The 487587-nt window shown below is 40.7% G+C and overlaps 1 protein-coding gene and 1 pseudogene across 1 annotated transcript; both read right to left on the reverse strand.

The window, feature by feature from the left end:
* Window positions 1-196114: 196114 nt before the first annotated feature.
* Window positions 196115-487373, reverse strand: SHISA9 (shisa family member 9). Its single transcript, XM_037151237.2, has 4 exons — window positions 486389-487373; window positions 473682-473809; window positions 223178-223333; window positions 196115-200025 (listed from the first exon to the last, which is right to left on the reverse strand). Exons 1-4 carry the CDS (start codon window positions 487072-487074, stop codon window positions 199646-199648), a joined length of 1350 nt encoding a protein of 449 aa, XP_037007132.1. The 5' UTR covers window positions 487075-487373; the 3' UTR covers window positions 196115-199645.
* LOC119053592 (EF-hand calcium-binding domain-containing protein 14-like) lies at window positions 234340-235805 on the reverse strand (annotated as a pseudogene).
* Window positions 487374-487587: the final 214 nt, after the last annotated feature.

The raw sequence follows: 487587 nt of genomic DNA on the forward strand, positions 1-487587 counted from the left end.
AGTAATAATAAATATTGTTATGTTATAATCATTGCTTTATTTTACTGGATTCTTTTTATAGACTAGTAGCTCTTTGAGGGCGCGCATTGAATATTATTTGACTTTATTATTCTATTGCCAAGAAAATATCAATGGTAATTTATTGCTTATTGAATAAATAAAGATCTAGGTTTTAGTTCCAGTTCAGACATATCCAAGGTCAGGCAAAGTAGGTTTACAACTGTGAGTATATGAAACACAGTTTCTTCTTGCATTATTATTTATTAATTATTGTATTATTTTTCATATAAATAACAGTACTTGGTTGTGTGATCTTGGAGAAGCCACCCAGGTTCTCTGAACCTCTTTTATTTTGATCTGTAAAAAGAGAATGTGTTAAAATGCCTTTCTATCTTCTTACATTTCTGTAGCTTTTTGAGTGGCATTCATTAATTCTACCAATATTTTTTAGTGCCCACTATGTATGTACCTGGGAGATTACATACTGCAACATTTTAGAGGTAAAGATGCTTTATTAGCTATAAAACTAATCTTATGTAAGGGGTTATTTACAGAAAGAATCAGTCATTGAACATGAGAAAAAAGATCTCTTAATATGAAAACTTCCCAGAAGAAACAAAAATGAAGAATTTATACAGAATAAGAGAACTGAGGTCTGACAATAGGTCAATAACAGTCTATAATTAGACTTTTAAAAATTGTTCACAAATACACACTTTACACTGTTTGACATAAAATTAGAGATAATTTCTTTTCTACAGTTCGAGGAAGTTTGATGTCCTTAGGTCACATATATTAAATACAGAGGGAAGAGGGGTATGGTAATAAAGCTGCTAGGTGTTTAGAAGGGAAGAGAGGGAAGGAATGGCTACTGAGGTCAAGTTCATTGGTTACCAAGCCTCCCTTGTAGCCCATCATTTTCTGAAACATCCGATAGAATGGTTGAAATGAATACTATGATTTGTTACTTTGAATGTGAGCCTAGTTCAAGTACTAGCCTTTTTAGAAGTTCTCTTTACCTTATTGAGATGTTGCTTTAAAAGAGATTATTCTCCCCCCTTATAGACTATTCCAACTATCCCACACTCCCAAAGGTATCTCCATTGTCCCAACATAAACTACCCCAGCCTAAGTGCATATATAAGTGCTTATACAAGCAATGGGGAAGGAGGTAGGATCCATGTATCCAGGAAAGAGATCAGGGAGATGGGCAAGCAAACTCTTCACTTGGCACAGAACCAAGAGGCAAACATCTTCATGAAAAATATTGTATGGAGAGAATTATTGTGAGTCCCCACTGAGTGTCTACTCTACCTGGCACTGGAGTCGATGATTTATATACATCCTGCTACAAAAGGATTGTTCTGGAAAATCATTCTCATTTTATAAATGGGTAAATTTAAAGAAGAAATGATGTAGAGTGAAAATGAGTTGTGAATCAGTCTAAATTATTTCAAAATAATACTTTAGAAAAATAAGTTGATAGCTATTAACCTGCTACTTTGGTGTGGATTCTTGGTTGCAAGTGATGGAAATCCAGTGGGTTTCAGGAATGTATAATACCAGGGTGACCCATGGAAACCAAGAGAGCAATTTGGTTGGGCCTCAGGTCTAATTGTAACCAAGGACTTGAATACTGTCAAGACCATATCTTCTCCCAATATATCTGCTCTCTAATTGTTCATTTCACTTTCCTTTTCTCTCCCCAGCCTGGCTTTCTCTGGTTCTTACCAACATAGATCAAGCTTTATATTTTGATAGTCATCAAGACAGGGACTATAGAGCCAGTTCTCAGGGAAGGAATCTAACTGGATTAGATACCCAGCCATGGACCATCTGGAATCAACTGTGTCCAGGAGTGGGGTAACATTGTTCAAACATGGCAGCTTCTAAGATAGCCTTCTGGATGAAGTGTAGAGGGATTACAAAGGACATCTAAACAGATACTCAGCATAGAGGTGAAGAGGCTAAATGGTTTAAGAACAAGGAGTTATATGTTGTTATTGCAGCATAACTTGACTGATACACCTGCTATTCAGGAGCTTACTCTAATCAAAGAGGCAACAGTTGCAAATCTCTGAGGCCTGGTATAAGTGCAATGGGTCCTTAGATTTGACTGTGGACTGGAACAATATAAAAGGGAGGAGAGAGAGTTCAACAGTTATGCATGTGTAATCTGTTTCTTGTTCTGATACATCATATAAATGCATTTTATTCAGCTCTTGCCCCCATTTTGCTGATGTGGAAACCGAGGCTCAGAGAGATGAGGTAACTTGCTCAAAGTCACAATTATAATAATTGGTAAAAATAAATCTTAAGAGCTGCACAATTTCTCAAACCTTTGTCGCTTTGAAATCAAGCTCATCTGTGACCAGTTTTCTAACCTCTCTGGTATCATTTTAAGCTTAGAAAAAGTTCTCAGAATAAAGTTAGGCAGCAAATATCTGGTTTCCTTCCAATTTCTGCAAAGCCTTTGGTTTTATTCTGGCCTCAGGGGTGCTTGCCAACATCTCTGAGTTAGTCAAACTATCCCTTAAAAAAAGAATGCAACCAACCCAGCCCTAAATGATTCATGGGACACAACATACATATTTATAGGTTATATCCAAGAGTGAAGTCCACTTGATGCCCTCTTGTTCAACCTCCACTCATCTGCATGCCTGTATTAGGCACTTAGAAGAACCAAACACCCTGCCACTTATTCACCCACATGTGTTTGTGATGGGGCTTGAACTCTCAGTGAACCACCACTAACCCATGGAGCCAAACTCTTAAGTGCCCATCTGTGGAAGCGGAGTTCCAAAATGAGAATTCAGCCCTTGCCCCCACCCCCAAACATTCTTATAGTCAGTTTTTCTGTGAGTTACATCTCAAGCTTGAGGTACCAGCCACATTTTTTCCTTGGAACTATGGGTGAGGAGGCATTGGCATTAGAATTAGATCTAGGTTTGAGGATCTGCTCCTACTTGTTCTGACCTTGGACATGTCTCCTAATGTCTTTGGGACTTACTGTCCTCTCCTTAAAATAGAGCTATTAATAACCTTCACCAAGGGGCTACTGTCATGAGGAAAGTGTGAATGTGGTTTAAGGAAATGCACAAGGCATAGTGAATTCCCCTGGGGCAGTAACAAGAAAGAAACTGATGCCATCCTGAAGCCTGAAACAACAAGAGGAACAGGTGGTTGGTGGCGCCTGGAGAAGATAGTAACATGGAGAAGGATGCAAGATAACAACTGTGGTCTTCAACAGAATGATACAGCCAGCTCACTTACGGTGTCCTGGCAGGGAGGAAGCCAGGAGACTAAATATCTTGAACATACTCTACTTCTTCACCCTCACTTATTCTGGTGCCTTCTGTTGGTTGAATTCATCTAGAAGCTGGAGAATGACAGGATCCAGACAATCTATACAGGTTACATGCCAGCACACAGAGCAGGACAGAGAGGAGTAGAGGGTACAACTAGAGGGGCCAATGGAAGACATCCAGTTCAAATACCAAACCCAGAGGGCAGTGTACATAGAGTGCTTCATCACTGTGCTTAGCGTGTGATATGTGTTTAATAGTAGTCCTAATTATTTAATCGAAGTGTGCAGAATCAGTGATCTACCTTTTTGTGATACTTTCTGTTTCAGTGTCCCTCAAATTTTATAGAAAATTTGAGGAAGCTGGTTGCCATTCTCAGTATTATTTTCCTTGCAGATTTAAAGATCCTGTTCACTCCAGTAATGACCTCTGGCACTTTCCACCTTTCCTCTTGGGGAAAGCATTCATTTGTTCATTAGATTTTTCAACAATGATTTGCTCAGCACCTTTTGTGTGTCATGCACCATACAGTACACTGAATCCATGGTGGTGGACACCCCCGGTCTCAGTGTTTAAAGGTTGGCAGAGGGCAGTGGAACACAAGACATCAATTACAAAAGAATGTGTGAGCCTGTCAGAATGGTTGTCATCAATACATCAACAAACAACAAGTGTTGGCAGGGTCATAGAGAAAGGGAACCCTTGTGCACTGTTGGTAAAAATGTAGATTGGTACAGCCACTGTGGAAAGCAGTATGGAGATACCTCAAAAATGAAAAAGGGAACTGACTTATGACTCAGAGATTCCACTTCTGGGAATAGATCAAAGAAACCCAAAACACTAATTCAAAAGAATATAAACACCCCTATGTTCATTGCAGCATTATTTGCAATAGCCAAGATTTGGAAGCAGTTCCAGTGTCCACTAGTAGATGAGTGGATTAAAAAGTTGTGGTATAATTATGCAATGGAATACTATGCTGCTGTAAAAAGGAAATATTACCCTTGTGACAGCACAAATGGACCTGGAGAACATTATACTAAATGAAATAAGCTAGTCAGAGAAAGACAAATACCATATAATTTCACTCATGTGTAAAATCTAGTGAGCCAAATAAACTAACAAACAGACTCATGGATACAGAGAACAGACTAACAACTATCAGAAAGGAGGGAAGTTTCAGGACATGGTGAAAAAGCTGAAGGGATTAAGCACAACAACAAAAAAAGTAAACAACTCATAGACACAGACAATAGTATGCTGATTACCAGAGATAAATGGGGATGGGGGAGGAAGAAGAGGGTATAAAGGGAATAAATGGTGTTTGAAGGAGACTTGACTTAGGGTGAACACACAATGCAATATACAGATGATGTATTATAGAATTGTACACCTGAAACCTATATAATTTTATTAACAAATGTCACCCCAATAAATTCAATTAAAAATAAAAATTAAGTCAAATAATTAAATTTTTAAAATAAACTGTGTGAGGTGGGGGAAGGGCAGGTGGTTGTGGCAAAGGTATGTGGTCTGATGCTGTTACTGCTAAACCCTTGAAAGTGAACACTCAAGGAGTAGCAAAGAAGAGATGCTTTTTGGAAAGGAAGAGCAATTTTAATGCAAAGGTTTGCGGATTAGCCAAAGCAGTCGTCAGCCCCAACATTGGTGTCTTTCCAGCTCTTTGGTGTATTTCCAACTTTGTGATGGGGCATATGTTTAAATGAATAAGATTAGGGTCATTTCTAATTGCTTATAGAAAAAAGACTCTTGTTTATGTGCTGAGCACATTCTTTTCCGACTAATTAACTTGACAAAGCTGAACAAAGAGTCATTTCTGATCCTCCCTCGGCAATTAAGCGTTAAGTGTTTTATACTGTCTACAACCCTTCCACCGCCTCTGAATTTCTGCAGCCGAGAAGTGATGTACAAGGAATGGACACACATTTAGCTCCTTTTTTAGCAAAGGAATCATGGTGGCCTCCGGACCTCTACTTGTGATAGCTGCCCTGCCCCATTCTCAGCCTCTTATCTTTGCCTGTCTGCAGTAGAAAGCAACTGGAATGAAAGTCTGACTTGGTTTTCTCCAGAAGATACTCAGCAGATTGTAGAAGAAAAAGTACACCTCAAAAATGGCAAGACCCTAGAATTCCCTCAGAGGATAAATGGAAGCGTACAAATGGAGGCACTTAAGTCTCCAAGAGTCTGAGTGATGGGCAAAGTGTAGAGAGCAGGGGATGCTGACAGAATGGCCCTGGGTGTCTCCCTGTTCCCCAAGCCCTGAGAAAGAGTGGTCAAATGTTTCTTATGCTCAGGGGAGCCTAAGAGTGCTTTGACCAGAAGGCACAGGACAATTCTTAGGGAGTGCTGGCACAGACTGGTAATGATGGAAAAATAAAACACTTTCTCCTTTAGCACAGTGTCATTCTAGAACTCCCAGAATTTAACTACAACCCCTTGAGAAAAAGAGAAGAATCCTTAATAATCTAAGACTTAGTTTTCTCTGCTTGATGGAATTGAGGCTCAAAACAAAAATGAGGATGCATTATAGAAAAAGAAAGTTTCCTTTCTTGATATTGTTCCTCTGCTGCACACATACCAAGCAAAGCACAGGTCCAGGAGTCAGAATCTCTGGGCATAGGGCTCTCATGCTAACTGCCAAATAGTAGCTTGAAAACTCATTTTGCAGATGAGAAAACTGAGGGATAGAAAGGTTAAGTAACATGTGGCTAGTAAGTAACAGAGGCAGTATACTGACTCAGGTCAGTCTGGCCCCTTAACTGGCTTGCTTGAAATAGGACACAACTCTGTCCTCTGAGAAGAATATATTTGCACTCACGAAATGGGGGTCGGGCATGGTTTGAAGTGACATGATGCAGGCAGTTGCCGATTTCCTGGGGCGGGGTAAAGATTATTATTGTCATTATTGTCAAGTGTTTCAGTGGCATCTTCTATAGTCAGTTCATTGGTTTTTATAAGGGAAAAAATGCAGCAACAAATTCTGAGTGCATTATATAAGCCCTTGCAAAACCAAGGAGGCACATGTTTGATGAATAATGGTCCCACGGCCATCTACATCCTAATGCCCAAAACCTGTGACTGCTGCCTCCTGTGGCCAAAGGGACTTTGCAGATGTTATTCAGTTAAAGACCTCAAAGTGGGATGATTAGTCTGAATTATCTAAATGGGCTCAATGGAATCACAAGCATCTTTAAAAGAGGAAGGCCAGAGGGTCAGCATTTGAGTCTGAGAAGGAGAGGTGGCAAAAGAAACGATAGGAGTGATGCAAGACCATGAGTCAAGGAATTGGAGCAGCTGTGAGAAGCAGGGACAAGCAAGGAACTGAATTCTTCCAGAAGGAGGCCCTGCCAACACCTTGACTTTTAGTTCAAAGTAATTTAGGACTTGTAAACCTCCAGAACTATAAGATATTAAAATTGTGTTGTTTCAAGTCACTAGGTTTATGGTAATTTCTCAAAGCAGCAATAGAAAACTAATACAGGGTGTTACCTATGGAAACATCAGTTGCCCAGATGGTACATCACCATCACCTAAGCAGCTTGTTAAAAGCTTATGCCCAAGAACGGCCACAGACTTTCTGAGTCATCAGACCTGAGTCCAGCCAGTGGGTTTGCCCTTTTAACAGCCTGACCCCTGGGCTTCTCTAGGGGCTTCTGATACAAGAAATACTTAGGGAAGTAGAGACTCAGAAGATCTAGAAGGTTGTTTTTCAGGAAATGATGATGGTTTTTGAACTATGTTTGGCAGAATCACTAAATCATAAGTAAGTTATTTATAAAACCCCAAACTATTAAAACTGGAACAGACCTTTGAGGGATGATCTAGTTCAGTGCCTATTTTTACAGACATAGGATCAAGTGCAACAGGAGGTCTAGGGTTTCTGGGGGCAAAGTCTGGAGTCTGAGTCTGGCCCAGAATCCAGAGCTGCAGGATGACTCCTTTTGATCAAAGCAGGAGAGAAACACTGTTTCCTCCTCAGATGTGACCTTTTGTTTGGGGAAGACAGCATTGATTTGAAAGTGTATTTTTTTTAGGTCTAAGTGATTTTTCTTCAGTCTCAAGACCAATCAAAAGCAAATTAAAAACCCAGTTTTCATGTTCATAATTAATTTTTATGGACTATATGTTTGTATATTATCTTTTCTCTTTGTCTTACTTTCTTATTGTCTATTCACCTATCTACCTAGTTCCCTGGCTTTTAAAAAAGTTTTCAATCACTTGAATTTTATGAATTCTTACAGGCCATCTTGGGTTCCTAGTGGAATGAAAAGAGAGATATATTTTTTAAGTTCTCTGAGCAGCTTCCTCAAAAGTGGGACAAAAGACATTAAAATCAACCATGAACATAAAATAACCATGGGGGTCCTCCCTGAAGTAGTATCATGAGCAGACAGAATTCTCCTGTAAGTTATAGCTCAGACTTCTGGTTGACCAGAACCCTGAAGTGGGCCACTGTTCTCAGAGATTTCATGCACATTTGAAAATGTGCATGTGTGTTTAACTATGTATGTATGTCTATGTGTGTATGTGTATATGTATGCTCATGTATGTTGTGTGTGTGCTTTTGTGTAAATGTGTGTCTTGAAGAGCTAGAAGAATAATGAGAGCATGCAGGAGAAGAATTAAATATGTTTGTCCCTTTAAGGGAATCCCCTAAGTATTACTTTCTAACCACATGAAGAAACCCTAAGACTCTCAGCAGTGAGGGGGGTACTTTGGCACCTGAAACAGAAATACAAGGAACAAGTGAGGCCCCTAAGTGACTCAGGATCCCTTTTATGGTTTTAAAACATACGCTGACAACAGATTCTGTCAAGATCCTGACATGTTGCACCTAACAGACCCCTTTTTAGTTAAATAAATGACCTGATAGCTCTGGCTGGTGTGGCTCAGTGGATTGAGTGCTGACCTGCAAACCAAAAGTTCGTCAGTTCAATTCCCAGTCAAGGCACATGCCTGGGTTGTGGGCCAGGTTCCCAGTAGGAGACGTGGGAGATGCAACCACACATTGATGTTTCTCATCCTCTCTCCCTCCCTTTCCCTCTCTCCAAAAATAAATAAATAAATTCTTTAAAAAATAAAGTAAAATAAAGAAGTGACCTGATAGAGAGGAACATAGAATTTCAGATAAAATGCTGAGCAGTCTCCCACACAGAAGAGGTTCCATAATCAGAAAACAGCAAGTCCCCAGAAAATAAGATGGGGATAACCCAACAATATTTATTATTTTAAAATGAAGATTCCAGTTTGCATTGGAAAGTCCTTCTCCTCCTCTTTTTCTTTTTTAGGAGAAGGAAAGGAGGAAGGAAGAAAGGTTGGGGGGAAGGGGAGCATGGGAGAGAGAGGCTTTGTAATGAATTTCATGTCTTTTTCTTCTCCCAATTCTTCTTTCACTTTATGACACATAATAGTTGATTTATTGTTTACCCCAAATTTATTGCAGGTCAATCAGCTTCCATTGGTAGTCCCTTCCAGGGTCACTCATGGTGCTGTCTTCTTTCTTCTTGTGGCTATCTCAGCAGGTATATTCAGAGTTACCACTGTGAGGAGGGAGAAAGATGGAGAGTTAGACAGAGACTGTTACTGCCTCTGCTTGAAAGTGACATATGCAACTTCACTTCTTAATCTATTGAACAGTATTAGTCACTGCAGGAGGCTGGGAATGTTGTGTTTAATGTTGGAGGAGATGGAGAACTAAATATAGATAAACACAAATAGTTTCAAACATAGCAGTGTTTTGTAAACTATATACATATAATACAGGTATTTTAGATGCCAATAACTTAGAATTCTAATTTTATAAATATTATATAAATAGCAGGTACTTGTCATCACCATGCTGAACCTCTTTACCCACATGATTTCAGCACTGCTGTGACAGACAGCGCCATGTCTCATTGCCAGTATCCCATATTGAGTCTCTCCAATCTGCTTTTCTAAAACTGGGGAAGGCTTATCAACTGATGAACTTAGTGGTACACACAGGTTAAAGTTCTTTACAGCACCTCCCAAACAAAAGGATGTGAGTCAGTGGATAAATGCCCAAGCTTTTCTATATTCCAGTAGGACCATCCTGTGATACATTTTACATGAATCTTTTTTTTTATTGAATTGACCATATATTTATACATATTAATTAAATATTATAATTACACAAACATTAAATACATATTATTCACATGTGAGTAAATCAATACGAATACTGGACACAGCCTGAATGGAAGACTCAAATGCCACATCTTCTCTAATTTTTTTTTTAGTTCCCAGGTAGAATTACTTCTTCCCATTGTTTGCTCTCACAGGACATGTACATTCACTTACAGCACTGCACTGTTACTACATAGTAAATATTTTTCTGTTAAGTAGATTCTGAGCCTTGTAAAAGGAGGAAAGTTGTCTCACTAATATTTATTGACAAGGTGTGATGTGCTAGGCATTTTACAAACCACTTTATATGTATTTAGTCTTCTAAACATTTCTAAAAGGTAAATATCCTTATTCCTATTTATTTTTTGTCTCTTATTGTATATATTTTCATTACCATTTAGTTCCCTTATAGTCTGCTCCACCTGCAATCACCACACTGTTGTCCCTGTTCATGAGTCCTTTTTCCTTTTACCTCAATCCCTCCACTCCTGAACCTCCCCCCACCTTAGCGGTCATCCTGATCTGCACCTATGAGTCAGTCTCTATTTTGTTCTTTGGTTCAGTTTGTTCATTAGATTCCACATATGACTGAAATCCTTGGCAATTGTAAATAGTGCTGCAATGAACATAGGGGTGCTTATGTCTTTTTAAATTAGTGTCTTGAGTTGCTTCAGCTATATTTCCAGAAATGGGATTCCTAGGTCAAAAGGCAGATCCATTTTTTTATTTTTGAGTTATCTCAATACTGTTTTTCACAGTGGTTGCACCAGTCTGTATTCCAACCAATAGTACAAAAGGGTTCCCCTTTCTCCACATCCTCACCAGCACTAGTTGTTTATTGATTTATTGATGATAGCCATTCTGACAGGTGTGAGGTGGTATCTCATTGTGGTTTTAATTTGCATTTCTCTGATGCTTAGTGACATTGAGCATGTTTTTCTATGTCTATTGGAAATCTGCATGTCCTATTGAAGAAGTGTCTGTTCAAGTCCTTTGCCTATTTTTAATTTGGATTTTTTTTTTGCTATTGATTTTTTTTTGGCATTAGAAACACTTTTATTGTTTTTTTGTTTTTTTATTTAGTTATTTTTCAAGTACAGTTTTTTGTCTATTTCTCCCATCCCAGCCCTGCCCCCGTCCGGTGCTACCCACTTCCCTCCCATCTCCACCCCCCCCAGCTCTTGTCCCTGCGTCCTTCACATTTGTTCCTCCAAATCCCTCCCCTCTTCCCCCTTAAATTCCCTTCCCTCTCCCCTCTGGTCACTGTCCCCTTGTTCTCTATTTCAGTGTCTTTGTTTTTATTCTGCTTGCTTGTTTGTTTTGTTGTTTAGCTTCCTGTTGAAGGTGAGATCATATGGTATTTGTCTTTCAACACCTGGCCTATTTCACTCAGCATAATGCTTTCCAGTTCCATCCAAGTTGTTGCAAAGGGTAGTAGCTCCTTCTTTCTCTCTGCTGCATAGAATTTCATTGTGTATATGTACCACAATTTTTTGATCCATTCATATACTGTCAGGCACCTAGGTTGCTTCCAACTCTTGGCTATTGTAAATTGTGCTGCTATGAACATTGTGGTGCATAGGTTCTTTGAAATTGATGTTTTAGGATTCTTAGGATATAATCCTAGCAGTGGAATTGCTGGGTCAAAAGGCAGGTTGATTTTTATTTTTCTGAGAAAATTCCATACTGTTTTCCATAATGGTTGTACCAGTCTGCAATCCCACCAACAGTGAACTAAGGACCCCTTTTCTCCACAACCTCTCCAACATTTGTTGTTTGTTGCTTTATTTATGATAGCCATCCTGACGGGTGCATTTTACATGAATCTTTAAGTGGTTTTCAGCAAAGCTACACACCGATTGTTTATAGCTGCAATAGGTTCATTCATGTACTCTTGATCGTCTCTTTTCCTTATCTTGCCTCACTTTTTCCCATCCCCGTACTTCTGTTTCTGAAATGTTCTCTCAATAAAATAACTGTACTCAAGTTCTTACTTTAGGGTTATCTTTTGGGGGAAAAACCATAAAATATATAATAAAATTAATTTGGAAAATATTGGGTTAACTGTAGTTAAACATGTTTTCTTTGTTGTAGGAGTTTAAGAGCTTTAATATGCTAATGTTTATCATGATTGTTCAAAAGGGGAATAAAAAATTCAAGCTTCACAAACTTGAATTGTAAACTTTTATCCCAAGGGAACTTGCAGAATTAGCACTCCCTGCAACACGTGTTTTTGCAACTTCTCTTATATTTGAATAAGACAAATATTCAAAATTTTAAAGGTGCTTGAGGGTACATAGGGGAAGTAAAATAATTTTAAAATGTATCAAAATACAAGTACCTAATTTTGTACCACCACCAAGAAAAAAATTGGCTACATTGCTGACACCTAGCCCCAAGCAGGTCTGAAGAGGGGAAATTAGTGGCTAGATAAGCCATGGAAAACTTCTGCAACTGCCATTGGAAAATGGAACAATGTGCTCTTTAGTTGAAGAGAGCAAACTTCTCTTGCCGTACCACCCTCATCACCCCTCTAATTACTGTGCTGGATGGTGAAATTAAACCCAGCAGGTAGGCAGCTCCTATACAGATTTCTGGAGCTATCTTGTGCTCTGGTTAATTGTGTCAGCTTGCAGAGGCTGATTAGCATAATTAATCTTATCTTGTGATTACCCTGAGGAGGAAGTTCTGAATGCACAGGTGGGATGTGGTGAATGAGTGACTGTGCCTATCTCCAAGTGACAAAGAAACATGGGCTGGAGAAGGTTTGAGAAACAGAGCTGGAGTCATTGGGGTGAGCATGGAACTCGGCTTCCTGGAATAGAAGAAAAGAGAAGAGAGGCAGTTTGCACAGGTCAAGGCCCATGGGGCGGATGTGTCCGCATATCTTTACAGAGTTGTGGAGTTCAAGGTCTCCTGTCTTTGCTAGACACTTCCTGAAAATCAGGTCTTTGTCTTCCACAATTCCTGGAGTTTTCTCATTACTTGGTGCAGTGGTGGACCTCCTATTAATCTGGGGTAGAGTAAGATATTTAGGATAAGATTGGAAAACCAAATAAAAAAGATGAATAGGATGAAATTAGAGGGAGAAATGAAAGTACTATATTAGAAAAGATGGAGGAAGATAGATGGTTAGGCAGATGGAAGGTCAAGTAGATGGAAAGATGGCCTGGCATGTGGCACTGACCGTGTGTCATGCTCTGTGCTATAACGTACCTCCAAACTGCTTTCTATGGAGCATCTAATTTAATCATCACAACCCAGTAGACCCACTGGTTCTCAACTTAAAAGTGCATAAGAATAATCAATAATACTGATTAGAATACAAAGGGCTGAGTTTCACACAAAGAGATTATAGTTCTACAAGCTTCACACAGTAATTGATGTTCTGCGTCATTAATTAGTGGCTTAGATGGTTCCCATACAGTTGGTCCTGAGATCTCACTTGGAAAAATGCTCTTTACTGAATGAATGAGTGAATGAATGAATGAATGTGCACTTTGAAGAAGCTGTTCTAGTAATTATTTTGGAAAGGTAGAGACTGAGGGGCAGAGCAAGTGAATAGCTTGTTCAGCTCTCACTGTTAGGAATGGAAGGTGTTTATATTTGCCCTCCCTACTGTAGGAGACATTTAGGAAAGAGTCTCCCCATGCTCTTCCATCCACTTTCTTAGACTAGAAAAGGGGTCAGAGGCTCAAGGTGGATGTACTCAATTTAAAGAATTTCTTCCTTCATTCCTTCAACCACTATTTTAAGCACATACTCTGTGCCGAACATGGAGGTTATTATATGAACGAAAACAACAAAGAAAACATGATTCCAGTCTTTTTGGAATTTAAAGTCTAGAATAGATGGACATTGGTTAGAACAATCTCACAAATACAACTGTATAAACTGCTCCAAATGTTTTTTTGTTTAATTCTGTGGTTATGGTGTTAATAGAAGATATGACAGGGGCGCCTGATCTGACTTTAAAAGTCAAGGAAGGGTTTTTATCTTAGTTGGTGTCTTAAGTATGAGTCTGAGTTAACCAAGTGAACAGAGTAGAAAGGAGAGCACTCCGGGTGGTGGGAAACACATATGCAAAATCCTGGGGGTTGAGGGAGCCAAGGACTTGAGAAACAAAGAGGCTATGACTTAGGCTGCAATATCCACAGAGCTGCATTTGGGGGAACCAGAATATGCTCTGGGCAACTGGACCAGGTACATCTTCAGCTAAGAGGGAGCTCCAACCATGGTTTGGGGTGGAGAAAGGCAAAACTATCTGAAGGCAGATTTATATGTAGAAAACATGAAATCAGAGAAGGAGAATCTCATAGGTCAGAAGCTGGTCTGAAACATAAGAAGGGTCTAAGGAGTATGGTTTCAATGATAATCTTGCGAATGAAGTGAGGGTATTACATACCCGTTTTATTTGATGCCAACTGCAAAATCTAGGGAGTTAAAGAAGCCTGACGGGATTAAACAAGCCTTTTGAAAAGCCCACCATAAAGGAGCATGGAAAGACCAATTCCTGCCAGTCCCATTGTCTTTTATAATGAAAGCACCTACTTTTGCTTCTCCACCCCAGAGCCTGAGGGCCATGTTGGCTAGTTCATCAACACATGATTCTTATATGGTGGTGAACAGAATGACTAAATCAGTTCCCATCTTCATGAAATTTACAGAGAAATTGGAGAGACTCTCAAAAATGTATCAGTGTAATCAACAAATAGTTCAGGAATCTGTGTCTTAATCTGAGAAGCCAGTGGTTGCCATGGATGCCTTGGGGGTATTTAAAATAAAAGCTAACAAATGAGGGAGGGTTAGGTGAGTGTAAAGGGGATGGTAAGATGGGCTAGAATGATTGTATGTGGGAAATGTATACTTGCACAGATCTGTGATCATAGGTACTATAAACAGTACACAGAATGGACAGAGGGTATGTGTGGCTACAGGGAAGAGGTCTGTTGATAGAATAAACCAAACAGATCACCAAAGTTTGGACTATGTGGGGGCTTGTACACATGGTCCAGTGAGCCACTCTCTTCCAAGGAAAACAGATGAATCCTGAGAGATTTACAATGATAAGAGCTGAAATTTTTTAATTCTTTAGGTTACTACATCTTAGAAGAGCATAGGACAGTAATTCTTATTCCAACCAGAGTCTGTGCCTCATCTCGAGAGAATGGACAGTACCTAACAACTATGAGAAGGAAGAAAGTGCACAGGTGTCACACAAGCTTAGACGTGTGACTCTGAGCAAATCATGTCCCTTTCTGAACCTCACCTCCTTCTCTAGTCACTAAGAATTCAGGCCCATGACTTAGTAAGTACTTGTTAAATCATTGGAGATAAACATACTTGCTTCCAAGCTATAAACTTTCTCTAGAGTGGAGCTTTTATTTTCTTCTTTAAAAAGTCCCTTGAAATACAAGAATATCGTTTAAAAGTGAGATCTCACTGTACATCAACATATTCCAATATTAGATGTGAAGGTGAATGAAACCACATCTATTTAAAATCTGACAGAGGAACAAGGAGAATAAAGCCCTCCCTATCTAATGGTGGGGCTGAGATAGGTTCTGTTAAAATGAGTCACCACTGAGTCTCTCAGTTCTTTTGAAGGGAGATAAAACAATCTCAAAAAGAGCCATGTGCATTAATGGATTAATTTCAGAGACATTCATAGGTGCAATTCGTGTTGCAAGTCTTCCTTCCTGAATTGTTTTCATTTTTCAATTGAGGACTCTTCTAGTGGAAATAGATGAATCTGGTGTTAGATGAATAGAGAAGAAAGCAAGAAACATGGCCAACAAACCAAGCTTTCTCATGGGAATGAAGGAGTGAAATCAGACAAGCCCAGCGTCTTATCTGTCCCCACAAGTTAATAGTGCTGAGGTATAGAAACCCTGCTATAAAGTTAATGACTAGTAGTAAAATTCTCTGTGATAAATGGTTACATTTTAGAATGGGGCCTCCATTATTCTTTACACCAAAATCTTTGATTGCCCTAGATCCCTGAATCTCAACATTAGAAGGACATTATTCACCTGTTTGAGGGTTTATGAAAATCTTTATCTAGACATAGGACTTAATGAATTTCTCAAATCCTTATTTTTTCAGCTCTAAAATGGAAAAAGGGATAGAACCTACTTCAGAAATTTTATGAGGACCAAAGGACATTATAAACATAAATCCCATAATAGAATGCCTAATATATAATAAGCACTCAATCTCAACCACAATTATATTTTTATTTTAACTGTTATTGTCATCATCATCATTATTATTTACTGTGAAAATTTCCCAGCCACTCTATTCAGGGGAAATGGATCAGCAGTTTGGGGAATGAGTTTGAGCCAAAACAAAATATAAATGATGTCCCAACAAGTAATCTTTAGCTTAAGACAAGGAAGTCTGGGTCAGACTTCATTTTAAAGCTGAATCTAGTAGCTAAAGCATCAGAACACTTAGGCTGAGATAGAAAAACCAGAGTAGGGAAAATGCAGACTGCACTGGGCTTGCAAACCTGTGAATTTAGGACCAGTCTTAGACTAAGCTTAGCAGCTGTCCATGAGAAGGTCATGGTGAGATAGACCAATGCAGGGTGATGAAATCTACCTAGTGCAATTCTGGAACTTTGGATTCATGCAATAGATTGCGGGGAGGTGGAGTGGGGAGGGCTTTTCTAACATCTTCCTGAAAACGAGGTAAAATAACAAATAATAATACAGCTACTAATTATTAAACCCTCTCTAAGTGCTAGGCAGTACACTCAGCTAAAAAATTTCCCATATTCCTCACAGTTACTCGACAAAGGAAATAGTAGAGCTAACAGAATTATCCCATTTTACAGGTAAGATAACCAAGACACGTGAAATTAGAGTGATGAATGTGCTGTGTAATTCTCAGAACGCACATGAGTGAGGAGAAAGAAAATATGTACTTTGAATTGGGGAATCTTGGACTTCTCTATCAATTAGCATTATCTTAGGACATAAGGTAACTAGGAAAAAAAAAAAGAACAACCCTGACGACTAAATACTGAAGTAATTAGATGAAAATCAATATTAACAAGCTTCTGTGATTCCAGGGACCCAAAGGCAAGGATTCAGAAACCTCTGCCACTTAGCAATTTTGTAGACTTGTGGCCTAGAGGGAAGAATGTGACATCAGAATTAATTCTTGACCAGCTAACTAGTTGCTCAATATTTTCCCAGCAGCTAACAGTCCTGTCCAAGCCAGAACCATGAGGATGTTTCAGACAGTCATTGGCTAAATATAGAATCTGCTAAGGAAGCTCATTCTTTTACGAAACTAAGCCCCCTGCTCTACACATATATACAAACCGTAAAAGGTGTTTTTCCTACTTTGACCTTGGCTACTCAAAGCACCAAGCTAAGAACTAATCATCACACTCATAGCTGACATTAAATTCCCTCATTTTTGCAACTGGAGAGGATAATGGAGCTCAAGGGAAGTTCTTCAGAGAGTAGGTTAAGCCCTCCAGCCAGAACAGGCCTGGGAGTCCTAAACTTTTCTCCCTGTTCCACGACTGTTAAGTAGTGTTTCTCAAGTACTGGTGGCTCTGCCACTGCGCCCCTTCTCCTACCCAGCCTGTCCTCTCCCTCCCCATGTGAACAGTGTTTGTTTCCATGCTCAGCTTCCTAGGACTACTGCAGCAGCTTTTTAACTAGACACCCAACTTCATGCTCATTCTTTCCAATTTGTGGATTTGTTACACAAAGCCACAGTGAACTTTACACGCTGCAGTTTTGATTGCGTCATCATCCCATTTAGAGTGTCTCATACAATTGGGTAAAACCATACCATGTCAAGCTTCTTCTTCTTTTTTAAAATATATTTTATTGATTATGCTATTACAGTTGTCCCATTTTCCCCTTCGCTCCCCTCCGCCCTGCTTCTCAACATGATATAATATCCTCTGCAATCTAGACCGTACCTACTGCTCCAGCCTCATCTTTCTTCTTTACTTCCTCCAGTTCCCCATTATATTGAGTAATTTTTAGTTCTCCAAACTTCTTTACCTTTATACATGCTATTTATTACTTTTTCCTGCCTTCTCCAAGGTTAATAGGATTAAACAAATAGTTTAATTCTGTTCATTTTTTACAAACTCAAATCCAGGGTTAAAAATCTGAACTGACTCCAGCACACACCTATGTGCACAAATTCTTAAATACATTTCCTTTCAAAATGTAGACACTAAATTCCTGCCCCTTGAATGCAGACCAAAATTAGTGAGCTGTTTCTAACAAATACCATGCAGCAAAATTGGTGATGTATGACTTCTGAGGCCAGATCATAAAATACATTGCTGCTCTCCACCCCTTGCTCCTTTTTGGACTGTCCACTCTGGAGGACGCCAGCTGCCATGTTGTGAGGGCACTCAAGCAGCCTGCAGAGAGGCCATGGGAGGGAGTCATTGTGGACTCCAGCCAACAACAGCAACAAGTGTGTAGGCTGACTTAGAAGTGGGTCTTCCAGTGCCAGTCACACCTTCAGATGATCTCAGCCCCCAGCCAACATCTTGATTATGCACTCATCAGAGACTGTGAGCCAAGCTGCTCCAGAAATTCTGACTCATAGAAATTGTAAGGATAACACATTGTGGTTTTAAGTCACTAACTTTTGGGGTCATTTGTCATGCAGCAACAGATAAGGTATAACACCTCTAGAACAAGACTGTTGTTATAAATGTAAATGCAGTCAACCCAGAACAGATCATACCAAAGATAAGAAGTTAGTTTATGTCCTGTTATGGAGGGTTTATGGACCTTGACTTTACTTACCTCAGGCCTCATTAGTGTTAGAACCATTAGTTCTCATGAGCTTCCCTTGTTCTAAGACACTTCCCTGATAAGCTCTACCACAGTCTTTTATGTGTCCAATGAGTCTATTGGAACTTAAACTATGTGAAAAACACCATGCTTATCCCCCAAATACTAACTACTAAAAAGACTTGGGCTTCAGAGGAAGTAGACTTTCTTGAGTGCCAGCTCCGTTTCTGGGATTTACCAAGTGAGTGACATTGGACAATGCACATAACTTCTAAACTTGAGCTTTCTCAAATGTAAAATGGGACTAATGTAATTAAGACCGTGGGCGCTTGTTGTCAAGATGTGGAAAGAGCATAAACTTTATGGCATAGAGTAAAAAATCAATGAAAGCTAGGTCTTCGTACAGGGGTGGACAAGACTGGGTTAATAATAATAAAAATAATACAATAATTAATAAATAAATGACGATACATGAATAAATTCTGTGTTTTGCATATTTACACTGTAAATCTACTTTTCCTATTGTTATGTGTTATTATCATTGTGACACTAATGACACCATTCCTGTCCTCCAGGCACTCACAGAGCTGATTTCTTTTGAGGTTTCTTTTAATGTGTTCTGCTTATGTACCAATAGACTCCATCTCCAGGAGGGCAGGGTCTACATCTCTCCTCTGGTGTCTCCTGTGAATCTAGTGTTGCTTGATATGCAGTAGACACTCAATTACTGCCTGTTGAATATGCAAAAGTACATGTTTAGGGATCATATAAATAATCATAGGGCCCTGGCTGGTATGGCTCAGTGGTTGGTTAAGTGCTGGCCTGAACATCAGAGTCACTGGTTTGATTCCCAGTAAGGGCACATGCCTGGGTTGCAGGCCAGGTCCCCACTAGGGGGCGCATGAGAGGCAACCACACGTTAACATTTCTGTCTTTCTTTTTCTCCCTCCCTTCCCCTCTCTGAAAAATAAATAAAATCTTTTAAAAAATTATAGGAAGCTTGATGCTGACCTAAGGATACCTAAGGATTCATGCAAACACGTTACTTCTCAATATCCATTATCTTAAGGCAGAGTAGGTTTTAATGCCCTTTGTAGTCCCTTTGCTTCTAAGTTAGTTGTTTTAAGACACCTCCCTTAATGTCTCCAGACATGATATGTGTGGTCAAATGCAACCTAATGTTGGTAAACACCTGGCTAGAAAATGTAAAAATAATTTTTAAAAAAGGTACACTTTCCTCTCCTTTGAAATATAAACTTTCCCTATCTGATATATAAACTCCAGTGAGTTCAGATTTTGATGTATGGCCTGGGGTACCAAATAATCTGGTTATGCCTTATTTGGAAAAACAAAAATAAGACATGCTGGAAAAAAAATAAAAAAATCAATATGCTGGAACATCTCCAGACAAAAGGTGAAGGTTACACACTAATTTATCTTGCTTCTCATAATGTTCCCTTTGTATCCTACTTCTCTTGTCATATGCGTGGTGACACAAGGGAAGGAGGGTGAAATTGAGGGAGGGATAGTGGAGGTTTGCTTTATTAAGTGTTTATGAAGTTCTTTTTCCCTGAGGCATGCCTAGACCAAGACTGTGCTTGACTCATAAGGCATGGGTGCATGCTAAGAATACCTAAGATCTTTTCAGTCAAAGAATCTCTATAACTTTTATATCCCATGACCCCAAAAGAGCCACAGTTGTTGGAAGAAGAGAGTGAGCTATAACAGATTAAGTGTCTCCAAGAGGTTATTCTTAAAAGTCCTTGTTGTTCCCTTTAGAGACTTCCTGGTTCAGCATTAAAGTTGGGACATGTCTTTATTAACCATCACTCTATCTCCAGTGCCTAGAACAGTGTACACAATGTGATAGGTACCCGGTAAGTTAGTTCATCCATTCATTGAACAAATACTGAAAGTATTTGTTGAGCTTCTAGTGAGATATCAGATATTATCCTTGACATAAATGAAGTGGAAGGAAGGAAAGAAGGGAGGAAGGGAGGAAGGGAGGGAGGAAGGAAGGAAGGAAGGAAGGAAGGAAGGAAGGAAGGAAGGAAGGAGAGGACAGTAACAAGTGAGAAATTCTCCCTAAGAACTTGGCCTAGAGAGGTCCTAGTCATGTCATGTTTCTTATTTCTCATATGGAATTGCTACTTGATTCCATTTTCTTCTTGTTGCTCAGGTACGAGGATGTTAACTGGCCCCAAGTTCATATTTGGGGGCTGTCTTAAATACAGAGTGACAAAGAGAAATTCTGGAGACTCTGTTTATTGATGGATCAGTAGCCAATACAAAAAAAATCTCAGTTTAAGAGAAATTGTATAGATAGTAAAATGTTCAAGGTCAAAAAAAAAAAGGACAAAGGAGAACAAACAGAAGCTGGAAGGGGGAAAAGCCCTATAGCCCTGATATCTGTAGAGAGAAGCAGCCAAAGGAGGCAAGTAGAACTTGGGCTGTGAGCTGAAAGTACGTGCAGGATTTTTCTTTTTATGCGATGACATGGGGCAGACATATGGCTACAAGGGTTAGACAGCCGTATAGTTAGAGGGAAAAAAGTCCCCATAGGATGCCCTCATTTCTGACACCAATTGCAAGTTCAAAGGATCCCCCTGAAACATCCTTAGGTTTGATAATTTGCTAGAAGGATTCATGGAACTCACTGACAGCTGTTATACTCATGGTCACAATTTATTACAGGGAAAGGGTACAGATTAAAGTCAGTCAAGGAAAGAAGTGTAAAGGCAGAGTCCAGGAAAGGTTTCAAAAGCAAAGCTTCAATTGCCCTGTCTGCATGGAGTAACGGACAGTGTGACTTACCCAGGATGGATGCATGACCAAGGCACATACTATTGTCAACCAGAGAAGCTCACTTGAGCTTCTGCAGGTTTTCCTGGGGCTTGGTCACATAATGCTCATATGACAGCTCTTCTGGAGTTAGTTAATAACATAGGCTGATCACTAGTCTTTACTTCCTTCATAGGTGGAACTGATACTCTATGGTCCAAAACCTCCATAATAAATCACATATTTAGACTACCTGGTGACCAGGTCCCCAGGTAAACAAAAGCATTGCTATGAAGCATAATATTTCAAGGGTGTAGGGATTACATCCCAGGCACCAAGGTCAACAGCTATATTTCTCTTTAGGTAGGGTTAATTTTTACTGCACATTGGGCCCTAAAATATAGATACTGGTGTCCCAGAATTGCCCTGGTGAATCATTTATTCATTCGTTTCTCTGTGAAAAATGCTGTGTTAGACATCGTAGGGGAAATGGTGGTGAAAAAAGACACGATTCTTGAGCTGACTCAGACATGAGCAATAATGGGTGACATGGAGCAGGTGGAGGTTGGAAAGTGATCTATCTAGCTAAGAAAATAGCACTGGAAAAGGAAATAGTAAAGTTCAAGTGCACAGTCTAAGGGGTAACATCAGGCCCAGTTCTTATTCCAGAAAGGTGCAAATGAGGAAGTCCAATTAAGTGGCCAAGGAATGGGGCAAGTCATTCAAATCCATAAGCAACAGACAAAGAGGAGTCACCAACCAGATCTTCATCCTATTTTATTTTTTTTCCTAGAACTTACTACATCTGAAATAATCTTGTTATTTGTTTGTTTGTTTGTTTGTTATGTGTTTATCTCTACCAGTAGAATAAAGGGAGAATGTCTGTCTTTCTCACCACTATATTCCTAGGTCTTTACTTGGCACAAGGTAGACACTCATTCATGTGCTAATTGTATTTTGTTCCAACTCCATGTCACAGGGAGGATCTCTGAATGTTCCACCTACAGGGCTTTGGTGTCTCCAGCTAAATCAAAGAGAAATTCATAGCTAGCCACAGAGTGTCTAGCTCCATCTCAGCTCCTGCTCATTTTTTTCCAGCAGGAGAGTCATGCATTGTATCAAGGGGAATAGTAAGCTGCTGACAGTGTGGTTCATTTGTCCATTTAGTTCTGCCTGAAAGTTGAGGGGGAATTGTAGATGCAAACCTGCTGCCTTTAACTGTAAACACCCCAAACTGAGTTAATAAAGAACTGGGCCCTTAGCTTTACAAGTTTGTACCTTAACAGATGAAGGTTGAATGAACATAATTATAAATTTTCACATGCATATTATGATTGAGGTAGGGTCGGGCAAATGCTTCCTAAACACAGGTTGTTGACAATGGCAATGAGCACTTTTACTTATATCTGTCATCCACCACATTCAAATTTGTGTCACTTTCTTTTGACTCCATTTTATTAATTTTCACATAAAACCCTGATGAATACAAAACATGAAACTGCTCTGGAAATCAGTTCAAATCAGACTCCTCTTTGTCTGTTGCTTATGGATTTGAATGACTTGCCCCATTCCTTGGCCACTTAATTGGACTTCCTCATTTGCACCTTTCTGGAATAAGAACTGGGCCTGATGTTACCCCTTAGACTGTGCATTTGAACTTTACTATTTCTTTTTCCAGTGCTATTTTCTTAGCTAGATAGATCACTTTCCAACCTCCACCCGGGGACTTTATTTTCTGTGGAGGAAATTATAGGTACCTTATGATTGAATGGGTATATAATGGGCCGAGAAAGACTTGGGAGCAATGCAAAGGGAGAAAAGAAATTCAGACCAAGGTTGGGGCAGGGGATGATGCAAAATATTGAAAAGAAGGGGAATCTTTTGTTTTGGAGAGGGAAGATAGACATACTAAATTAAGAATATAAAATACATTTGGATTTAATAAATTTATAAAATTAAATTAATAAATTTAATTTATTTTTATTTCACATTGAAATTTATTTAAATTTGGCTTACAGAGATATAATGATGTGGTGATATATATATATTTGGCAACATTCTTGTGTAGAAATTGAATGGACTAAAATAGTAGAGTTAGAACATGACTCAGGCAGTAAGATTAAAAGAAAAAAGGCACCTGGTTACATTTCTGTGACAGCAATAGGAAGGTGAGACGAGAACACAGGTAGAATTCAACCAAGTAGAGTGGAGTGTCCTACTGAGGGTGAAAAATAAGCAAAACTCCAAGGCTGCCTTAGTAATGAAGAAAGCCACATACCTAGAAATACAAGGATATAGCAGTCAGGAACAGAACAGCATGAGTCTAGCAGCTCCAATTTTGAAGATGGACAAAGATGGGGTAATAAAAGAGGTCATTTCCCTTCCTTCTGTCCATTCCTATTGATGCACATCCAATGTCTCATGCCACACAGCAGGCTACAAAAGCAAACAATGACTCCTGTTGTCAATGCAGTATACACACAGGCATCAGAGCAAGTCTGTCTGAATTTGAATCCTAATTCCATCCCTTACTACACCTGTGTGACTTTGGGTAAGTTACTATCTGACGGTTTTCTTCTTGTCTACAAGAGGAGGATGACAACCCACATCTAGAGTTATTGTGAGCATTAAATGAGTGACACAACACCTGGCATCTAGCAAGCATTTATCAAACATTTTCTATTAGGATAGTTAATACTTTAAAGAGAAGACCCATGAATGTGAGTCTGGGTGTCATGAAAGTAAAATCCCTTCCTGAAATGCCTTTCATACTCTGTCTGTATCTCTTAGTCCTTTTTCCTTCTGCATGAATCTTTCTCCTCTATTCCCTCCTTAGTGGTCTACATTGACGGTTTCTTCTTCACTTCCAAAAACAAGCAAGCAAACTATAGGCACAGGAAAAGGAGACGTATGCTGATTCTGGAGACTGCAACTTTTGTAACTGTGCATGGTTGGTCAAATACGTCCTGTAGGGGGAGCCATTTCCTTTCCCTCTTTCTACAACGTGCAAAAGAATATTCTGTCCTTGCAAAAGGATCAAGTAGCTATCTCCTTACCTCTCATGGGTACCCTTTGAAGGGGGAATAGTTCTTTACTTAATTTATGAGATGAGGGGATTATATCATAAGTTGGACCAGTGCTCTCTACTGGAAAAAATTAATGTGTGATAGCAGTAGACCCCTCTTTTTCTCACATCTCTACTCTTGATGAGAGTGAAATGGGATCTTTCATGCAGCTAGGTGGACAATGACCACCCAAACATAAACCTTCTCCTATGTGGGCATCTATGCCATGTAGCAATTGGCATAAAACAAAGTACCTTAAAACCTAGTGGCTTAGACCTGGCTGGCTAGGTGGCTCTGTTGGTCTGAGCTTCATCCCACACACCAAAGGATTGCAGGTTTGATTCCCAGTCAGGGTACATACCTAGGTTTCAGGTTCAATCAATCCCTGGTCAGGGCATGCACAGGAGGCAGCTGATTGATGTATCTCTCTCTTTCCTTTCCTCTCTTTCTAAAATCAATAAACATATCCTTAGGTGAGGATTAAAAACAAATAAATAAATAAACTTAATGGCTTAAAACAGCAACCTTTTTTTTTTTACAACTCTACAGACTACCTGGGTAGTTTTACCAATTTGAGTGGGCTCACTTATGCATATTCGGTCAGCTGGGGGGTTGGCTAGAGGCTGGTTGTTCTACGATGGCCTTGTTCTGTCATGTGTCTCTCCTCTTCCAACAGGCTAGTCCAGACTTGTTCCTGTGGTGGTAGCAAGATTCAAGAGTAAACCTAGTAGTATGAGAGAACAAGAAGAGACACATACATGCTTTCAAGCCTCAGATTGCCGGACACTATAATTCACCTTATAAAACAAATCACACATCTGAGCAAGGGTTCTACAGAATGACAGACAAAGGGTGTGGATACAAGCAAGACATTAATTTAGACGCTTAATGCAATCATTCTACACTAGTCCCAAAGTCTGCAATATGGAGATTGGGTAAACATATCTTGCAGAGGTGAAAACAGTCTTACCTGGGTAGGCTAGGAGACTCTTGAGCCAACCTTTAGATGATGAGCATGCATTCTTTAAGAGGAGGGGTCACCATGAGGAAAGCACAGCTCACAGAAAGCTTAGACACCTGACATGGCTTGGTGCATTGGAGGGATTGGCAGTAGCTAAGCAGAGTGAGAATAAAGGTGCGTCCTAAAAGCTGAAGTTGACAAGATTGAGCTAAATAGCTTAGGTTTTCTCTTATAGCCTACTGAAAAACCAGCAAAGGTTTTTATACTGTTGAATGGTGTGATCTGCTTTCCTTTGGAAAGATCACCCTGTCCAAGGGGTATGGTGATGAGGAAGAGATTTACCCTCCCCTCCATCTGTAAACTTTTGTTGTCAAATGATGCTCCTTCCTCCACCCACCCCACTTCGTCTAGCTTGATTGTTCCCCACAGGAACACAGCTAAATGGTTCTAATTCACTAACCTGGAAGCCAGTTCTTTTCATAGCTGCCAGACAATAACATATCCAGACTCTGGCCACAAGCACAAAAAGAAGACCAGAAATAATGGTAGGAATAAGAAGCGAGACCCTAATTTGAGGCTCTTTCTTGCCTTTTCATCCTGAAGTATCTGTAATTAGACTGGGGAGAAATGATTTGTTTAATTCATGTTATTTCATGCACCATCACTAGCACCATTCAGTCGTGTCTTTATTACTCCTCTGTGCACACTACCTCTACAACAGTTGAGAGCAACAATGAGGCCTTACTTATCTTCAGGAAGTCAGCTCATTCTTTTGGTGAAGGGGAAATGGCCCCAGCCCCAGGTTGCCATAGACACTTGAGAAGGCTGTCATGGAGCTGCAGCACACCTACTTCCTGGTGACACACAGAATTAGAGGTACTGGGGAATCAAAGCAAAACTAGCCCAATTAAACAAAAGGCCCATTCAGCTTCTCCTGACATACTTCTTTGTAGAAGCAGCCTCCCCATGCTCCTTCTCCCTCTCCCTTTCTCCCTGAGGCCAGGAGAATAGATTTGAATCCCCGAAACGGAGGCAGTAAACTTGTGAATGGCTTAAATTCACATAAGGAGCAAAGACCTCCCTTAAACCACATCATTGGCTTCCTGCAGTTCCAAACTTCCTAATGTGCCCACAGCCCAGCCTGTATGTCATCTGCCTGTGTCTCTACATTCCTCAGTCACTCTGCTACTCCCATACCATCCTCTTTTGAGTTTGTAAATGTGCAGTGCATTTTCCCACCTCAGAGACCTTTGTCCTTGCTGTCCCTCCTTTCTACATTCTCTCCCTCTAGCCCTTTGTATGGCTGGCTGCTTCTTGTTCCCCAGGTCTCAGTGAGGGTTGCTTTCCCCATTACCATGCCTAGCCACTGTGCCTAAAATAGCTCTTCCACTCAGTTATTCTGTATCATACCATCTTGGTTCTTGCCTGGTAATTTTCATGATCTATAATTATCTTTTATTTACTGTTTGCTTATTTATGGCTGATCTCCCCCACTAGGGTGCAAGCTGCATAGAGGCAGGTGTCTGATTGATGTGTGTGCTTATCTCTGCTTGGTTTTCTCCCAAAGCAGACGCTGAGAATTCAAGTGCAGGTGGTTTATTTGGGACATGAAGGAAATGCAGTAAGGAGTTGGGAGTGAATGAGACAAGGAAGGAAAGGCAGCCAATAATTAGGGCTGTGAAAACCAGTTATCATAAACTGGGTGGTTTATAAACAACAGACATTTATTTCTTACAGTTCTAGAGGCTGGAAGTCTGAGTTCCAGGTCCCAGGTCAGGTCAGGTCCTGGTGAGAGCCCTTTTCCGGTTGTAGATGATCTACTTCTTAAGTTCTTTCATGATGGAAGGATAAAGGAACTCTATGGGATCTTTTATAAGGGCACTAATCCTAGTCATGAGAACTCCACCCACCCCCATGATGAATCACTCCTCCAAACCTCCAAATATCATCACACTGGAGATTATGTTTTAACATAAAAATTGTGCAGGACACAGACATTCAGTCTACAACAAATGTGTTATCAAGTGAGTTACCATTGGGCAACTGGAATATAATCCTCCCCGGGAACTCTCTAGGACCCAGTGTAAAACACACTCAGAATTGCCCCACCTGAAAAGTGATCAAGGTGGGATAATTGAACACCAGCTTCCAGCAGTCACTGGAGGCTATTCCCAAGGAGTGGAAAGTCCCCAGTCCAGTCAGCCTGCCATGTCCTGGGCTGAGTGGACACTGGGAGCCAGAGAAAATCTTCAAGTGGATGAGAGCACTGATCATTTAGGTATTTTTATAAGGAAATAGAGGGAAAGCTGATAACATTTATTACAGCGATCCATAGACATTAATTTATTAAATGAATAAATGATAACTATGCTTTATGTTGTGACTAATATCTGGCTCTTAGGATATGTTCAACCTCATAGGGCAGACAACTAGAATACATTAAAAGAAAAACTCCCCACAAATTTTGGGCTCAAGCAGAGCCCAAATCCAGCTGTGTGACCTAAAACAAATTATATAACCTCTCTGAGGCTCAATTTCCTCACCTGTAAAATGGGGGTAATAATTCCCGCTACACTAGCAGAATAGCTCAGTTGGTTAGAGCATCATCCTGATATACCATGTTTGCAGGTTTGATACCTAAGTCAGGGTATATACAAGAATCAACCAATAATGCATAAACAAATGGAACAGCAAAGTGAGTGATGTCTCTCTCTCCTTCTCTCCTTACCCTCTCTCTCTCCCTCTATTAAATCAATAAAAAAGTTCTCAATTCATGCAGGATTTTTGCAAAATTACTGTAGATAGTCTAAACCATGTACATAAATGTATCTGGCATATAGTAGCTGACCAATAAATCTTATTTCTCTTTGTCATGAAAAGGTATACATGGTGGTAAGTGGTTAAGGGATAAACTGGGCAACAAGAGTTAGGAGACCCATTAAAGCTGGAATAGCCATGAATGGCTTCTACGGGAGATAGATATGTTTTGAAGAATAGGTGTAGTTAACATGGATCCATGTGAAATGGAAAACTAGTGTGGCCAAGAATAATATTCACCTCTATTTATCAGATGCTTACTATGTCTTACCCCCTGTGAGAGGCACATGGTATATGTAATTTCTAAACTGCAAAATATAATCCTATATTATATTACCACCTGAGGTTAATACTACCTGAGATAGGTAGTATTAACTCCTTGCCCTCAACTCTGATGATGAAAAAAAAAAAAAAAGAAAGATAAGGTACTTACCTGAGGTTGCTCAGGAATTAAGTAGCACAACATGAATTGAAAGTAAGAATTGTCTTTGAAGAGCTTGGTAGCAAAACGAATATGTGGTTATTCCCAGAAAATGCCTACAATATCAAGGTAGGGGTAGGACATGTGGGTGAGAACAACTTAATGAAAGTGATGGGAGCCATGGGGAAATAAGGGGCTGGGTAAAAGTACCATGAAAGAAAGACAAATGGTGGCTTTACATAATTAAAGGGATAAAAAGGTCAACATGCTGTTTTTTTTCAATTGAGGTTAAATTTACATACAATGGAGTGCACACATATTACCAGTACAACCCAATGAGTTTATACTTTCACATATACCCATGTAATCACTACCCAGATTAAGATATAGAATGTCTCTACCACTCCAGAAAGTTCCCTCATGCCCTTTCCAGTCAATAGCTCCATCCTTCCCCCCAGGAAACAGTTCTTTTGAATTTTATCACCAAAGATTAAACTTTCAAAGTAACATTCCTTTAATGTATAAAAGGAAAACATTCTTGTTGTAGAAAATTCAGACAATGATCAAAAGATTGATGAGATTAGTTAAATCACCCATCATCCTACATCCTGGAAGTAACCACCTTGAACATTGTGGTCTAATTTTTGCTTTCTTTAGTGTACACTTTTTATTTTCATGTGAGGCCATACTGTATAGTCAATTTTACATTCTTACTTTTAAAGTGATCATTAGGACATAAGTATTTTCCCAGGTTAATTCCAAATTCTTTGTAAACTTCATTTTACATGGTTTTAAATATTCCATTGAGGAATTCACCGAAAAGTATTTACCAACCCCTAAGTGTAGGCTTTTTAATTTGTTTCCAGTGTTTCACAGTAATGAATGCCATTTTTTATCAAATACTGTCTGGATCCGATACTGTTATTAAAATGGGGATGGAAATGCTGGGTTAAAATAATATATATTTCTCAAGCCGTTAGTACATTTTTCCATACAGCTTCCCCAAATCGATAGATTTACATTCCTATTATCTGGGTACACAAACTGCCCCCACACGCTCCACACTCACCGGCACTGAGCGCCATTGGTTATTTTGAAACTTGAAGGATGATCTGGGAAATCTCAGAAAAGCTCTCAAATTAAATGCTTTGTTTAGTATCCACTCTGGAGAACAGACTTCATTTTTCCTTTCATGTTCTGTAATGTTGAGATATTCAGAATAGGTGACCTCAGAAATCACTTTGGTTCAACATCTGGACACATCAATGGACAATGAGTAGGGAGGTCAGACAGGGGACATTTGCCAGTTGCCTTGGAGCAGGGTCACAGATGCTCTCCCATTACGTAACCTCCTTCGGAAAAGCACATTCTGTTCACCTCTCATTTTATCATGGCATGGAGGAGGAAGAAGTTGACAGACCCTGTCTGAGAACTAGACAGCTTCAGAGGGTGCCTTTGTGAGGATAGGAGCAGCGTGAGAGCTGATAGTTACAGCGCAGGGCACAGCCGAGAGGCAGAATGACTGTGGCCAACCTAACATTTAGGCTGGGCTTGAAAATGGCCTTTGAAGGCCTGTTCTGCTATTTAAAAATTACCCTCCCATCTCCAGGAAATCTGGCCTTTTGCACTGGAATAAAAGCCAGGTTATGTGTGCCTGATCTCTGTAGGACTCTTCCAAACTTGCTTTCAGGAAAACCACTCCAAGAAAAATACTGCACCATGAGCAGGAAAACTCACTTCTCACAGACTTTTAAAAAGCCCAAAGGAATAAATCTAATGATGGTCATGTCTGGGATAAAGATGCTCATGTGAATGGGTAATCTCCATTGACTTAAAGGCACTGCTTCCTCCCCAGACGTTAGATACCCCTGAACCTGTGCTTATTGAACACAGCTTCCCTCTCTTGGTTCTTCTGTAAGTGACTTTGGATCACACAATGCTCACCATCATCCACTTACTTTGTACTTCTGTTCTTAAATACATCCTGCATTCAAACGATGGGCACAATGATTTTTGTTGTACATATGTGTGTTTCCCAACCCCCCAGGATACATTATAGATACTGTAACATTTGCCTACAATAGTAGTTACTGGCATTATTGTGACTAACTTTCACTACCTAGCAAAAAAAACAAAACAAAACATTTTTTTTGTATGAACAGTGTGCAGCTGGTGAGTTTATACTCTCTAGGTCTCCTGAACCCTGACATTCTTGGTTCCTTTGTGTTTCTTCTGCATGTTCACCTCCACAAAAAATGATTCTGATTTCTATGGATGCCTGGATGCTGGAACTCCAGGTAGCCCAGGCCTACCCATAGTGCAACATCTGTGGTGGGGCTGTCAGGTGTTCTTTTACCCCATTGCTGGGTTAGCTGCCTCATTGTGCAGCCATGCTGTGAGGGCAGAGACTGGGTAGCAAGTGACCAACCTTCCTACACATCTCTTTCATTCCCCCCTGAAGTCCTGCCGCTTCCTTGGGGCACAGTGAATGTGTAGAGTGCAAGTTGCCAATACATTTGTAACACCTGTTCACCACTTTTAGACTTAGGGACCCTCCTGTTGCTCCTGCAGCTTCTGAGTAGAGGTACTCAGAAATATCCTTTTCCCCTAATTCACTTACTCTCTAAATGGATTTTGGGGAATAAGACTCTGAAAGGGGTGTTGTGACTGAACACACTCAAAACAGGAGGTTCACAAAGCCAGGCTGCCTTTTTCAAATGAGAGTAGGGAGAGAATACAAAACACAAAACAAAACGCACAAGGATTCTGTCCTTTCTGATCCCTCCACAGCCACACACATGTAATCTCAACAAAATGTCCTGCCATACATATGTGTTCTCCTGCTTAACTCCTATTTATCCTTTAACCAGGTCAGAATCTCATTCTCTGGGACATCTTACTTGTCCCATTCCACCAATTCAAAACAAACACCTGTCCTTTCTGCTGACCTTATTTTATTTGCCTCACTGAACTCATAACACCAAATTACATTTTTGTTTTTTATAGACTATGACTGACCTGCAGGTAAGGACCAACTTGTTCCTCCATAAATGCCTCCATAAAGTTTAGCTCCATCTCAGGCATATAGGTGTTCAGTGATATTTTAATTATATTAAATATTATAGTAAATATGCCTCCAAATTTATAGAAATAATAATAATACTTACAGTGAATATTCATTATGTGCTAGACATTGTTTCAAGTCCCTCTTTTTCCTACTGAATACTTATTGGTCCAGCAGATAATATTTTATTCCCCATATTACAGATGAGGAAGTAGAGGCCCACGGAGGTTCAGCAACTTGCCCAAAGTCACACAGATGGTAGGTGGTAGAGGCAGTCTTTGAGTCTAAGTGACTGGCCTCAAGTAGAATCTATAAGTTTATTCTACCATTATTTTATATTGTTCCTGAATAACTCCATTGTACTGTAAATGAAGATTGAAGGATTCAATCACAGGAAAAGGGTAGAATAAAATTATCCTATTTGACCTAAAAATAACACATCCTTTCCATCATCACTATTATGTAAACCAATTTAATGTTCATTCATTCGTCCCTCCCTTTATTCCTTCTACAGATATTTACTGACTGACTACGATTCCAGGGACTGTTTTAGGAATTAGCTTTCACTAATACAGAAAAGGATGCAGGCTTCGTCTTCACCAAACTTAGAATCTAAATTCATTGTCACTTCACTATCTCTCAACAAACATCTGAGAACCTCCCTCGTGCCAAGATTAGGCTGGGTTCTGGAGATATGAAAATGAATCAAGAAGAGCCTGAGTTCCTTGAAGAATTTGTAAGTGACAGAGGAGACAAACACAACAGCAATAATTGAAATGGAAAGGGTACAAAAGAACAGAAATCTGTGTGAAGGAGCCTGAGCCCAACTGCAGCAGTCTCTAGAAGGCCTCCTGGAGGAGATATGGCCGCATCTGAATCTTGAGGGACCCACAAATGTCAACCAGATGAAGAAAGTTGGGGGAGCTCTGGCAAAAGCAAAGAAATAAGGAATAACTCTCCATGAATACTTATTGGTCCAGCAGGTAATATTTTAGGAATAAGAAATAAGGAATAACTCTCCATGTATTTCTCTATGAGTACTTTACTAGAGCAAAGTGAGAAGCAATCACAAGATAAAGTTGCAGAATATAGGAACATGAGCAATCAGAACATACTGGAGAAGTAACGAAAATATTTTCATAAGATCTATTTCTATTTTCTATATTATATTCAACAAAAATGAAAAGGAAACCGATTGGCTTTTATAAAAGGGGGAGGTGTGCTTCCTTCTAAGATGGTTGTATAAAACATGGATCTCAGGAGATAACTGTTACAGACAATTACTGCTTCAGCAGACCAAGAAAGTACTTCCGAGGTACATCACTAGACTTATAAGTCCAAGAAGGAAACTTCCCTCAAACAAGATTGATGTTCAGATTATTCTGTAAGTGACCAAAAATAATGTCAAGGGAGAGAGACATGAATAAAGAGAAACCTGAGAAGAATAATAGAGGGGCATTAGTGGGTAGTTTATGATGCATGACATTTTATTAATGCTAAGCTTCCCCAGGTGTGTCATATAAGTTGCAGAACAAGGCAATGGATAAAAGTTTTATTTTCTTGTTGAAAACAGTGAGCCCCAATGAACTAAATAAAAATATAGGGGCTTGGGAGCATGGGGAATTGATTACAAGAGCATAAAAGTGACCATAGGAATATGTTCCACCATGTAACAACAAAAACAACCACCACCATTTTATGTTTGTATGCTACTCTAAAGACTATCAAGTGCTTTCACGATGCATTATTTCATGGGATCTCATTTCAGCCCTGGGAAGTGGAAACTATATCACCCCTGTTTTACAGATAACAGAGAATGAAATGTACAAGTTTTGTTCAAGGTCTTTCAGCCAGTAAAGCCAAACTGGAATTCGAACTCAAGTTCTCTAACTCTTCAATAAATCCATTTTGTCTGTATAACACCCTCCCCAAAGCACCTCTTTCTGGCAAATGTCCTCAAAGAAGGTTAGTTAGAACTTCTCCAAAATTCTAGTGTCTAGTTCCCAAATCACATTTAATCAAGAACTTTGATAAAATCTCTTCAACGTGGATAAAGTTCATATATTTGGAATAGTTAGAATTTCAGTAACATTGTTCACTACCATCCACCAGTAAACTTTGCCACAATAAATGGCCACTGTCTCAGAAGAAAAGTGTAATGAAAAGTCCTCTTGTGGAAAGTCTCAGGTAGGACTGTCCTCTCTTGCCTTTAAGTGAGTTATGACTCTGGAGGCATAAAGCAAGGTCTCAAAACTGGATGAGGATAGAATAAATTGAACTGCCCAGCCTAGTCTTATTTGATTTGCAGTGTTTTGTTTGGGGTCATTTCTTTCTTTGATTTTTAACTTTTTATTTTGAAATAGTCTTAGATTCACTGGAAGTTGTAAGAATAGTAGAGAGCCCTGTGTACCCTTCACCCAATGGTAACATCTAACATATCTATAGTAAAAGACTGTTTCAAATTTGTTTAATTTTCTCCGAATTAACAAGACTAAAGCAAAACAAGCAAATAAGCATCAGCAACAAAACTAGATCTAACATAAAAGTTAGATTCTGGTCTTGGAAATGTGTAAGACCTGGCAATGTGCTCCTGCATGGGCACTGACAAGAGACTGTCCCTTGTCAACTGGCAAACACTCTTCACCTCCATGAAGTCTTCTTTACTTGTGTTACCCGCCTGGCCTCTGGAGGCAGGTGAATTTGAATTGTGTTTTTCAGAAGGGGAAGTTTTGAATGAACTTGGGGTACTCCTTCAGCATTTCCCTTATGTACCACAATTCTATAACTTTAGGCTCCAAGCCAGAAAACCTCTGAGACCAGAAGTTCTTGAGCTGGCGTGCACAGATCCTTATTGTAATTTGGTGATTCCAGGAACCTCTGTAACACATTTTCTGTCCCTATGACCCTAAAAGGCTGAAGCATTTTTAGTTTAACAGGATTTTTAATTTTTGCTTACATTTTCTCCTATGCTTCAGCTTACTCCTTTCTTATAGACAAACACGGGTTCCCAGCACACCTCACAGATAGTTTGCTTCAACTGCTTTTATCTTTCCTCAGATCACTGTGAGGTAAAATCTATTTCTTCTCTGCCATCTACTGTTCCTGTCTACTCTTTTGCCAATCCTTATCACTTGATATAATTATTGCTGTTGTGAGTTAGATTAATCTCCGGAGTAGGAACAAGCCCATACCCCTCCTTTAAACAAAACATATACAGATTTTACAGGCTAAGAAAAAAAACATTTGGAAAGGAAATTTGAAGCTGAAAAAAAGAGACTGTTAACAGAATAACTAGGAGACATGCTAAGAGATGGTCTTACATCTTCAAGTGTTGATGTCTTGTATTTGCTCTGTTTTAAAACCACGCAATGGAAGACTTCCTTTTTCCCTTCTTTCTCCAACAAAGGGGTTTAAACTCTTTTCCTAATTTCCAATCCAACATTGGAGATTAGGATGGGTGGAATTGCATAGGTGGAATTGAATGACTGATAACATTCACCAAAAGCCAAATAGATGAAGAGGGGCACGTTAGTGGGGAAATCCAATGCATTAAAGAGATAAGAATGCCTTGGATTAGGGATGGGAAGTAGAGGAGATTCAAAGGATATTTTCCTATGAAAAAAAGGGACCCCCAGATATTTAAAATGACCCCCCACACACATACAATAAAGGATCCATTTGTGAATTCATAAACTCTGTGGGGGTGTTTGATGGGATAATAGTAAAATTGCTTATTTACCAGGTCTCCCATTCTCCGTTAAGGAGATATACTTACCAATAAGTGTAAGAATACGATGACCTTAGCAGAACTCACATCCTCCTTTGTTCTGCCTATGTATTAACTCAGTCCTTTAATAGCATTTCATCTAATCATAGCCACAGCTGCCCACGCTAGTAAATCGCTGAGATCACTGCCCTTCTAATGGAAAGTTTGGAAGGTCAAAAGAAGCAGAGCTGGCTTCCAACTGGGCTTTTGAGGGCTGACCTTTTATTTCCTCCTTGGCTCTGTAGCAGAAGAAAGTCCTCATATCACAAGAAGGTCCCTGTAATTGGGTTTAACACAGTGGTAGCTGAAGAGATGCTTGGGGAGGTGGAGACTCAAACTCAAATTCAAGGAATTAAGGATTTGAGAGCTCAAGGGGTGACCAAAAGCCATTCGGTTCAGCTTCTTGCTTTTGATTTGGACCATTCTTTTATTAAGATGTTCCAAGTCCTCCCCCTTAGCCCTCAAATTCCAGCATGTCACACCTGAAAGACCGGATTTCCTGGATAGACAATTTTAGAATCACTTCAGGTAACCTTTTCAGCATTTATTTTAATAAATAAAAGTGTCCCAAGAACTGCGTCTCCTTTTCCTTTGCTTTCTTTTCAAGGTCAGCTCTCCAGTTTTCTTGTTAGCTGAGATAGAAGTGATAGAGGGCACCTCATTGTGCAAAGGGATGAAGACAGCAATTAAGTTGCTGTGTAGTCTTTTCCTTTCTGGGCTAACTAATCCCAATTATTTTTAACCTTTACACATGGACCCCTTTTTCTGACCTTTTAATAAATTTTGACTGTTTACCTTGGTCCTTCTCCAGGGGTTACATATTTTTCAGTTTGCCAAAGCTTTTCAATAGTAATAATGAAATGATTACTATTCCCCCATGCTGATTGTACTAACAGACTCTCATATTTGAGAAATATCTAAAAACAATTAGATGCCTAATTTTCAGCTACAGTTCTGCAATAACATTTCCACCAAATGTACCAGCTATGCTCCCTTCTTTTGCAGTTTAGTGTTTTATCTACAAGAATAAAACTATTGTTTAATTTTTTTCAAACAGTTATTGAAGCCCTACTAAGGATGCATGAGTTTGCTAGGTACTGTGAGAGTTAGAAAGTAGGTAGCTATCGTTAAGTCCTTTTAATATAAGCACCACAATGATGAGCACAGGAAACTGGTTAACTCTGAAGTACCAGGGTGTACACAATACATGCTCAATCTCTTAACCCTCCTTGGATTCCTGCAAAATGGATGATAGTATCATTGCTCATTGCTACTTTCCAGATGAGCAAACTAATGCTCAAAGAATTCAAATGACTTGCACAAGTTCTCCAGGATCATTACTTGGTAGAAAAGTGTTATAAACCCAGGCGTGCCCTGCCCTAAAGCCAATATGTGAAATTTTTCAGGTGTTTGTCATTTTTGCTATGTTCACATTGTGACTCTTAGATTCCTTTCCCTACAAGTCAAGGATCATCTTGAAAAGACAAAGCTAATATTGGTAACTGTTATATATGACAAATGCTGTTATTCCCAAGAAGTCAAGAAGGAGTTTATAGCAGAGAGAATTAACACCCATCAGGATCTTCTCAGTGGGACCACCATGACCCTGTTCTTTAGAGATAGTACAGAGTGGAGAACCAAAAATGCATGGACCCTGGAACCAGGCTGGTTTTCATCCCAGCTTCTCCACTGTGTAGGTTTGGGCAAAATGCTTCACGTCTTTCTGCTTCCAATTTCTTATCTGTAAAATGGAATTATTGTCAACAACTACTCATTGTGCTGTTGGGTGTACATTAATTGGTTACAGGTGAGTAGAACTAAGCCTGGATTAGTAAATGTTAAGTAATTACTAATCATCACTATCACAGAAATTTCTTCTCCCCAAGGGTGTAACAGCCTTTAATATCCTTTTTTTCTTTTTTAGTCATTTTATCTTTATGGTAACCATGGCAAACAGATGTTTCCATGACATTTTTTTTTCTTAAGCAAAAACTTAAGTCGCATTTAAGAACCAAAGATAGCTAATTTTTCCAGGCCAGAGGGAATCTGGGTTTCTATCAAAGCCATAAAAGGCTTTCAACAAGGATATGGGAGATTAGACAGGATGTCCCCAAGCAATTAACTACACAAATGAATGAGACAAGAAAAATTAAGTTTATCTGAAATACAAGGTCATTACATTTAAAGACAACTGTGGAAATTTCAGCAGGAATGGTAGAGAATTCTAAAGTTTATGTCTTTCTGTTTTCTTAAATATAAAATTTATACTGATATATAACATATATGTCGGGCAGGACAAAGATCTTAAATGAACTTTTACAAAGTGAGCACATAGGTGTAACCAGCACCCAGATCAGAAAACAGAATAATAATAATACAAAAAGAGAAAAAAGAAGACAGAATATTGCCAGACCTTTTCCACTTTATTTTACTAAGTTTCCTTCATGCATACAATCCCAATGAGGAATGACAGTATCCAAATGCTGAGAAGTAAACCACTTTGCTTGAATTGTCAAATCTCTGTGATAAACCTTTTTTTCCTCAGATTTTGGCCAAGGTTGAGTCCACTGGAAATAATTTTTCAAAGGTGTGTATAGCTGCTCATTGAAAACTACCTTTTCCCAGCTCTACTCCAATGAATATAAAATTGTTTAAAAAAAATCCCATCAGAATAGATGTCCTTTTCTACCTAGTTGGGCTTAGTCAAGCAGGGTTCTGTCCTTTCTTGTGATACAGTTTACAGTCATTTTCCTGAGGTTTCGTTATTTAACTCTGTAGTGGATATCTGTCATCTCTTTTCAACCACATTTCATATTCCTTTTTTAAACATTTATTTTAACTGTTGTTTTAGTACAGTTTTCTGTCTTTTTACTCCCATCCCAGCCCACCCCCCTCAGTGCTCCCCACCTCCCTCCCATTTCCACCCCCCCTTGGTTGTTGTCCATGTGTCTTTTATACTTGTTCCTGTAAACCCTTCCCCTTTTCCCCTGAAATTCCCTCCCCTCCCCCCTCTGGTCACTGTCAGCCTGTTCTCCATTTCAGTGTCTTTGGTTATGTTTTGCTTGCCTGTTTGTTTTGTTGTTTAGCTTCCTGTTAAAGGTGAGATCATATGGTATTTGTCTTTCACTGCCTGGCTTATTTCACTCAGCATAATGCTTTCCAGTTCATATTCCTTGAGGGGAGAATTGTTTTTGAACTTCTTCTAAGCCTTTGCAGTTCTGTGGACTTGTGACATACAGTTATCTCACTATATTTACTAAAGAAATGAGTCGGGGAATGGATGCGTCCATCCTCTCAGGTAATCCATTTTGTTAAATAATGGACATTTTACTAAACAAAAATAAAACCTTGGTACATTCCTAAAAACTGGTGTTTTCATTAATCAGCATAATGGATCAAGAAATTAGGTTTGAGAAAAGAACACATTACCTACCAGGCTGAAATCTTGTCATATAATACATTAGCTGTGTCAGAGTATTTTTCATTCTAAAGAGGGATTATTAATTAAACCTAAAGACCTTCTTTGTTCACAGCATACTCTAAAAAGCACCAATCCCTTTCCAAAATAAAAGAGAATCCAATTACTTTGTAATAAGAAGACTAGATAGTAAGATGATTGGATATAACTGAGGTACTTAAATAAAGTTAAGTTAAAACCCTGAAAAGCCAATCCCCCTTAACTAATTTATTCATCCATTCATTCCTCATTCCAGTTAGAATTATTGAATACCGATTGTGTACCAGGCACATCTTGTCTAACACAGAAATGTCACCAAGCTGAAAAAAAAAATCAGACATAGAGAGACTGTCTATCCTGGGGATATATGAATAAGGCAGGTTGGCAAATTCTTTCTCCATGCTCTGCTCAAATGCTACCTCCTCCATAAATCTATCCATCTATTTCCCCCTGCAATCTCAAAGATTTTACCTAGTACCTTCATTTTCACTTATTTCCTTTGTGTTATATTGTTACCTTGGACACAGTGAACTGTAGTGTTAAGAACATGACTTTTAGAGCCAGATTGAGATTTGCGTCCCAGCTTTAACCCTTACTTGCTTTGTGTCCTTCAACATAGGAATGAACTCTTCTGGACCTCAGTTTCTGCATCTGTGAAATAGGGATAATGACAGGTTGCCATGAGATAATAAATGCAATGTGTTTCACACACTTAAAGATGATAGCAATTATTGTTAACACACAGAGCACTAACAAAATTTTTCTAAGTACTTCAGGTATATTAACTCATTTAATTCTCACAATAAGCCTATGAAGCAAGCACCTTGGTTATTTCAGAGGAAAATCTAAGATACAGAAAGTTTAAGGAACTCTCTCAGTGTCACACAAAGACTTAAGTAGTGTGTCTGAGTTTTGAATTGAGGTATATATATAATCTCCAGCATTCATGATCTTGCCACTCTGTTATACAGATTTTTCTAGAACAAGGTAGAAATTAGTAAGTGGTAGCTATCATGATCCTTATAATAAACACAATTTTAATTGTGTTTTCCCACCACTTTGTTAATAATATCTAGAAACAAAAACCATGTCATATACATCTGTCTTCCTTCATATGTGCTTTGCACATAGTAGGTCCACAACACAGTGTGGGGCAAAAGCAAGTTTCAGCTGTGAGCATCCAAAACATGGAATTTACTCTTACATTACTATTCGTTTATTATTGCATTATTTTCCATATGAACAATTGTAAACCTATTTTGCCCCATCCTGTATTTGTTCAATTACATTGAAACAAAAAGCTGAGAGATGTACTCTGTTAAATTATAATTCTGTCACTTTTTTTGATAAATGGTTTTCCCAGGATCCTAATGGCATGTGGACATATAAAATACAAACTTTTGAACACTTTAGAATGTCACTCTGCATTTCAATCATTTCACAGCTAATTGGCTTCCAAAATTTCTTTCTTTCACTCAACTCCTCACCACAAGCCATTCTTAGAACATAACTCTCACCTTCCATTCCAGACTTGCAACTTCTATTTATTTGTAACCTTACAAATAGTCACCTGCCCACTGGTGCAGGAGAATAGGCATCTATGCCAAGAAGCAAAGAGACTACAGATACTATCTAGTTTCTGAACTTGGAAGTATAGAAAGAGGAATGAAGGCCAAGTGACTGTCTTTATCAATTGATTGTGTAGAGACTATGGGATAAAAGTTCATAACATGACACTTTATAGGCATGGTTAAAACCCGAAGGCAAGTTATTTTTATTTTGTTATTTAAATTGAGTACATATTTTCTTACAAGTCTTAATTACCCAATAAATCTTTGTCCACAAGCTAATTCTCTGTTAGAAGGCAGGAAGCTGAGTCAGTCTGGAATCAGCTCCTTAAGCCAATTGATTCCCAGATTGGCAAAAAATCATGCCTACTGCAAAATGGATCATTGGGCATAGTGTTGGAAAACACAACAACAACAAAACAGTGAACTGAATGTTTTTTGCCCCTTTCATGCTTCAATTTGTTGTTCTGTTGCTAGATATTCAACCTGATAAGGCATTGGTAAAAATAAGTTAGATGATTGAAAATATAACCAAGACGTCATCACATATTTGAGTTGGATGGAAGTTTATAGGTTATCAACTTCGACCCCTTCCCTAAATCAGAAATCTTTTCCGGCCATTCTGTTATTTCTTTTATTTGATAACCTCTGAGTATCTGCTAAGTTACAGGTATTATGATAGACACTGTGGCTAAAGAAGTGAACAACAGAGTTCTTATCCCAAATGACCTCACCATGTAGATGTGGGAAAGAGACAGGTAAACAACTAACTATTATAAAATTTTAGGGGTTAAGTTCAAGGTGCTGAATTCTGGCTGGATCATAAAGGTGATCTGGGCAGGCTTCTTAGATAGGGACATCTGAGGTTGGTCTTAAAGGATGTGTAGGAATTTTTGCTTATCCAGCTGTACAGGTTTTCCAAACAACCATTGCTCAATCATTTCTCATAAGGAGAGTATCTCTCCTTCTCTAATAGTTACACATGTTATAGTTGTTTGAAAACTTCTTGGTCTGACATATGCCTTCCTGTAACACCTCTCTTGTCTTTAGTTCTGTTTTAGAAAAATTATTCTCTTTACAGGGTCCCATCAGACACTTGGAAATAGCCCTTATAGCCCCCTTAATTCTCTTATCAAAGTAAATATCTTTTAATAACTCCTCATGCAGTTTAATATACAGTTTCTTCATCTTTCTAATCACCCTTTGCTGATAAAACTAAAAATTAAATATTTACTGAGTCCTTCTCAGGGACTGTACTAAGCACTTTTCATTTACCATCTCCATCCTCACAAGAAATCCTTTGAGATACTATTTTTACCTCATTTTACAAATGAGAAAATGAAGACTCAGAATAGTAAACTGCCCAAAGTAACATACCAGAGCTCTTGCTTTTAGCAATTAATAATACTGCTCCTGGATGCCCACTGATTTCATTAAGATGATCGGACAAAGACTGGAGATACCCTTTGCCACCCTTTAGCTGAGAAAAGCATTATATCAGAGAAGTGGGATGCATTGCAACCAATTAGGGAAAAGAAGTAAACCAGCTCCCTATAATTGTATTTGGCTTGGCAGACCATATTCTGAGTAGAAAGAACAATATTTTTGGTAGAAGAAATGTCATGCAACTCTAACAAGTACATGAATCCATTGTCTAAATTGTGCAGCACAAGTCACAGTTATATTTGTGCCTGATAAACACAGCACATCAGGTACAAAATCCTCCACCCAATCCATGCAACCTAAGACTCTGAAACCAAGGGACTCTGAAGGGACCATGCCAAATCCCTGTCCTCCTATCTTTATATGTTTATATATGTGTTTTTTCACCTTCTGCCCTTTGTTTTAGAAAACTAAAATGACCTCTCTCCCTGGCTGGTGTGGCTCAGTGGATTGAGCAGACCAAAGGGTCTCTGGTTTGATACCCAGTCAGGGCACATGCCTGAGTTGCAGGCCAGGTCCCCAGTAGGGGGCACATGAGAGGTAACCACACATTGATGTTTCTCTCCCTCTCTTTCGCTCTCCTTTCCCCTCTGTCTAAAAATAAATAAATATAATCTTTTTTAAAAGAAAACTAAAATGACTTCTTATATATTTTATGGGAAATCATACCATACACCTCAGGTGATTTTGCCCACCAGGGGACATTTGGCAGTATCTGCAAACATTTTTGGTTGTCACACATGGGGATGTTGGGGCAGGTGCTATTGGCAACCAGTGAGTGAAAGCTCTGGATGCTGTTAAACATCCTATAGTAAAGAGGCCAGCCCTAGGGAACATAGTATAACCTAGGTTCAAATGTCAGTAGTGCTGAGGCTGAGAAAACTTCTGGTGTCTACATTCACTCAATTATCTATCATTCTCCATTCCCTTTTCTTCTTCTCCTATTTATCTTTTTTCCTTCTTTTGTTTTATTTTTTGTTTCCATTTTATCTTCCCTCTCTCTTCTCTTTTTCATTCAACTTCTTTTTCCTTCCCAATGGCAGTTAAATAAAACACAGTTTTTCCTGATTGAGCAGACTTTACAGATAAAAACACAAATGGTAATAATAGACACCCAAGGTAAACAACTGGTAGCATTTAAGATGCCAGGACTTGTTAAAATGGGGAGCCCTATGAATATTTCTTCCTCTGAGCTTCAGGACTGCTGGAGTTTGCAAACCATTGGATTGCTAAAAGGCAGCCCTAAGCTTGTGCCTTGATGTATAAGAATCCAGTCACCTTGAAATACTCATTGTTTCCCATCTCCAAATGTTATTCCCTGCACTGGTGAGGCACAATATCTTAAATAATAATCATTATATTATAAATGACGTTATTAATCTTCTTGGGCATCCATCACAAAGTACCTCAAACTGGTTGGCTTAAACAATAGAAGTGTACTTTCTAAGTGCTTGAAATCTGAGATCAAAGCGTCTGCAGAGTAATTTGTTCTGAGACCTCTCTCCTGGCTTATAGTTGGCTGTTATCTCTTTGTGTTCTCACATCTTCTTTCTTCTATGCTTGTCTGTGCTCTAACCTCTTCTTTTTCTTTTTGTCTAAACATGTTTTTCCAGCTTTATTGAGGTATACTTGACAAATAAAAATTGCACATATTTAGCGCATACAACATGCCATTTTGATATATGTATACAATGTGAAATGATTACCACAATCAAGTTAATTTACATATCTATCATCTCTTATAAGGATGCTAGTCATATCAGATTGGGGCCCGCCTTAATGATTTCATTGGGGAGTTAAGAGTTCTAAAGATAGACATAACAGTTCCTGGTGGATAGCTCTTGGTCAGTGGCAATTTGACTTGACAATTCAGTGCTTGTCACCTCCCTGGTGGTTCGTTGGTCCAGGGGGGTCCTCACTGATGGAATACAGCTAGGAGAGGAGCTTAGTCGTGAAAGCATTTGACTGCATCTCTCTCTCTCTCCCTCTCCCTCCCTCCCTGCCCCCTGTATCCTGCTGGCGATTCTAAGCAGGAGTAATTGAATTCATTATGCTGGGTTAAGAGGATTTTCTTCCACAGAAAATTACTCACACCAAATAAAAACAATCCCATATGGCAGCCCCATTCACTGCAAAACTAGTTAAACCTTGACCACAAAGTTTGCACTAGCGTTTCATCTTTCTTATTGTCTTGGCTGTTTGCCAACATATTGGTGTTCTGTGTCATCAGTGACAAATTCAATCCAAAAAATTCCTTTTAGGGTTTCCTTTATCTCTAGGTTTCCAGAGTTCTTTCTGTTTTGTCCTCATGGCAGACTCTGAACTTCAAATACTTGTCTTCTCCCGGAAATCATTAAATGTCCAATAAATACTTATTAAATACCTACAATGTGATGTACCAAGCTCTCTATACAACTCCAGAAATGCTACATTTCTGTAAAGATGAGGCTTTAGACTCAGTATTCAGTGTGCTTTCAATGCTTTATCTAGTTGTGAGTTTGAGTTGCTTTAGAATAGTAGTACCATATTTTCGTCTCTTTACAGCTAGGAGAACCAAACCTACAGTCTATCCAGTCTGCTTTTTACCCCGTCTTTCCTGCATATCCACCTATCTTTTCTCAAGGTCCCTCTCCCACTCTAGCCACACTGCACTACATGCTCTGATTCACCCTGTGCTCTCCGTTCTCCATGCATTTACTTGCCCTCTCCCGTGTGCAATTTTCCATCTCTCAAGATTTTCCATCTCTCAAGATTCAGCTAAAGTCCCATGCAATTTTCCATCTCTCAAGATTCAGCTAAAGTCCCATATTCTCCACAAGGGCTTGTCTCTTCTATTTTAGTTCTTCTACCACCCCATTAGAATTATTCATTCCCTACAATTTCTTCCAAGTTTCATTTTTTTGTATAAACTGTGATTACACCTTAATCCATTTTGTATTACAGTAACCTGCTTATACTTCTATCTCTATCAGAGAGAGGGAAGAGTGAATCAGAAAGCCAAATCTGTGCTCAACTATTTATCAAGCTGTATAACCATGATAGGTTCTTTAGCTTCTCTTCCCTTTTTTTTGTAAAAGGTAGCATAAGAATAACACTTGCCTCCAAGCAAATATTTAATGTCTTTGTCTTTGTTATGTGACTGTAGTTGATGAGTTTATATGAAAGGGACATATGACAGTTGTAGGCTTAAACACTGAATTGTGAAGTGAGATGCTCCAGAGCTCTTTTCTCTCTATAATGCTAGCCAGTAAAGTTCCAGATACCAACCAGGATTGTCCCAGAAAGCTCCTGCTTTTCCACCTGATCTAAGAGTAGCAGAGTCTCCAGCTGACTATAATAGGTATGTAGCATGAGGAAGAAATACAACTTTATTCATAAGCCTCTGAGATTTGGGGGTTGCCTATTACTTCAGCATAACCTAGGCCACCCTGTTGGAGGAAGGGGGTTACTATGAGAATTGAATATGATAATGTAAGTAGAATGTTTGATGATGCTTGGCAGACATGAAGTGCTCAATCATTAACACCTGTGTTATCATTCAGTATACACAGTGTGACACCTTATCATTCATAAGGCACACAGTAAAGTAGAGATGTCAGTTCTACATTATCTATATACAGCTAGATATTCAATTTCAGTATTATATTTTGATGTGGGCTGTAAGATCCCACAAGTATATAAGTTTTATTAAATTAGCTCTGTGGTACTTGCTTCCTCCTAAAATATTGTTCTGTCTGAAATTAAGCCCTCTAGCCTGTCTTGAACTTATTTACTAGAACATCAATAGAAGTACTTTATTAAATGGCCTTGGTCATAAGAGAATGTCAAGACTCTTTGTGGTGCCCTTTATGAGAGCAGTCATTTCCTTCCATCACTTTGGGGATAGAGAAAAGTACACCAGTGTGTCACAAGGGGACAGCCACCTAGGTGCAGAGGCTCCTTGTGGGTAGTAGCTAGAGGAAGTAGTTTTGGAATCAGATAGACCTATGTTCAAAAGTTTACTCTAGCACTATCTGGCTCTGTGACCATAGGGGAGTTGATTAACCTCTTGATACTACCATTACCTTGCATAAAATGGAAGAAGGACTAGTGCCTCTATCACAGAATTGTTGTGAGAATTAAATGAGATAACACATATAAAACACTTGGCGAAGTGCCTGGCATGTATAAGCTCCCAATAAATAGTAGCTATTATTATTACAGCAAGTTGCAGCTCAAACTACATTTTCTGCCAAATACTCTACAGAACCCATTGAATTGTGAAGTTCCTATTATAACAGGAAGGCAAAAACAAAAGAAAGTAGGGACCTTTGATGTCATCAAGGGAAAGGGGAGATAACTCTTCTATTGTCTAATGTTCCCTGCCCATTAATGTCCCCTTACAGAGTGGCTGTAGTAAGAGAAACACAAGTCACTTGACCTTGAACAGTGCCTAAGAACTCTATCTACATCTACAGGATACACAAAACAACAACTCTAATTTCATAGTTTCCTCTTGGTCTTTGGATTGCTTAAGAATTCTACGCAGGGAGGAAATAAATGAATAAATAAACAATAACTCTCATATTGGATTGTCCAAAATAATGTTAATCCAGAATGAAAATCAGGACAATGAGAAACTAAAATTATGTTTCATGTTAATGTAAATAAGTGTATCTCTTTATCAGAAGAGTTTATATGGATGTAACAAAGTTTTTACCTTCTTCTGGTGGCCTGAGACAAGAATTTCCTTCACCTTGGAAGGGTGAAGAAGTTAATCTGCAGTCCCCATTCCAGAGGTCAGTGGGTGCAGTTGAAACTTCCAACTCGAATCATTTGGTCCTTCTGATGGCAAGCCCAATCCTGAGGTTCTCTAGGGTTCCACCCTAGTCATCTCACTAGCTTAAACTCAGTCATACTTAAGAGAAGCTCCAATGAATGACAAGATATTCCTACCACTCAGGAAATTCCAATGACTAACTTAGTCCTGTGTTTTAGGAGCTGGGAACAAGACCAAATATATTTCTTATTATACCACAGCCTAGGCCTAATACAAGAGATTACCAGTAAGGGACTTCTTCTGATGGAGTGTGACTTGAACTAAAGGAGCAGTAATGCCTGTTACCCAGTTTCACGTTATTTCATTATTTCCTGTTTTGGAATTACCACCACTGGGTTTTGCTACTGTTACCTTGGAGGGATGAGGTCTGTGGGGTTGATACAGAAGCAACAAGCAGAAAAACATAAAAATCAGTGATGATATGGCTAGTGGTAACCAAAGAGAGGGCAATGCCTGAGTAGCAAATGAGAATATGCTGGCTACAACAAGGTAATTAAATTCTGGGAAACTTTGAGTCACCTAAACATGTTCATTGAGTGGCAGTTATGTGCTGAACATTAATGTGACAGATTACTTTCTACCGCAATATTCAGGAGATGTCAATGGACTTCCTGTAGCTAGAAAAAAAATGAGGAATCCCTGCCCTCCCTATGCATGTTTTACATAATCCTCTAATTTTGAGAGTGGTGAGACCAATGAATGTGACTGGATATAACTCCTTTGATTTGGTTACTACTCAGTTGATTTCAAGTTAACCAAAAGGAAGATTATCTGGATGCACCTGATCAAATCAGAAAAGTCCTGAAAAGGGACATGGCTCTTCCTGTAAAGAAGGGGAGACAGACATGTGGTGAGAAATGCAGGTGACCTCCTGGAGCTGAGAGCAGCTGTTAAGTTAAGGACAACAAGGAAACAGGGACCTCAGTATTACATTTGCAAACAACTGAACGGAGCCACAGTCTGAGTGAGTTTGATACTGAGTGAATTCACTCTCAGAGGCTCTGGAATAGAACATGCCCAACCAACACTTTCATATTTTGACCCTGAGCAGAGGACTCAGCCATACAGTGCCTGGACTTTGTTATCTACCCTAAATTTGCGATAATTTGTTATGTAGAACCAACGCAAGAAAATGAGGTATTTTATTTGAATACTAAATGAAAGACTGGTCCCAGAAAACTGAAGAACTTAGAGATGATTTGGATAAATGATAACTCTCACTTGGACATTCAAAACAGATCAAGGGGATATAAAACAAAATTTAACTCTGGGCACATCTGGGGGATGGGGTAGATTACACGAGTTATTTCCTCTTGCTTTTCTCTTCCTTTGAACATGTCTCACTTTTGTAACAAGACAAAAATAGAGAAAACCAACAGAGGTAAACACAGGACAGAAATCAGATAGCCAGAGGCTTGTGGTCTCTGTGGAGCAAAGACCCATTTCTACACTGTCTGGCAGGTCAAAGCCTCCATTCATCTCAGGCAAACACTTGTATATCTGACCCCATGAGCTCATGTGTTTTGTTCAGAGAAGGCACTGAGAGCAAGCCCTTTGTGTCACTGACTCATAAAACTTGGAGCTGATCAAACCCATCTCTTTTTTTTATTTATTAAGGGAACTAAGTCCCAGAGGGACTTAATTAATTACCCAAGGCCATGCAACAAATTTGCAATAAAGTTGGGACAGAAATTGTAATTTCCTAACTTTAAGTCCATGCTTTTTCTTCTTTCCTCCAAAGTTGCCACAGAAATGCTTGATTTTAGAGCTGCAGGAACCTTCACTCTTGTCTAGAGCAAGCCCTTATTAGAAAGGTGAGGACACAGAGGTACAGAATTGATGAAATGCTAGCACTAAGGTCACTCATCGGATAGTGGAAATGACAGGATAAGAATTCAGATTTCACCACGCAACCTGTCTTCTATCAACCATTTGAAATGTAGTTTTCTCCAGTCTATTAGAATGTTAGTGGTACTAAAAAACAATTTTTTTAAAGGTAAAGCTTGTAGCAAGTAGAGGAACATATTTGCCACCTGCTTTGTGCTTTAGCCTGGGGGCATAAGTCAGATCCCTCCACCCCATATCTTTGGCACTTCCCTGCACTTCCGGACTGATTCTGGGGGTACGTTTGCATCTGATATCAAGAGCCACATTTCACTGTTGGGTGGATCCGGATTCTTGAGAGTGGTCTCTCCTATGATTTTCTTTTTCTTGTGGCCACAAGAGAAAGAGAAATTAAGCAACCCTACCTTGGATTTGGCTTTGCAAACCTAGTTCTATGGTGGTGAATGGGAAGTAAAAAACTCCATGTATGGTTTATAGACCCAAATAGGCATTCCCCATGCTGTCACCAGGTATTTAGCTTTTCCTCTGCATCCTGCCCATCAGATGTTTCTTTCAGTGAGCCTAGAAAGACTTTGCTTCTGTTAGTGGTGGAAAAACAGCACCAGGTGTTAACTTCAATTCAGCAACCTCAGTTCTTAAATTCTGACTAAGAAAGAATTCAGAGCCAAGACTCAAATTATGTGAGAAAGTTTATTTAGAAAGTCACAGAGGTAGGAAAAGTGAGCCATGGAAGAAATGGGTTGAGGAAACAAGTTACAGGAAAGAGAGAAAGACAGAAAGAGAGAAAGAGAGAGAGAGAAGACTTGGCTTGAGAGACAAGAGAGTGAGTAGGTGTTCTGGTGTGCTTTGAGGAGGGAGAGTAGGAGAGGGACCCATAGAGAGCTGTGCTGGGTCCTCTGGAGAGCTTTTATCAGGAAGTCACAGGGAGGATCACAATAGAATATTCATCACCTCACTAGGTGTGTCTCCTCAGGGTTGTGATCTCCACTGATTGGTCAGTGCTGGGGAGGGGGGTCATTAGTTATTGCAGCTGGTCCTGATATGAACCATAGCATCACTCCACCTGGTTTTGTTGCTTCTCTGGGCCTGGAGCTGAAACACAGCTGAGGCCTAGATGTCATCTCTACCTTGGTGACCCTCTGCACTTGGCCCATTGTTCCTGCTCTACTCATGGCTATCTAACTGCCTACTATACTCCAATTTGGTATTTGTTTATGAAGATGCCCCCATGGCATCATATGTAGTAGACAATGTGGTTTATAAGAGGTTTTATGAGATTTCAGGCAAGACTCATACAGTAGAATGTCCTGGAAGAAAGAGAGGAGAACTGATATTTACTGTTACCCGCTGTGTTTCAAGCATCGTGTTCAGTCATTTTGCACACAACACAATAATATCAATTAAAATTTACCAAGTGTTTTCTGTGTTCTATGGGATGGAGGTGATGTTTCTGTTTATTAGAGTCCAAGGACAGCATATTGGAATTACATGGAACACAGACTGTGCCTGTTGCTGGAAATGACACAGAAGGTATGGCACTGCCTGTAGGAAATCTGAGTGCTGTGGACTCTCTTATCTGGTATGGACAAGGGACGAGACGTTCCAGCCAATTACATATTGTTGAATGGAAAGCTCACTTCCATGCACTCTCTGGGGCTGCATTAATTGGTACCACTTAAATCAGTGTTGAAGATGATGTGAAAACCGACTCTCTCATTGCCTGTTGTGTGGAAAGAGTAGAAGTTAGATTATTGCTCTTCCCTGAAGCAAATTTTAGCTGATTGGCTTGGGATAGCCATAGCACCACCTTTCCAGGAGTGGAATTGGTGTCTGGGTGAGAGGGTTTCGAGGCGTTTGTCACCTGCAGAATCTCAGCTGTTTCCAAACAAGACTGATGAATAAACAGCTTGATGCTGGAAAGGAAGTGGGGATGTACTGGGGTCAGAGGCATTTCCCCACCATGTATTCCTTGGGTAATTCCAATTTCTTGAGTCCTCTGATTTCATCATTTCCCCTTTCCTTTTTCCGTTGTAGCCATACTGAACTTTTGTTAGTTTCTCTAATGAAACACACTTTCTCTCACCTCCATGGGATTGAAACAGCTGTTTCTTCTGTATGGAGCATTTCTCCTGCCCCCTTAACATATCTCCTTCTGAAGACCATCTGATATGTGCTAAGAACCACATTCTTCGAGTCCCAGGTTAAATGTCACTTCCTCAGAGAAGTCATATCTTCTCTATCCTCTAAAATCAAGCTGGATCCTGTTACATCTCCCCTCCCCACCAGGCTGGGAGCTGTGAGGGGAGGGTCACAACTACCTATTCAGCTTTATATGCCATTTGATGAGCATAGTGCTAGGCATATCATGGACCTAGAGTAAATACCCACAGAGTGAACAACATTTGTATCATGTTTATATCTACAATGGTAAGCTTAAGGTAGACTTCAGTAAACATTCACAGGTTGTAATGGAGTGTCTAGAGCCAGGGTTAGCAAGCCCCAGCTAATGGGCCAAATCTGGCCTGCCACTTACTTTTTATTGGAGCTGGCTTTATTGGAATATGGTCATGTCCTCTTGTTTATGGATAATCTACTGCTGATTTTGTGCTATTACAATGAAGGCCCACAGAGCAGAGTAATAACATAAAGGCCCATGAAATCAAAAATATTTACTATCTGGCCAACCCCTGGTCTAGATTCTTTCCTTTCAAGTCCAGAAAGAGATACACATAAATAACCACTTCAGAATACCTCCTTTGGCCCTGTCTGGGTAGCTATCGGGTAGCAGGAGGTTAGGGGATAGAAGGATCAAGCAAAAAGGCAAAAGGAGGAAGACTTCCACCAAGATGAAGGCGTAGGTGGAAACACCATGTGTCCACGCACAACCAAATCTAAAAACAAAATTTTAACAACAATAAACATAATCAAACCACACAGAAAATCAACAATACGGAGTCTAAAGACAATGAAATGCTCAGCTAAACCGGTAAGAGAAGCGAAGCCAGCAGCGGAGCGGGTTGGCAAAAAAGATCCCCGACCCGGTAGTGCGCAAGCAGCCGAAGGCACAGATCCCAGGTGCGGGCTAGCTAGGGACAGATACAGGAAAGAGGCGCGGCTGGCTGTCTGCAGTCAGTAGAGCATTTGCGTGCAGATAAACCAGTGAAGAGGTGAGCATTGAGACTGCACAGTGCATGGTGGCGGGCTCACACATTTCCACTTGGATAAACAGGCCGGGGCGGTGGGACAGACTGGCGAGCAGAGAGGACTGCCATTGTCCCTCTCTGACCCCGCCCCCACATACAGCATCACAAACCAGTGACCTGAGTGACCCAGCCCTGGTAAACAACTAAGGTTCCGCTCCTCATACTTAATGCGCACGAACAGACCAAAAATGGCTCAAGAACAACTCAGAGCCCCAGAGTCAATAAATCTAAGTGATGAAGAAATAGCCAAACACTCAGATGCACAGTTCAAAACACTGGTGATCAGGATGCTCACAGAACTGGTTGATTATAGTCACAAATTAGAGAAACATATGAAAGCTAAACTACTTGAAATGAATGGTAATGCACAGGAAATCAACAGTAATGGAAAGGAAACTGGGACTCAAATCAAGGGAGTAGACCAGAAGGAAGAAAAAAATGACCAAACAGAAAAGAATGAAGAAACAAGAATATCAAAAATATGAGGAGAGGCTTAGGAACCTCCAGGACATCTTTAAACGTTCCTACTTTCAAATTATAGGGGTACCAGAAGGGGAAGAGGAACAGTCATGAGTGGAAACCCTATTTGAACAAATAATAAGAGAGAACTTCCCCATTCTGGCAAAGAAAATACACTTCCAGGAAATCCAGGAAGTTCAGAGAGTCCCAAAGAAGTTGGACCCAAGAAGGAACACACCAAGGCACATCATCATTATATTAGCCAAGATTAAAATGAAGGAGAGAATCCTAGAAGCAGCAAGAGATAAGGGGACAGTCACCTACAAAAGAGTTCCCATCAGACTGTCAGCCAATTTCTGAAAAGAGACCTTACAGGCAAGAAGGGGCTAGAAAGAAGTATTCCAAGTCATGAAAACCAAAGACCTACAACCAAGATTGCTCTATCCAGCAGAGCTTTCATTTAAAATGGAAGGGCAGTTAAAGTGCTTCTGAGATAAGACCAAATTCAAGGAGTTCATCATCACCAAGCCCTTATTATATGAAATGTTAAAGGGACTTACCTAAGAAAAAGAAGATAAAAAAAGATGAACAGTGAAAGGACAGCAAACTCACAGTTATCAACAACCACACCTAAAACAAAAGCAAATTAAGAGGACAGCTAGATCAGGAGTGAACCATAGAAATGAAGATCACATGGAGGGCTAGCAACAGGGGAGTGGGAGGAGGAGAAGGGGGGAGAAGGTACAGAAAATAAGTAGCACAGACAGTAGATAGAAAATAGATAGGGGGAGGGCAAGAATAGTAGGGGAAATACAGAATCTAAAGAACTTGAGACACGTGTTCATGAACTAAAGGGGGAAATGGTGGGGGAGGGGTGTGCAGGGTGGAGGGGAAAGGAGGGGGGAATAGAACAAATGTAATGGCATAATCAATAAAAAATGTTTTTAAAAAAAGGCAAAAGGACTCACAGACATGGACAACATTATAGTGATTGCAAGGGGGAGAAGGTATAAAATGATTAAATTGTAATAGAAAAAATACAATTAAAAAAGAAAAATATTTAGGAGAAAATATTGTGTCTTGCTCCAAAAGTCATTCAAAGCCATTTCTAGTTTTGAGAGTTCTTCCATTCTCTGCTTCTTCTCTGCCTAATTAAATTTTATACACTTTCAAAGCACAGATCAAATTTCCCTCTTCCAGGAGGGCCTGCTGTTTATTCCAGCTCTTAGATCGTCTTTTTCCTCTGAGGTATTCCTATAAAACTTAATGTGTGTGCCATTTATTTGGGTCTCCCTGGTGACAGCTCTTATGTTGTCTTATGCCATTACTTAATATATATTAATTTTATTTTCTCAATTAGATGCTAACTCCCTGAAGGTAAGGTCATTAAGTACAAAGCTTGAACTAAGAATGTTATCCAGTGTAATTTGTATCTTTACAATCCAGTTTGTACAAATGGGCTTATGTAAGATTGAATATCTACATCTCACTAGCTTTGCTTCAACTACTTATGAAGAATCTTCAGGTCCCTATAAAATCTCCCTAGTTTATGTCTGGGACTTTCCCAAGAATTGTCTAATTTGTACTTATTACCCTGGCTGTTAACCTGGCCACTGTGTTGTATGCAACATATTCTTCCTCTACTGCTCTGCCCTTTGCTGTTTATTTTGCCTCTTCGGCTGGCTGAAGTTGTTTCAATGTGACTATGACAAGCATACTGTCTCCTGTGACCCCAAGGTTATATTGTGATTTGCAAGATTTAAGATGTTAGAGTCCCATTGTGCACTTGTGAAGTCATTCAGAAGATGAATAGAATCACCCCACATATGTGCTGCATTGCCTTCTGGACCACAGAGCACCAGTGCTAGGTCCCACATCATCAGAACTCCAGCAGGCAGGAGTCTCTGGGTCTGGTTATGGGATCCATACAGGCCCCTTGTTATGTAGTTTATGTCCTCTGTGATAATGAGTCTCCAAGTATGTCTTATCCCCAAGAACCTCACTTTCTGGTATCCGTGATCTTACATTGTCTCATTTCATAGTGAATCTGGACTGGCTCTGCATAACTAATAGAATGTACCAGAAAGGATGCATGACTTACAAAGCTAGGTTCTAAGAGGCCTTGAAACTTCTACCTTGGTCTCTTTGAGTTTTTGATCTGAGGAAAGTCAGCTATCACATAACTAGGTTGAGTAGCTGGAGGCCACCATATTGTAAGGAAGCCCAAGGTGATCAATCATATGAAGAGGAAACAGTGCAGTGTGCAGTCAACTCCAAATGTCCATTCAGGCATGCCAATGAAGTAGTCCTCTTGGACATTCCAGTTCCGTCAGATGCCAGTGGTAAAGAATAGAGATCCCACAGAGTTTCAGCTGAGTCATTCCAGCAATCTCCAGCCATTCACATTACCCCAGATAGTGCAGAACATAGACTTGCATGGAAACATCAGCTATCCTTCTATGTGCTTTCAAATTCCTGACCCATAGAATCCCAAGCATGTTAAAATGGTTGCTTTTTTATGCAACTAAGTATGGAGCTGTCCTGCTATGCAGCAATAAATGATCGGAAGGCCTCTGCTCTCTCCGTGAAAAATCATGCTAATAAATGTGTATAGGTCAACCACTCTAACAGAAAATCAGACATGCCTATTCTCAGTGATGAATACAACCTAGTCACAGGCTAGGTTCTCCACTCTAAAATATGCCAGGTACCTGTTGAATTAAGGAGTAAAAAAGAAAAGAAGAAAGGATTGAATGAAGGAAGTAAGGGACAAAGAAAATAAGAGACTAATGGATTCAGTAAGAAAAATACAAGATGGGATTCACTTAGTGTAATTTTGGTATAAACCTTCTAAAGTAATTTTCAAGGTTCTTCCAGCTTCACCACACCAGTGTTTCAAGAACCCTCTGACTCCAAGGGTTGGTAGATAAGTTATAATGACCACGTTAATAGGACAGTCTACTCCACTCTCTTTGCTCAGCTCATTGGAATTATTTTGCCCATTTTCTCCACTGATAGAATCTGCAAAGGGCTGTTTCTTAAGCAGGGGTAGCCACACATCTTCCCACCACCCATGCACAGGTGCCTGAGATAGCCAGTGATGGTGAGGTATGACCAATGTGTATGAGGCCCCTGATTATGCCATTTAGTCAAGCTACTCATGGTTTAGAAATGAGGGACCCAGTGGTAGTTAGTAGGTCAAAAAACTAAACTAAACTAAACTAAACTAAACTAAACTAAACTAAACTAAACTAACAGTGAAAGCTTGAAGAAAGCAGCAAAGACATTATGACAGAAACCCAATGACTAACAAAAGAAAAAATAAGTTGAGCAAGTAGCTGGTCACCCAACCTCCTGATGTTTCTGACCACTTTCTGGTTCCAATTTAGTGTTTAGGAATAATTCCCTTCTCCTCTAGTGGACCGTTAGTCTCTCATGTTTTCTTTTTCAACTTAAAACCTCCCAAATCACACAAGCGACAAGAAGAAAAAGTTGGCTTCCATTTTCACTTTATAAGTGCCTCCACCTCTGAATTCCCCACAAGTGACAAAACATATCATAAAAGATGGAACACACATCATTCTCTCCTTTGGGTGCCAACCATCCTTCAACACATCATCTCAAATCCTGTGCTGATGTTAACAATTCTCTAACTTCCTGAAAATGACTGCATCCATCCATGTCATTTCCAGAGGCCACAGAGGGATATAAACAGTGATTTATTTAAAAGGAGGCATTGGCAAGCAGAAAGTTATACCTTTCATGACTTTTTTCTGTGGCTGCCCTAAATTTCTAATAAACAGCCATTCTCCAACTCAGTTAACGCTGTATTTTGATTCAAACATTTTCTTTTCTTCCAGAGGTAACTTAAGGGCATTTCTCCCAATTTGTTAGGTTTCTGGGTGGTTTTCACAGGAATAAACTTGTGAATAAAAGTGCTGCTGGGTGTCCCAGGTCCTTCCAGTGTGTGAGAGGCGATGTCAACAGGATGGTTAAGATGTGGACGCTAGAGGCAGGCTGCTTTGGTTTGAATACCTGTTTTATTGCTTATTGGCTGTATGGTCTATGGTAAGCTAATTACACTTTTGAGTCTTGTTTTACCTTCTATGAATTGGGTAACAATTGTATTCACAGTGTGATGTTGAAAGAATTCAATAAACTAATATATGAAAATGCAAGACTTTAGGTGAGCCTATGATAGATTCTCAGTTACCTGTGACATTTATTAAGTATTGCTGATAACCTTTGTCTTGCTTCTTAACTTTGAGTCCATTTACCTTTTGAGATTTTATTCATGTATAATATATGCACAAAAGCATACACATGCCATGGGAATACAAATCATGAATTTTGGAAAATTGATCACAGTCACAGAATCAACCCCTGATCAAGAAAAAAACATCACCAGGACACAAGAAGCATCCTCCTCATGCCCTTCTAGTCACTCCTCCCAAGGAGAGCTGCTAGTCTAATTCCTAACACCATAGATACATTTTTGCTTATTTTTGAATTTTGTATAATCTTCCAGTGCATTACCTTTTGTGTTTGGCTTAGTTTGCCCAATATTATATTTATGTGGTCCACCCATGTTGTTGCATGTATATCCCGTTATATAATATACCACCATGTGAATGTACCCTGTTTATTTATCTATTCTCCTGGTGGTGGGAATTTGGGTAGCTCCCAGTTTGGGGATTTACAAATAATGCTACAAACATTCTTGAACATTTTTGAGCTTATTACTGTTGGCAAGAGTAGTTCATAGAAGTAGTCTATTTCATAAGTAGATGAAATGTTATCCAGTGTAATTTGTATCTTCACAATCCAGTTTGTACAAATGGGCTTATGTAAGATTGAACATCCACATTTCACTAGTTTTGCTTCAACTACGGTAGTCCATTACTGGTGGTTCATAGAAGCTGTGTATGTGTGGTTTCAGTAGACAATGTCAAACCAATTTTCAAAGCCCTTCTGCCACCTTGCACTCCCACCAGTTCTATATGAGAGCTGCAGCTGCCCCTCATCCTGGCACTGGTATTTTCTGTCTTTTCTTTCCATTTTAGCCACTTTGGTAGGTGTGTTGTTTTTGCTTTTGGAAATCAATCTGGCAAAGAACAGTGGAAGAACACTACAGCCCCCCAAAAAATCTTATTTGAGCCCCTAACTCTAATTTACATGTCCACTTCCTCTTACTTCTCTGAGACTATTTCCTGGCATTTAGAATGAGGCTAATGATGTCCCCAGGGAATCCAAAGTCCTTGAAGAAATACTGTGTGGGCCTTCGTGAACTTCTACTTCATCCTCTTTTCAAGCCCATTTTCTCCCTGTAAACTAGAACTCACCTTCTGGGGCTGTAAAGCAATAACAGACTCTAATCTTTAGATCGAGGTAGGTTGGAAAATCAGGGATTAATGGGTCTGCTGCTCTCTCAACAGGACTTTTGAATACAAGATTACAACACAGGTGGTACAGGGTTTATTTTTCTCCTATTTACTAAATCAAGAAGTAAAAAGAGAAGCTGGTGATAATTTAAAACTGTACACATATTTTAGGACACCTAACTCTATCTCATTTGTTGGCCAAGGGTGATATCTTAGCCATAAAAGAAGCAAAATTTAACTCATGGGGAAATAGCCACAAAAAGGACTTACCATATTTTTTCAGGTATAATGCACAATTTTTGGCCCAAATTTTTGAGGGAAAAATAAGGATGTGCATTATACATGGGTATATATACCTGAAATACCTTGTATCTGTTCTTGTGTTTTGTAATTATTTGTGACACAAAATTTCTTGTACCATATGTTTAAACATAAATGCTAGAGTGTATTACACAAAAACAAGAATCTACATATAATCAATACGAAATTGAAATCAAGGGTTTTTTCCAAAGATTAGGCCAAAAATGTGGGTGTGCATTATACATAGCAAAATACAGGTACAAAGATGAATCTTAAATGAAGGAAATAAGAGAGAACAGGTTAATCTGGTCACAGAAATCCCCTATTGTCTCTGCAATTGCCTTCAATTCCAGTAATTGCTACAATTCCAGGGTGACTTCAGACAATATGATGAAAGACCCCAGGTTCAGTTTAGAGAAGTCTTGTTGCCTCTTTTCTCAATATCCTACTAAGTCCTGGCTGGTGTAGCTCAGTGGATTGAGTGTGGGCCTGTGAATCAAACGATCACTGGTTCAATTCCCAGTTAGGGCACATGCCTGGGTTGTGGGCCAGGTCCCCAGTGGGGTACACATGAGAGTCAACCAGACATTGATGTTTCTCTCTCTCCTTTCCTTCTTCTCTCTCTACAAATACATAAATAAAATATTATGAAAGAAAGAAACCACACTTTTTCTTAAAAATATATCCCACTAAATATATACAAATAAACATTCAGAGTATTCAGAATATCAACTAACTGATTCCGATATCTGATAAACCAGTTTCCCTCACATGTATACTCACAGACTCCACAAAACAACAACACACGTTTAACTAGAATCTCAGCAGTAAAGCCTCTTCCATTCACTCTACAAGCCAAGAGTCCTCAATATTTTCAAGAAAAAAAATTCCTCATTTTTAGATCTGTAAGGAGCCTCAGAAATAGTTCCATCTGTTTGTTTTACTAATGATAAAAAGCTGTTGATAAGAGAAAATAAATGACTTCTATAAGGTTAAACTTAGTGACAAACTGTGTTTGTCCAAATTTTCTGATTTTTGATCATGGGGTTCTCTTCAAATTTTATGAGGAAATTTGGAGGTCGGTATGTAACTGATAGTTAAAAACCCTAATTATGACTGCATGAGGCCTCCTTCTGCTGCAAAATGTTACAACCTATTCCTCCTTCTCCAGAGTCAGAATAAATGTCTCCATCGAGACAATTTCCTTTAGCTTTTACTTGATCCAGATGACATTAATCCCTTCTTTTTCTATGTACCTAGAGTAATTTTGCATATTTCTCTTTTTCTTTCTTTCTTTCTTTCTTTCTTTCTTTCTTTCTTTCTTTCTTTCTTTCTTTCTTTCTTTCTTTCTTTCTTTCTTTCTTTCTTTCTTTCTTTCTTTCTTTCTTTCTGTGTGAATCCAATTCCTAAGCATATCCCATGTTTGAGTTTGTTATCCAACTATACTTCTTATTCTTAAATCCGAGAGATGTCTAAAGTCAGGGAGCACAAGAGGTTCATCTTTGCATCTTGCATAATGACTATTACACTGAGAGAAAGGGATACAGAAAGAGAGAGAGAGAGAGAGAGAGAGAGAGAGAGAGAGAGAAGAGAGGAGGGTGGAAGAGAATATAAGGAAGAGAGAAGAAAGAAAAGAGAAAGCAGGGAATTTAGATATTATGTCATTGACTGTTTTTACTTACTGACCATCCATATTCCTTTATTCTGTCTTTAGCATATACATCTTTAACCGGAAAACGAGTCCTCTCTACTCTTACCCAGCCTATGTATCATATGTGGAGCTAATCTCACAGTCGCCTACTCCAGGGATAACCATACAAGTCAGGCTGCCCATCAGTGGGTTCTACCCTTTGATCATAAAGATGGGCAGGTGTAGCCAAGCCAGACCAGTGTAGCTTAGTTCTGGGACTATTGTTACAACTATTGAAAAGAGAAACTCTCTTACCACTGTTCAAGGGAGTGGATTTGGGTCTGCCAGCAACAATTTGAAACCATGAGAAGAAAAATCTGGCAGTAAATCAAACTTTATTCTAGATAGAGATAAAGATGAAAGCCAATTCCTGATGCTGTGAATTCAGCTCCTGTAACCAGCTATGCCTGAAGCCTACATTCAACTAGCTACATGAGTCAATTTATAATTTCATTTTTCTTGCTGAAAGTAGTTTTAAAATTTAATTTAATTTTTAATTTATTTTTTTAAATATATTTTATTGATTATACCATTACAGTTGTTCCATTCCCCCCTTCATTCCCCTCCACCCTGCACAATTCCCCGCCTTTAGTTTATGATCACGTGTCTCAAGTTCTTTAGATTCTACATTTCCCCTACTATTCTTGCCCTCCCCCTGTCTATTTTCTACCTACTGTCTATGCTACTTATTTTCTGTACCTTCTCCCCCCTTCTCCTTCTCCCACTCCCCTGTTGCTAACCCTCCATGTGATCTTCATTTCTATGGTTCACTCCTGCTCTAGCTGTCCTCTTAGTTTGCTTTTATTTTAGGTGTGGTTCTTAATAACTGTGAGTTTGCTGTCCTTTCACTGTTCATATTTTTATCTTCTTTTTCTTTAATTTAATTTTTAAATTAAATTTATTGGGGTGACATTGGTTAATGAGATTATATAGGTTTCAAGTGTACATTTCTATGATATATGATCTGTATATTGCATTGTGTGCCCACCACCCAAAGTCAAATCATCTTCTGTCACCATATATTTGCCCCCCTTTACCTTGCATTACCCACCCAAACCCTTCCCTCCGAACACCACTATACTGTTGAAACCAGTTTGAGTTAAGTTTCTTTCATCCATAATGAACAGAACTCCAATTAATATAAGAATTATAAAAGAGAAGAAAGAAAAAACAAAAGGAGAGGCACTTTTGAGTTCTAATCCCCTTCACCAATTGGGTATTCCTTTTCTAACACAGCAGTGGAGCCAGTGGATGGGACTTTTCATTAAGCAGAAGAGAAGGCAATGCTAGGACAGACCCACGGTGAAGGTATGCTCGGAGAATGGCATCCTTCAAACCCTCTGCAAATTGCTATGTTACACTCAAGGAATGGCATAACCATGAGTAAATCTGCTTCCCTTCTTTATATATAACAACTTTAACCACAGATCGAGGGTTTCACCTATATTTTCAAGTCCACTTCTATTTCTAACATTCCAGGTGTCTCTGTTGATTCTCCTGAAGCTTCTACACAGCCTCATCCCTAAAGGACTCTCTGGAGCCCACTACCATCTCAGTGTCCCCAGGACTAAGGGGCATCCTGAGACATAGGGCTATTAATGATAAACCTTTTTCAGCATTTGTCACTGCAGACTAGCATCTTCCCCTTTGCTATCACAGCTCAAGTGTAAGGCTTCCTCTGACAGATCCTGTATTAAGAGCCTAAAATGACTGTGACCCATCTTGGAGCATTTCAGAACTTTACAGCAGTGAGTGCCTTATAATAACATTTTCTTAAGTCTTATAGTGATAAAAGTCAAACATGTTCTTTGTATAAAAGTAGATAGACATAGATAAATAAATGATAGAGAGATAGAGAAATACTAAGGTAAATACATGATGGATAGGTGGGTAGATAGCAAGGGTCAGATATTTCTGCTGGGAAGACAATCTACTAAGGTTTCCCAGAACTGATATCACTTCTAATTGGCTAGAGGGTGAGGGGATTTATAAATGATAACCCAGAAAATTATTTAATGCAGTCCATTTGTAGATCTTAATTAGAAAATTACCCCTTTCTGCACTTACAGCAGAGAAGTGGCCTATGTGTGTTAGGGTGAAACTATTCAGAAAGGTAAAACACTGTGTACCAGACCAGACTTAAGCAGAGATGATTAATTAAGATCTCCATCTCACATATTTTTTTCACACTTGATGACCCTAAATAAGAATAGATAATAACAGCTACAGTAGTGACCACTCATATGTGTTAAGTTTGGATACTGTGACAGAGACAGCTCGGTATCTCCCCATGTGAGTCTTTTTCTTCTTCCTGGCAAAGAACCCCCTGCATTTTAGGTAGGCTGTAGCCTCCAAGAATAAAGTCTACATGATCCAGTGTCTCTAGAAGTTACAGGAAGTTTCCGTATTTCATTGTCTGAAATATGTTTCAAGGAATGAAACATTTCTTATTTTCAGACAATGAAATATGAGTAGCAGTGTCATGTGCAATTCATGGGTTGTATCCTTAAAGAAAGGGGGTATGCCTTAATTCCCCTCACTTTGCCTTCATTTGTCTTGCTGCTTGAATCCAAGTGTTCTGACAAGCCATCTTTGTTGATGCATATAATAATAGCCAGAGCAACAAGGAAAGAGGATCTTGAATCCTAGGATGACCTCGTGGAACAGAGGAACCATACTAGCCTGGACTGCTTGTCCTGAGTCTCAACTTCTTTATGTTTAAGTCACTATCATTCTGGGCTGCTATGCACACTGGTGAACTAACTAATTACATGCATTATTTCACTTGACCATTGCTACAACTGTTTCTGAAGAAGAGCAGTTAACTTCTCTGCCCTTGATTATCACCTGGTTAGTGGCTGAGCTTCTAGCAATCTAGTGCTGATAGACATACAATCTGGGCTCCAAATCACAACACTCTACAGGCATTGCCACCTTCCCTTTTATGTAGGGCCTTCTACCTTTCAAAGTGTTCTAAAATTATGCTTGAGTTAAGGGGCAGAAATTATTATTGTCCTTATTAGCCAGGTCAGTTAGGTAACTTGACTAAAATCATCCAGTGAATTAGTGATGAGTCCGGGAAAAAAATACCAGTTTCCAGACTTTGAAACTTTGCCCTTTCTACAAAACTCCACCTTTTCACTGGACTCTCTCCTAGAAGAACACTAACACATGGGGTAAGCCCACCAGCTTCTCTTAGTATTTTTTTAACACTGTAAACAGCTAATTCAGGTTTTAATTCAAGAATACTAATTATTATTGCTTTCTTTGAATTAAGGTACATTTGACAGAAAGAAATAGTCAAACAAATGAATTTATGGTCAACTTCAGTCTCCTTCCTACAGATAGAATCTTTTTTCACTAGGTTTATTCATAATTTTTTATCAGTGAAAGGGAATTTAAACACCAGCTTGTTGAGAAGACAAATGATCTAATTCAGACGTAACCTGACAAGCTTTGTTTATTGAGATTTAACAGTATGTAATTCTCTTATCATCAATTTCGTATCCTTGCAACAGCAAGCTTAGCTTCTCATTACTAAAGTTTCTTACAAACACTCTATTTTTCTTGCATATTTTCTGAACTGTAGGCTCTAATTCTGTGTTCCAGTTAATTAGCACTGTCTGTAATTTTAGACAACTCCTATTTGTTAAGCACCCAAAATTCCATCTTTGTTTCCAAAGGTGGCTGTTTGTTGTGCCAGAAGGTGTTTAACTACTGAAATAAATAGATGACGTATCACTTATGAAAAGTGCTGTTGCCTCATTGCACAGATGTCTCTTGGTGATAGTGACTAAATATAGCTTGCTGATTTTAGGGCAAAGATGTCATTTTAAAAAGTACTTAAACTATTGATTAGAAACATGTCACTTTGATATCCTGGTCACTGTAATTATAGAGACAGTTATTCTTTTCGGGCATTGTTATCCCCTGAAAACTAAAACTCTATCATAAACAAATTTCACATTGGAAAACCACCTTTAAAATGTGTCCACTCAGAGGTAGAAAAATGTGAGTCAAAGGTTTGATTAAGTCCTCGATGAAAACATGTTCAGGAGGAACAACATGAAAGCACTGTGGGAGGCACCATCTAATACTACTAAAAATATAATAGTGGCTACTGTATTTCCAAGTTCATTGTGTACACAACATTGTGCATAGCACTTTATTTATATTATGGGTTCACATTCTCACAACATGCCTCTGATCAGAGGAGGAGGCATTCAATGTGAAGCAAACAAAGCTGAAGTTTCAGGGCCCCCTCACTTGCATGGACCTTCCCTAAGGCCCTAGCTATGTGTGGACATGATCACATATTTTTTGAAAATTTGAAAAAGTAAGACATGTTAAAATGCAATGGTATAAGTCTGCTAACTCTTTCTACTGGAAGTCGTTTGTTACACATCCCTTCATGTCGCTTGGTGTTAGAGGGGCTGAGAGTATTTGGGAATTTTGGATTTGCAATTTAGCTACAGTAATACATTAGGATGGGGATAGGTTTATGTGGTTCTCAGTCATTTCTATGTGAAGTTGAGTTTCTCCAAACTGCCCGGGATAGGGGTGGCTTCCAGGAATATTCCTGCCCCCACTGTGCATAATCACCTTGTGTCTTGGTAGAAAACAGCAGGGCCAGAGGTCATATTGCAATGGGAACAGAAGGAATGTAGGTACCAGAGGAGAAATTCAGTTTGAATTGTATGGAGCCAGAAGCTACTCTGTGGGAAATTCTTCTACACATACAACTCATATATATAGAACAAACTCATTAGAACATATCCTAAATTTGATAACAATCCTAAATTGCATGACATTACTAATACTAATAACTAGTACTAATGAGATGTGAAACTAATTTTTATCAACCATGCTAGAAAAAGTCAGAATTATTTATTCTCTCTGTTAGAAAAATTTTAATAAAATTATTGTCATGTGCATCTTGAACATATAAGGATAAAATATTATCAATGTTTATTATTTGGTTATTAATAAAAACTGATTTTAAAACATTTTTTGATGTTTGGGCATCTATTAGCTATTAAAATTTAGAATCTGCTCCGACTACCTTTTTAATTCTAAATAAATATTCATTTTTTAACCTAATTTTTGTACTTTATTTTATTTTGTTTTAAATTTTTTATTTAATTATTGTTCAAGTACAGTTTTCTCTCTTTTAATCCCATCCCAGCCCACCCCCACCATGCTCCCCACCTCCCTCCCATTTCCAAACACCTTAGTTGTTGTCCATGTGTCCTTTATACTAGTTCCTGTAAATCCTTCCCCTTTTTCCCCTGAAATTCCCTCCCCTCTCCCTTCTCTCCTCTGGTCACTGTCCCCTTGTTCTCTATTTCAGTGTCTTTGTTTTTACTTTGCTTGCTTGTTTGTTTTGTTGCTAGTTTCCTGTTAAAGGTGAGATCATATGGTATTTGTCTTTCAACACCTGGCTTATTTCACTCAGCATGCTTTCCAGTTCCATCCATGATGTTGCAAAGGGTAGTAGCTCCTTCTTTCTCTCTGCAGCATAGAATTCCACTGTGTATATGTACCACAATTTTTTGATCCATTCATTTGCTGATGGGCACCTAGGTTGTTTCCAGCTCTTTGCTATTGTAAATTGTGCTGCTGTGAACATTGGGGTGCATAGGTTCTTTTGGATTGGTGTTTTAGGGTTCTTAGGATATAATCCCAGCAGTGGAATTGCTGGATCAAAAGGCAGGTCCATTTTTAGTTTTTTTTTTAAACATTCCATACTTTTTTCCACAGTGGTTGTACCAGTCTGCAATCCCACCAACAATGAATTAGGGTCCCCTCTTCTCCACAACCTCTCCAACATTTGTTGTTTTGTTTATGATGGTCATTCTGAATGGTGTAAAGTGGTATCTCATTGTGGTTTTAATTTGCATCTCTCTGATAGCTAGTGATATTGAGCATCTTTTCATGTGTCCCTGGATCTTCTGTATGTCCTCCTTGGAGAAGTGTCTGTTCAAGTCCTTTGCCCACTTTTTAATTGGGTTGGTTGTCTTCTTACAGTGGAGTCGTGTAAGTTCTTTGTATATTTTGGAGATTAAACCTTTGTCTGAGGTATTATTGGCAAATATGTTTTCCCATACAGTTGGGTCTCTTTTTATTTTAATACTAATTTCTTTAGCCATGCAAAAGCTTTTAATTTTGATGAGATCCCATTTGTTTATTCTTCCCTTTATGTCCCTGGCTCTGGGGGACATATCAGTAAAAAAGTTGCTGTGTGAAATTTCTGAGATTTTCTTGCCAATGGTGTCATGGCTTATATTTAAGTCTTTTATCCACCTTAAATTTATTTTGGTGTATGGTATAAGTTGGTGTCCACGTTTCATTTTTTTGCACATAGCTGTCCAGTTCTCCCAACACCATTTGTTGAAGAGGCTATTATTTGTCCATTTTATGTTGTTGCCCCCTTTGTCAAATATTAATTGGCTGTAGAAATTTGGGTTTATTTCTGGGCTCTCTGTTCTGTTCCATTGGTCTATGTGCCTGTTTTTATGCCAGTACCAGGCTGTTTTGATTACAGTGGCCTTGTAATACAGTTTGGTATCAGGTATTGTGATCCCCCCTCATTTGTTTTTCTTTCTCAAAATTGCAACTGCTATTCGGGGTCATTTATGGTTCCATATAAATTTTTGAAGTGTTTGTTCTATGTCTGTGAAGTATGTCATTGGTACTTTAATAGGTATTGCATTAAATCTGTAAATTGCTTTGGGTAGTATGAGCATTTTGATGGTGTTAGTTCTTTCAATCCATGAACATGGTATATGTTTCCATTTGTTTGTGTCTTCCTTGATTTCTTTCTTCAGTGTTGTGTAGTTTTCTGCATACAGGTCTTTTATGTCCTTGGTTAGGTTTATTCCTAGGTATTTTATTTTTCTTTTTGCTATATTGAATGGGATTTTTTTCTTGATTTGTGCTTCTGCTCTTTCATTGTTGGTATACAAAAATACCTTTGATTTTGTATCCTGCTGTTTTGCCAAATTCATTGATTAGGTTGAGCAGTTTTTGGGTAGAGCCTATAGGATTTTCCATGTACACTATCATGTCATCTGCAAACAGTGACAGTTTTGTTTCCTCCTTTCTGATTTGGATGCCTTTTATCTCCTTTTCTTGTCTGATCACTGTGGCTAAAACTCCCAATACTATATTGAATAGAAGTGGTGAAAGTGGACAACCTTGTCATTCCTGATCTTACTGGAAAAGATTTTAGTTTTTTCCCATTGAGTATGATGTTGGCTCTGGGTCACTCATTTATGGCCTTTATTAGGTTGAGGAATGCTCCCTCTATTCCCACTTTCCTGAGTGTTTTTATCATAAAATGGGTGTTGTACCTTATCAACAGCTTTTTCTGCATCTATTGAAATGATCATGTGGTTTATGATCCACATGATCCTATCAATAGATGCTTTGCTTTTGTTTATATGATGTATTACACTTACTGATTTGCAAATATTGAACCATCCTTGCATCCCTGGGATGAATCCCACTTGGTCATGGTGAATGATCTTTTTAATGTATTGTTGGATGCAGTTTGCCAATATTTTGTTGAGGATTTTAGCATCTATGTTCATCAGTGCTATTGGCCTGAAGTTTTCTTTCTTTGTTGTATCTTTATCTGGTTTGGGGATTAGGCTGATGCTGGCTTCATAAAAAGAGTTTGGGATTCTTCCATCATTTTGGATTTTTTGGAATAGCCTGTGAAGAATAGGAGTTAGCTCTTCCTTAAATGCTTTGTAGAATTCCCCTGTGAAACCATCTGGTCCAGGGCTTTTGTGCTTCAGGAGATTTTTGATTACTGCTTCAATTTCATTTGCTGTTATTGGTCCATTCAGGCTTTTTGCTTCTTCTTCATCGACTTTTGGAAGATTATATTTTTCTAAGAATTTATCCATTTCACCTAAGTTTTCAAATTTCTTGGCATACAGTTCTTCATAATAATTTCTTACAATCCTTTGTATTTCTGTGGGGTCAGTTGTAATCTCTCCTCTTTCATTTCTGATTGTGTCTATTTGGGTTCTCTTCTTTTCTTGATGAGCCTGCTTAAAGGCTTGTCTATTTTGTTTATCTTTTGAAAAAACCAGCTCCTGGATTCATTGATTTTTAGAATTGTGCTTTTAGTTTCTATGTCATTTAATTCTGCTCTGATCTTGGTTATTTCCTTCCTTCTACTTGCTCTGGGCTGTCTTTGTTGTTGTTCCTCGAGTTCTTGTAGATGTAGGGTTAGATTGTTTGTTTGAAATGTTTCTATATTTCTTAGGTAGGCCTGTATTGCTATGAACTTCCCTTTCAGGACTGACTTCGCTGTGTCCCATAAGTTTTGGGTTGCCATGAGATCATTTTCATTTGTTTCCAGAAACTTTCTGATTTCTTCTCTAATTTCATTCTTGACCCATTTGTTGTTTAATAGCATGCTATTTGATCTCCATGATTTTGAATGTTTTGGGTCACTTCTCTTGGGGTTGGTTTCCAGTTTCAGTCCCTTGTGATTGGAGAAAATGCTTGGGATAATTTCAATTTTCTTAAATTTGTTGAAGCGTGTTTTGTGTCCTATCATGTTGTCTATCTTTGAAAATGTTCCATGGGCATTTGAAAAGAACGTGTATTTAGTTTCTTTGGGATGAAGGGCTCTATATATATCAGTTAAGTCCATTTCATCTAAGACATTGTTCAATTCCAGAATATCTTTGTTGATATTTTGTTTGGAAGATCTGTCCATTTTTGACAGTGGGATGTTGAAATCCCCAACTATAATTGTGTTGCTGTCAATATCTTTCTTGAAGTCCTCTAAGATTTTCTTTATATATTTGGGTGCTCCTATGTTGGGTGCATATATATTTACAATGTTTATGTCTTCTTGGTGAATTCTTCCCTTGAGTATTATGAAGTGACCTTCTGGGTCTCTATGGCCCTTTTTTTGAAGTCTATTTTGTCTGATATGAGTATTGCTACCCCAGCTTTATTTTCCTGGCCATTTGCATGTCAAGTTTGTTTTCAGCCCCTTACTTTTAGTCTGTGTAGGTCTTTTGTCGTGAGGTGGGTGTCCTGTAGGCAGCAAATGCGTGGGTCATGCTTTCTTATCCATTCAGCTATTCTATATCTTTTGATTGGAGTATTTAGTCCATTTACATTTAAGGATATTATCGATAGGTACTTATTCATTGTTATTTTTATACCTGTGCTTCTCATTGTCTCTCTTTTTTCTTTCATTTCCTTAAAGCAGAACTTTCAGTATTTCTTGCAGAGCTGGTTTGGTGAAGGTGTATATTTTTTAGACTTCTTTTGTCTTGGAAGCTCTTTATTTGGCCTTCTATCTTGATTGAGAGCATTGCTGGATAAAGTAAAATTGGTTGTAGGCCTCTGGTTCTCATTACTTGGAATATTTCTTGCCATTTTCTTCTTGCTTGGAGTGTTTCCATTGAGAAGTCAGTTACTACTGGGGCTCCCTTATAGGTTACTTCCTTTTTCTCCCTTGCTGCCTTTAAGATTCTCTCTTTGTCTTGAAATTTTGCCATTTTAATGATGATGTGTCTTGAAGTGGGTTTCTTTGGGTTCCTCTTGATTGGGACTCTCTGTGTTTCCTGGATTTGTGCAACTTTTTCTCTCATCAAATTAGGGAAATTTTCTATCATTACTTTTTCAAATAGATTTTCTATCCCTTGTTCTTCTTGTTCTCCTTCTGGTATCCCTATTATTTGGATATTATTATGTTTTATATTGTCTTGCATTTCTCTTAATCTCTCCTCCTTCTTTCTGAGACTCTTTTCCTTTTCTTGCTCTTTCTGGGTGGTTTTTTCCACCTTGTCCTCCCACTCACTGATCTGATCTTCTACTTCATCAGTCCTGATTTTGATACCTTCTACTGTGTTCTTCAGATCCGAAATTGTATTCTTCATTTCCTCTTGGCCCTTGCTGATAGTTTCTCTTTCCTTTTTCATATTGATATAGTTCGCAGTGAGTTCACTGTAGCTCCCCTGTAGTTTCTGGTAGCTCATCATGAGCTCTTTCAATTTCCTGATAACCAGTGCTTTGAATTTAATATCTGATAGCTGACTTGCCTCTATTTCATGTAGAATTTTATCTGAGGCTTCCTCTTTTCCTTTCATTGGGGGGTTGTTTCTTTGTCTTCCCATTGTTTGTGAGACTCTTCTTGTTAGTTTCAGCTTCTTAAATTGATTTGTTCTGGCTTCCTGGATTTATGGTATGAACTTCTGTGGTATATAATACCTGTGAAGGTGTAGTCTCCTTGATCTCCCCAGCTCACTGGTCTTGGGCTGTCCTTTACGTTGGCTCTGAGTTTGTCTTTGGGTTTTTGTTGTTTCTGGGTCTTATTCTTTTTTGTGGGTCCTTCCCACCAGCTGGTGAATTGATGGTCCCTCTGTCTACTACCCGTGCTGGTGAGGGCAGGTTGAGTTGAAGCTACTTCTTCTGCGTGTACAGGGTTTTGAGGATTCTCTTTTGCTCTTGTTCAGTTGTTTGCCCTGGGTAGTTTCTCCACTGTTTAGTTGTATTTCCAGATAGGTCTTGGATTGAGGTTTGTGTGGTTTCTACTCCCTCCTTCACCTTGCTTTGTTGTTATCTGTTGATGGTTTCTTTGTTGTTGGGTTTCCTCTTCCTTTGGGTCCTAGTGTTCACCGCTTCCACCTACTCTTTGTGTGTGTGTGTGTGTGGTCCGTTGGAGGGGAAGGCAAACTGGTTTATGACAGCAGGAGAGTATTCTGTGATATTTACAGTAGCAGCTGGTAGAGAAGAGATAGGTGATCTCTGACTATGTACAGAGATAACCATAATCTTCAACCCAACTAGCCACTTTTTAGAAAGGATGGAAGGAAGATAAGGCTTTTGTTGGGGAGGGGAGGTTTGTGATTTGGATCTAGAAAGGAGTGAGGTTGAGGGAGGTCAGATTCTGAGGTAAAATGAGAATAAAGGATGGTAAATAGGTGTAGTGTGAGAGGGAACAGGGTCGACCACTGCAATATTATAGTTCAGGCAACTATGAAGTGGCTAAGATCTGAAGGGGTGTTGTGTAGTATTTACAATAGTATATAACAGCTAGTATTTACAATAATATTAGAGCCACAATCATATGACAGAATCTATGCTATACCAAGATTAGGGAGTATTGGACCTTCAATAGTGTGCTAACTGGGCAAGGGGAAGGAAAGGACAGTTAATTAGCAATACACTATGATTGAGAGGACAGGGGAAACCTGTCAAGTGATACAATATATCCAGCCACGGTAAAGAAGACTATACAGAAAGAGGAGTAATACAAAGATGCTATTAAAATAAAAGATGTAAGAATAATGAAAAAATAAAAATATGCAGTAACTTGTAGTTTTTCTGTTATAGCAAAGTGAATTTTGTCTCTCTGTCTATACTGTTGGGATGCCCCCTCTTTGAGTCCAAGTCTGGTCTTTTCGCCATTCCAACATCATTTGTCTGCAGGAGTCCTTGACAGGGTCCTGCAGAGTCACTCATTCATCCAATCATCCATTCATTCATTGCACAAAGATATACCACATGCTTGTGCTGAACTCAAGCAATGATTGTAATCAGAAGGAAAAAACATTATTTTTAAAGATTAGGTCCTGAAAAGTAGTTGAAATTAATTTTAATTTCCTTCTGGTCACATAGCAGGGTTGGGAGAGAATGGACATACAGTCAATTTTGATAGGGGGAATCTAGAAAACCACATGGAGTGCTGTGGGTCAGAGTCGTATTAGTCTGCTGGCGTTGATATTACAAAATCCACAGACTGGGTGGCAGTCTGATAAGAGCTGATAAGAGCTTAATTTCTGATAAGAGCTCTTCCTGGTTTGCAGTTGGCCTCCTTCTCACTGTGTTCGGATGTGGTTGAGATAGATATCTCTGGTGTCTCTTCCTCTTCTTATAAGTGCACTGACCCTCTGGGGTTAAAATGACAACCCTTATGATGTCATTTTACCTTCATCATCTCTTCATAGGCCCTATCTCCAAATACAATTATGTTGGGGACTAGGGATTCAACATATAAATTTGGGGTAGAGGGTAGGATACAAATATTCAATCCCTAGAAGAGTCTTTATACAGAAAGGAGGTAACATGTGTGGGGCCTGCTCAGTCTTTCAGCTCCAGTGTGGTGGGAAGTGTATAAATTTGGAGCCAGATTGGCAGTTTGAATCCTGGTTCCTTTGTGTCTAGCTGTGTGACCTTGAGAAAGATTCTTAACCTATCCGTGCCTTAGTTTTCTCATCTGTAAAAAGAAGCTGATAACTTTTATCTAACTCATAAGATTATAAAGAAGTTAACACATGCAAAGAGCTCAAAAGAGTAACTGGCAGAGGCACTCAATAAATTCTCTTTAATTTTTAGAAGATTCAGTGAGATGCCACTTACTCTGGCAACTTATGAGGTCTGTCCAGAAAAAGTCCAACCATTGTTAACACAACGAGAACAGTTTGCATGACATTGATGTAACCTAGCATACAAAGAGACTGGACTGGAATGTGCGTATGTGCATATGATGACTCTACTCATCAGTGGGGGCAGTAGACATCATTGACTGAGCATGTGCACTGTGTGGCTATCACATCCAAAATGACTGAGCAAATAGAGCAATGAATCTGCATGAAATTTTGTATTAAGCTTGAATATTCCTCCATGGAAACTGGATGCACTTGCTTAAGCACCATACCTCCTGCAGAGTTTTTGCTGAAACATCAAATCACCCAGGTGACTCAGCCCTCTACAGCCCAGATTTAACACCCTGTGATTTCTGGCTTTTCGCAAAACTAAAATCAACTTGGAAAGGGAAGAGACTTCAGACTATTGATAAGACCCAGGAAAATACAACAGGCAGCTAGTGGCAACTGAAAAAAACTGTGTGAGCTCCCAAAGTACCTACTTTGAAGGGAACTAAGTCATCATTGTCCTATGTACAATATTTCTTGTGCCTTGTATCTTCTTCAATAAATATCTCTATTTTTCATAGTTCATGGCTGGATACTTTCTGGACAGACCTCACAGAGAGTGTTTCTCAAAATGTGGTCAAACTCTCTTTGTCTGGGCTGAAAACAATGCATTTTATAGCACACCCTCTAAGTGACTTGGTTGCAGACTTAACTTGGAGAATCACCAGCTTATCTGCCAGGAAAAGTTAGTAAAATTTGTCTGGTTTACCTGCACTCTCCATTTGGCTCTCAAATTATTTTTTCTTCAGTGGGTAGAAGGAATGACTCCCTCCCTGCTTTGTACCGGTGCTACCCAGTGCCTCCCAGCTGCATCCTTCAACACCTGGCTCACTGGGGATCAGTGGGGTCTGACAGTTAGTTGGCCACCTGCATGAAATGGAAACAAGCAAACTGATGCATTTAGACATGGAGTGAGGATTATTAGAATGAGGATTATTTTCATTTGTCATCTGATTGAGACAGAATTATGGGGACCTGACAGCTACTATCTCCTGTATTTGAGATGAAGCCATTTAGAAAGCAAGGAAAGGTATGGCTGAAACCCCACCTGAAAGACTGGTGGGTAGTCTGGATGTGGCCTCCATGATTGCACTTGATCTTTCTGAAAAAGAAGTTGTGATTTTATGCTGTGATGATTTGGCCCTGTCAAAAATCCAGAAAGAGCAAAATTAAAACAATCAAATCAATAAACAGTATTTAGTAAGAGTTTATTGTGCATATAAAAACAGTTCTGGGAGCTTTAAAATTTAAAACTCATAGGAAGCTCAGAGGTGTGACATGATAGGATGGCTTATAAAGTGAAAATGAGGAAGTGGTTTAACCTCTGCAATGATTGCTTATTGCACTGGGGCGGCAGGTGTTCCAAACTGCAAGAGATTGGTTAAAAGTGATTATCTTAGTCCCTCACCATAGGAGAGATGTTGCTGAAGAGACAAACTTGCAACTAGTAAATAAATAAGTCCTGGGAATCTAATGCACAGCATAGTAATTATAGATAACAATATTGTAACATAGAGTTTAAACTTGCTAAAAGACTAGAACCTAATTATTCCCACCACAAAAAGAAATGATAAGCCCTGGCCGGTGTGGCTCAGTGGATTGAGCATGGGCCTGCAAACCAAGGGGTTGCCAATTTGATTCCCAGTCAGGGCACATGCCTGGGTTATTGGCCAGGTCCCCAGTAGGGGGCGCTCAAGAGGGAACCACACATTGATGTTTCTCTTCCTCTCTTTCTCCCTTCCCCTTTGTCTAAAAATAAATAAATGCATTTAAAAAAATAAATGGTAATTATATGACATGAAAGAGGTGTTGAGTACTGCTATAGTGGCAATCATATTGCAAAATATAAATGTATCAAATCAACACATTGTACACCTTACAGAATGTTATATGTCAAATATACTTCAATAAAAAAGTAGACAGAAAGTGATTATTTTATAACATTTTTAGGAAGATGAATAAAGTTTTGTTTTACATTTATCAGAGGCTTTAATGAGAAATAACCTAAATTAAGTTTCACTATTTTTGTGAAATAAGCTAGATTTAGTTTTGCTTATGTGGCTACGTGGTTTTGTCTGCTCACAGAATTTTCAAGTCCAGTTTCCATTTTGTATTTAACAGTACCAAAGACAATGAACCTTTAGTCTCAGTTTGGATTCCTCCAGAAGCCAACCCAGAGGCAAGGGTTTTAGTGAAAAGAGTTTACTTGGGAGGTAGTTGCTGGTAACAGCCAGGTTGGGGAAAGACAGCAGAGAGAAGTGAGATGGGGAAGAGAAAAAAGCCAACTAATGGGGTGTCATCAAGCAAATCACTAATGTGTGTGGGTGACTGGTCCTCTTTTGTCCGGGGAACTCTGGGAGCCCATGTAAAATACATGTGGCAGACTGATTCTGCCAGGGGGCAAAGGAGATGGAATGTTGATTTCCCAGTTTCCCATTTATCACTGACTGATGCTTATTTTAGGGAACGTTTGCTATCCTGCATCTCTGGCCTGCCTCACACGAGGGCCAATCTTGCTCCCCTGGCTGAAAAAGTTATGAGTATTCGCAGCTGGAAGTGTGGGACATGTAGAGGTGAGTTCTGATACAGGTGGGTAGGTTACTGATAGTGTCTGCTACACTTCAAAGCATTTGCAAAATCACAGTCCCTGTGCCAGGTTCCTTGCAGGTATAAAAATCCTAACAGCCAAAATTGATTGAGAATGTACTGTGTCACTATATCACAAATATCCCCAACATGTCACTACTCAAAGTGTGGCCCATGGACTAGCAGAGTCACCATCACATGGAGGCTTGATAGAAATGCATAGTCACAGGTCCCACCCCAGATGCCCTGAGTCAGAACCTGAATTTTAACTAGATCTCCAGGGGATTCCAATGTACACAGGCACCCTCCTCCTTTCCATGCTGGAAAACCACCGTCAGCTGGTCTGTTGTGCAGCAGTGAAGTGGGGAGCTCTAAAATAAGGCCAGAAAGCCATGCACCCATAAAAGGAACCAGAAGCAGCAGTACCGAGACTGATGTGGCTACGTATCCAGGAGGCTGGGGTAGGAACATGAGTGGACTAGTCTTGGAGCACATGTATAGCATTGCTGAGGACTCATAGGATATAACTGAGGGAAATCTTAGGGGAGGGTAATGTCATGTAGTTCCTTGGTAGGGGCAAAGAGTCACTTCAGTTTAGGTGTTTGTGTTCATTTGGTTCCATTCATGGTTAAGTCAGGTGAAGCCTGATCCATTTAGGGCATATGTGTGCATGTTTCTTCACTGGATTGTGAGCACCTAGAAAGAAAGAACCAGGTCTTGTATAACTTAGTTTTCCTAGCATCTGGTGTTCAATTGATGCTTGCTGAATGGCCTAATGAACTCCATTCATTTGTTCATGTAACAAATCAGTGTCTGTTATAGTTCAGGCATTGTTTTAGAGCTAACACTGGTAAATAAATCACATTGGTAGTTACTCTTATGAAGCCTGTAATTTAGTGGGGGGATGAACAAACAAACAAATTAATATATAATTGAAACACAAAAAGTGTGTCTACAGTATGGAGTGGTAGGGATTAATGGGAGCTATGCCTTCAGACATGGTATCAAGAAAGACTCTTTTGGGGACTGATATTTAAGGAAGAACTGAAGAATGATAAAGATGGAACCATGGGAAGGTAGAAAAACATTCCAAGCCAATAACACAGCATGTGCAAAGGCCCTGAGGCAAGAATTAATAGAGTACTTATGTGATTTACAAAAAATATAACCCACACTTAAGATTTCTGCTCACTGAACAATCAGCTTATTGAGGCAACAGAAAACCTAAAAGAGGAGTTAAGTCTGTCTGAGGAAAACCAGATTGTGTGGCGAGCCCTTGGGATGGATTTAATTGCTACTCCTGATAAGAGGGTAATGATCATTTGGAAGATCTGGGAACTGCAGAGTTTGAGATTCTTCAAGACTTTAGCAACTGGGACCTCAATGTATCCTGTCTTATGAAGGCTTTTAATTCATTATACTTGCCCCCACTCTTAATCATAGAAGATGAAAAGCATGAGTCATGAGATTTAGGATGTGTCATAGTCTTACATTTCAGAGCCATGTTCCAAATAAAAGGGATAGTTTTTTTTTTACTATTATGAAAAAGTTCTAGTTCTGCTGCCCCTACTTATGTGACTCTGAACATGTTACCTAAACTTCCCACACCTTGTTTCTTCCTGTATAAAATGGTCATAGTGATATCTACCCCAAGTAGATCATATGGTATTTGTGAGAACTGGTTCAGTTTCATTGAATAATAATTTATTGAGCACCTAATGGGCAATCAGTCATTTATTGATTCTCTCTGTGTGTTTTCTAGACTCTGTACTAGGCTCTGGAGATTGTTGGACTGTTAACAATAAGCAAGACAGGAACATCCCGGCTTCTAAGAGCTTATTATCTACCAGGAAGGATAGAGGACTCAATGTAGTGGATGTGAATTCGAAACCTAAATATGAGAATGCAAGAAATAGCAAAGATATTTGTTTTCTGTAAAAAAAGTAAAATTCTATTTCCAGTCCCAATCATGTCTGGTTGGCAGATAATTCAGTTTTAGGTGTCATTAGGGCTAACTCCTTTAATGTGGAGCTTTGCAAAAACCTTGAGTTCAGCCTCGGCAACCTGAGCAGAGAACTGGGTTAGCCCCTGTCTGGATTCCTGGAATATATGAGATAATATATTTGTGTTGTTTTAAGCTACTAAATTTGTGGTAATTTGTTATGCAGCAATAGAAAATGACTATGCTGTTGATAACTATTAGGACCAACCCACTGCCCCTCTCACTCAGCCTATATCAAACCACCCAAGAAATGCTTCAGGCCCATGCCTGACCCCATACTATTTAGGGAGCAGGTCTATTAAGAAGCAGACCATAGTCAGAGATTGGTTTGCAAACCCTATTGCTATAGACTAATTCATCTAAGACTAGAAAGGGAGGTGCACAAGCCAATGTTCTATGCCCACTGAATGGGGATGCAGAAGGGTTCTGAATCACGTGGACACATTACAGAAGGATGATGTGGAATAACAATGTCATGGCCCAAATGGACAAGGGATCTTGCTTTCATAAAATACAGAAATCAGACTCACTCTGAGTCCAGGAGTTGAATGGCATTCTCCAGGTTGACATGCAGCTGAAAAAAATGAATACACATTTCCCTTAATTTTCCCTTGCTTTCTGTTGAGTGCTCTGTTGTGTGAGACTTCATTGTTCCTGCTCTTGTTTCCTTGACACCTAAGAAACAGGCATATTCCTGCTGGCTGGGAGCCCAGAGGCTGGGGTTCAACCCTTCTGAGGTGCAGCAGACCCCCCAGGTCTCGTGCTGAGCATAGGTCCCATTCATGGGACCTCTGTCCATCCTCACTCTTTCTTTCACAGCTGGATCCCAAAGGCACCTCTCTCTCACCATTCCCCTTCTGGATGACACCAGAATGGTTTGGGATTTTTACAAGAGGCAGAAAAAGAGATTCTGGTATTGTTTTATGACACAGAGACAAAGGGCCCTGTAGACTTTTTGGGATTGGCAGGGAGAAGGGAGAGGAGCGGGGGGTGACTATGGAAAGGAAAGGGTTACTATTTGTTGTTATTCATAATTTTTTCTGGTCCTTCCATGGCAGTGACAATGAAATACTAATAAACATCTCAATATATTTTCCTACAATACTAGTAATGACATTTTACTGTGACAAATGTTCTGATAGCGGAAGAACATGGTGCGACAGGGGCACGTAAGAGGCCATTAGCATTTCCTAGTGAGACTTAAGGAAGATTTACTGGTATAAGCGACATTTAGATAGAGAGCTAAAGAATGAGAAGGAGGTAGCCAGGTGAAAATGTAGTAGCAGGCAGGGGGTGGAGGTAGAGAATGTGTTGTTGGCTCAAAGCCAAACAAGAACAAGGCACATGTGGGATGTGAAGGTGATCTGGCTGTGACATCTGTCAACCCAATGATCATCAGAGTTGATTCAGCTACTGATCTGACTGGCTTGGTGGGTGTCCTCTTCCTCCCTCACTGACCAATTTATGTGTGTCCTCCAAAAGCTGGGCATTCAGTCAAAGAGAATAACCTTCCCTGCCAAAGGAGAGGACTGGTCAAGGGTGTATAAGTAGCTGCACTCCCCTGCTAGAACCTACAAACAAGCTCTCAAGATCATGGCCCACTTAAAGAATAAAAAAACTCAGCATGTAGTGGCAAAGGAAGGGGATAGAGGTCAGGGAAGATGTGCTAAATAAATGAGGAACAGCCAGGCTAAGAAAGGCCACGTCAGCCCAGTTAAATAAATTATATCATTTTGTATCTGTCAGCTTTTACTGTACTAATTCTGCATAACAAAGACCTCCCAAACTCACTGAGCTATGAACACAAGCATTGAAGTTTTGTTTCTGGTTCTCTGGAGAGGCTGTGACAATTCTGGGCTTGGTTGGGATCAGCTAGGTTGGAATCTAGGCTGGGCGTTGGGTCTGTTCCACCTGTTCCATTCTCTTTGGACCAGTGTGTTTTTCTCACAGCAGATGGCAGATAGGCAAGAAGATGAGAGGAAACACATAATGTTTCTTAACGCCTCAGCTGGGAACTGGCACTTTGACAGTTTCATTAGCCAAGGAAAGTCACCTGGCCTACCCAACATCAATGGGCTGGGGAAGGTCACTTTGCTCAAAACAGGATGCACTGCAGAGGCCCATGGTGAAGGGCATGGACATACAATTTCTAATTCAAGGAGCGGGGAGAGTAGTGGGAACAGTAGTGTAACTTGTCACAGCATCGTAAGGACAACAGAAATCCATGCCAGGGTTTCAAGGAGAGCTGTGAATAAAACGATCAGATAACAAAACATTATGCAAATAGGAACTAGACACCCACTGCCACCCTCCAGAGTCCCAAGGGGCTCAATATGCCCTCCATGCTTCTTGGCCATACTTGGTCACCTGAGCCCTAAAGCTGGACTGCCAGTTTCCAGAGAGTGAAATAGTCTTCCATAAACTGTTGCTCCTTCCTTTAGCCATTGTCCCTAATAGGACGGACAGCTTAAAGAGGAGTGTCCTATTTGAATTGGAATGTTTGATTTGGATGGCCAGAATAGTGCCCTTCTTCTACCCCCTCCTGACCCAAATCCCTACAAATATGCAAAGAATGTTATTAAAAGCAGTTCATCACATAATTAAGAAATCAAAAGGGGTGACATCAGTGAACCATAAGCTGTGAGAAATTTTTATGAGGAGGTAGATGATATTTGGCTGAAGGAGGGAAAGTTGGTGGGAGATTTGGAGGAAGGGTTGGCTACACAACTTTCAGGGACCAATGCAAAGTGAAAATGTTGGGCCCTTGTTAAAAAAATTATTAAGAATTTCAAGATGGTGACACCAGACACAAGCAGAGAAAGAAGTCTTCTAAGTGTGGGGTCCTGTGTCACATGTCCATGAAGCTGACCCCACTTGGAGCATTTCAATCCCTCTGACATGGATACAGTGAGCACTGGTGTGGCTGGTTTGGAACTGGGACAGCTTATCGGTTCAGGGCCCATCCTCTCCCAGCCCTAAAGCCACTTGGTCCAGTCTGAGCAGAATTGTTCTCCCAGGATGGGCTATGGTATCACACTAGGGCTGCTGTAATAGTAAGCCACACACTGGGTGAATTAACAGAATTTATTGTCTCACAGTTCTGGAGACCAGAAGTCTGAAAACGTGGTGTCAGCAGGGTTGGTGCCTTCTGAGGTCTGTCAGGGAAGGATCTGTTCCACGCTTCTCCTCCAGCTTCTGGCGGTTTGTTGGCAACCTCTGGTGTTCCTTGCCTCGTAGATTCATCATCCTGATGTTAGCCTTCAGCTTTGCATATTGTTCTCTCTGTGTGCAAATCTGTGCATCCAAATTTCTCCTTTTTATAAGACATCAGTCATACTGAATTAGGAGCCCATCCTACTCCAACATGACCTCATCTTAGCTAATTACTGCAATGGCTTTATTTCCAACTAAGGTCATATTCTAAATAACTAGGGGTTAGGATGCCAACACAAGAATTTGAGAGGGGCACATCTCAACCCACAAGTGTATCGTGGGTGGTTGAGCCAGAGGTGCAGAGTTATGTGCTAACATAGACCCTTTCACTCCTAGGAGACTGGCAGGTAGCAAAGCTGTCCTGTGCAAATTTCTCCTGCTAGTGCACTGCTCCTTTCCCCACAAGCACAGGCAGCAGATGGCCTTCAACAGACACCAGCCAACTAGGACCACCAAATACATGGGGCAAACCAAATGTCAGGGGATGAGGTCGTTGTTCTTGAAGAATATTATTTGATTAAACTGTATTACTTATTTAAAACAGAAGGATTTTAAATCATCCTCTGACAGTCCCTGAATTGTTACCTTAATTACCCAGCAGGTGCAGCTGTTTTTTGAACTATGTTACCTGTAGTCAGGTTACACTGCTCAAAAATACTGTGATTAGGCTCACTTAGTTATGGAAGGTCAGAGGTTGTCAACATTGGCTACAGGCTAGAATCACCCAGAGAGCTTTCCAAGTACTGATGCCCAGGTCCCTCCATTTAATCAGTCTGGGGTACCACCTGGGCACTGAGATTCTGCTTTTTAAAGCTCTCAGGTGATTACCATGTGCAGCTAAGCTTGAGAACCACTGGCTTGTAACTCTCCCAGAACACAGCCATCTGGGTGACTATAATGATGCATATTGATTGCAGATGGTATGGCATGGGTTTGTTGGGGTTGTTTTGTTTGTTGCTTCCAAATTAAATGTTTCAATATCTCTACACTTTAACTCTGTAACACCATGTGTTCTATTAGTTTTTCTTTAGCCTAACTTCTTTCAGTTACTAAGGAGCCAAATATTTGCTGTATGGAGTTTTACTTTTGCTTGCAAAGGCAGCACCTGAACTGGAAACTGAGGCTGTGGCGGCACAATGAATAGTACCAAACACAGATAGAAGGATGGCATTTGATATTTAGAAGGAGGAATAATGGGGCCACGTCATCTTTTTTTTGCCAAAAAATGCAGGTTGATCTTACTCTATTCAGCAGAAAACACTGGGACATATCTTCAGTGAATCTCAAACATTCTCTCTCTCTCTCTTTCCTTCTCTTCCATTTATCATCTCTCTTACTCTTTCTATCCTCTCTTTTATTCTCATCCACTGTCTCTTTCTCCATTGTGTTCTATCTTATGTTGTCTTCCGAGATATTTTATATTGTTTCTTGCAAAAAGTGTGAGGAGAACCCATACAGCCAGGAGAACTACACTGGGTCTTCAGCTCTGGTTTCCTCAGCCCACGAAGTCTCTCTCCCAAAGTCTTCTTTCTCCAATCTGCTGTCACTCTGTTTGCTGCTCCCAGAAACTGCCTGGGAAGCTGGCTACACAAATGTGGAAATAATAATAGTGAGTGCCTGTAACAAGCCTATTACATGACAGGCACCCTTCTAAGCATGTTTGACAGGTAAGGAGACTGACACAAAGGGACAGGAGGTGATCTCAAGCCAGGCTGTCTGCTCCAGAATCTGAGCTCATAAATGTAACTTGATATTGCAAGATTTCAGAAGGAGGCAGCAGGACAGGGAGAATGATCACAGACAGACACACATGGAGAGAAAGAAAGGAAAAAGCAGACAAAAGACAGAGACACTGAGGGATGCAGAGAGTCAGCCACTAAGATTCAGAAAAGCAAATACAAAGTGGAACCATAGAAACAACCACCACCACCACAACAACGGAGCCAAGCAAGGGAAAGACCCAGTGAAGACACCTCGTATTGCCTTTCTGAATTGGTCAGAGAGCACTTCCATGGCCAGGGCCTACTTTAAACAAGAAACTCTAATTGTATGAAATGTAGCTTTGGTTCAGGTATGGTTTGGAAAACATTCAGATGGCATGGTTCACTGGCTTTGGAAAATGCATGTTTGCTTCTGGCTTACCTGGTGTCTTCTGAGAAGGCAGAGAAAAGAAAAATCCCCTTTTGTTTTAGGCTCACTCCAGAAAAAATTAAATAAAAACAAAAATAGTATTGAATTTCTGTTGAGTTCAGCCTTCAACTAAGCAAGGCAAAGCATTCTGATTTTCTTTCCAAGTCTTACAATTTGCACTTGCCAACTTCATTAAATCAAATGCCTAATCCACTACTGTCCTTAGACGTAGATGAGAATAAGGAAGCCTAATGGAAGTGCATTTTCCAGATTTGATCTTCCAAGAGCACCCTTACTAGGGAAGTGGGTCAGCCCTTTGAAGGTGAATGGAATTCATTAGCAATTATAGTAAGGAGAGATCTTGCATTGAGATTTTCAGGCCATTCCCAGCATCCCTAGCACATTGGTTTCATTTCTTTAATGTCTTACTTAACACAGTGGGCGTTGTGATGTTAAAGACCTAAGACCTGCCCTTTCTGGTACATAAGGGGGACTCTGGATCATCGGGAGGACCTACTTCATTTCCAAGAGATTTTTAAAAAAGATTTTATTTATTTATTTATTTTAGAGAGATGGGGAAGGAAGGGAGAAAGAGAGAGAGTGAAACATCAATGTACAGTTGCCTCTAACACATCTCATACTGGGGATATGGCCTGCAACTCGGGCATGTGCCAGGAATCAAACTGGTGATGCTTTTTTTTTGCAGGCCTGTGCTGAATCCACTGAACTACACCAGCCAGGGCCTCGAGAGGTTTTTAAAAAATTTATTGTTGTTCAGTTATAGTTGTCCTGCATTTTCCCCATTGCCCATCCTCTCCACTCCCACAGTCAATCCCCCCTCCACCAACGTCTGTGCCCAAGAGTTCTCTATTCATGTTCCTTTGCTTGCCCCTTCCACTTCTTTCCCCTATTATTCCCCTTCTCCTCCCCTCTTGTCATTGTTAATTTGTTCTTTACTTCCAAGTTTCTGGTTCTATTTTGCTCATTTTTTTGCTTTGTTGATTATGTTACACTTATAGGTGAGATTATATGGTATTTGTCTTTCACCACGTGGCTTATTTCACTTAGCATAATGCTCTCCAGTCCCCATCCATGCTGTCGCAAAGGGTAGGAGCTCATTCTTTCTTTCTGCTTAGTAGTATTCCATTGTGTAAATGGACCACAGTTTTTGATCTGTTCATTTATTGATGGGCACTTAGGTTGCTTCCAGCACTTGGCTATTGTAAATAGTGCTGCTATGAAAATTGGGGTACATAGGTTCTTTTGCACTGGGGTTTCAGGATTTTTAGGATAGAATCCCCAGCAGTGGAATTGCCGAATCAAAAGGCAGTTCCATCTTTAGTTTTTTAAAGAAATTCCATACTGTTTTCCACAGTGGCTGCACCAATCTGCATTCTCACTTATGGTGTACTAGGGTTCACAGCCTCACCAGCACTTGTTTGTTGATTTACTAAGGATGGTCATTCTGACTGATGTGAAGTGGTATCTCATTGTGGTTTTAATTTGCATCTGTCTAATGGCTACTGATGTTGAGTATTTTTTGTCTCTGGGCCCTCTGTATGTCCTCACTGGAGAATTGTCTGCTCAGGTCCTTTGCCCATTTTTTAAAATTGGATTGTTTGTCTTTCTGGTGTGGAGTCATGTGAGTTCTTTATATATTTTGGAGATCAAACCTGTGTCCAAGGTATCATTGGCAAATACATTCTCCCATATAGTTGGTTCTCTTTTCATTTTAATGCTGTTTTCTTTAGCCATGCAGAAGCTTTTTAATTTGATGAGGTCCCATTTGTTTATTTTTTTTATGTCCCTTGCTTTAGGGGACATATCAGTGAAGATGTTACTACATGGAATGTCTGAGATTTTCCTGCCAATGTTTTCCTCTAGGACTTTTATGGTGTCACACTTATATTTAAGTCTTCTAAACATCTTGAGTTTATTTTAGTATATGGTATAAGTTGGTGGTCTAGTTTCATTTTTTTGCATGTACTTGTCCAGATTTCTCAACACCATTAATTGAAGAGGCTCTTTTTCCTCCATTTTTTGTTCCTGCTCCCTTTGTCAAATATTAACTGATCATATTGACATGGGTTTATTTCTGGGCTCTCTATTCTGTTCCATCGGTCTATGTGTCTGTTCTTATGCTAGTACCAGACTATTTTGATTACAGTGGCCTTGTAATATAGTTTGATATCAGGTATCATGATCCTTCTTACTTTGTTCTTTTTTCTCAAAACTACTGAGGCTGTTCAGGGTCATTATTGTTTCATATAAATTTTTGACATATTTGTTTTATATCTGTGAAATATGTCTTTAGTATTTTGATAGGGATTGCATCGAATCTATAATTGTTTTGGGTAGTGTGGACATTTTAATTATGTTAATTATTCCAATTCATGAATATGGTACATGCTTCCATTTATTTCTGTCTTCCTTAATTTCTTTCTTCGGTGTTGTATAGTTTTCTGAGTACAGTCTTTTACCTCCTTGGTTAGGTTTATTCCTAGGTACTTTATTTTTTTTGTGGCTATATCAAATGGGATTTTTTAATATGTGCCACCAGAACTCAGATTTAAACTAATAGAAATTGCTTTGCAGGACACAGAGCTCCCCAGAGTAAAATGGGCTGCCATGTGCAGTATTAACCTTCTCATCACCACGGGTATGCAAATAGTGGACAAACAGAAAGAATTATTTTTATTGAATTTATTGGGGTGATATTATTTAATAGAATCATATAGATGCCAAGTGTAGAGTTCTGTGATACATGCTCTGCATATTGCGTTGTGTACCCACTACCCAATATCAGATCATCTTCCATCACCATATATTTGGCTCCTTTACCCATTACATCCTTCCAGCCCCTTTCCCTCTGGTAACCACCATACAGTTCTTTGTCTATGAGTTTGCTTTATGTTCCACATAAGAGTGAAGTTATATGGTTCTCAGCTTTTTCTGTCTGACTTATTTTTTACTTAGCCTGATATTCTTGAGGTCCATTCATATTGTCACTAGTGTCAGTATTTCATCTTTTCTTATGGCTAAATTGTATTCCAAAATATATATGTACCACTTCTTCTTTACTTAATCATCTATTGAAAGACACATGTTTTCATGTCTTGGTCATAGTGAATAGTGCTACAATGAACATAGGGGTGCATATATCTTTGTGAACAAATGTTTTAAAGATTTTTGGATATATACCTAAAAGAGGGACTGCTGGGTCATACGATAACTCTATTCTTAATTTTTTGAGGAGCCACCATACTGTTTTCTATAGTGAGTCTACCAGTTTACATAGATCAAAGATTCTTAAAGGAGTCCACAGCTGGGCTCTGGGGAGTCTAAAGTTGCCCAATTTTGGGTGCAGAGATAATGTGTACTTTTTTCTTGAGGGAGATTTCCACCAGGTTTCTAAAATTGGCTTTGATCCAATGGCTGAGAACTCTTGAGACCAGGTGCAGAGGAGAAGGTGAATAAAGTTATATGCCAAACTTGAGCAGCTGAGAGTTGCTTATTGGAAAATTTTCATGAGTGAAAAATGGGTCAGCAAGGACAATTGCCAATCCAGACACTGGCTGAAAGATGTGGGTTTCCCCCTATACTCCAGCATAGAACATAGGTCTTTCCTAGGGTCAGGAAGAAAAATATTGTCTGTCAACAAACATAAAACATCTTTTTGAGGTGATGCAAATGTTCTGGATGTGTGCATTAGTTTCCTAAGTTTACTGTAACAAAGCTACATAAATTTAGTGGCTTAAAACAACAAAAACAATAGCCCTGGCCAGATGGTTCAGTTGATGAGCATCATCCCATACGCCAAAATGTTGTGGGTTTGACCACTGGTCAGGGCACATACCCGTACCTAGGTTGTGGGTTCAATCCCCAGAGAAGGCATGTATGAGAGACAACAGATTTCTTTGACATTTCTCTGACATGTCTGTTTCTCTCCGACATTGATCTTTTCTCTCCCCCCCTCTCTTCCTCTCCCTCTAAGATCAATTTAAAAAATATCCTTGGGTGAGGATTTAAAAAACAACATGAACAATAGCAATTCACTCTCTAATGGTTCGAGAAGCTAGAAGTCCAAAATCAAGGTGCTAGCAGACTTGTGCTCTCTCCAAAGCCTTCTATGGGAGGATCCTTCCTTGTCTCTCCCGCTGGTGGTCCCAGTCATTCCTTGGTTTGTGGCGGCATCACTGTTGTCTGTCACACAGCATTCTCTCCCTGTCCTCAAATTTCCCTCTTCTTAAAAAGACATCATTCATATTGATTAGGGCCCACCATATTCCACTACGATCTTATCTTAAACTTAACTAATTATATCTACAACAACCCTATTTCCAAATAAGGTCTCATTCTGAGGTACCAGGGTTAAAGTCTTCAACATATCTTGTTCAGGTGATACATTTCAATCCACAAAAAGTGAATTGTGGTGCTACTTGCAACTCTGTGTAAATTGACAGAAATAGATGAATTTTATAATATGTAAGTGATATCTCAATCAAGTAATTTTTTAAGTGGCAAGGAGAACTTCAGACCATTACTGGCAGGTCTTAAAATTTATATAGACAGCACTGAACCTAAACACATTATATAAAATTTCAAAGACAAATTCAGTGAAACAAGTATTCCATTTCTTGTATATAGCTCAGAGACACACTCACATGGAGTTAGATAGCACAAAAAATTAGAATGGAAAGGGTCATCAAGGAACATGTATAAGGGACCCGTGGACAAAGCCAAAGGGGGGAAGAATTGAGGGTGGGAGATGGGGGTAAGTGGGGAAGGGTAAAGTGGTGGCAGGAAAATAAAAAAAATGAGAAACAACCTAATTTCCATCAATTTAGGGGAATGATAAATTTAAATATAGCCAACCATGAAATACTATGCAACCATCACAAAGAATAAGATAGTTTGATATTTAGTGACATGGAAAGGAATCTAAGACATTGTTGTGGGGGGAAAAAGCAAATAAAAGACTGATACAGAGAGCATGATTCCATGTATATTAAAACAAATAATAATCAATGTGGAAGAAAATTATGCTCCATGTTTTCTGAGGATACATGTATAATACAAGTAATATCTACCATTTACTACATGCCAGGCACTATTCTAACAGACTGACACATACTAACTTATTAAATTCTCAGAATATCCCTGGATGCTATAGCTAGATAGATTGAGCATGGGCTGCAAACCAAAGTGTCGCCAGTTCAATTCCCAGTCAGGGCACATGCCTGGGTTGCAGGTCAGGTCCCCAGTACAGGGAGTACAAGAGGCAACTACACACTGATATTTCTCTCCTTCTCTTTCTCCTCTTCCCTTCTGTCTAAAAATAAATAAATATAATGTTTAAAAAATTCTCAGAACAATTTAAGTACTGTTGCTATATCCCATTTCATGATGAGGAAGCTAAGGTCACAAAGAAGTTACTCCTCCAGGACTACTGAGAGGTGTAATCAGAAATTGAATCCAGGCTTGTCTGAATTCAAAGGGCTATTCCTTATGCTGTTATATATATTCTAGAAGAATACACATAAACTTAATGAATAGTTATTTACCTTTGGGTGAAACAGGATGGAGTCCATGACTCCAGATCATAACCAATGGGATTTTAGCCTTTAACTATTTGACAAATACAGAAAATAATCCAGAGATCTTACTCAGTTTTTTTCCAATGATAATGTCTCACAAAACTGTAGTAAAATATTGCAATCAGAACACTGACATAGATATAATCCAGTGTCTGGTTCATATTTACTCACTCTCACTTGTACTCATTTGTGTATATGTCGCTCTATGCCTTTTTTTAAGCAGGACTTACTACTGCTATCTTGTTCATTATTTTCTGATTATAGAATCTTTCCCAACCCTTCCAATAGAATCATATCTCAAATTTAATTAAGTGTTCAATGTTTACAATTTAACTACTTACTCACTGATAGGTCATGACCTAGTCAGTACAAGTAAGTTAATGGCTGAGTCTAGCAGTATATTTTATCTTTTCTCAGTTACATAAATGTATTGTTTCCTGGAGTTGATAATTACTTAATTTTTTTATTTGCTTAGTTTTCTATATATAAATTACTTCACACTCTCCATAGAACTGAAATTGTTTCACTACTTCTTTTCTCATAAATGAATCAGTTATTCCATTGGTTGCACTGGGTACCTGGAGTTTGTCTACTGGTATCTCTCAGATCCCTGCTTTCTTTCTCTAGTCTGTCTTTGTTGCTCTCTAGGCCTCCTTCACAGTGTCGTCTGGGCACTTTCCTTCAAAACCATTATTAAAATTATTTTTGCCTCTACTCTCTGCTTGACTGCTTCCTTAGGAAACCTGTTTTTTCTTTTGATTTATTATACTTCTTTTAGGTTGAACACATTGTCTAAGAGCTTTCTGAGAAATTACAAATTAAAAAAATAAGTTCTCACTTATATTTGGTCTATAGTTTGAATGGGTATAAAATTATTATCTGGAAATCATTATTAATCAAAATTTTGAACTCTCTGGTCTATCGTTTCCTAGTTTCCAAGGCTATTGTTATGAAATCTAATACTATATTGGTTTCCAACGCTTTGTACTTTAAGGCATTGAAATTTTTTTTCTTCACCGTCCTTGTTTTAAAACCTAATTATGATATGTCTTGGTCGGCCTTTTTTTTTCACTTTTTGTTCTGGGCATAGGGTTAGAAAGAGAGTGTTTTTCAAACCTGGGACAATTTTTTGTATTTTTAAAAAATTATTTACTCTATGTAATACTTGTTCTATTTTTTGAGAACTCTTTTTAAAAATTAAATATTGTACCTCTTGGATTGGCACTCAAATTAAAAGTATCTTTATATGTGACTGTGGGTATTTTTATTGTTTGGTCTTACTTCCTCTGAGATGTCCTTATTTTTATGTTCCAATGCTCATAATTATGATGTTCTTTTAAGAGATGTTTTCTTTTAAAAGAGTTATTTCATACACTTTGAGAGTTCCTTTATTTATGGTATCCTGTTTCAAGGGTGTTTCATGAGTTATACTATAATATCAGCCATGATACTAATTAAGCCAGGGAATATTTTAAGAATTAGCTCCTTTAATATCTGAGGTAAAGCTGTTGCTCTCCAAATGAAAAGGAAGGCATTGATAACAGAAGGAGAGAAAATGGGTTCAAAGAATTACATGTGTACCAGGCCCCAGGCACTATTGCAGGCTCAGAGGCTGGGAAGAGGGAGAGGGCAATGAGGCACCATGCCTGCTGCATTCACATCCTTTAACATAGTTGGAAGCTAATATCATTTGCCACTTCTCAGTCCCTGATGAATTCCTCCCCCAGTGCCTTGAAGCAGCCAGAAGCTTTGCAGGAAAGGCAGGCTGGAGCTGGAGGAGGAAAAGAAGGAGACCCAGGAGTTGCTCCTTCTTTGTGAAAAACTCTGATGGGAAAATTGTCAGCTGTACTCCCACTCTCCGTAAGCCAGTGTGATGCTGCATCCATCTTAATCACCATCAGAGAGAGCAGGCATTTTAATAAGCAGCATTATTCATGAAAACTTTGTTCTCCTTTCCCACTTCCTTCCAAAATAAGATAGACATGAACTTGGAATGAACTTATCATTTGTCTCATTGTGCTTATCTTCATTTTAAAACCCACTACCTTCTTCCCAGGGCCCCCATCCTCTGAACATCTTCTGGGTAGTAGGTGAGGAGCAGCTGTCCACCTGGACGGAGCTAGGTTGTGGCTGGAAGTCCCTGGGTCCCTAGAGGGTAGGGCTCACTTGACCTGCCACTGGGGAAATAAGAGATGGGGGAGATGGGATCCCTGCTGTGATGGAATTTAGAGCTTATTCTCTCAGCCAATTGCTTATTTAACAAGTATTAATTGGTCACTTAATGTGTACTTTGCTGAGAATATAAACACTGAATCGGATATGATTTCCCACCTCAGAGGAACTATTGATTTATTCAGCAAATGTTTTTGAGCTTTGGGACAGACCCCAGACTTTATCATTAAAATGCACATGGTCCCCGTAATTCATTGCTCTGTAGGAAACAGTAATTGATCACACATATGTTTTGGGCTTTGTACTAGACACTGCACTTACAGAACCTGCCTGAGAAGAAAACTGATGCAGAACAAAATGGAACAAGGAGATGGGAAGAGACCAAGCCCTTACGACATCACTTGAGTGTCTGAAACCAGCCATACCTGAAATAGCCACATCCAAATAATCCCTTACCTGTTCCCATATGTGGCTCGCTAAATGCTTCTCTTGAACTAAAGCAGTTTGGGTTTTGTTCCAAAATAATATAAGCCCTGAGATATCATCTATCTCAACTCTGCAGGCTTTTTAGAGTCAGGGAGGGACACATGTCAGGTATCTCCAATACGATGGTTTTCAAAAAGAAAGAATTTACAAAACCGAGGCTCAGAGAATTAATACTTAATTTTCTATAAGTCACACATCCACCATGTTACAGAGCTGAGATTTGGAATAGGTATGTTTGATTCCAAAGAAAAACTCTTAATCATTATGGTTGAGTCCCCTTATAACACCACTCAGAAAATATATTTTTACCTGCAAGTCACCAAACATTTTATGATGAAATTGTGTGTGAGTGTTTGTGTGCATATGTTATGCAATGCTCACAAAATGTATATGAATGAAATAATTTTATGCTCACTTTGCAAATGAGGAAACTGAGGCTCAGAGGGGTAATCTGGAGACATTACTTACCTTTAAAAGGCAAATCTTGGATTAAAACCTAAACCCTTTAGCTCCAAAGGCCCTTTAATGATCTTTCCAGCAAGTCAGTTTCCCAAACTCATTCAGTAGTAGCTACAGGGGACCTATTTATATTCCAAAGAATGTGTACTTTATGGTTCACAGCTGAAGCTTGTCTTGCCTCTGTCCCGCAACTCTTCACCCTGTGCACATACCAAACCCCAGAGGGAAGCAGGTGATGAGTCTTTGGTCAAAATGGCACTTTAAAAAATGTTCCTTCTACCTGCACCCTCAAAAGTCACGGGGATATAATTTACTTTTAATCTGTTTTAAAATAGCACACATGGTAAGTCAAACAATCCAGAGTATTTACAGTGAAACCTAGGTCTATCTCTCATCTAAGATCCCAGTCCCACCCTACAGAGGCAGCCACTGCTAATGAGTCACACAGTGATTTCAGGAATGATCTGTGCACGCAGACACTCATAGCTGGTAAGTATCATGCATCGAGAGCAGTAGTTCTCAACCAGGAATGTTTCTACACTCCTGCCTCCCCCACTCAGGTGACATGTGGCAATGTCTGCAGACCTTTTTTATCATCACATCTTGAGAGTTGTGGGCATTGCTGCTGGCATCCAGTGGGTAGAGGTGCCAAACGGCCTGTAATGCACAGGACAGTCTCCACAGTGTAGAATCACTTGGCCCCAAATGTCAATAATGTTGAAGTTGAGAAATCTTCATGTAAAAGAATAATTTTCTAATTTGCTTTTAACACTTGTTAGACATGTTTTTTATATCAGCTTACACTGGTATGTGTCATTGCTTTAAACAGTTTCCTGGTATTCTGTTATATGGATCTGCCTTAATTCATTTAATTAGTCTGCTATTGATAAACATTTACATTATTTACTGTTTAGGGCAGTTACAATGCAGCAAAGGGAAAGCTGATCTGAACACATCTTTGTGCACAAATTAATGTATCTGTAAGATCTACTCACCCAGGGTCTATCACTGGACCAGAAGGAAAACATTTTTTGCTTTGTATTCCCCCATTGCTCTTACAAGAATCTGCCCTGGTTTACACACCCACATCAGTGAATGAGAGTACCCATTTCCTCACACTCTCACCCAGACTGAGTTCTATCAAACATTTTATTTTTTGTCAACTTGATAGATAAATAACTCAATCTCATAGCTATTTAAAATAGCATTTCTTTAATCACAAGCATTGTTGAACATCTTGCACGTGCCTACATTATCTGAAGTTCCTAGAAATGATTCCTTATTGCTACAGGAGCAAGAGATGTGCCTTTTCAGAAGAAGGCTTTATTTTAACACCTCTTTCCTCCACTCCTGGAGCCCCACTGATTCTCTGGCAGAGACATCAGAAAGTGCAAAGATTGTGTCAACATACCCATGACTTCATGCTTTTCAGAAGTCTATGTATTAAAGCCAGCCAGGGAACCCTGGCTGGTGTAGCTCAGTCAATTGAGCGCAGGCCTGCGAACCAGAGGATCGCAGTTCAATTCCTAGTCAGGGCACACGCCTGGGTTACAGGCCAGTTCCCAGCAGGGGATGCACAAGAGGCAACAATATATTGATATTTCTCTCCCTCTCTCCTTCCCTTCCCCTCTAAAGATGAATAAATTTAAAATCTTAAAAAAAAATAAAGCCAGGCAGGGAATCCCCAGTCAGCCCACCTACTCCCGGATGAGTCCTTATCTCTATGACCAGAAGTGATTTTCCTGGACTACCCAAGAGGTGAAAATTGCAGAAAATCAAGAGATGGACTGTGGCTGTGAGTGAGCAGATTAATTTGTCTGAGGTTAATTTTAAAACTACATTTCTGTTTCTAAGAGTGGAGCTGAGAGAATATTCTTTATTCTGTGAATGCTGAGATCTTTACATCAAGAAGGCAGGTACCCAAAGGGTAAGTATTTATCAATCAAAAGAAAGCTGTAATTCCACCTTCACCCTCCCAGGAGACAGGGGAGAGCACAGGGGTACAGCATCTCATCCCCAGCGAGGGCACCTTGTGCACCAGTGATAAAGAATAGGGTGACTGCACCTGGAATAGTCAGGGAATGAAAAGCTGTTCTTCCAGAATGGACAATACTAGAAGTCTATCAAAAGTGTATCTGTGCTGTTACTCAGGCTGCCCAGGGACAGAAAGCTGTGGGCTGTATTTGGTACAGGGCAAGTTGAGTGTTGACAGTAACAAGGTGCTCAAGGGGATGGACTTCCCAGGTGCTGGTCACTCATCAATTAGTTTTCATTGTGTTGCCAAATATCAATCATTCACTTATACTCCATATTTGTTCTTAAGTATAATGCTTCATAAACTTGCCCAGAGGAAAGGGTAAAGAGGGTTGTCCCAATATAAAATAACTTTTGTTGACTAGACCCCAAATTATTATGCCATCAGTCTATCCAAAATATTGTATTCTATATTCTATATTATTTATTTATTTATATTTTTATTGTATTTTGATAAGCCAGTCAGAGAAAGACAAACACCATATGATTTCACTCGTACATGGAATCTAATGTGCAAACTGAACTAACAAGCAAAATAGAGACAGATTCGGAGACAGCAGGATGGCAGCTCTAAGGGGAGTGGGACAGTTAGGGTATGAAGAGATCAAGCAAAAAAGAAGAAGGACTCTATATTTTATATTCTATATTCACTTCCCCAACCTAAGAGAGGTTTATACATTTTTGCTCATTGGTAGCAGGCATGATCATCTGACTTGTTTTCTGCAAATGGAATGTGAACCAGTGATGTGAGCCAATTGTGAGAAGATGTTTGAATAGTTACCGTTGGGTTTTCCACTTCCTCTCTCCCACCCCCCACCCCGCAACGCTAGCAGCAATGCCCCAGGGAGACTTCTTCTATCAACCTGGATACTTGTTTTAGCTGTAGTAACTTTTGAAATCAGAATGTATGAGTCCTCCAGCTTTGCTGTTTTTCAAAATTGTTTTGGCTGCTTGAGATTCCCTTGTATTTCCATGTGAGTTTTAGGATCAGCTTGTCTAATGTTGCAAAAATGGCAGAAGGGTTTTAATAGACATTGTGTTAAGTTTGTAGGTTGGTTTGGGGAGTATTGTCATCTTAACCTGAAGCCTCCTGATCCATGAATACAGGCTATCTTTCCTTTTATTTAGGTTGTCTTTAGTTGCTTGCAATGATGTTTTGTAGTTTTCAGTGGACAAGTGTTACACTTTTTAAATTAAATTCCCTGAGTATTTTTATTATTTTTGATACTATTGTTAATGGAAATATTTAAAAATTTTTTAGAGTGTTCATTGCTAATGTATATAAATATAACTGATTTTTAGATATTAATGCTGTATCCAGTTACTTTGCTGAAATAGATTATTAGCTTTAGGAGGTCCCACCTCCCTTTGGATTTTTTGTACACAAGATTATGTTATTTGCAAATAGATGCCAGTATGCCAGTTTTTCATCTTTCCAATCTGGATGACTTTTTTCCCCTAATTTCCATGGCTGGAAACTCTACTACAATGTTGAATAAAAGTGGCAAAAATGGACATCATAGTCTTGGTCCTGATCTTAAGAGAAAAGTCCTTCACCATTAAACACATTATTAGCTGTGGATTTTTTATAGGTACTTTTTATCAAGTGAGATGAAGAGGTTTCTAGTTCTAGTTTATTGAGTATTTTTTTATCAGAAAAGACTGTTGAATTTTCCCAAATGCTTTTTCTATTTCTAGTAAAATGATCATGTGATTTTTTCCTTAATTCTATTAATGTGACATATTATATTAATTGATTTTCATACATTCAGCCAACCTTATATTCCTGGAATAAATCCTATTTGGTCATGGTATATAATCCTTTTTGTATTTTTCTGGATATGTTAGTTTGTTGAAGGTTTCATGACTATATTAATAAGAAATATTGGCTTGTAGTTTTCTTTTCTCGTGATATCTTTGTCTGGTTTTGGTATCAAGGTAATCTGGGCCAGAATGAGTTGGAAAGTATATCCTCCCCTTCTTTTTGGAAAGAAGATTTTGTGAAAATTGTTGTATCTTCTTAAACATGTGGTAGAATTTACCAGTGAAGCCACCTGGGTCTGTTATTTGTTTTGTGTAAAGTTTTTCCTTAACTTGATATTCAGATTTCTTTGAGGCAGTGTTGGTAATGTGTCTTTATAGAAACTTATCAATTTTATCTATATTTTATAATTTTTTGCTATACACTTATTCATAATATTGTTCGAGTTTTTTTGGTTTCTGTGAGATCGGAAGAATGACACCACTTTCATTTCTGATTTTACTAATTTGAGTCTTTCTCTTTTCTCGGTTAATCTATCAATTTTGTTTATTTTCAAAGAACCAAAGTTTGGTTTCATTGACTTTCTTTATTGTTTTTCTTTTCTCTATTTCATTAATTTTTTTCCTGATTTTTTATTATTTCCTTTCTTCCATTTGCTTTGGGTTTAGTTTGCACTTCTTTTTCTGGTTAGTTCATGTAAAGGGCTAAGTTATTGACGTGAGATCTTTCTGATTGTCCCACACCCACCAGTTTGTTGTTCTGTGTTGCTGCTACTACTGTTTGTTCAGTGGCTTTCCTTATCCAGTTTTTAAAAGCTGTATTTCTTTTTATGTGTAGACATAGGAGTAGAACCAGTAAGTCACCCATCCTTTGTGCATGGTCTCTTTTGTATGTTGGAGCAGCCCTCAATGCTCAGGCAGGCAATTACAACTCTTCTTTAGCCTTCACCTTCTACTTGTGTAAAGACTCAAAGTCAGTCAGAAGTGAGAACTAAGGGTCTTATCAATTCTCTCCTGAGGATGTGCACCGCCATGGGCATGCAGTTTTATGCATGTGTGTGACATTCTAGGTTCTCAGGAATATGTCAGACATTTTCAGAATCATCAATGGACATCTCATCTTTCACCATTTCCTTTTAAAATATTTGGTCAGCTTTTTATTTGCTCAAATGCATATAGTTAACTCAAGACAACTGTTATGTTTAACAATTGTCACTGATTGTTTTTGCCAAATGCCTCCAGGGAAAATGTTCACAGAAAGAATGCTCTAAGTCAGGTCAAGTAAATACAAGCTTTGTTAATGGGTGTCCCCAGGGATTGTCAGATGGGTCAGTAATGACAATTACCTGAGAATGGTGCTTCTGGCAAGCTCCAGTCCTTTTCTTTCCCTTCCAATTGCTGCTAATTTGCTGGTTTTCACTATGGTTGCAAGCCACTGGTTTTCAAGACTATCCTGGGGCTAAGGAGGGAGATTTGAATGGGGTGAGTTAAAATGCCACAAAGCTCTATGTTCACAACAACATTGAACTGTTTTTCTTAAATAAATGTTATTTAGATTGTTGCAAACCTTTGGTTAATTTCCAGAGTTCTGAAAAAATTAGTTTTGACCATTTTTACTAGTGTAGTTTATATAGAAAAACATATTTTTGGAAATTTCTACAATTCCATTTCCACTGATGCCCCTCTGATAAATATTTAATCTGAGTCTAAAAGCTTTATTTTTATTATCATGTATAAAGATGTCTCCCTTGTTAAACTGAAGTTTTCACAAAGGCATTAATCCAATTTTTCTTGTTTACCATTGTATCCCTCTGCTTACTACAATGCAATGTAGCAAGCACGCACTACGTATTTGTTGACTGAAAGAATGAATGAATGAGTGAATGAATGAATATTCCCTGTAACCAGCCAAGAGTTGAACCCAATGAAAATCTGAAACTTAGCAGTTATGTTAATAGGTTATGTATTCTGCCTCATTTTTTCTATTCTAAAATGCTGTAAATTGTAAGATACACCATCAGTTTAGAAACTAAGGAGAAGAAAATTAACATTTTAAGTGTCTAAATTAATTGTATGTCATGTCCCAATTTGAGAAAAGTTTTAAAAATATGGAAAAAAGTGTATCTTAAATTTGGAAATGTGGCAGCGTTCCTTGTCTTATAGAAATAGAAACAGGTTAATAAATCTGTGGCAATTTCCCCAAGATCACATAACCATTATGCAGCAGAGTCAGATGTTAACTAAGGTCTGACGGCAAAAAACAGTATCCTTAGCCATGAATCTATGGAGGAGGGAGTACAGAATAGTAGCAGACACCAAACCCTAGAGTCAGACAAACTTAATTATCTTAGGTTTGCTCCATGAATGCTAAGGACTGGGGTCAATGACTGACCAGGGCCTGCCTGCTTCAGGAGATCATAGTCCAAAGTTTCAGTTGTCCCAAATCTCAGCAGTGTGACCCTCATTCCTAACAATGAGATGATGCTACTGAAATGGTGTCAGAGTAGGAGTTATGTTGGAACATGCCACAGCCCTTTTGCCTTAGAATGGGCTGCAATCAGGTCTAAGATTATATGCCTGCACCATATTTACTAGAAGAAAGCTCTCATCCAATATAATCTAAGAAAAAGTGAACGTAAGCCCCATGGGGATGAGGCTCTTGTCTGTTTTTGTCACACTTATTTTCCCAGCACTCAGCAGATATTTGTTAAATGAATGAAAGACATTGGGTATTAAGAATTCTAAGGTTTCTAAAAAAGTTTTTGGTAACAATAAATAAATAAGTAAATAAATAAGAACTCTAAGGTTTCCATCAGCCATCTCTAGCTTAGCATGTCCTACCTATGGACCTGGAGACTCTCAGAAGCTAGCTGAGGGGCACAAAGTTTCAGAAGTCCACATAAGGAATGTAGGAACATGATAACCTCCTAATGCAGCTCTCCTCTCTAAGGACAAACTTTTCAGCAGTGGTGCTATATTAAGCCACAGTCAGGTGTTCACATAGTTTTTGACCCTGTATATTGCCTCACTAAGCTCACAGTGGTACTCAGTATATATATGAAATGGACTGATGCAAAAATGAATATACAGATGTCAAGTGAGGAGCATGTCTTTTATCATGAAGGTGTATCACTGATCTTACTCCCTTTTTTCTCTAACCTCACTTTGTAAAAGTGTTTCTACCATGGGTATTCACTTGCCATCATACCAAGTGAGAGCTGGGAGGACTATAGTAGCGGTTCTCAACCTTGGCTCCCACAATGGAATCATCCAGATGGTTCCACCCTACATCCAATGAATCATGACCTCCCCAGGTGGTTCTAATGTGCAACTAAGGTTGAGAATCATGAAGAATGGAGATGATTTCCATTGGAGGGTCTCAAACTTTAGATTCATCGGCTTCAAATGAAGAACTTGCTAAAAAAAATCTGGATTCAGAAAATCTACCCCTGAACCTACCATCTCAGAATCTGGATTTTAGCCACTTCCCCAGCTGACCAACCAAGTTGAGAACTGATCTGGCTTTACTCTTCCGTTGAACACAGAAACAACAGCCCAAAGAGGAATATGGCTTCCAAATCTGTATCTCTCAGGCTTTAGTTCCCATCAATCAATACAGGGTTTAACCATAGGAGATGCAGAATAAATGTTTGCTGGCTGAAGAGTTGTTGAACAACTTTTACTTTATTACGTAAGAGAGGCAGTGTCTCATTGTGATTAAATTAAAAGGCCCTGGATCCAGACTCCCTGGATTCAAATCTCAACTCTGCCCTATACTGGCTTTGTCACTTGGGCAAGTTACCTAACACTCTACCTCCGTTTTCTCATCTATATCATGGGAATTATAATAGAAGCCACCTCATATGGTTGTAAAGATTGAATGGAGTTAATTCACTTAGTTCAGTTGACAGAATCAATAAGGAAAAATAAAAGGACTTACTTCTACTAAAATTTTTGTTGTTTATCTGAAATCCAATTTCAACTTGGTGTCCTATATATTTATTTGCTAACTCTGGCAACCCTATCACTGAGAAAAGTGCTTTCCCAGCAAGTGCTAATAAGTGTTTGCTGTTACTTTTCAAAATTTTTATTATTGTGCCCATTCTACTCCAAGCCTTTCCCTCGGAGTAAAGAGCCCTTCAGTAACCTACTAATTTGCTTTCCAATAACATTAATGTAAGACTCTTCAGAGAGTAGATTAGAGCTTTTTATTACCAAGCAAACATTTACTGAAAAAGGAAATAAATTTGTTAAAAATGAGATTATAGTGGGAACATTTAAAATAGTTAACTAAACAAGGTATTTTTATGAACCTTCACATGAGTGAAAAACTCCCCTTTTCATACAATTAGTGTAATTATAAATTATTTTGTGGTTCAAAAGAGGTCCATTCAGTAACACCTTCTCAAGCCAGTTCAGGTCAACAATATTGCCACAGGAAAATAAACTTATTTTTTTAGAGTAGTATTTTCCCCCTTTTGATAATTCTTTTTTTATTTATTTATCTTTAGAGGGGAAGGGAAGGAGAGAGGGAGAGAAATATAAATGTATGGTTGCCTCTCATGAGTCCCCTGCTGGGAACTGGCCTGCGACCCAGGCATGTGCCCTGACTGGGAATGGAACTGCAATCATGTGGTTCACAGGCCCGCGCTCAATCCACTGAGTTATACCAGCCAGGGCAAATAAACTCTTATTAATATAACTTCCTTTTACTTTATTTCCAAGATGGTGTCAGAAAAATCCCAGATTTTTGAATCCTGGATCTTCTACTAGTTAACTGTTTGCCTTTGGATAAAGACATTTTGAATTTCATTTCCTCATTTTGAAAATGGGGCCAACATACTAGATGGTCTCAGAGATCCCCCTGAAGATCATTGACTCAACTCTACTTCCTCTGAGGTTGTGTCCAGAGCAGAAATGGCCACAAGCAGGGGAGGCAAGATGGTGTGTATTTGTAAATACAAGTAAGTTACTTTGGTTGTTACTAGCCCAAGAATAAAAGTAGACAGAACGATGGTCATGGAGCCCTAGGCTGCACTTCGGAATTAGCAAGGCAACTTTACGTGCTCATGCCGGGTCTCCACTCCCAGAGATGCTGACCCAGTTGCTATGGCAAGGGTTCAGACATACTTCAGCTGCCTAGGTGTTGCTGTAGCTGAGCGCCATTAGCCTAGTTGGCCCCCTTGAGCTCAGTTATTGTTCTACTTCCATATTCTTTCAAATTTACCCCAAATCCTCCAAGATGGGGCTCACAGGATCACATGTCACATTACTGCAGATCACTAATTTTCATTGGTGAGCTATGAGCTTTGCTTATGATGATTCAATTAGCATAAAGAGCGAATCCCAGCCAGGATCCACCCAGAGTGGTGGCAGCATAGTTTGGTCTCCTCTGCACACTCTGCTTCCCTTGGCTGAGCATCTGTTTTGGCTCATCTCACTCCTAAAGTCTCTGTAGCCTCCCGACATCATGACTCACAGATCTCACTGTCCAGGATACATTCTTCTCAACCCAGCAACTTATCACACGTCATTTCTTTGATTACTATGAAATATTCTGAACATACAATATTCTATGCAAAAAAAGTATAGATTCATTGAATAAACTAGCAAGCAGCCACTCCCATCTCCTAGAGTAAACAAATGCCAATGCTTTGTTCAGACTTTCCTCTCTGGTCTTCTCTAATCTTGTGCCTTAAATTTTTTCCCAGGTGTTACCATATGCTGAAATTAGTGAGCACTCCTCGTATTCTTGGTGTCACAGCCTTTTTATATGCACAAATGTTAATATACAACATACAACACTGTTTTGCATGTTTTTAAAACTATATGCAAATTGATCACACTCAACACATTATGCTGCAGCTTGGTTTTTTCATTCCACATTTTGTTTGAGATTTATCTAAATTCAGTTTATTGATTTTAACAGCTAATATTCTACTATGTAAATACCTAACCCTGTATTTATCTGTTCTGGTACATTTTATTTTTACCAACATAACATTTAGACTATTTCCAAACACACATATTCACATATAAATGATCTTACTTGCTAGAGAGTCTTTTCACTAGCAAGAAAATGTTTGATTATACACCCAAATTATTGCATATTCATTTATATACCCTGCACTTATTCCACTGTCAATCATGTGTTAGATATCCATACAGCTTAATTTATTTCTTATTTCAAGGAGAAGTAAACATTATTGAAAGTTCTAATATCTTCTTCCAACTGTTCTAACCAAAAGCATTGTATATATTTATAAGTTAACCTAATGTTTTTCCAATATTAGAGAGAATCCTCTGATCTCTAATAGCTACAGGTGGGAAACCTACTGCTTTCCCACCAGTTTCAAGTGTCTCTGAAAAATCCTCCCTCAATGTTACAAGCTTACACACATTCTTTTCTCTTTATCTACACTGCCTTTACCCCTCCCATCAGGCTTTAAAAACTGTATAATCCAGTTTGGTCTAATTCTCATTGGTTTTTCCCCCAGTAGTTATAAGTCATATTGTGGTAATTCTGATATAGTGTCATGGTGGCTGTCGCAACTCCTTGGCTAATAATAGTTCCATGTAAGAGCCTACCAGTGCAACCAAAATTTCTTAAAATTTGCCCTGTCCCATCTTACTGTGCCAGAAGCCACCTCTGGCTCCCCAGAGGCTAGAAAAGCAATTGCAAAATCATCCCCGTAATTCCATGTATTATGTGCACTGCTCAGAGATGGCTGATTAGAAATGCCTTTGCAGGTGATCTCAACTTAGTTTTAAGGACTTGTTGATTGAGTTGGTTAATTGATCATTTGAAGCACAGGAGGGAATTGACTGTCTGAGCTTTTTGGAGAAGGCTTTTCTGAATTATAGATGATTGCAGCCATTGACAACACAGATTTGGATTGTAATTGGTGCCTAATGGCCTGAAAGACTGTGGGACACCCAGGGATAAACAAGGGCTCATTAGCAGGTTCATGTTCTCAGTTCAAATTTTAGGGAAGAAGACCAAGACTGCCAACTCAGTTAGGTGTGTGTGTCTGTGTACACGCCTGACTTATTTTGGGAGGGAGCTTCATTTTCTCAGCCCATCCTCCTGGCTGTTCATGTGTGTTAGGATTGGGAGCCATGCTTTCATTCCACGTGATGCAAATTTGATAGAAGCTGGATAATGAGTCAGCAGACTCAGGGTTCAAGATCTCAGTTTCCTACTTGATACAAATTTGTTCTGAAAAATGGGGAGAAAATAATACTATTCCCCTCTTATCTCTGTGAGGACTAAATGGGGGAATGTCTAAAGTGCCTGTGTAATGCAGGAGCTCCAAACTGGGAGCTACACTGCACTTATGTTCATGATATTCCAGAAAAAAAACACCCGGAGGACCACCAGATGTGGACATGGGGTGGACATACTATTTATTTACTAACATTACTGGGGAGTGCAGTGATGATAGCAGATGGGAGCAAGAAAAACCACACCTTGTCTCCAGCCTTGGTTCTACTTACTGGGTTAGGGGGAGCAGTGGCAGAAGGGAGAGAGCCGCAGTAATATGCAAAAATGCTATAGGGTCGTGATAAATATAGTCCCAGCCTTGAGAAGGCTGGGACTCCAGATACAAGCTGTTTTCATCACTCCCTATTGCTGCTGGTCAGACAGCCACCTGTTCTCTGAGGTAGTGAAGGGGCCATATCTTGAGCTACCCCATAGCCTGGCCCATAAGAACTCATAAAAACCTATGGGTGGCATCTTCCCTTCCTCTGTTTTATGTATCCAGTTTGCCTGGATTCAGACCTCAGTGTAATTGGGCTCCACAGAGTAAACTCTGTATGGTGTCTGACATTCAATATGTACTCAACACATGGCAGCTGCAAAATGTATGATCTCTGAGTGGTTGTGGCAATTATTACCGGACATTTATTTAGATGTTCACCCTAGTAGTCAGTTTAATTCTTCAAGTTTAAGTTTTCTTGATTGAACTCCTTGTTGTTCTAGTGACAGATGATCTTTAAGGCTTTTAAAATCTTTTAGAGAGGAAAGGAATTGTTTATAACTATTAACTAAGATTTTTACAATGTAGATCTTTGCTATATTATCACATTGGAATGACATCAAAATCAGTGTAATGTGGGCTTGATAAGAGCACAATGCAAGCCAAAGTGAAATTTATGTTTGAATGTATTTAGTATTATCACTGCATAAAACAAAAGGAAAATGTCCTAAAGGTTGTAGGTAATTCAGAGAAGTATTATTGGAGATGGAACAAGAAAGAGTCAAATTATTCTACTATATTATGGGACAGAAATGTGTCATTGTTATTTGTCATTATAGTTGATAGCACTAGCATATTTATGGTCCCCTTTTAAAACATCTTACACTTACATGTATTAAATATAGCCCACTATATTTAAATATCTAAAAACATTTTAAAAAGAGTAAAAGTAACTGATTTATAAGAGAACAAAAAGAAAACTTATAAAATATTGTTATATTTTAATCACACATATTATTTGTTTAATTAGCACTACTATCAGTCATAACAATTTGACAGTTAAATAGCCCTTTTGTTTTATTTAAATAATAGCATTTTGTAATAGTGAATAAATAATACAACATGGTATATCATTTCAAATGTCTATTTTCATGTCAAAGTAATAACACACATATATAATTATTTTTACACATTATGTATATATATATTTTTAAGTGTGGTCTAGAAACTAGTGACATTGTCATTACCTGGAAGCTGGTTATGAATCAGAATCTCAGCACTCCCAGACCTACAGAATCAAAATCTGTATTTTAACAAGTTCCTCAGGTAATTTGTATGTGTAATAAAGTTTGAAATGTACTTACCTAAATATTTATACTACATGTAAAATAACAATTCTGGTCTCCTTAAATAGATGTGTCCTCTGTTTGTGCATAACATCTCTGTCTATAACAGATACTACATGAAGGTGGCTGGGCTGAAGATGTAATGTTCCGTTAAAGCACTGCCCATTGAGTAATCTGCAAGATCTCTTCAAATGACATGACACACTTAAACAAGAGCCTGGGTATTTTTGCCAGCAGGTGAGAAACTGATGGCATTTTTTGTACACACATTTTCACATTGCCCTGAAATGATCCGTTTGCTGATAGGGGCTCTATGCATTTCAATTCAAGGCAACGTAGAAGATTTTAGGGGAGCTTCTATGTTTTATGAGATAAAGTTTTCCTTGGCAGAAAATTTTTGAGCTATGGAGTCATTCCACTGTTGTCCTTGATTTTTCCAGAGGTTTAAATACATAGGTTGTTCATGAGGTCCAACAAACAGATAATAAGCTGAGTCATTCCTGACATTATCATCATCATAATCATCACCATCCTCATCCTTTTTGGAACATTGTTATGATATCCCAAGGTCCTTGTATGGTGCTATCCACTTCTGCCCCTTCATTGTTCCTTACCCCAAGTTGTTCACTTCCTCATTCTTACTACCACACAAGGACTGAACCCCTCAATGCTCCAACCAAAGAAATCAACCAGATACAGTTGCTTTTGATGTAATTGTTACTTGCCTTTGACTAATAGTTAATCAAAAAGTGATTAATTTCTTGGGAAAGAACCCCTTCAGAGAGAACAATTCTTTAGATATTGGGAATCAAGCCTCTTCCAGAAGTTGATTAAGGAATAATTGAAATAGGAAATAATCTTTCAGAAGCTTATTATCATTAAATTATCTATTTAATAAAAATATTCCCTGGTGTTCATTATAATTTGGTATTGTCTGTTTAATATTGTCTATATGATATATTATCTATTGAATAAAAATGCTGAATGGTGTTAACTATATTTGGACAAAAAGAATCACCTTGCATATTCACTGAAATAGATAAACCACTCATATTCTGCAAGTTGAATGAATGCCGACTGGAGAAACATCTATTGTTGCTTTTTCTAAACTTGCTTCCCATTGTTTTCTCAGGGCATCTCCTGTCTTTGTGTGGTTCCATGTCTTCGGCAAAAAGACAATTGCTTTTCCCTCCCCCTTGGAGCATATGACCATCAGGGACTCGCTTTTCCTCCCTCCCCAGATGCTGGTCTATTTCATATTTTTGTTAAGGATCTAGTGGACACAAGTGTTTTGGAGGAAGCTCAAGCTAGATCTAAAAGGCAGGGCACACTCGTCAGTGTGGTGCTTAGGCAATGGTAATAAATAAAAGAGACATGTCTAGAGTAGAGGCTCTCAGACTGGGCAGATCATAATATGTTTTTATTTTTATTTTTGTTTTTTTTTAGTATAGAATTTTACCCCCACACCTTAGAACAGGGGTCCCCTAACTTGAGAATGCATTAGAAATCACATGGAATGTTTGTGAAAATACCAATCACAGGGTCTTAGCCCCCAAGTTTCTCATCCAAATGGTCTGGGAGGGCCTGAGAATGGGCATTTCTAATAAGTTCCAAGGATGTGCTAATTTTATTGGTCTCTGGACAGTCCTTTGAGAGCTTCCGCGCCAGAAGTCCTGAATCAGAATATCCCGAGAACTGAGGATGCACATGTCTCTCAAACATGCCATGGCACTGTGCAGCCAGAAGTTTAAGAAGACCCATGCCATATGTACTAAATCTAAAGCCAGCACTGTGCTAGATTCAGCACAGAGGGTGCAATAAAGGCTGGACTCTGCTTGCCTCTGGAAGTCCTAGCCTCCAGGATCTCCCAGCCCTGCTTTCTGTCCGAGCTTCACCAAACCACTTACAGGGCCCCGATTCAAAACTGTTCTGCACCTTTATGACTTTGCACATGGTTTTTCATCTGTTCTGACTATTCTTCCCTACTTCTCTGTTTCATCCTTCAAACTCAATTCAAATGCCATAATCCTTAGTCCTTCTTCAGAAAAAAAGCTTTCTCTCTAGAAAATTACAATCTGTCAGGGAAGCCATAAAATGAGCAACTCTAAATTGTGATGCTGCCTCTGTATTTTGCTGTATTTTGCATATGTCATTGTTGGGCTGATTACCTAATGTTAAAATAGTTGTTTTCTGTGCCTGGTTCTTCTCTTAGACTGTGACCCTGTGGAGGGCCAAATCTACATCATATCACCTCTGAGTATCACCCAGGTCCCACAGAGAGGCAGTCACAGGGTTGAGTACTTTCTAAATGTTTTCTTTGTTCAATACACCATAGCTCTTTTTCCCGAAGGGATAACAATCTTATGCTAACACAAGTGTAGCAGACACGGAAACTTTAATTATGTTATTAGTTGACATCAAAATTCCTTTTATACATGGGGGTGTTTTTGCTGAGAGAAATCCCTTGAGAAGCCACTGGGGCTTGAAGAAAGACTTGCAGTGCCTGGATTTGGGAGGGGGGGAAACATAAGGCAATGAAAGAAAAGGCTACGTGGTTCTATGTGGGAAGATGAAAGGAAGGCAGCTTTGCTCCTGGGCTGGAGAGACAAGGAATATAGAAGAAAGGGAAGTGGAGTAGGAAAAATAAAGAGTAAAGGGGACTGAGAAGCAGAGTAAACAGCATTTCAGTGACAGTGGATTTTTTTATTACTTTGATTGGGGCCTTTTCTATGCCCGCCCTGGTACACCAACTCTCAATAAAATTCGCCAATTCACAAATGCCTTCTGAGCCCTTTTGTTAGCATTTGCTTTAGGGAAATAAAGGATAAAGCACAGTGCCTGGGTCAGATGTTGAGGACTGAAGCCAGGATTCATGGCACAAGATGATCTGTGAGGTAAAGCAATTTAGTTAAATTAGGACACTGCTCAGTCAGGAAATACTCACTGAGTGTGAGTAAATACTGGGCAGTCTTCTAGAACTGGGGGTACTCTAGTGAATAAAATGGAAAAGCCCTTGCTCCCACTGGGTTTATGTGCTATGGACATTTAATATAATGACATGCTGAGTATTAACCAAGAAAATATAGTAGGGCAAGATGATGGTTTGGTGATGGTACATGATGATCCAAGAAAGCTTCTTTGAGGAAAAGATATAGAAGTAGAGACCTGAATAAAATGAGAAGTGAGTGGTATGCTATCCGGGGTAAGAGACGACTAGGCACAGAGAACAAGTAAAAAAGGCCAAAGATGGAGAATGTGTGGACTGACTGAGGGTAGCAAGGATGCTGATATATCTGGAACAGCACGAGCACAGGGAGGAGTGGAAGGAGAGTGGGTCAGCCAGACAGCAGGGAGCAGATCACATGGGGCGTTGAAAGGCAAGGAACCTGGAGTCTACCTTGACAGGGGTGGGATGTGGGATAGGGAGCCAATGAAGGGTTGGGAGTAGAGAAGTGACAGGATCTTTTCTGGGTTTTCATAGGCCTTTTCTGACTGCTGTGTGGAGCATAGACTATGAGTGGCAAGGGTAGAGGTGAGGAAACCAAATGATCTTAAAAATTAATGGGTATCTTGAGGAAGCCTCTGAACTTCCTCTGGCCATGAAATTGAGGTTTATGTATATCTTTTGTAAATTAAATGTAGTTATATCTTGACCCCTGGATTTAGTTAGTGATACTTCTACTATTATTTACTATTACTACTATTACTAATAATATTATACTGCTACTATTACTACTGCCATTATTGCTGCTAGTACTACAGAGTAATGAACACTTATTATGTGGCAGGAACACTGAAGAGTGATTTGTATATATAAATGATCTCATCCACTCCTCTCAACAAACCTACGGGGAAGAGTTATTTTTAATCCATATTTTATGTATGAGGAAACTCATGCTGGGACATGTTAAAGGAGTCAAAGTCACATAACTATTAAGTGATGGCAATGGGCCCTGACCTTAGGCTTTTCTGATTCTAAAGTCCCAAATTCTTTACCACTATTTTGTAATGACAAACAATAGTAAACAATTAAGCGTTAATGCAAACAATACATATGGGAAGAGGAATCTGGCCAGTTAAATAAAGGCTCATTCATTCTATAAATCATTTGTGTGAGACTACTTTATATAACAGGAGACATCAGCATGGGTGAAGAAGCCCTGCAAGAGGGAGAGAGTGGAGATAATGGAGTGGGAAGGAACAGATGGGGGTGGGATGCCCTGGGAGATGGCCAGGTGGACCAGCAAACTGGCTAAGAACATGAACTCTGCAATTAGGAACTGGATCAATACCCCAGGTCTTCCACTTCCACACTGAACAACCTTGGGCAAGTTCCTTGGCTTCCTATGTCTTGGTTTTGCCATCTGGAAATGGGGATAAAAATAGTACCATACCCACAGGGATGTAAATGAGATAAGGCACGTAAAGTTCAGAAGATGCTTAGCAATAACAAATACTGAACAAAGGTTAGCCATTGTAAACTTAGAAAAACAGACAAAATTGGAGAGACATATAGGATTTAGTAATTGATTAGAGGGTGAGAAGAGGACGACCCACAGATTGCTGGGTCAGGAAGAGGAGATATTGGTACCATTAATTAAAAAGAATGACTTTGGTTGAGAACCAGACTGTTTCATGACTTTCAAGTATAAGTGTTAGCTATAGAGAGTAATTCTATTTCCCTAAGAATGAAAGAAAAAAATATATGGGCAGAAAGATGTAGAAGAAAAGAAGATGGCAAATTTTCTCAGTCTTTAAGGAATAAGCTGAATCATTCATGAGTGTGGGAAATGAAGGAGAAAGAGCTAGTTTTAGAAAAAATGTAGAATATTTAACATAGTTGGGCTTTTAATTTGAGTCTTCCCAAAACAGGACCTAAGATAAGGACTTGAGTGCTTGTATTTTTTTTTAGGTTATCTCTGAAATTAGGAATGAAGGACTAGGGCAAGTGAGATGTGCAAGGAAGGAAATCTGTTAAAGGAGGCGTCAACTGAGCTGATTACCAGTGTATAGAGAAAGCAGTCCTCTGGGCCTCTCTGAGTAACTGTGTAAAATGTACCTGAGTTCCCCCTCTGCTGGCTGGGAGGCCCTGGCACTTACTCCCCATTCCCATCTCCATGTCTGAGGGTTGGCATTCACTTCCCTGTGCTTCTTGCCTCTGCTTATGTGTGGCCTGAGTGAGCTGCCACCATTTCAAAAAAAACTCAGACACAAAAGTGGAGAGACACAGTGGGGACTTGAGGTGGGACAAAAGTGACCACTCAGCTGCCGCTAAAACCAGAGGTAGGCCAAGAGAAAGTGACACTGTGAGTAACAAATGTCAGATCTTGCAAAACCCCTGACATCTCAGTGCTTTCAGTGCCATTTAATACATGAAGACCCAAGGCTCAGAAGGTGAAAGTTAATTGGTAAACTGGAGTTTAAATTTGTGTCAGATGGAATCCAAAAGTTACACACTTTACCATTCACCACACTGCCCATTTTCAGCAAAGAATTCTATTAAAATGAAAATGACAATACTATCAATGGGTCAGTCTTCCCCAGTACGACTGTTGAAATTTTGCTGAACTATTGTTCTCCACACCAGGACCTAAAAATACCCATTTCTTTAGAGACTGGACACATAGAATCAAGAGAGGAAACTAAGAGCCACAGAGTATCTGATACTGGGTATTATTTTCTAGTTGAAATCCAATGGATGGAAATTGTGTTTCTCAGCCCAATTAAGCAATTCCTCCAGGAATACATAGCTAATAAGATTCTAGGCTTCTAGCCTTGGAGGAAGAAGTTCAAAAATTCCACCTGTAATCTATTTAGCTCAGCATTGTGCCCAGTGAATTGAGGTATTTTTTTCCGTTTTCCTCATTCTGACAGGTCTTTCTAATACTATTAGAAAGAAACACCTTGTCCTGTAGGACTGTCCATCAAACCATGTTCATCTTCATAGGCATGTTCAGAAATCAGCAAAGAGAACAAGTGTTACAGATCCTGTTGACATCTGAACTCATAGCCCTCCACTCTTTGATGTAGCCAAGCAGGTGAGGGAGAGAGTTCCAATCTTCTCTAACCTGGGACATTCCACTGGCTGGTTGAAGCACTTAGAATTGTGCTGAATTTGTGAAAGTTCTGAAAATAGAATAAATTTCTCTTATGACCTTTGTGTCCTGCAGGGTGAAAAGGAAAGGAAAGGGGAGAGGAGGTAATAGAGAAATTTATTGAGCATTTACTTATGCCACTTAAATCACTATAAATTACTTCATTTAATTCCCACATGTTGGTAACAAATCCAAGAAAACTAGGGTGGCTTTTTAAAGTTCAAAAACTCATGCTTAAAGCCATGACTTGAACTTAGGTAGCTGACTTCAAGCCCAGATGGCAAATATGGCACTGCCGCTTCCTTTCCTGCCCCTGAGTAGATATTACTGATCAATCAGGCCTTTTGTTCTACTGATTTCAGGATCCTTCTTACTTCAGTGTCTCATATGGTCACTACCAACTGAGTAGAGAGTAGTAAGAGCCCATTGATTTCCTCTCCATTTACCAAAGATTTGCTGGCAGGGGGAAAATTCTCCCTCTTGAAGGTTGGCCATGCCCATCACAGAGGCACACCATTCCTGCCCAGACCAGTCTGAAAGCTCATCCCAAAACAACACAGTGGCCCCTACATTCCCACCAGGATCCCCCATTTATAGTAACAAGGAGTACTGCAGGTAACTAACCTCCCATCACCCAACAGCAGCCACTGATGATAACATGTTCATACATTTATTTTCAGTCTTTTCTCACTCCAGACATTATGCTGTTGACTTGAACTTAATTGTGATTTTACTGCAGCTGCATTTCAAACTCTGCCTTTTTCATGTAATGTTACAACTAATGCATTAAACAAACTTTTTTATCATAATAAACTCCCCATTTGTTCATTTTGACTTCTGCCCCAAGTATATGATATTAAAGAAGTCAGACCATGCTTCTGCATGCACCCTGTGGCTTAGAATGCCTTTTAAATGACATATAAGAAATGGTCATTGTTACTCAGTTTATGCAAGGCTGCGGGTTTGGGGTGGTGGAAAATGCTTTGGTGTTAGAATCCGAAGAAAACTCCTTCAGCCTTCATTTTCCCCCTCCATGCTCACAATTGATCTTTATCTCTCCAGCCTCCATTGGTATCAGTAAAACCATTGTATTTAGGAAGTAACCAGGAAAACTGTGGCTAGTTCATCACTTATTGTCTCACCATCTCGCCTTCTTCCAGCACTGAATTTAGGAAAACTCTTCACAAGATAGCAGTGTGTGGTATGGTGCTGCAGTTCCCATGTTTGATCTCTTTTTTTTTTTTTTTGGCCTGGAGCTTGTACTTCAGACTAAAGTAAATTATTTACTGGTGTTAGCAACCAAGTCATATGTTATTCAAAATATATACCTGAAATATCAGAGCAATCAGGACTCACCAGCTGACACTATTTATACTTTGCAGATATAAAGACAGCTCAAAGGATGAATCATAATTATTTCATTTTTCCAAGTGAAGGAAGGGAAGATGGTTTTCTCTGGTGACTATAAACTTCAGAGAATATACAGTAACTTTGGTAAGTGTCAACTTTTCCCCAAACCCAGCACAGCCTGGAGAGAGGAGGGCAAGGGTAGGTGAGCAGTCAGGACCTGGGGCTGACTTTAAAACTCTCCTGGTTTCCTTCCTTTGCACCTTCAAGCTCTTTTGCACAGCAGCTCAGCTCCTGCTCCTGCTCATCACTCTGCATTGTACTCGTTTTCTGTCTCCTTTCTCTTCTCTGCCACCCACAAGTCCACCAGCTCCTGAAGGGAGGGAAATACAAAGAGTGTGTTTGTAACAAAGCAGCTACCATTTACTTTCCTGGTAGCTTTGACATTGTCTGACTAGAGGTTCTGTTTTTCCTCCTTTGGAATGGAGAAAAATAAGTGACTAGGGGCAGGCGGTATGGGTACGCGGCCAAGACTTCGGTTTGAGTCCTGGCTCTGTGTCTTTTTGGTGTGTGACCTTGAAAAAGTTACTTAATCTCTCCGATTCCCAAATATCTCAATCTGTATGATGGGGGCTATTATAAAAATTGATTGGGAAAATTTGTATAAAAATTTACTCCTCTAGAGAATTTAGCATAGTGCCTTCACATCAGGGCTCAATAAGTGCTAGTTATTATTACTACTGGGGACACCTACAAGCCTTCACAGGTCCATAAAGCACTATTGGTGAGAGATACTATGGATATCACGTTCCCTGGAACAGCTTGTTCTGTGTAAGGTTGTCTTCCTCAGTCTGACTTCACCAAATCCTCTTTCAGAGAATAAAGAGGGATTGATTCTACGTAATAAGGAACAACAGCTTAAAACCAGCCACTCGGGGATTTGCCTTTCCCCCCATTCATTCTCTCTCTCTCTCTGCAAAAACGAGCATGATAGCTTAGGTAGGTCTTGGAGTGACTTGTGCCTCTGGGCCCAAAGGCATAGCTGGAAAGAACTCACTTCTGCAAATGCATCTCTGCCTTAAGGATGCAGAGTCACAGACCTGAAGCTCCCAAGATGGCTCTCAGAGGACCAAACTCTGAGGTTACGTGAGTCCCAGGCTCAGCTCAGTGGACATACGTGTGCATTCATCAGTTTAGAAGTCTGTCCTCACTCTCTTGTTATGTCATGCCTGAGAGTTTGACCATCATGTGCTTTAAGAAACTGTAGGGGTCTTCATTACATGAAGATCTGATGGCATCACCGCCAGCTGGTTTAAGCTGTAACCTCATTCACTGTGGCTTTAAGTCTACACAAGCAATGAGCTCAGTGATCTACTGAATGACCCACAGCAGAGTCACTCAGAAGCTATGAAATTACTCTAAGCTGAACACCCTCCAGTTCTTTGTGCATTCTACATACATCAGGGTGTTACAGTCCTGTGGAGACTCTGCTTTCCATATCCGTAGAATGGACAGAATGCCTTAGCTCTTTTCTGCTTGGGGAAGCCAAGAGGGTACACATCTCTTTGAGATCCTTACTGTAGTATAATGACCAAGAGAGGAGGGATTGGGATCAGGTTTCAAATGTTTTGAACTCAGGCTCTGTCATTTATCAATTGTGTAATTTGGAACACATTACTTCACCTTTCTGTGCCTTCAGATTCTCCATCAATAAAATGATAACTATAATAGAATCTGTACTATACGTGCTTAGCACCATGCCTGGCAAATGGTAAAACTTAACAAAGTTACTTGCCATTGTGTTATTATGGTTGCAATTATGGTAATTTCTACTATTATTATTATTGTTAACATCATTACTGTACTGCCCTATTTGGAGGCAGATGGATATGATCTTTAGAAAATAATATTGAAATTTGCAACAAATCCAGAGTCCTCAGAAGAAAGGAAGGGCATGGAAAAAGAAAAAGGGGGGGGGAATGAAAAATAATGGGAAAAGACAAATTTGCAGCATTTGAAACCAGGTCTAGCTAGCACATAGTAACTTCTCTTTCTCTCTCTCTCTATATATATATGTATTTACATATATATATATATATACACATTTATTTTTCTATATTCACATATAAATTCTTAGGAGATGAATTATTGTAAAACCAACATTTAAATGGTGACTAAATGTGGTTCTGTTGGCTAGGTCTCCAATTCCATCACTTCCCTCCTTTGTTATCCATCCGTGAAGGCAGTGACTGCTCTGTAATTCACACTGAGCAAGTATCTTGGATGATATCATTAAGTATAATAATTTCAGGGTTTTCCTGTGAATGGAAAAATACATACTGGTAACGGAATTGTCATTTGTCTCTGCCAGCAGTAATATTTTTGAAAGCCGTGGCTGTGAGTGACACTATGGCTGTGGCAGAGAAGGGCATGGTCTTCAATGGCCTGGACTCATTTTACAAGCTTATTTTTGCTTTTGTACTATGACGACAATGATTAATTTCATCCAAATAATCTTTTCGCTCATGGCTAATTTACTGTGCTTTTCTGAACACTTTCCTATGGATTAGTATTGATGGCGGGAACCCATGGAGAGCCCAGCCAATACATCAAAAGCTTCCCGAGATGTGTACTGATGCTCTTCTCCTATTGATCTAATTAAATATCATAATGCCTATATAATTAGTTCAATTGGCCTTCCTGTCAGGGTAGTTCTTACACTTTTAGACATGTAAGTAGCACAGCTAAATTGCTCTGGGTAATATACTACAATTCTGAAGGTAATGGCCTTCAGGGTACAAGTTTATAAATAAACTAGGATTTTATAGGACCCCCCACTTTTTTAAGCAATTTATGCTTACTTTCTCTACCAAGCACCATTTTATGGAGCATGCTTTAAATTCTTGGCCTGGTTGTCCACAATGTGTAATAGAAGCTAGCAGCTTACCATATTTTGCCATGTATAATGGGCACTTTTTGCCCAAATTTTTGAGGAAAAATAAGCATGCACATTGTACACGGGTAGTACGAATTCCATATCTATATAAATGTTTTAAATTATTTTATTTATACTTATGTGTGTGTACCTCTAGAAAGCAATAATGATATCCATATGCAACATATATCCCGGAATGTGATAATTGGTTTTGTTTCTAAATACAAATAAATAAATAATTGAATTAAAAAATTAAAACAAAAGATATTTTCCTGAAAATTTGGGCTAAAAATGTGGGTGTGCATTATACACAGAAAAATATGGTAATATATATATAGTTAGGATGATGACAAGTACTTTGTTTTATGGTACAAGAGAGAAAAAGAAAAACTTGGAAAATGTAAAGGTGTTAAGAAAGCAAAAGTATTTAAGGTCTAGATTGGTGTTCGGGGGTTGACTTTGGGAAGAGAACAATGAGATCAGTAGAGCTATTGGGAGGTTTGAAGATTTGGTGATAGCAAGATTAGGGAGTTCTCATCTGAAGCTCTCTAGTTTCTCAATTAAGCATGAAGTCAGGTCATTATATGAGAGGAGGGTGGATTAATAATAATGATAACAATAACAACAATAATAATATTAACAACAAAAATAGCCAACATTCACTGAGTGCTTCCCACATAATAGTTAATATTTTAATCACTTTGTGTATATTCATATTAACTCTCAATCTTTACCACAACCTTAAAAGTTTAGATTGGATCTTGGAGAGCAAAAAAGCAAACTCAGTAGAAAAACATCATAGAATGTAAAACCAGTATCCTTTTTTAATTTTCTGTCTAATGTTTTCTAGCCTCTCAGAGAAGGCAGATGGCTTATGGCATGTATGGTTGGGTTTTGCTAGGCAAATATGGTGGAAAGAGAAAAGAAATTAAGGATATTGAGTAAGCTGGCATTTGGAAGCAGGTAATTGTCAGCAAGGAGCCAAGAAATCAGAATAAGAATACAAATGAAAAGAAGAGGAGCTAATGGGTGTGGAGAAAGTGGTGGTATCAATGGCTTCGGGTCATAGTGAGGTTGAAGCATTAATAGAGTTAGTTGCTTTCAAGCTGGAAAAATAGGAGTTTTCAGCCACAAAGTAGGAAGCTGGCATTTGTGATGTTTGTAGGTGGAGCAATGTTCAGCGATGATGAGTTCTACGTGTGACCATGAGGTGGTAACTGAGGTAGAGGAGGTGAAATTATAGATGTGATTGTATTTGTGTTTGGAAAGATGAGCAGTATGGAAGGGACAAGCTTGGAAGCAGAGAGATGACTGGAAAAGAACTTGAATCATCCTAGAGAAAGATCAAAATGGCTTAGCTAGTTTGGTGCCAGTGATGGTACAGGAGAGGAAGCAGGGAATTGGGGAGATACTTAGCAGATTGGATGGTGAATAAACTCAGTGGGTTTGACCAGGTGAGGGTCAGGGAAAGCAAGGAAGCAAAGAGATGGCCCCCTTCTAAGTCCCGATATAGACAATTGAGTGAATGTTCATTTTGTCCAATAGCCAAAAAAAAAAAAAAAAGACTAAGGATAGAAACAGTAAGTCCAGAGTAGGCAGGCAGAGTTGGAGAGACTTTAAAAGGTTTATGATAAACCAAGATTTCTCTGTGGTGTACAGACAGGATTCTTAGATGTAGCTTTCATTTTATAAAAAAATAATATTTTTCATTTTTCAGTTACAGTTGACATTCAATATTATATTAGTTTCAGGTGTACAACATAGTTATTAAACATTCATATAACATCTGACGTGATCCTCCTGATAAGTTTAATAACCATCTGACACTGTACATGCTTCTTAAAATATTATTGACTATATTCCCTGTTCTGTACTTAGATGTTGCTTTTAATGTTTGATCTTCTGAAAGGAGAGCTGTACATTTGACTAGGTTACTAATTAACTCTGATAGGGTTTGTGAGAGGAAAGAATGAAAATGGAGAAATGAATACAAAAGTTAGGGAAGATGTTACAAGAACTAAAGATAAGACCCCACCAGGACCAGAAATAACTGTACCAGAGAGTGGTACTCCTTGGCCAAGCTGGGTATGTGTTGATCTAGAGTAGAAATAAACAGCAGGTAACAACTACAAGCATCTTTTATATTTTTCAGAGCCGTGGTCATTGTCATTGCTTGTGTTGTTTATCCTATGTTGTGAATACAAAAAAAAATACTTCTTATCTAAAACAAAAACAACGAAAGCATGGAGAGAGATGACAATTGATGCGTGACTCTAGAGTTTGAGAGACAGTACAGTGGGGGAGGGATGGTCACAAACTGGAAAGCACACGCCCTGTTTCAAGAGAACACCTGGAAGGATCCAGCCCATGGTTACCATTTACCAGTGAAGGCCCTATATTGCCAGATCATCTGACTTTTCTAGAAATACTCTCAACTAGGTTATTCATGTGAGATATTCTGATTTTTACCTTCACACAAGCTTTTAGAAAACATTCAAAGCTTTTCTATTATTTTTTAAATAAGCATGATCTTTTTTCTGTATTGGTTAAAGTGATAGAGTGTGAGGCTAGCACTCCCAGGAAAGCTTCTTGTCACCTAAGGAAGATAGCTTACCTAAAATGACAACACAGGAATGGAGAGCTGAGAGATGATTGAAGCTTAGTCCTGGTAATGTTATTTGAAGCCCTAGATCCAGCCACACCTGAAGCTTCTTTCTAATATCTCTGAACTTCCCAACTGCATAGCCTAACAATTTCTTCTTCTTGCCTAAGTCAGTTTGAGTTATGGTTTATTTATTTGCAACTAAAAAAAATCCTAATCAATACAAAGACCTCAGGGTCATTCATAGTTGATAACAGGTTTGCTCAGTGAACATGCCACAGATCAGCTGTCATTTGAAATGGCTGGAAAAGAGAGTGTGCTGGGGCAAAAGTAATGTGTGCAGATCAAAAGAAGCTGGATCATGAAGAACCCAGGATGCTTCCCCCAAAATTTGTTTCTTCACCTATGGGAAATAGTAAGCCAGTGAAGGTTTGGGAAGTATCCCCCAGTTTTTCTGCCTTTGGATTTTTATATGGAAGCTTGGCTTCTTGACTACAGGTCCCATCTTTTTCCACCAGTCACTCCAGGGCAGTGGATAGGCTTCCTCCTGTGTGATGGGGTGAAATGATGGAGCTTGTGTTTCCTGGGTTCCTAATATCTCCAAGCCATGATACAGGCTTATTTGACTGGTTGGTAATCCCCAGGAGAACATCTAGTATGCAGAAACTCCTGACACTTTGAATACAAGATACAATAAAGCCAAAGGCACTATTGTAGAAGAACAAATGACACAATATCTTCCTAAGCATGTTTGGATTAGATTTATGTTAGATTTGGGAACCTGGAAATTTAATAGGTGGGAGAACTTTCATTACACTTTAGAAAGTACATGTATAATTCATGGCTGCTTAGTACATGGAACTGCAGGGAGGACATGCAACTAGAAAGAGAGAGATACAATATGGCAGAGAGCAAAAACAGTGTCACCTGTCACCCTGCTGAACCTCCTCTTGCAAGTTATGGGGACTGTTGGCTACTAACAATCTAAATAACTAATTTCCATGCCAGAGATGATACCTAATCAGAAAATACTGGAGATCAATTCCATGTTGTAACCTTTTTTTGTGAAAATGAGGACACAGCTTGTAGATGGGTGTCACAGAGTGGGAGCTGGCATGACTTAAGGGCTAATAGGTAATTTTGAACATATTGATTTTTGGTTTTATTTTTTCACAAGGGTCCCAAAGTTCACTGAAGAGAGGCTGAATGGAACTGGTGAAGAGAGGATGATGGGACATTTTCTTCATATCCTTGTATCAATAGGGCTTTAGGGCCATACAGGCCTGGATTTGAATCCTGATTCCTCCATTTGCAATCAGTTATCTTGAATGAGGAACTCATCTTTCTAAGCCTCAGTTTCTTATTTAATAAAATGGAGAAAATAGTAACAGCAAACACATCACACAGTTGTTGCACAAAGTATATGTTTTCATTTTGTTTCATTTAAAAATGTATTCAGATAAAAATTCAAAAATAATATAATAGTAGGTTCACCCCCTTTGGGGTGTGTGTGTGTGTGTGTGCCTGTATTTGTAGAGCGAGAGAGAGGATATGAGCAGCATGATATTTAACTGCCTGGACTCAAAGGCCAGCCTACTAGAGTTTAAGTTATGTCTCTGCTACTTATGTGACCTGGTCAAATTAATTTCTCAGTGTCTTCACTACCCATACATAAAGTTGTAGGGGACCGGTTTGTCTTGGCCTGCCAAATGTGACTCCTCTCTGTATGGAAAACCCACAGAAGCAAAGTGGTGGGCAGGAGCCAGACCTTCAAACCGAGTTTTCCTGTGAGAATCAGCCTAGAAAATGCATTCAGACTATTATGGCTTGCTCTTGCTAAACCTCCATCACCCTGGTCTAAAACAACAAATGTGTATTGTCTATCTTCAAGATAATTTCCAAAGCCTGTATGAATTTTCTCAAGTACAGAGCTAATGAGCTCATCACCATTCCCCTCTGCATGTTATTTTCATTTTCTTGATTATACCTAACATGCAGACAATAATATTCTATGTGATAGATAATAAATCTTTCTATGATATAAGACCCCAGGAAAACAATAAAGCCCATCTAGGCAAGAGTCTGGGTGCTCCCCTCTTGAGGGAGTAGTCGAGGCACCATAGGCACTCTCCCCTTGAGAGAGTAGTCATGCCTGTTCCCTTTTTCTCCACAGCATTGTTGTCACCTGTGCATTCATTCTCGCTGTAAGCCACAACAGGCAGACTCTGCTGGCCAGGGTCCACCACATAAAGTGTTGCTGATAATACTACTTTATTTCATAGGTTGTTAGGAGGGTTGAATGAATAAATGAATGGATAGTGATTACAACAGTACCTGGCACATAGTGTACAATATGTCTTAGCTTATTAATTGAGCACTCCTATTATTTCTGTTAGGAATAATTATGATAATAATTACTCATTTGATGTAAATTATGACATTTGGGGAAGAAAATGATGAAGAGTATATAGACATTGAAGTTATTCCTGGTTTAAAATATGCTCTACCTTTATTTTTACTTTTATAAAATGGAGATGATTTCTACTACTTGGGTTTAAATGACATTAATATGTTTGTGGTGGGCCAGCTTAGGATCCAATGGCTGTTGTGGTGACCTCTCATTATGTAGAGGAGGAAGCACAGAGGAAGCCATCTGCCCAGACACATGAATGGTTTGGTCAAGTGTCTTTCCTGAAATCCCTTGCCCCTTTCGCTCCGCACATGCCACTTTTTCTGAAGGATGTTGGAAGCATTTAGGGGCCAGTGGTAGTCTTTGGGCTTTCATGTCATGTAAAGTGATGGCACCATGAGAATTGATGTTAAAGTTATTTGGGGGATCTTCCCAGTTCATTTTTTTCTGAAAACTCCCCTTGGGTGGACCCTCAGCAGCTGGGTTCCTGACATGTGATTCCATCTCTTGTTACTGAATTGGACTAAAGTTGGCTCTTGCTTCAGACACATTTGTGCTTCTCTATTGCGCTTGAAATAAGGACATGGTTAATCTAGCCTTAGACATCATGGACCTATAGGGTGTAATCTCACCTGTTCTTTAGTGTTGCATTCATGCTGGCCTTCATTGAACCCTGAGCCCACCATGTACCCTCTCGTTATAGGGCTTTTGCACATGCTGTTCCCTCTACCTGGAACACCAGAGTCTCTACTCTCCTCCTCATCTTTCTAGTATCATTTCCATGGTTACTTTCTCAAACAAACTTTCCCTCATGTTCCTGACAGGGTCAGATTTGTCTACTGTGGGTTTTATTGCATGCTGTACCTTTCTGTCCTAACACTGGCCACTATATATCAGTATGTGTAAACTGTTTGACTTATGGGCATATCTCCCAACAGAGTCAAGACTCCACTGAGCCTGGAAGTGAAGCCATTTTTACTTTTGCTCACTTTTGTATCCCCAGTACCTAGCAAGTCCTGGCACACATAATAGATGCTCAATAAATACTTGCTAAGTGAATGAATAAGTACCAGAGCTGGGTAGACTACAGGATTAAAAAAAGCCCACATACCGTAACTGCTGAGATGGGAGAGTTGTCCTGGTATCCTCCCCATTCTTCTTAAAGCCTACTTTTTTAAATTTTATTTTTAATTGTTTCTTTAGATTCCATGGAAGCCCCTCACCACCAGCCTTTCATTGAATTCCTATGTTTTGTTTAATCTCTTGTTAGTAGGACTCTCTTACCTGCAACTTAATGAGATCCTTCATGCTGCTATAAGAAAAAATCCCAAGGGTTTTCTTCTTCCAAGGTGATTCACATCTTTAAAAAAAGATGTGATTTAATGAACAGTGAAAGAGCCTTGTGATTTTTCTTACACCTGTTCTACTTTAGTTATTTATATTGCTTACCTGACCTCTGAGGGCATGGAAGTGTGAGCTGCCTTGGGAAAGTAGTCCTACTTTGATGATGTGTGTGAAAGAACTAGTGGTGCTTGGAGAACCAGGGTCAAGTGTGGACAAAGCAATGTGGTCAGAATGAAAGCACATATTCATCCACAAGTTGAATATTCCACCTCTCCCTTCACCCAAAACTGAATCCGCCACTGAACATTTGGTCCAAAGCTAAATTGACAGCTCTACTGTAGAAAATGCATTCTCATCTCTCAAGTTGTTTGTCCTCTTGGGATGGAGAGAAAGTGATCTCCAACTAATTTAAGAAAGCAATAGCTAGGTTGCCACATTCTTTCAACAAGGGAGCTTCCTTTCTGAGATCAGAATGATTCATTGGATGTTTTTGTCCTGGGACTAGCAAAAAAAAAAATCTTTGCATCTTTTGTATAAATTCTGGTACACTTAAACAAGGACTTTGGGTTCATAATAGGAACAACCAAATGCATATTTCTGAAACTATTGATTGTTTCCTTGAATTCCCCCATGATTGAGAGTCTTGATTAACCCTTTACTTGATATAGAGGCCACTGTTGTTAACCCTTTTTAACATTTAGAAGGAAGAGTATTATTCTTCTACTTCCAAGGTGGAGAAAGTTAATTCTGGAAAGGTTGGATGAAATGCCTGAATGTGCCTGGGCAAGTGTGAGCAAAGTAAGTTCACAACCTTTCTGCTGAATTCCTGGAAAAGGGGAACTAAGGGATTTCTGATCTGACAAGGCTCCATCCTGGAACCCCTCCTTTTGGTACTTAACTATAATTAGTAGTGAGGACCATCCATATGGCAACTCTTCTCAGGCCAGATGGGTGGTTGTCAGGTGGCACATGATCTTTGCTTCACTTTGAAGGAGACATGAGTAATTCTGGGGATATTAATCCAACTAGGGCTATATTTACCTCCCTTTCCTGGATGGGTGATATATCTCTATTTCTTTTCTAGGCATCAGTGGTGCAGGGCCGAACCACCAAGATAGTCCTTCCCAGAGTCTAAGGAAATAGGACACCTCCACTTTGTGGTTCCTACTTGACTCCAAAGACTCATCCTCTAGCAGCCTCAGCCACAATTAGGGGAGCACCAGAATCTTGTTGGATGTCCAGGCCTTGGAGTTTGACAGATAAAGAGACTGAGACTCAGAGAGGGTGTGCGGCTGGTCCAAAGAAAATTAAAGATGGGCTGAAGTGACATTCACATGACTTGTTTTTGGTTTTATGTGGCGGTGACATCCCATTTTGCATCTGCTAAGGAAAAACATGAAAAATTAAATGATTACTCTAGAAGTGGAAGCGGAAAAGCTGACAGGATTTCTAGTAGTTCTAGGAAAAAAAAAACAAACTTGTGTCATCCATCTCTCTCCTGGTCCACAAGATTTCTCCCTAATGATGGCTCTGCATCTCTCTTCTCTCAACTCCATTACCCTCTCCCTGGCACATAACTTATCCTCTTCATTTTTTTATAGGTTATATCCCAGAGGAATCCAGTCTGACTGGCTGTGCTAATAGCAATCAGCTTAACTGGCCTTTGTGTCAGGTGACCTCATAGATCATTGGCCAGCCAGCGGATGAGCTACAGAGCTCATAGCCAATCAGAAGTGCCCCCATGGACAAAGCAGACTACCTGAGTAGGAACTGAGGGTGAGGCCAATTTAGCTAGAACAGAGTGTTGGCCATGGCAAAATCTTGGTTGTAAAAAGCCCAGTCCTTTGTAGGACTTTCTTAATGACTTTCTTAATAACATCTTTTTAAAAATTAAACACTTACATTGAGCTCTTTCTGGTACCAGCTAAGTGCTTTACATTTATTTTCATATTTAATCATCACACAACCCTATGAGGTATATACCGTGACCCCTATTTTGCAGATAAGAAAATGGAGGGCCCAGAGATTTTATCATTTTAGGGCTAGTCCACTATAGCTTTTAAAATGTTGTCTTGATCCATCTTGAGACCCTGACGAGAAGCTAGTTAGCTCTCTTTCTTGAGCAGACAATTAAGTCTGTATTCCAAATATCTTCAGGCCAATATATCTACCTTAGTTGCACCAGGTCCAGGTAATCTGGGACAGCACCTATATCCCAGAGCTAATCATAAAATTAGCCAATCCTACACTGCTTATTCTGTGTCTCCCTTCTTTTCCTAAAGAAGCCACAGTAAGGACACTTGCCCACAGCTTCTCCCTTCCTCTGCCTAATGGGACCCAGGGGCTTCCCCTGATGGGCAGTGCATGACATGCTATTTCTCCCCAGGGAACCCTTCCTTTTTCTATCTCTTGTTTTGCATCGGGCCACTTCATACCTCACCCAAGGTAATACGGTTAAAAAGTGACATAGCTGGGAAAAGATGGAGCTGAGGCTCAAATCAAAGCAGCTGGACATGAGGAAGCACACATGTGATTGTGCTGCACTGTCTGTCACTCACCAAGGAGTGCACCTTCCAGGGACAGGGGCACTGCCAGCTTGTTATTCTGGGTTGACTCTGACCTTGGCACAGACAGAGTTGCTATAACCTACTTCAGCCGCTTCTTTCAAGAGTTGTCTTTGGTGTCTTCTACTTTCTTTTCTGCTCTTTTCCCAGTTTGGGTATCTATTACATCCTACCATGAAGGTCCACAATATCAAGTGAAAATTTCAGCCAAAGTGACCTGGCAGAGTTCATGATATCTTTATTATTCCTATTGTTGTTATTTTGCATTTTGTTAGTAGTCTGGAAAGCTTTCAATATCTAAACATATGAACCTTAGCTGTGATATTAAAAAAAAAGAAAAGACTCAAAACACAGATAGCATACAAGTATGTCTTAGGAAAGTTACTTAGTTTTTCTGAATCTCAGTGTCTTCATTTGTGCAAAGGTGACAATACTTCCTCCCTTATAGAGTTATTATGAGGACTGAATGAGAAAATGTCCATGGAAGTGCCCAGGAGAGTCCCTGGCACCTAGCACTTGCTCATTAAGTATTTACATCCTAGCCTTAATTATCTCTTAGGCTCACCACTGTGCTATTTTGCATGGACCACCAATGTCATGCATCATTCTTTGCTCTTGAGTCTTTGTCATGAGTTCTTTCTTTCTCCAGAGTATCTGACTTAACTATCTAGGGTCTGATTCATTATGTGCTTTTTAAAAATATATATTTTATTGATTATGCTATTACAGTTGTCTGATATTCCCCCTTTATTCCCTCCACCCTGCATGCCCCCTCCCACACAAATTCCCCCCTTTTAGTTCATGTCCACGGGTCATACATATAAGTTCTATGGATTCTACTTTTCCTATACTACTCTTAACTTCCCCCTGTCTATTTTCTACCTGACATTTATACTTATTCTCTGTACATTTTCCCCCTCTCTCTCCCTCCCACTCCCCTTCTGATAACCCTCCATGAGTTCTCCATTTCTGTGATTCCGTTTCTGTTATAGTTGTTTGCTTAGTTCTTTTTTGTTTTTGTTTTTAGGTTCAGTTGTTAATAGCTGTGAGTTTTTTGTCATTTTACTGTTCATATTTTTATCTTCTTTTTCTTAGATAAGTCCCTCTAACATTTCATAGAAGGGCTGGGTGATGATGAACTCCTTTAACTTGACCTTATCTGGGAAGCACTTTATCTATCCTTCAATTATACACAATAGCTTTGCTGGATAAAGTAATCTTGGATGTAGGTCCTTGCCCTTCATGATTTCAAATACTTCTTTCCAGCCCCTTCTTGTTTGTAAGGTTTCTGTTGAGAAATTAGCTGATAGTCTTATGAGAACTCCTTTGTAGGTAACTCTCCTTTTCTTTTGCTGCTTTATCTCCTTATCTTTAATCTTGGCTAATATAATTATGATGTGCCTTGATGTGTTCCTCCTTGGGTTCGACTTCTTTGGTACTGTCTGAGCTTCCTGGACTTCCTGAAAGTCTATTTCCTTTGCCAGATTGGGGAAGTTCTCCTTCATTATTTGTTCCAACAAATTTTCAATCTCTTGGTCTTTCTCTTCTCATTCTGGCACAACTATGATTCGGGTGTTGGAATGTTTAAAGATGTCCTGGAAATTCCTAAGCCTCTCCTCATTTTTTTGAATTCTTATTTCTTCATTCTGTTCTGCTTGAATGTTTCTTTCTACCTTCTACTCCAAACCATTGATTTAAGTCCTGGTTTCCTTCTCATCACTGTTGGTTCCCTGTAGATTTTTCTTTATTTCACATAATTCAACCTTCATTGCTTCTTGGGTCTTTTTTTTTTTATGCTGTTGGGAGTACCCAGTGAGCTCCTGGAGCATCCTGACAACCAGTGTTTTGAACTGTGCATCTGATAGATTGGCTATCTGTTCATCGCTTAGTTGTATTTTTCTGGAGCTTTGATATGTTCTTTCATTTGGCCCATTTTTTTTTGCCTCAGCCCACCTGTTATGTAGTAAGGAGTGGAGCCTCAGGTGTTCACCAGGGGGGGAAACCCACATTACTTGTTGTGACACTGTATGTGGGGGAGGGGTCCGAGAGGCAACAGTGCCACATGCTCTGCTCTCTGCCTGTTTTCAGTCACTTTCCCCAGCTACTCACAATCAAATTGGGCCTTTCTGGTGCTGATTCCAGGTGGGTGGGTTTATGTACATTGTAGGACTCTGTTGGTCTCTCCAACAAACTCTCCTGTGAGGCTGGGAGTTTCTCCTGCTTCCACCTCAACCCCCATGGGTGTTTTCAGTCAGAGGTTTTGAGGATTTATTCCCCTGTGCTGGAACCATGGGTTGTGCAGTCTATCTTACTCCCCAGTTGTTCCTCCTGGTTTATCTGCACGTGAATGTGGAACTGCCCAGCCTGAAAGCCACTGCCTCTCTTGGTCCACCAACTGCTGTCTTGCTACGAGTCCTCTCCACCCAGTTCCCCACCTCTGCCCCTCCTACCAGTCTGGATGAATGTTTCTCCTTTAACCCCTTGGTTGTTGGACTTCCATACACTTTGATTTTCTGTCATTTCTGGTTGTTTTTAAACTTGTTGTTGTCTTTCTTTTGGTTGTGTGAGGAGTCACAGTGTGTCCACCTATGCCTCCATCTTGGCTGGAAGTCCATTATCTGCTTTTGTATTCTCCCATTCTGACCTCAACTAACTCTTCACATCCAAAGTCTTATTCTTCATCTCCACTATGGCTATCAGATTTTGTGGTTGGGTGATTTGCCTCATCCATCCTGCCAAAGGGACTTAAATCAGTTAGTGTCTTCTCTATTTTCCTGAGCTACAAATAGCTGCATCTTTCAAAATAAAGGCTGACTGTGATAGTGTAATCCAGGCTGAGTTATTAAGATTCTATGAGTAAGTCTGTGAGTAGATTCAGTGGGAAGGAATTCCATGATTGATTAGCAATGTCTGCCTGGACGCAGAGTGAAGAGCAATAACCTGTATTCCTTTTCTATGATTATTACACAGAACATCATGCGGATGGTCAGGGTGGAGGAGAGGTCAAAGGGGATATACATAAACCTAAATGCATAAACCTCCACTGTCCCTTGACAAACTACTCCAATGCTTTTCCTCCTGGTTCTTCAGAAGCTCCATCACCATATGCAGAAACACAGTTTGTGTGATTCACTCACTCATTACTGCATAAGGAAACAGACCCACTGAACCACCCTTCCTGGGTAGTTGAGGAAATTAGACAATTATGTCCTCTCAACTTTTTTCAAATGTTTTTAAAGAACCATGCAATTAGGATAAAAAAAACCCATAGAAAAATTTATGGCAGTTTTACTCTTTAGGAGACAAAAGCAGCTGTGTTACTAATAATTAGTTTTAAGGGGATACCCACTATTGTCCTAGGTAGCACTATGAAAGATACAATGTTAATGCTTTTCACTTAATTTTATAAGAACCTAATAAAGTATTACTATCAGTATTTTCATCTCACAAGTGAGAAAGTTATCCACAGTTATACTGCAGTTGAGTAACAGAGGTGGGTTTTTCCCTGGATGATGCCGCTACCCAAAATCTGAGTTCTTTCCAAAGTATCATGTTGTTTCTAAGCAAGGGTCTGGAAGATATCATCTACAGGTCAACCCTTCTGATCTACAAATGCCCTTTTCTTATTTTGTGTTTATTTGGCATTTGAGATGGAGACTTGGTGTGTGTGTGTGTGTGTGTGCGTGTGTATGTGTGTGTGTTTCTGCAAGCAACTTGGTTTCCTGCAAGAGACTGAATTCAGAAAATCTGGGCTCCAGAGGCCAGGATGGGTCATAGAACAGAAGCCAAGAAAGAAGTGTGAATTGGGCTTCACTCACAAGCCAGAAAGCTCTACATGAGCCCATCTTTAACTCCTGTGTATTTGTTTCCTAGGCCTGTTGTACGAAACATTCGGAATTTATTATCTCACAGTTTTGGAGGCCAGAAGTCCAAATTCAAGGTGTGAGGAGGTCCACACACTGAAAACACGGGGAAAGAACTGTCCCAGCCTCTCCTGTAGGCTCTGGAAGCCTCAGGCTTTCCTTTATTTATAGATGCATCACTCTAGTCACATGACTATCTTTTCCTTCTCTATCTACACATCAATTTCCCTCTCTGTGTGTTTGTTTCTGTGTCCAAATTTCCCCTTTTTATAAGGACATTAGTCAAGTCATATCAGATTAGGGACCACATAATGACCTCATCTTAATTTGATTACCTCTGTAACGACTGTCTCCAAATGTTACATTCTGAGGTACTTGTGGGTTTGGTGAGACACAATCTGACCCATAATTTTTGGATTCTCTGTATGGGAATCAGAATTCAAGAATGAGCTTTTCACGTGGAAAGAATCAAAAGATAAGAGTAAAGAAGCAAGAAAATATACCGGAACCAGCTTTGACCAGTGTGGCTCAGTTGGTTGGGCATTGTTCTGCAAAGTGAAAAGTCACCAGTTCCATTCCTGGTCAGGGCACATGCCTAGGCTGCAGATTTGGACCCCATCAGGGCACATACAAGAGGCAACTAATCAATGTTTCTCTCCCTCCCTCTTTTCCTCCCTTCCCTTCTCTCTAAAAATAAATAAAATCTTAAGAAGAAAAAGTTACCAGAACTGGAGGTGGAATTCATAAAGCCTTAAAATACTTAGGTCCCTAGCAGATGTGGAATATCCTGCTTTAGAAAAAGTGAACATGTAAAATTTGCTGAGCACCTACTATGTTCCTGGCTCCCTATTAATCACTTTACAATTGTTACCCTACTTTCATGAGCAAACAGATATTCGTATCATTTCATTGATTCTTCACAACAAATCCAGGAGGTAGGTACTCCTATTGTTTTCATTTTAAAGAGGATAAAATTGAAGCCAAGAGCAGTGAAGATGCCTCAGCCAGCAGGACTAGAATTCCAAAACAGGAGCAGTGAACTGCTTCTTCCCACCATCCACAGCATGTGTCTGTGAAGACTGTCTGGTGACCAGCACCAGCCCTGACTGCAAACGATTGGCCCAATGGCCACCAGAAGGCAGATTCTTCTTCTTAGGGTGGGTGGTAAAAACACAGAGCTTGTTCACTAGGACAGTTGCCTATCCCCAGTGACCAGAAAAAAGGGATTTCTATTCCTGATGTTAAACATAGACATTCAACTTTGAAACATGGCCTTGTTAAATAACAAAAATTCAATTAAGTTTTAAAGATCAAATTAGCTATATTCGAAGACTTGCAAATTGTGCAGCAACCCATCTAGAAACAGAAAGAAAAGCATGTTTTTAAAAGAGAGAAAGGGTAGAAAAAGGGAAATTATTAGCAAAGAATGCATTGTTTTGGTCAAGGTTGCCCTCTTCGCGTGATGGAAGGGGCCTGTTGGGTGGATTATCTCTCTAGTGCTGACCAGACAATTTCATGGTGAAGGTTACATTTCTGGGAAGCTGAAACTACTATTAGGTTAAATCTTAATTCTCAATTTGCTGACATTAGGTCTAGCACGAGTGACTCTTTTTGGAGCCTGTTGTCACTTTTTTAACAGCTGCAAAGTCCAAAGATCACCACACCTCAGTTTCCTCATCTGAAAACTGGGAATGTGAACACAGATGGGGAAATAAAATAGAATAAATATAAAAACAGGAAAACATGATGCAAATGTTGATCTTAAAAGTTTTTGTGGTTTTAGTTAGAGCAAAGATAGCTTGGAGCTAGGCAAGATAAGTTTTTCTGAGAGAGAAGGCCTTCTTATTCTTTGTAGCAAGGTGGTAGAAGTTTTAACAAACAAGCATATAGCAGAAATTATGTCAGCAAGCTGGGGCATGACAAAACTCCCTGACCCTCACATCACTTTCTGCTGAGGACTGGATAGTTACTTGAAGGCAAGCTAGTTTATGCACTGGCTAGTTTCACAGTGATTTTCCTTCTGTTTGTAACTGTTTGGGGATATCTCTGCTGACCTCCCTCATCCTTCTCTCCTAAACCTTTTAGTGTTGAATGGAGACCTGAGTTATTATGTTTCAAAGTTAAACGACTTGTTCCTCCAAATGCATGATGTGGCTCTTGGCTCCAGAAAGTCTGGGATTGTTGGGAGATGTCCAGAAGATCCATTCACCTTGAACGCTGTAAAATACACATGCCACCAAAAGAGGCAGACTTGAAAACCTCTGTCCCTCACAGATGTTGGGAGGGCAGTGTTTGTAATCTACATGCATTTCCGTCAAATGTACATCTTGGGAGGACCTTGAGGCTGATCCATGATTCCATCAGGGTGATCACATTTCCCATGTTACATGAACCAGCTTCCTCCTTCCTAGATGGCCATGTTGTTACCACAGTGTAAGTCATATCATTATTTCCATTTTCCAGATAGGAAGCCAAGGATTAGAGAAATTAAGTCACTCACTGGCAGGCACACTGTGACACACAGTGGACCTGGAAAAATAGTGGACTCAGGTCTTGTCTGGAGAAGAGGAGAGGTCATCCTGGAAAGGAAATTTGAGGTGAAGTTATAAAATTTCCTGAAATGTTGAAGCCAAAAGAAAAACAATTCATTTTAACGGAGGAAAGCAGATGAAGCAGCAATGTAGGAAAACTGAAATACATGCATTCCTCTTTAAAAAAAACTTTAACATTCTTCATGGAACTTAAGTCACTTTGTAAATGCATTATGTATGATGTGGTTTTGTCATAAAATTATAATGTTTGGTGTATTTAAAGATGTGTGAATATAGGAAGAAGAGGAGTTTTGCAAAATAGTTTTTGCTTGAGAAAAGTTAAGACATTTTGGGGAAAAAATCATATTAAAACGAAGGTTTCCATTTTTTCACCAGATATTTGCAATTTTATTTGCAGCTATTAACTTTTATCTTTCTCTGTTAACTTTCAGGAGCTTTCACACTGACCCTCTGGGGTTCCCCCTCTTGCCCAGGGACCAGTGCTCAGCACCACTACCCCCCTTCCACATTCCCTCCGTCTCTCTAGTTGTGGGGTACTTGATGGTTCTGGCACCCTTGATTTTTTTCTGAGTCCCAGCCCTTTAACTCTGGGTTCTTTATTGAGGCCCAGCCTTCCATCCAGCTCCCTATTCAGTAGCTCTAACTTGGCTCTTCATAATTAATTACTCCTTATGAGTGATTAGTGTCTGTGGTATTTCATGGGGGTTACTTATTATCTTATTTAGGTGACTTATGATTTCTGGGATATGCTGGATGCTAGATTCAGAGAATGCTCCTTTAAGGCCTGTGGTCAGGGAGCTGCTGTCTTACCACACCTGCACATCTGGTAAATACAAATGGGTTTGAATGTCATTCCTTCTTAGCCTCTAAGTGTGTAACCTGCTGGTTCCAGATGAGGCCAAGATTTTTCAAAAGACTTTGGCCCAAAGGTTGAAGTAACCTAGATGCCCACAATAGCAAATTCTTAAATTATGATGTATCCATAAAATGGGATACTGTGCAGCTCTTAAAATATCAAGATAGAGATCTGTCTACCAAATATAATAATATCTTTATGGAAATTTAAATGACAAAGATAAAATGCAAAATAATGTGAAAATATGTCCCATTCACATGAAAAAGAGACTATAAATGGAAATGGTAGGTACATATTTGCCTGTGTGGTCATATAATATCTTTACAACCTTTATAATATCCAAGAAACTATGACAGAGAGATAACCTGAGGGACTGAAGACAAAGGGCAAGAGAGACTTAATCTGGATTAGACAACCTTCTACAGTACTTACGTTTTTCATAATTTGTATGTATTACTTTTTTGATAGATGGTTAAACAGCTAGATATGCAAGTAGATAAATACAAATTTAAAGGTTGGTTGATTTATTGTGTACACTTAATAAGTATAATGTAGATAATTTAAATTTAAAAAAATCACATAAAGGATAGCATGCATATAGTCCAGTGAGTCGGAAAATACTTGGTTGTTATCTCTTAGGGAGGAAGGTAATTGAACTTTTCGCCTATCTGAATGTGCCTCTGGATGGTCCCTCACACATTCAGTCATTACTACAGCAAACATTAACTGGAAACTTACTGTGTCCCAGCACTAAGATGGACATGTGTGCTGCATAGATCTCACAGTGAATGGGAGAGGCAGACACTCCAGTAGATCACGTAATACAATGTCATGAATGCTCCACCCAAAGACACTTGGGGGATGATTCACTGATGGGATCATTGGGGGTCTGGAAGGATAGTGAGTAATTTCAGAGTTAAAAAGACCCTTAAGACTGGAAAGCATTATGCTGAGTGAAATAAGCCAGGGGTTGAAAGACAAATACCATATGATCTCACCTTTAACAGGAAGCTAAACAACAAAACAGACAAGCAAGCAAAATAAAAACAAAGACACTGAAATAGAGAACAAGGGGACAGCAACCAGAGGGGAAAGGGATGGGAATTTAAGGGGAAAAAATGGGAAGGATTTAGAGGAACAAGTATAAAGGACACAGGGACAATAACTAAGGGGGGTGGAAATGGGAGGGAGGTGGGGTACATGGGGGAGCGGTGGGCTGGGATGCAAGAAATAAACAGAAAACTGTACTTGAAAAATAACTAAAGAAAAATTTTTAAAAAAAGAATTTTCTAGGTCAATCCTTTGATGCGAAAGTTGAGCAAGCATACATGACCAAGGCTGCACAAGGATAAAGTGGCAGAACAAGGTGTATAAGCCAAACATAAAATTTCAATTGTTCTGTGTAACAAATATTCCCAGCATCTCAACAGCATGCAACACTCAGCATTTATTTAGCTTCAGATTTTATGGGTTGGCTGGGGATGAGCCAGGGGTTGGATGGGGTGGCCCTATTCCACTCTGCTCCATATGTCATTCATTCAGAGGGCTGTCCTGGGCAAGTTCTTCTCCTGGCATGGCATAGATGCAAGAAAGCAAAGAGAAGCACACAAGGCCTCAGATGGCACAGTCTCAGAAAGGGCACAATGTCACTTCTGCTTCATTTTTACTGGCTAAATAAAGTCACAAACCTGAACCTGAATTGAAGCAGTGGGGCATTATTTTCCATCCCTTTAGTAGAAGAAAATAAAAGTCATGAGACAAAAGACATGGATAGAGAGGGTGAAGAATTAGAGCCAACAATACAGTTTACCACAATGGATTTTAACTTGTGACATTCCATCACAAGCTCAGTGCACTAGGCTTGCCTTTGAGAAAAGAAAGTTACCAATGTGGGGGATTTCAAATACCCCTATGGGTAAGGAGTACTTGTAGTCACACTGATATGATCAAGGAAGAAAAGGCCCTATCTAGAAAGCTGGCATTTAGAAGTTGATCTTTTCTTCTCTTTCAAAGCTATTCAGACCTGCCCAAGAGTCTGCAGAGGTGTGCAAGGGCTAGAGGGGGTGATGGCATGAGGCACCTGTTCCTGGCAGAGCTTCAAATTAAGGGGAGGGATAATGGAACAGGAGTGTATTTAGGAATGCAGACAAGGCAGTTTCTCTCCCCTCTGCATAACTTTTCAAAAGTGGAAATTTTTCAGTTATTTGTTCAAAACTTCTATGTGAACATGATGTTATGCATATGATGAGAAGTTGTTAGATGTAATGAGTGTCAAAATGCAATGGTGAGGCCTAAAGAAAGACAAGAGTTAGTGCCTTTTTATGAGCTCACTGATCTACCTGCCAACCCAAAACTACAGGCTCAGACCCAACCCCTATCAGGCCCTGCCCCCAGGCTCCCTTTCTCCCTGGTTAGGACCTAGCTTTGCCTCCCATGGGGTGGGCAGGGAGAAGGGCTGGTAGGATGCTGGCTTGTGTATTAGGAAGAGTGATTTGGAGTGTTACTTTCAGAGAGTGATAATGCCTGGTATTTCCTGGAGGCAAAACTTCTAAAAATTGGTAAGCACTATGGCAAGAACTGAATAATTGTTATCACACTATTTAACACCTAACTTGTATATGTTATTGCTGGAAAGAAGCAAATTTGGCTGTGGGTGTTGAGGAGGTTGTTTTCAGAATAACCAGGTTGCAAAGATATTCTGAGATGATTCACTGAGTTACTGATTTTCAGGCACAGAGAGAGAGATGAAAATAGTAACAATAGTTACCCATATATGAATCACACATTATGTGCTGGATATTATGACCAGATCATTTTTCTCAATACATCAATATAGTAGGGGGAGGCATGTGACCTAATATCAACCAATCAGATTCTTCCCTGGGACTTTGACTCAAGTGAAGCAATGCAAGGTCTATGGGAACTACAGGTTTATTTCACCCATTGCTGGAACCTGGGTGAGACCTGTGATGGTTAATTTTGTGTGTCAATTTGATTGCATCACTGGGTACTTAGATACTTGGTCAAACATTAGTCTGGGTGTGTTTGTGAGGGTGTTTCTGGATAAGATTTACATTTGAATGGGTAGACTATGTAAAGCAGATGGCCTTCCCCAATGTGGACAGGTTTCATCCAATCTATTGGAAGTCCAAAGAGAAAAGAGGGAGAATTTTCTCTCTCTTCCTAGCTGCTTTCAAGATTAGATATTGGACTGGAATTTACATCATCAGCCCTCTTTGTTCTAAAAACAATTGACTCAGACTGAAACTATACCACAAGCTTTTCTGGCCTCCAGCTTGCCAATGACAGATCATGGAACTTCTCAGCCTCCATAAGTGTGTGAGTCAATTCCTTATAATAAATGATGATAGATAGATAGATGATAAATAGATATAGATAGATAGATAGATAGATAGAAGATAGACCAACCCTATTGCTTCTATTTCTCTGGAGAACCCTCATGAATATAACCATCAAGGCCTTTTGGAGATGTCCGGATATTTTGTATTGTCCCATTCATTCTATCCTGGAAGCTATTTCATATTTTTCTAATTGATTCCTTTTTGCTTAAGCAATTCAGAACCAAATTCTCTTGCTTTTAATTGAAGAATCATAGCTAATTATATAGCCCTAATAGATGGGTAAATATTCTTCTTCTTTATGGGTAAAAAGAAAAACAAACGAAAACCCCAGAAATCCTGACATTCATAGAGGTGAAATAATGTCACATCACCAGTGAGCGGCAGAGTTGGGCTTTGAACCCAGTCTACTTAGTCAAGAGCTTGTGCTCATTCACATGTTTCCTTTGGGGTTGATGACCAAAAGATGGCTGGAAACTGGGCTGAAACCTTGGAGGTAGCTTTTCAACAACTCTTGAGCTGCAGACACTCCCAGAGGCAGCTGACTAGGTTCAGTGGAGCAAGAAAGATGCTAAGAGGTCAAAGATTCATAGACCAAAGAACATCAATTCCAGTTGCCAATTGCCAAACTTGAGGTCTGCCACTAAATGACAGGATTCTGCCTCCCAAGGGACATGGAAAACAAAGTATATGTTTTGGCCTCATTCTGGGTGCAGACTTTGTGACAGGACATTGTCAGTTTGACTCCTGGCCATGAAACTAATCACATTTCATTTCCAAAAGGGTGTTTGCTACAAATGGTATGACAATGAGAGCCATAATTTACTGAACACTTATTTTGTGCTAGGCACTGTCCTAAATGTTTCCTTTAATTAATGTCTTAATGTTTCCATGGATTATCTCCTTTAATTATCACATTAATATTGGCATTATTATTATGCCCATTTACAAAGGAGAAAACAGACAGAAAGTTAAAAGACCTTACAAAGGTCTTAAGCTAGGATTTAACCCTAACCAATTTAACTGCATAATGCACATTTTTAAGCAAACATAGCAGGACAGTCCTGGGATTCTCAGATGCCTCATCTACCAGGGAACACCTTTCCCATACACCTTGTCTAACAGGAACACCTCCCCCATACACCTCATCTACCAAGGAACACCTCCCCCATACACCTTGTATAACAGGAACACCTCCTCCATACACCTCATCTACCAGGGTACACCTTTCCCATACATTTTGTCTACCAGGAACACCTTCCAGTGCACCTATGCCTGACAGTTGTGTCCTAGTTCCTGGGACGACATGAATCAAGGCAAAAACTGGCTGGCAACTTCTTAAATTGTATTGACCATATGGTATTACTCGTGACATTGGGAGTGAACAACTTTTCAGGCCAGATTTGAGTCAGAAAATTTGCAGCCCTGCACATCCCTAGGATGAGACGACAATGAGGAAATGGGTAGAGAAAAGCTCATCTGGAGGGGAAGCTACTGTTATTTACTTATTCTCCGACCTTATTCAGCCTTTGACATTCAGAGTAGGCCTTGACTAGCTTCCTTGGCACTTCTGCTAAACTTCATAAGTCAAACAGTCTAGGTTTTGTATGCAATAAAAAAAAAAGGTAACAGACCATTCCCCCCTTACCAATCCATCTACAGGCATTGGGGAAAGGCTTCAGAGCTGAAGTTCAGTCTATGCTTATCTCCAATTATCTTTTCATGTTAGGCCCCTATATGACCATTAGTATTATCCTTCAACACTGTCTAATTTGCTTTTCTAACTGATTGAACTGAGTAAAGACACTCAGCTTCTTTGAGACCATTACCATCAATAAAATAAGGGTAATATACTACTCAGCTGGCAACATGTTTATGAGAATTAAAGAAGAAAATATCTGTAATGCACTTAATATAATGACTAAGACCTATACAATATATGGACATATACAATATATAATCACAATTCTATTATGTGACTTATCAAGCATTTGTTGAGTACCTATTGTCTATCAGTTATTATATTAGGTACTTTAAAAATATTTCATTTAATTATTAAATACCAATACTATATCATTTTTATTATCCTTATTTCACAGCTAGAAAATTCCAAAAAGTTAAGGTCACATTGACTACTAATTGGTGGAAATTATTACTACTGTGGCTATAATAATAAGAATAATTGTTATTTTTGTCCTATGAAGCCCAACTTTCTAATAATTCATAAATCCCATCTACGAACTGCACATATCTATATACAAACAAAACCAGAGGTTCTCAGACAGACATATCTGAATATACAAGGAAATGTAGACATTATACCATACATAGTCCCCTTAAATTATAGACTTCCCCTCTACTATCAGAATGTCCTTCTCCTTTGTACTACTTCCCTTAGTGCTCCATTAATCCGATGGATTAATGTAGGCAGGATGCTAATAATGGCTTTATTGCAATACCTTCCCCAGGGTAGCTGCATTTTAACAGATGAATTGTGGGCACTACAGTGCAAAAGCTTCCAGAATTATTTGCTCTTAGGGGAATTTCAAGCCTATGTTAGGAAAAGAAAAGAGAATCTCAGGAAGAGATCATTTATTTATTCATTCACTGAGTGAAATATTATTCATCACCAGCTATGAGCCACACACTGTGCAAGGCTCTAGAGGGAAAGTCCTAATAAGAGGGACATGATCCTTGACCTCACAGGTATTAGAATCTGCTGGTGTTAGGACTCTTGCTAACTATGCCTTCCCAATGCCACCTCTGAATTAACAGAGATGGTTCCATCTGGGGATTATAGTTCCATGTAGTTCTCATTGTGGATTCTCAGAATCCTGGAGGTGTGCTATCCAGTATGGTAGCCACTAGCCACATGGGCTATTTATAATACACTTGCATTTCAATGTATTAAAATTAAATGAGGTTAAAAATTCAGTTCCTGGCTGTGAGAGCTACACTTCAAGTACTCATTATTGCCATCTGGAAAATGGTTGCCATATTGGGCAGCAGAGATATAGAACGTTTCCATCATAGCAGAGTTTCATTGAACAGAACCAGGCTAGGGTATCAAAAAATGAAGATAGTTTACAAACATTCAAATTCTACCCTCCTCATTGTGCAAGTGGTAAAACTGAGGCCTAGAAAGGGGTGGCCAGAGAATGAGCCATTAGTTAGTCCTGCTGTAACAGGAATCTTTCAGTGCCCTGGCTAAATAGCACCCCTGTCCCTGACCCTCCCAGCTGGTCAGCTTCCCATCCATAAATCAAGGCTAAGAAGTCACTGACTTCAGATTATACATCTCTGTACCAGTTCCGGAGGTGCAGCTTGGCCTTCAGAAGAAGGCCTTCTCCAGAGGTGACCCTGCTGTCTCCCCAGGGGTCGTGTGCATCGATAACTATAAAAAACCCCACAAGGACAAAGAAAGCTTCCCACAACAACAAAGAAGCTTTCTGTGTGGTGAACTTTCCATGAATTATCTCTTTTAAGCTTCCCCAGTAACCTAAAGAGTTTGGTGTCATTATTACAGAGAGTGAAACCAAGACTCAGAAAGGTGAGTACCTGACCTGAGGTCCCCCAGTTACAAAGAGAGGAACCTGAATTAGAACCTGGTCTTGACCTCGCAGCCCATTGCTGTTTGCCTCCACTCTAACTAATCATTTCATTTTAAAACTTCACCCTAACAGGATAAGAAGTGATTACAATTGCAGCATTTCCTATTTCCTGGCCTTATTTCAAATTCAAGGATCAAAACAAATGAAAAACTAAAGTTTAAATGAGAACCATCCCCAAAGGAAAACTAGAAAAGCCACCTGTGTTGTTTTTTGCTCCATTTTAAAAAATCACTTCTGTATACATCTCTGCAGTGCAGGCAGTGCAGGCAGTGCATGCTCAGGAAGCTTTCTGAAGGACCTGGAAGGGCCCAAAAGAAGCCACAGTCGAGACCACTGCTGAGAGCCCAGGCCTCCTGCAGTAAATGCAGGACTGAACCCAGTGGATGACTATGCAGGTTAAATTCAGATCTCAGATTGGAGAGCCAGCCTCCCCCAATACACAACACACATACTCTCATCCCTACCCTGCAAGTGAGGAAGGAAGAAACAAGTGTCAGGAAGGCTCACTTGAAGTTGGGCTCTTCATGACCCCAGCCTCAGTGGCGCCATTTCAAATCTGTGTCAGGCAAGGAGAGTCAGCTTTATTCTTGTGCAATAACACATTATCATCATTTATTCATGGAGGGTTTACCTCTTAGTATCACTTTGACAACTAAAATATTTGTTTGAGGGTTCTCCCAACAGGTCTTTTAGGGTGACAGAGATGCAGCTGGCTGGAGAGTTTTCTCACCAAACTGTTGAGTTTGTTTTGCAAGCATAAATATGATGAAATGAGTCCATGGGGACTTCCCAACTTCTCTTGGGAGCACAAGATTGAGAATATAGACTGCTCCCATCTCTTGTGGGGTTCTGGGTGTCAGCTAAGGAATTTGGATGTGATTTTTAAAGTTATAGAAGGTGCTGGATTTTTTTTTGTTTGTTGTTTCATTTCTAGCAGAAGATGACCATGATCTGGGTTTATTTGATTATTTTGCAAATATTAAGTACCTCCTATGTGACAGATACTCTTCTAGGCCTTGGAAATTCGTGAATGTACTGGACAGACAAAGGCAGGTTCTCATAGAATTTATATACAGGGTGGGCAAAAGTAGGTTTACAGTTGTGAGTATATAAAACACAGAGTTTATTCTTGTATTATTATTTATTCATTGTTGTATTATTTTTACATGAAAAACTGTAAGCTTTTTGCCTTATCCTGTATTTATCTAGAATAGTGGTTCTCAACCAGGAGCAATAATGCCCTCCAACGAGACGTCTGAAAAATCTAAAAATGCCTGAAGTGGGAGGAGTGTTCACTACTGGCCTCTAGGAGTGGAGGCTCAGGATGCTGTTAAACATCTTACAGGCAGAGGACAGCCCCCGCGACAGAACTGACAATATATCAATGGTGCAGAGGTTGGAAATCCTTGACTTAGTAAGTCAGGAACTCATGAATGATATAGCTCTTTTCTCCTTGCATATAAATCATAGACATCAGCACAGTGCTAGACACAGAGTTTGTAAGTAGTAGATCAAGTAGAATAAGGCATATGTGAGATGGCTTTGGAAACTATTCATTTATATACCAGTGTCAGATATTAAGTGCTTCAAATGGAAAATTTGATCACCTGGAGTTTTTGTTTCCAAGTGGGAGCTCCAGAAAATCAAACTTGAGGCATTTCCAATTTTAGGAATTCCAGGTACTTCTGGACGTATCCAGAAGATTCGCCAACAAACAGCCATAGCCCTCAGTGTTTGCCTTGTGAAGGAAGGAGCAGTAGCTACCATTTATTCAGCACTTAATGTGCACAGGATACATTATCTCATGCGCCCCCCCCCCAACAATCTTATGAAGTATGGCTGTTGTGATCTCCATTCTACAAATAAAGGAACAGAAGTGCAGAGAGGTTAAGTAACTTGTCCTAGGTCACCCAGCTAGTAGGCAGAGCCAGACTGGGAGAAAAGGCAGTTGGACCCCAGAGCCTGCCCTCTTCATTTGAATTTCCTTTTGGGAAACTCTTGCTGAGTGTGGTATTGGGGAACCATCAGTGAGCATCTCCTGGCATAACCCATACCAGGCCAACCAGAGTCTCTGTTTTAGAATGTTGACTCTTTGTGAAAAAAAAAGTATAAAAATTAAACAAATGGTTGAAACAGATCCCTTTAAGCAGATGTTTCAAGACTCCCTGGCATCCAGACTCCTGGTGCCCTGACTGGTGTGGCTCAGTTGGTAAGGCATCGTCCCACAAAGTGAAAGGTCACCAGGTCAATTCCCAGTCAGTGCACATGCCTTGTTTGTGGAGCTCATCCCTGGTCTGGGCATGTGCAAGAGGACACCCATTGATATTTCTCTCACACATCAATATTTCTCCCCCTCTCTGTCTTCCTCCCTTCCCCTCTCTAAAAATAAATAAATAAAATCTTTCAAAATTAAAAAAAATAGACTCCGGGTATTGTCCTGGGCCCACTTTCCCTACCATTCTGTAAGCTGCCCCTTTTCTAACCAACCAACTCCCCCCCCCTGCTTATGGTGGTCATTGTTAGTTTCTGATGTTTGCTAGCAGAGAGTTCTAGCACAGGAGAGATCCAAAAAGGGGATTATGGACCCCCTGGGCCCTGCTGGCCTCTGAAAGCAGATACGGAGTCAGTCTGCAGAGCAGGGGAGACTGGAAGGTATGAAGACAGGCCTGAGGCTCAGCTGAGGTATGGGGAAGAAGGACGGGAGCTGGCAGGCCTTCTGCCTTAAGTGCCTGGATAACAGATGACTTGTAGGTTCCCAGAAGCCCTACATCAAGCTACATCAAGCCACCTAGATTAAAGCTTGGCTCTCTCTTTAACTGCATGACTTTGACCAAGTTATTTAATGTCTCTGAACCAGCCTCTTCTTCTTGACTGGGGTGTATATTAATATCTGCTTTCTCTTGTTGATGAAAGGACAGAAGATTTAACAGTGTATTTCATCACTATCACTTCTGGGTACACATGTCCCACTTTTGATCATCTCTGAAAATTGGAATGTGGCTTACCGTTGATGGTATATCATAGATTACTGAATGGAGTGTTTTTTGCCTTGGTGGTGCATAAAATAAAAGTGTAAGTTATGGATTCATTGATACAGTAAATCTGGATTCTTGTATGGGCTTAAGATATTAGGACTTGTCCTTATTTATATCACCAGTTCCGAGCACATAAAAAGTACATAGTAATTGTGGGCTCAAAGAAAATTCCTCATGTGTGTAAGCCTGACCTGAAGGTGTGTTTGTACACTTGAACCCAGTAAAGATCAAGCAGAGGTCACACTCCCATGTTGCTTCTTAGAGACAACAACAAAAACCTACAAACACAATCCCCTAGACAGGAAGAAATGATGAGACGCATGTTGCAATAAATCGCTGTGGACAGGTTCTCTGTAACTTCAGAGACCTTTCCCAATCCTGTTTCTTCTTTGTTCCACAGTTTGTGAATCAAGACCACTGACCCCTCCACTTCTGCTTCCCGGCCCACCAACAAACCACCCAGACTATGGAGTGGCAACCAGGGACTCAACCAACAGTGACTAGTGATTGCTTCATGTGGAGTCTGCCTGACCAGTGCTAGCCCTTTCCAAATGCTATCACTTACCTTCACCTTGGCCACAAAACTTTCTGGCATTGTTATCATTGTGTTGTTTAGATCATAATGCTTTTTATCAGATTTTATTTACTCTGACCTACATAGACAATCATAAGTGGGTGTGCAGTCCATCTGGGAATTTTTACCAATATTCCCTCATGTGAAATAGTGGACCAGGGAGAGAGAAAATATAGGATGATGATTAAGAAAGCAAGTGCTGTCATACAGCTGCCTGGATTCACGTTTTCGCTCCTAACTATGTGACCTTCAACCATAGGAAAGCTATTCCACTGCTTTTAGTCTCAGTGACCTCATCTGTATTGAGAATAAGAAAAGCTACCAATATGACATACCAGGCATGACTCCACGCAGTTACTGTAAAGTAACTTATTTAATCCTCACAACCATCTAGGAGCTAAGTGTCTTATTAGCATCCCCATTTTACAGATGAGAAAAAGCCTTAAGAGGTTTCATAACTTGCCCAATTACACAACTAGATAGTAGCAACTGTCTCCAGAGTCCATACTCTTAACTACAGCTCTGTGTTGCATCCCAAATCTGATAGAAATGCCTCCCTGATGGCAAGAGTGTAGTGAGACTAAATGAGATAATGGACGAGAAGCATATAGCTCAGTGCTGGGCTTTGTAAACACAACCATAGGGGTTGGCTACTGTGCAACAACCTCGTTAATCAAGCACTTATCATGTGCCACACACTGTGCTATGTCCCTGAACAAGCAAACCCTCTCATCCTCACAATGACCCTAAGAAATAGAAATCATTAAATAGGAATTATTATTACGCCCCTCCCTTTTAGAGGCAAGGAGCTAGGTTCAGAACGTTTTTTTCTTTACAAATTACTATGTACCAGGCACTGTTGCAGGTGCTGTGCTGGAGATTACTTGGCCCAGGGCACACACCTATGGAGTAGATGGGGCTTCTTGATTCCAAGACCATTCTCTCTTCATTAAACCCATGGCTTCATCAACAGGTTCTATCTGAAAAGGGTGCATAGATCATTTCATGGGGACCAGGCAAAGCTAGGGGACCATGTGGACTATAATGAGCAAGGAATAAGTTGTTCCCAGATCATAGTGAATTGCCCTAGAACTGACCCTAAGATGCAAGAAGGAAGTTTGGTGATCACTTAATTCTAGCCTTCTCTTCACAGTAGAAGGGAAGCTTGGAGATCCGCCCAAGGGGTGCAGCTCATTAGCAGAACTGGAGAAGAATCCCCATGGTTCCTGACTTCCAGCCAAAAGATCTTTTTTTGCAAGCCAGTGAACACAAATAGAGGATAGCAAAACGCACCAAAGAGCTTCTGTTCAAGTCCTTTAATATATAGTTTATTATGGCAATATGAAAGCTGTGCATGTTTGCTAGACAAAAGTGGGAAGATATAGAAATAAAAAAGTAGTAACAAAAATAAACTGATCCTGTTTCCCACCACCCAGAGAGCTGTAGATAATTTGGCATGCTTCCTTCTAGGCCTTCCACTAGGCAGAGCTTTTTGTTTTGTCTTGTTTTAGTTTGTATATACTTATGAATGCACTATGTATACAACTTTTTACCAGCCTTCGCACTTATAAATACTATGTCATTACAGACTCTTCATAAGTGTTTTTTTCAGTAATGAAACAAAACAGTTCCCTCCCTTTTTCCTACCTGACCTTCCACACACACGTACACCTAATGAGATCCTCTTGGGAACCACTTTAACCATTTACATGTAGAGTTTTTCTGACTGTTACGCCCATGGCTAAATATTATGTGACTCCTAGATGTCTCCACTTCGGAAATTACCTGTTGATTTTCTGCACTGATGGATGAGAATTGAGTTTGTTTCCTCCACCACCTATAGACACATCCTTTCCTCTGCCTCTTCCAAATAGTTATGCCATTACTTTAAAAAATTCCTTTCTTGGTTACCACTATGCTTATACATAACATCTCTAAACTTCACTTTCTATAAATTACTTTGATTTTGTTTTTTTAAGGATTTTATTTATTTATCTTTAGAGGGGAAGGGAAGAAGAGAAGGAGAGAAATATCAATGTGTGGTTGCCTCTCGTGCATCCCCTGCTGGGAACTGGCCTGCAACCCAGGCATGTGCTCTGACTGGGAATCGAACCACCATCCCTTGGTTCACAGGCCCATGCTCAATCCACTGAGCTACACCAGCCAGGGCTACTTTAGTTTTCTTATTCAACATTTTGCAACATTAGGATCTTATTCTATTTCTTCACACTTTCAACTTATGTTACAGATAGTTTTATTTTTAATTTGTCAGTATTCTTAATGTTTATAATCTCTCCTGAATCCATAATGATTTCTCTATAGGTTGATTCTGAAACTTGAAAACTAGTAAACAACACTTTCATTATTCTGAAGAATGGGAATCTGTTAATGACTGCATAATAGTCATTAACAGATTCCTATAATATTATGGTTGTATCATATTTTCTTAATCATTATAAATATATAGGTTGGATTTAAAGAGTGTCTTCCTAATTATTTGCTACCATAACTTACACCATAATGAAATTATTTTTTTGTGTGTCTGCACTTGCTTCTCTGATGATTTCTTTAGGAGAAATACCCAATAGTGGCCAGTAGAGTGCCCTATATATTGTGGATTCTTAATCAATATTTGTCAGAGAAATGGATGAAATATGGCAGGTCTGAATAGTTTTAAGGCTTTTGACATATTGCAAAAACAGATTGCCAGGAAATTTCAAAATGTTCACCATTGAATGTCTAGGAAATTCAAGGTTGAGAACAAGGATAGAAGAAACAATTTATATTAATTAGTTTGAAAAAAAACATAGTGGGTGGTTGTGACACTGCAAGGGCTATAGCAGGGGTGAGGAAACCATAATCCACCAGCCGAATCCAGCCTACAGCCTGTTTTTGTAAATAAAGTTTTATTGGAACACAGCCATGTCCATTTCTTTATAAATTGTCAATGGCTGCTACAGCAGCTCATTTGAGTCATTGTAACAAAAACTGTATGACTGATGAAGCCTGAAATTTTTACAGTCTGGCCCTTTAGAGAAATATCAGTAGACTTCTGAGCTAAAAGTCCTTGAAGAATAAAGCTGAAGGTTTCAGAAATTGAGGGACTTAATTAATTCCTTAACCTTCTTCCTGGACATGTTCCCTGAAAAATAACAGTGGTATATTATTTCTGTATTTCAAGCAGGGTACTAAGGTCTTTACATATATTAACTCATTTGATTTTCATAGCAATCTATGAAGTAGTAACTGTTATTATTATAATCTCATTTTTATAGATGACTCAAACAACTTCCACATGATCGTAACTCTGGTTACAAACAGAGGGAGGAGTCCCTCCTGGCAGTCAGATTTCAGAGCCTGTGTCTCTGACTGCCCTGTTATACTACTGCCTCAGAAGAAATGAAAGGAGCAGAGACCAAAGAGAGCAATCTTCACTCACTAAAAACTGAAGCTAATATAGGTTTTCTGAAGTGGAAATTTTGTGTGCTCCTAGATCACAGTGTTTTTCCCCATTAGCTGCCCCCTTCCAGTGAGGTCACCTTATGGTGGAACTGCTTAATCAACCTGACTCCACCCAGAGCTGATTAAAAACCTGCCAAGGCATCTGACCTAAATGAGGCCTATGACAGTCCTTTCCCTCCCAGGAACTGAGAGGAAGAAAAAGCCAATCTCTTCATGGGGCTGGGCTTCAAACGTGGATTTGAAGAACACGTTTAAGGCTGCCAGATAAAATATAGGATTCAAAGTCAAATTTAAATTTCTGATAAATAATGAAGAATTTTTAAGCGCAAATGTGTCCAAATATTGTATAGGATACATCCTAAGAAATTCTTCAATTTTTTATCTGAAATTCAAATTTAACTGAGTGTCATACATACTCATATAGAGTATATACACATAATACATAAAATACTATCTATAATATAAAATACATAGTATATAAAATATGTATGAATATATGATATTTTGCTAAATCCAATGACCCCAGGAATACCCTTGTTTTGGAGAAAGTCTGCAAGCAGAACAGGAAAGATCAAGCAGCACACAGAGAGAAGCAGAGATGAGAGAGGAAGTACCTCCCAGACCCTGAGTCAGTCCTTTCCTGCATTCTCATCCTTGTATTCCACATAGGCTCCCTCCATTTACAACCAAAGCATGCACAGAAGATAACACTTCAGTGGAAAATGTGAATGTTAAAGTGTAAAATCAGTGGCATTAATTATAATGCAGTGGAGAATTTAGATCAAACACTCAAATCCATCTCTCATTTCTTTCTAGAATTCTTCAAGGTGGTCTGATTTAAATGGGCACACGGTTCCACAAAATGGTTTTTCTTTCATCCCCACCTTACTGAATTAGAATATTTCTATTCAGCAAACACGCCTCCGGGAATGCTAACATAAAATCAAGATAGCAGATCTGTTGGTTGAGAGGGCAGGATGAAACTGAGGAGGGACCCACAAAGGACTTCAATGGAATTTATGGTGTTTGATTTCTTAAACTATATGATAAATACCTGAATGTTTGCTACATTTTTCTTTATATACATTTTATGTCCTAAATATTTCATAGTAGAAAAATCATACTTTCTTTGTTAAGCCTGACTTCAGTTCTAGAACTTAGTTACAACTGTCAAAACATGGGCTGAATGGAAATGCTTTATAAACTCTTTGCTCTCTATTTGATATTTAAAATAGAATACTTGTGTTTTTTTGAGATTAGGCCTTGAGTTCCCAGGAATATGATATGATCATGGTCCCTTTGGGATCTTGGCTTTCCCAGCACAAAGGTTTCAGCACCTGGAACAGCACCTGACAAGTAGTACATGTTGATTCAATGTATATAAAATAAATGGATAGGGAAAACACTACATTCTCCATTCACCTCCCCTTTTAAGTAGGATTTCCGGCACCTCTTACCACACACCTCGTCTTCCAAAGTGTGCTTATGCTATGAGTTGTGCTGGGAGTGGAACAGGATTGGCAGCAGAGAATGTGAAGGAGTTACTGTCTTTGGGATAATTAGGATATCTTTGACCCCAGATGTATGCCTGAGACCTATGCTCAGGGGGGCAGAATGTGACTGGTATTGTCTCTACCAATTTTCCTGCCTAAGTCATCTACCTTGAATAACACTGCCTGTGGACTCCTTATGCTATGGCTACAGGTGATGGATAAGGACCAGCAGTCACTACAGTGGGTGCCAGTCCCTTTTCCTGCCATTCCACCTTAAAAGTTAATGACATCTGAACTTCATATGGTGTTTCTGCTTCACAACCTCACTTAAAAGCACCAGAACAAGATTCTCCCACAAGAAGATAGGCCTGAAATGAAGACTACTTTGATAAATAGAGCAGTTTATATAATGTGCTGTTTGGGGGGTTAAAAACATTCCCAAACATTTTATTCCCTTTCTTCACTATCCTATTATTCATGTGGTGGCTCAAAATAATTATCTTTTGAGATGATCCCAGATGCATTTTGAATGTCATGAAGGAGCAGAGGAAATGAGCATTAGATGTGGAATGAGGCAAGAACAGAAAACAAATTGCCCCTGGCCTGTGATATATGACACCCATAATAAACACAGTTAGGTTCAGGAAAGCAAGTTTATTTTGTGTACAGTGAAATTCAACGTTCATTGCTGGAAATACCATTAATCATCCTCACCTAATCATGGAAATAAGCCCATCTAAATTTTTCTGCAAATCCTAACCCACTGGTCAGATGAAAGAGATGATCTTTTTTAAAGGTAAAACATTTAACAGTCACTTTCATGAAGTGACAAAACCTGCTCTCTGTTCATTTCCTCTGTATCAAAGGTGTCTAAACAACTTATCGATTCTTATAAAAAGGGAGAGAAAGCAGAAACAAAGATCATGTACAAATTGAATAAAGACTTAGGGATTTATTATATTAGAGCTATAATTCAAATAAGCTTCGGGAAGAACTTTTGTCTAATTAGTCATTTTAATCAGGTATCTATGGGAATAAGTGTTAATGCTTGGAAGAGACAAACATTAATCATATCTACAGTCAGTATAATGGCTGGCATTAGGCTCCAAACTTTTTAGACTCCTAAACAGCAAGTACCAATCAGGCTGCTATCCTGTGCTTTTACTGGAACAGAAGGCATATCAGTTTCTGTATTGTGAGGTCCCCGTGTTATCTCATCCCTTGATGTTTACATCCTTAAAGCCTCACCCATGAGCAGCAGAAAATACAGAGAGAGCACATGAAAAGCACTCCATTCAGGAATGCATGATATTTACCATAAATGCCATTTAAAAAGTAATTATCACTTGCCAAGCAAGGAATTAAGTCCTGTGCAAATAATAGATTATTTAGTCCTTATAACAACTCTGATATATAGGTGCTATTATTCCCACTTTACAGACAATAAAACTGAGCTTCAGTGTAGTTAAATGACTTGTTCAAGTTTGCGGAGATGGAGCTGGAATCCAAGCCAGTCTGACTGCAAAGTCTATGAGATATTTATTTCTTAATACCATAGAACCATGTTTGTAATATGTTAAATCAAATAAAATAAAACTTCTTCATGAAGGACAATTTTCAAATATTTTTATTTCATTAAAAATATTTATTGAGTACCTACTATGAGCTAGACATTGGCAAATAGACATACATATGTATGTATACCTATATATGTATATGTGTATATTAATTTAAGACACATCCACAAATTCTTTGGCGTTCCTCATTTCAGAAGTGACAGCAGAAGCGACAGTGTATGACTTCGGGTTATTAAGAAAACGTCTTGCTTCTTGATCATTCTCTCACTCTTTGACTGCTTTGTTCTGGAGGAAGTGTGCTACTGTGTGGAGCATCCCTACAGAGGAGCTCAAATGCAGAAGAATTGAGGCCCCCAACCAGCGGCCACGTGGATGAGCCAACTGGCGGTGTGTCCTCCAGCCCCATTTAAGCCTTCGGATGACTACAAACATGGCCCACATCATGACAGCCATTTATTTCATCAGGGACCCTGAGCATCTAAGCCACTTCAGAACTCTGACCCTCAGGAATTTAACGCATTTGCTGTTTAAATCACCATGTTTCAGGATAATTTGTTGCACAGCAATAGATAGCTCAATCTGTGTGTTTGTGATATAAAATAGTAATCAAAGAAAACTAAACTACATCAATATGGAACATATCTGGGGCCTGTTCCAAAGTCTCACCGCTTTTTCAATCCTCCTCTGGTCTCCATTTTAGTTTGTGGCACAATCACCCATTTGTTCAATCAATCGAATGAACAAATAAAGAAAGAAAAAATAAAACAAGCCAGCCTTGGTTCCTCTCTGTGTTTATTTCTCACTTTCTCCAGATTAGTCAACCAATTATGATTCCATTTCTTGTATCCTAAATGGTCTTGCTTCCTATCTTTTACCTAACTCTAGCTTATTCATTTCTTCGAAAACCATAATTTTCACAGCATCTTCTTAGTGAACTCCTACTTATACATCAAAGCCCTGGAACTCTTCATTAATGCTGGATCCCCTCCACCAGCTCTGTTCCTTAAACATACATACAGCATTCTATTTTGAATTATCTTTTTATCCTACTAGCCCATGAGCTCCTGGTGGGTGAGACCGTGTCTCATTCCTCTGAATCTCCCTGACTGCAGTAAAAGCAGTACTTTGAAAATACTACTGTACTGATGGCATATTGCTGTATAACAATTTTTTCTAAAACTTAGCTTAAAACGACACACAATTATTATCTCAGTTTTGGAGGATCAGAAATCTTGTGTGATTTAGTTGGGTCATTTGGCTCAGGGACCCTTATGGGGCTGAAGTCTTTATCTGAGGGATCAGCTGGGGGACAATCCACATCCAGAATCACACTTGTGGCTGTTAGCAGCCCATAGGTTCTCACTGCCATGTGGACTGCTCCCCACCCCACCCAGCCCATGGCAACCACCAATGTACTATCTGTAGGGATTTACCACTCCTGGATATTCACATTAATGAAATCGTACAATAGGAGATTTTTTGTGTGTCTGGCTTCTTCCACTTATTGTTTTCATACAATGTGTTTGAGGTTCATCCACATTGTAGCATGTATTTTTATGGCTGAATAATATTCTGTTGCATGGATATAGCACAATTTGTTTATCCATTCATTCTTCAATGGCTATATGGACTGTATCCATCCACCTTTGGGATATTGTAAATAATATTGCTATGAGCATGTGTACAGGTATCCGAACACCTGTTTTTAGGTCTTTGGGGCATGGTAGGGTCATACAGCATTTCTTTATTTAACTTCTGAGTAACTGCTTCATATTCCTTTTTTTACAGGTGGGAAAATAACATAAATGCTTTAAAATGCTTTAAGTTAGAGTAATCAGGGCTTTCAGACAGAAAAGTCATTGCCACTTTCATTGGGTCATGGCCCCATGAGGGAAGGCTTTCTGGAGGAGGCAAGACTATTTAAAGGAGGAGAAAGTCACTCCTGGGGAATATACCAGAGCAGGCAGGGTTTAGATGCTGGGTAACATGAAAAGAGGCAGGGAGGATAGTCTGGTTGCAATCAAGTGTCTCTTGGAAAGAACACAGGCTAGAGGGGCTTCATTCATTCTTGCTAAGGTATCTGGATGCCAGTATCATTTATCATTCAGAGTTAGAGACGCTGATCCCTGTCAGGTTTAGTTTTAGTAAAAACTGCTTATTTCAGGACAGGCTTTGGGGCTCTGTTCAGCTGACTTACACATGTACACCAGCAATGGGCTTTTCTGCTTTCTAAAAAAAAAATAGGTTGATTTTCTGCTCACACACCTAAGTTCCATGGGGCAGAAAGGAAAGATTGTTCAGATAGATTGCTGGCTCTCATATTTCTCTGTTAATAATCATAACTCAGCTGGACTAAGATTAAAAAAAAGTGTAGGTCCTATTGTGTGAAGCAAAAAGAGATCATGTGAATCGGCTCTCTAAAACCTTCCAGGGCTTCTTAGTAGCCTTGAACATGAGTATGTGCTTCTCACTCCAGGCCCTCTAATCCTTCCACAATAGCAAAATCACCAGTTTCGTCAACATCAGCTCAGTTCACACCTTGCATCAAGGCATGGTCCACAAAGTATCTTTTTGGCCTTCACAATAATTTTGTGAGGTAGACAAGATTATCCTCATTTTACAATGAGAACAGTGTGAAGTTCAATGAGAATAAGTTTGGTAGGATCAGGGCTTGAGCCCAAGTCTTGGCCAAATTTCAAAACTTGTGCTCCTGTTGTGCTATGTCTCCCCAGCTCCATTCCCTGGGTAACTTATTTACCCTGCATGACTGAAACTTTGCAGCCTCTGACCAACATCCTCCCCTTTCCCTTCCTCCCAGCCTCTGGCAACCAGCTCTCTGCTCAGCTCTCTGAGTTTGGTGATTTCAATAGCATTTTTGAAGGCAGAAAAGGAGAGTTAGAGATTTAAAGAGAGAGAGAGAGAGAGAGAGAGAGAGAAAGAGAGAGAGAGAGAAAGAAAGAAAAAGAGAAGAAAGAAAGAAAGAAAGAAAGAAAGAAAGAAAGAAAGAAAGAAAGAAAGAAAGAAAGAAAGAAAGAAAGAAAGAAAGAAAGAAAGAAAGAAAGAAAGAAAGAAAGGAAGAAATAAAGAGGAAGGAAGGAAGGAAGGAAGGAAGGAAGGAAGGAAGGAAGGAAGGAAGGAAGGAAGGAAGGAAGGAAGGAAGGAAGGAAAAGAAAGGAGAAACCACAGAGTGAATCCAGACCAAGAAAGAAAGCTGACCCTAGGGGAGAGACAGACTTGGGGTGGGGGGCATACATAGGGAGCAGGGGACAGCATGCGGGACAGGCAGAGAAAACGAGAGAGAGCGAGATTGGGAGAGATCACAGGGCTGAGCAGTGCCCCATTTTACGCATTTGGCAGAACCCACCTTTCTTCTAAATGAAACCTGGTCCCTTTGAACAATTTCCCCCTGGCAGGGGGGCGGGGCAGAGGGGAGAATAGAAACAGAAGCCACAACACAGGCACATTTATTGATTCCAAATAGACTTCCCTGGGGGAACATCAGACTGATTTTCAGGATTCAATTGAATTGACTCATTCTTTAAATTAAATTCTTTCAGTGCAGTCAGCTCCTCAACAATTACCTGATTTTGTCCTAAAGGGGCTCTGATTCCCAATGAATAAATGATACCTTGAGTAATCTGATTCTGCGTTTTGTCAAAGGCACAGACCAGAGGACACACAGGTCTGGGAAATGCAGGAAGGCCCATCTCTCTTCAGGGTTTTCCCCTGGAAGGCCTACTTGGTTGAGCTATTTTCTGGGAGAGGGAGAAACATGGTTACATTTACAAGGAAGCTTGAAAAACAGGTCCTTGTTTCAGGGGTGCTGGCTTTGCTTTGCAGCTCATTACATCATGAGATCCCACTCAGGAAAGAGATATTGGGGTGGATTGGGTCTAGGAAGTCAGCACATCTTGAAGTGCAGGATTATCAAAGGGAAAGGTGGGCAAGAGCCCACCTTTCAGGGCTCTGTTTCCCTTCCCTCCATAAGTTTTAATTCTTACTTTTCTGTGGATCAAGGTGAAGTTTCACATCCTGGGGCAGGGCAATGGCTGGGCTGCTTTGGAACAGAGGCGTTGAGATACAAGAACATAAACCTTATGGAAAACCACATTCCTACCTGGAGCTTCATGCGAACTCTCTTATTTAATCTTCCCAATAATCCTACAGAGTAGTGAGAATGAGCATCTGCAAGTCACAGATGGAAAAACTGAGGCACAGAGGAATTAAAGGATTTTCCCGTGAAAAAGTAGTGGGGAGGTGAACACAGGCAGGATTTGAATATGAGTCTGTTTATCTCCAGGTCTACAGGACAGTTAAGGGCATGGATTCTAGAGCCAGCCAATCTTCATTCGAATCTGAGCTCTTCCCTCTACCAGCTGTGTGACCTTGAGTAAATTACATAAGGACTCTGTACCTCTTCAGGTCATCTGCAAAAGGGAGGTAAGTCTACCTACCCACTTTGTAGGGTGGTAAAGAATGAATGAATATTTATTTTTATTTTTTAAAGATTTTTATTTACTTATCTTTAGAGAGGGGAAGGGAGGGAGAAAGAGGGGGGGAAGGAGGAAGAAAGAGAGAGAGAGAAACATCAATGTGTGGTTGCCTCTCATGTGGCCCCCACTGGGGACCTGGCCTGCAACCCAGGCTTGTGCCCTGACTGGGAATCAAACCTGCGACCCTTTGGTTCGCAGTCCACACTCGGTCCACTGAGCTACACCAGCCAGGGTGTGAATGAGTATTTAAATGTAAAAATTTAAGTGGTCAATTGTGTAGAGCAGTGGCTTCTAGTACAAGGTAAGTGCAAGGAGTTTGACAAATAAGTTTTTACATTTTTAGCCATAAAGCAATATTCTGTGTGATAAAGGAGTGAGTGTTCATCTGTTGGACAGTGTGGTTTCAGTAAGGGGAGGATAACTCAACCCGATTTGACTTGATGAGCAAAAAGTCACGGGCTGCCATTATGACCATCCTTCTGTAGGTCCTCTCCAGGGCCATGTTTGCCTTGATCTTGCTGCTTCAAGGGGAGCCAAGGAGACTGCTCATTTCAGCCCAGTGGACCTGCGGACAGGCCTCCTGACATCCACACAGGGAGCTTCCCACTCTCTCTGTGACCAGAACTCAACAGTGAAGGAGGGAGCTGCACTTGCCCTTCTGACAAGCTGAGCCTTTTCTGTTGCTCTGAAAACCACAATTAGGCCGGGTCTCAGTGTGGTAGCCAGTGTGTTAGGGCAGAGTTTCCAGCCCTCCTTTCCCCAGGGCCTACATAACTGAATAAACTCTTTCCAAGGGCCATATCAGCATTTCACCAGATAAAGTGTGTCTCTGACAACTTCCTTTGTGAGGCAAACTGGAAGGCAGAGTTCATTAGATAGAAGTGGGTTCAAATCCCAGCTCCACCAGTTACCAGCTCTGTGATACTGGAAAATTTGCTTAACCACTCTAATTCCCAATTTCTTCCTCTTCTGTAAAATGAGAATAATAATATTACTGACTTCTTAAGGTTGTTTTCACGGTTAAAATGAGATTATCCACATAAAGCTTTAAGCCCAAAGCCTGGGAGATAATCTTTTAGTATTTGTGTTATTATTTTCATTTTTGATAGTATGCCAATGTTGATAATCAGGAAACTAATAATGTCAGTAGAAAAGCAGAATTTTCAGTAGGGCTTTTTCTAGTAGGAGCTTTATCACCAGTTCCTTCCAGCTTAGTGGGGTCCATTCAATGACCACATCCTCTCTGAACTTCAGAGGCACCTGAAGAACAGGCTCATGGCCTGGAAGAAAGCCCGTGGAGAGTTTCTATAAGGAAGGGACCATCTTACAAAGATGGTCCCTTGAGATGGCTCTCATAAATAAAGCTCTCATTTTTTTCAGCTGAGCAGCAAGTGTCAGTGATTTGGATCAGTCCCCTGAGTGTATTTCCCTGCATCCTAGCAGGTGCTTTGAAGGTGAGTGTTTCAGAAAGCACCAAGAGCTGTGTCAGTGGAGGGGGGAGCAACCGAGGTCAAGTTCTCCTTTTTGCTCTGACGGTCAAGAAGCTTGACGCCAACAGACCACCCTTGTTACTATTCTTTTCTAAGTCAACACCTAGGGGATTTTGTATCTGCTGTAATAACCTTGTGGGGAGTCTCTTCCCTTAGATATACGACAGATATATGTGGCTCTTTCTCATCCCATTCAGGCACTGCCCTAGTCCGTTCAGGCTGCTGTAGCAGAATACCATAGGCCAGGTGGCTGAGAATCAACAGAAATTTATTTCTCGTGTTTCTGAAGGCTGGAAGTCTGAGATCAGGGTGCCAGCATGGTCGGGTTCTGGTGAGAGCCCACTTCCGAGTTTCAGACTGTTGATTTCTTGCTGTATTCTCATGTGTCAGAGAACTGGGGGAGAAAGCCAACTTTCTTGTGACCCTTGTAAGGGCACTAATTCCATTCACAAGGGCTCATGACTTTAACTAGTCCTAATTACCTCTCAAAGACCCTACCTTCTAACACCATCACATTGGGAGGTAGGGTTTCAACATATGAATTTGCAGGGGACACAAAGATTCAGTCCATAGCAGTCACTGTACAGATACCCTCCCCGACATCTATTTCATATTGCAACTCCACCTAGACACTTTTCATTCCCTGATCTGCTTCTTAAAAATTTTTCCCAGGGACAAAGGGAAGCCCCAAGAAGAGGCCACCATTGGCCTGGTCCCAGACAACCCCACCATGTTAATCTGACCAGTTTCTATAAAATTATCAAGAGCTTTAAAAATATTCACTCCCTTTGACTCAGCAATTCGACTCACAGAAATAGCCTAATGCATTGATTTTTAACCAGTGAGCTGCAAGAATTTTTAAAACATGCAATACCTGGCTATTTATCAGGGACACTGACCTCTTTTCCCTTAGACTGTTGAATTCTAAAAAATGACAACAGCCAACACAATAATAGCCATCTAGTGTAAATGAATAAAAATTACACCTATTTTTTAAAATCCTCACCTGAAGGTATGTTTATTGATTTTTTAGAGGGGAGGAGAGAGAAACATCAATGTGAGAGAGTGGCATCGATCAGCTGCCTCTCATATGTACCTTGACTGGATATTGAACCTGGAACCCAGCTGTCTGCCCTATTCAAACCTGTAACCTTTTGGTGTATGGCATGATACTCCAACCAACTGAGCCACCTGGCCAGCACTACTTTTTGGGGGGTCAGACTGGCATAAAATACATTTCCTAGTGTGCCACAGAATTTCAGTAATTACTTTGTGTGTTGAAAATTGCTGGCCAAAAGTAATAATATAAAATATTTTTTAAATGGTGAGAAAGAACATTCATCCAGGTAGCATTTATAGGAGTAAAAAGTACAAAATCACCTATATATCTAAACATAAGATAACATTTTATTTTCATGGATTCAAATCTTATCAAACATCAGTGTGTTAAAAACTCATGCAGGCATTTCAAATCTTTAATACTGCAGGGATGCCATTATAGTACAAAAGGAATCTGGATATTAATATTTATTTATAGTGTAATTCTGAGTGGGTGCATGTAAGATTATGTTTCAAACTGTTAGGTTTATCATGGATGGAAAGAAATACCAGTGATTATTCTCCTTTTGTGTTTTCTAAGATATGTTGTCAACAAATATGCATGATATTTATAGTAAGGAAATAATATTATAATCTACATGAAGTTTTTTTACAAGTACAGTCATGTGCCTTGTTGCCATGAATGCATTTATCAGTCTCCCCCACAAAATAATGGCCCCTCCAGTAGAATGTTTTCAACCACATTCCAGCATTCCTGGATACAGAGGGGCAGAGATCTTTCTTTTCTCTTTTTTCTTTTTGTTTTTCCTTCCTTCCTTCCTTCCTTCCTTCCTTCCTTCCTTCCTTCCTTCCTTCCTTCCTTCCTTCCTTCCTTCTTCCTTCTTTCCTTCCTGTGTGCTGTTCAGAAAACAGCAGGCACAGAAAACAATAATCCTCTAGATGATACAAATGGGTAAATATCCCAAGGATTTGTTATATAAAGTGCTTAAAATATGTAACTTGAGGATGTAACCACTTATTTTTTCACCATCAGAAATCTCAGAATGTGTTCCAAAAAGATGAAAGGCGGGGAATTTTTTAGGGCAAAAAAAAAAATCATTAAGTATTTTCTTTCAAACTGACAAAGGAGGAGGTGGGGTTGATAATGAAGGAAAATGCTGCATCAAACTAAATAAAAAATTTGGCTATTGTCACTACTGAAAGCAAAAGTGAGCTGAATTTTGCAGCATGAGAGTAACAGGTGAGACCTATGGATGAACTGGGGAAATAAGGGACAGTGTTCAGATTTGCAAAGAAGGTGGAGGAATCCTGACTCTTTGTTAACTAATAGACACACAGAGTCTGATACAGGCTCAAGAGAGGTGGGCTTATCCCACCAGGACTTGCCTTGTGATTTAGGGGGACTTCAGGAAAAGCTATAGAGAAAGAATAAGGACCTCTCTAAATCGATGTTCCTTCTTCTGCATTTTTGTCTGTTAAATATAACTCTTTTTCATTTTTTGTGCATTAAATGTAACTCTTCTACTGGTTATAACCAGTAGAAGAGACAGAACATTAGTTACAGCAAGGGTTGTGTATATAAGTACTTCACAAGGAATCTAAATTAGTATGAGGTCAGGAAAGTCTAAAGGAGCTATATACTGTCCACTAATGGTCATTGGGGCCGATTCAACGCTTAAATGAACCTCCAATTTGGGGTGCAGTGAAAGAAACTTATTCAGTGCAAACAGCTCAACAGTGATACACCATAGCTGTGAAAATAGCAGGCTGTGAGGTGGCCCCGGGGCCAGGACCCTCTCCAGCTAGACTGCTCAGCTCTTCTCCTGTACTCCATGCCCATCTTCTCTCTGCTCTAGTGAGACATCTTCAGTGTTTCAGCTCAGCCAGGGAGACACAGTCTTCAGTATTCTATGGAAAGAGAAAGTATACTCTCCCTTCTGCATTTTCAGACTCTCTCTGGCACACCACAGGCATCGTTCTTCTATCTGTGCATAGTGTGATAAATTTTTGATCATTGGTTTTCATATCCTCTTGCCCTTCTAAGTGTTTTCTCTTCTCTAACCACCTCCACTCTGCCACCAGTTCTTGACAGCAATGCTAAATCATACTTGCTTGAACCAGAGACCTCTCTCACCTGCCCAAGCCCCTATAGGAAGGTGAACCACCCAAGATCAAAGGGCTCACTGCTGGCCCCAAGCCTGCGATGCCAGTTTCTGCAAGGACAGTTTCTGCTTTGGGCTCCAGTTCTGATTTCCAATGCCCTTTAGAGGACTGGCCAATGCCAGTGTAGGAGAATCAGCCAGAGTTTCATGAAGATGGATTTTTGAAGCTTTTGTTGAGTTCAGTACTTCTCTGGAAGGGGAAGAGGCCTGAAGTGACTGGGCAGTTTCCTTGAATTCAGGCTAATAAAATTCTGATCAGACCAACCCTGTGGGTTGGATAATAATCTGCAACCAGACATTCACAGTCAAGTTCAGCCTATCAGTGTATTTTCAGTGGCCTGCACAATGATTTGTATTTATTTCAGTGATTTATCTACATGTAAAACTTGAATGATTCCATGTGCAAGTCTGCATTTCTGACTTTTTTTTTCAAAATAAAATGATCTGGTTGTAGAGGATGATGTTTAAGAACATGAACTCGGGAATCAGGTTTCCTGGTTTAGAACCCCAGCTCTGTGACTGGGGGTCCAAACCTCTCTGCGCCCCAACATTCTCATCTGTGAAATATAAATAACAATAATATACCTCCCTCAAATGCTTTTTGTAAGGATAAAATGGACTAATGTAAGCAATGAGTTCAGAACAGTGCCTGCCATATGTAAGTGTTAGAACAGCTACTGCACTATGTTGCTGTTAACAGTGGGCTGGCATTCACAACAGTCACCTCCCTTGCTCAAGATAGGGCACAGCATTTCCATTTAATTATGCTTCCTACTCCACTCAGTTCATTCATTATATTAACAGACCCCTGGCCTCCAATAAAGATAGAGTATTTGCCAATGTAGGACTTTTGTAAACCCATGAGGCTAACACTGCCCTGGGCAAAAGCATGGAGATCCCATAGTTGCAAATTTCCTGGCACCAGGAAATCTATGAGCATAAAAATGGAACACTGTTTCCTGGTCTTGATTTGGCCACGTGATCTGGTTCTAAGCCTAAGCCTCACATGTTCCCTTTCTCATTTTCACTATTACTCTTTAGAAGGAAAAGCTCAGGCAAATGCTGGTCCCAAGAAAGTGAGAACTGATACATGATGCAGGGCTCCCCCAGTTAAGGTGACCTATCCAAATCCAACATAGAGTAGGGTTCCAGCTGACCTGCAGACATGTTAGTAAACCCAGCAGAGTTTTGTTGAAACCAATCTAAATCAGCCAATCCATAGTGAACCCACGCTCATATGAGATATCATAAGTAGTTATTGTTTAAGCCTCTTAGTTTTGAGATGGATTGTTGCACAACAAACCCTAGCTGATAAACTGTCTAGTGGAAGCCCTTAGCATCCCTCAGTGACTAAACGGGACGTTGCACATTTTTCCAAACTACAATGGTGATGTCATCTGTGTTGGGTAAGGCTGGAAACTCTCTGAGAATGGGGCTGTTTGCTAACTCACATGAAGAGACAAACACTCAAAGGTTGTAGTTATGGATAGCCATGTGTCAGTTTAGTCCAAACCCTTCATATCACCTTGGGCAAAACCCCAGGATACAGCAGGATACAATCCAAAGCCCTTCATGAATTTCCTCTGTTTCCATAGCTCACCATCTCATGGTTCTTGTCATCTCTACATTCTCATACATACACACAATATTGCTCAGTTTTATTATTAGTTTGTTTGTCTTGATGGCATATTCTGGCTATACAATGTAAGAATGAACTGAGGGAGACAGAGTCAGGAAGAAAAGGTAATATGCTATTGGAGATGTCTGGCTTGAAGATAGTGTTGGCTTGAACAAAGACTATAAGAGTAAGAAAGGAAATAAGAAAGCAGATTCAATAATACAATAGTGTTAATAACAACCCTAATCAGGTACTTGTTATGTGTCAGCTACTATTCTGAGAGTATTACACACATTTAATCAACAATCTCATAAATTAGGTACTATTACTTCCTCCACTTTACATGTGATGATGTTGAGGCCAAAATGACCCAGCCTGCAAATGGTAGTTCAAACCCAAGAAATCCAGATTCTAAGCCTAGGCTCTTAAACACTGCAGGATTCTGCTACTGCATGATGTAAGAGATTTGCAGGTGGTAGAATAAACAAGACTGCACAGTCGATTAGTCATATAAAGTAAGGTACAGAGAGTTCAAAACAGTCTTCTCATTTGTTCTAGGAAAGTCTCTGTGTGTGTGTTTGTGTGTGTGTGTGTGTGTTGGTAGTTAGGTAAAGAGATTATTTTAAAACAATTGTATAAAATAACTTGTTCTGAATTCGTCTACCACAGCTGGATATTCATTTAAATCTGCAGAATGAGTGGAGGCTATTGGAAATCTGTTTTCTTCCTTGGTTTTTCCAGTTAATATAGTAGCCAAGACTCAACAAGATAAACAGCCATTTGGAGGGAGAAAAATCCTGGGTATTCTTGACTTTGTCTTGTTCTTAAAAAAAAAAAGTCCTTGTTTAATAAGGAGCAGCATCCCTTCTCTGGAGAATAGAGATCAATACTGGCTTTTCTGCAAGTATATTTTCTTTACTTCTAAGGGGCAAGTGCTAGAAGCAGGGAGGAGACAGTTCTTATTCAACTGGATGCCCTAGAACTTTTGCTCTCTGACAAAATTTTTTTCCAAGTGCTTTAGAAGAGGTTACTTTCCAGACAGCCCCTCGAGGCACAGTATACCAGACAGCTTCAGAGTCCTTCACCTCCTCCCTGCTCCTGTCTTGGCTTGAAGTTAATATTTCTTTCATATAACTTCCCCTCATCTGAATGACTGGTGATATCTGATATGGGCCAGATGATCAATTCTAGGACAACGAATAGATTTCTGGGACTTGAACTTATCTATGTGATGGAGGCTATCAGAAAGAGATAGACCAGTGCAAACTGGATATTTGAGATAGAATTCAAAAGATAAAAAAGTAACTCAGACAACCTACCATTTGGTATGAACACAGAACTAGGTAACAGAGTATAAATAAAAATGAGGGGAATTGTAAGCACAGGAACATTCCAAGATGTGAGGTACAAATGTAGGAACAAAGAGGGGGATCTAAGCCTTTATTGATGAGCTGGATAGGAACATGCAACTCCTCTTTTGTAGCAACTGTTTGATATAAAAAACAGTGGGCTAGGAGCAGGCTAGGAATGGGCTAGGAGTAAAAGCAGCAGTCAGGACAAACACACATATATTTTGAGTTGTAATTGACTGTGTCAGTCTCACTACACAGACTCTTGGAGATCAAGTCACCATTGGCTTTCTACCTAGTTCAGCTCCATAAAAAGAACACAGGAACCATGATGACTCCATATTTGGTCTCTTTTTTTCCTTAAGATTACATTTTAAAAACAAAATAAAAGTTATACAGGGAACCCCATTCAAGCTACAAAAATAGGGAAATCTATATGAGTAGGCCATGAAATCCAAGGGAAGGAATGCAATCTTGACCAGAGGCTCTATGACCAAGAGAAAAAATCACTTCTCTCTGCAGTAGCCATGTGTTTTTCTCTTCCTGATGTCTCCTAGGAAGCTCAGAGTCAGGTTTATAGTTTGTCTGTCACAGGTGGTTAAGGACATAGTTCTATGCATCTGAAATTAGTTTTGGTTCCATGTGATTGCTCTTCTCTTCTGTTTTTAATGACCTTACATTCATTTCCATTCGTATATAACATACTCTTTTGTGCCATATGACATCTTTTCTGAAAACTAAATCAGTCAAACATTAAATTAAAACATACACTTGAACATAAAGTGACATTAATGCATATATAGAGTCACATGATCTAGACACACATGCTTATACATTCTTTTCATGGCACCAGCCCCTTACACCACCACCAAAACAAAATAATTGAGAGCAATTCATAAGCAATATGATTCAGAGAACACATATAAAGTGCATTTGGGTAATGGTGTCGATGGGGTTATTTTGGTATTTTCTGGGGACTTAAAGTTTCCAGAGTTTAGAGATGAAAGATACAATTTGCAAAGTCTACCAAAAAATACATTATATCACATGTGGCTCTTGGTGATGTAACTTTGTCACTCTTCCCATCAAGAGCTGGAGTCTTTTTCCCACACCTGGAGTTTGGGTTGGCCTAGTAACTTTCTTCAGCAAATGGGAAGTGCTGGAAGTGATATTATGCAAGTTGTGAGGTCCAGGTTTCCAAAGGTCTCTCAGTGTCCCCCTTCACCCTATCGTAATGCTTCTCTGACACCATCACGGCAGGAATTAGATCCGGCCCAATGAAGAATGAAAAGCCACATGTGAAACAACCAAGGCACCTCATCAGCAGCCAGCCTCTCTTTCCTTGGCAGATTCACTTCACAGAGTAAACTGATGCCAAAGCCTGGACGAGAACCCAGATCTCCAGGCCTCTAATCTCATGTCATTTAGGCATGTGCTCAACACTGCAAACCTCGTCTGTAGGAGAGGGCAGCTGCTGTGAGAGCAGAACTCTGTGGTACAGTAGGAAAAGGACAGCACTGTGTGACAAAGAGAACTATAGCTCAGCTCCATCAACAACTTATTGGGTATCTGTAAGAAAGTAAAATGATTTGACTTCTCTGGACCTCAACCCCCTCATCTATGGGATGAGCAGGTTGGAGCAGTGAATCCCCAAGGCCCTTTAAATTCTGATAGTCCCTGATCATGTGACTATAAAGCATGCCTTCTCAGCTTTTATTCACAGCAGGAGCTTGGGGATTTTGCTGTGACAGGCTGGAAACCAGAGAGGGGGTGGCAGGGGGTTGCATTTCATTCTGTCAACTCCCCTTCTTCTAAAGGGCAACATTGTCACTCACAGCTTATCTTGCTGTGAACTTTCCATAATGGTTTAGTTAGATTCAGGCTCAGATTAATCATCCTGGGCAACAGGCAACACAACAAACTCATCACTAATTAATTGTTAGCAACCTAAGATACCACACTCCCTGGTGCAGAAGGTCTATTTCTATATCAACCTTTGTTTTCTTAGGTCCTAACAAAGGTGTGCCATTTCATTCCCTGCATTCTCATCTTGGCTAAAAGCATAAGTGAATGCTGACCATTGGGAAGAATAACAAGGAGAGGACTCAGCTCAGGAAAGTGTTTCTGTTTATGTCTTCATTACCTAAACTGATGTTGTACTTAAGAGAGAAGTTCTATCTGCCTTCCTATATCTTGCCTATCTTCCATAAATAAAAATGTTTACTCTTGCAGTGTTAAGTAAAAATTTAATATTATTGCTACATATCTAACACTGTACAAGTGAAGGTTCAGTCATACCACAAATAGATTCTGAATTCTGATTTTCAACAGAATCTTTTATCAAAGAGATTTATTCACACTCAGCTATGTATGTACCATACCTGCTATGTTCAATGCTGAATTGTTGGTGCACAGAACAGAAAATGTTTGTTGAAGGAATCAGTGAATCTCTCTCATAAATGACAACACTTTTCTCTCAATTTATTAATTGTTCAGATCACAGTATTCTTGCTTTCATTTCTACACTAGCAATGTCAGTATTGGTTAGGATTCTTCCAAAATTATAGAAGCTTAAACACAACTCTAGCTAATTTAGACAAAAGAGGAAATTTTTGGATGATGTACTTGAAAAGAAGTTGGATAGCTCAGAGTACTCACAGGAAAAGGTTTGGGGTTTGTGACTTAGAGATTCATTTGGAAACTCAATGCTGACAGAAATAATCAATAAATCACCAAACCAATTCCCCTTCTTTCTTTCCGGTCTCCCCTTCCCCTGACACTTACCCTGCATAAGGTTGTAGCAAGAACACGGTGTCTTCAAGCCAGGAAGCAGGAGGAGGGCTCTCACCAGAACCCAAACATTCTGGCACCCTGATCCAGGACCTCAGCCTCCATAGAACTGTGAGAAAATACATTGCTGTTGTTTAGGCCACTCAGTCTGTGGCAGCATGAGCTAACTAACATAGCAGCTTAGTTTAGTTTTCCTCTTCTCTCTCTGATATTCTATCCTTCTGGTCTTCTCTTGGTTGATTTTTACCTAGTCCCATGTTTTCAATTATCATTATCACTTAGGCCACCCAGATTTAATATTCAGCTCAGAAATCTCAGGTAAGCCACCTATGAACATAATAGCTTGCAACCTTCTATATAGTTCCACTGGAACTTTGCACTCAGGTGTCCAAAAATGAACACATTATCCTCCCAAGTCTCTCCCCACGTCATTTCTCCCATCCACCTCTTCATCTCTGTAAACAGATGCACATTCACCCATTAGAGAAAGGGTGGCAACACTCAGGCTTCCTTCCCCTCCCCCACAGGTGCAAACATTCACCAGATTCTATTTATTGTAGTTAGCAAGTAGTTCCAGAATTCCTACACTTATCTTCAATTTTGCTGACACCACCTTAGCAAAAGTGACCACCATTCCTCAGCTGGATTTCTACAACACTCTCCTAAGTGGTATCCAGGACTCTGGTTCTGATCTCTGTAATCTATTTTATATTCAAATTGATGAGTGTTTGCAATCAAATTGATGATGCTATTCCTCTGCACAAAACTCAGCACATATCAAGGATCCTGCATGTTCTGACTCCTACTGAACCTTTCTAGCATTATTTCTTGCTCTTTGCTCCCTCACAGTCTTTACTTCAGCCATGTAGATCGACTTCCTATTCTTTTGGACCATATTATTCTCAACAATGCCTCTGAATGTATTCTCTCTATCCAAAAAGTCTTTTCCATTGCTCTTTGCCTGATTAACTCATACCAATCCTTCTGAGTTCAGCTTAGTTGGTCTTCCTTTGAGAAAGCTTCTCTTCTCCCCAAATTTAATTAGGTTTTTATAAGATCTCATTGACCATGTTATTAATCTTTTTGTAGGACCACTTCATAGTATTATAAATAATGAGCTTATTTGTTCCCTCTTCTATTAGACCATGAGTTCCTTAATTGTAAGTGTAGTGTTTGATGTCTATTTTGGGTACTTAATTGATTTGTTTAATGAGTGAAAAATATACAAAAATATACTAATGCATATCCATTCTCCAGTTGCAGTGACCATAATTCCCTCAGCTCAGCTCTTACTGACACACACAGCCCCCCCCCACAGCATCACCTTCTTAGGGGGAGTATGTTTATAAGGTCTTTAATAAGTATTTTTATGGTTTTATATATTACAAGGTCAGAAGTTAGTTTGTTCTCTCTGCTAATTCCATTACCTTCTTGAAAATCTATGCCATCCATCAATGTCTGCTGTTGTGAGTTACTTAGAATGAAGATCTGTTTTATCAATACTCCCCCGCTAATGATAAACACACTCACATTAAAGTTTTCGGATGGACTTTGCAAATTATGTGTTCTCTCTTGTTTCTCTTTTCCCTAATACTGATTTAATTGTTATTTCATCACTGTGAAGCAAACACTGGCTGTTATATTGTACCCAGATAAGTGGCCCACATATGTGTTTTCCTGTTTTATTTGGGCTATTAACTTTGGTTTTACATGATTGTGAATAAATTTAGTGACAAGGAAAATGCTTGGATATAAGAAGATGGGATATGAAAGTATAAGTGGAGATTTCTGGGTTTTGTGCATGACTAAAATAACAGAAAATAAAGTATACATATACTTTAAAAATTCATAGCAGAACTGGAAAGACGGAAAGGGTGCCACCAACACACTCTAATGGAAGAGAAAAGCAGTTGGAAAGAACTGACATCGGGGGTAGAAGCGATAAAAAACAAACGGTCGTGGGATGTCAGCAGGGTGAGGAATTAAAAGGTAGAACAATTAAGCCAGACATTAAATACCAGAGTGGCTTGATTGACATTTGTCCCTAGGATAATGTTTTGTGTTTAGATCCTTTACCCAGAAATTCTGACAAACACTTCCAGAGTGAGATCTGTGGCCAACGGTGTAGGGCTGTGCCTCAGACAGCCTTAGCTTCCAGAAAAGACAGGGAGATCGCACATTCAAAATGAAAAATCCTCCACTTACACCCCTCAAGGAAAAGCCCACTAAAGTCTCCCCTCCCCTTCCCTATTCCCTTCTCTTATAAAAACAGCAGCAGTAAGGCCCTTATTCCCTAAATCTGCATTCATTGCCTAGAAAACATGAAATTTCACTTGGACTACATAGTTAAAGCCCAAATGCCCACATCACTCAATTTAAATTTAATCAATCATTATAAACAACCAATAAAAATCATACATCTGAAGAAGTCTAACAGGGTGAAAGAAAACTTCAAAATACAATAAACAGCAAATTAATGTGTGAAGGAGCAGTTAACACAATAAACTGAAGGAAACTTACCGAGTTATTACATCAATAAGAAAGAACAGGCTGTGAAGGAAAAGAAACAACAAAAACTCTCAAAAACAAAAATTTAAAACCATTACTTCCAAAGTAAAACTTAGCAGATGGATGGTCTGCATAGAAAAATCGATACCAGTGAATACTGAAATCTAGAGTAGGATATTAAATCGGGGCTTTCCTCAGAACTGGTGAAAAAAGGCTAACCATGCTGGGATGTTAAGATATATGCAGAAGGTCAACAAACATCTGTTTAGTAAATGTTATAGAAAAAAATGAAAGAGGAGAAATCATCAAGTAAATAAAAAAAATGTTTTCTGAGCTGAAGATGGGACTAACCAGGTGATCAGCCAGGATATATAATCTACTCAACACATTTTTATTAACCACCTCAGTGTCAAGCACTATTTTAAATGCAGTGATAAAGAAGATAAACATCACATCTAAATATATTCTGAAGGAGTTATCTGAATTATAAATATTAAAACAACTTACAATGTTCAACCTTTCTCTTCTGGCTATCATAGAATAACTGGTCCTGGGTGAGTCTCCTAATATAAACAATTATAAAACTAGGCAAAATATGTAAATCAACAGATTTTTAGGTAGTGTGAAACAAAACTGTTGTTATACCTGACTGAGAGAAGGGACAGTCTTACATGAGCCCCATGATTACACACCCTCTGCCTGAGAAGTTTCCCCAGCATGAAGCAGAACACTAGAGTCTGAGAACAACAGTTCTGCTAAGTGGAGGAGGCACAGGTCAGAGTTTATGACATGTGAAAGCTCGGAATCTGTTTAATGAAAGAAACAATGAATTACTGATGTAATGTTTAGAAAAGGCATTAAGGAGATTCACTCTTTATAGAGAGGAAACCCCAAAAGTCCGTGCAGATGGTCCTTTGCAAGTTTACAGATGAGAGCTAGGTTGTCCTCTCTCAAAGAAACTTCCTAAGGTTTACCGGACAGAAGCCGCTATGGGTTGAAAATGATATTAGACACCAGAGGTCAAGAATGCTGGAGGAAGGATGCCAAGAGAGGCTGGTGTTCTGGCCCTAGACTTGGAGGGATCTTGTTTACATATTCCTAACAAACTGGAAATCTAGCTGAGATGCAAGCCTGCCCGCAGGTTAGAATAAAGACACACCCTAGAGTAAGACCTATCTTGGCTCACCTCTAAAAACAAGCCCAATAAAATTTTAAGGGGATACAGATTTTAGAGGGTGAAGTCAGCGAGGTTTAATAAACACCTTTTCATAGATTTGCACTAGCAAAATAAAAAAAACTTTCACCAGTTCATGGTGATCAGCCAGTAGTTGAGCTGCCTCCTAAAACGAGAATCAACATTCTTCAGAAAAACAGAACCCAAAGTCTTCATAAAATATTATATACCATACCCAGACTTCAATTAAAACACTAGTTATACAAAGAAACAGGAAAAGATAATCCATAAACCAGAAAAATAGAGTTGTCGTAAACTAGTCCCAAGCTGGTGCAAATGCGGGATTCAGCAGACAAAGATTTTCAAGCAGCTATGATAAATAGTACAAATGATTAAAGTCAAGATTTAAAGAAAAATATGGTCTCAATGAGTGAAATGTGGTCTTAATGGAAACTATAAGAAACAACCAAATGAAAAGGCTAGAAATTAAAAATATAATAATTAAAATAAAATACCCAGAATTTAAAGACTCACTGGATAAGCAAAAGTCTATTTTAAGACTTATAATTGGAATTCAGCTAATATAAAATACAAAGAGAAAAAAGATTAAAGAAAAATTAATAGGGCCCCATGATCCTGTGAGATAATATCAAATGATCCAGTATATATAAAGTCCCCCAAAAAAGAGAGTGAGATTTGAGCAGGAAAGGCAAGAAATTGATGACCTAATATTGCCTCTTAAAGAAAGTAGAAAAAGAAGAGCAAAATAAGTAAAAAATAAAGACCACAGGTCAATGAAATGGCTAAAAGGAAAAAAAGATTCAAAGTTACTTCTTTAAAAATATCAACAAAATTGATAAAACTCTATCCAGACTGATCAATAAAAAGGGGAATGTGAATTAACAAAATCATGAATGAAAGAGAGATTTTTAGCTCCATTGATCCTAGAGGCATTAGAAGGATAATAAGGAATACTGGTAAAGAAATTGAACTTATCAAAACCTTCCCACAAAGAAAATTTGAAGTCAGAGTGGTTTCACTGGTGAATTTTATTAAACATTCAGGGAAGAAGTCACACCAAATGTAAGCAAGCTCTTGACAGAGAAGGAGGAAGTGCTTCTTCATATGTTTTGTGGAGCAAATGCAATACTGACATTTAAATTGAACAAAGGCATCCCCAAAATGATTAAAATTATAGACCAAAATTACTCCTGAACATAGATGTAAATATACTTAAAATATTGCTAAATCAAATTCATATATATGACCATGCACATGATCACACAAATTAAAAATAAAGTGCTATAAGAGCGAAGAGAAAGGGAAAAGGTTTATGTAAAAAACTCAGAACTATATTAATTTATCATTTCTGAGAACAATACAGTAATGTCCTAAGTCCTGACAGTGCCATCTCAATTATGTAAAAATATGCATAGAAAATATCAGAAAAGAAATGTGTGTTGAGCACCTAGCCAGTCACAAGATTAAGGTTTTAGAAACATTTTCAAACTTGATGCTCACTGCAACCCTGTGAGATAAGGATTATTTTCTTCTCCGCTGACAAAGCTCATACCGCTGGTAGAGAATAAAGCTGCACTCAACTCTATGCCTTCTGAGTAAGAGGACATTTAACAGCAATGCATTGCCATCAAATCTGAGGAATTCACACTTCATGCTGAGTAACAGATATTCATACTACATCAAAGTACCCATTGCCCCAACTCTAAGTGGATCAAAGGACAAGCACCTGGGCCAGACTAACAGATGACCTTGGGGATTTCTGCTTGACCAGAGAACTGACTGAATTCCCAGTGTTGGCTGATGTCTTTCTGCCGAAGGGAATTAGCAAGCTCTCCCTGAAACCTGTTTGATTCCATTGGGTTTCCTCCAAAGGGATGGTTCTTATGGATAAGTAGCTTTTCCAGCTTCAAGGCAACATAAATGATTTTTTCAAGCATTCTGATTCCACACAGAGTCGGCATGCCATGGAATTCAGGCCACTTGACATAATCGGGAGCTTTCTCCTCCCTCCTTTCAGGGTCAGCCAGCAGTAATTTGGCTCCCTTCTGTCTGCCCACATTATCTCTACCATTGGGATTTAACAACCACTTCACTGCACAGCTGCTAGAGGCTGGAATAATTAATTAAAATTTAAAATAAAACCATTTTCAAGCCCTTGCATTCAAAACCATGGGAGTGAGTACCCTCTTCAAGGCATTTAACTGATTGCCAGGAGAAAGAAAACTTTTATCCCAAGGGAATATTAGTAGCATAAAGTATATTTCTTAAGCATATATGTAAATAATCAAACCACAAAAGCTGACATTAAAGCAGAACAATCTTGTTGTGTGTAACAATTGGAAGTTTATCCAGAGGATCAAAATGGATTCACGTGGAAAGACTGAGATACTAAATTAAAAACATCAGTGAATAAAAGTGGAAGTTCTCAATGATGACCAGACACCTTTCCCTTACATCAGGTGCTCCCACAACCCTGCAATGATTCAATAACTGATGGGCAGAAATACATTTTTATGTTTTTATTTTATGAGGTTTCATATGAGAAGTAAGCAAGCTAATGGCATGTGTTACAAATACTTGTCTAGTCAAATATGGTACTTTTGCCTTGATGAGAAAGCTAAGATATCTTTTCAAGTGAATAAAGGGATTTTCTCAAGGTCACACAGCAGGTGACTCATTCCTGAAAACAACCTGGTTGGAAGAGCCCAGATTCACTTTCAACATTTGTATTTTCGGTTTTCACTCACTCAAAATGGATGCTCTGATTGATGACCCTGAGGCTGCACAATTTGCAAGTGTTTTCTGTTCTCAGAGAATAGACGGTTGCAGATTTCAACAATTCATGACAATCCAGAGGTTTCTTAATTTTCTATATCTTAGGGGAAAGACAAGAAATCATTGAACCTCTACTCTGGACCTGGACCTGTGGTCTCTTAGTATAAATAATCTCATTGAATTTTATAACTGCCTTATGCAAGAGTCATTCCCATTTAACAGACGAAGGAAAAGTTGAGAGAATTAAGTAGCATGCCCACAGTCACACAGTTGCTTAAAAGCACACCTGAGATTTCAAAATGCCTAAATTAGGCCACATCCCTGAGATGTCTCAACTCAACACTACACTGAGGTCTCTTTGCCTCCCTGGCATGAGAAGGCTCATAGTCAGAAATTGGGCTTTTAATAATACTTTAATAGACTGCTCACAGCTGATGATGGGCTGAGTCAGCGTGATGCCGTAAAAATGACCAATTCTGTTGTTAATCAACTGAGGGCTTAGCCAAGTCACCACTACTCCTGTCATTCCATGGCTTTCCCAGTTCATAAAGTGGAAGAGAAGGTAATAGCTTCAGTTCCCCTGAGAGTTTAAAATCCCCCCAAAAAATAGAGTAAGAGAGAGAGAAAGACAGTCCTAGTGAGCCAATCAGGAAAGTCTTTAGTACTGACAAAAGACATAGGTGATTCTGAGAATTGTGGAGAAAATGACAATACTATTAGATATGCATATAGTTCTGGTAGTAAACAATGGGATGGAAGTAGATCATAAGACAGAAAGACAATAGGCTTTTCTTGAGACAGAGGAGACGGGGAGTAATATTTATTGTCCATCTTCCACCTGCTAAGGCATTTTGCCTAAACATGCATATATCATTTCACTTAATCCTCACATAGCTGGTATCAACTGCTCTGTAAAAATAGTGTGCAAGTATGGTGGTACTTTTATTTTTCCAGGGAATCTTAGAGTCCCCACCTACTAGACTAGCCAAAACTCAAACCTTTTCATGGGTCTCACCATCAACTTCACACACACCTGAAAGAACTAGGGTTTTATGCAGCTTCCATGTGGTAGATGGTCAGGGGAGTGGGATAGTTGTCCAACTTCCACTCATTAGGAAAATCCAAGGCTTTTAAATAGTCCACTACCACCATTTCTTCTTGCTGCCTCACTGAATGTCTTATATAAACAACTCGATTGAGATACAGCTTATATGTCATGAAATTCACCCATTTCAATTTTACACTTCAGTTATTTTTTGTAAGTTTACCTAGCGGCACAACCACCATCTTGAAGCAGTTTGAGAACATTTTCTCTCTCTCTCTCTCTCTCTCTCTCTCTCTCTCTCTCTCTCACACACACACACACACACACACACACACACACACACACACACACATGCCCATTTGGAGATATCGTTATTCCCAACCCCAGCTTCAGGCCACCACTTATCTACTTGCTTTTCTATCTTTTCTGGACATTTCACATAAATAAAATTATACAACCTGTGGTCTCTGTGTCTGTTTTTTCTTTTTCTTTTCACACAGTGTATTTGAGCCTCATCCATGATGTAGTATGTGTTCACAGTTCATCCCTTTTTATGTTAAAAATTATCCCATTGACGAATAGACCACATTTTTCAATTCATCTACCAATGTCTACACAGCCTTGCACACAGATGTTTATAGCAGTACTATTTTTTAAGCCCCAAACTGAAAACAACCTGAGTGCTTTTTAAAATCAGCCTACAAGGTCTGTCCATAAAGTATCCAGCCACATATTATGAAAAAAAAAAAAAGACATTTATTAAAGACACAAAGTACAAGAAACATCATATGTAGGACAATGATGCCTCAGTCCCCTTCAAAGTAGGCACATTGGGACCTCACACAACTCCAACCACCATCAGCTGCCCTGTTGTATTTTCGAGAATCTCATCAACGGTCTGAAATCTCTTCCCTCTTCAAGCTGACTTTAGTTTGGGGAAAACCCAGAAGTCTCAGGGCACCAAATCTTGGAGGTAGGGGGGCTGAGTCACCTGGGTGATTTGATATTTTGCCAAAAAACTCTGCATGAGATTTGATACACGAGCAGGCTCATTGTTGTGAGGAAACTGCCAATCACCAGTTGCCCATAGTTGCAGCCTTCTGAATCATCTGAATAGTTTCCACAGAGGAATATTCAAGTTTAAGGCAAAATTTGGTGAAGATTGGTTGCTTTTACTCACTCATTCATTCTGAATGTGATGGCCAAACATGCTTACTCAACAGTGTCTATAACCCCACTGACTAGTAAGTAGAGTGAAGTTGTCATTATTCATGCATATGCATTCTGGTCTACCCTCCTTGGCTGCCAGGTTACATGATGTCATGCAAACCATTTTTGTTATAGTAATGATGGTTGGGTTTTTTTCTGGACAGACCTTGTATACCTGTGGTTCCAAAGCCTGGTTACAAATGATGATTTGATTTATGGGTTTTGGGTAGAGCTCATTATCCATGTTAGTTTTCAGAGCTTTCCAGTTGACTCTGTAGACTAAGAGAATAACTGCACTATAGAGTCTAACAGATAACTTTTGTCCTCTGTTTACCTTGATGCTACAGGTCTTGGATCACTATTGTGTGTGTGTGTGTGTGTGTGTGTGTGTGTGTGTGTGTGTGTGTTTCAATTTCATTTCTTCTGAATTAAACTTGACTGATGATACCCAAATGTGACCTAAATATTATAGTATTTCATTCGAGTGTCAGACTTGGAATATATACCTGTTACCCACACAACCCTAAAGCCCCATCTATTTCCTGTGTCAGGGCCCGAAGTCATAGCCAGTTCCCTTTTTCTCTTTAATGCTCAGAAATCATATGCCTTATATATTTTTCTTTTCCAGGAGAATGGGGCCTCTTGGTCTACATCCTAACTGTGGCTGCAGACCCTACTCCCCTCTCCAAGGGATACTACTTTTAATGACTCAAAAGTGATCTCGTCTCAAAGGGAAACTCCAAGTGATTTCAAGGAGCCAACTACTATACTTCTAATTAGATGCTACTTTTATGACTCCAAGGTGTTCTGTCCCTCCCCATTTCCTGTGTATTATGCATATTTCTTGATTACTAGGACAGAGAAAAAAATACATTCAGTGACTGCTGGATCACAACCTTCATAATCACCCCATTGTGTAAGCATATCATTATCCTTATTTTCCAACATCGATTCCCAGCTAGGTTAATTGATCAAGGTCACACAACTGATAATTGCAGATCAACCTTTCCACTCAAATCTTGAGATTCTAAAATCTGTGTCACTTTCTAACTTCCTACTACAGTTTGCTGCTTTCTCTCCACCTTGCTTTTTTGCAGAGTGAGGATTTCCACATTTCCTTTAAAATGTAATTTAATTGTAAATATGTTCTTGCAAAGCTGTTCAATCTCCCTCATTTTCTCCTTTCCTACTTCACTACCCTAAAAGAGAGTCATTAGGAAGGTACATTCTGTTTCTAAGTCTGCTTTGCCTTACACAAAAAAAGGTCTCTTTCCAAAAACCTGGTGGAGGTGCCTAGAGAATTGCAATAGTGTACTCACACCCTCCAAGCTGGGTCTGTAGAATCACATCAGCCCAATGTTATAAAGCTCTACTTCTGTTGCAGCCAGGCTGCAGCCCACAGACCCTCACCATCAGGGGAAATGTAAACTAAAGACAAAGGGCAGTTTTCATCAAATAAACAGTTGGATTCTGTCGGAGTATTGTGAGCAAGGCAGGGGCATTGCTCCATATAAGCCCTTATCAGAGCCCAGCAAACACTTTCTCCCATGTGGTTGGTTTTAAACTTTCATTGGCAAGTAGGGCGATGATAATTGGGTCAGCCTCTCAGGATCTCATTCCAAGGGCCTTGCATTTAACCATAGCTAACTTTTGGCAAATGTCAACCCTGCTATTGGAGGAAACATAGCTTTCTAGATGTCAAGTCTTATCAGGTCTATGGTGATTGGAAGGGGCATGGGTTTTTGTTACCTGGACCTATGATCCACTTCAGATCCTCTATTTGACTTGGGCAAATAACATCATCTCTCTGGTCATACATTCCCACCTACCTCTAGGATTTATTTCAGCCATTCCCTCTTTATTCTTTCTCTTTATCTATTCTGCCTTGAGTATATCTCTCCTGGAGCCTTTCATATACTATTCCTCTGCCTAGATTACTCACAGAACATTATATTGTAGATGAAAGAGGCCACTTTGCCAATCTCCCTTATTTTATAAATGAGAAAAGGGAGGTACAGAGAAGGGAAGTGACTTTTCTAAGATAATACAGGGAATCAGTCAACAGAGGCTCACTGGTAAGAGAACAAACAGAGACAGGTAGTCAGGGAGCAGAGGGAACTTAAAATATTTATCTTAGGAGAAGTACATCCTAATTATGATCACTGGGAGTCTGAGCATTCTTGTATAAGTGGAGAAAGATTCATTCCTGTGTATGTCCCACAGACTAAATATTGCATTGCCCATTTTACACATGAGGAAAGTGAAGCTTAGAGAGATTAAGTAGATTTTTCACATACAGAGCTAGCTGGTAATTGATCTGGGATTTAATCCAGTGCTCTCTGCCTTCAAAGCCATATTTTTTATATAGCCTAGTTGACAACACCCCTACATAGCTTAACTTTCAAACACCCAGAAGTCTATTCCTCTCTCAAAGACCAACTCAGATTCACCACCTCCTGAAAGCTTTCCTTGATTCCTCTTCTTGATCAGACTCTCTTCTTTCTCCTCTGCCACCAAGGAACTTTGCAGTATGATTGTGGAGCTCTTCCAAGTTATACTTCTTTCTTGACTTGGATGTTTCTACCATTAGAGGGGTGCTTGTTGAGGACCAAGACCATGTTTTAGTTTCTACACCTGTCCATTACAGCCACATAATAGCCACACCAATAATTGGTAGTAACAATATAGGTATAACTGGTATTATGTGTCCTGTGGGCATGTTACTGCTGCCCGACATGTGTGGAAGCCATAGTTACTGCATACTTCTGATTTTTTAAAAAAAAGCTTTTATTTGTTGGTGAGGAGATAGGAGACAAGGCTCAAATCTGTTTTCCCAGCTGAGGGTTTTTAGGTTACATTTAAAGAAAGAAGTGGGGGAAGTTATGTGTATTGTATAGAGTTGCATTATTTCAGCATAATGAAAGCCTAGTGTGCAGGTGCTAGGGAATCACAGCTTTTCAGGCACTGCCTGTTTAAATTCAGGGGGATTTATTATGTAGTCTGCCCTGGGTTTGGACTAGGTGACATTGAAACGTTACTCTAGGGTGAAATCTTTCTCTACTGTGCGCATCCGGCTGTTTGACTGCATGATCTGTGGCCTTATTTTGTTATCTCAGAAAAACAACTCAGTATCTCGTTAAAACAGGACACGGCAAGTCTGGACTAGTTTTGTGATTTCAGGCACATAATAGGTATTCAGTGAATACATGCTGAATATGTCACAAAGCTGGTGATCGTGGTTTTTCCAAGAATTGCCATTTATTACAACTGCAGGCTGATTCTTTTTTTTTTTAATTAAAGAATCCCAAGGATTAATATGAAGGCATTCGAGCTCATGAGAAATGAAATATCACAAGGAATTTTGTCCACTATAGGAAAAAGGAAACCATGCTGGCACTGAGAATGAAAGTGAGGCAGGATAGCAAAACCTAGGAAAATTCCTGGGAAAATGGAATGGGAAATTGAGACATGAAAACCAAACAAGGCCAAAGAGTTTGAGCAACTTGCAGCCAGCTAGTGAATCACAAGAACTTATCTCCCTTAACCAAGGACACTTGAGAGCAAATGGTTCATAACTATTCTTCCTCACCAGAGAATATAGGGCTTAAATCTCCCTGGCCTGGAAAATAAAGAACAAAGACCCAACTAATGATATTTGTGCCAAGGAAAAATGAAGTCAGGGAAACAAATAACAAAAACCTATTAAAAGCTGGACAGACCCAAGATAAAAGTAAAACAGTATAGCAGACCACAGAATATCCCCAAAACTCATATGTGCTCATTTTGATGCATCAACATATTAAAAATGCAACTAGAAAAGTAATGTATACTCTGCTAAACCCTCCTCTAAGATTCTCATCTGCAGACAGAAGATAAAAAGCCCCCAGAACAAAGATACAACACAGACTCACCCTAGAGCATGTCCATGCCCCTTTCCTGGTATAAACTTTTCCTAAATTCTAAGGGACCCAAGGAGACTTGCAGCCAGGGGAGCAGTGGAGTCAACTTTCTCTGACTTCCAGGTGAGCTAACAGCAGCCTGCCCTGGCTCAGTCCTTTCTTATAACTTTTCTAGGGAGCCAAAGCAGGCCCTGCCTAGGTTCTCTCTTGTTACTTCTTCTACTGTAAGTCCTTCCTTTGTTTCACTGTCCCCAGCCTTAATAAAAATATTCTCACAATCACCTGGATTCGTGTTGTGAAATGTTTTCTACATGAAGTTGAGAACCCACACGTTGGCCTGAGGCAGACCTGCTCCTGGCCTGTGCCTGTCTGGTAACAAAAGCAGGATCATGAACACTACAGAGAAGGGTTCCTTCACTTTCTCTTCTACATGGAGAATACTACATGCTGCTAAGCATCTTGCAAAGCATGAGTATCTCAAAGAGAAAAATTTTCATTAAACACAAGAAATGGCTGTTCATCTTGGCATCCCAAATATCTCTCCAATTCTTACCTAGCTCCACCTGAAGTATCTTGCACAAAATCATTTAGTCAATCCCATTGGAATTAGGGGCATCTCAGGAGAGGAAGGAGGCATGGTGAGTGAGATCCTTGAAGCCTTCCCCAAGCATTTATGTAGCCATTGCTTCCGTCTCACCTACACTGTGCCCCACATCCTTCAGTCCTTTTTCCTCCATGACAATGCTTTCCTAGTGAAATCCTCTGACTATGGGAATCCTGAGTCGCAGAAAGAATAATTCCAGGTTTCAAATTAAGAAAAGACTGAGAAACAAAAAAAGCACCCCCAGTCAATGTACCAAATATGGAGCCAAATTCTCACATTTGCCCTGCTGGGGCCCATTAGTTCGATTTTACAGATAAGGAAGCATGAGCAAAAATGTAAGCAGCACTCCCGGGAATGCACATAGAAGCAAGGAACATACTCAGGTGGGTCCGACTCGCAGCTAAGGGTTTGAAGTAATCCAACAAATGGATGCCCTAATTTACCTAAGCATTCTCCATCTTGTTATACATTTAGATCAGAAATCTTTTCACCATTGCAGACAACATTGCAATGAAGTTTTCTAATACAAAAGCTTTGGCTGCATTTAGGATTGCCACCTTGGAGGAAGACTTGTTAAAAAGTATGGATATTTTTCAGTATCTTCATAACACATCGCCAAATTGCCTTCCAAAAAGGTTGCACAAACTTTAATTTTTAAATTTTATCTACTAATTGTCTTTTCTGTTTCAGCAACTCAATAAATGTTCAACTCTATTTTTCTTCTTGTGCATATTTTTGTTAAAAATTATAAACCTTTTAACCATATCTGAAAGTTGTATTGTTTTTCTTTTTTCAGTGTTCAATCTGATGCAAGAACAACCTGAGTTTCTTCCAAATCATTAGCTAACATTTGTCCCAGCAGTTCGTACTGAGTAATCCTTCAGCTTCCCTGTGGCTTGTTATCATATATTAAGGTCTCATTCCTGAGAGCGACTGTTTTTCATTCTCTCCTCTGAACTGTGCAAGGAGCCGTTCCACCACCACCACCTACTCAGTTCCTCCTCCAGTAGGGTCCCCTGAGCTATCCTTGGACTTCCAGCCAAGTAGTTTGCCATCTTGTAAGTTTTTTTCTTTTGCATTTGCAGTACAGGCCTACATTCCAGGAGGCTTGGGCCTCCCTGAGCAATTCCAACTGGGAAACAGCAGGCCCAGTGCCTGTGGGAAGGCTGCTTGTGTGTTTGAACTTGCCGATATTGCCCGCATCAAAGCAATCTCTCTGAAGTCTGGAAAAGCCTCAAGGTGGGACCAGCGTGTGCAGGATTCCAGAGAAGCACTGCAGGCTCTGAGAACCACAGATCCCTCACTGTGGTCCAAGGCTGAGGCAAGAACTTACCTCCAGATAAGAGAATAAAATCTTTATCTTCCCGAACAGGGAAATCAGTCAGTAATGTCTGGGGAAGAATTAATCAAGAAATAGCAATATGTGCACATTAAGTAATAAAGAGCTAACTTTCTGGAAGAAAGAGTCAACCATGAAAAATCCTTGCCTTTGGAAAGATATCCAAGAAGGAAGGTAAAGAGACATGGGGGAAGAGGACCTCTGCTTTTTCTTTGGAAAGCCGCTTGATATTTCTAACTCTGTGCATGCAATTGCTTTGATATAAAAAATAACATATCTTAAAAAGAATGCACTGAACATGACAATGCCCCCCCCAAAATAAAATGAATCTACTTCCTTATCTGCTGTCTAATGAGCAGAAATGAATCTTTATTTTCTGAGTCCATATCTTAAAAACAAAAATTTTTACCATCTAAGCCTGCGAATGGAGTTGAATTAGAATTTAAAAGATTGCTTTCAATGTGAATTGATGGCCAAAACACTCTGGATGTTGGCAATTATCCTTTTAAAAACAAAATCCCCTAAAACTGCTTGCTTTTCTTTGATTACCTTTTTTGCCTTTTTTCCTAGAAAAGGAGTAATTTCTGTCTCCTGTAATAAACTCTCCACTCTTGGAGAAAAGGGGCTGTGTCTCATTGGTTCCTATATCCTCAGCATAGATCATGTAGTTTGATGCTCTGCGTATGCTTGATGAGTATTTATTTGTCAAAAGAATGGATAGGATAGGTCAGGATAGAATTCCTTTGGGTCTCAAGAAGTCAATGTGTCTACTCTCCTCTGTTTGAGAATACATTAGCCCTGGCTGGTGTAGCTCAGTGGATTAAGCTCGAGCCTGTGAACCAGAGAACACATTAAAACCTCAATGGCAGAGATGCATTATATCTTACCTCTGTTTTGGGTCTGTAACTCTGGCAGTCAGTGTTTTTAATTTGGGTAACATTTGTAAATGTGTAGCACAGGTTTGGCCCTTATCCAGGTCATTTCTTTTCCCATCTTTCTCCTTGATGATGACAATCTCTCGGATTTGTGTTTTACCTTGGAGTTTTCAAAGGCTTGCACATGCCTGTTTTATGCAGTTCTCATGCTGTATCATGAGGGTAATGTTTCCCTTCTCAGTGGGCAGACAGGAAGCTGAGGCCTGGAAAGACTATGTGGCTTGTCCAAAGTCCCATAGCTGATACCGGTATAGCCAGAACTCAAACTCAGTTCTTCTGTGTTCAGGTTCAGCCAATTTATGAATCTAATAGGTACCATGCTGTCTCTTTCCTGGAGTGGAAGCCATGGGCTCTTATGTTTCTAGTTGAAAGAGGAAAGCTGGGCACTCTGGGTGGCTCTGAAGTTGAACACCATGGCTTGCTTACAAGTCGTCCAGAGCCTCTGGAACCCAGAGTCCCTGGGACTCAAAGCTTGGAAAGGCCAATACCAAAAGTACTCATTACACTTAACTTCTATTATTACTCATAAACCAGGGCTTTGTATCAACTCAAAAATTAAGTTTTTGAAGAAGGATCTTCTGAAATGCAACTGAAGGCTAGAAACAAGAGTGACATTCTGCTCAGCATAATAAAGTATAAGAAAAATACCAGCATGGGAATAATCTTTGTAGTACAAAAGATTTCACTGCATTTCATTTTGTTTTTTGGTTTCATTTTTTTTAGTGTGGAATTTTAAAAAAATGCGTATAATACAAATCCACCCAAAACCATAATACAAAAAGTTACAAAGCAACAGTCTCTTGGGCTAACGCAGTGTAGGCTATACAGAACCAGCCACGATGAAACGCACCCGTCAGGTGTGGTGAATCCCAAGGAATCAACGAGACATTTAATATTTTAACTCACAGTGTGTGTTTTGGATCCTCCCCCTCAAATTTCCACACAACAAACAGACATCTAGATCAGTCCAGCAACCTACAGTGAAAGCATGTAGTCCAGAAGAGATCATAGAGAAACACATCTCCTGGAGCCATGAAGACCCTCAACAGGCTGAGTGAGGGCAGCTCTTAGTATAGAGCCATGTTCTGTGGTGGAGGATGTGGGTCTCTCTAGACTGCTCAGATTACTGGCACCCCCTTATCACATCCCAGCCTGCAAGTTTTTCACTGAACGCTTCCTTACATCTTACATGAGGGTGCCTGTCCATATTAACATTGACTAAAAAACACAAGTACACAAATCTATCTCCTACATTGCTGGCATATACATGACTCATCCTGAGGTCAGGAAACCAAGAGGAACTCTGCTGTTGTTTTTCTCCATTCTCAAGATTTTAAAACAACCCCTCCTTTCCCTGCTCCCCTATTTAGTGTGCTGTAGATAGAAGTGATGGCAAATGACAACCCAAAGGGAGGATGGATGTACAGTAGTGGGTGACAAAGACACCAAGGCTCAAGAACTATGTAAGTAGTTACATCAATGTTTATAAAATTGTGTCAATCAAACTTCACTTAAATAATGGAAGAAAGATACAAAGCTTCTCCTTGAAAAGTAAACAGGCACATGCACAAAACTTTTGTTTTCTATTTTACTGCTTCACAAGATTTTTAGACACTTTGTATGTTGATGTATTTATAGACTCATGAGAAAACTTTTGAAATAGTATAGACAAGTCCCAAGCATTCTTTATCAAGCTTCCCCAGATGGTGGCATCTCTCCTAAGTGCAGTACATTATCAAAACCCAGAGAAAGATACTGGCACAGTCTCACACAAGATTTTGTATTCAGTTTCTGAGGAATTATGGGTCTCTAAACATTATCCATAGACTGCATGACCATAGTCTTACCAAGTTTAAGGCCCTTACCTCAGTTTACAACAACTTCTGTCATGAGAGGAAATAGCTAAGACACATATTCATGAGAAAGGGTAGTTCAGTTGGATTGACATGAAGGGCATAGAGTGAAGGCCCAGAAATTTTAAGGCATAAGAAAATTCTGAATCCAAGGGAAGGTTACTTATGTTGAAGGCAATTTAAGGAGAGTAAATAGAGACTTTTTGGTACTTAGGTTGGGATGAGGAATAAAGAAGATACCCTCATGGCTATGCCATGGGGTAAGGGGTGGGGGAGTAAGGCATGGGTGTATCTAATGATTTAGAAGGAACAGAGTAGAGAGATAGTTAATGTCTCCTTCTATAACTTACAGTGAGCGAGGATTGGCTTTACATCTCTAAATTAGGCGATCATAGTGAATGTAGTACATCCCAATCACTATGCTTCATGCTGGGGTGGCCCATTACACGGGTGGAATTGCTGGAATCTCCTCTTTTCTTCCTTCCTCCACTCAACGTAAAACAAGCTTCAGACTACTTGGGCCAGAATAAGGAAACTGTATTGGTCCTACTATGGGCAAAGTGAAAAGGATAAATAAGATAGCGTATCTACCTTTAAGGATCTTCCAGGCAGATGGGCAAGACAGCAGGTCAACAGTATGACACAATCTGCTGAGTCCTGGAATATAGACTAATTGGCCTAAGAGCTAAGAGGGCCTAGTGTGTTTGAGGAAGGAAAGAGCTGAGAAATGAGGCTGAAATTCACCAGATGGCTGTGGATTCCAGGGTCAGGGATTTAGACTTTTGAGAATATTGTATGAAAACCAATCCATCTGACTGTGATCACCGGTGTAAGTGCTCAAGCTGCCTACCTCACATCAATTTATAGCTTGTCTCAACCCATTCTTTTTAGCCACCAAGCATATCAAGACCAGTTTTCCTCTGGATGACTGACAGCCTATTGTTTTGCCAGACTGTGTGAGGGCATTCGAGGGTAGTGGGGATGTTGGTTTTCTCTTTGTCTGAACCTCAAAGGGAACTTCTGGGTCTTATCTCTATGTTCTGAGTCTCAGCAGAGGGAGCCCACCTGGGCTGGCTGATTTAATTAATGTCTGTGTTATCTATCTGCCACATTTGAAGCTGTTGTCATGTAGTACATATTAAAGCTGCACAATGACAGACTGCGGGCTATACCTGCCAACATATTCTGCTGTCATCCTCTGCCACAGAACTTAGAGGCAAAGCAAGAGGTGTTTTGATTCCTGAGGATGTACATATCTGATTGAGAGAGAGTTGGCCACAGATGAGTTTGAATCTCATCAACCCCTGTTTCACAATATTCTTTGTCAAAGTCCTCTATGGCTCATGAGAGCTGTGGTCACAAGCCCACATGCATTCCAGGTCACAGAAAGTGTTCATGATCACATGGTCTCAGCACATGGTGTTTGGTAGACAAGTGACACCATTACCCATCAGCATCTTCTTATATGAAGTTATAAAATATTGAAAACAGTGGGTTTGGACTATAAGAAAGGGTATAGTGGATGACATCACAGTGCAAGGATATACATGCCCCAAATATCATTTCTTGTCCACTTCAGAGTAAATTCTTAAGCTCTGTGAGACTGGAGAGGGCTGGAGACTCTTAGACTCTGGAGCTGAGAAGAGCCTCAGTCTGAATTGGACTTCAACATTGCTCAGCTGTGTGGCCTTGGTCAGGTCAATGTCAGTGCTCAGCACAAAATGTGAGTGCTGTCATCACCATCACCATCGTCATCATCATCATCATCATTTATATTCATCTGTAATCTATAAATGAACCCAGGCTGGGTAAGATTTCTCTCCTATGTACTCCCAGAGCACCTTAAACGTCCCCATCTTAGAATATAGCACATTTTAACTGTATTGCCTCAAGGACATGGGCAATATGGTTTTGTTTGGCATTATATGTCCACTTACTAGAAATGTGCTTGGCACCCTGTAAGTATTCAATACATTGTTAAATGAATGAATGAATGAAAAAGCAGAAGGAAAGAGAACCAACTCTTTCTGAATACATATAATATGCCATATGCTTTTCAAATTTATTTCTAATTCTCCAAGTAACCCTGAAACCTTGGCTGTGGTAATAAAGACCCTGGAAAATTAAGTGACTTCACCAAAGACACACAGCTAGTGAGTGGCACTGATAATACTCATAGCCCTGCCCAGTGATCTTTTCCTACTGAGATGATTCTGTAATGAACCAGAAATATTATTTATTAAGATTCTTCCTTACTCTGGCTATTCCATGTAATCAAAGTTTAACTGCTCCAGATAGGATTGTAGGGACAGGGCACTAAGGTTGGGGCATCAAATGGCTGAATAATGTCAGGAACACTAAATTACATGGCCTCAAGGCCACTATGATTTTCTAGTAAAATTCCAGCCACTTGTAATCAAGAAAACACATAATGTTTTCCATTTGCAAACTATTCATCCACACATGGCATGCTGAGAAGTCTGGTCAGGACGTTTTTATTTGCAGAGGGCCACTTTCAAAATCTCAGAGTTCTTTGCAAAGAATATGGCAAATGCAGGTGTTAGTCACCAATAAAACTAAGTGTTGAAACTGGGTGTTCCTCCAAAAAGCACATAATGGGCAGATTTTAGGTTTCATCATTTTTTAAGCAGCACCAAAGGGAGTTTCCAACACTAAGGGAAGAAAGAGCATTCCAACTCTAAAAGTCAAGGTAAGGGCTTTTACATAAGTGTTTGATCCCAGGCGGACACTCATAAAGAGGTGGTAACATCTGCAAAGATGTCACAATTGTTCTTTAGAACCACAATATTTAAATTGGTGAAAATAATATCTGGAGGAAATTATATCTGCCAGCATCCTTTCTGCTTATGAAAAGGATACTCTAAATAAAATGATATTGAAAAAACATTACATAATCAGATCAAGAGACCTTAATCCTAGAGATGATGATGATGATGATGATGATGACAATGATGATGGTATGATGATTGAACATGTGCCACATACCAGATATTGTTCTACTCAACACCCTTGAATATTATTTATGTAACGTGTTATGAGTTTGCTATTATTAGCCCATCATTAGCAATGAGGAAAGAGAATCCCAGAAGTTAAATAACTTGCCATGTAATTAATAAGAACTAAGCCAGATAAAACTCAGACCAGCTTAACTACATTCAATTACCTTACACAGCACCTCCAAGAATGAACCAAGTCACTTTCCAAGGTTATAACAAAGCTTTTTATATCAGTAGACACAAAGCAAAAAACACTGTCCAGGAAAGGTTTCCATACTGATGGCCAAACCCTTCAGCCAAGAGGAAACATGATGTCACAGGGAAAACAAAAAGAGGAGGCAGAGTTCTAAGCACATCTCTGCTCCTACAAAACTTCCAGATTCTCTGGAAGGTCCTAGTATCCTTGCTTCATTTATAGAGATGCAGTTCTTAATACTGGCTTCACGGGAGACAGAGGTGAATATATACGGGCATTGGAAATCCATGAATACCCAATGACTGTATCAAACATATTGTTTTTGTGTATTTTTTTCTGGTGAAATGGGCACATCAAACCCTCAAAGGAATCTCCGATGCCCCCACCCACACCAAAGGAAGGTTTTTATATCTTTCCAACCACAAATTGCCCCCAGTGCTAAGTAATCCCTAGACTATCAATGCTCAGAGAAGAAACAAGTTGTAGTCAAAAAAGCATTCTTTCACGTATTCATTCATTCAGTTATTCATTCACTATTTATCACTTGGCTTACTTTACACCCTATTCTAGGCAATGGCAGTTCAGAGACAAATTAATCTCTAGGAGTTCCCAGTCAAGTAAGAAAAAAGACTCTGAAGCAGAATATTATAAAATAATATGTTATAATTTTAATCATGGATATTTACAGGCCATGAAAAAGAGCAGCTAATCCAGACTGAGAGAATTAGGGGTATGCTGACCTGAGTCTCAGAGAAGGAGTACAGTTGATCAGATGTAGAAGGAAAGTTATTCTGGGCAGAGGAGAGGGCCAGGCCTGGTGTCAGGAAACAGCTGGTGCTTTATGGGGAAACTTTCAACACCCTAATTTTTCTTAGAGCATGAATGATAAAAACTGGTTAAAGATGAACTGGAGAGGCTACAGAAAGGTAATGGAGAGTGTTATATAACACTTCTTTATTCTACAGGGGAGGAATTATATTAAAGGGATTAACCAAAGCTTTAGGTAATCCAACTGCACTGTGGAGAGGGGGTTGATAAAATTTGTTATGCTAACCCAGGCACAAAATGGAGAAAACTCATATAAACAGAGTGGTCATCTCTTTTTCTTGTGGACTGGGATCATGTCTTATTCTCTCTTTTCTGTTACTTGTCCAAAATCTACTAGTACAGATAGCAGGTGATTAAGACATGTCGAATGGATAAATGGGAAGGTAAATATCATGTCTGAGAAATATTTAGAATATTAAGTTGGCAGCAAATGGAAATAGATTGGGTGTGGAAGAGAGAAACTGAGGCAGCTTTGGTGTAAACTTTGGAGTCAGCCATACCTGGATTTTACTCTGCCTTCTGAACATGAATGGTTCTTGTTTAGGACAACAGATGTAGAAATGGAGAATGATGGTTATGCTTTAATGTAGACTAACCTCAAAATAGAATTAGTTTTTTGCTGCATATGAAAAAGAGAGTGAAACAAAAAGTCAGAAAGACACATAGAGTCCCACAGATGGAGGAGAGAGGAGAAAGAGAGTCAGAAAGAGAGAATGTGTCTACGGTGGGGGGCAGGCTTTAGAGGCTGGGAAGGGACTGAAATAAAAAGGAAGAAATAGATCCAAACAGAAGTAGGATGGGAAAGAGAGAATAGGAGAGGGGAGGAGGAAGTGTGAGAAGGCAGTGGAAGGTGAGGAACTATAGACCACATGAATGATTCTCTTAACCTGGTAAAATCAGGTCAGGTGCACAAGTGTGTGGTGTTATTAAGTACATGCTTGGGAGGATGAGTAAAATAGAGAGAAAAAAGACAGAAAGAAGATAAAATTCAAAATGAAAGAGGTCCTTGCAGAAAGGAGAGGGGAACAGACCCAGCTCCCTCTTGTGCCGATGATGCAGCTCACACCTGATCCTCTATTGCCTCTGGGCACACCTGCTCAACAAGACAATTGTCACTTAACAAGGCAGGAAGGGATTGTTTCTTCTTTTGCAACAGTCCAGTTCTCTCCTTTTGCCTGCAAGGGGTTCACTGAGGATTCACTGGGGAGCCCCAGAGACAGCAGAAGTTTGATGTCACATCAGGAAGATTTGCCCCAAGACTCTGTTCAATTCAGAGAGAGATGATTAACCAGGCCAAGAGGTCCCTTTCTGGAAAGAACATGGTGGTAATTACTGACAGCTTTCTGTAGTATAGATGGAAGAATTTAGACATAACAAGAATAATGAATAAGCAATCAGTCTATTCCTGGGTCTGATATTATTGCCCTTCTAATTGGGTGACTCGGAGTCTCCTGGGATTCCCTACCCTGTAGCACTGTTCCCAGAGAGACCAAGGAACCAACACTGGAAACACCGTAACTCATAGCAAATACTCTAGTTGGAAGTGATCATTTTCCCAAAAGTAGTGACAAGTTATCCCTTTGTCTTGTCTCTCTCTCCCCAAGATCCTCTGCTCAAGCTGGACATAAAATGTTCTTGACCAGAGAATAAACTTGAGTTTAAATACCAGGTCTGCCAACTCCTAGCTGCGTAACTTCAGGCCAATCACTTCACCAGCTTGAGCTTCACTTTCCACATGCAAAATTAGGGTTAATGGTTCCTACCTCACATGACTTTTGCAAAGATGAGTGCCAATGTATGCAAATTGCCTGGCACATAGTAGACTTTCAATAAATGATAGCTATTAGTATTATTATTACAGAGGGCATCTTTGGCAAGGATGCAAAAGACTGGCAGCCTGACAAACAAGAAGCCAGAGCTACATTTTTATAAAATACCATCAAAGTGTGCAGTGTCCCTAATTAGAATTCTCATTAACTTCTGATAATGAGAAATGTGTGAGAAGACACTTTTCAATCTCCCAAGAGAAAACAGGAAGTGGGAGGATTATTTAAAAAGTGAAGAAAAGTAACTTTCAATGGCATCTCATTTTTGTCTTCTTAATCTTAGTGAGCATTAAGAGAAATTAGATAAAACATCTCCTCTGTATTCACCTTTTCACCTAATGGGGGAGTTTCATAATACTCTTGTCCAGGAATAATTAGTGCCCAAGTGCATGTCTATCCCCTCCATCTCAAGAACTGGTGGGCCTTCAAAATAACTGAGTGCACTCATTATAGGATAGAGTACAGTGTATGTGGGTGGGTTTTGATAAAAGGTTCAGGACTAAGGTTGTAATTGGCAGAATCATTCTAGATAGCAACTTTTTATGAGGTTTTTTATGTGACACAGGTACAAAGTAGAAGCTTTAAGACAGTTATTTGGGGAAGAGATTCCAAGAAAAAAGTGGAGGGACTGGGAAGAGTAGGACAAGGGGAAAGGAAATGTCAACCTCAGAGACCTTTATGAACCCGATAACCACTGTGGGTAAGTGGGCTCCAGCCCATCACAACCTCTGAGGAGCTGATAGAATGCACTCAGATCTCTCTTGTCAGAAAGTGGAAGTGGGGAAAAGGCACCACCAGGCCTCATCACTCACTGGTCAAGGTTTGGTCCATGTCATGTTGACCCATTCACCCTTCAGCATTGCACTTGCTTAGAATTGTTGAACAGGTTCCTGACATTATCCTACATGATGGAGGCAGGCTGGAAGGCACTGAAGCAGAAAGTAAGAGCTCTAAAGCACACCTGGACCAAATGCTATCTGGGTATACCTGCTCAGCTGGTTGCCATAGCCATGACTAACAAAAATTGGCCAAGAGGAAGGGAAGTGGGGAAAGAGGTATGTGATATAGAAGGTGAGATGAAAAGCTCTCAGGTATTCTGGCTGAGGTCTCTCTGTTTCTGAGAATATTGGTGGGAAGCTTGAGGTGGTGCAACTTCACACACAAAGGCCATCACCTTTGATCCTGTGCAATGTCTTAGAGTTTTCCCATCTGCCATTTCATCTGTTCCTTACATAAATCCTGCAGGAAGACAGGGAAGGAGTGAAGAGCCCTACTGTGAAGACAAGAAAAGATGCTCAGAGACCTTCCACAACTAGATCAGCATACTGGGGGCAAAGCCAAGCACAGGTGTCTAGAAGTAATTCTCAGTCCAGCTCCCTGGTATGGTTCTCAAAATGCTGATTATTTCAGGGTCCTCTAGAGAGAATGCATGATATTCTAGTCTGAGTGCTACTTTATATGAGTCACCAGAGTTCCCCTCTCCAGCTTCAGCAGCTGCTCTTGACTTCACAATAAAAATGGCAACTGGGTTCCAGCAACAGAGCCTGCTTCCAGGGCCTTGGGTTTAGCTCAATCTCAAACCCAAAGCTTATCATTCCCCAGAATCTTGGAATGAACAAAAAAGTATTGATTGCTGTTATAGGATCACCTAGTGGGTGAAATTTCAAAACTGGCACACAATAAGGGCAGGAATCAGAAAGATTTGAAGGCAGAGCTTCTGGCCAAGAGGAGCAGTCCAAAAAGATCACAGACACTATATCATAGGGACAAGGCAAGCAAAGTCCCAGATCATGCCACTAGTTCCAGAGCTAGAACTGAAACTAGGAATCTCCTGACTCCTACCCCAGTGCACTTGGTCATCCACACAGCTGCAAAATAGCAGGAGATCAGCTCTGTTGTCCAGAACCTCTCCTGACCCACCACTGTCCCCAAACAATTAGCCATGCATTCTATCTGCCCCTATGCAGGACTCAGGACTGCTTGCTGCTCTTGTGCTCCTGACACCCCACCCTATCCTAATCTACCCTGATCCCTAAGCTCTCACTGACAGAATGGGTGGCTTTCTGTGGTCTCCAAATCACCTTCTGTCACACCTGAGGTCTGGGTTAAATTGAATTCCCCAGAACTTCATAGACTCTGCAGCCTTCCAAAGGACCCTTGGAAAACAGCAGCAGAAGCAGGAAATGGACAGGGCAGAAGGTTGGATGTTTTCCAGTTGATATAAAAATGAGGACGAAGGAATTTCAGGGGAAAAAAAGAAAGGATTTACAGGAACTAGTATAAAGGACACATGGACAACAACTAAGGGGGGTGGAAATGGAAGGGAGGTGGAGGACATGGGGAGAAGGGCTGGGATGGGAGTAAAAGACAGAATACTGTAGTTGAAAAATAATTAAATTAAAAAAAAATTTTTAGATGAGGACTGATGTGAGGGTAGAAATGTAGAGAGCAAGTGAAGGAGGAAGGAAGTGGGGCAGAAGGAAGAAGAGGAAAAACGGCTGATGTCAAAAATAAGACATAGATAGAAAGGGAGACAGAGAAAGAGAGAACATATAGAGAAAGACACACAGTCTGTAATTTATACATCTTCCTCCTCTACAAGATGCCAACGTCTTGGAAGGCAGGACTGGGTCTGATTCATTTCAGTGTACCAATGCTTAGCCCTGAGCCTGACATATAGCAGCTGCTCAGTATATATTTGTCAAATAAATCAGTGAGTAGAAAGACATCTTTGTAGAGCAAGCCTACAAAAGAAGTGCATCATTATTCCTATTTTATAAAAGAAAATTTGAGTCAGAGAGGGTGAATCAGTTACTCAAAGTGACACTAGCTATAAAAGGGTTGGGGCTGAGATTTTTTCTTAAACCAGACAGACCCCAAAGCTATGGCCCCATGCTTCCCATTAGCCATATTTGGATAGGTAAGTTCTCCAAACTTACCTTGCTTATGGACCAAGGAAAACTCGTCTTACTTATTGGGCTAATTGAGCCAGGGCTAATGTATTCCAGAAGTTAGAAAAAGGAGGTATAACTGGCATGATTGGCACCCAGATGCCCTCATATCCCTTTCCTATTTTTATGCACCTTTTCCAGATCCCGTGTGCCTGTGATTCTAACTACCAGCACCTGAGACACTCTTTGCAAGTCTTCCCTAAGACTATTGACATGTTTCCCCCCACATGCAGGGAGCCAGAGTTCTTGGGGACTCCCATCTTTTTGGCTAGTGATTGGTGGTTGTGTAAGAATGAACGTTCCACTTACTTGTTTGGGGTAGGTGCAGATTCTAAGGTCCAGTACACACAAGGCTACATTCTGTGGGATGCTGCCTGAAATTGCACCCTTGTCTGGCTTCTTCTCCTTCTGTCTAATTCTCACCATTTCCTCACCAATTTCTCCTGGGATCCCTTTCTTCCTTGCACATGAATCCTTCTGGGGAAGATAAACAGAGGAAGAAAACAAGCTAGCCCATTAGCCTTGTTTCAATAGTAGAAATCAATGATAAGCAAATGCTTCATATTAATAGCTCCAATTTATTAAATATTCACCATGAGTAAATATCTTACACACCTTATCTTAAATGCTCAAGCAACATTACAAGGTAAGTTTGATTGTGTCCATTCTAGAGATGAGAAAAACCTAGGCTCTGAAAAAGCTCAGTAATATCTCCAAGGCCACAGAGCTAGAAGTGCTAGGGAGGGAATTTGAATTCAAGACTATATTACATTAAGGCTTTCCTCTACCTATGATGTCTCTCTTTATGATACAGGCTTATCCATTTACCCATCTTCCATTTTCCTTCAGTTTTTGGTGGGAACGGGAGAAATCCTTGTATCCTCAAGGCCCAGTACACTCTGCCTGATGCATAGTATGTGTTCTTTATTTGTTGAGCAAGTAACTAAATGAGGTATTTTGAGAAGAACTAAACATTCAAAAATGTCTTTAAATTTTTTTCAAAATTCTGTTGACTAATTTGAGGAAGTATTGAATATCCATGAGGCATATCTCCATGGCAAATAATGAGACCCAGAACAAATGCTTTTTAAGGTTACAACCTATATGCTGTTAATTTTTTTCCTTTTTAAAAAAATTTTATTTAGTTATTAATCTGAATCTGAGGACTCAACTGACAGATTCAACTTCTACTCAATTTGTAGAAGTTGTATGTGGGAAGCAACTGATCAATGTTACTCTCTCACATCAATGGATGTTTCTCTTTCTCTCTTTCTCTCCCTTCCTTCCTCTCTCTCAAATCAGTGAACACATCCTAGGGTGAGGATTTTAAAAAATAGCTTCCAATTACCAAAAATAAGGCAACTGCAATAAGGCAACTGCGCACTATAAATTGCATCTTTAGAATCTTCCCATTTTATACCTTTTAACATGAGGACAGTGAAGTGTTCTATTTGGATGTTGAAATTTCTTTAAGATGAGGTGTCTTTTTATAATGTTTTAAAATGAGGCATTGTAAGATTTGAAACTAACTGAAACCTCAGAACTTGTGAAGAGGAAAAATTTAAGAGGATGTGACAAAATTATTTCTAGCAACCATGACATTTCTTGATGTGAAATGCTTTCTTTGAACTGTACAACACAGCACGAGTTGGAATTTGGAATCTGACAAGAAAATAAGTGAGATGCCAAGCTGACGACGTAGACAATTCTTTTCCTCCAGAGATTTTACCTCCAAAACTGGGTCTAGATTGTACCAGAATGTTTGAGATGGCTAAGTGGCATGCTGAAAATGGAACCAGAGTTGAAGCCAGGTGTAGATTCCTACTGCAGCCCTTGCTCTGTGACCTTAAGTAAGTAGTTACACTTCTCAGTTTTCTTATCTATTAAATGGGGTTACTAATATTTTCAGAGTAGCTGGAAGGGTTAAAGATCAGGTAAGGATTTTTTTCTAACACAGAGAAGTTTAGAAGTTTAGTTAAGATGATGATGATGGGCCCTGACTCATGTCGCTCAGTGGACTGGGTGTCACCACACAAAGTGGAAGGTCCCCAGTTCAATTCCTGGTCAGGGCACATGCCTGGGATGCACCCCAGTTGGGGCATGGAAGGGGCAACCAACCGATGTTTCTCTCACACATCAATGTTTCTCTTCCTCTCTTTCCTCTTTCCTTCCCCCTCTCTAAAAATAAATAAATAAAATCTTTTAAAAATATGATGATGATGGTAATAGATGACATGACATTTATTGTTTTTTATGTGCCAGATACTGTTCAAAATGTGTCATCTGTTGTATTTGTGAAGGAATTAGCTACTCTAACAGATAAACCTTCAGGGATTCCTACAACGGAAGATTATTTCTCACTCACATCAAGTTCAGTTAGTGGTGGGAACGGTGGCCAGAAAAGTCATTGCTTCACAAAATCACTCAAAGGCTTGGGCTAGCCAAGGCTCTGCCATCTTCAATGTATAATTTCCGAGGCTGTGCTGCACATGGGCATAGATACAGCAGGTTGGGGAGAGGGTTGGGAGGGTTATGCCAGAGGTTTTCATTGACCAGGCCTGAAAGTGGCCTACATAACTTCCACTCACATCATACAAAACCTAGCACATGACCCCATCCAGATGCAAGAGGAAAGGGCTAGGAAATAAAGCAAAGTTCTTGTTGGGGCAGCCATAATTCTTCATTATGTCTTCATTGGGTAATATCTGTGCTGATCATACATTCCATAGAAATGACTTACACAGTCAAAACTGAGGGGTTGGTGCTAAATTATCTTTGTTGTTGAACATGGAGAAACTGAGGTATCAAAGATGGTGGGGCTAAGATTCAATCCCAGGAAGTTATCTCTCTGAAAATGACAGTGATGTCATAATTGTGCCCAGATACTCACTACTCACAAAAGACACAAGAGCTCAGCCTCTTGCACTGGAGGAGCCTTAGTTACCAACTGTGGCAGACAGCCCCTAACATGGCCCAAAATGATCCCCATAATCTGGTCTTCACAGCCATAACTAATCCTTTCCCCTTGAGCAACTTGTTTCTAACCAATGAAATATGGTGATGTCCAGAGATTGTCACTTCTGTTATTATATGAGAAGAGATTGCGACTTCTGTCTTGCTAGCAGACACTCTCTCTTGCCATCTCAAATGAAGCAAGCTGCTGTATGGGAGTGGTCCCCCTGGCACGAAACTGAGGATGGCCTGAGGCCAAGAGCCAGGTAGGAACCAAGGCCCTCAGTCCAACAATCCTGGAGAAAGTGAATCCTACCAACAGTTACATAAGTGAGCTTGCAAGCAGATCTTTTCCCATCTGAGGCTTCAGATGAGACTCCAACCCTGGCTGATACCTAGATTGCAGGCTCCTGAGAGACCACTGCAACATAGGACACAGTTAAGCCATGCACAGATTCCAGACCCTGATAGTAAATACATGTTGTATTCAGCTGCTAAATTTTAGAGTAATTATGTAGTTAAGCAGCAATAGATAACTAACAAACCATCTGAAACCAGGATTTTACAATCTATTTTATTACCATGAATTTCATTAATTAGGATTTTATTCCCTATAGACCTCTAGATCTGAAAAATTCCTCCCATCGAGAAAACCCCACTCCTTGAGCAAGAATTTATTTTCTTTTTCATTTTTAAAATTCATTGAGACTGTATCCAAAAGGATTTGCAATAAAATCAGATCTCTAACATGCTTGTAACATCACCAACAGCCAAAGCACTGAAAAAAATGGCAGCATACCAAGTTCAGATACATCTTACCCAATTCGAGGAAACTTGGTATTTCTTCTAATCCCTTCTGCAGATTCTGGGGTATATGATGATGTCCAAATGAAGTTTTAAAATCTTGAAAATAATATTGTCTGGGAGCTATTTTTAGAGCTTTATGTAGATTGCCTTATATCATTCTCATAACAGCCCTCTGACAGGTGCTATGATAATGCCCATTTGAATTCAGACATGGATGCCTTGACTCCAGAGGTCCCACTTTTACCCAAAAGATTACACTGCTTCCTATGAAGGGGAAGTGACTTTCCCACGATCATACAAAATTACAATTTCTAGTTTCCTGTCTGCTCATCCCAGAGGCCACTTCTGGTCCTGCTGTCCGTCTGCACCAGAAACTAAACTAAAACATTCTGAGCATCGTCTGTTTTGTTGAAGAACAGACTTGAAGTATAGAAACATCAACTGAGGCAGCATCAGGCTGGTTTGATGCCCCCAGGTCAGTGGCAGCTGCTAGGAGTGGATACTGACTATTGGTATCATCTGATCTAGAAGAATACACTTTCCCCTGGACTTAACTGTATCTCCTTGGAATAATTTTAGTATACACTATAGTTTCTAGCCCAAAGGAAGCAAGCATAGGAATGGATCATGAACGAGTGAAATGAATCACTCTGATGGGATTAGCTTTGGAATCTTGTAAATCTGAATTTGAATTCCAACCCTGCCACTCACTAGATATATGATCTTGGATGAGTCATTTGATCTCTCTAAGCCTCAGTTTTCCCCATTTAGAAAATGGGAATAATACCTTTTTCTCAGAGCACTATTGAGAGAAGAAAATGAGGCAATGTATGAACAGTGCCTACCCCAGTGCCTGGCACATAATGAAAATTCAATAATTGATAATGGAAGGAATTGTTGCTATTATTATCATCATGAAGATTGCTCTCTTTTAAGGCTAAGACTGTCTGAATTTGTGAGAAAGACTTATTTCAGTTTTAGGGAATGGCTATATTTCTAAGGGGACTGATTTTAAAAAACAGAATCTGAAAATTTCTGGGACAGTGAGTTCCTTTTAATGGGGATCTTCTAAGCACTGGGCTGGGAAAAGTTTGTTTTGAATAGGAGGACATTATTATTAATTGTTCCCAACATGCCTTTAAATAAATCATCCCCAGACAAGTCTGGCAAGAGCTTCCAGAACCTCTGATATCTGCCTTTCTCCTTGGGGAGGGGTAAAGAACTGGGGTTATTACCATGATCTATCCCAGTGCCTGGCTGGCCTCATCCCAGAGAGTTGTGAGGACATTTAATATAATTGCAGAAAAATAATTATACAACATACTATGTGGGCAAGACCTTGAGGTAGTATCAGAAAGATTTGGCTTTCAATCAGCTCTGTCACTCACTGGCTTGCTGTGTTACTTGGTGCAAGTTTGGCCTCTCTGAACCTCAATTTCTTCTTCTGGAAGTGGGGGGATAATAAAAGTGCTACTTCATAGGATTATCATAAGGATTCACTGAAATAATAATTATAACAAAAGCTAACTCCCAAGTGTTTACTAGGTGTTAATTACTGTCTTTTAGTCTATTGTTTTATTTCTCATGGCAGCCAATGATGGCAATACTATTATTATCCCTATTTTAGAGATGAGAAAGTTGAACCATGGAGAGCATAGGTAAGTAGCTCTAAGTCCTACTAGTGCATGTGTCCTTAACCAAGGCTCACTGGCCCTCAAGGGGGCTTCTGGATAAAATTCAGTGGGTTTGAGAATGTGCACGATAAAAAAAAGTCCTTATTTTCTCTAGCCTCTAATTAGAATTTGGTATGTCTCTCAATTATAAATGTATACAACAAGCTATCATATTAACACTGACCTGGGACTATGTCACCAAAAGAATCACAGATACTGTTGGATTAAATTGCATTGGTAGGAGGTAGCTCAAAGAATTGTTGATGTTCATCACCACATTGAAACCTGTTATTAGATTTTGTTATTTAATGCATTACTTAGAAAAAATCACATGTCACTCTATCACAAAGGTGGATTTTAAAAGTATTTTCACTACTGTATTTCAAGATACTGTGATGTTTATTTTGTAATTATATGTATCTTACGTATTTAAAATTATCATTGTGAGAAAGGATCCACAGACTTCATGGGATCGTCAAAGGGGTTCATGGTACACAGGTCTTAAGAGCATCACTGTTAGAGCCACACAAGGCCATGAGCACAAAGCTAGGTGCCTTGCAAGTGCTCAGTTCACAGAAGCCTTCACAATAATGATTAATATTACAGACAGCAAAATCCTTTTTCCTTCAGGAGCAAAATTATGGAAGTGATAAGGGACTTGACTGTTAACTATCCAAACGTCACAGTGACAATGAGGAGGAACACTCAATCAAGCAAGACAGCAGGATTGGAGATTAGCTATCCCAGACCCCTTCTTGGGATGAAGAAAAAGTCCCAAAGAGGGCTTGTTTCAGGCCCCAGGCACATAGCAAATTAGTATTGGAATCAACACCAGCAACCAGTTCTTCCAGAGATATTGTCTGCCAATTATAAAACAGGATCCTACAGCATTGGACATGATGTAGGATGAATATAGTGAATACACAGAGGGAAATGAAAGTCCCTCTCTCTGCAAGCACACACCTCCATTCCATTTTCTTCTGCATCCCAGGGCCTTCAGGTGAAGTCCATAGATGTTGGAACATTGGGAACGTGGCATTGTGCTAGGCTTCTCAGGGTGAGGTCCAGGAGCCACTGCACTGTGATGATGGAGTATGTTACAAATGATGAATCCTGGGCTCCCATTCAGACCTGCCTCACCTGACTCTCTATGGAATCAGCATGAAAATCAGCATTTTTGTCATGTTTCCACACTGATTCACATGTTCATTCAAGTGAAAGCTACTGACATAAATAGTAGTTACTATGAGCTCTAGAGTTCAAACCCCAGTTCCACCACTTACTCATTAAATCACTTTGGTCAGAATTACTCAAGTTTTAGATTTCCCACCTCTGAAGCTAAAAATGCCTACCTATACATTTTGGAGGGTTAAATGTGACAATGTGTGTAGTCTTCAGCAGTGTTTGACACATAGTGGAAGCTCTACAAGCATACCATATATGATTGTTGTGTGAGTTATAACCAACGTGGCTTCACTAGTGACTTTTTAGTGTTTAAACCCCACCTCAATTCCAACAGTAAGGCTCCCTGTCCTACTGCATCTCTGGGGTTGGGATGTGTGCTGATCAGTGACTCTCCCCTTGGACAGTTCCCAAGTGTTGGAGGAGCATTGCCTGCTGTCCAGACTTCTCCAATAACCAGAACTGGAGAGGGAGAGAGAGAGAAAGCCCACAGTTTCTCCTTTGGGAGACACCAAGTGACCATCTGGCCAGTGAAGGGTCTCTCAATCCCAGTGAAAGAACCCCCACTCTGACTGCAGACTGAGGTCCACTATCCTCTTTGCTTGATATCAATACACGTCTCTAAGTATCTGGTGAGTGGAAACTTCTTTCCTAGGACACCTTGGACTTCTGGCTTTGAGCAGCCCCTGTGGACTTGTGCCTCTATCCCTTGGGTCTTTAGAACTTCAGTGCATGATGGCTGACTTCCAATTACCAGCCAGCGCATCTTTGTGCCTGGGGCTTTCTCTGATGCCATGGAAATACTTTTACCTTTGCACATGACAGGCTGGGATTGTTTGAATATTAACATTCCCTGAAGGCAATCCACGAATGATGGCTGGTGGTAGTTGGTGTGTAGACACCCCAGCTCTATCTCCATTTGGATGCAGTTATTCTCAGGGTATGATAATTCCACACAATTTTCCAAGTCCCCCTGCAGCACTGAACTCCAGGAACTCACAGCAGGTGCTGGCATGATAAGTATCCATCGCTTTTCTTTCTTTGCCTTACTCCCCCACCTCCTACCAGCATTCCCTTCACTTCTCAAACTACTTGTAGTCAAATCTGTGTCTTGAGCCCATTTTGAGGGAATTGTACTAAGGCAGATTTCTATCTGAAAATTTCAAACTTAATGCTAACAGAAGCCAGGAAAGAATAAATTTTAATAAGTAGGGAAAGAATCCAAAATCCCATCTTTTTAATATTTATATGTTTTACAACCCTGGTCACTGGTAACAAAAACAAAACAAAACACAAAACTAAAGTGCAAATCTTAGCAAGATTTACTAAGAGTGAACTTAATTATGTTATGGAGACCTAGCAATGTGACATTTTTTAAAGACAGGGAGTGACCTAATAGACATAACACAAAGTTATCAGAAAAGCTTCAAGCAAAAAAGGGTCCTGGAAAATTTGTGTAAGTTGCTATTAACTAAAATTTTCTTTTACTGGTAAAGATTTCCCACACATTTCAGGTATTAAAAATGTAGCTCTCTATGCTAATATTGGTGTGCTCTGATGAAAACTCAGGTTAGAATATGGAACCTTAGAAAGATCCATGGCAACCCCAACAGCATCACATATAGTCAGTTTTATTGCCAGGTAAGAAATTCATATTAATATAGTGAATACATATGTTTACAAATAAACATTCTTAGAAAACAAACAAATGTTTTTTCTTCATTGTAGGAAGTGTTATTGGTATCATAAACTCTGCAGTTGTTGACAAGTATTAACACAGGTTTACTTGCAGAACATACGGTTACTAAAATATTCGCACATAAAATATGCTCCATTTGCACAAAAAACTGGGGAGAGTTAGATGGGGAGGCCAGGCAGAGCCCAAGGCGGATGGAGGCTGAGATGCTCTGGGAGGGCCAAGGGAAGTCAGACTGGTCCCATGGGGTTGGAAGTTGGGACAGGTAAAGGCAAGTAGAGGCTAGTGTCAGGGCATGGGGTGGAGAAGGAACAGTCTCTCTGCTTCATTCTGCTTTCTCTTCTGTCTCCCTTCTCTAGCTGTTGGGTCCTTGTGGATCCATGGCAGTCACAGTTCCCTAGGTCATCTTTTGTGATCCTCTTTCAGCATCATGTGGTCTGTTCACCCTTCCCCAAGGAGGCCAAAGAGTATACGTCCCTGGCTACACTCCCCCACCTAGGTTTGGTTCCCAAATCCAATTGGAAGGTCATGAGACTGTCATTACTGCTACATCCTTTTGACCATGCCACAACTTTGCTGCCCAGATTGTGGCTGCAGACCCCCAGCTAACAAAGTCACTGCATGATGTTGACTCAGAAGAGAAGGAACATGGAGAATAAAGAAAATCCTGTAGATTTAGACACCAAACCTTAATCAGGGTTGGGATATCAGTGAGATGAAGTGAGCTGAGGGAAAGGAGCAAAATTGAGCTAAGAGGGAGCCAAGAACCACAGAACATTTGAGCTGGAGGGGACCTCCCAGATAAGCCAGCCCAGTGTTTCCCAAAGCATGGGCTGTATACCATTAGCATATGCAAAATGGTTTTCAGTAGTATATGGACATAGCACTAATTAACATTAAGTCACATAGGAAACGATTTCCTTTGCAATTTTGTCAGTCCATCTGGTTACTTCAAGGAGAAAAATTGTCATTAGATGCTGGCATATCTTCAACAGTTCTTTAATATCTGCTAATCTTGTTTTAATAAAGAAAAAGAGAGATGAGGAAAATGGAGGAGGGGAGAAAAGGAGGGTGGGGGGGAGAGAGAATGAGAGCAAACCAGACTCTAGGTTCAGACCCTTCCACAGACAATAGCATCTGGCTAGAACTTGACAACTGCTGCTTTGTTGCCTTTGTACTTATTTTTATGCTTACTTTCTATTTAGAGTGACTGATACTGGTTTTCTATTTGTGATGATTGCAGGAAGTTTTTCTTTTAAAAGTCAGATGTATTAAAAGTGAATCGAGTTAGTTACAAATACTGGGCCGGTGATACAGAGATGCCAAAAGTGTGTTGCAGGTACACAGATAACTGAGTCAAGGAAACCAAGCCCAGTGGTGTTTACTCCACTCTGGGAAGCCCTGGGGTCCTGCAAAGGGGCTGAGAAAGTGGCCACTAAGTCTCCCACCCGTTTTGTCCAGCACAGAGCCTTGTCCATTATGAAAGGAGTTCCTATATAGTGGCTTCTGTGTGCAATTTCGTTTTTAAAGTGGGCTGAAGTTTTGCTATTTCAAAAAGCTTAAAACCTTGACCAGGCCTCCATTTCTCATGTTTTAGGTAGGAGACTAAAGCCCAGAGAAATAAAAGAATTGTCCACATCCCCAGATCAGCTAGGAGTGGATAGGAGAAGACCCATCCAGTTTCCCTGTTTCCATGATGTCAGAGGGAGAGCTCAGTGAGGCACAACCTGGAGTTCAGCATCCCAGGAGATGCTCGGAGTCTTTTGGGGACCACACCCAGCCTCTGACACCAGAACAGCTAGGGGGCTCTCCAAACATTCCTGCCAACTAGCTAAGACCTTTACGGACTAGTTGAAAATTTCTCACCTTAAATGCAAATCTGTTATCTGTCAACAACGCCCTTTGGTCTTTCACAAAAGAAATCGAACTAGCATGAAAATTGCCTTTGTTGGGACACCCAAGGGCTATTGGCCATGAGAACCAACCTGAAAACAACCTGAGGGAATTCTGGATGGGAGATGAATGCACTTGAGTATCTGGAGAGGTGGTCCAGAGGGTCCCTGGGAATAACGGGATGCAGAAAAGCTGGACGGTTTTGGGGAGGTGTAAAATGGTAGAACTCATGGAGTTTTGACAGCATGGGAGGCAGGGAGATCTCGGTGTTTAGGTGCCCCTGACACTGCAGCAGCCTCTCAGAGGGTGTGATGGGGTGGGCTCACCAAAAACGGGAAGATGAAAACATCTATCACTGCAGAAAAACAGGAGGGAGGGAGGCTAAAAGAACACAGGTTGCACTTGGGAAATAAGACTGTCATTAAACAGTAACACATTGAAGGCACCACCCACGCTTATGACATTTTCAGTCCAAAGCAGTTGAAATTCGGCAGCGGCGGCGGCAACGGGCTGAAGGGAAGGGAGTCGGAGATTGACAGTGGAGGACTGGTTAGTGTCTGTGTCTCGTCTCAGAGGCAAGGGGGATGCGCCAGAAATCGGACACTCTGGGTCCCCTTCTCGCCTCTTGTCGACTTTTCAGCTGTGATATTTCTTTTCATTGTTCTTGATGTCATTGTTGATTTCCTAAGTCTTGAAGATTTGGAACAAAAACTGAATTTGTTGTTCTTGTCTGTTTTATAGTAGGCTTATATTTCATTTTTCTTTTTCTTTTTTTCTAAAAAATGTTATTTAATACTCTCTGGACCCCATGCCTGCCATAAAAGCCCATCCCTCCCATTTCCATGGTCATGGTCTTAATGGGAGTCCTAAAGTCATCCTTCTTTCCCATCGCTGTCGGTGGGTTCAGGGTCATTTACACTTTGTGAGTCTGAGTATGTGTTGTTTTTTGCTTCCAACATTAATGATATGAAAAGGACTATAAATGGTTAGGGTCCAGTTACTGTCTCACACCCATCAAAATTATGTGTCCACGTCACCACTTTTTGGGATTAGAAAATGCTTATAATGTGCACAGGTTCCTCCCAAATGACTCCTCTTTCCAAGCACACCCATCTCGAGTGTCCACCCTCATTTTCTACCCCACCACTGCACCCTGGTTCATTCCCCCAGAAACAGACAGCTCCTGGCAAATGGTGTATGTGCTCAAATGGACAATTTCTCTAAATTGTGCTACTGTTATGTTTCATCATGGATTTCAGTTTCAAGTTAAGAGGAAAAGAAAAAATTAGCCCCACAGCTTTGGGCATGTGAGTTGGCAAACTTAGGCCTGAAGTCGAAAGAAGGTGCTTCAGTTCCCCCCTTGCTGTATTGCTGGATGTCCACGCTTCATTCCTGCTCAGCTGCCCGCCAACCGGTGTTAGGTATGACCTAAGAAAAACGGGACTCCGTTGTCATCAGTAGGTTTCTGGTCATTTGGTGTGGAGAGTGTGTAGGTGGCTGTGTGGGGGGAGACCAGGGAGGGTGTGGGCCGGACTACTTTCTGCCTCTTGGTGGACTGCGCCCTCCAGGATGCACCGTGTAGCGAAAGCTCACACAGTCACTTCTGTTTTGCTGTTGGTGATGAAGTATGGCTGTGGGGGCGGGTAGTGCTGGGGGCGAGTTCCCAGGGGGTCGCTGGAGCCTGACTCAGCCGTGCCAAGCTTGCCCTTGTTGCCATAAGCCTGCCGCCGGAGAGACTGCTCGTTGGGGTCCCAGCCCTTGAAGTTGGTGGTGGAATTGTAGGCCAGGGGATGTGGGGGGGTCTTGTTGGTGCGAGACTTTTGTCCGTTCTGTTTGGTGGGGCCGTGCTCGGGGCTGAAGGCCCGCGGTTCATCCTCCACTCTCACAGGGTGCAGAGGTAGGTTCCCCTTGGCGGCCAGCTCGGCCAGGTGCCGGCGCTTCGTGTAGAAGTCGTCATTTACCTTGTCCGCTGGACAGTGGGACAGGTGAATGGAGAAGAGGAGGAGAGAGCAGAGAGAGGGGGGGAGAGAGAGAGAGGGTTAGAAACTGGCAAGTCAACCTGAAAACCTCATCCAAGTGGGCCAAAAGTTCAAACGAGACACACACCAGAAACTCCACCTGGAACAGACAGAAGGAAGGACGGGGGCATGTCCTTCTCACAAACAAGAGCAGGGCCCTGGGGTGAGGGCATCCCCAACAGCATCTCCAGACCCTCTCAAATAAACGCTTCTCCCACCAGTCACACCTAACACTCTGCCCTCCTTGGCTTTCTTATCAAATGCAAGAGTTGTTTCTGTGTTATTAAAAAGAAAAAGAAAAAAGCAAACAAAATATAACCGGAGTCATTGAAATTAAGAACAATCTAACAATAGCCAGAGGGGAGGGGGGAGGGGACAGCAGGAGGAAGGGTTTTCAGGAAGGACACATGGACAAAACCAAGGGGGAGGGTGGAAGCAGGGGAGGAGGTGGGTTTGGAGGGGGTGGCGGGGAAGGGTGGGGAGAAAATACAGACAACTATAATTGAAAAACAATAAAATAATTTGAAATTTAACAAGTAAATAAAAATGACAACTTCTTGTTAGAGAAAATATTGAGCTTGCGGAGAAATTGCTAGCCTCACCACTTAAAAGAGCTGATAAAAAAAAACACTTGAGTGTGTCTTTTTTCTGGTCTTCTCAATACACAGAATGAATTAGGGATTTTTTTATTAGTGTTTTTGCTTGCTTTTAGCAGCTAAGCAGACCTGTATTCAAACCCTAACTCCTCCAACTACTAGCAATGTAACTCTGGCTAAATTACGTAGGCTTCTGCACAAGGCAAATACTCACAATAAAGCATATATCTCTTAGAGCTGTTCAGAGTGTTAAATGACATGATGTGTGTCAAGAACTTAGATATGAGCTACCACATTATCATAATTATCATTATAAGTAGCTGATTTCTCATGTGATATTCTATCAAGCATTCCCCCTGTTATAAATTATTAATAAACACATTTTAATGCTTATAGAATAAATTAAACTATTAAAATTAATCAATCTCCCTATTGATGAGCATTCAAGTTGTGCCAATATTTTGCTAATATAAATAAAGCTGAGATGAGAATCTTCTAGACTAAAGCTCTCTTTGTATTTAGAATTTTGGGTTTAGAATAGTATTAAAATATTTTCTTAATCTGCACCTGAGGATGGCAAACTATAGCCCATGGCCCAAATCCAGTCACCACCTATTTTTAAAAGTAAAGTTTTTCTGGAACACAGCCACACCTATTCATTTTCCTATTGCCTGTGGCAGCTTTTGCTTTGCAGTGGTTGATTTGAGTCCACGTAGTCTGTCTGGCCCACAAGCCTGAAATATTTACTATCCAGCCCTGAAATGAATTATATGAAGTGAAATTACTTTTAAAGGGTGTGAATATTATTAAGGCCCTTGATATATATTGCCAAGTGTGCTACAAAAGTTATACCAATTTCCACTCCATTTCATCACACGCTCCAGCACTGATTTCTTTCCTTCCTTCCTTCCTTCCTTCCTACCTTCTTTCCTTCCTTCCTTCCTTCCTTCCTTCCTTCCTTCCTTCCTTCCTTCCTTCCTTCCTCCCTCTTTCTCTCTTTCTTTCTCTCCTCTTCCTTACTTCTTTCCTTCTTTCTTCCCTCCCTCCTTTCCTCCCTTTCCTTACTTATTTGATAAATTTATGAGACCTCCTTTTATTGCTTTTGTCTTACAATTATTTCCTTAAAAGATCATCTATACTTCTTTAAATCAATTCCTTACCAATACATCTCTGAATTTACATCTCTAGGAAGACCAGAAATATTTGCTGCTCTGTCATCCACACTTACAACATCCTGTTTCACTACACATGTGCATTTATGTAACTTCATGGAGATTATCACAGTTCCATGTTTCTTTTCTCATTTGATCCTTTCAACTACCGTGATTTTAACCCCTCCTTGATAGGATACAAAACTGTCAAACTCAGGCATGCGAAATGATTTAATGAAGGTTAACCACTACTAGTGGCTGAGCCTGGGTAGAACCTACGTCCAACAGACATTAATTTGATGCTTTTGAAAGGCCATGGAGGGAAAACTTTGGTTTCAGAACTGAGTGGGCAAAAATATACGGCATCCCTCTAGGTCCACAGCAGACATCATTCATTCATCACGGGGCTCTCTCCTGGCAAGTGTGGCCTCCGTTCAGGCTTGTTCTCATACAAGACCCCAGGCAGTCACATGCTTACTTTCCTGGCTTAATTTGGGTCACAGGCAGTTTAAGTTGGGTTTCTGTTCCTGTTAATGTAAATCACCCTGAGAGATACAGTCTTTCAAGAGAAAGTCCTCCTTATAAATTCTAGAGCTGTCTGAAGATACAGAATGTCAAAGCCGACAGGAACCTGAGAGTCTGCCACTGAAGATACTAAGAGCACATGTCCTTGAAATACCGTGTGCTGCTTAAACTGGCGTGAGTGAGATTACATCCCCATCTTTCTGCCTTCCAGAGGAAGTTCCAAGTTTCTAATGCCATGAAGTTTCTGTAAAATGATGTTCTGATATCCCCCTTGAATTTCAAAGTTCCTGTATCCAGTTACACACAGGACAGATTCACCTGCACCCTTCAACATCACTCAGATGCACTTTTCAGGCTTGTCCTTCTCCCTGGCATGGGAACACCAACTCCCTAGCAACTCCAGGCACAAGCATGGGAGCAGTTGATGGCTTCATCCTCTTCTTCTCCCCCAGCTGCTAAACCACCAATTCTTTAAGCCTTGCCTAACAAATACTTCTCTCACCTATTCCATTCCCCCACCCCACTTTGCACATTGCTCCAATCCCTGCCTCAAGTTTCACCTCCCCCCTTCCAGTCTCCACACTGCACTAAAAGGCATATTTCTAAAATGCGAAACTGATCATGTCACTCATCTACCCAAACCTCTTCATGCAATTTGTTCAGTTATTTGGTCATTCATCAAGCAGGCGTGGGGCAATGCTAGACACTAAAAATACAAGGCAGACTCAGAAACAGACTTTGCTCCTGCCCTCATGGTATGCACATTCTACTAGGGAAGAACATATAGTGACTAAATAGTCTCCCAAATTACATGAAAGGATAAATGTGATAAGTGCTGTGAAGAATATCTGGTCTTATGGGTACAATGAGGTCTCTGAGTTTGTATGAGAACCTGATGTTGGAGATGAGCTGCTCCACCTCTTTACTTGTGTGAGACTCTGTTATTCATCTTTCAAGACTTAGCTAAGGTGTTGCCTCCTGATTCCCTGAGGCTCCCTCAGGTACCCCTCTCTCTCTATCCTAGTATTGACCATGTTGTTTTATAATGTTCCATTTTCACATCTATGTCCTCCTACTGGACCACCAGTGCTTCAAGAGCAGGGGACTCTATCTTTCCATCTGTACAACTTAGTGACTCTCACCTGGGCAGTGTACAGGAATCACGTAGGGGAGCTTTTAAAGATTTCAGATTCCTGGGCCCCTTCTCCAATTTAATCAGAATCTCTGAAGGTCTGGCTCAGAAACTGATTTTTGTAAAGCCCCACCCCCAGGTGATTCTGATGTGCAGACAGCAATGAGAACTGCAGTCTGATCTCCAGCATCTAATACAGATTTCTGTAAAGAACCAAACGGCAGTGAGCTTCCCATCTCACTCCTGGTATTCCCAGGTGGCTCTCATGTCAGATACCCTTTCCTTGTAGGAAGTCTGACAAGGTCAGATCCCACCACAGTAAACTCTTGTCCATGGCATGTATCATGCCTGCCCATTGCAGTTCGTTCATTACTGTTTATCTCTCCCAGTAGAGTTTCAAGAGGACAAGGCCAAGTCTGATTTTTGCTCACCATTGCCTAAGTAATGTCTAGACTACTTTCTGGAAGATATTAGATACTCAATAAATACACATTCAGTGAGTGAATGTGTGAGCAAAATACCATCATAGAGTAGAGAATATCAGGGTGATAGTTGGAGTGGATACTCCTTTCCTCTTAGTGATCTCTTATTAAAAGTCTCACTCAGTGTCACTATGTCCTCAGGTATGATCCAGAATCATTCACCCCCATGTTTCTGTTTCCAGACAATGGACTAGTCTAAGGTCTGCTCAGAGCGAGGGATGCCCTCAAGCATTCTTGTTTCTGACAAGCTGAGAACATTGATTATGAAGTAGATGTTCCAACAGATAAGATATGTAATGTCTTCTCAAAAAGTTCTAAAGAAAAATAGTCAGAAAGGCATTCCACTCTTGCCACATCAATGCAGGTATGGGGAGGCTTAACACCACTAAGAGAACTCATGGAGTACCAAAATAAAAACTATACATCCTTCTTGATACCCACCCCTGAATTTGTCTCTTGGTGAACGTGGCATTGGGTACTCCTTGAACACAAAGTGTTTAGTCTATGATATGAGAGTGGAATGGTCGGGAAAGTCTGTGGGCTCTGCGATCAGACACATGTGAATTTATGAGACCTTAGGAATGTCATTTAACTTCTTAAAACTCTATTTTATTAGGTGTGATATGGGAGTAATATAAACTATTCTCAGGTTTATAGTGAGGAATAAATTTGGAGATATATAAGCTGCATGGCACAGTTCTGAAATATAGTAACTATTTAGTACATACATTTTGTTTCCTGGCCTCTGGAAGAATTGGGTTAAATCCAACAGACATTTGTTGAGCAATCACTCTGTGCCAGGCAACCTGCTCAACACAAAGAAGGCACATATCCAAACCAATCATTCTTCTCTCATTTCTTCCTTTCCTCTTTGCTTCCCACCTCCCACCATGTGTGTTGAGGACCTACTTTGCCCTATGAAATGGCATAAGGAGGGGCATCGACCTGCCTGGGCTGAAGAGCTGATTAGGGATGAAAATGTGCTCTGTAGCTGCAATCTGGAGGTAAAGAGTCACAGAAGCAGCACTGCAGGTGAAGGAACATGATATACAGCAAATATGGCCATACATTTTTTCAATTTCTTCAGTAAAGAGGTAGAATCTATTTCTCTGTTTTGAACCTGGCCTGGCCTTGTTGCTCACTTTGATGTCAGTCATGCCCTGAATCTGGCCTTTTAGAAGTTCTACAGCTTCTGCTCTCAGGGTCTTGGAATTCTGCCTCCACATGAAGAAGGAAGCCCAGGTTAGCCTCCTGCAAGATGAGACACCTGCATGCCAGTTGCCCATGTTCACCACAACCAACAGCCTGCTCATTGCCTGATACTTAGCAAGGCCATCCAAAACCATACAGCTATCAGCTGACCTGCCAGCTGACTCCAGATCCTAAGTAAGCCTGGCAAAGACCAACCAATCCAGCCCAAAGCAGAAAACCTGACCCAGAAGCAGAAGCTCAATAGCTAGTTGCTATGTTAAGCCACTAACCTTTGGGTAGTTGGTAATGCAGAAGTAAATAACTGATACAGAACAGCATTTTTAAAAGCCCTCAAGTGGGAAGGAACATGGTGTCTTCAAGAAACTGAAAGGATATCCATGTGGTAAAGAAATCAAGGGTCACCAGCCCATCTAACATCCTGTAGGCAAGACTATATCATTCACATCTGTTTTTTCTGACCATCCTCTGTCCACTAGACTCTGAGATGTTTTAGAGAAATGAGGAGCAGACATAGATGTGTTGTTTGGGGCACAAAACTGTCCTTCAAAGAGTTATTTTTAAAAATATTTTAGCAAGACTGTTGTTGATTATGGGTGAGCTGTTCCCATAACTAGGAAATGCAATTTTCCTGAAATCTTCTCTCCAGTGTTTCTGGTCATCTCTGCTTTAGCCCCAGGGGAGTGGGAAGAAATGCTGATGTGAACACTCTTGGCTCTGTGCAGTGTGGTCCCTGTCTTAGTATATTAAAAAAGCTCATTGTGTAAGAAAATAACAGATTCATTGAACAGCCTTGTAAGCCCCATTAATAAATGCATTAACCTAATCAGCTCTGGTACCTCGTGGGCAGGTGGCTGACAAGCTGACCAGGAAACAGATGCGTGAGCCTTTCAACAGCACAGGTTCTCTCCAGTTTGATTTTTCTTCATTTAAAAAGAGGAAGAAAGAATGAAAAAGGTGCTTTCCTTCCAATGAACCTAATTGCCTTGAAGGAATCGAGGGTGTAAAATTAAACTGTACCTTCCTCCATCTGTCTTTCTCTTAATTAGCAGCAGACACTTGTACAGGTGTGAGGTGGGATGGGGCCTTGCTTCTGTGGAAATGAAAAAGTCAAGGTAATAACCAGTTTTCAAGACAAGCTGCACATCTGAGGGTCTTGGCAGGTGGCCTCCCACCTACATTCTTTCCTTGGGCCAAAGATATCTTAAGGAGGGGTTCCTACAGCTCATTCTCACATGGTGATATTCTTGGGTCTCAGTTGATGGATTTCATCTGGTAAGCAAACCAAAGTTTTTGCCATTCCTCATTTGTCCCTGTCTTTGGTCCACGAATACGTGGAAATTAAGTAATTAATCTTCCATCACACCTATGAATAAAACCCAAGTTATCTGCAGTGGCCCCTAAAGTCTACATGACCTTTGCTTCTGGCTACTTGTCCACTTTTATCTCTTCCACACTTATTATGAACCCACCACAGAGTGGATTAGTTTCATAGGGCTGGCATAACAAATCACCACAAACAAGGTGGCTTTAAACAGCAGAAATTTATTCTTTCACAGTTTTTGAGCACAGAAGTCTGAAATCAAGGTGTCAGCAGGGCCAAGCTCCCTCTATAGGCTCTGTGGAAGGGTCTTTCCTTGTTTCTCCCAGCTTCTGGTGGATGCGGCCATCCTTGGCATTCTGCACCTTGTAGCTGCATCACTCCAGTCTGTCTCTGACTTCACATAGCGGTCCTCTGTGTGTGTGTACCTGTGTCCAAATTTCCCTCTTCTTATTAGGACACTGGACATTGGATTAGGACCCACATTTACCCAGTGTGACCTAATTTTAACTTGATTACATCTGCAAAGACCTTATTTCTATATGTAGTCAACATTTTGAGGTTCCAAGGAGAAAGATTGGAGGGGACACTATTCAACACAGTTCATACAAGATTTCTGTCTGCTCCTGAACACGCCAAGCTAGCTTTTCATCTCATTGCTATTGGACCCTGTCTCTGCTGTTCTCTCTGCCCAATGCTCTTCTTTTTGCTTGTATATCTGGGTCCTCCTGTCATTTGTTTCTCAGATCAAAAGTCACATCCTCAGAAAATTCCTCCTGATAACCCAATCAAAACAGAGCCCCTCATCCCCAGTTGCTCTTATCACTTCTCCCTACTTTAATATGTTCTTAACTTGTATCATTATGTAAAATTATATTTCTTAATTACTTATGCATTATCTGGCCTCCTTGACTAGAATATAAACTCCAATCAAGGAAGAGATCATATCCGCTCTGCTCACTCTTGTATCCCCAACACCAAACCTAGTACTTGGCACAGAGTAGGGGTACCATAATATGCATTTGGTGAAGAGAGAAAAGCACTGGATATATTTCAATTCCAATGACATTGTCTAAATATTATAAATGGGTAGGGTGCTTCATCTTCTGATCATTTGGTCTGTGCTATCTAGTTTTATATGTTAACTTGGCTGGTCTATGGGTTGTCCAGATTAAACATTATTTCTCAGTGTGTCTGTGAAGGTTTTTCTAGGTGAGGTTAGCATTTGAATGGAGGACTCAGGAGACTGCCCTCTTCAATGTAGGTGGGCATCATCTACTCTTTTGAGGGACTGAATAGAACAAAAAGCAGAGGAAGGAGGATGCACATCCTTCCTGTCCACCTGTTTGAGCTGGGACATTGGTTTTGTCCTGCCCTCTGGAATAGGATTTATAGCGTCAGCTCCCCTTGTCCTCAGGTCTTCAGATTCAGATTAGAATTGTACCACCAGTTTTCCTGGGTTTCTAACTTACAGACAATAGATCATGGGACTTTCTCCACCTCTATAACTGCATGAACCAATTCCCCATAATGAGTCTCCTTTTGCATATGCATATGAATATATATATGACTCATATATACATATGGATATTCATATAGAATATATATGCATTTACATTTAACATAAATATACAGTAGGAGATTCATTATGGAAAATTGATTCAATCAAAACAATAGTATCCATCTCCTATTATTCATACATAATATATATGAATATAATACATATCAACTGTGTGCGTATATATATGTATGTGTATATATGACACATGCACTGACAAGCAGTGCCCACAGTGTCATGGATGAGACATGAGACAAATTCACATGAACTACCGAGTCCTGTGGAGGAAAAGGGCCAGCAAAGCTACTCCCTCAAGGGGGGAGAGCCTCAGAATGGCCTGGCCACCCTCTGAAGGGAAGAGTGGCTTGGACAGGTGGGGCAACTCTCTCAAGGGGAGAGAGAGCACTCTAACCCTTGCCTAGTCAGGATTTTATTGGGATTTTTTGCACAGGAGTTCAGGTACAGCTTATTAATCATTGTGAAGCAGTAAACAGTAGATAGTATACAAAGAACCATTAGGGCTTCTTCTAAATCAGGGCCCGTCAGCTAAAAGGCTATAGAACTTTGGGAACATAAACTCTTCTTCTGCTCGGGCCCTTATCATCTAACTAAAAGCATTCTTAAACAAAGTAGGTCTCACAGGGTTTCACATATTCCTTCTCAGGCCTAATTACCCAGGGAACCTGACATTCCCAGCACAAGGCTTGCACCACCTTCCCCATCATAGGTTTTTAGGCTTAAGTGGATTAGAGCCAGGAAACACTTCTCCCAGAGGACATGGGGACTCGGGCTTCATCACAGCCGAGGGGCGAGGGTCCATCACTCCCTCTTTGTCGCAACCCCCCGAATCCTTCCATGATGGCCTCCCAAGTGATCGTGTCTGGCCTAAGTTGCTCCTTCTTTGAGGGTCTCACCTGTCTCTGACAATCCAACCATACTTTGGGGGCAGAGAGATGAAGCAGGGGCAGCATCTGCTGCCAGAGACAAGCCTTGTCTCCTCAGTGGCTTTCATCCTGGAGGTTGCTCACAGCCTTAGACACGAGAGACAGTTTACAATTCCTGAAATCAGGCAGGGCAGTCCCAACATATGTATATATAATTTACCTTTTTTCTTGGATCTGTGGCCACTTAGCTACAAAAGAAATTTCCCCCAGCCTTTTCAGAAGCTAAATTTGGCCAGGTGGCTAACCCCTCACCAATGAAATGTTAGTGAAAGTGATGCATCCAATTTTTACTTCACTTTCCTTGTTTAAAACTGCTTGCCTTGGGTGTTCTCTCTTCCCTGTTTTCACAGGCTACACCAACAACCAGCTCTAACAATGCAGAAAAGGATAACATGGTAGAGGGAAGTAGAGCAACAATGTTGAAGGAACCTGGGTCCCTGAGTGATGACCTGGAACAGAGCTTCTCCACCAACCTGGACCCTTGAGGCTACAACATGAAAAAAATAGAATTCTTTCTTTTAGGCTACTGTATTTGGGTGCCTTTTGGTGTAGTAGGGCAGTATTTACTTTTTACTTACATAGGAATACTTTCTGGGTCTCATTTTTTTTGCTTTTTCACAAGCTGAATTAAAAAGTGAAAATTGGAACAGTTCATGTTGTTAAAAAATACCCAGGTATTTCTCTTCTTTTGAAGTATATTCTGTAAAGCTGTGCTGGTTCCTGAGGCTGTCTCAGCAGGCAGAAACAAGAAAGGCAGGAAGAAAGCCTAGTTTCCCAGGAAGAAGAGGGCTGGGGAGGAGACAAGAAGGTTCATATTTGTGGGAAATAAGCTCTGTTTTACTTGGTCCTGGGCCTTGCTGAAGAGAGACAAGTAGGAAAAATATCACACTTGAACCAGGTCCTAATGAAGCTCAGGGCTCTGAGCTCTTCCCACAGGGCCCCATACCTTTCCTGAAGTCATATCTCTCTAAGAGAGAAAACTGATAATCAGAGTCCGGAAGCCTGGCCCTTTTTCATCTTAACCCTGAGGTCTCCCAACAGCAGGTATTGCTGCCTTTGTTGGAGAGGATTTTGAAACAGTGCCTGGCTGGAGCTTTGTACTGAAGTTGTCCAAGCTGTACCATGAGCCCTTCTGTTGTGGCTGCAGGGAGCCCTCTCTCAGTGTCTTGCTGCTGACAGGCCTCTGAAACTTTTAAGCCCTTTGTCTGTCCCCTTAGGCAGTCCTGCTATGCAGTCACCACTTTTGGAGATACTGTTGGACAAAGGTGGATGAGCTCATGCTCCAGCTATGGCTGACCACAGTGCCCTCTGTACAGAAGGGCTTGGGTGGAAACCATGCACTCATCCATTGCCTTTGCATGCATCCTGCACTGTTGTTCCATAGAGATATTCCTTTTCAGAAACTCAGTGTGTGGTTTGTCTTCTGATCATTTTCCCAGCTGATGAAATTTTATCCAACTGGTAGTTTTTTAATGAAGCAGAAAAGGTTAAGCCCTGGCTGGTGTAGCTCAGTGGATTGAGCGCAGGCCTGAGAACTAAAGAGTTGCTGCTTTGAATCCCAGTCAGGGCGCATGCCTGCATTGCAGGCCAGGTCCTCAGTAGGAGGCATGTGAGAGGCAACCACACATTGATGTTTCTCTCCCTCTTTCTCCTTCCCTTCTCCTCTCTCTAAAAATAAATAAATAAAATCTTTTTTAAAAGTCCTTTAAAAAAAAGAAAAGAAAAGAAAAGGTTAACTATCCTTAATCCTATGTACCTCCTTCCAGTTTGCTGTAGCACAGGACAATCTCTAAGCAGATAATTTTAATATTTGGGACCTGTGTTAGATTAATGCATGAACAACCTCGACTCTTAACCCTTTCCTGTATCCAAGTAACTTTGAAACTTACCCTGCCAAAAGGAGGATCTTGTTTGCCCACCACTGGATTCTGAATTCATCCATGTGACTAATGAATGTAAGCAGACATGACTGAAACAGATGTTTGAAAAAGTGCTCACTGGTTTGGGGTTGCTCTCTTCCACGTCATAAGAACATGTCTGGGCTACCCTCTGACAAGAAAAGACACCCAGAGTAGAGTCAAGTCATCTTGGTCATTCCAGTTAAAACCAGTCTAGATCAGTCAATATCCAACCATTCCCAGATACATGGGCAAACTTACCTGAGACTAGAAGAACCTCCCACATCAGCATATACCACAGGCACAAAGATGCCTGGTCTCAATAAATGCTGAGCTTAAAAAGAATTTTAAGCCATGAGGTTTGAGGTCATTTGTTACATAGCACTATTGTAGCAAGAGATAACTGATACAAATACCAGTCATTTACTCACCCTATTTCCAGGAAGATCCCTGATTTTTAAGGTAGGGATCCACCTCTCCACTATTCCTGGCCTATGTGGTCTGGATGAAGAGCCCCTCAACTCCCCTGTTTCCTAGTTATTTCTCAGCGACTACAAAAAAAAACAAAAAAACAAAAACCCGTATCATTGCTCTTAACACAACAATTTGTTCAGAGGTGGGCACATGACAAGGCAAGCCAATCAGAGCAAAGCTTGGGATTTTTACTTGGAGAGAAAGAAAGGATTATTGAGATCAATGATCCAAATCTTCCATTTTATAGTGGAGGCAACTGAAGCTTTGGTTCAAGGACACCAATAGTGTAAAAGCAGCATTGGGTCTAGAATACAGTTCTCTTGACTTCTACCTGGTTGATTTTGCTGCTATATCCCAGTGCCTCTTCAGAAAAGACAACAGGATGCCCGACTTCACTTCCTAATTTACTAATCGAGTGTATGTTGGGCGTCTACAATGTGCTGTGGGCACCATGCAAGGTGGTGAGGAAGTTTGAAATGAATGAGATTTAGCTGGCTTAACTTCATAAAGTTATACTTTCAAATGTCTCAAATGCTTGTGTCAGTCTTGCTGTAATGGAATTTTCTGCAAAGAATCTCCTCTACTGACTGACTTCATGCCCTATAGGTTCCCAAGGAAGTTCATCAACATTTCAGTGCTTGCTGTGTGGTTTTCAAAAGAGGCTGAACTCAGGAACTGATGGGATTTTATTTTTGTTTTAAAAAATCACCTTCTTATCCTCCACCTGCTCTGTACCGGCTCACCAGCAAACCAATAACTCAAATTAGAAAATGTCTAAAGACTGAATTTCATGAAATAATGTTTTAAGGCTGCTTTTAGATGAGTTCTTCCCCAAGAGGTCTGCACTCCAACAGAACTGTAACCCAATTTACACATTTTCTTCACCTTGTGTCTTCTGTAGCATCTCTTGGATGAACATTTATCACTAAACTATATCACTTTTCTTAGAAAAAAGGAATAACTAAGATTTACTGAGTAGCTACTATGTACTAGAATGTTTTAGCCCTTTTACCAACTTTATCTCATTTAAATCCAATTAAAACAGGTGACAAGGCAATATCATTTTTCCTTGAAGTGATTTGGCTGCTACATTATGCTGCCACAGAAAATAGGTAGTAGAGTAAGACAGCTAATCCAAAGACTGTCCACCTCCAGTGCCTGGTCTTCCAGCTGTAGCCCCAGTTCAAACTCCAACTAAGAAAAGAGTTTCATTTTAGCAAACAACAAAAAATCATGTTTGGAAGAATGCTGGCATGTAAAAATTTGTGTTCAAGGGCAAATTATGTTTGTGTCTAAGATTGGGTCTTAGAAAAAAGTAGGTTCTAATTTTAGTGTCCATAAAATTATCCAGAGTTGCATTTTAAAAATGAATGAAAAAATTGTGGAGACCTTTTACCCAATGGTTCCAGTTCCTTAGGATTGAGTGGGCCTAAGATTTACACTTCTAGCAAGCATTTCCAGTAATTTTGGGTCAAGCCTTTAAGTCACTCTTTGAAGCCTGGGTCCTGGTCCTGGGTGTGATGTAATTCTCCTGTGTGACTTTGAGCAACATCATTTACCTCGGGGGGGGGGGGGGGGCTCAGTTCCTTTATCTGCAAAAGCAGAAAAGCTGAATGAAGTGTATTTTCTTTATTGTCTTCATTGAAATGCAATACTTGCATTGTTTCATAAAATTACTCCCCCAAACCCGATGGAGAATGGATATTATCATTGCTTCTGCTTTGGAAATGGTAGAAATGGATGTGCTGAGCATGTGAGTGGCTTGCATACAGCCTGATTCCAAACAGAGCCAGAGCGATTAAATCACAGTACTGTGCTGGCAGTTTTCCCTAAGTTCAGTGTTGCAATGCAGCAGTGCTAGACTAAGGGACAGGTCAGGTTCAAAGATTCATTTTGCAAAATAAACAGATTTTGAAAGCCATTCCTTCATATTGATTAAGAGAGTCCAATGGGCTTGAGGTAGTGGTGTCTTCTGTCCTGGGTTTCAAACAAATATGCAGGAGTTCCCCAGGTTGGGCACCGGTGGAGCAACAGCACTGACCACGAGGGGGCGACCTGCATGGCAAACCTTCAGGAGTGATCATAGGAGAGTGCAAACTGGTACTATTCTATGATCACTCTGGAAAGGTTTGCCATTTCCTGTCCTGGCTGATAGAGTTACTTCCAAAATGACTTACAGTCAATGTGGGTAAAAGCAGAAAACTTATATCTTGAGGACTTTGTCCTTTCTTCTTCACAGCTACCCCTTCCTTGTCCAGCCTCCCCTGGTAACACTGCCCATTTCTCTGCTCATTCCCCATGTTTCCAAAGTGGGTTCCTAGCAACATTTCCTGACACTGGATGTTAAGATATTCACTGGTTTTCCTGAAGAAATCAGACATCAAATGTGTTTGGAAAATGATGGTTTATAAAGAGTTTGAGTTTTTGTTACCATGAGATTTTTCAGAGCCTTTCATTAGCTCTCCTGATAGTAATAGTATCAGAAATGGCTTTCATGCATATATACTTTCCATATGCCAGGCACTGTGACATGCGTTATACACAGTGTCTCATCTCATTCTTACATGGTGTTGTCTCCATTTTACATATCAAAAAACCAGGGGCTTAGATCAGTTGAGTGACTTGTGGAAGGTAACAAGAATACCAAATGATGGGGTTAAAACCCAGGTGTGTATGAGGCTAAGCCCATCACATCCTGCTTATGTCTCTCATTCAAGAAGGTGGTAGAATGTGGGAGGTGGGAGCCGTACGAACTCCCCAGCCTTGTTTTCATGCCTCATGGAGACTGAGGACTCAGGGTCTACAGGCTAGAGGAGATCAGTGACTCTGGGGGAACTTGGCCTGGTCCGCTACCGGCCCCCTTCCCTCTTCTCTAGCTGGCAGGATAAATAAACGTGCATTTAGCAGTACAGGTGAAATTAGCCCAGTTTGGGTAGAAAAACAGCTTCCAACACCTTGCTTTTGACCTGCCTTGAACTATTTTCTAAATGAATCAGACAACAACAGGCTGATATAAGGACAGGGATGATGACTGCCTCCAAATGCTGTCACAGGAATGATAATGGCTTTGTTTTTCACAGGGGAGGGAAAAAAAGTTTATGCCTCAAATTAGTAGGTCTGTCATGTTCCAAATTGTTTGCATTTCTAAAATTGGACATTGACATGTGAACAGTTATTATTTAATGCAAGACCCAAAAATCTGCCTCCTCAAGGCAACAACTGAGTAGTCAAGGGGTTCTCATTAGACACCTGGATCTAAAGCTCTGTCTCCTGACACGGGAATACAGCGTAGCCCCTTTCCCTCCTCCCTCACCCTCCCACCCCCAGAGCTCAGGCTGTTTCTGAGCCTCTGGGACTATGGTCAAAGTTCTTTCTTCAGAACCAACCCTCAGCCCACAGTAAGATACCTAGAGACCTAATCAAAGGGTTTTAGTTTCTAAATAAAATTTCTCTACTGCAGTGATTTTCAAAGTGTGGTCCCTAGACCTGCAGCATCAGCATCACCCTCAGTATCAACCCAGAATGGGTTAGCAATTCAACCCATTGGGGTACCGTCCGAGACCCGGTGAATCAGCACCTCTGGTGGGGCTTAGGGATCTGGGTTTTAACAAACCTCCAGGGTATGCTGAGGTGTGCTCAAAGGGCTCGGATGAGTGACCCTCTGGTGGGCCCACTGCTCCCTCCTCCCCTCTCACACACAGTTATTCACTATATTCCACAATTTCTTAATTATCCCTCCACTCTATTTTCTTCTCTCCTTCCTTTACCCACCCGTGTTCAGGTTACTGTCCACCTGGATAAGTGCAAGGGCCTCCCAGTGGGTGTCAGCAGTGCCAGTTCACTCTTTCCTAATTCAATCTCCACTTGGAAACCAGAACTATCTTTTGAGAATACAAAACGGGCTGTGCCAGGGTCCTATGTAGGGCCCTGCCATGTCTTCTAATTCCCCCCTGTTCAAGGTCACTAAAAAGTTCTGCCTCCACCTCCTTCGGTCAGCTACAGCCTCCCCACCACCAATCCAACAAAGCACCAGGACTGAAAAAGAAGAGACAAGTCTCAGGTCTGTTCTGAAAAGAGCTGCTTCCATCACACCCCAGTGGGGAAAAACTTAGGTATTACGCTCAGGCAGACAGACACAGGTTCAAATTACAGCACTAGCACTTAGCAGCCCTGTGACTTTAGGCAAGTGAGACATTCTTGTTCAGATACCCAAGTCCTTATCTCCAAAGGGGAATGAACCTTATACCACTGGGTCATCAGAGAATTAAATGATAATATAGCACTCTGGTGCACAGTAGGGAGGTAACAAGCTATAGCTACCTCCTCCTGCTTGCCCAGCTAGTTAACAGGCTCAAGTCAACCGACTCTTTAATGTTTGATGCTACCTCAGGAAAGCTGAAGCGTTCTGTTCCCTAAAAGCTTAATTATTCCCAAGACCCTGGGAATGTTTGTCTCTCTGTTTATCTCTCCCTTAGAAGTTATGTTTTTTCCCTGCATTAATTTACTTTTGTTTTGCCATTTTCCCTAAGTAGCTTTCTGAGAAAAAGCAACATTTCCTGGAGGTCTTATCTGGGATGATTTTTGGGAGTAACGTTTTCTGTCAGGCAGCATATACTGTGAAGCACGAAGTAGTAATTCTTCAACAATGGGCTCTTAGCACACTAGGCTCCCCCTCAACACACACATGCACATACACACAAACACACATAACACCTATGCACTAGAACTTAGACGAACTTGCAGGTCCATTCAACATGGACACACATGTGTACTGGGTCATTGACAGATACCAAGACTCTCTGTGCCTTCATTGATTAATATCAAATCCGACAACACCTGTAACAAAAGAGCTGGAAAAAGCCATACGGTACCTTTTGGTGACTTAAGTGTCGCCACTGCCCAGTCACCATCAGAACTTCCTAAAAAATAACAATCGAGAGATGCCGATCTGTTTCTTGCTTCCAGGTTTTGCTTTGCCCTCACACCCAGGTGCTGCTGGAGGCCCCAGCTGGAACCTCTAAGGGGGCCAGGCCTCAGGGGACACAGGGAACAGGGCAAAAGACCAAATGCGCAAATCAAATAGTGTGAGCACCTCTTTCTGCAAGGCCTTGAAGTCGTTGCAAGACAAAGCCTGCAGAGGTTCAAAAGAAGCCCCCCCTGCAAAAGGCCTAGATATTTCCAGTAATGTAAAGAGAGAGAATTCTTAGACAGTGACTAGCTCTAAATCTCAACTATCTAAGAAGTGGAGAAAAATCTGAGTTACTTGTGGTGACTTTGGTTAATGACAACACTCTGTTGAAAAGAGATAAATTTTGATCCTGTTTTACCATAATCCCCCTCCTGAAAAGGTGAGGAGATGCATTATTAGTGTCAAATTCAAGGTAGGGGCAGACTCTGCTGACTGCAACTTTAAATGCTGGGTGGCAGCTGTGTTTGAAAAATACTGTTGAATGAATGAATGCATTCAAGTTTCTCCAAGGTGTCACTTTTCCTAAGGCACACCAATTCCCGTAAAAGCTAAGCTGGTCATCTGAGAATCTATAATGCCTGGAATTTTGGTTATATATCAGTTTCTCCAAATTGAATTCCATTTCAGAGGTTCTGAATACGCACTGAGGGACTCTCACATTATTCGCAGAACCCCATGGGGACCATTTTCATAAAGTAAAAGATGGCTATTGGTATGCACCCTATGCTTGTCCTTGGTAGGCTTTCTCTGTAATAATTGGGTTTTACTCAAAGCAGGGCAAACCTGCCCACCTGTCTTTGTAGCAGCTTCTGCTCATTGGCTGCAGGTCTGACCAATCAGTGTCTACCACCAGTTCCCCTTTTCTTTCTTAGGAATCTACCTGGAAAAACGAAGTTCTCAACATTGCTGCATAGTATCCAGAGATACACCAGGCTGCCAGCTGAGAGTAGACACAGGGAACAGTGTGTGATCTGGATGATTACAGGGCACAAATCTGGCCCCATTTAAACATTTCCGGTTGGCCTCTCAGGCATGCCAAAGGAGGCTCAAATTGCCACATTCCCCCTGCGGATATGAACTCTACACCCTCATCACTCACAGCAGAGGGGAAATTGGAGTGACAGGAAAAGAGTGACAAAGTTAAAATTAAGTGGGACCCGCCTGAGATGACTTCATGTTTCTTCTTCCTGTGAGCCGACGTCACTGACATCTGGAAATAGTTAGGTGACCCCAGATCTTCCTGTGTGGGTGGACACAAGCCTGACCATCACTGAGTCACTGACCTCAGAGAAGCCATTGCACTCCCAAGTCAAATCCATCAGTTTGCCTTGAAGGCAGGAGCCATGCTGTAGTCACCCCTGTTCCCACTGCTTAAGCCAGGGTTTAGCTCCAGCAAGGCAATGACAAGTTTTATTTCATAAATTGTTGCTAATAAGGGCACTTAATCAGACAACATATGGGCTCTCAAAACATATAGTTAAGGTTTCACTGTGTACTTGGTAGCACTACTGCGTATTAGATAAGTATTTTGGGGATAACAAATTAAATTCTTACTTAAAAAGGAATGGGCCTAAGGCATTGAGAAGAAGAGGGTATGAGGGAACTTTCTGAGAGAGGAAAATATGTCTTACCTTTACTGGATATTGGTCACCCTAGGGTATGTATATTTCAGTAGTCATACATTATAGAATTATGAAATTATGATCTGCGTACTTTCACTACATGTAAATTATACTTCAACTGGAGTATACTTTAAATATGTTATATCTCAATTATATGGGTCAGCATGGGAAAACTTTTGCCATCAAACAATGAACAACAGTTAATACTTTGCTAAGTCTTCCCTTACAAAAAGAGGAAAATGGGCTTCTTCTATCTTTTTTGTTGATGTTGTTATGTCCTTTTGATGCCAGAAATTGCTGTCTTTCTACAAAATGAAAGCATCATTTTGTAGAAAGAACATAGGATTCTGAATCAGGCAATCCTGAATATGACCCTCATCTCTACCATCTACTAAAAGCGTGACTCTGGGAAAGTTACTCGACTATACGGAGCCTCACTTTTCCCACCTGCAAAAGGCTGAGACTAACACAGAGGTGTACTGTTTGGGAGTTCAGTGGTTCTGGCTCCCTTTCTGCCATATCTTAAAATAAAAAGTAAGTAGCAGAGGTCAGTACATGGTTGACGTCCTTATGCATCATTTAGGGTTTTCACACCAAAAAGAAGAGTGACGAAGGAAGCTCCACCGTGTCTTAGTGTGCTGTTGCTGTGGTTTTAAAAAGTGCTATTGGAAAATGTAACAGGGCTCCAGCAAAATAGTCCATCACCTGTCAAATCGTAAAAGAAGAAAATATTTTCTTATTATCATTTTGAATTAAAAACAAAGGCCCCACAGTATTTATCAATCATGCTGGCTCATCCTGTCTCTCTCACCAGGTAACCAAAGTTGCACTGAAGCATCTAAAGGGCTTGTCCTCAGGTACCTTTGGTGGCCAAGGATTTAAACTCTCAGACACCTAGAGGAAAAATTGGACTTGGGGCCAATGGGAGATAAATGGAAATGTGGGAGCAATTTTCTGTTTGCAAAGCCCATTAGGAATTATAATTTAAACAAGGTAGTATCTCGCCAGTTCTGGAGACAGGATTCACCCCTCTCTGAACTACCAGGTGACACTTAGGGATATTTTGACAAACACCTCTGTGTTGTAAACACTGACCTATGAGGAACCATAAAGTGGGTCTTCACATTGGAACCACCCCTCAGATGGGTGGCTCAGTCCAGAGAAGTCATGTGCTTAACTAAAATTTTGGTGACATTTTGGCTCAGCCTATCACAAGAAACACTTCTCGACTTCAATCTTGGGGGAAAATATTTCTAAAATATTTGAACCCACATTTCTGATCTAGTAAGGAGTTTTCACTGAGTGAAACAGAATCTTCCTTTAAGAGACTGTAGACATCCATCTGGGCATGGGTCCTTGCTGTCCAGGAGGGAGAACAAAGAGGTGTGGGCTGCCTCTTTGCTGGCCCTCCGAAAAGTCGAAAAGTTGTGTGCTGTTGGCTTACTTGCTTATTTACTTTATGAGATTCCTGAAGTGAGTATGCTTTCGTGCATGTCTTTGCCTTCCAACTGGAGTGAAAGATATGAATCTAACTACTTCCTTCAAAGTGCAATCCGGGCCATTGTATATTAATCAAGGTACCATTTTATCTTGGAGATTCAAAGAAAATGTGAGAAACAAACAACTCTGGTCTAGAGATTTAAATATGTGGCAGAATTTACTACGGATTGACTGTAGACCAGGTCAAGCACTTTCCATGCACTATATCATTAAATCTTTCCAACAAACAATTAGCTGTGTACTTTATTATCTCCATTCTACAGGTGGGAAAACTGAGACTTGAGGAGGTTAAATAATTTCTTTGGTTACTTGAAAATGCCTGAACTTGATCTTAAACTCAGTCCTGACCAGTTGCAGAGGCCGTGTGACATTCTGCCACCTGGCTGATCCCCTCGTGCACCTGATTTGATGTGGTGCCTATCACACGGTATTATTTACTGGTTTTACAAATATGTATTGGGATCACTTATCAAGTTCCCCACATGGTGCTAGATGCTGGGGATACAGTGATGAGTGGGGCAGACCTGGTTTATGCCTCAGTGAGACCTACAGTAAAGGGACACCATATGAAATGTTTGGGGATTGAATAAATGATTGACTGAATGAATGAACTGAGCAAATATAAGTCAATCCCATTGCTCATTCTTGTACAGAGTCCAGTGAGGTTTAGCCTCTGACATTTCCCTAGGGTTTGGTAATCTTTTACCAATAAGTGGGCAATGAAGCCCTTGGAAACAGAGATGACTCTGTAGTCACATGCTATGTATAAGCAGATGTTACATGCCCAAATTCCTGAATTATAGAGAGAAAAGGGCGCTCTTTGAATGTAAATGAATGTAAGTTCAACAAGCAAACAAAAAATTAAAATTAAATAAAAGGAACAACCAACAGTTACTGCCCTCTTCTCCCTAGGGTTCAAAGTGAATGAGTGCGACAATTTAAAGGCCCAAGGTATTCTAATAACTAGAATGAGTGGAATTCCTACATTTTCTAATTTTAAAATCAGAATGGGGGGAGCTTAGAGACTATATAATTCAGCTTCTTTATTTTTCAAATTAAGAAAGTTTCGTCAAAGAGTTTCAGTGACCACTGCAAACCCACCTGATGTTCTGGACATTAAAGCCACCAAGAGAAATTTACTTTTCAGAGGTTTTTTTAAAAATTTAATTTTTTTCAGACGTATTTTTAAACTTGGCAGTTCACTCTAAAAGCTGTCCAAGCCTCAGTCTCCTCTTATTTAATGAACTGAAATTTTTATAAAATGAGTCTGGTTATCAGAGGTTGCTGAGTTTTTAACAGCAAACCATTTTTAAACAACTTCTCTCCTGGGTAGTAATGATTTCATTAATGAAATGCATTTCATCATTCACACCATGGTCACACTGTGACTTAATAAAGAACCCTTGAAAGAACGTTCGTTATGGGATTTGCATGTCATTTGTACAGGCAGACGCTGGACTCCTGGGTAACTCGTTGAGTCAGGCAGTCCCTCAGTCAGCTCCTCACTGGACCTGCACTCACTAGAGATTCACAAGACCATCTGTGACTCAGCTAAGGACTGTGGACTCCCAAAATAGTTAGAAAAAATGGATCGATTAGAGGAGGGTCATACCAACCATATACAGGATTGAGGAGTGTTCCCCAAGATCCTTTATAGTTTTTAGAAGACATAGAGGTGCTGCTTCCTTCCTACTATGCTATTGTTGGATTCTTGTCAAAGACAAGCTCATTCATTCATTCAACATACATTTCAGGAGTTCTTCCTTTGTAGAAGAAAGGATTATTCAAAGAGTGTTAAATAAATTTTCATACTGCAAATTTAATTTCAAATGCACTGCAGACATTTGCTCTGCACAGGGGCCCTGCATAAATCCTGAACTCGAAAATCAAAGAGCTCTGTGCTGATATCCATCCATTATTTACCCCAGGAGATATTGGATTTTGAGGGGGCGGGGATGAGACACTGAGCCTAAATTGAACAAATGAATTTTTTAAAATAATGTGACCAGTTCAAACAGAAAAAGACATCTGGAGTGATTTTTTTAGTGCCAAAAGAGGAATCAAATATAAGAGCAGACACTATTTATTACCTAAATGCAAGGCTCAGAAAGGGAAGCAGGCCACCAAATAGTGTATGAGGCTTCCACAGTTACATCGGCACAGATGCCCTGACTTTTTTCTCCTAGGCAACAGCACTCATCCCTTCCTAGTAAAGTCTATTTGAACATGCTTAAGATGCATATGCTATGCAAACACACAATATGGAATAGAGGAATCTGTGGTCAGAGGGTGTAGATGAGGGTTGAATTGGGTGTAGAAATTCAACATAAAATACAGAGAATTGGTGTGTAAGATCTTATGAAGCTTCAGATTTAGAAAAGCCTGTGTCAGTCTGCATAACCCCTGTCCTTGGTATCATAAATTTCTTCTGAATGGTTCCATCCAGAAGTCCTAGGAGATCTGGGAACATAAATTTCTAAAGATAGAGTTCTGGTTCAAACACTTACTAAGCTCCTAGTATGTGCCAGGCTCTTTGCTGGGTACCACCATGGTTGTTTTGTGAGTCTGGTGTTTATGAACCATGGCAACCACAAGCATCATAGACACGTGACAGTGTCTGCACTTTGGTCTCTGGTGTGAGTGTATAACACCATTAGATATTTCAATACTGGCATCAGTCAGCTAGTGTCTCTCATGGCATCTCTAATAAGGAGCTTGGCAGTGGTGGTAGAAAAGAGAATAAGAAGCTGACAATAAAAGCAAGCACGTGGTCTTGTGTTTGCCCAACGTCTGACTTAGCTGTGGCTGCTGCTTTCATTGAATAGAAGTCTACTGAGTACATTCTTGAGGGTCCTGGGTCACTGACACACCCCCTCATGTACGAGTGAGGGGAAAAAAACTGAAGGAGGACCAGGGCTGTGGGAGGGGAGTGACAGAAGCATAGGTTCCAGAGTAATAAAAATACAGGGTCAAGTCTCAGCTCTGTTGCCCACAGGCTGCTTGATTTGGGGCAAGTTAAAGTAACCTCCTTGGGTCTTAGTTTCCTAATCTAAAAATTGGAACAATAACTGTGCCTTCAACTTTGGATCACTGTGAGAATGAGACAGTGTATAAAAGGCCTAATGCAAGGTCTTACACTTGATAAGAGTTCAGTTAGTAGTAGCTCCAGGATGCCTATCCCACTAAATATCTACATCTTAAAAAGCAGAAGCTTCCTGGGATATGGATGTTATGCTTCTCAGAGATAGGATGACTGTGTGGATAATAAATGCTACCCACTAAAAAAGAAGGCATTGAGATACCCAGTGTCCTGGATTCTGTCTAGATTCCCTGAGGGCTCACCAGGGCAGATGATGGATGATGGAGGGGCTGCAGTGTCAGTGGGACCAAACAAGCATACAGATCCTCCTCCCCAGGAAATAGTCCCACCATGTCCCCTTGCCCACCCATCCTGCCCCACACAGCAAGGTAGGTCTTGACCTGGTCCTTGGTAAACTGAATCCCAGGAAGAGATACCCATAATGTATAGATAGGCAGAATGTCAGATAGATAGATAAAGAGAAAAAGAGACAGAAGGAGAAGTGAAGAGAGAGATTTTGAGAGACAGATGAAGAAAGAGAGAAATTAGAAAGACAGAAAAGAGAGCACAACAAAGTTAGAAGGAGAGATCTGAAAAGAACAGAAAAGTAGAGGATAGAGAGGAGAAACAAAGTGGCACTTACCAACAGCCTTCAAGGAGGCATACTTGTTGAGCTCTTTGCCAGGAGGTTGCTGTTCATAGGGGTTGGAGATCTGGCCCAGGTTGGGGTATGAATGTGGATGGCCCATCTGCTGCAGCAAAGGGGAGGTGGGCACTGCATTGTTCATCTGGGTAGAGTCTGGAAATGAAGAGACAGAGGGAGTGGTCACAGGCAGTGCAGACCCTTCTGCCCATCCCCACCATATTGCCACAGTCATTGAGACCAAAACTCAAGACCCTTTGGAGCTGTGAGAGAAAGAACAGCAGAGGATATGCAGACACCTTAGGATTAATCATTGTAGGGACTATTTGTTATCAAAACAATATATGAATAAAAAGGTAAGCAACTTCAGTAATAGCCAAGGAGATGCAAGTCAGGACAAACATGAGAATCTATTCCTTTGCCAAGAGATTGGCAAAAATTAAAAAGATTGAAAGACACTGACACTGGCAAAGATGTTGGGCAGCCCCATAAACTGATGGTGGATGTGTGATTTGCTGTATTTGAAGAAGGGAACCTGGGAGTAGGTGTTGAAATTTAAAGTGCATGTGTATGTTGACCAAATAATACCATTCTAGGGACTGAGGGTTCAGAAATATAAGCGCATAGCATAAGAATATTTGTTCAGAAATGTTCTGTGCACATTGTTTGTAAAGTGAAAAAAAAAACACACAGAGAGCCCTGGCTGATACAGCTCAGTGGGTTGAGCGCAGGCCTGTGAACCAAGGCATCGCCAGTTCGATTCCCAGTCAGGGCACATGCCTGGGTTGCAGGCCATATCCCCAGTATGGGGTGTGCTAGAGGCAACCACACATTGATGTTTTGTTCCCTCTCTTTTTCCCTCCCTTCCCCATCTCTCTAAAATAAATAAATAAATCTTTAAAAAAACACAGAGAAATAATCTGCACTCTTATTAGTATGGGAATTTTTTTCATTTTAATATCTATTGATTTTATTTTACTACTTTTGATCTTGTTCATTCTCTTATTCTCCTTCACTGTTTTGTTTTTAAATTATATAATAATTGATATAGACCAAATATACATACATGTAAGTTATTATATGTAAGTACACATATATGTAAGTTATTAACCCACTGCCCAACTTAGGAACTAGAACATAATCCATGCTCACAAAAATCTTAAATAAATTATTGTATATTCACATTGTACATATAGCATATACATGCATGATTCATTATTAGAATATCATTCATTCATTAGAAGAAATGAGTTGAAGATCTGTTAACTCTATTCATGTCAAATTGGATAGTTTCTTATGGTTTTATATTGTTAAAAGGAAGAAAGAAAATGTCAAAGCAAAGAAAATAGTATAGCATTTTGGTTAAATAAAAGAAAATCTATGCGTATTTTTGTGTGCTATGGTTTGCAAAGACAGAAAACATATGTCAAGACACAAAACCTGAATACTGGCTACTTTTGGAGAATGAGATTTGTGGAGAAAGAGTTTCAAGAAGGTTTCTCTGAGGAAGTGTTCTTTGAGTTGAGATCAAGTGATATGGATGTCAGTTAAGTGTGGTGGAAGGTAGAAGGTGCTGGGGAGGCTATTGCAGGCAGAGGAAACAGCATGGACAGGATCCATGAGGAGCTGGAGAAAACACTTCATTCTCAGAGACTGAAAAAACACTCCCTGACGTCTAGCCAGGCATGGCCGGAGGGGAGAATGTGAGGGAGATAGGACAAGCTGAGGCTGGAGAGTCTGGCAGGCCTCAGTAGACCCTGGTAAGGGTTTCCATCTTCACCCTGATAGCAAGAGGATAGAGGCAGGAGTTAAATGAGAGATGGGGGTCAAGGTGACATAATCACGGCTCTATTTCAGGCAGGAAATGTGAGTTCTTTCCAACTTCGTGAAGCGCATGTGCAAATCCTAATAAACTTGGCACTACCTGCTGGTGGTGCCTTGAGAGATTTCCAGCACATGTACCCATTTCTCAGTTTCTGGGAACAGCTCATAGCTGCTCCTAGTATCCAGAGAATCACTCTCTAGGCTGATGGGAGCCACCACCCAAGGCTTAGTGTGCTTAATGCACCTCACCCTCAGCACCTGGGGTGGTTAGCAGCAAATGGCTGGCTGACACTAAGGTATGAAGACCAGCCCTTTGCCTCAAGGTGGATATGAATTGTGGAGCAATGGATATCACAGAGCTCCCAAGGATTGGGACAAGTGTAGAGCAGGAGTTGGCAACTTTTTCTGTAAATGGCCAGATTGTAAATAGTGTAGGCTTTGCCATCCAGTTACAACAGTCTCTGTTGTAACTACTCAACTCTGCCCTTGTAGTAAGAAAGCAGCAGAATAAACATTATGTAAATGATGGGTGTGGCTGTATGCCAATAAAACTTAATTTAGAAACTTAGGTGGCGGTTGGCTTTGGTTCAAGGGCTATAGTTTGACAGCCTCAATCTTGACTTTATCTGACACTGAAGTCCTTAAGTGTGGCTCCTTTATCTTTAACGTTTTTGTTTTCCTCACAACCTTAGAGGTGTGCATGTATGTGTTTGTGTATTTTACCTGAAGGGCACTCCCTCAAGTCTCTTGCCCTGAACCTCTCTCTTAAGTGCTGCTTCTAAACAATTGAACCCATGACATGCATGGATTAGCTTGGATTTAGAAACCAATAAACATAAATGAAAAAAAGTAGGGATTCCACAGCTGAGGCACAGAGATAAGGAGAGTATTTTTATCACTGCACATGCATGGGCCCTCACACAAGACCAACTGTCTAATGGGAAGGTCATCAAACATAAGCAAAGCACTCAGCCTGTGGCCGGCATCTCAGAAGGCAGGCATAGCATTCTCCCACAATAGCTTTTTGGCTAAGACTCAGCTGGGGCATGGGAGCCTGAAGATTAATGAAGTAATGGTGGAAAAGGAATTGTATAAGGCACAGCTTTCACTGTACCAGGGACCCCAGGATCCTGTGACATTTCCTTTCCAGAGCAACCTGCCTGGGAGGTCTGTCTGCTTCCTCTGGCCATGTCAGGCCAGACATATTTTGTGTCCAAATGTTGGTCCATTTGGAAGTGGCTTACTGTAACTTCTCGTTGTTTTCTGTCCTGTGCTTTTTCTCATGATATACATTTTCTAGTGGACAGCTACTGTTTTTGTGTGTTCAGAACCACCACTTCCTTTGGCCCACTGCTTCATCCCCATCTGAGTCATGAGACAAGCTGCCAATCATGGTAACTGCCTTAGTTTGGGTTTCCCCAGAAGTCACTGAGATAAGGACTCAAGTGCAAGCAAGCATAAATGGAAGTTAATCTCAGGAAATACTGGTGAAGGGGTAGGGGAAGGGAAATGGGGTAGAAAAAGCAGCAGATAAGGAGTGCAATGCCAACCAAGAGGCGACTGTGGGGAACTGGAGTTTAATCCCACTCTGAATTCTGGTATGTTGGTGTGGAATGCATGTCTCAGAATTCTGTCACTGCAGGGCAAAGGAGCACCTTAGTATTTATACTCTAACTCCTATTAATCATTGGTTGAGGGCTGGGAGAGACTAACTCCTCAGCACTTGCAACCTGCCATGGTCATGGGCAAAGTGAGCTAGCAGTTGGAAATCAGGGCTGTACCTCACCCTTTTGGCCACAGAAGTGAGCACGTGACCCAAACCAGACCAATCACAATTCCTCCTTCTTCTCAGTGATTGAGCCAGAGTGAGTGCATGATCTACGCTGGGCCAGAGTTCTTCCCTGAATTTTTCCGTTTGGAACCTTTGATAACTAGGAGCTAGGAGGCCATGAAGTCAAGTGAGTTTGAATCTACCACATGGAAAAAAACTTTTTACACTGTGAAGAAATAGGGGCAATGGAAGAGAAGTACAGTAGACAAGGAAGCCCCTTTCTAAATAAGCTGGTATGCTTTGGGATTACTGTCACTTGCAAGGTAGACTTCTGACCAGTGTGATTGTTACCTGGAACTGATCAGAAGGGAGGCCACCCATGGGGCTATAAGGCAAGGCCAGAGGATTGTGTCAGATGGAAAAGGCATTATCCCTGGATTTTCTACAGTGCTTCAGTAGATACTTCAAACAGCAAATTTCTTCAGCGGTGCATAAAGAATGCTCAAGGATATTCATAAGCTCATTAACTAATGTCTTAATGATAGGTCTCCCCCTTTTTTTGGAAATAGATCCCAAAGACTAGCTTGTCTAGTTACAGAGTGGACACCTCCCCAGCCCATTAGCCAGTGGGAGTTCTTTCTCCCATCTCTTTGCTCCATCGGTCCCAGACCCCATCCACTAGGTTCAATCCTGCTTTCAGGCGGGTCAGGAAAAATGCTAAACACTTCATTAAAAAAATCTGTAGAAATGTTCCTCACCACATGGGACAGCCTTTTATACTATTAAACAGAATATTTAATATTCCATTACAAAGTATTTGCTTTTGGATGATTCTCCCAAGTCTTGAGCTACCTCAAGGGCATGACAGTGATGGCCTGACAACGTGATCCTTCAACAAAGGAAGAGGCGAGGCTGCCCCAAAGTTCCTGCTTTTACATTCAGAACCACAGGAAGCAAATTTCTGGCAGTTTCAGATAGTCATTTTGCACTAGCTTCCAGGCATTGAATATTCAGAAATATTGAAACTAGTCTCAGGGCAGCAATCAAGAATTATTAAACAGACATTTGTGACTGGGTTTTTTAAATGCTATTTTCATTTTACTGAGCAGAAAGATGGGCCAGACCTCTCAACTCAGTTTCTCAGTGAGTTTTCCACAAATATATCCAGCTAAGGAGAAGAAACCAAAGTGTAGGTAGGAAGTAAGCTCAGGTTGGCATCCAAGAAAATAGAACAATAGGGTGAGTGAAGGGTGGATAAGATTGGGGTTATAATCTTCAAATCCTGAACTTGCCAATTGAAATAGAGAGATATGAATGTATACGTATTCTTTTGCCCAGTCATGACCATAAAGGGAATCCAGCAAGACTCAACCGTGTCTTGTGCTCAGCAGTATTACTTCTCTTCTAGACACACTTTGGGCTGACCTCACCTCTTTAGAAAGGTATTTCTTACCTAATGCCACAAGGCTTTCCCTGCCACATCATAATTTTGCAACTCATTCTGAGGCTTAGAAATAATTAAGAAGTTGACGTTCTGTGATTCTGCCTTCTGTCAAGACCCTCAGTCAGCAAACAAAAAGTCGATGGCATCCCTGTGCTCTGCTTCCTGAGAGAAAAGAAGGGCCTCATGTATTTAATGATCCTTTTTTGTTTTCCCAAAGAATAATTCAGTTTACTCTAATTGGAAGCATCTGGCAGACTTACACCAAGGTAACCACCATGTAAATGCCATTATACTGTGATACATCTTAGTCACTGGAGAAATGGAACAAATTCAATTCAGATAGGGTCAGTTAAGGTAAAAATGATCAATTACAAACACTGGGCTAGTGCCCCAAGGTTTTCAGTGCAGAGGAGACAAAGAACGACTATCCAAAACTTGACCAATTTGGCTCATCTTGGAAGAAAGGCAACAAGAGTAAGTCTTTCAAGACATATCACAAGGAAGAATAACACAGAAAGGAATTAGATAGTGAGATACTATTATTTTGTGGAGCATATATTATGTGTCAATCACTTGATAGAGAATTTCTTTGTATCTGTATGTTGCATTTATTCACTTATTTTGTTTTAGATTCCACATATAAATAAAATCATGCAGTATTTGTCCTTTCCTGTGTGGCTTATTTCACTTGACATGATGTCCTCTAGGTCCATCCATGTTGTTGCAAATGGTAAGATTTCACTCATTTTTATTGCAGAGTAATATTCCATCACATATGTCAACTAATGGCTATTGGTGCCAATTCAATACCAACAGGAACGCCCCATTTGGGGTGCTGTAAAGAAGAAAACTTTATTCATTGCAAAGCAGCTCAGTTGTGACACGCATGGCTGTGAAAACAGCATAGCTGTTTGGTGGCCTTGGGTCCAGACCCCACTACATCTAAATAGTTCTGTTCTTCTCCATGCTGCTCTGCTTTGCTCTGGTAAGACATCTCCTGTGTTTCAGCTCAGTCAGGGAGGCAGGGTATTTATTAGAAAGGGAAAGTGTGCTGCCATAGCCAGAGGAAAAGCAGCTTATATGGACAGAAGTCCCTGCCCCTGGTCCCTGATTGGCTCACCCTCATGCAAATAAGGACTCCAAATCCTCACAGTTTCATTGGTCCAGAAGTCACTGTCTCGATTGGTCAGATAAAGCCACTCTAATTGTTCTGAGCTGCACTGCTCTGATTGAATGGGGAGTGCCTCAGTCCTATTGTTGAAATAGGATTCCAGGACCTCCTTTAAAAGGGCTGGTGCAGATGGGAGAAAGACAGTGCAGGCAGGCAGTTCAGTGCAGAGGCAGGCAGTTCCCTGCTCAGGCAGGTAGTTCAGTGTGGCTTCTCTGTGAAGTGCAACTTGCATGAGAAGCCTCTGTGCAGAAATGGCTGCTAGGCTTTGTCTTTAAAAAACTGAGTCCAGTTAGCCACCAGGAGCCCTTCTTAGTAGGTGTCTTTTTTCTGTCACGGTTAACATACATATGTATTGATACCACATCTTCTTTATCTACTGTCTATTGATGGGCACTTGAGTTGCTTCCATATCTTGGCTATTGTAAATGCTGCAAAGAACAGAGAGGTGCATGTGTCTTCTCAAGTTAGTGTTTTGTATTTCTTTGGGTAAATACCCAGAAGTGAAATTGCTGGGTTTTATAGTAGTTTTATTTTTAATTTTTTGAGGAAACTCCATATAATTTGATGGTTGCCAGATTTGGTGGTTGGGGTGGGAGAATAGGTGAAAGGGAGAAGGGATTAAGATTTACAGATTGCCAGACATAAAAATAGTCATGGGGATATAAAGTACAGCATAGAGAATATAATCAATAATATTGTAATAACTACATATGGTATCAAGTGGGTACTAGATTTATTGGGGTGATCACTTCATAAGTTATATAAATGTCTCATCACTGTGTTGTATGCCTGAAACTAATATAATATTGTATGTCAACTAAAATTATTTTTTAATTAAAAATAAATAAATAATTTTATAAAAGGACTTCTTATGCATTATCTCTCCATATCAACCCTATGAGATAGTAATATAGAGACAATATTTTTTATGGAAAAGGACATGTTTAATTTATTTTATAAATTAAAATGGTTGTGTTACCGATATGAAATAAGCAAAGGTCAAATCAAGTCATGAACCTTAAATTTACTCCCCAAACAGAACCAAAACTGTTTATACTTGACTGAAATAACTCCACTAGAGCAAAGTAGATTGACATTTCTTAATGGGAGAAAATGACAAGGTAGGTTAGATTCATATAACAAACAATACATGCTCCATAAAGTCTCAGGAATACCCAAATGTGTTCTGGTTTGGATATGAAAGAAAGGACCGCCTCTAGCTGGTGTGGATAAGCAAGTCAATGAGGTGTGTAGCAAATGAAAACTGTCACTAAAGACAACTCAACAGCAGACCATTCCGAATACAGCCCATCCAGGTCAAAATCTGCAACTCTGACTCCCAAGACCAGCAGGGGTGCTGAGAGAGTTCCGTCCAGCAATGTAAAGTGAGGCAACACCATGGGAGGGTAAGGAGCCAGTGGGTGAAGAGTGCCTGTTCTTCAGCTTTGCTGTTTCAGATGCCTTGCTAATGCCAGACCCCTCTCTGCCCTTGAGACACTATTGTCACCCCTAAGCTGGGCTCTCTCTTCTTTTGGTTCTTTTCTTCCTACAAAACCTTTTAGCCTTTCTGATTTATGGGGAGACCCTTTAGGTAAACATTTTACTAGACAGTACAAGGAAAAAGAAAGGACCAAGAAGCAGTACTTTGGGTAACTTAGGAAAGCAGTAACTTAGGAAGATGCCAGAGTGAAAGAGTCAAAGTATTTGAAACTAAAAGCAAACCCATCACTACCTTCCTCTAAGAGCTGAGATGTGGCAGGTGAGGCTTAATTACAGCTGAATACAAGTCACAAGTTGGAGAAGTTAAGGCAATTTACAAATAAAAATCTCAAATTAACACTGAATAATAGGCTTCTGAGGTTCTTCTTAAACCAATGAATCTGTTCAACTTAGAACAAAGGAGTTCAAGATGCCCTAGTTCTGCCTGGGAAATAAGGCACTTCCCCAGGCAGTGTGTCAAGGGTATTCATAATCTGAGAGTGTAGCAGGAGCACCTCTGCCAAATTTGGTAGGGGGAGTGGATGGTACTATTGACTGGAGACTTAAGACTTGGAAAATTTTAGCTTAAGGTAAAAAGTTATAAGTCTAGCAAGTAATGTGTATGCTTAAAGTAATGTGTATGTTAAAGCTTTTGTTTCAGAAACTACAGATAAGGCCTATCCTGGCTCCTAGGAAACAGCCCGCCTCCTGGGGCACTGCTAGAGATGACTGCCTGGGGACAACTGGAGGCATCCGGGCCCTTGTGTTCCAGGGAGAGCAGACAACCACTCTCCCCTGGGCACAGCTAACTGCCCCAAACAGGAATGCTGCAGCTTCACTCATCTAATCCTCCCTGAATTTCAAAGCCTCATCACACCTTGTTTATTCCCCTCCCCCACCTTATAAAAGGCCTGGCCTGGAAAGAAAAGAGGAGATGGTCTGTTAGGGTATGAACCCACCATCTTCTTAGATCCCCCGCCATCTGAATAAAGTGCCCATATAAGATTCAATCTCTATCATTGCTTATTGGGTTTGGTAGTGACGGGCAGCCTGAATGCCGGTGTCTTTTCCAGTTACACTATGTCTGGTTCAGGGACGATGCTAGCCAGAGAAGCTTGAGCTAAGAACAGGTGATAAACTAAAAAAACTGAGTCTTCCATGGATAGCCATCTAATAGGAAGGAAGAGTACATGCAACAAAGAGTTAACGTGTCCTCAAAGCTTCTGCCTATGAATAAGAATCTGAAACTAAAAAGGACAAGCTACATTACCCTCAAGCATATTTCATATAAATCAGTTCACAAAAAAAATGCCTTCCAGGTATAGACATACTATTTATGCCACAGTATATACAAATATAGAGGTATAGTTCAATTTTTTCTAGAATGTTGTTTGGCTGTTATAAAATCAGTCAGGATAAATATATTAAAAGGGGAAGGGGCACGGAAGGCAGCCAGAAGAGTAATCTTCAAGTTTCCTAAAGTGCCAGGATAATTTTATACTGTATTTTAACCTTTCCAAGAAAGTGAAATAGCTAAGATGTGCAAGGAAAAAATTCAGAGAGAGAGCCATAAGCCATAATGAGGTATGCAGACACTTTTATGGGAAAATACTTCATCTTGCTTTAACTAAATTTTAATATTTCCAGAAAAAAATCTAGGTTAGCCAACACCAAGCTGGATAACATATAATGAAAGAAAACCAACCGTTAAATAGCTAAGGGTGTCCAGCTGCATCCATGGTTACTTGGACAAAGTTAAAATGGAAATGAACTCCACTAAAGAAGTTCGTGCCAGGGTACCCTCTCTAGTTTCTCCCTGACTTGGCCTACAGCACAGTTAAGTTTTGCAAAAACTTTGCTATTGTTTGGTATCTTCTGGACATAAAGCTTCTAGCTACTTCTGACCTAATAATTATAAAGAAACCTAATATGTTCACAACCTTTTTGGCCTTAGCCCCCAGAAGAACATATTAGGTTCTTGGTTAACCCCCATGTAAAATCTCAGAGTTCCTGGGTCAAAATTAGAAGCATAGCTCTCTTCTAACATTCTGAGCAGCCAGGCTGAGAAACAGTGGCCAAGGGAGGTTAGTTAGCTTTGCTGTTAAGAATGGTGATGGTACCAGTGGTGAAAGTCAGCTGCAGCTTTAAGACAGACTTGAGTGTGTGTTTGGGGTAGGAGGGGATAATGTAGCTCACTGAGGAAGGAAAGTATAGCTCCACGTTGGATAATTTTTTATGCTCATAAACACTGAAACAGGATTGGAAATGAGAAAATCCTCCAACAAGAATTTTCTCCTGACTATTGTGGCTCAGTGTGCTGGGCACTGTCCCACAAACAGAAAAGTTTCTGGTTCCATTCCCAGTCAGAGCACTTGCCTGGGTTGCAGGACAGGTTCCCAGTTGGGGGTGTGGAAGAGACAACCAATTGATGTTTCTCTTCCCCTCTTTCTCCTCCTTTCCCTACTCTTTAAAAATAAATAAATGAATTCTTTAAAAGAGAAAAAAAAACAGACTTCTCTGGTTCACAGGTTGGGCTAGCCAGGGGCACAGAAACAAGAAGCCAGCTCTTATTTTCCTGAGCCTGGAGGCTACACTGTCCCAACAGGGCCCACTTCCTAAATACATTCCTCCAGCCACCAGACCAAACCCACGGCAGCACCTACAGGAGAGACATGGACCTGGTTTCAGACACTACCAGTTCAGATTAGCGATTTTTAGTAAGTCATTTGTTCACATCCTGTTTCAAACCATTCCTCCTACTTCCTACAAACTACAAAATATGCCGAATTCTTTCATTCTAAAGATTTGTAAACAGAAAAAGTATATTTTTTAAAGAAAAGACATTTTCTGAGTCTGTATAAAGTATAGCTAATTTAAGGTAAATTTATGTGAACAGTAAAAGGGGGCTTTTTCTCCCTGTATACACATTTTCCAGTTCTAAAAGATAAGGTCTCTTTCCCTCAGAAAAAGGCAAAAGAAAGAAAGAGGGCTTGACTTTTATTCTGGCAATTTAAAAATTAAGATCTTGCTCATTTCAGAAAATCGTAGATGGTATAAGCCATATACCATGGACAGTGCCCTATGGCACGGTTTACTTCCTCTTAAGAGTTGTAAAGGTTCAGGATATCCTGCTTCTGATACCTTTTCTGATTAGATTCCATATTCTAAACTTTTCCTTGAGGGCATCCAGATCCTCCTTCAGAGCAACTTGCACCCATACCAAGCCTGCGCAAGCCAGGACACAGGACACATGAATATCATAAGTAAAATTGTCTTCTTTTTTAGAAAAACATAACTTTAATATAGCTTTTCCAAACAATTGAAAAGCTGGCAATGTGTCTGTTACAGTAGTTTCAGGGACTGACAAGTAAATAGAAGGGTTGTTTTTGTTAGAAAACAACCTTTTAATAGAAGGGTGAGTGGATATTAGGTAGCTTGGGGTATATATTTGTGTCTAAGTATGCCCAATGAGCCTAGACACCCAAAGCTACTCTTAGCTCCAGGAATGAGTATCATCCATTTCTATCAGCATCAAATTCTCCCAAACTCTCTGGTGTTGGCATCTCAGAATCCAAGGAGTTCCAAATTTCCTGGTAGTTCAACTTCCCATCCATGTTCTGGCCAGTCTTATGGAATGAATCCTGAAGATCTAGGATGATAGAAATTGCTAGTAGGGAGATAGGTCTTAGCTGGGCAGCTTTCTCAATGTAGTCTCCAAGAGACTGATGAAATTTTGGCAGTGCTGATGGCTTTGATGTGAAACTCTGTACTTGCTCCTCGTGAGTGGTCTCAGGAAGCCTGTTGCTCTCAGGTTTGTTGGTGAGAGCACTGATGAGCTTGCAGCTTCTCTCTTAGCTTGGATACCTTAGCATCTGAACTATCTTCTTTCTTTATGTTTTAGGTTTTAACTATATCTGATCTGCTCTTCTGATGCAAAAACTCTCTTTTCAGACTGGCAGCTCTATCATCTATCATGCTGGACCATTTGCTTGCTTACTACCTTGCTCATAGCAACCAGATCTCTTCCTACCACATAAGTAAGATTACTGACTGTCTCATTTATCCATATAAGTTTAAGATCATTCTGTCTCTGGTATGCCCCTAGGGCACTGTTTACTTCCTCTTAAGAGTTGTAAAGGTTCAGGATATCCTGCTTCAGATTTGAACTGTAGATTTTGGTGTTAAATTCTGCTGGAGCTAAAGGTGATGGAATAATCTGGTTGCTTCCTCTGGTCTCCTTCAGAGAGTGCTGATTCATATCACCCTGTAGTAATTCCATGACTTTCTTGTGTTTGTCCCATAGTTTACCGTATTGCCTTCGCAGCAAGATGGACACTGTTTAAAGTATTGCCAATGGAAGCTATGCTCTTCTGAAGTCTCTCTACAGTGGCAGACAGGCTAATTAAGTCTTCCACTGACTTCACATTGGCTTTGAGGTCTCTTGCTGCAGAATTCAACAAATAAATGTGCTTAATTCATTTCTGTGATGTTTATCCAGACTTTGTTCAAGCCTAGCTCTCCAGATTCAATCTTCTCAAGGTGTTTTTGTTTGCTGAGTAGTTCTCTTCATCAAGTTTGAGAATTTCTGAAAATGAACTTTTCTGATTAGATTCCATATTATAAATTTTTCCTTGAGGGCATCCAGATCCTCCTTCAGAGCAACTTGCACCCATACCAAGCCAGTGCAAGCCAGGACACAGGCAGTGAGGATAACAAAAGCACAGAGGGGATAAGAGATCTTGCAGCACCATAAATAGTCTCCCTTGACAAGAATTCCAACTACACCGAACTTCTCTTCCTCCTTGAAGCTGAATTTGGAGTCTGAGTCAGGAGGCTCAGTGCAAAGCAAGCAGTGGTGGCCTGAACCTTGATGGGGCTTCTTTCTCCAGCTGTCTCCTGATGAGCCAGTCAAGGCATTGAGCTCTTTGCACTTTTTCATCTTCTTGGGTGGGGCGAGTAGAGCACCCACTCCTTAGCTATCAAGTTCATACTGAATGCCCAATTCTCTTGCTACCTTGGAGTGGCCTTCCAGAGTGGCAGCTCCTGGGCCAGAGCTCCCTGGTCACTCCCACCCACAATGGGACTGACCAGATCTGCTGGAAGCTGGAGACTGGAGCCCAGAGGCAACTGGAACTCAGAAGGTTGGGGAGAAGTCACATAGATATGGCCAGGGAGCTGGTGATCCAAATGAATGAGGTTCTGGGCATGAAGTGTCAGTTAAGTGGGTGTTAAGGGGACAACTTTTGTCTCCCAAAGGGGGTAAGAGTCAAGTCAAGAATGATTGTCAGCCCTGATAAGCAGATAATACTTCTAAGGTACTCCAGGAGCTAGGGAAGGACACACTGGTGGCTGTTTTGGACTTCTGGGATGGGATTTCCAATGGAGAGGGAAAAGAAATTTGTTCTTGAATGGAAGGAGAATGAAACACCAGGAACATGCCAGTCCCTCCTTAGCTGAAGAAGTGGTACTGGAAGGGGTCTCCCGGTTGCTACAACCCATACACAGCCTGGGCACCAAGAAAATGCCTGGGTCAAGGGTACTCCCTATCCTCTGGCCTTTATCCTGAGTTTGAAGGAAGCCCAAGACCAAGAAGGACCCAGATCCCAGCTCAGTTCAGAGTGCTTGGCCTGAGAGGAGCTCCTCCGGTGCCTGGGGAGACCCCAGCCCGGCTGTCTGAACCTGGGGGGCACCGTGCAGAGTGGAGTAACAGCAGCTCAGCCCACCCAAAGAGCTCCTTCCCAGAGTTTGAGGTTTTTAGGCATGGGGGACTCTAGGCAACTCACATGGCCCTCCTCCACGAGGGCCAAGACTCTGCCCTCTCACCCAGCTGTGCCTGCTCCCCACACACTGGTGGCAGCAGAAGCAGTAGCGGGCTCCAGCCCCTAGCCATCACTGAACAATATCTTCTTTTAAAATAAACTGCTTATTGTAGAACAGTTTTAGATTTATGGAAATACAGCAAAGATAGCATAGAGAGCTCCCACATACCTCAAAGTTCCCTGTTATTGTATTAACATCTTCTATTGGTAAAATACATTTGGCATAATTAATGAACAAATATTGATCACTAAGGCTCCAGTTCATTCAGGTTACCTTAGTTTTTACCTACTGTCCTTTTTTTTGTCCCCAAATCTCACCCTGGTACCACATTAAATTCAATCATCATGTTTCCTTAGGTTCCTCTGGGCTATGAGTTCCTCAGGCTGTCCTTGTTTTTTGATAACTTTAATGGTTTTGAGCAGTACTGGCCAGGTATTTTGAGGCATGGCCCTCAACTGAAATTTGCCTTATGCCTTTCTCATGACTAAACTCAGATTATAGGTTTGAGGGAAGAAAACCATAAAGAGAAAGTAACATTCTTGTCTTAACATGTCAAGGATATGTACTGTGACGACTTACCACTATTGATGTCAACCTGAATCACCTGCCTGAGGGAGTGTTTATCAAGTCTCTCCACTAAAGTTAGTCTATTTTCACACCATACTCCTTCCAAAAAGGTAACTATATACAACCCACACCTAAGAAATGGGGAGTTATGCTCCACCTCCTTGAGTATAGAATATCTACATAAATTATTTAAAATTCCTCATGGGTGATTTATTTCTTCATCCCCATTTAATTATTTATTCAATCATTCATATCACTATGGGCATATCACTATGAATAATGTATTTTATACTTTGGGTTATAATCCAATACTAATTATTTTGTGCTGTTGCTTAAATTGTTTCACGTTTGGCAACTATAAGTTCTTTCAGTTGGCTCTTATGTCTCCTTGACATACATATACCTTTTTTTTGAGAACTTCCTTGTTTTTAATGTCCTGCAAGATGGTCCAGACTCATCCTGCATATTTTCTGTCTGGGAAACCAAGACAACCTGATGGGGTGACCATGAGAAGAAGAGGGCATTGGGTTTCCATCAGGCCCCCTCTGGACTCAGAGTTCCTGGACATATTCCAGATTATCCAGTTGTCTCAGAGACAAATGAGAGGGAATAGGCAGGAGATGTTCTTTCAGGACCAACTGCAGTAGTAAGAGAATAGATGCTCAGAAATCATAACAGAGCTCTGGTTTTTAGCTCTGTTTTCCTTTCTATCCTTTCCAACCTTTTATGCCCAGCATCTCTTTAAAGAGAAAACCTGAAAATTATAGCTTGAAACACCATGGGGATTTTTCTCTGGCCACAAGCAAGCCAAAAAAAAAAAAGTCAAATCTACCTCAAAATTATCCTGAATTTGTCAAAGGAGAACATAACAGGCTGGGCTCTCACCAGAAAAGGTTTATGTAGAAAAAGAATTAAATCCATCTTATTGAATCTTGGTGGCAGAGGGACCAGGAGGGATTTGCAATGGAGGAAAAAATGTACATATATTATAGTAAAACCTTTGACAAATGAAGCATTTGTATTACCCAAGGGTTTATACATCTAAGCATGCAAATTTTTTTTTAATTTTCACCACCTAAGATGGGACTATTTTAAAACTGGGGTTGTTAAACAAATACTTATTTGATGTTCACTTTTGGTCAGTTTTTATGCAGGCTCTAGGGGACAGAAACACATTTCAAGTCTCAGGTTGTGCTGCAAGGAAATGATAACCTAGGGGATGAGGCAAACCAGAAATGAGGCAGGTGACATGGAGGATGTTAAAATCAGCTTGGTTAGTGTTACAATACAGCAAAACACAGCAGTCTGTGAAAGCACAATGGAGAGGGTACCAAACCCAGTTTTAGAAGATGTTCTTATCCACATTTTGAAAAAAGACTACCAAAGGCAGTAACAAGAAGAGGAGGACCATTTTAATTTAGAGTAGCATCATGTGCATGTTCGAGAAACTACAATTTTGGGGGGCTCAGTTCTGGAGCAGGACGTGTCACATGTGGGTAACCTCACCATTGATGGCTCAGGCATCTCCATTATAAATACAAAAGGTTGTTTTAAGCTCACAGTAACCATTGTATAGGAAGTCAACTTTATCAAATCATGTAACAGCAATGGTTGCCCCTTCACTCAATAGCTCCAGATTAATATGCTGTTTTAGTCTCTTCCCTGTGTCCTCTTCCCCCTAATTCCGTTTATTTCACAGTTTTCTTTTTCTCTTCCATCATAGTTTGTTTTATCAGCTATATGATGAGCAGAAGCCAGTCTTCTTGGACTTCATTGCTTCAAGCCCTAATGTGTTATGCGATTAAAAACAAGATACCCAAGTGTGTCAGAATAAATTGCGAAGTAACAATTAGCCTGTGTAAACATACTATTTTTTTTTTGCCAAATGCTCTCCTTTTTTTCCCTACATTTTCCCAAGCTAACTCTGAATCACATTGCCAGTGTCAGCCTAACATCATGCTCTCCAAGGACCTCCTAACCCCATCCTACCCTAAATACTCCTGTAGTTCTCTGCATTATCTTGCCAGGGCTGCCATAACAATAGCACAGACTGGGGGGCTTTAGCAACAGACATTTATCTTCTCACAGTTCTGGAGGCTGGAAGACCAAGACCAAGGTGTCAGTAGAGTTGGCTCCTTATGTGAATAATGAAAGAGAATCTGTTCCTTGCTTCTTGCCTAACTTCTGGTGGTTTGCTGGCAATCTTTGGTGTTCCTTGGCTTGTAGATACATCACCCCAATCTCTGCCTTTATCTTCACATTGTGCTCTTCCAGTGTGCAAGTCTGTCTAAATCCCCCTTTTTAGTAAGGACACCAGTTATATTGGATTAGGAGCCCAACCTACTCCTGTATGACTTCATCTTAACTAATTATAATAGTTTCCCCTTAACTATAGAGATACATTCTAAGCCCCCCAGTGGGTGCCTGAAACTGCAGATAATACCAAACCCTATATATACTATGGTTTTTCTACACATGCAGACCTTTAATAAGGTTTAATATATAAATTAGGCACAGTGAGAGATTAATAACAATAACTACTAATAAAATAGAATTATTGTAATAATATTCTATGATAAAAGTCATGTAAATGTGGTCTCTCTGTTTCTGTCAAAGTATGTTACTGTACTGTACTCACTTTTTCACCTAAAGGGAGCACTTTCTGGCTTCCCTTTGACGCATCCAAATTGCCAGCATCCCTACTCTTGCACTTCGAGGTCATTATTGGGTGAAATAAAGGTGACTTGAACACAGCACTGCAATACCATAACAGATTTGATAACCAAGATGGCTATTCAGTGACTAACACTGGGGAGCAGTGTAGGCAGCATGGAGACAGGATTCACATCTGGGGCAAGACAGTGCAAGGTTGGTCACACTCACAGAAGAGCCACAATTTAAAACTCATGAATTGTTTATTTCTGGAATTGTCCTTTTATTATTTTCAGACCACATTTGGCCATGGAAAACTGAGACTATGGAAAGCAAACACATGGAGGAGGTGGGGCTACTGTACCCGTAAATCTTCAACTGCCTGTTCCCAAATAAGGTCGTGTTCTGAAGTACAGGGGGCTAGAACTTTAACAAACCAATTTGGGGGGATACAATGCAACCTGTAACACTCCTTAACTTCCTTTCTTCCTCCACAGGAATACGTTCATTTATTTTTGATGACTGTTTTCCCACACCTCTGAAGTTGGAATTTGTTTATCTGGGCCATTCCTCCATTTCAGTGCCTAGCCTAACCCCTTGTCTGAAACTGAATTCTAATGCAGGAAAGGATTAAGAAAAATAACACTTTTTCAGGCACCTATGATGTGAGAGGCAGTCACATAGCAAAATACTTTGAATTACTGGCTTACAAACAGCCATTTTAGTAGCTCTGAAATTCATTTTTTTCTTTTTTGAAACTATGTGCAATGTTTATGGACAATTTGATGCCTGGGACAGTGAATAATAACAACAGAAAGCAAAGCAATCTAACAAATGAGAAAACTGTGCTCCTCCTAGCTCTAAGGATGCTACACTGCCCAGGTGTGTATCCTTCATGTGAGAACTCAGCACAGATGCCTCATGAGTGGAGGATGAAATATGCTCTATGCCAAGTCTCTAGTAAAGATGATTCTACACAGGAGTTGGAGGACCCTACAGACAGTCCCACACCGGGGTCGTTTGAAGAATTTTTCACTGTACACAAAAAGGCCTTTAGCTCATGCTTTTGTTGAAGCTTCACACAGCCAATGCATGGAGGCACCCTACTCTTTGATTGCCCTATCACCTTTACATTTTGTCTATTAAAGTACCCACTCAATTGGGCTGCAAATCTCCCTTACTTAGCTTTGAAATTCTACTTTTAAGGGCCTGTCACAAGGCGTATAGGTGAATGATTATGAGATTCATAGCAATGGACACTACTATTTCTCTTCCCCTTTTCCAGACCTTCTGAAGTTCCACAAATAGCTTCCTTTGTCACTCAAGATACCAATCCTTCTTCTTAAGAACTATCTGAGAACAAAGTGAGGTTATTGAGATAGAATAGACCTTGCGTTCAAATTCCTACTCCAACAATGTATCAGCTATGAGATTTTAGACAAATTAACAGACCTCTGGCACTTCTATTCTATTGCATGTATAATGGAAAAATAGGAAACTAAGTATCACTGTATGCAACACACATGCAAACAAAGGAATTAAAAACAGGATTTTGAAGAGACATTTGCATACTTATGTATATCTCAGATGTAGAAGCAACCCCAGTGTATGCTGATGGATGAATAGATATACAAAATGTGGTATATTCATACAATAGAATGTTATTCAGCTTCAAAAATGAAAGAAATTCTGACACATGTTCAAATGAAACTTAAAGACATTATTCTAAGTGAAATAAGCCAGTTACAAAAACTCTCATACTGGATGATTCTATTCATATGCGGTACATAGAGTAGTCAAATTCATAGAAAAAGAAAGTAGAATGATAGTTGCCAGGGCCTGGGGGGAGAAAATAGAGGGGGTTAGTGTTTAATAGGTAGGGAGTTTCAGTTTTGCAAGATGAAAGCTTTGTGGAAATTTGGTTGCATAACAATGTGAAAAAACTTAATGTTACCGAACTATACATTTAGATAGTAATTTTATGTTATGTATTCTTTAGCAAAATTTGAGGAAAAACCACACATGTCAAGTGCTTTACCCACATGCCCTTCATTATACCAAATCCCATTCCATAAATTAGGCATCATTGTGTTCATTTTGTAGAGAAGGAAGCTGAGACAAAGGGAGGCTTTGAACTACTTATTTAAGATCACGAACAGCAGAGACAATTTCTAACACCAGTGCTTTTTTCTCTATAATACTGTCTGATTATCTATGACAGAATTTAAGACAGGATAGGATAAAACAAGACACATCCTGGAAACACTGACCTTAGCAGTGGATAAGTGTCATAATATTAACTGCTTTTTCCCATAACTTTACCACTGTTAAAAATAAGCCCAGTAAAAACAACTTAACCATTTATTTCTCTAAAAACTCTCAGACTGTGGAATAAACCAAATCTTTTCTAACTGCAGATTCAGCAAATTGATTCATTGAATAACCCACTTACCAAATCATCAACACATGCCAATCATACACCAGGTATCTTTCTGGAGACCAGGGAAAAAGAGATGACTAAAACCTACGCTTGCCTTTCAGAAGCTCACAGTCCAATGGGGGTAGCAGACAAGAAGACAACTTCTCTATAACACATGTGATATTAAAACAGGTACAAAGATCAGAGGCAACCTCTCTCTCAAGACAGGGCACACCTTAGAGTAATCTTTCCTATACAGAATTCCTCAAGATGATCACCAAAATATTTTTAAAAGCAAAGTGAAACCACAATGAAATATCATTATATATCTATAAGAATAACAAAACCAAAATAAAAACACTGACAAATGTTAAGTCCTGGTGAGGATGTAGAGCAACTAAAATTCTCATTCGCTGTGGGTTGGGATGCAAATGGTACATTCTTTTTGGAAAACCAGCTTAGCAGTTTTTTCGAAAGTTAAACACATACTTCCAATAAGGCCCAACAATCCTACTCCTAGATATTTAACCAAGGGAAATTAAAATTTACACTCCTACAAAAACATGCATGATATTTAAAGTGGATTTATTTATAATAATAAAAAATGGAGAGCAAACTAAATGTCCTTCAGTTGTTGAACTGATAAACAACCTGCAGAACATCCACACAATGGAGTACCACTCAGGAAAAAAAAAGGAATGGGCTATTAATATACTCATTATGCTAAGTGAAAGGAGGCAGATGCAAAATGCTAGATACTATATGATTCCATTCCTGTGACATTCTGGGAAAAGCAAACCTACAGAGAGACAAAACAGATCTGTGCTTGCTAGGTGTTTGGATGAGGAGGGTAGAAAATTTTGTAGAAAATTTGGGGGTGAGCTGGGGGGTTGGAACCACTATGTGTCTTGACTGCGGTGGTGGTCACATGACTCCATGCACTTGTCCAATCTCACAGAACTGTTCACCAAAAAGAATGAATTTTACTGAATATAAATTTAAAGTAAATTGTTAAAAGTTTTTAAAATAGGTGAAGACCTATCACCCTGCTTAGAAACAATGAGTACTGCAGGCAGACCCAAAACTGTAAGGAATCTCTGAAACATGGTGTAAAAAATGGGATTGGATTCAAAATGTAATCTGAACCAGAGAGGAGAGCTACAGAAACTGGATTCAAACATCCCAGAGGCAGTGCCCCCGGGAAATGGGAAGGGGTGAAGGTATTTTTGTGCTATTTGTTTTGTGCAGCAGTGGAGTAGCTCTAGGTAAATAGATCCCAAGCCTTCCTTCCTTACCCTGAACACTCTCCTTCAAATTTCTGTGACCTGGGACAAGGGTAGAATCATGTAAAATTGAACATGGCAATTATCTTTTAACAGAGCTGTGGGTAGTAAATTTATATTAAAAGTTAGAAAGGCAGCCCTGGCTGGTGTAGCTCAGTGGATTGAGCACGGGCCTGCGAACCACACGATCGCGGTTCGATTCCCAGTCAGGGCACATACCAGGGTTGCAGGCCGGTTCCCTGCAGGCCAGTTCCCAGCAGGGGACGCACAAAAGGCAACCATACATTGATGTTTCTCTCCCTCTCTCCTTCCCCCCTTCCCCTCTAAAGATAAATAAATAATAAAATATTTTTTAAAAAGTATGGAAACTAAAATAAATAAATAAATAAAGTAAGATGCCTATAAAAAAAAGTTAGAAAGGAAGGAAACACCCAGAAAATATCTTATATTTCTTTCTGGGAGCGAAGAGTTAAAAGTATAAAAGTATTTAGAAAAGAGTCTATATTCAGTCAACAAACATTTAAGGGTCACTGTAAATGTCTAGACCCAATAGCCCCTTGGAGCTGTAAGTCAAAGGTTCCTGGGCAATCTAAGTTAACAAACTATGTTAGCCAGAGGCCATTTGCCTCACAGGCTCAGGAAAGTTTCCTAACTGTCCACTAACTCCCTCACATAACAAAGCCATCAATGTCCTCAGCCAAAGAGATCTAAACAAATATTTCATCTTGTCCCACCAATTACATCCTGCTCTCAACACTATATTTTAACACCCACATTCTTCTGCCAGGAAAAAGTAGCAGAGGGAGGTTTGGGCTATGACTGGCCCTCTTTACAGTAAGAGGACTCCATTTTCATCCACTGGCCTGTTTCATTCTTTAATTTTCCATTTGGGCCATGAATTGTTGAACCTCAAAATTATTCATTCATAGAAAGAAGAGAACTTTCACTTTCCCCAGCCACACCCTCCTTATCACAGGGCTGACGCCAGGCGGCATGCTTATTGAACGATTCATTGAGGAAACAAAGGAGGAGAAATATGGGTTTGCTTGGGTGTGGGTCCTGGCTCTGCCTTTTCATAGCTGTATGACATTGAGTAAATTTCTTTTTTTTTTTAATATTTTATTGCTGTTCTACTACAGTTGTCCCAACTTTCCCCCCTTTGCCCTCCTCTGCCCAGTCCACCCCACCTCCCACAGTCAGTCCTCACACTGTTGTCCATGTCCATGGGTCATTCATTCATGTTCTTTGACTAGTTCCTTCCCCTTCTTTCCACCATTATCCCCCTCCTCTCTCCCCTCTGGTCACTGTCAGACTGTTCATATTTCCATGCCTCTTGTTCTAGTGTGCTTGTTTGTTTTTGTTCATTAGGTGCTTCTTATAGGTGAGATCATGTGGTATTTGTCTTTCACCACCTAGTTTATTTCGCTTAGCATAATATTCTCCAGTTCCACCCATGGTGTCACAAAAGGTAGGGATTCCTTCTTTCTTTCTGTTACATAGTATTTCATTGTGTAAATGTACCACGGTTTTTTGATCCACTCATATACTGATGGACACTGGCTGTTTCCAACATTTGGTTACTGTAAATAACTCTGATATGAACATAGGGGCGTACAGGCTCTTTTGAATTGGTGTTTCAGGATTCTTAAGGTATAATCCCAGCAGTGGAATCAATGGGTGAAAAGGCAGTTCCATTTACAGTTTTTTGAGGAAATTCCATACTGTTTCCCACAGTGGCTGCACCAGTCTGCATTCCCACCAACAGTGCACTGGGGGGTTCCCTTTTCTCCACATCTTCGCCACCACTTATTGTTTGTTGATTTGTTAATGATGGCCATTCTGACCAGTGTGAATTTCTTAATGTCTCTGTTTCCTCAGCTATAAAATAGTGATTATCACAGTACTTCTTTTGTAATGATATTGGGGTGATAAAATAAGATAAAGCTTGTAAAGATGTTTATGCCTAGCACATGGTCAATACTTACTAGATATTAGGAAATTGTTATTGTCATGGAAATACCTGGCCACTCAAAGCCTTAAATGCCAACAAAGCAGATAGGAATGAAGTTTTCTTCAATTTTCAGGCTACCTTATATTTAATACCAGGACTTTTTAGAATTACTCATATTGTTACTGAATAGGGCAACAAAGATAAACAGCTGGCCTCTGAGGAACTGAAGCTGAAATTGGACCAAGCTAGCTAATGTTTTCTTTCTGAAGATGGGCAATACTGCTGAGTTCAAACATGGCTTCTCTCTAAGGCCTCATGGACCCATGGCTGGAGGCTAGCTCCTTGATTCCACAATCTGATCCCAGGTCTCTGGCATGAACACAGGCTTGAAGGTGGGAAGTTGTCTGTGTTGCTGGGGACAGGAGGGCTCCTCCAGTGCATCAGAGCTAAATGATTCTGCCAAATAGCTAAGTGGTTAAATGCTGGGGGCTGTAAATGAGGCTCATCTGTCAGCCGTGGGCGCACCAGCCCCATCTGCTGTGTCAGAAGCCTAGAGTGATTGGAGGAAGCGACTCATAAAGTGTGAGGCCCTAGATGAGAGGCAGAAGCTTCCTCAGGAGATTGTAGAACTGTGTACCTTGAAACCTCTCCCAATCTTTTCAAAAATTTTACAGACAGGGGAGAAAAAAAAACCCAACACCTCCAGAGGATGTGAGCTTGCCCATGGTCACTCAGGAAATGTGCATCACTGCCAGGGTGAGTGTAGAGTTAACTCTCCAGGATTCTAGATTACCTCTCTCTCCACACTGATACACCTGGCCCAACTTATACCTAACCCCTGTCTGAAGAAGATTTTCTGAGAACTTCAGAATAAAACATCCCAGTTTTCTTCTCTCTACTCATATTGTTCTTCAAGTCCAAGCACCTTTTTCTTTCTATAGAACATTACAATAGACCTGACTGTTCCTTTGTTCATTCATTTGTTCATTCACTTGTTTGTCCACTCATTCAGTAGATATTTTTGGAGTGTCTCTGTGTGCAAGACATCATCCTGGGCACTGAAAATATTTTACTGAAAACATTTACCAAGTTCCTACCTCTGGGAGTTCATAATTTAGTGGGCAAGATGGATATTGGGCAAAAAGAAAATCACATGAATGGATATATACTTACAAATTACATTCTTTTTCTTTAAGAAAAAGTATTGAGCACTAGTCATGCCTAATTCATGTGTTGTGGGGTGTTATGAGGAGCTGGCTGCCATACCCCACGTGTTTCTTTTTATGTAGTGACCCTTCCTCATTGGGCACATGCCCACAGGGCAGCCAGAGTCTCATGGAGAGTTTGCACAACCAAAACGGACAAGGAAAGAGTCCACTTCCAGGGTTTTGATTTTCAAAACACAGCATTGATATGGATACATATGCATTTGCTAAGTTAGTTTTTTGTTTCTGGTCCAGAAGATAAGAGGAATTCTGGGTTATTGGAAAGGGGCAAGTTAGATAAGAGAGCAACTGAGGGAGTTGTGGTGTGTATTCTCTGAGACAGGGTGTTATATGATGCCTGTGGTAGAAATGAAATGTGGATCTCTACAACTCAGACCCCAAAGCTGAGAGTTCAGCTCTGGATAAGAAATAGTCCTGGCTGGTGGGCTTAGCAGAAAAAAGAAAATTCAGAGAGAATCAGGCTTTCCCCAGTCAGCAAATGAGAAGTCTCCCTACTCCTGGGTCCTCAAAGATCAAAGCCAGTCAAACAGCCTATTATTGGAGTCCTGTGTCCTCCCCAGCTTTAGAGCAACCACATGGGTGAATAAGGCCAAGTCAACATCATGGCTTAGTTATTGTCTCAACAAGAGATTAAAAACAGGAAGAAGAGGAGATGTGGGAGATTTGAGAGCTGCAGCCCTGTAAGGCCGTTATCTGTCTTGAGTTTCGGCCCACCCTACCACCCACTCCTCCATCTGAGGTTATAATATAACAATAAGCCTGCAATTATATTTTACTTGTGAAAAAAAAATACTGGTGAGTCAAAAGCCAGCTCACAGATATAACTGGCACCACTAGTTACATAAGTGGGAGGGGGCCAAGTCTTCGGCTGAATTCAGAACAACCACAGTGAGTCCTTGTTCTTGGGTCTGTCTGGCTGACCTGGGTTAGGTCTCCCAGTAGCACTTGGCCCTGGCTGGTCTAGGACCATCAGACCCAAGAGAGGTAGTGGTTGAGATCTCATCTCTGAAGAGAGACACTGGGAGTTGGACAGACCCTGGGATCAAGACAAAGAGGCACAGCAGTAGGCATGGCGTGGACCAACACCCAGGAACTGAAAAAGAGAATGAGCACCTTTTCAGGTGCAGGGATGGATGCCTCATGCTGCATAAGAACCAGAGATGGGAAGATGCATCCATCAGTAGAAGCCACTCTAGAGACTGATGACCAAAGGCCACACCTATACCTCAAATATGCCTGGACACTGTGTAAGCCCCTCTGAAACTATATGCAGTCTTGGGGACAAAGGGGAAGGTAAACTAAACTGAGCAAGGAAATCTCAATGGACTGATCTGAGTTTTTAACATTAGGAAGAATAAGAACCTAAAGCAGAGATTAAGCTAAATTATAAATATAGGATATATGTAAATATATATATGCATTTATTATGTATATGTACATCTATAAAAATATATATTTATTTGTATTTAAATCTTAGCTTAATCTTTGTTTATACAATTATATAATAAATATATATGCATTTATATAAGTAAATACATTGATATATTATATACTATTTATATATTCAAATATATTTTATGTTTTTATGTAATTTTCTTAGTTTATATATAAAAATAGATATAGGTGTGTGTATATATGTGTGTGTGTATATATATATATATATATATGTATATATATATTTACATTTCAGAGAGAATGAGATTGTACCTGGTTGAATCCACATTTTGCCATATGGCTTTTAGCTCCAATTAGGTGCTCTCTCTTGCTTGGTTTTCTTATGTGACATTCTAATCAGAGTGACTCTAACCCCCACCCAACCTTGGAAGCATGTGGACACATGGAAGAGGCCATTTTTTTAATTGCCAAAATGATAAAGGAGAGGCTATGGGCATTGTGAATCGAGGCTGTGAAATGCGTGAGGTCCCACAAAGGGATTCATCACACCAAAAATGCTGACAGTGCCCTTGCTGAAAAACACCACAAGTAATCCCAAGTGCCTTTAAGACTGACTGGAGAATGGCTATTAAGCAGCCCTGCCTCTCTTACAGTTCCCACATAATCCTAATCTTCTGCCTGAGTATATGCCTACCTCAGAACCCTGCCACTGGGCATGTCTTACCCAAATCCCAGAACTTTCCAGCCTCCAGGGAACTCTTCTCATCCATCCTCTCATTATTCCTCACAGCATCTCTGGGACATAGGAAATGTCATCCCTCCACCCTTTTTAAAAAAGGGAAGGTAAAGCCCTCTGAGCAAACGCTCCACAGACAGGTCTGGGACTCAAGCTCAGATTAATTCATTCCAAATTCAAGTCCCCTTTGATGCCTCATGCTGAGGAATGGGACCCAAACATGGATTTCTCATGTCCTGATCCTCGTCTGTTACAAGTGGTCAGGAAGTGATTGGGGGATTGAAACACAATGTGGCTTTTTCCCCACAGGAGGAGTCCTCCTTTCCCTAATTCAGAGCTGCCTCCTTCGTGATATAGTACAGGAATATGCATGAGCCCTTTGGACCTCTCTCACTTCCACAGGCTTCCTTGGCCCCATTACTGGGAAGAAATAACCTAGAGCATTATCTCCCCATAAAACCAATTTCTTCCTTCTATGCCTCCACTTTTCTAAGAGAAGGGCACACCACTCACATCACTTGGACCAGTCCAAGTCAAAACCTCAGGCCTTGTCCTGGACTTTACCTCCTCACCCCAAACCCTAGTGACAGACTGAATCCTATTTATTCATCCTTTCTCATTAACATTCCTTAAAATTCATGATCCCTATCCATCCCGCAGTTCTGCTTTCACTTTTCATCTCTACTAGGACCCTGTGCAGGAAAGAGGAAAGGCCACCACAGTGCTTCCACCCACAGGAGATGCTCAGGACCATTACAATGATGAGGGAAATCTTCTATGAGCAGATTGTAGGGCCAGGCTTTCAGTGACATGAGAAGGAGAAATGTCTGTGTTCTCAGAACCCAGCATGAGGCTGGGCCCAGAGGCAAAGTTGTTTGTTATTGGGTAAACAAACAGAAGGCTGGAAGTTGTCTTATGAGAAGGCCCTGCAAGGAAAAAAAACACAAGCAAAAACGAGCAAAAATGGAATAATGTATTTTATAAATGGATGAAAACTAGAAGCATAGAATGATAATCGTGGAGTTAGAAAGGACTTTGGAAATCACCTAGTCCAATTTCTCATTCTATGGTAGAGGAAAGACCTGGGAAACCGAGGCCGAGTGAGGTGATCTCACCAGGAGCTGGCCTATGGGCTCTGCCACAGCTCTGGCTCCGCAATCAGTGTGATGTTTCCCAGAATATCTTTTTCCCCATTTCTTTTCCTAGCGACTATCTTCTCACTCTTCAAGACTCAATACAGCCATCATTTCTTGCAGGAAGCTCTATATTCTTTGCCCTTGACAGCCTTCTGGGCCTCCTCTGGCCTAAAATGTACTTACCAGACTCTATGGGAACTGCTGGGTTTTTTGTTTATCTTTTCCACTAGACCACAGTTTCTTAATTTTGGCATAATTGGCTTCTTGAGCTGCATCATTCTTTGTTGTGGGAGCTGCCTTGTGTGTTGTGGAATGTTTAACAGCCCCCCTAGTCTCTAACTACTAGATGCCCATAGCACCCCCCACCCCTCTAAAAGTTGTGGCAACCAAAGATAGCTCCAGGCATTGCCAAATGTCACTGGGCTGACAGGGAGGGGCAGGAGAGCAAAAACTTCCCCAGGTGATAACTGCTAATCTAGACTGTGAGGTCTGTGGGAGCAGAAATAGTGTCTTCTTGTTCTGTGTACTATAGTCCACAGCACAGTACCTCTAACATGGTAAACACAAAATAAACTGGATCTATACTTTCAAAAAATTTGTGTGAGGTGTGTGCAGGGTGTGCATGTACACATACTGCACATGCCATTCTCACACTATGGTTTTCAAAACAATTCCTCAAAGAATATAAGGCCATTTTTAATTCTGGCATGTGTTCCACATTTGTGTGTGTTTATGTTGTATTGTTAAAGCAAGAGGAACAGAAAATGTTGGCGTTAGCTGATCAGAATTTAACAAGCCTTTGTTTCTGGATTGCTGAGTGTGTGTGTGTGTGTGTGTGTGTGTGTGTGTTCATCTCTTTTGACTGATAACAGTTCCCTTTTAAACAATATCCACTTGAAGAAGAAAATAAATTTTCAGTGAAATAAGAAAACCCTTTCCATAAAAGAGATATTACCAGGTCATTAAAGCATCATTATATGTTGAGTTCCTAATGCACTGGTCTTTACTTGGGAGCACATGGCAATCACAAGGAAGGATTGTTATTGCCAGATGAACAGATCAGGAAGTAAGATATTATGAAATGTGCTATTAAGCGGAAGATAAGTAATTAGGTGACAAGCAAAATACATTATTTGGTATTTCAAAACATTTCCACTTCATCACCAGTTCATTAAAATCCTGCCTATTCTTTCATAGCCCACCAGGAATTTACATCAAGATTATTTACAAAAAAAATCATCAGGGTAAGTGAACTGTGATTAAGTCATATGATTGGTTTTCTTAAAACATTTTTCTATGAGCTTAACCAGACAGGCAAAAACAGTTGCTGGAAGGCTGAATGATTGCTGTTGATGGTGAAATGGTGTTTTCATTATATTTCACCAAAAAACAAACTAAGGGGCCATAGATAGTGCTACAAGAAGGAAGAACAGTCCACACCAGAATCAAGAAGACTGTGCATCTTTGAAAAGGGCCTGCATATTGATATTGATGCCAGGACTAATGACTGGACTCAAATTACCCTGAGGAAGAACAATAGAGTTACCTGGTTTCGGTGCAGCCTTGTATTCCTAATGCCACTTGGTTGTTTATGCAAGGACTGCATGAGCACTTGGTGCCATAAAGATGCACAGGTGTTATAACTAGGGATCTGTCCAACCCCCTGGCCATCTCTGCAGAACTAAGTCATACTCACTGACTGGTCAATTCGAAAATCGACTGATTTAATAACAGCAATGAGCAATGCAGAGTCCCTAATTTTACTTTGTTCTGTTTTAAAACAGCCTTGAATCCTAAAAGTTAAAAGAAGCAAAATATATTTTTTGGTTAGTTGGTTTTTTTTCTCACTGGGAATATTAGCTTGATAAAGGCAGAAGAAATGAGGGACAGTGGGAGGGAGTAAGGGAGAGAAGGAGGGAGAGAGAGAGAGAAGGAAAGAGAGGGGGAAGAAGGAAGGGAGGAAGAAAGGAAAGATGGACGGAGGAAGGAAGAGAGAACATTTTCTTACATACATACAGCATACCAACACTAAGTAGCCTTTGAACTTGGATTATTTCATATAATTGCTCAACAGATGAGAGGTAAGTTCTATTACAAATATCATTTAATACAGTATTACATAGAGAAAGCAATTCATTCAACATCACATAGTTAATGTTGCATCTTTTACATACATATATGTGTCTGTGTATACACATATTTTTAAAATGACCATGCCACCTCCTGAAATGCTCCAGTGGTTTTCCATTCTCTTAAAATAAGACGACAGTCCTTAACTGGCCTGCACAGCCCCTACCCTCCTCTCCAGCCTCTCTCACACTTTCTGCCACCTGGCCTCCTTTCAGTTTCCCAAACATCCTGTGCTTCTTTTCCTCTAGGGTAGCACTTTTGCAAATACTGTTTCCTTAGCCTGAAATTTTCTCACGCATCTACTCAGCCCTACCTAGTTAAACCCCTCCCTTTCTTCATGTCGGCTTTAGGAGGAGCCTGACCTCACCCTCCCTGACAACATCAATGGCCTTAGCACCTCATATCTCCCTCATCCATTGCATCTATCCCACTTGCAATGTTATACCAGTCTCTGTGACTTATCAGTGTGACTCCTCTATTATACTTGGAACATTTAACTTCAGAGACTACTCCATTCACCACCATATCCCCTACACCTAGCACAGCATATGGCACACAGAAGATATTTACCATAGGGATAAATACATAAACAAATTATCATATATTTTAAATGCCTATATTTTAAGTACCTGTTGCAAAAATTCAGAACTAAATCGTGATGTCAACCAGAGACACAGTGGAAGCCAGAAAAACCCCAAGAAAAGAGTGATTGAGGGTTGAGACACAGCATCAGTTTCCACCCAGAGGGATCATCCGTCATCATTAGTTTTGGAGGAGGCTACAGAATGTACTACAAAGACTGCATTATTCTCTGACTTCTGGCCCAAGCTGCTTGTAATTGTTTTAGAAATCCAATGCCAAGAATCTGACAAAATGTTTTGTTTTTGTCTCTCCCTTAAAAATGATAGATCAGCTGCTTGTTGTTTTTCATAAATCCTTGCGTTATTCCATCCAGATTTCACAGTAAGGATTCCTTATGAAAATAACAATAAGACAGAAATTTAACGAGATTATGATATTTCTTAAACTCTATCTCTCTAATTAATACCCCAGAGGGGGGAATTTTTTTTCTACCATAATGGCCTTTCAGTGTTAAAAGGGCTCAGTGTTATGGTAAAATATGTTAACTTTCCCAGCACTCTGACCTATAAAATGAAAAGAGAGCACATTTGTCATCCCAGAGCTTCTGCCACAGAAAATGGTGTTGTTCCTGGTATTTTTCATAATGAACTAATCAACTGTTTGTTCACTAATTGCATCTACATTAAAAACTGATTACCCTGGAAAAGGGCTGTGCTGCAGTTGACCTTCCAACTAGAGTTGAGAGGGGTGAGGATCGTGTGGCAACTTAAGACAGAGGAAATGGCCCAAACCAGGGCAGTGTACTTCTCTTCTCTGAGGTGTGAGTTCTCTCATGGAGTTGCCATATGAAAGGAGTTGGAAATCCAAAAGCTGGAAGCTTCTTCCTCTTTGCTAGGTAGGGGCCATGTCTCAGTAGATTTGACTATCATTACCAAGAAAATAAAAACAACTATAATAATCATAACCACTCACTGAGCAAAGTGTTTGTGGCAGGCAGAATGGATGAATAATCTCCGATTCTCATGTCAACTCTATGGGGCAAATATAAATGCCACTCTTAAGATAAAGAAACTGACAGGTGAAGTGATTTGCTCAAAGCCACATAGCTGGTCAGTGGCAGAAGTGAATATGAATTATGCCCTTCTAACTTCACATCCGGGGCTCCTAGCCTGTCAGGGGATGATGAAAAAAGAGAGAGAGAGAGAGAGAGAGAGAGAGAGAGAGAGAGAGAGAGAGAGAAACTAGGCACTAATGAGATTTAGAGCAAATCCAAGATTTCTAGCTACTCCAAAGTCCTCACTGCTTCCTGGCCAGTTTTCCCAGGGACAGCTCACAGCCTCTTCAAAGTCTCCCTCCTCCCTTTCATGATATGGGAAAGAGAGACAATGCTTTGCATTTCACCACACCTGGGCACATAGAAGACTACATTCCCAGTCAGTATCCTCTGCTGATAGACTGGGAGCATGTGATCAAGTGTTGGCTAATTGAATGTGGCCATAAGTGACTTAAGCCACTTCCAGGACACTATTCTGGCCATTTGGAGGCCCTATGCTTGGATGGATTGCTACAAAATGGAGGTGGGCTGCTCAATATGCAGCAGAGTTTGTGTAAATAAGAAATAGAGGTTTATTATATTAAGCTCCTGAGTCTCCAGATTTATATCTCTCTGATGCGTAGCCTAGCCTCACCTAACTAGACTACCCTCTCAAAAAATGTTTCTATTCTGCATTTAATCAACAGACATTATTAAGCATCTCCTGTGTGCAAGGCACCAGAGATACAATGGCAATCAAGGCCAACATGGTCCTAGATCTCCATGATGCTTGATTTCATGTGTCTACTTGACCAGGCCACTAGATGCCCAGAGTCAAATACTATTCTTGGTGTGTCTGTGAGGGTGTTTCTGAACGACATTAACATCTGAATCCATAGACCGATAAAACTAGATCGCCCTCCCCAATAAGGTGGGCCTTACTCAATCAACTGAAGAACAAAAGGCTGAGTAAGCAGGAACTTTGCCCATCTGACTTCTTGAGCTGGGACACCAGTACTTTCCTACTTTTGGGCTCAAATGGAAACATCAGCTCTTCTTGGGCCTCAAGACTGCTAGCTTTTGAACTGGAACTTCCACCAGATATAGACAGAGATAGGTGTAGATATTAATGCAGATCTTGATGTAGATGTGGACATAGATATATCTCCTATTGGTTCTGGTTCTCTAATACAAAGAGTCTGGTAGAGGTAGAGAGATTAGTAGACAAATGAATATACAAATTAAATAATTACGACCTATGGTACTTCCCATGAAGAAAACCAACAGTGTGCCAAGATTGAGAATAAAAGGTAACCAGGAAAAGGCTCTCCAGGGAAATGGCATTATTTTTAAATGTAGGTTTTATTATTTTTTAGGTATGGCAAGGCCAATAAATCAGGAGATCAGGAAACAACAATCACCATTGAAAAAAATAACTTGTAATACTCACAGATCCCAAGAGAAGGGAGAGAGTTTTTATTAGAAAAAGTGGCTCGGAAAGGCCTCTCCTGCCTGTTTGTGGGAAGGGCTGGGGCACGGAGGGCCACATGGGGAGGTACCAGGGTCAGTCAGGAGACAAGAAGGAGAATCAAGGGGGAAACATGCAAGAACCTTTATTGTGATTTCTGCAGGAAGAAATGGGAGAGGTAGGGTAGGTAGAATTAGGTAATTGAATAATTTTGCTAAGCTCTGTGGCATAGAAGCTATTCCTAGCTACCTAGACCTGGGTGATTACAGTAGAAGAGTAGGGAGTAGACTGGAATGGGGCAGTGGATTCTGGATTTGTTGGTTTACATATGAAAAGGAGGCTTAAAAAAAGTTCTTTATCATCTCCAGGAACTGGCTTACCCTGGGATGGGCAGTCCCACCAGGGTCCAGCAATACCTCAAGATGTCACACAATCAAATACAAAAACTAGAAAACATAATTATTATATGGAAATGCGAGCTAAGCTGACTAAGAAGCCATCAATCATGGGAAGAATGAGAATATATACGTTCAAAGCAAACAGAGGAGCATGAAAATCTAGGAAATTGACACAGAGAAAGGGCCGGAAATTAAGGGAGTGGGCAACTATCACATGCTGCTAAGAAGTGTAGTAAAATGAGAATGCAAAAGCACTGTCCTAATGAAAAGAAAAAATCTTGATAGACTCTTCTACCCACTGTCTTCTCTAAGACCTTGCTTCTTCCCTCGTGGTCTGGCTTTTTTGCTCAGAATCACGTCATGAAGGTCACCAGTGACTTCCTACTCATCATATCCAATGACCTTTTCTTTGCCCTCATTTCTGACAGTTTCTCTGCATCATTTGAGGTATTACTAGGGAGACAGCAGTAGACAAAAGAGGCAAAAACACCTGCCTTTATGGTGGTAACAGTCTACTGGGGGAGAAAGGCAACAAAATATACAAATGTGTAATGTCAGGTAACACAGTCTGAGAAGAAAAGTAAAGCGGGAAATCAGAGTATGGAGGGAGAAGGAAGTGAGCTTTTATTAGAAATGGTTGGGAAAGGCCTCTCCAATCTGGCCTGGTCAGCCATGATGAGTGTAGTCTTGATTTTAAAGCAAAGGGGATGTTCTAAGAATGGTTGACATGGGAGTGCAATAACCAGGTGGCTGAGAAGGGAAGAGGGCTGAGATGTAAAGGACAAGTTGGCCAGTATTGCATGAAGAGGGAGCGAGAGGCTGTTCCAGACAAAAGTAACAATGAGAGCAAAAGCCTGGAAGCATGAAAGAACTATAAATAGTCTGACACAGTTGCAGTTGAGAGAGGGGGACGTGCCACAATCTTGGGCAAGACCCTTCACTTCTCAGGATTATCACATCTGTTAAATGGGAGAAAATGAAACGGACATTTTCAGGATCAAGGAGAGCATATGTGAAATCCTGAGCACAATCTCCTGCAACCAAGGGCATTAACAAATGATAGCTATTATGAGAATGGCTTCCTATTGAGCTGTCTGTGGCTGGAGAATCACAGGCTCCACGCTGAGTGGCTGACAATACCTGCCATTTTTTTTTAAAGGCTGTACTGAGTCCACCTTGTGGAAGAAGCCAAGGCTGCTTCTTGGGCCCATTTGAAAAGCTCCCTACTGTTTTTATAAAGATCTGTTGACATGATTTATTGGACACTGTGCCCATTAACATTTTTAAGTGCTCAATAAATCCACCAACTGCCTTAGTAAATTAATCTTAATGAATTCACAGTAGAAAGAACTTTACTCACTGATCAGCATGTGATAGCGAGTCCACTTTCTTGCCTGTTTGAGGGAAAGCCTGGTTGGTGTGTGGCCTTGTGAACCTCCTAGAGACCGAGAGGAAATGCCTTCTCCACTCACGGTAGGAGGAATCTCACCCACTTCAACCTCAGTTTCCCCATCCATCCAATGGGATACAGGACACAATAGAAATTTTTCTAAGCTTGTGACATTTTCACAGGTTTGGCCAAATTTGCCCACTACCTACTTATTTAAAAATTAATTAATTAATTAATTAATTAACTACTGTTTGTTAAAATAACTCTTCTTAAACTCAGGCCTAATATCACTACCTTTGCTTAATTCTACACAGAAATACCTATAGAATTGCAGATTTCATATGCTAGTTAATATTTTTAGTAGATTGTAATCAAAATTATAATAAATCTATTATGTACTCCCTAAAGTCTTATGTGCAACTAGATACATATATATTACACTGAGCTGATGCACTGGAGAGGCATTGAGTTGCAGAGGTAAGGACCCCAGGCTGTGAAGTCTGACTACCTGAATTCCCCTCTTGGTTCTGTTACTTTCTAGATGATTTGGAGCAAGTCACTTAATCTCTTTCAGTAATACATTATGGCTAAGTGGTAATGATCCCATAAGTCTAAAGTTAGTTTACCATTGTAAAATTAACCCATGTAATAACAGTCTAAAAAAAGAAGTCACATGATCATTTTAATGGATGAAGAAAAATAATTTAATAAAATTTAACATCTTCCAGCAAACTAGGAATAGAGAAGCATTCTTCAAACTGATAATGGGTACCTATGAAAAAATGTAAACATAATATCAGACTCAATGGTAAGATACCCAATACTGTTCCCATAAAGCCAGGAACAAGGCAAAAATATATCCACTTTCACCATTTCTATTCAATATTTTACTGGTGATTCTAGTAAGCAAACTAAAGCAGGAAAAGAAAAGGAATCCATGTTGAAAAATATTAAAACTATCTTCATTTTCAGGTAAGACAATCACTCATTAAGAAATTCTTTGGGCCCTGGATGGTGTAGTTCAGTGGATTGAGTGTGGGCTTGCAAACCAAAGGATCGCTGTTCAATTCCCAGGCAGGGCATATGCCTGGGTTGCAGGCCAGTTTCCAGCAGGGGACGCACAAGAGGCAACCATACATTGATATTTCCCTCCCTCTCTCCTTCCCTTCCCCTCTAAAGAAAAATAAATAAAATCTTAAACAAAGAAAATCTTTGGGATATACAAAAAACCTATTACAACTAAACAAGGTTGGAGAATACAAGATCAATACTCAAAACTCAATTGCATTTTGATAGAATAGTAATAGACTGTTAGAATTGAAAAGTAAAAACAATGCTATTTGCAATAACTACAAAGTAGTAAATACTTAGAGATAAATCTGACAAAAGCTATGCAAGGCCTGTACACTGAAAAGTGCAAAGCTAACCTTACTGAGAGGAATTTAAGAAGATCTAAATAAATGGAATAACACACTATGTTCACGGTTTAGAAGACTCTCTTTTGTTAAGGTGTCAATTCTCCTTAATATATAGACTCACTGCAAACCCAATCAAGATCCAAGCAGATTTTTTGTAGAAATGACAAGCTGATTCTAAAATTCATATTGAAATTGAAAAGGTCTGTAATAGCCAAAGCAACTTTGAAAAGCTGAATAAACTTGGTTTGGAGATGTTAAATAATTTTCCCAAAGTCAGATGAAGATCACGCATCTTCTCCTCTGCTAAATGACGTTTGGGACTTACTGAGCACTCATCTTACCCCTCTTTCTAGGATCTGTTCTAGATAAGTGCTTCCAAACACATTTTCTAATTTCATCTTTATTAGAAGTTTAACATACATCTTTACCCTAGAAGTTGAACATTATTACCTTCCATTACAGACAAGGACACTGAGACACAGGTAAGTTAGGAGACTTGTTTAAGGTCACTTACATTCTGTTCATGTTCTTTAACAACATGGTTTTTAAGAAAAAGAACAGGACATGGCTGACTTAGAATTTCATCTTTCTATTATCTATCCATCTATCTATTATCCACCTATCTATTTATCTATCTATCTTTTTCTTCCTGACAAATAGAAACATTATATTCAACACATTCATCTTAAGAATTAGGATTGAGAAAGACCATCTTTTGGCTGATAGAAAAACTACTCCAAAGTGATAAGAAGAGTTCAAAACCACTTCTTCTTACATCAGGACTTTTTTTTTCATGTAAATGACTAACTTCATTTGTGTTCCTTTCCAGAGTACTTTCAACTGATATCTTTTTCAAGTGTTCTGACATCTTTTCTGAGATTCTTTCCCATTTTCTATTATGACAATGATCATATAACTACACGATAATAGCCACCTACCATGTCAAGTAGAATTACAACAAAATCTTATATATAACGTACCATCAAGGCTCAGTATAGTGGCCTACTTATTTCTAAGTCCATTTGCTATACCCCAGTCCTATCACAGAAAAGATTTTGGACAAGCCTTGATTTTGTTTTAAGGGAATTTGGTTTTATCATTCTAGAAATCAGTTTCATGTATTACAGACATGCTCTACACCCTGCATAGTGATTGATGTTAGTGTAAGGTATATAACAAAAGTCCTTTCCTCTCTGTTTTTCCTTGACAACCCTTTCAGAATCACCTGAAAATCTTGTTTAATTTGTATATTATTGACTCCCACATCCAAACACCTTTTTCCCCATTTTCCAAAAATAATCACACCATTCTACACTCGTAAATCTTAAAAATTCATACTTCTGCTCAGTTGTTCTATATCAGCTAGGCCCCTAAAGAACCCAACAGCTGTATGCATACTTCCTGTCTCCGAGAAAAGGTTTTCCTCCACTCCCTTCTAAACACTCACCCTCTGGCTTGTACTAAACACTGCTGCCCACATGAGATGATCGGGGCCATATGAGCTAATAGATATCTTCTTAACATTCATACCTGAGGGTCACCTCTGCCAGCACATTTTTCCCCTTCCATAGTAGAAAGTCCCCAAACACAAATTTTTAGAAACTCTCCATTTCTAGCAGTGATAGGAAAAAGAACCAGAAATGAATTTTTCCTATAGGACAGAGTCCAAACTCTCCAACTCCAGCCTACCCATAAATTTACCTTCAATGTTGTAGGTACCCAAAGGACCTACTACCTATAAAAGATGCTGGAAGAGTCAGGGGGTGAAAGACATAGAATGCAGAGACCAGGAAGAGAGATTGGTTCATTACTGCCTGGGTCTTGCCATGGGTCTTAGCCAATAGGGGACACTCAAGATGGTGGGGGCCGAAAAATGCCTTTAAGTTCATGTGGACATGTCATATTAGCTGTAGGGGGACATCTGAGGTTGAGATGGAAAGATCAAAGTGACAGAAATTGATTAACTTGTTCAGAAGCTGGTCAGAAAAAAAATGTTACAGGACAGATTAAGAGAAGTTGTTCAGAAAGAAAGCTAAGAGGTTGTTCGGGTCCAGGTCTGAAGTGGAACTTTGTGCGCTGGCAGCTGAGTCTGATGACATAAAGGCCTGGGAGGTTGGGGAAGATATCCTCAGTGATGTCATGAAGAATGACCCATCCATGTAACAGAAGCCCTTCCTCCCTTGGCTTTTGACCATCTTGGGAGAGTCTTCTTTTCCACAGATCCCAGAGAAGCCCTGGATAGCCTGGAGCTCCCCACAATCTATAATTTCTCTGCTTCCAATCCTGAAGCCAGCTAGGGCACAAAATTCTGAGAATTTCTATGGCTCCTTTGAAATACATTTGTCTTTGCCTGTAACCAGGGTTTACCTTTTTCAGCAAATTATTTGTATTGTAAAGCTTTGGTTAAAATGCCAACCTTTTCACTTCTCTTGCCAAAGGAAAGGGGACTAGGGAAAGAACCCAGGCTTGTTTCAACACCATTGTCTACCCCGAGACTGAGAATCTACTTGTTTCCTTGAAGCCATCCAGTCTGAAAAAGAGAATGCTGATTTCTCACCTACCTTGTCTCAGCTAGAGGCAGCAAATTTAGGAGGTTCAGGGAGACATCATCATCTCCCTCCCATTGGAATGTTCCTAGCAGAAATATTCTAATGGGTCTGTGTACATATTTGATAAGAAGAATCAATAACTGTTAGGTTCAGAGGGCCATACCTTTAAACTGAGCCAAAGGACATATAAAAACTGTCCCCCAAGAGCACATACTAGAATTTTCTCCATAAGACTTTGATTCTCATATTTGATGTTTGGGTTTGGGCCTCTGGATTTGACTGCATTGGCAAAACATGACCCAACTTTCATTAGTTGCCCTCCACTTCAGCCATGTAGGAACTTATGCATGATCTTCTGGTTTTGACTTCACTATTTTGTAGCATATAACAATTTAAAGGGACCAAGACCACTTATGCAAGATAATATACAACTGGGCGAGGGACGAATGTCAATCAATCAGTGTCAACTTAAGTACTGCTAGTCACAGTAACAGGCAGAGACTGAGAGGTAGAAGACAGGTTTAATTTCAGAAAACCCAATTAAATAAGCAAAGAAAACAAATCATTATCTAAATGTGTTTATTAAAATTATCACCTAAATAACTTGTTTATTAAAGTTATCTAGATAACTTGTTTAATTTGTTTTTATATAGGTTTAATTACCTCACTGTTCTCTAGTCTTGCCAACTCCCTTGCTATACTTGGAACATACTGCTGACACCTATGTCAGGGCCTTTGTGCTGTGCTTCTGTCTAGCTGGAACTCTTTCCCCAACATCTTCTCATGGCTCAGTCTTCCTTGGAAGGGACCTCATTGACATCCACACGAAAAATTTTCCAACCTTCCCTGATGTCATTGTTTCAGAGTCTTCCTAACACCTGTCACAATGATTTTATTCTGTATCTTCATTTGTTTATTTTCTCTCTCTTCTATTAAAATAAACATTCTCTGAGAACAGATTGCTTGTTTATTATTCACTTTATCTCTAGGGCCTAGCACATAATAAGCCCTCAACAAGTATGTATAAAAGGAAGAACAAGATTGAGGAAAATGGCTAAGCAATGTTAGCTACTGGAGCATTCATAGAAGGGAGAAATTTCTGGAGACTGAATGGTCACAGAGAGCTTTACCAGGAGATGGACTTGAATCTGGGGAATGAGAAGTGATTTGGACCATCTCCATGAGTCTATGTTCTTCTCCAAGAGAGGTCACTTACAAGTACCTAATGCAAGAAAGGTGTTGGTGGCGTGGACATGTAACAAAATTTATCAAGAGAGGAAAATATGCTCAAAGAATGCTCTGATCAATGAGCCAAGACCTACTCATACCCATTTCTGTCAATCTCCTGAATGAAATTCCACTCATTCTAGACAAGGGAATAAGACCATTTTCAATCCTGAGTGCCTTTTCAGAACTGGACAGCACTAGGCTCCCTTTTCTCATGTCTCAAGCACAGTCATTAGGAACCTCCATGAACCACTGAGGGTATGGCAACAAATCAGCACCACAGACTAAAGCAGCTTCTACTACTTAACACAGCTAGTAAAGGTAGCCCTCTGGAAACTACCTCTGAAACTGATGTCCTAAAGTAGCATCTAAGAAACCGGGTCAGGAAATAAGCATCTATTGAGTGCATATAATGTACTATGTCCTTTACCTAAGCACTTCATGAGGGTTAACTCATGTACCCTCTACGATAATTCTTGGAGATGGGTCTTTTCTCCAATTTTACAGAGGAGGAATCAATGTTGTATTTGATGATGTTAGTTTAGTTATGCTTGTTTTAATCATCTTAAGCATCTCTTCCTATGTCTGTGGAGCTCCACATCTTATGAGTCTTGGAGAGAGATGAGGTCTACTCCCAGAAGCTGGAAAGACCAAATACTTGCTTTCCAATCCTCCCTTGCTGTTCAGGCAAGAGTATGTGGCATGGGTTGGCCAATCAGATATATCAGTCATAAACTTTGAATTGGGAGCAGATGGTGCAAGAAACAGAGATGGTAAAGAAGCTATCTTAGGAGAAGAAATACTGTGGCAATATCCAGTGTCCTGTGGAGGCATCAGGAGGGTCCTTAAAGGACAGCTTCTGTGTCATGATTTGGGTGGTGGTTCTGGCTACTGTGTCTTTCTTTGTCTCTGCTTGTTTTTCAAGCTAGTTTCCCAGAAACCCTGGAAATTCTTTGAGCTCCCTAATATCTTGTCAATAAATTCATTTTCTGCTAGAATCAATCCAAATTGGGTCCTTTCACTTTTAACTAAGAAGTCTGGCTGATTTAGCCTTACAAAGACAAGCAAGTCCCAAGTGGGGTGAGGCAGACTGGGACAGAATGCTGGTCATTTTGAAGGCAAAATTTATGCTTTCTCCATTATTTCTACATTGCCATGAAAAGGAACCCTGGCAAAAACTCTGATCCCTTTTATGTATGAGGCAAAGAGAGGACAGGTAACCACCTAATCTGGAAGTGACTTGGACCCTAGTTCTTTCTAATGCATCATAATTTACCCCCTACCCCACCACTCTCCACCAATACTTCTCAACATAAAAATATTGTTTCAAACTAACTGAGGAGTTCATGTTAGAGGGAATGAGACCCTGGAGATAAATAGAAGCAGGAGAGTCGTGAGACCAGACTAACAGGAAAGTGGGTGCTCACTGGACCTTACACAGCTATTTCTGATACTCCCTTCTCAGAGAAAGATTCAAATTTGTGTTCACAACCAGTTCCTGGGAAACTGGGAGAGGGGTGAACAACTGGGGGATGGGAGATGGTCTCCCTCCTGGGAGCAGGCAGGGAGGACAGCTGAGAGGCAGTGACAGGCATCCCAAGGTAACATTGAGCTTCTCCAGTCCTGTTTTTACATGTGCAAAGTGAGATAACACCATTAACTGTACAGGTTTGCTGAGGGAATGGTACCAGTTTTAGCAACAACCAGTAGCACTCAGTTTGTGCCACACACTGTTTTAAGGAGTTTTTGTATATGAGTTATTTCAATCCTCACCAAAATTTTATGAAATGAGTACTTTTGTGATCTCTATTTTACAATGAGAAAGTGGGGAACAGAAAGGTGAAACTGTCCACTTACAGCAATTAATTGGTACAGCTAAGATCTGAGTCTAGGTATAATAGTTCCAAAATCAAAAACCTTCAGTGATGTGCTAACCAAGTATGACAATATGTGCATTAAAACTTTGTGACTGCAAATTGCTTCACACATATTAGCAAACAATTTACTTGATGCCAAGATAGATTAGTAGTTCTAAGAAGGAAGACACATATCTGTTTTTTAGCTCAGCACCTGGCACCGTGTTTTGCCTACAATAGGTATAGAAAGCACATCAGTGGAATGAATGAATGGGTGAACAAGTGAACACATGAGATCAGGATTCAGATGGTATCAAGACTATGGAGAGGAAAGAGCCATTTGGAACCAAAAAAGAGTAGAATATAGAAATAACGTTCTAAATGGGGATCTTCTCATGCATGCTTGAAAAGCCTTCAGCCACATTTCCAAAGGAAATTTGCAAATCATTTCTGCAAATCTGTTGTTTAAAAAAAAACCATAAATGTTCAGTTCCTTCTTTCGTGCCTTCACATTTTGATGGTACTCAATATGGAGTCCTGTACACGAATAAGAGCACATCTGGTTATATATACATGTCATTAGAATGCATACATGTCTGTATAAACAATCCCACAGGTGTGCTCAGCTTTTGTGCACAAAGATGTAATTTTATATTGCTCCTATCAGTGAACACTTGCAGGATTAGATGCATATGCACATGTGCTTACAGCTAATAATGGGCCAGCACTAAGTTGAGCTTACTATGTGCCAAGCTCTGTCCTGAACATGTTACAAATATCACCACATTTAATCATCACAGTGGTTATGGATTCCCCTGGTTCTGTACATGCACTCTAAGCTGCACACACACAGATTTCTGTTAGGTAAGCACAGGCTCAGACTGGCTGTCAATTTTCTGCCACTTAACCCAACTGACATGAATAATGCCAGAAAGGCACACTTTCTGGGGCTGGAAGGAGTAACAATGAATTAAGGATAGATCATAAAAGCTTTTCAAAATACCATCCACTTAAGAAACAGCAGACACCCAGCCTGTGTTTTCTTGCTGTATAAACAGATTCCCACCACCCCACTTACTTAAATAAGGCTCACTCCACTTCGGCATCCCAACAAACACCTTTTTTATAGTTTCTTTTTCAAAAACAAGATTGCTCCCTCGGCAACTGTTTCCAAGCACATTCCCTCATTCTGGGAGAGGAAAGGAAAGAGCAGGGGAAGGCTCTGTTACTATAGAGGGACCACGAAACAGGGGCAGAGGGAGAAACGTGGGGAAGGGGCAGAGATGCTGATGGGATAGTAAGACACACATCTCCAAAATGAACCTGGCCAAACACCCCCTGACCCAGCAATACTTCTGCCATGCCCAGTAATTGCTAGTTGGTCAAAGACTGTGGTCTGGGTAACCCAACTGGGAATGTCCTCCATCTCACCACATGCACAAGCATATGCCTACTATCAAAGGCCAGAGGCCATCCCTGAAACAACCGGGTAGACCTAATGAGGAGATAGAAATTATTACCCTCAAAAGAAAAATTATTTCCTCCAGATAGGGGCTTCTTTTAACAATGGCATTTTCTCAACTATATATTAACTATTTACCTGCTGCGTAGAGGATGGAGAGAGGAGATTAGAGGAAAAGAACTCTTTCCAACCTGATCTATTCCTTTACTGCAATAGACAATTCTGTTCTATCGAATTCATTCCATTCCATCCTACCTGAATATTTCACTCCACATCACTCCATACATTCCACTCCAAGCTATTCTATTCTCAGCCTTTCTACCCCTTCAAATTCCTACTCAGTCCATTCCATTTCAGTTCAATCCATTCTGTCCTAATCTACTTCCATTTCATCTCACTCCATTGCCACCCAAGCTCTTCCATGTCAAGCCACTGTGCTCCAGTTAATTCCATTCCATTCTACCTCATTCCATTATTTCATTGTCTTCTTAACCATTTCAATATGTTCTGACAATTCCTGCCAGAAATCTTTCATCAGCATCTCAGTGTGAGCAGACCTGTCGGCCATGAGAGACATAGAGAGTGGGAGAAGTCCCATCTTCGAATTCTTCCTGGAGAGATAGAAACACCCTTTAAAAAGCAACATAAGAGCCATGTAACCCTGCCTGCCTTCACAGACCCAGCTGAATCAAGAATCATGGGCAAACAACCTGAAATTCTAACTTGCTGCACAGATCATGAATAAGAAACCATGGTGAGTGAAATCCACACTGACAAGTGGTTGAATCCCAGATCTTTGCCTTAACAGATGTATTAGGCAGCGTTAGGTACTAAACTGCTTTGAAAATCTCAGTGGCATAAAACAAAGTTTTATTTCTCACTTATGAGTCATGTCTCTCATGCCCTGGCTGGGGTCCTGCTCCATAGCATCCTCACTGCCAAGACCCCGCTCACAGAGCAGCCTCCATCTGGAGCACTGCCATCACTGAGCTGGAAAGAAAGGGCACGTGGCAAGCAATATAGTGGCTCTTAACATCTTTCACCCAGAAGAGATCCACTGCATGTCTGCTCACATTTCACTGCCCTAAACAAGTTGCATGCTTCTCTCCACATTGGAAGGTCAGGGAAGAGAAACTGCATTTCAGGGAAGACAAAGACCAGAGAAATTCTCATGTGCATGGGAGGGGAACTGGAAATATTTGGCAGGCAACACTAATGACTACCACCATCAGCTGGGTATCTATATATGTGCTCCTAACTCACCTGCCTTGAGCCTCAGTTTCCTCATTTAAAAAAATAGACATAATTGAGGCCTACTCTTCAGGTCCATTGTAAAAGTTCAACGAGCTAGGTATGGAAAAACTCCAGCACATAATAGGTGTTTAATAAATATGAATTCCCTTCCACAAGCCTCTGCATTTATCTCCCTGCCAACCTCTTTACAAAAACATCATAGATACCAACCAATTAATTGGCTCTTATCTGGGAACAGAGAGAAGCTTTCAACCCCCCCACCCCCAGCCCAGCCCTCAGATCTGTTGCATCTATTTGCAACAGGAGATTCAGCCACTTGCTCATTGATGATCCATCTGTTTCATAAATGTAATTATATCACAACACTGATTTCTGATGGGTATAAACCAATGCCCAGAAATGCTGTGTTCCCAAACCTTGCAGAAAAAAAGGATCATACACCCTGGAGCAGAAGTATAATCAAAATGAATGATCATCAAGTACAATATTTTCTCAAGCTCCAGAGAAGACTGGCAAACATCCTGGAACATCAGGTTTGGCCCCTCCAGAAGGCCACCTCTCTTTGCTTGCCTGACCTAGTAATGGGTGAAATTTATACTCAGGGGCACATTTTTGCCTTATCCAAACACTTTGTAGGAAGCAGGGCCTGAGCACTCTCTCCCCTCCCTTTGTGGGAAGTCACACAATGGAGTGCCACAACGAGGCCCTAGAAAAATGGTCACAGAATACCTCTATAATCCTCTGAATTCCACAATGGGGAGAACCAAAAGAAAGATGATTCTGCTGTATATCAGTTTACGAGGCCAACATTCTTTAAGCACCTCCTCTTAAAATAAAACTAGGTCTTGAAACAAAACTCTGATTCTCCATCCATGAGTGGATTGCAGCCACCATATTAAACGCCAACATAGAAACAGACATTTAGAGGCAGACCCTGTTTTTGACAAGTGTTGTTCTCTATGACTGATATCCATATTCATTTCCTATGCTGCTGTGACAAACTACCACAAACTTGGTGGTTTCAAATAATACAAAATTATTATTTTGAGGTCAAAGTCCAAAATGGGTTTCATGGGGCTAAAGTCATGCGTCAGCAGAGTTGCAGTCCGTTCAGGATACTATAGTGGGAAACCATTTCATTACTTTTTTTCATTCTCAAGAGACTTCCCTCATTCTTTGGCTCATGGTCTTTCATCTTCAAAGTCAGCACTGACTGGTTGAGTTTTTCTCATCATGCACTACTCTGACACTTGTCTGCCTACTTCATCCACCTTTAAAGAGCCTCTGTGATTATATTAGCCTACCTGGATAACTCATGATAGACTCCTTATCTTTAAGGCAACTGATTAGCAACTTTAATTCCATCTGTATCCTTAATGCCCCCTTGTATGTTCCATAGCATATTCTCAGATTCTGGAATTAGAATATGGACATTTGGGGAACCATTCTTCTGCCTCCAATGTTATCTATCTACTTCTGATGCAGTCTTGATCAATCCATTGAACTGGTGTTCTATCCTTGCCCATCTAAGAACTGAACTTGGGACCCAAGGTAGGTTATCACACACTGGAAAGTAAATCTTGGTTTGAGTGACCCAACCATGGAAATGGCTGGAGTTCAATCATCTCAGTGACAGAGTGCACTGAAAAGACACCTTTACTTCCGGTTCTCTGAAAGCTCCTTAGTCTCTTTCTTTCCTAAAGCAAGGTTCTCCAACATTTGCCCCAATTCTGTGAGCTATCCCATTTCCTCCCTAATATGTCATTTATTTGTTTAAGTCATCTAGAATTGGATTCTGTTGCTGGTCACCCACAAGTCCTGGGAGACTCAGACTCATAGACACAGAGAGAAAAGTAGAAAAACTCACACAGCCTATGGATAAAGCAGACAAACAGACAACCTCTCCTGACTCATATGGAAGACACTATACTTATTTTGGAGAAAAAGAAGACAGTCTGAAATAAATAGCTTGGCCAGATTAATTTAATTCTAGGGTGTTGTAGGCTTGTTTTATGCATATCTGAGTATTTTCACAGTTCTATTGTTGTAAGTAGCCCCTTTTGTTTATTTACAGTGAATGAAAAACCAGTATAATGATATGCATGAAATAAGGTTTCCGCTTTGTTTCCTTCCCTAATCTTTTTCTCACATAATTTTATCTAGAAAGCCATACTGATCCCCTTTCTTTCTTATTTTCTGATTGCTGTTTCTGTCCATTCGCTTGCTCAAAATAGATTATAACACCTACTTTGTGTCAGGAACATTGGGGATGCGGAAATGAAGAAGTCAGATTCCCTGGGTTCAAGGGTCCTATTTACTCATTCATCTAAGAAAAATTTGCTGAGCCTATTTACTAGGTGCCAGCTGCCCCATGGTCCCGTTTTCATGGAGATTAGAATCTAGAGGTAAGGCTACAAAGAAGGCATGTGATGATGTGCAGAATGATAAGCAGGGAAATCTATTTTTTTCTGAATGAAAGATATGTATTGGCTAATTAATAAGCATACAAACATATTTAGTTCAAGAGTTTGGAAAGGTTTAATTATGCAGTCATGTAAATTTGAAAATGTTCTTATAAAACAACCAAAGAGACAGAGACTAGTTAAGAAGATTTGAGGGAATATGTCTTGGTGGATAAGATACATAAAGAGGATACAGCAAAAGAGTCTTTATATTCTTGTGACGATAAGAGGAAGCTGCATTCTTGTTCAGCTAAATGGAGAGAAGATGCAGTCCATTGAAACTCAAAGCAAGTGGGTAACATTCTTGGTTATCCCATCCATGGAGCTTCCTCCTCGCATTAATGATAATATACAAAAAATACTTAGCAAGCAAAGTAAATAATAATTAGAAGGAGGGTAAACCATAGTCTGCTGGTTTGACCTTGGAAATATCGGGATAGAGTTTGGGAGAGGTGGTGGAAGGAGACTTAACTTTGGGTGATGAATACACAATATAATATACAGATGATATGTTACAGAGTTGTACACCCCAACAAATTCAAAATATAAAAACTAAAAAAGATGAAGGCAATGATGGAAATAACATAGAGAAAGGTTCAGATATTTAAGAAAAGGGAGAGACCAGCATCACGTTCTTGATTGCATCTTGCATACATATGATATCTACCTGGGGTTTCTTCCACGGTCATGGCTGAAACGAAACTAAATAGGCCAAGTGTTCGTGGATGCACATGACTTCACTTGCTCTGCTTGTCACCTTCACTGCATGATGGAAGCTGTAGACAGTGCTTCTCAAACTTATTTATACAAGTAAATTACCTCATTGTTAAATTTATGTTCTGTTTCAGTATGTATACGGTAGGATTGAATTTCTGCATCCCTAACAAGCTCCTCAGTGATGAGGATGACTCCACAGAACACACACTGAATATTAAGGCTTGAAATAGACTGATCTCATTTTCTTGAAGACTGTGATGAGCCCTCTTTCTTAGCTACTCTCCCTGTCCCTTGCTGCTGCCAAAGAGGACCACACCTGTCACAAGGGGAAAAATGTGGGGCCTCATGTACAGTGAGAGATCAGAAGAAACCTAAGACTTGCCATAGGTATCTGGGAAGGCCATATAAGACAAGTGACATTTGAGCCTGCTCAAGAAGGGTGAGTAAAAGTTTGCCAAGCCAATAAGGGAGAGGATGGCAGCATATGGCAATGAGACGACATGAAAAGAGAAACAGCTGTGAGCAAATGTAGTATATTTGGGGAACTACCAAAAGGTCAATATGGATGAAGAGTAAAGTGTTGCCTTCAAATGAAAAATAAAAAGGCTGCGATTCCTGAGAATGCAGTCCTGGCCAGAATGGACACATACACCCACAAAATAGGCTTGGTTTCTTAAGAAAGGAAGATGATGATAATTATTGTTTCCTATGTGTTGTGTACTATACTCAGCTCTTTTCATGATTATCTCTTTTGAATATCACAACAATCCCCATTTTAGAGTTGGGAAAAGTGAGGCTCAAAGAAGCAAAAAAACTTGCCCAGAGTCAAGGACCTAAGAGATAAGGTAACTAGAATTTGACCCAAGGTAACCTGGCTCCAGGTACTATGTGCTTAACCATTATGCTGCTCCAGCCATTATGCTACAATAACCCTACCTGGTGCTACAGTGGCCATTCCATTTCTGCCAGTAGGTGGATTCTGGAATCCCTCTGTGAGTATGAGGAATGTATTAACCATAGTCTGTTGACATGGTCCCCTCATCTGTCTTCCTAGCTGCCCTTCAACGGTTAGGCTCAGAAGTTGAGCCTGGTCAACTGCAATTTCCAGCTCCTTTTCCAAGACATTTGTCTCACACCAAGAGAGATTGGGAAGAAAAGGGGACATGGGATTGGTCTCGGCCTCAGTCACCAAGCCAGGCTTGCTATGTATGATCAAGGAAGCTCGTCAAACTGTCCCAAATATTCCATCCCTTAACCAGGTCATGAAATATCCCTTTGCCTAGAACACCTGCTGCTGCTGGTGGTGGATGAAAGGGCCTTGCTCTCCCATCACCAAGGGTAAAGCAGGCACTGACGTCAGGAGTCAGAGCTGTTGAAGTTACATAATGCCAGAAGCTGCTTGAGCATGGAATAAGGCCATATTTAACCTCAGGGGAGCTAAAAATAGGCAAATAGAATTTCATTTCCTTATAAAAATTTTAAGCTTTAAATAATATTTTTATTAGTGGTCCTAGGTGAGAATTGTGTTTGGCCCCAGGCAATTTTTTTGCTGGGCATTTATGATCCCTAGGAAATAAATATGGTATATATGTATGGGTTTATTGTGGCATGTTTGTGTTTTCATATATGTCTGTGTGAGACTGTGTATGTGTATATACAGGCTATGTGTGTGGATAGATAGATAATAAAGGTATATATATATACATATATATATATATGTGTGTGTGTGTATGTATGTGTGTGTATATATATATATAATGTGGCATGTGGCTTGCCATGATGAGGTATAAAAGAATGAGTGTCAGTGTAACTTGGGTGGGTAGGTGAGCATGAGGTGTGTGCACTTTGTGGGTGGGAAGGTTTTGACACAGGTGTGTGGTACATTTCTGAGGCCAAGAGCATGAGTTATATGGTGTGCTGTGGAAACTGTACATGGCATATACATTACTGATGTGTTTGCAGGTGTGTGTAAGAGTATGTGAACTTAAGGCATTGCATCTGCTCTTGCTTCTGTGAGTGTGTAGAGCATATTTTTCACTGAGCGTGGGTACTATGTGTTTGTATGTATTCAGATTGTGTGAGGATGTGTGGGAAATATATGTTGAGAGTGTGCATGTGCTGGTATGGGCAGAAGTATAAGGTGAACATTTAGGTGTGTGTTGGAAGGGGTTTATGCTTGTCTTGTATGTGTGAGTGTGTGTGTGTGTGTGTGCACCCACCATGACTGATGGTACCAGGAAAGGTAGCCACAGAGTCCTAACCACCCCTCCCCAATGTTTAAAACATCCTAGATCCTCCTCCAACATATTCCCAGAAACAAATTTTGAAATGTTCTCCAGAATGCTGACTCACAGCCCTCCATTGCCCACATGGGGTCCCTGCCCCTAATTATCTCTTTGACCAGGCACACAATGTTGGAGCAGTTAGCATTTGTTGGTACATAGGGGTGTCTCTCCAACTCTGCTCTATAGCCAGAGATTTTCCCTGCTGATGGATATGATCAAAAACAAAAATAAAATCCTGTCTTGAGCAGAAATAGCCTAGAGTTAAAGCTCACTTCACATTTTCCCATAAGTATTAATAAAAACACGTTGTGGCTTAGAAGAAAATTCTCTGGCTTCAAAATTTCTAGTTTTTTTTCTGTTACTATTCTGTGGTCTGGCCTTGGGCAACCCTTTCCTTTTCATGGTTCCGGAATTTGTGTCTTATTGACTATGTATTTGAGCATTTAACAATTTTTCATTGGCTCCCTATAGTCCTTGGATCAAGTCCAATCACTTTAGTATGCTATCCAAGACCCTCCATGACCTTACCCTACTAGTTTTTTTTTCCCGTCATTTTTCTATGCCATCACACCTTCTGAGTTCACCAATCTACTGACTGTTCATCAAAGGCAATGCCAGCTCGGCAAAGAAACATGTGTCACTATCCTTCATGCTGAATAAGTATAACTTGTCTGTCTTCCTTTCTACAGAAAGGATACATCCCATTCATTGATTGAATCACTCATTTGTTCAAACTATTTTTGGGAAATTAGTAAGTCGCAAGAACTCATTTAGCCTCTAGGATGCAGTCACCAGTCAAAAAGACATGTTCCCTGCTCTTGTAAAGCTTATATATTAAAATTAACTAAAATCAGACTTTTCTCCAGAAACCTAACCTCAGGACCTGTGCACCAATCTGGAGTGAAGGAGAGTTTGAATAAAAGATCCCATCCATCAAGTTGGTGTCTCAGGGCATGAGCTCAGGATTAGGTACAGCTGGGTTTGAAACCTGAATCTGCCAACATTAAGATGTGTGCCCTCAGGCAAGTTTAGGCAAGTTTCCTAAATTCTCTGTGTCTCAATTGTTTCCTGCAGAAAATCTACCTCAAAAAGTTAATGAGCCTCATTTTAAGGGCTCAATAAACGTTGGCTTTAAGAAGCGGCACCCCCAACTTCCTCCCAACAGGCTTAGATGATGTCCCTTTCATTTTCCAAATACAGGAATGAGGCTTCAGTTGAGAGCCTTGTCCATGAGCTCAGACATCCCGCATCTTCTCAACTCAAATAATAATTTTCACTGTGAATTTTCAGATATACTAGAATGTAAGCTCCAAGAGGTCAGAGATTTTTTTTTTGTCTGTTTTGTTCACTGATACAACTTCAGTGTCTAGAATAGTTTCTGGCCCACAGAAGGTTCTTAGTAAGTATTTGTTAGGATAATAAATACTGCACTTGTCAGCAGATTGCAGAAATTAATCTGTCCAATCATTATTATTATTAACAACTGCCACTTTCCTCATGAACTGTGAAATTTGATCCATAGCCCAGCTATAATTCTCTCAACAAAATCATTAGGCGGGTCTGCTTATTCCATTTTATAGGTGAGCAAGCTAGGTATTCTAAGACCCAATGAGGTTAAAACTTGCCCAAGGCCGTAAAACTGCTAAGTGACACAATTGCAATTTGAGCCTGAAGCTGGTCCTAACACTGTATTATGATGCAATCCAGGCACTCCTGCACTTTCCTGGGGGCCAGCAGAGCATCTTCTTTTCCTCTCATCCCTTGAAGGAAACCCCAAATGAGATGGTGTGGAACATAGGAAAAAAGGATGGCATTAAGGAAACAATAGGGCTGAAGAAACTGCCTTGTCAATAACTGCTGAAAATCATGACACTAATTAAGAAAGATGCTGCTTGTTCTGTCAAAAGCTCTATCTTCATGCAAGAATCAATAAATCAAAACTAATTATTTACTTTGTTTAGGCTCCTTCTCTTTCTTATTGCCTTATTTTTTCCCCTTCTTTTCTTGTATAATGTGCAAGATGATGAAGGAGCTTCATTTTCACTAATGAAAGAAATTTAATTTTTTGGCACTATCGCCCTCATTAGGAAGAGCAAAATCCACTTAGTGGTGGCTTCTGCTGCCTTCCATTTGTCCAAACCAAGGCCTGAGATCAGCAGAAGGCCAGTGTGGGCATAAAATTTAAATTTTTGTTAAATTTCTATTGTTTTAGGAAAAACATTGAATGGTAGATGGTAACAGTCACTAAATATGACAACAGCCCTGTCTTCACTGTTGTTTTTGTTTTATCCCTCCACCCCCTCCCCAATAGTAAGGTAGCTCCAAAGAATTTGAAATCTAGAAACCATGTTACCCACAGAATACAAGACGGACAGCAAGTTAGAAATAAGTAATATGAACTTAAAAGAACTGAAAATAAAAAAATATCTCCCAGGCTAGGATTTAACAGTTGATCCATCCATTAGATGAGTTCTTACCCAACCACACACACAATGAGGGCAATAAAAAAAGAAGACACAGGCCATGCCCTCCCAGGACAGCTGAGAAAGAGAGTCTGTATAGACTATCTTACCAACTTGAACACACATTATAGCAGATGTAATAGAACAAGAGGCATGATGGTAAATGTTTAACAACCAGATTTCGGGGGGGGCAGGGGAGAGCTGTAGTTTATAATCTCTGTCAATTGTCATGGTATAGATATTCCCATCGTGGCCTATTGCAAGCAAGCAACCTGAATGTTGGATTTGGGAAGATATGTGTGTAATTCTGTGTACAGATGGGTACAATTCATTGAATGTGGATTTGGAAAGAGATGTTATTAGTCAAAACAAGCAGGCTCTGCCATCCCTAATGGTAATGGCCGAGGAATCCTTTGATTGTAATTTAGCTTCCCATGTGGTTTGGCCCATGAGGGAAAACTCATTTATCTACCTCAACATTGTCTGCTTGATGGCTGCTGACTTTTCTTCAGTGGCAATAGATACATTTTCATGATGGTTTATACGTCAATCCAGTGGGGGTCCGTCATAGAGCCAGATCATTCTAAGACAGATGGCTAACAAGGCTGGGCAGCACAGCTGAAGCACAATGACCAGACCACTGTGTGGCTTCCCTCCAGGGACAGGGCAGCTGCTCAGTGGCCTTCCCTTTGCCTCATGTGAAATCCTTATCACCACTGTTGTAACAGTTTGCTCCCTTCCTTACCAATTTCTTCCAGTAGGCTCTGATTTCCAGAAGGATAGGTAAGAGCATGTTCATCCTTGGTACACTGTGGTGTTAGGCTGAAAACTTACACTAATATGCTATGTGAGCAAGCTAATCAGAGTAAAGGTAATATCTACTGGGGACCTTTGCCCACCCCTACATGATAAGTTCATCCCCACTAACTTGAATATAAACATATATAAAACATATAAAAAGGGAATTAGAAAGAGTCTTATAGCTATCCCTTGTTACAAACTCCATAGTATCCTAACATGTCCCTACTAAAAAAATTCTGAATGGGGGCTAATGTGCTTTAACTTGGTTCAAAGTAGTAAAGTCTCTGTGTCACCATAGAAACATCGCCCCTTCAGTAAAATAATAAGATGATAATAAAATAATAAGCTTGAGGCAAATAAGAAGCAGAGATATTTTGAGTCAGAATATAGACAATTAAAGGAACTGTTTGGTGATACAGATGCCATGGGGGAGAGAAAGATAATTATGTAGAACTCTAATATCAAGATTTGGAGTTTGTATATTGTGGCTACTGATTCCTACTTGAAGTCCCCTACTGCAGCTGACCATAAGGGTATCCAATAAATTAGGTTCCGATTACCTGCATTTAGCCAGAGTGCAAAAACCAAGTGGCACCTGAGAAACTCTGAAGCTGCAAAGAACTAATTGCTTAGGTACAGAAAGAAACATGTGAGCTGTTAAATGATTTGGAGTTGGAGAAGACCTAGTCAGTAGTGTGGCTACACCCTTTAGCCTGATCACACTAGACACTCTGTTTCTAGTACAGTAAAATAAGCAAAATATAGCCAGAAATATTTAAATTAGGAACAAACTGACAGTAACCAGAGGTGATAGGGAAGAGAAACAAAGGAGGAAAGAATGGAAAAGGTCATCAAAGTACATGTATAAAGGACCCATAGACAAAGCCAAAGGGAAATAAAATTGAGGGTAGGAGGTGGTGGTGGGTGGAATGGGGGAAAGTGGTGGTGGGAAAATGGAGACAACTATAATCGAACATTAATAAAAAATGAACTTCTGGCCAAGATGGAGGCATAGGCAGACATACTGTGCCTCCTTGCACAATCAAAAGAAGGCCAACAACAATTTAAAAATAAAAAACAACAAAAACTGACAGAAAATCGAACTGTATGGAAGTCCAACAACCAAGGAGTTAAAGAAGTCACATTAATCCATACTGGTAGGGGGATGGAGAGAACTCACCACAAGGCGGCAGCGGATTGTGGAACAGGGCGCTCAAGGCTGCAGCTGGCCAGCAAGGCAGTGGCTGGCAGACCAGGTGGTCGACATTCACATGCAGATAAACCAGGCAAAACAAAGGGGGATCAGGACAGACCCACAATCCAGGGTCACAGGCAGGAAAATAAAGCCTCAAGCCATAGATTGAAAACACCTATGGGGAGACCCACAGGATCCTAGAATGTACATAAACCCACCCCCATGGGAATCAGCACCAGAAGGGCCGAATTTGGTTGTGAGACGCAGGGGAAATGACTGAAATCTGGTGGAGAGCAGAGCAAGTGCCATTGTTCCCTTTCAGACCCCTTCCCCATAAACAGCATGTCACAACTCAGTGACATGGGTTACCTGACCCTGGTAAACACCAAAGGTTCTGCCCCTCACTACATAACAGGCACGCTGAGACAAAAAAGAAAAAATGGCCCAAAAGAATGAACAGATGAATGCTCCAGGAAAAACACAACTAAGCAATGAAGAGGTAGCCAACCTATCAAGTGTACAGTTCAAAACACTGGCAATCAGTATGATCACAGAATTGGTTGAATTTCATTGCAAATTAGATAAAGAAATGAAGGCTACACTAAGTGAAATAAAGGAAAATGTACAGGGAATCAACAGTGATGGGAAGGAAACTGGGACTCAAATCAATGGTGTGGACCAGAAGGAAGAAAGAAATACCCAATTAGAAAAAAAAATGAAAAAACAAGAATTCAAAAAAATGAGGAAATGCTTAGGAACCTCCAGGGCATCTTTAAATGTTCCAACATCCAAATTATAGGGGTACCAGAAGGAGAGAAGGAAGAGCAACAAGTGGAAAAGTTATTTGAACAAATAATAAAGAAGAATTTCCCCAATCTGGCAAAGGAAATAGACTTCCAAGAAGTCCAGGAAGCTCAGAGGGTTGCAAAGAAGTTGGACCCAAGGAGGAACACACCAAGACACAACATAATTATGTTACCCAAGATTAAAATTAAGGAGAGAATCCTAGAAGCAGCAAGAGAAAAGGAGAAAGTTACCTACAAAGGAGTTCCCATCAGACTGCCAGCTGATTTCTCAAGAGAGACCTTACAGGCCAGAAGGGGCTGGAAAGAAATATTTCAAGTAATGAAAGAGAAGGACCTACATCTAAGATTGCTCTATCCTGCAAAGCTTTCCTTTAGAATGGAAGGGCAGATAAAGTGCTTCTCAGATAAAATTCATCATCACCAAGCCCTTCTATGAAATGTTAAAGAGATTTATCTAAGAAAAGGGAGATAAAAAATATGAACAGTAAAATGCCAGCAAACTCATAGTTATTAATAACCACACCTAAAACAAAAACTGACTAAGCAAACAACTAGAACAGGGACAGAACCACAGAAATGGAGATCACATGGAGGGTTATCAACAGGGGAGTGGGAGGGGGAGAGAGGGAGAAATGATACAGAGAATAAGTAACCTAGCCGGTAGGTAGAAAGTAGACAGGGGGAGGGTAAGAATAGTTTGGGAAATGTGGAAGCCAAAGAACTTATATGTATGAGACATGGACATGAACCAAAGTGGGGGAATGTGTGTGGGAGGGGGTGTGCAGGGTAGAGGGGAGTGAAGGGGGGAAAATGGGACAACTGTAATAGCATAATCAATAAAATATATTTAAAAATAGAATAAAATTATAGTTAAAATTTTAAAAATGATAAAAAACAATAATTTCTGGGCTCCTACTTCACCCAGTCCACACCCACACAAGAAAGACCTAGATAGAGTCAAACCCATCAGAGCTGTGAGTTTGAACCCAACGGGTTATGAATCCATGAGCCTCAGACAAGTTCCTAGGATGGGGATACTGTGACTTTATATCAGGTAGAATTGAAAGCCATGTTTATTTCAGCTTGTGTGGTGAAGAATCTCTCTACCATCTGAGTTAATTTCCTGCTTCAGTAAAAGATCCACCAATGTGTTTATTAATGTGAGCTCTCAATGTCCAGCATTATAGCTGTCAGGGATATGGGAGGTACAGGGAAGCAACAACCAGCCATTATGTTTTTACACAAAGCCCATGACTTGCCTATTTGATTAGCAAGTAATGGCAATAAACCTCAATTAATTAAAAGACTATTAAAAGGGAAGATAGGGTGAGGGGTACACAGAAACTCTCTGGACTATGTTTGAAACTTTCCTGTAAATCTAAATTATTCTAAAATAAAGCACTTAAAAACAAAGGACTTTCAAGTCATTTCTAGTTCATTGAGATTTTGTATAGGGTTCACGCTATCATTCAGCCCATAATGTGATCGCTTTAATATGCAAGTCTAAATATGGCTCTTTTGTTTTAACCTATCCATTACTATTACCTACCTCCACTATGTAAGAACTGCATAAAAAAAGCACTGGAAGAAACTACCCAAGAATGATAATTGTTGGAGGGCGAATGTCCACAGGTAAGGTGTAGGGTTTTTTTTTTTACTTCCCTAATCTTTATTTGTCTTCTAAATTTTCTGCCATTAATTTTAAGGGAAAAGAGATTTGCAAAAAGGTTTCATTGTTGCCCTATCATCTACAACATAAAGCTCCTTAGCTTAAAATACTATGACTTTCATAATCTGGCCTTGTCTCTCTAATTTCATCATCCACCAGTTACCACCCTCCTTTAAACAGCAGTATTTCTGCATACTTTTAATAGCCAATAGTTGTCCCAGAATGCTCTACAGTTTCACAGTTCTGAGTCTTTGTACTTTTAGTCTACAGCTTCAAATGCCTTACCTCCTCCCTAGTCTAATTTTTAGATGTTTCCTTCAAAACCTAGCCACAATATCATCTTTCTTGGGAAACCCCTGGTCCCCCCAATCCTCCCTAGAGAATTGATACTCTCCCTTCACTGCCATACACAAGTTTCTATCATTGGACTTAACACACTGTTTGGTATTGATATGTTTACATGTTTAGCCTGACTACAAAATCATTGAGGACAGCATAGTGTCTGATGTATTACTGTGTCCCAGTGACCATTAGAGTGCCTGGCATATGGAACTTGATGTAATAAATTTTTGTTGAGAGTGGATTTCATGAATGGACATATGAAGGGCCACTAACTATATACTTACAAAAGAAGGCTTGACTAAGAGCCAAAGTAGAAAACCAGAGCCAAGCTAGGAAGTTAGGTGAGCGGTAGGTAGGACCATGACAAAGGCATGTGGATACCGATGACCAGGAACCTCCTCTGAGTCAGAAATAGTGTATGTGACTCTGAGAAGCAAGGGCTGCCCCTTCTGAGGCCCCAGGGTGACAGCTTTAAATTTGCCTTGCTGTGAGATGCCAAATAAGAGTTTCTTATTTGACTTGTCTTATTTACTCCTATGTATCTTATTTTAAATTGTTGTAAACAAAATACCCATCAGAGATCATCAAACCCAGTGGTGACAAACTGCATTTCATAGAAATCTAGGATTCTCTGGAGTTGTTTCAAAGCCAGGAACATGGGGAAGGCTGGTGCTACAGACCACATCATGAGCATTTCGGCTAAGAAGTTCCATTTGTAAACTGGCTTATGTATTGGCAGCCCACAGGAAATTCTTGAAGAAAATGATCTGCTGAAAAAAAGGGAGATGGAGGAAAGGGATGGAGGGAAGGAGGAACAAAGGAAATAAAAAAGAGAGGAATGCTGGGGAAAAAAGAAAGGGATAGGGAGAAGAAGAAAAAAAAGAAATTTTTAAAGAGAGAGAGGAAAACCCAGGCCAGGTGGCTCAGTTGGTTGGATCATCGTTCCATACACCAAAAGGTAGCCAGTGTGATTATTGGTCAAGGCACATACCTGGGTTATGGGTCTAATACCTGGTCAGGGTTAATATGGAAGGCAATGTATTGATGTCTCTCTCTCCCCCCCATCAATAAACATATCCTCAGGTGAGGATGAAAAAAGAAAGAGAGGAAGGGAGGGGTGAAGGAGGGAGAAAAAGGGATGAGTAGGAAGAAAAGGAGAGGAGAGAGAAAAAGAGGAAACTTTTGGAGTTTCCTCCAAAAAGGGAGGAAATATGGAGGGAGGAAAGAACAAAAAAGGAAGGGGGAGGAAAGAGAAAAAGAGGAAACTAGGCGGGAAGAGGGAAGGGAGGAAGGAAGGAAGGAAGGAAGGAAGGAAGGAAGGAAGGAAGGAAGGAAGGAAGGAAGGAAGGAAGGAAAGCAAGAGGGAAGGGAATGAGGAAGAGAAACAAAGAAAGGTAGTAAAACTACTAATAAAACCCAAATCTGTCATGAGAAAACAAAGAAGAAAGAGGTGATATTTCTGAGGTCACAAAGGAGATGGCACTGTCATGATGACAACCTTAGTCCTCTCATTCCCAACATAGTATACCATGTTTAAGGACAGAAGTTCCATTAGCTACATCTTCCTCCCCTCCATCACACAATTGCAATAGGGTGCCCTTACAAAGGTACCAAGCCCAGGATGCCTAATGAAGCAACATACAAAGATGGTATTGTAGAAATTAAAAACTTCAAATAGGAGATCAGATACTCTGATCTTCTCATGAGACATGAATCCTGCAAAAAGATGTTGCCAAATAGAGAATCCTCATCTCTTGCTCACATGAATAGAGAGGAATGATTCATAATTAGGGCAGCAACTGTTTGCATGTAAATAAGAGCTGGTGTGCCTGGAAATCCCTTGTCCTCCTAATGGCTCAAACATTGCCCTTGTGAGGCATCCATAACCCTAAAGCAATGAGAAAAGTCTTTCTTCAAACACTGAAGAAAAGAGAACTTGAATATGACTTAGGTGGGGGTGGTCAATTGAGTCTAAGGTCTGGGGGATGCCATATTTGTTCATTTAACATGCATTTTCTGAGGGCCCCATGAATTCCAGGTACTGTCTTAGGAGATGGATACACAATGATGAAAATGTGGCTCCTGTTCCTAAAAGCTCAAAGTCTAATAGGCAGATCATTCTGATTATAATAATGTGTGGTAAGGGCTATCAGTGGTATAGGAAAGGGATGGTGGGAAGAAAGTGCTAGCATCTGATCCAGCAAAGGAGAGATCCTAGTCCAGTGGTTCTCAAGTTTGAATCTTATTTGAATTTCCTGGGGATTTTGTTAAATGCAGGTTCTGATTCAGGGACCCTAGTATGGGGCTCAGAGTCTGCTTGTCCAACAGCTTCCCCACTGATGTTGATGTTGCTGGCTCACAGATCATACATGGAAAGAAGGTCTGGAAATGGAGCCACTCAACACAGGGTCCATGAGCAGCATCACTATGAATACACATAAATGCACATTCCCAGGCTTTACTCCAGATTTACTGAATCAGGATCTCTGGGCATAAAGCCCAGAAATCTGTGTTGTACCACATTCTCCAGGTGACTTACTCACGCTAACACTTGAGAAGCAGCATGGTTGAGGATCTATTTGAACTGCATCCTAAAGAAAGAGGTAACACTACCATATTAAGAACTTCATACAACAGCATCTATCAGAAACTCCACTGTCTGCCTCCTATTTCAGCTCCAACTAATATTTTTTATTCACTTGGTCAGACATAGTCAATCAATGTTATTGACAAGGTAAAACTGGATCTTATTTCCCATAAGCTGATGCAGGCCTGAAAACTCCTACCAGGGAAGAGAAGAATCCACCCTGTTGAAATGCCACAAAGGTGGTAAGTGTGTGGCATATGTGTCACCATTTCCTCATGTTCCTGAGACAAACATCAGCATTTGATCCTTCTTCTCTTTCCTGCATAGCACAGACACTATAACAGAAACCATCTCCAAACATCCCTGACCAACTGAGGACATCAGTCAAAAATAGATGTTTCACCAGGCACAGGAGAAAAGGGTCCATTATCATTTTTCTTCATGGTGTGCATTTCTCAATAAGAAGAATCATTTTTCGGGGGTCATCAGGTCAAGTGACCAAACTACCTATTCAGAAAGTGATGTTTGCATCCTGGCCAGGTGGCTTAGTTGGTTGGAGTGTCATCCTGTACACCAAAATGTTGCGGTTTGATCACCACAACCACAGGGCACATACCTAGGTTTCTGGTTTAATGCCCAGTCAAGGCATGCATGGGAGGCAAACAATTGATATTTCTCTCTCACATAGATGTTTCTCTCTCTCTTTCTCCCCCACCCTCTTTCTCTCTCTCCCCTCTTCCTCCCTCTTCCCCTCCCTCCCTCCCTTACTCTCTCTATAAAGTCAATAAAGCATTTCCCTGGTTGAGGATTGAAGAAAAGAAAAGAAATGAAAATGATATTTACATGTTTCATCCAAGGGAAAGAAATAAAGGGGAAGAAATGCACATTAAATGAGCTCCTACTAAGTGCCATGCACATTCCTAAGAACTTTACATACAGAATAGTTCATCTATTCCTCACTGTACAGTAACCATATGGGGTAAATGTCATCCACACTCTATAGAGGAGTTTTAGAGCCATTAAGTGACTTGCCTGCTGTCAAACAGCTGGTAGAGAGCTTGAATCCAAGCCCAGGTCTCTCTGACTTGAAATATGGGTCCTTTTACAGTACACTCTTTAATAGAGTGTAATTGTAATTCCTGCAAAGGAATCACAGACAGGGTATTGATGACAAACAAGACCACAGGCTAGCAAGGGCTTCAGAGTGGTTTTTCCTAGAGAGCTCTAGCAGTTATAAGAGCCAGTGGGTTCTCTTAAAGTGCCCTTGTGGGCACAGAATCTCTGAGTTTCAGATGGTTTGGGTCCCAAATTTCAGCTTCTGCTTGATACCAAAAGGACCTGATAGTGACCCTGAAATATTCATCCTAAGAGTACCAAATCCTTAAAGACCAAAATGGTGGTTTTATCAGAATAACCTCAAATGAATAAACTGTTGTTTTAATTACTAATTCTGCAACCTCATTTATGAGTATTTCTCTTTGTTGGCCCTTAATGGGGAGTATAGTAAAATAAATACATTAATCTTTTTGATATTATTATATATTATAATAACAATCACATTATTCTCAATATTATTATAACAAGATCACAGGTTTGGTTCTCCAGAAGCAGATGCTGAGGTGGAATTTAAGGTACAAGATGGTTATTGGGGATCAACATCTGTGAATGGAAGGAAACAAGATTGTGCAGAGGGAGAGGCTGAACTGCAATCATGCTGGAAAAGCCTAGGACATCTCAACAAAGAGCTCTGGAACAAATATTGTCCCCCTTTGGCCAAAATGATTGAACCTTTATATATCTGCTTTATTCCATCACTGGGAAGAAGGTGATGATGAAGCTCTCCGCAGCTGAGACAGACCTGAAAGGGCTGATAGCCATAAGCTACCTACTGACCACACTCCTTGTACTGGACAGCAAGTCCTTCTTTGAAAAAGGATCCAAGTGGTGCATCTCAATTTACCAAAACTAATGATAAGTACTGATATTTGAATGGGGCTTTATAATTTATAACATTTTCATATCTGTTAGCACACTTGCTCCTCACAATCCAGATCTGATCATGGTGTGCTGAAGTAGATTTATTACTGTTCAAAATATTTGCTGTTCTTCCCTATGAAAGAATTATTTCCTGCCACACTGACAGCAGGCTCAGTCATGTGACTTGCATTGGCCAATAGGATATGAGTGAAAGTGATGTGTACCATTCCTGAGTAGAAGCTTTAAGAACCATTGCATGTGTGCTATATTCTCTTTTTTTTGCACTCTTTTTGCTAAGAGTCCAGGATGTCTCATACAGGGGCTGCTTCCTCTGATTGGGTTCCTGAGAAAAGGCATATGGGGCAAAAGTTGTAGCCTCTACACCATGGACATGTATATGAGTGAGGTAGAGACCTGTGTTCTTTTAAGCCACTTAGCCTAGTCTGACTGAAATATCCTCCATCACCTACAAACATAAAGCCAAGATCCTCAGCATGGCTTTATGTAATCCAGCCTCTGTCCATCTCTCCAGTGTCTCTCACCATGCCTCACCTCCTTGCTTTGCTTCAACCACATCCAACCATTCCTCCTCTTAAAATCTCATTCCCCTTCTCTGAGATTGAGCTCCAATCTACTCTACTCTATGCAATTTTCCTTCACCCTTTCTCCCTAGGCAGGAAGAACTCCAATCTTTACCATTGGCCTGGGTATAACCTATTTTGTTCATCTCTGTCTAGTATGTTGTCAGGCACTCAGCAAGTGGTCAATAAATATTTGTTGGAATAAATCATAGTTAACATATACTGTGTGCCAGACATTGCACTAAGTGCTTGATATAGATCATCTAATTTAATGAACTTAGATTAAATTAAAGTAGGTATTACTATTGTTTCCCAGTTTACAAATAGGAAAACTGAGGTCCGAGAGGTTAAGTAACTTAGTCGGCACTTGGCAATGACAAAACCAGGCAATCTGGTTCTTAGGTTCATAGGCCCATGCTCAATCCACTGAGCTACACCAGCCAGGGCTACAATCTGGTTCTATTACCTACTTTTTAACCACTGTGCTATCCTGTAGCAATTCGTGAGTGCTCAGGTTCTAACAAAGTTTCTTACACATAGTGAACATACTCTGAATAGCAGCAGTGATATCTTGGGTCAGGGTATATGGAGGGATCTGTCCCTATTACAGGGATAGAGGGAGTACAGTGACCATGAAAATTTATTTTAAAAAAACAACTAAAAGTTGGTCTGCTTTGTATTATCACCATGCCCTAGCAACTCTAAACAATGTCAGTGGTAAAATAATATTCCCAGCCAAGATGGATCCTTTCCATCTCCCACCCCCTTGATGAAACCTGAGTGGTTGCTAAATAAATGAATGAACTAGTTGATACAATCAATGACAATGAGGATCATGAAGATGCAGCATTTGACAGAGAACAAAACCAATTACATCCATGACTTTCAATTAATGCAAGCCCATCAACTAGCTTGACACATTACCTACCTTGGGTAATGTGAGCAAAATTAGGGAGAAACCAACCAACCCAGCTTCATGGGCCTGGCATTTGGGAAAGAATGAAAACCATTTGTTTTGCAAATCCAAGTTGCATAGAATCACCCAGCCACATTACGTGTGGGGACAAAGAATTATATGCCCTGACTGTTCCTGTCTATGCCAGGGACCAGAGCTACAGAGATACAAGCAAAACTCAGGAAAAAATCTGGAACCTGAAGTTGTACAGACCCTATTAGGCAATGACTCAAGTTTCCACAGCTAGTGGACGGTCATCCAGCTAGTGAGTAGCAGAGCTGCTATTGCAGTCTCAGCTGTTTGGCTCCACCTCTGTATTCTTAAGCACTTTGGTGTACTGGAAATCAGGGAGGGTTCCTGTTCTGCTTCTAGATTCATTTCTTTAGGAAAGAGACACAGCATCCTGTGCTCATGGCTGAGTCTTGAATGAGACAAAGCAGAGTTTGCACTTCTGTGGCTTTTAGTGGAAGGGAGATACCAGGACTGAAGATGGAACAGTGACTAACGTTTGCAGTTGGGGGGAACAAATAGCATATCCATGAGTTCAAGATTGGTTTCTATTTCCACTATAGTGGTTAGTGAGGGAAGTTGGTGTAGTAGAAAAAACATTACTTCAGGAAGAAAGAAGCCACATTCAGGATAAAATTCTGTCGCTAACATGTCTATGTTGTAGAACTCTGGGCAAGTTATTTAAGCTCTCAAGCCTGAGTTTTCTTTTCTGGTATTTTTCATTTTAGCTCTGCTGGTGGTTGTATAGAGCAGGAGTTGACAAACTATAGTTTATAGGACAAATATGGCTGTCATTTGTTTTTGTCAATCAAGTTATATTGGGACACCCCTGGCTTGTGTAGCTCAATGGATTGAGTGCAGGCCTGTGAACCACAAGATCGTGGTTCGATTCCCAGTCAGGACATATGCCTGGGTTGCAGGCCAGTTCCCTGCAGGCCAGTTCCCAGCAGGGGATGCACTAGAGGCAACCATACATTGATGTTTCTCTCCCCTTCTCCTTCCCCTCTAAAGATAAGTAAATAAAATCTTTAAAAAAGTTATATTGGGACACACCCAACTATTACAGACTACCTACAGCTGCTTTTGTGCTGCCATAGCAGAGTTTAGTAGATGCAGTGAAGATTAGGTGGTCCACAAAGCCTAAAATATTTACTACCTAGCCCTTCACAGAAAAAGCTGGTTGAGCCCTAGTATAGAGGTAGTCTGTTGTAGACATTCTTTTCAAATCTATGAAGTAGGAAAATGAAACTCATACACGTGCTGCACACTGCACTGAAATATCATGATGCTCTAAGGAAATGATATATGTGAAAGTGCTTTGGAAAAGTACTAAGAAACATATGCATTGTGGCATTAATTTTAAACGATGAGGATGTAATGGGACATAGTCAAAAAGAAACAAACAAATAAAAACGGCATAAGACAGAATCAAGTACACCTGAATTGGAATCCAAGTCTAACCGGTTATTACTGTTATGATTCGGGGGTAGTTACTAAATTCCTTGAGTCCGAGTTTTCTCAATTGAGGTTAACATTATTAAACCAGGGAGGGGGAATAATGCATAATGGGGATAATTATACATAACTTCTAATATTGCTGGGAGTATTAAATAAAATATACTCGACATACTTTCAGCTGTTCATTGAGTATGTGATATGGATGCCCTGCTGTGTACCTGCAGCTATGGCAACCATCAGATGACCAGCTGTGCCCAGACAGCCATGGTCTCTGTCATCTTAGCACTTAAGGTTTAGTGGAATAGACAAGACCATGAGCAAGAAATTTCAGCACATGAAAATTCTTTCAAAACTGTGAAGGCCACTCAGATTAAGTGGTAGCATTACTATGACTGCAACTAATAGCTGTGAATTTTTTCAAAGGTCTAGAACACTACCCGGGTTCCCAGTTCTGACAAGACTTTGAGGAGTGATGAGAAGGATTCACAAGAGTGAAAGAGATTAACTCAGGGAAAGGAGAAGAAAAGAAGGCAAACAAGCAGAGCACTGGATAGGCCAGAGGGTAAGAGATGGCAAAGGGAGGGAAAGGAGTATGCAAAAAAGACAGGCCTAGAAGCAAAATTTCTCCTACTGAACACTATGAGAACATACACACAAACCAAGGGTGCCTCCTCCTCTTACAGACAGCAGTCCCTCTGAGTCCCTCCAAAGAAACCCATGCAACTTCAAACATACAACAGAGCACACATGTATACTATAGGAAAGGGTGTATGCATTTTTACTAAACTGGTTCCCTTTGTCCTGGGAAACCTGCTACACCATATTTACCAGGCTCCCTGGTATTTAGGTATAGCCATACAATAGTTCTAGCCAAAGGAATAACATCTAGGTAGATGTTATTTTGCCCCTCAAAGCCTATCCTAGAAAGAGCTTCCCATCTATTTCCCAGGGTTTCACTTTCTCCTAGTCTGCTGGTCTAGTGCAGGGGACCCAGTGGAGAACTGCAAGGCCCTAAGAAAATGGTGGAGCCAGAAGATAGAAGGATCCCAGGTCCCTGAGCAACTGCATGGGGCAGAGCTAACTGTGATGTGAACAAGAAATAAACACTGATTATATTAATGCACTGAGAGTCTGGGGTTTTTCTTTAGAGTCCTATTTAATACATAAAATATCTTATTTCCCCTTTATACATTTACTGCCACCAGATGAAAGCTTCATGAGGACAAGAACTCGTTCATATTCACTCCTCTCTCTCTAGAACAGTCTGACATAAAGAAGATGCTCCACAAACATTTGTAGACAAAAATATTAGCAAGTTGAGGGCAAGATAAATAGCAATCAATGACCTAGACTCACTGGAAAGAGGATATAAAAGCACATATACAAACTGCTTTTCTGTAAACAGCAAAGTTCTATGCAGATATTAATGTTTACCATTACATCAGAGGTGGGTTTGCACACACACAGGACAGACACAGAGCAGCTATACAAGTGTGGCCATACCAAGTTCTTACAGCATCACAGTGTAGACATGGGTATGGACCCAGTGCAGCTGAATTCTTCCAGACTAATGGGGACTGAAAGTGCTCATGTCCTAGGACAGAATATGGGACTTTCAGACCCCATGTCCATGTAGGACCCATATCCATGTCCCAGTGGGACACAGCTGGGCTCAGAGTCATGCCCCAAGCTTAGGCTTTTCATGCAGATAATCTGGGAATAAATAAGAATGTTAACTCATAATAAGTTCTTTGTAGCTGCTCAGAACTGTGAAAAGAGTGTTGTCTATGTCCCATCTTACTTAATTCTCTTATCGACCCTACCTGGTGGATATTATTATCTTCATTTGATACATTAGCAAATTCAGGCTGAGAGAGCTGAAGGAAAGTGCTCAAGGCCACCTGGCCAGCAGCCTCCTAGATGCTTGACCCCAAGCACTTGCTTTGCCCCCTCCACCACTCTGTGTCTTCACCTGGGAAATGAGAGCAACAACACACCTAATAAGTTTATTAGGAGGATGAAATCAATCAGACATTGCAGGTAGGATTCCTTGCAGGCACCTGGCACTTAGAAGCTCAGTAATATGCTACTTCCCTTTCCTTCCCTTCCTGTACTTTGCCCAGGAGAGCCATTTTGTCCTAGCCAAAGTTCTGAGCTCCAATCACCATCAGCAAAGGCAGGCTGTGTCCCCAAATGACTTTGTCACCAGGGCCAGCCAGTATGCAAACCCTTAATAGTACTGAAACTCTGTCTGGGCACCTAATTATCTTAATCATGCAGAATTCCAAATAGCACAGTCTGAGTGCATCCCAGGAAAGGGCCCATTCTTAGACATGGGCCTATTAAGCCAGAGAAAAGTATCTATTGAAAGATTTTAACAACAGAAGTACTTAGAAAAGGAAAGGCCAACAGGTCCTCATGAGGATCAGGCTCTCCCAGAACGGTATTTTCCTTCCTGTCTGAACTTCTCAGGACACTTCCACTCCAAAGTGCTTCATCTCTGCTTCAGTCTCCCATGTTTTGGAGACTGTGACTCTTGCCTTAGGGAAAGTTGGGTCTTTTGGGACAAAATTCCTAAGCTCACCCTGCAGCCCAGTGTGCTGGGAAATAAGTCACATTTACAGCTTAAAGTTCATGTCTTAAAAAAGGGTCAAAGAAACCCTGCAAGAGTTGCCCTATAGACTCAGATCTCCCTTCCCCTCTCTCCCTCCTTTCTCTTCCTTCTTCCTCTATTCCTTCCTCCCCTTTTCTCTATAAATTTCTTCCTTTATTCTCTATCCTCCTTTTGTTTTCTTCCTTCCTTTTTTTGTTTCTCTCTCTCTCCCTCCTTCAGTCTCAATCTCTCTTTCTCCCCTTCCCCTTTCCTCAGTCTCTCCTACACACTTACTCTCTCTGTCAATTAACTACCTACTCTTTCCCTGGCTTTATGTAATATATTGCAAACGGGCATATCAATTATACAATGTCTCTGTTCTGAGGGGACTCACACTCAGGTGGGGGGTGGACAAAAATCAAAACAAACAACAGCAGCAGTGGCTAAGCATTATGATGGAGGATTGGAGGGGCTTTGGAGCATGGAGGAGAGCCCAGGAAAGGCTTTCTCTTCAAGGCAACCTCTACATCCCTGTTGAAACTGTTGTCCAAATTCAAGATGTCACCATCCATGCACATGGGGCTGTCAAGGCTTTGTCAGCCTCTGTAGATCACTGACGCATCAACTTGTGTAATACAACACTTCAGGGCTTTACACTACCAAGAATGTCATGGAATTGGACCCTTTCTCACATCCTGTCAGTTTCAAGTAGGACTGGCTATGGCTGAAGTAGCCATAGTCATTGTTAAGAGAGAAATAAAAAGGTAGTCTGTTATCTGCCTATCTTCTCTCTGCCTCAGGTAATGGTCAATAGTCAGATAATATCAAATATAAATCAGCTGATGTATAACATCAACCTTAGAGCTAATCAATGCTCAGTAGCCATGAGAACAGATTAACAAAAAATAAACCCATAGTATTTATTGAGCAACTATTATGGTCTTGCATCAGACTGGGTGATTTTGCAATCAGCAAGCATCTCATATTGAGGTAGTCTTGTATAGACAGAATTAAGTATCATATTTGGAGACAAAGAAACTTGGATTCCTAACTGTGAGGTCTTAGATAAGAAACCTCAAATCTATGAGACTCAATGACACATTTTTACAGTGTGGATAATAATTTTTTCATTGCAGGAATGTTGATCAAAATGAAGACTAACACAGGGTTTCCTCCATCAGAAAGTAAAAATGATGCTTATGATTTCTAAATATCAAGACTACAGTTCATCATAATGGTTCTGTGAGATAGGTAAATCATCAACCCCGCACTTCAGGAAAGAAGTGGTGACTCAAAGAAGAGAGGTCACACACCCAAAGCTGCTAATAATATAGAAAGCCAGAATTTGAAACACAATCCTTCTACTCAGGCTATGCCATCTCATTAGGGAAGTTACCATCAGGAAACCAATGCTGAATTCACATGTCGAGTTGGTCCTGATTGTGATGGACAACAATCAGTTCATGGTTTTATGAACCTGCCTGCAGCTGAGAGACCAAGGTGTGCCTGTCACTCTTATCCCAGCATTCCTGGAAAGTTACCAGGTAAATTGCCTATAGTGACAGGCTCCAAATGTGTCATGCTCTAGTAGCTGCAATATCTCTTGAGTTTGGGAGAATGAATGCCATCTCCCCCACCTCACCATGGCTAATAACTTCGGTCATGTGGCAACGCTTTCCAAAGCCTTTCTTTCCTCTCAGTTTGAGAAAGTTCCAATTTGGTGATTGTTTACTACACACACCACACGCCCCCCGCCCCCTGCCAATTTAGACAATTTTCAACACACAGTGGAACCTTTTAACAGTGTGAACAAGGTTGTCAATCTTTCTGCTTGCTGTTTCTGCTAGGCATTAAGAGGTAAATTGATTGCACAGTGAGAGGGGAATTAAGAACACAGTTTCCATTAGTAGTAATAGGGGAAGCCAAGTGGGTCCTGAAGTTAGGTCATGGAGAGGGATGTTAGAGACACCTGTATACTAACAGCTGGACTAAGTCTGGGTCAGGCTTTGGTGCCCCCCAAGGAGGACTTCCTTCAGCCAGGAGAGCATTCCCAGTGGCAGGGCATGATGGAGTGGGTGAAAAATGAAACAATTTTACACTGAGTGCTTATTGTATGCAAAGCACTTTAATAATGTTATTTTGCCTCATCCACAGAATAGCACCAAGAATCACAAGTAGCATTCAAATTTTGTGAATGAGAATATAGAGGTAAAAACCCAAAGTCACACAGATCATGAGCGCATGAGTGATGAAGCCAACATTTGAAATATGACCTTTTTAGCTCTCAAGTCCCATCACTAATAACTATTTTACCATTAGAAGGGCTTGTACTCCTGAATTTTTTCTAAAGTTTCTCGTTTGCTCAGACTGGACTGTTTCCCTTGGATTCAGTGTAAGAGTTAGAAGTGCACTATCTTTTATTATAACAGAAAATGAGACCTTTGCCCATACTCACTAGGTTCTCAGTATCTGCCAGCTGTGCTCACCATCCACCTCATTCCTTTGTTCTTACAAGGGTATAATCCACTGCCCTTATGTGTGGTCAACAAGGTATGTCTCTCTGTGTTACTCAGAACAGCTATTTCTCTGCTTCATGAGGAGGTATCAAAAAATAGCAAATGGTCGCTGATCCCCCATCCTACATTCATAACAGGCATCATTAATCAATTTCCCACTGAGAAGCCACTATCAACAGATCAGATTAGGCACTCAAGATTTATCTACTCACCACCCATGGCCCAAGCCAATCACAGCTCCTAAGTAAATGAGTGCATTTATCATATTTATCCTTTTTCAATAAGAAAAAAATTATTTCCTGACCCATTTCCTAAGAAAGTGGAAAACCAATCTGACTGTACTCCTATGTATGCATTTACTACCACATTTAAATTTTTTCCATCCCCTTCACACTCTTTCAAAAATTTGGAAGACAGATATTCTAGTTCTAAACTCTGACTTCTACTGCATTTGTCTGAGTTATGTGAACTTAGGTAGGTTGGCTTCTTCATCTATAAAACACACATGATGCTATCATCCCTACAGTTTTGTTTAAAAATTAAGTGAGAGAACATACACAGGGCATCAAGCACAATCCCTGGACAATGGGCAGTGTATTAACGTCAACACTCTCCTCCCTTTTCCCCCTAACCACCAATCATTATACTTGCCTATTTGCTCCCTATAGAAAACTGGTGCTGAACACCACTATTCAGAAAACCTACAAACCCAAGTGACAGATTTCCTTTCCAACCTCTTCTTGAGAAAAGTCCCAAACATCTCGAAGGCATCTCCATCCTTCTCCACCACCATTTCTTGGATGGATTCCTATGTCATAGAGAATTTTCAGTTTCATTCCCTCCAGCATTTAAAGAGAACAGGACTCTCAAGTCAACCTGAGGATAACCACTTGCCAGAGGCAGAAACAAATGCTGGTGGCTTGGCAAGAAATGGCCATGCCCTAAAGCGACAGCAGAAGAGGTCCTCTGGCTAAAAAACAGAATCCTGACAGCACCTCCAGCTGCACTGCACACAGAGGCTGCACTTCCTTATTTCAAAACTGCTGATAGTCCCATGCATGTCTTTTTTTCTCCAACAACAAAAGCATTGAGCTCCTTCTATGGGCAGAGCATGTGCTACAGCACCAACCACAACTTCATGGACTTCTTCAATGAGCTGAAAAAAAATGGTATTGACACCCGACACGGATTAACAGTTTCCTATGTGCCGGGCACAGAGGTATTTTATGTAGACTACCAGTCCTCAAAGAATCCCATGAAACAGAACTTTCATTATCATCACTTTACTGAAGAGGAAACTGAGGGTGAGAGAGAAGGATACGCCTGTTATATAGGCCTGTCACACATGTGTGTATGTTTAATTTGGTGATCTATAATAAAAGTCATAATATTAACTGTAAATTTTAAACAAGAATGGACAAAATGAAACATTAAAGTTGACAGTTCTCCTCCTTGCCCCCTCCTAAAATTAACACCAACACCACTTTGTGTAGACACTTGGCGACATTGTCTATGCCAGAAAAGGCATATTAAATATAATTCTTCATGTATTAGCCCTCTCTTCTATTATGGTTTTTGCATTACTGCCTTAATTTTATATTTTGGTTAAGAAAGTAATAACTTATTATAGGAAATACACAGAATGCTGGTACTGATTCTCTTTGCCCATCACACTGCTGCCCAGGACTGCACAGGGTCAGGCACCTGCTGTACAGTGGCAGAAAGACCACAGGGACGGCAATAGTTCAACATAAATGGAATCTCAGGTCTCTCCCTTACTAGCTGAGTAAACTGAAAAGGGTCCCTAATTGCTTTGACTCTTAGTTTCCACATCTGTAGAATGGGCTATTAACATCTATTTCTTTGAAATAGATGACTGGCATAGAGATGGATGGATTAAAAACACAAAAATAATGTCAACTTTTTCCCTCCCTAAAATCTGTATTATTTGATTATCCCTGCCCTATAGTTTTTCCCCCCTTAAGAAGGCAGCCTTCCCACAGCTCAGGGCATCCTTGATGTTTCTCTTCACTTCTTTGCCAACCATCGAGGGCTATTCCTCTCTCTCAGCCTTGTTGTCTCTCATAAGTGTTTGCAAAAAGGCTGTTCTGTCTCATTGTTTTCATGCCTTGTTTCACCACCTTCTTAGCTGAGCTAGTTTGACATAAATATTTATGTGTACAAATATGTTTTCCGCAGTCCCCAGTGTTCTCCTCCCTACATATGACCACAGGGAGCCCCTGGAGCCTCCATGCAGCCTGGTAGAACACCAGGGCCACCAACTTCATCCGGAGTCATGGGGAAGAACAGATGTTTAACATGTAATCCCCTGTTGACAAATCCCCTGGTACAAGTCCTTGCTGATATGCCAAAGGCTCCAAAGCTGTAGAGTGAAATTTATCAGCTTTCACAGCATAATTATAACTCCACACTCAAACCAGCTTGACCAAATCTAAGATATGTATATATTTGCATATATGCACACTTCCATCCTTTAATTCATTCTCAGTGCTACCTACAGACATATCTGCCCCCTCTTGTGGTCAACTATAATCATGCCATTGTTAAGGCCATGTTGGCTGTAGTCATCCCACTCCCACCTGACCACTAAGATCACAGTGCCTTCATCCCTTTATGGCTCTCGTCATGTACTTATCCTCCCTGGAGTCTATTTTCCTTTTCCTGAGGTCATCCACTGTCCTTCTTTCAAAACATGAACCTCCTGCTTTACTGCTGCTGTTGTAGGTGGACGTGCATGGTAGCTCAAATCTCATGCTATCCTGAACAACAAAACATTAGCCCCCCCTTTAATATTCAGTACTTATGTGTTCTAACTAGTTGGCCAAAAACTCAGTAACAGCGGGTTTGCCTGTGGGTAAGCCTAAGACTCACACTATAGTCCTCTGAGACTCTGATCAGAGGGAAAACTTGCTTTGGGCATAACCTAGCTCAGCTTCAAACCCCACTGGGTCACTTTTCTTGGAGGAAACAGCTAATACAGAGATTTCTGCCCATGCCTTGTGGGAGACTATGGAATAGGTCACTAAGATCATTCATATAATTATTAATTGATGATGATAATTAAATTCATTATTTAATAATTACTATTTGATAATTGTATAATGTAATTATTAATAACAAACATGCATGCTACATCAATACATGGAAATAGGGTATAAACAATCTATTAAAAAGAAAAGACTATCAGACCAGGTCAAAAAATTAAATCCAGCCCTTATTTGTATGTTGTAATGAAATTGCATGATGAATTATTAAAGACAGCACTTGTATTCAAAGTCAGGAAACATGGGTTATTAAATCAAAGGTACTATTTGAGGTTGTGTGACCTTGGGCAAAGCACCTCACCTCTGCAAGCTTCTGGTTTTACAGCTAAAAATCGAGGCCCTGGCTATCTCCAGGGAGGCTCCAATGTGGGAAGGAATGGGGGAAAGCGCTATAAAGTTCAGAATGCTCAGGCCTTGCTTCCTAAACTATGGGCAACAAACAAGCTGGCTATGAAGGTACAGCTGATGTAGGCTGGACTCGAAGCTCAGAAAACGTGATCTAGAACCCTGGCATTATCACTCACTAGCTGTATGGCCCTGAGTGATTAACTGAAGTTCTCTCAGTCTCAATGTCCTTATTTGTAAAATGATAATAACGCGTGGTATTTGTCTCATAAAGTCACTATGAGGGTTGGATGAGATATTCTAAGAAAACCATGTGAGAAATAATAGATATTATAACTACAGACACAAATGAAATTAGAAAAATGGTAAGAGATGTTATTTAAATGTTTTGCTACATATAAGAATTCTACATGAAATGGTCAATTTTTAAAGAAAAATTTACATTACCCAAGTGGCCCAAGTAAAAATAGGAAACCACAGTAAGCCAAAAGCCATTTAAAAATTGAATGGCATTTAAAAGCCATTTAAAAATTGAAGTAGTTTCTGCTGTACTTCTCCTTCAATTTTTCTGTAAGTTGAACATTTGTCAAAATTTCAAAATAAAAAGTCAAGGTAAAACAATACACTCAGATACAGGCACTACCCGGAAACTGTTTTACGCCCAAATTCTAGCAAGTCTTCAGGAAACAGATAATTCTCATTTCAGTCAGGCTGTACTAGAACATAGAAAAGGATGGACAAGTACCCTTGTCACTTTATGACACCAGTATAATCTTGGTACCAAGATTGGACAAAGACCATAAGAAATGAATCCTAACACAATCTCTCTTACTGAACAAAGACCACACAAGAAAACCAATCTGCATTATAAGCACAGATATAGAACAAAAATCTTAACTTATTCAAGGCAATTAAATGATCTGGCACCTGATCAGTAATTGGCCTCAATTAATAAAATGTCGTGATGTATAGATAACAATGGTAACACGACCTGGTACATGGTATTATTATTAATCATAAAATTAATAATAATTGTTTCCATCCCTCCAGCACTTCAGGCTCCCTCAAAGTGCTTTAATAAAGAAAACCACTGAAATGTAAAACTAAAGCTGAACAATCTTGGGAAAAACAATGTAAATCCTACAGTGTTAAAGGAAAAGTCAAATAACACAAAATAAACAACACCAAAAAAAGTGAAAGAAGCCTACAGGGCTTGGATACACACCCATACTCACACACACATGTACACAAACCATGGCTTACTAATTAAATTGAAAGTGATAAAATATTACTCGGCCATAAAAACAGAACAAAATCTTACCATTTGCAACAACATGGATGGTCATAGAGGGTATTATGCTAAATAAAGTAAGTCAGACAGAAAAATACCATTCAGTTTCACTTATATGTGGCATCTAAACAAAATGAACACACAAAACAGAAACAAACTCAGAGATACAGAGAACAAACTGATGGATGCCAGATGGGAATGGGGGTAGGACACTGGATGAAAAAGGGAAGAAGTTAAGTACAAGTTGGAAGTTACAAAATAGTCACAGGGGTGTAAAGTACAGCAAAGGGAATATAATCAGTAATACTGTCATAATTATGGATGGTGCCAGGGTGGGTACTAGACTTAAGGGGTGAGACACTTCAAAAGTTACGTAAATGTCTAACCAGTATGGCTGTACGCCTGAAACTACTGTAAAATAATATTGACTGTTAATTTTAACTGAAAAATAAATAAATAAGTTGAAAGCGAGACTCACTGGCATAGGAGGGACAATGGAGAGACGGATGTGCAAGTGAATATCCACACTTTTAAATTGTTTTTCATAATAGAGAATTAAAGGATCCCAGTGCAGTTTTATTGCTAACTAGTGAATAAAAAAACTGAATCTCCCTGGCTGGTGTAGCTCAGTGGATTGAGCACGGGCCTGCGAACCAGACAATCGCGGTTCGATTCCCAGTCAGGGCACATGCCTGGGTTGCAGACCAGTTCCCTGCAGGCCAATTCCCAGCAGGGGACGCATGAAAGGCAACCATACATTGATGTTTCTCTCCCTCTCTCCTTCCCTTCCCCTCTAAAGATAAATAAATAAAATCTTTTAAAAAAAAAACTGAATCTACTAGTTAAAACATAATGGTAAACAACAAAAGAAATTCAAAAAATAGCTATAGAAATCCTAGTAATAGTAAGAAAGGAGGAAGAAAATGGAGGCTAAAAGAAATATCCAGATCAGTGATTCCCAGCCTTGGTTGCTCATTAGAATACCTGGGGGAGATTTTCAAAATCCTGATGCCTAAGCCACACGCCAGAGCAAATAAATCTGGATCTCAGGTAGGAGCCAGATGTCAGAATTTGTTAAAGCTCTGCACTACCTGATTCCAGTGTTTGGCTTACACTGCAAAGCATCATTTTATAGCAAAAGATACAAGAGAGAAAGGAAATTGCAAGAATGTGCAAAGCACAAGAACATCGCCAAAATATAAAGACAATTAATAATAAACATGCATGTGACATCTATAAGTGGAAATAGGATTAAACAATCTATTAACAGAAAAAGACTCTCAGACTGGGTCCAAAAGAAAATCAAAATTGAGCCCATGTTTGCAAGTCATAATGAAGTACAGGATGAGTTATTTTTAAAAAGCACCTGCCTTCAAAGTCAGAAAACCTGAGATCTAAAATCAAAGATATCATTTGAGGCTGTGTGACCTTGGCCATGGCACCGCCCTTCTTCAAGCTTCTGGTTTTGCAGCTGCAAATCCAGGCTTTGGCTATCTCCAGGGGAGGCTCAACTGTGGGAAGGAAGAAAGGAAAGTGCTGTAAAATTCAGGATACTCAGGCCTTGCTCCTCAAAGTGTGGGTCACAGACCAGCAGCATCAGGATCTTTTAAGAGCTTGTAAAAAAAATGCAGAATCTCTGAAATCCCCCAGACCCACTGAATGAGAATCTGCATTTTAACAAGATCCCCCAGGTGAGCCCTGTGCACCTTAATGTTTGAGAAGCATTACTCTAGATGGTATGTGACCTTCCCAAAAGTAAGGAAGACAAGAATAACTGCCTGCTCTTGCTGTCTCACGCCTCCACGTGAGGCTCTCTCTAATGAAATGCTCATCCTGCTTCCTTGTTCAAATAACTCCTCCTTGATCTCTGGGGCACAGCTTAGATAAGCTTCAGGAAATATTCCTGGTAACACCTACACACCTCCCTCCCTGCTGGGTTACCTGCCCTTTCTGTGCTTCCCTCTGTCACAACTTCACCTACTCTATTGTGTAATTGTTGGTTTATGTGTCACCTCCCAGACCTAGATTGTGGGCTCCTTAAGGGTATTTCAGTATGCACCTACAAAGTGCAAAAGGTTCTTGTATAACCAGAACTTAGCACAGACACTGTCTGTATTAGTTTCCCATTGCTGCTGTAACAAATCACTGAAAACTTGGTGGCTTAAACCAACAGAAATGTGCTTCCTCACAGTCCTGAAGGCCAGAAGTCTGAAATCGAGAGGCCACTCTCCCTCTGAAGGCTCTAGGGGAGGATCTGTTCCTGCCTCTTCCATCTTCTGCAGTTCCAGGGCTCAGCCACCATGCTCACATTGCCTCCTCTGAGTGTCCTTTATAAGGACACTTGCCACTGGATTTGGGGCTCATGAAGATACTCTGAGATCATCCCCTTATCTCAAGAACCTTAACTTAATTACATCTGCAAAAACTTTTTCTTCCAAGTAAGGTCAGATTCACAGGTTCCGGAAATTAGGACTTAGTTATATCATCTTTTTTTAAAATATTTTTTAAATTTTTTTATTGATTATGCTGTTACAGTTGTTCAATTCCCCCCTTCATTCCCCTCCACCCTACCCCCTGTCCCCACCATTACCCCCCCTTTAGTTTATTACCATGTGTCTCAAGTTCTTTAGATTCTATATTTCCCATGCTATTCTTGCCTCCCATCTATTTTCTATCTACTGTCTATGCTACTTATTTTCTGTACCTTCTCACCCCTTCTCCTCCTCCCACTCCCCTGTTGCTAACCCTCCTTGAGATCTTCATTTCTATGTTTCCACTCCTGATCTAGCTGTCCTTTTAGTTTGCTTTTGTTTTAGGTGTGGTTGTTAATAACTGTGAGTTTGTTGTCCTTTCACTGTTCATGTTTCTTTAACTTCTTTTTCTTAGATAAGTCCCTTTAACATTTCATATAATAATGGCTTGGTGATGATGAACTCCTTGAATTTGATCTTCTCTGAGAAGCACTTTATATGTCCTTCCATTCTAAATGAAAGTTTTGCTGGATAGAGCAATCTTGGTTGTAGGTCTTTGGATTTCATGACTTGGAATCTTGAGGGCCACTGTTCAGCCCACTACACATCTCATAGTAGGTATCAAAAGGAGTCTGTCATTTTAATGCCTACCCACTTTATAGATGTAGAACCTGAAGCTGAGAGTGTTTAAAACAAATAAACAACAAAAACCTTCCCAGTATCACACAACTGAAATAGCATTGGAACAAATGCATATACATGTGTCTATGCATATACAGGTGTTTGTCCCTAATATACATAAGAGCCCTACACAAAGTGCAATGTATTCATTACAAGTACACTATGTGCAGTGGTTGTGTTAAGTACTATACATCAATAAAATCTCCTTTGTCCAACAACACTGAAGAGTACACATTATCGTCACCACTTTTCAGACAGGGGAACTGAGATTCATTTCAGATATGAAATGTGTCCATAGGTTCTTTTGAATTGGTGTTTCAGGATTCTTAGGACATAATCCCAGCAGTGTAATTGTCAAGTCAAAAGGCAGTTCCATCTTTAGTTTTTTGAGGAAATTCCATACTCTTTTACACAGTGGCTGCACCAGTTTGCATTCCCACCAGTGGTACAGGGTTCCCTTTTCTCCAAAACCTTGCCAGCACTTCTTATTTGTTCATTTGTTTATGATAGCCATTCTGACCAATGGGAAGTGGTATCTCGTTGTAAACAACTGTACTTGAATGATGATTAAAAAAAAGAAATGGGTCCAAAATCTCACGCGGCAGCAAGGATCAGAGCCAGGATTGTAACACAGGGCTTTCTGGCTCCATTCACATGCTCAGCAAATGTTTACTGAGTGCTTACCATGTGCCAGGAATGAATGGCTTCAAAATGCACAATTTCTAAGACTCTTTTCTAGGCACACGCTCAGAGAGGTTTGTATCTAGCTCCAAAGCCAGTGCTCTGTTCACTTCTCCACACCACTTTGCTCTCGAACAATGTCTCTGCTCCACCTTCTCAAAGCAGCTGAAATTTCAGGTCCTTCCTGAGGCCTTCAGCAATGACTGACCATAAACCATGGCTCTTTGACAAGCTTTCTTAGAGTCAAGGACCATATAGCTAGGACTACCTTGAAAAATTCCAATGAATGAGAACTGGAGAACTTGGCATTTACATGTTATCCCCAAACATACTCCTAATACTCAAAGCCAAGTAAATTCTACCATTAATTCATTACCAGCCTAACAATAACTTGTGGAGTTCCCCAAGGACAGGCTGGGATACGTGATTATGGGAGAGTTGAAACAAAATAAGGTCAGATAGGTGAGTAACGAAGGTACAGTCCCAGATTCATGAAACTTACAGTCCCTGGAACATTCAACCCTGGAAAATACCACAGATATAACTCCAATAATAAGACAGGGTGGAGAATCAAAACAAGAATTTGTCTGGGAGTTCCTAGAGTTACCCATGTAGGAAGTGGTATCAGCACTTGGCCTAAAAGACTGCTTAGGTTTCTATAATCAGAGATTAGGAAGTAATGTCAGTATTTAAAAGAGAGGGTATTCTTAAAGCAGAAAGTCAGAAGATTTTGTTCATAGAAATGTCAGCATAGGAAGAAATTGCTAGTATAGCGTTCAAACACAAGTGTCTACAAACGGGGCTATTGGTAAGCTAGTGTGAACCAACTTGACATATTTATCAGCTATTCTGGGCCAAATTTAGTCTTATTGGGCTATTACAAGTTTTTATTATTTGGTATCTGGGACATAGCAGCTATTAAATATTTTGAGTGTTACCCTCGTTACATGAACAAGGCAAGAAAAATGAGTAAGTGATCGAAATAGGACAGGTGTAAAATAGACAGCCAGGCAGAAAGATATAATAAATAAGTAGTGAACTACATTGATGATGATTATGGTGATGATGATGGTGACTGGGATGGCAGAGGAGGAAAAGAAAGATTAGATAGATAGATATAGGACTAGATAGATGGAGCTAGATGTAATACCTAGCTAAACAGCAACATATATAATGCCCCAGAACATAATGTTGACAGCTGGCAAAAAAGCAAGACGTAGAATGAAATGTAAACTATGATAAAATGCACATAAATTAAAACATATAAAAGTACTACATATTGTTTCTTGAAATATAAATCTATATGCAAAAGTAAAAAAAGCACATATACATAAGAGCTAAGGCTATAAGAGTCTTGGAAAACAACATAGGAGAAAAGCTTCTTGACATTGTATTTGACACGGGGTTTGTCAAAGATTTCTTGGATATGACACCAAAAGCACAGTCCAACAAAACAAAATAAATTGGACTATGTATAAATCAAAAACTTTGGTATATCAAATAACACTTCAATAAAGTAAAAGGGCAACCAAGGAATAAAAAAAAATATGTTGAAACCATATATTTGATAAGGAATTAATTACCAGGATATATAAAAAACTACTAAAACACAACAAAAAAAGTTAACCAAATTCAAAACAGGCAAGGACTTAAATATAAATACACATTTTTCCAAGGAAGATATACAAATGGCCAATAAGTATATAAAACGATGCTCAGAATCACCTTTCATCAGGGAAATGCAAACAAAAACCACAACAAGATGCCACACTCGTTAAGATGGATACTATCGAAACAAGAGAGGAAAAAATGAACAAAAAATAAGATTGGGTGAGGCTGTGGAGAAATTAGAACCCTTGTGCATGGCTGATGGGAATGTGAAAAATACAGCCTCTTTGAAAAACACTAAGGTAGGTCCTCAAAAAATTCATCATAGAACAACCATATGATCCAGCAATTCCACTTCTGGGTATATACTCCCAAAAATTAAAGCAGAGACTCAAACAGATACTTGTATACCAGGTTCATAGGCATGTTATCAACAATAAAAGGTAGAAGCAGCCCGAGTGTCCATGAATGGATGGATGAATGGATAAACAAAATGTGGTTTATCCATACAATGAAATACTATATAGCCTTAAAAAGAAAGAAGATTCTAACCCATGCTATGTGGATGAACCTTTAAGATGTTACTCTAAGTAAAATAAGTCTGTCACAAAAGGACAAATACTGTATGATTCCACTTATATGAGGTACTTCACAGCGCTAGAATTCAGAGCTAGAAAGTAGAGTAATGGTTGTAAGGGGTATTGGGAGAGAGAGAATGCAGAGTTAGTATTTAGTGGGGACAGAGTTCCAGTTTTGCAAGTTAAAAAGAGTTCTGAAGATAAATGGGGGTGATGGTTATACAACGATGTAAAGCTTCTCCCTGCCACAGAACTGTGCCCTTAAAAATGATAAAATGGTACATTTTATTATGCAAATATTACCATAATTAACAATGAATAATTTTGAAACATTTACAGTTAAAAACTATTAGGATTAAATTAAAAACTATTAGGACAAAATTCATGACTCTAACGACCTGTTTGGGAGAGGATGGGATGTAGATGGCACCAGAAAAGGAGCAGTTTCAACATCATCTATCATACATTTTGATGCCAGAAATATGTCTGAAGAAATATGACCCAAAGTTAACAACTGTTGATTGATTCTGGGTGGTGAAAAGCTGGATGACTGTTACCTAGTTCTTTGTACTTTTATGTATCATTTTTAACTTCCTCAAAATAAAAATTATAATTTAAGAAGACAATTGGGAATGGGGGAGACTTCCATATTATGATTTTTCTGATTAAGTCTCTGCGCTCTGGGAAAAAGTCATTTATTTCTAGGAATATTTTAACCAATGCAGTTAACATCCCCAATTTTTCCAGGCAAAATTCCAGGCTTACAGCAGGTTCTCCATAAGTATTTGAGGAAGGAAGGGAAGGAGGGAGGGAGGAAGACTGCTAGGTAGTTTAGGGCAGAGGCTTATACTGCCTTGAAATCAGATTAACTTGACTACAGCCACAAATTTTTTTTTCCTCTTAAGATACTGACCTGGACCTCTTTCCAGTTTCCCTTGTGTTCAGCCCTCCCTCCACTATGAGTTCCAAAAAACACAGCCAGAGAATGCAAACAAATGAGCCAGTAATTTTCAGGACAGTCTCAATTCCTTGGCTGGGTCCCTCCAGCAACTGAATATTAAACACATTAACTCTGACCTTTCTAACCCAAATTCCTTTGAATTGGATGCAGTAATGAGTCTTTCAGGCAAGACAATTTTCCCGGGGCTTTAATGTCTATTCCTGTCCAATGGGTGACACCTACAAGTCCTGACAAAGGAAGCCAATTAATTGAGATATGTGGTACCAAGCAGGATAACCATCCTCCACTCTGGGTGATGGGGAATTTGGATCAGGCAACATTCAGGCTTGATCAGGACAAGTACTGCTTGGACAAACATATCTGCTTTAACCCTAACCCTCATCCTAACCCCAAATAGGCTGTAAGAGCTCCCTGACCCAAACACACAGCAGCTGCTGTATTATTGGTACCCTGGGGACCACCAGAGCCATCATCTCTACAACTAGTGAAAACATTTTTGGTTTAGATCAACTTAGACCTGAAAATCAGAAAGGTGTATTCAAATTTGTTGTTCTACCATCAGGGAGTTTAAACAGCATAAAAGTGTAAAATGACCCTGGTGCCCAGAAGCACAGAGTTTGGTAAAAGGGAAAATGTCCAGTGCATACATCCCTTGACCCTCGCAAGGGCAACCTGGAGCTGTGACCTGGGGACATCCTTTAATGCCCTCTGAAGGTCATCACTGTGAACCTTCTCCCAACATGGAAGTAACTGGGAAACGTCCAAGAAAAGACAGAGCCACAACCTACCCAGACCCAGACCCTAAACAAATTATTTGCTAAGCCTTGATACTAAATTTGTCCAATACCTAACAACAACCAACCAAAGATAAAACCTACAAACTCAGTTCTCAATGAGAGGTACTATTTATTTATTTGTGTGTGTGTGTGTGTGTGTGTGTGTGCACATTTTTTAAAATTTTTTATTTAATTATTTTTCAAGTACAATTTTTTGTCTATTTCTCCCATCCCAGCCCTGCCCCCGCCCCGTGCTCCCCACCTCCCTCCCATTTCCATCCACCCCCCCTTAGTTCTCGTCCCTGTGTTCTTCCTATTTGTTCCTCCAAATTCCTCCCCTTTTTCCCCCTTAAATTCCCTTCCCTCTCTCCTCTGGTCACTGTCCCCTTGTTCTCTATTTCAGTGTCTTTGTTTTTATTCTGCTTGCTTGTTTGTTTTGTTGTTTAGCTTCCTGTTAAAGGTGAGATCATATGGTATTTGTCTTTCAACCCCTGGCCTATTTCACTCAGCATAATGCTTTCCAGTTCCATCCATGTTGTTGCAAAGGGTAGGAGCTCCTTCTTTCTCTCTGCTGCATCGAATTCCATTGTGTACATGTACCACAATTTTTTGATCCATTCATTTACTGATGGGCACCTAGGTTGCTTCCAACTCTTGGCTATTGTAAATTGTGCTGCTATGAACATTGTGGTGCATAGGTTCTTTGATATTGATGTTTTAGGATTCTTAGGATATAATCCCAGCAGTGGAATTGCTGGGTCAAAAGGCAGGTCGATTTTTATTTTTCTGAGAAAATTCAATACTGTTTTCCATAATGGTTGTACCAGTCTGCAATCCCACCAACAGTGAACTAAGGACCCCTTTTCCCTACAACCTCTCCAACATTTGTTGTTTGTTGCTTTGTTTATGATAGCCATCCTGACTGGTGTAAAGTGGTATCTCATTGTGGTTTTAATTTGCATCTCTCTGATAGCTAACGATATTGAGCATCTCTTCATGTGTCTCTGGATCTTCTGTATGTCCTCCTTGGAGAAGTGTCTGTTCAAGTCCTTTTCCCATTTTTTAATTGGGTTGGTTGTCTTAGAGTGGAGTCGTGTAAGTTCTTTGTATATTTTGGAGATTAAACCTTTGTCTGAGGTATCATTGGCAAATATGTTTTCCCATACAGTTGGTTGTTTTTTTAATTTAATACTGTTTTCTTTAGCCACGCAGAAGCTTTTTATTTTGATGAGATCCCATTTGTTTATTCTTTCCTTTATGTCCCTTGCTCTAGGGGACATATCAGTAAAAATGTTGCTGCGTGAAATATCTGAGATTTTCTTGCTGATGTTCTCCTCTAGGACTTTAATGGTGTCACGGCTTATATTTAAGTCTTTTATCCACCTTGAATTTATTTTGGTGTATGGTGGAAGTTGGTGATCAAGTCTCATTTTTTTTGCACGTAGCTGTCCAGTTCTCCCAACACCATTTGTTGAAGAGGCTATCTTTACTTCATTTTATGTTACTGCCCCCTTTGTTGAATATTAATTGTCTATAGACAGTTGGGCTCTTCGTTCTGTTCCATTGGTCTATGTGCCTGTTTTTATGCCAGTACCAGGCTGTTTTAATTACAGTGGCCTTGTAATACAGTTTGATATAAGGTATTCTGATCCCTCCTACTTTGTTGTTCTTTCTCAAAGTAGCAGATGCTATTCGGGGTCGTTTATGGTTCCATGTAAATTTTTGAAGTGTTTGTTCTATGTCTGTGAAATATGCCATTGGTACTTTAATAGGTATTGCATTGAATCTGTATATTGCTTTGGATAGTATGGATATTTTGATAATGTTAATTCTTCCAATCCATGAACAAGGTATATTTAGAATCTCCCATATTTATTTGCCCACCAGTAGCCCCCAGGAATTCCAACTCAGCAAGTGGGGGTATGGCCCCAGAATACATATTTTGAAGACCCACCAATTTAATACACTTCAAAATTGTGCCTCATGAATGAAAACTAAAACCTTTCTTTCTTCCTTCCCTTTCCCCCTCCCTCTTTCCTTTCTTCTTCCCCTCTCACATTCTTTTTTTTCATGCTTTCTTCCCTTTATATCGCCTTTTTCCTTCTCCCCCCCAGCTTCCTTCAATTTCACAAATATGCATTGAACATATCTTGTTAAGCAAAACCCCAGAATGTTTTCCAAACTTAGCAAAATGTTTTATTTGGCTGCTGATTCAAGCAAGTACTCAAGACTTTCTCTACCCAATCATGAGCAATCATATTGTCCAGTCCTCAAAAAAAAAAACCTTTTGTTGCTTTGTTTTTCAGTTGGTGACTACCTGGACTTAACATGGAGAGGTCTTTGCCATCATTTTTAGAAGACAAATGGCAAAGAGCAAGGGCTCTCAAGTCAGACAGACACAGTTTTGAATATCAGGCCCATTTCTTAGCTATGTGTCTTTAGGCAAATTTTCTAACCTCTGTGTGAGCTTCAGTTCCTAAATCTGCAATATGTGATTAAGTGGGCCTCGGCAGGCATCTGCCTGGACAGATGATAATTGAAGACCGCCAGAGATTAATTCTACTTTCCCAACCTGCTTAAGATACAAGCCATTTACAGAATCAAAATCTTTTGGGAGAGGCAAAACTGAATTGCCTGAGATTACTTAGAATAGACCAAAACTCAATTTTACCCACCTGGTAGAACAGAGAATCAAAAAAGAAAATTACCTTAATAATAAAACATAAGTTTAGAAGTAGCAGTAATGATAGTAAATGTTTACTATGATCTTACTATATATCCACCACTGTTTTAAGTGTTTTGCATGAATTATCTCAATTAACCCTCAAAACAGGGAGGTATTATTTTCAGTCCCACTATACAGATGAGAAAACCAAGGCAAAAAAAGTGAAATAAATTATCCAATGATCTTCTACAACTAGGATTTGAACTCCAGCAGTCTGATGCCTGAAATCTCCTTCCTAACAAGCAAAGGAGGTGCCTCTCTTACACCCCTGAACTCATAGCCTGAGCCACAGTTAAATCTTGGGAACCCAATTTTGAATATTTTGTTATCACCTTCAGTGTCATTAACACCCTCTCTTCATCATAGCTCCTTGGCTGGTTGACAGGCCTCTTTGACCTGACACACTACCAGAACACCATCTCCAGCAACCTTAGATTCTTGCTAAAGTTTTGGGTCCCCCACCTGTGATTTTGGATGTTAAAATAGATCCAAGCAGTACCTAAGGCTGAAAAAAGGCTGCTTCTCTAACATAACTTATTCCCCCCAGAGCAACAAGGAGCAAACATTGTACGCTTTTCATACAAGCTACTGAGGTTCACCTTTCTAGCATAATATTCATCTTTTTTTTTTGTCTCTTGTATGAAAAGGCCTTTTCAGCAGGGAAACATTGCAGCTGGTTTTACAGAACTGCACCAGTCTGATCTGGAGAAATAGCTGAGTTCAGACAGCCAGAGCCATATTCGTGTTCCCTCTGCCTCTGGGTGGGCTGGGGCAGCAAGGGGATGCTTGGAGGGGCTACTGGGTGGGGGGTAGGAAGCTCAAACAAACATGACGAAGAGGCACGGAAGGTCCTAAAAATGCCATTGCAAGTTCAGTGGTAGTCACATGTTGAGAGAATCCAGGGTCACAAAGGACATGCAGACACCTCCCTTTTAATGTGGCTGAGACGACTTTTTAATATGGCTTAGAAACCAAGCCATCCATTTCTCGAAAACTTAAATGTAACCTACTATATGACCCAACAAGTCCCCTTCCCCATTTCCACCCAGGACAAGAAAAAACTTACATCCACACAAACACTTACATGAGAATATTTATAGCAGCATTATTTATAATCTTCCTTCCCCCTTCCCCCCAAAAAAAATGAGACCAAATGTCCACCAATGAATAACTGAAGTGGTCCCTCCATGCAATGAAATATTGTTCATCAATAAAGAGAAATGAAGTATTGATATCTGCTAGAGCATGGATGAACCTCAAAAACAATATGCCAAGTGAAAGAAGCCAGCCACACAAGGCCACACATTGCATGATTCCATTGATATTAAAGAGCCAGATTAGGCAAATTCATAAAAAAGAAAATTAGTGATTGTCTTGGGTTAGAAATGAGAATAAGAACAAAGATTTTACTGGGTTGATGTATACATTCTGCAACTGTGTAGTGGTCATAGTTGCACAACTCACTAAATTTACTGAATATCTCTGAATTATTCACTTAAAATGGTTGAATGTAAATTACACCTCCATAAGGTATGAGGGGTTTTTCAAAGTCATCAAACATTCCAATTTTTTAAGTGACTTAATGAGGTGAGTGTCAGACCACTCGCAAGGCTGACACTGCCCATGGCCCCGTCCCTGAGCAGGAGGAGAAGCTCAGTAAGGAGAGGCCAGTGTCAGGTTGCCCCTCAAGGCTGGAAGTGGATGTGGTATCTGGTGGCCACAATACTTGGTAACTCAAAAAAAGAAGAAAAAAAATAAAGACTTGATTGCAGCATCCTGAAAAGCTGGGAAATAACAAATGACGCTGGAGCAAGGTCACAACAGTCAGCCTGACTCCTGGCATACCCTGTCACAGGCATGGTGACAACAGTCTCGTCAGCCCAATTTCACATGATCCTGCTGCTCAGAGCCCCTGGGAGGTTTGAGGAGAAATGTTGAAAAGTGGACTCTACCTGGAGAAGTCATTCTCCATCTCAGGCCCATGATATTTACTTACGTTATAATCAGTTGTAATTTGAGTCCTTGTGACTCATGAAAAAATTTCAAAGTTTGGATGTAACTTGCTTTAAAATTCAAGATTCAAGATTTCCTCAGTGGCGAAAGCAGTCTCACTCCATCCCAATCTGCTTTCTCATTCCTACATTGATTTTCCCCCCAAAGTTTAATAATGACACCCTCCCATGTGTCTTGAATTTAAGGTAGACTTCCTTATCAGCATTCCTTTCCCACCCTCCTTAAATAGTACCTCTTCCCCCACTCCCTGTCCTCCCACCCAAATTTCTTTTCTTCTTAGCTCTGATCACCACTTAGTATATTACACCACCTAATATATTATGCCACCTAATATGTTACATAAAAGTGCATAAGTGAAACCTAATTAACAAAACAAACAAGCAGGCAAAACATAACCAGAGACACATTGAATTAAAGAACAAACTGACAGTAACCAGAGGACAGGGGGCAGGGGGATAATATAGAAAGAAGGAAAAGGGTCTTCAAGGAACATCTATGAAGGACCCATGGAAAAAGACAAAGGGGGGTAGGACTAAGGGTGGGAGGTAGGAGTGGGTGGGGTGAAGTGGTGGTGGGAAAATGGAAACAATTGTACTTGAACAATAGTCATAATCGTAATAATAATAAGTGAACTTAAAAAAATAAAATAAAAATAAATAAATAAAATAGAGCACACGCTAAGATATTTGGAACACTCTCTTTTTTACCAGCTGAATCCCAAGTGCCTAGTGCAGGGCTTGGCCTGTGATGAGTGCTCTGTAAATATCTGATGAATGAATGGGGGAAGTGAATGAAACTTTGGACACTGTAAAACTGTAGCTGACAGGCTCGGTTCCTTTAAAAAATCAAGTCAAACTTACATCTATAGGATTTACTTTGTTCAGAGTTTGTGCTAAACAAGACTAGACCCCTTATCATCTCCTCTCCCCAGTCTAATTGCTGATTTATGCTGATTTAAAATTAAGCACTATCTTTGTGCCTCAAACCCACTGCCACTGTTCCTATTCATTTCCACTCAATGTCCCAAATGGATGGCCTTTTATTTTCCTGACTACTATTTATCCTCCAATTCAATGTCATGGCATTTTAGGTTCATGATGATCTGGGCCCAACCTACCTGATCAGCCTCACCTGCCACCATTAATCCCCAATGCCACTGTGGCTCTCTACAAGAAAATACATGCTCATGCATAACGCTCTGCTTTCTACAGATGAACTTTTCACCTGGCGAGTTCTGGACCTAGTCATCTGTCTTTACCTTGTCTGCCTCTCTGGTATTTGATTTTTGCTAAATTTAAAGTTCAACTCTGATGTTAGAAGCATAAATTAGTTCATTCACTGAACCTTTTAATGGAAATAAGACTGGCCATTTTTAAATGCCTACTATGTGAAACAGAAATTTCACTTATAAGTGACAAAAACCCACTTAAGCTAGAGAGAGAGAGAGGAAGAGAGAAAAGAAGAAAAGAAAATTGGGTGGAGAGAGAAAGGATTTACGGGTTTATGTAGCTGGAAAAGTCCAAGCACGACTGGGATCTAGAAACTCTAATGATAGGATGAGAACTCCCACTTTCACTCTCCTTCTCTTGGTTCTTTCCTCTGGGTTGTCTTTATCCTCAGTGTATTATTAGGAAAGTGCTTTCCTACCTGGTGGCAATAATAATATCTCAATATAAATATGGCCCTTAGCACCCATTATCTCAGAAGGATGAATGTGTCCCTTCCTGATATTTCTAGCCAAAGTCCCAGGGACAGCATGGGTTGGCTCATCTAAGTGACATGTCCACCTTTGCACCAATGCCTGTGGCCAGAGTAATTCAGCACTATGGCCAGGCCAGCCAAAGCCACGCTATTATTCCTGGAACTGGAGATCTGGCCTGACCTGGGCTGCGACTGAACAGATTAAGGCCCCCACCCCCCCAAAAAAAACCTGCCTGCCACACCTAAGTAGCATGCAACGCCTTATATGCATCACCATACCAAGTCTTCACAAACCCCTGGGTAAATACTATTGTTACCCCCTAATGGGGAAGCTGAAGCTCAGAGAGCTCAAATGAGTCACCAAATCCATAATGCTAGAAAGTGATGAAAGCAGGTTCTGACTCAGAAACTTAAACACACACCAGCCTTGCTCCTGTATGTCAGGGTCTCTGCTGGGCCCAGAAAATACAGATATGAAAAATACACAACCTGTGCACAGGGAAAGCAGGTGCTCCAGCATACAATTATGATCTAATGTGATAACACGTACTATAAGTCACATCAAAACTGGGGAGATAACAAAGCTTATTAGCCAAGATCTTGGGCTCTTGAGTCATAGAAATCTGGGTTCTAACTAATTCCATCTCTGCCATTTACTAGTCATACGACCTTGAACAAGCTGTTTGATCTCTCTCAGGTCTGATTTCCTCATTTGCAAAAAGAAGGGGCACAGGGCTGCTGGGACAAAGGCGAAGAGGCAGATGGAGAAGAGTACCTATGAAAATGGGGAGATCAGAGCACACAGAGGAAGTCAAATGGGTGAGATGCAAGAGTGAAGACTATCCTGGAAAGCAACCGATAAAGACTGAAATCCACTGAATCATCTGAGATGGTGCGTGCTCTCAGCTTCAGTTCAACATTACCCAACCTCAAAGCTCTGCATCCCCAACAGGGCAGTGCCAAGTTTTCAGTAAGCCCAAGAGGATCCAGGGAACCTGTAAGGATGGAGTGTCTCAGCCCTTGGCAGCTCTCCTCAGCAGATGAGCTTGATTCTTCCTGACAGCACAAGCAACTGCCATGACCAAAATGAAAGTGGCTGCAGAGAAAGTTCAGCTCCCTTTCTGTGCTCTATTTTCTCTCTCCCCAGACTTGCAGCCACCCTGCTGGCAGGAGCCCAGACCTCCCTCCTCCAGCATCTCCCCACAACTAGTCTAATTGGAAGGCAGCAGGAAGCCCCATGGGGACACCCTGCCCATCCTCCTTCTAAGCATCCTTACAAGAACCTTTGCAAAAATAGGAAGTGGGAGCCCAGGGAGGCTGAAAGACCTGTTGTGGTGAACAAGGAGGAAGGAGGTTGGTGGCCTGAAACACAGTTCGGAGGAGAGCCACTCGGCACTGAATGCGACGGGCAATAATGACAATGCTACATTTCCTCTAATCTTAAAACACCTTCTATCCCCAGATGCCCTGTGCATTCAGAAACACTTTCCAAGAAAAAGAAATCCAGTCACTTTGCTGTATGCGCTTAAGGTCCATTTCAAAAATGTCAACCTAAACAATAATACAAAGAGAACCATTTTAAAATGGAGCTGGGGCTCCATTTGCACATTTTATACCTCAAAACCTGGAATGTTAAAATAGGGCAATGCACCCTTTGGACTGAGCCCAAGAACTGTCTGCAAAGATAATAAGAAAGCAGGTATTATGACTACTGGACTGATGATTACTAAACGGAAAACTAAAAACATTATTTAGAAATAATATCACTATGTTATATTATCTACACCAATAGAAATGCCTTCCTTCTACTGATGTAATTGTTTCCCTTCCCTTTCTCACAAATACCCCTTTCCTTTGTCTCCTAACTGGAACACTATTTTGGCTTCTGCCTGAATCAATGCTTCCCAAATAGCTATTCTTATTGATGTCAAATAAATGATTGCCTGTTACTTTAAAATGTCCTTTTATTTTCTGGTTAGTATTAATAATATAAAAAATGCCTCAGCATCAAGGAAAGACAACAACAATAAACAATAACTATAATTAAGTACATAATATAGAAAAGTTTATTTTTATGTTTTAATTTTATTGTCATTATATTTTGTTGATGCTGAGCACTTCTCACTCTCTAACCAAATTTTTATCCTTACAAAAAACTAATGAAGTAGTATTTATGCCCATTTTATGGATATGAAAACTGAGGCTCAATTAAGTTAAGTAATCCAAGATGATACAGATAGGAACCAATGGAGTGGGAACTCAAATTAAGGTCTGTCTGAATCTGAGCTCATACATTTTTAAATAGCTTTATTGAGATATAACTTACATACTATAAAATTTACTTATTATAAGTACACAATTCAGTGATTTTTAAGTAAATATATAGAATTTCAGTCATTATTGCCCTCTGATTTTAGACATGTCCAGCATCCCAGAAAAGTTCTCTTATGCCTATATACTGTTAATCTTTGCTCCCACCTCCAGCCTCAACCACTAATCTACTTTATGTTTCTATAGAATTGCCTTTTCTGAGCATTTCATAATAAAATCACACAAAATGTAGCCCAAATCTGGCTTCTTTCATTTAGCATTATGTTTTTGAGAATCATCCATGCTATACCACTTACCAGTATTTTATTCCTTTTTGTTGCTGAATTGTATTTCACTGTATGGATATACCACATTTTGTATATACACTCACTGATTGATAGATATTTGGATTGTTTCAACTTTGGCAGTATTATAAATAATGCTTGTATAAATATTCATAGCTATGTCTTTGTGTGAACATATGTTTTCATTTCTCTTGGGTAGATTCCTAGCACTGAAATTGCTAAGTCGTATAGTAAGTTTATATTTAACTTTTTAAGAAACTGCCAGGCCATTTTTCCAAAGCTGCTGCATTATTTTATATTCCCATCCAAGCACATACTATTAAATATTAACATATTCCACCTTGAAGCCAAACTGAAAGTTGGCCATGCCTAAGAGAATGGAGAACTAGTGAGCTGCTCCCCCAGGATAATGCTTTCTTTACATGAGTCCATTCTCTGATGACACTGGTTGGGTATGGAAGAAGAGAGCAAGCAGCTTTGATATCCTAGGAGAGAGGGGTGGGGATGGAGCAGGAAGTAGGTGCAGGGCCCCTGGAGCAATCTAGTGAGGAGATAAATGGAGAGCCAAAGGCTCTGTTTTCACAAGACACTTTCATGCAAAGCACAATCAGAATGGCTTTTTTTTCTTTTTCAGAGAGAAGGGTGGGGGGAATAAGAGTGAAAGAAACATGGATTCAAGAGAAACACTGATTGGCTGCCTCCTGTATGCACCCCAACTGGGGACTGAACCCACGACCCAGGCATGTGCCCTGACTGGGAATCGAACTGGCTACCTTTCTTTTTGTGAGATGATGCCTAACCAACTGAGCCATACCAGTCAGGGTAATTGGGATGGATTTGGAGCTTGGAGAATAGAGTCTATCTCAGAGTTGGAAAGAAATGACTTCTCACTGCTCTGGAAACTTTGGAGTTGACACTTTTGTGAACATGGTGAGACAGAGCCTGTGGGTTGGTGACACACAGGTACCAACTCCCGGAAGCACCTTCAAGAGCTTCTCAAGCTTCAAACCCTGACAGAGGCCAAAGGAGAACAAACATGGTGGAAATTGTGAAATGAAGGCAGCTGGGCCAAAGCAAAGACACAACGAATCTGCCACAGGAATTCTCAGACATAATAGAAGAAAATGTCACATGGGCATAAGCCCTGTGTGTGTAATGATGACAAGAGCTGGAACATGGGCAATCCCTGCTCCTGTGTCTCCATCTTCCCCACAGGCTGAGAAGGCTGGGAAGACTGGGTCACAATATTCAAAAGCAGATCTGATTCTCACCTAAGACTCTTCTTGCTTTGCAGATGCATCCTTGGCTTTCTTCCCATCAGCTCTTACTGCTCATGATACATTAAGGACACTCTGTGACCTTGAATGTGCAATAATTCATCCCAGAAACATTATCACATCCCCCTATGAAGAACCAAAACTCTATAAATTAGGTTTGAAGGAGAAAGATAAATCATCAAACTTGTACCAGGAGAAGAGCTTTGCAAAGTGGGCTTTCAGCCTGATGCAGGGGAAGGACAAGGATAAAAGGCAGAGGAATGGTGGTCCCGGGGACATCTTCCTCAATGTATAGTGTGGGCTTTGGAGTCTTACACACCTGAGTTTCCATCCAAGCTCTGCCACCAATGGGTTATATGACCTTGGATAAGCCATGCAAGCTCCTTGCCTCAGTTTCCCTAAAGATAATGTAGTCAGAGAGATTTGCATGTTGTAGACCCCCCAAAAAAGTAGAAATAAAGAAAGATTAAAAGGGTACTGCTAATATGAATAGACTATCAGGAATGATTACCTCTTCTGCCAACCCATGACCTGTCCCCTTTAATAATGAATGTCTGGAAGTTGACTTAGCAATGCATCCTTTAAATTTAGATGACTTTTGGCCCAGGAAGAATAACAATTATTTTTCCCTGAATACTAACTGTACTGAATGCCACATATTGATTGGGAATTAGCAGGGCCAAAACAAGTCATGGGGAGCGAGTTCTCCCCGAATGTCAAGGGGAATCAGTGAAGCATCAAATCATCAGAGAAAAAGGGAAAGGGGAGGAGGGGTCAGCAGAAAGGACAAAAGGAGGAAATTCAATTACAATATCATAGATGAAATGTTTCCCAAGGCCCAGCCAAGACCCTGACTTGGCCATATGATCAACTTGCCCAAGAGCTACACTGGGGAATTAGATGGGGTGGAGGGAGAAGCTGTCCTCTCTCTTGCCCCTCAGCATTTCAGAGGAGCAGCAATGGCTCCTGTGGTCACACTCAGAGAAGTGAAGTACCTTGGCCACCAGGTGATGACAGGGGGACCTGGCAGAGGTAAAGAAACTCTACTTTGGGACAGACAAGGCAAGAGAGAATTCTGCCAAAAATAGCAGCCCTTTACCTGCCTGCAATTCTTTCTGTAGGGAGCTCTGCAGTTGAACCTGGAGCACTGGTCTGGGTGTTTGGGGATCACAACTGGTCACTGAAGGCACATGAGGTTCTGAGGACAAGTTCTTGTCCTCAGGACCTGTCCTCAAGACAGGTTCTTGTCCTGGGGACAAGTATGGAAGTTCTTGTACATAGGACACAGTCTCAGGTGAGCCTCACTCAGGCCTGTAGTCCCAGCTTCAAGAGATTCAAAATCAAAAGCCTATGGAAGAACAGGGACAGGCAGGGAACTTAATTGAGTGAAGTGGACCTGAACGAGGGGCAAGCTGGGAGAACACACCCCACCTGAAGGAAGCAGCCATGCGCAGCATCACTAGATTGTCCACATAGGAATCGAGGCCTGATGGGGCCAGGTTCTCCTGATGTTCTAAGAGAAGCCCAAATCAGGCATTTACTGTAAAATCTTTTGATTTTTCAAAAGCCAGAAACTAGTTTAAAAGTGATATACACATATATAGAACTGCAGTCCAAACAAAACATGATTGTTGGCCAGCTCCGCCTGAGGGCTCCGGTTTGCAATGGGCACTAGCTAGTATCTCCCTGTTTTTAAGGAAAATTGTGCTATCCTTTCTCCTCAGGGAACTTTGGGAGGGCAAAAGCAAGGCTGCACCCTCTCAGTCTCTCGGACACTCCTGAGCAAAGGGCCAAGCCTGGGAGATGGATGAGCTGGACCAGCATCCATCACTGCTGTACAAGTTACACCCTCAAGGAAGCAGAAGCCAAAAAGAGGACCTTCAGACCCTAGTCCTGGTGCCTCAGGTCACACCAACTCATATGGCATGCCACCCCACACAGTCCTATCTGTGTTCTTGGTTGGGAACATTATTAGAAGTAATGATTTACTAATGCCAGGTCCCAAATGGCCCACTTTGGGGGGCAGGGAATCAAGCCTACACCCAAATCCTCATGAATCTTCAAGGAGACCCAGTAAAATGGGAAGTATTCAGTTTTTGTTTTTGTGATGGAAAGGTACAGCAGATACATTTTGTTATGCATGGTGTTTAAAAAGCCAAGTTGATTTACTAGCAAACATTAAGAGCTGAAAGATTTGATATCAAAATCTGCATTTCTGAGTTCTCTTACTCAGCTCTGGGGACATTGAGCTCACATTCCCACAAAAGGACACCACCAGGAGTTTACCAGCAGCCATCCCTTAAAGGGCCATGTGTCTCTGCTTCCTGTTGAACCACACGAGGCCTGGCCCAGTGAGTGTCCAGATTCTTGACAACTTTAGGTGTCCAAAAGAATGATGTTCAGGGGTGAAAGGCTCAGAGGTCCATTTGGAGACCCCAGGCTCTCCAGTCTCCTGGATTTTGCCCCAGCTCTAATATGGTAGCTTGAATAAGACTTGCAAAGTTCAAGTCTATGATGTCACTTCTTGGCTCAACACCACCTAGTGCTCCCAGTTCACTCAGGGGAAAAAGCAGAGTCCTTAGAAGAACCCACAAAGTTTGACACAACAGCCCCCATCCAAGTTGAGTATTCTCAGTCTTCTGCTTCTCCCCACCCCTCTACCCCTAACCATTCTGCTCCAGCCAAATTGAACTCACTGTTTTTAAGATGCACCATGCATGCATGGTCCTGCCTCAGGACCTTTGCACTTGCCATTTCCTCAACCTAGAGCACTCTTCCCCCTGGATGCCTTGCTTATTCCTTCACCTCCTTCAAGTCAGGGCTAAAATGCCACCTTCTCAGGGAAACTGGCTCCAGCCAGCCTACTCAAAATCGTAGCTCTCTTCCCTCCTCCACAGACCCTGTCACCTATCCATTTTTATTTTTCTCCATTGTTCTTACCACCTCCAAATATATTTAAAAAGTTAGTTATGCATTCAGTTTATTATCTGTCTCTCCTCTTCTGGAACATCCCATTACATTAAGGAGGAAATACATGTGTGTTTTATTTACTCTCTCTGTGTCATCACCTAGATCAGCCTTTGTGGGCCCTATCATCTCTGTCACAGCTAAACTCTGCCCTTGTAGCACCAAATCAGCCATAGATGATACATAAATGAAAAGATGAGGGTGTGTCCTGGTAATGCTTTACTTACAAAAATAGGCAGCAGCTGGAGTTGACCTGTGGTCCCCAACTTGCTAACCCTGAGTCTAGAACTGCACCTACAGACACTAAGTATGCACTCAATGAATATTTGTTAAATAAATGGAGCAACTTTCACATCAGTCTTTTACACATATATAACAGCATCTTTTTGCCAACTACTTGTTCCTTCATTTACAGCCATCCCATTTTTCAGATGAAGAAACCAAGGCTCAGAGAGGCAAAGGGAACTGTCCAATATCACAGAGCCTGGAAGGAGCAGAGCCAGGCATCTGTCTGGCTCCAGAACACCCCCGGCCTCTTGCAATTCCAGCTGACCCAGTGCTCAGCTCAGTTCCCCAGGCAGCAACTCCCAGAGGCACAGAGAAAAAGAGATCCTGCAGCAGGTCCTTATAGAGTATCTAGACATCCTGCCCTGTGCATCCTCCAGAAACCACTCATGACTCTGGTGCAAGTCCAGACCTCACTTTCTCTGCACCACCTTCTTTTCTCTCTGTAGAGTGAAAATGGCCCCTTTGCTCCACAAAGAGAAAAGCCCCCTTTCACTTGCAGATAACAGGATTCCAAAATTCAGGAGGGTAAAGGCACAGGGTCGGCAAGTAAGAGGGAAACAGTGACCCCTTGCCTTGCTGGAACTGTAATGGACACATGGCAAGACAGAACAGCTAAACCTGAATTAGTTAAGGAAAAAAATGACAGTCATTAATTTAAGAGCTGGCAGTTATACATGCCAATTATGCACCAGGGACTCATTCGGTGCTTCATATACATCATGTCTAATTCAAACAACAATCTGAACAGGAAGTGTATTTTTACACTGCATTTCTACAGGTGGGGAAAACCCAGGTCCAGAGAGGCTGTCACTTGCCCAAGATCACACAGCTCCTGTGTCACAGTCAGGATTTGAACCTGGGTTTTATGCCACTTCAGCATCAACATTAAGAGCACATGCTTCAGCCTTGACCCCCATAGCTAAGTTGGTTAAGCATCATCCTGCAAAGCAAAAGGTTGTCAGTTTGATTCCCAGTCAGGGCACATGCTTGGGATGCAGTCTGTTGCCCCACTGGGGTGTGTGCAAGAGGCAGCTGGTCAATGTTTCTCTCCTTCTCTTCCCCCATCTCTAAATAAATAAATAAATAAAACCTTTAAAAACAAAAAGCACATGCTCTGGAGTTAGCCAATCCTTGTTCACAGCCTTTCACGGGGGACCTCCAATCTCTGGGCCTCACTTTCTTCTGTGCAAGTACTTAATTCACAGGTTGTTGAGAAGATTCTCTATGTAAAGCACTAATCACAGTGGTTGACGCCTAACGAGCGCTCATTAGTGCTGACTGCAGTTACGATTAGAACTATATACTAGCACTGGGACTAGAACTAGTATGTACTGCCACCACAACCAGCTTCTTTGCTCTGACCCTGAGAATCACAAGGTTCCCACCATCGGTGAGGGGCAAGTTGGTTGTTGTCTACCATGATATTCTACTGCACCCACTTCAACACTCCATCACACCCCACCTCCCCCAGTGTTACGAAGCTGTGCTCTGTACAGGGAGGACACTTCCACAAAAGTCAAAGGCCCTGAAGACCATGTGACCAGAAAATGCCATCATAATGTAAGACTTTCCACCATCCAGTGGCCCATCCCATAAAGTACCTGTTTGCTGTCTGGGCTAGAAGAGATAAGAACACTGTTCCAGAACTCAGGGGTCAAGGCCAGACCTCATATCAACTCACTGTGTGGCACTGGGCAACTCTTTTCCAGTCCCTGGGTCTTAGTTTCTCCCAATGTGACATAAAAGAGACAGTCTCTAAGGACCATTGTAGGGTTCTCTACAGGGATTCACTCATTCATCCATTGTTTTAATTTTTCATACATTCATTCAACACATACTTCTCAAGCACTTAGCAGTAAGTATTTAAGGTACAAAACAGACACAGTCCCTGTCTTTATGAGTCAAACTTCTAGTGAGAGAGACAGAATATACATGAGAAAACTATATATATATATATATAAAATTTTAGGGAGTGATATGAGCCTTGGAGAAAAATAAAGCAGGGTGAGAATATAGTGAAGAGATAGAGGGGTTACTTTCAGACAGCTGTCAAGAAGGGCCTCTCTGTGCCAGTGACATGCAGGGAGAAAGTCACCCATGAGAAGATCTGGTGGAAGAGAGTTCTAGATAGAAGGAACAGCATGTGCAAAAGCCTGTGTTGAGAACAAGCCTGGAGTCTGCATAGAATGTCAGAAGGTCAAGGAGTTAGTAAAACTGGGCAAATGAAAGGGTGCCTATACCTGATAAGGGTTCAGTAAATTAAACTTCCAAAAAAGGACTTGCCTTGACCTCAAGGAATCAGATCCAAGCATCATGAAAGGCTTTTGGATATCTATTCAATACAAAAACACCAAATGGGTGATTCAAACTCAACTCAAACATTGTCTCTGCCTAGAACAACCTTCCCCACATTCTCTACATTCCCTACAGTTCAGCCTGGTATCAGCCTTGCCCAGGGATCCCCCCTCTGAACTCCAGTCCCAGCTGCACTGGGTGTCTTTCTCTGTGCTCCCATAGAAGCCTACATCTGTCACTTGTGGCTGTGGTAGATAATTATAGGTTTAACCATTTTTCTCCCTCAGTCATCTATAAGCTTCTTGATGGCTGAGACCATGTCTGGTTTGTCTCTGCATTCCCCATTGTGCAACTCAGGCACTTGCGTGTAGTAGGTGCTCAGTATGTAATCCAACTGGTTTCCATTGATTGAATGTCTAGTATGAACTGGACCCACACTAATTTTAAGTGCAGTCTCTCATGTAATCCTCTCAACCACCCTAAGACCTATGTGTTATTTTTTCCATTGTATAGATATGGAAACTGAGGCTCAGAGAAGTTAAGTGACTTGCTCAAAGTTACCCAGCTAATGCCTAGTGAAGTGGGGATTCAAATGCAAGTGTTCCTGACCCCAAAGCTTTTATTCTCAACCACTTGAGCAATGGTTCTCAAAATGTGGTCCCTGGGCCAGTAGCATCAGTGTCTTGTTGGGGATGTAAATTCTCGGGCCCCTACCTCAGACCTTATGAGTCAAAAACTCTACCCATACAGCTCAGCAATCTGTGTTTTCATAAACCTTCCAGGGGATTCTGATGCCCGCTCAAGTTTAAGAGCCACTGTGCTAGAGTTTATTGTCTAGCAGTATAAAACCCATTCACTATTTATTTATTTACAGGGTGCCAAATAGTATATTGAATGCTGGAAATGCAGTTGTCAAAAAAGACCACCACCAGCTCCTGCCATTGTGGGTATAATGATCCAGCTGTTTGTGCAATGAATGTTATACTCTATCATATTTGTAACCCCAAGGCTAGGACTCTGTAAAATAAGGACTGCCTGGACCACAGTCCTTTGCCTTGATACATGGAGAATATTGCCAAAAGTGCAGACAAGCTGGAACAGTCCTACAGAGGATGCTGGCAGCCTCCATCAGTTTCTTTTTTGGTTTCCCTTCCCTAGACCAGTGAGGTAGCCATACTCATATTTGAGAAACTGTAGTTTGTCTTTTTCACCCATTGTCCCATTCCCCCCATTTAATTCAGACATGTAACCTCTGTAGAATGTAGGGGATCAACCAATGCAGAAATGAAACAGTGAATTTGACCACTTCCCAGTATCCTTAGTTTATTTTGACAGCATAAAGACAAATTGTGAGCTAATAGGTTAGATGATCTCCAAAGTAGAAATATGAATGGAAAACATTTTAAGTAGATGCCTGCCAGTCTCCCAAGAAACATGTTCCAAATATAAGGTGCTTGCAAGGATGGCCGCAAACAACAATTGCTCAGAAAATTATGCTCTTCCCTCTCACAGTTATCCCTGGGGCCCAGGAGGTATTTGACAAACCACTGAACCTAGTGAGTTTACTCTCTCAAAGAGGGAGAAAATCTGATTACATCTAAAGAGAGAAGGAGGCAAGAATAAGGAAGGAATGTGTATTTACTGAGCGTTTATTACATACCAGGCACCATACTGGCTGCTTTACATGTTATTGTTAACATTTCTGGCACTCTTACACAGCTAAATTAATATCTATTTTAGAAGAAGAAACCAGAACTCAGAGAGGTTAAGTAACTTAGCCAAGGACACACAGCTATTAGGGAGCAAAACTGAGATCCAACCCCAGTCATGCTGTTAACCACGAAAACCATGACACTGTTGGTTATACAAAATATTACTTCTTATTATACCCAAAGCAAAGTCTGCAAGCCAATTAGAAGACAGGTTCAGAAAAGTCCTTCACCAGGGCAAATATATTTCATCCCCAATTTCAAAAGTATGAACCTTATTTAATACGAAAAATGACATGCATGGTGTTGACACTGAGACAAAATGAAATTAAAGTTGGCTTTCTCTCTGACTTTGAGAAAATATTCTGAGTATGTTTTCCTATTTTAGACACAGTTACAACCTGAGCAGTCAAAGTAAATTAGTTTGGGGGACTTTTTTTTTTTTTTTTTTTTCATTTTTGCCTAGTCATCTGTAAACAAGATCTATTAAAATAATTAAATGCAAATTCGGTAATTTCCGCAACATTTAACTCAAAAATAGCAGATTTTATAAGAATGGGTATATTTAGCGCTAAATTGGCTCTTAGCTTACTTTTGTCTAATGGCCTATTTTAAAGTCGTCTTCCGAGGATGGGAAGTTTGGTTGCATGTTTTTTTCAACTGTTTCATGCAGTTAGGAGGAGGGAAAAAAACATCTCCTTACCCTCACCCCAAATCAGAGGAGCTCTTTGGGGAATCTGTCACATTTTACCTTTTCTCCTTTCTTGAGACAATGACAATCTTTACTTTCCCAGAATCCCTTCTGCTGACGCCTTGGCAAAGGACAAAGACAGAATGGAAAAGTACCAAGATACAGGGACCTGGGCAGCTTGCTCGTAATGAGAGACTTATGAATGGGCCTGCAGTTAATGGGTGTGGCCTGGAGCTGGGCAGGCGGAAGGGAAAAGTCAGAGGGAAGAGGCAGGCAGAAGGAGGAGGGCAAGCCACGCCTATTTAAATCCTTGGTGCCTCCCTCCTCTGCTAGAAGAAGAAATATCCGAGTCAGCGACAATTTCTCCTGAACTCGTTTGCCCTCACACTATATATATCCCCCACAGTACCATGCTGTGTATGTATATGGAGAGGCCTGTCACAGTGGAGATACAAAGGGCTAGAAAGGCTGCAAGAGGGAAAGGCAGAAAAATACCAAACTCCCAAGGAAATTCTCAAAGCACACCTTAGCCCCTGGGGAAAAAAATCAAGGGTTGAATTGGAGCAATAGATACCCAAAGGGAAATTGGATTTACCCAGAGGCCAAGCTTTCTCTGATTTATAATGTGCCTGCTCCCCCCATCTCCCACATGCACAAGTCATACCTTGAATTTTAAAAGTTAAGTCACTCTTTTCCATCCTTACCTGGAAATTATGACAGCTAGTGCTCCCGGATCACCTCATATGTGGACCCTTTCCATCCCAAGTTATGAATTCTAGCCAGAAATAGACAGGAGTAACCATGTTCTGCTAACTTTATTATAAATTTCGCTACCAGCATGCCATTCTATGCATTACTTGGATAATATGGTCTAAAACCCTGCAAGGTGAGTTTTATTAGCACCCCCACTTCACAGATGAAAAAACAGAGGCCTAGAGACAGAAAGCACCTGGATTAAGAGCACACAGCTAGTGGCAGAGTTGAGCTTTTCTGAACCCCTTTCTTAGAGAGAGGCAGGCTCTACAACAGAAGTTCCTCCTGTCCATGTCATCTTGTCACCTGAGGTGGAGCCCAAGTCCCAGCCCAAGACCCAGAAAAAGAGGGATCCAGCACCCTGAGCTGGCTGCCCCATGTTCCCCACCCCTCCAACTCGACTGTTGTCAACCAGATCCAGGACTTGATGTCCCCAGGGAAACCTCAAAGTTGCATCCCTTCCATTCCCAGTTCTGTATTTCCAAAAATGGTGTTTGGTGTTAAAAAGAGCTAGGTTCATATTCCCATCTCTAGAATTCATTATAATTCATAATCTCTCCAAGCCTTATTCTTAGAAAAGTAAAATCGTCTTTATAATGTGTGAAAATTAGCTTCTCTCCAGCTTCCACCCATTGGTCTTTGTTTTCCTCTCAGAGGACAAGCACGCTTCTCTCTTGAGATATTCTTTTCTCTTTTTTTCAATCCTGAAATACAAAGTATCCTAAATTTCATTCTAATCCATGCCTTTTCTCTGTCTTCACTGGCACCACTTTTGCCCAGGACAACACAACCACCTCTTATGCATACAACCCAATTGTCCTCTGAAACTGTTCTTGACGTCCTCCAGTCCAGCCTCAACTCCATTTTTCTGCACTCTGGATAATTTCCTCTGATTTGTCTTTGAATTCATCACCTGTCTCTGAAGCTAGGTCTAATCTCCTGTTTAACTCCGATATCAAGTATTTCACTTCAACGACAATATTCTTGATTCCTACAAATTTTGGTTGGCCTTTTAAAAACATTCCTTCTTTTTATCATATCCTGTGCTTTCATTTTTGTCTTTCATCCTTCTTTTATCTCTTTGATCATTTTCAACAAACTTATTTTATAGTCTCTTCCAAATGGTTCTATGACTGCAGGTTCTTGCAGTGCTTCTTCTACTTATTATGCCTGCTAATTTTTCTTTATGTGAAATGACTAATCATGTGGCCTTTAATTTTTTTTTAATTATGAGCTCATCTTTAACAGAGGTTCTTTATTCTGTTAAGTACTGTGAGCCAGGGGATGTAGAAGTTACCCTACAAAGGGGTCTTGCTGTTCAGGTATTTCTTTGGCCCTAGATTAGTTTACATCTTAATTCTTCACATAAGAATCTCCACCACAGGTGGATACACCCACACGTGACACAGATTTGGCCTTTCACTTTCTCTCTTAGAAGTTTTCTCTTTTCAACCTTGAACCCTGGGGAGTAACAACCTTGCTTGGACATGTGAACAGAGATTTTCTAGCCCTGTAATAAAGGAGGTAGGATTCTAGCCTTATGTGGGAGTGTCAGTTGCACCTATGTATTAATATTGACATTAATAATATATTTATTTACACAACATATACTATATATTATAAATATCTCCAATAACTCTATATGTTTTTTAAAAAGCTAAGGGCTAAAAAAATTTACTTGAAAAGTAACTAAATAAAATTTAATATTAAAAAAAAAGAAATAGAGATAAAAGGCAAAAAAGAATTGAGTACTAATTAGTAACTTCAATTTTGAATAAAAGTAAGCTTTCATTGATTACAAACCTTATAAATTTTTGCCAAAGCTAGTCACTTGTCATTAAAATTATGTATTGTTAACTAAATATTAAAAAATTTAAAATGTGTATAATTAATAAAAGGTTATAAAAATTTAAAAAAAAAGCTGAGGGCTATGCAAGTTGAGTTTGCCATATTGCTAAGTATATTCCTCCTATATAAAAACTACCAAAATAATAAAACATAAATCTTATCTTGTTACCCTATACACATACACACACACGCACACACACAACCTCCTTCCTCACGCACTCTCCCGCGTACCTTCATTTAATATCTTCCTCTTGACTAAGGAGCCAAATATCCATCCTCGTCTCTTAGCAAACCCATTCTCACTCATCTCTCTAGCCACCCTGGTCTTTCTCAAACAAACAGGTCTCAAACAGACCTTCTCACCTTGGAGATCATGCAGCTGTTCCCTCTGCCTGGAATATTCTTTCAGCCCCTCCTCAACCCTCTTTCCTAGTTCATTTTTCTTCATTCTTTAGATCTCAATTTAAACCTCACTCACACAGAGAAAGGCTTTCTAGTCCCAAACTAGGTCAGGTCATGTGGTTATACGTTCACACAGAACCCTGAACACCTTCATAGCACTTCACACAACTGTCACTTTAATTGCATAAAGAGTAGTTTATTTTCTGTCTTTCCCACTGGAATGTAAGTTCCAGAAGGAAGAACCCATCTGCACTGGGCACTGCAGCCCCCCACTGTCCAGCACAATAAATATTTGTCAAATAAGAGTAAGTTCCCTAGCACCAGCCCTCTCTGTCACCCTTATTAACATGCACCTGAGCTCCCTTCATTTTCCCACCAGCCTCTTCTGAAGCAAGAGCACCGTTTTCAGGGAGGCTTATTTGCCACACAATCAAAATTTGTTTCTAAGCAGTGGGGGGTCATTGAGTTCATGGGAACATATTTCTACAAAGCAACAGCAGCTTCCCAACTTGCCTGTTTTCCACAAAAACCAGCAGAATGAGAATTGCTCATTTGAAGACAGATGTGTTTGTGTAGTCTTGGTCTTGGGTCGGCCCTACTCTCTGTATGAATTTGCATCACTTGGTCTCTTCTGGCCTCGGTTTCCTGTTTTTCAAAAAAAGTGACTGGTCCAGATAACCTATAAGAAATTGCTCTGCTTTTTTGATAAAACAGATGGTGGGAATACCTTCACTGTAGGAGGCAGGAAGTTTCTGTCTCTGTTCCTCCTCTAATGCCTACCAGCAGTGGAGCCTTGAGTAAGTCACCTGATCTCTCCACTTCAGTGCCCATATCTATAAATTAAAGTTATCCACAAGCTCTATCCCCCAATCTTTGTCACAATATTTATCCAGCATGGTGGAGAGGTTGCCATTGGTGCCCTGACCACATCACCTTTCACCAGGAAGGGTCCCCACCCCTCAGATGCCGTGAATGATAGCTGCTGACTCACACTCACCCTCTGTGGAAAATTGGCTCCAGCTAAATGGAGCTATCTCACTGTAAGGCTATGCAAGGTCTAGCAGGAAAACGTCCAGCCATTGTTAATATAATGAGAACAGTTTGCACAACATTGATGCAACCTGGCAGCTAAGGAGAGTGAACTAGAATGTGCATGTGTGAACAATGACAACTTCACTGTACTAGTCAGTGGGAGTGGTAGACTCCATTGAGTGAGCATGTGTACACTGTGGGCATCACACTGAAAATGACTGAGCAAGCAGAGCAATGAGTCTGCATCAAATTTTGAACCTTCCTCCATGGAAACTATTTGGATGATTCAGAAGGCCACAGCTATGGGCAACTGGTGATTGGCAGCTTCATCCCAACAACATGCCCACTCATACATTACATCTCATGCGCAGTTTTTTGGCAAAATATCAAATCACCCAGGTGACTCAGCCCCACTAAAGTCCAGATATGGCACCCTGCAACTTCTGGCTTTTCCCAAAACTAAAATCACCTTGGAAAGTGAAGAGATTTCAGACCATCGATAAGATTCAGGAAAATATGATAGGACAGCTGATGGTGACTAGGAGAACTGTGTGAGGTCCCAAGGTGCCTACTTTGAAAGGGACTGAGATGTCATTGTCCTACCTACAATGTTTCTTGTATCTTGTATCTTCTCCAAGAAATATCTCTATTTTTCATGGCTGGATACCTTCTGGACAGACTTCATACCACCTGGCCCCTTGGAGCAGCCTACAGTAAATGACTGAACAACATAGGAGCACAGCAAGCCAGACCTCTGCCTCAAAAGTGGAATCAGCTATGTGATCCCATTGATCCCCATGATCAGGCTGAAGACCAGCTGACACAACCATATCCTTGCTGAGCTCTTCCCTCCCTGCACCCTTCTTGCATGTACCCTTCTCTGGAAAGCACTGCCTGAAATCACTTGCATGAGAATCCCCACCTCAGACTCTGCTTCTAGGAAACCCAACCTAAGAAATGAAGTAAGACACTGTTGTTTTGCATACATCATTGCATGTAATGTGTACAGCAGTCTTCAAAATAACCCAGTCATATGACCACTGCAGAGATGAGGCATGAGACCAAGAGAGAATAAGCAACTTATCCAAGTCCGGGACTTGGCATATCCCTATCCTGTTCTGTCACCAGCCCCATGGAGTAGCTACCCTGGAAGCAAGGAAAGCCAGAAAAGGAGAAATAGTGTCTACTTCTCAGTTTACAGCCTTGCCAGCCAACAAGTGGCCCACTGTCGGCTGCCTGCCCCTGAATCCTTCAGCACTGAGAAAGCTCAGGCCCTCCTGGCACATTAGTTCTGACCCAGGTACATATACATATACCCTTGCCAGAGTTGTTAAGGAGGTGAAACTCCAAACAATGCTGGTACAGTAATCTAGTGGAAAAGTTGACCCAAACCAATTTTCACATCCAGAGGTGATGAAAGAGGTGATGAACTCCTTTTGTAAGTGAAGAATTTTTGTCTAAAACCTGCACCTTGATAACCTCTGGATACAATGGACTTTCCATCTTTTCCTTATTCCCATTTTATTTAAGGAATGGTTTGAGGGAAGCAGAGTTTAGCCCCTCATCTATCCACCCATGCATGTACAAACTGCCTTTGCAGAGAATGTTTTTTTAATTCCCTCCTCATTATTCATTCTTCCTTCTCCTTTCAATCATACCCTGGTTCTCATTTGGGAAATTTACCTCCACTCCAATTCAACCATATTGTTTGGACGGGTCTGATCATTTCCTCTGCCCTAAGGATTGGTTTTAACATCATCCCCCAACCAGTGATCGGTTCAGAGATGAGCACCTCATGACCCAGTTTTGACCAATGAGAAAGAGCAAACCCCAGGACTTGAGTAAGAGGTCTCTTTTCTTTGAATAGTGTGGGCTGAAGATGAAAAGTCTGCAGCTGCTGCAGGTAATTCACAAAGAGGTGCCTGAGGAAGAAGCTATTATTGTGAAACGCAAAGTGAGAGGAAATTGGGTCTTTAACCTTCCAGATCAAGCCCCACCTAAATTATTGCTTTAGCCAATAAGTGGCAGAAGTTGTTTAAGCCAGTGTAATTTGTGGCTTCTTTTTGTATACAATGCAAAAAATCTGAAATGATATGTATCTACTCTGTGTTCTCAAGGGAGTTAAACACTTCTGGTTAATACCTCATCCCTGGTTCGAAGAAATCACCCCTACAAATACCCTGTCCCTTTTTCTCCCCCTTTCAGTTTTCTGTTGTTGTTGTCCTTGGAAATTACCAATAAGTTGTCAGTAACTCCTCAAAACAGCAAAATATTGAAAAGATATTTAGTGCAATCCCTGTTTCTATTGATAATCGCCATTCCGAATCTAGATGATGGGCAGTGAATGGCGTCACCCCAACCCCTTTCTAATCTAGTTGATCACTGGAGGCATCTTGAGTGCCAGGCTAAGAAATACTCTGATGCCATGGCTGGTGTGGCACAGCTGGTTGGGTATCATCCCACAAATCAAAAGATTGCTGGTTCAATTCCCAGTCAGGGCATATGCCTGGGTTGCAGGACATGAGAAGCAACCAACTGATGTTTCTCTCATACATCAATGTTTCTCTCTCTCTCTTTCTCCCTTTCCCACTCTCTGAAAATAAATAAATAAAATCTTTAAGAAAGGAAAAGAAATACTCTGAAATCCCATCCTGCCCAGGAGAAATGCTGTGATTACCTGATGATACGCATCAAACACATAGTAATTGGGGGCTGAGGGGTGAAATAGGCTCTAACTGGCCACTTTGGATCAAAACCATACCTCGAAGGCCTGTTGCAGTGTCTAACTTTCCTTGCAGCCAGAAAGTCCTTCCTCATGTTCTGCCTAAATAATTCATATTGCAATTTCAGTGCAGCTTTCCTCAGCCTGTTCACAGTAGCCATGAGGACTGGCTTGTCAGCCTCATCTGACCCTATTATAATCATGATAAAAGTGCTGTAAAGTTGTCTTTCCTCTCTCTTCTTCCTTTGCTAAATGATCTCTTCCCACAGCTTTGGATCTAAATTTAGATGAGGCACTCCCTCCCCATATACAATGATTTCCAAGCCCAGATACTAAGAGCTCCACCTCTGGGGATCACATTTTCTGTCCATTCTTGGGTGCAGCAAACGTTCCCTGAATTAAACAAAATCAAGCCAGGAATGGCCTTGAGAATCCTCATCCTCCAAAATCTAGTGACTCCCTTCACCCACAGCATGTCTATTTTACATCTCCAGTGATAGCCAATACATGGATAAATTGGACATTAATTAATCACTGAGAGGCACTGACTGGAATTCTGGTAAATGACAACTAAAGAAAATGAGGTTCCACTCATAGAAATGAGAACAGAGCTATTATTGTGAAAAGGTAAAATGAGAGGAAATCAGAACATTAAGACTCCAGATTACATGCCACCTGAATTAAGCATCATCTTTGACATTCCTGGCTTTAGTCAGTAAGTGGCATAAATTGTTTATGCCAGAATGATTTGTGTTTTCTTTTGTGTGCAATGCAAAAACAATCTTTAAGAAAGACATTTTTACTAAGTTTGTTGGGGTTACAGTGGTTAATAAAGTTATGTAGGTTTCAAATGTACAATTCTATAACACATCATCTGTACAAAAAATCTTGAATGACAGGTATCTACTCTGGGTGTTAGCATCCCCACCATTTCTGCTCTTCTTTTAGAAAATTTCTTTTCCCTTGATGGCTGAGCTCTTGGTGAAACTGTAAATGACCATGTGTCACTTTCTTCTGTTCAGCCAAGGGGGAGACACAAGAGCCAAGCTAAACCAATGAGACTCTTTCTGGGACCTCAGCCCTCAAGTGGAACAAAACAAGGTTGAGATAAAGGTTGGAGCTGATCAAGTGGCCCTGTCTAGACAAGACTGTCCAATTGTCCCATTTCCTTCACATCTGAATTCCTGGGGTCCTGGTTCCCTAGCCTTCCATCCTCCTATCCATTCAATGTATTCTCATTTCGCTTACATTAGCCGGGGCTTACATTCTGCTGCTTGCATTAGGGAACACTAATATGTAGTGTTTACACTCCAAAAAGGTGTTTCCTGAATTATATATTAAAATAACCACTTCACACCTGTACTGGCAGGACATAACAGTTTGGGCCTGAAAATCAAAGGCAAATTTTCACCATGTATAAACCAAATAATGGGGTGACAATGAAATTTTTGTCTAGGAATCAGAGTAATCTGAAATTACTTTTGTAATGTTGATCTAACGTCTCATAAATAACTAGGGAAACCAAGGGCAATGCAGATGCCATCAAAATGAGTGAGCACTGTCAGGAGAAAGTGGATTTTTCAGAAGAAATGAATCCTTTATGGGGTGGTGTGACTGGCACAAGAGTCCTCCTGTTGGTAAAGCACTTTTGCAAACAATCAAGTGGAATTTACTATTTGCACAGTGCCAATCACTTAACAGAAGAACGAGTTTCATGTTATCTTTTTTAATGACCCATCTTTTTCTCTGTTACTTTACTGCATCATCCTTGAATGTTAATAATAATAACATGCACCTTACCTCTAAACATGATGAATTTCCCATTTTTTCTTATTCCCATTTTATTTAAGGGATGACTTTTAGGAAACAGACTTCAGCACCTCATCTATCTACCCACATATGTACAAACTACTAAAGCAGAGAATATTTTTTATTGACTCCTCATTTTTCATCCTTCCTTATCCTTTCAATCAGACCCTCCTTTCCGTTTGGGAAATTTACCTCACTCCATTCTCAGCCACATCATTTAGGCAAATCTGCTCTTTCCTTCTTCTCAAAGAATTGACCTGAATAGTATCCTCCACCCAGGGATTGGTTTAGAGATGAGTATGTATCCAGTTCTGGCCAATGAGAAAGAATGACTCTCAGGACTTGAGTAGGGGGTACCTGAAGAAATACAGTATTTTCTTTTCTTTGAATAGTATGGACTAAAGACAAAAACTCTGCAGCTGCTACAGTTGCTTTTTGGACCAAAAGAAAAGAACATAGAGCTATTGGAAACCCACAAAGAGGTGACTGAGGATGAAGCTGTTACTGAGGAAAGGCAAAGTGAAACATCACACTCAGTACTTTACCTGGATTACCTGAATTATTTCTCACAAGACTCTACAAGGTAGGATCTATCATCAGCCATGTTTTCCAGATGAAAACAGGGAAAGTTGGTGAGAAGTAATTCCAAGTATGAAAATCTTATAAGGTACACAGCTGGAATCCAGACCCTGTATCCTCAATAGCATGGCATTTATTAAGTGTCTTCTAATGTGCCAGGAGCTATGCTGTGCATTTCACAGAGGTTCTATGTCACATTGAATCCCCACCACCATCATCTGAGGTAGGTTTTATTACCCGCACTGTACAGAAGAAGAAGCTGAAGCTCAGAGAGATTAAGTAACTTGCACAAAGTCATTTCATTCAGCTGGATCCAAACTCAGGCTGTCTGCTTCTCCAGAGAGGCATACAGATGGCCAATAGACATATGAAAAGATGCTCAATGTCACTAATCATCAGAGAAAAGCAAATTAAAACCATAATGAGATATCACCTCATACTTATCAGAATGGCTATCATCAATAAATCAATAAACAGCAAGTGTTGGTGAGGACATAGAGAAAGGGGAACCCTCATGTACTGTTGGTGGAAATGCACATTGGTGCAGCCACTGTGGAAAGCAGTATGGAGTTACCTCAAAAATTAAAAATGGAACTGCCTTATGACCCAGTGATTCCACTTCTAGATAGTTATCTAAAGAAACCAAAACACTAATTTGAAAGAACATATACACCCTGTCTTTGTTGCAGTATTATTTACAATAGCCAAGATATGGGATAACCCAAGTTCTCATCAATAGACAAGTGGATAAAAAAGCTGTGGTACATTTACACAATGGAACACTACTCTGCCATAAAAAAAAAATGAAGTGTCGCAGACCTAGAGGGTATTATGCTAAGTGAAATAAGTCAGACAGAGAAAGACAAATACTATATGATTTCACTTATATGTAGAATCTAAAAACAAAATAAACAAACAAAATTGAAACAGATTTATAGACACAGAGACCAATCCGATGGTTGCCAGAGGGGAGGAGGTTTGGGGGGTTGGGTGAAAGTGATGAAGGGATTAAGAAGAACAAATTGGCAGTTACAGAACAGTCACAGGGATGTAAAATATAGCACAGGGAATATAGTCAGTAATATTGTAATAACTACTTATGGTGTCAGGTGAGTGCTACAAATACCAGGTGGAAACTTTGTAAAGTATCTGATTGTCTAATCACTATGCTGCACACCTGAAACTAATACAAAATAATAATGAAGGTAAACTGTAATTGAAAAATGAACAAATAAATTTAAAAATAAAAGCAAACAAACCTCAGACTATCTGGTTACTGTGGACTCCCAGCTCTTAACCACACTGTGATGCCTCCTCTAGAGAAAGTTTCACATGCCATACCCCTTTATCCTCCTAATTCATTTCAAAAATGTTTTTGAAGAATTTGAACACCCACCCCCAACCTCCAGTGTCTAGTACTAAGTTTCCCACCCTTTAGAATCCCCATCACCGAGATGCTGCAGGATTAAATGAGTTGCTATATAATCTATTACCCACTTAGAACAGTGCCTGACAGTAAATGCTCTATACACATTTGCTATTTTTCTTTCTTACCATTATTATTACTTAAGAGAATCAAACAAGCTCCTGTTTTCATTCCAATTTTTTATGTGTTCATTACAACAACTACAGTCTTATTCAATAACGCAGGTCCCCTGGGATTTCTGTTGTTATGCTTCTATTTATCCTCCTTGGTTTCTTTCTGCTCATTTTGCCACATTTTCTATGATTGTATTATAATTTGTTGTGTGTCCTTATTGGGAATCAAAACAAGAAATACATACATACACACATATATATGTATATATACATATATATGTATCTATGTATGTGTATATGCATGCACATATCAGAGTATACACACACATATCAGATACTCATGTATATATGAGTATACACACACACACATCAGATTTTCTTTCCTGTAAATTGGACTTTCTGCCCCCATTGGATCCAAACTGACTAAGACTAGCCATAATTAGAAGTGGCAGCAGTGGGAAGGAGAAAGGTGAGATACTCAGACTTCCCCAGCAAGGCCTTCTGCCAAATCTTTTTGTTTGGTGCCTACCCAAAGCTGACATGCGAGTACCCAGTTTTCCTACCTTCAAAAACTTCTTCTTGAATGGCTGCCTTTTGTCAGGCTGGTTGAGAGACAGAGGGAAACTCCTACTTCTCTGGTGGGTAAAGAAAGTATAGTAGAGGCCTTTGGGGGTGTTTCCCCCTTACCTGCCTTCCTAAGCACTCATTTCCCCACACATGAAAAATAGGTCTCTGATGTCATTTTTATATTACACAAGCCCTACCTGCTTCCTGGCCATTCCTGATAGGACAAGAGATAACCACCTGACTCAAGTTGGACCAATCAGATTCCTTCTTTTAAAAATTTGAAATTGGTGGTTCAAAATTTGAAATCCGAAATCTTCATTTAGGTTGGTGTTGGAACTAAGGTCAAGGAATGTGGGGCATGGGGTTGAGGGGGTCACGACTTCAATTTTGAGGGAGTTATCTCTTGCCATGTGGATAAAGTAGAAAAAGCAGGTATAGGTATAGAAGAAATTTTTTAAAAATTTTTAAGAGGGAGGAAGCTAAAATAGAGGAAACAGAAATAAAGTCAACTGCTGAACAAACCTGTTCATACAGAGAGAAATACAGAATAACAGCCTGAGTTCTGAGGGGTTTCCAGCTCCTGGCCCTGGACCTCAGGAAGCTGGGCTGTAATTCTGCCCTGAGAGTCTGCGACACTCCCTGCATCTTTCCAATCAATAAGCCCTATTTGCTTGAGTGGGTTTCTGCTTCTTGCCTCAAAACCAGTAGCTAAGAACAACTGTCACCGTCACTAAGAGCTAGTGAATGTTTTCATGATTTAGTTCATGGAAATGACCCTAAACATGACTTATTCATTAATTTGACAAATAATTACTGAAAGCCTACTATGCGCCAAGCACCATGACAGGCATTTAGGGTACAGTGTCAAACACACTAGAGACAGCCATTCATCTGTGACGAACAAGTAGATTTTTGGAAAAGAATGGAGGGAAAGGAAGAAAACCAATGAGCACAGATGTTATTGCTAATGCCACATAATGAGTTCTCAAGAAGCCCATTCAGCCTTCTATAGAAGCAACAGACTAGCCTTGGAGCTGCAGGGATGTAGGTGGGAGAGAATGGATAAATCAGAAAAGAATTGGATGAAGGTGTGCAGAACTGGGCTTTAGCCTTGATTTAACTACTTACAAGATGTTTGACCTTAAAACAAGTTGGCAAACCTCAATGTTGCTTTACACCTCTAGAATGCTAGAGATAGGGGTGTGTGTGTTAGGAAGAGGGTTCAATTAGAAGGCAATGATATCAACAGGGTATATCATACATAACTTTATACTCTGGTACCTGAAACAGAGGTGCTCAGATTTACAATGTTTGCTGAGACCCAGTAGCACCTTAGAAAGAACACAAGATCCAAAGTCAGACCAGTAGTTCTCAAATGAGGGGGTGGGAGAGGTAATTTTGCCCCCAAGGGACTGTTGGCAATATCTGGAAACATTCTGGGTTGTCACAATTGGGAGGGAGGGGAGAAGGAGTGATACTGAAATTTAATGGGTTAGAGACCAGAGTTGTTGCTATCATCCTACAACACACAGGACAGCCTCCACAACACAGAATAATCTGGCCCAAAATATCAATAGTACTGAGGAATGCTGAGTTAAACAAATCCCAGTTCTGCCTTATCAACTGTATTACCTTTGGCAGGCTACATTTTCCTTGAGCCTTAAGTCATCTTCTATAGAATGGGAATCAATATCTTCAGTGTGGAGCTTATATGAGGGTTAACTAAGATAATATACACCTTGCACAGAGGAGACAATCAAAGCTAGTAACTAAAAGGGCTCTTCATGCTCAGCATCTCCAGAAACTCCCAGCCTGTTTTCAGAACCAAAAGGACCCCTGGGGAGCCCACAACCTTAGCTGATTCTTCTCCCAGCCCAGCCCAGCCCAGCCCAGCCCAGCCCAGCAAGTTTCCCCATCTCCCTGTTTCCTGTGGGCAGCTGAGCACCATAGATTCAAAACACCTTCCCAAGGGTTTAAGCCATGAGGACAAACGTGCTCAGGATCCTTGGGTGCCCAATCTGGAGGGCCAGGAAAGAATGTCTTGCCATGCAGTCCCTCTCTCTCCAGAGGGGCTGACATCCAGTGCTGGAGACCAGAACATAGCGAATAACAGCAATTTCTCCGGTGTATAATTAGGTGTCATGTTGACTTCATGCCACCATCCAAGCACAAGATTAGGAAATTTCCATACCCCTGCTCTGCTTCCTCAGTGGTCCTGCCCAAGACATGGATCAGACAGTGGATTCTCACGCCTGACAGCTTTGTCGTCCTCTCATCCAGGCCCTGAAGCTTTGTGCAGTGTGCCAGAGCACACTGTGCTACAGGACAGAGGTGGGGTTCTAAATGGGTGCATGGCTCTCTACCATAAACCTGGTTCTCTTTCTTCACCTGCCAAGTCAGAGAAACAGAGAAAACTCACAACAAAAGCAAAAATGATGATGATAACAATAAAAAGAACAACGTTCCTGTAAGTGTAGCAAGCTGGCTATAGAAGGATGGCTCTCATTTGGCTTGGCATGGCCAGGCAGAAGAGAAAAGATAAAAGGTATTTACTCACAAAATAACACTCCCCAAGGCTAAATGCTCTCAATTTTTAGTGTGCATAAAAATCACCACAGAAGCTTGCTTAAAAAAATATGCATCCTTGGGCTGACCTTGACTGGGTGGACAATGGATGAGGCTTATGTAATTGCCCATGTGGAGAGGCACAGTTCTGAGTGAAGGGTTCTCAAATTCACTGTGCACCAGAATCACCTGGAAGCCTTTGTGTTAGTCTCCTGTGGCTAACAGGTCATCACAACAGATGACCACAAACTGGGTGGTTTAAAACAGAAACTTACTTCCTCATAGTCCTGGAGGCCAGAAGTCTGAAATCAAGGTGCCTGCAGCCTTGGGTCCTCCTGAAGTCTCCCAGGGAGAATCCATCCCATGCTTCCCTTCAACTTCCTGGACAATGCCAACAATTCTTGATGTTCCTCAGTTTATCCATCCAATGTAAGCCTGTATTCATATGACCTTTTTCTCTGTTCTTTCCTCTTCTCTCCTCTTATAAAAACACGTGTCACTGGATTTGGGGATCCTCATAATGCAAGATAATCTCACTTCACAAACTTTACCTTAATTACATCTGCAACTGCCTTTTTCAAAATAAGATCACATTCACAGTTTCCACGTGGACATGTCTTCTGAAGGGCTACCAGTCAATACAGATTGCTGGGCCTCAACCCCAGAATTTACATCTCTAACAAGTTACCAAGTGATGCTAGTACTGGTCCAGTGATCGCAGTTTGAGGACTACTGCCTTTGGCAAAAACTTTGCATCTAAGTGATCTGATATTCTGATTTAACAAGTCAGGTGTCTACATAAAACAGAACTATGAAAGATGGCAGACTTTTTGCCCTTGTCTTTCACCCTTTTCCACCTAATAAGTCCCTGCCTTGATTCCCCAGTAACCCCAATCAATCTTCAGGAAGCAGTAAGGCCTACTATATAAAAAGGAGGGGTTGGGCTTAGCCAGACCTGGCTTTGCATCTTGCCAGCTATATGAGTTTGGATAAACCACTTTATCTTTCTGACCTATAGTTTCCTCCTCTGTAAAATGGGAATAAGAGTCTTGACTGGCCTAGTTATAGTTTTCTAGAGAATTGAATAGACTATGTATGTAAACGCAGCTGTTAGCAGAGGCAGCTAGTAGTTAAGAAAAGAGAAGGGAACTAGACTGACTGGGCCTGACTGAGTGTGGAAGTTAAATGTAATTAGGCTTAAACCTGTAAGTTACAGCTTCAGACATCCCAGGGGATAGCTAAATCTTCACCAAGAAGATTAACATTTCTCTGTCCCCTCTTGTAGGGAGGAAGGACTAGCTTTCCAATCTCTCCAGGGTATAAACAATCCATTCCCCCAGACTATGGTAGGGGAGGAATGAACAATAAAGGGGAATGTCCTCTGCTGGAGGCACATGTGGTGGGATTCAAGATGATGTCTAGCCTGGGAAAAGAATTGGATCGGTTGAGGACATGAAACCCTGGAAGATCTAGGAAAGGGATTGGACAGGGAGAGGAACCAACACATGCCTGCAAAGATCCAGGAAAAACATTGGTCAGTTTGAAAGAAAGCTTACCCCTTCCCAAGCCTAAGGTGATACGATCAAAGCTTAACAGAGGCCCATCTGAGTAGCACAAGTTGACCGGTTCCCCCGTTCATGTGCCCTCTCTCTCTCTCACAGCGCTGTGGGTCTGGTGGGCACAAGGCCCCAAGCACCTGGGTGCGGACCTGGGTGCAGCAGAACAGCATGGGGTGGAGTGCAGCTGGGAACAGAGACTAAGCTGGACTAAACTGAACTCTGGCAGCTTTACATACCCTGCCCATGCTGGGTGACCACACAACATCTGTGGACCCTGGCCACTCCGGGCTTGGTGAAGACAGAGCTGTGCTTCTTCCACAGCAGCACAGAGCTAAGTCGCCTAGTCGTGGGTCAGACACTGGGCATCTGGAGATAGTCCTTTGCTTTCACCTCAGTAAACCTGACCAGCTCAGTAAACCTAACCAGTACACCTCCTCCTCCCATATGGGAGACCCCAAAATTCTTTTCTTGTGACTCTGAGGGAGAGCCCTGTTTTCCACTGGCTACATAGCTATTGATGCAGCTTAAAATCTCAGCAAGCTAGCAGTGCTGAGAAGTGTCCCAGATGCTGATATATGATGGGCACATGGTAGCAAAAAGGAGTCTGCTTCTCATTTTGTCATATGATAGGCAGTATATCCTGCCCCATTACTTCCTCTCCCAGCCTGGCAGAGCCCCCTGAATTTCTCCCCTCCCAGAAAGCCACTGCCCAGCCATGTTCTCAGAAGTGATGAGGACATGCTTCATTAGCTTTGATCTGACTGGCTTACCTGCACTGGGTCCTGGCTTTACTTCTAGCCACTGCTTTGAAACATCATTGAACCAGCTTTGACACTTTTAGGACACTGGGGAGATGGCTGGGCCATTCAACTGCCTGCTAGGAGACTGACAGGCACTCAAGCCTTCAGAAGGAACTGAACTGGAACTGGGGGCAAGAATCATCTAATGTCCAGGGACTACAGAGAAACAGGGCTCTTGTTGGTGTCCCCACCCAAGCAGTTAAGCAGCGGGGAGGCCTCGTGCAATTCAGGAGGCTTTCTAGTATCAGGTAGGCCTGGGTTCAAACCAGGGCTGCATCCTTAGCCACCTGTGTCAACTCCACCAATTCCTCAACTTGGTGAAGCTTCTAGTACTTCATTTATAAATATAACAGAAACTGTCTCCTAAGATATTGGGAGGATTCATGAAATAATCCACATTTAAGTGTTTATCAAAGTGCTAAAGTAGCAGAGAAGGTTCTCAGAAGTACCATGCTAGCTGATTCTTCTCCCTTCTATGGGAAAAGCACTGGGCCAGAAGCACAGGTTCACAAGACCCATCTAAGCATATGTAGGACCTTGTCACTCTCTTTTTTTTAAATGTGCATACTATAAAATGTACCATTTCACCATTTTAAGTGCACACTTCTGTGGCATTAAGAACATTCCAACTGTTGTGCAGCCATCATCACCATCCATTTCCAGAACCCCTTGTCTTTCTTCAAAGATGAGGAAGCAGGTGTGAGGCATTGGACTAGTCAGTCAAGAGAGAAAAGAACCAGATCAAAGAATGGGGTGAGGAGTGGGCAGGAGTGACCTTGAGAAGCCATTGCATCTATCCCTGCAAGACATGGGAGCGCTGATCCCACATCCCTGTTCTGGAGTCCCCAGGAAAGGTGGCTGTGCAGAGTTCTGAAATACAAGATCCTAGTTCTGCATTACCAGTTGTGTAGCCTTAGCCAAGTTCTTTCTGTCAGCCTCCCTCTCCTAATCTGTAAAATGGGGGTAAAGATTACCTTCTGCAGAGATTTGCTGATGAGCTAACACATAAAAAGCTTAGCAAATAGTGATAAGTAGGTATTATCTACTGTTACTATTATTATCATATCCATCCTCATCATAGTTGTCCTCTTTCCCCAGCCTTCTGCATGCATGCTTTTTTGGAAATGTGTTAGTGTGGCCTCGTTCTGCAATTCAGAGTCCTCATTAGGACAGGAACTCCTTCCCTAGCTAAGGAGCTCTGCTCACCATGGCACACTCTAGTTCCTTTCTTGTTCCAGAGAATACCCCTCCCCTAAAGGGGATTGAGGACAAGAATCACCCCCAAAATCTGCCTGCCAACCAAGAGTCAGGTCCCAGCCTGGCCAATCACATGTGATCACCCTGCAGTGGTTTCCTAGGTAACCAGTACTCCTGTGCAAACAGAGCGACTGGGTGCTGGGTGAGGGGGGCACCAAGGAGAAGACACAGAGAAAGACCCAGGGAGTGGCAGCCCTGCAGAGTAAGTGTCAGAAGAGGGGACAGAGGCAGAGACAAAGTGACACAGGCAGGGGCACAGTGGGAAGAAACAAAGAAGAATGGAAGGAGAGATAAAAGGAAATCTCTTCCTTTGTAGTTTTCACACACACACACACATGCACATGTACACACACACACATGCACACACATACACATCTAAAATACAAACACACACATACACAGATGCACATGAATACACACATATACAAAAATACACACACACCCAGGATCCTTTTCCCTTTCCAAGTTATGGGGAAAGCTGGGCTTCCTCGAGGCCCCACAGTGGCTACTAGCTGGCATTCAGGAAATCTTTCAAAGCCATAACTCCAAATCAATTTATTTCTGGAGGTCTACAATTGGGTAGAAGGAGAGTGGGGGAGGGCTACCAGTCCTGTTCTTCATCTAAAAGTCAGGCCACTCCTAAACTAGCCTAACTGCTGTACAAGGTGTAGTACTTTAAGGGAACTATCCCCAATGTCCCTTAGTTATAGGGAGAGTGAGAATGAGTATTTGGGTGTCTGCATGTGTGCTTACACACCCTCTTATTTCCAAATCTACAAAACAATTGGTTAGTGGCGAAAGTAACAACTAGAAAGCACTTCTTATGCACCAGGCACCATTTACATGCATTGTCTTATTTCACCTGCAGGATGATTGCCATTAACGCATTCTATGGATGGGAGAACTGAGCCATGGGGTGGTGAAGTGTGTGGCCTGAGGGCTGCCAGCTCTCAAATGTGGACCCATTATTCAAGCCAAGAGTGCCTAATCTGAGAGCCTATGTGCTGAACAACTCAGCTGTTCAGCCCTCCTGGAATAATGGCCCCACCCCAGCCACCTGAAACTTACTATGTGTCAGAGGCTGTGCATAGTTAGTTAATGCTGGTGTCTGGGGCTTTAGGGACATGACATCAAAAACAAGATATGAAGGCTGAGGAAGAATCGGTGGGAAGATAAATATTGGGATGGAGAGCTGGAATACGGGGCATGCCAAGCTGGGCAAGAAATGTCAGGGAGGCTTATCACAAAGCCTGATTGGAGTTAGGCTGCGGCAGGAGCAGCAGGGGCAAATGGAATTGCAAAAGGTGGGTGAAGGCAGGTAAAGGCAGGGTCTAAGCTGAAATACAGAGTTTAGACTCTACCCTGAGGATAATGCCAAGCCATGGAAGAGTCTGTCTTTAGAAGAAGAATCACAAGATTATATTTGCCTGTTATAAGACATTGGCTTTGACCATGAGAACAGACTGAAGGAGGTAAACCCAGCTGGAGAGAGATTCAGAATCTCATCTGATTCTCCCCAGGATGGCAGATGAGGAAACCAAGGCACAGGAAGGTGAAGCCATTTGCCCAAAGTCACTCGGTTGGGAAGTGACAGAGTCCCAATTTGAACTGGAGTTCATCCACCTCCAGAGCCCAGCCCTTTGGCTCATCCACCAGCCCTGCCCCTCTGGCTGTTACTCGGCTTCTGGATCTCCTAGCCAACAAGAATCTGTGAAGAATGGATTCCACACAGAGCACTGAGAAAGAAAATAAGTATGAACACCTCATCTGTCTCTTCTGGGTGTTTTCCACTTGGAAAGTTTAATTCTCCATGTAGTGTCCTACCTGTGTCTCTGGACGATCTACAGGCACTAGCTATTGCTTCCTGTTTGGACACCCATCCTAAGACCCAAAGCCTTTAAAGTTCTAAGGGGCCAGGGTGGTGCTCCAGCCCAACGTGGAGGAGATACTGCCCCAAAGTCCTTGTTCAGCCTGTGAACTAAAAGCAAACACGTAAAACAAGCCTTCTAGAGTCCTACGAGTGAGAATCCTGAATCCTATGTAAGAATGCCACCTATTTGCCCAGGGGCTTCAATTAGTCCAGGGAACAGCGTGAGATATATCTGCCAAAGGCAACTGACAGCAGAGACGCCGTTTTTGGTTTACTGGATCGACAATTGTTACAAAAACCATAGCACACATGGACTGTGCACCTACTATGTGCCAGGCATGGTGCAGGTGCTTTATGTTCATTACTCTTTAATTCTCAAAACAACCCTATGAAGCAGTTATGGTTAGTATTCTCATTTTACAGATGAAGAAAGTGAAGGCACATAGAAAGGAAATATCCTGCCCTGTTAACCAAATTAATAATCAATTCATTCAGCACATATATTAATTAAGCACCTACTAGGTAGGTACTAGGCACTCTTTAAGATACTGTAGTTACTCCATTAAACACCAACAAACAAACCAAAAAATAGTTCTCATATAAATTTATATTCTAAATGAAAGAGACATGAAGTGAGTAAGCATACAAAACATAAATCAGCTTGATGATGATAATAAGCTCTAGAAAGGAAGGAGAAAAAATTAAAAGGTAATATTGTATGAGTCAGGATCTGTTAGATTATGCTGCAGTAACAAACAATCTCAAGGTCCCAGTGGCAGATTCATCTCTCACTCACACTACATGGCAAGTGCACATAGGCAGAGGGATATGTCCACTGAATTCATTCACGTACTCAGGCTGATACCTCATCTCAGTGCATGTTCCATCTCATTGTGGTCTCCATAGCAAGAGGAAGAGGACACAGAAAACCACACACTGTCTATTAACATTTCCACTGAGACACGACGCATTCTACTCATATTTCATTGGCAAAAAGCAAATCACATGGCCATTCCTAACTTCAAAGTGGGTGCAGAAGAGAGATCCTGGCCTGTCCCTGAGAGGAGAAAGGGAGAATTGTGAGCAGCCTCCTGTGTGTCCCTCAGTGAAGGATGAAGAGTAACTAAGTGGGCTGCTTTGAGTAGAGATCAGAGGAGGCCCTTTTGATAGCAAATTTCAGGACTAGGATTTAAACCCTGAGCTTTCACAAGCCTACGCCTTCTCAGTGGGCCATGATACTAGAATGAACTATCAGCGGGCCCTGGAACAAAAGATAATTCATGCACCACAAGTACACAGAACAAGACTTGCAGATTGAGCTGTGGAAGTCAGTGCATTGTCAAGGTCTGGTTCAGAGTGATGAGAAACTTGCAAAGTTATACTGACAAGCAGAGAATGAGCTTCAGACAACAGTCATGGCTTCCATCTTTCTTGGAAAATTCAAAGGACTTACACTTCAGTTCAGAAACTTTTCTTGTCCTTTCCCTGTTCATCTCTACAGAAGAGCTGAAATGTGGAAAACATGGCAGGCTTTCTAACCCTTCCATAGCAACAGAATTGTTAAATTAAGCAAAGAACATTAAAAGTGTTTAAGAAGAAGGGAAATATCACCTGAGAGCTAGAAACATAGACAAAAGGCCACCTGGGTGCCTGAAGTTATCATTTTTACATCAAGTAGCTCAACAAATGTGTCCTTTTTTTTTTTTAGAGAGAGGGGGGTTGGGAAGGAGATAGAGAGGGAGAGAAACATCAATGTGTGGTTGCCTCTCATGTGTCCCCCACTGGGGACCTGGCCTGCAATCCAGGCATGTGCCCTGACTGAGAATCAAACCAGCGACCCTTTGCTTCGCAGGCCCGCGCTCAATCCACTGAGCTACACCAGCCAGGGCCAAATGTGTCCTTTTCATGTGACCACAGTTAGCTTCAGTTGGTTGTTCCCTGGACATCATCTAAGTCTTGAATTCTGTTCTCTTGATAAGGTTCACTAGTCCATTGCTTATATGTCAAACCATCATCTTTGCCCATAAGATTTATCTGAACACCTTGCTGTCTTCCCGGTCTGCATGAAGGTGTTGATAATACCAGCTAGGGTTGCCAGATTTAGCTAATAAAAATACAGGACACTCAGTACATTTCAATTTTAAATTAACAATGGATAATTTGTACAATAAGTCCCATGCAGTATTTGGGACATACTTATACTAAAAAGTTATCTTTTATTTATCTGTGATTCAAATTTATCTGGATGCCCTGTATTTTATTTGGCAACCCTAGCTGCATCACACTTGGGATAATAAAAATAATCAGATAATAAAAATAATCACTTACTCGGGCACTTCCATGCCATCCCTTGCTCCCTCCCTCCATCCCTCAAGTCTAGCCCTATTTTCCTTCTCTCTGTTCACCAAGGGCACTGACCTCTTTCCAACCAGAAGGACCTTATATAGGTGCTTCTGTCTGCTTGAAAGGTTCCTTCTCTCACTATTTAATGCCACAGGCTGTCCTGTCCTTTGAGTCTTAGGCTTACATGTTTCATCTTCAGAGAAGCCTTCCCATCACCTTGTGTCCCCTCTCTCTAGCTCTCTGCTTCCTGTTTCTTTTACAGCAGGAGTCACAATTTGCAATGGCTTCATCAAACTGCCAGTTACTTGGTTTGGGGCTGCCTTTCCTCAGTGGATGTTGTGCCCATCTATTCCCATCTTCATCCCAGCACCTAGCATAGCACCCAACACATAGTAGGTGCTCAATAAATGTGCTAAGTCAATGTAACCATTGAGCATCTCCATTTCAGCAGCATCTTGCTTGTCCCTAAAGTGACCTCATACCCACATTCCCTTTAACCCAGACATTGCATAAACATACCAAGTTTAAAAGCTTTGCCCATATCTAGCACTCTTAGACCTTCAAACTCACCAACTTTTAGAATACTTCCCTGAACAACAATAACAACCAAAAAAAGTATTATATAATTCTAGATGGGGGAATAGTCATCAAAAATATTTCCTTGCCTAACATCATCCTGTTATTATTTTGACATCTGTGTAGGCTACGGAACGATTCTTTTAATGCCGTGTGTGAGGCATATTTATATCTCTGGCTGCAGCACAGAGCATATGCAAAGGCTTCAGGAGCCTATTCTAGTAGGTCTTGTTGTAGCCACATCAGGCCCCATGTGAAGGGCCTGGAAAAACATTTCTGCTGTTTACTATGTTTAATGGAAACTAGCCTCCAAGCGGCAGGGTGAAAGCAAGCCCTGCTTTTCTAGCATGTCAGTTCTTTTGGTCCTGGTGGAGTTAGGAATTGTAACCAAAGGCCCCCAGGCCCCTTAACAACCACCTTGATTTGAATGGGCCACCATCCAAGTCCAGGTAATCACAGCGCAGCTTCTGCCCACCAAAGGCCTGGTATGCCCGGTGCTGTGCTAAGCTGTTTCTACCATTATTTCTACCAATCTTGACCATCACCCTCTCTAATCAGTTCCCTTACCCCCCCTTCTCCGAGAAGGAAACTGAGGCCCAGAGAGAAATTAAGACAACCTGTCTCATGTCCTCCAGTTAGCAAGACACAGAGCAGGGGATTTCAACTTCAGTCTGTACTTTCAAGAGGCAGACATGATAGTTTGGTCAATATCATCATCATCCTCACCAGCAGCCCCTGTCACAAGGAGGGAAGAGAAATCTGACTGGTTTTCACAAGGATGATGTCCATCACTATAAATAATGTGGCACAACAGGGCCGCGTTGGACTTTGGAGTCGTGCCCATTCAGGGTTCAGTGGACTCATGTGCACTTGACTGTCATGTGGCCCTGGGTCAGGCTCATGACCTTTCTGAATCCCGTTACCTCACCTGTAAAATGGGAGTAAAAATAGTAATTACCTCCTGCATTAGTTTGCTAGGTCTGTAGTAAGAAAGTACCACAAACAGCAGAACTTGATTCTTTCACAATTCTAGAACCTGGAAATCCAAAATTAAGGTGACTACAGGGTAGGTTCTTTCTGAGGGCTGTGAGGGAAGGATGTGTCTTACAGAGCACTATCTTCTCCCTGTGTCTCTTCACATCCTCTCTCTCTCTCTGCATATATATAATTTCTGTGTCCCAATTCCCCTTGTTATAAGGACACCAAACAGATTAGGACCTACCCTCATGACTCACTTTAACTTGATTGCTTCTGTAAAGACCCTGTCTCTAAATAGGGTCACATTTAGAGGTCCTGTGGGTTAGGACTGCAACACATAAATTTTTTTTTGCGGCGGGGGGGGGGGGGAGATACAAATCAGCCCAACACATGACCTCATAATAATGTTTTTTATTAATCCAGATAATATACATGGAAACAACCTTCCTTTTATTTTTTATTCTCACCATAGTACATGCTTATTGATTTTAGAGAGAAGGGGAGAGAGAGAAGCACTGATGTGAGAAAGAAATATTGATTGTTTGCCTCCTGTATGCACACTGGCCAGGGATCAAACCCACAACCTAGGCATGTTCACTGACCAGGAATCAGATCCATGATCTCTTGTTTTACAGGATGACACTCCAAACAAGTAACTGAGCCATCGTAGCCAGGGGGAAACACCTCCCTTTAAATGTCCATCCCCAAACATACACCCATTACACACCTTGGCCTAGGATTACATATTGCCTTTTGGTGAGCTGCTTGGTTAGTTGGCCATGGTGCCGGTTTGTAGTGGTCCTGGCCTGGATCCCTACCAGCAGGAAACATCTCTCTCTCTCTCTCACACACCAACACACACACACACACTAGCCAATGGCAGGCCAATGTCATAAAGCCAGCATGGTAAACGGCAGGTGAACATGTGCAAAATGACCCATCCCTGCAAGCTTATACCTACAGCTATATTGGGCTTGGGAAGAAGATCTTTGTGTCTCTGGCATGTTCCTCCCAGCATGATGGCTTTCCTAACTAGGCCTCATTTAGCTCATCTGCAAAATGGGAGTGATACCAACACCTATTATGATAGTTGTGAGAATAAATAAAGGAAGGAACCTCAAGTGCTAAACACAGTGGTATTTGTCAAAATAAATTCCCTGTGCTGTAACCACAGTTTGTCAGACTCAGGGCAGTACCTTGCATCCCAAAATTCACAAATGTTAAGAATCACCCCTTCCTGCAGAGTCAAATTCAGTAACTCCAGGGCCAGGCCTGAGAACCTACATTAAAAAAAAAACTTTCAGATATTATTATCACCAGACAATAAGCCAGTCAAGTTGGTGTTCACCCAACCATTGACAAAGCATTTTCCCCCAAAATTCGTGTGTCTAGTCCCTGCCTCATCAACAGCCTTACTGCATCAGAATCTCCAGGGAGTGAGACCTGCATATTTATATGTGGAAACAGGTCCCCAGGCAATTTTGAGGTACACTCAATTAAGAATCACTGTTCAATGAGCAATGACGAGATCTCTCATCATGCAGCTCCTCAACACACCCCAAAATTCTACATTGACCTCCATGCCCACTCAGTGTTTCTCAGGGTGCTTCCTTTACAGCACCCTGAGAAACACTGAAATACACTCATAGGCAACAGAGAAGTCACCAGAGGGTACAACAAAGCTAATGTTCTGTTGTTATCCAACTAAGGTATTTTAGAATAACCTTTTTTGGTTGACAGTAGTGGTTCTCAGACTGTGTACTATATCAAATCTTCCTGGGAATATATTTAAAATGCAGACTCTTAGGCCCTTGATCCCCAAAATTTGATTCGTGCATCTGTGGTGAATTCCAAGAATCTGCATTTTTAACAAGCCTTCCAGGTAATCAGAATATAGGAAATTGGTGACTCCTGGTTTGAAAAACATTACCTACTAAACTTGCCAGACCCTGTGAAAGACTGGGGTGCTTGCCTTCTGTAAGTGAGAGCCCAATTCCATACAGGCTGCCTTGAGGGAGGCAAGGACCACTGAGGCTCACGAATATTCCTCTTCTCTGCACTGTGGGAGCCTTGGCTGAGTGCAAGCCCTCAGCCCCAGGAAGGGTATCACCTACTCATTTTCAGTAGTGCCCTTTGCTGGCAGGGCCATACCATCATGGCCAATTCCTTGGACTTTTAGGTTTGTAGTATCCTTTCCAAACTTGTTTTCTTCAGTCCCATCCCCCAAAATTCATACTCTCATTCACTAGTCTCATAGCTAATGTACCACAGAGCCCGTCTCCAACCAAACTTACCAACCTGCCTGACTCTATCTCCTCAAGTCTTTCTGTGTCTACTTTCTCTAACTTCTTCTTGATAATACTGGGGGCTTAACCAGCCACAAATAAAAGAAGCCTTTGCTGCATTAATTCAAGTATCCCTTTCCCACCCTAATAAGGTACTGTCTATGTAGCACTCACAGCTATGCATGGCAGTCTTCTAAGAACTTCTGTATATATGGATTCATCTAACCCTCAACCATGGCACTGTGAACCAGAAGGTACACTTTATAATGGAGGAAACTGAGGCACAGAGAGGTAAGGTAATGGCTAAAACCACAGAGCTCATTAAGGAGCAGACCCTAGAACTGAGCTCAGGCAATCTGGTTCCAGAGTCAAACTATTTTGTTACCCACTAAAGTTTGCCATCCCATAACTGATTTTGATCTAGTCTTCTCTTTACCCATTAAATACAAGTACCTCCCCCTACCTAATGGTATCTACCTATTTGACCTTGATGTCAATAGGTGATGTCAGCATAGATGGGCCAACACCAATCCCAGGAGAAGCGGATTTAGGAGGTGGGCTTTTATTTCCTTGCTCCTATGAAGTGATTAAATCCTTCCATAGACAAACCCAGGCTTGCCTCCATTTCTAACCTTCTCCTGCCATCACCTCTTGCATTAGAGTGAGCATCCCCCAGCATACTTCCTGTCATTTAGTGCTGAAGAATGTTTTCCCTGCTCTTCTGCTGCCCTGGTATAAGGAATTCAGAGCTCATCCCATTTAAACATATCACCCCTCTATCTCACACATCCATTCTGCCAGTATTTCCTGGTCACCTGCTACATGCCAGGCCCTGACCTGTGTCCTAGGGAGGCCATGCCAAGTCCTTGCCCTCTTTGAGCTCACAGTTTACTGGGGGAGACAGATCTGCCACCCAGTAAGCACATTGTGTCTAAGCATCATGAAAACCATGTGTTATGGCCTCAGCAAGAGTCTGCAACTCCTGTGTCCTCCACTCAGCAAAGGCTCTCATTGTCTGTTACCAAGGACAGTTGGTAGTTTTTCCACTCTCAGCTGAGCCCCCAAAAAGTTATTTTTCTAAAACACCTTAGTTGAATAATGAATAACATTATTCAAGAAAGAACATTAACTTTGCTGTACCCTCTGGTGACTTCTCTGTTGCCTAGGATTGTATTTCAGTGTTTCTCTGGGTTCCAGGCACACAGCCTCCAGGGTGATGTAACGGAAGTAGGGTGGGTGGGCATGGAGGTGAATTTAGAATTATCCTCAACTTTTGTGAATAAGAGTGGGATGCTGACTCATTTTTCAATAGGTTCAACAAAGTCATATTATAGGTCTCATGAAACTGGGAGCCAAGAGACCTCCCAGTGATCATCAGCAAGACTAAAAAAATAGGGGCCCCCCGGACACAAAAATGAGTGAGAGAGAGATTTATTCATCCCCCAAAATAGGTGGAATTTAGTGTGTGTTAGATGCTGTGCTAAAACTGGACAGACAGGAAGCACTGAAAACATCAATAAGGACACTCCTCCCACTGAGCTCAAAGAAAACAGAACAGCACAATAGTTACCAGCACAGACTCTAAAACAAAGAGGCCTGAGTTTAAATCCCAGTTTTATTTATTTCAAGCATGGTCTGAGGAAGTCACTAACCTTCTCTATGTGGTTCAGTTTCCTCATCTATTCAACAGGCATAGACATAAAGCCTGCTCATGAGGTTGTTGTGTGGATTATATAAGCTAACATGAGTGCAATGTCTTAAACACTGCCTGCCAGAGCAAAGGAATTCTGGAAGTGTGAGCTATGGTGATGGTGGTGATGATAATGACAATGATGATGACAGCCAAAGTGGCAGGGAGGGGCTATTAATTTAACAATGATACATACAGAAGTCTTCAACTTACATTTTTTGACTTTATGATGGTGTAAAGCAATGCACACTCAGCAGAAACCACACTTTAGATTTTTTAGTGTTTATCATTTCCCAGGCTAGCGATATGCTGTACAACACTCTCCCATGACGCTGGACAGTGGCAGCATGCCAGAGCCCTCAGAGGGTCATATGATCGCAAGGGTAAATAGCCAATACTCTACAGTGTATTATGTTGTCAGTATTTTTTAGATACTGTGTTTTGTGTTTTTGCATCCCATCAAGTCTACAAAACACGTATCTGTATCTTCTGCTTCTGGTGAGAAGAGGAAGGTGATTACTTTTGAGATAAAACTCAAGAGAATTGCCAAGCTATAGTGTTGCATATATAAGTGTTTAAGGTAGGCTAGGCTAAGCTATGATGTTCAGTAGATTAAGTATATTAAATGCATTTTTGACTTATGATATTTTCAACTTCTGATGGGTGTATTGGGATGTAACCCCATCACAAGCCCAAGAGCATCATCTTTGTAAGTACAAACTTGTATCTGTGACCATTGAGACACTGAGAGTATATGATAAAGGGATCTGACTTGGAGACATCAGAGAAAATTTCCCTAAGAAAGAGCTATCTGAGTGGAAATTTGAAGGACAAGTAAAAGCTGACTTGGGTTAGACTAGAGAGAACAGTGAACAGCAGCATGTGCAAACTCCCTGTGGCAGCAGAAAGCATGGGAATTTCCAAGCACTGGAAGGAGGCTGGCCTAACTGAAAAGCAAAGAGTGAGAGAAACAGGTCAAGATGGGGTTGAAGAGGCTAGCAGAGGCAAGACATAGGCAGCCCATACTAAAGATTTCTTTCTTATCTAAGCATTTGCCTTGAGGCAGATCTAAACCCTCCCCTTATCATCTAAATTCGTTTTATGCCTTTTAATCAACCATCTCTGGAGGAGTTTCACAAAGTCTTCTTAACAAAATGCAACTGTTACCCTGAAAATAAGTCAAATTTGTCAGCTATTTTTAAAAGGAAGTTGTGAAGGAAAGTTAAAGGCGTTCTCCTTGATTCGCCAATAAGAATTTCCATGACTGCATGTGGTCAAATGACTTACAAGACTCCTTGGTTCCCAGAAATATCAGGGAATTTAAAATAGAACAGTTACTATTTGCTGCTTAGGAAAGTTCACTGTTACACAAAAAGGCAAAAGGATCAGAAGGGAGTAACATTTATTGAGGTTCAACAGTGTACCGGGTACTGATCTGGCAGTGGGTTCTGCAAACCTATTTCTTATCTTGTCTTTACACTCAACCTGCAAGGTAAAGATCATTATTACCCCCATTTTTACAGATGGCCAAGCTGAGGATCCTTAAATGTTTTGCCTAAGGTCAGTTTTTAAACCAAAAGCTTGAATTCATAGTATTTCTACTACCTTTGATTAGTGGACAAGATTAGGAAGAAAGACAAAACAATGGTGAAAGGTTGGATTATCAGGTCAGCTGGTCCCCTCTCACTGTGGTGACCAACCTTGCGGGTTTGCCTGGGTCGGTCACATTTTAACCCAGAAAGTCCCACATCTGAGGAAACCCCCTAGTCCTAGGCAACCCAGCAGGGTTGCTCACCCTGTCTTCTATGCCAAAGCATCTCACAAGGCAAATCTCAGCAAATTTCAGAATGAAAAACATTACTGAGCATGGAGGCACTTTGTTTGATGGCAAATTTGTTCACACTCCTAAACCCCAATAAACTTAAATAAAATCAAGTGAGAATAAAGAATTTAAAAGCTAATGAGTATTATTCTAAGTGAAATAAGCCAGTCAGAGAAAGACAAGTACCAAGTGATTTCACATATAAAATCTAATAAACAAAATAGAAACAGACTTATAGATCCAGAGAACAGACTGATAGCTGGTGGGGTGGAGGCATTGGGCATCCAGCTAAAAAGATGAAGGGATTAAGCAAAAAAGAAAACATAAAACCTCATAGACACAGACAACTTATGGTAATTACCAGAGGGAGAGGGGGTAGAGGTAGATGGAAGAGGGTAAAGGGAGATAAATGGTGATAATAAAAAAGAAGAATTGACTTAGAGTGGCGAACACACAATACAAGAGATGTGTTATAGAAATGTGTTATAGAAACCAATGTTACCCCAATAAATTTATTTGAAAAAGAAAAATCTGTTATAGCTGCACTGCATTAAGCATTTATTCTATAGTAATATACAAGACAACATTTCAAAATCCTAGGAGCTAGTGCCTCAATCTTGCTTTTCAATGCCATTCTCCAATAAAAGGAACTAGGGTTCCTTGGAGAAATGGCTGGTTTGAAGACTAGGACAGACACCAGATACGGCTATAGAGCTAAGGAAGTACTCAGAATGCAACCCTGTATTGGTGGGGGTATGTTAATGGGACAGAAGAGTTAGCCCCAAGAACACTCAGTGGCCAAAGCTGGAACAAAATAACCAATAAAAAATGTAAAGTAATATTGGATTATAACTCAATATATAAAATGAATACCTGTGAGTTCACACTGATATAAATTAATTATTGAAGGAATAAATAAATGGGAAAGAATAGACAAATCTCCCATGCAACAGAATTTCAAATAATAATGTAAATACTTTCCCTCAACAGGGAGATCATAACTCTTCATCCTTAAGTGTGGGTCATGCATAGTGACTTCCCTCCAGAACCATTGTATAGAAAGGGGAGAAGCCTGACAACATTCTCTCAACCAGGAGATCAAGGTCAATTAAAGTGCTGAATCATATTGATAGCATGTACCCTTGATATCATGCTATGAGAATGGTATTTTATCTCTGTGTGCTTTTTACCAATAATTTATAACCCCAGTCTAACCATGAGAAAAAAATCAAATAAATCCCAATAGAAAATTCTGTAGAATACTTGACTAGTTCTTCCCAGAACTTTCAAGATCATCAAAAGCAAGGAAGATCTGAGAAGCTTAAATAACCAAAAGTAGTCTAGGTTGACATGACAACTAAATGTACTGTGGTGCCTTGAATGGAATCCTAGAACAGAACAAGGACATTGTGGGGAAAAATGAGAAAACCTGAATAAAATGAAGACTTTAGTTAATAATAATGTATTAATATTGGTTCACTAATTGTGACAAATGTACCATACTAATGTAAGATGTTGATAATAGGTAGGTAAAACTGAGTGCAAGGTACATGAGAACTCTTTGTACTACCTTCATAATAATTTTGTAAATCTAAGACTGTTCTAAAATAAAAAGTGCATTTAAAAAAAAGAGCTGATGACACAGAATGGCCATGTTTTCCAAACCCAATAATGGAATCGTTTATTCAGTCATCGAATGACTGTTGAATTCAGGCTAAGTGCCAGGCATTGTTCTACATGTGAGAAACACACAGCTCTAATTTCTGTCCTCATGGAAGTTACATTCTAATAGGGATGACATAAAATTAAACCTATATATAAACAAAATATTAATAATTTCAGGGATTGATATGAGCTGTAAAGAACATAAAGTAGGTTATGTGAAAGAGAATGACTAGGAGTGAAGAGGTGAGACTTATCTGGCTGAGACTGAAATGAAAGATCTGTTGGTGAAGCGTTATGTAACCAAAGACTTCAATGGTGAAGCCACATCCGACATCTGAAGGCAGAGTATTCCAGGAAGAAAGAAGAGAAAGTACAAATGGGAAGTGACTGAGGCAGCAAGGAGCTTGGTGGGTTTAAGATCTATGAAGAAGTATGAGGGAGGCTTAGCACAATGAGGAATCAGCCAAGGTTAAGTAGAAAAAGAGGTGATGGGAAGGAGTTCACGTTTAATCCTGGTGGATGGAAAACTTCTGGAAGCATGCCATAATGGAATGATACAGTCCAATTTACCTATTAAAAATGAACACATGGAGAATGGACTATAATGGGCTAGAATGGGAGCAGAGAGACCTACCTGTTGTTTGAGGCACTGGCTATAGCTCAGGTGACAGGTGATGGAGATGGACTGGGTGGAAGCAGTAGAGATGAAAGGAAGCAATCAGGTATAAACCATATCATGGAGATGAGTTGTCAGTGTCTGAAAGAGGACTGCATGCGGGGAGTAGAGAGGAAAAGGACTATTAAAGGATTTCTTGATTTCTCATAGCTGTAATAACTTGAGTAACTCAAATTCTCTGAGCCTCGGTTTCCCTAGCCATGAATGAGAATCACCAGACCCACACTGAGCAGGGCTGGAAAGACCAAATACATACATAGCACAGGGCCTGGCTCAGGTAGCATTTTTTTAAAATATTTTTTTCCATTAGTATGTGTGAGGTTTGGCTGCCACTGGAAAAGAGCAGCATATGGTTAAAGGAATTTAACTTAATCCAGGCAAACAGAAATGACTCTCCAGCAACTTGGTGCCATATGGGTTTCTTGGTTTGGTGAAGTCATCTGAGTAGGGTTTTTAGCCGATGTGTGTCAGACAGTTGTATTTTTGCCATAGATTGGATTCAAGACTCAATTATTTCAGTGCAGTCGGCAGCCTCGAATATTTAAGAGATGTGATTGAGTCACTACTCATCAACCAGGGTGGAGTAAGGGAGGAATCTCCCTTCATAATGACTGTAGGGCTCTCAGAAGACACAGCTTGACAAAAGGACTCCTTGGCCTTATTTTTTTACTCCCTCACACATAATCTTTAATCATCCTTAGAGCCACAGTTTGGGTGACATGTTCACCAAGAGTTATTATAGAAGAACTATTTCATTTCCACAGCCCAGAATTATATTCAGAAGGAAGAGGGAAAATATCTAAATCACTAATGGAAGCGTAAAACTCTTCAGAGTTTGGGTTCCAATTTGGAGTTTTATACAATAATGCTCATTTCTTCTTTTCTTAGTTTATTATTACTTTTTAATGACTAGGGATTTCTAGCATCAGTGGGCAAGCTAGATTTACTTGGTGCTTTCTCAGGTCAAGGTTTGAAATGAGAAGTATTAAAAATCTAAAAATGCTTTAATGACACAAAAATGGATGGGGCATGACTAAAGGTAAATTGGGCTCTAATTCAGAGTAGTCCTCCCTCTGAAAATAGGGATGAACTTCCAACATTTACCTTGATTTGCCCCCTTGTTTGTTTAAAGCATGTTGCTCCAGCACAATCACTGCTCATGCCACTAAAAGCAAAAAAAGGAAAAGGAAGAAAAAGAGGCGGCAGCAGAGGAGGAAGAGGAAGAGGGGAGAAAAGCACATGGATAAAATAAGGTGGGTAGTAAGAGATAATGGCATAGAGAGTAAGATTTTCTGAACCCCAAACTGGAGTGTGTTAAGCACTGTTCAGAAGCATCATCTCATGGAATCCTCCTTTCCAATAATAATTATTATTAACTCCATTTTTCAGATAAAATTGATACTCGAAGCCACACAGCTAAGGAATGGTAAAACAACTCCAGAGCACACTAAGTTATTATTACTTCTACATTTAGAGACTTACTTATGAGACAGACATGGCAAAATATTTGGGGTTTTTCTGGGGCATTCTTCTTGATAGATCTTTAGGAAACAGGATGTCACATGGAAGCAGAAAGACTGAACCCTAATCTATTATCAGTTTGTTAAGACACTAAAGAAAGACAGATAATGTCTCTATGTTTTGGCTTCCCCATTTAGATTCTATAATAATATTTATACATTTTTTACTACAAATACAAATGTGATGACTATAGAAAATTAAAAATTATGGACAAGTCTAGAAAGAAAAAATGAAATGTACCCATAATATCCCCACTCAGAGGTTTAACTTTAATATGTTATTATACATAAGGATATCTACACATCTATCCATATCTCTCTCCAAATCACAAGTAGGATCATATTATTCTTACAACTTTGTAACCATACTTTTCAAAAACTTAATGATACATTATAGATATCTTTCCATGTCAGTAGTTATTCTAAATCATGATATGGTGACATAATATTTTATTTATGTAATATTCCCTTTTTGAGACATTTAGTTTGACACCTCCTGGCTGATTTCTTCAGAATAAATTCCTAGAAGTTGTTTCTCTATTTGAGAAGACACATAAGATATGTGTAGGGACAAATGATAAAACAAATATCAAAGAAAAATATCAAGGGTGAGATTCCAAGTGCTGTACCAAGCCACAGAGAGGAATGATCTGGCCCCATGTCATCCTCCTCCCAAAATGAGCATTGCCCAAGGTGAAAATCAGCTGGCCGCATGAGCTGAGCTGGGATAGGAGAGTACAGCCAGGACATTTGGACTGCACCAGTCCCGGGAAGAAAAGCAGCAGAAAGAACTCTCATTATCCTTTCTGAATGTTTCCTTTGTCTAATTTTCCCCTCTTGACAGGGAAGATTTAAGCTATGGACACAGAAGAAATTCCTGCTGCCAAGAGCTATTCTTGATTTAGTTATCACACCTGCAGCTAGTCCCACGATCTCCTACTCCCTCACCACTACCAGTAATCAAATGGGGGAAAACAACAGAGAGGACACGGTTTCCTCCCCAGTGTGTCCCGAGCAAACCAAACTGGGTCATTTTTTGGTGATTTCTCATTTCAAGCCTGGAGGAAGAGAAACAAAGGAAGTGATTATCTATGGAGGGCTAACCACATGCCGAGACAGGACTGGGCACATCTGCTTATTTTACAGATGGAGAAGGTGAGACTTACAAGTCCTTCCTCAACTCACCAGAAAAGGCACAGTTGTTAAGGAGTAGGGCCATCCTGTAGCCCAGGTACGCTAACTTCTAACCCAGGGCAGTCTGGGACTACTCATCAATGTTGTTTTCTTTTTCTGAGTCATGAAACACTTCCGTAATTCTTAGAAACTCACCTGGCAAAATACCAAGAGAAAGCCTGCAAACCCAACACACCCACACAAACTGCTAACCAAAAATTCTAATGGCTGCTCAAGCCTCTGGATTTGCCAATAATTCCTGGCTAGTGCCTGCTGAGACTGGAATGAAGAGTAGACTTCTTTTAAGATGACGTGGTTTCCAGTACTTGACAGGACACGCACCATCTTAAAAAATAAGTTCCTTTCACTGACCACCAGTTCAGCCATAAGGGACAAGCCCAAATCACTTGAAAGAAAAATTTTTTTACATAGCTAAGGAGGCCCACTAAGTTGTTTACTGCTTTGGAATATACCACTCAACAAGCCACCTGTGTTCATGCAGGCTGTATATATCAAGCCCCATTCCCATGTGGGCGTGGAAATCCACTATCTTACTGCTGCCCAAAACTCCACTTCAGTCGGTAAGTTCCCTTAATAACCTTTTCATTGAATTCTGGAGTCGTCCGACTCTTTTTTCCATCTCTGGGCCCTGAATTCTAGTACACCTTGGAATATTTCCCCAATAAAGAGTCAGCACCTCACAGGCTAGACCAGAAACATTTGTTGAATGACTAACAGGTTAAAGAGTTAAATGACAGACTCAGTCAAGAAATAATAGGAAAAATGAACTATTAAATGAATAAGTGAATGTATTTGATAATCGAATAATTAACTCCTCATGTTTGAATGATCTACTCAGTTAAACCTACCCATAGTTGATCAATTAGATCTCATTATCTCCAACTGCTGTGATGTTCTCTTAAAGTCCAAAGCTTGTCTCCAACCGAGCTTCCTTGCTAAACTCCTAGACCCATAAAGTACTTTTTCAAAATGCTGTAGGTCCATAAGCTATTTTCAATGACTCACAAAGCTTATTAGGAACTACCCACTCAAGAGATGCCTGAATATGCTTTGGGTGACGTAAATGTTTGCCCTCTTTATCATGGTGACCAGAAGTTCTGATAATTCCATCTGATTTTGAGTTATGCAAAATCAAAGAAATCACTTGTTACTCCACCATTATATTGTATTTTGAGATGGGCCATTTATCAACACAACAGAGTGTGTAGGGGGAAACAAGTAAAAAGTTAGTTATTTAGCTTGCACGTGTTGTAGACATGCTACCTTAAAGCTGAGACTTCTGAATCCATCTCAAGAAATTCCTGGTGTGCAGGGTTGTTTCCTGAGATGATATCCTTCAGGAAGCCTCAGAATGTTGGGTGATTGGCTCAGCTAACCATTAAACAGGAGTGCAGGATGCTGAGAATAACATGGGCCTGAGACTGTGCTGGACAGAGTTTAAATCCCACTTATAGATGGTGTAAAACTGTTCATGTTTCCTAGCCTCTCTACATTTCTATGTCTCGCTGCATGAAGGGAGATTAATAACTTTCGCTTTACAGGGAGGTGGTAATGATCCAATGAGATGATGCATTTTAAGCACCCAACATAAGTTCTGGGACATGGCAAGTGCTCACTATGGTTTAGTGATTTTATTATTGAATATTATTAGTTGTATTAAGCCCACAGGACTGTGTGAGTCTCAAGTGAAATAAGGAATATTAGTAATCTAGCACAGATTCTGGCATTCGGGAGGTACTTAATATATGTTTATTTCTTGTCACATTTCTCAGATGGCCCTACTGGGGATAGTCTGTGTTTATTCTTTTTCTGAAGGGAAGAACTATTATGCAGTAACATCCTGGCACCCTCCAGAAAGCTACTATCACAAAGCTAATTCCCACACACTGGGTAAGCAGACAGACTACAAATTTCCCTCTGTTGCCTAAGAAAAACTGTTTGAAATAAGAGCAGCAAATCCACCACAATCTGGGGCTGGATATGTCCCAGCACTGGAAGTCACAGCTGGTGGTCCTATCCTTGTCCCCAAAGACTCCACAAAATTTTGCTGATTTTTCTGCACAATGGATGAGGCATCATGGACTGATGGTCTACCTGATGGAGGGACAGGCAGAATTCTGGCCAGTGGCAGGGAGTGAGCTGGCTTCCTTATCTCCATGGTGGGCAGAAGGGGCAGAGAAAGCTGTATGAGAAAACTGCCAAAGTCTCAAAACCCTACCGCAGAGACATTAAATCAAAGCAAGGATAAAGAGCTGGAAGCTGGCAGAGTCCTCCTGAGATAAAGCCTTCCTCAGTTTATTTTTCCAGAAATTTCCAAATCAGACCCACTAGAGAGAGAACCTCACACTAGCCATCATCTTCAATATTAATATTGTTTGTTTGGTTTCTTTTCTGTCTCCAGTACTGGCAGAGGAATATGTGAGGGGAGTACACCATATAAGGAGAAGACAGAGCAGAAGAAGCTAGTTTAACCCAGCGGTGCCAAGAAGACATCCTAGAAGAAACAATGTTGCAACTGAAGCATGAAGGATGAGTGGAAATTAGTCAGGTGTAGAGGTAGTGTGTTTTCAATAGAAGAAATAATAATACTGAAGGTGGAAGAGAGCCTAAAATGTCTAAGGAATTTAAAGAAGTTCCCAGTGGCTACCTTTGAAACTATGAGGGATGAGAGAAGTGAAAAGTCAAAATAGACCAGGGCCAGATCACACGGGGTATTATAGGCTAGAGTAAGGAGTTTAACCATCCTTGTTGGAGCAATGGGGTGCCAGGGAGGGCTTTAGGTAGAGGGAGGGTCAGTTAAATTCCCTTTCATAAGACATTACCTAACTGCTTTGTCAGGAATATTAGTTCGCTCAGTAACTCACTGTGTGATTATTGGTTAGTCATGTCTTCTCTGAGCTCTGTTTTCTGGAAGATGAGAAAAGAGAATCGATGATACAAAATCAGGGCAAGAATCCATCCTGGCTGCCTCAAGGGCAGGCGCAGGAAACCCTCCTTATCACACGGCCCCCAAAGCACTTAGAAACTCTGCTCACTGGGAGTCTGGTTCCATACCCAGACTGTCTCTCACTCTTAGAGGGAGCTCAAAAATCTTTTGTCGTCCCAGATAAGGCCTGAATTTAGGTTCAGAAGATACAGCCTCCATCAATAAACTCCCCTCTGGCTCAAATACACTGTGATTCTGTATTTATCTTCAAAACAAGACTGTGTACAATAGACAGCCACAGAGGAAAACTTGACTCTCCCAGAAAAGGGGCAGGAAGGTGGAGAAGATATCTGTCTTAGATCAGCATCACCCCTGAACCCCAGCTTCTCGGTGATGTCTGATTAACATGCTATTACCCTTGGAGAAAATGAATGGGCTTTGATGATTATTTGGAGGCTGCCTCCTCAATTCCACTGTGAGATAGTTACAAATTTAAACAAACATTGACATATAACAAATCCATGCTCTGTACACTCGTCGGCAGGTCTGACTTAATAGGCATGACTGTCTTGAAATCCGGATTGAATTCATGACAGTGACGTGGCCTGGCTTATCAGGAGAGACAAGCTGTAGCAGGGGAGACAAAACAAAAACCTTTTTCCCCAGGCACCGAGGAATCATGTGGCCTCTCCCACAGGGGCAGCCAAACAAAAGCTCTCCAGTCACTCTCTATCCCATTATCAGGCTTTATTTGCTTCACAGGACTTATCTGGGTCTGAAATTATCTGGTTTATGTCTTTGTTTACTGATTTATCACCTGTAGACTGAAGCTCTGCTAGAGACTTACAGTTCACCATTGTAACCCCAGCATTTGCAATGGAGCCAGGTACACAGTAGATGCTTAATAAATAGTCCTTGAGTGAATACCTGAGTGAACAGCCATTCATGACACATACTGTGTCCATGGACCATCTGTACTATTTAATCCAAGATAGTATGGTGTAATGGTGAGTGGTGTGGGAGCTGGAGGCCAAATGCCAGCATTGAAAACCTTATTCTTCTATTCACTGCATAACCCAAAGCAAACTATTTATCTGTCTCACCTGTAAACTGGGTTAGTAACACCCATGTCATGGTACATATTCAGTGAGATGTGTAAAACACATAGAACAATACTTAGTGAGTACTCAAACAAACTTATTTTTATACTGACTCCCATTTGACCTAAATGCATTTTAAAACTTTAATTTATTTCCATTAATAATAACAAACATCTTGAATTTCTGTAAGAATCATTTAAGGTAGTAAGTACTATAGTACAGATCAGGAAACTGAGGCACAAGGAACTGGCACAAGGTCACAGAGCTAGGAGTCAAGGAGCAGGGATTCAAACAGACATCAGGGGTACAAAGTCTATGTGCTTCACTGCCCCATGCAACATTCACATGGCTTTTCAACTGGAGACTATAAGCATCAACATCAATATTCATTCTTACTTGACATTTTATGATGAAAAAATTGAAACATGCCAAAAGTAAAGAGAATACTATTAAAATAAGACTTTAAGTGAGAATTTAAGCGATCACTCATCCACCACCCTAGAGTCCTGTTGGGAGCCACCAGTGTACCAAGTCACCACACGCTGTGACATCACAGCATTTCCCCTTTAATCCCCCCCAACTCCCTGGCCACCTCTGGGCCTTCACACACACTGCTGCCTCTGCCTGGAATCCTTCTGTAACCCCTTCCCCTGCCATTTATACTTACCTTCCAGTCTCAGCCCCACAGCTTCCTGGGGACACCTTCCCTTGAAGTCCACTCTCTGCATTGAAACCATAAACCTAATTGTTACAGTCACTGGCTTGGGGTCCTTAGTCCCTAAGGTTTATGTCCACTTCATTCGTTCCCAATACAACCAGCACCTACTTCAGTGCTGACACTTAGTAAGTACTCAGTAAACATTTGTTTTGTTAACACAACCATTTTATGTGTGAGAAAACCAAGGTTTAGGGAGGTTCGGCAATTTGCCTAAGGTCAGACAGTCAGTAAACAGCAGAGTTGAGATTCACACCCGTATCTTTCTGAATCTAAGTTCTTCCTGATGCACAGATATCCATAAGCACCATGCGGATTTGACAGGTGGCTGTCAGAAATTGGGGAACTTAATTAGACTTCCTCTAGGGCCCTTACCCTCAACAGGATTTTCAGATTCCATCTAGTAAGGTAGATCACAGGTAGAGTCTGTAAAACCCCATAAGTCAGTTCCCAAGCAAGTTCTAAACAGGGTCCTCTCATTCAAGATCCATAAACACACATTTTTTGTTTTTAGCCAGCTAAGTTCTGGAGCACGATACAAAACTTTGTATAGTCTCGGAGGAAACAAGGTAGGTAAACAAGTGCGGATGGGGGGCGGGCACGATGAAGTGAAACAGAGAAGCCAGCATGTGCTGCTGGAGCCAGAGGAACAGAGATTGATTCTGCTGGGAGGAATACCAAGGGGACTTCCTGGAGGAGAGGAACTGAAGGTTGCGCCTTGAAGGGGCCGTCAGCAAAACTTCAACAAGCTTAAGCTATTCTCGGCAAAAAGAAGAGCAAAAGTCCTAAGGTGTAAGGGCAGGGCTCTAGACTACAAAGTATGGTTTCAAAGAGGAATGCAGTGTTGGAGGAAACTATTGAGGCAGTGAGTTCAGCCAATGGGAAGCTAAGGAGTTTGCACTTTAGAGAGATGTCAAGTTTGGATGCACAAAGAAACAGAAGCATCTTATAGTCCAATTTAGGAGGAGAGAAGATGCTCCAAGACCTTGATGACTGGATGGTGTACATGTCTTAACCTCTGTTAAATGTTCTGGATATTAATATCTGTACCTATATCAGAATTCCTGAGGAGTTTGTGAAAATTGCAGATTCTCAGGTCCCATCAAACACATACTGAATTGGAATCCATGGAGGGGAAGCCCAGGAACTGATATTTTTATCAAGTTTCCTCAACAAGCCTCGTGTACTCTTTGAGAACTGTCAGCCTAAGCACTGCTTTGACATTGTGCTGAAGTGAGGAGAATCTGGCTTGTGCATACATTCCATGTGATCAGTGGTTTCTAAACTTGATCAGAGCCTCAGAACTTTATATTAAAACAAACTCTATGTAAGGATATTTTTCTATTGTTGACACTATTAGAGATGTCCACCATTTTCCCCACTTTTGCCCCCTCTGCCCATGCATTGCACCACACACCCCTCCTCCCTGCCTTCACCACATTGATGTCTGTGTCCATGAGCTATGCATGCATATATATTCTTTGGCTAATGTCTCCTAGTGATCCCCACCCTCCACCCCTCTGAGATCTCTCAGTCTATTTCATGTGTTCATGCCTCTGGTCCTATTTTTTGTAAGTTTATCTTGTTCTTTAGGTTTCACGTATAGGTGAGTTCATATCGTATTTGTCTTTCTCTCACTAGCTTATTTCACTTAGCATAACACTCTCACCTATACTGTTAGCTGAAATACTCTTAGCTGAAAGCATACAAGTATTTTTTATACTCCTTCTTTTTTATAGTTGAGTAGTATTCCATTGTGTAAATGTGCCACATCTTTTTTATTGACTCATCTACTGCTGGATACTTGGGCTGACCTGTTGATTCCACTTCTTGGAAATCTATTCTAAGAATCCCAAAATACCAATCAGAAAGAATATATGCACCCCTATGTTCGTGGAAGCATTATTTATAATAGCCAAGATCTTCATGAGGATTTCAAAGCACAGAATCAAAGTAGAGCTGCATACAGCTCCTTGTTTGCAAGTCCAGGCCTCAGGATGGAGGGTGGAGTGTGTATTACAGAAGCCCTATCTGGGGCTGCCTGACTCTAACAAGAAAGAGAACAGTCAAACAGAGAACAGTGTCTGACATTGAATATGGGGGGAGAAGTCAGGCAGGCTGCAAAGCCTGATAATGACAGAGGGAGATCAAAGAAAGGCAAACTACACATCAGGTTGGCTGAATAAGAAGGTTTCATTTGGCCAGGGTAGAGAAGATAATGAAAGAAAACCACTTTTTGGTGCAAGCACTGTTCCTGTGGACAGCTACACCACTCTGATAAAGTGCCATCACCAAAACAGCTCACCTGGCTGTGTGCTTTTTGGAGAAAAAGTTGTGTGCTGCATCCTGGGTACCTCATCCAGTACTCACACAGAGTCTGCCCCTAAAAACACAATATTTAGTGGATGGATGGATGGATAGATGGAAGAATGGATGAAGGGCTTTGTATCTTCTACAGGATACCTATTACTCACCTCTGAAGCAGAGGTACACATTTCCAGGTTGGGAGTAACTGGGATGAGATGGAGGATCTTACACTTGTTCTCCACTCCAAGTGCCAGAAAATTCAGGCTGACTCTAGAAAAGGGGCTTACATAGTTCAGTAGGGCAGCTTAAGACAAGAAGTGTTTGCTTATAACTCTTAAAGTCATATGTTTATTTTTCACCTGCCCCCAAAAATCTACCTCTAAGAGTCCTCAGACTTTAGTATGATAGGAAGAAAGAAAATAAGCTTTATTCGCTGAGTGACTTTTCAATATTTTTAATTCAAAAATTCTGTTGGGATGTCTTATGCATCAGATACTGCATAAGGCACTGATGGTAAAGCAGGGAAAAAATAGGCCAGATCTCTCTCTCATGAAGTTTATATTCTAATGAGGGAGTCAGGGCATAAACATGAAAACATGCAAATGAATGAGATCATTTGGAATGTGATCAATGCTATAAAAAATTTAAACAGGGAGATGCAAAAAAAAAGAGACTAGAATGGCAAAAGCTTTTTTACAAAAGGAGACCATTTGTAGAGGTGACATTTGAGCTGAAATCTGAATGACAAGAAGGAGATAGTCACGCAAACACTACAGAGGATAGCAAGCACACCAGGTAGTGGTAACAAGTACAAAGGCCTGGGGGTGGGGACAAGTGCCATGTGTTTTAAGGAATATAAAGGAGGCCAGTGTGGTTGGAACAAAGTAATAAAGGCAGAGGAAGAGGTACAGGAACAAGAAAGGAAGACAGAGACCAGATCAAGACCACCTTGTGATGCACAGTGAGGAGTTTGCAGGTGGATGAATTGAAGATGATTTAATTTGCTTGTTTGAAAGGACCATCCTGGCTGCTGTGTGGAGAATAAACTGTAAAGGGAGCAAGAATTAGGTAGACCTGGTAAGAGACTATGGCAGTCCACTAACAGAAAGATGATGGTGGCTTGGACCTAAATGATGCCAAGAAGCAGAGAGATTCGGGACACATTATATAGATGGAGTTGACAAGACTCTGAAGAGAAGAAAATCAAGCAGACCAAAAACCAGTGGGGATAATGAGAAATGGCTTTATCATCCCCAATTTTCAGATAAGAAAACCGAGGTCCAGATCACACAGCTGCAAACTGTCAGAACCAGGATCTGAAGCCAGGTCTGTATGGATCTAGAGCCCCTATGTTCTCTCAATTCTGCCTTCTTTCTATGAAGCTTTTGTTCTTTCAGTCATTGCCGAGGAACAGGTGTGTGGGGCTTGTGCATTCCCTGTACACCAACTGCTCCTCATTTGGGAAGGAAAAATAAACCTCGAACTAGTTAATGCCACACTGCTTATTGATTTAGGCAAATGCTTGGCAGCTCCAATTCATCTTCTGAAGGGTAATGTAATAAGGGCCTGAATTATACTGTAGTTTTCTCTGGGCTCTGAATATGCCACCTTCTCTTGTCTCACAATCTGCTCTATGAATTATGAAAATAAACAAACCATGGCAATGACATATCATCAAGGCATGTCTTTCTCCAAACAATGAAGCTGGGGATGGGAGAGTGCAGAGAGCTGAAGGTGGAGGTTCTTGAACAGCTATATGACCTTGTGCAAGTCACTTAGCCTCTCTGAACCTTAAATTCCTCATCTGAAAAATGGACTCATTTCCCTATTAGAAAGTTCAAGTAGAATCATATAAGACAGTGCACCTCAAAATCATTTGCAAAGTGAAACATGTGGCATTATGGTTAATATTATGAATTTTCTGGTATTAATAAGGGAATGAGGTAGAAAGAGCCATTCAGTCATTTGACCAATATTTATTGAGCCTCTACAATGTGCCAGACACTCGTAATTAAGCAGTGAGTAAAACAGACATGACATATGGTCTCTGCATCCATGTTGTTTATACTCTAGAAAGGGAGAGAATTAACAAATGATCACATCAGCAAATACATAATTTCAATTGTCACTACATGTATTTAAAGAAACACACAGAGTGATAGTAAACCTCAGAGAACTTGTCCCAGGGAAAATGATTGAGCTGCACTCCAAAGGATGTATATGAATTAACCATGAGATGGGCAACTTTGGGGAAAGGTGAGGGCATTCCAGTCACTAGGAACAGCACATACAAAGGCCCTGAGGCAGGAAGGAGTATAGCACATGTTGGAAGACCTGAAAAAATCCAGGGTTGTTGGAGCAGACTGATCAGGAGTAGGGATACTAAGAAAAGATGAGGTTAAAGTAGGGGCAGGAGCTAGATTGTACAGGGCCTTGTGGGCCTCAGTATAATCATCCTAGTTGCTCTGAAGGAAACAGAGAAAGGGGAAAGAATGGGGAAAAGAAGCTAAACTACAGAATGACTGAACAGACCAGAATATTTTCTTGTGAAAGTTTTAATAGGGGATTGAAATAAAGATACTATAGAAGCACAGAGAAAGGATCTCTGATACAGCTGGAAGTGTAATGGGGGGAAAAGCTGAGGAAGACTCTAAGAGAGGCTGACACCTGAGTTTTTGATTTGAGGCTATTTGGAAGTTAGAGGGATAGTTAAGGCAGGAAAGGGCATTTAGGTAGAAGGAACAACATAGGCAACATTCAGCACAGCATGGTGCATTCAGGGACCTGCAAATACTTCTGTGGGGTACACAAAAGCAAGAAAGACACAGGTAATGTAGCAAAGCCAAGATTCTGATTGACACTTGATGCTTATGAAGAAAGTTCAATTTGAGAGCATGTTTAATACATTTGATAGGAAACAGTGAAAGAATCAGATATGTCTACAAAACTCTAGGATCAACAGAGGGAAAGGCTGAAAGAAGGAAGACCAGTTAAGAGGCTACTTCTGGAGTTCAGGCAAGAGATGGGGGCTGTAACCATGTTGATGACAATGTGGATGGGAAGAGACGCTGGCAGAGGACCCTGGAGTTTGAGCTCCCAGCTTGGCCGTTTGCTCAATCTCCTACAAGAAGAGTCAATCTGTGGCCCATTTTCTTACCCAGCCTCCTGTGCTGAACCTTAAGCCTCTGAAGCTCTTCTAGCTGTAAATTTCATCCTCTCTTGCTGCTGCCCACCCCCCAATATTGGTCAGATGTTCTTGCAAAACCAACGCTGCTGATGAGTGTTATGTAATGCTCTTGTTTCTACCCTATGAGAACTATGGGAGAAAAATTCTTCCTGACAAGTAATTTTGTATGTAAAAAATAATCTGCCAGAGGCTTGGGAAAACGTACCTGTAGTTCCTCCACACACCAGCACATACATCTGCTTGCCTGAAGACTACTCCACCTTCAGATGCCCTGGAAGAATGCCCCTCCCCATTTTAGGATCAACGCTTTCAAGTTTAACCTGTGTGTGCGTGCTTCATTATTTCCTGCTTTTTTGTTCTTTGCCTTATAAAATGGCACTGAGGAAATGCTTGATTTCTCAACTGCAAAGTGAAGATAATAATAGTGGCTGGTGAGAATAAAATGAAATAATGCATATAAATAGGACCTTGAGTGATACTTGGCACATAGTAGGCATACATTAAAAGGATTTTGAACTGTCTTGTAGTGAGTCCTTACTCTGTTGCCAAGCTCTGAGCTAACTGCTCTCCCTGCATTTTACCATTGAATGCTGAGGTACTGTCCTTGGTTCTGAATTGTCTTGGGCAGCTGGGGGCTTTTTTCTCCTACTTTCAGGGAGCTGATTAGGCCACACCATCTACCCTCTCCCAGGAATTTCTAACTATATGACTTTCAAAAGACATAATTTTAAGTTTCTTTGAAAATCAGCTTACTGGGTATAATTTACATACTTAAACACACCTATTTTAATGATATATTTTGATGGCTTTTAACAAATCCATGTATCAGTTTAACCACCAGTACCACCATTCAAAGATAGACAGAATATTCCCAACATCTTCAAAAGTCCCCCTGTGTTCCAGCTTTATATATGCCCCACCCTCAGCCACAGAAAAAACCACTTATTTGCCTTCAGTCACTATAGATTTGATTTGTCAGTTCCTGCCTTCATATAAATGGAATTACATAGTAAGTACCCATTCATATCTACCTCCTTCCTCTCACTGTAATTTTTCAGAATTTATACATATTAATGCATGTATCAGTCACCTATTCATTTTTAATATTAAGTAACATCTTACGAGTAGTTTGCCCATTCACCTAAGACTGATTCGAGAAGGTCTCCAGTTCAAAACTATTCTGAATAAAGCTGTGACATTAGTGTACAAGTCTGTGAATGGACAGGTTTGCCTGTATCATGAATGAAATAGTAAATATAGATTTGGCTTCATAAAAGAAACTGCCAAACTCTTTAGGCTGCACCATTAACACCTGCAATGTATGGGAATTCTAGTTGGTCCACATTTTGCCATCACTTGAAATTGTCACTCTTTTTAGCCATTTTAATGGGTGATGTCTCATTAGATGTCTAATGGGTAATATGGTTTTAATTTGCATAAATTCCCCGATAACTAACGATGCTGAGCATATCTTTTCATGTGTGTATCAGCTGTTTATATGTCATCTTTGAAGAACTGTCTGTTCAAATCTTTACCATTTTAAAAATGTCTTTTAATGCTATCAATAAATTCAAAGTCCTCAGAGTAGAAGTTATTAAAACTGGGAGTTATAGTAAGATGTAATCAAGCTCAGGATAACACAAGCCATTAGAATATCTCCCCTTTACTCTGAATTATTGAGATCTTTGGACTAACAGCTATTGACAACATGGGATTCTGGGTGTGGGTACACCACAGAGAGGTAGGCAGATTGGTATAGAGATAAATGTCTGTCTTGCTATCTCAAATCAACCCTTTACTAGCTGAGTGGCCCTATGAAAGTCACTTAACCTCTATAATTCTTATCTCAGTTACCTACAAAATGCAACCAATCTAAACGTGTTGGGAAGATTGAAGGCAGAGTGCATAAAGTATCTGTCACATATTAGATATTCAATTGTGGATCTGTTAGCTCTATCCCAAACAAACCAGTTATATGTTGCCACAACAATGCTGCTTTAAACACCACCCCCTCCCACCAAAAATACAGTTTGAAAAAAACAAGCATTTATTTGGCTTCCATATCTTTGATTAGTGACTTAGCGTAGGATCATCTAGGTAGATCTTCCAGTATCAGCTCAGCTCATTCACACATCTGGGACTAGCTGACTGTTGACTAATCTATGATAACCTCATATGGGGTTACTGGGTATCCCAGTTCTGTTTCACATCTCTCATACTTCAGCAAACTAGTCTAAACATGTTCTCTGGGCAATGGCGGAAGTGTAAGAGAGTAAGGGGAAACACACAAGGGCTCTTCATCTCTAAGGTCAGAACTGACAATAGCCACTTCTACCATATTCAACTGGTTGTAGAAAATCACAGGCCAGACCAAACTTAACAGGCAAGAAAATAGCCCCATGTCTTTGGTGATAGAAACTGCAAAGTCACATGGAAAAGAGTGCATACAGGGAGAAATAAAGAATTGGGTCTATCATGACAATCTGCCTCACAAAACAATCACCAAATGGACCAAAACGATAAACTTAAATTACTTCCTGCTCTCACATCTCACAAATTCTGGACTGAGGCAGAATATCTATGATCCAATTTCCCTCATCCCAGAAAAAAGAACATCCCAATGACCTGACTTCTGTAAGATATGAGTCAGCATCACTGTTCATTAGCAAGTCTAGCAAGGCCAGGAGGTGAAACAGAAGCTGAGAAGTTGGGTCACTTGTAGAAGATGCTGATCGTGCTGATTGCCTCTACCCACCACCCACTTCACTCCTCTGCATTCCCCTCTATCCTTCTAAATGGGCTCCAAGGAGCCAAGCAGACTACTTCTCTGCTTTGGGAAGATGAAGACTCTAGCCTCAAATAGATGTATCTTCACACACCTCCTTTACTTAATTAAGCATGGTCTAAGCCATCTTGGAGTACTTGAATCCTGAAAGCAGTAGACATAGATTAGAACAAGCTGAGAAGGCCTGTCTTGTTATGGACACCTACTAGGTAGTCTACCTCACTCACAATGACCATTCCTGTTGGTCTCCCCATCTGTAGGCATGACAGAAAGCTCCTGGCAATCTATTTATAAAACAAAACAGCAACACCTCCATTGTCTGACTAAGGTCATGTGAATGTAAGCGGGCCCCAATCCTAGCTGGGTCAGAATCCTTCTTTTAGACTTTTGATTGGGGTATTCACTCTCTTCTGGTGGCTGGCTGTACAATAGTTTGGGAAGTGTGGGTTTGGCAGATTCTTCCCATTATGAAGATTGTGTGGTTCAGAAAATCAGAAAAATTGAGTAGCAAAGGAAATCTAAATGGCTTCCATATCCCTGGTTTGAGACACTTTTTATAGTGGAATTTTGTTGTTTTTGCCCGTCCAATAGTCATTCTTCCTTATTCAGGTACTAATACTTGGAATTTCCTTTGGAGAACCTCCCCTCTTCCCACTCTCAGTCCTATCCATTTGCATAAGAACTGACCATCTCCTCTGCATAAGAACTGACCATCCCATCGGTCCCATTCTGGGGGACAGTATAACACCCAAGCCTAGCCAAATGAGGACAGGCATCCATTTGGCCATAATTATAATTTTAGGAATAGGAATATGAGCCACTTAGAGCCAGTAAATCTCAGGATTCAGGCAGATGAGATTAGAAGAAGGAAGCCCTCTCTCTTTTTCACCAGACCTGAAGTTACATGGACATGAGCCAGGAATTGCTGGCCACCATCTTGCCACCATGAGGATAAAGCCTTCCTAAAAATAGAGCCAATATAGAAGAAGGCAGGGCAGAAAGATGGAAGCATGTCGCAGTGATGTAGCATGGCTTTAGTTTCTTGACCCAGCTGTAACAAAAGCAACTCTTTGAGAAACTTTTTAGTTACAAACCGATAAACCTTTTTTTATCTTAACATGTGTGAATTGGGTTCTCTGTTTCTTACAACTAAAGGTCATAACTATGCCTTCCTGAAGCCAAGTTATACTCCTATTCATGAGAGATCCCTATAGAATTCTAATAAATCCCTTTTCTACCTAATAACAATCAAAAGTCACAATTCAGGGCTTTTGCTTGCTATCATATGAGGATAAAGTGTGAGAGATGGAGAGCACTTGAATATTTACTCTGTACTATGCACTGTACTAGGCACCTTACTTCATCAGACAGTCAGCAGTGCTATAGTGCAATGCATGTGTTCCTAAAGTCTACTGCACATGCGATCCCGTGAAAGAAAAGCTACAAAGCTAAATGAGACTGAGGTGCAACACTCAAAAACTTCATCAGTGACACATTAAAAAAACAGCAACCTAATAAGAAAGATAGCACAGTTTTCCATGCATTAGGTGGTTTTAAAATACATAAATACTACAATAAATATGAAACATCACTCAGAAAAGATCTGAAGTTGGCTTGTGGAGCTGGGTGTTGAAAGGACTGAAGCTTAAGAGTTTGAAGTGATGAAACTGATACATGTGAAATCAGATGGAAAGTTTTAATACCCGATATGAATGGGTGTGGCTCATACTTTAGGTACCTGGTAGATGTTTTGGGGGCAAGGGTTTAGAGCAGTACTATCACATGTGACCCTAACCTCAGCCTTGTGACATGAATATTATTTCTCCTTTTTTAAAAGTGAAGACAATGAGGTTCAGAGAGCCAGTAAGTAGCCAAGTTCAGACTTGAACCCATGTCTATCAGACTCTAGTGCTTACAAGCTTCCCATTCTGGCATGCTCTACTTGAACACCAGTGTTTCCTTTGTACACATATAAGTTGCCTTAGCCTTGGCTGTCTTCCTGTCAAATCTCAGAAATTACATCCTGTATTTTAAAACTTGGCACAATAAGTATTGATATCATATTGCTCACTCTACCTCAGCCATTCCATCTATAAAATGGAGCTGTGTCCATTTGCTACCCACCCACATCATGGAGAAGGTGCAATGGCCAAGTACACTATTGACAAGGCAATAGCGCTCACGTGGTTTACAAAGCATAAATGACTGAGGCTTTTCATCCAGCCTACTCCATCTCACAAAAAGAAAATTAAGGGCCAAACAGAGGTGGGGACTCACCAAGGCCACACAAGAAGGCAATGACAAGAGAGGGATTAAAATCAGACTGTGGATCTCTAGTTAAGTAATTTCCAATATGTCTGAAGTAAGATCCATTGTAGCCATAGTGTCCAGTGGGATCTGGTTTAGCCACTGTTAACTCAAACTAGCCCCTACCCACCAACACAATGAGTGGTCAGGAGGTGTGTGCTCAGCCTTCTAAGCCCTGCATTTATGCAGTCATTTGGCTGCACATAAACCCACAGCCCATTATTCTGACAGTAAGTAATAGCCAGGATAGGAGCCAGACTAATCAATCACTCAACCAGTATTTACTGGGAACTCCCGTCATTGACTCTCCCCCTCTTTGCAATGAAAGTGTCTTTGGGAATTCATTTCCCCCAATGCATTCCTCTCATAATTTTTTTTAGAGTTTGCCTACCCAGCAAGCTGCATTTATTAAGAAATAATTAATTCTTTTCTACCATATTTTATTCATCAAAGACTTAAAGAACTGCCAGTCAGTGCCACTGGCCTGAAGGAGCAGACTACCATACACCATGACACTACACAATGTAGTGATTCCATCCAAGAGCAGAAAAACATTTTGTTCCAATTTGCTTATGGGGTCTGGGTCTGAGGTCAGGTTTCCTCAGAAGCAAGTTCTGAAATGAATTTCAGGTGAAAACAGTTTATGTGGTAGGTAGAAAGGAGCAGGCAAATGAGACAAAGGAAGGATGTAAGCCAATCCAGTGATAAAGGGCATGTTACAGCAGGGGCAACTGATGCTCAATCTGGAGATGAGGATGATGCAGGGATAACCCTGGGAGATGCTGTGGAATGTGTCCCAGAGTTTATAAAGCTGGAGATTATAAAGCTGGGTATCCATCACTGTCTGGGGGCTATTCCCAAAACTTTTAGCCCTGCCCTTTACATGCAGGTGAGTGTGTCAGAGAAAGCCTTCAGACAGAATGAATGGAAGGTTCTGGTAGTAGGATGCCATCAGTGTATATGGGAATAAAAGTATCGATGGTATACAGTAGGGCACTAATGTGTATGTTACGCCTGGTCATAGGTAAATACTCAGTTCTTAAAGGAAATCTAAAGTATTAGCAAAATAATAATACATGACATTGATTAAGTGCATACTGTATGCCAGGAATTATATAAATATTTACAGGAATTATCTCAGGTAATACTCACAGCAGCATCATGGGGTGAGTCTTACAATTATCCGCATTTCATAGATGAGGAAACTAACTCTTGGAGAGCTTAAGTATATCAGCTAGGATCAAGAGGCTAGGAAGAAGCAGAACTGAGATTTGAACCCACATGTATCTGACTCCAATATCTTTGTCTTTCCACTACTCATGCTGGCAGATACCACAAAAGTGATGAGACAGAAGTGCATCTAATTTTGGAGGGTGAGAGGTCTGAAAGAGAGATGGATGCTGGCTGGTGTGGTTCAGTGGATTGAGTGCTGGCCCGAGAACCAAAGGGCTGATGGTTCGATTCCCAGTCAGGGCACATGCCTGGGTTGTGGGCCAAGTCCCCGGTAGGGGGCACATGAGAGGCAATCAGACATTGATATTTCTCTCCCTCTCTTTATCCCTCCCTTCACTTCTCTAAAAAATAAATAAAAGCTTCTTTTAAAAAAAGGTTATATACAGGGAAGGTCTATGGAGAAGATGGAGAAGATTTCTATTGCATTTACATCCATTCTTTCATCTTCTAGTAAGAGCACCTCTATTTTTGTTTGGGGGAGGAGGAGGGAGTGATGTGGTATGGGGGGCATGGATGACCTGGGATGGGGCAAACTCCTCCCACATTCTGTAGTTTGGGGGACTGAATCTACCTCCTGGCTCTAACACATGACCAATCAGAAAATTCAACTACTATCCCCAGACAGTGATTGATTCAAAGAAGGTCATATAACCACAGATAGTCTGATGACAATCCATGCCATAACTATATATAAGAAGCTCCCCATCCTTTGGGGTTCCTGAAGAGAGGGCCATAAACTGCCCAGGGCTACCTTTGCTACCACCTGGGGGAAGGTGGCCTTAGAATCAAGACACATAGAGGCAAGCAGAGCCTAGAGATAGATGCAGATTTTTAAAGATAAAATTCTTGAGGTATAATTTACCTGCAATAAAATGCACCCATGTTAAGTGTACAGTTTGATACATTTTGACACATATGTACAGTTAAGTAACCACAATGACAATCAAGAGAGAGAACATATTCATCATCTCAGAAAGTTCTCTCACACTTCTTTGCAGTTAATTATTCTGCCCCAACCCCAGGCAACCACTGATCCACTTTCTATCATAATAGTTTTACCTCTATAGAATCTCATATAATAAAATAATAAAATATGTGCCTGGCTTCTTTCACTCAACTAATGATTTTGAGATTCAACCATGTTTTTGCATGTATCAATATTCATTTTTTAGTTGATGAGAATGCTTCCATTGTGTAGATACAACACAGTTTGTTTTCTCGTTCTCCTGTTGATGAACATTTGGGTTGTTTCCAGTTTGGAGCGATTATGAATAAAGCTTTTATGGATATTAGTGTAGATTTCTTTGTGTGGATGTCATTTTTAATTTTCAATTATCTTGGGTAAATACACAGGAATTAAATGTGCAGGTTGCATGCTAAGTGTATGTTGAATTTCATCTCATTTTATAAAAGAAAAAGGCAGAGTTTTAACAATCTCTTTTAAGTTTTTGTATCTAGTCGGATTCCTGGAATTTTTGTTACACGACCCAAAACATACTATCAACTACTTAAGCAAGTTTGACATGGGTTTTTACTGCTATTTATAAGTAAAATAATATTTAAGGAGTCCATCTTTCAGGACTCCTTAAGTGTTGGCCAGTTTCTAAAGAAAGCTGGGAATTCTCCACCCAACACTCAACAACCAATAGTACAACTCAATATTGAGGACAGAAACCTTGGGGATGTCTAAATGTTTTACTGTTCAATAGATGAGCTATAGCCCCAAAGATTTGGGTACAATTGTTGAGGTTGGAAGGGGGAGTGTCTTTAAGTCTCTTCAAGACCACAAAACTCCAAATAACTATGGTACCCTGAAGGCAAAGCCAATGACATTCAACCCTAAAATGTGAAGTCTGACTCTGAGCCTAGAGGGGAACTGATTTTCTTTCCTTGGCCAAAGTCTCTGAGTTTCACAGTCTTCTCCTATAAAAATGGAGTTAACACTAATTATCATAGATAATTGGAAGTTGTCCATTGTACCAAATGTTTTGTATATAATATATAGGTAATTTATGTAAATTGTGTGAGAAAATTCTTATTAATACTCATATTTACAGACAGAGAAATTAAGGCCTAAGAAGTTAAGAACTGACTCACAATTCATGTAAAATAGCATAGTCACTAGGGAAAACACAGAGATTCCTCAAAAATATTAAAAATAGAATTACCATATGATCTAATAGCCCCACTTCAGGATATTATACCCCAAATAATTAAAATTGGGATTTCAAAGAGATATGTGCCCTCCATGCCCGCAACAGCATTATTTACAATAGCCACAATATAGAAACAACTTAAGTATCCACTGACAGATGAACAAAGAAAATATGGTATATGCATGCAATGGAATATTATCCGGCCTTTAAAAGGAAGGAAATTCTGCCATTTGCAACAACATGGATGAACCTGGAGGACATTATGTTGATTGAAATGTCAGTCACAAAAGGCAAACACTGCCTGACTCCACTTAGATAAGGCATCTTAAGTAGTCAAACTCAGAGTACAGAGAGTAGAATGGTGGTCGTCAGGGGCTGGGGAGAGGAGAATGGGGAGTTGCCTGCTCAAAGAGTATAAAGTTTCAGCCATGCAAAATGAGTATGTTCTAGAGCTCTGCTGTAAAACACAGTGCTGACAGTTAATAATACTATATAAAAATTGTAAAAATTTGCTAACAGGGTAGATATTGTGTTAGGTATTCTTACCACATTTCTTTTTAATACGAAAAATAAAAGAACTGGTCCACAGTGAGAAAGAGGAAGGTCAGGACGTCATCCTGGTCTGTCTGACTCCCAGGAGAGCACTGAACCACATCCTACTAGTCAGCAAGTATATGGTAAGTGCCTATCATGAGTGAGGGTCCACATTGCTGGTTCTCACCCCTGACTGAACATCAGAATCCTCCAGAGACTTTCAAGACCCCCAAGTCACACCTCTAACTAATAAGTCAGAATCTCTGCAAATGAGACCACCTAGACATCACTATTGTCTAAACCTCCCCAGGGGCTCCAGAGCATAGCCAGCTTTGAAGACCAGTGGTCATGGCAGTGGTTTTCCAACTTCAGTGCATCAAAACCACATGGACGGCTTATTAAAACAGATGTACAGCCCCACATCCAGATTCAGTATGTCTGGGTTATGCCCTGAGAATTCACATTTCTAACAAGTTTCCAGGTGGTTCTGCTACTGGTCTTGGGACAAATTTTGAAAACCATTTGCCTAAGAAAATTTAGAGAAAAAAAGAATAATTAGCCCTTGCCTTTAAGATTTTTCCTACAATGTTATAAGTATTGTGATAAATGAAGTATTCTAGAAACTCAGAGAAGGAGGACATCACATATACATATAGGTTCAGAGAAAATTCCAAGAAGAGATGATGTTGTGCTGAATTTTAAAGATTTCTCTTAAGCCCTGACTTGTGTGGCTCAGTCGGTTGAGCACTGTCCCACAAAGTGAAAGATCGCCAGTTTGATTCGCAGTCAGGGTACATGCCTAGGTTGCAGATTCAATACCCAGTCAGGGCATGTATGAGAGGCAACCAATCAATGTTTCTCTCACTCTCTTTACCCATCTCTTCCCCTCTCTCTAAAAACAAATAGATAAAATCTTTAAAAAATCCTCTTAAAATATTCATATCAGTCCCTAAGTGACTATGAGCATAAATGAGATAAGTATTCAAGCACCAGCACAGGGCCTGGCTTGTAGTCAGTATTCAATGAAAGCTCTTCCAGGTCAAGTAACACAGGATATCACAGTTTTCCATCCAGACATCCCTCCCCTAAGGTGTGCCTCCTTTCATTAGCAATGATGCTCACTACATTGGTATTTGACAGAAGGTCCCTGGCAGTGAGAGGCTAGCTCCACAAAGACCTCTCCCTACAGACAGGTGCTAACCAAGTATAGAGAAGCATCTCAGGAACCTGCAAGTTCAGCCAACTCAGAAACTTTCAGGGTTTGCTGTGCAGCAGGCATCAATCACAATGCTTTACGTGCATGCCCTGAGGAGATGGGCATTATCATCCCCAAGTTTAGAGCTGAAGAAACTAAGGCTCAGAGCACTGAAATAGCTCCTGTAGCCACACAGCCTTTAAGTGACAAAGATGAGATTTGAACACAGCTCTGTCTGATTCCAACCTTCTCTTTCTATTACACCACACTGCCTTTCACGGGGAATCCGGCCTGGCTTGCTCCAATCTCAGCACTAGTAGGGAGCAGAGAATCCAAACCTTTCATATTTATCTGTGTAACTAGCTCCTCTGCAGTGCCAAGTGGGCAAGGTTTCCAAAAAAGGCATTGACTCTAAATCAGCCAAACTCTTATTCTGTACATCCCAACAGGAAGCTCGGGCCAGCTGGGCTGTCCAGCACCTGGGTTCTGGCTGCCAAAGGCAGGCAGGTGAACGCCAGGCTGCAAGAGGCCCAAAATGAGCAATGACAGCTTCTTTACTGCAAAATAGATGTTCTGGACTTGGCCTCTGCCTGCAGCTGCTAGTGAGAGGCCAGGCAAATCCTTTGTCCTAGAAAGAGCACAAACTCTGGAATTAGCAGACTGGGATTCAGTTTCTATATGTGCTTGGGCTAACTGTTTACTTTCTCTGAGCTTACATTTCCCTCTTTTAATGAAAATAACCAATCATCCAAGGGTTGGGATTAATGGAGAGTTTTAGCCCAGTCTCTGGCATGTGGTAGATGCCCTATTACTCTTACTCCCTTCTTTTCCTCTGAATCTTAGGTGGTAAATCATATTCCATGATGTGCTTTTATCCTGTTCCATCTACATGTTTTATGCCCTTCCATAGATTATCATCTCCCCAAAAGATTGTCCAAAGTCCTAATCCCCAAAACCTGTGAATGTGATCTTATTTAGAAAGAGGATCATTGCAAATGTGATCAAGTTAAGGACCTCAAGATGACATTATCCTGGATTACCAAGGTGGGTCCAAAATTTAGTGACAGGTGTCCTTATAAGAGAAAGGCAAAAGAAGACTTGAAACATACAAACACAGAGGGAAGAAGGCCATGTGAAGACAGAGGCAGAGAGATTAAAGTGATGTAGCCACAAGCCCAGGAACACCTGGAACCACCAGAAGCCAGAAGAGGCAAGAAGCGTCCTTTCCTAGAAACTTCAGAAAGAGTATGTTCCCACCAACACTCTGATTTCAGATATATGACCAACAAAACTGTAATAAAAATAAGTTTCTGTTTTAAAGTCATACAATGTGTGATAAGTTGTCATGGCAGTCACAAGACCCTAATATACCTTCTTTCCCCACATATCCACCTCAGCCCGCAGAGCAGAAAAACGATTAGCTGCTCAAGTTTCCAGTCTCTTCCTCATCTCAGCTCCCAGGATGAGAAGTTGCTCAGCCGAATGTTGGAAATTAGTTACACTAATTCATCTACACTTTCCTACTGGGCATGACAACCCTCATGCCCACTAGGGCGATAATGATGGTAAAGAGTAGAGGCCACGCTCCCCCTCCCTACTTCACTTCCTGCCCTTACACATGGAAGACTGTTCTGCAAACACACCCTCAGCAGGACCTCTAGAACAGAATTTCTCAGCCTCATCACTACTGTTTAGATTGGATAATTCTTTGTTACACGTGTATGTGGGAATGGTATTCTGTTTATTATAGGATATTGACCAGAATCCTAGGCCTTTACTTACTAGATACCAAAAGCATTGCCCTTCACCAAACTTGGAAAGTTTCTAGATAGTCAGATGCACAGAGGAGAGAAGGAGGAGAGGCAAACCATCCCTGGTTGAGAGCCACTGCTCTAGAGGACAGTCTAGCACACATGATCCTTATCATGTGGAGGGTAGGAACACACCATCATCTTTGTCCATGAGGTTGAATGAGGAAGTGCAGTCCTTCTAGATGCAAGAGAACCAGGGGTAGAAAACCCTAGATGAGGCTTCTGGGTCTGATATTCTTGTCCTATACCAATCACAAGATACACCCAAGACTGGGAATATATTAGGTGTTTGCAGCCAAAAATAAAAACCAATTCTTTTGTCCTCGTGTCTAATTCCTTTAAAGAGAAATGAGTGATAGGGCATCAAATGCACACTGAATGCCTGACAATTGTAAGTGCAAAGGTCTGAGAACTGATCCCTCTAAAATACCAGCATCTAATAGAGTTCGATACCATTAGACCACATTATGCAAAGGAGAAAGGATGGTAGAGATACAAAGGACAAGTAAGGATCAAGTCCTAAAGAGTGGAGTGCCATACTGTTATCGACTGAATGTTTGTGCCCCCTCCCACTGCCACACACACACACACATATGCAAACCCTCACATGTTGAAGCCTTAACCACCTGGTATGGCTATGTTTGGAGATGGAGCCTCTAAAGGAAGTAATGGAAATTAAACTAGGTCATAAGGGTGGGGCCCTGGTACAACAGGATAGCTGTCCTTATAAGAAGAGACAGCAAAGAATGCACAAACTACAAGGAAAGGCCAAGTGAGGACATAGTGAGAAGGTGCCTTCTGCCAGCCAGGGGAGCCCTCCCCAGAAACTGAATCAGCTGCAACCTTGATCTTGTACTTCCTACCACCAGAACTGTGAGAAAATGAATTTCTGATGCTTAAGCCACCCAGTCTGAGGTATTTTGTCATGGCAGCCCAAGCTAAGACACCTACTACAGAGTTTGGATTCTGTCCTATAGGCCAAAGCTTCCAAAGTTTTTTTCCTAGACCATCTGCATTGGAATATCCCAGAGGTGCTTGCAAATACAGATAACCCCCATCAACTGAGGGTGGCCTAGGGACCTGCATTTTCACAAACCCATCAGGTGATATTTATGCACATTAAAATTGTATAACCAAAGCTGATAGGCAACTAGGACTCAGTATAGGATTTTAAGGAGATTTAAGGTTTGGAAATATTACCAGCTTCAATACTTCTCCTTGGCTGCAAATGACAGTGACAGAGGCAGGGAAGGCACTGAAACACCTCCACACATTCTAGCTGTAACTCCTCTCTGCCACCCTGCTAATTGCCTTTATTCCCATGGGCAATCCCCATAGATTCTTCCCTCACCTTGCTCAAAGGTATAGCTTGTATACCTCATAAAAATGAAGGATTTGAGTGTCAGTCAAAAGCTAAGAGTTTGGGTAGACAGACAAAAGCTTGGAGAAAAGACCTGGAAAAAAAACAGAAAATGCTGAAAAACTAGTTTTATCTGACCATTGTTGATGTCTTCTCAGAAAGTGGGACCAACTGGCATGAGACTAAATTCAAACTGGAGACCAGATCCCTCTTGGGAGCCAGTGCTTTGGGTACAGGGCATCAGTGATAAGGGGAAGCCAAGCCAGGAGTAATTGAATAAACCCTGCCAACAATGGAGGTCTACTAATGGTGATTCTTTCCAAGACAGACCTAAAGCATGGAGAGCAAAGGCTGGCTGGGCAGGGGTCCAGCTGAGGCTGCCTCTCTAAACCCAAGGATTGTAGATCTGAGCTAGCCCCTCAGTGGGGGACAACTTGCAGAACAGTGAATGGTCTTGGCCAGTATACGAAAGAAGGCCAAGACTAGGGTTTTCTCCTTTAAATAGACAAAAACCTCTTATTTAGGAGAAAAGTGGTGGCCTGAATGGGCCTCAGTAAGTCCCATTTGATCCTTTGTTGGATGAGGGAATTGGATGAGGTGGCCCCTAAGGCAAAGACATTCTGGGCTGAATGCATGAATTGGTTTGACTTGAGTGGGGGCAGAAATCAGCAGAGTTCATGCCCTTGCACCACTGGCATCACACATGGATATATTCAAGCTTCTGTCTCTGGTATTTCCAAGCTGGGGTGACTTGAGACAGTTACCTAACTGCTATGAACCTCAGTTTCTTTTATCTGTAAAATGGGGATAATAAACAACATATAACCTACCTCATAAGGTTATTGTGGGGATTAAATGAGATAATTCATAGATAGTGCTTAATACAGTGCCTGGCATGTAGTTGGCCATCTATATCATCCACTATTACTATTGTTGTTGACGATGATGATACCATTCTTTTCAAAGATAAGGATTTTCAATATGACAGACTTAAATGGTACTCCCAACTTAGCCAGCTAAGACTCAACAAATTGCTTGACAATTGTGAATTTCAGTTCCATTTTTTACAAAGTAAGAATAATTATTCTGAGATGGAAATCTGTATTTATATGCAGCTTCAAGGAGATAATGTATAGAAAGGTGTCTTACACATAATCCAAGATCCTTTTATTTCAGAATAGCAAAGTTCCCATTGGTCAGGGACCCATACACATATACTTTGAAATTCCTGTTACCATAGAATACTCACTAGGTCAAAACAGCCTTTCTTGGGGACTATATTTCTAACTGCCCCTGAGAAATACCTTGAAATTGCCTTAAAAGTACTTTAAAAATGTGTCCCTGGTTTTCCAAGATAATCTTGACTTCATGTCACTGCCTATTTTCCAAAAAGCCCAATTTTTAACACATAATGCCATACTTATGCAACGTTTTCAAAATGAAGATAGTTATAGGTCCAATCAATCAATCAATCAATCAAGTGAAATGGGTAAAACCTGGGTTTAGTTATTAGCTCTGCAGGATGTGCCTAACACAAATGGCAATGGTAAAAGCACCACATCAGCTGCGAGGCTAGCTCAACTGAGCCTCATTTCCAGAGACAGGAATATTCACTGCCCTCACTACCACTGTTGACACAACCACCACAGGACACATTATCACCCTTCCCACCTCCCCTGCATAGATAAGTCAGCTCTAGGGATTCGTGGTGCAAAGAAAGATAGGGAAGACTTTTCGGCTGAAAGAACTAACAGTGTGTGTTGAAACCGCCATTGGGTGAGAAGCTAAAGAAATTAATTTGTCTTTGTTAAATTGGCAGTATACTTCAAAGGTGTTGATGAATCAGCTGCTCCAGACACCTTTGATCTCCATGAGAGAATCTGTGTATCCATGTGGAGATTAACAGTCCCCTCCAGCTACAAACTAGCCAGGCATCCTGTCTGCCTTCTCGGGCAATTGTAGGCTGGCAGTGCCCCCAGTGGAATCAACCCCAGATACTCAGAAGACTTGGTTGAGAAATTAGGTGAAAAAATTCAGTCTGTTCTCAATTTTTTGTAGTATTTACAAAATGGGAAGCATAGAGGTGGCTCTGGAGAGGCAAATCCAAGTTCAGACCCTGGACCTACCACTTATCAGTTGGGCAAATTCTTTAATCTCCTTGAGCCTCGATCTTCTCACCTGTGAACTGGGCACACTTCTTTTCAAAGTTGCCACAAGCATTAAAAGACCTTGTGTATATGTATAAAGCAGGACTCAGGAAACTTTTTCTGAAAAGAGCCAGATAGGAAAGATTTTAGGCTTTTGAGAGCCAGAGTCTCCATCCCAACTTCTGAACTCTGCCATTGCAGCACTAAAGCCGCCACAGACAATACATGCAGGAATGAACATTACTGTGTTCAATAACACGTTATTTACAAAACAGGCAGCCAGATGCAATTAACTCATGTATGCTGACTCTTGGCTCTATAGCATGAAGCTCTATGTCTACACATGGAACACAATCACTAAGTGGTAGCCATGAGGATAATGATGGACGCAGTTTTGATGAATGCAGAAGACCCACCAACCAGTCATCTGCTGAGCACTTCTGCGTCCAACCACTGCTAGATGCTGAAGGGGAGAAGGCGCAGGCGGATAGGCAAAGCCCCCTCCTTTGGGGCATTTTCACACACCATGTCAGTTGTGGGTGAAAGGAAAGATATCAGAAGGATGACTTTGAAGTCCCGCGACTCCATAGTATTTTAAACGAAAGAGCAAATTCCCATGGTAATGTCTGATTCATCAGAGTGAGTGAGTGTGTGTCTCTCTCTGCGTGTGCAGCAGCCTTGGCTCAAAATTCATGCCAAGCCTCTGCTGTGTCAGACAGCAACACATCTCAGATTGGAGCAGAGCAGTAACTCAAAATCAGATTCTCTTTGAAAATGCCCCTTTTGGTGTTGATACTGTTTCTAGAGTCAAGAGGGGTAACCAGGGATTTGACTGTTAGAGACCTCCTGTTGAAGCTATTGCCAATATAAGGAAATAAGCACAAATGAAAGAGAGTGAATTGGATTAATTAAGGACATTATCACTTGCTCTGTTTAATTATCTCCAAACAGCCATTCCCTAACTGCTGTCAGGAGATGTTAACAAGCGTGCCCAGAAAATAAAATGGAAGGGTCAAATGATTCTAGGAAACACCCCTTCTTTGTGACTCACAACTGACAGTAGCCTGTTCAAGACTCCTCTGAATTTTGAATCCAGGAATCCCATTTAAAGGTATTACCTTGGGAGGCTGGGTCTGAGGTCAGGCAAACCTGAGTTTTAATCCCAAACCTGAGGCCAGCTATGTCATCTTGGACATGCTCCTTTAACCACTCTGTTCCTCGGCTTTCATCATCCATGAAATGGGGGTAATAAAAATACCTACTTCACTAAGTTTTTATGAGGGTTAAATTAGATGATGCATGTGGTTCACCTGGCACACTTCCTATCTATAGTGAGGACTTTAAAAGGGATTGATTATTTTCCAACCTCATTTGACCACATTAGCATCTCAAGTCAGCAGGTTTGGGCAGAGTTTGAGCAAAGCAGGAACAATTGGGGAGAGGTGAAAAGTGGTGACTTAAAGAAGGAAGTCCTTTAGAGCCAGTATTCTTACAGGCTTGTAGCAGAATATTTGGTGAGTTAGTGTTTAGCACCTAATAAGTACTAGATGCTGGGTCATGGGGTCAGCAAGCTGGATGTGATCCCTGCCCATTTGGAACTTAGAGTTGAGTGGGTTTCCTCTGACTCCACAGCCCAAGTCACTTCTAGGAGCCACTGGCCCCTTGTGCTCCAGGCAAATGGAAGACAGCTTTCTTCCAAGGCTCTGAATATCACAGGCAAAAGCCTTGAAGGCCAACACAAGCCTCAGGCTAAGAAACAAAGAGCTGCCAGCATCCTTGTCTCTGGGTTCATCAGTCCAGAGGAAGCTGGTGGCAGCCAGTCCCAGCAGAGGACAAACAGACTGCAGGGGACGTGTTTCTGGTCAAAGCTGTAGGCTTCAGAGCTCATTAGCACCAGGCACCTGAAAGCCTGCCAGCTCCAGGGTCCCTGGTGTGGCTCACTGCATTGCCAGAAAGCCTCCTCTGATCCCAGCACATAGCGTGGAAAGGTCCTGCCTCCTTGGCCCCTGACCGCTTAATCGATAATAACTTCAGAGAGGGAGGGAGAGAGAGACAGGCAGCTGGAAAGGCAGGTCCCCTTCTCCTTCTCCCTCCCCCCTCCACTCCCCCTCCCTCTGGGATGCTGAAAATAGCCTAATTAGATTGTCCCCCTGCTTGGGTACCATGGAGATAGCAGCACAGAGGCTGTGACAGCTTTCACACACCCTGATGGAGACACAGGACCCCAGCGCTGCAGTACCAGGAAAAAGGGGATGTCACAAGGCAGCCGTGACAGACAAGTGGTTTAAGTATAGAAGAAGACGCTTGCAAAGGCACTGAGGAAATACAACAGTGGACTCTTGCAGGATGCTGAGGACAAGTGCAGTGCTAACCCCCACCTCATTCTCTGTGACCTGGTTTCTGCATCCAACAAACACTTAGCAAGCACTTATATAAGATGTGTGTAGTGGGGAGGGGAGCCAGCAGACTAAACAAAGTGTGTCAAAAGTTTTCTCATTATTTATTTGAAATGAATAAATTTCACTTCAAGGGTCTCATCTCTCAGTGTTCCTCCCACTCACTGTGCTGTGGCCATACCAGTGTTCTGCCTATACCTTAATCACACAAGCCTGTCCCTACCTCAGGGCCTTTGCACTTGCTCTCCACCCTCTCTGGAACTCTCTTTTCCCAGGCCTTCCCATGACTGAGTCTTCTTCACCATTTGGGTCTCCTTTCAAAGGTCACCTCCACAGTGAGGGCTACCCTGAACACCTGTCCAAGGTGTCCTGTCTTTTCACCCCACCATGACATGTTCTGTAATATTATTATACTACTTCTCCTTAGAAATGATCACCAACTAATTTAATCTTGTGTTTACTGCCTGTCCACCTGCACAAGAATGTAAGTTGCACTACAGCAGGCACTTTGCCTTTCTAGTTTTACTGAGGCCCATATTAGGTGCTTGATGAAAAATATTTTTGGAAGAATTGAACAAGCATATCTTAGGAAGGGGGAATTCATTCAAGCAGAAACTTAGCAAGTATATTTATTAAACAAGCATTTCTTAACCAGATGCTTGATGAAGAAGGTATCTGATTGCAATAATTCTAGATTCTAAAATTTTACAGGTTAATAGGCAAAGATTCAGACTAAAAAAAAAACCCCAAAACAATAATGATTTTTCTGGTCATATGATTCCATGTAACTGAGATCTCAACTAAAATTCTCTCTCATTCTAATGATTCCATGTGCTGAGTAGCTTGTCTAAGAGATAGTTCTAAGAATTTACAATACTAATGATTCTGAAGCTAATATTCTGTGAGTCCAGGACTTAATTATCCAAGTATAATATTCTATTGTCTACCATAAGGGATCTTAACATGGAGGCTTGTGGACCAAATGTGACCCGTTAACACACTTTATCTGACCTCCTCAATGTCACCTGCAAAGTGTTTCTTTAATATTAACTTACTGCCAATATTTGAAACTTGAGATGCTTCACCTTTTAAAAATTGGATTTCTGATGAGATCCCATTTGTTTATTCTTTCCTTTATATCCCTTGCTCTAGGGGACATATCAGTAAAAATGTTGCTGCATGAAATATCTGACAGAAGACTGTACTTGAACAATAATTAAATTTAAAAAATAGCATTCCCATTAAAAAATTGGATTTCTGGCCTCTCCTTTGTCATAGAAGGAAAAAAACAGCCATGTTGAGCCTTCTCTCCCACCAGACAATGATGGGGTGCAGCTGGGTGCTGTCTGCCTCTTCTAAGCAAGACCCAAAGCCTTCCACTTACCATCTTACATCCAGATGATCCACTGTACACCCTAGTTGTGTGGCCCTCATAGACATTTGAGCTTTCAACCTTGGATCTGAGGATCCAGATCCTGTGATTTGTGATTTTCAACCTATGTCCCAGTGTGTGTTTGAGACTATTGCAAACTCAGTACCAGCAAGTAAAAGTACAGAAGAGAATCTGCTACTGCATTGCCAGATTCCCCAGAGCCTTCTGACCCTTTGGCCCTTCAGCCTTCCCCACATCCTCTGATGTTGGAGAACACCAGAACAATTTAGCAGACAGGGACAATGGAGGAGAAAATAAGATCCTTGCAGCATGAACCTTTCTGCAAATAAAGACTCACCCCCAATTCTGCCTCTCACAAGGGTATAACCCAATCAGGGCCTGTGCATTCTCATCTCCTTGCCTTTGCTCCTGTTGACTTACCTTCTAGACTGTCCTTCTCAATCTCTTCCACACATTCAAGACCCAGATCAAACCTCACCCCCTCAACAAGGCCCAGGAGTTCAGAACCCAGCTGAAAACCAGACTGCCTAGAGTCTACAACTCACGAACCCTCCACCTGCAGCTGGGAAGTCTTGAGCTTAACCTTTCTGTGCCCCAGTTTAATTTATTTGTGAAGCAGGATTATAAATAGTACCTACCATGGGTTGTTGAGACATTTAAATGAGAAAAAAACACACAGAGACACACGCCCATGGAACAGAGCCTGGGACATAGTAAATGCCCACTAAGTGTTGTTTAAAGCCTTCCCATCTACACTGGGCATCTTCTGTAACTTACAAAGGCTTTGAACTACTGATTGTTGGTTATAAGCTGTCTTGTGTTACTCACCTACTGTTTTATGGATATCTAATAGTCATTGTGTTACATTTGTTTAGTCAGTCATCAGACAATTCTTAAGGCACTCTCTTAGCTGGGGTCCCACAGCAGATTTGGGTGCAATGGTTTATTTAGGAAATGATTCCAGAAAGTCTCTGTAGAGGAGTGGGGACGTGATATGGGGGAAGGATGTGTTAAAGAGCAGGTTACCACCGACACAACTGGCACATATTCACAATGGGGATCTCCAGGAAAGGGTAAAAAATGTCTGATGCTAGAGCCAAGGAGTAAGGAAGCTATGCTATGAATCCTGCAATGCCTGTGTTTATTTAACATATAACTTAAGTATTATTTATTCACTAATGCTCCCTATAGCGTTAAGTCCCTGGTGACACCGTCCTGCCCCATTCACATCCCAGGCATGCTCCTGCGGCCAGAGAAAGCTGGTAGGAGGAGAGTCACAGGTCCAGGACCATGGAAGTAGGAATTGTATACACAGCTTGTGTGGGAAAGGGAAAGCAAAGGACCAAGGGCAGGGCACCAACAGTGTCTGCTATGGTTATCTGCAAGTACCAGGCATTGGGAACACTAAGACACTGCTCCTTCCATTGTGGAATTAAAAAAAGGAAGACATGTCAGCAAGTATGTGCAATAAGAATCACAGGAGCAGAGAGAATACAGGGCTCAAGAGAGGTTTGAGGGATGGAGACACAGGTTCTGCGGGAGGACAGGGCAAAAACAGCTACAGAGAAGAAAGATAAATATGGGCAAACATGGGTTGCAGGCTGGCATGCAAGGAACAGGGATCAGATCTGCACGGGCCACTTGAGTGCTGAGGCTAGGGAAATGTACAGGAGGCAGGCCATGTTTAAAAGCTTGGGTTCTCCCCTGGCTGGTGTGGCTTAGTGGTTGAGCCCCTGAGGACCAAAGGGTCACCACTGGCCTATGAACCAAAGGATCACCAGTTCAATTCCCAGTCTAGGGCACATACCTGGGTTGCGGGCCAGGTTCCAGTGGGGGACATGCAAGAAGCAACCACACATTGATGTTTCTCTTCCTCTCTTTCCCCCTTCCCCTCTCTAAAAAATAAAATAAATAAAATAAAAAAATAAAAATTGAAAAAAAACAGAAACTTGGGTTCTTGTGTGGACTTTGCTACTGCAACAGGCTTCTGTGTCCTAGCGTCTTACCATCAGAATGCATGAGGCAGGAAGCTTCCTGTACCCGAACTTTTGCTAATAAGATGCTTTTTTCTCCTCTCACAGCAAGAAAAGGAAATAAAAACACAAAAGTTTAATTTCTCACCCTAGGGCCATGGAAGACCCTTTTTTTTTTTTTTTTTTGAGCAATGGAGATATGTGATATTATTGGGACCCTAGGTAGCTCTGGTGGCAGTGAGGAGATAAGCCGGAAAAGGCCAGAACAAAGGCACAGAAACCAATGTGGTGGCTGTAGCAACACACAGAAGCAAGAGATAAAGAGCACTGTGCTGGGACAAAGAGAGGAGAAGAGGAGGCCAATATGGGAGATGTGCAGGATATAGGAACTGCAGGACTGGGACCTATTTGGTGTGGGGGTGTGGGAAGATGGCAGAGTCTAGGGTGAATCCTCATTCCCTAACTTGTTGAACTAGGTAGTGGTAGGAGCCATATGCTGAGATTCATAAAAGAGGAGGACAGGCTGGTGTGAGGGAAATGATGAATATTCTCTTGGATGTCTAATGGACTCTCAAGCACATATTTGGCTACATGAGTCTGGAGCTCATGAGAGAGAATTCGGAGTGGTAGATAGAGGTTCTGTGAAGGCAAGGACTTGGTCTATGTTGTCTAGCATCTAGAATAGACTGGCATGTGAGTAGCACCCCATTAATATCTGTTGATTGAATGAGGGAATGACTTGGGGGATTCCTCCACATGGAGCTGGCCCTGAGGGAGCAGGTATGCAGAAGGCATGCAGGGTAACAAGAAGAGAGCTATAGACACCTGCAGTTAGGGACAGGCAGGAAAAGTGTATCCTGAGCTGGACAGTCAGAGAGGTGGGAGAGAAGCAGAAGAGAAAGAAGAACAAGAGAACTGAGGGAGGGGTGCATTTCAAAGATCAGAGGATGGCCAATGGAGTCAAACCTGAGGCGTAGCTGAGTAAACTGGAGGGAGAGTCCATTTGACCACGGGTAGTTATGTCCCCCTTATGCACAGGTCCCCAGTCCTTCTATCACAGAGTCTAATACTGTTCGTTTTCTTATTTGTTGCCTCACTGAGCATCCAACAAATATTTACTAAGCACCTACTGTGAGCCAGCATTGCATAAGGTACTTGCAATAAATGCATCAAAGAACAAGACATATAAAAATGTCTGATGAATGAATGAATGAATGAATGAATACAGCAAGTCTCCAAGTGACTTGAAAAGTCCTTGAGGACCAAACTCTGACTCATGCTTCATTGGCATCCTCTTTGCCCTCAGACACAAGTCGGAGAGACAGAGGAAGTGCTCAATAAATATCGACCAGTGTCACTGGGCTGACTGCTATGTTGATAGTTAGTGGGGGGAGGGAACAGAGTAGGACCCTTCTCCTCCCCACCAGTCTCTCTCCCTGTTGACGGTTGGTAGTTTGACCTCTCCCCTTCCAGGTTTAGAGACCAAGCCAAGAGGCAGGTGCTCAGAGCAAAACATACCCCACCCAGGTTGCTGAGGTCATTCTGGCCCCTCCCTTGGGGGTGTGGGGAGGAAGGAGACAGTCTGGCAGGCTTATTTTCTTCCCTTCAAATGATGCAAATGCTCAAATGAGAGTCTCTTCTTTGCACAGATGATATGCTAGCTAATAAAAGCTTGTCTGAAATCAGTCTCTCAGAGCGTGTGCGTGTGTGTGGCTTCACTGCCCATCTGTAGCCTGAGCTTCAGGAAGACATATGCCTTTGTGGGTGACTTTGCAATCTAAAAGGACTCCAACATTCTGGGCTCAAGTCTGAAATAAGAGCCTCCCACTGCTTCAGACCTTCCCCTGCTCACAAACCGAGGTCACCCAAGAACCGACATGTGGTGGCAATGCTTTCCAAAACAGGCAGTAGTCCCTGGGATGCTGGTTCCCAAGGGGTAAAGTATCTGTTTGCTCTGAACAACTTGTTCTTTGTCCTTCTCCTTCTTCTGGTAACACCTCCTCCCCTCCCCCAGTCTCCAGCTGTGGGGTCAGCGGGACCCATACCCATGCCCTTGGAAAAATTACCTAACTTTTTTGACCCTCATTTTTCTCATTGGCAAAATTGGCATCTACAAATTTGGTGCTTGCATAGTGCAAGATGACCTAGCAAAAGTAGGTGCTTCATATATGGTGGTTGTCCTTCATCCACACCCCTAGCCACTTCTCTCTCTACATTCCCCCTGCAGCTAATCTCATCTGTGTTGTAACCTTCTAAAACTCCCAAGTGTACATAAATCTCCAACACTGATCTTTCTTTTGAACTCCAGTATTATCTACCCAACACCTGACTTGGAATCTCTGTCTGGATCTCTCTCAAACATCCCAAACTTAGCAGTGCCTCAGACAGAGCAGACCTTCCCCCACCAACTCCACAAACAAGTCAACCTCATTTTAAGAGTGGCAACTTCATTCATCTCAATGACCCAACCCAACTCAAAAATCAAGGAGGCATCCTCAATACCTCTCTCTCCCATCACCATAACTAAAACATCACCAGGTTCTGTTATTTATATTTCTTGAGACTATCCCATTTTCAACAACTCTTCCATCCTTCCTTAGGCTCAGTTTCTATCATTTCCCACCTGGATGACTGTCTATCCACTCTAGACCAAGCCTCTAGAGATATCTTTATAAAATGTAAATCTGGTCAAATCATTCCCCCTGCATAGAGCATTCCAATGGCTTCCCAGAGCTCTTAGAATAAAATCAAAAATTTTACTTTAGTCCTCTTCCCCAAAAAAGCATGAGCTTGTCCAGCCCAGCCCCCTGGCCTCACCATTGACCATGTCTTTGACCCTGAATTTGAAAATATGGAACACACTGACTTAGTCATTAGGCAACCTAGCTTCTGGCTCCTGAACTACCATGGGTTCCCTGTTAAGCCTTGAACCCATGACATCCCTCCTCTGGATCTCTTTAAAATGGACAAGCTGGTCACTAGGAACCCTTCCAGATCTGTCAAAAGCCGGGCCTTTCCCTATAGCCCGTTTGATGTGGGCTTAAGGAAGAGACCCATAGTCCTCTTCTCAGACACCTTATGAACATTATAAAACAGAGAACGCGTGAAACACCTCCAGCCTGACCTCCCTGCTTTATTTCTTGCTGGTTCCAATACTGTGTTCCCCCAGGACACCTATGTAATAGAAGTCATGAAGAACACATGGCCAGCACATGGCTCTTCCAACAACCATTCATTTGTCTTGCCCACAGAAAACATTACAAATGTTGTAATGTCTGATTTTTATTTGTTGTTATTGTTAGTGGTGTTTTCGAGTGCTTTTATGCCTGCCCTCTGCCTCATAGTAGAGTTTTTCTTGCCTTCTGAGGAGGTTGGGTTTTTTAACATGGCCAAAGCAACTGAAATAACAGCATTTGAAGAGTTTGGAATCCCATTAAGCTTAGGGAGTAGAACAAAGGCTTTGAGGGCTGAAAGATTCAAGTCTAAATCTGGATTTGGCCATTTTGTAACTTATATAACAGGGAGCAAAAATGGGTCATGTTCTTCCCATGTGTGAACCCCTTCTACTATTGTGTAGTGACTTTGGGCTGAAGTTGCAAGTTATTACCATGGTTTTTAAGATGCTGCATGATCTGGCTGCCTACTACTAATCTCACACAACACCCCTCCCACCTCTCTCTGCTTCAACCACACTGGCCTCCTTACTCCTGAAATCTTTCCCATTTGAAAGTTCTTGCACATGCTGTTCCCTCCAACTGGAATGCCATCCACTTGCCAATACCAATTAGTTCTTCATATTTCACTAAATGTTATTCTCTTAGGGACACTTTCTTTGATGGTCTCCCCATCCCCAAAACTCGATCTAGTTTCCCTTTTAGATGCATTCATAGCACCCTCTAATTCAATGCCTTTAGCCTTGAATATCCTTACTGTTATGACATATTTAATCAAGAATGCATTTTTTAGCCCACCTTCCCACTAGAATATCAGCTCTATGAAGACAAGAACCAATTGATGGTCTCCCAGGCCATTGCCAGTTTCTAGCACAGTGCCTAATATACAGATTTTCATCAACAGCATGAATAAGTGATTTGATCACTTTAAACCTCTGCTTTTACACGATTAGGATAATCATAATGAACTCCTTTGATGATTGTAGAAAGAAGCAGTGAAATTCTGCAGGGTTATTTTCATGACTAGAATGTGTTCAGAGGACTAATAAAAGGTCACAGTTTAGGGATGTGGAGCACTGTGCTTCCAAACTGTGTGACAATGAACAGGTGACACCTCTCTGATCACCCAGAGCTATTGTGAGGATTAAATGAGATCTTGTATGTTGAGGTCCTAATGTTTGGATGGCAGACACTTTTTACAGCACCAGTGCTATTACTCTGAGTCAGGTGGGTGGTTTTCCATCACAGGGAGCTTTATGAAGCACTGATGGCCAGGCCCCAGCCCAGCCCAAGTAAATCTATTTATCTTGGAGCAGGTCCTAGGCCTTGGCACTTGCCCAAACATTTTTATTATGAAAACTTTCAAGCATATATAATAGTGGAAATATTTTTACAATGAACATTCATATACCCACAGCCTAACTTCTGTATTTAACATATCACTGTTCTTGCTTTATCACGTATTTATCCATTCATCCTTCCCTTTTATTCATCCATCAATCCACACTAATTGTTTAGGTAATGTCAAAGTAAATTACAGATATCAGCATATTTTCCCTTAAATACTTCAGCATCCATGTCATGTCATTAACTAAAGTTCAATAACTATTTATGTTATTTTTTTCTTTTGGGTTAAAATTTATTTAGAATGTAACACAGAAATCTGAAGTATAGCATTTCATGAGTTTCCCATTGCAGACACCCATGTTACCCCAACCTCCATCAAGATATAGAACATTTAATTATCATTACTCCGGAAAGTTGCTGCAGACCCCTTCTCAGTCAACCCATCCCTCTACTCCTCAGAATCAACTTCAGTTATGGGTTTTTTTTCCTGCTATAGATTAATTTGGGGCATTGCAACTTTAAATCCTTTAGAGGAGATTCTTTGTGAAGTCAAGATTCAGAACCAAAGGCCTAGGTAAATGATCCACCCAAGGGATCTCTGGAGAGGGGAGGAAACCCAAAGAGTAGCAGAAAGTCTTTCCAACCCTTGGTCAATGGGCCCTTGGCACTGGTCAGCCAGAGGAGAAGGAGCAGAAGCAAATGCAAAGGACTACATATGCTGTCATTCCACTCACATATGTTCAGGAGCATGAGAAACTACTCCATGGTGGAAGAAATCAGCACAGTGTTTTGCTCTAGGGATGGGTGGGCCAACTAAGATAGGGGCATAAGGGAATTTGGGGAGTGATGAAAAGGTTCTTCATCTTGATAAGGAAGATGGTTACACGGGTATATGCATCTGTCAAAACTCATTGAATTGTTCACTTAAGCTATGTGCAGTTCACTGTATGTAAATTATACTGATTAAAACAAATTGTAGGCTAAGGATTTGGCAGTTGGGGACTACAGAAGCCAAGTGCACACATGCTGAATGGCTTTATCTCCAGAGCACTCAGCACTGGGTGCTTTATATAAACCTAATTTTGGCAGTCATCTTTTTCAAATTTTCTGAGCCACAAATCTTTTTTTTTTCAAAATAAAAATATTATTCAGCATTCCAAAATAATAGACCAAAGGGAAGCTTTTCTCTTTTGAAGTGAAAATAAGCAATTGAAGATCCCCCACAGGTCTTACCCTCAGGGCTTCCCCTTTCACCCTACAAGGCCCTGAAACACAACCATAGACACATAGGGCCCACAGATCACTGGCTGTAAACCCCTGATGCATGGGAGCCAGCAGGGCTGCTGAGTTCCGTTGCACAAATGAGCACTGCACAATTCCAGACTATGATATGAATGTCATCCCTTGAAGAGGCACAACGCAGTGGCTCCCAGGGCCACGCTGGTAACACAAGCAAATCAAGTAGGCCTGGAAGAGATGACAAATAGTAACTAGCTCTTAGCTCAGCAGGGTGTGGTGGCACTTGTGGCAAACTGGTGAACACAGCCTTGTTAAAAGAGGAGACAGCTGCTACTCACCCTCAACTGATTGTTGCTATGTGAGAAAATGGGCTCAGCACTGCCAGATCTGAATTTTTTCAAGAGAGCCAAAAATCTAGGTTTTATATGCAGCTTCCCATATGCTGAGAATTAAATTAATTTTTTAAATATTCTGTAGCCCAAATTAACCATATCTGCAAGATAAATCCACCCTTCTAAGTCACCAATTTGCAAATTTTGGTTCAAGACTTTAACCAAAAAGCATCTGAGTTCTGGGCAATGAATGCAAAAGAGCATGTGTGTATCACCCCTTTGTGTCCTGGGTACATCCAGGAATTTGAGCTGTCTAACTTCTGAGAGTCAGGAGATTGCCCTTACACATTCCTACAACTTCTAAGGAATTCCACAATTGACATTACCAGGGAAATGGATACAAACCACAGCTCAAGAAGCACAGTGAAAGCTATGAGTACTGCTTCCTACATGCCTGTCCACCTCTTAGCCAGTGATGCTTCTGAGTGACCATCATCACAAAGGCAGAAATTATAAGACAATTGTATCAGATCCCAACCTCAAGCAGCTCAGCTGAGACACTATTTAAATGAATAAATATACTGCTTAATTAAAATGCTTATTAGATCATCTTAAAGCAGATTTTGCTTTATAAAAAACAAATAAGTAGAAATGAATGCAAACATCTTATTTCTCTTCAAGCCTTTCTTCCATATGATTACTTTGAGAAATCCTCTGAGGCTTAGGAACTCTAATGGCATCAAAGTGGAAGAGCCAGCAAGATTCAGAAACAAAGCACATCATTTTTGTTGGGCTGAATGTTAGATGGACATTAAAAATTCACTCTCATTTGGATTTTAGACAGCCCTCCTCAGGCCAATGATTCTCAGATATTGCCCACAGACCTCCCACCATAGAATCACCTGGGGAGATTCCAAAAAATGCAAACCCTTGGGTCCTGCCCAATGTCTTAGTCAGAATCTCCATGGGTATTACCAAGGCACCTGCTTTCTCAGCATGCATCCTCATGAGACTCAGACACACACCAAAGTCCAAGAAACACTGGCCAAATGATCTTATTTTCTCGTGTGGCTCTGAATATTATTTACTCATTGGTACAGAAGGAAAAGCATATCCTTATCCCTGAACTCTCTTGTGAGCCCAAAACTTGATATCTCTACTTGGGCACCTCACAGGCATCTTGAATTAACAAGAACAAAACCGAACTCTTAATCTTCTTAATCTTAGTAAACAGCACCTCCATCCAACAAGCTGCCTATGCCAGAAATGTGGGCATCATAATTGACACCTCTGTTTTCCTCACCCATGACTTCATATCCCTGACCGTGATCCACACCAGTTCTACCTCTGTAAGGGTCCATTTTTGCTGCAGTAACAAATAACCTCAAAATCTTAGTGGTTGAAGACCACAGGGGTCAACTAGAGCTCTGCTGATTCTGATTGGCTTATTCTCAAGGTGCAGGTCAAGTTCATGTCTATGGCATGTATCTCATCATTCCAAACCAGAGTGATAGAGCACCACCAATCACCAATCTACCGCCATCACCAATCTGAGGCTTGCCACTCTCATGGCAAATGGCAGAAACACAAGAGACTCATATATACATATGCGTCCTCTTAAAGCCTCTTTTCTGACTCTACATGTCATGTGACCAGGGCCAAAAACAGTGGAGTTTGGAAGTATATTCTTCCAATGGCAGAAGGGAAAGTGAATGTTTGCTAACCAATGATATAATTTTCCACGACCTCCAAAATGTATCCCACATCCATCCACTTCTCTGCATCATCATCGCTCCCACACTGGTCCAAGTCACCATCATCCCTTGCTTTCCAACTAGTCTCCCTGCTTCCTGTGATCCCTATGATCTGTTCTGCACATAGGGGCCAATGTGATCTGTTGACCATGTTGATCAGCTCATTCTGAACTTTCCATTAGCTTCCCACTGCACTCGGGAAAAATCAAAATTCCATACCCCAGTCTCTAAGATCCTACAAAAGCTGTCCCCTGACTACTTCTGCAGCCCAGGGACATTTAGCCTGGTGTACGTGGACCCCCAAAGGGTATCAGGCTTCATTTCCTCCACCCTCTGGCCCTCTTTCATGCTGCAGCCAGCCTGGCCTTGCTTCAGGCCCTGCTAGCTCGCCACTGTCTTTTCTATCTACCAGTCATTCTAGATGCCATTCCCTCTCCTTGAAATCTACCTCCTCCCCATTCTCCTTGCTACCTAGACTTCCTCCTATTCTCATTGCAGATCTAAGCTAAAACACCTTTGCTCAGGATGGCAAGGGATTGCCTACTATAAATGGACCTCTCATAACTAATTCCCTAAATAACCTATGTTTATGAGAAATTGAAATTATAGGTGGGCAATTATCAGCTTTATGTCTGCCTCTCTGCTAGAAGGTAAAGCCCACATGGGCAGGAGCTGTATCTCTTTTGCCTATGGACAAGTCACCAGTGTTGGACACAACACACATAGCAGATGCTTGATAGTTGGTTGTTGAACAAACACCAAATTGCCTTTTACTGAGCACCTAAGTGCTCCCTATGTTGTTTTAGATCATCCTCATGCCTTAACCAGGGATATTAATCCAAGGAAACTGAAGCTCAGAAAGGTAATGTGCCTAAAATCACATCACTAGGAAAAATCAGAGCTCAGATACAAATCACTTGTGTCTATTTCAAGAGTCCACACAATTAACTATTATGCTATGTTGCTTTCTCAAGAAGAAACCCAAAGGTAATTTCTCAGGGCCTGAGACAACCTATCACACTCTGCTCTTTGCAACATAACACCCCCCTCCAAGGAGAAAATCAACTCCTTCCTCCTGCACAAAAGGAAAAAAAAACATCTAAGGGTAGGCACAGTGTGGGGCTCATGGAAGGACTGAGGCTGTTCTATTCTCCCCTCCACCAACCCCCACCGCAAAGCATATAATCTCTTTAAGGAATTTGATGAAGTCCTTAAGAATCCAACATGGAAATGAAGTCCTTAAGAATTCAAGATAGAAATGAGGAGTATGCAGTGCCTGTATACGGGCCAAACAGATGGCACAGAAAATGTTACACTAGAAGCATGATGTAATGTTCCTGCGCCTCAGTTTTCCCAGTTGTGGAATGAGATGATAATGCTAACATCTGCCTCATAGTGATGTGGGGAGAAAATGTGTGAAGTGCTCAGTTATTACCTAGGACATGGGGAGCTCTCGGTAAATGCTGGCTATCCCTGAAAGGCATGCCCTTTGCAAAAGGCAAGACACCACTTGCATTTTCCAAAACAGAAATGACAGAGTGACTGACACCTGCAGATACTACAGTAACAGTAGTGAAGAAGGAAATTCCTTGATAAAATTACTGTAAACAACCTTGTATTATGGTTGAAGAGACACTAGTCTTTGAGACAGAAAATCTGGGATCTAGACCAAATTCTGGGTCTGACTATATTGAACTTGGGCAATCTTTTCCCCTCTATGAGGCTGTTTACTTGTCTAAAGTGAAGGGTGTTAGAAGCATTATTTCTCAAACTTTTCATTCTCTTAAAACTTTGGCAGTTTTTATCGTGAAGTATCTACATACCACTCATAATGTTACTTACTGAATATTTTATTTATACCCATTCATTCAACAAATATTTCTTGAGCACCTACAATATCCCAGACACTCCTTTAAGCACTGAGTCACTGTTATAGATGACTTTTCTTTTTTCACTACATATCTACTCTTCTTATAACCTAACCAATAATATCCATGGATTGATAAGATAATGATAGGAATTTTTTTCCTAATGATACAGGGTGCAGCCAAGAGGGGTGCCCAAAAAAGAGATTTGGAATGGGGTCCAGAACTCAAGGTGTCTAGAAAATATTGGAGAGACATATAAGATGTCCTCACCCCTTCCCCCACAGGTGTGAGTTGGGGGAAGGGACACATGGAGCAGGAACATGCAGGGCTATTTTGTACAGCCACAACCTTGCAGCTAATCCATGGCATGGTCATTTAACGTATCTATAGCCTTTGGCAGGTCACTTGGATATGTTAAATGGCTGTGGCCAGGCTTGGAGCCAGGGGGATGGAAGTCACTTCCCCCCAAGATGTAACTGGGGTACAGGTCCCCCAAGTTATAGTGCCTGTGTAGGAGCTTGGAGAAGATTGGCTCCAGGACATGGGGCCATACCTGCCCAGACTCATGATGGCAGCCCAGTAAACTTGAAATAATACAGAAATACTGGCAGGTGTAACTGATTGTGGGAGAAGTCGGAAATGAGGGTACAGAGGAAGATTGGTGCTGGGATTTAAACCCAGACACTACAGCCATTGAAGGAGAACCACACACTTTTTTGGCCAGAATGGGGACTCCAGCAGGCATGTGAGAGAGAATCACCATGTAGCTTTAGCAGAGAGAGCCATGCAGTTTTGGCAGAGTGAAGACCCCTCTTGCCCAGGTGAAGGAGAAAACCACGCGGCTTTGCCAGAGAGGGGACCCCTGTAGCCAGTTGAAGAAGAAAGCCACGTGCTTTTGGTGAAATGTAGATGCCTGCAGGTTTGGTAAAGGAGGCCCAAGTGGCTTTGGGATGCTCCCTTTGGCTGCATGGCCTGGGAAGCAGGAGAGACTTTACCTGGACGAGTGGGTACAAAGAACTCTTGCCAGTGGACCGTGAGAAGGTGCCACATGGCTTTGGATTAATTGGAGATCCTGCCTGGACGGCAACACAGCTGACGGTATCAGCAGCCTGAAACTTGGACGTGTGCTCTTTTCCTGAGTTATGGTACCCCTGTTTAGGACAGGGGGAGAAGGGAGCACTGTGTGCATAGGTGGATATCCTAAAGGACTTTGATATTTTAATGAAGACATTAGGTTATAGCATTAAATAAATATTTCCTTTTCTTTTCACAAATCTCTGGCATTGAGAGATGTCTTTCTAATTGGTGACGGACAATCAGGCCCAGTAGGTGGTCCGGATGGTATTAGTATACCGTCCTCTGGAGTCCAGGCCCTAATGTATCTGTTCTGTAACACTAATGCGCATTAAAATAAATGCATGAATGTTCAGAGGAAATGGGTCCATTATTGTTCATCTATAATCTCAGGTACTACTACTATAATCTCAGTGATATAAATGTGTGCTTTCAGACACAAGGCCTTGGATAATATCTATGACTCTTTGTAACTCTCAAAATTGTACTGTTCTGAATTCCTCCAAAGAAAAGGTTGACACAACTTATCTTTCTCTCTTCCAACCCACTCTGCTAGAGCAATGAACAAAGTGATGTTAACTAAGGAACTGTTCAGCATCTATAGTAGCTTCTTTTTCTGAGCCAGACTAGGGCCCCGTCAGTCAGCTTGAGAACATTCTTGAACCTCCTGGTTCTCTGTTTTCAATTCACACTCCAAACTTCAGGCACTTTCATCTCCTCTTCAGTTAAAAAGGACATTCATTTACACCTAGGTGAAGACGTTTTTATCTTCAAAGAATATTATCAACTTTCAATGACTTCTGTATATCTGACAGAGAAAAGGCTCCCAAGAAACCACAATCATCTCACTAGACAGCTCTTATCGAACAAGATTTCATAAGTTATGCATAATGAGTCAAAAATATATGTTCTGAGTCACCTTTGAAATCCAAAAAGAAGGTTTGAAAAGAAAAACTTCCCCACCAATCAATTAAAAATGCCTAAAACTTCAGTAGAAAAATGGGTGAAGGACATAAACTGATAATTCACAGGAGAAAAAACACAAACAACTAATAAGGATATGAAAAGGTACTCACTCTTCAATAGTCAAAGAAAATGGAAATTAAAAACAATCAGAGAGCACCTTCTTTCGGTTTCAAATTAATAAAGAGTTATAGCATAATAATTTTTCATGCTTGAGCAAAGTGGGGTGAAATAGGTTCTGGTGTTGAACAAATGATATTTCTACATTTCTGAAAAGCAATTTGATATTGTGTTTCAACACCTTTCAAAGAGGTTATAATCTCTGACACAGCAATTCCCCTTCTAGGAGCCAATTATAAGGAAACCATCAACAAAACAAAAGGCCAAACCACAGAATGGGAGAACATGTTCGCCAATACATCTGATAAGGGGTGTATAAATTTATACATCTTATAAGGAGCCCATAATTTATAAAGAACTTACAAAAGTCAACACCAAAAAAAATCCCATTAAAAAAATGGACAAAGGACCTGAATAGACACTTCTCCAAAGAGGACATAAAGATGGCCAATAGACTTATGAAAAGATGCTCAGTATCACTAATCATCAGAGAAATGAAAATTAAAACCATAATGAGATACCACTTCATGCCAGTCAGAATGGCTGTCATCAATAAATCAACAAACAACAAGTGCTGGTGAGGAGGTGGAGAAAGGGGAACCCTTTTGTTCTGTTGGTGGGAATGCAGACTGGGGCAGGCACTGTGGAAAACAATGTGGAGTTATTTCAAAAACTTAAAAGTAGACTGCCTTCTGACCCAGTGCTCCCACTTCTGGGAGTATATCAGAAGAAACCGTAAACACTAATTCAAAAGAATATAAGCACCCCTACGTTCATTGAAGCATTATTTACAATCACCAAGATATGGAAGCAGCCCAAGTGTTCATCTGTAGATGAATGGATACAACAACTATGAGACACTAACACAGTGAAATACTATACTCAACCATAAAAAAGAAGAAAATCTTACCCTTTGAGACAGCATGGTTGGACCTGGAGAACATTATGCTAAGTAAGCCAGTCAGAGAAAGAAAAATACCATATAATTTCACTCACATGTGGAATCTAATGAACAAACTGAACTAACAAGCAAAACAGAGGCATACTTATAGATGGAAAGCAGGATGACAGCTATGAGGGGTTAGGTTAGGGGGTGAGGGATCAAGCAAAAAAGAAAAAGGACTCATGGACATGGAAAACAGTGTGGCAATTGCAGGGGGATGAGGTATACGGGAGATAAATGGTAATGGAGAAAATACAATAAAAATAAAAATAAAGAAAATAATAGTTCTGCCTGTCAAATATGTTTGGTTTAATGGACAAACATGTCATTCATGATGGAACATCTAGGATCACAGTTTCTCAACCACAGCACTATTCACATTTGGGGTCAAACAATTAATTCTCTGTATAGGGGTATAGGGGCTGTCTTGTGCATTGTAGGACGTTTGTCAGAATCCCTACACTCTACCCACAAGAGGTCGAAAGCACACCCACCCACCCCAGTAATAACAATAAAAATTACCCCCAAACATTGTCAAATGTTTCCTCAGTATTGCAACGACATTGCAAAATCCCCAATGAGAACAACTGATCTAAACATAAAAAATTTAAAAGCACCTAAATGTCCAAGTATAATAAAATGTTACAACAAAATTTATTTTGATAAAAAGTAATATATGGTCTGTTCATATGACAGAGTATTATGTATTCATTTTAAATGTTGTTTTTAATGTGCATTTAATGAAATGGAAACCTAATCATAATAAAATGATAAGTGAAAGAAAGCAAAGAACACAATTATTTAATTAGCCACATATTTTTAGAAAAACAGACTGAGCAGAAATAAAACAAGTGCCCCCTGTGATTATCTTTAGGTAGTAGAATAAAAACCAGTTTTAGATTACTTTTTTTCAAAACATCCATTAGTTCTATAAGCTCAGAGAATAGATTTCTAGTCTGAAAAATCTGGCTTTAAATCCCAGCACTGCTACTTCCTAGCTCTAACTTGCTAACTCTTAACTTTGCTAACTCTTCATCTACAAACTGGGAATAACTATGTGCCTGTTGAAGAGAGTGGTAAAAAGTCAATGAAATAATACATGTAACGTGCTTAGCAAGGTGCTCAGTATAGGTTGTAGGTGTTCGGTTCAAGGTTAGTTCACATTAACAGGCACTACCTTTTTCATAAAAAATCTTTTTCTTAAAAAGAAAACAAAAGCACAACACCAAGCCAGAAGGAGCTTGTCTAATTTCTCTGGAGAGAGACACTACCTGAGAAGGAGTGATCACTGATGGTTGGGGATCTGGCATTAGGAAGAATTGTTAGTGACAAAATGAAGACAGTAAAGAAAAAGTCATCGGGCAGAAGGGGACGACTTGTGGGGAAACATTATTTGAATTGGACAGAATGTTGAGAGAGCTTCAAGCCAAGAGTGCTGAAGTGTCAACAGCCATGAAGAGTTTAACTGCCTAACAGTGTAAACTGCCAGTGAAGGCCCTTGTAAAGAGCCATGAGGAGTTGGATCTAGAAATGTTACTGTTTGTGTTGTGGTCCCTCTGGACCGGAGCCTGGAGAGTCTGGAGTCCTGGGTCATTCGAGGAGAATATAAGAGAACTGTGGGTACTGTCATTGTGATGTACTGAAAGGACCTGGAGACTCAGCTTCAAGACCTTACCAGTTCCTTTTTATTTTGGGGTATCTGAGTATTGATTTATTTAGACAAGTAGAATAGATCATTGTATAAGAATAGAAAAACTGTGGACCAACACCCCACCCGAGGTGAATCCTGCATTCGCTGTGTACATGCTATTGTAACTCTGGGCAAGTTACTTATTTTATGGGTCAAAGCCTTCACTTCTGCATCTACAAGAGGTACATGGTAGTATCTATGCACCTAGCAAGTATTAGACAAAACGGCAGCTCTAATGGCTTTTGTAAAAAGTTACCCCAAACATAGATCCTCCTCAAAGTGGAATCAGTCTTTTTGAAACTTTGAATAAGGAGCTGATCTGTGAATAGATGCACAAAGGATGAAAGACAAGTCTTCAGCCCCATCAAGATTTCTTGGGTGTTCCAGCGCTCGTCCCAACACTGCTGACCACAATTCTCTCCTCCCTTCAGCACTGATTTATCTGTTCCAGGTCCTAGGTAGGTAGTAAGGATACTGTAATGGCCAAGAAACAGTCTTTTGGCCTCAAGTTGCTCAGAGTCCAGTGGAGAAAATAAATATGGAAGACACAGGTACACTTAATTCAAGTGTCATATCATCCAGTAAGACAAGGAAGCAGGATCAGGCTTAGTGCTGGTTAGTGCCCTGGCACTGAAACCACACTTCCTGGTTTTAACTGCAGATCTTGCCAGCCTTGTGAACCTGAACAGGTTATTTCACCTCTCTAATCCTCAGTATTTTCATCTGTAAAATGGGGATAATAATAGTAGTTTCCTTTTCTCTATCATAGGGTTGTTGGCAGGACAAAATAAAGGGAAACCTTTAGAACCATGGTGGGAACAACAGTTAGTGTTTAATAAATGTTAGCTATTATCACTATTAAAATCTGGGTGATGAGATGTATGGATCCTAAAAAGAAAGTGTGATTTTCTAACCTGCTGATGGGAGAGACCCTTCCAGTGGGACTCAGCCATCCCCTCCAATACCAAGTCTGGGGAGACATCAGGGCTCACATTCTCACCAGATCTGAATTTCCCCTCAGCATAACCACCCAGATCTAGTGGAATCAAGATAAACACTTTCATTGTTTTTTACCACTTCCCCCAAAACCATTTTTTAAAAAACCTGTGGCTGTAAAGAGTAATTCATTCATTTCTAAATGAAAAGGAAACTCTAAATCACTTCTAAAAACAATACCCCACTTTACCCATCTCTCCACCAAAAACAAAAAAATGGAAGGAGAAAGGGAGGGAGGGAATGAAGGGAAGGGGGGAGGAGGGGGAGCAGGGGGGTGGAGGGAAAGAGAGGAAGGTAGTTTTTTTAGCAGGAGCAGGTGATGAGGAAATCACTGTGGTACAGACAGGACTGTCTGAGAATAAACTCTGAGGGTGAGAACTGGGCACCTGAACACACTCTCTCCCAGCCTCACCTGACACAGCAGACAGGGGATAGGTGTCTTCCCTGTGACTATTGTGCCTGGACACCTGCTCACTCAGAAGCTGCCTTGGGTCACCCTGAGTGATCTTCCAGCTGAATGGACTCACGGTCTTGTGCTGATTTCCCACAGAGGCCAATTCTTCCTCTTCCCTGGTGTGAGCCTGGACATTTGTGCAGACTAAAAAGCTTAAGGTTTTTGTTGAACAAGGGAGGCATTGTGATGTCCGGGAGAAACGCCACCATAAAAATGATAAATTTGGGCCAGCCTGCCTGTTTTTCTCAATTCCTGGTACACACACGTGCACACACACGCGCACACACACACACACACACTACTGAGTGACCCCATTTTGTGCCTACTTGACAGAATGAGACGAATAATATGTAACAACCCTAACAGTGCATCTACTGACCAATCATAATGGACATTGATCATAGCTTTGGAGAAGGTTCTGGAAGTCCCCTGCTGATATCCTTTTAGTTAAAAAGTCTTGGGAAGGTTAGGGAAACCAAGGGAAGAACCAAGGTGGGTGGCAGGCAGGCACTTGGGACACCACAGTGCAGGCTGTTCTCAATTGGCATGGAACTGTTTACATAGTTTAGGATCCATCATGGTCACTCTGGTGCACATCAGCTGTCTACAACTGGGTTCCCTAGAAGTCGAGTGAGGTGAGGAACTGTATGTGGGTGATTTATTAAGAAATGGTTCCTAGGGGAAACCAAAAACAAAATCAAACAAAACAGTAAAGAAGCAACTGAATCAGAACAAAGAATGGAAAGAAGACCAGCCAGGATGAGCACTTTAATCAAAGACTGACAGATGGCAACCTCAACCTAATCCCACAGGGGAGCCTGGGCTAGAAAGCTTGGTCCCACTGTTGGTCGGATCTGAAGCAAGAGAGTGGGGCTTTCATGGACCCAGAAGTCACCAGTTAAGGCTGTTCTGAACACAGGATACAAAGCAAAACAAAGAAGCCTCCCAGTAGCAGCCTGGGAAGTCCTCTGAACTAGAGCCATTGGTACTGCCTATTGGAAGCAAAGCCATGGGAAAGTCAAAGATTGGAGCCCATTAAAACCAGTATGAATAAATGAATGAATAAAAATTTTTAAAAATTCAGTGAAGCATTGGCACTGTTCTCAACACCAGCTGAATGTGAGCCCAAATTCTCACTTGGGGAAGAACTATGTACAAACGATGGGTACCATGCATAATGTAGCATGTGGTACCTACCTGCTCAGGTGCTCAACATTCTCTTATTAAGCAGTTCATTTCTGGATGAATCCCTTGCCTCCAATCTCACTCCCTTCAATCCCAAATAGCAGTAAGAGCTAAAATGTATAGAGGGCTCACAATGGACTAGGGACCAATGCAGATGACATGTCCAACTTCACAACAATTTATCAAGGGGATCGGGTTCTTTCTATTTTACAGATGAGCAAAGTGGGGCTTGGGAAGTTTAAGAAGCTTAGAAAAAACTTCACAACAAATAACTGGTAACAGAGAAATTCCAATAAATCTCAAGTCTTCCAGACTCCAGAGGTTATGTTCTTTCCAACTCCCATCCCCATTCAACACCACCTCCTTTTGACACTAACATGACTCAGAAACAGACCCCAAGATGAGGATTTGTATGCCATTCAAGTCATGTGCAAGACATTACAAAGGAAGGGCTCCCAGAAAACACTGGTAAGGGAGTGCAGAAAGTAGGACAAGGAAGGGGAATAAAGAGAGCAAAGGGTGTTTTTAGGGAAAGTGCCAGTCTCAGCCTGATCCCATATGAAGCTCTGGATTGGACATCCAGCTTCAGGGTTAATTCCAACCTGAAGCAAAAGAACTGAGCTCCCACATGCATGCACCACTCAGGCACTCGGGGCATGTAGATGGCCAGGTGAAGTGAATTTAGTAGCCCAAGGGAGTTGTTCAAAGAGAGTCAGAGGAGCAGACCTTGAGAAGCAGGGCCCACAGAAACAAGCCCAAGGAATCAAAGGCAATCTAGGCAATGCATAGCACCCATCATTCTTATCCAAGCCAGGAGCACCTTCCAGAATACTAGCCTTCAAACCCTAAGAGCCAGTTTCCCCACTATCTGGGGTGGGGGTGGGCAGTGGAGAATGTCTCCTTTCCTGACATCCTAAAGATCATCTCGAAAGCCGTTTCAAAAGCTGATTACCTGAGCACAGCTCCAATTTAAGGAAAGTATCCCATTCCCACTTCTATCGAGAGAGGGAGATGTAATTGTGTAATGTGTCCCTTGATCTTCAGCTTTATTCACATGGGTATCAGTCAATAAGAGAGAATTTGACTATTCACAGAAATTTGGCAAATTGAGCTCATATTTTGGGGCAAAATAAAAGGTTGCTGAGATTTCATATGAAATCCTCCTACAAGGAAGATGATTGAATACATTACAGGGCTTCAGTTTTTACCATGTCAGATACTGAATGTGCCTTTCATTTCTTTCTGCTGCTTAGTACCTCTGCTCATGTCCTTGATGTTTGAGGATCCAATATTGAGGAAGCTTAAAGAGATGGGAATCAGTGTATTGGCAATGAAGCGACAAGAGCAAATTGATAGGAAGGTCAGGGGCCCCAGGGCTGGAAAAGCTGGGATTACATGAATGCTATGTCCCATATGGATGTTCTGGAGCTTCAAAATCAATGTTACTTACCAGTACTTAAATAAAACACCAACAGCCTAGTGGAATGTATGCCAACATGGGAGTCGTGAACAGGAGTTGATGTCAAGAGCCAACAGACACTCATTGTACTCAGGTACCATTTGGTTATAAGAAACAGAAACCCACTCAAACTAGATTGAACAAAAAGAGACTTTAACTGAAACAGAATTGGGTGCAGAAAACAAATCAAAAGGATAAGTAACTGGAAAGTTAAAAACCGAAACTACTCTTTCCTGACACCATAGTATTTTTAAAAATGTTTACTGAAGTCCTACTATGTGTCACACATATGCTGAATGACTTTACCTGCATTATCTCAAAGTTAACCCACACAGAAATTCTCTTAGGTATAAATGTCCCCATTTTTCAGTTGGGTAAATCAAGACTCTAAGATGTTAAGGAAATTTCTCAAGGTTTCACGGCTGGAAAGTGGCAGAATTAGAATTCACACCCTGTCCTCCAAACATCTGTCCCCTGGCATCGGCCACATGACCTCTGTCTCAGCCTCTCTCTCTCTGGGTCTACTATATTCTGAATGCATCTTCCTGCAGGCTGGCTCTTCCTGTCTCATCAAGCTTGCAGGAGGGCAAAAGGTCATCTTAAATCTTGTTCTAAATGGCACCTGGAAGAAAATACCAGGATGGAGACTTGAGCCTATCTATATCAATAATTACATTCAGTGGTACCCATTACAACCCAATGAGAATGTCTGTGTCTTTTGGTTCAAAATCTTAAGTAAAAAGTCAAATTTGCTTTTTATCCCTTCAGATGTGATGATGGAACGGGCAGAATATCACCTTATAAAATAAGGGCAACTAGTGCATAGGGTAGCAACTTCTCTGTGAAGTGGGTATGTGAACAGGAAAAATGGTAGGCACCATAACACCCACATTTATTCATGCAATGCTTCATGAGTGAGCATCTCGTTGCTCCCAGTACTTAACCAGGTACCACAGTTTCCCAGAGAAAGAAATGATCATACCTGCCTTAGGAAGCTCACAATGTCTGAAAAAGACATATAAGTAACCCATTGCCATCCAGTGGGATAAGTGCTATGGCTGAAAGAAACAAAGAGTAATGCCATTTTGCAGAGGAAATGTACCTTTCTGGCCCAGCAAATCGGTGAGAAGGTCCTGTGGATGGTAGTGCATGAACCCAGTCTGCATGGATAAGTAGGCATGACCCACTGTACAACAGAATAGTACATACCTGAAAAGCATGCCTTACTGGGAGCTTTTGGGAAATGGATGCAATGGAAAGGCAGAGACTGTGAAAGACTATCAGCAAATGCTGTTAAAAAGGCAGGCAAGGGTCAGTCCCCGAGTGACCTTCTGTGCTAAGAATGTAATCATCTTCTCAAGAAGCCATATAATCTCATGCAATGGAGAACTTATGGCTGGTATGACTGAGGAACTGAATTTTGAATTCTACTTAATTTTCATTAATTTAAATTGAAATGACCACATGTGGCTAGCAGCTGCCACATTGGACAACAGAATCTAGCACGTCAGCTGTGGGCTCTAGAGGCAGACCTGATGCTGGCTCCAACTCAGACTAGCTGTGTACCTCTGAGGAAACACCCCGACTTCTCTGCACCTCAGTTTTCCCATTCATAAAATGGGGATAATAACATATCTCCTAGGAGTGCTATGAGGATTACCGGTAAGTGAATAGAGACGTGTAAAGATGTTGAAACAGTGCCTGGCATATAGTAATCACTCAGCAAGCATCCGTGTAGTTCAGAAGGTGATGGGAACCTTTGAGAGGTATTAAGGAGCACGGTGGACTATGCAGAGTTCCCCCAGAGAAACAATGTATTAGTTTTCTAGGGCTGCCTAGCAAATAACCACAGACTTGGTGGCTTAAACAACAGACATTTATTGTCTCACAATTATGGAACATAATAGTCCGAGAACAAGATGTCAGCAGAGTTGGTATCTTCTGAGGCCTGTCTCCTTGGCTTGTCAATGGCCACCTTCCCCCTGTGTCCTAACATGGCCTTCCCTCTGTATGTCTCCTCTTCTTATAAAGACACCAGTCAGACTGGGTTAGAGCCCACCCATATGACCTCATTTTAACACAATTAGCCCTTTAAAAAACCTATTTCCAAATGCAGTCACATTGTGAGGTGCTGGGGGTTAGAACTTATACATATCAATTGGGGGCCAACACAATTGATCCCATAAAGAAGACACAACAGACTGAAAATCAAGATTGTCAATTCCATTCCTGACCAATATTCTGAGCTATCTCGACTGCTGGATCCTTCCATCATGATCCACCCTGGAGGAACCAAAGAAAAAAAGCAGAGGACCTAGGAGGAGCTGCTGGAGTGGCTGGGGGCTACTTTGGACTGGGGTGGGCAGGAATAGCTAGGATCTGAAGCCGAAGCTGCCCAGCACGGATGTGGAAGGATACACTGGAAGGTGGGGATAGGAGTTTGCCTATGGGGCTCTCCAATCATTACCCTGGGGCAAACAGTGCCTACCCCCACAGCTCAGCTCATACCTCTGGTCCAGATGCTGTCAGCACAAAATCAGAGCAGGGCAAAGCTATGTACTTGTGAGGTGCTGAGGAAAACAAATAAAGACTCACTGACCTCGGGGACATTTCCTCCTTAAACAGAGGTGAAGACCACTTCTTGGTGACACCAAAATGGTTCCTCCTAATGTTGCTTCCCTTCGAGGCAAAAAGTGATGTCTGAAAAGTTGTTTTGAATAATGAGCAGTGACTGACTGTGGGTTACTGGTATCTGGAGTGCTCCATCCTAAAGCTCTTCCACCCCCTACCCTGTGAACCTACTGGAGTTGACCAGGGCTCTAGCTTCCACCCACCCACATTGCCCATCAGCGTAATCCAATACTTGCAGAGCATACTGAGCTCACAACCCTAAAGTACCAAGGCATTTGAGGAATACAACCATTTCAAAAGAAAAACATACTGGGTTCGGATTCCAACAGAAGTAAAATATTAGATCAGATGGACTTAGAATTTAAAATTAGCCTTTCATTAAATATATTAAGGAGATAGAAGAAGACATTAACAATATGCAACTAAACCAAGAAACTATTTAAAACAACCAAGCTGAAATATCAAACATGAAAAATGTAATGGCTGAAATAAAGAACACAATAGATGAATAAATGGATACTGAATGGATAAATGAATGCTGAAGAATATATTAATCAACTAGAGGACAAGATTGAAAAAATCTTCTAGAAGAAAAAAGACAAGACAAAAATAACTCTTTTAAAGCTAAGTGTTATGGAGGAGAGAAGAAATTACTAACATAAAAATAAGAAGATTCCAAAAAAAGAGAAATAAAAATAGAGATGAGAAAGTATTTGAAAAAATTCTGGAAACAATTTTTTCAGAATTTTTTAAAAAAGGGATCTATGCCCTGACTGGTGTAGCTCAGTGGATTGAGTGCAGGCCTTCAAACTAAAGGATTTCGGTTTGATTCCCAGTCAGGGCACATTGCCTGGGTTGCAAGCCAGATCGAAGCAGGGGATGCAGAAGAAGCAACCATACATTGATGTTTCTCTCCCTCTCTCCTTCCCTTCCCCTCTAAAGATAAATAAATAATTTTTTTAAATAATAAAATAAAAATCATTGAAACTATAAAAATTTTTTTAAATAAAAAAGGATCTAAAAAGTTCAAGAGAGGAGAAACAAGAAAAAACAAATCTACATACATTATAGTAAAAGTTTAAAAATTACCAAAAACAAAGAAGAAATTCTTAAAGCACCCAAGGTGAAAGAGAAGATCACATTTTTAAAAGAAAGGATCAAATGGACATTGAAATTTTTTCATCAGCAATTTTGGATGCAGTAAGGCACAAAGTAATATTTTCTTTTTAAAATTTATTTTTAATTAAACTTTCAAGAAATTCAGTGAAAAAGCATAGAACTTAATATGTTATATCCAATGAAGCTCTCGTTAAAATATGAAAATATGATTAAAATATTTTGGGGTATAAAAGACTTCAAAGATTTGCCACACAATGCCTTACATGGAAAACAATTTTGGTTGAATTACCTAAATAAAAGGCAAGACATCCAGGAGATGGTACCAGACAGAAAGACGTAGATGATCAAATGCCTTGGTAACATTTGATACTGTCTTCAAAGAATTGGCCAAGTGAAATGTAAATTGTATCCATAAAATCACAGAATTAGAGCCCCCAAATCAAAGTGTGGTCCCTGAAACCAGTGGCATGGGCATCACCTGAGCTGTCACTGAAGCCCCACCCACAGCCTCTGAAACAGACTCTGAATTTTAACAGGATCCCTAGATGATTTCAACATGCTTTAACATTTAAGAAGCACTAATCCAGATAATATCATTGTAGTAGGGAGGGAAATAAGGCAAAGAAATGGGAAAACATGTTAAGTTTTATTTTATTAGAAGAGAAATAGAGGCATCCATTTTTGGAAAAGAGAGTAAGAAGTAAAGATAAAAAATGTGAGGCATCTTAAAATAAATTAAAATCGATAAACAGCAGTCAGGACAAATAAAACTATAATGACATATAACATTATGGATAAATCTTAGTAAGTGGAGAAAAGGACGTTGCAAGAGATTATATATAGCATAATAAACATTTACAAAATTAAAAGCAACAGAATTAAAAACATAAACATTTAGAAATATAAATTGAAGCCATAAATATATCAAAGAAAGAGAGAAGATGAATGAACCAGGACTGAGAACAGGTGGTTAGAGCTCGGATAGAGCAAGAGCAGGCAGGGGGGTAAGGAAAGGCTAGAATAGAACCCTGTAATTAGAAGCACATATTGTCAATACCCTCGCTTTTGTTTGGCACATGAGTTCAGAGGTGCTTATTACATTATTTTAAATTATTAACTATACTATTAAATATAATTAACTAAACAAAAAGAAAGTCCTACATGGAACAATAAGCATGTGCTATAAACCAAAGATTATGATCAGTTCAGGTTTGTGCACCTGAGGTCCAATCACCTGGCACAGTGTCTGGGTTATAGCAGATACTCAAAAGGTGCTTAATGAAGGATTACTCAGCAGTGTAAAGGATCAGAGAGAGATCAGATAAAGACCAGCAAAGAGGATGTGGCTGTATAAGCCAGGCAAGACTTAACAGAGGAAGTAACGGACACAGGGGAGGAGAGGATGTATCTGAATATTTAATGCAATGTAGAATCCACAGAGTACAGTGGCTTATTAGGTATGGAGATTGAGAGGGGAAAGGAATCAAGCTTGGCAACCGGGTTCTGGGATCCCAAAACAGACCACAAATGATACCATAATTCAAAGACACTATTTTATCCCCCCAATATTTTATCACAGCAACTTTACCTTACACAGAAAATTTGAAAGAACTGCATGTGGAATACCTACATACACCTAGAATCTACTAGTAATACTTGGGTATATTTTCTGTCACACACATCAGTCCTTTTATCTATCTCTCTAGCCACCCATCAACCCATCTTTTCTTCTTTTATCCTCACCAGAGGGCATGCTTATTGATTTTTTTTAAGAGAGGGAAAAGGGAGGGAGAAAGAGAAGGAGAGGAACATCAATCAGTTGCCTTTCCTACCCACACCTACCAGGTGGTAGGTCCCACACCTACCAGGGACCTAAGTGGCAACCTGGTCATGTGACTTCATCAGAAATGCACCTTTCAGTTGGTAGGATGATGCCCAACCAATCAAACCACAACAGCCAGGGTTCTTTTCCTTTGTTAAAGCAGGGGGTTCACATACAGGTTATATCAAACTGCAAAGGGAAAAAAACAAATTTAACAGAAAATGTCTCACTCCTTAAACATAGAAACCAAATGTTCTGCAGTGTTATCATACCACCCCCCACCTTCACTCAAGGTAGCTGCTCTCCTTTGAGGCTGTTTGTAATGTCAATCACATTAGGTATTAAACAGATTACCCTGGAAACAAATACTATTGTCTTTAATTGTTCTTTATGGGAGTTTCATGAAGGTGGCAATTTACTTCAGTGGCATTTGGTCTGGGGTTTGCAAATATACTCATTGCCTAACATTTCAAATTCTTTACCATTTACATGGAGCACAATGAAATTCTGAGTATGCCAAATAATACTCACGTCACATAATCAAAACTGACTCCTTGAGTTACGACATTCACTTCCTTCTCTTCAGCAATCATAATTTGATTAACTAGGGTGCATTGATGAAAATTCTTCCCCCAAGGGGGAATAGAAGTTAGGCTTGTTTCTTCCAGAATAAACAGTGAGCAGTCCAATTACCCTATAGCAAGTTCAAAAGTAACATCTAGATGTAGGCCAAATTCAAGCTTGCATTTTATTTTCTAGAGGACAATATCTTACCACTGTGTCATCTGCCCATTCCCAAGCACTCTCTCTTTCCCCTCCCTCGCTCCTGTCTCTTCACCACCTAGTCCCTCTTCAAGCTTCCTCTACATTTATTCACTTAAGATGAATGACTCCTCCTCTCATTCTTCACAACTTTTTTCAGGTGTGAGTTCTCAAGATGCTCTACCTGATTCCCCCACCTTGGACTGTGTTCTGCACCATATGTTTTCTTCTATCATGAGCTCCCTGGGGTGAGGGGCTGCTTCTTTCATTTCTGTGCCCAGGGCCTAGTATAGGACCATTCACATGATCTTCCCCTTCTCATCCATTCATAAGATATTTGTCGGACCTCTACTAGAAACTAACTATTCAGGCGTTTGGGACACAGTGGTCAATGAGAAAGGAAATGTCTTACCTTCAGGGAGCTTACAGTCCAGTGGGAACATCATACTCCCACACATCCATGACAGAAGCCGCTATGTTCCCATAATGGTCCCACCTCCCTTTCAACTGAAAAGATAGAGCCTGAGCTTTGATGCCTGAGAAACCGAGATTTGAGTCATGAATCTAAAACTTACTAAACATGTGGCCTCAGGAAAATTTAGATCAAACTTGTGGGACCTCAGTTTCTTCATACATTAAATGGCCATGATAAAAATCTACCATACAAGGTAGGTTGTAAAGACTCAATTTTTAATGCATGTAAAACATGTAGCCAGTGCCTACTATACAGTATGGGCACAATGACTTGTAGCTATAATTATCATTATCATCAGTCCCCTGGCACAAAAATCTTCAACATCTCCTCATCATAAAGAATACAAAACCAAAGGATTCTAAAGCAATGTTAGAACTCTGCTTGTAGTTGCTCCTTCTGGACCCTGATATTTCCCACGCACCTCCTTCCGGGTAGAACCAGACTGTACAAACTTCTCGAAGTTAGGCATAAACATGGATTAGCTTTTGCCCATGACATGTAAATAGAAGTCTTCAAGAGCCACTTCATGACTTGCCAAATTCTCTCCCCCTGCCTTGGAGACTGACAATATTCTAGATAATGGAGGCCCTGACAAGCTGGGGTTTTGAGAGGGTACAACTTGGAGCAGAACCTGCATGCAATAGACTGGTATCATAAATAATAAACCTCTTTTGTTTTAGACCACTGAGATTTGGCACATCCCAGACTATCATGACTAACACACAATCTTTCTACCAAGTTCTGATCCCAGAAAAATGTCCAACATGCTTCCTGTTTTTACTTCTCCCTCTTTTCCCATGTCACTTAAGCTCCTCCTGAGAAACAATGCAACACTAGATGTTTTTGGGGATCATTGTAGGTAGTACCTCTTTCTAAAAGCCTTCACTGGCTTGCTTACCTTCAGACATTCTCCTCTGAGGTCCTGACGTCTCTACCCATTTCCACCACACAATTTTATTTTCTCTGCGTAGGGTGACATTCCAGGCAAAGGCAGACCTGGAAGCTGGGTCATCCAACTCTCAGCCACAAGGTTTTACTATCTCCCATTGTAATGCTCACCTCCCTAAAAACCACTTGCTATTCAACCACTGCAAAGGCACTTTTCAGTAGAAAGCCATAGCCACAGTTTAGAACACCTGGAATGATTCAGAGATATTCTGAGAATGAGGAAGATAGCTTTGGTCCAAACACAGAGGACAACTGAATTTTGGAAGAATTAAGCAACTTTCCAAATCTCTGTGAGCCAGTTGAAAGGATAGAGGAATAAGTTGCTGAATCTTAAAAGTTTAGCCTAAAAGTTTTAGGCTAAGAGGCGATGCATACGTGGTAATGGCCACAAAAGGACAGAAGAAATCTAAAGGCCACACTCTCCAAAAATTAATGAGTCTTTCCCTAGAGCAATTAGTGGGGAAGACAATGGTTCAGACATGTTACCAAGTGGAATTACTTGAGCAACACAGTAAAACTTGGATTAATCAGTATGCTCTGGGTCATTAGATTTTCTGATGAATTAAAGTTTAACTGGAAATTTCTATTGGTTTAATGTTCCATGCCCAAAATGCTGCTCAAATAAATAAAGCTATTATCCTTTATAAGGTAGGCCAGTGAGTTTAAATTCAAGTTCCTTGAGGCTGACCAAGAATCTTGTCAAATATCTCGATTATCATCCATCTCCTTCCAGACCCCTCACCCAAAAACTCTATCTTAAACTCACCAATTCCCGACTAAGTAAGGTTTATCCATAATGCCATGCCTTTGCCCTTCAGTTACCACTGCCTCAGTGACCTCTCCTAGTCATCACTACCCAAATATTTCTAATTATCCTTAAACACCCAATTTCCATAAACCCCAACTATTCTGACAGAGCTACCAGCTCTAATTTCTGATCTTCTCACACACTTTGTGTATGTGATTGTAATAGCTTTGACCACAGTATTTGACAATTCATTTGTTGGTTTATCTATCTCCCTCCCTCCCAACAACAACCCACACTTAACCAAAAACTCAAGAGCAGGGACTGTATCTATACAAGTTTGTGTTTATAGCACTAAACAGTGTTTGGCCACAACAGGTGCTCAGAAAATATTTGTTGGATGGATGGATGAGGGAATAAATGAATTAGAGAATTGTACATATAGGTTAAAAATGTAGAGTCTGAATCTCAGCCAATTCTGTAGCAACCCCCAAAGTTTGCATAACAAAAGAGAGACAGATATAAATACAGATAATATAGGTATCAGTGTAGAAAGAGATAGAGAGATATAGATAGTTCTTGGTTCCAAATAATTCTCACATTGAGTAACCTAAAAATGCAATAACATAAAGTAAGGACTCAAGAAAAATTTTTGTGGAATCAACAGATAAATATAATGCAAAACAGGCCAGAATCCATGGGGCAACCTTCTAAAGAGAAAGCTAATATGAATAACACCGTGGGTACCACTAAAATTGAGCTGAACACTAAGCTGAAAAGGAGCTAGGAAAGTCTGCCAAATACTGGCTTTCTCCACTTTTATAGGATTTTCTTTACTTAGGCTGCTTTGATTAATTGCCTCGCAGATCCACCCCAAGAACAACGGTGATGGCATTCATAATAATGGCGATCACAGAAATAATCGGGTACAGCACATGGCTCTTAGTGCTCAACCTAAAGAGAGATGATCCACACAACAGCACAGGGTGAATAAGGAGATTCATGAATTTTTTAAATGACAGCAACCCCAGAGCACAGGGAGGATGCTTGTCTCCACAATTATGCAGCAAATTAGGCCACCGTCCCCCCCCCCCCGCCCCCTCCCCTCCCCAAGCTTCGGAGGCTGACTCATGCTTCATGGGAAGACCTGTTACCCATTCAAGACCAGGCAGCCAGCCAAGAGAGAAGTGGGCTTCTGCCCGCCCCTCCAGCAGGCTGGGCACAGGCTCCACCTCTCCACCCCCCCACCCCTGTTCACCTTCTTCCCACCAACAATCAGAGGTGGCCTGAGAGTCCCAGCTCCTGACAAAGGCTTCAAGGATTGACTAAACAGCCTGCAAAGCAGGCAAGCTAAGGAGTCTGCCCAGTCTTTCCTGCACAAACTCAGGATTTGGAGGGGGGACAAGGTCAGCAGGTGTCATCTTTTAAATATTTGCTCCAAGGATTTGGCCTTGGCATTTAGGATGGATAGTACCTTTGAAGACTGGACAGAGGGGAGCCCCTGGCAGGACCCTTCTTACTCTCAGTTCCCAGGTGGGGCCTAAGACTTTCTGGTTCCCCTTCTCTCCAAATTCTCATGATAATCCCAAAGGGTGTCCTTCCATCGATTCCTATCTCGTGTGATGAATGCTTGACTCACTCATTCATTCAGTGGATGTTTTGTGAGTGTTTAATGTGTATCCGGCCCTGTTCTAGGCACTAGAGGTAAATAAATGAGTTAAATAGATAAAAACCACTGCCATCCTGGGCTCACATTCTTCTGACTTCACTTTAAAACACTTTGTAAATTGGACAGCCCTGGCTGGTATAGCTCAGTGGATTGAGCGCAGGCCTGCGAACCAAAGGATTGCAGTTCGATTCCCAGTCAGGGCACATGCCTGGGTTGCAGGCCAGTTCGCAGCAGGGGACCCACGAAAGGCAACCAACCATACATTGATATTTCTCTCCCTCTCTTCTTCCCTTCCCCTCTAAAGATAAATAAATTTTATAAATAAATAAAACACTTTGTAAGTTAGATAAATGTCTCATAACTGTGCTGTATACCTGAAACCAATATGATATTATATGTTAACAGTAATTAAAACTTCTTTTAATTTAAGAAAAACACATCCCCTGGGAAATAGGAATATTAGTTGTAATTCTTTTTACTATTATTTTTGAATATTTAAGCACATAAAAGAAAATAATAATATGATAAAGCCATTTGCTCACCACTGAGGTCAACAAATAAGAAATTAAAACTACACACAAAGTCCCCTTTGTTTCTCTCCCCATCCCATTTTCCCTCATCCTGACTCCTCCCACCCTAAAGTATCCACTATCCTGAATTTAGTGGTTATCATTCCCCAAAATGTCTTTTTCATCTTAATCTACTGCGTGGTCCCTAAACAGTTTATTGTATTTTTTTGCCTATATTTTATATTCGGTACATATTTTCCAAATTTAATGTTTTTGCATATTATGATTTAATGCATACCAATTTTTCTTTTATTTTTTGCTTCTAATGCAAACATAGCATTAAAGAATAATGTCATACAGAAAAGGGTACACATCATAAGTGCACAGCAGCCAAATAAAAGAAAAAAATTATTTCCTGAATCCCACCAGCTGCCTTTCCTTCCACTCACTACTCTCCACCTAAGACACCAAGTTCCATGATAGTTTTGCCACAAATTAATGTTGCTTGCTATAGAATAGAAATCATCAAACTATGACAAAATATAAATGGTTGGCCAAATCCAGCCCACTGCCTATTTTTATAAATAAATTTTTATTGAAACAAAGCCACACTCTATAGACATTGTGCACGGCTGTTTCTGCACTACAATGGCAGAGCTTGCTTCTCCCACAAGCTTAAAATATTTACTGTCTATCCCTTTACAGAAAAGTCTGCTGACCCCTGTTCTAGAATATGACATAAACAGAATCCATCTGTACACTTTTGGGTCGGGCTTCTTTACCTCAACAGTCTGTGGGACTCACATGAATAATTACAGTTTGTTCATTCTCACTGGTGTATGCTATTCATTTTATGATCACATCATGGTTTATTTATCCATTCTACTGTTGAAGGTTGTTTGGGTTACTTTCAGTCTGGGACTATTATGAATAGTGCTGCTATAAACATTCTTGTACATGTTTTTGGTATCATTCATTCAATTACAGCAAGGCACTCCATTATGTAAGTATACCATGATTTATTTATTCATTTACCTGTTAACAGATACTGAGACCCATGGTTCCCAGACTGGTCTGTACATTGGAATTTTCTGGGAGCTTCAAAACATAGTGGGGTTATGTCCCAACCCAGAGCTCTTCCTAATATGGGATGTGGGTTGAACTTTGGAATTTTTGAAAGATCTCCAGGTGACTCCTACATGTAGGCAAGTTTGGGAACTAGTAAAATAGTTTGTTTTCAATGTCTTCACATTTATTAAGCACACTGCAATAATCATTCTTTGCATGTCTCCTGTGCCCATGACCAACAGCTTTTTGGGGATCTATACCTAGGAGAGAGAAGGTATAAGCACCTTCAGTGTCCTAGAAGTTTCCAAATTGGTCTCCATAATAGTTTTACCAATGAGATGACCTTACTCATTTCTGAACCCCAAGAAACAATCACAAGCCCTGGCACACAGAAGACACAAAGGAAAGTTCTGCTGAATGACTAGAATCAGGCAAGAATTCAAGAGATAAGCCAGACAACATCTTTCCTTCAGGAGGATTAATACTTTGCCATCCTGGATAGATCTGAGACTTTCCTCCTCTGAGACTTCTTCTTTTCATTTATTCATTCAATCAATATCTTTTAGCATTTACTATGTGCCAAGCATTGTGCTAGAAATGAATGAGACAGGGACTTCCTGGTCTGCAAAGGAACTAAGTTATACATACAGATCATTCCAGTGCAAAGGAAAAAGGGATTTTTACAGACTCTGTGGAGTGGAAGAAGAAACGTAGAAACTGGTGTGCACAAATAGGTCCTGATTCTGTCACTTACCAGCTATGTGACCTTGAGAAGTTACACAGATTCTCCAAGCCTTTGTTTCTAATGTGTACATGAAAAGTGATGTCCTCCTTGTGGAATAATTATGGGCTTTGTAAAGTCTGGTATACAGTTGGCACTCACTGTTATCATACAAGAAGTAGAGGTAAAGTGCTTTAAAATTTGATGTTGGAGAAGCTCTTTCCACAGGGAAGATACTGGAAGAAGGTGGTATTGGAGTTTGGCCCAAAGGTTAATGGTGGGAGTTGGACATTGTAGATCTAGGGAAGTGGGATTCCCTGAGGTGAGCAAAAATCACAGAGGCAGGAAAGCAAAGTGTTCTTCTGAGAATTCTTGTGTATTACATTTTGATCGGTGGTTCCCAAGTGGGGGCTATCTTTCCCTCCAGGACACATTTGCAATGTCTGAGGCAATTGGGGTTGTTACAACTTGGAATATGCTAGTGGTATCCAGCAGATAGGACTGAAGGATGCTGCTAAACAGCCTACAAAAGGCAAGAAACTCCCACAACAGAGAATTCTCCAAACCAAAATGGCAATAGTGCCAATGTCAAGAAAACCCAGTTTCAGTGCAGCAGTTGGCAAGAAAAATTTCCCCATTCTTCAGTTCCTGAGATAAGCACTGGCCTCCCTTTACCATTTTCTCAATAAAAACCACTTGTTTTCATTATTCAGGCATAATATTGTAACCATTTATTGAGCACTTACTATGTGCTAGTTGCTGTGCTAAGCATTTTACATGTATCATCTCATTTAATCCTCAGGACAGTCCTAAGAGGCATGTGCCATTTTATAGACAAGAAAACTGAGATGTAATGAGACCAACACCGCATAGCTGCTAAGTCGTGGCACAGGATGTAAACTCTGTTCCACCTTATACTGCACCACTTTGAAAATGCAGCCACCCCCTAAGTGACATTGGCAATCAGCCAGGTCCATTCCTTTTTTCACCTGAGTAATTTACAGTTTGTTCATCTAATTCCAAATCAGGTGGAGAATTTTTTCATTATCATATTTCCAGGATCTGGTAGAGTGCATCACACAGAGTAGGTGCTCAATAAAAGAGACACAAAAAGATTAGTGGTTGCCAGGGGCTGGGGGCAGAGAGAATGGGGAGTGACTGCTAATGAGTATGAGACTTATTTCTGAGGTGATGGAAATTTTGTAGAAGTAAATAGTGGTAAAGGTCCCATAACTTTGTGATTATACTAACCATCACTGAATTGTATACCTTAAAAAGCTGAAATTTTATGATACATGGATTGTATCTCAAATATATATACACAACTACGCACACACACATACTTCAGACTGCAAACAAGGCTTTAGTTTAATCACATCATCTCTTATATTTTGCAGGCTAGTGCTGCATCTGAGATCCCATCAACCTGGCTAATACTGTTTCCCCTGCCATGCAGACCCCCAGAGATTCCATCCGGCCCAACTTATGAGCCCACCTACGCTGCTTTTCCATATGAATGGCTGATCTTGGCTCATGCTTCACAACTTCCTAAATCCTCTCAAACCAACAATAGCCAGCCTCAGTGAACTCCCAGGCCCCATGTCTATTGTTCAGTGGTCCCAGGCCTGGCACTAGCAGCAACCAGCCTAAATAAACAGTTTGGCTTAACCTGGGAATCTCCTAGCCCAGCACAAGTAGCAGCCATCTCAGATTGCTTTATAGCTCAGGCAGAGTGCCTTGTGCAAAACACAGGTGGGGGGTCTGCACACCCAGTAGATAGCTATAGACCACGATGGAGCACCACCACCCTGCCCCCACATAGCTGATCCTCCATGGACTGCAGATGTATTGGTCAGTAGTCACAGCCAGTCCTTGTAGCTGACTAGCCCGGATAAATACCTCCAACTGACCTGCAACAACAATCAAGCCTCAGCTACAAGAGGAGGGTGTGCTCAGCCCACATGATGAAAGGTGCACCTCAAGTACACAGCTTAGGTGATAGGAGAGGCTGTGTCACTGAACTTTACAGGGTACCTACCACATTAGGCTACACTACCAAGACAGGGAGTCATTGCAGCTCTACTTAATACATAGAAACAAACACAGGGAGGTCGCCAAAATGAGCAGAAAAAGAAATATGGCCCAAATGAGAGAACAGATCAAAACTCCCCCCAAAATAACTAAACACAATGGAGATGAGTACTCTATCAGATGCAGAGTTCAAATCACTGGTTATAAGGATGCTCAAGGAACTTAGTGAGGAACTCAAGAGCATAAAAAAGATTCAGTCTGAAACACAGGATACACTAATTGAAATAAAGAACAATTTACAGGGAAGCAACAGTAGAGTGGATGAAGCCAAGAATCAAACCAATGATTTGGAACAGAAGGAAACAAAAAACAACCAATCTGAACGAAAAGAAAAAGGAATCCAAAAAAATGAGGATAGTATAAGCAGTCTCTGGGACAACTTCAAGTGTTCTACCATTTGCATCATTGGGGTGCCAGAGGAAGAGGAAGATCAAGAAATTGGAAATCTATTTGAAAAAATAATGAAACAAAACTTCCCTAATTTGGTGAAGTAAAAAGATATGCAAGTTCAGGAAGCACAGAGTGTCCCAAACAAGATGGATGCAAAGAGGTCCATGCCAAGACACATCATAATTAAAATGCCAACGGTTAAAGATAAAGAGAGAATCTTGAAAGAAACAAGAGAAAAGCAGTTAGTTACCTACAGAGGAGTTCCCACAAGAATGTCAGCTGATCTATTAAATGAAATTTTTCAGGAAACTTTAAAGGGATTGGCAAGAAATATGCAAAGTCATGAAAAGCAGGGACCTATGGCTAAGTTTGCTCTACCCAAAGAAGATATCATTTAGAATCAAAAGGCAGATAAAGAGCTGCCCAGGCAAGAAAAAAACTAAAGGAGTTCATCATCAACAAATCATTATTATATGAAATGTTAAAAGGACTTAAGAAAAATAAGAAGATCAAAACTATGAACAATAAAATGGCAATAAATAAGTATCTCTCAACAAATGAATCTAAAAAACAAATTAAGCAAACAAGAACAACAGATACAGAATCATGGATAAAGAGAGCATTTTGATGTTTGCCAGATGGGAGGGGGCTGTGGGGGAATGGGTGAAGAGGTTAGAGGATTAAGAAGTACAAATAGGCACCCTAGCTGGTGTAGCTCAGTGGATTAAGCACAGACCTGTGAACCAAAGGGTTGCTGGTAGGATTCCCAGTCAGGGTACATGCCTGGGTTGTGGACCAGGGCCCCAGCAGGGGGAGCGAAAGGCAACCATACTGATGTTTCTCTTCTTTTCTTTCTCCTTCCCTTCCCCTCTCTCTAAAAATAAATAAAATTTTTTAAAAAAGAAGTACAAAATAGGTAGTTACAGAACTGTTGTGGGGATGTAAAGTACAGTATAAGAAATGGAGTAGCCAAAGAACCTATGCATGGCCCATGGACATAAAAAATGGTTTGGGGATTGCCTGAGGCAGTGGGGGTTGCTGTGTGGAAGCAAGCAAAGGTGGAAAAATTGGGACAACTGTAATACCATAATCAATAAAATATAAATAAAATAATGAAAGATTAGAATAATTTAAGAAATAAATTATTTAAAAATAAATAAATGAAATGCATTAATTCTTTAAAAAAAATTTCCAGGGGCTGAGCTCTCAAGACAAAAATAGTACCTTGATGATATTGCTGGATCAAACCTTTCTTGAAGGCTATATATAAGGAATGAATCAATAAATAAATGAATGAATCAGCCTAAGCACCCACTAGAATAAATCACCATTATCAATAATCAGTTAATTCCCATAATCAAAATTATAGTTTCTCATTTATATAGAATTCTAACAGATATATTTTCTCAGTTGAGCCTTTTGACAATCCCAAGAAGTAAACAGGGAAGAAATTTCTATTGATGTTTATTGCAGGGAAATAGGCTCAGGGACCTTTACATAATTTTTCTGAGGTTAGTACAGCCAGGAATTCCCTTCATTCTCTGTCACATTCTTAAATTTTATTGATCTGCTCCAGTATACTTCACAGAAACTTGAAAATCTAGTGAATTATTTCTATCACAGAGCAGATGGTGTCTCTAAAATACAGAATGGAGCAAAAGTAGGCTTACAGCTGTGAATATGCAAAACGCAGGGTTTATTCTTGAATTATCATTTATTAATTATTGTATTATTTTCCATACAAATAACTGTAAACCTACTTCTGCTTCACCCTGTATTGCCCTGACCATACCATAACACCAGACTTCAAACACGTCTTTAATATAAGTACCTCCTTTCTTAAATTTCCTAGGAGCTGAGCTTTCACAACAAAAACAACTTAGTGACACTGACATCTCTGGAGCAGACCTTTCCTGAAGGCCACCAGACCTTTGGACAATTTAGTTACGTAGCCAATGAAGTCTCTCTACTATTTCAGTCAGTTTAAATTTCTGTTGCAGAAAACCCCAACGTCTTGACTGATACACCACCCTTTTGCTTCATGTTATTATGCCTATCATGTCCCATGGAATTTATTTTGAACCTTCTTTATTTGGCTGGGCACATTCATTGAGTACATGCTGTGTGCCAAGGTGTTGGTTGGGCTTGACAGTGGACACACTCTTGTTTCCTTCAAAATCAGTTCTGTCTGTATGTTGGCTCCAAGGTCTTTTGAAACTCAGCATCTCAGGCCACCTCTGGAAATAGACTGATTCTCAACATATCTGGAGCTGACCTGAGGCCTGGTCCAACTTCAGCAATAGTTTGTTCTTAAGAAAACCATGATTTATCAGTGTTATGAGTTTGCAAGCAGCAGCCCTTTGGAGATTCTTTCTGTGCAGGGAACTTTTCCCTTAGTTAATTATGAGACTCTGACTTGAAAGGCTCCAGAAGCCCCCTGGCGAGGACTAGAAGGAAGAGATTACATGAATGATTTTCTCTCCAGAACATGTAAATAAGCCTATCTAAATGCCTTCTGCCTGAGGTGAATATTATCTGACTCTGGGCCAAGTATTCTCAGCCTGCTTTTCATAACTGACTCAAAAGTTTCCACCCATACGACACCTCAGGAAACCATGGGCTGTGGAGCCAGAAAAAGGAGGGTTTAAATGCCATCCCAATAATATCCGCACTCCGTAACCATAAGCCAGTTATATAACCTTTTTGTGCCTCAGTCTCCCCACATAAAAAATGGGAGAAATAACAGTAGCTACCTTCTAGAGTTATTATGAGAATTAAATGATGTAAACATTAAGTAAGGTACATGGCACATAATAAAGGTTTAATAAATGCTACCTATTATCACTATTGTTGTTATTGTTATTATTGTTATTATTATTAATTGTTCCACAACTGAACAATCTCTTTCTGCTCTGAATCCCCCACCACCACCAGTCTTGTCTTCCTCATGCTCTTTTACATTCACCCTGGTATTGTGCTTATTTATGGCCCAGTCACATCTCTCCTGCTACACTTTAAGACTCTGAAGGTCAAGGCTGTGTTGCTTTGTTGCATGCACCTTTGACACCTGGCACCAGCTTGTGCAGGAGGACTGGGCCCAGACTGGTGCCTTATACTGTCTCCTTCTGCCCCTGATGTTGTGTCCCACAAAGACACACTGCATCGTCCTCTCCTTTCCCACCCACCTTGCTCACAACATGCACGTATGCTCTCACGACACGGTTTTAGCTGACCATTAAAGAATGGCATTTAATGTGTACAAAGTTTCAGTTATGTTAGATGGAAAAGTCCTAGAAATTTACTGTGCAACATAATGCCTATAGTTAACCATACATTCTAGAGATCTACATTACATTAACAGTAAGGGAGTGTACACCTAATAATTTGTTAAGAGGGTAGAGCACATGCTCTGTGTTTTTCTTAACCACAGTAAAAGGGGTGGGGGGAGCAATGAAGACTGATACCTGTACAAGATGGATGAACCTTGAAAAACCTGTAAGTTTAAGAAGCCAGGCTCAAAGGCCACGTATTATGTAATTTCATTTATATAAAATGTCTCTAATAAGAAAATCTGTAGAGATAGAAAGCAGATTAGTAATTTCCAGGGCTGAGGGGAGGAAGAAATGAGGAGTAGCTGCTAATGGGGAGGGGTTTCCTTTGGAGCAATCAGAATGTTCTAACACATAAAAATGGAGATGAATACACATCTCTGAGAATTTATGAAAGCCAGTGAATTGTATACTTTAAAACCGTGAATTTTATGGTAAGTTATATATCAATAAAGCCATTTTAAACACAAAACAAAACAAAAAATAAATGGCACTGAAGTGCCCAGAACCAGGCTAACCACTGTCCTTGGGCACCTCTGGGTGCAACCAACAGAAACAACTGTGGAGGACCCAAGCAGAAAGAGATGTGACTGGACAGACCGGGCAACTTACAGAGTTGAAGGCTGATCATATGACTTGGAAACCAGATTGGGATCAGATCACAGGACCCTTGCTCCCTCTGTATCTCCCTAAGCACCTAAGCACCCCTGTAGGAGGAATATGCTGGTCTATAAGAATCTACTGCAGAAGCCAGGCCTTGGGAGAAGAATTCTGATTGGCCTAGTGTGATCACATGGCCATCCCTTGGTCAGTTCCAACAAATGCAACTGGTGAGGGGAGCATAATTCTCCAAATGGAGATCGAGGTGCTTTAAGAAAGTGGGAGAGATGGAAGCTTTCCTAGTCAGCTCAGGCTGCTGTAACAGAATACCACAGGCTTAAACAACAGACATTTATTTCTCACAGTTATGGAGGCTGGAAGTCCAAGATCAAGACATGATTCAGTTCTCAATGAGAGCTTCCTAACTTGCAGACCAATGCCTTCTTGCTGTGTCTTCACATGGTAGGGAGAGAGTTCTGATGCCCCACCCTCTTTTTATAAGGCATTATTTCTAGCTTGTAGTCCTCACCCTCACGACCTCATCTAATCCTAATCACCTCCCAAAGGTCTTACTTCTTACTACCATCACATTGGGGGATAGGCTGGATCTGAGGGGGCACACAAACACTCAGACCATAACGCAGTGAACATGGTAAGCATCATCCTCCCAACCAGGGCCTGAAAAGTGATGGTGAGGAAGGTCAGAAAAACCAGAACTGATAGCGACCCAAAGACTTGGGGGTCACATCCTGACTCTGGCCCCCACTGTCCATGGGCAGGTCCTTGAACCTCTCTGAGCATTAGTTTCATGTGTATGAAATGAGGACAGCAGAGCACCAGCATAGCATGGTCAGGCGGCTGGGGTGAGACCAGCCAGAATGAGCAAGATGGGCTAGGTGCCAGTCCTCAGAAAGTAAGTCCAGTCATGGCCAGAAGCCTCCATGCTGAGAGCGCTGATGTTGCAATCACAACAGAGACCACTGATCCCATTTTAATTACTCTTACCAGGCTAAGGTGCTGGCCCCTTGGTTTGCAGTGTCAGCCATGCTGCCAGATGAAACTCCCCAGCAGGGAAAGGCCAGCTCTGCAGCAAATACGTGTGATCACACTAGACAGCCACCCGATGTGCAGGGCTCAGCTGAAACCTGACCTGTTGTGAGGAACTCACTGAGCCCCAGGGGAAAGTTCTAGAGCAAGTTGCTCCTGCACTTCTGGGGCTGATTCACAGGTTGCTCTTGGCAGGAGAACACACCCTGGTTTCACTAGAATTTTGGAATATGACAGTGTTACCATTCTTCCCTTCGTCTTCCTCCATCCCTCTTCACCTGGAAAACTCCTTGTTTGCCCTTCAGGGCTTAGTTCCTGGGGCTTCCATGATCTCTTCAGCCTCATTTATGGTCATTCGACTGGCCCCACATACACATGTTATTGCACCATGACTCTGGACCTTTGTCCCTTCTGTCCCCTCTACTCTGAGGCCATACCAGCTCTTCCCTTCAACCAATTCCCCTTCATCCACCAAAACTTAGCTCAAGGGCCACCTCCTTCATGAAGCCCACCTTCTTTCTCTAATTATATGACCCTTCTCTGGGCTGCCTTGTATTATGCCACTTACCAAATGGAAATGGTCTGTTTCCATGCCTGACTCACCCAAGGTACCACCCCATCATTTTTACCATTGAGCCCCCTAACTCAGAGGCTGACACTGAGCAACTGCTCAGCTAAGTAGATAATGAACCTTGGGGGCTGACTACAGGTAAATTATAAAGGCAATGAGACATACTGGTAGCAGGGAAAGGCGCACATCAGAAGCAGGTTGGCTGGAGGACACTGACATAAACCTCAAGCACAGCACTCAAGGCCCTGCAACCTCTGGCCCCACCCATTCTCTGGCTCCTCCCCCATGTCAGTCCCAGAGCACTTACACTTCTGCCCTCATGATCCACCAGTTCCTGCCTCTGTGACTTTGCACACACCATGCCCTCTCTCAGGAACACCCTCCCTTAAAATGTTCTCCACTCTCCATCTGCTTGTCAAACTCCTACACATATCACAGCACTCCGCAAAACCATCTCCTCCTCCCAGGAAGCCTTCCCGGATTCCTTTCCTCCATTCCTTTGTACTTTGTTTGGGCCTTACACACATCTGGCTTGAAGCCTCTGTCACACTGAGTAATAGTGATGTGTGAAGTTCTGTCCATCCCTTTTGCACTCTGTGAGAGCAGAACCACTTTTTATTCACCAGCATATTCCTAGCACCTAACCCATAGTCCAGCACAGAGTCGGCCCTCTGCAAGTAGCCACCATATTTGTAAATGACCTGACTTGCCCTCCCCAAGCTGACCTTGAACAGCTCACCTCCCCTTTCCTATGCCTCAGTCTTCTTGTCCACAAAATGATGGGGACGGGTTGTCATGAGAAATAATGCAACAATATATGTAGAGCACTCAGTGTCTGACATACAGCACATGCTTAATGCAAGTTAGACAAATTGGGGTAAATTGAAGAGTTACCCTATAACTGGGGCAACTCTTCAACAATGACAAATGATAAAATGTTAAAGAATTATTCTTATTAAGAGTCTTGATGTCGCGGGAGGTATGAGATCAAGGGGCTGTCTGTTCAATAAATGATTAAAACACCAAAATCAGGCTAAGAAGCTCTTGCACTGAGAAAGTGAAATGAGTGTTAACCATCAATAACCAATAGCCAACAACCCATTCCTCGTGCCCCATCCCCAAACTTAACAACAATTGCTGTCAGAGCCCACCCTGCCCCTCATCTTGTTTTTATTCAAATTTGAATAATGAGCCATACACATTGTTCAAAAGTCACAATATAAAAAGGCACAGATGGAGAAGTCTGCTGCCCCGTCCGTCTGGTCCGACACACACAGTAAACAGGCATTTGTAGTACTTCTGTATCCTTCCAGCATTCCTTTATGCAAATTTGAATTGGCTTATCCCCCTCACTCTGACACTGCACTTGGTTTATTTAACCTACTCCCTACCAGTGGAGCCACCTACACTTCTGGCCTAGAATGACCTTCCAGAAATGAAATTCTGGCTGTTTGTCTCTCGCCTAAACCCTTTGCAAGAATTCCCACTGCTCTCAAGAAAAATGCCAAAATCTCCCCATGGCCTCTGAGACCTTGTGTGATCTGCAGGCTCGACTCTCCAGGCCGCCCCCGACTTTCTCTGCTCCAGCCCCACAGGTCTCCTGTTTATTTCTCCCAAGACCCAGGCCACTCCTCACCTCAAGGTTTTCTCAGAATCATGCAATTCTCTCTGCCTGGATTATTGTTCTACCCTCTCCCTTCCCTTGGCTGGACACCACTCCTTATCCTCCAGGTCTAATCTCGAGCTCCAATCTCTGGGGAAAGCGGTCCCTGGACCCCTGACCAATATCTCAGTTTCATGCTCTCCTGTGGCCCATTCTTTACTCCATGTGTTACAAATTTAATTCAACAAGTCATTGAACTTCTAGCTGTCTAGTGTCTGGGTGTCCACCACCAAACTCGGAGCTCCTTGAGAGCAGGAAACTTTTTCACCTTATTCATCACTGAATCCCCAATGCCTATAAAGTGTTTGTCACCATTTTGTTCTAGAAATGTCTGTGCAAGGAAAGGAGAAGTGTAGTGAGAAAGAGGGGATGAAGAAGGCAGGGGTTAGGAACAGTAGGGAGGGAAGAGAGGGAAGAGACAAGAAGGTAGGGACAGAGGGAGGAAGAGGTTTAAAGAAAAAGAGGGCAAAGGAAAGGAAGAGGAGGGGAAGGGAATGGATTTATTATTAAGCAAACTCCCTGTACCTGGCACTAGGCTAGACACTGTGATGGAGATTAAGGGAATAATGAATAGAAAGGGGAGAAAAGTCCTGCTTGCAGTCTAGCTGGAGATGATTCACTTCCACAAGAAATTTTAACTAGAGTTCAAGACTACACAAGATCAGAGCCAAACACCAAATGAGCACACAGGGCAAATAAACACAAAAGGACAGTGAGACCTATTTTGACCTATTTTTAATCAATTTCTTCAAAGGTTCCATAAATATGTAGTCCCAAATACTGTGTAATTAGAAACCATAATTCCTATTCCTACAGGAGACCTTTGCACTTTCGCATTTCATTTAAACGTAAACTATCTTTATGGGCTGGTTTTTAATCAAAAATCTTTTTAGTTCAAAATAAGTACCCTTATATTCTTTCTCAAACTTGTATTTAGGGAGTTTAAAGTGTTGAGTTAAAGATGAGTGTCGGGGGACAGCATGGTGCCCAAACCCAAGGGATTCTGGGGTCATCCGGACATGTGCTAATTGTCTTGAGCAGTTAAGTCACCCTACACCAGGGCCTCAGCTTCCTCTCCCACACAGTGGAGCTAAATGAAATGATGAATGAAGGGTGCTCCAGCCCTAGCCATGGTTGTTTCCCACTGTCCTGGTTATTTGACTCCAATAAAGAGGACCCTGTCTCTAAAGAGTGAACCCCTGTTACTCCCCAAGTGCTTGGAGTTTTTCTTCCCCAGAAGAAAAAAGGACAGTGGAAGAAATGAGGCCAGGATTTCACAAGGTCTCTAGAGAGTTTGCAAAGTCAGTCTTTCCTCTGCTGGTGTGGACACCCCAGAGGAAGCACCTACCAAATGTTTTCTGAATTAGTGAAATGAAAGAATATATGAATAAACAAGCTAATAAAGGAGTCTTGTGCAGAGAAGCCAATCAACTAACCAGCACATTGCACAAAATGGGACTATACTCAATTTCTCAGGTCTTGCACTGCATTGTTTTTTCTGGGAAACAGGTTCATTAATAATCCAATTAAATATTTATGAAGCATTTATTACGAACCAGGCACTGAAAAATCTAACATTAAATAGATAAGTCCAAATAATCCTTTAAAACATAACTGAGATCACAACACTCTCCTACTTAAAATCCTTCAGTATTTTCCAGTTGCAATAAATACTAGATTCAAACCCCTCACTACAGCCTTTAAAGTCTTGCCCAAGGCTTCCTCCATGACATTTTGCTTTCAGTATCCCGTTTGCCCTCTATGCCCAGCTACACATGCCCAGCAAGATCAGCCAAACTATGGCCAACACTCAGACCCAACTATTGTGGGAGAAAGAAAAAAACTGTAGCTATAAGGTGTCTAAGGGTTTTAGGGGAGTGGGTAGTGTTTCTCATGCAGCATTACTGCAGGAATAGCTAGCTAATACAGAGTGTCACCATTTACCAGAAACATAATCTTAGGAAACTCACTTAACCTCTTTAAACCTTGGTAAGCTTTAAATTTTTTTTAACATATATTCATCTCTCCCCCCACTTACTTCATGGAGTGACTATGGCACCACAGATGAAAAGAGCTTTGAAAACTGTAAATAGAAGATCACATCATCAGCATCAATCTTGCCAGCCCAGACCCAAGGAAAAGTCTGCTGCTGTCCTGACAACACAACATGACTCAGCAGGCCAACACCAGCCATCTATTATGAAGACATATTGTGTCCAGCACATACATACTCTGAACCAAGGCCCTCACTCCTGCTCTGCCAAACAAAGATTTGTGCTTCAGAGGGAAATTTCCACAAGCCACATATCAAAAGGCATCTTTACTTCTAAGACTTTATCTGAGGGAAATGATCCTGGGTATACACAAGCTTGAAAGTACAAGTACATTCATTATAATTTTATTCATAATGATGAAAAATGGGAAGCAAATAGCTAAATGTCTGATGATAGGGAACTAGATACAAGCATATAATGAAATACAATACAACCATTTAAAATAATGGCAAGTGAGGAACATTTTTGCAAACAAAATGCTCCTTGGAAACATAGGAGACCCAAGAAGTAGTAATTCAGGAATCAATATAGGTAAGAGAATAAAGCAACAAGGCAGAATTTCAGCCCCTTGACTTCTACTTTGATCAAAGAACCTCAGCTTTTATTTGTACTATAGGCTGGATATTCGCATTTTGCCCCACCCCACCAAAATTTCTTTGTTAAAGCCCTAACTTTCAAAGTAATGGTATTAAGAGGTGGAGCCTTTGGAAGGTGATTAGGTTTAGATAAGGCCATTGTGAGTGGGGATCTCATGGTGAGATTAGTGCCAGGAAAAGAAAAAGAAAAGGAAGAGAAGAAGAAGGAGGATAAGGAGGAGGGAGAGAAGGAGGAGGAGATAAAGAAACTCCAGAGAGCTTGCTCTCAGAATCACTCAATCTCTCTCTTTCCCTCTATCTCTCTTTCTCTCTCTCTCTCTCTGCCTCTCTTGCTTAGGACACAGCAAGATGGTGGCCATCTACAAACAGGGAAGTGGCTCTTCCCAGGAAACAAATAGGTTGGCACCTTGACCTTGGACTTCCCAGGCTCCAGAACTAGCAGAAATAAATGTCTGCTGTTTAAGCCATCCAGCCTATGGTTTTTATTATAGCAACCTCAGCACACTAAGACTATCTCAGTCTTTTAAATTTCCTTTCCAATAACTCTGCTTGTAGAAAGGGTCAAGAGCTTCTAAAAACAAGTTTGAAAACCATCACTGGAGAATACTGTCTAGGTGCCTCTGCTTAGCTGTGAAAGAAAAATGACTGATCACAAAACTGCATTTACAGTATGACTTTATTTTGTAAAAAGAGAGAGCAAGACAGAAAAGAAAAAAGATTGGATGAATATGTTCCAAAGTGTTAGTAGTGTTTATCTCTAGGTGGTAAAGTTAAAGGTCACTTTTGAGTCCTTATTTTTGTTTACCTAAACATTTTAAATGTTTAATGATGAATTGATATTACTTGAAAAATAAAAAGAAATATAGAAATACACATTTTTATCTACAAAAATAAGTCATGCCATCATGAGGAATGTGAACTCAGGGTCTTTGGGACCTGCATTACTCCCTTGGAATGCAATCCTTCCTCCCTTCCCCAGCATACCAGAGGGAACAGAAAGTGAGAGGCAACCACCAGCCCAAAGCCCGGATGGGTTGGTTATCCTCAGAGTTGTCATGAGCACCATCCAGGAGCAAAGGCTGCTGGCAGGAAAACCTGGCAGAGTAAACCGTGAAGGCATGACCATGGAATGAACCAAACAGAAGAGAAAAGACTTGTGTCCCAGGATTGGTGGTAACCCAGCCACTCCTGATATGGCCATTGGATAGACTCTATCAGTCCTCGTCAGGGAGAGTGTTGGCAATCCCACAGGAAGTAGAGGTAGTTGAAGATGCAGAAGACTTGAGAATGCAGCTTCCAAAGCCCTCCCGGAGAAACCACTGGAAGCACTGGGCAACCCACAACTCCTGGCTTCCATTTTCAACTGCTATAAAAAAATACATGGCACCAGGCTATTGTGAGAAAAATACACAAATAATATGTACGAAGCTGTCTACCACACATATAGTGCATAGTCTATGCTCAGTAAATGCATCTATGCACTACCTGCCCTCTAGGTGTGGACATAAGACATTGTACATATGGCACAATGGGTGACGAGAGCATAATGCATTCGGCTATGGCCTTTGTAATTATTACACCTGGGCTGTAATTGCTGCTTCACCCATTAATGGCTCTATAATTCCAGATATGCTATTTAATCTCTGCAACCTTCAGTTTCTTCATCTGTGAAATAGAAATGATAGTGATTCCTTTCATGTAATGTTTTTAGGATTATACAAAATTAAAAATATGACATATTCAACATAGAATCTACTCTGCCCCTAGTATGTGCCCAATAAGAATTAGGCACTGTTACTATACATTAAAACATATAAGAATTAAGGAGAAAGTTTTATTTCTAGTGGATTCACAAGAAGGTATCAAGAAGAACTAAGGGGATAATGGGTTCTCATCAAACTGACAAACAAACACACCACTACCCATGTGATCCAGCCGCACAAATCCAACCACTTCACCCTTTATTAAGATTCATCCAATGGCTCCCCATGACCCTCAGGAGAAAATCCACGTCTGCCCACATTTCCTGTTTCATAAGCTGTTCTTTCCCCATCTATACCCTCTGCCACCTTTAAGTACTTCTACTTCTTGAGCATGCCATGATTCCACTTATACACAGGCTGTCTCCTCTGAGACAGGGCTATGCACTTTTTGACTCCTCTTTCCCCACCTTTACATTTCTGGTCCAACACTATCTGCCTGCAAACCCATCCTTCATGTCTCAGTTAATTTTGTCACTTCCGAATGGTCTTCCATTATCATTCCTCCACCATCCCAAACTGAGACAAGATGATATTCTCATCACTAAGTCCCAAGGCTTTCTCTACCCCCAGGCAGTAAGAGAGGAACAGGTCTTATTTATGTCATCAACTTAGCCCATATTTAGTCCTCTGTGAGTGAGAGATTAGAACAAATCAATGAATCAAATATTCATTAAATCAATGTCCTAATGCCCCCTGATGGTTAAGAGAACTCAGAGCCTGGAACCTGGGTTCAAACCCCACCCCACCACTGATGAACTTGGCATCAGTGGGCCAGTGACTTCATCTTTTTATGTTTCAGGGCCTCATATACCAAGTGATTTTTGTCATAATTCAACCTCATTGCATTGTCATGAAATTAACCAGTCAATGTCTGTGAAGCACTCCAAACAGTGTCTAGCACAGAGTAGGCACTAAAGAAACACTGACTGTTTTCATTCTCTTTTTTACACCTCTTCTTTTCAAGTACCACCTTCTCAAAAAGACCTCTCCTGACCACCCTGAGACACCCCATGCATATTACTTTACTCTTCTTTATTTGTTTCACAGCCCCTATCAATTTCTGAAGTTGTGATATTTACTTATAATTTACATGTTTACAATTATTCTCCCCCATTAGCATACTAAGCCTGACTTACAACAGGAAGCCTAAAACAGGCTCGGCACACAATAGGTTTTCAATAAACATTTGTGAAAAAAAGAAAGGATAAGAAGGAAGATGTCAATTTTGCCTGGAAGGAACAAGATTCTGATAGGAGGAGACTGAAGTTGAGGAGACCATCCTAATGTATAAATGGTTTTTTTTTTTTAAAAAAAAAAAAGCATGGTAAGAATCTATTACAAATCAGCCGCAGGGGCCTCTGGAAAACCCTCAGCATTTAGAAGGAGGGGCAGGGCCATGGGGCTGCCAGAGGAAATGCACAGAGCCAGTGGACACGCTCAAGTCCAGTCTAAACAGGTCACAGAAAATTCTCTGGAGGCCAAAAAATCCTTTTAATTGAGCAATTCTACCTTGGAGAAGCATGAGTTGCAGAGCTGCTGGTTCCCCAGAATTTTGTGTTAATTATTTCCTGGCCTAAGGCATTCAATGTTAATTGCTCTCAAAATTGAAAATCTCCAAGTTTATGTTTGCATTGGCAAAAGCTGGGGATGGGAGAGAGGATGTGTTCTTTAAAAAAAAAAAAATACACTTCAATTCCCAGGATAACAGACACTGCCTCTACCTTCCAGAGCAGACCAGTTGCATAAACCTTCAGAATACCAAGTAGCATCTTCAAATGCCATATTGACATGCATATGTTCCTCTTTCCCAATTCTGAGAAGGAAATCAATGTTTGCCCTTGTTTTCCTTCTTTCTGCATATTTTTCCATCTTTAGCCTCTGTTGAAGGAGAGTTTCACAGTCTAAGATCCCTGAAATCAAGTTTGCCCCAAAACTTCCTCTTTTAGAGACAAAATATCTAGAGCTCAGGAGCAAAGGCAGAGGAGAATCATTTGGAAAAATAATTCCTTCTTAACTAGGTGGGACATGACAGTATAAAGGACACACTACTGGCGTCTCACCCTGATCCCCTCTACCGACTAGTATACAACCCTCCACCTCCATCACCACCACTTCCAGCTGGTGTGAGCACTAACTGCTAACAATGCACACCTGATATTATGTTCTGGAGCAGGGGTCAACACACTCCAGTGCCTGGACCAAGCCCAGCCCACCACCTGTTTTTATTAATCAAGTTTTATTGAAACATAGTCATACCCATTTACCATGTATATTTTGTCTGTGGCTGCTTCTTTCTATAACTGCCACATTGAGTAGTTTCCACAAAGATCATATGGCCTACAAAGTCTGAAATACTTATTTACAGCCTTTTAGAGAAAAAGTTAGCCAACCCCTACAACAGAAATGTTGTCCAATAGATAGATGATGAGAGACCCCAAGGCAAGCCACATTTGTAATTTCAAATTTTCTAGCAGCCACATTTAAAAAAATGAACACAAGTAAAATTAATTTTAATACTCCTTTAACCCATTATATTCAAAATAGTATCCTTTCAATACAAAATAAATTTTTTTAATTGCTAATGATGTAGATATCTATTTTCCATAGTAAGTCTTCCAAATCTGGAGTGTATTTTAAACTTAAAACACTCCCACACGCAATTAAGACCAGACACATTTCAAGTGTGTAATAGACACAGGTGGCTACAGACCACCATACTGTGAAGGGCTACTCCCGAGAGCATCCTTTGGTTGAATAGGAGGTGCCTTGCCTAGAGGCATGAAATCATTTATGACTATGAAATAATATAAAATACATACATAGGTCTCTGCCTCTAATTCCAGGTGCAGAGCTCTCAAGACCCTTGTAATTTCCTAAGTAATAAAAGCACTAGATGCATCTTTTATTCTAAGATTTGCTCTTTGACCCCAGTTCCTGACACAGAACTCCAAAACCCCTTTGAATTTCCTGGATGATAGGAGTGTCTTTTGTGCTAATGAAGTGATGATGCTTGATGGGCTCCTAGATGAAGGCTGCTCACCAGAACACCAAGCCATTATCAGAGGCTTACAACAATCAGCCCCTTATCCACCAGAAAGGGGAAAGGGACTGGAATCTGATTTAACGATAGATCATGCTTATGTGATGCAGCCTCCATAAAAATCCCAAATGTACAAGGTTCAGAGAGCTTCCAGGTTGCTGAACACATGGAGGTGCTGGAAGAGTGGTGCCCCCAGGGAAGCTCTGTGCCCTATCCCATATATGTATGTATCTCTTCTGTCTGAATGTTGATTTGTATCCTTTATCATAACCTTTAATAGCAACATGGTAAACATAAGTAAGTATTGCCCTGAGTTCTATAAGCCATTCTAGAAAATTATCAAACCCAAGCATAGGGAATCCGGATTTATAGCCAGTTGATTATAAGTGCAGGTGACAACCTGGGGCTTGCAACTGGCATCTGCAGTGGGGACAGTTGTGGGAGCACAGTCTTAAGCTCCCTAACCTGGGCATCTGGGCTGACTCTGGCAAGTGTCACCACTGAATTGAATTGTAGGACAACCAGTTAGAATCACACAGAATTGCTTGATATGGGAAAATAAGTCCACACATCTGGTCAGAGTGTGAGTGTGGTAGTAGTGCAAGAATAAAGGACAAATACTTAAGAGGAAGGGTGTTTTTGCTACACAACACCACAGCCAAGGGAGACTGCTAACACGGAGGTATAAAAGGTCAACCCCATTGCCTCAAGGTAAAACCAGCTCTGGGGTGCAATCCATGCTCAGGAGCTTCCCAAGGGATCAGGCTGTTGCTGGGCCCCAGTGCACACCACATTGTTGCCTCACTTGCTCTCCTACTCACTCCTGACACTTTTCCAGATCTCTCCGAAGAGCACTCCCACAGTAAGTGACTGTGCAAGAATCCCCATCTCAGGCTCTGCTTCTGGGGAACTTGTCCTAATTCAGGGAGAGAAAAGTACAAATATTGACCTATCACTGCGAACAATAACTGTTCTCTCATGTCATCACAAAGTAATAATGAGGAAAATATTAGCCACATTTTAAAAATAAGGAAGCTAACATAGGTGAGTATACCTCGCCATAACATATTATGAAGTTATTTAAAATTATATTTGCAAAGGTATGTGATAACATTAAAACACTTATGGTATCATACTGATTAGGCAAAAACAAAAATGCACTGTGTAAATATAAGAGTTATTAGAATATAAATAATTTTTAAAGCCTAAAAGAAAATATACTAAAAAATGTTATCAATAACTTCGGGCAATTAGAATGAATGGTTGTTTCTTTTTCTTTTTTTAACATTTTTTTCTTTCTATTAAAATGATTGGGGTGACGTTGGTTAATAAGATTATATAGGTTTCAGGTGTACGATTCTATAACACATCACTTCTATATTGTATTGTGTGTTCACCATCCTAGATCAAGTCTCCTTCCATTACCATGTACCCCCTATGCCCTCTTCCACCTCCACAGACCACCCTCCAAGCCCTCTTTACCTCAGGTAGTCACTGTACTGTTATCTGTGTCTGTGAGGGTTATTTTTGTTGTTGTTGTTGTTTTTCTTTTGCTTACTCCCCTCACTTTTTTCACCCAGCCCCACAATGCCCCCTTCCCTCTGACAGCTGTCAGTCTGTTCTCTATGAGTCTGTTTCTATTTTGTGTGTTAGTTTATTTTGTTCATTAGATTCCATACATCAGTGAAATCATATGGTATTTGTCTTTCTCTGACTGGCTTACTTCACTTACCTATATTCTCCAGGCCATCCACGCTGTCACAAACGGTTAAGATTTCCTTCTTCTTTACAGCCAAGTGGTATTCCATTGTGTAAATGTACCACGGCTTTTCTAGTCAGTCATCTACTGATGGACACTTGGGCTGCTTCCAAATCTTGGCTATTGTAAATAACCAAAGCTATCTACTGTGATAAACATGGGGGTGCATATATTCTTTCAAATTAGTGTTTCAAGTTTCTTCAGATATATTTCCAGAAGTAGAATTGCTGGGTCGTAAGGCAGTTCTATTCTTTTTTTAAAATTGTTTTTCAACTGCAGTATTCTGACTTTTACTCCCATCCCATCCCAGCCCACCCCCTGTGCCCCCCACCACCCTCCCATTTCCACCCCCCTTAGTTGTTGTCCATGTGTCCTTTATACTAGTTTCTGTAAATCCTTTTTCCCCTGAAATTCCCTCCCCTCTCCCCTCTCCCCTCTGGTCGTTGTCCCCCTGTTCTCAATTTCAGTGTCTTTGTTTTTATTTTGCTTGCTAAGCAGTTCTATTCTTAATTTTTTTAGGTAAATCCACACTGCTTTCCACAGTGGCTGTACTGATCTGCATTCTCACCAACAGTGCATGAGGGTTCCCTTTTCTCCACATCCTTGCCAACAATTTTTTTATTATTGTTTGTTGGTTTATTGATGATAGCCATTCTGAGAACTTTTAAGTGATAGCTCATTATGGTTTTAATTTGTATTTCTCTGATGATTAGTGATCTTGAGCATCTTTTTATATGTCTATTGGCCATCTGTATGTCCTCTTTGGAGAAGTGTCTATTCAGATTTTTTGCCCACTTTTTAACTGGATTTTAAACTAAACATTTTTGGTGTCATGTCTTAGAAGTTCTTTATAAATTTTGGATATTAACCCCTTATCAGTTGTATCATTGGCAAATGTGTTCTTCCAGTCAGTGGAAGAACTGTCTTTTCATTTTGTAGGTGGTTTTCTTTGCTGTGCAAAAACTTTTTAGTTTAACATAGTCCCATTTGTTTATTTTTTCTTGTTTCCCTTGCCCAAGGTAATATATTAAAAAAATTGCTGTGAGAAATGTCTAAGATTTAACCGCCTGTGTTTTCTTCCAGAATTTTTATAGTTTTGACTCTAACATTTAAGTTTTTTATCCATCTTGAGTCTCTTCTTGTGTATGGTGTAAGAAGGTGGTCTGTTTCCTTTTTTTTTGTATGTATCTGTCTAATTTTTCCAACACCATTTATTAAATAGGTTATCTTTACCCCACTGTATGTTTTTGCCTCCTTTGTCAAATATTAATTAACCATAAAGATGCCAGTTTATTTCTGGGCTCTGTACTCTGTTCCTTTGATCTATATATCTGTTTTTATACCAGTACCATGCTGTTTTGATTATTGTGGCCTTGCAGTATAGTTTGATATCAAGTAGCATGACTCCCCCAAATTTGTTCTTCTTTCTCAAGATTGCTGTGCCTATTCAGGGTCTTTTGTGGTTCCATATAAAATCTTGGAATATTTGTTTTAGTTCTGTGAAATACACCATTGGTATCTTGATAGGAATTGTGTTGAATCTATAGATTGCTTTGGGTAGTATAGACATTTTAATGATGTTAATTCTTCCTATCCATGAACACAATATATGCTCCTACTTATTTGTATCTTTGTCAATTTCTTTCCCAGTGTCTTATAATTTTATGGATATAGGTCTTTTGCGTCCTTGGTTAAACTTATTCCTAGATTTTTTTTTTTATGCAATTTTAAATGGAACTGTTTCTAGTTTCCATTTCTTATAGTTCATTACTGGTGTATAAAAATGCAACTGATTTCTGGATATTTAATTTGTATGCTGCTACTTTACTAAATTCACTTATCAGTACTAGCAGTGGTTTGGTAAAATCTTTAGGGTTCTCAACATACAGGACCATGCTGCTCATCAGGCCTGGTTTTTCCCAGGAGCAGTTCAGCAGAAGTTCCAAAGCATCCTGAGGTTCACTTCTTTCCTAACTATGTCTGTTGGCTCCCTCTTAGACTTAGTCACAGAAAGAGATTCTGGTGGTACTTGAGTTGCATGAGGTAGGTTCTCAGTGAGTCACCGGATAGGGGCAAGTAGTGTCCACCAGACTGATTATGTTTAAACTCAGTGCCAGGGCTGGGTCTGAGGCCACTTAGCAATGTTCCAGGGTATATACCAAGTCTAGCTGCCACCCATTGGGTGATTGCACACCTCTGGCATGGAGTAGGGTCTCAGGGTTAAACCAGCAAGGTTTATCAGACCCAAACAGACCAAGATTTTACCGAGTAAAGGGAGGGCTCTGCTCTAGTGGGGTGTGCAAGGGGTAAATTGCCCCTGTGTTAGAGCCACACAACTCAGTCTATCCCAGATTCTGCTGGGAGGAGATGGAGCTCAGCAGGGTAGGCCACTACAAGTCACAAGGATGGGGCTAGTGGATCTCCTGTGAGAAAGAGCTGCTGGTCAGACTTGGGGGAATGTGAGGGTTGTAGCCGCCACACCAGAGCCACATAAATCAGTCTGTAGTAGATTTTGTCTCAACCTCAGCAGGGAGGCACCACTAGGAGTTGGGTGGTTAGGGCTGCCTGATCCTGGAGGATGGATCTGCCAGAAGATTGGGGAGTGGCTCTAGTGGATCTCACATGAGGGACAGCCACCAGTCAGGTTCACAGGAATGGGGGAGGAATGGCCTCTGCCCCAAAGCCACACAACTGAGCCACTGACACCCCTTGGGTCTACTCAGACTTCTACACTTTCATCCCAGGCAGCTGACTCCTCAGCAGAGTGTAAGTGCCACAGGTGGGGCAACAAAAAGCCCAGAGGGTGGGGCTATTACTTTCCCCCAGACTAATACTATATGGAGGGGAGTGCTCCACCTAAGAAAGATGGCACCTGTAGTATGAGAGAGTGACTTAGCACAGTATGGGGTCCTGGTGGCCGTATTCTTCAGCTCTCTACCAAGAGACACAAACTCCAGACTCTCCCCACTTGACTGTAGTCCACTCTGCCCTCCTTCCACTGGAGCCCAAGGTAAGTGGCTGCAAATGAGATTTTGTGTGTTGGCCCTTTAAGAGGGTACCTTTGTCTCTGGGAACAGAAACCCCACTGCTTTTCAAAGCTTTGGTGCTCTGGGCTGAGGAACCTGGCTTGGAGACGAGACCCCACACTTCTCAGGAGGAACCCACTCCCTAAAACTGAGATATTCCTCTGGAACCTGGGCTACCAGCCATAGGAGCAAAGCCAGCCCCTTTCACATCTCCACTCTTCCTACCAGTCTCAGTGTGGCTTCTTCCATAAATGGTTATAAGACTTCTATTAATCTCATCTTCAATTGGTTATTCAGGATAATTGTTCTATAGTTTAGTTGTAACTCCAGTTGGGTCCTGGGAGGAGGTGAGTGTAGTTTCCACCTACTCCGCCACCATCTTTGCTTTCCCCAAGATTGCTATCTTTTTATGAGAGTTCTATTTTTCTTCTATTTCCTATTATTCTGTATTTACCAGTTTTTCCAAGGTGAGTAGGGTAAGAATCTCCTTTTGTGATGAGATTTGTCTTGCCTTAAGTGCAGTATAAGCATAATAGTTAAAGAGCTTGATTTGCTTGGAAGTAGATGAAGATTCAAATCCCAGCTCCACCACTCTCAAGTTCTATGACTCTGGACAAATGAGTTCATATTTCTAAACCTCAATTTTCACATCTGTAAAAGGGAGACAATGACATATATATCAAAAGAGCTGTTGTGAGGATTAAGCAAGGATTTACATTAAAAGTACTTAGTACATTGCCTAGCACATTTTAGGTTTTCAGTAGATGGTAGATCCGTAAATGGAGACTACCTCGCTCCAAAAGCCATGGTCTTTATCCTATTCCAGGTTTCCTAAAGTGTAACCTGCAGATCCCATCATAATCATCCAAATCCTTTCAATTCAGGTTGCCCCAGGCTCTGCAGCAGAACCCACAATTGGCAATTTTGAGTCAAGGAAGAGCTCCCACTCAGGGGGATTACTCTCACTCCCATTTCTGCATAATTATGCCAATGGAGTCCCATTTCTCAAGTGAGCCTGGCCTCCATTTCACAGCTGCACACTAATAGATTCACAGGGCAGGGAGTTCTCTCCCCTTCTCCTTTGTATGATTAATGAGACTTAAATTGTCCCAGTGATAGATGAGTTATCCTAAAGGCATCAAATATTTAAAACTGAATTCTCCTTTGACAAAAATAGTCTGTGGGTTTCAAGAGCTGCTGTCCCAATGTCCCTGATAGCTAGCACATGATGTCTGCCGGTGCTGAATGAATCCCTGCTCAGCATCCACCAATATCAAGGTCTGAGATACCCTTTTCTCCTTTTGCTGTTCCTAAGAAGGCAAGTGTGTTTTACATCTTTATCTTAAGTGACCAGACTTGTTTATAGCTGCTCTAAATAATTATGTTTGAATGTATTTGCATTTAGCACACCCCAGACAATGCACTTTTCTGATTAAGAGTTTCTAAATGGAATTCTTCCCTGGAAATGAGCCTTAAGTGAATTTTTTTTTCACTTAAACAAGTTACTGGCCCAGATAGCCACGTGATCCTTGGAGAGAAGTTTCTGTACAATATCATGCTCCCTTGGTACAGACTTCCACCTTTTTCTGCGGGTATGTCCTTCCTCAGTACCCACCCGATTCCTCACCACTAGCCCAAACCTTCCACCACCCCAGATTACTCTGAATTCCTTTCTCTCTGCTGATCCCCCAGGCTAGTTGCTGGGAATAGTAAATATTTTAGGTTTTGAAAGCCATATGGTCTCACACCTACCCAGTTCTGACATGTAGCACATATTGCCATAGACAGTACATGAACGAATGAACGTGGCTGTTTGCTAATAACAGTCTATTATTATTTTTATTTTTAAAAAATGAATTTATATAAGCCATATATAATGAGCGCTTGCTCTAAGCCCCATACCCTATCTACATTATCTCATTTAATTCTGAAAACAACCCTATAAGACCTTACTATTCTCATTTTCGGTTGGGAAAACTGAGAGCCTCAGAGAGATTAACTAACTTGTTCAAAGCCACACATCTAGCAAGTGGTGGCATTTGCTTTGAACCTAGCACTATCTGACTTTCAACCTTGTTTTTCTAACTACTACTTCTACTGCCTATGCACAAAATAAAATGGAAATGCACCAAATTGTGCATTTTTTTCTGGTACTTTTCACATTTTCTGTAAGGAGCACCTATTACATTTATAACCAGAAAAAATAACTATTATTGGACTTATAAATAATAATAAAACACACAAAAAGGGTTCTCTGTTCTAAGAATCCAAAGGAGAAAGGAAATGGCCATATCTCATGTATCACATGTCTCAGAGAGGCTTCTATTGGCACTCAGTCGAGATAATTCTTTCTTGTGAGGGTGTGCCTTGTGTGCAATAGGATATTTAGCCCCAGTGGTCTCTGTCCACCAAATGTCCCATAGCAGATACTGTCAGTGCCCTACCAGCATCCCTTCAGCACCCACCTCTACACTCAGCACTGCCAGCTGCAAACACCTGAAACTTTCTGCCTGATAACCTTTGTTCTGGCTAGAAGACACATTTGATCCCCACATATGGCAAACCAGAAGTGCCAGAGCATTCATGCCTCTGGAAGCAGCCCTCAAACAATCTTAAATGAGGATTTAGTGACTCAAGTTCCCAGCTCCTTTGTCCCTCAGTCGCAATGACTCTACACTTTCTCCTAGAGTCGCCAACAGGACTGAGTTCCAGTTACCTCAGGGTTAAGTGGCCTAATAAGAAGGCCTTCATTGGCTTCCCCATCTCTGTTACACTCACGTAACAGAGTTTTCTAGCACCATTTCCCAAATATATGACTTGCCTCAACGTCTGCTCCTGGGAGAATGAGACCAAGACAGCTCCCCAGGCACATTGACATGTTTCCAAACACCCATAATGGTACCTGGAGGTGAGAAAACATTCAGCCCACAGATACTTTTTATCTAGAGATCTATGGCTCTAAGGAAAGTCCATAGCCAAGTATCTCACAGAGAACTATTTCCAGATATCCTTCTAAAAAACCTACGTGCCAGTTGTTACTCTTTCACTCTCCAAGTATTTCAGTCCTTCTTGAAGTTCCTCCTGGAAGTTCAAGACAGAGCAATGATTCTTAGTAAAAAAATAAAATAAAATAAAGTAACTATGTGGTTTTAATTTTAGCTCTGGTCCATGAAGAAAATAATTATAATAGTAGTAATGTCAGGAGCTATCATTTATTGAGTGCTTGTCATGGACCTGAAAGAAGGTAAGACTTTACATAAATTATTTATCTGACTTCTCCTAACAAGAAAATTGGCTGCTTAGAGGTCAAGAGCATCTAAAAATAAGTTCAAAGTGGGCCAGTACATTTAATCAGCAAAGGTTTAATGAGCATCTACAAAGTTCCAGACAATGTGCTACATAAAAGGAGTAAACAAGGGCCAAGTCATATGAGGTCCCTATTCTCTCAGAAGCCACATTCTAATAGAACAGTGGTTTTCTGGCAATATGCTTCTATCCTTCCCCCACCCCCACCCAGGAGACATTTAGCAATCTCTGGAGATATTCCATGTTGTCAAAACTGAGGGAGGAGGTGTATAGTACTGGCACATGTGGTTAGAGCTCAGGGATGCTGCTAAACATTCTACAATGCACAGAAGAGCCACCCCTGGCGAAGAACTATCAGGTCCAAGATGTCAAAAGTGTCAAGATTGAGAAGCCCTGTAATAAAGGAAACAGCACACAGAATGACAAAAAACAAATCAACCAATAATTTCAATATGTAAACCCTGAGTTGGTGCCTTCCTATTAGCTTCGTTATCAACCTGTGAAATGATATTTCCATTATATGAGCCCCTCATCAACATCTACAAATGGAGGCAAGGTCATTTTTTAAAAGGCATAACTGCAACAGAATGGAGATCTTGGCCACGCCCTGTGGGATATCAGAGACAAGTTTCCCACCTCCAGCTTATTCCAGAGCTCAACCTGCTGCTGAGTTTGCTGTCACTGTGCATCAACCCCACCCTCTTTTTGTAAGGAGGGATTCACTGATTTGTCTCTTCAGTCAGTTTACATGTCTCATCATTTATTTATTCTGCTTCACTTCACAAAGGGTTTGAGGCAGTGAAGTAAAATATAAATAAACAATCATACATCAAAAACAGAGACATTGTAAATTAGAATAAGGATTGTGTAGGGTGTTTTGTTGTGGTGGTTGTTTGAAATTTCTTCTCTGAAGAACTCTCCCTCAAATCTGCCACATGAACACACACACACACACACACACACACACACACACACACACCCTTTTCCATAGTGATCCTGTTCAGTTTGTGAGATTTGAATGGAGTCGACTCCAGCCACATCCAATAGTGAACACATATTCCCAGACTGACCAATAAGAGAATCACATTTCCTGGTCAAAGTGGTTGGCCCAGGGATGGGCATGTGACCTATCAGAGACTAATTGCAGTCCTCTACAAAGTTTTTGCCAAATTTTCAGGTAGCTACTGGCTCTCTACTTCTCAGGAGTCTGGACAACTAAGGACAATGCTGAGTTAGGACTGCCAGTAGCAATCTTGCTACCCCATAGAAAGAGCCCACCTGAAAATTTAGCCAAAAGTCAAGAAAGGCACACAAAATCTAGAGAGATAGTCAGAGCCCTGAAAACATTTGTTGAGACCTGGCTGTACCTCAAGGCCAGTGAAATGGCCCACTAAATTCCTCTTTTGGTTTGTATTAGGTTTCTGTGACTTGAATGTAGACCCAGACTCAGTGCACAGCATGCACCAAGATGAGAGCAAAATGGAGACCAAGGAGCAGGACATGGGGGTCAATGCAGTTTGGAAACCAAAAGTGTGATTCTGAGTAGACAAAAAAGAAAAGGGAAAGCTTGTCTGTTATATTGTTCTCATTATGTGTGCCATAAGAACATCAAGATTCTTAGGAGATGCAAAGCCTTTTCCCAGGACTGACTTCTCAGAACACAAGAGGCTTTGTAGAAAGAAATACTGAGATATGGAGGATGATATCTTCATTGACTGACAACCATCAGCAAAGGCAATAATGAAGTTTATTAAGCTGCTATTTACAGATTCTGTTGTGGCTGCAGACAGACCACCGGTACGTGGTTGGTCAGCTTGATTGGATGGGTACGTAGGTGGGGAGAAAGACCACATGCTCTGAGTATTCATGTGAACATTCCTTGGACTGGCTCCAAAACACTTCAGTCACTACAAATTTTCAGCCCATTTCTGCCCTTACCTTCTCAGAAATAAGCTCATTTGTATCAACTTCTGATGATGCCTACCAAGGACGAAAGTACAAAATAATTAGAAACTCCTTCCTTGCGACCCCGAGAAGAATTGCACTGAATTACCTGCAGAGTCGGGAGCTGTCTTCACAAGCTGCCCTCTTCTTTACCTCCTGTCTCCATGATTATTCAAGGTATTGGGATCTCATGGTACCATCAGGCTGTCCTGGCCCTGAGGACCTCAGATGGCTCCAACCAAAGTAAGAGATTGTTCTAGACTCCCTGTCCTTACGAAGGTAAAAAAAAAAATGCCACTGTGCCCCCAAACTTGTCTTGGAGTGGTGATGCTTTGATGAGGCACATTCCAACCACGTGTCTCACTCCAGCACCATGGACAAACAGACAAAGGCAGGTTTGTAGCAAAGTATTATAACTGTGACACTAGGGAAGACAAGTTTTGATTATTTTGTCCATTTGTTTGTTTTCACTTCCCTAGAAATTCCACCAAGAGTTTTACATGCATTATTCCATTTCCTCTTCACAACTATCCAACTAACTGGATAATAACATCATGATTTCCAAAGGGAGAAAAAAGAGATTAGGTACTTTGCCCAAATTCATACCATTTGTAAGAGGCAGAACCCGTGAATCTGAATCCATATCTAAAGAACCCTTGAGCTCATGCTCTTGCCTCTGCCTCAGATCCTGGAAGGTGGATGTCATGGAATCACAAATGGGCAGAGAAAAGCCTTCCTTCCCCCCAGAGCCACATGTGAATCACACTATTAAAATATATCTTGGAGGATACAAACTTCAACTGAGTACCAACCCTCTACATCAGATTAAAAATTCATTAGCTGGATAATTAGAGCCCTGAAGGCAGTGTGTCTCAAAATATGGCCCCAGAGCCATCTACAACAGAATTACCTGGGAGGAAGGTGAGGCTGTTAAATGGGTAACTATCCCAGTGCCAAGCCTAGACTTGTTTTTTCAGCATATCTTCCCTAAGAGAATGAAGCTCAGCAATGGGAACTTGCATCAACAAGCAGAGAACCTACTCTATGCTAGGAGCCTTATCATATCTACCATTTCTGTGATGTTTCACTAAATACCACAATCAGAGCAGGCAGAAGCTGAGAAAGAGGAGCAAGGCTGAGAAAAGTTGATGGAGTTGACAAGTCAGACAGATTTAGGGATTCAAACCCCAAAAGAGCCACTTGGATAAGTGACAATCTCCCTGAGCCTCAGTTTCCAATGGGGTTGACTTGACTAGTCAGTGAGAACTGTGGTAGGTGCTCAGTAAATGATAGCTTTCAGTCAACCACAGGCTCCCATCCAGGATGAGTGAAAGATAACTCTATGTCTAAATATACCAATAGGGAAAAATCTCCAATATCCATAGCCACGGACTGAATGTCCGTGTCTACCCCAAATTCACATGTTAAAGCCCTAAATCCAAGGTGACTACATTTGGAGATAGGACTTGTGAAGAGGTGATAAAAGTTAAACGAGGTCATTAGGGTGGGGCCCTAATGATAGGGCTGATGCCTTTTTTATTAAATTTATTGTAGTAACATTGGTTAATAACATTATATAATTTTCAGGCCTACAATGTTGTAATTCAATATCCATGTACTCTATTACATGCTCACCACCCAAACTCTAGTTTCCGTCTTTACCATATATAGACCTCCTTCCCCCTCAGGTAACCACTATTCTGTTGTCTGTATCTATGTGTTTGTTTTTATTTGTTTTGTTAGCTTGTTACTTTTGTTTATACTCCACATGTGAGTGAAATCATAGTTTTTTTGTCTTTTTCTGACTCGGTTTACTTAGCATAATGCTCTCAAGATCTACCCATGTTACTGCAGATGGCAAAGTTTTATCTTTTTTGTGTATGAGTAGTGTTCCACTGTCTGTATGGGCCACACTTCTTTACTTCATCATCTGTCAGTGGACACTGAGGTTGTTTGCATGCCACTGTAAATAATGCTGCAATGAACACAGAGGCCCTTTTAGGAAGAGGAAGGGACAGCAGAGCTCGTTCTCTCTCTATTGTGTGAAGACATAATGAGAAGGTGGCTGTGTCTGCGAGCCAGGATGACAGCTCTCACTGAGAACCAACTTGTATGACACCTTGATCTTGGACTTCCCAGATCCAGAATTGTGAAAAAACACATTTATGTTGTATGAGCCACCCAGTCAGTGGTATTTTCTTATGGCAGTCCAAGCAGACTAATATATCTACTATTAAATAAGCAAGTGCAAAAGTGTTTTTAAGTGTAAATAAGTACATAGACTATCTCTTGGAGAACAGATAGTAAACTGTTTACAGTGGTTGCATCTGAGGAGTGAAACTGGGAACTGGAGGACAGGGAATACCTAATGTTTACTTTAAACCCTTTTCCAACCCTTGATTATTTTTCTACTACGTACATATTGGCCTATCCAAATAAGTAAATACTGTATTTTTTTTTAAGATGTACTATGTGTAAGTGATAAAAGACACTGCTCAAGGCCTGAATAAGCTGTTCTTCTTAGAAATCCCAGCTCCATAAACCATCTCAAAATAATAAAAAATTAAAACAAGTATGCAACGCTAGGACAGTAGTGGGCTTGCACAACACAGGGTGAGGTGTATTGCACAACCTGGGTATTTTATGCTCCAGATTATAGTTGTGATTTCAAGAGACATCACTGGGGTGAAGAAAAAATAAATCATCCCCACTGCCCCCCAGCCAGTCCACACTGTGCCAAGGGGTAAATAGGGAGTATATGGCATGACCCATGGTCACCAAGTAAGGGGGTCACGGAACTAGACATCACAGTCCTGTGTTGTACAGGGATCTGTGGTCAGAGAGAGAGGCTAAAATCATGTTCAGCCAAAATTACCCCCAATTTCTCTGATTGAACATCAAATGAAGTATCAATAACTGGCTTGAATTTAGAGGCCAAGTTATACAAAAGAATGCATATTATAAATGCTAGAATCACACTCAGGAGAAGCTTGTGGGAAGTGAGTCTGTCTGAAACAAAAGCAGTCATGTCTCTTGTCTCATTTTCAGTACATGCTCATTGTGTGGAATGGTGAACAGAAATACTTACATTATTTATGTTGTTCTCTCTCTCTCTCCCTCTCTCTCTTTCTTCTCTCTCCCCACTCCCGCCCCTCCCATTCGCTCCTCCCCATCCCTGACCTCAGCACTGCATTCTCATATTCCAAAGGCATTGGCCTCACTGGAGCCCATTGTAAGGTAAGAGATTCTGGCATTGAACGGATCTGGCTCCTCCTCCAACCGTGAAAACTTAGAGGATTATTATAATCAGATCCCGACAGCTCGAGCATCTCTGGTTTCTTAGCAACCCTGAAAAATGCTTTGGTGAAGCGTTGGAACAAGGACTTTGTGGGTAAGGTAGTGGTAGCTGTATTTTGAGATTGCTGAGAGCTTCCCCAAATTGTCTTAAAGGCCCTTCTGGTCCATCATCTCACAACCCCAACAAGACATCTGAGTCAGAGAAATGATGGAAGGAAGCACATCTGCTCCAGGACTCACAGAGGCTCGGTTCCAAATTCCTTAACCTGGATTTTAAGGCCTTTCAAAGCCAGTCAGCTTCATCACTCCTCACTCCCCGTGACAGCCACTCGGCCCCAGCAAGGCTAGTTCCTTTCCACCTGCTTTAACGGCCTTCTGCCAATGCATTCTGCCCATGCTTCTTTTTCCACTTACATCTGCTTCCTCTCCAACCACATTGTCCTCCCCTCAACGCAGCACACATCTCATACCTCCCTTCTAATCCCTTGATTTCCCTCCCCCATGAACGATCTCCCCATAATCACTTATTTTTGTTGGTGACATTCTACAGCTTTTATTATTAGGCCTAATCAGAGACACAAGGCCAACACACCTCCATAGCTAAAGAGCAGAGCAAGAGCTAAGCCACAGAGCAGGAAAACCATGCAGGGAAGATGGTCAAGCAGCATCCAGGTGCTGGTAGAACTCAGAGGTCTTGAAGGGATTTGGACAAACAGCAGAGCACCCAGAAGAGAGTTTGGGCAGAAGACGAGCTGTGTCCAGATATTTTGAGATTTACGTGTTTCTCCTTTTGAATACTCAACATCCACTTCCCACTTCTTGTAATCAGTATCCCCATGTCCTTTTAGAGACTTTCCTCTTCCTTACTCTACACAATCTTGACAAAACTGTCAATCAAAGCACTGGCCCTTCCTGGCCAAGGGTCATGTGTGACTCAATATGAACCCATCAGACTCTCTCTTAGCCCCTTAAACTTAGTGCAGTGGGCAAAAAGAGAGACAAAGAGTCACAGTGATTCCTACCAGCAGGGGAGCTTTTATAAGACCACTATTAGCTCATGCCACCATCCCTGGTCAGAGCTGCCCTGGTTCCTACTATCCCAAGCTTTGTTCTATCAATATTCCTCCAGTTCTATGAACCAACACATATTCTTCAAAAGAATTCCCTTTCGGCTTAAGTTGCACAGCCAGGATTTCCATTGCTTGTAATCAAACACCTTGATGTGGACTACTTACCATGAGGCTTGAAGGATGACAGAGATTAAAGTGCAGAGAAGGGAGGAAGGAACAGTATTGATAGCTTTAGTCTTCACTTCATTAGCCCCTTCTAAGGGGCTTAGCTGATAACTTCAGAACAAGCATAAGGTAAACTCCCTATCAGTGGTGACCACCTGAAAGCAGATGAATTGCCTTGAGATGTAATGTATTTATCACCAAAGAAGATGATTAAGAAGAGCCGAATAAACACTAATCCAGCAGCATTCTTCAAAGTCAGTTTTCCAGAATCTAATTGACTCTGTATAACATCTCACGATCCCAACAAGGGATCTATATATCAATAATTGTTGCACAAAAAGATATTAATAAATAGTATATCAGTTTGAAAAACATCAAAATGAACACAATTGTCGATGGCTTTACTGCATTTTTTCCTGTCTTTAATGTGCTCATATATATTGAAAATCTCCAAGAGGTAAAGAAAGCATGGAGGTATCCCCAAATACTTTTGGCCAAGAAACTCTAATCTTGCAGAACATCTCAAAGGACTAGTGTTCAGTGGAACACCTAACTGGGAAGCACTATCAGAGAGGCAAATCAATCGTTGAATCACAATATAATAGATGTAAAGCATCTAACAGTGTCTAGTATGTACTAGATGCTCATAAATTATGGGTGTAGTCTTTAATGGATACATCACTTTGTTCTCATTTCCCAATAGCATTTCCTGCATTTATTTCTATAACCTCTCCCTCTCCCTCACCAGATTCTAGTCCCACTAGGCTTCCTTTATTTCCACAAGCATAATGAAATATTTTCCTGCCTCAGTGCCTTTGTACATTTTGTTATGTTTCTGCCTAGAATGCCAGTTCCCCCCACCCTTGATTTGAATGGTTCTATCTCATTCTTCCTTGGCTTTCACCTTAGTCATTTACTCAGTAATATCAGCTTTGTTATTCTTTATCCCATGACCTTGGCTGACAACTTTGGAACAAGCACCAGGCAAATTTCCTATCAGTGAGGACCACCTGGTTTCTTCCCCTACTTACCAGAGCTAATAAGTCTTAGACTTTTTTATCTATTGGATATGTGAACAGTCTTCCCCCACTCAAATATAAACTCTAGAGGTCAGAGACCTAGCATGTTTTTTTGCTCCATTAGGACAGTGCCTGACTAGATAATGCATGAAAAAGGCCCACTGAATGTATGTGTATTACAGTCATTCTCTATATAAAGGATAGTGAACAACATCATGTGCCCCATTCTCACCAGATGTACAGAATCCAAATGCATTCTTCACGTTGCCCTTCATTATACTGACCACGATATTTTTTTAAAAATCAAGGATACAAGGGGGGACCTCCAAAACACAGAATATATTTATTAAAAATTGTGTATTTATTCTTACATGTTTCAATTTCAGTCACTTTCAAAGTACTCTGCATTTGATGCAATACACTTAATGAGAGGTTTTTTTCCACTGCTCTAAACAGTTTTTGAACTTGACGATTCTGATGCCTTTTAGTAGTTCTGCCATTTTTTCTTTCACCTCTTCCACATCAGCAAAATGTTTCCCTTTGAGGACTTTTTTTCATCCGGGGAAATAAAAACAAGTCACCTGGGGCAAGACCAGGTAAACAGAGAGGGTGGGACATGGGCGTCATGCCGTTCTCGGTCAAAAACTTCTAAACACTCTGCATGGTGTGGGCAGGTACACTAGTAAATCATCATGAAATGGGCAAACACACTGAAAGAGTCTTAAAAAAAGCTCATTGAAGTCGAAGGCAGCCTCTCACAAATACACCAACTAGTACACTGGTACAGAAGATGGTTTCCTAGAACACTCACCTAGCAGGAGAAGCCTGTATTACAAGGGGTCTGCCCTCTAAAAGATAATTCTGGGGTTTTGGGGGGTCCCCCCTCATATACTGTTTATATACAGTTCTAGGTAGGCATTTCTATAGGAAACAAAGGAAAGCAGTTCTGATGTGTAGTTTTATGGTAGTCTGACTTGGTACACGTTAATAGCTTAGAGAACCTAGGAGAACAAAAGGTTATAATATGCCTCAAACTATCCATCCATTGATCCATTCATTCATTCATTAAACAAAGATATGCTAATCACCTACTTACTATACATCTAAACACCATATGTTAGGCCCTCTGCACTTGAGGCCTTCCCACTCCACCAATTTGATTTATATTTCCTTATTTTATAGTACATTTATCTTCCCTCACTTACAAAATCATAAGTCCTTTGAGGGGCTTTTATCACATGTGTATAAATATTAGTAGATGTGGTTGACATTAAAAGGTCTTCAGAGATATAGCTGAGAAGGTACAGATAACATCGCTAATTAAAACAATTATTGTACATCCACATGTACTAAGTAATTGGCCTCTGTTCTGAAAAAAGAAAAAAAACCCACAGCTCTGAGATCATTATATCAAGGACAGGAACATCCTCGAATGTTTGTCATATGTATTTAGACAAATACAGTGGGTTTGTCATGCTTTATTTAGGCTACGTTTGAACTTATTATTATTTTTATTAATAAAACTGAATGGATTTGGAAAAACAGGGGTGTAAGTATATGGCACAAACACTGCACTTCTAACTGGCTCTCACACTCTCATGCCAGACATAGCTAATCAATCTCAGCACTCATGTCCACTGAGTGTTTGAAGATGGCCCCAAAACCCCTTCCAACACTCTACTTCAGGCACCCACAATGGACCCTGTATGCCTACTCTGGGTGCAAGGAGAAAACCCAGACTTTAGAGCCATGCATACTCGGTCTGAATCCAAGTACCAGATGAACATCCTAAGCCTGTTTACTATGTCAAATATAGGTACTCGTACTCATTTTGCTAGGTTGTAAAGAGAATTAAATGAGAAAATACATTTGAAACACCTGGCACACAGCAGGTATCCAATAAACGCTAACTATTGGTGTTATTACTTTACCCTGAGTGAGCTTCATAGAGTGTTTCACATGCAGCGATTGCTTGATGTAATGGGCTGGCAGGAACAGAAACCTTGTGGAAGCAACTTCAGTGAGACACAGAAATCGACAGACAGGAAAAGGTAACCGAGACTGACTTCCTCCCTCCACCCCCCCATCCACTGCACTATAGATCCCATTTTCCTCTCATACGTTTCCTAAAAAGTATCGTGGAGGCAGGGGATGCTCAGAGCGTTCGTGCCTGAACGCCAGGAGACTACATCTTTTGTTCTTAAGTGCTTTTCTTAGCTCGACCTGATTTTGCTCCAGGATGAGGATTATAAAATCCCGTGGCATATTTGGGGCATTTGGGGATTCAGAGTCAAAGGGTAGGTAAGTACTTGATCTTCACCACAGATAAGCAAGGGCTCATGGCTTGCCTTTGGATGATTGCCCAATTATGGGATATAAAATAGATCTGCGGATCTGTCGTATTTTTTTTCTTTGTACCCACTACTTCCTCCCTCTGGGTTTTAAGGCTTCCTTTTAAATATAATAATTAAGTGTAAAACATACCTGTTGGAGATTTAATAGTCTGCTGGGCAATACATTAAAATAAATATTGTGATCCTAAGCAGGGGAGTATTAAGGTTATTTTGCATCATCAGAGTTAAGTTTTTTATTATGCATATCAACACCACAGTCATTTAATAAATATTAAACACACCCAATTCCCTCCTTATTTTGCCTTCATGCTAATGAAATTGAGAGTCAGCATGGACAAGGAAATTATAAGGGAATCTATGATAAAGAGAAGTTGCAAGAAATGAAATGGGAGGAAATGCTATTGAAAAAACTCAACTGTGATTAAATTGGTGGACTTGATCTTGCAAACATTGCCTTTGTGTGATATTTCATAACTTTCAGGTAGTGCGGAAAATGTATTCATGATCTTCTAAATGTATGCAACTTCTGTTGACAGCTAGTTCAGCATTTGCTAAACTCTGGTAACAACACTGAAGACTTACTCGTACACAAGAAATAAAACCCCAATGAATCACAAAGGGAAAGTAATAGGAGTAATCACTTGAGAAAATATGCTATTATTGTATTTTGATAGCATTCATTCAACAAATTGTTATACAGCACCTACTAAGTGCCAGACACCATGCTAGGCACTGGCAGTAAGCAGGGAACAAGAGAGACAAGGCCCCTGGTCTCGCGAAACTGACATTCTGTTGGTGAACATACAAAAGAAACAAGTAAATGAGATTATTTTAGGTAGTGATAAGAGCTATGATGAAAATAAAATTTAGAGGGATGATGGTGGCTACTTATTATTGGGAAGGCTTCCCTGAAGAGGTAACAGTATATCCAAGACCTAAATGCTGGTCAGGAGCATGCTTTGAAAAGATTGGGGGAAGAGTATTGCAGGTAGAGGGATAGCAAAACTCAGTCTCCTAAGGTGGAAGACATGCTGGCGTGTGCAAATAAGACAAAAGAAAACTTACTCGGCAAGGGAGTGAGATAAAGAGTAGAAGTACAAGAGCTCAGGCAGGTGATGGAGGACCTTGTAAACATATGAGTTATTTTTTTAATCATTGCAATGTAAATGAGCAATGAAAAGCTCAACTGAATGGTTTTAATCAAGTAATATAATGAAGTGATATTGAGGTAAAGAGCCAAATGTCACTGTACCCCAAACTGTCCAATGACCAAATGCAAGGTGGGGAAGCAAGAGCACTCACTGCTCTTTACTGCACCTGGAGTGTGGAGAGTGGAGTTCTAGTCCCTGTTATGCCACTTCTGTCTACGTTAGCTTAGACCAATCACAACCAGTTAAGTGGCATTCATTAGTCTATTTACCAAACACGTACTAATTGCTGACTGTGAGCTCAGGTCTAAATGCTGAGAACCCAGATACACAGAAAATGCCATAATCCCAGACCTCAAAGAGCTCAGAGACTAAAACGATAAAATAACAACTAAGTCAACACATTTATGAATAGATTTGGGTATTCCTGGCTAAAAGTATATAGTCCCAGGTTATTTTTGTAAGATTTATAGGAGATACATGCTTTTCTTTTAAATCATCGCCTGAGGATATGTTTTTATTGATTTTACACAGAGAGACAGAGAGAAAGAAAAACATTCATTGGTTACCTCCCATATGCACCCAGACAAGGGATCAAACCCACAACATTTTGGTGTATAAAATTATGATCCAATCAACTGACCAACACTTTGAAAACTGTGGGTAATTTATAAACAGCAGCTTTTGCTTACAGAAATCACTACTGTTTCCACTGCAAATGTTGGAACCCTAACTCAAGCTGATTAAGTTTGAAAGAAATTTATTCTCTCTTTTAAAAAATTTCATTGAGTTTATTGGGATAACATTGGTTAATAAAAGTACAATAAACAGCTTCAGGTATACAATTCTATTATACATCATTTGTATATCGTACTGTGTGTTCACCTTCCTTTACCCTCCTCTCTGTCCCCCCAACCCCATTTACCTCTGGTAATCACCATACCAGTCTATGTCTATGATTTTTGTTTCTTCTTAATCCCTTCACCTTTTTAATCCAACCCTCCAACTCACTTCCCCTCTGACAACTATCAATCTGTTCTCTGTATCCATGAGTCTGCTTATACATTGTTAGTTTATTTTGTTCACTAGATTCCATATATAAAGGAAATCATACGGTATTCAACTTTCTCTAACTGGCTTATTTCACTTAGCATAATACTCTCCAGGTCTATCCATGCTGTTGCAGAAGGTAAGATTTTGTTCTTTTTTATAGCCAAGTAGTATTCCATTGGGTAAATGTACCACAGCTTTTTTATCCACTCGCCTTCTGATGGACACTTGGGCTGCTTCTAAATCTTGGCTATTTTAAATAATGCTACAATGACTATAGGAGTGTTTATGTTCTTTCAAATCAGTGTCTCAGATTTCTTTGGGTATAATCCCAGAAATGGAGTCCCTGGGTCATAAGGCAGTTCCGTTCATAATTTTCTGACATGAATCCATACAGCTTTCCACAGTGACTGCATCAATCTGCATCCCCACTAACAGTGCACAAGGGTTCCCTTTTTCCCACATCCTCACCAATACTTATTTGTTGATTTATTAGTGATAGCCATTCTGAGAAGATTGAGGTGATCTCACTGTGGTTTTAATTTGTATTTCTCTGATGATTAATGACACCGAGCAACTTTTTGTATGTCTATTGGCCATCTGTATGTCCTCTTTGGAAAAGTGTTTATTCAGGTCCTTTGCCCATTTTTTCAATTGGATTTTTTGAAACTTTGCTGTTAAATTTTACAAGTTTTTTAAAGATAAATTTTGGATATTAACCCCTTATCAGATGTATCATTGTGGAATATGTTCTCCCATTCAGTGGGTTGTCTTTTCATTTTGCTATGGTTTCCTTTGCTATGCAAAAACTTTCTACTTTGATGTATTTCTATACGTTTATTTTTTTCTTTTGTTTTCCTTGTGTAAGGCAATATATCTGAAAAAGTACTGCTACAGAAAAAGTCCAAGATTTTGCTGCCTACCTTTTCTTCTAGAATTCTTATGGTTCGAAGTCTATCATTTAGGTCATTCATTCATGTTGAGTTTCTTCTTGTGTATGGTAAAAGAAAGTGGACTAGTTTCACTTTTTGCCACATGTCTGTCCAATCTCCCAACACCATTTATTGAGTAGACTATCTTTACCCCATTGTATGTTACTTGTCAAATATAAATTGACCATAAAAGTGTGTGTTTGTTTCTGGGCTCTATTCTGTTTCAGTCAACTATATGCCTATTTTTATGCCAGTATCATGCTGTTTTAATTACTACGGCCTTGTAGTACAGTTTGATATCAGATAGCATGACTCCTCCAATTTTGTCCTTTTCCCTCAAGATTTCTATGGCCATTTGAGATCTACTGTGATTTTACATAAGTTTTTGGAAAATTTGTTCTATTTCTGTGAAATACACCTTTGGCATCTTGATAGGAATTGTATTGAATCTGTAGAGTGCTTTGTGTAGTATGGACCTTTTAATTATGTTACTTCTTCTTGTCCATGAACGCAGTATATGCTTCTATTTATTTGTATCTTCTTCAACCTTTCTTCAGTGTTTTATAATTTTACAAGTACAGGTCTCATACATCCTTGATTAAATTTATTCCTAGGTATTTTCTGATGTAATTTTAAATATAATTGTTTTCTTAGTTTCCCTTTCTTATGGTTTATTACTATAAACTGTAAGTTTATGGTTTACAAATCAGTGTATAAAAATGCAACTGATTTCTGGATATTTATTTTGTATCCTGCTACTTTACTAAATTCATTTATCAATTCCAGTAGTTTTTGGTCAAATCTTTAGGGGTCTCTATATGCATTATCATGTCATCTACAAATAATGACAGTTTTACTTCTTTCTTTCCAATTTATATGCCTTTTATTTTTCTTCATATCTGATTGCTATGGATAGAACTCCAGTATTATGTTAAATAAGAGTGGTTAAAGTGGATATCCCTGTCTTGTTGTTAAAGAAAATGTTTTAGCTTTTACTCATTGACTATATGATATTGGCTGTGGGCTTGTCATATATGGCCTTTATCACACTGAAATATGTTCCCTGTATTACCACTTTACTAAAAGCTTTTATCATAAAGTGGGTGTCGGATTTTATCAGATGCTTTTTCTGTATCTACTAATATGGTCATGTGTCTTTATCCTTCATTTCATTTATGTGATGTATCACATTTATTGATTTGCAGATATGGTACCAATCTTGTATCCCTGGAATAAGCCCACTTGATCATAGTGTATAATCTTTTTAATGTATTGCTAGATCTGGTTTGCTAATATTTTGTTGAGGTGTTTAGTATCTGCATTCATCAGGGATATTGGCCTATAATTTCCTTTCTTTGTAGTGTCTTTATCTCATTTTGGAATTAGAATAATGCTGGCCTCATAAAATGAGCTTGGGAGTCTTCTATCCTCTTGAATTTTTTTTGAATAGTTTGAAAAGGATAGGTATTAGTTCTTCTTTGAATATTTGGTAAAATTCACCTGTGAAGCCATCCAGTCCAGGACTTTTGTTTTCTGGGAGTTGTTTATTATTATTATTATTATTATTATTATTATTATTATTACTGCTTCAGTTTCACTAGGTGTAATCTGTCTGTCTAGATTCTCTGATTCTTCCTGATTCAGTTTTGCAAGACTGTATATTTCTAAAAATGTACCCATCTCCTCCAGATTGTCCGATTTGTTGGCATAGAGTTGTTTGTAGTATTTTCTTACAATTCTTTGAATTTCTTTCTTGTCAGTTGTTACTTCTCTTTCCTTTTTATTTTACATGTTTGGGTCCTCTCTCTTTTTTTCTTGATAGGTCTGGTTAAGGGTTTGTCAATCTTGTTTATCTTTTTTTTGTTTGTTTATCTTTAAAAAAAACAGTTCTTTACTCCATTGATCTTTTTTATCTATTTTATTGAATTGACAGAGAGTTAGAGAAACATCAATCTGTTTTTCCACTTATTTATGCATCCATTGGTTGATATTTCTATCAACCCTGACAGAGAATCAAACCCACAACCCTGGCATATCAAAACAACACTAACCCACTGAGCTATCTGGCCAGGGCATCTTTTCTATTTTTATTAGAGTATATTTTGCTTATTTCTACTCTGATATTTATTATTTCTTTTACTCTACTCACTTTGGGCTGTCTGTTGTTCTTTTTCCAGTTTCTTTCTCTTTTTTTGATATTTTTTTATTTATCTTTAGAGGGGAAGGGAAGGAGAGAGGGAGAGAAATATCAATGTATGGTTGCCTCCCGTGTGTCCCCCTGCTGGGAACTGGCCTGCAACCCAGGCATGTGCCCTGACTGGGAATCGAACCATGGTTGCTTGGTTCCCAGGCCCGCACTCAATCCACTGAGCTACGCCAGCCAGGGCCTTTTTCCAGTTTCTTTAAGTGCAAAGTTAGATGATTTATTTGAGACTTATCTTGTTTCATGAGGTAGACCTGTAATGCTATGAATTACACTCAGGGCTGTTTTTTTCTGTGTCCTGTAGATTTTGGGTTGTTGTGTTCTCATTTTATTTTGTTTCAAGGTATCTTTTGGTTTCTTCTTTGATCTCTTTGTTAACCCATTCATTGTTTAGTAATATGTCATTTAGTCTCCATGTCCTTGTGTGTTTTTCAGTTTTTTCTTGTGATTGATTTCTACTTTTATATCATTATAGTCAGAGAAAATGCTTGATATAATTTCAATTTTTCTTATATTTACTGAGCTTGTTTTATGGCCTAACATGCGATCTATCCTAGAAAATGTTCCATGTGCATTTGAAAACAATACATATTCTACTGTTTTGGTGTGAAATACTCTGAATATATCAATTAAGTTCACCTGTTCTAGTGTGTCATTTGAGGCTGCTCTTTCCTTGTTGATTTTCTGTCTGGAAGATCTATCCACTTATTCAAATGGAGTGTTAAGATCCCCAACTATAACTGTTACTACTATCAATCTCTCCCTTTATGTCCATGAAGATTTGCTTTATATATTTAGGTGCTCTATGTTGACTGCATGAATAAGTGTTTAGAAGATTCATATCCTGTTGTTGGATTGCTCCCTTTATTATTATGTAGTGCCTTTCTTTGTCTCTTACTATAGCCTATGTTTTAAAGTCTATTTTGTCAGATAGAAGTATTGCTAACCCAGCTTTCTTCATTTCCATGTGCATGAAATATCTTTTTCCATCCTTTTACTTTTAGTCTGTGTGTATATTTGTTCTCAGGTGAGTCTCTTGTAGACAGCATGTATATAGGTCTTGCTTTCTTATCCATTCAGCTACCCTATGTCTTTTGATTAGAGCATTTAAACTGTTTACATCTAAAGATAGATACTTATTTATTGCCATTTTATTATTTTAACTAGGTGCCTCTCCCCCTCCTCTTTATTCTTTTCCTTCTCCTTCTCCTTCTTCTTCTTTAACCTTTCACATTTGTTGTAGTACTGCTCTAGTAGTAACAATTTCTTTAACCTTTTTCTAGTCTGGAAAAATCTTTGTTTCTCCTTCAATTTTAAGTGATAGCCTTGCTGGGTAAAGAAGTCTTGGTTTTAGGTCCTTGCTTATCACCTTGAATATTTCATGTCAATCCCTTCTGGCCTGAAATCTATCTGTTCAGAAACCAGCTGATGGTCTTATGAAAGTTCTCTTATAGGCAATTGTCTCTCTTTTGTGGCTTTTAAGATTTGCTCTTTGTCTTTAACTTTGCAGTTTTAATTATGATGTATCTTGGGGTGGGCCTCTTTGGGTTCATCTTGGTTGGGACTCTCTGTGCTTCCTGTACTTTTATGTCTTTTTCCTTCACCAGGTTAGTGAAGTTTTAGGTCATTATTTCTTCAAATAGGTTCTTGATCCCTTGCCTTCTCTCTTCTCTTTCTGGTATACCTATGATGCAGATGTTGTTAAGCTTCATATTGCCCTAAAGATCCCTAAACTATCCTCATATTTTTAATTCTTTTTCCTTTTTGACATTATAACTGGGTATTGTCTGCTATCTCATCTTCCAAATCACTGATTCAATCATTTAATTCATACAACCTACTGTTTATTCCTTCTAGTGTATTCCTCATTTCAGATATTGTATTTCTGAATGGTTCTTTTATATGGCTTCTATGTCCTTTTTCATGCTGTCATAGTTCTTACTAAGTTTTTTGAGATTCTTATGACCATTTATTAACTCTACATCTGATAGATTGCTTGCCTCCACTTTATATAGCTCTTTTTCTGAAGACTTTTCTCCAAATCCCACAAGTTGGGTATTATTAAAACTATCTCCATGTTATAGATTTAAGTATTACAGGCCCAAGGCTTCTGAGCCCAAGGTGGGAAAAGTGGCTCACGCCCTAGAGCCACACAGCTTAGTCCATCCCAGGTTCTGCCCAGACACTGGCAGGGCGAAGACACCAGGAATAGAAAAGGTGGCTACTGGGAGCCCACAAAATGGAGCTAGCAAATATCTCATGAAGGGGAGGTGCCAGTCAGGTTTTCAGGAAAATGGGAGGAATGACCCCTAGCTCAAGGCCACATAGCTCAGTCACTGACACCCCCTGAGTCTACTAAGACCTTTACACCCCCAGCCTTAGCTCCTGACTCCTCAGCAGGGCACAAGAAAGTTCAGAAGGTGGAGCTACTGCATTCTTCCAGGCTGAACCTATAAGGATGAGAGTGCTCCACCCAAGTAAGACAGTGTTTCCAGTACAGGAGAGTAAATTAGCACAGGGATCCTGGCACTGTCTCTTCAGCTTCCTCACCAGAGCCACAAACCCTAGTCTCTCCTCATGCAAATCCTATCCACTTTGTCCATTCTATGCCAGAACCTGGAGTAAGTGGCTGCAATTGAAATTTTTGTGCATTAGCTCTTTAAGAGGGTGTCTGTGTCTCTAGCAGACTCCTGTCTTTATTTGGTAGATAGAATCTCTGCCAATTTTTATAGCCAGATGTTATATGGGCACAATTTCCCAGTTCTGGTGCTCTATGCTAGGGATCCTGGCTTGGGGTTAAGACCCCATTCTTTTCAGTGAGAACCTTTGCAGCTGAGATATTCCTCTAGAATCTCAGCCACTGCCTGTGGGAGCAAAGCTAGTCCTTTTCACACCTCTGCACTTCCTACCAGTCTGAATGTGGCTTCTTCTGTAAATCTTTGGTTATAAGGCTTCTCTTTAACTAGTCTTCAGTTGATTATTAAGGTCTATTGCTTTATGTATTTTAGTTTTAATTCCAGTTTGGTACTGGGAAAAGGTGAGTGTAAGCTTCCACCTACTCTGTCACCATCTTGGATTCCCCAGAAATTCATTTTCTTATGTGGATGAAAACCCTACGGCTTCAGATATGGCTGGATCCAGGAACTCGAAACAATATTACCAAAACTAAACTCACTTCACCTCTCCCTTTGCCTTTCTCAGCAATGTCTTTATTTCATGGCAGGTTCTCTTTTGGGTAGTGAGATGGCTTCCAGCAGTTCCAGGTTGACTCCTAGCAACCCTAGTAGTAAGTGATTTCTCTCTCCAATGATTCAACAACAAAGTTATGAACTTCATTCATGTTCAAATAAATGAAATATTCTACTTTACACAGAATTAATAATTACATGACTGGAGCTCATACTTGTATCTATAAAGAGGTCATTATCAATGACAGGAGCAAGATTTTCAGTACCATATGTGAAATTTTTATAATTTTGTGTATGAATACTCATGTAATTAAAATCATAATAAATGCATATTTTAAAGAAGCAGTACCAGGATCTGAATATGTGATTTTATAATTATATGTATGTATTAATACATAATACTTATGTAATTAAAATAATAATTCATGTTTTAAAGAAGCAGTACCAGAATCTGAGCTGAATCTGAGTCACTTCTAAGTTGATTAGCAGAACAAAAGTGTTCACATGAAACAATTTTTTAAAACATACTTACACAATGTTTTTGATAATGAAGAATTGTTTGATTGATGACCTTCTTCGACTTTGAATACATGCACTAAATTTTTAAAATAATGCCTCTGAAGAATGAGGTGCTTTCTCTATTCCTTGTTACTACTTAGTAAAATAAATCAAATGCCACACTCTGCCCTTGCACAATTTCCAATTGATGGGCTTTAGGAAATTCAGTATTTTGTTAAAATGCCAAGCATATATAAATATTACAAAGGGCTTCCTTTGGATAATTGGTGAGGCATCCAAATAAAGCAGTGCTGCACCAGTAGCTATGAAATCTACCCCTTCTTTCACATCCTTAAGTCCATTTCAGAGAGCTGCCAAGACAAAAGGTATCTGCGATTAGTAATTGTGTCCCAAATATTCAATATTATTTTAAAAATATTATTAACCTGACAAGTCATGGTTGTGTAACTTTAAGAAAATCATATATTTTCCTGATTATAGTTTTATTATTTGTACAATGCACAAAATGGACTGACTACAATCTCTATGAAGTCATAAATACCCATACTCATACATACATAAACACAGGTTGCTAATCTCTGTACCTCTAGCACCAAACCTCTGTGCCTAGCATGTAGTAGGTACTCAGTAAATACTCATTCAATGACCAAACTATTTAAGAAATGATCAGTGATCACCAAAAATGAAATCCATGTTCTCATTTTCCACTGATTGGAGGCCAAAACATAAATTAAAAAAAAATGGTGGAATTAGTTTTTCATGAAACTTTTTATTTTATTTAGGAATTGTGTTTTATAAGTGTTTGGTCTTAAAATGTGCATATCATTTATGATATGAAATAATGGTGACAAAATTTAGTACTTACTTTTTACATAATTACCTTTCTTTTACATTAGCACACTATGTCGGTCCCCCAGTTTTTCAATTATTTTTTATTTTTAATCATCTTGGAAACCAAAAGGTGATAAGCCAAAGGTAGGATGATTCCTGAAGTTCCTTCCAGCTCCGAAATTTTATGAGATAAACTTATCCTTTTTATCATTTTTGTGGTTATTCTATTACAGTTGTCCTAATTTTTTCCCCTTTTAAGCCAGGGTGGGATGGGCAGAGGAGATAAACTTTTCTTACTGGTTTGAATAAAGTACTTTCCAAGGTGTGGTTCAGCACCATGGACAGATCTTCCAGGGGCAGGTCCAAATCCCTGGAAAGGGGCCTGTATTTAAATAAATAAAATACAGGCTGTTCTTTGAGCATGACAGTCTTCATGAAAACACAACTCCAGGCATAATACCTAAATTAATGAGTTTAAGTCTCCATTTAATGAAATATTCAGATTATGATTACACTTACTTTCATTAACTGCATTCTCAGACTAACGAAACGGGATTTCCTTTTCAACTTGTAATTAATTTTATTGAGAATTCTTAAATATTGTATTGGGAGTTTTTAGGCAGTTTCCTCAAACCTTATTATAAATTATTTTAATACATGATTACAGTATTACACTATGTTGCTTAATTTTATATTGGCTGTTATTTTTTTAAAGAAAAAACTCAACACTAATCTTGAAGAGCCCCAAGCTAACTAAATAAAAAGAGTTCTGTGAAAAGAAACAATTCAGTTCCTGACAGCTGACCCTGAAGTTTTGATCTTCCCAGGTCAGACAGTGTTTTTATTTTCCTACCAAAAGCAGAGTGATCTTAACCCAACAAAAAGCCTCTTCTCCCTTTATACAACTTGTGTAAAACTAATTATATCTTCAAGAGAGATCTATAGTCCAAGACTGATTGTTCTCCCCTCCATCAAAGATGAGAAAAGGCAGAACAGAAAAATTTTTTGCTTTCTTTTTCAGATCCTTGGAAATTGTTGGGGAGTATTTCTCCTCCAGAATAAAATATCAATTTCTAAGTAAAATCTATCCTAATCTCTCTTCCCTCTCCTTCAGCCTCAGGTGTTTCTGAGGAAGCCTCTTGCATGTTCCCATAGCATCCTGCACTTATTCCCATCCTGCCACTCTGCAATCACACATTTATTCTTCCATCCCCCAACGTATCACAACCTCCAACAGGATATTTCCTATTTTTGTCTCACTCATCTTCATACCTCCAATTCCTTGCACTTTTCCTGACACATAGCAAGATTTTAACAGATATCGGATGAATGTTGATGGATTAAATAGAAATATTATTGACAAGAAAGCAAATAATTAGCTAAAATTATCTGAGTCCTCCAAGACAGAAATGGTGACTTTATCTCAGTCAGCCTATTTTCAAAGATAAGTGTAATCTAATGCAGTGATTCTTAGTGGGAATCAATAAATAAGAAGAGGAAGAGACATAATCTGGTGCATTACCCAGTGTGGATCCTTGGGAAAGGCAAGAGAAAGGTCATGAATAGAGTACAAGTTTTAAAGCCAGAAAGAGTCTAAACTCTTTATCAAATATCTCTGTGGCCTTGGGCAAGTTACTTAAACTCTCTGAGCCAGAGTTTCCTCATCTATAACGTGTGGGTACAGATATCTATTTCAATGATTTCACGAAGTTGGGAGAAGTAAAATGCATGCATGTGATATGAGTGAAAAATATTATCGTTTCATTTATTACTCTTTTTTTATCCACAGTAAATGCCAATCACCTCATAGGCATGTTGCATCCTTTAATCCTGATATATAAATAAAAATGCTCTCCCAAAGGAATTCTATCCAAGGATAGGCTTTCCCTAGTGTGGAAGGAACAGAACTTGGCATCTTTTAAAGTAAACCAGACACTGTGATGAGCACTTAGGCTTTCTTTACAAATAGTCCTACAGCTGGTGGCAGGCACTTTGGAAAGGCAATGCAAATCTAATTAGAAAATGCCATGTGGCCAGCCTTAGTAACAATTTTTGAAAAGAGCCCAGGAGATGACTTATGGAAACTGGTGATTTTTTTTTTTTTTACATTTAAGGGCTCTATTTCTGTTGTTTGCATGTATACATACACACATAACTCATTTTCTGGGTAGAAAGAAAAAACGTGTATGAGGCCATTGAAGCCATACAGATTTCTACTGGCCTATTCTGCCAGGGTAAATAAAATATTAAAATCAATATTCCTAGCAGAACAAAAGCTCATGGGTTTTTAATGGGAATAAAAGAAAAACAGATGAGAGGAACAAATGGCTAAGAATGGGACAGCTGCTCCATTAGAGCTATTTCCTTGGGAAGGAATTGACAGTTTCTTCAGATCTCATTTGCATCAAAAACATTAGTAGTAACAAATACACACAACCATACACACACAAATTGTGTTATCAGCTGGCACGAAGAATGAAAACATTTTCACTATGAAGACAACTGCACAGTGAATTCATGCTGACGTGTCATTGTGCCCTGATGGACAGACCACTCTAGCACTAATGTTCACTCACTCCACAAATAATAATAGCAACCACCAACATTCGTGTTACCAGGCATTATGCTTAGGCCTTTCTGTGTGTTCATTCATTTAATCCTCACAACAATATTGTAAGGGAACTAATACTTCATTTTTTTTATAGAATGGGAGACTGAGGTTCAGAGAATTAAATGAATTTTTCCATGACTAGGCAACTAACAGGTGATAGGGTAGATACCCAGTCCAATTATATTTACCTTCCAAACCCATGTCCCCTACTCCCTTGTTGCACTGTCTCAAAGACATATTGGGCATGTTTAGCAAGCACTGTCTACATATCACAGAAATACCTATAACTGAATACTTCAAGAGAAAACCAAAGCTCTTGATCTAAAACCACACAAAGTCAATTCAGGTAACTGCACTGAACCTACAAATGTATTTAGCTGATCCAGCACAGATCCACCCACTAACTCTTATTTACCTTATAATTTACTGACCCATGGGCCAAAACCATTACAGTCACAGGTCTTCAGACAGAACAGCTAGCCTGCACAACTGTGGAAAAATGTTTTGGTTTCAGAAACAAGAGTGTTGGTAGCTGAGACTCCACAGAAAAGAGTTAAAGCCTTACATGAGTTAGAATTAGCCAATTTCCCTCAAGACTCAAAATCCCAAAGTACTGCTAATGAGTTCCACCAGGCTTCACATGGATCTTGGTCTAGAGATCCATTCATGCATGCATGCATTTGTCCATTCAATGAGCATCTATTGAACATTGTAATTTCTAGACACTGGAGATACAGGAGTGAATATGAGGAGCAAATGCAACCCCTGTCCCCATCCCACTCCTCAAGCAAGACCTTCTTGGAGAACCTTCCCCACTGTAGCCCTGTGAGGAGTGTACTCCACCCAACTAACTGAATGGGGTCAGAGAGCTGATCCAGAGGAAGCCAGGCCATTGGCTAGTCAAACATCAATCACATTTTCTCTCTCTGGATCACCTGAACTACAAGACATAGTGATTGAGCAAATTAAGGACAGAAAAGACAGTGGTGCTATCTTTTTCCACTCTACCTACTGAAGTCCCTGAGGTGGACCTCATTCCCACCCTTCCTGAAGAAGGCTGTGTACTAGAAGACAGGCCATGTGCATGCAGGCTCCAGAGTGAGACAGACCTGGGTTTGAATCCTGGCTCCTCTACTAACTATGATGCCATGGACAAGTTGTTTGGTTTTTAATTTTACTGTGGATATTTTCAAATATATACAAACGCAGAATAATTCTGTTCAGTCACACAGCTGCGATAATAATATTTTCCTCATTTTTTTCACCTACCATCTCCCACAACTTTATATTTTCCCAGAGATCTTTAAAGTAAAGCTCAGTCATCAGGTTAGATGAATTCCTTAATTTTCATGAATCTCAGTTGTCTCCTTCATAAAACAAGAATACCTCTTCCACAGGAGTTTTCATTTGTTGGACAAAAATGTATGGAACTACTGCCATGAGCCAGCCCAGTTCCTGTGGCTGGGGGGAGGGGGGTGCCGCTGGGACAGTACAAAGCATATTCTCTCACAGAGTTTATACTGTAGTGGGAGAGGCACAAATAATGAGTATGACAAGTTTAGAAAAAACAAAATTATGAATAAAACAATGGGACATGGAAAACAGTAGGTAACTTTGGGGCTGAAGGCAGACAAGGAAGTCCTGTCCAATGAGGGGACAGCGGGGTTAAGCTGTGAAGGGGCAAGACCTGGGAGCGATGTGCTGCAGGCAGAAAGCACAGCAAGTGCAAAGGCCCTGTGGTAGAAATGAGCCAGGCTGTTTGAGAGTTGTTTTGAGTATGAAATGAGCTAATGCATTCAAAGCTTTAACACATAATGCTTGGTAAGTAGCAAATGCTCAATAAATGTTAGTTATAATTTCTCCTAAGAGAGAACTCATCACAAGTCAGTAAGTATTCTGGGGTATATTTTGGAAACAGCCCTCTTTCCTACAGTGCCAATAGATCTTTCAGATCACTTAACATATCCTTTAACAACTTCAACCCCTGTGGGAAGTTTTTCCCATTCTGCAAACACCTGTACCACAAGGAAAGGTCATGCAGTACAGTGGTTACAAACACTGACCTTGGGTCTCCCTGCTCTGCTTAAATCCCAGCTTCACCATTTAGTAGCTGAATGAACTTTGGACAAGCCACCTAACCCTCTGAACCTCAGTTTCCCATCCTTATGATGGTAAAAATAATAGTACTAACTTAATAAGATTTTGAAGATTCAATGTTTTGGGGGTTTAGGATGCTGTCTAAGTTACTGTTAATATTATACTATCTTACATTAGTTTTTACTCTTACACACTCTTATATCTATATTTGCCCCTTTTTCCTTCCCTGATTAAGAAGTTCCCAATTTTAAAAACATATTTTAAAATATCTCTACCAGTATCTCCAAAAGTCAAGTATAAGATATCTGAGTGCTTGGCAAATACAGGCAAATAAATGGAAACCCATCTGGCCCTAGATATGAGCTACACAACATCTTCAGAGACTTAACCTGATCAGCTTTACATCTGGTTCCTTGTAAATCCATTTGGAAATGGTCCTGGGGGAGCAAGGATGGGGTGAGGCTGAAATTACAGCCTGGTCTTCCTAGTAGATTCTGTGTCCTAAAACACCAAGTCAGCATTTCTCCTCAGTTTAGGGTGAAATCTCACTTGCTCAGATCATGCTGTCAAATCAACAGTGTAACATCAACCCTATTTCCAAGGGGGGTCGTATGTATGCACAGAGCCTGTCCCATGAGTATATATGTAGGAGCACAGTCAGGACATCCACTAGTTCCATTCCAACACTGACCAGGTACATAGTTTTATATGGAAGTTTTTATAGACACTAGTAGACATTTCTTTTATACTGTGGCAATAAAGGCTTTGTAATTGCTGCTGCCTTATTTAGTATTGTTTCTAGTTCTTCCTATATCATTAAATAATACAGCACAACCAAAACTCTACTACCAAGTATGCTGTACTAAATATAATGTACTGTGCTGGATCAGATCCTGGAACAGCAAAATGACATTAGTGAAGAAACTAGTGAAATTCAAGTATCTCCAGTCTAGCTAAAAATAATGTACTAATGTTGACTTTTTAGTTTTCACAAGCGCACCACAGTAACGTAAGATGTTCACATTGGGGGAGAGTGGGTGAGGAGCATACAGAACTCTGTGTACTCTCTTTGTATCTTTTCTGTCAATACAAAATTATTTCAAAATTAAAACTGTATTTCAAAAAAAGGTATGCTGTTCACACAAAGGAGTTGAGAAACGATGACCCTGGTTGTATTCTTGTATCCATAGCCCCTCACTCACATCCCTCAAGTTTAAGACTGAAGGGTGCCCATCTTCACTCTGCACCCGCAAAAGGGGTGAGGGGTTTCACTAGCAGGCAGGGAGACTGGGGTGGGGGTGACAGAGTGTATTCACAGCACTTGAGGACAGAATGTGCCTTCAAAAGCAGGCTATAATTGTACAGAAGCCAAGGAGCATTTGCAGAAAATCACTAACTCATCTGAATCTACATCCTGTTAATCAGAAAGGTCAAAGCCCTTTTGATTATCAGACTAAATATTTTTAGGCAATATCACTGAATGCCTGGAAAGAACATGAACAGCATCAGCTGAAGAAAAATCCGTTTTCAGATAAAGAGGCAAGTCCTCTCTGTCACAAGGAAAATCAACTATAGAAAATTTGTAAAGAAAGGTTAGCAAAAATGTCCCCAAACTGATTGAAGCTTTCTCCTCCCTGTTTGACTCCACACTAGTCCTCCATTCCCCCCTTCTACATATCCAGACCTGTACGCTGACTTCTGATTCTCTTAGCATTTGACCCGAGCACAAGGGAAAGATTGGAAAGTGATCTAGCATTAGTATTAAGAAGATGAGGAGAGAGAAATAGATGGAGATGATTACATATTCTCTTAAAGCAATGTCTAGTGGGTCATTGAGCAGAAATGAAGATGATATTTAAGTTGAGACTATTGAGTTCCCAGTCAAATCCGGTAACTTGGATGTTAAGTAAAGAGCACCGCAAAAGTAGAATGATGTGACTCCTTCTTGGCATATCACAAGTGGACATATCTTTCTTTCCATTTCCTATAATGTTCATAAAAGGCTTGTCTATCCAATAGGTACATTCTAATTCTGGCACTTTCCAGTTGTCAGAATACATTCCTTCTCTGCTGTTTCTCAATTGGTCCAAGTGAGCTCTGGTGACTGGTTGGCTTCTTGAACACCTAACAGCGGATAAACATAAATCACATAGTCCTATCCTCAAAAAAAACTCCAAAATCACTCCTTCTTCTGAACATTCAAACTTTCCCTGCATCTCTAATATATAAATGGCTCTTATAAATCAATAAAAAGATAAAGTCATTACAAGAAAATCTATCATTACTACCAACTATTGAATTAGTTATATAAATTAAACCTATTAATGCAAATTTGTAGGAAAGCTATATGTGTCTTATTTTCCAAATGTTCCCAGGAATTCTAGGAAATAAGGATTGGATCAACCCAGCAGAGTTATATGAAATTAATATCTGTCTTAACTCTTGTGAGAATGCAATGTTGTGCCATTACACCTGAAATTCCCCCTATGTAGAACACTACAAAACACATTATTTTTCTTGGTGTAAAAGATCAATGATTACTAAGACACAAATACTGACTAAAAGCAAAAATGACAAATAAACCAAGTCAGTCTGTGGCAAGAGACTTCTGATTTACTTGGTGCCAGGACTCCCATTTCTAAGCAGTCATTTATTTCACTACAATTTTTTAAAGTCCCTTATTAAGCAAGATTCATTAATATACCCTGCCATTCACCTGATGGAATGATGACGCTTAGATGACTTTAATAAGTTTGTTATTCCATTTGATTGAAATGTCATATAAGAAACTTATGAACAGTCACCTTCCATAGCCAGAGACACAGGACCACTGCAGCTTTGTCCACTCCGTGACCACGTTTGCCCACTTATGATGATCAAGAGCCACATACACTCAGGTTTTCATTTCCCAGTGCTATCTAAAAGAGAAGGCTCCCATTTCCATCGGAGCTGGGACCAGACACAGCTATTGCCATGTCAGAGCCAGTGCAATACAGCGTATCTTTTATGGCTGTGAGATGTGATCATAAAACTTGCAATTGCTGCTGGACATGGTTCTAAAATGTGGCTTTTCTCATACATTTTATGACTGTCATAAATAAATAATGTTGAATTATTTAAAACAATGAAACCTAAGACATTCTATTTGGTACCCATTTTCAAATCATGTAAACATTGACTTTGTGAACAGACTGTAACATTTCCAAGGCCATGAAAAATTAACACCACGCAGAATCAGAGGATTCGTGTCACCTCTGTCAAATTCCACAGACACATCCCTCTACCCATCAAGCATAAAAATTTGTAACCAAACAGCCCAAACTATGATTCAACAACTAAAACAGCAATGCAGCTCCTTGTGGGGCTTCAGCAAAGGTGAACCAGGCTATGAATTGTTCAATGCCAGAACTTTTTTCTGACTTTAAGAACTTTCAGCCATGCATCTAGCATTAGTAAATGCATCCTTTAAATTCTCTGGCTTTTGTTATTTTAAACCAAACCCTCTCCACTACTTTAATGTGGGGGTTACTAGAAAACACAATTGCTAGGAATAACCACGGTGGTACACTATTGTCAAAAACTAAACAATCTTGCTTTTCCCCACTCCCATTAGTCAGCGCATCAAATCCATAATGTATGTTGTACATACAGACCTTTGAAAAAAGGAAAACCTTTGGGAGCATACCGAGATCCCCAAGTAGGCTCCATCAGCTAAAGATTGAAACACAACAACAAATGCAGGGGTTTTTTTTTCCCTGAAAGAACAACAGAATGAATTTGCTATTGTAGAATCACACATACACACCCCAACACAACATTGCCACCCAACTCCTAACACACAAAGGTGTGGGAGCGGACACACATGCACACACAAAAAGTAGTTTGTGTATTATTTTTATGAAACTCTAGTTTTATGAAAAATAGATCTATTTCTTCTGAACTAGTATCTTTCCATTGAAAACAGTATAAAGCCTAAAAGTCACAACTGGTCTACCTCAGGAGGCAGACAAATAAGCAAATGGGCTATTGGTTAACCAATTACCCAATCAAGATGAACCAACAAAATGGGTCATTGGCTGAGAGATTAACTAAGATGAACCAACCGAGTAATCCATTGGCTAACTAAGTACCCAACCAAGATGAGCCAACCAAGTGGTCTGTTAGTTAACAGAAGAACCAATCGTGAGAAATCAACCAAGTATATCAGACTTTCACAGAGAAACAAACCAAGTGGACTCTGACAATGGTAAGTAAAGCTTCATCCAGGAGAGATGAAATAGAACTTCTAACTAGTCAGCAAAAAGAAGCTCTTACTGGGCCCAAACACACACCAGGAGATCTGGAAGTATGATCACTGCCTTGGTCACCACGTGGGACTGGAAATGGACCATGCAGCTCTACTTACGAAGATTATTTATGGGGGTTCTGGTATCCATGTTCTCGTAATGCTGCACATGGACCACAATGTTCAGGTCTCTCTCCATGTGGTCAGTGTTGCAGTGGCCCTGTGGCCTCATGACATCTGCAAGGGCCCTAAAAGGAAAAAGAATTTAAATCTGTTCATTCAAAACACAATGACTGGCATCTGTTGTGCTGTGAGCACTGTGCTTGTGAACAAAAGATAAGACCCCTTTCCTGCATGGAGCCACCATTCTAGTTAGGGATGGGGGGCAGGGTGGGAGACACAGTAAGTAAGTAATGTCAGTGTGATTTGAGGTTACATAAGAACTTTGTGCAGAACAGCTCATGTGCTTCCCACAGGAGCTGTGTAATGGCAGTATTAGCTAGTTCATAGAACTGTTGACAGGACTAAATAACGGATGTATGTCTTACATCTACATCCCATAGATTTAGTCCCCCCTTATATTTAATACTAGATACCAACACTTCATGTATAGCAATGGCCCACCATTAGTAACAAATTACATTTACTGAGTATTTTCTATACACAGGCACTATGCTAATCATCTTACATGCCTTAATTCGATGAAGCAGCCTATAAACACCTTATGAGGATTATTACTCCTTCTTTGCAGATAAGGCTCAGAGAGGTGAATTAACCTGCTCAAGGTCACACAGCAAGTTGAGTTGTAGCATGGAGATTTCAACAAGAGTCGGTATTCACAGCCCTGTACACTGAGTATGGGGGGCTTCCTGTAGCTATGGAGGATGTGGTGTGATCCTTACACACTCCATGCTGGTGCCCCTTTTAATCAATAGCTGGAGGTGGAGAGAAATCGTAGAACCTGGGGTGCCAGAAGTGTTTCAGGTGCCTTCCATTTATCATCCTGTGTAATCTCCTTGACATTCACCCAAGGGTCAATATTCTTATCACTATTATTTTATAAATAAGGAAACCAGTTGGGGTGTTAAAGTGACTGTATGAGTTTCCTAGGGCTACTGTAACAAAGTACCAGGAATTAAATGGTTTAAAACAGCAGAAATGTATTGTTTCACAGTTCTGGAGGCTAGAAGTTCAACAACAAGATGTTAGCAGGGCCATGCTCCCTCTGAACCCTAAAAGTTTTCTTACCTCTTCCTAGCTTCTGGTGGGTTGCTGGAAATATTTGGTATTCACTGGCTTAAAGCTGCATCACTTCAAACCCTGCCCCCACCCTTACAGAGCATTCTTCCTGTGCCTTGTCTTCAATGGGCATTTTTAAGGACACCAGTCCTATTGTGTTAGGGGCCCACCCTACTCCAGTATGACCTCATCTTAACTAAATACCTCTGGTCATATTCAGAGGACCAGGGGTGTTAGGACCTTGGTGTCTTTCTTTTGGGGGCAGTCATGATTTAAGATGTAACAGTAACCTTCACAGTGAAATGCAAGCTTAGGAAAGAAGCTCGGTGTGGGCATCTAACAGAGCACAGACAACTGTCAAACACATCACACCTAAGGTCAGACCTCACCAATACACTTTTTTCTCTGTACCAACCCTCAATCATTTGTTGACTTAGGTATAGGAATATCCTCAAAAGATATTTAATATTTGAAGTTGTCTATGTGTGTGTCTTTTGCTCACTTGCAGCCACCACTCACTACATATGCAGCCACCATGGTTTACTGACTACAGGAATAATAATATCAATGTACAGCCAGCCTGGCAGGGGAGCCAACCAATCAAAATGGATGCCAGCTTTAGGCATCGTTGTTTTATTGAGGACCAGCAGAATTATCAGCCCTGCTTATTCATTTCCCTAATTATGGACTCTTCGATGGCCCCCAACCCCCTGCCTCTGTAATGAACATGGCAGTAAACATTCGCATACATGCCCCCTTGGACTAGGGAGAGCTTCTCCAGAGTGCACACCCACATGTGATACTGCCTTGTTTTATGATCTCTCCAGATGTTCTTAACTAACTAGAACCCTCTGAGTCCAAATCAAGGGGGACAGAGAAGGAGGATGAGCTGTTTGGGTGAGGCCCACACATGCCACCTATGAACTCAGTGAGCCCAGCCTATCTGCTGAAACTCACCCCACCTTAGTAGAGATTCTTGAACACTGATCCGCCAACCAACAGCAAGTGCATCACCTTAGACCTTGTTAAAATGCAAATTTTCAGATCCACCCAGACCCACTGACTCCGAAAATCCAGAGATTGAGCTCTGCTCTGTGTTTTATAAGGCCTCAATGGAGTCTCCTGCAGAGTCAGGTTCAATACCAGATTAGGGTAGAGTGGCCCAAGTTTTGGGGAATAGGTGCTTGTGGGGCAATGGGACAACAGGCCAAGAACCATAGCTGGTGAAAGTGTCAGATGTGAGAGAGACACAGGTCAACACAGCAAGGGTTCCACATGCATTACAGGAAAAGACTGAGTCTGCTAAAAGACAAGGCAGTAACAAGAGCTCCCAGTCATTCATTCATTCACTCACCCAATAAACATTTATTGCCTACTATGTGCCAGGCACTATTCAAGCCCCTGAGGCTACAGCAATGTGCAAGATGAACAAGATGACTGCTTATTTTCTAGAATAGAGAATAAAAAATATATATGTGTTCAATAAAAAGACAAGAGCTGCAAAATTTAAGTAAGTAAAAGTATAACATGGTCAAGAGAGACTGGTGCACGGCAGAATTATTCACAGGAGCACAAAAGCGGAAACAACCCAAGTCAACTGGTGCATGCGTAAGCACAATGGGTTCTATGGAATGAAGTATTATTCAGCCATAAAAAGAAATGAAGTACTGATATCTGCAACCACATGAATAAAACTTGGAAACATTATGCTCAGTGAGAGAAGCCAGACATAAAATGCCATATGTTGTATGAGTTCATTTGTAGGAAATGTTCAGAAAGGGCAAACCTGGAGACAGACAGTAGATTAGAAGATTGCCAGGGTCTGGACGAGGGAGGACTGGGAAGTGACTGTTTCACATATACAGAGTTTCTCTGTATACGTGAATTAGATGGTTGTGATGGTGATATACAAAAAAGTACTGACATGTATGAATTAAAATGGTCAGGATGGTAGATTCTTTTTAATACTCACCCATGGATATGTTTATTGATTCTAAAGAGAGAGGAAGTGAGAGAGAAACATCAGTGTGAGAGAGAAAGGTAGTTCAGTTGCCTCCGGTACACTCCCCAACCAGAGATCAAACCCACAACCTAGATGCCTTGATAGAGAATGGAACCACAACCTTTGGGTGTTCAGAACAACACTTCAACCAGCTGAACCACCTGGCCAGGGAAAGATGATGGATTTTTATAGGACATGGGAAGTGACTGCTAATAAGTGAGACAGTTTTTTTTAAGGCAATGAAAATGTTCTGGATTAGATAGTAGTGATGGTTGCTCAACTTTCTGAATATGCTAAACACCACTAAACTGTACACTTTCAAGAAATTCTAAATAAAGAAAGAGAGAGAGGCAGGTTGATCAAGAAAAGACTTTTTGAGGAGGTGACATTTGAGTTGAGCCTTGAATGGTATGAAGGAGTTGGTCACAAAAAGGTTATGGAAAGAACATTCCAGGCAGAGAAAGCAGCAAGTGCAAAGGCCCTGAGGCAGGCAAGAGTTCAGGTATCTGAGGGACAAACAAGAAGGTCGACATAGCTGAAAGGTGGCAAACCAGGAGAGTGTTACAAGGTGAGGATTATTACACCCATTTTACAGAGTGAATAATTACCCAAGTTAACCCAGCTAATCATCAGAGGACTTGGATGCAAAGCTGAGTGTCTTTGGAATCAGAGTTCTGGCACCTTCTCACCTCTGTGCAATAACCAGGATATAAAACTGAAAGGGGCCACAAGCTAGGAACATTTGAAACAAAGAGCAGATGCCTCCAAAACCTAATTTGCCCTTTCCACTTCTAAACAGGTTCTTCATCATGCGCTTCAGGGGAATTCTGAGCCTCTGAAATTGAATGGAAGTTTTATGTGTGCATTTTTTTCTTGAACAAGAAGCTATAGCTTTCACCAGATTCTCTAGGGTCACTCCAAAATTCCAAAGTACTCAGGTTTTCAAGAGGATAACAAAGTAAAGTAATCAGGACAAGGTACCATGAACTCGGTGAGCACTGCCATCTGCAGATCCCCTGGGCTTATCCTGAATGCCGAAATTCATGAAAATCCAGCCCCAAAGCCGAGGACAGCCCCTCCCAGAGCATGCGGCAGAGCCAAGGATTCTTAGAGACCTCCATATTTTGGACAAGGAGTCTTCAAGATGTGGTTCACTCACTCCAAGGACTGCAGGAAACGATCCAGCAGGGGGGAGGGACGTATGAGAACTTCTGTGTTAGGGTCTTCAGTTATTTAAAATGAGGGAGCGGTTTAATATGTGTTGATGGCGGCGCAGTTGGAACGCCCATACTGCAGCTAGTGTGCACACTGAAAGGGGACATACAGATGAACTCATCTAGTTTCAACTAAGCCAACCATCACTAAGGAGACATGTGGCTTTAAAATATCCCCCATAACAAAACCAAAGCATGGAAAAAATACTGATAAAGCAAACCCAAGAACACAAGAATTGATTTTCCTCCTCTTTTCAACAGCTTCTCACAGGGTTAAAATAATGACGGTCTATTCATATCGAAATGAAGTCAGTCTGAAATAATCAAAACTCCCATGAGGAATAATCAAAATATGGATTTATTTATTGGTGACAAACTTCATTCTGTTTGTATATCAAGCTTTGAGATTGTTGTGGCTATCGATTGTATGAAGTCATAATAATGAGTGACAAATTTAAATGTACTTATTTCACCTTCAGCTCAGCTTTAAATTTCTATCCTTATGCATGCTTTATAATGCACCTAATAATTGTTCACTATTATGCATATATATATATATATCTTACTAGTAAAACAAATGTGCATATATAGAGATGAATGCTAAAAAAAACATGTTACAAATAGGGATGTGTCAAAAATGTTAATGAATTAGACAATGGAAACAAACAACCATGTGCTACAAGCCAAGGGACCAAACATTTGGCATTTATTTGTGGCATATAGTTTGGGGGCTTCTCGAGCTTTAATATGCATTAGTATTACTTAGGGATCTTGTTAAAATGCAGATTCTGTTCCAGCAAGTCTGAGGCAGGACCAGAGATTCTCCTCAGGCTCCCAGGTGACCCACAGGCAACACTCTGCCCAGCAAGATCCTGAAGGTGCATGCCACGATGGTAAATTTTATGTGTCAATGTCTGGGTCACAGGGTGCCCAAACGTTTGGTCAAACATCATTCTGGATGTTTCTGAGAGTATGCCTTTAAATGAGATTAAGATTTAAATCGATAGACTGAGTCAGGCAGATTGCCCTCCGTAATGTAAGTGAGCCTTATCCAGTCAGCTGAAGGCATGAATAGAAAAAAAAGGCTGACCCTCCCAAGTGAAAGAAAATGTTCCTGCCTGATGACCTTCACACTGAGACACAGGCTCTTCCTGGGACTATAGCAGCCTTCTGGCCTTCAGACTCAAACCATTTGGGATCTTGACTGCAGATTTTGGGCTTGTCAATGGCAACTCCATATAAGAAATCTCGTTATATATATATATATATATATATATATATATATATATATATATATATATATATATATATATATATATATAGTATGTATATATACATACACACACACACACACATAAAGTAGGTCCTGTTTTTCTGGAGAACCCTGACTAATACACCATATGGTACCATATGGAAGAAACTTCTAAACAACAATTATGTTGAAATATTGCCATTTTGGAGGTCAAAGCTTGATCGAATAATGGCAATTTCATAAGGTTGAATTTAGTATCAATTTATCTGTAGATTCCTGTGTTACCTGTGTCCCCCACAATTTGCCTGTTAGCTCTGTGGGGGCAGGGATTGTGTTTGTACTGTTAACTATTCCACAATAGCTCTCAACACAGGGCTGTGTGTATACCATGGGGACTCAATAAATACCTACTGAACATATGAATGAGCAAATGAATAAATGGATGGAAAGATACTTTCCATGTCATGTAAACCAGGATGTTAGAAGCCAGAACCCTTATGTGCCAGGTACTGTTCTAGACACTCAGGATGGAAGAGTGGAAGAGACTGTCAGCATCCTTGCACTCCTTACTGTGGACAGTGATGGAAGGAGGCAGGTAGTAAACTAGTAAAACAGTAAATTAGTGAGTTCATTTTAGACGGTAATGTGAAATGAAGCAAATAACATCGAGTGATGGGCAGGAGGGGGCAAGGGACAGCAGTAAGTAAGCCTCAGTGGTCGGGGACAGCTTTCCAAAGGTGGCATTTAATCTGAGACCTGAATGATAAGGAAGGACCAGCCTCATTAAGTCCAAAGATGAGAATTTGAGCCAAGCCAACACAATGAGCTCCAAGGTGGCAATGAGCTTGGCCTAATTAAGGAACAAAAGAAGAAAGGCTGTATCCCTTTCTTTCCAATGTCCATGAGCAAATGAAGGACCTGAACACTTCTGAGCAGAGCTCAGTCCCGGCTTCAAAGTGTCCAGGGGGGTCCAGGGTCTAAATTTTGTTCTGAATCTTAAACAATGGAATAGAATTCCTGAGCATTCCCTCTTACCACAGAAGCATCATTTATTCTGTAAGAATGTAAGAGTTGTGGGCATGAGATAACATTCTGGAGTAGTGGTTACATGCCGCAGATATTGGACAAAGCTCATCAAACTGTACACTTAAAATGTGTGTATTTTCTCGTGTAAACTATACCCCAAAGAAGGTGGTTTTATAAAATGCAAGGACTTAGTGCCCAGAAAGAAACAACCATATCCTGAAAGGAAAAATAATTTGGAGACTCTTCCATGGCCAACAGTATATGTGTGCATGGCCTTCTCCAGCCTGGGGAGCAGGCTGAAGCCATAGGATAACCACAGAAGTAGGAAGAAGGGATGTTGGGAGAGAAAAGTCAAGGGACGGAGTGACATTTATCACTTGGTACCATTTCTTTGCAAGGGGAACCCAGCTCTTCAGAAGCACGTTTGAAATACACACAGGGCACTGTGCTATGTAATTTGCACCTGGATTTCTGATTCTGTCTGAAAGTGGGCAAAATAATGCCATGTGTTCCCTACTGGCTTCAGGTGTAGAGCTTCAAGTACACGTTCCTGTCCCCAAGGTCATTTTTCATCAGTGCCTTCTGCAAAAGGGCAGGCCCTGCCAAGGACAGACACTGAATACATTGCTAGTCTTGATCTTACGAGGGCTCTTTGAACTGACTCAGAAGCATGCGTTGGTGTTTGCAGGGCATCAAGCACTTTGTGATCTGAGAAGCCTGGAGCCCTATATGTTTATGCTCTAAAGGAAGTGCAGCCTAATGGTCAAGGACCTGTGTGCTGTCTGAGTCTGAAGTCCAATCCGACCCCTCCACTTACCAGGGTCTTGTTCAACCTCTTGGAAAGCTATCTGTGCCTCTTCAAAGACAGATTGTCATAGGGCCTACCTCTCTGGGAAGTGACATGAAATTAAATGAGAATGTACATACAAGCTCATGGCAAAATTGCAAAACCAGGTTCTTCAAAATAGCAAGGGTTCTTCAACATTACCTCTGCCAACAATTTGCAATGCATTTTTGTAGTCATATGTAGATTTTCTCTCCTATTCTGAGCCTGCCCCCTCCTGCTAAGATTAAATGCAAGTCTGGAGAAGTTACGAGACTTGGCCAATGTCCCACAACTAAATATATATAACAGAGCAAAGGCTAGAACTGTGTTCCAGACTACAACATTACCCTCTTCAGTAGACACGAGGTAAAAAAAAAATTCCTAACAAGGATGATGATAAAAGGGGAATGGTTGCTGAGCAACCATATGATAGGTCCTATGCTAAGAGCTTTCCACGCTCAGTCCAGTAAACCTTCACACAAACCTATGACATAGGGATCATCATTACCTCATTTTACACTCAACAGCCTGAGGCTCAGAGAGGCCAAGTATCTTTCCCAAGGTCACATAGCTACTAAGTGGCTGAGCTGGGATCGAATCTGAGCCATCTGACTTGAGCCCAGGCCATTAAGGTCGGCCTGGCTGCCTCTCCAGGGACTGCACGTCACATCACTAAGTGAATTGGGTGGGGTGGACACTGAGGTGAACCTGAGAGCTTCCTAAATGGGGCAGGCACCACTCAGCAGCAACCAAGAGCTGCCATATGAAAATGCACTTCCAGTGTTGCCGCCCTACCAATTTCTCAAGAGAAATCAGAAATCTGGATTTCTGTGCGAAATCTCCCAGATTTTAAACATTGGCAATTGGTTCTGAGTTGGTTTTAAAACACCGCATATCATAGAGACTAAAGGGATTTCACAGCCAGATGCAACGAGCCCTGACTGGATTCTGGTTTGAAACACCAAACTTTTTCAAAAAGATTTTATTTATTTATTTTCAGAGAGAGGGGGCAGGAGGAAGCAAGAGAGGGAGAGAAATATCAATGCGTGGTTGCCTCTTTCAGGCCCCCAACGTGGGACCTGGCCCACAACCCAGGCATGTGCCCTGACTGGAATCAAACCAGCAGCCTTTTGGTTCGCAGGCTCAGTCCACTGAGCCACACCAGCCAGGGACTGAAAAACACGACACTTTTAAGACACTTTTTTTTCTATGACTGGGAAATGTTTAGTATGATTGGACTTTTGATGATAGTATGGATTTTTTGTTGTTTTTCTTGGATGTGATACCAGAATTGTGTTATGTGGGAGAATGTTCTTAGAAGATCCATGCTGCAGTAGTCAGGGACAAAGTGTCATGTCTGCAACTTATTTTCAAATGCTTCAGCCATAAAGCAAAAAAAAGGGTGGGGCTGGGAGAAAGGGAAGATGAAAGGAATATTTGGAGAGAGATAGCAATAAAACGAATATGACAAAATACTAATAACTGTTCAATCTGTATTCGTAGTTCTCAGCTGGGGATGATTCTGCCCCTAGACGACATTTGGCTGTGTCTGAGGACATTTTTTGCTGTCATGCCTGGGTTGTGGGGTGGGTGCTACTGGCACCTAGTGGGTAGAGTCCAAGGACACTGCCGAACATCCTGCAGCGCACAGAACAGGCCCCACACCAGGATTCTCAAGCCCCAGAAGTCAGATGGTACCGAGAGTGAGGAACCCGGGTCTATGAAAAGAATCTACTGGTGTTCATTCTGATTATTCTTTCAAGTTTTTATATGTTTACAATGTTTCACAAATAAAAAATTAAGAAAAACTTTAAAATAAAACTATAGAACTATTAGAAATAACTCGCAGACCGAACATAGTATGTCTGCATGGTTGGATAACCATAGCCAGCCACTTGCAGGCACTTTTCCCAATAGTGGTTGAATGTAACTGCTGCTACAGCTGCTGAATGGACATCTGTATAGTTCTTACAACATCAAGTGCAACGTACACCCCCCTCCTGAAATTACTGTCTTTTTCCTGTTTTCAGTCCTAATCAGTGCAGAAGGGAGCAGGCCATATGCCCAGGACTATGAGCCTAAAAACTGACATCACAAAGGCCTCTTCTGGGGACACACACACACAGAGGTCACCAGGAGCAGCAATTTGTTGACATGGGAGCTATGACAACACGCTTTACGTCTCCGAGTGGGAGCTGCTTTCAGATAAGAGAACAATCCCCCCATCTCAGTGACCCTCACAGCCCAAGACGAAACAAATTAAGAGGCTGTGTCCAGCACATTAATTTCACCTGGAAGACACCTGACAGCCTCTCTGACACCAGACTTGGAATGTCGGCCACACCCAAGCATCCCTAAGCCACTGCAGACTAATGAACCCCTTGCTATGCTGGGACTGGAAATGATTTCCTGCATAAACAGTCAAAGGTGCACTGGGTGAGGACTTGGGGCAGCCCCAGCAGCACAGAAATGCACACCAAGGCTATATAAGGGCAGAAAACAAGCACCAGCATGCACATGAGAGTCACCTTGGGTAGATTCATCCATTCCCTAGCCCTGCGAAACATTCCCAAACCCAAGGACAGTCTTTCTCCAACTGTGAGCCACTTATTATCAGCCGTTCAGGGGGGTTGTTAAATGCAGCCTGGGTGGTCCATCCCAGACCCCTTGATTGAGAATTTCTCTGGATAGAACTCAAGAATGTGCATTTTAGGAAGCTCCCCCAAACTCTAACGCTTGCTGCATCTGAAAACATTTGTCCCAGACACAGAAGAAACCAAGGGACTCAATAGTGCACCATCTGCTAACTGTGTGACCTTGGGCAAGCCACCCGACCTTGTAAGTGGGAGTTAAAATAGCACCTGTTTCATTGTGTAGTTGTGAGAAATAAGAGAATGTTTACACACACACACACACACACACACACACACACTCTACTGCAGTGTCTGACACCAAGAACTGTGCTGAGCAAATGTTACTTCCTTTTCCTCAGCAGTGTTTGACTGAATATTGTAAGCCTGGAGAGTTTTACAAATGGACAGACATTCAGGCCCTTCCCTTAAAGATTTTTATTTATCTAGGGTGAAGTCCAGGATGGGGATTTTTTTTTGTTTGTTTGTTTTTACTGCATTCCCAGTGATTCTAAACAGCAGCCAGGGTTGAAAACCATAGTTAGGAAGCTGCCAGGAAAAAAAAGAAATCAACTCTTCTTTCTCTTCAGGTGTACACACTTACACTCCATTCTGAAATTCCCGATCCTGTGTTGAAGTTGTTACAGAGGACTGGGTACCCCTAGATTCCACCTCCCCGCAGACCTTTGCTGTTACCAGCAGAAGAATGTGGCAGCAACCTGCTGAGCTGGAGTGACTCTTTTTTCCCCTAACAGAGCTGCAAGGGGGCCAGCAAGTTGAATCCCTGCTGGGCCCTAGGTGCCTGGTGATGTGCTATATCAACCAGAAAACCCAGATCACTTTTTCCCATAGGTGTGCAAAGGTTGGTTTTTCTCCCACTTTCCCTCCTCCTCCCTCCCCTCTCCACCAACCCCTCTTCCCCGTAATCCAGCACTGAGGAGGTCTCCTTCACCCGTTGGTTTGCAAGGACAGTGCTCAGTGAAGGTTTCAGCGGAGGAATTAACCCAACCTGCAAGGCAGCCTACCTATTCCTAGGACAATCTCTCCCTGCCCAGGCGACACCGGCTGGGCTGCCGCAGTCCTGCCTGCGTATCTCACCCTCACCTCAACACAGACCCCGGGAATCCACAGCGATGGCGGGCACTGGGCGAACTGAAACCCCCCAGCCCAGTGTGGTTGGCAACCCAGCATCCTAGGGGTTGCAGGAGGGGGGCGTGGCCAGCTCGTTACTCCTAGAGTAGATCAGCACGCCCTCGGGGCTCACTTCTGGGCTTCAAGACTTCACCATCATCCACACCTCCCTGCTGACCCAAATCAAGAGGAACTTCCTCACCTCTTCCCCCGTCAAAGCCCTCCCCTGTGGAAGAAAAAAAGTCATCGGATACTCTACGTGTCAATAAAAAATAATAACTAGTGAGGTGGTGATGTCCCTTCGCCTATGTTTGCTGGAGCTCTTTGTTCAGATTTTTTAGACAGGCTTCCAGAGCTCGTACATACACAGGCCCTGGCGGAGGTGTGGGGTGTGCGGGCGCGCGCACGCCTGTGTGTGTGGGGAGGGGGGACACATGGCAACTCCATTACCAGTACTCAAAAAGAGGATAAAGCGTGCACCCCAGCCATCCAGCAGTTCGCAAGTCGCCTGATGCTCTTCAAACCCCACCCGGACCTCACCCGGACCTCACACCAACCCCCGGCCTCTCCGGGGAGGGGGCTGCGTCCTCGCCGCTGCGTCCTCGCCTCCAAAGTTACTGGGTTGTGCGAATCAATTTAGACACTTAAAGAAAAAGGAAAAAAAAAGAAGAAAGCAAAAGGCAAATAGCTCCATTAATCCCCAAATGCCTTCTTCCATCTGCTGCGACTTCCTCGTGCTGGGACTTGCATAATGAATGAGGCAAACGGAAAAGTTGACGAATCAGGGTGTTGGGGGGGGGCGGTTGGCGGCACGCGCGGCGGGGGCTCAGGCCTTTGAAGTCTATGCCAGCTTGGGCATGGGGTGCAGGGAGAGGTGGTGACAGAGGAAAGAAGCCAGAGAGTCGGCGGCAGGGCGAGGGGAGCAGGGAGTGTGAATTGTGGGGTGCACAGACAGCCGAGTTCCTGAATCCAAGGACCAGGCAGCTCAGGGAAAGCGAGGCGGCCGCTCCAAACAAGGCTTTTGTTCTAGCCCTCCCCGGCTCTCCACCTCCCTCGCCTCCTTTTCCCAAGCCTTGAGTTGCAGGCGGCACACACTCCTTTCCCTCCCTCCATACATCACACACGCGCGCGCTCGGACTCACACACACCCCCTTCCCTTTCTGGCCCGCCCGCTGGTCCCTGTTAACCTAGACTACTATCTGGAATCCAAGGGGTGCCCCCCCCCAAGCCCAAGACTTCGGGGCCATGGTCTCCCAGCTGCGTGCCTCAAGTCCGCTTCAATCTTCAGGGCGGGGAGAAGGAAGGGAACGACCCCACACACACAACTCACACACACACACTCATATCCACCCCTATGCAGAGCCCAGCGCCCCCTCTTTGAACCTAAGTTGGGCCCCCAGTGACATCTCCCAGCAGAGACACTGGGGGGGGGGATGCCATTGTCTGGGGAAGGTGGAGAAGGGAAAGAAGGGAGAGCAGCGCCCTGGGGGGGGGGGGGGCAGCCCACCTGGACATGTGCTCCCTCTGGGGCCGGTGCGCTTTCTCCAGTCCCAGCTTGGTGAAGATGCCTACGAGCACCATGACGGCCACCACCCCGCAAATGATGTAAACGATCAGGTTGGTCTTGTCCTTGGTGGGGTCGTGCAGGGGGTCATCCTTGCGCGCGGGGGGCTTGCCGGTGTTCAGCCAGAGTGGAGTGTCGTAGTTGGTGCAGGTGCTCTGGTTCAGACGCCGCTTCTTAAACGTGCAGCAGAACCGGAAGCCACAAGTCCCGCAGCAGAAGATGAAGTCGCCCGAGCTGCAGTTGAACGGCGGGTCCCACTGGCCCATAACATCGAAGTATCCCCGGCAGAAGTCTGGCGTGGGCGCCCGGGTCGGGGGCGCGTCTGAGACCCCTGCGCCTTCGCCGGCCTCCCCGGAGGCGGCCCCAGAGCGGTTCCCCCCAGTAAGCACCACCACGCCGCCCAGCTGCGCCAGCTGCTCGTGCCCCGCTCGCTCCTGCGCCCGGCACACGCGGGCGCAGAGCTCGGTGAGAAAGCAGCCGAGCAGCAGCCGGAGGACGCGGCGCATCGTGTCTCCCAGCCCGGGCTCGGCTGCTCTGCCGCCTCTGGAGCCTCTGCAGCCGCCTCTCGAAGCGCGGCCGAAGCTGCCGAGGCTGCTGCCGGAGGCTGCGAGCCGCCTCGGGCCGCACATGCAGGGAGCGGCACGGGGCGCTTGGTGGTCGGTGGCCACAGCGCTCGACTCAGCCCGCGTTCGCCTCCAGTGCGCTGCGCGCCGAGGGGCTGGCCGGGGAGGAGCGCGCGGGGCTGGGCGGGGGGAGGGTGAGTGGGGACAAGCGCGGGGTGCAGGTCCGGCTGGCTACAAGGCGAAGCGGGGGCCGGAAAGCAAGGGAGAGTCGGTATGTCCACCCCACTCCTGGGCTGTAGGCTCCAGACTCACAGCCCCGCGCCCGCTGGCAGGATCCCTCTCACCTCTTCAGCTTGCCAAGTGCGCTGGAGAGAGCGGAGCGACACTTGTGGAATGAAGGGAGGGCAAGAGAGAAGGGGGAGGGGAGGAGGGCGGGCAGAGGAGGCGCTGGATTGGGGGGGCGGGCGCGAGCTCGCGGGGCGGGGGCGCGGGAGAGGTGGTGACTCCCGGCGGGCTGGCGAGAGGGAGTTGGGGGGCGTGCACAACCGAGCCAGCCTGGCAAGCTGGAAGGAAGGAGGT

The sequence above is a fragment of the Artibeus jamaicensis genome, unplaced genomic scaffold, assembly GCF_021234435.1.
Source record: "Artibeus jamaicensis isolate MK-2021 breed Jamaican fruit bat unplaced genomic scaffold, CSHL_Jam_final contig_729, whole genome shotgun sequence".
In the NCBI taxonomy this organism is placed as follows: domain Eukaryota; kingdom Metazoa; phylum Chordata; class Mammalia; order Chiroptera; family Phyllostomidae; genus Artibeus; species Artibeus jamaicensis.

Coding starts and splice junctions, on each gene's coding strand:
- SHISA9 (XM_037151237.2), bottom strand. CDS start 487,074: ATGTGCGGCCCGAGGCGGCTCGCAGCCTCCGGCAGCAGCCTCGGCAGC. Junction 473,810..486,388: donor CAGAGGGAGCACATGTCCAG/GTGGGCTGCCCC, acceptor TTTTCCTTTTAG/GGCCCTTGCAGATGTCATGA. Junction 200,026..223,177: donor TGCCTCCTTGAAGGCTGTTG/GTAAGTGCCACT, acceptor CCCACTGTCCAG/CGGACAAGGTAAATGACGAC.